This window comes from Amblyraja radiata, chromosome 7 (genome assembly GCF_010909765.2).
Source record: "Amblyraja radiata isolate CabotCenter1 chromosome 7, sAmbRad1.1.pri, whole genome shotgun sequence".
In the NCBI taxonomy this organism is placed as follows: Eukaryota; Metazoa; Chordata; class Chondrichthyes; order Rajiformes; family Rajidae; genus Amblyraja; species Amblyraja radiata.
This window is the reverse complement of record NC_045962.1, coordinates 73,482,991-74,049,578: the sequence shown is the minus strand read 5'-3', so window position 1 is coordinate 74,049,578 and position 566,588 is coordinate 73,482,991. Positions and strand designations below refer to the sequence as shown.

General features: G+C 41.2%; 7 protein-coding genes and 1 long non-coding RNA gene across 62 annotated transcripts; 5 read left to right on the top strand and 3 right to left on the bottom strand.

The window, feature by feature from the left end:
• The first annotated feature begins 12,910 nt into the window (after positions 1 to 12,910).
• On the top strand, positions 12,911 to 58,712 carry arl5a (ADP ribosylation factor like GTPase 5A). Its single transcript, XM_033024807.1, has 7 exons — positions 12,911 to 13,203; positions 13,239 to 13,304; positions 27,858 to 27,918; positions 37,476 to 37,623; positions 49,003 to 49,086; positions 53,994 to 54,145; positions 56,870 to 58,712. The coding sequence occupies exons 2-7, from the start codon at positions 13,259 to 13,261 to the stop codon at positions 56,916 to 56,918; spliced, it is 540 nt and encodes a 179-aa protein (XP_032880698.1). The 5' UTR covers positions 12,911 to 13,203; positions 13,239 to 13,258; the 3' UTR covers positions 56,919 to 58,712.
• A 36,907-nt stretch (positions 58,713 to 95,619) lies between these two features.
• Positions 95,620 to 319,748, top strand: neb (nebulin). Of its 50 annotated transcripts, XM_033024750.1 has the most exons (153): positions 95,620 to 95,722; positions 96,641 to 96,728; positions 105,039 to 105,107; positions 113,862 to 113,891; positions 114,164 to 114,205; positions 114,317 to 114,346; positions 115,027 to 115,056; positions 115,156 to 115,284; positions 117,612 to 117,719; positions 120,189 to 120,293; positions 120,426 to 120,530; positions 121,931 to 122,035; positions 122,906 to 123,010; positions 125,659 to 125,760; positions 128,053 to 128,160; positions 131,341 to 131,457; positions 133,844 to 133,945; positions 134,036 to 134,143; positions 134,509 to 134,613; positions 135,729 to 135,827; positions 137,180 to 137,284; positions 138,697 to 138,804; positions 141,605 to 141,718; positions 143,387 to 143,584; positions 144,794 to 144,901; positions 145,101 to 145,199; positions 146,660 to 146,764; positions 147,319 to 147,426; positions 150,112 to 150,423; positions 152,404 to 152,610; positions 152,869 to 152,973; positions 153,925 to 154,032; positions 154,255 to 154,566; positions 155,342 to 155,548; positions 158,017 to 158,121; positions 158,968 to 159,075; positions 160,001 to 160,312; positions 160,644 to 160,850; positions 161,488 to 161,592; positions 164,660 to 164,767; positions 166,906 to 167,217; positions 168,795 to 169,001; positions 169,098 to 169,202; positions 169,990 to 170,097; positions 171,080 to 171,391; positions 173,420 to 173,623; positions 174,986 to 175,090; positions 175,177 to 175,284; positions 175,454 to 175,480; positions 175,568 to 175,852; positions 177,074 to 177,277; positions 178,372 to 178,476; positions 180,803 to 180,910; positions 180,996 to 181,307; positions 181,487 to 181,690; positions 181,794 to 181,898; positions 183,466 to 183,573; positions 183,697 to 184,008; positions 185,447 to 185,650; positions 186,292 to 186,396; positions 186,487 to 186,594; positions 186,707 to 187,018; positions 189,721 to 189,924; positions 190,012 to 190,116; positions 190,816 to 190,923; positions 191,053 to 191,364; positions 194,490 to 194,693; positions 198,761 to 198,865; positions 198,955 to 199,062; positions 199,167 to 199,478; positions 200,141 to 200,344; positions 200,462 to 200,566; positions 202,007 to 202,114; positions 203,142 to 203,453; positions 204,677 to 204,880; positions 206,324 to 206,428; positions 207,730 to 207,834; positions 208,119 to 208,430; positions 209,556 to 209,759; positions 209,852 to 209,956; positions 211,917 to 212,021; positions 213,952 to 214,263; positions 215,867 to 215,971; positions 216,746 to 216,844; positions 218,240 to 218,341; positions 218,908 to 219,015; positions 219,753 to 220,064; positions 221,656 to 221,760; positions 221,850 to 221,954; positions 222,841 to 222,945; positions 223,122 to 223,229; positions 223,321 to 223,434; positions 223,910 to 224,107; positions 224,811 to 224,915; positions 226,429 to 226,533; positions 228,136 to 228,240; positions 229,859 to 229,966; positions 230,131 to 230,244; positions 232,161 to 232,358; positions 234,489 to 234,593; positions 234,706 to 234,810; positions 236,163 to 236,270; positions 236,860 to 236,967; positions 238,344 to 238,451; positions 238,559 to 238,663; positions 238,766 to 238,870; positions 238,972 to 239,070; positions 240,611 to 240,715; positions 242,736 to 242,840; positions 243,189 to 243,293; positions 244,999 to 245,103; positions 245,200 to 245,304; positions 247,200 to 247,304; positions 248,234 to 248,338; positions 249,754 to 249,858; positions 252,126 to 252,230; positions 253,420 to 253,524; positions 254,361 to 254,468; positions 258,329 to 258,433; positions 260,192 to 260,296; positions 260,808 to 260,918; positions 261,873 to 261,977; positions 262,678 to 262,788; positions 264,157 to 264,267; positions 265,456 to 265,557; positions 265,650 to 265,754; positions 268,773 to 268,871; positions 270,938 to 271,051; positions 271,811 to 271,915; positions 273,545 to 273,649; positions 274,777 to 274,881; positions 277,226 to 277,336; positions 277,914 to 278,024; positions 281,030 to 281,143; positions 281,933 to 282,037; positions 282,524 to 282,628; positions 285,321 to 285,425; positions 287,629 to 287,721; positions 289,564 to 289,656; positions 291,243 to 291,335; positions 292,443 to 292,535; positions 293,792 to 293,884; positions 294,777 to 294,869; positions 296,036 to 296,128; positions 297,925 to 298,017; positions 299,894 to 299,986; positions 301,405 to 301,497; positions 303,139 to 303,246; positions 305,099 to 305,282; positions 313,592 to 313,684; positions 314,013 to 314,156; positions 317,446 to 317,552; positions 318,894 to 319,748. In XM_033024750.1, exons 2-153 carry the CDS (start codon positions 96,660 to 96,662, stop codon positions 319,065 to 319,067), a joined length of 20,379 nt encoding a protein of 6,792 aa, XP_032880641.1. In that variant the 5' UTR covers positions 95,620 to 95,722; positions 96,641 to 96,659; the 3' UTR covers positions 319,068 to 319,748. The 50 variants fall into 50 exon arrangements, with proteins under 50 accessions (XP_032880641.1, XP_032880640.1, XP_032880644.1 ...); XM_033024749.1 differs by lacking the exon at positions 175,454 to 175,480 and having other exon boundaries at positions 175,541 to 175,852; XM_033024751.1 differs by lacking the exons at positions 95,620 to 95,722; positions 175,454 to 175,480 and adding an exon at positions 96,472 to 96,486 and having other exon boundaries at positions 175,541 to 175,852.
• A 401-nt stretch (positions 319,749 to 320,149) lies between these two features.
• On the bottom strand, positions 320,150 to 396,819 carry rif1 (replication timing regulatory factor 1). 3 transcript variants are annotated; one of them, XM_033024806.1, is made up of 36 exons: positions 396,586 to 396,819; positions 386,534 to 386,662; positions 385,996 to 386,074; positions 384,120 to 384,216; positions 383,777 to 383,907; positions 378,345 to 378,436; positions 370,959 to 371,148; positions 368,348 to 368,440; positions 367,656 to 367,794; positions 366,887 to 367,038; positions 366,291 to 366,408; positions 366,036 to 366,206; positions 365,544 to 365,654; positions 363,567 to 363,629; positions 362,633 to 362,733; positions 359,976 to 360,038; positions 357,907 to 357,980; positions 356,610 to 356,790; positions 356,359 to 356,466; positions 354,805 to 354,954; positions 352,741 to 352,837; positions 351,283 to 351,562; positions 350,344 to 350,392; positions 349,533 to 349,735; positions 345,908 to 346,007; positions 343,456 to 343,581; positions 342,508 to 342,650; positions 340,906 to 340,995; positions 339,448 to 339,502; positions 333,036 to 335,825; positions 330,426 to 330,584; positions 328,988 to 329,065; positions 327,288 to 327,403; positions 326,938 to 327,091; positions 323,426 to 323,534; positions 320,150 to 322,787 (listed from the first exon to the last, which is right to left on the bottom strand). In XM_033024806.1, the coding sequence occupies exons 2-36, from the start codon at positions 386,644 to 386,646 to the stop codon at positions 322,585 to 322,587; spliced, it is 6,978 nt and encodes a 2,325-aa protein (XP_032880697.1). In that variant the 5' UTR covers positions 386,647 to 386,662; positions 396,586 to 396,819; the 3' UTR covers positions 320,150 to 322,584. The 3 variants fall into 3 exon arrangements, with proteins under 3 accessions (XP_032880697.1, XP_032880695.1, XP_032880696.1); XM_033024804.1 differs by having other exon boundaries at positions 321,705 to 322,787; positions 359,952 to 360,038; XM_033024805.1 differs by lacking the exon at positions 396,586 to 396,819 and adding an exon at positions 396,266 to 396,286 and having other exon boundaries at positions 321,705 to 322,787; positions 359,952 to 360,038.
• Positions 396,820 to 408,970: 12,151 nt separating this feature from the next.
• On the bottom strand, positions 408,971 to 439,359 carry tnfaip6 (TNF alpha induced protein 6). 2 transcript variants are annotated; one of them, XM_033024748.1, is made up of 7 exons: positions 439,220 to 439,359; positions 433,824 to 433,966; positions 430,458 to 430,595; positions 418,498 to 418,659; positions 417,488 to 417,716; positions 413,616 to 413,656; positions 408,971 to 409,707 (listed from the first exon to the last, which is right to left on the bottom strand). In XM_033024748.1, the coding sequence occupies exons 2-7, from the start codon at positions 433,915 to 433,917 to the stop codon at positions 409,577 to 409,579; spliced, it is 795 nt and encodes a 264-aa protein (XP_032880639.1). In that variant the 5' UTR covers positions 433,918 to 433,966; positions 439,220 to 439,359; the 3' UTR covers positions 408,971 to 409,576. The 2 variants fall into 2 exon arrangements, with proteins under 2 accessions (XP_032880639.1, XP_032880638.1); XM_033024747.1 differs by lacking the exon at positions 439,220 to 439,359 and having other exon boundaries at positions 433,824 to 434,027.
• A 5,879-nt stretch (positions 439,360 to 445,238) lies between these two features.
• On the top strand, positions 445,239 to 469,140 carry LOC116975537. Its single transcript, XR_004412652.1, has 3 exons — positions 445,239 to 445,248; positions 448,046 to 448,054; positions 469,035 to 469,140. It is a non-coding gene; the product is annotated as an uncharacterized LOC116975537 (long non-coding RNA).
• Positions 462,657 to 516,551, bottom strand: LOC116975534. Its single transcript, XM_033024742.1, has 22 exons — positions 516,451 to 516,551; positions 513,690 to 513,978; positions 512,688 to 512,896; positions 509,945 to 509,999; positions 509,693 to 509,845; positions 504,892 to 505,140; positions 504,480 to 504,716; positions 500,925 to 502,450; positions 497,456 to 497,507; positions 496,833 to 496,957; positions 493,060 to 493,165; positions 489,989 to 490,051; positions 488,721 to 488,897; positions 481,753 to 481,919; positions 479,546 to 479,669; positions 478,155 to 478,217; positions 475,559 to 475,735; positions 474,231 to 474,413; positions 471,955 to 472,566; positions 470,158 to 470,303; positions 465,237 to 465,411; positions 462,657 to 463,809 (listed from the first exon to the last, which is right to left on the bottom strand). The coding sequence occupies exons 2-22, from the start codon at positions 513,856 to 513,858 to the stop codon at positions 463,511 to 463,513; spliced, it is 5,067 nt and encodes a 1,688-aa protein (XP_032880633.1). The 5' UTR covers positions 513,859 to 513,978; positions 516,451 to 516,551; the 3' UTR covers positions 462,657 to 463,510.
• A 275-nt stretch (positions 516,552 to 516,826) lies between these two features.
• nmi (N-myc and STAT interactor) lies at positions 516,827 to 538,436 on the top strand. Of its 3 annotated transcripts, none has more exons than XM_033024743.1 (10): positions 516,827 to 517,044; positions 517,894 to 517,949; positions 520,765 to 520,860; positions 522,311 to 522,469; positions 526,902 to 527,018; positions 530,283 to 530,457; positions 531,776 to 531,882; positions 532,682 to 532,865; positions 534,810 to 534,919; positions 536,684 to 538,436. In XM_033024743.1, the coding sequence occupies exons 2-10, from the start codon at positions 517,896 to 517,898 to the stop codon at positions 536,879 to 536,881; spliced, it is 1,200 nt and encodes a 399-aa protein (XP_032880634.1). In that variant the 5' UTR covers positions 516,827 to 517,044; positions 517,894 to 517,895; the 3' UTR covers positions 536,882 to 538,436. The 3 variants fall into 3 exon arrangements, with proteins under 3 accessions (XP_032880634.1, XP_032880635.1, XP_032880636.1); XM_033024744.1 differs by having other exon boundaries at positions 516,833 to 516,967; XM_033024745.1 differs by lacking the exon at positions 516,827 to 517,044 and adding an exon at positions 517,127 to 517,185.
• A 2,977-nt stretch (positions 538,437 to 541,413) lies between these two features.
• rbm43 (RNA binding motif protein 43) lies at positions 541,414 to 562,838 on the top strand. Its single transcript, XM_033024741.1, has 4 exons — positions 541,414 to 541,554; positions 548,552 to 548,766; positions 557,128 to 557,222; positions 560,750 to 562,838. The coding sequence occupies exons 2-4, from the start codon at positions 548,574 to 548,576 to the stop codon at positions 561,890 to 561,892; spliced, it is 1,431 nt and encodes a 476-aa protein (XP_032880632.1). The 5' UTR covers positions 541,414 to 541,554; positions 548,552 to 548,573; the 3' UTR covers positions 561,893 to 562,838.
• The last annotated feature ends 3,750 nt before the right edge of the window (positions 562,839 to 566,588 follow it).

Genomic DNA, 566,588 nt, shown 5'->3' with positions numbered 1-566,588 from the left:
ACTACCTTCTGTGGCAGAGAATTCCACAGATTCACCACTCTCTGTGTGAAAAATGATTTTCTCATCTTGGTCCTAAAAGATTTCCCCCTTATCCTTAAACTGTGACCCCTTGTTCTGGACTTCCCCAACATTGGGAACAATCTTCCTGCACCTAGCCTGTCCAACCTCTTAAGAATTTTGTAAGTTTCTATAAGATCCCCCCTCAATTCTAGCGAGTACAAGCCGCGTCTATCCAGTCTTTCTCCAGGTTAATTCCCGGGATGGCGGGACTGACATATGATGAAAGAATGGGTCAACTGGGCTTGTATTCACTGGAATTTAGAAGGATGAGAGGGAATCTTATAGAAATATATAAAATTCTTAAGGGATTGGACAGGCTAGATGCAGGAAAATGTTCCCGAAGTTAGGGGAATCCAGAACCAATGGTCACAGTTTAAGAATAAAGGGTAGGCCATTTAAGACTGAGATGAGGAAAAACCTCATCACCCAGAGAGTTGCAAATCTGTGGAATTCTCTGCCATGGAAGGCAGTGGAGGCCAATTCACTGGGTGTTTTCAAAAGAGTGTTTGATTTAGCTCTTAGTGCTAGAGGAATTAAGGGATATGGGGAGAAAGCAGAAACGGGGTACTGATTGTAGATGATCAGCCATAATCATATTGAATGGCGGTGCTGGCTAGAAGGGCCAAATGGTCTACTCCTGCACCTATTTTTCTATATTTCTATGTTTCTAAAATAAAATTATTTCCTTTCCTAAATTTAATACTCAAATGTGGACACAATACTTCCTGAGGTCTCATCAGTATTTCATAGAAGATAGATATTCAGTCATAACAAATAAGTGTAAACATAAAATCTGTTAGGTACAGCAGGCATAATATCATATATACTGTCTTTCTCAAAATGTGGTCAATTGTGATACTCATCCACTAACAAAATGTCCTTCAGTATTGAATAATATTAGAGATTCATGCATTAGCTCGATGCTGTAAAAGGAATATGTGTGCAAATTCCTCAAACTCGTGCACTCAGGAGTGAAGTTGTACTCGGATTGCAGGCGAGTAATGGGGCTACCCTGTTGTAACCTCAAACATTTGAACTGTGATCTGAGATGCCACTTTCTGCAGCTGAGAATGTGATTACAAATTTTTGAATTTAATTTGTGACCAAATATGGCGAGAGTTTGAGGTCACTATACAAATCACAGAATAGTTACATCACAGATATGCTCAAAAATATCTGATCCTACCTACACTGATTTCCACCTCCCAAAAAACTTCCTATACGTCACAAGCTTACTTCCAAATTCTCTTTGATCTGCATGAATCTGCTTTAGTTCTCAGTCATTCTGTCACTCAAAGACAGATCTCCAGATACCTTGTCCCCACTCTCCCTTTTCAAAAGAAATTTATGAATTATTTTTGAAAGTAAAGGCAGAATTTCAGAATCTGGAAACTTCTACAAAGTGATGTTTAATATATCTGCATATTCTTCTTTCAAGTATAGACTCAAAGTGCTGGAGTAACTCAGCGGGTCAGGTAGCATCCCAGGAGAAAAAGGATAGGTGTCATTCAATATGGCACCTGCCCTGCCATTCAATATAATTCAATATTAGAATAAACTATATTCAAAATAAAGGACGTTCTTTTAGGAAGGAGATGAGGGGGAATTTCTTTAGTCAGAGGGTTGTGAATCTAATGAATTATTTGCCACAGAAGGCTGTGGAGGCCAAGTCAGTGGACATTTTTACGGCAGAGATGGATAGATTTTTGATTAGTACAGGTGTCAGAGGTTATGGGGAGAAGGCAGGAGAATGCAGTTAGGAGGGAGAGATAGATCAGACATGATTGAATTTAGACGATGGCCGAATTATGACCATAATATGATTATACCTGTTTGCTGCAGGCCTCATTTCCTCATCTGTGCCAGTTCCCCGAAGCCCTCAATTCCTCAACCTTTCAAGTATTTATTTATCTCCATTTTAAATATATCTAATAATTTGGTCTCAACTACCTTGGGCAGAGAATACCAGAGATTCACTCCTCTTTGAGAAGGATTTTCCATGCACCTCACGTTTTAAATGCTCCAACCTGTCAACCCCCTTTAGGATCTCATACGTATGAATATGGTCACCATTCATTCATCAAAAATCCAAGAAATACTGACCCAACTGTCTATCCTCTCCTGAAAAGACAACCATCTCATCTCTACAATTAGCCTGGTGAATCTCCTATATTGCCTTCAATGCTACTCTTGCTATGGGGGTCGAAACTCTGCACAGTATTCCAGATGTGGCCACAGCATACCCATTACACCTGTAACAAAACATTTCTAATCTTAAACTCCAATCGCTTTGCAATAAATACCAAAATGTAATTTGACTTCTTCATTACTTGTTGGACCTGTCTACTAACGTTTTGTGTTTCTTGCATGAGAACACCTAGATTTCTCTGAGCTTCAGTCATTTGTAGTCTCATTCCATTTCAACATCTTTTGATTCCCCCCAGCAAAGTACATGACCTCGTAATTCAACTCTCGTTGCAGAATCACAACGTCTCATCACAACATGCCCTTCTATCTAGTTTTGTATCGTCGGCATATGTAGAAACCTTACATTTTGGTCCCTTCAAAACTTCAATGTAAATAGTAAACAAGTGAGGGCCAAAAATCAGGTACTCCACTGGATATATCCCTGCAGATTGAAATTCACAAATGTATTCCATCTCTCCCTTATCTACGTGACAGTTTTCATTATACTCACTCGTCCAATGACTCTGGTTCTTAATACAACTATTCTTTCCTTATAATGCTTTGTAGTCTTATTGAATCTCATTTTAGTAAGTCCATATTCCCTTTTAATACTCCTACTAAATATATTTCTGATCAGTTTTGCTTTGCATTTCTTTTTTGCACATGACACAATATGCTAGTTTTGCACTTTTTCCAGTCTGCTAGATTTTCATTTTTCTTTGCATTTGTGCATGCTTTGTTCATTAGTTAAGTATGGTTTGGTTGGAATCCACCCTCTGATTTAATAAATATGCAATGTAGTAACAGTGTGTGTTGAACTTCACTTCTGACATTTATCTACTTTAAAGACAGTGGAACTAATTTTGAAAAATGTTTAACATGCATGGATTACTATATTGCATGTTCTGTGTAGGGAGATTATTTTAATTTGGTCTCTTGCCTTATTTGCTGACTAAAGTTCTACAAATCCATAACCACACAAGTTCAATGGTTAGGTTTAAAGGTATCTACATGTCTTGAACCAAGTGCTTTGACCTCACTCAAAGAAATGATGTACAGTTGTCAGGCCGCCCTTGTGAGGTAGTAAACATCCCTTGATCATTTATTAGGGAACTTTACCTGTGCATGGTAGAGTGCAGGTGAACTGAAATTATTGTTAATTGTGACATTAACTTTTGTTAATTGAGAGAAAAACAAACATCTGAAGGAACTCAATTGGTCAAGCAGCATCTGGAGGGGAGAGATGAATTATCAATGTTTCAGGTCCAGACCCTGGGCATTGGTCTGAAAATGAAGAGGGAAGATAACTATTATAAAGAGAGGGAAGGGGTGAATCAGATTCTGGTTGTTGATAGGCAGACTAATGAGGGGGTGAGGGTTGATGGGCAAATCAGCTCCAAAAGGCTGCATCTGCTCATCATCCATAATTTCCTTGGTCCACCTATCTTTAATACTGGCCATCTTCTCTCTCCTCTCTAATTTCTGATAATAGGTCTTGACTTGATATATCGACCGTTCCTTTCTCCCCACAGCTGCTGCTCAACCACTGAGTTCCTCCAGCAGTTGTTTTTTTGTTCCGGTCTCCAACATCTACATTCTCTAGTGTCTTCTGTGTTCATTGGGAACCGGGCTTCAATTATACTTGGGAGCTTGATCTGGAGTTTTAGAATTTCTTTATCTTGGGCAACCAATTAATGCAAACATTGATTTTTTTTGATAGACAAGTTGGTCTCTTCATTGCTCTGAGAGGTTATTATTTTAGGTCATTTTGGAAACCCCCTTTTTTTAAAATTATGAAGTAACCATAAATGGTTGGATTTGGAACTGGATGAAGTGTAAACATATTACAAAATTGTGATTAAAAAAAATTTCAATGGTGGCATATCAATTCCATACACTCTGGGCAAGTCACCCTCATTTTATTCTCAGTAAAAGAGATGCGTCAAAAATTCTATTGCAGATTTGATAAGTTGTGTTAGGTTGTATCACCGTTTTGTTCCCTGACTCTCAGATAAGCTATGCCTCAAAGTGAAGTTCATCTTTGTTCTCAAATTCCTCCTTGGCATTGTCTTCCCATGCCTTTGCAATCACCTCCAGCTCATCGGCTCCCTGAGATATTGAACTACCCTGGCTTATTTCAATTATTCTACCGTTAACGAGTGTGCCTTCAGTTGCTGTGGCCCCTAGCTTGGAAATGCCCTCCCTTTCAAACTTCTCCACCTCCCTTTCTCCTCTATGACACTCCTTAAAACCTACCTCTTTGACCACGCTCTTGGTCATCTGTCCTATGTGACTCAGTGAAGCTTCTTGGAATGTTTCACTGCGTTAAAGGCACTTATGTAAATGTGAGTTGTTGTTATTTTTGTTATCTGCTTGTTAAATATTGGTGTATATATTGACTGTTAAATACTGGTGTATATATTGCTTGATAGATCCTAACATATATACTGTCCATTATATACTGATATCCAGGGCACTGAATTAAAACAATGAGAGAAATGCCAGTTTTGAAGCCTTGATAATGATGGGTCATATTTCTCTGTGTGCTAATTTTAGTGAAAAGGTAAGAGTGAGTATTAACACTGATCATTGCTCTCTATTCACATCTACTTATGCACCAATGGTAGTTGTGGGAAAAAAATACATCTTTAAGTCTTCCTTTTTCATGCCAACTGATTGGAGCTCACTTTGAAAAAATACTTTGCACCTTAATATAATCTTTTTTTTAAAAATGTGAACATTGCCGATATGTTGTATTCTTTGCAAGTGACTGTTTTAATAATGGCTAGTTAAATGCGACACTGCTATTAAAACAAAATTGCTGCATGAAATGGCATGTCAAACATCGAGAAGAAACACATCACAAGATTATGTGTAAGTTTGTAAAATTGTTTAACTATTTGAAGTAACCTTTACTGTTACTGACCAGTCTTAGATTGAAGACTAGCTGGATTTCTGTATTAGTAGGGTTACAGCAACATGCCTTTAAGTGTTTTTTTTACATTGAACATATTGAAAAGTAACCATTAAATTTTGAGACTGCATGACATGCATGTACATGTTTACCAATCCAAATAAAGCAATCTGTCATTATTCTAATTACACAAACAATCTAAATATTTAGTCCTTAAGTACATTGAGCTAGAAACTGGTGCTTGTTGTACCTGTTTTCTGGTAGGAAACTGGGAGGAGGGGGGGGGGGGGAGCAAAATGTACCAGTTTTGTTGGGTATGTCCAGTCCCCTAACCATGACCAAAATATACCCAACTTCTTACTGTTTTAGGTGATTTTACAAAAGGTTGCTGATGGTCCCCAAAAAAGCAATATAAGACTCGGCATAAGTTAACGAGAGATCTAAAACTTACTTAAGTACTTCTCCCCCATATTGTGCTACCTGGTTATCCTATCCTACTGAGGATACAAATTGTGTTGTCAACTCATCCAAAGTAATCAATTGGGTCATAACTTAGATTTTCCTGATTTTATTTTCAATCTGATGAACATACAGTGCTAGGTTTAGTGGATTTCTGCTGGTGCAACATCAGCCAGTTGCTGTGGGATAACAAGTTGCCAAGACTTGTCAACGGTGGCTTTGTTCCGCTGATTATTAATTCCTACTAAGCATTCAGACAATGTCCTAGGTCCACTTTCCACTGCAAAACTGTGCTTTTGAAAGCATTTTACACCATGTGCAGTCTGTGGATGCCTCTATTAGCACAGACTGAATTTATTCATTAAGGCAAACTACGCCAACTACATTAAATATCACATTTTGCCTGTGGTGGGCTTGGAGGTTTGCAGGTATGTATAGATCAATTCAAGCATGCCAGACATTTAATTGCAATTATAGTGGCCAGCTGGTCAAGTTCATAACTTGATTTGCAATATTTTTGAGAATAACTTTGGAGTAATTGCAATTTTGTTATCTGTGATCTTTGAAGATGAGCACACTGTTCCACTGCAATTGAATCTACACTCCAGCACAATGCAGAGGTAACTCGGCACTTTGAGAGCAGGGTCATATTCTGAAGCACTTCCGTTAGAGGTGATCCCACAATATAAATAGCCATAGCGGATTTCTTCTGAGTAAGGAAATACAGTATTGCCACTCTGGACCTCCTTTGGAGGCGGTAACTGACAAGTATGCATGAATTAGCTCTGTATTGCACAATTAGAATTACATATCAAACGATCTATGGCATTACATCATGCCAAAAGCAAGGTGAATGAAGGCCTGCAGTGGATGGGTACCAACATATAACAATGTGCAGTTACTGAAGAATAGCATTAGAACATTTTAACACCTGGTACAAAATGGACAATTACCTGCAGAACAAAAAAAGTTGCAAGTTATTTGTGCATTTAAGTCTTGTGTTATGGAATGTTACAGTAGTACTCCTCTGCAATGTGTACTTCATGTATGTGTTAGTATAGGTACAGGTTTAAGCTGCACACATGAATCAGAACAGTAATGGATACTTACAATCAACTGTTATGAAAGCTGCAATGTTCCCCAACGTGGGCATTTTTGCAGTTAAGTACTGGCTCCAGTTTTAACATAAAACATTGCAAGATTTCAACATTTGGGTCAGTTACCCAATTTACTCCTCCTTCGTACTTCTTGGCTTCATGAAAATTAAATTTTAAAGCATGTATATTCAGTTTCCAACTGGAATTCAACCAGTTCTTAGCAAGCATGTCTAGTTAAAATCAGTGTAGAATGGAAGGATGGTGGGATTATCTCTGCCTCTTATCCTGAGGAAGCAATCATTAAAATGGGTGAAATTCATATCATAATCTTCCCCAGTGAACTTTATACATGTATAAACTTACAAAAAATAGAATTGATTTTAGGAATTGAATTTTTGCAATCAATTGAATGCATTTTTCTTCTGAAATATTTTTGGAAAAATCTACCATCTGTTTGCCACGTTAAATAAAATTCTGCATAACAATCATATATAGTTTTGTTAATTCTGAATTTTTGCTGATAACTAGATCAAAGGTAAAAGTATACTGCCGCTCTTTTGTAATAGGTGCAAATCTTATGAGCAACGCAAAAAGTATTAACACACGTAGATATATATTGATCTGTAATAAAAAAATTGCAGTAAATATTAACATTGTCAGTAGCTCGTCTTCCACTTCTAGTTTTCAAGACAAAATAAAATGAATATCAAAGCTTCAGTTCCCCATTTTACAGTTGTCTCATAAATTGCGTTGAACCTTTGGAATAATTAAAGCCTAATAAAATAATATGTAAAACTGTATTTTACTTCAAAAATTTACCTTTTAGATATTGGGACCATAGACTTAAAGTGCTCTACAATAGATTTTTTGTAGTTGAAATAAAACTTTTAAATTCAAATATATTAGTGGCACTTTACTTACCTTTAGTACTTTCATTAGATAGTTGAATAAAAGATCCAATGCTGTACTATATTTAGAATACCTCAGTGAGATAAGGGTCAAAGTTAGTCATATTATTAGCATAAAATGATTTAGAAATAGATACACTTTTAAAAATTAAATATAATTTCAGTAGTATTTTTGAATAATGTTTTCTGGTATATGGAATTGAATTTGCTAAGACTTGGATTGGAAGATGGGCTACATGCAGTTCCTATGTATTACTGTTACAGATATTTTGTCAAACGCCTTGCCTGCTGAATATTTCTTAAAGAATTACCAAGTAAGGCTACTCCTGCCAAACTATTATAGGGAGGACTTTGCTCCACAATGAGAAGACAACTTTAACAACAAACCCTTTAACTTCTCATTAATCAGGGCTACTGGACACCCTGAGGACTTAATAGCATGTTAAAATTACATGACCTTTTTTGCACATTTGTAAAACAAGTTTACAAAAAAAAAATTGAAAAGGCTTGTAAATAATTTGTTGCTGCTTTAATTGGTATGAAAATTATTATTAAGAAATATATTTAACATACTGTACAACAGAGTCACCCTGTGCAGGGTTCTATGAAAGGTATCCTTCTGTGTAAGGTCAATAGCATTGTTTCTTACAGCACACAGTTTATAGTATTTTCAGTATTCTGAAGAGCATGTTGGGTTAACTTCCATTTCCTATGCAAATGTGCACAGTGTTGCATGTAGTGCTGATTACTCCCTCAGCTTCTCAGTGGCATTTTGTTTTGGAGATGTCAGAAATTAATTGCTTAGCTATTTTTCGTGCACAGAGAATTGGAAAATGAAATGTAAATGGCATGCATGGAATTATCACTATTTCTGAAAATATGGTTTCTGGAAATTAGATGTTAAAAATCAGCTGCATTTTCAAAATAGATTAGATTTTTTCTAAAGTAATAATAAAAATGTTTCTTCAAACTGGTGGTATTATGTTTGATTTAATTGCAACACGTAATCCTTTAGGAGCGGGAATAATTTCAATGCTGAAGGCGGCCGTTTAATCCATTGTATGTGCTGGCTCTCAACCAGAGTAACTCACTAGTTCTAAAATCACCCCCACCCCTGTATTCATCTGATATTTACCTAATTTTCTCTTGAAGGCTATTATGGAACCAACCTCCACCAGGGCTATAAGCAGCAAATTTCAGATTCTAACCAAACTCTATGTAAAACATTTTTACCTTACAATGCTATCAGATTTGTTTACCTTTCATACCTTTGATCTCTAGTCCCCAACAACTCACCAACAGGGACAGCGGTCTATCCAGACGCCATAGCATCTTACATCAGGACTCTCTCTTCTATATGGGGAGAAAGCAGGAACAGGGTACTGATTTTGGATGATCAGCCATGGTCATATAGAATGGCGGTGCTGGCTCAAAGGGCCGAATGGCCTACTCCTGCAACTATTTTCACTGCTTCTATGTTTCTCTAATTTATCCCTGTAATTCTAGGCTCTCAATTTTGCAGTCTGCAAATCACGTTCTTTGCTCATTAAAATTAATACTATGGTGAAATAAATTAATCCTGGAGCTGTTTAATGGACACGACTAATCATCTGCCAGTCATCTTTGTAAGTTAAAATTATTATTCCTGAGAAATTCAAATACTAATTCACTTGACAATAAGGCTTCAGAAATGTCTGAGTTCCCAATGTAGTCCAAAAATCTGAGCACAAAATTGAATATCATCGCCACTGCACAGTACTGAAGGGGATGCAATACATTTGGGTATGCTGCCTTTAAGATGAGATTTTAGATGAAGAAAGACCTGGCTAGAGTGGATGGGGAGAGGATGTTTCCAGTGGCGCAGCGCTAGAGTTGTTGCCTTACAGCGAATGCAGCGCCGGAGACCCAAGTTCGATCTCGACTATGGGTGCTGTCTGTACGGAGTTTGTACCTTCTCCCCGTGACCTGCATGGGTTCTCTCCGAGATCTTCGGTTTCCTCCCACACTCCAAAGATGTACAGGTTTGTAGGTTAATTGGCTTGTAAATGTAAAAATTGTCCGTCGTGGGTGTCGGATGGTGTTAATGTGCGGGGATCGCTGGTAGGCGCGGACCCGGTGGGCCGAAGGGCCTGTTTCCGCGCTGTATCTCCAAACTAAAAAATCTCTAAGCTAAACTAAACCAATGGGAGAGGACTAGAGGTCATAGCCTCAAAAATAAATGACATTCCTTTTGGAAGGAGGCGAGGAGGAATTTCTTTAGTCAGAGGGTGATGGATCTGTGGAAATCATTGCAACAGAAGGCTGTGGAGGTCAAGTCAATGGATATTTTGAAGGCAGAGATTGATAGATTCTTGATTAGTACGGGAGTCAGGGGTTATAGAAACATAATAGGTGCAGGAGGAGGCCAGCCAGCACCGCCATTCATTATGATCATGGCTGATTGTCCCCAATCAATAACCCATGCCTGCCTTCTCCCCATATCCCTTGATTCCACTAGCCCCTAGAGCTCTATCTAACTTTATCTTCAATCCATCCAGTGATTCGGCCTCCACTGCTCTCTGTGGCAGGGAATTCCAAAAATTCACAACTCTCTGGGTGAAAACATTTTTTCTCACCTCAGTCTTAAATGGGCTCTCCTTTAATCTAAGACTGTGGCCCCTGGTGCTGGACTCGCCCAACATTGGGAACATTTTTCCTGCATCTAGCTTGTCCAGTTCTTTTATAATTTTATATGTTTCTATATGTTATGGTGAGAAAGCATAGGAATAGGGTTGAATGGGATAGATAGATCATCCATGATTGAATGTCAAAGTAGACTTGATGGGCCGAATGGAAGTTTATGAACTTATGACATTATCTTTCTGCTTGTGACACGATTTTGAAAAGCAGGGTAGCACAGACAAATATTTATACCTCAGTCAACATAATATGATCATGGCTGATCATCCAAAATCAGTTACCCCGTTCTGGCTCTTTCCCAATTTCCCTTGATTCCCTTAGCCCTAAGAGCTAAATCTAACTCTCTCTTGAAAACATCCAGTGAATTGGCCTCCACTGCCATCTGTGACAGAGAATTCCACAGATTCACAACTCTCTGGGTGTAAACGTTTTACATCATCTCAGTCCTAAATGGCCTAACCCTTATTCTTAAACCGTGACCCCTGGTTCTGGACTCCCCCAACATCAGGAATATTTTGCCTGCATCTACATTGTTCAGTCCTCAAAGAATTTGATATGTTTCTATAAGATCCCCTCTCATTTTACTAAATTCTATCAAATACAAGCCCAGTCGACCTATTCTTTCATCATACATCAGTCCCGCTATCCCGGGAATTAACCTGGTGAACCTACACTGCTCCCTCAATAGCAATAATGTCCTTCCTCAAATTAAGAGACCAATATTGCACTCAATATTCCAGGTGCGGACTCACCAGGTACAACTGCAGTGGGACCTCCTTGCTCCTAAACTCCAATCCTCTTGCAATGAAGGCCAACATGCCATTAGCTATCTTCACTACCTGCTGTACCTGCATGCTTACTTTCAGCGACTGATGTACAAGCACACCCAGGTCTTGTTGCACCTCCCCTTCTCCTAATCTGACACTATTCAGATGTTTAAGAAGGAACTGCAGATGCTAGTTTAATCTGAAGATAGACATAAAAAGCTGGAGTAACTAAGAGGGACGGGCAGCATCTCTGGAGAGAAGGAATGGGTGATGTTTCGGGTCGAGACCCTTCTTCAGACTGGTTAGGGATAAGGGAAGCGAGAGATTTAGACGGTGATGGGGAGAGGTAAAGAACAATGAATTAAAGATATGCAAAAAAGTAATAATAAAGGAAACAGGCCATTGTTAGCTGTTTGTAGGGTGAAAATGAGAAGCTAGTGTGAATTGGGTGGGGGAGGGATAGAGAGAAAAGGAATGCTGGGGATACCTGAAGTGAGAGAAATCAATATACCACTGGGCTGTAAGCTGTCCAAGCGAAATATGGGATGCTGTTCCTCCAATTTGGGTTTAGCCTCACTCTGACAATGGAGGAGACCGAGGACAGAAAGGTCTGTATGGGAATGGGAAGGAGAATTAAAGTGTCCAGCAATCGGGAGATCAGGTTTGTTCACGCGGGCTGAGCGAAGGCATTCCGTGAAATAATCGCCCAGTCTGCATTTCGTCTTGCCGATGTATAAGAGTCCACATCTTGAACAACGGATACAGTAGATGAGGTTGGAGGAGCTGCAAGTGAACCTCTGCCTAACCTGCAAGGATTGTTGGGGTCCCTGGACAGAGTCGAGGGAGGAGGTATAGCGACGGGTGTTGCATCTTCTGCGGTTGCAGGGGAAGGTACCTAGGAAGGGGTACCATTCAGATAATAATCTGCCTTCGTTCTTGCCACCAAAGTGGATAACGTCACATTTATTCACATTACATCTGCCATGCTTCTGCCCACTCACCCAACCCATCCAAGTAACCCTGCAGCCTCATAGCATCCTCCTCGCAGCTCACACTGCCACCCAGCTTTGTGTCATCCGCAAACTTAGAAGAGTCTCGACCCGAAACATCGCCTATTCCTTCCCTCCTGCTGAGTTACTCCAGCATTTTGTGTCTATCTGCAGTTCCTTCCTACACATCACTCATCTTGCGTGACCTTACTGTGTTAAAACTGAATGTTGTACAACGGTGACACTACTTCAAAGGTATTTCATTGCCTTTAGGGCACTTTGGGGCATCCTGAAGGTGCAGTAATAGTGCCACGTTTTTCTTTCACTTTGCATTCTCTCAACCTCTGCCAGGTTGGCTGCACTTATGTCAAAAGTCATGACTCACCTGCTTTAGTTACATAAAATGTCATTAAGACAAGATATCACTACGGTGAACTATTGATCTGAACAGATTTCACATCACCAATAGGAACTGTTAAATGAATTATGCCCTTCCCTCAGTATTCTGATTGCATCCTTTGAGGGATTCCTTTAAAGGTATTCCCCGCGGCACCCTGCAACCAAAGTGTAGCGTGGACGCTGAGGCACGTCACCTGCTGGACGCGTTGGCACTGCCGGCACCGCGCAGACGTAGCAAGTGCAAGAAAGTCGCCGGCCGCGCAAATGCGTTGAGGATGCCGGCGCTCGGCAGCCGGCCGCACAGGCGCGCTGGAGCATCGGGACCCGACGGCGCGTCGGCGCCTGGTGTAGCAGGCCGCGCAGGCGCACTGGAGTGTCGGCACAGTCGCCGGCCGCGCATGCGCCATGGGGGTACCGGGACCCGGCGGAGTGCCGGCACCCGGGGCTGGCGCGCAGCCGCAGTTTGCTCTCAATGCCCGGTCGGCGAGAGTCGGAACGAGAAGGTTTGATCGCGGTTGTTGTCCCTCTTGGCCTCGCCAGGATGGCTCTTCTTCCCACCGGCGGCCGGTGTTAGGTACATCGCGCGTCGGCTGGCGCCTTGTGAACGGAGCTTCCCACAACCACGTCTTGGCTGCTGCACCGAGGAAGGGGGTGTTTTTTTGCCGCTGTAAACCGAGCTGCTGACAGCAGGCCCCGGGCTGTACCGGACTTGTGGCTGTGGCTGGCGAGACGGTTGCTACAGCCCACCTCCCCTCCCTCCCTCCCTCCCTCCCCACCCGCCCGCCTGCCCGCCTGGAGAATGGGAATCATCTTCACCAAACTGTGGAGACTCTTCAACCACCAAGGTGGGCCCTGATCCCGATCACATCGGGCTTCACTCAACGCATTCATGTTCGAGCTCAGCCACTCAGCCTCTCTGGACATTTGGCTCTGCCCAGTGTCATGCTGTTAATTTACTTCGCAAAGTCTTAACTTGATCTCCAAGTGAATATCCGCCACACTGTCACGACTGAATCCAGTGTGTTCATTGTCACGATTTCAAATCTATTCTCTCTTGAAACATTTCTAATCTGATTAATCTAGTTTTGTTCATTATTTGTTTCTAAAATTTGATATCTTCGGATTTTCAATGTATAATTCGGTAGCTTTCATGTATCTACTTGAAATTTCAGACTTATTACTGTTCATCCCCCAAATGTGCAACTGACACCGTCTTATATATAAAACTTTTTGTGCTATACTTTACCTATTATCTCTTTTGTGCTATTCACACGCGTTCTTATCCTGTATTTAAAGTCACCTCCCAGAATTGCAACTTTGTGTTATTTTTCTCACAAAAACTTTACGTTCCATTGCTATCACAGCCTTTTTTGTTCCTATACATCTAATATGCTGTTTGTTTCTAATGTCTTCTAATCTTGAGGCAGTCTAAACAATGAGATATCAATGCATGTGTTTTCTTGATGCTGCATATTGCTGCTACTTATTCTTTTTTTGTCATTTTGTGCCAACTTTTTTTTACAATATCTATGTTATCTATCATTTTTTTTTTTTTTTTACATTAAATATGCCTATAGTCCTGCTGGACTGCACTTTGGAAAAGTACAAATTATTTTACTTTTGCATTTTCCCTGGTTGCATTATCATTTAGGTCAAAGTGAAGTTCAGTTCAACTACAGTACATCTAACATGAGCATGTTTTCTGTCACATGTTTCATGAGTTTAAATGAACTAGCTGGAGTAGTGTTCTCTTTGTCCAGTGTGAGCTCATATTTACATTTAGGAGAATTGACAAAGAATAAAATTAAGAATTTAAGATTCTCCAAAGAAATGTCATATAGCATATGTGGTGATATAATATTTCCTGTGGTGGATGGAAGGAGTGTTGTAAACGTTGTTTATGTGTATTTATTTTTAAGACTTTGGAGAGTTCCTGCATTTCAGATTTGCTGAGAAGTCTGTGGGATAATGAGAGTGCAGCCTAGTTTTGGAGTGCAGCTTGTTTTGTTTAAGTGTTATGCTGAGTTGAAATTACGAGTGGTGCCTTAAATGCACAAGGTGTTTTATAGTTAAATATAATCAGAATGGATCTTTCTTATTTGATGACTTTGTACTTTAATAACGGCCCCTCCTCTGATAGGTTCAAGGTGATTTGGTCAAGTACTCTTGTCATTCCCTGAAGTAGATAGAATGTTATTTTCTTTCTTTACAATACTGAAATAATTGCTGGTGCTTAAGATACAGAAGATTTTTTTTAAACTGTCTTGTTTACTACATTTATAAAATTACTATTTAAAAAAACTACAGTAGTTAGCTCATGGGAAAAAATGGATAATTGTGTTTGGCTTCTGCTTATGTGAAAAAATGAAAGCTATTTTGCTCTATGATACTCGTATTGTATTTCTTATGCTGCTCCTAATTTTTCATGCAGAGTACTGTTACTTTTTGATAAAGAATTTGAGAACATGTATTATGAATAAACTGGAAATATATTTTAATTAATCTTAATTTCCTACTCTTCTTGAAAGAAGGTAAACCTTCAGGTTTGAAAATTAAAAAAACAACTGCAAATGCATGAAATCAGAATATACTGGGAATATTTTAGGTGTTTTCTTTCATCCCCAGTTTTAAGAACGACTCTTCAATTGAAACATTTACTTTGTTTCTCTTTCCGCAGATGCTGGCTGAAGTGGTATTGATACTGGTATTGATTTATTATTGTCATGTGTACTGAGATATAGTGGAAAAACTTTGCTTTGCATGCTAGCCAGACAACTGATGGCATCCATGAATGCAATTCCTTGCTGCCCAGGGCAGAGAGGTTGCCATACCAAACTGGTGCTTCTGGATGAGATACTGTACTTTCTATGATGCTTGTGTAGTAATTCATAAGAGTATTGGAGATGTGCTGAATTTCCTTGGGCTTTTGAGGAATTAGAGATGCTGACGTACTTTCATGGCTATGACCCCTAGTCCTAGACTCTCCCACTAGTAGAAACATTCCACATCCACTCTGTCCAAGCCTTTCACTATTCAGTAAATTTCAATGAGGTTTCCCCTCATCCTTCAAAACTCCAGCGAGTAGAGGCCCAGTGCCATCAAATGCTCATCATATGTTAACCCACTCATTCCTAGGATTCCTGGACCCTCTCCAGCGACAGCACATCCTTCCTCGGATATAGAACCCAAAATTTCTCACAATACTCCACCTATTGAAGTTGATGATCAGTTCCTTCATTTTACTAATATTGAGGGAAAGGTTGTTGTCTTTACACTATGCTATTAAACTCTCAGTCTCCTACCTGTACTCTGTTTCATCATTGTTTAAGATCCAGTCCACTACAGTGGTATAACATAAATTGTATAAATAATTTACACAAACGTATAAATTGAATTCGAGCAAAATTGAGTCTCACAGTCGTGAGTGTATAGGAAAATAACATTGCCACCCTGAGGATGTGTTCTCAGCCTTTACTATCCTCCCTCTAATATGGCCAAATTTTGCTCCAACCATTTACATGTTCGCAGATGATACCACCATGGTAGACTGGTTTTCAAAAAATTATGAGACAGAGTACAGGAGAAAATGGAGAGCTTAATATGATGTCAAGGAAACAACCTGAGTTTAGAAGAATGAGGGGAATCTCATTGAGACTTACAGAATAGTGAAAGGCTTGGATAGAGTGGATGTGGAGAGGATGTTTCTACTAGCGGGAGAGTCTGGGACTAGAGGTCATAACCTTTGAATTAAAGGACGTTCTTTTAGGAGGGAGATGAGGTATTTCTTTAGTCTGATGGTGGTGTATCTGGAATTCTTTGCCACAGAAGGCTGTGGAAGCAAAGTCAGTGGATATATTTAAGGCAGAGATAGTTAGATTCTAGATTAGTACAGGTGTCAGTGGTTATGGGGAGATGTCAGGACAATGAGGTTTCGAGGGAGAGATAGATTGAGGAAAGCCAAATTCTACTCTCATCACATAATCTTATGATCTTATGATCAATGTCAGCAAAACGATGGAGCTACATCAGTAGTGCTGAAGCGGAGATGGTCAAGAGCTTCAAGTTACTAAGTATGAATATTGCCAACAATTTCTCCTGGTCTAAACACATTGACTGCTTCAAAAGACTAAGGAAGTTTGATATGCCTCAAAAAAATCATACCAATTTGTATAGATACATTGTAGAAAGAATGCATCACAGTTTGGTTTGGCATCAGCTCCGCCCAAGACCGTAAGAAATGCAGAATTGTTTTTGCAGCTCAGTACATCATGCAAATCAGCCTCCTCCCCCTTTCCCCCTTCCCTCCATCCTACTGCCATTGACAAACTGCCTTGGGAAAGTAGGACCACTCACATTCTGGTCATTTGCTCTTCCCCCTCTCCCATCAGGCAGAAAATACAAAAGCTTGAGTGCGCATATCACTATATTCATGAACAGCTTGTTCCTCAATGTCATCAAACTCTTGCATGGACCACAAACACGCTAAATTGTGTATTCCTGATGTCATCCACTCCATCTACCTCTCTGTGGATCTTGCACTTTTTTTATCTGTACTTTTCCCGCAGCTGTAACACTATATTCTGCACTCTGTTTCTTTTCTCTTTGTACGACCTGTAAGACTTCTGCGATTTTGATTGTAATCGTGTGTGAATGTTTTTTACCTGATAGTATCCAAAACAAAGTTTGTCACTGTATCTCGGTACACATGACAATAAATCTATGCTACATCATAGTCGGGGACTGTGAATGCAGCTTTGAGGTGCTCGATGTTTTGATCCCTATTCTTGCTGATTGCAGGCTATGGGTTAGGAAGTCAAGGATCCAGTTGCAGTGAGGGATGCTGATTCATCAGTCTAGGAATATGGAGATGATTTTGGTTGGAATTATTGCATTGAAGGCCGAGCTAAAGGCAATAAATAGGAGTTTGACAGTTGTCCTTGTTATCCGGATGTTGCACGATGCCTATAAGGCTATGGAGATGGCATCTGCAATTGACCTGTTGCAGCTGTATGCAAATTGCAATGGATCAAGTCTGTCTGGGAGGCTGGAGTTAATGTGCAACATGATCAGCCTCTCGAAGCACTTCATAATGGAGGATGTCAGAGCCACCAGATGGCGGTCCTTAAGTGGGCATCGGAGATTAGTGTAGGGAGAGTTTAAAGATGTCCATGAATACTGCCAGCTAGTCTGTGCAGGTTTTGAGCACACAGCCGGGGACTCGCACCCAGACCAGTCACTTAGGTTCACTCTCAGGAAGGCCCATCTGATGTCTGTGATTGTGACTGTGGGTACAGACACACTTGACACTTCTGTGGCTATGATATCATTCGATCAACCTGCACAAATTGAGCTTGTGGATGAGGGATATGTTGTTGCCAACTATTCTGCCCGACTTTGCTCTAAATGTTGAATGCTTGAATCTTGACTGTTATCAGCATTTTTCTATTTAAAACCGCAGGTTTATTACATGCAGCTGGTTGCAGTTATAGATTTGGAAAAGTAGCTGGTAATACCAAAGTTATGTTACAAGCTGTGGGCTGTATTTAGACCGATTGTTATGACGATCATATCTTTGCGATGACAAGGTACGTTGGATGACTTCTTGGGCATCGTCATTCATCGATTGATGTAGTGGAATTGTATTCCATCTGTCATGCTGAAGTGATATGAAAACATCTGTAGAAACCCACGATACATGTTTGGATTTATGGTCAACTAGGTTTCATTTGAGACTGTATAAAAAGGCAGTGAGCTTCCTTCAGTTTCCTAATGAACCTGAACTGATGTTTATTAATTTTCTGGTAGAAATTGTTTTCATAATCTGAATTTGGAAAAATTGTTTCATCTAATGAGCATTTCTTGTGATCTCAGGGCATCGAACTTCATAACTGCAAAAATGCCTTGAATTGCAGTTGTTGTTGTAATGTCGGAAATCCAGCAGTTAATTTGCACAAATTGATGGGAATAGTATATTAATGTCCAGATAATCAATTTTATGACTATTAGTTAATTTTAACATACATTAAAAGCAAGAAAATAACTACAGAAAGGATAGGATCACTCAAGAATACAGGAAGGAATTTATGCTTGGAGTCAGTGGAGGTAGGCAAGGTACTCAACAGGTAATTTGCACTGCATTCATCAAGGAGAAGGATATGGAGAATAGCAAGATCCGTGTGGATTATGGGCCTGTCCCACTTAGGCGACTTTATAGGCGACTGCAGGAGACTTTGCAGTCACACATGGTCGCCACATGTTCGCGGGTGGTTGCTTGGGAATCTCCTTCGTGGTCGTGAGGAGTTCCCACATTTTGGGAACTAGTCGCGGCCTCATTATGGTCACTGAGAATTTTTCAACATGTTGAAAAATTAGCGGTGACTAGAATGAAGTCGCCATGGAGATTAGCGAGAATTCTCGAGCCGTAGGTGGGTTGCAAGGCGGTCCTAGTGGATTGTCAGGGGGTCGAAGGTTCTCGGAGATTCTAAAAAATCTGGGGATCTTTTAGATAGCAGTCCCCCGCTTGCCCAGGCCCCTGCCTTTGCGATGTGTTTGTGTGTGTGTGTGTTCCACTCTGACAGTCGCCGTTCCAGTTCCCAGTTTTTCAGGCGACTGCCGGCAACTTGACCAGCTGTCCGCGGAAAAATCGCCTATGTGGGATAGGCCCATTATGCTAACGTGCGCGGGCACTTTGAGATCAAGGGAGCGAGTGTCGGGTCTCTTGAAGAGCATTAAGTTGGATATGTTCCCAGGACCAGTTAAGATCGATCCTGGTTATTGAGAAAGGAAAGAGAGATTTCTGAGGCCTGATAGAAGATCCTGTGCGCTCACTAGCCATAGATGTGGTCTTGGGGGACTGGGGATAAGCCAATGAGTTTGTTTAAGAACAGAAATAGGGATAATCCAGGAAATTATAGAACAGTGAACCTCACATCAGTGGTTGTGAAGCTGTTGGAAGAATCTGGGGTTAGGATGTACTCGTATTTGGAAGAGAATGTTCTAATTAGGGACAGTCAGTATGGCTTTATGCAGGGCAGGTCAAATCTTGCAAACTTAATCGAGTTTTTTAAGGGGCTGATGGAGGTGATTGATGAGTGTGGACAATAGATGTTATATACAGAACTTTAGTAAGGTATTTGATAAGGTCCCTTATTGTCGGCTGTTCCAGAAGATTAAGATGTATGGATTCCATGGTGATTTGGTGATTCAGAACTGGCATAGTGGAGGGCAGTGATAAAAGGGTGTCATTCTGGCTGCAGGTCTGTGCCCAATGGTATTCCACAGGGATCCGTGCAGGGACCTTTGCTGTAGGCGATATATATAAATGACTTGGGCGAAAATATAAATGGGGTTGGGTAGCAAGTTTGCAGAAAACATAAAAGTTGGTGGAGTTGCTGGAGTGACGGAGGAACTGAAGGAAATCCACATTAGGCAGGAAATTGTGTTGGGTAGACTGATGGGACTGAAGGCTAATAAATCCCCAGGGCCTGATGTTCTGCATCCCAGGGTACTTAAGGAAGTGGCTCTAGAAATCGTGGATGCATTGGTGATCATCTTCCAATGTTCTATAGATTCAGGGTCAGTTCCTGTGGATTGGAGGATAGCTAATGTTATCTCACTTTTTAAAAAAGGCGGGAGAGAGAAAACGGAATTATAGACCAGTTAGCCTGACATCGGTGGTGGGTAAGATGCTGGAGTCAATCATAAAAGATGAAATAGCGGCACATTTGGATAGCTGTAACAGGTTCGGTCTGAGTCAGCATGGATTTATGAAGGGGAAATCGTGCTTGACTAATCTCCTGGAATTTTTTGAGGATGTAACTAGGAAAATGGACAAGGGAGAGCCAGTGGATGTAGTGTACCTGGACTTTCAGAAAGCATTTGATAAGGTCCCACATAGGAGATTCATGGGCAAAATTAGGGCACATGGTATTGGAGGTAGAGTGCTGACATGGATAGAAAATTGGTTGGCAGACAGGAAACAAAGAGTAGGGATTAACAGGTCCCTTTCAGAATGGCAGGCAGTGACTAGTGGGGTACCGCAAAGCTCGGTGCTGGGAATGCAGCTATTTACAATATATATGAATGATTTAGATGAAGCGATTCAAAGCAACATTAGCAAATTTGCATATGAGTCAAAGCTGCGTGGCAGTGTGAACTGTCAGGAGGATGCTATGAGAATGCAGGTTGACTTGGACAGGTTGGGTGAGTGTGCAGATGCATGGCAGATGCAGTTTAATGTGGATAAATGTGATGTTATCCACTTTGGTAGCAAAAACAGGAGGGCAGATTATTATCTAAATGGTGTCAAGTTGGGAAAAGGGGAAGTACAACGGGATCTGGGGGTCATTGTTCATCAGTCAATGAAAGTAAGCATGCAGATACAGCAGACAGTGAAGAAAGCGAATGGCATGTTGGCCTTCATAACAAGAGGAGTTGAGTATAGGAGCAAAAAGGTCCTCCTGCAGTTGTATAAGGCCCTAGTGAGACCACACCTGGAGTATTGTGTGCAGTTTTGGTCTTCAAATTTGAGGGGCATTCTTGCTATTGAGGGAGTGCAGCGTAGGTTCACAAGGTTAATTTCCGTGGAGGCGGGACAGTCATATGCTGAGAGAATGGAGCGGCTGGGCTTGTATACTCTGGAATTTAAAAGGATGAGAGGGAATTTTATTGAAACATATAAGATTATTAAGAGTTTGGACACGCTAGAGGCAGGAAACATGTTCCCATTGTTGAGGAAGTCCAGAACCAGGGGTCACAGTTTAAGAATAAGGGGTAAGCCATTTAGAAAGGAGATGAGGAAACACTTTTCACACAGAGTTGTGAGTCTGTGGAATTCTTTGCCTCAGAGGGCGGTGGAGGCCGGTTCTCTGGATACTTTCAAGGGAGAGCTAGATAGGGTTCTTAAAGATAGTGGAGTCAGGGGATATGGGGAGAAGGCAGGGACGGGTACTGATTGTGGATGATCAGCCATGATCACATTGAATGGCGGTGCTGACTCGAAGGGCCGAATGGCCTACTCCTGCACCTATTGTCGATTGCAGACAGTGAAGTTGGCTGTCAAAAGATACAGTGGGATAAAGATATGTTTGAGATAAAAGTGGGGAAATGCTTCCTTTCCCAGGGTGGAAATGTCAAAGATTAAAGGGCACAGCTTTAAGGTGAGAGGGGGAATATTTAAATTAATTGTGCAGGGCAATTTTTTTTACTGGTGCAGGAACGTGGTGGTGGAAATAGCTACGATTATGGCATTTAGGAGGTTTTTGGACAGGTATAGGAAGGAATATGCAGGGAATGGATAAAGTCCAGGCAAAATAATTAGTTGAATTTGGCATCAATTTCTTAGGCATCATGTTTGAGTCTTACAACATATTAATCATGAATTAGTAATAAAGTTGGATTTAGGACATTGATCATGCAATTTCTATTGCCAAAAGTGAGAATGTTGGAAAAACATGCATCTAATAGTATCTATTTTTAATATTGATTACCATATTTTAATTATCTAGTTTTGGCAGCAACTTGCACAGATGCTAAAAACTATGAGTTTTGGTTGAAAAGAGAAAGTACTTTGTATTACTTCATAAAAGCTTCATGGGTATGACTTCTCAGCTGCTGCACCATGTGGCTGATAGTTTATGAAAGTAAACCACTAAGTGGCACCAATAGCATGGCTTGTGGAAGGAATAATAGGTAAACCAGTTTGAAAAATGGCACACAGCCTGTTGAATATTTATGCTTAATGAGGATGCTTATAAAATGATTTATATTCTATTTTCAGCATCCATTGTTATCATTATCAATCTTGAATCTAGATTTTAAATCTCATGTGAACTGCTTACAATTTGTGTGTGACATTAGTGTACAATATCAGACCTTTGGTTAAAGCAAGAATGTTAAACTTTGTGGAGTTTTAATGCTGTGGGTTAAGGTCTCATTCATGTCTATCAGATGTCATGACATTATTATGAATTGAGTTTAAACGTTAATGCGGTCGTTTTTCTACTTAAGGGTTCCTTTTCTGAGAAGTCAGTGAGTACAGAAATAGTTAGCAAGAGGGACATTGGTGGAGGTGTGATGTGGACAGCAGCATTTTAGTTTATCGCAATCCTACACCAATGCTGCATTTTATTCTAAATAATATTAAATAAGCCTGAGTGTATGTAGCTGCTGTCAACTCTGTTCTTTAATGTATTAAAAAAGGATTTGAAGATTGTCACAAAATGCTGGAGTAACACAGCGGGGCAGGCAGCATCTCTGGAGAGAAGGAATGGGTGACATTTTGAGTCGAGACCTTCAGACTGATGTCAGGAGTGGGCGGGACAGAGATAGAATGTAGTTGGAGACAGTAAGACTGATGGGAGAACTGGGAAGGGGGAGGGGATGGAGAGAGAGGGAAAGCTATTTGAAGTTAGAGAAGTCGATGTAGCTGGGCTCATGCTATGCCTGCCTCTTTATATGGTACGTCGAACAATCACTGTTCCAGGCGTACACTGGCCCTATCCCCGAACTCTACCTCCGCTACATTGACAACTGCATCGGTGCTGCCTCCTGCACCCATGCAGAGCTCTCCCACTTCATCAACTTCATGACCAATTTCCATCCTGCACTCAAATTCACTTGGACCATTTGTGACTTCTCCCTACCGTTTCTGGATCTCACCGTCTCCATCACAGGAGACAAACTACTACAAACTTGTTGACTCCCATTCTTATCTAGACTACACTGCTTCCCACCATGCTTCCTGTAAAGACTCCATCCTCTACTCCCAATTACTCCGTCTACACCGCATCTGCGCCCAGGAATGAGGTTTTGGGTCAGGAAGAAAGATGCTCACCCAAAACAATCTCTGTCCATTCCCTTTCCAGATGCTGCTTGATCTGCTGAGTTCCTCCAACACTTTATTTTTGCTTAATTGTGATTGAGTGGTTATTGCTTAGATGGAGTCGTATTTCAAAAGCAGTATTTCAAAAGTATTTCCTCTTGGTTGTGCAGAAGAGGGGTGGGGAATAACACAACGATGTTTTCACTATTTTGTGATGAGAGAGCTGATTGTAAAGAAAAATAAGCTTGGAAGTTGTTTTCTTTACTAAGTTTCATTGTGATGTACACAATGCCTGTCCAACAGTTGTGCTGGGTTCGAGTGAGGCACACTTAATTGTCATATGTAATGTGTTCTTTCATTTTGAGTACACTCTGACTTCAATTCAATTAGTATTGACTTGAGAGTAGCAATCCAAGACTGATGGTTAACAAACTTCATTAAAGGGCCTGTCCCACTTGGGCGACCTAATCCGCGAGTTCTGACGAGTTTGCCCTTGACTCATACTCGCAGCATGGTCGACACAAGGTCGTAGGAAGTCTTCGGAACTCTCCTTCATGCTCGAGAGTGGTCTCCGCATCCTCTAGGTCTCAGCTAGGTCACGGCGGTTTGTTCAATATGTTAAAAAATGATCGCGAGTAAAAAAAGGTTGCCATGGAAAAAATCGATTATTTTTTTTACTCGTAGGTTTAGTCGTAGTAGGTCGGCATGTTAGTCTATTTAATCGAGGGTAGTCTAAGGTAGTCGTAGATAGTCTTCATCATAGTCAAAGGGAGATCGAAGGAGGTCGTCTTCACTCCCCACTATTTGGTGACCAATTTTCCCGTAGTTAGTCGTAGCTAGTCGAAGCTGGTCTTCAACATAGTCGAAGGAGGTCTTCTACATGGTCGAAGGAGGTCTTCACCATGTCTTTTTTCAAACTCTTCTAAACTCGCCAATTAGGTCGCCCAAGTGGGACAGCCCCTTAACTTGCACTGAAAATGTTGATCGCAATTCCCGACAAAAACTTCAAAGGCATGATTAGTAAGTTTGTTGATGACACTAAAATAGGCGATATTGTCGAGTGAAGATGCTATCAAGAATTACAATGGGATCTTGATCACCGCATCATGTAGGTCCAGAAATAGCTAATGGAGTTTAATTTACGTAAGTGTGAGGTGTTGCATTTTGGGAAGTCAAACCAGGGCAGTTTACAGTGAATGGTAGGACCCTGGAGAGTGTTGTTAAGTCAATGGATCTACGAATACAAGTATATAGTTGCCTTAGAAACATAGAAACATAGAAAGTAGGTGCGAGAGTAGACCACCAGGTCCGTCGAGCCCGCACCGCCATTCGCTCATGGCTGAACACTAAACAGACACACTTACCCACAAACAGTAGACACAAGACACAGAACACAAGACACTACCCTCCCCTTTATACCGCTATCACCCCTCTCCACCCCAAGAACCTCGCGATCTCCTGGGGGAGGCAAAAAACCGGATAAAAACCCAGGTCCAATTCGGGAAAAAAATCCGGGAAATTCCTCTCCGACCCCAATCCAGGCGATCGACACTTGTCCAGGAGATCACTCAGGTCTTACTATACTAACCATACCTAGGTCCATATCCCTGCCCTCTCCCCGTAGCCCCTTATCCCCTTGGCAGCTAAAAAAACATCTATTTTAGTCTTAAATATATTTAAAGTTTCTGCTTCCACTGCTCCCTGGGGCAGTGAATTCCATAAATTCACCACCCTCTGGGTGAAGAAGTTCTTCCTCATCTCAGTTTTAAAAGAGCCCCCCCTTATTCTGCAACTATGTCCCCTAGTTCTAGTTTCCCCGATCATTGGGAACATCCTCGGTGCATCCACCCGATCAAGGCCCCTCACGATCTTATATGTTTCAATGAGATCGCCTCTCATTCTTCTAAACTCCAAAGAGTAGAGTTCCAGCCTACTTAACCTTTCCTCATATGTCAATCCCCTCATTGCAGGAATTAATCTTGTAAACCTTCGCTGCACTGCCTCCAGGGCTAGTACATCCTTTCTTAAGTATGGACCCCAGAACTGTACACAGTATTCCAAATGTGGTCTCACTAATACTGTGTACAGCTGCAGCAAGACCTCCGTGTTTTTATACTCAATCCCCCTAGCAATAAAGGCCAAAACTCCATTGGCCTTCCTGATTGCTTGCTGCACCTGCATACTAACTTTTAGTGATTCATGTACTAATACCCCTAGATCCCTTTGCGTTGCATTACAACGCAGCTCCTCCTCATTAGAAAATAACTTGCCCTATCATTTTTTTTCCCAAAGTGAATGACTTCACATTTATTAGCATTAAAGAGGCATTGCAAGTAAATCGGTGGTGGTCATGAAGAAGGTTTTTGGCATGTTGGCCGTCAACAGTCAGGGAATTGAGTATATAAGTTGGGATGAAATATTACAGTTGTCCAAGATGTTGCTGAGGCCGAATTTGGGCTGTTATTTTTAGTTTTAGTCACTCTGCCCTGGGAAGTAAGCCATTAAGCTGACAAGAGTGCAGAGAATATTTACAAGGATGTTGACAGGTTTCTCGGGCTTGAGCTATTTGGAAATATTGGACTTTATTATTTGAAATGCAGGAACCGGAAATAAATAGATGAGTATAAAATGTGACGGGAATAGATCGGGTGAATGCAGTCTTTTTCCCAGGGTAGGCGAATCGAGAACTAGAGGGACTAGATTTAATAGATAGAATAGAATAGAATGCAATTTATTGTCATTCAAACCTAGGTTTGAACGAAATATCATTTCTACAGTTTTTTACATTACAAAACAATCCAAGACTCACACTTAACACAGTTTACATAAACATCCATCACAGTGAGTCTCCAACATCTCCTCACTGTGATGGAAGGCAAAGTCTTTATCTCTTCCCTTTGTTCTTTCTCCCGCGGTCCAGCAGTCCAACTGCAGTGTCGAGGCGAACTGGGGCTCCGATGTTAAAGCCCCCGGCAGGCGGTGGTAAGTCCTGAGGCCGTTTAAGCCACGCCGGGTGATGTTAGGCCCCAGCTCCATGTCCTTAAACCCGCGATTCCAGCGGGAGAAGTCGCCGTTGCGGAGCTTGGAAAAACGGTCTCCCACCAGGGACCTGCGAGCTCCCGATGTTCCCGTCCACCGGGTCTGCGGCCGGTGCCTCCGAACTCCAAAAGTCGGGCCGCAGCCGCACGCCACCACAGCTCTTCCCGCTCCAAAGTTGGCCAGCTCCGCGATGTCAGTTCCGCAGGCTCTGCAACTGGAGCCCTCAGGTTAGTCCCGGCCGGAGGTCGCCGCCGGCTCCACGATGTTTGGCCCAACGACATCCGAGACCCGACAGGGAATAGTCGGGTCTCCGCACAGGGAAGAGATTTAAAACGGATTCCCCCACAGCCCCCCCACCACCCCCCACATATACACAGCTAAAAAAATTAATAAAAACTAACTCAAGACATACATTTAACAAGACAAAAATAAAAAAAGACAGATGACTGTAGTCGAGACGCTGCCGTTAGGCGCCGCCACTGTACATTATTAAAGTGAGGGGGGAAAGAATTAATAGGAATCTGAGGCACATCTTTTTACGCAAAAGGTAGTGAGTATATGAAACGAGCTGCCAGATGAAGTAGTTGAGGTGCAATAAGAACATTTAAAAGGTGGACAGATATATGGATCAGAAAGCTTTACAGGGATGTGAGGCACGCATGGCCAAATGGTTCTAGCTTTGATGGGCATCGTGGTTGCTGTCAGACTGTGAAACTCGTTGTCATAACACTGGAAAAGATTTGTTGCTTTACGTGTAGTTTTCCGTTGGCCTGATGAAGCTTTACGAGAAACAGATTTTATATTTTTGGCACACTCCTTATATGGAGAGTTTTGATTGGAGAAAAATGTTCCCTTTCAAACCTTTCCATCTTTTGGATTTTCTCATAAAACTGCATATTGCAGTAATCCCTATAGTATAACAACATGTTTATTCTGTGGAAGCAGTTACAGAAACCTGGTATGCATTGTAAACAATATAACATACAAGATGCTGCAATTCACTTACAAGAAAGTGGAATATAAGGTCATATTGTGCAAATGAAAAATTAACTATTTTGAACATTTTTCATTTGTGTCAATATATTTTATAGCTGTGTTAGCAACATAGGGTTAAGAATTGGTGGTTTGGATATCATTTTCTCAAATCCTCAAATCTAGCATTATTCTCCTTGTGATGAAAGTAACTCCATGTATGATGCCCGTACATACTGAGAATATTGCCCTAAATAAGAAATTGTCATCTCTTGAGCATTCTGTCTAAAGCAATTCAACATGATTATCCCCAAAGTTAGACACAAAATGCTGCAGTGGGTCAGACAGCATCTCCAGAGAAAATAGATGGATTCAGCTTGGGACCCTTCTTCAGACTGATTGTAGAGGAGGTGGGAGGGAAACTGGAAGCAAGTTTATTATTATGATTATTCCCAAACTGAAAACAAATTGCAAGTTTATTACATAACATTTGGCTTTTCATTTGAGTTTATGAAATGTGCGTATACTTTTGAGATTCATTGAATCTGATTTGTTTCTCTTTTAGAACATAAAGTGATTATCGTTGGGCTAGACAATGCTGGGAAGACAACAATACTTTACCAGTTGTAAGTATAGTGTGTTTCTGAAAGGTTTTCTCTCAATGTTAGACAGGTATTGTATTTTTGAGCAACACAGCTTCTGTTTAGTTATTTTATGATATTGATTATATAATTTTTAGTGCAGGGTTCACAGGATTAACTGCCAAAGATGACTCATCGTGGTTTTGAGATTCTAGTAGTATCCTGCCCTATCCCTCTCCAAAAACACTACAGTTAACTATGTTGCCTGGTAAATTTCTGGTCCTGCCCACTGTCCCATTTAAATTGATGGCGATCAGGAATTTGCCACATTCACAAATCTGTAATTCTTGCCATGGACACCACTGGAATACAAACCTGGCAGATTTTGCATGTTTAGGTCATTTAAAAAATAAAATGTATTAGTTCATAGAATGTGAACATTGCTGATGAAGTTGATGTTTATTGTCCATCCATAATTGACCATGAACTGAGGAGTCAATTAAGAGTTAACTGTGTTAATGGATTGAGAGTCAGTAATAGACCAGTTTGAGTAAAGGTGAATGAGAATCTGTGAAGAGCATGGTTTGGGACAATCCAAAGACTTCATAATTATTGTTACTGAGACTTTTATTTTTTTCAATATTCTAGATTGAGATAATTAATTGAAATCCCTCAGCTGCTGTGCTGTATTTAGAGCTCCCTTCTCTGAATCAATGGTCCAGAGCTGTTTGCTAATCAATAATTTTAATAATAATGCTACCATACCTCTTAAATAATGTGCAGGCATATTGATAGGTCGTCTCCATGAAGATAAATATAAATTATGTCATTAGCAAATATCATTAGTTGTGGATTGTTTCTGAATTGCAGTTTAGTATTAATGACATTTCTTTGGCTTTTACCTTTAAGAAAACACAAACCTTTATGCCAGGAAATATTTATTTTGAACTAATGCACTCTAATGTCTATATTGTTGTTGTAGCAGTTCCACCTGTGAGGAATACATGAGTACTAGATCTGACGCAGTTGCTGATGTATCTTTTTAGGCAACATCTTCTGGCTGGAAAAATTTAACCTGGGGGTATCATCTAAAATAAGCCATTCAGGACTAAAAGGAGGAGAGATTTATTTTGATCTATAGACTACTCCAAAGCGTTCTGGATGTTCAGTTATTGATAATTCATCTCAATTTTGTATTTGGTACGCAATGACATGCAAGCGATGATGCTAACCAACAGCTCCACAATATCTTGACATAGGTCTCAGTAGAATAAGTGGGTGCTATCATTTTTAGTGCCCCAATGCTGCATCTCATCTCTGATAAGCTTTCGGTAGTTAATCTGTTGTATGTGGAAAATGCCTGCTTATTTGTGTGTTACGAGTCTATGGTCCCAAGTTATTAACTGATATATATGCAAATATTGGTTATGTATTGAACATCTGCAGAACAAGGGTTGCCCCATGGTATAATGCTGACCTCCATTAATAAAGATCCACAGCGGATCTTTAGTGAACATAGATTGCTTTCCATATCCCAGGACTCTCTTCTTTAACAAAAGTTGATATCAGTGATGAAATTTGACATCCTTTTCATGTACCAGCTCAGCCTAAGGAACACTTAAAGATCAAGCCGCCATATTTGGCACAAAACACATTCTACTGGGCATAGTAGAATAGTCTGAAGAGTCTGAAGAAGGATTTCGGCCCGAAACGTCACCTATTTCCTTCGCTCCATAGATGCTGCTGCACCCGCTGAGTTTCTCCAGCATTTTTGTGTACCTTCTCTCATTCTCTCAAAGAGGCTGCATTCTCTGAAACTGCACAAACTACGAGCTCCTTCTTGATTCGTGGAATTAGCAGGTCCTACATGGCCTTAGCTGGTCTTCGCTGAATTTACACAGAATAGGAATGGAAGCAAATCATTGATTGGGAAAGACTGAGAAGAATGAGGAATGGCAGAGTATGTGCATGACAGCATTTAGCTTTGATATTGTGTGTTGTCTTGGATATTGCAGAATTTATTATAGGACTTGGTTCGTTTAAAATGGTAAAATGTAGTAGACCAGTTTTATCTTGCGTGGCTACAGGTTAAAGTTAATATTAATGACAAGTGGTAATCTTTAAGAAGATAATAAATTTGCATTATTTATTACTGGTTCGGCATATACAGTAAATGGCAGGTTCCTCTGAAACATTGATGCACAGAAGAACCTTGCAGTACGTTCATTGCTCCCTGAAAAATTATTAATATGTTCATCATTTAAATCTTCTTCTTAGTTTTTAATAATAATAATAATAATGCATTTCTTTCATCATTGTTTCTAGCTCTGAAGTCAATCTTTGCAGTTAGCTGTAAAGGTTATGAAGTCCTGATGCACATGTAATTCTTACTGATTTTGGATAGGCAGGTGGATAGGGTACTGAAGAAGACATTTAGCTCGCCTGCCTTCATTGGCAAGGGTATTGAGTATAAGAGTTGGGACATAATGTTTAGCAGCAAACATTTGGAATATCGGCATCACACTATAGAAAGGATGCGGTAGTGCAAGAAAGAGTACAAAGAGATTCACCAGGATGTTGCTTGGAATGGAGAACTTTAGTTGCAATAATTGGGTAGACTGGGATTGTTCTTATAGGAGCTCAGAAAAATGAGGTGATTTTTTGGAGGTTTATAAAATTATAAGGGGCACAAATATGGTAGTTTATCAGCCTTTTTCTAAGTGTAAGGGAGTCTAGGGATGAGTCTAAGGTGAGAGGAGAAATATCTAAAGGAGATCTGAGAGCCAGGTTTCCAACAGAATGGTGGGTGTTAACATAGAAACATAGAAACATAGAAAGTAGGTGCGAGAGTAGACCACCAGGTCCGTCGAGCCCGCACCGCCATTCGCTCATGGCTGAACACTAAACAGACACACTTACCCACAAACAGTAGACACAAGACACAGAACACAAGACACTACCCTCCCCTTTATACCGCTATCACCCCTCTCCACCCCAAGAACCTCGTGATCTCCTGGGGGAGGCAAAAAAACGGATAAAAACCCAGGTCCAATTCGGGAAAAAAATCTGGGAAATTCCTCTCCGACCCCAATCCAGGCGATCGACACTTGTCCAGGAGATCACTCAGGTCTTACTATACTAACCATACCTAGGTCCATATCCCTGCCCTCTCCCCGTAGCCCCTTATCCCCTTGGCAGCTAAAAAACCATCTATTTTAGTCTTAAATATATTTAAAGTTTCTGCTTCCACTGCTCCCTGGGGCAGTGAATTCCATAAATTAACCACCCTCTGGGTGAAGAAGTTCTTCCTCATCTCAGTTTTAAAAGAGCCCCCCCTTATTCTGCAACTATGTCCCCTAGTTCTAGTTTCCCCGATCATTGGGAACATCCTCGGTGCATCCACCCGATCAAGGCCCCTCACGATCTTATATGTTTCAATGAGATCGCCTCTCATTCTTCTAAACTCCAAAGAGTAGAGTTCCAGCCTACTTAACCTTTCCTCATATGTCAATCCCCTCATTGCAGGAATTAATCTTGTAAACCTTCGCTGCACTGCCTCCAGGGCTAGTACATCCTTTCTTAAGTATGGACCCCAGAACTGTACACAGTATTCCAAATGTGGTCTCACTAATACTGTGTACAGCTGCAGCAAGACCTCCGTGTTTTTATACTCAATCCCCCTAGCAATAAAGGCCAAAACTCCATTGGCCTTCCTGATTGCTTGCTGCACCTGCATACTAACTTTTAGTGATTCATGTACTAATACCCCTAGATCCCTTTGCGTTGCATTACAACGCAGCTCCTCCTCATTTAGAAAATAACTTGCCCTATCATTTTTTTCCCCAAAGTGAATGACTTCACATTTATTAGTATTAAATTGTTTGGAACAAGATGCCAGAGTAGGTAACTCGGTTAGCATGGGTGAGTTGGTCTGATAACTGGTCTGATCTAAACTACAAGGCCTCGACCAAAGTGAGGAATGCTGAACTATATTTCTATTCAAGACAATGGCTGTACTAGTTGATTTGCCGTCCTGTTGGCTGAAACTTGATGTAATCGTTGAGTTAATGTGTTTGGGTGCAAGTTCTTCACTGAATGTTTGGTGGCCAATGTAGTCTAAACACTGGCTTTTGTACATAGTATTTTGTTTTCTCTTTCATTCTACCATTTTCCTGTAATTTGTATGAGGGCATAAAATATCTTCTGAGTTTCTGTAAGTGAAATCCAGCTGCAATCCAACTTGGATCCCGCAATTTGTTTTTAAAAATTAAGTTCGGATGAATGTAGTGAATTTTGTGGTTCTTGAATATTATTTCAAAAACAATTGGAAACTGGCAATGTCTGGATTGAAAAATAGTAAACCCTTATTTTAATGGACCCCATTATAATGGATTTTGGTTATAGAGGATGGACCTGCCCATGCTTTCCCAGCTCACTCCGCCTCCCCAGCCGCATGCAGCCCCGGTTTCCTACGCCACCCCTAGCTCGCAAGGTGCACCTGCGAGCCCTCCTTCACTCACCGTATGGTCTGATTGACATGGCTGTAGTTGCGGCTCATGTTGTAGCCCCTGAGAACAGCACTTTCTTCAGGCTGCCGCCACCGACAGGATGCGCTCAGTCACTGTGGGGCTCCCTCCCCTCTCACCAGCTGCCACTTCTTCCTGTTGGTCGTCACTTTGTCCATTCCCTGTCCCACGGCGGCTGCTGCCTCCCCCTCCTCCCGTCACTCTGTCCACTCGGCCTCTTTCCCATACTCCACTTTGGAAGATGTTGGCAACTGGAGGGAGGAGGTAAAGGTGGTGGTGGAGCAGGAGCGAACAAAGTGACGGCTGACAGGAAGAAGTTACAGCTGGTGAGAGCGGAGGGAGCCCCACGGTGACCACGTACATCCTGTTGTTGGCAGTGGCCTGAAGAATGAGGTGTCGGCCAGGGGCCACAACGTGAGCCGCAACAATAGCCACTTAAACCGGTCTGAGCGGCAGCTGGTGAAGATAGGCTCACTGTTGCAGACCAGTGGCATCAACGCCTCACTTTAGGGTGAAATGACACAAAGTGCTCCAGTTACTCAGCAGCCTGAATTGTCCCGACAACACCTATCCATGTTCTCCAGGGATACTGCCTGACCCACTGGGTTACTTCAGCACTTTTGTACTTTTGTGGATTTACCATCATCTGCAGTTCTGTTTCAACTACATACAATGATAATACCGTACTCGGTTACAGCGGATAATTGGCAATAACAGACACTATTCCGCCCTCCGCCCCCTGGGTCCATTATAACGACTCGTAATCACTTGCCTTTCAATTTGAACGTATTTTTCGAAGTGCAGAGCAGTCAGGCAATTTTTGAAATGTTTAATTTGTTTAGTTTATCAGGTCCCTGAATGCCTCAGTATAATTATTTAATTAATTTTTAATTCATTTAAAATGAGCTTTCGATGATGGAGCAATAGATGTAGAAGGGTGATTATGTGGTGACAGATTTGTTTATAGCATTAATGAATAGCTGGATTAAAACATGAATCTCTTATTAGGTCCATTTAAACATGTTAGGAACGGCTTCAGTAGTTTTCTATTTGCATTGGTTGATAGGAGAGAACTGCAGGAAGTAAGAAAAGCAAGAAAACATGTTGCTTTCATGTTGACTCTTGGGTTAATTTAGGAAGCAGCTTGGCCACTCCAAACAGTAAGCATTGTGTGTGTATGTCCCAGGAGGGTAATGTGTTGGGGGAATGTTATTAAATGGTGTTTACACAAAGGGAAAACAATTCTACTTCAAACAACAATTGCTTTGGTAGAATCTGTAGCACAATACTCTTTGCTTTGCTAAGCCAGATAGAATCCATTGGGCTTGCAGTGTAGGAAAAACAGAACCAATTACATGATTTTGGCAGGTGACCCATCGTTCCATGACGTTGGAATAGCATTGCCAGCCTTCTTTGTGACATGGATATACTGTTCTTTGCTTGAGTGTGACACTCAGTTTACTGTTTACCTTGTCTGATATTTGAGAGATTGCGAGAGCTTTGAAGAGGAACTAGCCTTTCCAGAGTTGATAATTAACGAATTGTTTATAGTTTATATAATTTGCTCTCGCATGTGCCACACTTTCTGATGCTAATTTCCTTTCCCACTTTGGCTTTCATCTTGCTATTAATGATACGATACAATAGAATTTTATTTATCCCAGGAGGGAAATTGGTCTGCCAACTCCACTCCCAGGACTGAGCCAGCCTTCCTGATGAGCTTGTTGATTCTGTTGGCGTCCATGGCCTTTGCTCTGCTACCCCAGCACACGACAGTGTAGAAGATGGCACTGGCCACCACCGATTGATAGAACATCTGCAGCATCTTACTGCAGATGTTGAAAGAGCAGAGCATCCTCAGGAAATACCGACGACTCTGTCTCTTATACAGTGCCTCAACGTTACTGGACAAATCCAGTTTACTGTTCAGGTAAACTCCAAGTGACTTGTACGCCTTGGTAAACTGCACATCTACACCCTTGATGGAGACAGGGGTGTTCCTCTCCTCCTAAAGTCCACCACTAACTCCTTAGTCTTATCGCTGCCGAGCTGCAGGCGATTCAGCCGGCACCACTCAACAAAGTCGTTGACTACCACTCTGTATTCAGCTGTATTCAGCATTAACGGACAGTGCCTGGATAATTCAAATGCTAGTTGCCTGAACGTACATTATATTCCTAATCATTAGTAGAATGTTATTCATTTGCTAAGTTTTCATTTTGCTCCTATACCACCCACAAATTGCAGATTAATTGAAACTAAAGTTGTGGGTTCGTGCAGATGGGATGTAACATTGGTTCAGGACATCTGGCCGATCGAGCTGTTGGCCGTTACAGCAGTGGCTACAGCAATGGAATGACTAGCTGGGGAGAGAGCAGGAATATGTTATTGAGATAAAGGATTAGTTAATTTTGTATTGAATAGTAGAGCAAATATGAAGCACACAGGTTGGCTGCAAATCTGTGGGACTCGAGAATCAAAAAAAAATTCTGACTGTTGCAAAGTGTTTTATACATTAGGTACTTATTGTAATCCAAATCTAAGCTTATTTTTTTTAATTTTCTTTAACTTTTTAGTTTGAGTGTCAAACAGATTAACTGTTTGTCTTATGGCTGATTGGAGTGCTACAATTGATTAAAATGTGAGAAGCTTTGATCCAATTTTTGTTAAATTTAAAACTACAAAAAAATTGTTCCATGAGTGCAATAGACACAATAAGTTGCATTTTATCATATCCACTGCATAAATGACACAATTACCTTCAAGGTGAATGGTGGGAGTAACAGTTAGATTAATTGGAAGTAGTGAGTGAATTTGTGGCAAAACGTGCTGTTCAGGACACAATGGTGGGGCAGAAAATTGCAAAGAGAGGTAGATTGGACTGCAGCATAGGAAGATGTGGAGAGTTTTCTGGAGTGTAATCTAACTTGCTATTCTGAAATGAAGTAGACTTTTTCTAATGGTTCAGGAGTTGGGAGGCAGTCATGATCTGGAAGGGAAATGAAAGGCAACTTAGTCCTTGTTTGCAGAAGGAAATTGTATAGCGCCTTCAGCGAGAACAAAAATTAAGGTCTGAGCAGTGGAATAGGACAAATTAGATTGCTCCTGTGTGGGCTTCGAGCAGAATTACTATTACTACTAATACTATTATGATACTGTTTTTCCTAGAATTGACACTTACAGATAGAATATCAAATATTGAACAATTTGAAAAAGCGGGGATATTATTTCAATCCAAACATATGACCGTGAAATCCAATACTGTACAGCTGATGCTGAAATGGGTCATGGCAAAATGTAAGAATGATAATTAATTGAAGGGGTGATAAAGAAGTATTAGAACATTGCAGTAATACATAAGGAGTAAATTTATGCTTGAGTTCAGAGTATTTAGGCGAGATATTAAACAAGTGTTGATGAGGGCAGGCAATGAACTGTCTGGACTTTAGCCTTTGTCAAGGAAGTTTAGATCACATGGAATCCAAGATTAGCTAACCAAATGGATTCAAAATTGGCTTGGAGGAAGGAGTCAAAGGGTGTATATGGGGTTGATTTTTTGATTGGAGGCATATGACCGATGGTATATCACAGAGGTCTGTTACGAGTCCACTTTTTCTTTATATTAACGATTTGGATGGTAATGTCGTTACATTGTTTGTAAATTTGCAGATGACACCAAAGCTAGTGTTATATCTGACAGTGACCCGGCGAGGGGGAATGAGAGGGAGAGGTGGAGACCAAAGGAGGACCTGGCACGGGATACTGTGTAACTATGTCAACGCCCCTTATGTTGTGACTACTGCTTTCCTTGGGTATGCAAGGGAAGAATTTCACTGTCACATGTGTCAATAATGTATTCAATTCAATTCAAGTGAGGAAGATTTACAACAGGATCTAGATCAGTTGGGAAGTTGGACCAAGGAATGGAAAATGTAATTTCACTCAGGCAAGTGTGCACCTTGCTATGTCAACAATTGCACAGTAAATGCTAGAACCCTGGAAAATGTTGAGACCAGAGGATTGTCCATATCTAGAAACAATTGCCAGAAGAAGCTATAGAAACTGATACAATTAAGACTTTTAAAATACATTTGGACAGATATATTGATAGGAAGGGTTTTGATGACTATGGACTAAATGCAGGTAAATGGGACTAGCCTAGAATTACAATTCGGTCACTTGGACAAGTATGGCAAAGGGCCTGTTTCTATTTAGTACTCAACTTTCCATTTGTATACACCAAGGAGAAAGACATGGGAGGTAGTAAGATCAGTATGGGATATACTAATACTACCATTTTGAGATCAAGCGGAGATGGTTTTGGGTCTCTTGAAAAGCATGGCTTGATGATATATATCCCAGGTTATTGTGAGAAGCAAGATGAGAGATGTCTGGGGCCTCCTTGTATTCTCTCTAGCCAGAGGCAAAGTTCTGGAGGACTGGAGAGTCGTCAATCCCTCATAGCAGTGGTAGGGAAGCTGTTAAAGAGGATTCATAGGTATAGGAGTTATTGGTTTATCCCAGCCATACTAAAATCTATGTAGGCAATGTCCATTATCCTCGAGTCATTGGTGGTAAGAGAAAGAAAATGTTCATTCACAAAAATATTCAAAAGTAAAATTCAATGATAAGCTTGAATTCAACTAGTTTCTTACTTTGTAAGAAGTATTGCTGTCAGACCAATTATCCTGTAAAAATGTCATATGAAAATTGAAACTGTGGGACTTCACTGACATTCAGTATTGAACTCTGCAGTAAAAGCAGCTTATAACTGGGAACTGGCCAGAATCAACAAACTGATTCTCTTTAACAGTACTGTAAAATGTTTACATATACATCAATACTTGGAAGTTACAAACTAAGTCTATTTGCAGGATGGTAAAACTGCTTGAAACTCACTGGTATTCCCCATTGAAATTGCTGAATTATTTTATTGAAAAGTTATTGATATATGAGAGGATTTGTAATCACCTGAATATTTGTGAACTTTATAGCAGTAATGCAGCTTGAAAATGACTTCCCCATTTACTAGAACTGCTAAAAAAAAAAGCCATATGTTTAATTGTATCATTACAGCTCAATGAATGAGGTTGTACATACTTCACCTACAATTGGCAGTAATGTAGAAGAAATAGTAGTGAACAATACACATTTTCTAATGTGGGATATTGGAGGTCAGGAGTCGCTGCGATCATCGTGGAACACCTACTATACTAACACGGAGGTAAGATTAAACAATAAGAGCATCCATCTGCTACAGTTAAGTTCATTGGATATCCTTCCAACTATCCCTCTCCCCTGACTCTCAGTCTGAAGAAGGGTCAGTCGACGTGAAATGTCACCCATTCCTTCTATCTAGAGATGCTGCCTGTCTCGCTGAGTTACATCAGCGTTTTGCGTCTTTCTTCAATGTAAAGACAAGAGTTTGTTAACACAAAGTGGCTTCATTATGTGATCCTATAACTTAAAAAAACTCTCATTGTCAGGTTCTTTCGATTTTGCTAAATCAATGAACCACAGTTATCTCTATTCTCCTCATGGTGTGGTAATTAATTGGTGTCCCAACCTTTCCAACAAGACATGAAAAATAATTAAACATTTCCTTAGGCCACCCATTCTAAAGATAGCTTTGAGTCTGAAGAAGGGTTTCGGCCCGAAAAGTCGCCTATTTCCTTCGCTCCATAGATGCTGCTGCACCCGCTGAGTTTCTCCAGCAATTTTGTGTACCTAAAGATAGCTTTGCTCTGTTTCCTGGCAGACCTTTGTTGGTTTTATTGAGCTGTCTACGAAGACCCAGATTTATTTTCTGCATTCTAATGTGCACTCTGCAGACATTTGACTTGAATTCATAGTTTATCATTTTTTCAAATGTCATGATCTTATATTGGTTCACATTATTTGCTATTTCCTGCTTCCCTCTTCTACATGGTTTGTCCCTCACAATAGTTTGTAACATTGCCTTGTAGATGTTGCCAATTCTTTCTCATTATGTCTAAAACTCTTTTCTAAATAATAATGATCAGCATAAAACTCATTAGTAACCCAGCCATGCAATATTATTCCATTCATTACTATGTTTTGTTTTTTATTTAATCCATATTTGGCATATCTTGCACCTGCTACCAAAGAATCAGTTTATGGCATGGAATCAACTGCTTTGCCGATCAGTGTGAGGCGTCCAGGATATGGGAAGTTGGGGACACTGATAGTGCCTCTGGCTGCTACAACTGTGGAAAGTGTGTCCAGGTTCAGCTCCTGAAGGACCGTGTTGGGGCAGGGTGAAGGTGAGCAGCTGGAAGTGGTAGTGCATGTCGGCACAAATGACGTTGGGAAGAAGAGGAAAGACATTCTGCAGCATGACTTCAGAGAACTCAGAAGAAGGCTGAAAAGCAGGACCTCCAGGGTGGTTATCTTGCTTCCAGTTCCTCATGCGGGTGAGGGCAGGAACAGGGAGATACGGGATCTGAATGTGCGGCTGATGGGCTGGTGCGGGAAGCAGGGATTTAGATTCTTATAGACCACTGGGATCTGTTTTCGTGGAAGGGTGAATTGTACAAAAAGGACGGGTTGCACCTTAACAGGAGGGGGAAAACACGACTGCAAGAGGACCAGGGCTGGGAACTGAATATTTAAGGGTATACGTCTTATCAAAAAGACAGACAGGTGGGCAGAAGGGGTGGGCTAGCTCTGTTGGTGAGGAATAATAATTCAGTCCCTTGCGAGGGGTGACATAGAATCAGGAGATGTAGAGTCAGTATGGATAGAACTGAGGAATTGTACGGGTAAAAAGACCCTAATGGGAGCTATCTACAGGCCCTCAAACAGTAGCCTGGATATAGGGTGCAAGTTGAATCAAGAGTTAAAATTGGCATGTTGCAAAGGTAATGTTACGGTTGTTATGGCAGATTTCAACATGCTGGTAGACTGGGAAAATCAGGTTGGTGCTGGACCCCAAGAAAGGGAATTTGTGGAATGCCTCCGTGATGGATTCTTAGAGCAGCTTGTACTGGAGCCTACCAGTAGGCTGTGGGCCGAGGAGCTTTATTCTGCAGTTTCGTGACCCAAGTCACCAAACTACATGAAATTTTCACATATTGTGTAAAAAAATTTATATAAATCACCCCTGAAACTCGAGAAAAATCACTAATGCCAGCCTGTAGTAGAGTAATAAGTCTTTAACAAATAATCTCGGAGCTGCCTGCGAAAACTTACCGGGAAAAAGTGCTCCGATCGCGGGGCCTAGGTACTCGCGGTAAAGAGCGATCGATATCCCTCCGTTTTTCTCCCGTTATCGGGGTCTGAAAACGACAGCTACAGACGGCACTATGTACAGCCTCCCCCCCCCCCCCCCCCCCGCGGAGATGATCCGTGGCTTCGCGATCGCGAATCGGCCGCTTATTAATTGAGACCGCGGCTTCACTTTACCGCGAGTACCTAGGCCCCGCGGTCGGAGCACTTTTTCCCGGTAAGTTTTCGCAGGCAGCTCCGAGATTAGCTGTTAAAGACTTATTACTCTACTACAGGCTGGCATTAGTGACAATGTTTAATTGACTGTGTTATAGTTTAGGCCCTCAATTTCATGAATGAATGAATGAGTAAGTGAGTGAGTGAATGAATGAAGTAAGTGAATGAATGAATTTATTCACATTATAAAATGGTGCAATTAAATTAATTAAACTCCATACAGATAGATTTTCATAAATTCAGACTTTAGTCTTACCTTTCAGTTATAGTTGATTCATGGGGGCCTTCTTTGTGTTCCAGCACATCAGCAGGGACTTTGAAGGCTTTCTTGCACTTTAATCCACTTCGCAGCACTTTCTTCAGACTTTTTAATGCTTTTCCCACTAAATACAATTACCTGCTGCAAGTTTCCACGACATTTATTCCACAGAACAACACATCGGAATCTCCAGTAAAACAGGCATCTGTGAAGCCCCCTCAGCCATGTTGTGTGCTAGCCTGAAACAAAGCGAGTGATTGGCCAACTGGCAGACAACTCAATGTTAAATGTGCTTTGATTGGACTAAACAATTCCCGACATTTTTCCGGTTTTTCTCTAATTTAATAAAAAATTTGCAAGTCTTCTTCATATCGAGTTTCAGGGGTGATTTATATAAAAATTTTTACACAATATGTGAAAATTTCATGTAGTTTGGTGACTTGGGTCACAAAATCCTATTTCTAGACACATTTTTGATGCTCGGCCCACAGCTTACAGGGAGAAGGTAATTCAAGATTTAGTGTTGTGTTATAAACCGGATTTGGTAAGGGAACTCGAGGTAGAGGAGGCATGTTGAGGTAGTGACCATAGGTTTTAATCTACAATTTGAGAGGGAGAAGGAAAAATCAGAAATATCAGTATTACCGTTGAACAAATGGAACTATGGAGTCATGAGGGAGGAGCTGGCCAAAGTTGACTGGAAAGATACCCAAGTAGGGATGACAATGGAACAACAATGGCAGATATTTCTGGGAATAATACAGAAGGTGCCAGATCAGTTCATGCCAAAGAGAAAGAACGATTCCAAGGGGAGTAAGGGGTGACCTTGGCTGACAAGGGAAGTCAAGGACAGTATAAAAATAAAAGAGAAGTATAACATAGCAAAGATGAGCGGGAACCCAGAGGATTGGGAAACTTTTAAAGAGCAACAGAAGATAACTAAAAAGGCAATACGGGGAGAAAAGACGAGGTATGAAGGTAAGCTAGCTAAATATATAAAGGAGGATAGTGAAAGCTTCTTTAGGTATGTGAGGAGGAAAACATTAGTTAAGACCAAATTTGGACTGTTGAAGACTGAAACATGTGAATTTATTATGGGGAACAAGGAAATGACAAATGAATTGAACAGGTACTTTGGATCTGTCTTCACTAAGGAGGACACAAACAATCTTCCTGATATACTATACAGATGTGACTGAAGGCTAATAAATACGCAGGGCCTGATGGTCTGCATCCCAGGGTACTTAAGGAGGTGGCTCTAGAATTGTGGACGCATTGGTGATCATTTTCCAATGTTCTATAGATTCAGGATCAGTTCATGTGGATTGGAGGGTAGCTCATGCTATCCCACTTTTTAAGAAAGATGGGAGAGAGAAAAGAAGGAATTATAGACCAGTTAGCCTGACATCGGTGGTGGGGAAGATGCTGGACTCAATTATACAAGATGAAATAGCGGCACATTTGGATAGCAGTAACAGGATCGGTCCGATTCAACATGGATTTACAAAGGGGAAATCATGCTTGACTAATCTGGAATTTTTTGAGGATGTAACTAGGAAAATGGACAAGGAAGAGCCAGTAGATGTAGTGTAACTGGACTTTTAGAAAGCATTTGATAAGGCCCCACAAGGAGATTAGTGAGCAGAATTAGAGCACGTGGTATTGGCGGTAGGTTACTGACATGGATAGAAAAATACCTGGCAGACAGGAAACAAAGAGTAGGGATTAACGGGTCCCTTTCAGAATGGCAGCCAGTGACTAGTGGGGTGGTGCTGGGACCGCTGCTATTTAGAACATGCATTAATAATTTAGATGAAGAGATTCAAAGTAACATTAGCAAATTTGCAGATGACACAAAGCTGGGTGGCAGTGTGAACTGTGAGGAGGATGCTATGAGGATGCAGGATGACTTGGACAGGTTGGGTCAGTGGGCAGATGCATGACAGATGCAGTTTAATGTGGATAAATGTGAGGTTATCCACTTTGGTGGCAAAAAGAGGAAGGCAGATTATTATCTGAATGGTATCTAGTTGAGAAAAGGGGAAGTACAGTGAGATCTGGGGGGTCCTTGTTCATCAGTCATTGAAAGTAAGCATGCAGGTACAGCAGGCAGTGAAGAAAGCTAATGGCATGTTGGCGTTCATAACAAGAGGAGTAGAGTACAGCAGCAACGAGGTCCTTCTGCCCAGTTGTACAGGGCCCTAGTGAGCCACACCTGGAGTATTGTGTGCAGTTTTGGTCTCCAAATTTGGGGAAGGACATTCTTGCTATTGAGGGAGTGCAGCGTAGGTTCATAAGGTTAACTCCTGGGATGGCAGGACTGTCATATGTTGATAGAATGGAGCGACTGGGCTTGTATGCTCTGGAATTTAGAAGGATGAGAGGTTTTTTTACTGAAATATACAAGATTAATAAGGGATTGGACACGCGAGAGGCAGGAAATATGTTCCTGGGCTCCAGAACCAGGGGCCACAGTTTAAGAATAAGGGGTAGGCCATTTGGAATGGAGAGGAGGAAAAACTTTTTCATCCAGAGAGTTGTGAATCTGTGGAATTTCCTGCCTCAAAGCAGTTAAAGCCAATTCTCTGCATGCTTTCAAGAGAGAGTAAGATAGAGCTCTTAATGATAGCGGAGTCAGGGGATATGGTGAGCAGGCATGAACGGGGTACTGATTGTGGATGATCAGCCATGATCACAGTGAATGGCGGTGCTGGCTCAAAGGGCCGAATGGCCTACTCCTGCACCTATTATCTATTGCCTTTTGTGTAGACCACTTTTACAGAATGTTTTATAACGAAAAGGCGATCCATGAACTTTGGTTGTCTTGTGAAAGATAGTAAATTTATAAATCCATATTTATAACTAATTCTCGGAGGTGTTTGACCATCTCTATCCCGATCTTCCATTTAATGTCTCACTATTGCAATTCGTATATCTTAGTTTTGCAGTGTAATGTCTCATTGTTGGCCTCTTTAACATCGCAATTTTATATCCTATCATTATTACAAAGTCAACTGCCGACCATCCTTAGACACAAAATGCTGGAGTAACTCAGCAGGACAGGCAGCATCTCTGGAGAGAAGGAATGGGTGACGTTTCGTGTCAAGACCCTCCTTCAGACTGTATCTACGAACCTGCCAACCAACCTTGCTGTGATTGACCTTCATTTGCTAATACACCAATGCACCTCTTGTCAGATGTACTTGGTGTGCTTAAATCTCAGTACCCTTGCGTTTCCTTGCCTTTCTCTTGCAAATGCCACGGTGTACTTCCAATTCCATTCCTAGAGTGTCTGTAAACTTATATTGCCACATTGGTAGTTCCATTATAAAACCATCTTTATTGTTCACTTCTTATTAAAACTCACTTTGATTAAGCTTTTATTCATCTATTATAATACGTTTTAATATTCAGTTCTATTCCACTTGCATACTATATAGAGGGCTCCAGGATTTTTCATAAGGTAAAACAACTATGTAAAGACAATATTAACTGCATGACCTCAGACCTTCTACAGATTGTAAACATGTCCCTTCTCTCAGGTGTCTTCCCACAGGCCCTGAAAACTGCTGTTATCAAGCCTCTCTTAAAAAAGAAAAACTTAGACACTTCACTACTGAACAATTATAGACCAATATCAAACCTCCCATTTCTCAGTAAAATCATTGAAAACGCTGTTTTTAAGCAGCTGAACAATTTCATGTTAACAGCTGTTTTGATGTCTTCCAGTCAGGATTTAGACCACACCACAGCACCGAGACGGCTCTTGTTAAGGTCTTCAATGACATTCACTTAAACACAGACAATGGCAAAATTTCAGTCTTAGTATTACTAGATCTCAGTGCTGCATTCGACACAGTCGATCACAACATATTACTAGACCGTCTGGAAAACTGGGTGGGACTTTCGGGCACAGCATTAAAATGGTTTGAATCCTACTTGAAGGACAGGGACTACTTTGTGTCTATAGGTAATTACACATCTGAGCGTGCAAAAATTACATGTGGAGTTCTCCAGGGCTCCATTCTGGGGCCTCTTAACATCTACATGCTTCCACTGGCTCAGATCATGAAAAACATCAAAATATGTTACCATAGTTATGCAGACGACACACAAATCTACATAACAATATCACCAGGAGACTATAGTCCAATACAAGCACTGAGTAGATGCATTGAGCAAATCAACGATTGGATGAACCAGAATTTTCTCCAATTAAACAAAGAAAAAACTGAATGTTTTTGGAGCCAAGGAAGAACGATTAAAAGTTAGCACCCAGCTTCAAATGGTAATGCTAAAAACAACAAACCAAGCCAGAAACTTAGTAGTAGTCATGGACTCAGACCTGAACTTCAACAGCCACATAAAAACAGTCATAAAGTCAGCCTACTATCACCTAAAGAATATATCAAGGATTAAAGGACTTATGTCTCAGCAGGATTTGGAAAAACTTGTCCATGCATTTATCTTCAGCAGGCTCGACTACTGTAACAGTGTCTTTACAGGTCTCCCTAAAAAGTCGATCAGACAGCTGCAGTTAATTCAGAAAGCTGCTGCTCGAGTCCTCACTAAGAGCAAAAAGGTAGATCACATTACTCCAGTTCTGAGGTCTTTACACTGGCTTCCTGTCTTTCAAAGAATTGATTTCAAAATACTACTGTTGGTTTACAAAGCACTGAATGGTTTAGGGCCAAAATACATTTCTGATCTTCTGCTTAGCTACGAACCACCCAGACCTCTCAGATCGTCTGGGACAGGTCTGCTCTGTGTCCCCAGAGTCAGAACTAAACATGGAGAGGCAGCATTTAGTTTTTATGCACCACATATCTGGAACAAACTCCCAGAAAACTGCAGGTCTGCTGCAACTCTCAGCTCTTTTAAATCTAGACTGAAGACTTTTCTGTTTGCCGCTGCCTTTCAGTAAACAATACAATTTATTAATTACCTATATTGCACTATAACTTCTATTCCTGGTTTTATTCTATTTTAAATATTTTATTTGATTGCTTTTAATTTTGTAATTATTTTATCTGAATAATCTAATAATCGTTTTACATCTAAATGTCATTTCATATGTGTTTCTTTCCAATGCTTATAATGTTTTATGTAAAGCACTTTGAATTACCTTGTTGTTGAAAGGTGCTATACAAATAAACTTGCCTTGCCTTGCCTTAATACAAAGTGGCTGTGCTGTGTGGACCTATAACTTCAAAAACTGAAATCAGTACGCAAGTTAATAGAAAGCGGGGACTGTATCTCCGCTTTCTGAATGTGGGAGTGGCGGCGCCTAACGGCAGCGGCTCGACTACAGTCGTCTGTCTTTTTTTATTTTTGTCTTGTTAAATGTATGTCTTGAGTTAGTTTTTATTATTTTTTTATAGTTGTGTATATGTGGGGGCTGTGGGGGAAACTGTTTTAAATCTCTTCCCTGTGCGGGGACCCGACTATTCCCTGTCGGGTCTCGGATGTCGTTGGGCCTAACATCGTGGAGCCGGCGGCGACCTCCGGCCGGGACTAACCTGAGGGCTCCAGTTGCATAGCCTGCGGAACTGAGATCGCGGAGCTAGCCAACTTCGGAGCGGGAAGAGCTGTGGTGGCGTGCGGCTGCGACCCGACTTTGGAGCTCGGAGGCACCGGCCGCAGACCCGGTGAACAGGAACATCGGGAGCTCCAAGTCCCTGGTGGGAGACCGCTTTTCCGAGCTCCGCAACGGCGACTTCTCCCGCTGGAATCGCGGGTTTAAAGGACATGGAGCCGGGGCCTAACATCGCCCGGCGTGGCTTAAAAGGCCTCAGGACTTACCATCGCCCGCCGGGGGCCATAACATCGGAGCCCCAGTTCGCCTCGACACTGCAGTTGGACTGCTGGACCACGGGAGAAGGAACAAAGGGTAGAGATAAAGACTTTGCCTTCCATCACAGTGAGGAGATGTTGGAGACTCACTGTGATGGATGTTTATGTAAACTGTGTTAAGTGTGGGTCTTGGATTGTTTTGTAATGTAAAAAACTGTAGAAATTATATTTCGTTCAAACCTAGGTTTGAATGACAATAAATGCATTCTATTCTATTCTATTCTATCAATATATTGATATCAATAGAAGGGAAATCTTGGTTAAAACGCATGTTATTTAGCCCTATTCCACCTTTTGTACATTAGACTTTGTATTTATTAACATAATCTACTTTTCTTTCATAATAATTTCCACTTCATTTTTCTTCATTTCTCTTTTTTGCCAGTGCCTTTCTAAAATATTTGTACTTGCCTTCTTTCTCTTTTTCATAATGACGGTAAACTTATATTCCACATCATTGTTACTTTAGCCAAACTGCTGCACTTCTGACCTACTTATCTTTGCACTTCTGACCTACTAGCAATTCTTATCTTTTTAATATCTGATATGTGCATTTCTGTGTACATGGATATTTTGACCATATAAAGTACAATGATCCAAAATACTAGTTAAGTTTCGCTATTACTTCCTTTTGGATTTTGAATGCTGTTGATGAATAGTTCAATGTAGTTGACTTTGTTCTTGTGCTTGCCTCTATATTTGCCAATATAGTTTGTAGTTTAACTTCTCCGACAGGTCTCTTTGACTAGGTGATGTGCATTTCACATTTTTTCCCTTTGTGCGTAAACCAGTTTAGATATTATCTGCATTGATATGCACATGTCCATCAACGTCATGATTTTCTTTCAGACTCTTCAGGTGTTGACTTCTGCAGATATTTATTCATGTCATATTTATTCATGTTTATCCAGTCTGCGCTATGATGGAACAGATCTCTGCAGTGCATGTAATAAAAAATATGCGCAAAGCACATGGTTCTTTGAGGTTATGCAGCATTCAGTTAGATCATGGCTAAACTGATCTTGGAAGCAGCTCCATTTTACTGCATGTTTCCCATAATGACCTGGAGACTTAATGATTCAGGCCCCACAGATGTCTGGGATCAGAAATCCAAACATTTACAACAAAAATGATTTCATCTCAGCTGCCTCTTAAATAGGCAGCATCTTTTTTCTGAAACTGCCACTTTGTTCAACATTTCTGATGGAAGCAAGATCCTTAAGAGTCTCGGTATAGTGTATGTGAAGAGGGTTCTTCTGGTGGGTGAGTCTGGTACAGTCGTCTTTATCAGTCAGAGCATCAGTGTAGAAGATGGGACATTACGTTGCAATTGCACAATGCCACGTTTGGAGTACTGTTTTGGTCACCCTGTTATAGGAAAGATGTAATTAAACTGGAAGGAGGGCAGAGAAGATTTAAGAGGATGGTGTAAGGACACAAGGCTAAATTATATGGAGAGGTCAGACAGGCTGGGACTTTATTTCATGGAGTGCAAGATACTGAAGGGTGATCTAATAGAGGTGTATAAAATCATGAGGGGAATGCACAGAGCCTTTTACCCAGAGTAGGTGAATCAAGAGCCAGTTTTAAGGTGAGAGAGGACAGATATGGAGAGGACAGCTTAGATGGGGCATCTTTGTCAGTATGGTCAAGTTGGGCTAAAGGGCCTGTTTCCGTACTCTATGACTATTACAAATGGTCACTTTTTAAAAATAAGGAGGTGCCCATTTGAGACCAAGACTTATTATCTATATTCCATAAGTCATAAGCATTTGAAACTTCCACAAAGGCTTGTGGCAGCATTCTTTGAAAATCTTTAAAATGGAGATAGATATTTGTGATAAGCAAGGAAGTGAAGAGTTACTGTTTGTCAATTGCAACATGGAGGTTACAATCAGTTTATCTTTAATTTTGTTAAGTAATGAATCAAATGAGAAGGTTCCAGCGGCCTATTTCTGCTCCTGAGTCATATGTTCATATTTTCCCCATAAAGGGAAACATTCAATCAGATTTTCTGTAGAATGTATCAAAGATTGCATCTCCATGACTGATCCTATGCTCTCCAATTTGATTACCAAAGCTCCTTGAACACATAAATTGAAACGTTCAGTTATTGGTACTTGTGCTTGTCCATTTATTTTGCATTTGGATATGGCATTTTGCTCTGTTGATTTGTTTGCTGTATTCGTGCCAACTGGAACTACCAACTCATTATTTTATAAAACTTTTGTTTTACTTTATATAATTGTATTTTCTCTCATTCTGTCTTTTCATCCTGCACTTTCTCCCATTTCCTATTTTGACCTTTAATGTTAATGTAGGAAATGAAGCCGGCAGTAACTTTGGCCCTCTGGCACCCAGTCAAGAGCCTCTGCCCCCAATAATTGATCTAATTAAATCAATAATTGATCTAATAGACAATGATCTAATATTAAGTGTTTTTTCAGTTTCTTACTAGCTGTTTGTTAGCATGTGTAGCAAGCTTCTCAAGCAAACATACAATATGAGGACTAAAAGTTATGCACTTCAGCCTAGTTCTGTCCCAAATCCATGACAGACATCTGTGCATTCTACACTGTGTTATCCTTAACCTGTGTTTTTATTCCAAATCAGGGCAATAGTCTCAAATAAAGCCTGCGATCATTTGGGATAATCATCTGGTAGTCCTTATCACTCTGTTGACTTTCTGGTTGAAGTGGCAACATTCTGCCTTAAACATTTTCAGATTCACAAAAGACCAACAGACATTTTCATCATATGGTTGCCAATTGTGCATGCAAGTGTAGTGATCTGATTGCTCATTCTTCAGTCTTGGTTCACTTCTCTCCTTGAGATTGCCTCCACTTCATATCCAGTTTTGGGTGCCAGATAAAAATATGCATTAATAGACTTTTTTTTCGCACAACTTTGTACATCCATAGAATTTTGTAAGCAGCTGGGTTTTATTAGTTGGATGTTTATACACTAGTTATGTGTACACACTGTTACAAAATTAGTACATCTGTTTTAGCTCTTGATGTTTTTCAGTTTGTGATCGTGGTTGTAGACAGTATGGACAGGGAGAGGATAGCTATAACCAGAGATGAACTCTACAAGATGTTAGCACATGAGGTAAGCATTTTTTAATTTATTTCTTTAGTAAGATTTTCCTTGATGTCACTTTCCATTTTGCAAGCCTTCACGTTCAATGGATCATTCTCCCATTTCCAACAGCTCAAAGGAGATACCATCACTCGGCACCTCTTCTTTGCTCATCTTTCAGTATTCTGTAGGGATTATTCCCTCAGATGTAGCAAGCACCTTTTGGCCAACTTCCTCCTTACTGACGAACATTTTTCAATGAGAAGCGGCAAATTACCTATTATGTTATTAATTTTATGTACTGTATTGTTTATGATGTGAGAAGACCAAATGAAGAGTTGGTGACAGCTTTACATATCCCCTTCATTCAGTCAGTTAAAGTAATCTCTGGTCATGTCTCACTCCTTACCTGGGTTCTCTACACTTTTCTAACTCAGTGCAACGTAGCATGACGGGTCAGGTGGCAGAGGTATGCGTTGGGGAACAGTTCGGGACCAGTGATCACAATATCATTAGTTTCAATATAATTATGGAGAGGGTCAGAACTGGACCTAGGGTTGAGATTTTTGATTGGAGAAAGGCTAACTTTGAGGAGATGCGAAAGGATTTAAAAGGAGTAAATTGGGACAGTTTGTTTTATGGGAAAGATGTGGAAGAGAAATGGAGTACATTTAAAGGTGAAATTTTAAGAGTACAGAATCTTTATGTCCCTGTTCGGTTGAAAGGAAATAGTAAAAATTGGAAAGAGCCCTGGTTTTCAAGGGAAATTGGACACTTGGTTCGGAAAAAGAGGGAGATCTACAATAATTATAGGCAGCATGGAGTAAATGAGGTGCTTGAGGAGTATAAAGAATGTAAAAAGAATCTTAAGAAAGAAATTAGAAAAGCTAAAAGAAGATATGAGGTTGCTTTGGCAAGTAAGGTGAAAGTAAATACAAAGGGTTTCTACAGCTATATTAATAGCAAAAGGATAACGAGGGATAAAATTGGTCCATTAGAGAGTCAGAGTGGACAGCTATCTGCAGAGCCAAAAGAGATGGAGATAATGAACAATTTCTTTTCTTCGGTATTCACCAAGGAGAAGGATATTGAATTATGTGAGGTAAGGGAAATAAGTAGAGTAGCTATGGAAACTATGAGATTCAAAGAAGAGGAAGTACTGACACTTTTGAGAAATATAAAAGTGGATAAGTCTCCAGGTCCGGACAGGATATTCCCTAGGACATTGAGGGAAGTTAGTGTAGAAATAGCAGGGGCTATGACAGAAATATTTCAAATGTCATTAGAAACGGGAATAGTGCCGGAGGATTGGCGTACTGCGTATGTTGTTCCATTGTTTAAAAAGGGGTCTAAGAGTAAACCTAGCAATTATAGACCTGTTAGTTTGACGTCAGTGGTGGGCAAATTAATGGAAAGGATACTTGGAGATAATATATATAAGCATCTGGATAAACAGGGTCTGATTAGGAACAGTCAACATGGATTTGTGCCTGGAAGGTCATGTTTGACTAATCTTCTTGAATTTTTTGAAGAGGTTACTCGGGAAATTGATGAGGGTAAAGCAGTGGATGTTGTATATATGGACTTCAGTAAGGCCTTTGACAAGGTTCCTCATGGAAGGTTGGTTAAGAAGGTTCAATGGTTGGGTATTAATGGTGGAGTAGCAAGATGGATTCAACAGTGGCTGAATGGGAGATGCCAGAGAGTAATGGTGGATGGTTGATTGTCAGGTTGGAGGCCAGTGACTAGTGGGGTGCCACAGGGATCTGTGTTGGGTCCACTGTTGTTTGTCATGTACATCAATGATCTGGATGATGGTGTGGTAAATTGGATTAGTAAGTATGCAGATGATACTAAGATAGGTGGGGTTGTGGATAATGAAGTAGATTTTCAAAGTCTACAGAGAGACTTATGCCAGTTGGAAGAGTGGGCTGAAAGATGGCAGATGGAGTTTAATGCTGATAAGTGTGAGGTGCTACATCTTGGCAGGACAAATCAAAATAGGACGTACATGTTAATGGTAGGGAATTGAAGAATGCAGGTGAACAGGGGGATCTGGGAATAACTGCACAGTTCCCTGAAAGTGGAATCTCATGTAGATAGGGTGGTAAAGAAAGCTTTTGGTGTGCTGGCCTTTATAAATCAGAGCATTGAGTATAGAAGTTGGGATGTAATGTTAAAATTGTGCAAGGCATTGGTGAGGCCAATTCTGGAGTATGGTGTACAATTTTGGTCGCCTAATTATAGGAAGGATGTCAACAAAATAGAGAGAGTATAGAGGAGATTTACTAGAATGTTGCCTGGGTTTCAGCAACTAAGTTACAGAGAAAGGTTGAACAAGTTAGGGCTTTATTCTTTGGAGCGCAGAAGGTTAAGGGGGGACGATAGAGGTCTTTAAAATGATGAGAGGGATAGACAGAGTTGACGTGGATAAGCTTTTCCCACAGAGAGTAGGGAAGATTCAAACAAGGGGACATGACTTGAGAATTAAGGGACTGAAGTTTAGGGGTAACATGAGGGGGAACTTCTTTACTCAGAGAGTGGTGGCTGTGTGGAATGAGCTTCCAGTGAAGGTGGTGGAGGCAGGTTCGTTTTTATCATTAAAAATAAATTGGATAGTTATATGGACGGGAAAGGAATGGAGGGTTATGGTCTGAGCGCAGGTATATGGGACTAGGGGAGAATACGTGTTCGGCACGGACTAGAAGGGTCGAGATGGCCTGTTTCCGTGCTGTATTGTGTGCATTGCTGAAAAGCTATTTGGCATATACGATACTATACAACAGAACCTTACTTATCCCAGGAAGAAAATTGGTCTGCCAACAGTCATAAAACACAACAAGATACATGAAACGTGAAATTAAAGTGACAAAAGAATGACGGAAGACGATTGGAATTTATTGCCTTCCATCACAGTGAGGAATGCGGGGATTCTGCTGTGGTGGATGTTTATGTTAACTTTTATGTAGTTGCGTGTCTTGTTGCTTTTTTTATGGTATGGCTGTATGATAATTCACATATCACTGTACCTTAATTGGTACACGTGACAATAAAATACCTTTGAAAGCTTTGAGTGGAAAGTCCAGGATTGGGGATGTGCTAAGATTGGGGAGGAGGAGGGGGGGTGTGTGGGGGGGAGGGGGAAGGGGAGTCAATCTACCTCATGACAGAAGGGGGAGGAGTTGTACAGTTTGATAGCCACAGGGAAAAAGGATCTCCTGTGGTGTTCTGTGCTGCATCTTGCTACAGCACTTATCTCTGTCAAAAGATTGTAGTTTTAGGCACATAAATTAGCCTAGCATTTGAGACTTGTGCAAAGTGGTGCTTTTTATTTAGAGCTTCAATCCTTTGGATTTTTCCTGGTATACCTTAATGACTAGATGGGTATTTTCAACAATTTAATAGTTCATAATCATGAATGCCAGCATTCGTTCCAGTTAAACATTTGAATTTGAATTCTTCAGGTACCTTTGTAAAATTGAAACTTTGGTTCCAGATCAAAGGTATAGCAACTGGGTTACCAGTCCAGTAACTTAATCAGTAGGTACACAAAAATGCTGGAGAAACTCAGCGGGTGCAGCAGCATCTATGGAGCGAAGGAAATCGGCAACGTTTCGGGCCGAAACCCTTCGTCAGTCTGAAGAAGGGTTTCGGCCCGAAACGTTGCCTATTTCCTTCACTCCATAGATGCTGCTGCACCCGCTGAGTTTCTCCAGCATTTTTGTGTACCTTCGATTTCCCAGCATCTGCAGTTCCTTTTTAAAAACTTAATCAGTATGCTGCAGTACTCCTGATGGTCCTCACTATTCAACTTCCTTCCTATGAGGGAGTACAAAAGTGCACATATTACTTCAGTTCTTAATAGCTTATGGGCATTCACGGGTGGCACGGTGGCGCAGCAGTAGAGTTGCTGCCTTACAGCGCTTGCCGGGCCGGAGACCTTGGTTCGATCTCGACTACGGGTGCTGCTAGTATCGAGTTGTACATTCTTCCGTGACTGCGTGGGTTTTCTCCGAGGTCTTCAGTTTCCTCCCACACACCAAAGATGCCCAGGTTTGTAGGTTAATTGGCTTGGAATAAGTGTAAATTGCCCCCAGTGCATGTAGGATAGTGTTAGTGTGCGAGATCACTGGTCGGTGCAGACTCGGTGGGCCGAAGGGCCTGTTTCTGCACTGTATCTCTAAACTATAAACTAAACTAAACATTAATGACTGACTTTTATTGCAAAACCTTCACTGAAGTATAATGATGTTCCTATCTATGGTCTAAAGAACTTATGTAAATGTAAGTCTTTCTGCTTCTGGTAAACTGTCATTTAATCTTAAAGATGATGTTGGTGTAATTTCATGGGCATTTTGCTATTTTTGCCCTTTGATAATATCCATGCATGCGTTTTGAGGCCTACTCCCTGGGTAGTTAATGTGTAATGGAATGAAAACAAGGTTCTTTGCTGTCTTTAAAAAAAGAAAATACCGACATGTCAGCATTATGTGGAAGTTGAACACTTACTGTGGTAAACATAGTATTAAACTTGATCTCCTTACAGCTTTTGAAGATGTTTTTGAATAGGTTATACAGGGTATTTTGTCCATACGATTTGTTGTTGAAATGAATTCCACTTTATTCTTGTGCATGTTTTGTTAAGGTAATAACCTCATCGAATTGGAATATTTCCTCACCTTTATCTGAAATATTAAAATATCATGCTATCATATTGAATTAAATTGTACTTTTTTGAGTGGAGTTCCATATGAGTATTATTTTTGCAAATTGCTTTTTGTATTGTAACCATTCCTGGTCTCAAAATTAAGTCAAAATTATTTTTACCAATTTTTGCATTTGTCCATGATCACTTAAATTAAAGTTTTAAAATCCCGATGATATCGTACATTCAATTATCTCAAAAGAATGACAGTGTCTTTTATTCTACAATTCAGGATCTGAAGAGAGCAGGGCTGTTGATCTTTGCCAACAAACAAGATATCAAAGAATGCATGACAGTAGCTGAAATCTCTCAGTACCTTAAGTTGACCTCAATTAAAGATCATCAATGGCATATCCAAGCGTGTTGTGCTCTGACAGGTGAAGGGTAAGTGCAGGGATTTTTTGTTTTTAATTGCCATTCATTATGTGTAACTGTAAAAAGTCTTGGACTTTTTCTTTTAATGATCTCTAATTCGAAAATATTTTAATGTTATTTTTGAACTTTAAGCAGTTGATATTCTATCATTGCACATTTTTCTAACATTAAACTTACATTTTGGGTAAAATGTAAAGCATCCTTTAATTTGCCTTAATGGTATACTTTAAACTTTGAGTTAGAAAAGCATGCTTAATTTCTGCTGATTGTGGGTCTAGGACTATCTAGCAGTTGGCTTAGTCTTGTGTTTGCAATGTAAATTTCAGGTGGGAAGGGCTTCGTTATTACAAAATCAAATTACTAGAAACATGAAGTAAAAACAACATTGGCAATGTCCAGTGGGTCAATCAGCATTCATGTATAGAAAGACAAGGCTAATGCTTCAGATTAATGATCAGTCTTTGGAAGTCATCATTAAGGATCCCTTATTAATACTGCTGGACTTGAATTCTAAATCTGAAGTTAAGTACATAACCAGCTGGAAACAGGGTGACGTATAATTAAACATTTCTCAGTCTGTCTTGTTGCAATGTTACACTTCATCTTCACAATTTCTGCTGGATTGGAGCTAATTTTTAAAGATGGGAAACTTTTCAACCCACGTCACGTCTAGATTCATTTCAATTTTAGTCATTAAGTTGGAGTGTGTAGATGCTTCTGTATGCGCTCTCCTGGAGGCTGTGCCCCAAGTCATTGTTCGTTCACTGAAGTAGTTTGGGCCTGGCGTGTAACATTTGCAAAATAACCTGTCCCAACTCTGAACACACTGTCCCCTGACAAAAGGGTGATCTAGTATTCCCTGAAAGTGGCAACAGAAGGAGATAAAGTGGAAAAGAAGGTATACAGTAGGCTTGCTTTCATAGGTCATGGCATTGAGTATAAGTGTCAGGAAGTTATGAGTCAGCTTTATAGCACTTTGGTAAGGCCGCATTTAAGAGAATTGCATTCAGTTCAAGTTGTCCCATTACAGGGAGGATGTGAGGGTTTGGAAAGGGTGCATAGGGGGTTTCAATAGTTCAATAGTAGTGCTTTATTTATCACATACAACTGCACAGTGAAATTCTTTTTGCATATGTTACACATACGGGCGCTGCCATTTTTGGCGCCATTATTCAAGGTCCTGTCGGCCCATCTGGCCATCCTTGTGCATCTCCTGCGGCCGTCCCTGAAGGCGCTGGAGGCATTACACCAAATATCTACCCTATTCTATGCCACTAATAATTTTATATGCTTCTATCACATCTCCCGCAACTTCCGCTGTTCCAGTGAAAATATTCCAAGTCTGTCCAACCCCCCTGATGCTAATAGCCCCTCATCCAGGCATCATTCTGGTAAGCCTGGGGTGCCGCCAGCGTCCCTGAAGGCGCTGGAGGCATTACTCCTACCGGCCCCATGCTCCTCACATCCGACATCTCCGGCTCCCTCCTGGTTACGCCGTCTGCTGAGCCTTCAGGTGGGTTACTGGTGCCGCCGATAGACGAGCCTTTGAGTGGGTTCCCGGCCCTGCCAACCGATGAGCCTTTGGGCGGGTTACCGGTCTTGCTGAAAGACAAGCCTTCCAACTGTCCATCGAGCCTTGGTCCCGCCGGCCCACCGACTGACGAACCGTCTGGGCGGGCACTATGACCGCGGCACCCCAGGCTTACCAGAATGATGCCTGGATGAGGGGCTATTAGCGTCAGGGAGGATGGACAGATTTGGAATATTTTCACTGGAACAGCAGAAGTTGCGGGAGACGTGATGGAAGCATATACAATTATTAGTGGCATAGAATAAGGTAGATAGTTGGAAACTTTATCCCATGATGAAAAATATAAAATACAGAGGACATATTTTCATAGTGAAAAGTGAAAAGTTTAAAAGAAATGTGCGGGGCAAGTTTCATTTATTGCCTGTAATGCACTGCCTGGTGTGGGGGTTGAAGCAGATACGTCAGTGGCATTTAAAATACTTTTGGATAGGCATAGGCCTATGCATATGCAGGGATTGAAGGGATATGGGTTACGTGAGGTCAATGAATGATGGTCTTGGCATCATGTTTGGCATCGACATTATGGGGTAAAGTTCCTGTTTTTGTGCTGGACGGTGTCTAAAATGACTGTCAAACCCTGGAAAATGCATTGATTTCAACATTTCTGGAGCCACCTCTCAACGATGGCAGACATCAGAGATCAAATTCAGCTTTGCCTTCAGTGTTTATAAATGTATTTTAACTTTTATTGTGGAAGGGCACTTTTGTTCCACTTTTAATCGGGATATAAAAATTGCAGAGGAGAAATGTTTACCAAAAGCAGCAGTTTTAATGAAGCAAAGGTCGGAATTTTACAACATTCCCAAATACATGGCAGCTGCTGCCAATTTTGAAAAGTAAAAATAGTAACATTTTCAAAATTGTTTTGCTTCTTTCTGTAAGAATCATGAATTTTAATAAGGTGAAAGCACCATCAGTTTATGTAAAAGGTCTTTGTTACTCAATAAACATTTTAATTTTGTTGCCAAGTCTCATAATTCCCATTTAAAAAAATTGATCCAGTAAATACATGGGCTTAGAATGTTTTCAGATGTTCTTTGTTGATTTCGGAACCTTACGTTCGAGATATTGCATTGAACTCTGGAGTTTTTCGATCCCAAAATGAACAATATATGTAGTAATTGTTCTATCTTCCTTCACAGATTATGTCAAGGATTAGAATGGATGACATCGCGACTTAAAGTCAGATGACCTCCACAGGTCAGGGTGCATGGACCATTCAAATCTGAACTGTATAATTCTTCCAGCGGTAACAGCTCCATGCTTGCTGGATTTACTGGTATTTATTTTTCAGACTGAATAAAGTTTACTACTTTCGCACTTGCTGCAAGTACATGTTTGGAAAGACTTTCCTTGAGGATCAAGATTGAGTTGAAGACTCTGACTTTGGTTGATCATTTGTAGCTTTTCTTTTGAAGATGGCTGTGATTAATTGACTTTTTTTTTCCTTTGGAACCAGCACATTCTGCTCAGGGTAGAGTTTTATAGTATTTGGTAAGTATTTGGAGGGGGAGAAAAGTGATTTGTATTCCATCATTATCAACATAATTGCTCTTTACTTCCTTTTTATTTAATAAAAAATAAGCAACAGTGTTACACTATTTACAGCAGAAAATACCACATTCTGGCTGAGCTACCGGTTACTGTTATAGTCTGGTTACAGTTGAGAGGAAACTCAAATATTATAGCCATTTTTCTTAGTTTTTAGATTGAACAGCAAGCTGTATATTTTATATAAAATTGTCTAATCTGCAAAAAATCGCTTTTGCGTACAAGTTGCATGCACAAGGTAGATTGGTACTAAAATTCACTAAAAATATAATCAACATTTTACCGGGAAACAGGTGGAAAAACATTTGTTTTGAACCATATTCTGGCTTTTCCACTTAAACACTAATGTCTCCACACATTCTTTCTTATGGACGATTTGGAAAGGTGTTTTAAAATAATTGCAGGGCTTCTTTATTGTGAATATTAACATTTAGCACAATGGGACTGGTTGATTCAGCAACCACTGAAAAACACTGCCAACTTTTCGATCTCCTTCTGATGTACTACCATCAGAAAATATTTGTGTTTAAGGATTTGGAATAAAAATCTCTTCCTTTTAATCTGATGGGTTTTAAATTATTTTCCAGATTTGGGCTAGGTAAGGAATGTCATCATACAGTGAGGTTATTTAGAATATTGCTTTAGTATGCTTTCAACACTGCATTATTTGAACTTTCAACAAATTATTTAAACAGCATCCATTAGCAGACCATATGGGTCCTAATTTTAATTAACTGCAGAACGGTTATTTAAGTTTTGTCATATCAGACTGAGATGTAACAACTGTGGGAGATGTAAGGATTAAAGTTCACTGCCTGTACAGACTGGGATTTTTGGGCAATGTGATCCAGTGTGAAGGCGTACTTCAAGATTATGAATCGTACCGAAGTCTATCATTTGAAATTACTTGCAACACCAATCAATGTATTTTTAGATGGATTTTTCTTAAGAACACTGTGATGCATTCTTATTGAGTGAAAGCTATTGTATTAAGCTCAATGGGGGAAAAATGTAATTTCTGATGTATATAATTGTGTGCATCACTCAAACATCTGTATTTCTTTCTGCAAACAACTCCAGGGAAGCTGATGTGTAATTGCCATTATTTTTGGAAAAAATACTGCTTGTGCAAATATTCTATTTCAGCAGAGGAACAAATGGAAAATGCAAGAAGCAACAAAAGCATTTCAATATCAATGACTGTACAAGAAGTTTATTTATTTTTCCCAGCAGATCAATGCACATTTCATTAAATGAAAAATGTTTTAGACTGGTAAATTGATACAATGTGAAATGACCAGCTTTCTTTTGCTTCCTGTAAATGGCAGAATTATGATTTATAGCATATCTCTTCTAGTTTGTTTATGCAAGATGAAACATTTTAAGTTTTGGAACAATACACATTATCAAATAAATTATGTATATTGTGAATTTTATTGTCTGAAAGCAATCTATGAGTAAACTTGGTTTTCAGTCACCCCATGTGCAAATTTATTTCATGACAAGAAAAGGAGCATTCAAATGAATTAAAACCAAACTGCAGGTTCTGGAAATCTGAAATCTGAAAACGAGTTAAAATTGTAGCTCGCTGATCTGAAACATTTAAATCATTCACTTTCCACAAATGGTACCTGACCTGCTGAGTGGTTCCAGCATTTTCTAATTTTGATTGGTGAATGTGATTTATTTTGCATGAAGAACACCTTTTGCATATTTTGGTATTTGCATTGAAGTAATTTAATTTTAACCAATTGCAATGTTTTATTGTAATTGTATTACTTGATATGACTAACATGGGCAATGCAGTCTTCATTTTTCAACCCTAATTTTCCTCTGGCCATTTAGGGCAAACCTGAGATGTTTGCAATTCTGACTGGGTGGGTTAAAAGGTCATTGATCATTAAACCATTTGCACCAATTCACCAGTTTTCATGCTCTTGCAATTTTGAGTCAACTTCAGTCAAATCTTGAAGCTTTGCACAAGTGTGCGCCATAAAGTTTATTTGCATTTAAGTCCCAAAATTCCTTGGCTTTCATAGATTGTTTAGTTTCCTGACTCATTTTAAAATTGCAGGTTGGCCAGGTTACATGCTAGAGTTTTCAAAAGGGAACTGCAGATGCTGGAATATCGAAGGTACACAAAATTGCTGGAGGAACTCAGCGGGTGCAGCAGCATCTATGGAGCGAAGGAAATAGGCGACGTTTCGGGCCGAAACCCTTCTTCAGACTGATGGGGGGTGGGGAAAGAAAGAAGGAAAAAGGGGAAGAGGAGGAGCCCGAGGGCGGGCGGATGGGAGGGTGGGAGGAGACAGCTAGAGGGTGAAGGAAGGGGAGGGGACAGCACAGGCTAGCCAAATTGGGGGAATTCAATGTTGATGCCATAGGGGCGCAAGGACCCCAGACGGAATATGAGGTGCTGTTCCTCCAATTTCCGCTGTTGCTCACTCTGGCAATGGAGGAGACCCAGGACAGAGAGGTCGGATTGGGAATGGGAGGGGGAGTTGAAGTGCTGAGCCACCGGGAGGTCATGTAGGTTAAGGCGGACCGAGCGGAGGTGTTCGGCGAAACGGTCGCCCAACCTACGCTTGGTCTCACCGATGTAAATTAGCTGACATCTAGAGCAGCGGATGCAGTAGATGAGGTTGGAGGAGATACAGGTGAACCTTTGTCGCACCTGGAACGACTGCTTGGGACCTTGAATGGAGTCGAGGGGGGAGGTGAAGGGACAGGTGTTGCATTTCTTGCGGTTGCAACGGAAAGTGCCCGGGGAGGGGGTGGTGCGGGAGGGAAGGGAAGAATTGACGAGGGAGTTGCGGAGGGAGCGGTCTTTGCGGAAGGCAGACATGGGGGGAGATGGGAAGATGTGGCGAGTGGTGGGGTCACGTTGGAGGTGGCGGAAATGGCGGAGGATTATGTGTTGTATTTGCCGGCTGGTGGGGTGAAAGGTGAGGACCAGAGGGACTCTGCCCTTGTTGCGTGTGCGGGGATGGGGAGAGAGAGCAGTGTTGCGGGGTATGGATGAGACCCTGGTGTGAGCCTCATCTATGGTGGCGGAGGGGAATCCCCGTTCCCTGAAGAACGAGGATTCCCCTCCGCCACCATAGATGAGGCTCACACCAGGGTCTCATCCATACCCCGCAACACTGCTCTCTCTCCCCATCCCCGCACACGCAACAAGGGCAGAGTCCCTCTGGTCCTCACCTTTCACCCCACCAGCCGGCAAATACAACACATAATCCTCCGCCATTTCCGCCACCTCCAACGTGACCCCACCACTCGCCACATCTTCCCATCTCCCCCCATGTCTGCCTTCCGCAAAGACCGCTCCCTCCGCAACTCCCTCGTCAATTCTTCCCTTCCCTCCCGCACCACCCCCTCCCCGGGCACTTTCCGTTGCAACCGCAAGAAATGCAACACCTGTCCCTTCACCTCCCCCCTCGACTCCATTCAAGGTCCCAAGCAGTCGTTCCAGGTGCGACAAAGGTTCACCTGTATCTCCTCCAACCTCATCTACTGCATCCGCTGCTCTAGATGTCAGCTAATTTACATCGGTGAGACCAAGCGTAGGTTGGGCGACCGTTTCGCCGAACACCTCCGCTCGGTCCGCCTTAACCTACATGACCTCCCGGTGGCTCAGCACTTCAACTCCCCCTCCCATTCCCAATCCGACCTCTCTGTCCTGGGTCTCCTCCATTGCCAGAGTGAGCAACAGCGGAAATTGGAGGAACAGCACCTCATATTCCGTCTGGGGTCCTTGCGCCCCTATGGCATCAACATTGAATTCCCCCAATTTGGCTAGCCTGTGCTGTCCCCTCCCCTTCCTTCACCCTCTAGCTGTCTCCTCCCACCCTCCCATCCGCCCGCCCTCGGGCTCCTCCTCTTCCCCTTTTTCCTTCTTTCTTTCCCCACCCCCCATCAGTCTGAAGAAGGGTTTCGGCCCGAAACGTCGCCTATTTCCTTCGCTCCATAGATGCTGCTGCACCCGCTGAGTTCCTCCAGCAATTTTGTGTACCTTACATGCTAGAGTTTCTCCACCTGATCTACAGATCAAATCTCCGATCTTGCCTGAAGATTGGGATCTTGTGGGCATGTACTTTATTGGATTTTGAAAAAAAAATCAAGCTATCAAATGTATTTGAATCTGAATTCTGCTGGGATCATACCAGCCTGATCCGTTATGCTCACTCTATCAACACATGCATTCTTTGTATTGAAAGATATCTGGCGTAATAGTTGATATTCTAAGGAAAGTTGATGTCATATATAAATAAATGACGGACATAAATACAGACAGGTTGGTTAAGGGCCTGTCCCACTTTCCCGATTTATTCACAAATTCTCCCGAGTTATTCACAAATTCTCCCGAGTTTCCCCCTTGATTCAAACGCGCAGAATGTTCGTAACAAGTCCGTAGGAGTCCATAGATATATCGTAGCGGCTCGTTATGCCAGCCGTAGGTACTCAGGGCATCAGGTAAGTCAGGACGTTTTTTCCAGCCTGATATAAAATGTCCACGAGTAAAAAATACCTATAGCTGGCATAACGAGCTGCTACGATATATCTACAGACTCGTTACGGACATTCTATGAGTTTGAATCAAGGGGAAAACTCGGGAGAATTCGTGAATAACTCGGGAAAGTGGAACAGGCCCTTTAGTAAGTTTGCAGATGACATCAAGTTTGTTCGCGTAGCGGACTGTGAGGCAGGCTGTCAAAGTACACAGCACAATTTTGATCAGCTACAGAAATGGGTAGAGCAATGGCAGATGGAATTTAATCCGACTGCATGTGAGATATTGCACTTTGAAGGTCAAATTTAAGGGAAATTATACAATTAATGCGGTGACCCTTAACGGCGGCATTGATATACAGAAGGATCTTGGGGTCCGATTTCATAACTCCCTGAAAGTGCCAACACAGTAGTTGGAGTGGTAAAGAAGGCAGATGGTATGCTTGCCTTCATAGAGATATGGAGTCATACAGCGTGGAAACAGAATCCCCGGCCCAACTTGCCCACGATGACCAACCAACTACACTAGTCCCAACTACACTAGTCCCATGTGACCCATATCGCATGAAACCTTTTCTATCCATTTACCTTTAATAATGTTTCAAAGGTTGGGGGAGACTTGATAGAAGTATATAAAATTATGAGGCATTGATAGGGTAGACAGTCAGAACCTATTTACCAGGATGGAAAAAAAACAAATACTAGAAGGTATAGCTTTATGGTGAGCATGGCAAAGTTTAAATTTGCATTGTTTTTTCCACGCAGGGTGTAGTGAAGCCTAGAATGTGCTGCCGGAAGTGGTGTTGGAAGTACTACAGGATAAGCACATGGATACGGAGGGTTATTAATTACTTGAGAGCAGATGTGAGTTGATATTGGCACCATGTTCGGCACAGACATTGTCGGTTGAAAGGCCTGTTCCTATGCATATTGTTCTATATTCTGTATGATTTGTATTTTAGTCTGATCTGATGTCAATATTTTAAACTGACATTTTGCAAAAAAGGATGGGAAGAAAAAATCCGTTTGACAGAGTGCCAAGTCTGAACTGCTACATGGATGAGAAAAATAATGTAAATTGATTAATGTGGTAACTGATAAAACGTATAGCAAACATGCAGGTAGACTGAGAAAATCAGGTTGGTACTCCCAAGGGAGTTTGTGGAGTGCCTCCGTGTTGGATTCTTAGAGCAGCTTGCATTGAAGCTGACCAGGGAGAAGGCAATTCTGGATTTAGTGTTATGTAATGAACCAGATTTGATAAAGGAACTTGAGGTTAAGGAGACATTAGGAGGTAGTCACCATAATATGGTCAAGTTTAATCTACAATTAGAGAGGGAGAAGGGTAAATCAGAGGTGTCAGTGTTACAGTTGAATAAAGGGGACTATGGGGCCATGAGGGAGGAGCTGGCTCAAGTTGACTGGAAAGATACCCTAGCAGGGATGACAGGTGAACAACAATGGCAGGTATTTCTGGGAATAATACAGAAGGTGCAGGATCAGTTCATTACAAGGAGCAAGAAAGATTCCAAGGGGAGTAAGGGACGACCGTGGCTGACAAGGGACGTCAGGGACAGTATAAAAATAAAAGAGAAGAAGTACAATGTAGCAAAGATGAGCATGAAGCAAGAGGATTGGGTAATGTTTAAAGAGCAACAGAAGATAACTAAAAAGGCAATACGGGGAGAAAAGATGAGGTACGAAGGTAAGCTAGCCAAGAATATAAAGGAGGATAGTAAAAGCTTCTTTAGGTATGTGAAGAGGAAAAAAATAGTTAAGACCAAAGTTTGATCCTTGAAGACTGAAAAAGGTGAATTTATTATGGGGAACGAGGAAATGGCAGATGAGTTGAACAGGTACTTTGGATCTGTCTTCACTAAGGAGGACACAAACAATCTTCCTGATATACTAGCGGCCAGAGGATCTGGGGTGACAGAGGAACTGAAGGAAATCCACATTAGGCAGGAAATGGTGTTGGGTAGACTGATGGGACTGAAGGCTGATAAATCCCCAGGGCCTGAAGGTCTGCATCCCAGGGTACTTAAAGGAAGTGGCTCTGGGAATCGTGGACGTATTGGTGATAATTTTCCAATGTTCTATAGATTCAGGATCAGTTCCTGTGGATTGGAGGCTAGCTAATGTTATCCCATTATAAGAAAGGCGGGAGAGAGAAAACGGAACTATAGACCAGTTAGCCTGACATTGGTGGTGGGGAAGATGCTGGAGTCAATTATACAAGATGAAATAGCGGCACATTTGGATAGCAGTAACAGGATTGGTCCGAATCAGCATGGTTTTACGAAGGGGAAATCATGCTTGACTAATCTTCAGGAATTTTTTGAGGATGTAGCGAGGAAAATGGACAAGGGAGAGCCAGTGGATGTAGTGTACCTGGACTTTCAGAAAGCCTTTGATAAGGTCCCACATAGGAGATTAGTGGGCATAATTAGGGCACATGGTATTGGGAGTAGAGTGCTGACATGGATAGAAAATTGGTTGGCAGACAGGAAACAAAGAATAGGGATTAATGGGTTCCTTTCAGAATGGCAGGCAGTGACTATTGGAGTGCCACAAGGCTCGGTGCTGGGACCACAGTTATTTACAATATACACCAATGATTTAGATGAAGGGATTGAAAGTAACATTAGCAAATTTGCAGATGACACAAATCTGGGTGGCAGTGTGAAATGTGAGGAGGGTGTTATGAGAATGCAGGGTGACTTGGACAGGTTGGGTGAGTGGGCAGACGCATGCAGATGCAGTTTTATGAGGATAAATGTGAAGTTATCTACTTTCATAGCAAAAACAGGAAGGCAGATTACTATCTAAATGGCGTCAAGTTGGGAAAAGGGGAAGTACCACGGGATCTGGGGGTCCTTGTTCATCAGTCAATGAAAGTAAGCATGCACATACAGCAGGCAGTGAAGAAAGCAAATGGCATGTTGGCCTTTATAACAAGAGGAGTTGAGTATAGGAGCAAAGAGGTCCTTCTGCAGTTGTATTGGGCTCTAGTGAGACTGCACCTGAAGTTTTGTGTGCAGTTTTGGTCTCCTAATTTGAGGAGGGACATTCTTGCTATTGAGGGAGTGCAGCGTAGGTTTACAAGGATAATTCCCGGGATGGCGGGACTGTCATATGCTGAGAGAATGGAGCAGCTGGGCTTGTATACTCTGGAGTTTAGAAGATTGAGGAGGGATCTTATTGAAACATATAAGATTATTAAGGGTTTGGACACGCTAGAGGCAGGAACATGTTCCCGATGTTGGGGGAGTCCAGAACCAGGGGCCACAGTTTAAAAATAAGGGGTAAGCCATTTAGAACAGAGACAAGGAAACACTTTTTCACACACAGAGTTGTGAGTCTGTGGAATTCTCTGCCTCAGAGTGCGATGGAGGCCGGTTCTCTGGATACTTTCAAGAGAGAGCTAGATAGGGCTCTTAAAGATAGCTGAGTCAGGGGATATGGGGAGAAGGCAGGAACAGGGTACTGATTGGGGATGATCAGCCATGATCACATTGAATGGCGGTGCTGGCTCGAAGGGCCGAATGGCCTACTCCTGCACCTATTGTCTATTGTCAAACCATTGATAATTATTGTTATAATACAACACTTCAGGGGCCAGATACTTTGATGACTATGTAGCCACTACTTATTCAAATTTTTATTTTACCTCATCACGCCTGTATTTCAGTTTAAAACCTAATTTTCTATTAATCTTTCAGTAATGTATTTTTTTAGTAATGGTATTAATGAAACTCTGTTATGATGAAGGACTTGTCTGTCTTCATTCTACAAAGTTGGCCATCGTATCAGTGTGTAACCCTGGAAATGGGAAGATTCTTTGGTAAACCTCAATTATATAAATGGGGGGGTTGTGAATATTTGGCACAAACATTGTTTTTTAAAGGATATTATTAGCAATATCTGACTGATATCTTGTAATTTTATTGTCATAGCAAAAGAAGCAACTTCAGAATAATTGTTGAAATTCTTTCAGGAACTTTATGGATCATTTGTGGGTACCCAGCTTAATTCAAATTATTTTAAATTATATTTTGTAGAATGATAGGAACAGGTCTCCAGAGATGCTGTCTGATCCGCTGAGTTACTCCAGCTTTTTGTGTCTAGCTGCATGTATTGTTTGTGAGAAACAATCTGAAGAAGAGTCCTGAACTGAAATGGCAGCTATCCTTTTTCTCCAGAGATGCTGCCTGATCTGCTGTTACTCCAGCTCCTTGTTTTTATCTATAAACCAGCAGAACTTCATTTATTCAGGATTTGGCTTAACTTAGAATATTTTGGTTTAGGTTTTGGTACTTTCACAATCTTTTGCTTTCAGCTTATTCTAGTAATGGCTGTGCAGAGCACATAACAAAACATATTAAAAATGGCTGTAAATAGTCATTCAATTGGCATCATTGGCTGTCACTATGCATTCATACTTAATGCATATGATAAAGACAAAATTTTAATATAAGGTTTCAATTTCACTTAAAACTTGCTGTATACAGCTATTTTTTTTAAAGTACCGATTTGGGGATTATACCCTTTAAGGTTTGTTTCTTCTACATGAGTTTTTGAGAATTTTTTGTTATCTGTCATTAGGTGCATGGTTTGGTAAGGTACAAATAAATTAAAGTGACAATATAGTTTAAATGCTATGAGGTCATAAATGCACATTATCTCATTAGTCTGAAGGCTTTTGAATTTCCAACTCTTAACATCTGCTTTAGCCCTCTTGAGCACATTTTATTATTTTTTTTCCAGCTGATTTCATGAAATCAAGAATAGCTTATGACATCTCATTTCAAACTAGAAATTTAGATGGACCAGAAGTCACAAACTCAAAGAAATGGCACCGACAATTTCCCTGCTTAAATTCTAAAATTAGGTGGTGAGAAGTTTCATTTCCTAAGAGTGAACTTTTGGAGGATAAGCTACAAATCAATGTTGCTGAAGTGAAGATTAGACCTTAAACTGAACATCATCTGTAACACAAAACTCCTGCACCCAAATTTTCACAGTGAACAATGTGCTGAGAGATTGGCACATTGGACCAATTCTCATATCTTGTGAGCCATCTCAGTGTTTGCAGACATCGCTGATTCAGCACAAATGTTGGCAGGCTTAGTGAAAGGGTCCTTGTTCCCACAAAGCCCACCGAGACAGAGTGAAAGTAGGCCATCCTTAATTCCAAAGGACAGTCTGTGAAGAAATGGGTAAGGCTCACCAGATTAATTCCATGGATGAGAGGCTGTTGAGTGAGGAGAAGTTAAGCACATGGCCTACATCTCTGCTTTTAAAATAATGAGAGATGATTTTATTGAGCCTCCAAAATTCTGGCTGGCATTGACAAGGTAGATTAATTGATGATTATTTGAGTTGTTTAGACATCTAGAACCAGGATTCATCATTCTACAAACAGGAGTAGGTTATTTTGGACTAAAGTGAAAGAGAGATGTTGTCATCCATTACATAATGAATGGAGTTGTACAGCATGGATAAAGGTCCTTCAGCCCAACTTGCTCAAGCTGAGCAACATGGCCCATCTACACTAGTCCCATCTACAAGCATTTGGCCCATATCCCTCTAAACCTATCCTATCCAATGTACCTATCTAAACCATATACCTGTCATCTTTATGGAATTGGTACAGGAAAGTTGCATTGAGGTAAAAGGTCAGCATCATCTTTTGAAATGGTGAAGCCGAAAAAGGAGCCTGAATGTGTACTGCTTTCTTGGTTAAAAAAAGTGGCTATCACCAGATTTCCAAAGGCAATAAAGCTGTCGGCAAAGCTCACTACCCAAAAATAAAGTCTAAAGAGAGGATTGAGAACACCTGTAAGTGCTCTTCAAATCATTAAATTGTTATCAAATATAGTGCCCTCTAGAATGTTTGGGACAAAGACCCATCATTTATTTATTTGTTTCTGTACATCACAATTTGAGATTTGTAATGGAAAAACTCACATGTGGTTAAAGTGCACATTGTTAGATTTTATTAAAGGTCATTTTTATACATTTTGGTTTCAACATGTAGAAATTACAGCTTACAATGTGTTTATACATAGTCCTCCCATTTCAGGGCACTATAATGTTTGGGATACATGGCTTCACGGATGTTTGTAATTGCTCAGGTGTGTTTAACTGCCTCCTTAATGCAGGTATAAGGGAGCTCTCAGCACCCAGTCTTTCCTCCAGTCTTTCCATGACCTTTGGAAACTCTTATTGCTGTTTATCAACATGACGACGAAGGTTGTGCCAATGAAAGTCAAAGACGCCATTATGAGACTGAGAAACAAGAATAAAACTGTTAGAGACATCAGCCAAACCTTAGGCTTACCAAAATCAACTGTTTGGAACATCATTAAGAAGAAAGAGAGCACTGGTGAGCATACTAATCGCAAAGGGACTGGCAGGCCAAGGAAGACCTCCACAGCTGATGACAGAAGAATTATCTCTATTATAAAGAAAAATCCCCAAACACCTGTCCGACAGATCAGAAACACTCTTCAGGAGTCGGGTGTAGATTTGCAAATGACCACTGTCTGCAGAAGACTTCATGAACAGAAATACAGAAGCTACACTGCAATATGCAAACCACTGGTTAGTTGGCCAGGTTACAGTTTGCCAAGAAATCCTTAAAAGAGCAACCACAGTTCTGGAAAAATGTCTTATGGATAGATGAGATGAAGATTAACTTATATTAGAGTGATGGCAAGAGCAAAGTATGGAGGTGAGAAGGAACTGCCCAAGATCCAAAGCTTACCACTTCATCTGTGAAACATGGTGGTGGGGATGTTATGGCCTGGGCATGTTTGGCTGCTGAAGGTACTGACTCACTTCATTGATGATACAACTGCTGATGGTAGTGGCATAATGAATTCTGAAGTGTATAGACATCCTATCTGCTCAAGTTCAAACATGCCACAAAACTCATTGGCCAGCGGTTTATTCCACAGCAAGACAATGATCCCAAACATACTGCTGAAGCAACAAAGGAGTTTTTCAAAGCTATAAAATTGCCAATTCTTGAGTGGCCAAGTGAATCACCTGATCTGAACCCAATGGAGTATGCCTTTTATATGATGAAGAGGAAACTGAAGGGGACTAGCCCCCAAAACAAGCATAAGCTAAAGATGGCTGCAATACAGGTCTGGCAGAGCATCACCAGAGAAGACACCCAGCAACTGGTAATGTCCATGAATTACAGATTTAAAGCAATCATTGCATGCAAAGGATATGCAACAAAATACTAAACATCACTACTTTCATTTACATGACATTGCTGTGTCTCAAACATTATGGTGCCCTGAAATGGGGGGACTGTGTATAAACACAGCTGTAATTTCTACATGGTGAGACCAAAATATATAAAAATGGCCTTTATGAAAATATGACAATGTGTACTTTTAAAATTATTCTATTACAAATCTCAAATTGTGGAGTACAGAGGCAAATAAATAAATGATGGGTCTTTGTCCCACACATTATGGAGGGCACTGTAGTATCTAATGGAAAATGTTAAAGGGATATTAGGAGAAACTAACTAGATTGGTATGAACTTTTTAACACAGGATATAGTGAGATTAATTATGCAAGTGCATTCAAAGCAATGCACGATTTTTTTTTTTATGGAGGATTATCTTAGTTGGATGAAAATCAAAAACTTGAAATTATTTCCTATACTGGTTTTTAAATTCTGGTCGGATGGTGGGGTGGAAGAAGATACTTACATTGGCAAGACGTGTTAGGCCGAAGAGCAATTTGATTTCTGTAAATTTGATGTACTAAGGATGCCATGTTGTACACATTTACAATGGAGTAGTAGCGCTGTAACTAGTTATTCCAGATTTTGCAGTCATGCCTTATACTGTAGAATGAGTCACTAAAATACTTGCACATTGCCCGGCTAGATGTATATTATTTAAATCATTCTTAGATCTCTTCCAGAGATCTATCAGCCAATACCCTGGCAACCAATGTGTACCAACTTTTTAATCTTAAAGTGAAGGGCAAAGTAATGACCTTCAGCAGGCCTGCTTTGGTCACAGCCAGGTTTCCATCCTGTGATCATTTGCTTCCTTCAGTCAGCTGTTGTTCATTGTCTAGAAATGTTGTGATTGGATGTTGTGAATGTCTGCAACATTCCAAACCTACCCTTGCTATTTCTATTTTAAACAACCATGATAAATAACAAACATTGACATCACAGTCCATTGAACTAAACAGTTTATGTGTCACATTTGTCCAGTTTCCAAAAGATGAATCATATGAGTACTGGGAAAATGAGGAATCACCGATACATTGTAACTTACAAATTAAATTTGATTTTTTTTAAGGATTTTCATTAAATTGTTGAAATACATTAAATTTGTCATATGGAATCGCAAGCTTTTCATAGCCTATTTTTCATTGATATTTTTGAGCCCCCATATTGTGTTTTCCTGTTGTCATAATTACAACAAATGGCTGTTAGACTCTGATGTGTATATTCTGTACTTGGTTAAAACAAAAGTGGCTTATCACCAGATGTATATATTTGGTTACATTAGTTTGGCATATAGCAGGACACCCCTGCTAGACTTGTAGAGATGCACTTTCACGTTCATTCACATTATATATTCAGTTCAGGCTGAGAATTGTTCTGTGAAAATATACTAAAGTGGGTGGTATTGTAGATAGATAACACTAAAGTGGGTAGTATTGTAGATGCATAACAAGGGCAGGACCTACGTAGTGAATGTCAGAGCTCTGGGGAGTTTTGTAGAGCAGGGGGATCTAGGAGTGTACATACACAGTTACTTTAAAGTGGGATTGCAGGTAGATAGGGTGGTCAAAAAGGCTTTCGACTCTGGCCTTCATCAGAGTAATGAGTATAGAAGTTGGGAGGTCATGTTACAGTTGTATAAGACATTGGTGAGACCACATTTATAGTATAGTGTTCTGTTTTGGTCACCATATTATAGGAAAGGTGTTGCCAAGCTGGAAAGGGTGCAGAGAAGATTTACAAGTGTACTGCCAGGACTAGAGGGCCTGAGCTATAGGTTGATCAGGCTAGGACTTCATTACTTACAGTGCAGAAGGATGTGGGGTGATCTTATAGAGGTGTTCAAAACTATGAGAGGAATAGAACGGGTAAATGCACAGATTCTGTGGCTCAGAGTAGGGGAAACAAGAACCAGAGGACGGACATAAGTTTAAGGTGAGGGGGGAAAGATTTAATAGGAGCGTGAGGACTAACATTTTTACACAAAGGGTCGTCGGTATATGGAACAAGCTGCCGGAAGAGGTAGTTGAGGCAGGTACTATCATAACATTTAAGCGACAATGAGACAGATACACGGCTGGGATAGGTTTGGAGGGTAGCGCAGGCTTGTGCGACTAGTGTAGATGGGATGTGTGGTCGGCGTGGATAAGTTAGGCCGAAGGCCCTATTTTCACACTGTATGACTGAAAATCTATGTACTGCAACAGGCACTGCTGCATTATCCCTGCTGGTTTAATGAAAAATGTCCCATTGGAAATATTTCTAAACCAAAGTTTGCTGTTGTCAAATACAAGTCGTTTATTTGATTTTTAAAGAAGCATAGTTTCATACAGCAGGATTGTCTCGGGGTCTAATCAGTTTCATCCCTGGTATAAAAACGTGGAGATATTAAAAATATGAATTTGCTAATTAAAATACTGGGGAAGAAGAGAAAGATAATTAACTGGAGGTGGCCATGGGAGGTAGACTTCTATAATTAACAAAATTTGTTTGACCAGATTTGACTAGCAAAACTAAGGATCTGCAATAGCCCATCTTTAATTACTGGATCTGACTGCACAAGTATTGACTCAGTCATATAACGTTATAGCACAGGAGATAGCCATCCAGGTCCTGCTGGGCAAAAAGGTGGAGCTATTACTACCACATCCCTACCCTTGGTCTGTAGGCCTGTACGTCACAGCATTTTAAATGTTTATTATGATACTTTTTTTAAATGCATGAAGAGTTTCTTTCCATGTCACCCTGTGTAATCTGTCCTTTTCTACTATCTGAAGAAAAACATATCTTCACCCAATGTCCTCAATTCAACTACCAAGGAGGCTCAACCAGTTCAACAAATGCTCTGGGAGCATGATCACCTGCAAATTCCCCTCCATCCCATGCATGATCCTAAATTGAACATATATTGTCCTGCACTGACTCTGGTATTAAATCCTTGACCTCTTCACCTAAGAATATTATGGGAGTAACTTCATTAAACTGCACTGATGTTAAAATGTGCATTCAAGTTTTAAATATAATAACAAAAATGATTTTGTTTTTCTTTCGTTTCATGGTAAAATAGCATATTGGAAGACCACGTATGTATTGCCATAGCTTAATTAGCTTTGTGGTGAGCTGCAGTCAATGTGAAAATACTGCTGCAGTGTGTTACAATTTTTATTATATATGTAGGAAGCTAGTATACAAGAAAACAGAAGAGCCAATGAAGTTTCTGAATTTAGAGTTTGCTTTTTTATTCAAATACATTTTATTGATAAAAGATATGAGAAATACAAAACAGTATATGGCTTTTGTTACCTTCACAGTGGTGTCCTGTGTATGCGTTCATGTTGTCCAATCTATGCCTTTGTAGTGTTTGCACATTCTATGTACAGGGTACAATTGCCACTTTGCATGATGCACATTTAAAGTATCTGAAAAGCTTTTTATGCAGAGTTTATCCCTTTGATGTCTAGTGATGGCAGGATCTTAAACTGCAGTGCTTCCCCACAATGCCTTTGCCTTGGCTGCACCAGGTTTCAGCGCATCACTTAACATTGCTCCTGCAGCCTGGAATATGTCAGGCGACAGCATTCCCTTACGGCTATTGCCTATAGCTACGTTGTTGTTCTGGAAGACATGAGGTTTCGAGCAGACCAAGTGTATTTTTCACCAATTGATTATCTTTCAGCGGCACAATGTTTGACTCGGTATGCATTCCTTGGGACAGCCCATAGATTAGAAAGTTCTCTGTTACATAGTTACTTGGGCGTAACCAAGATAAGGCCCTTGCATCCTTTTCCAGGTCTCCTCCTTTGCAAACTTGCAGTCCACAAAGAATTGGATGTTCATCTCTGTCTCATCCCAGCCATTTTGAGGATGGCATGCATGTCAATTGAGAGGCTGCCTATAGGAAGGATCTGTCGGGAAGAGTCTCTCTCGCTGCTAGGCAAGCAAATTCTTGGTCCATGTAGGTGGGTTCTAGTGATGAGACATTCAAGTAGTGTTTATTGTCATATGCAGACGTACAGTAAGGTACAGATACAATAAGAAGATTTATTGCACATTGATTCTAGGAATATAATTGTTCCTAAACCTAGTTTAGTTTAGAGATACAAGTGTGGAAACAGGCACTTTGGCCCACAGAGACCATGCCAACCAGTCTCACCTGTATACTAGTTCTATCCAGCACACTAGGGACAACTTACAGAAGCCAATTACTCTACAAACCTGCATGTCTTTGCAATGTGGGAGGGAACTAGAGCACTGGAGAAACCTGCATGGTCACAGGGAGAATGTATGAACTCCACATTAACAGCACCTGTAGTCAGGATCAAATCTGGGGCTCTGGCACTGTAAAGCAGCAAATCTTCCACTGCGAAACTGTACTACCCTGGTGGTGTGGGTCTCTGCACAATGGTAGCACAAGAAGAGGACATAGCCTGGATGTGGGGATCCTTGCTGATAAATGATGCCTTCTTGAGGCAGTGCCATATATGTAGATGCTTTCATTGGTGGCGACACTGCACCTGTGATGGACCGGATTATGTCCACCACTCCGCAACATCAAGATAGTCTATAATGCGCACTATCCTTCCCTCCATTCAGTAACTTTACCAGTATACTGCTATAACCAAGAAGGGAAAGCACACAAAGAATTACACTGAATGCTGTAGCAACTCAATGGGTCAGGCAGCATTTCTGGTCAACTTAGATAGGTGATGTTCCAGGTTGGGACCTTTCTTCAGACTGATAAAACAAGCCTTGGCTTAAAAATAAATGTGAAGAACGAAATCGTAGTTTGCTTCTCTAAACAAAGATATGACCTCAAAAAGACCTTTGGAGAAAATGTGACTAGTTCTACAAGAGGTCGATCATGCATAACAATGTATGTAGCAATGTTACAAAATTTTGAGATTTTAAAAATCAAGTCCGTAATTTATCCCATCAGATAAAGCATAAAAATAAGTTTAATTTGACACCTAATTCACTTTCATATCTCAAGTATTTAAAAAGTTATGGCCATTTTCATACTGGGAAATGAGCATCTTGTTCCCTATTGATTTTCTATGGACATAACAAAAAAGCTGTGATCGTGAACAGTCAAAAGCCCATAACTTTCTTAAAAATTAAGAGAACTGAATGAAATTTTCAGTTATCATAGATTGAAGCATTCTGAAACAAATATAAAATAATCTTACTTGGATGACCTGAAATTAAAGCATATAATTAGTTAGTTACCTAATTGTAGCTAATTTCAGACTTCAATTACTAGATCTAAACATCTATCCATTTCTTAACAAATGATTAACATTTTTAAATAGCCTAAATGTCCAAATAATATTCACAAATAATTCACAATAAAACATGATTTTAAAATCTCATTTACATTAATTTATAGGCCAAATGGAAGGAATTTAGTGTTTAATTGCTGTAAATAAATGCCCATTTAAATCAGCTTTCCAGTGGGTCCCTGTGGAACGCGCTGGTTTAGAACGTTCACATTGCGGTAGATTTGTGCCCCAAATGCCGAGAAAAATACTGCGCGATATAATGGGCCCAAATTGAGCTACTCGCAATATTAAACTTTGTATAAAGGGATCTTTAGAAGCCCTTTTTAATGTAAAAATATACAACCTAACTTCAGTTGTTTGCTTTATGAGACCCTGCGGTTGCTGGCGGTCGCGGGTTTAGAGATTGATTTTTAAACTACTATAACTATTATTCAAGGCCTTTAAACCTAATAATAGCTTTTGCGACGGGGTCTTCCAGCGATTTTTCGTTAATAATTAACTAGGCTGAACATTTTCGATTGGAACAGCCTAGAGAAAATCGCGTTTTAAACCCGCCCCCCTCTAAACGGCGCCAAAATCGCTCACACCCGCAACGGCAGATTTTCAACGACGCTTCAGGTAGGCTTTGCAACATACCTAATGTATGTCTTGACATATATACAAGCAATCCGTAATTGTGATCAGAGTCTGTTTCATCAATTTCAGGATGTCCATTGGATCATCTATTCTAGTTACTTTAAATAGGGGAGAATTACTAGTGATTATCATTATATTAGAGAAGATCTGACAGCAAGCTCTCAAAGGGTAATAAATGCTGGCGGGTTCAGCTGCATTTAAATCCCACAGATGATTTTTTTTTAAAGAGAACGGAAGTATGAATAGATTCAAAATTAAGTTGAAAGACTTATTAAAGATAAATTAAACTACCTAAGTAGCAATATACTCTGCATCTGAAATAAAATCAAAGAACTGGAGATAACGATCAATGCTGATGAGCCAGATGTAACAGGAAACATCAGGGGCACATTAGGAATAGCCTGGCACATATTGCACCCGATAACAATTATTAAAGCATTAAGAAGGACAAATAATGTAAGATAAATAGGGACAGAAATTTAATAATAATAATAATAATAAATTTTATTTAATGGGCGCCTTTCAGACATCTCAAGGACACCTTACATAGTAATCGGAATAACATATAATCGGAATATAACAAGTAATAAAGACATCACAGAGACACAAATTAAAAACAGAATTCAATCCAAAAACAGAAAATCAAAAACACAGTGTAAAGAGAGCGCAGCGGCAGCCAAAGCGCGCCAGCGTCCACTCTCTCTTCACGGCAGCCATCTTGGACACAGACCTACAGGACTACAATTAGACAAAAAAATCATCTCCCCACAGTGGGTAGCACTGTGGAGGAAGGCACAATGTCCAGTCCCCACCCCATGTTCACCCCAAAGTCAGGCCTATTGAGGCCACCGCAATTGCCTCTACGGAGGCCCGATGTCTCTGGCCGTTCTCACCGGGTGGTCTTGCCCCGGCGTCGGGAGAGTCCTTTCGGCGGCTGGGCCACCTGGAACGGCCGCTTCCTGGTTGGAGCCCGCGGCTGCCGAAGCCGACAAGTCCACGCCGGTTTGGAGCTCCCAGGCTCCCGATGAAAAAGTCGGCGCCGCCTCTCCGCACTGCCGCCTCTCCGCACTGCCACTGCCACCTCGCCGCACTGCCGCCTCTCCGCACGCCGCCTCTCCGCTCCGCAGCCCGGAGATGTTGCTCTCGGCGGTCCAGCTCGCCAGAGCTCCAGCGCGTCGCTCCAGCGCGGCGACCCAGGCAAGGCATTGCCCGCTCCACTCCAGCACTCCAACACTGTGCCGCCACCGAGGCCGAGGTGCTGGGCGGTCCCCGCCAGGAAACGGCGTTCCAAGCCCGCTGGTACGCCACGAGGACGGGTCGACGGGCAGCCCGGAGAAAAGGCTGCCACACCGACCAGGTAGGGACCGAAAAATATATAGTTACACCTACCCCCACATTAAAAAGACCATATCCCTATAAACAAAAAAACAGGACTCATTAAAAACTATAAAAAAAGAATTTAAAACAGACGGCTGCTGGCTAGCAGCCGTTCACCAAGATGGCTCCTCCCCCCTGGAGCAAAAAGTTTAGGAGCAAAAAGTGATATGTCAATATTGATCAAACCAGAATCTATATGGATTGAATTCAAAGGAAAGAGATTGAATGTGTTAAGGTGAATGTGTTATGGGTCACCTCTGAAGAAAGGAAAACAAATATCAAAGAACATGCAAAATGAATTGGGGAAATGAGGTGTGTAGGAAGGACGTGCAGATGCTGGTTTAAACAAAAGTTAGACACAAAAAGCTGGAGTAACTCAGGTAACGAAGTAATCGTTGACGTTTTAACCGCCTTCATACAAACAGGCAAGATGTTATTGAATGGAACATAGGGAATGGAGTATTTGCAATGTTTCCAAGGCTCCTTTCTTACTCAAGTTGCAAAAGGCCTAACGAAAGAGAGTACAACTGAATGGCAATGGTAAACATGCAAGAATTGAAAAGAAATGTGAGATAGAGTGGGGGGTAGAATTTGTTATACAATTGTGATTAGAAACATAGAAAACAAGTACAGGAGGAGGCCATTTGGCCCTTCGAGCCAGCACCGCCATTCATTATGATCATGGCTGATCGTCCCCAATCAATAACCCGTGCCTGCCTTCTCCCATATCCCTTGATTTCACTAGCCCCTAGAGCTCTATCTAACTCTCTCTTAAATCCATCCAGTGATTTGGCCTCCACTGCCCTCTGTGATAGGGAATTCCACAAATTCACAACTCTCTGGGTGGAAAAGTTTTTTCTCACCTCAGTCTTAAATGGCCTCCCCTTTATTCTAAGACTGTGGCCCCTGGTTCTGGACTTGCCCACCATTGGGAACATTTTTCCTGCATCTAGCTTGTCCAGTCCTTTTATAATTTTATATGTTTCTATAAGATACCCCCTCATCCTTCTAAACTCCAGTGAATACAAGCCTAGTCTTTTCAATCTTTCCTCATTTGACAGTACCGCCATCCCAGGGATCAATCTTGTGAACCTATGCTGCACTGACTCAATCACAAGGATGTCCTTCCTCAAATTAGGAGACCAAAACTGTACGCAATACTCCAGATGTGGTCTTTTACCATTTAAGATTTAAGATGAGACCTTCCAGGGAACACTGGAAGATTCTTACGATTACCTGACTTGGAAATAATCCACCAGGTCCAGAAGACAGCAGCTTTTAGTTTATTTCCTTTCAATGCTTAAGTATTGAATTGAAACGCTGTAAGTGTGTTTGAATAGTTCAACACTGATTCTGGGACTGAGAGCTTGGTCAGTTCTGGCTCAAACAAGATGTGCATCCTTGGTGCGGGTATGTTTAACAAATTCCATTGTGCCGCACAGTGCAAAGACCATATAACCATATAACAATAACAGCACGGAAACAGGCCATCTCGACCCTTCTAGTCCGTGCCGAACACGTATTCTCCCCTAGTCCTATATACCTGCGCTCAGACCATAACCCTCCATTCCTTTCCCGTCCATATAACTATCCAATTTATTTTTAAATGATAAAAACGAACCTGCCTCCACCACCTTCACTGGAAGCTCATTCCACACAGCCACCACTCTCTGAGTAAAGAAGTTCCCCCTCATGTTACCCCTAAACTTCTGTCCCTTAATTCTCAAGTCATGTCCCCTTGTTTGAATCTTCCCTATTCTCAGTGGGAAAAGCTTATACACGTGAACTCTGTCTATCCCTCTCATCATTTTAAAGAGCTCTATCAAGTCCCCCCTTAACCTTCTGCGCTCCAAAGAATAAAGCCCTAACTTGTTCAACCTTTCTCTGTAACTTAGTTGCTGAAACCCAGGCAACATTCTAGTAAATCTCCTCTGTACTCTATTTTGTTGACGTCCTTCCTATAATTAGGCGACCAAAATTGTACACCATACTCCAGAATTGGCCTCACCAATGCCTTGTACAATTTTAACATTACATCCCAACTTCTATACTCAATGCTCTGATTTATAAAGGCCAGCACACCAAAAGCTTTCTTTACCACCCTATCTACATGAGATTCCATTTTCAGGGAACTGTGCACAGTTATTCCCAGATCCCTCTGTTCACCTGCATTCTTCAATTCCCTACCATTTACCATGTACTTCCTATTTTGATTTGTCCTGCCAAGATGTAGCACCTCACACTTATCAGCATTAAACTCCATCTGCCATCTTTCAGCCCACTCTTCCAACTGGCATAAATCTCTCTGTAGACTTTGAAAATCTATTTCATTATCCACAACCCCTCCTATCTTAGTATCATCGGCATACTTACTAATCCAATTTACCACACCATCATCCAGATCATTGATGTACATGACAAACAACAGTGGACCCAACACAGATCCCTGTGGCACCCCACTAGTCACTGGCTTCCAACCTGACAAACAACCATCCACCATTACTCTCTGGCATCTCCCATTCAGCCACTGTTGAATCCATCTTGCTACTCCACCATTAATACCCAACAATTGAACCTTCTTAACCAACCTTCCGTGAGGAACCTTGTCAAAGGCCTTACTGAAGTCCATATATACAACATCCACTGCTTTACCCTCATCAATTTCCCGAGTAACCTCTTCAAAAAATTCAAGAAGATTAGTCAAACACGACCTTCCAGGCACAAATCCATGTTGACTGTTCCTAATCAGACCCTGTTTATCCAAATGCTTATATATATTATCTCTAAGTATCCTTTCCATTAATTTGCCCACCACTGACGTCAAACTAACAGGTCTATAATTGCTAGGTTTACTCTTAGACCCCTTTTTAAACAATGGAACAACATGGGACGACAGATGGCACAATGGGCTAAGTGTTCGGCTGGCAACCGGAAGGTAGCTGGTTCGAATCCCGCTTGGAGTGCATACTGTCGTTGTGTCCTTGGGCAAGACACTTCACCCACCTTTGCCTGTGTGTGAATGTGTGTGAGTGATTGGTGGTGGTCGGAGGGGCCGTAGGCGCAGAATGGCAGCCACGCTTCCGTCAGTCTGCCCCAGGGCAGCTGTGGCTACAGAAGTAGCTTACCACCACCGAGTGTGACTGAGGAGTGAATGAATAATGCGATGTAAAGCGCCTTGAGTATTAGAAAGGCGCTATATAAATCCCATCCATTATTATTATTATGTGCAATACGCCAATCCTCCGGCACTATTCCCGTTTCTAATGACATTTGAAATATTTCTGTCATAGCCCCTGCTATTTCTACACTAACTTCCCTCAATGTCCTAGGGAATATCCTGTCCGGGCCTGGAGACTTATGCACTTTTATATTTCGCAAAAGTGTCAGTACTTCCTCTTCTTTGAATCTCATAGTTTCCATAGCTACTCTACTTGTTTCCCTTACCTCACATAATTCAATATCCTTCTCATTGGTGAATACCGAAGAAAATAAAAAGACCTGTGACATTAGAGGATAGACATCAGGAGAAGATAAAGTAGGATCTTATTCTGTGATAGGACCCAAAAACCCAAATCCCTTCAATTATAGAACACAGAACAATATAGCACAAAACAAGCCCACAATGTCTGTGCCGACTATGATGCCAAGACCGTCACTTATTTACCTATACTTAACCCATATGTCTCCATTCCCTGCATTTTCATATAAATCGATCCAAAAGTATTTTAAATGCCACTAACATATTTGATTCAACCACTGCCAACAGCAGCGCATTCCAGGCCTGCACCATCCTCTGAGTAAAGAAGCTTGCTTTGCATATCTCATTTAAACTTTGCCTCTCTCACCTTTAAGCTATGCCCTCTAGTATTATATTTTTCCATCCTGGGAAAAAGATTCTGACTGTACCCTATCTATGCCTCTCATAATTTTATATATCAGGTCAGCCAGCAACTTCCAGCATTCCAGAGAAATCAATCCAAGTCTGAGCAATATCTCCCTGTACCTAATATCCCCTAATCCCAGCATCTTTCTGGTAAACCTCCTCTGCACCCTTCCCATCCTTCCTGTAACGTTGCTAACTAGAGAACTCTTCTGTTGCCTAGGGGCTGGCACAGTTAGCTGAGTTTAATGCAGGGGATTACAAACAACTGCAAGTAATCTCATTATATAAAATGAGTTGTCAGAAGCACAAAACTCACGACTGCCTACATCAGATACAAATATAGAGTCTGAATGGAGTTCAGGTTCCAAGTGACTGGCTGACTTTGCTATTAGTAAGGATTGAAATAGTGTGAGGAGTCACTGCTGGATGAATTCCCAAAGACCCTAATATCTGAGATGGAAACCTTGCCAAGTTCTCCAAATTTCTAAGCAAGCATTCTTAGTCCCTGGCAAAGACAATCTACCAAATGACTTAGAGGATATGAATTAAAAATTCTCAAATAAAATCACACCCAGTTTTATGAAAGTGAAATAAAGTTTGGCAGATTTGCTGGGCATTTTCAAGGACATTACAATCAGAGTTGATAGAGGGTAAACTGCAGTATACTTTGATTTCCAGAAGGCATTCAATAAGCCTATGTAAAAGATAAGAGCTCATAGTTTTGAGGGAAGTGTATTGATATGGTTTATTAGATTACACCTGGAGGTCTAGTACTTGTAATACCGGAGTACTAGTCGTATAGTTTTGCTCCCCTTAGCAACTTTGGAGGCAGTCCAATAGAGATTTATTAAGCTAATTCTTGAAATGTGAGGGTGTTCTGTCACAAATAGCTGAAACAAATTGTATTCATTGGCGTATAGAAGAATAAGGGTGATCTTATTGAAGCATATAGGATCCTAAGGGACATATAAGGGAACATGTTAAGATGTTTCCTTTGATGATAAAGTCTCAAATGAGGGAAATAATTAAGAAAATAAGAAGATGGCTACTTGATACTCACCAGCCCACTGCTTGCAATGGGAGGAAAGAGGCTTCTTGGAAAGATATTGGACTCCTATTAATGGGCTTATGTAGAAAGGTAGAAACAAAAGACTGTCATGAATCAGGTGAGCTTTGTTTCTTTGCAACGTTAAGTGGGTAAATGATTTGAGGAGTAAAGGTCATAACTGAGTACATTTATAATAGTCAATTCACAGCTTTACTAAACAAGTGCAACATTCTCAATCTTATAGGCAGAACTGATCAGCAGTAGTCTACCTTTGATCAGCGAGTAGAAAAAAAATTAGTTGTTCTGGTTCATATCTAGTGCATATGACAAATAATACTTCTCTGTATATTCATCTCTTTAAATTGTAGAATGTAGCAGGCCCATTGTAGAACTTAGCAATCCATTAAACTCACATAAAAGTGGTTGTGACCTGTTTTAATGGAGAACCAGGCAAGCTGTCCCACAAGGATGCATGTTTATTTGTCATTGAGGGAACTGCAGGTCAAATTGACCAAGTTCAATCGCTAATAGATAGATAATATCTCACCATGAAAGGATTTATGTGACAATCTGACAAAACTGGAACATACATCAGCACAGTTCAGAGCTTTGAAGTAGTCTTGGCACAGTGACAGAGTTGCTGCCTTACAGCTCCAGAGACCATCTGGACTGTATATGTTCTCCCTAAGACCGCGTGTTTTTTCCAATTTTCTATGGTTTTCTCCCACATTCCAATGACATGCAGTTGTCTAAGATAATTGGCTTCTATAAATTGTCCCTAGCGTAGGATAGATCTAGTCCATGGGGATCGCTGGTCGACATGGACTCAGTGCGCTGAAGGGCCTGTTTCCATGTTGTATCTCTAAATTAAACTAAACTAAATTCAGTTAAAACAGTCCCATTAGACCAAGAGAGACAGAATGATATAGTTAGGAAACTGACTAACCTGTATTTACTCAGGGATGCAGAACAGTTAGAATTCACTGACAAACAGATCTAGTGCATGTCTCTACAAAAATAATTTATTGAAATGGCTACTAAAATTTTCTTCATTGTTATCTGAAAAAACTAGGATGAATATGACTACATTAATACAGAGAAATTTGTATTTATTGAGTATTATTGAAGTAGTGAACCTTCTTGTTAATTGCTTTGCTGATTTTAATGCTACAAATTAAAATTGGATGATTTTGAATGTTCTGAAACTCAAAAAACTCAAGGTGCAGAAAACACACTTTTATGATTTGTGAGTCAATTTTTTGATTTTTCGGGCAAGATTATGATTTTATATAATATTCTCATGAAGATTAGGATACTAGGATATCGCATTAATGAAGATCCTCACCGCTTTTTGAATAATTTTTGGATAAGAATTAAACTCTTACAAACATTGGTTGTTCAAATCGACTCAATTGCTCTGGTAGAGAGATAGCATGGATACTTGGACAAAATTGATTGGCAGACACAAAGCAAAGAGTAGGAGTGAACGGGTCCTTTTCAGAATGGCAGGCAGTGGGGCGTGGAGTGCCACAAGGCTCAGTGTTGGGGCCGCAACTGTTTATCATATATATTAATGATTTGGAAGAGGGAATTAGGAGCAACACTAGCAAGTTTGCGGATGACACAAAGCTGGGTGGCAGTGTGAACTATGAAGAGGATGTTAGGAGGTTGCAGGGTGACCTGAACAGGTTGAGTGAGTGAGCAGATGCGTGGCAGATGCAGTATAATATAGATAAATGTGAGGTTATCCACTTTGGCGGCAAAAACAAGGGGGCAGATTATTATCTCAATGGGGTTAGGTTAGGTAAGGGGGAGGTACAGCGAGACCTGGGTGTCCTTGTACACCAGTCACTGAAAGTTGGCTTACAGGTACAGCAGGCAGTGAATAAAGCTAATGGAATGTTGGCCTTCATAACAAGAGGATTTCAGTATAGGAGTAAAGAGGTTCTTCTGCAGTTGTATAGGTCTCTGGTGAGACCACATCTGGAATATTGTGTACAGTTTTGGTCTCCTAATTTGAGGAAGGACATCCTTGTGATTGAGGCAGTGCAGCGTAGGTTCACGAGATTGATCCCTGGGATGGCGGGACTGTCATATGAGGAAAGATTGAAAAGTCTAGGTTTGTATTCACTGGAGTTTAGAAGGATGAGGGGGATCTTATAGAAACATATAAAATTACAAAAGGACTGGACAAGCTAGATACAGGAAAAATGTTCCCAATGTTGGGCGAGTCCAGAACAAGCGGCCACAGTCTTAGAATAAAGGGGAGGCCATTTAAGACTGAGGTGAGAAAAAACCTTTTTCACCCAGAGAGTTGTGAATTTGTGGAATTCCCTGCCACAGAGGGCAGTGGAGGCCAAATCACTGGATGGATTTAAGAGAGAGTTAGATAGAGCTCTAGGGGCTAGTGGAATCTAGGGATATGGGGAGAAGACAGGTGCGGGTTATTGATTGGGGACGATCAGCCATGATCACAATAAATGGCTCGAAGGGGCGAATGGCCTCCTGCACCTATTTTCTATGTTCACTGTGGGCCAAATTCCTTCCTCCAGTGCCATGCCCTTTCAATGCTTCCACCTGTTTTTATGAATAATCTACTTCTGAATTGCCTTTGTCTTGGGAAACATTCATAGAAATTTGGATTTATGTCATAACTAACTAGCTTGCATTCTCTCAGAAATTAATGAAGATGAGAAGTGGGTGAATGATCATGTTGAAATTCCAACAGGTAAGGTCAGATCTGAGATTTAGTTCTACATTGAAAATAGCGGAGAGGTAATATTGTACATTTACTGGTACATCTAGACTTTGTGTTGAACTACTGGTTTAGTTTTAAATATTTGTTGCCTAACCCTCAGCTTGCTTGAAACAACTTCTGCTCAGAAACAACACATAAATTGCTGAAGTAACTCAGCAGCTCAGGCAGAATCTCTGGAAGATATGGACAGGTGATATTTTGGGTCAGAACCCTTCTTCAGATCCTGAAGACCTGAAGTATGAAGAAGGGTCCCGAGCCAAAACATCACCTATCAATGTCAATATCAAAACATCACCTATCAATTTAGGGGGACGACAGATGGCACAATGGGCTAAGTGTTCGGCTGGCGACCGGAAGGTAGCCGGTTCGAATCCCGCTTGGAGTGCATACTGTTGTGTCCTTGGGCAAGGCACTTCACCCACCTTTGCCTGTGTGTGAATGTGTGTGAGTGATTGGTGGTGGTCGGAGGGGCCGTAGGCGCAGATTGGCAGCCACGCTTTCGTCAGTCTGCCCCAGGGCAGCTGTGGCTACAGAAGTAGCTTACCACCACCGAGTGTGACTGAGGAGTGAATGAATAATGCGATGTAAAGCGCCTTGAGTATTAGAAAGGCGCTATATAAATCCCATCCATTATTATTATTATCAATGTCTGCCATAGTTGCTGCGTAACCCACTGAGTTATTCCAGTACTTTGTTTTTTTTATAAACGAGCATCTGTGATTCCTTGTGTCTTACTTTTTCTCAGCCTAGTTTAGGCAATCAAGAGAGTCTTGAGCTCCATAACAAGATTCCCTGTTTCAGGCGTGTATTTTGCTTGATTACATGGAATTAAGAGAGGGGAAGATACCAAGATCTGCTTATAGGAGAGCAGAATCTTCACCAATCCATGTAGGATATATATTTCCTTTGAGTTCATCTCCAGGGATCTATTGCTTGCCTTAAGTTTTCAATTACTCAACGTATATATACCTAGCCCCCAGCCCCACCATTTCGTTTGAGTCTCACTGGGGCTCAAATGACAATAAATTTGTATTGTAAATTGTAAAATTGTAAAAATCCCTACTCCATTTTATCTACGAACTGGTTCCTGTGCTGGGAATAATCAGGAGTTGAGATCGAGACAAAGAATGTGAGAAGTTGGAGAGAATTGAAAATGAGAATTGACTGAGCATCAATGGAATGATCAGAGGTGGGAAGAAAAAGCTGGGAAGTTCTGACTCAACACTATGAGCAAATGCATTCCACTGCAGTAGACCCATTATTATAAGATAAATAGAATAACATTAGTAGATCTCATGAAATTAAGTTTCCAGAAATGGTTTCAGCTGGAATTGATCATTCTAAGTACCTTCTACTGAATGAACGCATAACCTTACAAAATCATACTGACATATCAGTTTTGACCAATTGGATTTGGGATTAAAGATAATAATACACTCAGATGTTTCCTTAGAACTCCCTTTGGCCGTAGCTGCATAAAATCAATAGTAATGTGTTTTTGAGCCAACGTTACTTCATTGCGGCACTAGCTTTATGTTAAGATCCCGCAATATCGCATTGGTATGGAACAAAAATCACGTTTGCTCGGATAAGGTTGAGGGAAATTGAATTCTGCATTTTTGAAACTGATGTGGAATAACTTCTATCACAATTCAACGTTACCCTGTATTGTAATGAAACCGGGGATTATTACCATGAATAGACTGACCCCCCCCCTCCCCATCCCCAACCCTTTCCATTCATCACTTTAATTTCATGTTTCATGTATTTTGTGGTTTTATGACTGTTGGCAGATCAATTTCCCTCCTGGGAAAAATAAAGTTCTCTGTATCGTATGGAACAAACAAAAGCTACAGATAATAATGCTTTAAATTTCAAACTCCTGTTCCCTCTCGTTAGTCTCATTCACTCTGACTCCGCTGCTGCATTGCAAAGTACCTGCGATACATACCGAGTGGCAGCCAATTAAAATCTACTCCAGTCGCAGTGCTGATGCATCTTTTCCAGTGCTGGGGAAACTGCACAGTTGCTCCCATCAATCATTTGAAATGAGAACACTGGCTGTTCAGAAAGCGAAAACAGGTGGTTTGAGACAATCGACACTGAAGTCATCCTGATACATTTTGAGTTTCAGAACATTCAATAACCAGTCGAAGTGTGATCTGACTCCGATAATCATTCAGAATGTATGAATTTTTCTTTTGAACGCTGACTGTAGAGCTCTGAACTGTGAACTGAGTTATTTATAAACTCATGCAGTTATGAGTTATATTATTTTTGTCCGGCACTCAGTAAAGGAAGGCTGCTTGAGCATTTTGTGTATAATTTATTTGCCAGCATCTGCACAGAGACTGTGTTCTAATTCCCAATGCGCTCCACCAACCACTCTGTGAATATAATGAATTCATATATACATATGGTGAACTATAAGAACAGTCAGTCACTCAGGCCACTCAGTCCATCAATTCATGAAGTCACCCTTCAGGAAGCTATGATGGTGCTCTTTAAGATTGATTAGACTGCATTTTGAGTATTTTGTGCAATTCTGGTTTGGAGATGGTACAAGGAGGTTTACCCTCATGATTACTTGACTATGAGTTTTTGTTTACAAGAAGATGTTGGACAAACTATTTTCTCTACAATACCGGAGGTTAAGGAGAGACCTAATAGAAGTAAATAAAATTATGTGAGCAGTGGCGGACTGGGTCTAAAAATATTGGTTGCCAGGAGACAAAGGGGGCCCACCCACAACTACAATGCTATCATTTAACAGGGGCCCACTTACCATCAGGCAAGCTGACACCCTGGCCAGTCCGCCACTGTATGTGATGCATAGATAGGGTAGACATAGCACATGGAACAGAATAGTATGTCACAGGACAGGCCCTTGAGCCAATAATGTCTATAAGGAACATGATGCCAAGACAAACTCTTATCTGCCTGCACATATCCATATCACTCCATTCCCTGCATATCCATGTGCTATCCAAAAATGTCTTAAATGCTGCTATCGTATATGCCTTCACCATCACCCCAGAAGTGCATTCCAGGCACCCATCACTCTGTAATAAACTTGCCCCACATATCTTCTTTCAACTTTAATGCTCTTACCTTAATACTATGCTCTCTAGTATTTAATATTGGGGGGAAAAGGTTCTGACTATCTATCCCTCTCATAATTGTATATACATCTATCAGGTCTCCCCTCAGTCTATGGCATTCCAGAGAAAACAATCCAAGTCTGTCCAACCTCTCCTTGTAGCTAATACCTCCTAATTTGGGCATTATTCTGGTAAACCTTTAGCAGCATTCTTTTCAAAGCCCCCTAAATCCAAAATCTTTTTGAAACCTTTTTCCCCCAGAATGGAAATGTCAAACACAAGAAGGCATAGATTTAAGGCGAGAGGAGCAAAGTTTAAATGATATGTATGGGGTAAGTTTTTTACACTGAGAGTGGTGGGTGCCTCTAACACTGGATGCCAGGGATGGTGGTGCTGGCAGATACAATAGTGATGTTTAACAGATATCATGGATATGCAGGAAATGGAGGTTTCCTTTGCCACACCCTTACAAATTAGGAGAAAATTAGAGCACTCAATTAATGAACCAGGATATCTTTGGGACATGAAATGAAACAGGAGGTGCCAGCAAAACCTCACACAGTCACAGGGAGGAGGTCCATGCTCCTTATTGACTGCACCCACGTACAAGATCAAACCTAACTCCCTGCAATTGTAAGGTAGCAATGCACCAGCTGTTGCTTTATTTTAGGATTTACTGTGGGCTTTAGAGATACAGCGTAGAAACAGGCCTTTCGGCCCATCAAGTCTAATACCAACAATCACCCCGTACACCTACACTATCCTACACACGAGGGACAATATACAATTTACAGAAGCCAATGAACCTACAAACCTGCACATCTTTAAAATGTGGGAGGAAACCAGAGCACCCGGAGAAAATCCACATGGTCACAGGGAGAACTCTGTACAGACAGCAGCCATAGGGTCAGGATCAGGATCAAACTCTGGTCTCAGGCGCCGTAAGGCAGCAACTCTACCTCTGTGCCACTGTCGCCCTCTACAAATGATCTAAAGATGAATTCTCTAACATTTTTAAATATATCACTTTATTTTTCAATTTTTTCACTTTAATACCATTTCCCCTCTAGCCACTCTAGCCCCCTCTAGCCATTTCCATTTCCCCTCTAGCCATTTGTTTTAAATAACATATTTTCCCGTACTATTCAACCAGTGTTATTACACTTAACTTTGTGGCCAATCTTAGCAGCATGTTCCTGAATGCAAAATGGGTGTAAATGAATGTCAACAATTAAGTCCCAGAGTATCTGCCCAATCATTAGTTTACATATTTCCTTCAGGTCTGAAATTAAAAGTTTCAACACATTGAACATATTTTGAGTATGTCATTGATCATAAATAGCCATCAGGGCTAGATTGTTCTACAATTTTAAACATGGCCTATTTTATGCCATACAAATCCATTCAAATAAATGGAAAATACCACCCAGCTCTCAGCAGGGATAGAGGTTAAGAACAAAGTTCAGTAAACTGCAAATTCGTTTTCATCAAAAGTTTCAAATGAGAAATAATTGACCTGAAACATAACTCAGTTTCACACTCTGCAGGTGTTGCTAGACCAACAGGCTATTTCCAACATTTCCTGTTTCCAGAATTTGCAGTGATTTTTCTTGGAACCCTGGTCCTTTTGTGTATTAACCAGCATCTACAACTCTTTGTTTCATGTCACGCATTACAGTCACTCCACTCTTTTAAATCTACTCCAACAGCAGCATTTCTTACTTTAACTATGCTCTCTTTACCATACATTTGTACACTGTGGATACTTAATTGTATTCATACATTGTCTTTCCGTTGACTGATTAGCAAGCAACAAAAGCTTTTCACCGTACCTTGTACATGCAACAATAAACTAAACTCAAACTCAACTCAAATGCAAAGTCATCAAGCTTGTACATCAGAGTCAATAGAGAGCTTTTAACAAGGGCAGAAATGCTTAGCTTACAGTGTAGTTTTGATTATTATTATTATTATTGCCACATGTGCCGCAGTACAGTACAAAAAATGTTGTGTACTATTCAGACAGTGAAAAGACTATACGTGATTACAAACAAGCCATCCACAGTGTACAAATACAAGGTAAAGGGTATAACGTTTAGTGCAAGGTAAAGTCCAGTAAAGTCCAATTAAAGATAGTATGAAGGTCTCCAATGAGGTAGACGAGAGGTCAGGACCACTCTCTAATTGGTGAGAGGATGGTTCAGTTGACTGATAATAGCTGGGAAGAAACTATCTCTGAATCTGGACCCTGAATCATATATGTGTGAAGTGTGATTATGTACAATTGTAGCAGATCAAAGAGACTTGGATGTAATGAATCTATACGTAACTCAATTATAGCTTTACAATCACCTTATTGGTGCCTTATTTACTCCTATCACAGAGTGCAGTGCAAGTGCAGAATTGGGAAAATACAAAATATTAATGGTATAGTCAATAGTCAATCCTGGTAGATGCTAACAGTATTCCTATAGAGTTTACCTATATTTATTCCATGATATGGTTATAAAACAAACCTCTGTAAGAAAAATGGTATCAGGAATTTAGGAAGTGGATTAATAAATGATATGCAATGGCGTATCAAATATCGTCTGCCATTTAGGACAAATGGCATAATTTCCATGAATGTAATATGTTCACCTTTTCTCTCTTTTATCCCAATAACCAAATCTGAATGAGGAATTCAGGTGAACCACTGAACTTCCCGGGAAATTTGCTCTGTAATCAAATGTTGTGGGATACTGAACAGCGGCCACGAGAGTCCATGGTAGAGGTGCATGATGCGATTGATTTTCCACAAAGCATCTCAAATGGATAATTCAGATGATATATAAATAAAAGAAAAAGAAGATAGCAAATTATTAGAACACAACGGGGAGCCATTTAGCCCATCAATTCCATGCCAGGTTCCAACAGAAAAATCCAACAGTCTTAATACCTAAACATAAATGTGGCTTATCTCACCTTCAGCTGTTTCACGGCTACTATCAGAGATACGAGAAATAATTATTCTTAAAGATTATATTCTTAGGTGTATTTTATGGTTTAGGAATGCAAAGTCCAGATATTAAATGTGTATGCATGATTTATCTCTTTACATCACCGCCTATATCTCTCGTTTCCCTTTCTCCTGACTCATAGAAACATAGAAAATAGGTTGCAGGAGTAGGCCGTTCGTCCCTTCGAGCCAGCACCGCCATTCAATGACAGATTGACAAATTGGGACCATAAAGATGGAGTTAAAGGGGAAGTGAGTACAGGAAAAGTTAGAAAAGACGCTTGAATTAATGGGAAGGAAAGTTCGAGCAGGGATAAGAGAGTAAGGTCAGGGCCAATTGCGAGCGGTGCGAGAGGGGAGGTGAATACAGAGGTGAAAGTGTTGTATATGAATGCGCGAAGTATAAGAAGTAAAGTGGACGAGCTTGAGGCTCAGTTCGAAATTGGCAAGTATGATGTTGTGGGAATTACAGAGACATGGCTGCAAGAGGGCCAGGGATGGGAACTGAATATTCAAGGGTATACCTCATATCAAAAAGACAGACAGGTGGGCAAAGGGGGCGGGGTAGCTCTGTTGGCGAGGAATTAAATTCAGTCCCTTGCAAGGGGAGACATTGAAGCAGGAGATGTGGAGTCAGTATGGATAGAACTAAGGAATTATAAGGGTAAAAGGTCCCTAATGGCACTTATCTACAGGCCCCCAAACAGTAGCCTGGATATAGGGTGCAAGTTGAATCAGGAGTTAAAATTGGCATGTAGTAAAAGTAATGCTGTGGTGTTATGGGAGATTTCAACATGCAGGTACACTTGGAAAATCAGGTTGGTACGGGACCCCAAGAAAGGGAGTTTGTGAAGTGCCTCCATGATGGATTCTTAGAGCAGCTTGTATTGGAGCCTACAGGGAGAAGGCAGTTCTGGATTTAGTGTTATGTAATTAATCGGCTTTGATAAAGGAACTTGAGTTTAAGGAGCCATTAGGAGGTAGTGACCATAATATGGTCAAGTTTAATCTACAATTGGAGAGGGAAAAGGGTAAATCGGAGGTGTCAGTGTTACAGTTACAGCCACAGTCACTCAAGGCGTTCCCCAAGGCTCCGTACTAGGCCCCCTCCTCTTCATCATCTACATCCTCCCCCATGGTCAGATACTCCGCCACTTCAACTTGGACTTCCATTGTTACGCCGATGACACCCAGATCTACCTCGGCGCAAAATCCCCCCACAACCCCCCCCCCCCCCCCCCTCTCCCATATCAACTCCTGTTTGTCAGCTATAAAAACCTGGATGCAACATAACTTCCTCAAACTCAACAGCGATAAGACAGAATTCCTCCTCATAGGCTCCAAAGCCACACTCAGCAAAATCAATAACCCCACTCTCACCATCGACGGCACCACTGTCTCCCCATCTCCCAAAGCCCGCAACCTTGGCGTGATCTTTGATTCCACCCTCTCCCTTGAGCCTCACATCCACCATGTCATTAAAACCTCCTTCTTTCATCTCCGCAACATCGCCAAACTCAGACCCTCTCTCACACCTCCCGCTGCTGAAAGACTCATCCATGCCTTCATCTCCTCCTGACTGGACTATTGCAACTCACTTCTCCTTGGCATCAGCTCCACCTACATCAACCGACTCCAACTGGTCCAGAACGCAGCCGCCCGACTCATCACCCACACCAAATCCTGGCATCACATCACTCCAGTCCTCAAACAACTTCATTGGCTTCCCATCTCCCACCGGATCACCTACAAAATCCTGATCCACCTACAAAGCCCTCCACCATCTGCCCCCCCCCCCCCCCCCCATATCTCACTGATCTCCTCTCCCCCTACCAACCCTCACGGTCCCTCAGATCCACATCAGCCGGTCTCCTCTCCATCCACGTCCAACCTCCGCAGTTTTGGGGACAGAGCATTCTCCAGGGCAGCTCCCAGGCTCTGGAACTCCCTCCCCCAACTGATCCGCAATTCCGTGTCCCTCACCATCTTCCAGTCCTGCCTCAAGACCCATCTCTTCACCTCTGCCTATCCTTAGCCCCACGTCCCCCTCCTTTTTCATCTGTGCATTAATTGCCTCATATTGTGTTTTGAATTGTATTCTGTCTTTACTTTGTGTACTAGTCATGTCTCTACTATTTATTTCATTCCCCTTACATGTTTTTCCTCTACCTGCTAAATTTTTGTAAGGTGTCCTTGAGACTCTTGAAAGGCGCCCATAAATAAAATTTATTATTATTATTATTACAGTTGAATAAAGGGGACTAGGGAGCCATGAGAGAGGAGCTGGCCAAAGTTGACGGGAAAGATACCCTAGCAGTGATGACAGTGGAACAACAATGGCAGGTATTTCTGGGAATAATACAGAAGGTGCAGGATCAGTTCATTCCAAAGAGGAAGAAAGATTCCAATGGGGGGGTAAGGGGCGACCATGGCTGACAAGGGATGTCAGGGACAGTATAAAAATAAAAAGAGAAGAAGTACAATGTAGCAAAGATATAGGGATGGCGGGACTGTCATATGCTGAGAGAATGGAATGGCTGGGCTTGTATACTCTGGAGTTTAGAAGGATGAGAGGGGATCTTATTGTAACATCTAAGATATAAGAGGCAGGAAACATGTTCCCGATGGGGCACAGTTTAAGAAAAAGGGCTTAGCCATTTAGAACGGAGATGAGTAAATACATTTTCTCACAGAGTTGTGAGTCTGTGGAATTCTCTGCCTCAGAGGGCGGTGGAGGCTGGTTCTCTGGATACTTTCAAGAGAGAGCTAGATAAGGCTCTTAAAAATAGCGGAGTCAGGGGATATGGGGAGAAGGCAGGAACAGGGTACTGATTGGTGATGATCAGCCAAGATCACATTGAATGGCGGTGCTGGCTCGAAGGGCCGGAAGGTCTACTCTTGCACCTATTTGTCTATTGTCAATATGATCGTGGCTGACCATCCATCAGTACCGTGTTCCGGCTTTTTCCCCATATCCCTTCATTCCCTTAGCCCTAAGAGCTAAATCTAACTCTCTCTTGTAAACAAGAAAATTAGCACATCCCAGTTCTCTGTCACCATCTCCATGCTTGTCTCCCATATCTATCAAACAAACCCTCCTCTCCTGGATCCACCTCTATCATTTGCCAGTCTTTGCCCAACCCCTCGCCTCTTTCTACTACCCACCTCCCCTTTACTCTAAGTCTGAAGAAGGGTCTCGACCGGAAATGTCACCTGTTCCTTTTCTCCAGAGATGCTGTCTGAGCCGGTAGGTTACTCCACTATTTTGCCTCTATATCAGACTATGCCTTCATTACTTTGTATCGATAAATTGTGCTTAAAGTAGCAAGGAACTGCTTCTGGTTTGCACAAAAAGATACAAAGTGCTGGAGTAACTCAGTCGGTCAGGCAACATCTCTGGAGAACATGCATAGGTGACATTTCGGGCCAGAACCCTTCTGAAGAAGCATCATCTATCCATGTTCGATCAGTAATGCTACCTGACCTGCTGACCAGCATTTTGTGACTTTTTGCCATCTCCAATTTATCCAGTGATTGCAGCAGGATAACCATGTAGTAGTCAAGTCTAGTTTAGTTTAGTTTAGAGATACAGCATAGGAAGCAGGCCCTTCAGTCCACCGAGTCTGTGCCGACCAGTGATCCCTGTACACCAGTACTATCCTACATATTAGGGACAATTTACAGTTGTCACAGAAGCCAATTAACCTACAAACCTGTACGTCTTTGGAGCGTGGGTGGAAAGCAGAGCACCCAGAGAAAACCTACGCGATCACAAGGAGAATGTTCAAACTCCATACAGACAGCACCCATAGTCAGGATTGAAATTGGGTTTCTGGTGCTGTAAGGCAGGAGCTCTACTGCTGCGCCACTCTGCCGCCCAATAAAGTCCTGGGATGTTTTATTCTTCTATGACAACTCAGAGTCATGGCAACTGCTGCCATTTATTATAATGTGTGCCACTGACAGTTTTGAAATGTTGAAACACTTCATAAATTCCTGTTGGCACATTTCTGACAGAATTTTCTTCTGTAACAATCTGAGAAAAATGACCCAAAATGCTGGAGTAATTCAGCAGGACAGGTAGCATCTCTGGAACAAAGGATTTAATCTGAGAAACATTATGGGTTTTCCTATATTAGTGGACATATAAAATCAGCGAATTGAGGATTAAACTGTCAACTGATGAATTAGATCACAGTTACAGTCAGTTTTACTAGAATGCCGCCTGCATGACAGGGCATTAGCAATAAGGAGAGGTTGGGAAGACTTGGATTGCCTTATCTGGAGCACCAGAGCCTGAGGGGAAGCTGAAGCTGATAGAAGTACACAAAATATGAGAGGCATAGATAAAGTGGACAGCCAGAACCATTTTCCCAGGGTGGAGATGTCAAAGACTCATTTTGCACAGAAAGTGGTGGGTATCTGGAACATACTACCAGGGATTGTTGTCGACACAGATACGATAGTGGCATTTAAGAGGCTTTTAGATAAGCGCATGGATATGCAAGGAATAGAGGGATATGGATCAGTGCAGGGAGAAGAGATAAGTTTAACCTGGCATCATGTGCGGTTTGAACATTGTGAACCAAAGGGCCTGTTCCTGTTATATGCTCTAATTGAGGTAACCATGGTCCTATTCTTGTGTGCACTGTAGGATGAAATAATCATTGCCACTACGTTGATGTTTTGGTCGCTTCTTTGTCATTTTGGTTACTCTAAATTAAAGGTACAATGTTGAATAGGATGAGCCATAATGTAGTCTTGAGTTGATGTAAATATTGAGTAGTATTGATGAGAAGTAGCCACTTCATCTGCAATGAATTTGTTCCTACAACACCACTTGTGACCAGAAAAACAGAAAAGGAACAGGAATGATGTTGAAAAGTACTGAAATTGATCAATGCAAATTCTTGTCCTTTCATGATGAGAGGAGATTTAATAGGAATCTGAGGGCCTACTTTTTCCACACAAAGAGTGGGGGGTGTATGGAACAAACTGCCAGAGGAGGTAGTTGAGGCAGGTACAATCACAACATTTAAAAGACAGTTGGACAGGTACATGGATAGGAAAAGTTTGGAAGGATATGGACCAAACGCAGGCTGGTGAGACTAGTGTAGATGGGGCACCTTGGTGGGCATGAGCAAATTGGGCCGAAGGGCTTGTTTCAAAGCTGTGTGACTATAACTCTATAACTCTCTTAGCAGATGTTAGCACACTCCGTGGAAGCAGTCAATTACACTTTCTAAGTTTAATAGAGTACATAGCGACTCTGAGGGATTTAAAAGGAGGTCAACTCAGATAGTCATCTGGCCTAGAAGCTTGAATTTGTATTGTCCGAGATCATTCAAGTCTTTGGCCACTGACACTGGTGTCTCTCTGTGGGTTTGCTGAACAGGTGGTTGTTAAAGGGGGTCACTGGATATATTTAGCATCTGAAACCCGAGTAAAGCCCTTGCTGATTGGTCTAGTGGTTTGCAGGATAATTTAGACGCTGATGCAGCCCGGAGCTCTTGACCAGCGTTTCTTGGGAGGGGAGCGTTGGGAAGGCTGTAGCTGCTGGGGAAATTTACCTGTAAAAGCCACGGGTAAGGTTTAGTTATTTCTGTCTCAATTGTGATTAACTGTGCTCTTTGTAAGATGGTGCTGTTTTTTGAAAAATAATTTGCGCTTCAGTTATTTTGTGACATGCCTGCCCTGGATGGACTCATTGGATTTTTTTTTTAAATCTCTGTTTAGAATGCAGTGAGCCTTATCTGATCATTCTAGTTTGATTACATTCTTCTGCTGGTCTTTAATCAGTAATGGCTACTGGGGCTGAGTTTGTCGAAGTAAGTTAACCAGGGCTTTGGTTATATTCTTTAGCTATTGGAACATTCAGAAAAAGCTCAACAGCCTGTGTTCCTATATTTAACCGTGGGCTCCGCTTGCCTCAGAAGGTATTGCAACTCAGCAAGCTAAACTAAACCATCCAATCCCACAGCAGTATTAACTTATATGATACATAACTCTAGACTGAGTACCAGCTGTTGGAATCCCTCAATGCCTGATCGGGCCAGTTCCCTCCCTTTCTCCCTAACTGAGCAACCCACTGTGCCCTACTGTTGACCTAACAAGCAAATCATTCCTGAAAGTCAAAATTGTGCATCAGCATCAGTGGTGGTTCGCTTGATTTAATGATTTGACGTGAGCCACTAATGTAATTTCTCCCTATTTTTGCGGTACTAAATTAAAGATTTGCAGAAACGTAAGGGAATAGATTCCTACAGCAATTGGATAGTGCCTGGTCTCATTTCTGTGAGGTCGACGTTTATACTTAACCGCTGACGTCTAACAAGTATTTTTGTTCATGGTATGTCTGCCGTTGGCTATATGTCTTCCTAGATCTGTATGTTGGGCTCCTCCAAACTCGGTATTTGAAGATACTATTGCGGACTCCATAGAAATAAATGCCACTCGTTTCTCCAATATTTTGTCCCATGCATTTTTTTTTACATCTGGTTTAGAATCTGACAGACAGTAAAAATGGAAGATGAGGACGAATATGAGGAATATGAAGAATATGAAGAGTATGAAGTGGAAGAGACTGTAACGGTAAGGATGGAATACCATTACAAAAGTGTAATTTTCTGGAAATAAATCAATAAATTCATTCTCGCAATGCAAAGTTATCTTAATAGCAAGCACTTAAAACTAATTGCCTCTGATCCACTTTACTAATAATTGTAGGCAGATTGTTTTCAAAATCTCAATAAAACATCACGGTAATTTTTTTAAAAAATTGCAGTAGAAACCAATTTTTTGGCCCACTGATTTATCAACCAGTCATTCATATTTGGCAGCTGAAAGTAGTTAGTGGCCTCATGAAATCAATCAACAGCAGACAAATGTGTCCAAAAATTAACTAACAAAATGATCCTGTTACCTTTACACTAAATTATCTTTTTAAAATCTTCATTAACCAAATTTGTGTGTGTAGGCAACTCTTAAGTTGAAGCATGCGTTTTACATTGAAAAGTTAATCATCTGCCTAACTCACTTAGTGAGGAATTTAAAGCGCTCATTGGAAAAAATATCCAATTACTTTGGTCATGTAAAAATCAAAAAAATAGTATTTAAATAAAGAAAATAATTCCTTCTGCCCAAAAACCTAACAAAATATTTCCCTTAAGACATTCTACTGATAAAATAAAGCACAAAGCCAATTTTCCCTTACTTTCTGCGATATAATTTAATGCTATTTTTCCATGACTGGGACTGCGTTGGGTGTCAGCACTTAGCAAAGGCATGCTGAGTTCACACAAAAATGCAACATCCCAGTTCAAACAGCCTGAAAAGTCAATTCTCAAACTATTGGTAGAGCAGAATGTGTTCTGACAGATACTTAATAAGAATTGTGCGTAACTAAATTTTACCCTTTGGTTTTGGCTTCATCTGTAGCCACCATTTTGAAATGAACAAGAATAGTCCATTATATGCTGAAACATGAATATGGTGTAACTGGCTTCACATCAGTGAAAAGTTTATCTATAATGAATAATTAGCATTGCTGGGAACATTCCACTAAATGTTCATTGTAAATGTTGCTGGTTATTATTTGTGTTTTGAGCAGTTTCTTGATTTAATTTTGCAATCTTCATAAGTAAAACTTTCTCAATATTTTTGAGCTCATAATTTTCTGTCATTTTGGATTTTTGCTTCATCCCATCTTGTGGATCACTCATTGACTGCGAGAACTAATCCATTAATACCCATTAGAATTGTTCCATCTGTTTAATTATATCACTGCTGTGCGATTCTTGCATTTTTATAGGGGCTGTCAATCCTTGTGAGTTGAAATTCTATTTGATATTCTGCTTTAATGAGAATTCAATTCACAGATAGTATTTAAACACCTCGTGGTAACATAAAGCTGTGCTTTATGGAAGGGTAAAAACAGTTTAGCCAGCTGTTCCCATGTTAAGTTTTCAAAGTACTTCAATTCATCATCTGCCTCATTCACTTGGTAAGGAATTTAAAGCAGTCATGGGGGAAAAATCCAATTACTTTGTTTATTTAAAATCAAAAAATCAATAGACAATAGGTGCAGGAGTAGGCCATTTGGCCCTTCGAGCCAGCACCGCCATTCAATGTGATCATGGCTGATCATCCACAATCAGTACCCCATGCCCTGCCTTCTCCCTATATCCCCTGACTCCACTATCTTAAGCCCCTGCCCCACTTTCCCGAGTTACTCACGAATTCCCCCGCGTTTTCCCCTTAATTCAAACTCGGAGATGCCAGCCGTAGGTACTCGGGCTATTTTTTTTTACTCATGGACATTTATCAACATGCAAAAAAACGTCCCGACTTACCTGTTTAAGAAGGAACTGCAGATGCTGGAAAATCGAAGGTACACAAAAGAAGAGGTTCGGCCCGAAACGTTGCCTATTTCCTTCGCTCCATAGATGCTGCTGCACCCGCTGAGTTTCTCCAGCATTTTTGTGTACCTCCCGACTTACCTGATGCCCTGAGTACCTATGGCTGGCAGTACGAGCCGCTACGAAATATCTACGGACTCCTACAGCCTCCTACGGACTCGCTACAGACATTCCCCGAGTTTGAATCAAGCGGAAAACTCGGGAGAATTCGTGAGTAACTCCGGAAAGTGGGACAGGGGCTTAACTCCCTCTTGAAAGCATCCAGAGAACCGGTCACCACCGCCCTATGAGGCAGAGAATTCCACAGACTCACAACTCTCTGGTTGAAAAAGTATTTCCTCATCTCTGTTTAAATGGCTTATTCTTAAACTGTGGCCCCTGGTTCCAGACTCCACCAACATCGGGAACATGTTTCCTGCTGATTATTTATAAACTGGGATACTATTATTATGTTGTTAATGTGAGATAAATCTGCTGTCTTTTAGACTGTCTTATTGTATAGAATAATCTCAATTCATTTCATTCTGCATGCATATTTAACTGTGCTGTAACTAAATGAAGGTGTCATGCACCAGATCTATGTCTCTATTGCATTCTGTGCTAATGGTAGTTGGTCATTGGCTGGTCTTCCACACTCTTGTTACTAATCTCTCACAATCTGCTTCACAAATTCATCCTCCATTATTCAAACATTAATCCAAGCCATTTTGTGTTAAAGTCTATGAAATGGGCAATAATACTTTGCGTGGTTAAAACGTTAATTCAAAGATCACTGCAAAGAATTGTTTTTTCAAACAGGCCTCATTTGTTTTATTTTGACATTGTTTTCTTGATAATGTCCAAATTCCAGCTCTGGAGAGAGTCCATGCAGTATTTAAATTTGAAATGTTAGGTTGTTATACTGCGTCACCTACAAAAATGACTGGTGATTCTAGTCTAGTGCAGGAAATAGAAGTGATCCTCAGGCTGGTTGCAATGAGCTAAACCTACATGAATAGACCAGGGCACACAATAACAACAGGTTCAAAATGTATGATGTGAATCAGGTAACACTATAGGGTTTGCGAAAGGTCATCTGAGCAGTTTATTCATGTAACCTAATATTGCTATTGACATCATGATAAAGCTATGGTAGCTGGAGATGATTTTGATGGCATGTGGAATAAATCCAAATATCATTCACCATGACCACAGTAGAACCTGGGAATTTAAAATCTTTAATTTAATTAAATGTAACTTATTATTTTATAAAATAAGTGCTTTTTTCTTGCAACTCTCGCATACTAAAATGTGTTTGATTGGGTTGCATCTGAACTGGAGGCATTACTGGAGTAATGCCTACTTTGACAAAGCACTCCTCAATTAGTCTAGCACTTTGTATCTTCTTTTTTCTAAACCAGCATCTGCAGCTCTGAAGAAGGATCTCGACCCGAAACCTCACCCATTCTTTCTCTCCAGAGATGCCGCCCATCCCGCTGAGTTACTCCAGCATTATGTGTCGTGTCTATCTTCCATTTAAACCAGCATCCGCAGTTCCTTCCTACGCATCTGCAGTTCCTTGTTTACCTGCAAGAATATTGGTTCCTTGCAGGGAACCAAGGAACTCCAGATGCTCACTTACTACAAAAAAGGACACAAAGTGCTGGAGTAACTGAGGAGAGCCTCTTCATAGTAGGCATTGCTCTAACACATTGTCTATCCTTGTAAGGTGGTTTATTACTACTACTCAGGAGCATTTAAACAAGAGTGGCAGGAGGATTGGAACCAGAACAGCTTGTGGAGGGATTGAGGGAAAGGCAAAAGTTAGGCTAAGTACGTCTGAAAGGAAGAACAGACAGGGACAGGTTAATGAGTGTAGAGAGACCGATAGGCATAATTATTTCAATATGAGGAATATTATGTATAAAGCAGATGAACTTAGAGCCTGGATCAGTGCATGGAGCTATGATTTTGCAGGTCATTACAGAGACTAGATTGTGAGAGGGACAGGACTGGGAGCTCAAAGTTCTGGAGATTTGATGCTTCTAATGTAATTGAGAGGGAGGTAAAGAGGCAGAGCAGTTCCATTACTAATCAGGGACATTTCACAGCTGCAGTCAGAGAGGACATACTAGAGGGTTCATCCACTGAGGCAACATGAGTCGAACTCAAAATTAAGAAGGGTGCAATCACTCTGAGGGGGGTATACATACTACAGGTCTCCCAGTAGCCAGCAGAAATCAGAGGAACAAGTGCATATACAGATTATGAAAAGATGTAAAAACAAAAGGCTGTTTTAAGGTTGTTCTCCAATATTGACTGGGATGTCCTTAGTGCAAGAGGTTTAGGTGGGGCACCTAATTATTAGGTGAATTCTTGAGGGCTTCTTGCAACTGTGTAAAACTTTGGTCAGGCCACATTTGGAGTATTGTGTGCTATTCTGGTTGCCTCAGAACAGGAAGGATGTGGAGACTATGGAGAGAGTGCAAATAGAAATTGCTGGGGTATTGCCGAGAATTTTTCTTTTCACTCAGAGAGTGGTGAATCTCTGGAATTCTCTGCCACAGAAGGTAGTTGAGGCCAGTTCATTGGCTATATTTAAGAGGGAGTTAGATGTGGCCGAATGGCCAACTCCTGCACCTATTTTCCTATGTTTCTATTAGAAAGCATTGCCTATGAGGAGAGGTTGAACATTTAAGTTGTTTTCTCTGGAATGTTGGAGGCTGAGAAGAGACCTGAGAAATGTTTATAAAGTTATGAGAGGCGTAGATGATGTGGGAAATCAGAATATTTTTTTCCCCAGGGTGAAAATTTCAAATACTAGAGCTTAAAAGTGAAGTGGTAAATTTAAAGGAGATGTGTAGTATATTGTTTTTGTTTTACACACAGAGTGGTAGGTACCTGCAATGAGCTGCCAGGGGCAGTGGTGGTGGAAGCAAATGCTATTGTGTTGTGTAAGAGGCTTTTAAATAGGCACGTGAATATGCAGAGAATGGAGGGATATGTGCAGGCAGGGTCTAGTTTAATTTGGCATCATGAACAGCACAGAGATCATAGGCTGAATGGCCTTCTGCGCTGTACTATTCTATGTTCTGAAACAATTTTACATAGATATGCTGTAGGCCTAGTTTTGACCAGCTTTATAATTTGTTTTTTTTATCCTAGAGTGTGGTCCAATTGTTTTAGGTTCCCTTCTCTCTTTCATTGTTTGTCCAGCATTTGTTTCCCTCAAGTAACTGAGGTATTCAGAACCCTGTCTCTTTTTGAGTTCATTTCAGATTCTACCCCAGTAATTGACAGAAAATTGCTTCTGTTGGTTTCCCTCTATTCTTTCTAGACATGTAACACAACTTCAGCAAGGCAAATCAATTCCCTGTAAATAAGGGCTCGTTTTTATGCAGAGATTTGTAAAGCTAAATCCTTTCGATGATGAAGGAGAGCTTTAATAGAGGTTTTCAAAATTATCAAGCATTTTTTACAAAGGACGAGAGTGGCATGTCAGTAACCAAAGGAATATGATGTAGGATAATGAGAAAAAGAATCATAGGAGGAATGAGAGAGTGTGTAGGAATGAACTGCAGATGCTGGTTTAAACCGAGGATAGACACAAAAAGCTGGAGTAACTCAGCGGGTCAGACAGTATCTCTGGAGAAAAGGAATGGGTGACGTTTCGGGTCAAGACCCTTCTTCAGAATGAGAGAGTTGTTATTTGTCATTATCCAGAAAAGGTCGTGGAACCAGATTTAATAATAAGTTGAAAAGGGCAAAATAAAATAAAGTATTTGGTAAGTAGCCAAGGAGAGTAATGATAATCATTTAGATGTTTCAATGTATCAGCATCAAGGATCACAAGGGGTCTAATGTCCTTGGCTGTAAAATTGTGTAAATGCTTCCCTGCAATGAGTACTGTGCACATTTCTCTGCTGGATTCCAGACCAGTGGTATTTGTGTGTGTTAGATATGAGGTGTGTAGGAAAGAACTTCAGATGCTGGTTTAAATCGAAGGTAGACACTAAATGCTGGAGTAACTCAGCGGGACAGGCAGCATCACTGGAGAGAAGGAATGGGTGATGTTTCGGGTCGAGACCCTTCTTCAGACTGATGTCAGTGGAGTGGGCGGGGCGGGACAGAAATAGAATGTAGTTGGAGACAGTAAGACTGGTGGGAGAACTGGGAATGGGGAGGAGATGGAGAGAGATGGAAAGCAAGGGATATTTGAAGTTAGAGAAGTTAATGTTCATACCGCTGGGGTGTAAGCTACCTCAGCGAAATATGAGGTGCTTTTCCTCCAATTTGAACTGGGCCTCACTCTGAAAATGGAGGAGGCCCAGGACAGAAAGGTCAGATTGGGAATGGGAGGGGGAGTTAAAGTGCTGAGCAACCGGGAGATCAGGTAGGTTAAGGCGGACTGAGTGGGGGTGTTCAGCGAAACGATCGCCGAGCCTGCGCTTGATTTCGCCGATGTACAGGAGTTGACACCTGGAACAGCAGATACAGTAGATGAGGTTGGAGGAGGTGCCTCACCTGAAAAGACAGTCGGGGTCTTTGGATGGAGTCGAGGGGGGAGGTAAAGGGACAGCTGTTGAGCAGATATGAGATTCGGGGGAGGAAGTCTGCCATCCTCACCTGGTTTGTGCTACATGCACCTCCCAAACCATCCCAATGTGACTGATTTTTAAAAGTTTCATCAATCCACCCACAACTCCTCAAGGGCAATTAGCAACAGACCAAAATGGCTGGCCTTGGCAGTGGTGTTCAGACACTGAAAAAAGAATAAGTTAAAAAAAATCTCAGATGCCGATCAGTAAACCATTGAAAAACTGCAGGAGAAGAAAAATACAATAATTTAAAAATTTCCACTGCCTGTGGATGTCCCAATGTGCTTCAAACCAACAGATTACATTTGAGAAGCAGTCAGTGTTGCATTGTAGGACATGCAGCAGCTAATTGGTGCATAAAACGCTCCCACGAACCACTCTGAAATGATGAGCAGGTGATTTATTTTGATATTGTTTGCTGAGGAATCATTACTGGCAGAACATTCCACCGTCCTTGTTCAGATACTGTCAGGAAGACGTTATTATCCAGCTGAAGAGAAGGTGATGTGCTGGGTTAGCACCCTTAACATTGCAGGGTCCCAACCCGAAATGTCATCTGTCCATTCCCTGCACAGATTCTGTCTGGCCCACTGAGTTCCTCCAGCACAGGTGTTTTAGACTTTAGAGATACAACGTGGAAACAGGCCCTTCGACCCACCGAGTCCACGCTGACCAGCGATCACCCTGTACATTAGCACTATCCTACACACTAGGGACAGTTTACAATGTTACCGAACCTAACTAACCTCCAAACCTGCACGCCTATGGAGTGTGGGAGGAAACTGGAGCACCCGGAGATAATCTATGCAGTCTTAGGGAGAAGTATAAACTCCGTACAGACAGCATCCGTAGTCAGAATTTAACCCGGGTCTCTGGAGCTGTAATGCCCCTGTCCCACTTAGGAGACCTGAACGGAAACCTCTGGAGACTTTGGGCCCCACCCAAGGTTTCCGTGCGGTTCCCGGAGGTTCCCAGAGGTTTTTGTCAGTCTCCCTACCTGCTTCCACTACCTGCAACCTCCGGCAAACACCTGCAACCTCCGGGAACCGCATGGAAACCTTGGGTGGGGCCCAAAGTCTCCAGAGGTTTCCGTTCAGGTCTCCTAAGTGGGACAGGGGCATAAGGCAGCAACTCTACTGCTGCGCCACTGTGCCCTCCTAATTTTGCAACATTGAAATGTCAGCATTGATTGTATGTTCAAATTATTAAAATGTTGACTTATCGCATAACTATTACCTAGACGCAAGAATACAATGATAGACTTCTGCATTAGCACATCTAGAGATTGGTAATTAATATCCCCGATAAAGCTGTTCAAAACACTCACTGATATTTATCCTCTACAGAACAGTATTTTTGATCTCATTTAGTAACTATGGCCCATCTTATTTCACACAAAGGTGAAAGGAGAAGAGCATTCCAAGACAATGAAGAAAGTGTAGGTCTGGGCATAGCTCCATTTCTCTTGTTGAGAAGTACAAAAATCTGAATGTTATTCTGCGTGGTTACTATTCTATCATTCATTCCATGATACCATCAACACTCATTTTCAAGAGTTGACATGATCTCTGCTCCTGGCAAGAGGAAATTTGGAACGCTCTTTCCCAGAAAACTATGATGTGAGATCATACCAACATTTTCATTAGAAAAGGATATTAATCAGTATGGAATAAAATAAGTGTTTTTAACAGAATGGTAGTATAGACTCAAGGTACATTTCTGCTACTAGGTTCCTATGTAAATGGATTCAGTGAAACAGATCTCCTAAGCATAAATTGGAATAAAAATGTTCAGGGCTATTTTAAACTGCAGGATTTTTAATGGACTCGCACAGAGCTGGAAAATACCTGGATAAAATGTGTTACAATTTTGGTTTTGATTTTATGTGGGATTTGCCCCCATTGTAGCACTATACATATGGAGGTGAGGAGATGACAATGGGAAAACAGATTACAGAGATTAAAGAGGTAGCAAAGGTAACTGCCTGTACAGGCATGCATGAAGCAGCAATTTATGTGCGTTCTTTACATGAGCACTGGGCTGAAAGATCAAGTTCGCAAAATTGCATGACAATAAGCTATTGAATGTTTTATAGTTTTAAAAATTATTTTATGATAAAGATCAGAAAGCAGAATTATGCAGCCTGCCACTGCTGCTTGCTATGCAAAGACTGGAACTGCAGCCATTGTGCTAAACGACGTGCGGTTTGCTTATCTTCAATTTACCAGAGTGATCAAAAATGTGAACAAACCCTTTGGTTTTTCAGGATGGAGAACACAGCTGCTGAAAGATTAGGGTCTAGGCAGAAGTAAGCAAATTTCTCATGCTTGGATACAGCTTGTGATGATTACGATCTCCATGATAGCTCTCTTGTGAGTAATTCAAACCAGGAATCAATCTGATTTATGCCAATCTACCAACAGCTCGGCAGGAATCCGAGGCATTAGTGAGGACATTTGCCCATGCTACTTGTTCTAACTGTAGCTTGTGCTGGTATTATTGAGAATTATGGGGAGGCACAGAGAGTTGCTGAAAATGTGCATCTTCAGCACTAACTACACTGCACATATGTTATGCATTCACATAGACTAAAGATAGACACCAAATGCTGGAGTAACTCAGTGGGACTCTGGACCGAGACCGAAATGTCACCCACTCCTTCTATCCAGAGATGCTGCCTGTCCCGCTGAGTTACTCCAGCATTTTGTGTCTATCTTCGGGGTAAACCAGCATCCGTAGTTCCTTCCTTCACATAGACTGTATTGCTTTCTCATTTTTCATGTATTCATATTTGTGGATTTAACCAACACACATGTTTTTTGAGCTGTCCTTTCTTGACTCGTCTCAAACGAATTTCGTGTTGTTCTATTGACAGTCTGCTCTCTATCAACTTCTGTAAAGTTTACTTCTGATTACTCCTCCTATTTTCACAAGATATTTCTACATGCAGCATACTTGATCTTAGGTTGGGTAAAGGCACAAACGTTGTTTCCTTCCATAATTTAAATTAGGATTTTGTTTCTGTCTCAACTGATTATCTTCCATTTTCCCTTCAAGATTTCATGGAACAGAGCTCAATTATGTTTTGACTGTTCTGTTCATTATTAACTCAGTGGGAGTATAATGTAGCATTGTACTGTAGTTTGTAAGAATTTTGCTAATCTTCGTTCCATTCTAAATTTGTAAAGTTCTTTTTTTCACTGCTCCTTTGACAATTCTCACTGATCTCTTCATTGTACTAAATGAGACAGATGGTTAAATACATGTCCATTTAAAACAGCTCAGTTTCATAAAACATTCAAATAAAAACATACTGAGGATGATTTGTAGTCTTATGGGCCTGTCCCACATGCCAGACACTAGTTTTAATGGAATCACCTACGACACCTGGCGACAACCTATGACAGCACCTGCGACAACCTACGATAGCAAAAATAGTCGGCAAAAATGTTTCAATATGTTGAAAATTTTGCGGCATTCCCCTGTAGTTGCCCAAATACTCGCCCAAGTGGGACAGGCCCATTATGACATGAGCTTTGTTGTAGGCGCATCTCATGAGAAACTGCAGCTCAATTATTCAGTAGTATTATTCAGCCTATATGTCTGATCCTGTATGTCTCACTTTGATTTCTTTCGAGTGACTATTTATCAATACTGGGAGATTATCAATTCAATCCTCTGAATAATCAATGTGTTTGTTCTCTATGGAAAAAGTCTTATTGACCATTCCCAATTCTGTAAAGATCATCTTGATACGTTCACTGTTTTAATTTCCAAAGAAGCTGTATACTGCTGAGTATCTCCCATATTTTACTGCTTCACAACTCTGCAAAGATACCTTTGCTGCCTATAATCCTACAATCTTGGAAGATAGTACTCTTGCCTTGTGAAATTTCTGGATCTTTATCTAATCCCAGCGAATAAACCCCAGCCATTTTGTTTATTTCCAAAAATAAACTTCATTCAGAATTTAAAATATATACAAAATAAAAACAGTCCAAAAACGTTCCGGTTATTCTCATACATTCATCAGTTTAGTTTAGTATAGAGATACAGCTCAGAAACAGGCCCTTCGGCCTACCAGTCCGACATCCGCGCCGACCAGCGATCCCCACACATTAACACTATCCTACACACACTAGGGACAATTTACGCCTACACCAAGCCAATTAACCTACATACCTGCACGTCTTTGGAGTGTGGGAGGAAAGCAAAGATCTCGGAGAAAACCCATGGGAGAACGTACAAACTCCATATAGACAGCACCTGCAGTCAGGATCGAACTCGGGTCTTCGTTGCTGTAAGCACTGTAAGGCAGCAGCTCTACCACTGCGCCACCATGACGCCCTGCCCATGCTTTGAATTAGTGTCGTATTCAAAGGTCTTTAACCAAACACTTTTTCCAGATTTGTTACCCCCTGGGGTGGTATACATTCTCTTGCTTGAGGGGTGTTCACACCGGACTCTGCCCCTCAATGTCCTGTGGCTGAAGGACCCTAGACTGTGGTTCTCTCCCCAGAGAGTCTTGGTGTTGGCTGCAGTAAACTTCAGCGAGTCCCTCAGCACGTACTCTTGTAGTCTGGAATGGGCCAGTCAGCAATATTCCCTGACGGACATTTCACTCTGCTGAAAGGCCAACAGGTTTTGAGCAGGGTAAAGAGCGTCTTTCACCGAGTTGATGGTGTTCTAGCATCGCTTGGTGCCCGTCTCTCAATGTGTCATTGCCTTAATGCTCATAATACCAAAGTGTTTGATGTGAAACTCTTTACTATGTTCTTCCTCAACACATTTGGTATAACATGGCCTTTCTCCTTCTACAACCGATTACACTATCACTTCTTGCCTACTTCTAGCTACCTGGCTGATTCAGACTGTCCTTTCAAATTTCCTTTTTATATTCATTTTAGAATGATATATTTTTGTGTCTCAGCTATCTCCATTTCTGCAAATGGAAGAACAACTACTATTTACCTTTTGAAGATCAAGCTGTAATTTCCTTTACCTGAATTCTCATATGGTAAACTTGACAATGCATCTGCAAGGTATTTTGATTTGAAGTTCTATATTTGATTGTGCAATCCTATTGAAATAAAATAAAAGCCCATCTGCATTATTTGTATTGATTACCTATGACCAAAAATGTGTATTAAGGCTTAAGGTCTCTATTCAAAGTTAAATATCTAACTCTTCTTCAGACTGGAGAAGGGTCCTGAGCTAAAACATTGCCCATTCATATCCTCCATAGATGCTGCCTAACTTACAGAGTTTCACCAGCATTTTGTATTTGATGCATGATTCCAGCATCAGTTCCTTGAGTCTATGTATAAATGTGCTGTATTAACAGAGGTCTCATGTAGCTCTTCCCTACTTTAAGAATAAAACCAAGTTTTAATTCACATGAAAAAAATGCAATTGTTTTCTCTTGACTATTGTACTATGCAAGACTGATAACACTGCCATTTAAAATTGATATATCTGCGATGAATGGCTTTGGTTACAAATTTTAGAGCAGGTCTCATATCAGTCTCACTAAATGTTCTGGAATTGATTCTGGAACTTGTACTGGAACTCCAGCCATCATTATTGCTCTATGTGGGAAACTGCTGTTGTAACTGTAATTTGTAATGGTTGAAATTCCTTGAAGCATTTTATAATATCATGTGCATTCTCATCTGAAAGACCATCGATGATAATTTTGCTCCACTAAATACTTTTAGAGAGAAATAAATCTCCTTTGGTACATTAATCTCTTCCCTGTACGGGGACCCGACTTTTTCCCTGTCTCCGGTGTCGTTGGGCCTAACATCGTGGATTCGACGGCGGCTCCCACCTGGGGGCACCAATCGCGGTGCCTGCGGACTCGCCATCGCGGAGCTGGCCGACTTTGGAGCGGGGAGAGATGTGGTGGCGCGCAGCTGCAACCCGACTTCGGAGGTTCAGAGGCTTCGGCCACAGGCCCGGTGGACAGGAACATCGGGAGCTCACAGGTCCCTGGTGGGAGACCGCTTTTCGGAGCTCCCGCAACGGCAACTTCTCCCGCCGGAATCACGGGGTTTAAATGACTCGGAGCGGGGCCTAACATCGCCTCGCGCGGCTTAAATGGCCGCAGGACTTGCCATCGCCCGCCGGGGGCTTGAACATCGTGAGCCCCAGTCGCCTCGACGCTGCAGTTGGACTGCTGGAGTTGGACTACTGGACCACGAGAGAAAAACAAAGGGAAGAGATAAGACTTTTGCCTTCCATCTCAGTGAGGAGGTGTTGGAGATTCACTGTGATGGATGTTTGTGTAAATTGGGTTAAGTGTGTGTCTTGGTTTTGTCTTGGTTTTTTTGTAATGTCATGACTGCAGGAATGATATTTCGTTCAAACCTTGTCTGTTTAAATGACAATAAAAGGCATTCTATTCTATTCTATTCTATTCTTAATTGTCAAACATTTCAGGCTCCCTTTGTCCACATTCAACCAAGCAAATGCATGGGACCGTTTCCGTTTGAGTATTGTTTATTGTCACGAGTACCGAGGTAATAATAATAATAATAAATTTTATTTAATGGGCGCCTTTCAGACATCTCAAGGACACCTTACATAGATTCATAGAAATAAAAACATATAATCAGAATAAAATAAGTAATAAAGACATCACAGAGACACAAATTAAAAACAGAATTCAGTCCAAAAACAGAAAATCAAAAACACAGTGTGAAGAGAGAGCAGCGGCAGCCAAAGCGCGCCAGCGTTCACTCTCCCTTCACGGCAGCCATCTTGGACACAGACTTACAGGATTACATTAGACAAAAAAATCATCCCCCCACAATGGATACCACTGTGGAGGAAGGCACAAAGTCCAGTCCCCACCCCAAGTTCACCCCAAAGTCAGGCCTATTGAGGCCACCGCAATTGCCTCTACGGAGGCCCGATGTTCCTGGCCGTTCTCACCGGGTGGTCTTGCCCCGGCGTCGGGAGAGTCCTCTCGGCGGCTGGGCCACCTGGAACGGCCGCTTTCTAGCTGGAGACCGCGGCTTCCGGAGCCGACAAGGCCGCGCCGGTTTGGAGCTCCCAGGCTCCCGATGTTAAAGTCGGCGCCGCCTCTCCGCTCCGCAGACCCGCAGCCCGGAGGTGTTGCTCTCGGCGGTCCAGCTCACCAGAGCTCCAGCGCGTCGCTCCAGCGCGGCGACCCAGGCAAGGCATCGCCCGCTCCACTCCGCTCCGCGATAGCGCTCCAGCGCTGTGCCGCCACCGAGGCCGAGATGCTGGGCGGTCCCCGCCAGGAAACGGCGCTCCAAGCCCGCTGGTAGGCCACGAGGACGGGTCGACGGGCAGTGAAAATCTTTTGTTGCGTGCTATCCAGTCAGCGGAAAGACAATACATGATTACAATCAGTCCATTTACAGGGTATAGATACATGATAAGGGAATAACGTTTAGTTCAAGGTTAGGCCAGCAAAGTCCAATCAAGGAGAGTCCAAGGGTCACCAATGAGGTAGATAGTAGTTCAGCACTGCTCTCTGGTTTTGATAGGATGATTCAGTTGCCTGATAACAGCTGGGAAGATACTGTTCCTGAAACTGGTGGTGTGCGTTTTCTCATTTCTGTGCCCTTTGTCTGATGGTAGAGGGGAGAAGAGGGAGAGGCCAGGGTGCGACTAATCCTTTGGAGATCTAATTTGGCATGACAATTCTGCAATGTAGAGAACTGCTTGATTCAACATCACATTTTAATCAAAATTTGGCAGAACAGACTTTGTCCACTTTAGGCACTATTACAGTTGGATTGTTCAGTCACTTTGAATTGTCTTTACTGAAACATTGTTTTCCAATTTGTCTAATCCTTCTTCCAATTTGGCCTACAATAGATTCATTTGTATCTAGCCTGATATGAATATGGGCATTGTGACCCACTGTATCAATATAGAGATCCTGGAATCTTTCTCGCTACTTTTCCAATGCCTTTTCCATTTTAGATAAGCACATGGATGAGCAAGGAATAGAGGGATATAGGTCGTGTACAGGCAGATGAGATGAGGCTGAAGAGCCTCATATACTTGTGCTGTACTGTTCTATGTTCTTTGACATGTCTCTTTGAACTACTTTTTGGTCTAATTTCAATTTTCTGATCTGAGCATTGATTATTTAGTGTCATCGACTGTAATGACTCAATAAACATTTTGTCTTTCCTATTCTTTAATATCTTGACTGTCCTCCTTTGTTAAGGATACTTGATAGAACTAACGTAGGTATTTTGTTTACTATTGGGCAACATTACTACCATTTTAATGCGCATGTAAATGCACTGATCATTTAGTCATACATTTGGCTTGAAGTCATTTTGAAGTTTACCATTGATGCTGGTGAACTCTTGTATCAAGCTTTATTTAGTACTCAACAGGTGCTATGTTCAGTGACGCTGTCCCTGCCTCATACTGCCACAGTGGTCACTGATACTGATAGCTCAAAGTCTTGTTGACACAAAATCAAGTGACACAAAATCAAGTAACATTTATTTTGCATGTCAGGTTGCCAACTGGTATGCACACATTACTTGCTCTACTTTGGGGTAATGGCAGTGATGTTGAGCAGCATAGGGATCAAGGAGAGCTGATGGAAAAGCAAAAGACAAAACCCTGGAAGAACTCAGTGGGCCAGACAGCATCTGCGGAGAGACATGGACAGATGATGTTTCGGGTTGGTACCCTTCTTCAGATTGATGGAGCAGAAAGTTTGGAGAGAAAGTGGTGAGGGGAAGGGATGGGGCATGTGCTAGGTGGATTCAGGTGAAGGCAGATAAATGATAGATGGGTGGAAATAGTAACCAGGGCTGGAGGTAAAGTGGAGTGGATAATAAGGCACAGATGTGGGATCTGATAAGATGGAGAGTGAAATGTAGTACCAGAGAGAAATAGTAAGTGGAAGACAATGGGCGAGTGGGCTGAGAGAAAAACGGGAGGAGAAAGGAAAATGAGTGACTCAGTCGGGAGGGGTGGGAGATGAGTGGTTGGAGGAGGGGAAAGGAATTGGGTGATGGGAGCAGCGGAAATAGAAAGAAAGTTCTAGAAAGTTCTAAAAAGAAAGAAATGTACGGGGTGGGATTTCCCAATTTCAGTGTTCATGCTGTTGGGTTATAGGTTGCTCAAGTAGAACATGCGGTGCTGTTCTTCCATTTTGTGCGTGGCAGTTGTGGAACCCGTGGACAGACAGCACAGGTTCGTTTAGGAATGGAAAAGGGAATTAAAATAGAAACATAGAAACATAGAAAATAGGTGCAAGAGGAGGCCATTCGGCCCTTTGAGCCTGCCCCGCCATTCAATATGATCATGGCTGATCATCCAACTCGGTATCCTGTACCTGCCTTCTCTCCATATACCATGATCCCTTTAGCCACAAGGGCCACATCTAACTCCCTCTTAAATATAGCCAATGAACTGGCCTCAACTACCTTCTGTGGCAGAGAATTCCACAGAATGAACTGATAGAAGATGTCTGCTGTGCAGATAAATTATACATTTACACTGAGACTATGCTAAGGCACATTTCTAGTCTCATATTGCAGCTTAAAAGAAGCATGGTTAGTTAAACAAATCTGAATCAGGATCTAGAATTTAATTGAAATAATTTCAAGTTTGGAATCAGTGATCTGCTGAAAATAGTCTGGACAAAAAGCAAATGGATGGATTTGAAACCAGAGTAAATTTCCCTGTCACAATATAAATATGGGGAATTCCACATCATAGCAAATTCCAATGCTCTTAGTCCAAATGATTAATGTTGGTTCACCTGGTAATATTGGATAATATGGTGCTGCTATTGCTCAAGCTTTATGATAACTGCAAACAATTTCATACGTTTTTCTCCGGTGTCACCCTGTAACATGGTGGGAACTGCATTCAGTAAGTATCCGCCTGGTGGAAGGTTGACCCATGGATGTTTAAATGGATTGTTCAATGCTTTTGGATGCTCTGTTTGGTCATGATGCATGGTATGTCTGATGCGCAGCATTTACTACTTTGCAGTAATCAGCAAGGTTAATAACATGAGATGCAGGATCTCGTTACGGTCTAAGATTCCAGCTTATGATTGCAGTAACTGTACAATTAGGACGGGATTTATTGTTGTGAGCTCTTCACAATGTTGACAGGAAGCTTCAGTTTTCATTAATTCCTCTTACTTGAAGAAGGGCACTTGCCTACAACTGCATCTCAATGCTACAGAGAATATATTTTTAGAAAAGTGTGGTCTTTAAAGCTGGAAGAATTGCAAATCATTTAACATGTTTATCGAAAAATAAACATCAGGTGTAGAATAAAAAGTGCTATTCTCGCTACTTGTGTAGGAAGACACTGCAGATGCTGGTTTAAAGTAAACATAGACACAAAAAACTGGAGTAACTCGCGACCTGAAATGTCACCTGTTCCTTTTCTTCAGAGATGCTGTGTGACCCACTGAGTTACTCCAGTTTTTTGTGTCTATCTTTTCTTGCTAGAGATCTCCTGAATATTTATTTTGCATGTTCTGTTTATTTTAATGTTAGCAAAGCTTCGTGCTTGCTAATGAATGTTGCTATCTGCACCAAAGTAAAGCAATTGTTCTATTGAATGTTTTGTAGCAGACTTGATACTGCATGGCAACTTTAAGCAGATCAATGCAGACTCAGCAAAATCACCACATGTAAACGTTGCTGGTGAAAACGTGACACCTTTAATTTAGTTCTTCAATTAACATTCTCCTTTCCCACAAGGTCCCAGAATCACATACCATCATTCGAAAGGTGAGAACGATAATGAAGTTAAATAATTTGCAAATATTGCAGGGTGCTTGTCTCAATTTGTAGAATTAGTTCTTGTTTTATTGCATATCTTGCGACACCTTTATAGCTTCTCAGTGATAATTTTGTTTCCTATGAGACTTCAGCCACAGATTAGTATGCACAAGGTGAGAACGATAATTGGGAAATATTACTGTACATTGTTAAATGAGATTGAGTAAGAGAGTCTTTTTTTATAAGCTATTGAATGGCCAATTTGTCTGATTTTCCACTAGGGCTCAGGACCTCAAACAATTATTCGGGAGGTGAGAACAGAGGTAAGGATAACTGGAGAAACATTTAATAAAAGGAAAGAATACATCCAGTGTGATGACACCAAATGCAATGATTTATTCAGTCGCTAAATTATTGCTTTTCTTTCCTCCAAGTATTCGGAACCACGAACGGTCACTCGAGAGGTGAGAACAAGATAATTGGGAATACTTGGTGATGAATTTGTTTATAGGGGAATGCACACATTCTTGGCTTGGCTCGCCAAGTACACATACTAGTACACACTGGGGCCCAAGATGTCACATGTAATAGAATCTCTCCACAATTGTGGAGGTAGCCTTGAGGAACAGGCCTCGTAGATTGCAGAGAGGATGGTTGGTGGTGTTACTGGTGGGGATGCCTGATCAAAGGAATTTGGAAAGCAGAGAGTAGATGGAACCTTGGGGAAAGATTGGAAGGGCGGGATGTGGAGAGTTGGGTGAAACTTGGGTGATGGGAGACCATCCATGAGAGATCATGAGTTGAGGCCATTGGGACTCCAAGACACCTACGAAGACGAATACCTGGAGGATGATATACTCCTTGGCTCCAGTGGTGGTCCAGGTAAGGTCAGGTCTTTTAGTTAATATTGCAGCAAGGCTAAGCACTTGATGTGGGTGCACATGCCCAACAGCCTCAATGTGCCGTGGAGTAACGTGCATGGAGTGATGATAACCACTTACGTCCTCATTCCTCTGCTCTGACTTCTTTCAAATCAAAGAAGTTTGAGCATTCTTGGTTTATAGTTATAGAATTAATTCCGTGTGCTGTGGAAAATCTGGCCATCCATTCAGCTCCTAAACTGGTGTGTTTTTTTTCCAATCAGGTCTCAGGGCCCCAGACAATCATTCGGGAGGTGAGAAAAATGTCAAGTCAAGTGAAGGGAGAATATTTGACGCGGAGCGATTCACTTGTTCATGAGGAAGAACTAATTCTGTTTCATTCTCTTTTTAAGGTTCACCATGAACAATCTGACTCAGGGCTGCCTGTCCGGAAAGGGAGAAAGAAAAAGAAGGTTGACACGTCAAAGTTTATGACCCCTTACCTGGAACACAGTGAAAAGATGAAGGATCTATTCAGTGCGGTATGAAATATGTATCCATTTAGTGGCAATGCATGTTTTTCTTCAATGTTCAATCCATCTGACACCTTGTTGAGGAGAGCTTCCTTCACCTGTGTGTTATGGCAATGTCTGATGAGGGCATTACATCTAAGCCCTAGAGAATCATTATCTATATATTTTTTAAGGTTTAATTGTTTAATTAAATGAATACTGTAATTAAAATTACAACGATCGTGAAGATGCAAGACCTTTGCAAGCATTTGGGGCGTTTCACAGGTTTAATAGTTGGCGAAGACTGATAATGAGGTTTAAATAGCAGTTGAAGTATTTCTCCAGGCTAGGCATGCCTTACAGTAACATTTATGTTCAGAAAACACCAACTATGTAGAAGCCGGTGAAGTTGACTCTATTCGATCCTATCCATTTAAGTGTGGACCTAATGATAAGAGATTGGTGAGCATGGGTATACTGATGGCCTGCTCATCTGTACCTTGAGATTCCAAACCTCTGGTTACTTAACAACATCCAGCCATGTGGTCTGACCCAAGGCCTAGCATTTGGATCACTGTGCCTATTTTCCAGGGTGCTTGAATCGAGCATTAAGGTCAGAAGGTCATAAGTGATACGAGTAGAATTAGGCCATTCGGCTCATCAAGTTTACTCCACCATTCAATCATGGCTGATCTATCTCTCCCTCCTAACCCCATTCCCCTGCCTTCTCCCCATAACTTCTGACAACTGTAGTAATTGAAAATCAATCTATCTCTGCCTTAAAAATATCAACTAACTCGGCCTCTACAGCCTTCTGTGGCAAAGAATACCACAGATGCACCACCCTAAAGAAATTTCTCCTCATCTCCTTCCTAAAAAAAGTCCTTTAATTCTGTGGCTATGACCTTTATTCCAAGACTCTCCCACTAGTGGAAGCATCCTCTCCACATCCACTCTATCCAAGCCTTTCACTATTGAGTATGTTTCAATGATGTCCCGCCTCATTCTTCTAAACTTCAGAGAGTACAGGCCCAGTGCCGACAAACGCTCATCATAGGTTAACCTACTCATTCCTGGAATCATTAGGTCAATTCCAAATTCAAACTGGGGACCTATCGCCCCTTCTGCAACTTGTTCAGTTCACGTGGTCATTCTTCGAAGTAACTTCTACAGGTTTCCATCTAGTTAAATTGTTGCCTTTTAATAATTTTCCAATCATTGTGGCACTCTTCACAGCCATCCCTCTATTCCTCTTACTCTCCCATAATGCAGAACATTTATTTTCTCAACCGCAAGGAGGGTTTATGTTTTTCTAATATTGACCGGTGTTTTGGAGATGAGCTTCACAATTAAACCAGTTAGGCAAATGGGCATCTGGTATCCGAGATACATGTTTTCCATGGACTAATGCATCCTGACAAGGCCATCATAAATGTTCCATTGGTTGGAACAGCAAAGGAAAACTGTCTGTAAGGCTGGCACAGTGGCATAGTATTAGAGCTGCTGCCTTACAGTGCCGGAGACCTGAGTTCAATCCTGACTACGGGCGCTGTCTGTACAGAGTTCGTACATTCTCCCAGTGACTGCATGGGTTTTCTCCGGGTGTTCCGGTTTCCTTCCACACTTCAAAGACGTACGGGTTTGTAGGTTAATTGGCTTTGGTAAAATTGTAAATTGTGCGGAGGGTGTAGTAGGATAGCGTTAGTATATGGGAAGATCACTGGTTGACATGGTGGGCCAAAAGGCCTGTTTTCCAGCTGTATGTCTAAAGTCAGTAAGTGCTCAGCTCTGAATCTTGGCATGTTATTGCCCCCTTCTGGTCCAGTGCCGAAGATAATACTCAGCTGCACTGTAGAGATGCAAATATCATCAGGAGGATAATAACGACCATGTTGATAACCTTGCCTTTGGGTGATTTGAAGCACTATTACATCATTATTATCATCATCATCACCATCATCGTTGAAAACATCAACGGGCACATTGCCTTACAATGCTATGTACGTCAGTGATCGCAACTTCTACTGAAGTGTGGATGGCCGTCGGCTCATTAGGAACTCATCTGTCCTTTGACAGGTCTTGTTTTTGATCCTGCTGGGGGTCCAGAGCCCTCTCCTCACCTGGCAAACCAGGTGAGGGAGACGGTTTAGTCGATGACTATCCGACCATGGAGCAGGTAGCACGGGATTACATAGTACCCCTGGAGGGGGGAACTCCCCCCCCCCACCTGACCTAACTATTACACACAGGTGAATTACTCGAATGTATTTTTACAGTGATTGCCACAGAATCAGACGTTAGGTCATAAAATGTGTATTTGATAAATTTGGCTTTAAGAAATGTGATCTCTTTTACAGAACAAATACAAGGAGAAATTTGAAAGTCAGAAAGGGAAACCTTACGCTGTCACTTCAGACACACCGGAATTAAGGAGAATTCGCAAGGTTCAGCAACAGCTCAGTGAGGTAGGAAACTGGTTAATATTGTTGGTTGGTGACATGGGCCATCACACATCCACGGCCCTCAGCCTCAGTACCGGCTCTCCACAGGGCTGCGTGCTGAGCCCCCTGCTTTACACCATCTACACATATGACTGCACCCCCGCCCACCACAGTAACACCATTGTCAAATTTGCGGATGACACCATGGTGGTGGGGCTCATCTCTGGGGGGGATGAGTACGCCTACAGGGATGAGGTGGAGCAGCTGACAGTGTGGTGTGGAGAGAATAACCTGCTCCTCAACACCTCAAAGACCAAGGAGCTCATAATAGACTACAGGAAGAAGAAAACGGACATTACACCATTAATCATCAGAGGGGACTGTGTGGAGAGGGTGGCGGATTTCCGCTTCCTGGGAATCCACATTGAGGAGGACCTGACATGGAACGTGAACACCTCTGCGCTGCTGAAAAAGGTCCAGCAGAGACTGCACTTCCTGAGGGTGCTCAGGAAGAACAACATCGCCCAGAGACTGCTGCTGTCCTTTTATCGGTGCTCCATAGAGAGCATCCTAACATACTGTGTATGCGTATGGTACACCAGCTGCACAGCGGCTCAGAGGAAAGCGCTCCAGAGGGCTATTGACAACGCCCAGAAGATTGTCGGCTGCCCTCTCCTCACCTTGGAGGACCTACACAGTTCCCACTGTCTCAAGAAATCCCAGAACATTATAAAGGACATTTCCCACCCCGGACACTCCCTGTTTGAACTGTTGCCATCAGGCAGACGGTACAGATCAATGAGGACAAGGCCAAACAGACTCAAAAACAGTTTTTATCCCACAGCAATAACTACACTTAATATAGCCACCAAATGAGCGCAGGTGCGCTACATACCAAAGGGATTGTGCAATCAACAGAAGAATGTATGGTTGTGTGTTTATGCTTGTTTTTTTCATGTTATTTATTTTAGTTGTTTATTTCAGATATTCTCTTTTACGTATCGTTAGCTTTTAGATAATGTGTGAATGGTGCATTGACTGGTTGGCATTTTTAATTTCGTTGTACATGTTTACAAGTTATAATGACAATAAAGAACCTATCCTATCCTATCCTATGATCCACTGAAGAATTTAACACATAATTAATCCATATATTGTACAAAAAAATTGGATATTCAAAACTTGCGTTAATTTAATTCCTTTATTTCTCCTCCTCTGCTACTCCAACACAGATTAATCTTTTAATCTTTTATTCATTCTGGTACTAGCACTAAATTACTATCTGTTAGACCTGCAATGGCAATGAGGCCAAATCCCTACCCAAGAATAAATCTAAAATGTTTTGGAAAGATTCTTTCTCTAATTAATTTGATTCAATATTTATTCCTCCATATAACAATAGCAGAAACAATATCACAAATGCAATGGCAGAAGGGCTATTTAAATTTGTTTTTGCTTGTTTTGAGATCTGGCATTAATGACGGCCAACATTTGTTGTAATTTGTGATTATCCTTGAGAACGTGATGGTGAGCTGCTTTCATGGAGTCATGGAGTCATAGCATGTTCAGAATAACACTGAGAAACAAATACAAAATAATAATGGTCAGCATGAATTAGAAAAAATAAGATCGGACTTTGTGAGCCTTTTTAGATCCGTTGACACAGTGAGAGAACGTAATGAGTGCAGTCGTAGGTATAGTATATCTGGATTATTAGAAAATATTCACCATAGGCTCATAATAAAGCATGGGATGTGTGAAGTCGGGGACAAAGGTTGCATGAACCTTAGAAATGACAGATTGTGGAATGGCTTCCAGCTCCCTCTCTTAATGTTATAGGAAGAAATTAAATTAAATTTACATCTCACATTTAATTTTTGAACAATTATTTGGAGGGAGGCTTAATCTTGCCTCATCCAGAATGAAATTTGGAGAAGGAATCTCAAACTGAGTATAAAACAGAAAGCATAGAAGTGTGGTGAAAGGTGATTACAGATGCCAGCAGAAAGTAGGAAGTTGCATTTCACAGAAGTAAGATTGGGGCCACTGTTAAAAATCAATGATTTGGCTTGGGGTTTGGAAGTCCCATTCTCAAAATTGTGGGCGATACTAAACATTGGATTACAATGATTATGAGGAAAAAATGCAGAAGGAGATGAATAATTTCATTTAATGGACTTAGAATGTTTTCTGGCACCTGGAGGGCATCACTATAAAAGACCTCCAGAGGAACATTCACGAGAACACATTTACTCAAGGAGCAGTAAGTATGTGTAATGCACCAAAATGGTTGAGTGAAATAGCAAGGCTAAATAACCAGAGGACAGTGAAAGGGATAAAAGGATATATTGATGCAATGACTGAAAAAGAGTGGGAGAAGTCTGGGAACATATACATTCTTTTGGGAAGTTAGTTGAGTGACTGTATCATTACTGTAAACTCAATGCATTTGTTTGGAAAAATTGTAATTTCTTATTTGTTTTCATTATAAAGGTTAAGTATCGTTCAGATGGTGATAAGGCAAGGACGATGTGTCATGTTGATGGGACATCCCGGGACATTGAACATGCTAAAAAGGTCTCACAATTGGTTAGCAAGGTAACAAAGCTTGCATTTTACTATCTGAGCCTAATGTATTTTATATCATACATCATTTTATTTAACATTGTCATTTTGCTGCATATGCGACTAAGATTAGTGACACCCCCATTCATCTGCTTGAATAAACAGGTGCTGTATAAACAAAAATGGGAAGAATCAAAGGACATCTACCATTTGCCATGTGATGCACCTGAGCTAGTGCGAGCTGTGAAATTTGCCGAAGCTTTCAGTCCGGTAATTGAATCAATCTATCAAACTGAGCCTTGGCAATTGTTGAGCAAATGTTGCTCTCGTGATCTTTTGCCTGCATAATTGTCTGGTTTTAAAACGGTCACAATATTAATTGTTATTGCGAGAAAGAGCAACATTATTGAGGGCTATTGTATGAGTCTGGTGGGAGTCTTATTTCGAGGACCGCGAACAGGTGGGCTCCACCTGTGTGAACTGTGCAAGTTTCCGGGCTAGGTTTTGTGAAGGTACAAATGCCATCTTAAATCTGCAAGGCCATAAATGATCTGAGGATAAAAGGTTGGGGATTTCATCTCTCTTGTTTCATTTACACAAAGCATTCAGTTGATAATGGCTTGTCTGACTTCACCTGATGTGCAGAGGTTCAGGCAAAGATTAGGGTCTGGATCTTCATGTTTGTGGAGGCTAATAGTGTAGCTGAAAGACCTTTCCATTGATTGTCTTTCTATGTAAAAGCAGGCACCTCTGCAGACATTGGTGTTTGAAGGAGGATAGATACATCACGACAAGATTTACTCCAGTAGAGGATACTATATAACCCTGTAAACATTGGTGGGAATGCTGAGAAGATGGGAATGGAAAGATATTCAGTGCCTATGTTTATCATTATTTTGCAGACAGTATTTTTTGAATTGTAGAAGCAGAAAATGAAATCAGGTCTGAGTATGCAAGCCATTGGATAGATAGTATTAATTAGTAGATTAAAGTTGCTATGTTGCAGGTTTTGTTTTTGCAGAGATGTAACTTGTTTTGACATGTTATTTTACAACTTTATCTACAACATTATTTACAAAAGTTACCTGTAAATTTTAGTTCAGAAAACTTAATTTTACCCAATGCTCCCATGGTCTATTGAGATCAACATGTACTAAGATCTCTGTTGAATGGCTTAAAAACAGATGAATCGTAAAATGAAGTGACTCCTAGTGACCTTTTTCCCAGGGCATAACTTGGGTAATTCTAGAGATGATCGGGATGTATAGGAGTGAGATGGAGCAGCCTTGTCTTCAGGCTGCATTGTGTTTTCTTTTATCTCCTTCCCAATAATATGACAACGATTGAGAATACGCTGTGTGGAAACATTATAGCATGGATATATTACAATAATCTCTTCCTTGTGGTGGGATAATTGAAGAAAAGTCAAATGGGTCGAGCAAAGTGCTTTCAAAGATTTCATGCTGATATGGGGGCTTTTGCTCAGTTCCAGAACTCTGCAAGTTTTGCATTATTATTGGTGTCCTCCTGTTGCTCACCTGCAGTGTGGACCTATTCTAAAAAAACAATTATTTTGAAATAGTGTTTTTCATCACAACTATTGTCACGGTTATCGTTGAAACCTTAAACACTGAACTGACGTGATTTTATTCCTTCTCTTTCGCTGGAAGAAATTGTATAAAGAAGCTTGGGAGGAAGAAAAGCCTTTCTATTATCCGTACACAGACAGTCCAGAGCTGAGACGTGTTGCCAATGCTCAGAAAGCCCTGAGTGATGTAAGTAATTTGGTCACACCTACTTGGGTATGTTAGTTAAAGGAGGTTTCCATACAATGAACACAAGCATTGAAGTGTGCTGCAATTACTTTCACTTATCACCAAAAAAAGACATAGAAACATAGAAAATAGATGCAGGAGGAGGCCATTCGGCCCTTCGAGCCAGCACCGCCATTCATTGTGATCATGGCTGATCGTCCCCTATCAATAACCCGTGCCTGCCTTCTCCCCATATCCCTTGACTCCACTAGCCCCTAGAGCTCTATCTAACTCTCTCTTAAAAATCCATCCAGTGACTTGGCCTCCACTGCCCTCTGTGGCAAGGAATTCCATAAATTCACAACTCTCTGGGAGAAAAAGACCAATGATGGTGATAAAATGTACCGGGCCAGACAGCACAATTTGTTTTACTGCTTCCCACACTCCAAAGACGTACAGGTATGTAGGTAAATTGGTTTGGTAAATGTAAAAAGTATCCCTAATGTGTGTAGGATAGTGTTATTATGTGGGGATCGCTGGTTGGCGCAGACCCGGTGGGCCGAAGGACCTGTTTTTGTTTTGTATCTCTAAACTAAAGTGAACTTGTGTGGTTATAATATCGATGCACGGAACAGTTAAAAGAAAAAAAAAGACCAAGAGGAATACCTTGACTTCTACCTCCTTATCGAATGCACTACACTTTCAATTAAGTACATAGACAGATTTTCTGTGCTAAGCATTGTACACTGTTCCTTATCAAATATTATTATTTTTATTGACTGTATGATAAATGTTAAAGCATGAAGCACAGAAATGGTCAGCAATTAAAAACATATGTTTCCTCAGAATCATTGACTTTCACTCTTTGAATGCTTTTCTTCTTCTGTCTAGATTGAATACAAGAAAGGACACAATGAACGAATGTCAAAGTACACATCACTGGCAGAGCCACCGGATATGAAGTTGGCGAAAACGAATTTCAACCATCTCAGTAATGTGAGTAGCACCATTCTCATTTCATCTCAAGGGAAGATAAATGCTTCAAGTCATTTCACCAAAGGCATAATCGGACAAACAATGGGTCGGAGGGTCTGAAGCATATTGGGTTTGAAAGAGGGCTTTAAGCCAGAAGGAGAGTGGAGTTATAGTGAGGTAATTCCAGAATAAGATTTTTCGGGCTATTAATGTTGGGAACAAAGGTTGTAGAACACATAATATTGTCATAGTTGCAGGAACACTGTGACTTGGAACTGGCGATAGGCTTAGAGCCACGGATTGGCTTTAAGAGCTAGGACATTTTATTTGTTGATCTAAAGCAAGTCAACATGAACAGGGAGTAATGGACATGATGCAGAAAACAGGGATATGAAGGAATTGAAAGTATAGATGGAAGAAGTGAGTTTAGCTAGGTAAGCATTGGAATAAATGTGTCTGTCATCAACAAAGGCATGGATAAAATAACTATGGTGGTGTGGTATTGTTTTATGATGGGCCGCATATGGATCAGAGCACAACTCAGGAATGAATGGAACACCAAGGTTATGAACAGCCTGTTTGAACCTAATGTCATAGTTGGGAAGAATAGAAGAAGAAAAGGTAAGCGGTGGAGTCGAAAGATGTTGGCTTTGTTTACCAGGAGAAAATTGGATGTCAAGTGCCAGTTTGAGACTCAATGTGATGTGCTAAAGGGATAGTGTTGGGAAATGAGGAGCTGCATGTGAAACATGGCTTTGTGTCTTTGAATTCTATGGTCAAGGAGATAACATAAATGAGTAACAGGAAGACATCACCATATTTGGTGGAAGAATAGAGATGGGCGTTAAGACATAGAGATATTATTGGAGATTCAAAAGCAAAATATACAGATGCTGGAAATCTGAAATAAAAATAGAAAATATTAGAATTATTTAGCAAGACTAGAAGTATCTGTGGAAAAATAAACAGGGTTAATGTATCAGGTCAACGATCCTTCTCTAAATTTTGAGAAACAGAGTTAATACTTTGTGTTGATGACATGAAATGTTAAGTTTCTCTCACCTGATGCATTTCTTGCTATTGCTTATGTTATTGCTGGAGATGTATTCCATCAAGGGCCAAGTAAGCTCAAGTTTGTATCCCTTCCAGTTTAGAGATGAGGAAATACAGGGGCTGAACAGGATGTGAGAGTGAAAGGGTGTTATTGGTGAAGGAGAGATTGTAGTTGAATAGACTGGTTGTTTCAGAAGGATTGGGTGTGAATACTAGTATTTAAATGGTGCGTTCAAGATTTCCTACAGTTGGAGTGAACGTAGATGGGAATGAGATTGGAAGGGAATGTAGAATTTGGCAGGTGATGGGTATAAGGAAGTGGTCAGAGGTTAACTGAAAAGCCACATGAATGACTTATAAATAGAGGAAGGAGTTGTGGGAGATTTGGAGTGTAACTAATTTAGAGGGCGGAGAAGCCCTGTGATAATGTTCAAAGTCATGGATTCTGAGGATGATGGAGGATGAAACGTAATAGTATAGAGCTTAAAGGAAGAAAAAACATTTCATGAAGAATGCTTTGCGGTTATTGTTATCATTAAAAAAAATCCAAGGAGGACAGTAGCAGTTCAATGACTAAGTTACCAGTGGAATATAAATTCAATTAATGACCTTTCAAATATTGAATAGTTTATCATTCAATGAGCAGGCAGGGTCAGCATTAATTAATTGAATTATCAGTTTTTCCTCAATGGTATTTTAAGTTTTATGAAAATTTAACACTTTACTTTTCAATGTCAAGTGGATTTTTCAATGGTGTTGCATAAGAGAGGATATTCTCTGTGGAAAACGGTTTGTGATAGGAGTATATTTTATATTAATTAAAGATTGTGACAGGAGTATATTTTAGCACTCCATAATCAAAGGGGATGCAAATTGATCATTATTTACCTTTAACCATCTTGAATTAACCTCCATCCTGATCTGATGTTCAAGTTCTATTCAGATTGTTAGATTATTTCAAAACCAGAAAAAACCAGTGCATGTTGGAAATCTAAAATAAAGCAGATAATGCTGGAAATACTCAATGGATCAGGCTGCTTTTGTGGGGGGAAACAGGACTCCAATCTGAAACATTGACTCAGTTTATTTTCCAGAGATGTGGACTGACCTGCTGAGTATATCAAATATTTTCCGTTAGACTATTTCAATGTTACCACCTAAATATTAATTACATTTTGATTGGGATGTGGGATATGAATTTCAGTCCACACTGAATCAATTGAGCAAGGGCACCACTGCATTACTGCTTGCATCCAAAGATTACATTGAAATTCCTTTACCCTCAAGAAGAATATATGAATCAATATTTTTCTGAGCTTCTTTTCATTCACTCACAGGGTAATTACTGGTAGTAATCATCCATCTCTAATTGCCCAGAATTTGTGCAGCATTTTAGAGAACAGTCAAGAGGTTCAGATACCCGAGTTACTCACCCAATGATTTAGAACATTTCTGGTGACTTTGATAGAATTTTAATTTGTGTTAAACCCAAGTGATGTTTCCAACTATACTCATAGGTTTTGAAATCGTTTGCGAAATGCCTTCATAAAATGTCGTGGCAAATTTGCCTGCCTTAAAAAAAAACCAAATTAATACGCAATTTCATTTTCTTGCAGCTTAAATACCATGAAGATCATAAGAAAAATAACGGCAAATGGAGCCAGACACCTTGCTATGATGTTGCGATTGCACGCATGAATTCTGACAATTTGAGCGCAGTAAGTCTCTTCATCAAAATACGCAAGAAATTAAATTAATCAACATTAATATTTTATTCCATTTACAAACTGGTCATCACACAGATTGGCCGCTGGCTATGATTGCCAGTTTTATGAGTTGCAAGGCATGGGCATAAAGCAACTTAAAAGCAAACAACAAACTGCGGGGGGATCTTGGTTTGTTGAGTAGTATCTATGGGAGAAAATAGTTGTCAACGTTTTAAGGTTGAGACCCTGCATCAGAACTAAGAGCAGCCAGAGGAAAGGAGAGGGAGTGGAGGGAGGGGGTGAAACATGGTCTCCGAAGTAATAGGTGGGCTGAAGAGGGATGAGCAATGATGGGCAGAGAGATCTTGATGTGGAAAGGGGAAGGGTGCAGTTGTAAGACAGAAGCGGGTGGATGCTTGGTTGAAGCAGACAAGGGAAATAAAAGGCAGACGTACTCAGGTGGAGGGAGGAGAGGCTGATGGTGGAGACGGCTGCTGGGGGATGACAATGAGGAACAGGGACACAAAGGCTACCATTGTTGGAATTTGATAAGCAAGGAAGCTTATAATGGGAGGTACAAGAGATTTCAGATATTAGAGCAACAATCAATCTGCCGAGGGAACTCAATGGGTGGAGCAGCACCTGTAGGTGGAAAGGAATGGGAGGTTAATTAGGCCTGGCATTAAGAAAGAAGCAGGAAAAGATAACAGGGTGGAAGGGGAGGTTTCAATAGGCAGGCAAGGTATTGGCAGATGGGCAGAACGTGACAATGAAGAAGAAGAAGAAATTGAGAAGAGGTTGAAATGGCAGATTATGCATTGGACCACTTAGTATGAAGGGGTTAAAGAGGGTGAAGAATAGGTCAATAGCTGTAGTGAGGAGAGATCACAAACTGCAGGGACTTTCCCTGAGGAAGTGCGGGAAGGAGGAGGAGTTGGGTGGAAGATCATAATTCCTCCTCCTGGTCCTCATAGAGGATTCTACAAAGCACCTGGCCTCTAGACCTGGCTGCTCATCATCTCCTTGCTGGTGCCACATTTGCAAAGCCCTGGAACATCCAGTTTTCAATTAAAATCAGGTTCCTATATACACTGGGGAAGAATTATTTTAAAGATGAGTATTTCTTCCCTTCAAGATGGAGCACACACGCGTCAACCTTCTCACTAGGCAAGAAGATTAATGTTAACTCTATGTAACTGTAAGGTGAACAGAACCAACTTCAAAATCTATGGAAGACATAAACTGACAATCGTCCTTGGGGGTAGGCACAAAATGCTGGAGTAACTAAATGGGTGAGGCAGCATCTCTGGAGAGAAGGAATGGGTAACGTTTCAGGTTAAGAAGGGTCTCTACACGAAACGTCACCCATTCCTTCTCTCCAGAGATGCTGCCTCACCCGCTGAGTTACTCCAGGATTTTGTGTCTACCTTCGATTCATATCAGCATCTGCAGTTCTTTCGTAATCATCCTTGGGTCTTTAACGGGTTTAGGTTTATTATTGTCACATGTACCGAAGTACAATAAAAAGATTTGTTTTGCCCACTCAGATCAGATAATGTTATAAATAAATACATAGTGCAGGTGGCACAGTGGCGCAACTTTGGAGTTGCTGCCTCACATCACTGGAGAACCAGGTTTGATCCTGACCTCGGGTACTGTCTGTGCAGAGTTTGCGCATGCTCCCTGTGACCACATGGACTCCCTCTGTGTGATCTGGTTTCCTCCCCTACGGGCTTGTAGGTTAATTGATCTCTGTAAATTGCCTCTGGTGTGTAGGCAGTGGTTCATACATTTAACTAATATGAAGTGGTGATCGATGGCCTCAGTGGGCCAAAGGGTCTGCATCTCGAAACTCTAAACAGGTATGTATCTGCATCTCGAAACTCTAAACTAATGAATACAATCAAGCCAACTCATGCACAATAGGTAGAACAAGGAGAAAGATACAGAGTGCATAATATAGTTTCCGAGGGGTCTGTACATAACTAACCATCAGAGGGAAACTTAAGTTCAGAGGAAAATGGAATCCAGGAATCCAGTCCTGCACAAAATTAGGATGAGGGGAGAAGGCAGGAACGGGGTACTGATTGGGGATGATCAGCCATGATCACATTGAATGGTGCTGGCTCGAAGGGCCGATTGGCGTATTCCTGCACCTATTGTCTATTGTCTATTGTCTATTGAAATATTTAGAATTATATCCATACTTCACTTGTTTTGATGGTATCTATCAAAAACCCTTGCAACATGACAAACCATCTAAACGACTGCTGTGTTTGTGTGTTTTCTTCTCCTTTCAATCAGAAACTGTATAATGCTGGCTATGAGGAAATGAAAGACCAAATTTACTTCATGCAGACGGACACCCCAGTTTATGAAGCCAATAAACGTGCTGGGAATGCATATAGTGCGGTAAATGATCAACTGTTCATCCTTGGTCCATTTTTAATAGCTCTATTGAAACACAGAAAAGAATATAAGATAATCAAAAGATACTGTTGGCATGTGTTTAGAAATAATCCAGGACCTTGATTCATTAAAATGTATCTGTTATAGTATTGAAATTTGATACACTCAATTTTCCAGTTCACAAAGGCACTGCATCAAATATGCATCGTTAGACTTGTGAAAAGTTTTGTTTTAACTAAGGCTTTTCCCAAGTCAATGTCAGAAATAAAAAACAGTAAAAATCCATTGCAGACCCTAGTACGACTAAGAACATGTCCGATCTTTAATCCCAATACCGATTCTGTGGCAATAACTCCATATCCCTTGATTCCCTTCCAAAATCTATCAACCTCTGCCTCAAATATAATAATTGAGCCACTATATTTCTTTGAGGTATAGAATTCTATAGACACCATACTATTCATTCAATTTATTCATTATGATAAATCTTTGGAATTATTCGTCCTCTTGGACGTACAGGTTTGGAGACTTCAGTTAGTTGTAAAATTGTCCCTAGTGCTAGTATAAGGGGTGATCACTGGTCAGCATGGCCTCGATGGGCCGAAGGGCCTGTTCCATGCTGTATCTCTAAAGTCTGGAGTAAAGTCTAAATCTCAGTTCTGATTAGTTGGTTCTATATATATAACAATTACAGCATGGAAACAGGCCATCTCGGCCCTACAAGTCCGCGCCAAACAATTTTTTTTTCCCTTAGTCCCACCTGCCTGCACTCATACCATAACCCTCCATTCCCTTCTCATCCATATGCCTATCCAATTTATTCTTAAATAATACCAACGAACCTGCCGCCACCACTTCCACTGGAAGCTCATTCCACACCGCTACCACTCTCTGAGTAAAGAAGTTCCCCCTCATGTTACCCCTAAACTTCTGTCCCTTAATTCTGAAGTCATGTCCTCTGGTTTGAATCTTCCCTATTCTCAAAGGGAAAAGCTTGACCACATCAACTCTGTCTATCCCTCTCATCATTTTAAAGACCTCTATCAAGTCCCCCCTTAACCTTCGGCGCTCCAGAGAATAAAGACCTAACTTATTCAACCTATCTCTGTAACTTAGTTGTTGAAACCCAGGCAACATTCTAGTAAATCTCCTCTGTACTCTCTCTATTTTGTTGACATCCTTCCTATAATTGGGCGACCAAAATTGTACACCATACTCCAGATTTGGTCTCACCAATGCCTTGTACAATTTTAACATTACATCCCAGCTTCTATACTCAATGCTCTGATTTATAAAGGCTAGCATACCAAAAGCTTTCTTTACTACCCTATCTATATGAGATTCCACCTTCAAGGAACTATGCACGGTTATTCCCAGATCCCTCTGTTCAACTGTATTCTTCAATTCCCTACCATTTATCATGTACGTCCTATTTTGATTTGTCCTGCCAAGGTGTAACACCTCACATTTATCAGCATTAAACTCCATCTGCCATCTTTCAGCCCATTTTTCCAAATGGCCTAAATCACTCTGTAGACTTTGGAAATCCTCTTCATTATCCACAACACCCCCTATCTTGGTATCATCTGCATACTTACTAATCCAATTTACCACCCCTTCATCCAGATCATTGATGTACATGACAAACAACAAAGGACCCAACACAGATCCCTGAGGCACCCCACTAGTCACCTGCCTCCAACCCGACAAACAGCCATCCACCATTACCCTCTGGCTTCTCCCATTCAGCCACTGCTGAATCCATCTTGCTATTCCTGCATTTATACCCAACAGTTTAACCTTCTTAACCAACCTTCCATGAGGAACCTTGTCAAAGGCCTTACTAAAGTCCATATAGACAACATCCACTGCTTTACCCTCATCAATTTCCCTAGTAACCTCTTCAAAAAATTCAAGAAGATTAGTCAAACATGACCTTCCAGGCACAAATCCATGTTGACTGTTCCTAATCAGACCCTGATTATCCAGATGCTTATATATATTATCTTTAAGTATCTTTTCCATTAATTTGCCCACCACTGAAGTCAAACTAACAGGTCTATAATTGCTAGGTTTACTCTTAGAACCCTTTTTAAACAATGGAACAACATGCGCAGTACGCCAATCCTCGGGGACTATTCCCGTTTCTAATGACATTTGAAATATTTCTGTCATAGCCCCGGCTATTTCTACACTAACTTCCCTCAATGTCCTAGGGAATATCCTGTCAGGACCTGGAGACTTATCCACTTTTATATTTTTCAAAAGTGTCAGTACTTCTTTTACTTTGAAACTCATAGTATCCATAACTACTCTACTAGTTTCCCTTACCTCACATAATTCAATATTTTTCTCCTTGGTGAATACCGAAGAAAAGAAATTGTTCAATATCTCCCCCATCTCTTTTGGCTCTGCAGATAGCTGCCCACTCTGTTTCTCCAATGGACCAATTTTATCCCTCGTTATCCTTTTGCTATTAATATAGCTGTAGAAACCCTTTGGATTTACTTTCACCTTACTTGCCAAAGCAACCTCATATCTATATGGTGAGATTATGACTCCCCAGCCATTATTGTGTCTGTATTGAGTCTGAAAACCCCACATAAAGAAAGTATACGTTTCAATGAGATCAATTCTTATTCTTCTAACCTTAAGAGGGTATAGGCCCTAAGTGTTTGATCTGTCTTTATAAGACAATCTGTGTTAACAGGAATCAATATGGTTGACCTTTGTTGCAGCTATTTTGTCCAGTCTGCAGTAGATAAGGAGTAGGGGGCCCTATATCATTACACTAAGTCATTTCACCTCTCGTACTCAAACCCTCTTACAGTCAAGCTCAACATACTATTTGGTTTATTTTTAATTACTTACTGAACCTGTAAAGTAACCTTCCATAATTTGTGCAAAGGACATAAAGGATCCGTTAGAAATCTAATCTTTTAACATTTAAAAGTGCTCAAACTTTTTCTACCAAAGTGGATTACATGATTTTCTTTTCATATTATATTCCATCTGCCAAGTCCTCACCCATTCACTTATTCATCTATTAATATCCCCTGAATCTTCTCAACATTTCAAGACAACCCACCGTACTTGCTTGATATCACCTGCAAACATAACATTTCAAGAGCAAAGTGACCCAGTCTTCTCATCCTTTTTGTTTGTTTTCTTTCATTTCTTCAGATAAAATATAAAAAGGACTATGAAAAGACCAAACATCAAACGGATTACAACACACTACCTGCGACTGAAAACCCACTCCTTAAACAATTCAAGGCTGCCGGGAAATCAGCAAGTGATGTGAGTCACAATGCCCTTTTACCTCTCAGCTGTGTAACAAATACACTTAGTTCAGTTTAGTTTATCAGTTTGGTTTATTGCCACGTGTACTGAGGTACAGTGAGAAGCTTTGGTTGCATGCTAACCAGGCAGCTGAAAGAATATACATGTTTACAATTGGGCCATACACCCGATAAGGGAGTATATTTTAGTGCAAGGTAAAGCCAGTATAGTCTAATCAAGGATTGTCTGGCAAATAATGTTCAATGAGGTAAATAATAGTTCAGGAATGCCTTCCAGTTGTGGTACTATGGTTCAGTTGCCTGATAACAGCTGGGAAGAAACTGTCCCTGAATCTGCAGGTGTGCGTTTTTACACTTCTATACCTTTTCCCAGATGGGAGAGGGGAGTGGCCAGGGTGCGACTCATCCTTGATTATGCTACTGGCCTTGCCAAGGCAGTGTGAAGTGTAAACTGCATCAATGGAAGGGAGGTTGGTTTGTGTGATGGTCTGGGCACCATCCACAATTCACTGCAATTTCTTGTGACCACGGATGGAGCTGTCCCCAAACCAAGCTGTGATGCAGCCCGATAAACCCTCTACGGCACATCTGTAGGGTTGAGATAATTTGGTAAAATGGAAGGGTATGTTAGGTTTATTATTGCCACATAGTGAAAGCTTTGTTTTGCATGCTATCCAATAAAGTCAGATAATACTATAGATGTATACAAGCAAAACAAACGCAAGTAAAATAGGTAAAGCGAAGGTACAGAGTGCAGAATATAGTTTTCAGCATTGCACAAGTTCCATGGACAAAGTTCAATATCTGCAATGGGGTAGAGGTGAACCAGACAGCACATTAGCTTGCGGAAGGACTGTTCAGAAGCCTGATGAACAGAGGAGAAGAAGCTGTTCCTGAGTCTGGTGGTGGGCACTTTCAAGCTTCTGCATCTTCTGCTCAACAGGACTGGGCAGAAAAAGGCATGACCAGGGTGGCAAAATACTGGATTGAGTGGATGTGGAGAGGATGTTTCCACTAGTGGGAGAATCTAGGACCAGAGGGCACAGCCTCTGTATAAAAGGATGTGCCTTTAGAAAGGAAATGGGGGAATTTCTTTGGTCAGAGGGTGGTGAATCTGTGGAACTCATTGCCATAGGCTGTGGAGGCCAAGTCAATGGATATTTTTAGAGATTGACAGGTAAGTGTGTCAGGGGTTATGGGGAGAAGGCAGGAAAATGGGGTTGAGAGGGAAAGATAGATCAGCCATGATTGAATAGCAGAATAGACTCAATGGGCCGTATGGCCTAATTCTTCTCCTATGACTTACAAACGTATGATTATGTTGGTTGCTTCCTTGAAGCACCATGAAGTGTAGATGGTGTCACTGGTGGGAACTCTGGTGTGTGTGATTGACAGGGCCACATGCACAGCTCTTTGCAATTCCTTACTATCTTAGGCACAGCTCTTCCAAACCAAGCTGTGATACAACCCGACAGTATGCTTTCTAGAGAATAAATACAGAATAAATGAACAGATAAAAAAGCTAAGGGCAGACGGCAGATGTGTGAGCGGATGCCTTAAAAAAAATCCTCAGTGGAATCCAAAGGTAACAGTTTGGGGATTGGAATTAGTCATTGCTGAAGATGCAAAAACAAAATATTAGTAATGCTGGAAATTTGAAATAACAAGAGAAATTTGGGAAGCACTCAGGCAGTATCTCCGGAGAAAGAGGCAGTCAAGGTTGCAGTTCAAGGTTGCAAGGTTTGTTTATTGTCACATGTACCAATTAAGGTACAGTGAAATTCAGATTGCTCTACAGTCATACCAATAAAGTGCAACAAGACACCCAAATAATTTCTCCCGCGGTCGGGGCACTCGAATCTTCCGTTGTCGGGGCGATCTTGGCTCCCGCAACTGGCGGTCGAGCCCCCCGCATCGGGGCGATCAAGCTTCCGTATCGGGGGGATCTCAGCTCCCTGCGCCGGGCGATCGGACCCCGGGTCGGGGCTGGTCGAACCTCCTGCGGCTTGGAGCTTCCCGACGTCAGTCTCTACCCGAGACTGCGAGCTCCTCGATGTTGAAATCCGCAGGTTGGAGCTTCGATGTCAGATGCAGGAATTATGGTCACAAGCTTGAAGGAGAGGTGTGCAGCTTGAGGGATATTCAGAAAAAGGGCCAATGTTTCTGAAGACTGTGAGATATACCCACCATCCGAAATACAGTTATGGATGTGAAATCATATCATGGACAGAGCCCATCATCGTAGGGAATATGAAAATTAAGAAGACATGTTTTGGTGAAGCCACAGAGAGAACAGAACATAGGAATGGCCAATTTATTTTCTACTGGATGTCAAATAAGGAACTTCTGTTGTATGTACTTATCACTGTTTCCATTTTTTTCAGAGACTGTATAAGGAAGACTATGAAAAAACTGCCAAGACAAGCATTAATTATTGCGATACTCCAAAATTCAAAACAGACCACATTCTGAAGGACTACAGTGATGTAAGTCACCGAGTTACTTTCCAATCTTGGATTCAATGTTTACCTCTTGAAATGGGCAGACGTCAGTATGATGGATTTCTCCAATCTTAGGTGAAGTATAAGCAGAACTATGAAGACAAAGTGAAGGGCCACTATATTGGCAGCCACGAGGAGCCATACATGCTTCATTGTATGAAGGTCGAAGCAATGAAAAGTGGGGTAAGTAATCAAATACATTTTTGCAACTAATACATTTCCAATGGTGTGCCTGGAGGGCATAGGTTTAAGGGAGGAGAGAAAGGTTTAATAGGAACTTGAGGGACAACCTTTGCACGTAGAGGATGGTGGGTATATGGAACAAGCTGCCAGATGAGGTGGTTGAGGCAGGTACAGTAACAACATTTAAAATACATTTTAAATGTCGCATAAATAGGACAGATTTAGAGGGATATGGTTCAAACATGGGCGATGGACCATTTAAATGGACATCTTAGATTGCATAGCTGAGTTGGGCCAATGGGTCTGTCTCTGTGCTGCATGACTCAATACCTCTGAAATTTAATAATATCATATTTCTCTTTTAGAAAGCTTATAAGGAAGATTATGAACTGGATAAAGGAAGCTGTTATTTCCCTCAAACTCTTACTCCAGAATATGAAGCGATGAAGAAGTGCGATCAATGTAAAGATGTAAGTCTCCAAAATGTGTTCTAATACTAATATCCCAATTTGCTCAATAAACCAAATATTCTTATTATTGATACTTTTTAATTATTGATTCATGGAATGTGGGCCAGCATTTATTACCCATCCTAATTTCTCTTTGAATCGAGTGGATAGATTTTCCGACAATCTAGTAGGTGATTGTTGCAAGTGTTGATATTAGTTTCTTATTCCATATTTCACATTAAATTTAATTACTTTAATTTTCATTGAGGATTAAACTAATTTCTCCTGATAAATCGTCCTTGCCCCAGAATACCTAGATCATTCTGCTAGTATACAACTACAAATTTAAGATCCTACCCTGTTGGAGATCACATTACAATGAGGGTTGAATAGAATAATAAACCTTACAAATTTAGAAGAAAACCGACCATTTCAACCCAATTTCTCCACACAAGATTTCGCTTCTCATTGGTGTTCACAGTTGTACAAAATTAAGAGGCTTTACATGGTTTAGACTTCCCCCAGGGATTCAAATTAATACACAAATGTTTGATAAGCATTTGACGGCACTGCGCCTTTATTCGCTGGAGTTTCGAAAGATGAGGGGGGACCTCATTGAAAGTTACTGAATAGTGAATAGAGCCTGAATAGAGTTGATGTGGAGAGGATATTTTCACTATTGGGAGAGTCTAGGACCTGAGATCATAGCCTTAGAATAAATGGACATACTTTTAGGAAGGAGATGAGGAGGTAGTTCTTTAGTCAAAGGGTGTGGAATCTGCGGAATTCATTGCCACAGGACGCTGTGGAGGCCGTCAACTGATATTTTTAAGGCAGAGATTAATAGATTCTTAACTAGTACGTGTGTCGGGGTTATGGTGAGAAGGAGGAGAATGGGATTGAGAGGAAATGATAGATCAGTCATGATAGAATGGGCGAATAGACTTGATGGGCCGAATGGCCTAATATTGTTCCTATCACTTATGAACTTATAAATCATGAAAGGGCTCAGTTATTTTTCAGTTTTGGTGAAGTCACGCATATTTAAATCCATGAATGAAAAGATATTAATGGTTTAAAATATGTCTGTTCCAAAAACATATGAATGACCTTTGTTTAATTTGATTGAATTGCAGCCAGTTTACAAAATGCATCCTGATAAACTCAAGTTCACTCAAGTGGTTGATTCCCCAGTGATGGTGCAAGCCCAGATCAATGCCAAACAGTTGAGTGACGTAAGTATTCTTAAATAATATTGCTTTTGTTGTTCCTCCTGTAACTTGACCTAATGATCTTTCAATATCCATTTGGAAAGTATTGCAGATACTAATTTCAGATGCATAGCTTAGGATTTTATACAACCTTAGCTAGAAATGTAATTCCAAAATAAGAAGGTGTATAGTTTCCAATGGTTAGATGAAAATGTCCATGGTCTCCAAATGATTTTATGAGCTGCATTTATATGCCATCTTTCACTTATACATCACAAAGATGGGACCCATTGAATGTTGGAAATATTTAGTTCAATGATGACCACGCCTCCCGTGAGGGCTACGGGTATGGAACGGGTGTGTTGGGGAAGCAGACTTGGTCTGCACTTGGTCTAGTATAAACTAAAACATAAAAAATGCTGGAAATCTGAAATATATCCAGAAAATACTGGAAATATTCAGCAAATGAAGCAGCACCTGGAGAAAAAGAAATGGAGACATTTCCCGCAATTTAGTTGGTGAAAGCTTATCGGCATTAACTCTGTTTCTCCATGGATGCTGCCAGATTGGCCGAGTATTTGCAGCATTCTCTATTTTCATTTTTAATTCTAAATACATAACGAGAAGCTTTGCTTATCAGTTCATGGTGTAATTATTGAATTCAGTGCTTTCCTTATCCTAGCTTTTGGTGATGTGTATTAAAAAAATACAAAGTTCTGGAGTAACTCAGCGAGACAGACAGCATCTCTGGAGGACATTGATAGTGACATTTTGGTGGGGACCCGTCTTCAGATTGATTGTAGTAGGGGGGGGAGAAAGCTGGAAAAGAGGTGAAAGTGGGACAAAGCCTGGCAAGGTGGATACTAGTCAGTAGGTTTGTTTGGCGGATGGGTAGGCAAAGGCTGGAGATGAAAAGGAGGCAAAAGGGTGTGAGATAAGGAGAGAGGAGGGGTGAAATATGAAGCCAGAGCAAGGGATTTGGGTGCTAGATGGGAGGGATTGGGAAGGGGGGAAGCGGAAAGGGGAGCGGGATACTTGAAGAAATAAGTGTGTACCATATGGGGCACTGGGAAAATGGAGAAGGTGGGGGAGTAACTAACGGTTGAAGAATTCAATGCTCATACAACTGGGTTGTTAGTTACCCAAGTAGAATATGGGGTGCTATTCCTCCAGTTTGCATGTGGCACTCTGACAAAGGAGAAGGCCCAGGACTGAAAGGTCGGGGTGGGAATGAGAAGGGAAGTTAAAATTGTTAGCAACCGGGAGACCCAGCAGGGCTAAGCAAACCGAGCAAACTATCTGTGTTACATTTTGTTTTAAGTTATACAATAGAGATTCAATGAATTGTTTGCTATTCTTGCTGTCCTCTCTTACAGCTAAATTACAAAGCAGACTATGAGAAGAAAAAGTTCAAATGTAACATTCCCCACGATGATCCCTTTTTCATCCAGTCCAGAGTGAATGCCTACAATCTAAGCAATGTAAGTAGATACTGAACTCCTAAATTGGCTGTGTGAGATTATTTTAAACAAAGAATCTCAGGATGAATGAATCGCTGTTTGAATTGTGCTTGGTATCAAAATACGCTATAATTTTATGAACTCCCAAAATAAAGAGTGGAGAATCATTTTGTGGAATGCCGCTTTTCATATACTCTTTTAAACAGCATTTGTTTATTAATTTCAAATTAATTGGGGTAATTTTCATCTTCACTCCCTTCAACAGGATGAACATAAGGCTTTCTCAACAATGTGTAGGAAGGGACTGCAGATACTTGTTTACTCCGAAGATAGACACAAAATGCTGAAGTAACTCAGCGGGACAGGTAGCATCTCTGTGGAGAAGGAATGGGTGACGTTTCAGATTGCGACCTGCAATGTCACCCATTCCTTCTCTCCAGAGATGCTGCCTGTCCCATTGAGTTACTTCAGCATTTTGTGTCTATCTTTCTCAACAATGGACAGGCAATCTCTTATCTCCCTAGGTGATCCAAATCTGTGTCAATGGGCCATACACAGCAAGTGCCGCTAGAGTGTTTCTAATAAGTGTTTCTAATAAGCTGAGGGAAAGGACGCAAGCATAAAAGGGTTAATTAGCACGGTGACTATAGACAAAAGCAGGGATCTGTACGGTGTTTGTACGTTCTCGCCATGACTGCATGGGTTTTCCCCGGGTTTCCTTCCACATTCCACAAACGTAGGTTAATTTGCCTTCTGTTAAAATTGTAAATTGTCCATAGTATGAAGGATAGTGTTAGTGTATGGACAATTGCTGGTCGGTGTGGACTCGGTGGGCCGAAGTGCCTGTTTCCACGCTGTATCTCAAAACTAAACTAAACTAAACCAGGAACTGTGCCCCAACATTTTATAGGACAGGAAACATGTTGGTGAGATAACTTGAAATAGCACGGTTTACAGAGTAGAATATTTCAGTTCACATCACAATGGGAGAAACATTGGGAGTATGTCCTTTCGATCTGTAACGATGATGAGACACTTGGGAAATGCAATTTTTAAAATCAAAACAAACTTTATTCTGAATGAAAAATAGATACAAAACAAGAACTGTACAAAAATTCTTCTAACATTCTCGGATGCTATACATACATGAATTTGCATCATATCGTAGTGTTCACGTTGATCTCAGTTTATTTTTAAACTGATTTTTCTATGGTCTGTGGGCATGTTAGATTCCCACATTTTGTCCCAGTTTTACAAGACCTGGAAATTTACATTTTGGAATTGGCTCCTTCACCAAACTGTAATTCTTAATGGTTTAAATTCCTGCCTATGGATCATATCCTATTAAGGTGAAACGTTCCTTTGTACGATCATTCAAAGGGCATAAAGCACTGTCCTGTTTTATGACCTGATTTTTTTTCTCTCCTTTTTAGAATTGCTACAAATATAATTGGAATACCGATAAAGCCAAGCACTGCAATATCAGAATGGATGCCATACCGATTATAGCAGCTAAGGCACACCAACATATTGCAAGTGATGTAAGTAACTGCAAGTTTTTCCCAGCTCAACATGAGGTGCAAATGGTTTATTCCTAAAAGTCATATAGGAACTGCTATCATATGCGTTGTTGAAGTGAATTATATTGATACATTTAAGGGGAAGTGAGTAAATATTTAAAAAAGTAAAGAAAATGGTGTTGAATACGGTCAACAGAAATATGGGGGCTGAATATTTTGTATGCTATCATGGATCAGGTTGAATTTATGGGTTATACTTACAAATTCTTTGTTTTTATTTGTTTATTCACATCATCTGGTTATCTCTGGCAAATCCAGCATTTAGTAAACTTATTTACGCCCTGAACTGAAAGGATTATTAGGCCATTTGAGTCGGCACTTGATGGTCAACAAAATAGCGAGGCATGAGTTCAGTGTTATCTATGTTGGCTTTGCACTTGATTGCATGGGTATTCCTGTTTTGGTTTCCTCTCACATCCCAAAGATGTGCTGGTTGTTAAGTGAATTAACTGCTGTATCTTACTTCTACAGTAAGGTAGTGAGAGAATTGGGGTGGGTAGATGTTAGTGGACATGTGTGAGAGAATACGTTATAGGTTATCAATGTGGGAGTGGGACTCATGGGTTTGGCATTGGCCAGAATAGACTTAATGGGCCAAATGGCCTCCTCGAGCGTGTTGTGTATAAATATCAGAAAATATGATTTACATATCACTCACAGGGTAAGTATGGCTGATTTCCAATGAGTGAAAAATACGTTGTTTTTTTTTGTGACAATCTGGTAATTCCACATTTTATTTGATTATTTGAATTTAAACTCCCCAGTTGTCTTAGTGGCATGTCTATATAATGTATTGCAAATGTATGGTGTGCCACATCTGCAGGCTCAGAGGATGTAGATGTCTCTGCATGATATGATCCTTGTAAATCTATGTAAATTGCTATAATTGAGCAGATTGTCCAACTGGATCCATAAAATGCTAGGGTCATATTCTGGATGTGTCTATTCTATAGAAAATTAGTGAATTCTTTATCTGAGGCTAGAGAGATGGCATAACACAGGCCTATATTCAGAGACGTTGACTCTCATTGATCCAGTCATCAGTCAGTCATTTGTTTTTGTAAAATGATGGGAAGAGAGGAAATGTGTTGGAAGGAATAGTCGATGCTGGTTTAAACTGAAAATAGACACTAAAAGCTGGAGTAACTCAACGGGTCAGACAGCATCTCTGGAGAAAATGAATAGGTGATGTTTTGGGTCCAGAATCTTCTTCAAACTGAGAGTCAGGGGAAAGGGAAACAGGAGATAAAGATGGTGATATCGAGAGGCATAGAACAAATGAATGAAAGGTATGTAATAAAGTAACGATGATAAAGGCCATTGATAGCTGTGAGCTAGGTGAAAACAACTTACAGCCAATAGTACTCAATAAGATGACTTTGAAGCTAGTACAACTTGGGTGGGGAAGGGACAGAGAGAAAGGGGATGCAAGGGTTACTTGAAGTTAGAGAAATCAAAGTTCATACGGCTGGACTGTTAGCTGCCCAAGCAAAATATGAGGTGCTGTTCCTCCAATTTGCATTTGGCCTTACACTTGCAATGGATGAGGCCCAGGACAGAAAAGCCAGTGTGGGAATGGGAAGGGGAATTAAAGTGTAGGTTTAGGTAGGTCCAGGCAGACGGAGCAAAGGTGTTCCCCTTCCCCTGACTCTCACTCTGAAGAAGGGTCAGACCTGAAACATCACCTATTCCTTTTTGCCAGAGATGCTGTCTGACCCATTGCGTTATTCTAGCTTTTTGTCTCGATCTTCAGAAGACAGGAAACCCTGCTTGGTGAACCACAAAGATCATCCCGGTGATGCATTGAAAAGATATAATAGTAATAAAATGATGCACGATGAAGAATGCAGTGGAAAATGCAAATAATAAACCTGTAAGATCAGAGATGGATGCGGAATAGAAAAGATTAAGAAAATGCAGTCCAAGATTGTTAAGATTGGTGTGTAGAATATAGCCTACAAACCTAGGCGTTACAATAGATTCACTCACAAAACTGATGGATGAGAGAAAACCGACTGGTTAGTTAGGTCTCGCTCATGAGTCACAGTGGTACAGCTAGAACTATAGCTTGAAACTTATTAGCCAGACATTCTGTAGTTCCGCATGTTTAGAATCTGTAGTACAGATCAGCACTAAATAATTAATTAGAACTAAGGTCCAACTAAGATCTAAAATTATCTATGACCTGCACAAATATGTAGTTGTGTAAATGACAAATGCAACATTTGTGATCTCAGCTGATAGTGTTTCCAACTTAGAGGTTACAGACAGTTCTTGCAACCCTCATGTAACCCAGGGAGTGTCTGTACTTCCAAAGCAATTCTCCTGTTCAGAGGAAAATGATTGGAAGCAATCTCTCGGGTCTGAATTATCCGTGGTGTTACTAGTGTCAGCCCTCATGGAGCCAGACTAGAAAGATTCACATTTTAGTTTCTTTGAAATAAAATACAAAGTATTTGAAGTACCTGAAAGATACTAATCCATCATCTAATGGAGAGAAAGCAACAAAAAATGTGTCAAGTTTTAAGATGGTGATCTTTCATTAGAACTAGTTTATTGGATGTTGGCGATTGCCAAGACAAGACAGAACAAGTTTATTTGGCACTGAACTTAGTCTAGGAGCTACACTGGCTTTTCCTTATCTAACTTTCTCAACAACATTTGCTTGCAAAGAATAAGTAAAATAATTACAGTTAGATTTTAAATACCATTTTGAAATCGTGTTTCTGTTGCATTAAAGCTGGAAATGTTTCTCCTTTAGGTGAAATATAAGAAAGCCTACGAAAAGTCTCGCGGGAAACACATTGGAGCTCAATGCATTGAAGACGACCCTAAGATCTTGCACTCTGTGCATGTGGCAAAGATGCAGAGTGAGGTGAGTGGGAAAAGGCCTAAGCTTGGGACACGAGCACTAAACTGCTTGATGTGGCTTCAATGGAGCCTCACAGCATAGATTAAAACATGCTCTTCCTGATATTAAGTTATCCATTTCAGACATGCTATTAATTGAGATGCTAAGAAAAAAATTGCACTTCAGCACATTGGCATGAGGAAATTCAAAGTAATATGGTGAAATTCCAGCTTTCTTTCAGCTCATTTAATATGAACTTACTGGAAAGTGCAATTTCCCTAGTTAGTCCTACAATCACCTGACATTTCTTTATTTATCAAGGGTTGTGGAGTTTGCTGGCAAGGCTAGCATTTATTGTCCATCCTTAATTTTCCTATAAGCTGTTAGATCATTTCAGAATGAGTACATATATAGACCAGACTGGGTCAGAGAGGTGAATTTCCTTCCATGAAAGACTTTAGTGAAGCAGAGGAGCTGTACAGCTGCTGTCTCACAGCGCCTGGGGCCCAAGTTCAATCCTGACTGCAGGTTGTATCTGTGCAGAGTTTGTACATTCTCCTTGTGACCACGTGGGTTTTCTCCGGGTGCTCTGGTTTCTCCCACATTCCAAAAAAAAAATACAGGCTTGGAAGTTAATTGGCTTCTGCAAATTGTCCCTAGTCTGTATGATGCAAAACTGTGATAACATAGAACTAGTGTACGTGGATGATTGATGGTCAGCATGGGCTCGGTGGACTGAAGGGCCTGTTTCCATGCTGCGTCTCTAAACATCTAAACTAAACTTGGCACCAAGGTGGGGGGGGGGGGGGGAGATATCAGGCATCTCTGCATTTAATGTTTCAAAGACCTGATTCAGTGTTGTATCTATCTCCAGATAATATTAATATGCTCACTAATTCACAGGCATAAAAAAAACATTCCTTTAGCCAGCAGACAGTTGGATTCAAATGAAATTTAATGAAAGGCAAACCTAAAATATATTTATACATTTGAGATGTACATAACAATTTTCATTAGAATCATATTTATTTACTTCACACTTTGAATGTTCCAACTTAATGGCAAAAACACATAAATACAAATATAACAGTGCAACCCATTTCTAGGCCAGAGGGGGTACAGTGGCACAATGGTAGAGTTGCTGCCTTACAGTGCCAGAGACTGGGTTCAATCCTGACTATAGGTGTCGTCTGTATGGAGTTTGTATGTTCTCCCCATGATGGCATAGATTTTCCCCCGGGTGCTCTGGTTTCCTCCCACACACCAAATACATACAGGTTTATAGGTTATTTGGTTTTGGTGAAAATAGTAAATTGTCCCTAATGTTTTTATGTTTTAATGTTACATTTCTTCTTTAATGTTATGTTGTATTTTTATTAGTGTGCTGCAAGGACATCTGAATTTCCTTGAAAAGGTGGTTAATAAAGTATTTATCTATTTATTTATCTATCTAATGTGTAGGATGGTGCTAGTGTACGGGGGTCACATGGACTCAGTGGGCCGGAGGGCCTGTTTCTGCGCTGTATCTCTAAACTAAGCTGAACTAAACTAAACCAAATTAATCCGTGAACTGTTGACATGTCTGAGCTCGTTACCTCGCATGTAAATTGGATACTGCTGTTTTTTCAAGTTTCAATAATGTACATTTTGCAGAGAAACTCAAAATTGACCACATTTATTTCCTCTCTTCAGCGTGCGTATAAAAAAGACTATGAAAGTACAAAGACCAAATATCATACTCCACTTGACATGATCAACGTCTCCCAGGCCAAGAAGGCTCAAGATATTGCCAGCAACACCAACTATAAGCAACCAAAAGGTCGTTACTTTATGCCTCCTGATGGTTTGCTTCTCAAATTGGCGAAGAATGCCTACAGTTTGCAAAGCGATGTAAGCACCTCTTTAACACATCAGTTTAAACCACATTGTGAAATTTTGCAAATACGAACTGGGAGGATTTGTCAGAAATGTTAGTACGTTAGTATGTTACCTATTGCTTTGTATCATTTTTGTTACTTTCTCTTTAAATTATTTATGGTATCCATTCAGAAGATAGAAGTATATAAAATTATGAGAGGTATATATAGGGTAGGTAGTCAGGACCTTGCTCCCAGGATGGAAATGTCAAATACTAGAGGGTGTAGCATTAAGTTAGGTGGCAGAGTTTAAAGGAGATGTGCAGGGCAAGTTTCTTTACACAGAGGGCAGTGAGTGCCTGGAACATACAGCCGGGTGTGGTTGTGGAGGCAAACATGATAATGGTATTTAAGATACTTTGGATAGGGACATGGATGTGCAGGGAATAGAGGGATATGGATTATGCGCAGATAGATGATCTTGGCACCATGTTCGACACAGATATTACGGGCCGAAGGGCCTGTTCCTGTCCTGTACTGTTTTATGTTCTACGTTCTGAGTTCTAAACGTGTAAAACACTAGTTAGGCATAGTTTGAGTTCAGTGTACAATTCTGATCACCCTGTCCAGGAAGGATCTGATGTACCAGAGGATGTAGAGGAGATTTACAAATATGTTGCCAGAGATAGGGATTTGCAGTCGGGTGGAAAACCTGGCAGGGCTTTAGTTTAGTTGGAATAAAGGAGGCTGAGGGGAAAATTGATCAAAATATATGAAATTTTGGCAAGCCTAGGCGGGTTGACTAGGAAGGATTTATTTTCTTCAGCAGGGAGATCAACAACTATGAGCATAAATTAAAGTGAGTTGAAGTACATTTAACAGCGAGTTACAAAAAGTTTGTTTCTACTCAAATAACAATTGACAGAGGTGCCAGAGGCAGAAACCATCATCATGTTTAAAAACTAGCCAGATGAGCACATTGAGTGCTCCATTGTCAGAACTACCGACTTGACATGGAATTAGCCTTAAGCGATTATTTTTTGGCTAGATTGGAACAATGGGCCGTCAGATTGGGAAATTTCTGTAATTTCCATTATCACTTGGGATAAGGTCGGTGTATTTCTGGCATATGATATTGTGCAAGGGAGAAATTTGATGCATTAGAGTTTCAGTATTAATTTTCAATATTTCGTGCATTTAACCTTTGGTAAACCATATTCCCTCTATTGCATTTTCATGACAGGTTCTTTATAAATCAGATTACAACAACTGGCAAAAGGGCATTGGTTGGTCTCCTTACGGCTCGTTGGATGTTCAGACGGCCAAGAAGGCTATGGATATCCTCAATGAGGTAGGTCACCGCACGGAAGCACAAAAGCTAGCTTTGGATTTGGCTTTTCCCACAGCAGCCTTCAAACATTCATCATTCAAATAGGATGGAGAAAAAAAACACATGTGTTTAAAGAATGCATCCACCAATATGCCGTACAGAATTTAATGTCAGAAAGCACAGTGGGTTCAGTAAAATGGTCTTTACTTTTTCCCTGCAGAAAAAATACCGCCAGCCCCCTGACACGTTTAAATTCACTTCAATAGAGGACTCCCCAGGAACACTGCTGGCAAAGATCAATCAAGCACAGCGGAGTGATGTAAGTAGAACATTACTCGGAATAGCTCTTCTCTGTAGGTTATCAGGAATAATAACAGTTTAAGACGGAGACACAAGAGGCTGCCGATGTTGAAAACTGGAGCAACAAACAATCCGTGGGAGGAACGTAACAGGTTGAATAACACCTGTGGGGAGAAAGAATGGTCAACTGAGGTCCTGATGCAGGGATTTCAAACTGAAATGTCAACCAATCTTTTCTCTTCATGGATGCCGCTTGACATGCAGCGTACCTGAGAGGAATTGCTTGTTGCTAATAACGTTATGAGACAGTGGATATTGCAAAACATTTATTTTATTTTAATAGAAAACCTGGTGAAATTAAATATTTGATCAGTTATCTTTAACACCAGATATGAAAGGTATGTGCTTATGTAGCTTGCATTCAATGTACTACGGTTTAGGTGTCAAACTTCCCAATTAACAAATTCATGGGTTAAACATTTCTAAAAGCCCAGGTGAAAGAAATAAGGTTGGTGATTGAAGTGAAAACTTATTATTAATACTGTTCTTTTTAATGTTCCCTATATTTTGTCTCCCTATAATTTTCACAGTGTCATTTGTTCTTGGTTAAACCATGTTGGGAATACTTACAAAAAGGCAGTTTTCTTTCACAGTTGCCCTTTGGAGAGGAAATAAACTAGTTCACAATGGAAATAAACGTTGCCTTGTAGCGGACGTGGAATTGTCCGCCACAGCCTCGTAACAATGATTTCCTGCCTCACCCTCCAGCTATAGACATAATCCCATACTGAGGGAAATCATGAATAAAATAATTCACTGCTTTACCCTAACAGGAGCAGATTCTCCAGCCTTCCAGACAATGCCTCAATGCCAAATATTGTCAATGGGCAAATATTAGACATAGGATTTGATATCTATCTTACTCAGGTCCATCATTCAGCCTTGTTTTATATTTACTGTAACTTTGCAGTTTTAAGACTTTCTGGCGCATTTGTAGAAAAAAATGTAGATAGTGCTATTATTGCTTATAGCATCGTGATAGACTACTGTAGTGAGTACTGTAAACTAACTACAGAGCATCATAAGCTATAATACTCACCATGACCTGCACATGCTCTTCCGCATGTCTGTGGAGAATCATGGTGTTTTTGCACATCTTCATATTATCCTTTCTTCACCATTGTATCAGTTAAACTGATTGATCACAGACCATGCACTAAGCTTTGTAAACTGCATGGCACAGCAGTTAAAGTGATCCTATGCGTTTGATCTTTTCGGGACAATACTACAGATACAATAATAAAAGTGAAACATAAGTTATGCCACCCGTTTACCTGACATTTTTCTTTCTTTATATGTTTTCACATTTCATTTGTAAGTTTCCCAATTTTGGCAGCCTGCTGATCTGAACAGTTATTGTAAATGCTAATAATGTCTAAACACCGCAGTCTCACATGTGTCTTTTTTTAAAAATTCTAGATAAACTACAAAGCTAAGGATGAGAAGAGCTTGCACAAGTATAGCTATCCTCCAGATGTCCCCGAAATTCTACTAGCCAAAATGAATGCTATAAATGCCAGTGATGTAGGTATCTCTTTCAATCGATCTGTTCTAATAATGCTGCCACCTTTTCTACCAAATAAACCCACAGTCATTTGCGATCTAAATGAACAAAGGTACAGAGTTCAGGAGAATGAGGGGTGATCTAATGAAGCATCAAATATTCCAATGGGCCACGGCAGGATGGATGTTGAGCTGTTTAGAGGTTTAAGATCCAAGGAAAGAAATGTAAACAAGATTTGAGAGGTAAATAGTTCACAACGAGGGTTGTGGTAATCTGGAACGAGCTGGACGTTGGATAATCTGGAACGAACAAGAGGAGTTGGGAGAGGCAGATAAAATTATATTGTTTAAAAGTGCACGGATAGGAAGGGTGTAAAGGGGTATGGGCTTAATGCAGATAAATGGAATTAGTGCAGATAGGCATCAGGGTTGGCATGGACGAGGTGGGCCAAAAGGCCTCATCTTTACGCTGCATGATTCGATGACACATGCACATTTGTTATGTATGTAATTCTACACTTATTTGTATGCTTCCTTTATGAGTAAATTCAATTAAATATCATTTTTCTTTGCAGAACTGCTACAAAAAAGCATGGAAAAAAGATTTGGCAAAGGGATATCACCTCACCCATGATGCTATTCCAATTGTTGCAGCTAAAGCTTGGCGGCATAATGCTAGTGATGTAAGTATGCAATATTCAAAGATTATTATTATTCTATTACATTTCTTCCCTCTTTATTTTACATTCCCTCGTAGCATCTGGTATGGCTAAGGTAGAAAGAGAGCTGGAGATGAGATTGAATTTATTGAACTTGGGTACTGATTTTGACATTAGCACAAAGAAACAACATTTCCAGGTTTGATGCAAGTTTAGGCCATAGACGATAAAAACGTTCAGAAGCTACTATACATGAAAAACGGATACATGGTATTTTTCATACAGTTACTTTTAAGTTTGGGCAAGCCATTATAATTAAAACAAATTATTTTATCATAAAGGAATTGGCTCTATATTGGTGGTAATAAGGATCATAACATTGTCAGCAATATCTACGCGACACAATGGCGCAGTGGTAGAGTTGCTGCCCTACAGCGCCAGAGACCCGGGTACGATCTTGAATATGGGTGCTGTCTGTACGGTGTTTCTCCTGTACGTTCTCCCTATAACCGCGTGGGTTTTCTCCAGTTTCCTCCCACATTCTGAAGACGTGCAGGTTTATAGGTTAATTGGCTACAGTTAAAAAAACAGAAAGTATATTGGCCCTAATGTGTAGGATTGTGCTAGTGCATGCAATGATCGCTGGTCGGCACGGACTCGGTGGGCTGTAGGGCCTATTTCCGTGCTTTATCTCTAAAGTCTAAAGTCTAATGTCATCAAGGGCAGATGTAAGTAGAGTCCTTATATAAAGTAGGGAGACAGCAGCAAGGAGTGAGTTGGTAGACTTGAGCTGATATGATGTACATCCATTTCAAATTCATATTTTTATTTTAACTGTGAATGCTGCACCTTTGGGAGTTTAGAGTTATTGAGGTTTGAGAGAGAAGGGAACCATCATTGTGTGTAATGGAAGACTACCTTTATGAAATTCTATAACAGCTTTATCAAACCAATGTGCAAAATCTACTTCACAAAGAAACACTCTTTAAATACTCCAAATTAATAAACAATCTACAATTATTTATATATATATTTGGAAATTTCCAAATATATATATAATATTTGTAGTTTGTTTATTAATTTGGAGTATTTAAAGAGTGTTTCTTTGTGAAGTAGATTTTGCACATTGGTTTGATAACGCTGTTATAGAATTTCATAAAGGTAGTCTTCCATTGTTTGGAAATTTATTTTGGTCCACCATTTCCATATATGTTGTACATATGGTCTTCAGTAAGGCCTTTGACAAGGTTCCTCATGGAAGGTTGGTTAAGAAGGTTAAATTGTTGGGTATTAATGGTGGAGTTGCAGGATGGATTTGACAGTGGCTGAATGGGAGATGCCAGAGAGTAATGGTGGATGGCTGTTTGTCAGGTTGGAGACCCGTGACAAGTGGGGTGCCAGTGACTAGTGGGGTGCCTCAGGGAACCAGTGTTGGGTCCACTGTTGTTTGTCATGTACATCAATGATCTGGATGATGGTGTGGTAAATTGGATTAGTAAGTATGCAGATGATACTAAGATAGGTGGTGTTGTGGATAATGAAGTAGATTTTCAAAGTCTACAGAGAGATTTAGGCCAGTTTAGGAAGAGTGGGCTGAAAGATGGCAGATGGAGTTTAATGCTGATAAGTGTGAGGTGCTACATCTTGGCAGGACAAATCAAAATAGGACGTACATGGTAAATGGTAGGGAATTGAGGAATGCAATTGAACAGAGGGATCTAGGAATAACTGTGCACAGTTCCCGGAAGGTGGAATCTCATGTAGATAGGGTGGTAAATAAAGCTTTTGGTGTGCTGGCCTTTATAAATCAGAGCAATTAGTATAGAAGTTGGGATGTAATTTTAAAATTGTACAAGGCGTTGGTGAGGCCAATTCTGGAGTATGGTGTACAATTTTGGTCGCCTAATTATAGGAAGGATGTCAACAAAGAGAGAGTACAGAGGAGATTTACTAGAATGTTGCCTGGGTTTCAGCAACTAAGTTACAGAGAAAGGTTGAACAAGTTAGGTCTTTATTCTTTGGAGCGCAGAAGGTTAAGGGGGGACTTGACAGAGGTCTTTAAAATGATGAGAGGGATAGACAGAGTTGACGTGGATAAGCTTTTCTCACTGAGGGTAGGGAACATTCAAACAAGAGGACATGACTTGAGAATTAAGGGACAGAAGTTTAGGGGTAACATGAGGGGGAACTTCTTTACTCAGAGAGTGGTAGCTGTGTGGAATGAGCTTCCAGTGAGGGTGGTGGAGGCAGGTTTGATTTTATCATTTAAAAATAAATTGGATAGTTATATGGACGGGAAAGGAATGGAGGGTTATGGTCTGAGTGCAGGTAGTTGGGACTAGGGGAGAATACGTGTTCGGCACGGACTAGAAGGGCCGAGATGGCCTGTTTCCGTGCTGTAATTGTTATATGGTTATATGGTTATATTTCATCAGATTTAATGCTTGACCAAACTATATTACTGCTACATCAAAACATCAAAAAAGATTTTACATCCAAACATGGTAAATTAATATTAGAAAGTCCAATTTCACTACAAATGCTGTGATGTTTCCTATGAGATTGCCAATTACTGCCTAGAAAAAGCAAATGGTCCAGCAACATTTAAATTTGCTTGTGGCCATGTTAGAATGGCCGGTTGCTTTAATGCTGAGATAAGTAGTCATAACATAATATTTTCTAATGTCATTTGAATGATTCCTTTCACAGATTAAGTATAAGAAGGCTTACGAGGAAGCAAAGGGTAAACATGTTGGGTTCCGTAGCCTCAAAGATGACCCCAAGCTGGTCCATTCCATGCGTATAGCCAAGATTCAATCTGATCGTGAATATAAAAAAGACTATGAGAAGAGCAAGACCAAGTATCACACACCGGTGGACATGATCAACATCACTGCTGCCAAGAAGTCACAGGAGCTGGCTAGTAATATTTACTACAACAAACCGCCCCACAGTTATACCTATATGCCTGATGCCATGAGTTTAGTACTGTCCAAGAACATGATGAACATACAGAGCGATGTAAGTCAGAAAGCTAGCCGAAAAATCTAATTTCCTGTTTGTTGCCTAAGGTGCATTTACCTCCTATCTACTTTTCTCTGTTCTGTTTCTGGTGGACCACTCCAGCTTTTGAACAAAGGGACATAGAGACTGCACCTTTGAAAAGCATAGATTTTGAAATTACTTCTAGTGTAGTTCTAAAAGCTCAAAGGTTACTTGTCTTCCTTTACTCAGAATAAGAGGATCAAATCTTAGCACCTAAAAGTAAATTTTCTCTTTACATTAATGTAATGAGTAAGGAAAACTTTGATCTGGTCCAATCCATGTACAGATCAAGATGAGAGAAGGGAATAATCAGTGCAATAGCTTTTACATAGTGCCTTTAATGCGGTGAAATATCCAAAGTGCATCACAAAAGGAGGCTGTCGGGAAACCCGGCAGAAGTATATACATTTATGAGAGGCATAGATAGGGTAGACAGTCAGAAACTATTCCCCAAATTGAAAATATTAACAACTAGAGTACATAGCTTTAAAGTGAGAACCAAAAAAATTAAATGAGGGTAAATGTGGGGCATATTTACTACACAGAGTGGTGGATGCCTTGAATGTGCTGCCAGGGAAGGTGAAGGCAGATACAATAGTGGCATTTTAGATAGGCACATAGATATGCAGGGAATGCAGTAATGATCTTGTAAAGGAGTCCAGTCTGACACACTGTAACTTTACTGAGTCTTTAATAAAGGCACATGTCAAACACGTCCCAGTACTGACTGCATCTAGTCTTCAGGCGTACTGGAACCAAGGGAGGAGCAAGGGGAAGATATCACAGTTATACTGAGATGACTGGGCGTGGTTAGTGGTATTGAGGTAGCTACATTATAGGTTGCATGCATAAACCATCTACAGATCTTATGTAGGCAGAGGTAATAAGTTGGCATCATGTTCAGCATGGACATTTTGTGCTGAAGGGCCAGTTCCTGTGCTCTACTGTTATATTTTCTAAAACTTTAATTGCTAAAATTTGACCGTAGCCACATGAGGAAGCGTAGATGATCAGAAGCTTTGTTAAATATGTGGATTAGAGGGTTAGCTGGGACACGTATGAGTAGACCTAGATATCTGAAGGCAAGATTGTCCATGGTCAGGTGAAGGTATGCACAATTTAAAAACATGGATCTCATGGATGGTTGTGGGGCTACCAGAGGACAAATAGTTAAGAATCATTGAGAGTAGCAAATTCAATTTCTAATATCAACAAAACACAGGTCCAAAGGAAATTAAGATCTCTGTTTGCCGGAAGATCAATAACTGCACTGCCGTCATAGAATGGATTGCATATCAAGCAAAACTGAATTTGTTATCTATGTGTGTGTGTGAAGCATAAATCTATTATGAACTATTATTGTTGACTTGTTTAAAGTAAACAGCAATCTAATATTTCTATGTCTGTTGTGAGTAATAAAATGTCTTTTTGTGGAAAGATTGTTAGAAAAGAGCAAATTCATGCTACGTTGCCAATAGATTAAATCCAATACCTGAATTTGTTTTAATACCTAAAGTTACATTTTCCCAGTTAAAAGTTACAGATGAAAAAAACCTTATACCTGAAGACTATTTTGTGAGGTGAGGTGAAGTAGTTCAAGAGGGCAAACTTTCTAGAGCACCATTTGTGCTGTAAATGTTTTGTTGGATGAAAACAAATGTGAGAAACCAGATGATAGCTGAAAAGACCAACTCAGCAACACAAACTCTTGTCTCGTGAAGTTCTGCACCAGAAATGCTACTCATAAGATTTACAATGCTGTGATTTAAACATGCCATTAACATATTTGCAATAATACTCGCCTATGAACACTTTTATTTGGAAAATTATCATATATAAAATTAGCTCCTGAGGCTTTATAGAACAATTCAATAAAATGTTTATTGTTTGATCTGGTTGTGGAGAGACGGGACAATTAATGCTCCAATTTTAACATCATTTCTTTTTTGCATGCAGAACCTCTACAAACTCGATTACAATAACTGGTTTAAAGGCATTGGCTGGAGCCCATTGGGATCGATAGATGTGGAGAAAGCAAAGAGGGCTGGACAAGTCCTCGATGAACACCATTACCGAGTGCCACCAAGCACCATCAAATTCACCAGTGTGCCTGACTCTGTGGAAATGGTGCTGGCAAAAAACAATGCCCTGCAGCTCAATGATGTAAGTGGACCTTCACTAAATAATGTTTGGTGGTTTAATTTCTCAGAGACTTAAGCCTTGCTACAGCTATTATGGGAATAATGGGATACAAAGAAATTGGGAGTACCGGTGTTATACCTCTATGTTACAATCTTCAGAAGCCTCCTCTAGATCTGTCATATATCCTGCCGATCCGGGCCTTCTGTCTCCTGTTTCCATTTCAGCCTTACAATATTTAATGTGTTCTTTTGTTTCTGTTTTGACCTTCCCTCTTTATAGAAATTGTACAGATCTGGAGGCGAAGAGATCAAGCACAAGTACAACCTGCCCGTGGATGTTCCTCAGTTTATTCTGTCCAAGTACAATGCTATCAACCTCAGTGATGTAAGGACCACATTCCTTGGCATTTACCCACTTGAATTATTCCTCTGGTTTGTTACAGATTGTACTAACATTTTAAGAGCCAGTTAAATTTAACATTGTTAAATGCCAATTACATTTACACATTTTAGACAATAATAACACAGGAGGAGGAAGGTTGGCCTATTAAGTCCTGCCAGTTTAGTTTAGGCTAGTTAGTTTATTATCACGTTTACCGAAGTACAGTGAAAAGCTTTTGTCACGTGCTAACCACTCAGTGGAAAGACAATACATAATTACATTTGCGCCATTTACCTTGCATAGATACAAGTTAAGGGAATAGAAACATAGAAACATAGAAAATAGGTGCAGGAGTAGGCCATTCAGCCCTTCGAGCCTGCACCGCCATTCAATATGATCATGGCTGATCATCCAACTCAGTATCCTGCACCTGCCTTCTCTCCATACCCCCTGATCCCTTTAGCTACAAGGGCCACATCTAACTCCCTCTTAAATATAGCCAATGGACTGGCCTCAACTACCTTCTGTGGCAGAGAGTTCCAGAGATTCACCACTCTGTGTGAAAAATGTTTTTCTCATCTCGGTCCTAAAGGATTTCCCCTTTATCCTTAAACTGTGACCCCTTGTCCTGGACTTCCCCAACATCGGGAACAATCTTCTTGCATCTAGCCTGTCCAACCCCTTAAGAATTTTGTAAGGTTCTATAAGATCCCCCCTCAATCTTCTAAATTCTAGCGAGTACAAGCCGAGTCTATCCAGTCCGAGGGTCACCAATGAAGTAGATAGTTGTTCAGGGCTGCTCTCTAGTTGTGGCGGGATGACTCAGTTAACAGCTGGGAAGAAACCGTTGTATAAGAGGTCATTATTTCAAAGGATCTATTAATAATTTTCATTCAATATCAAAATAATAGAAATATGTAGTCCCTAAAAATTATTTTCTCTATTCCTTTACAGAATTGTTACAAGAATAGCTGGAAGAAGACACTGGCCAAAGGATATCACCTTGATCCTAAAGCCATCTCTATTGTTGCAGCTAAAGCATCAAGAAATATTGCTAGTAACGTAAGTTACCATCGATTAGACTCTGGTTCATGGATTTTAACATAAAATACAAATCAATTAATTAGTTGATATGAGAAAATAGCAAAATTCCAACACTTCCACAAGAAAGAACCACAAAATGTTCATGTGTTTCAAAGTAAAATGTAAATTAACTGACATATTTGATTGTATTCACATGATCGAATCTGGATCTCTCTTTAAATCCATTCCTATTCATTCTAGTACAAGTACAAAGAAGCCTATGAAAAGGCGAAGGGCAAACATGTGGGTTTCCGCAGCCTCAAGGATGACCCCAAACTGGTCCATTCCATGCACGTAGCCAAGATTCAGTCTGACCGTGAATATAAAAAGGACTATGAGAAGAGCAAGACTAAATATCATGCACCGATGGACATGATCGCAATCACTGCGGCCAAAAGGTCACAGGAAGCGGCCAGCAATACTAACTACAAGCAGCTGATCCACAACTACACCTGCCTTCCTGATACTATGAGTGTGGTGCTGTCCAAGAACATGATGAACATACAAAGTGAAGTAAGTGACAATGTTAAATGAAAATTATGGGTTAATTGCAAATACTCAGCAGATTCAGGCAACGTCTGTGGTGAGAGAAACAGAGTTGGTATGTCAGATCTGTGATCTATTGTGACAATCAGCTCTGATAGGTAATTGCCCTGAAATATTAATTCATGTTTCTTTCACCACAGAAAATCCAAAATAGTTTCAGATTTTATTTCTAATCTTGAGTAAATGTGCAGGTTAGCTTCTGGATTACATTTTCATGCTTTGTTTAAGGTATATACAAACACAAGAAATAGAAGCAGGAATTGGGCCATCTCTGATATTCAATAAGATCAGGATTGATTCAAGGCAACATCACTATCCCAGTCTCCCCTTGAACCTCTTGACTGTAATTTAAATATCTGTCAAGCTCAGCCTTGAATATATTAAACGACTGCCTTGACAGCTATCTGGAGTAGGAAATTCGAAAGAGTCACAATGCTCTGAAGGAAGAAATCTCTATCTGAAATAGATGACCCCAATCTAAAAATCTGCAGGTCATTCAGTTCCTTAAATTACCTCTGCAATTCTGTTAAATCTTTGCTAATCTATATCCAAGTTACTTTTATCCACTAAGAACCATGTTGCTATTAGGCCAGGAAGATGCATCGTGTTTTCAGTTTTGGAACCAGTTTAGTTTGCAGTCTCAGTGTCCGCGGTCATTTGGATCATAACACTTTTTGTTCTTGCATTTTGCCTTGTACGAATCCGTTTACTCAAATACTTCCGCAATTCTTGGTTTTGGCAGAATTTGTACAGGCAGGACTACAATTCCTGGCAGAAGGGAATAGGCTGGGTCCCCATCGGGTCACTAGACGTGGAGAAAGCCAAGAAAGCGGCAGAGGCCTTGAATGAACATGGATACCGTCAGCATCCAGACACATTCAAGTTTACCAGCATTCCCGACTCCATGAACATGCTTCTGGTAGCAAGCAACACAAAGCAGCTCAGTGACGTGAGTAACTACATCTCATTATCAGTCTTGTACATCATGTAGTCGCTGGTCAAATGATTTAAAATGCTATTCCTTTATTTTGTATTGGGTGCATGATGCAGTGCCTTGGCATGAAGAGAGGTTGTCCTTGAATTTCCTGCCATGGGACATTTATATGTCCAGTGATACATCTGATACAAGGCAGGTGACAGGAGGGCATTAGAAATGGGTGTATTGCTGCACACTAGCTAGTGTGGAATTGTATCTTGGCCAAATGCAATTTTTAGAATGAAGACAGAATGTATCTCCTACCAATTGTGGCAACACCTGGTGCTGCTAATCCATTCTGGAACTGCCTATACATATTCCACGTTGTATGAGAATCCCAAAGGAAACACATTGCTAAGTTACTTAACTTATTCCTGCAGTATGGTTGGCCATAGGAGGAGAATGAAGAGCGAGAGAAAAAATAGTGGGCCCTTCTTTTGCTGTATGTGAACAATTATGCTCGATCCCTGACTATTTCTAACATAGACCCAGTCCTCCCACATAGTAAATCCTTGCAACATACTATCTGCCTCTGAGGCAGCCACTCAGGGTGTCGGCTGATTTGCTTCCATCACAGCTCTTTGCATTCTGAGATTGCTGAAGAGGCTAATGTGGACCCTGCACACTGTGTGGGGCAGGACTGCTTATCAGGGAGGCATGGTGATTAAGATGAGGTTCTAGCCTGACCTTGGATGCTTTCTGTTCTGAGTTAACACATTCTTTCCACAACTGTACGTGATTCGACTGAGTTCTCTGATTTCTTCCGACATGCTAATGATGTGGTGGTAGGTTAACTGGCTACTGTAAGTCATGCCTTGGCCAAGATGGGAATGAGACTGATATTATTTTGTTGGGAACTGGTGTGGATTGAATGGCTGCCTGCATCATAATCCATATATTTGTAAATGTTGGAGGTGATGCCTTCCATTTGTCATTTACATTGGGCTTCTGTATGATCTGGCCAATTGAACGAAGTTCTCAATGCCTTCCAAGATGCTTCTTCTTTGTTTATAGTGGTCATGGGTCAGGGGGTTGCATGAGGCATTGAGGATGCTACATTATTTTATTAAAGAGGCTCTGATAACATTGATGGATTATTTTCTCAGTTCACCTCTCTTGCCCAAAATAGAGTGTTTATGGAGTTAGCTGTTGAGCAGCAATTGATGGGATTTGGCTTTAGGAACTCTCTGATTGTAATTAAGACTTCAATGTTAGATACATAAACCTGGAACAAAATGCTGACTTTGGTTTGCTTATCCTAGCAGTAGATTTGGAGAGTTCATGGAGAATCAGTATCTCTTTAGTGCATGTATATGTAGGAAAGAACTGCAGATGCTGGTTTAAATCGAAGATTGACACAAAATGCTGGAGTAACTCAGCGAGACAGGCAACATCTCTGGAGAGAAGGAATGGGTGACTTTTCGGGTCGAGACCCTTCTTCAGTCTCTCGACCTGAAATGTCACCCATTCCTTCTCTCCAGAGACCTGCCTGTCCCGCTGAGTTATCCCAGCATTTCGTGTCTTCCTCTTTAGTACATGTTCCATGTTTCGGTTGGGTATGTGGAGATATAGTTCTTCCTTGTTGATGGTGGGCATTGTGTGAAGACAGGCCTAGACCTTCACTTTTTTCCTCTCAAGTCTAATGTAAGTGTGACTGGTAGGAAAATTTGGAGAGTGGGAAATTAATGGGAGTCTGAGTGGATTTAAGCAGCAGTGTGCCTGGTGGCCAGCACAAACAAGGTGGACTAAAGGACTTTATTTTGCTGTTTCTATGATGCCACTCAACCAACAGGAGCCACAGAGAGTCCACCATAGCTACAGTAGAGTGCCCTGAAATCCACCCTACTCAGCACAGGATGTGGGCTGTGCTGGATAACACATTTATTAGACCAAAGCCGACTTTCAGTTTCAAAGCTGCATGTACTGTTTGAATGTTAGCAAAAATTATGAGAAGTTGAACATTTAAAAACTATGATTCATAATTTAAGATTTTTTTCATGAGCTGAAAGAAACTACAGGTACTATAACAATGTTTATAATGCATTTAAACAGGTACCATGAATAGGATAGGTTTAGAGGGATATGGGCCAAACTGTAGCAGGTGGAATGAGTGTGGATGGGACATGTTGGTCAGCAAGGGCAAGTTGGGCCGATTAGGCCTATTTCCATGCACTCTGACTCTATGATTGACCCCTTTATTCTTTGTTAAACACATTCAAAGTAGAGGTAGAATATTATACACAAACAATGGAAACTTTAAAAAAACGTTGTTTAAAACCATGATGGGAAATAGACGAATAAAGAATTGCTAGCCCTTGTTGGATTTCACTAAATTATTACTATGATATGGCTGTTCTTCAGAAACAATGACACTTACATTTGGTGCTGATTAATCGACGGTTTTGGTCCAATGCTAATGCTTTTCCCCTTTTTACTTTCAGTTGAACTACAAAAAAGCCGGTGAAAAGATCAAGCACAAATATACTCTTGACAACGAATATCCACCATTTGTGCAGGCAAAGATCAACGCTCAACTTCTAAGTGATGTAAGCACCCAGGTTTAACTTGGCAAGGATCCCTCTAAACTTGCTCACATGGATCAGAAATGGCATTATTAATGGCATTGCAAGTCAGCTGCACATTGTTTCGCAATGAACTTGCAGTGTTAATACTTGTTAAGCATAAATGGCAGCTATTAGTATGAGCTGCGTTGCAGTTGCTACGTCAATTTAAAGTTTTGCTGACAGAACTGAAACAAACAAAAGTGGATAACTATGCATCACAAAGTGAAGAAGGGTTTTCTAACTGGTGACTAGCGATGGAAGGGCAAAGCTTGCCGCATAATTGGAAGATCTTCATTGAAATACAAACTTGTTGTCGTGTCTGGAATTTTCTAAAGCTATTCCCATATTTCCTGTAAATATGAAAATGGTAAAATTACTTTTGTATAGGTCTTCACAATGGGAATGCTCAGAACAAATATGTTTGGATGAGAAATCCATAACAAGGATCTTAATAATAAAATGCATATTTTACCTTGAACAAACACAGTAAATGGAATAATATCGTCAGCACTTTGAGTAAAGATTTCTATTCTGTAAGGGCTACAAATCTTTTAATTCTCTCTACATGGATTTTAGCTGAACCAAATGTGTTCCGAATGTACCTGAGCTTTGCATCAAGACTGAAACTGAGTAAAATCTCAATGAGAAATATTGTAATTGATCCCTTTTTAGCATGCTGTCATTTTGGGCATAGCTTAATATTCAGTGCTTCTGAATATCATTCACGTTGGGATTTAATTAGTGGATAAGTAATTACAGTATGTGTCTCCATCTTCCAACATTGTATTCTGTGTGTTCTAAAGTTATTACTTCTGTTTCCTTTTTAAGCAACTGTATAAGAAAGCCTGGAACAAAACTATTGCTAAAGGTCATGATATCCGGGCAGATGCCATTGCAATTGTCGCAGCAAAAGCTTCAAGAAACATTGCAAGTAATGTGAGTAAAATCATCTTATGGAGTGTAAATGTCCTTATTCAAGTCAGAAACATTTTGAGAGCCATCAAGTGGCCTTTCAATGCATTTTCAGAAGCTGCTTTACATATCCTATCTGAGTCCAGGTCTCTTTGTCCCAGCAGAAGGCAGGGCTCTTTGAACCAGCAGATCTGCCCCACAAGAACTAAGATTGAGAAAATACACTTAGATTGTAAATGGAGGTAAAATCTTTCCTCCGTTTTACAAAATATTTACAAGAGGGAAGATATCTCAAATTGAAACATAAAAGGAGAGATGGGAAAACAATGGTTTGAAGAAGGGTCTCGACCTGAAACGTCACCCATTCCTTCTCTCCAGAGATGCTGCCTGTCCGCTGAGTTACTCCAGCATTTTGTGTTTATCTTTGAAAAACAATCCACGGAAGCTGGTTATAATTTCAAATGGGGCATAAATTATGCTATTTTTGTAATCGAGCATAAAAATGAATGAATAATTTGAAACATTGGCATTGGTTCATTACTGTCTTAAGTACCAGATAAATTGAAAAGCTTTTGTTTTGTGTGCTATCCAATTAAATAAGAAAATACTATACATGAGGACAATCCAGCCATGCACAAGGACAATGGGTAGTAAAGATAAAAACCAGAGTGCAGAATATAGTTCTGCAGCATTGGGGCATTACAATTCCAGGGAAAAATTCCAATGACCACTATGAGGTAGGTTGGAAGATTAGGATGACACCCTGGCTTATGGGGAGGATCGTAATGCACAGAGAAAAAAATGTAAATACTAGTATCAATGTTAAAATGACTTAAATGGGTTAATTAACATGATCTACAGTAATGGAACCACTCTATTTTCAATTCATATTTTTTAAACTGCCAAGTTGAACAAATGTATTAACTTTCTCATGCAAATATCATTACAGTATCGATACAAACAGGCCTTTGAAAAGGAAAAGGGTAAACATGTCGGGTTCCGCAGCCTTCAAGATGACCCTAAGCTGGTTCATTCCATGCGTATAGCCAAGATTCAGTCTGACCGTGAATACAAAAAAGACTACGAGAAGAGCAAGACCAAATATCACTCACCGATGGACATGGTCGCTATCACTGCAGCCAAGAAATCCCAGGAAGTGGCCAGCAATGTTAACTACAGGCATCAGATCCACAACTACACCTACATGCCTGACGCCATGAGTGTAGTACTGTCCAGGAACATGATGGATATACAGAGCGATGTAAGCCACAAGCTTCAATGGAAGCTATTTCTTAGAAATACACAGCAGATATAACAATCTCTATCTTTAAACTTTTTTTTAAATGAGTGTTATACTAAATACATGAGCTCTCCAATAATATTGTATTTAAATTTTATATTCATTGTTTGATGTTAGATTTGATGTTTATTTGATGTATGGTCTGTTTTCTTAGAGATAGAGAGATAGATGAAATGATCAAAATGTTATTTTGATTATTTTGACCATTTCAGAAGGCAAATCGGAAAAAGTATTAACTATGTGGGACTTGACTATTAAATGCAAAGTGACTCATTTTCATGCCTCCTTGCAGAACAATTACAAAATGGATTATAATAATTGGTTTAAAGGCATCGGCTGGATTCCGACTGGCTCTTTGGATGTGGAGAAGGCAAAGAAAGCAACTCAGATAGCAAGTGAATGTAAATACCGGCAACATCCTGCCACTCTAAAATTTACAAGCATTCCAGACTCTCTTGAACTTGTCCTGGCCAAGAATAATGCACAGATCTTGAACAAGGTAAGCATTATTGGGCAGTCCTGTGCATGGTTCCCAAATTCTATCTTTTCAGACAAAACCTGAGGGGTAACTTTTTCACACAAAGGGTGGTGGGTGTTTGGAACGAGCTGCCAGAGGAGGTAGTTTTGAGGCAGGTACTATCGCAATGATTAAGAAACATTTAGACAGGTACATGGATAAGACAGGTCTAGAGGGATATGGACCAAACACAGGCAGGTGAGACTAAAGTAGATGGGACATGTTGCCCAGTGTGGGCAGGATGGGCCAAAAGGCTTGTTTCTATGCTGTGAGACTCTATGACTCTATAAGCCCCATGCTCCTCTGTAGCGATTCAGACAACTTTTCTACTTTGGGTAACATAGGCTCTCGGCACATCACAGCTCAGCCACTTTCTCTTCTCACCCACCTTCTCAGCGTTTCCAACATAAATAAATTAATAGAATCAGCACCAGTAACATTGGCTGATTGACTACCCTTCCTGCGTTGAGTGTGAATCAGAAAATTTACTGCTTACTACTCCATGGAATGTTTTGTTTGTCAACAGATGGAAATCTTCCAGATGGGTTCCATTGGTCCTCGCACAGGCATGTTCATGTTACTTTATCTTTTAATCTCATGGGTCTATTCTTTTTAACAGAAATTGTACACAGAAGCATGGGATAAAGACAAGACCAAGATCCATATTATGCCAGATTCGCCAGAAATTGTCCTGTCCAAAAGCAACCAGATGAATATGAGCGAAGTAAGTTGTAAATTAGTTGTGTTGAAGATGAAAATAATCAATAATCTGGTGTGCTTATTGTGAAAAACCTATATTCGCCCTCACTACACACATGGCACTGGGAGTAATTCAGAGGTCACTATCCTTGAGATCCTGGTTTTTAATTTCTTTGCTCCCTATATTCACTTCAATGGACCTCGTCCATTGTTCATTGTTCTATCGATGTAGTTGGTACCAACGTGCATAACTGCTAGCTGCTCTCCTCTTGAGGATGTCCTCCAACTGGTCAGAGATGCCCTTGATCTTGGTATCAGGGAGGAAGCATAATCCTGGCATCTCTTTTGCAGCTACAGAATCTCCCATCTGTCCCCTAATTATTGAGTCTCCTATCATTGTTTACTGACTCCACCATTTCCCTGCTGAGCATTACAGTGCCACAGACCTGGCTGCTGCCGCCCTCTAAAAGGTCATACCTAAAGATATCCAATGAGGTATACCTGTTACTGATGGGGAATGACCACAGGGGAACCCTGCACTATCTGCCTACCACTGTTACATTTCACAGTGGTCACCCAAATACCTGCAGCTTCACGGGAGAAAAGGAATATGTGACATTTCGGATCAAGTCACTTCATCAGACTGGGAGACAGAGGAGGGGTATGAAATGGGTTGACCCACTGGTATGAATATTGATTTTCCTAATTTCAAGTAACCTTTGCATCCCCACTCTCTCTGCCCTCCACCACCCTAGTCGTCCTGCTTGTTTCACTGTTCAGATCCACATATCCCTTCATTATCACCTCTTCCACAGCCACAAATGGACCATTGTGAGTTCCACCTTTCCTTGATCATCGATTTGTTCTAGTTACGCTCTCCCCTGACTCTCAAGTTAAAAAAGTGTCTCGACCCAAAACGTCACGTATCCCTTTTCTCCAACAATGCTGTCTGTCCCGCTGCGTTACTCCAGCATTTATTATCTATATTCAGTGTCAAGTGGCACCCGCAGTTCCTTCCTACACCTGCAGCTTCACATTAAGTATGACCACCTGACAAAAATCATTACGATGCTCTCAGAATCCTGGATGAACCTGAATGCACCCACTTGAGTTACGAAACCGAGATGTGTTCAGTCAGGAGCTGCAGCTGGGCTGACGTTCAACTGATGTGGTCACCAATGATGGTAAAAGTTTCCCTGATCTCCCACATCCTTCAGGAGGAGTGTACCACTGTCCTAACTGCTTTCCCAACGACATAAAGTTTGAAGAGTAAAATTAAAAAACCTTACCTTTTCTTACCTATACCTCTGCTCAGGGTCCTCGCTGAAGCCTCACAAGCCAAAGCTTCAGCACTTTAGCCTCAGTACACAGCAACTCACAAAAGCACTGCCGCACTAGAGTCTAGCACCATTTAAATATTCACTCCAGGGTCCGATCACTATACCTGCTGGATCAGGAAGCTATTTGGTCTTACCTTGCTCAGCACCGTTTAAATATTCATTCTGGTGTCCCTTTGCTATGTCTGTACATTTAACATGCTATGTCTGTACATGTACAGCTAACTGTACATTGAGTGAATTGTGGTAATTTAGAGTCGTTTCATTGTTAACTTAATTGGATTTAATTGTTTTAAGTTGTTTCAGTTATTTTCTTCAAAAAATTAACTGTTTCAGAATTTCTGGTCATTTTCCAACGACTTCTAATAGATTAGGTAGATGCACAGTCTCTTGCCCAGAGTAGGGGAATCGAGAATCAGAGGACATAGGTTTAAGATGAAGGGGGTATGATTTAATAAAAATCTTAAGGGTAACTTTTTCACACCAAGGGCCGTGGGTGTATGGAACGAGCTGCGAGAGGAAGAGTTGAGGCATGGACTATAGCAATGTTTAAGAAGCAGTTAGACGGGTACATGGATAGGGCAGGTTTAGAGGGATATGGGCCAAACGCAAGCAAGTGGGACGAGTGTAGATGGGACATGTTGGCCGGTGTGGGCAAGTTGGGCCAAAGGGCCTGTTTCCACACTGCTTGACTCAATGACTATATTTTTCCAAAGGACTGTCAATGTTTCAGTCACAAATGTTCCATGAACATAAATCTTTTGATAACCAGTCAACCTGGTGACTTGGCATAACCTCCTGTCAAGACATTACCAGGACTAATGCTTATTGTTTATGAAAGGAGGTCCCAGTGCTGGGCAGGGCCTCAGTAATCAGGTGCTGACTTTATGAACAAGTTGCCATTGGAAAATGTGTCCAAATAAGTCCAATCCCAGCAGCAGGAGAGCAGTGAGTATGGAGAGGCATGTAATGTTGAGGCTCTATAAAGTGCTGGTAAAGCCACATTTGGAATATTTTGAGCAATTTTTGGCACCATTTCTGAGGAAGGATGTGCTGGCTCTAGAGAGGGCCCAGAGGAGGTCTACAAAAATGATCCCAGGAATGAGTAGATTAACCTATGATGAGTGTTTGTCGGCACTGGGCCTGTACTCGCTGGAGTTTAGAAGAATGAGGGGCCACCTCTGAAACATACAGAATAGTGAAAGGCTTGGATAGAGTGGATGTGGAGAGGATGTTTCCACTAGTGGGGGAGTTTAGGACTAGAGGTCATAACCTCAGAGTTAAAGGACGTTCTTTTAGGAAGGAGATGAGGTGAAATTTCTTTAGTCAGACGGTGGTGCATCTGTGGAATTCTTTGCAACAGAAGGCTGTGGAGAGCGTCAGTGGATATTTTTAAGGCAGAGATAGATAGTCTTGATTAGTACAGGTGTTAGGAGAATGGGATTAGGAGGGAGAGATAGATCAGTCATGCTTGAATGACGGAGTAGACCATGACTAATTCTACTCCTATTCCTTATGACTTTATGATCTTATGATATCACTGTTCAGCAAGGCTGATACTAGGGGCATTGCCCCGGCATTAATATTGTGCAGCACTGCACTAAACTGTGAATTAAGTTAATTGCCATTTTCTCATATGGTGCTTGAAGTTTTTAATATTCTCTATCAGAAAATGGTGTAGGTAAACATGCTCAGTAATCAGTTAATGAATTACATGTTGTTAAAATCCAACCATTTTGTTCTTTTACGTTTTAGAAATTATACAAATCTGGCTGGGAGAAATTGAAGAAGAAAGGCTATCACCTCACGCCTGATGCCATTTCAATAAAGGCTGCAAAGGCTTCAAGAGACATAGCCAGTGATGTAAATATTTCTTAACGATCTAACCGTATATAGTCTATTATGTATTCACACCCGGGAGGACCCGATCAAACCCATGAAAATGCTTAATTACAACACATTATTTTGTGCATTTCACACAGCATGATTGAGTTGTGTCATTTGCTGGGTCAAATTGTCCTCCTTCTAAAATTGTATTATTAATTGCAATCTCCCCCTGCAATGCTGTACGTTTTAGATATACTCTTAACACCAGATTGATTGATAATCTGCAAACGTAGAAGTAATGTGTCCAGAAATTCACACCTTGTTGGTTAAACAATGTATTATTTAGTAACAAATACATGCTAACCTGATATTTTTTCCCATTGACTCCGCTAGAACTGAATTTTAATGCTTGAGATGAATTTGAAACTAACATTATATAGTGTGTTTAGTGCAGCTAATCACATGAATATGCAGGCATTTTTGATTCAACTTCCCTATTTTTTTTTGTGTTCTACTGCTCAACAAATCGTATGGAATTCACTGTGTACAGTAACTGCTTGCTCAATTAGATAACGGCAAGAAAGGAGAAAGCTAGATTTAACCTTTGATTTTCCAAATGTAACTTCTTGCCATTGAACTTTAACCTCTGCCAGTAAAGCATCTTGGAAAATTTCATCCATGCAATATGCAGATTTACCGTCCATTATTTTCCATTTTAATAAAAGGAAATTCTGTGGTAGCGACCAGTTCCTTATGCTTGGAACAATACACGAATGATGCAAATCCGCTCTTTGTTCTGCAATCCAAAATGAGTTAAATCACTGAAGAATCACTCCATGTGACTTTTTTTTAATGTATCCTCTCCTCTGTAATTAAATTCACATATGAACATGTCTCATGTGGGACTAGACTTTACATTAGACTTTAGCGGTACAGCGCGGGGGTCTATCAGCCCTTCAGCCCACTGAGACAGTCCGACTAGTGATCACCCCGTACACGAACACGATCCTACACACTAGGGACAATTTACAATTATACCAAGCCAATTAACCTTCGTCTTTGGAGTGCGGGTGGAAACTAGAGGTTCAGCAGAAAACCCACGCGGTCCCAGTGAGAAGGTACAAACTCTGTACAGACTGCACCTGCAGTTAGATCAAACCCAGGTCTCTGGCGCTGTAAGGCAGCAACTCTATTGCTGCGTAACTGTGCTACCGTAAAACACACATATTAGGAGGAAGAATAGTCCACTTAGATCCTCAAGCCTCCTATGTGCTTTAACAGGATCATGCATGATCTGAATGTAACTTCAGTTCCGGCTTCCTTTCTATCCTTTGTAACCTGTCATCTTTTTGCTTAAGTATCTATTTACCTCTGAATGAAAATATTCAAAGAATTTACTCCAGCTGTCTTTTCAGGTAGATAGTTACAGAGGCTCACAACACTGAGGGAAAACAAGTTTGACTAATCTCTGTCCTAAATGGGCATACTCTTATTTATAAACAGTGACTCCTAGTTCCTAATCCTAGAGGAAACATTCTCAGCACACTTGCCCTGTCAAAACACAACAAGATCTTGTATGCTTCAATCAAGTTCGTTTTTCACCATTCTAAATTTCACCAGATACTATATTATCCTGACTAATCTTTCCTTGGAAGATAACTTGCCATTCCAGGTATCAATGCATTAACATCCTTGTTTAAGCAAGGAAACAATATACAATACACAATTCTCTAGATGTGCTTTTGCCAATGCCCCATAATATTGCAGCAACACCTCCCTCCCTGAGTGTTCAATTCCTTTAGTAATAAACAATTTCATTTTGATAGTTTTCCTAATTACTTTACCTGAATGCTGACCTTTTGTGATTCATAATCCCTTTGCAATATATCACTGTTTTGATGAAATGGTTTCTATTTTCTTGCTAAAATGGACAATTTCACATCTTGTAATGCCCAGCCTTTTTATGTATCTATAAATAACCCTTTGCAGCTTCCATATATATGGCCTCTGTACAACTTGCCCTTTTATTTATCTGTCCCATTGTTAGTAGCTGAATTTATAACATTGCTATTGCTGATGTGCATTAAATAAGATAGTACATTTGTAAGATGCAGTTCATTGAATTCAATGTAAGAGTCACCTTCATTAACACTGTTTCCTCTTCCCTTTGCTAGTATAAATACAAACAAGCCTATGAAAAATCTAGGGGAAAGCATATTGGCTTCCGAAGTTTGCAGGATGATCCCAAGCTTGTCCACTTCATGCAAGTTGCTAAACTGCAGTCAGACCGTGTGTACAAGAAGGACTATGAAAAATTCAAGACCAAGTACATCACACCATTGGACATGGTCAGCATTACGGCTGCTAAACAGTCTCAAGCAGCAGTCAGCAACATTAACTACAAACGTCTCATTCATAACTATATTACCCCTCCTGACTCAATTAACTTGAGATTGGCCAAAAACATGATGGACATACAGAGTGATGTAAGTTTGTAAAAAAAAGCATACTGTGCGTTTATCAACTGCAATAATTCCAGATGTTGCATCAAACTTTAAATTGTGTGAATTATTCTGATATGATGATAATGCAAACATGAGCATGCCTGATTTTTGTGTCCAGCTTCCCAGTAACTCAGCTGACTAAGCCAGTATGCACCTGAACAGAGAAGCATTGTTTGGACATTCCGGATTCACTGCTTTATCAAATTGTTCTCTTGCGATTTTACCAGTTGATTCTCATCACACATACCATGTTTCCCCTGGCTCTTTTCCAGTTAATAAGTTCTAATCTAGATGGTTCCTTTCTAATTTGCATCTTATTCTGTGATCAATGTTCCCTTTGAATGCGCATCTCGCACTTAATCAAGTTTGCCCAAATCTAGCAACGGTGAGGTTTGGGTTTGATGGCGATTGTCAATATTCTCATCTCAGGGACAGCATTCATGCTCTTGTGTCAGAAAATGTAAGCTCAAGTAACATTACTTGAGAACATAATGTAGGTGCCAGTTCAGTTCAGTGCTATGTGGTGGCTTGTATCATGTATAATTTGGATCAGCATTACTTGGTATGTGATCATCAAATATAGATCTGTGACCAGTGGGATTACTAATTGTCAAAATAGACAGAAAATCATTCATTCTTTCGAATCCTTAAGCATGAATTATGCTTATGTTTACATTAAATATTATCTTTCAGGTAGGTTTGCACCAGTGTTGTTATGCTCCTATTACCTTATTTCCAGGTGACTTGGCTTTTATAGGTGAGACTTCAAATAGTGAAAGGCCCGGACAAAGTGGTGTGGAACGCATGTTTCCACTAGTGGGGAAGTCTACAACCAGCGGGCATAGCCTCAGATTAAAAGGACGTACCTTTAGAAAGGAGAAGAGGAGGAATTTCTTTAGTCTGATGGTGGTGAATCTGTGGAATTCATTGCCACAGACAGCTGAGGACGCCGTCAATGGATATTTTTAAGGTGGAGATTGACAGATTCTTGATTAGTAAGGGTGTCAAGGGTTGGGGAGAAGGCAGAAGAATGGGGTTGAGAGGGAAGATAGATCAGCCAGACTGTACTCTTCTTAATTATGATGCTGGAGCCAGATATTTTTCAATTGAATGGGAGAATTGCAGAACAATTATCTTGCCTGACCTTATGGGTGACCTTTGTTACTCAGAGAGGATTAACCACTATTTTCTCATGCATTTAATGTGTGGCTCTGAAAAAGGACAAAATAATAATCAAGACCCAGTCAAGACTCACACAGTGGTTGTATGGAACGAGCTGCCGGAGGAGATACTGTTGCAATGTTTAAGAAACATTTTGACAGGTACATGGATAGGTTGGATATGGGCCAAATACAGGCAGGTGGGACTAGTGTAGGTGGGACATGTTGGCCAATGTGGGCAAGTTGGGCTGAAGGGCCTGTTTCCACACTGTAAGACACTATGACTAAGATGTCTCTTGTACAAAAGTTCCAAATTAGAATTGGCTGCTGCAGCAATTTTTTTATTGTTTGAAAGTACCTTTGGATATGGCTGTTTATTCTTTGTGTTTGTAATTTCAGAACCTCTACAAATCAGAGTACACCGAGTGTATGAAGGGCCTGGGCTGGGTCCCCATTGGTTCACTGGAGAATGAAAAGAACAAGCGTGCTTCAAATATCCTATGTGAGACAAAATATCGACAACACCCTGAGAAGTTTAAATTTACCATTGATACTCAGTCCATACCTATGGAGCTTGCAAAAGCAAATGCCAAAATCATGGATCAGGTAAGAAAACTTAAAAATAATTGATCGTGAAAGTTTTTTAATTAAGTTTTCTGATTCAAAGAATGCATTATTAATCTCTTTTCTTTCACCTTTTAGTACTTGTACAAAAAGGCCTGGGAGAAAGACAAGGTTAAGATACAGGTGATGCCAGACACACCAGAGATTATTCTGGCTAAAGTGAACCAGTACAACATGAGCCAGGTACGATAAATGAATTGGAATAAATTGCACTTCATTGAAAAATGTGACAAAGTAGCAAAGAAATGAAATCCACTACAAGCTACGGTGCGAACATGAAACTAATATATACCATTAAAATGTATCCAATGAGTTTTGCAGGAATTAAATAAGAAAGAATAGCAGGTGCTGAAAATCAGAAAAAAAATGGTAAATGTGAGATACATTTTAATGTCTTTGGAAAGTGAATCTTAGTTGTTTCAGGACAAATGATCTTAGTCAGAATCAGGGAAGAATGAGATCGAGTTGGTTTCAAATTGGTTTAGTGTAGAATGGAGATGGCAGGGGAATGGTTAGGACAAAGGGAATATCCGTGATGGGGTGAGATCAGGATGTGGATGAGGGATAAGGTGTAGATTAACTGGATTAATGGAGGACAGTTGGATATAACATGAAAGAAGACATTTAATATTTGAAATAAGAACAGTTATAGAGAGAAAATTAGGGTCATGGAATGTTAGTGTGTAATGGAAAGCTGTGACTGAAAAGCAGCTCACATCATGTTAATGGTGAAAAAATACAAAGTCAATATTGCAAATAAATGACCCAGATCCAATTTTGATGCAAACAGCAAGAGCAAATTACTTGAAGCTGTTGAATTCAACATATGGATCCAGTGGACAGACAGAAGAGATATCCTTCCTCATGCTTATATTGGAGCACATCCTTACAGTGCTGAAGGATACAGGCAGATCTTTTAACTCTTGCAATGCAAACATGTAAAATTATTTTTGTTCATATTCCTTTGCAGAAAATGTACAAGCAAAGCATGGAAGAAGCGAAGAAAAAGGGATATAATCTTCGTGCTGATGCCATTTCAATCAAAGCTGCCAAAGCTTCTGCTGATATTGCTAGCAATGTAAGTGTTTTGACAAGTTATATAAGATCTGTTATTTTCCATTGTTTCATTGTTCAACCAGTTGTCTCCTCTTCCGAAGTGGTATGCTGGCATGTTGAAGGAGTCATTGAACCTGTTTAAACCCCATCAGTAGGCTATTTGATGTAAATGTTTTCACTTCAGTGTAGCTGATCACACAGTCACCACAAGACTGTGTGGAGTTGTTGGAGTGTGAGTGGAGCTGTCGATGACTTGTTCCTATTAGGAATTGGCATGTGACTATGCTTACTAATGGTATAAAAGAACAGGGTTATCGAGACAGGTATAACATTCTTGGGAACTCCCTGGGCCTCCACATGTTTAAGACATTTGGACAGGTACATGATAGAAAAGGTTTAGAGGGGTATGGACCAAACACGGGCAGGTGGGACTAGTGTACCTGGGTCATCTTGGTCAACGTGGGCAAGTTGGGTCGAAGGGCCGTTTTACATGCTGTGTGAATCTATGTCTCCATAAGTATTACATTTTCAAACAAATCTCTGAAATAAAGAATGTAATGTTATGAACATTCTAAGCAGAGAGGACACATGTTGCCAGGGTAGTGGTGGAGGCAGATATGATAGTGGCATTTTAGATGCTTTTGGATGGACACATTGATAATGCAGGGAATGGAGGGGTATGGATCACACATGCAGGCAGAGGAGATTAGTTCAGCTAATTAGTTAACATCATGAAGTATTGGCATGGATATTGTGGGCTGAAAAACCTGTGCTTTACTATTCTATGAGATACACATTTACTTTCTGATTCAGCACATCGATGGCTTGATTCTAATCATGCAAAGTCTTCTCGTTAACTGGATCGCTCACAACAAAAAGGCTTTTCACTCTGCCTCGCTATATGTGACAACAATAAACTAAACTAAACTAAACTCGAGCTTGTTGGTAATTTGGAGGTTCTTTGACTGATTAATAATTTATTTTTAACCATTACTTTCTTACAGTACAAGTATAAACATGCCTACGAGAAGGCAAAGGGAAAGCACGTTGGTTTCCGTAGCCTGCAGGACGATCCCAAGCTGGTCCATTGCATGCAAGTAGCCAAGTTGCAGTCTGACCGTGAATACAAAAAGAATTACGAGAAGAGCAAGACCAAGTATCACATGCCTTTGGACATGCTGAGCATTGTGGCTGCTAAGAAGTCCCAAGAAGTGGCCACTAATACCAATTATAGGCGGCTGGTCCACCATTTCACATACCTACCTGACGCAATCGACCTGCACCGTGCCAAAAATATGATGGAGATACAGAGTGAAGTAAAGAACAATATTTATTTTTGAATCTTTTTTTTTTTTTAAGTTAAATCAGTTTTATTGTTTTTGGCAATTCATTCTATTTATTAATAGCATAGGATTTGGAGATTTCTGATTTCTACAGATGGAAAATATCTGATTTCTATGCTTTCGCTTTTGAGAATTCAACTTCTTTCTTTCAATAATGGAATTCAGCCAGATTTATGGGCCAGGAGGCCATATCGATGAATAATTAGGACTGTGACCATCAGGAGTGAACTGGATCAGTTGGATACTTCAGTGTAATTATGAGCCAAGATGATTGGGAGAAAAAGGTTGGGTTCCACTTGGATCCTCAGGGACAACTCCTGGTGCAAGAACTCTAAAAAGCACTTGTTTATGCATCTGGCTTACCCTATTTCTATATCACCAACAGATTTCCTTAGCTCTGGTAAATTAAGGTGGGCAGAGTTATAGTCAAATCAGACTCTCAAGGTGTACATATGTCCTGAATATTATTCTCTGCATGTTGTTGGCAGCTAATGTTTACATGGTGGATGGGGAAAGTATTTCTTGATTTTAATTTTGAATTCCCTCACCGTTTTCCATCTGTAGTGCAGAGTATTTGGATAGGATTATACAGCCATTACAACCAACCATATTGCTGTTTGTGCTTCCCTCAAACCTCCCGCATTTCTTCTTCTTTTAAATCTATCCATGTAACTTACCTTCAATCTCCCCACTCCCCTTTAAATGTATCCAAACTATCTTATTATTTTCTTAATAATTTACATAAAGCTTGCAATTAAATCGATGTTTATCTACAGCTATTAAATTGAGTCCTAAATTACTGTTTGCCTAAAATCTCCTTCAGGAATCTCATTGCATTGTCTGTAACAAATGTAAAAGATCTGAGTTAAATTGCCATTCATAGAATTACCACAGTACTAGTGGGCCAGTAGACCCACGAAGGCCATGGTAACTCTTTAGGCAACAATCCAGTTAGTCCTATTCTCCCTTTCAATCCATTTATTCATGGAATTTATTTCTTCTCATATGCCTGTCCAATTCTCTTTTGAGTTGACACCATTTCCAACATCCTTACAGACAGTGAGCTTTGCATCATAATTACCCCTGAATGAAAGTAAAAGCATTTCTTTTCAACTCCCAGTATTTTCCCCCATCACTGCTCTCTGCTTTTTGAACCATCTGCTATTGGGAATAACTTCTCTCTGCTTGTTAATTAAATCTTTCAGTACATGCATATTTGCTTTATGTTCACTATTATATCAGTTACTGTTGGAACTACATTTCCAAGGAAGAATACAAATAACATCCATGATATAGAAAAGGTGTTCGTCAAGCTTGAAATGGTTCTGAGAAGATTTACCAGTATGTTGCCAGGACTCGAGTGACTGAGCTATAGGCAGAGGTTGAGCAAGCTAGGGCTTTATTCCTTGGAGTGCAGGAGGATGAGGGGCAATCTTATAGAGGTGTACAAATCATGCGAGGAATAGATCAGGTTAATGCACAGTCTTTTGCCCAGAGTAGGGGAATAGAGAACCAGAGGGACATAGTTTAAGGTGAGGGGGGACAGATTTAATAGGAACCTGAGGGATAACTTTTTCACACACACGGTTGCGGCTGTATGGAGCAAGCTGCCGGAGGAGATAATTGGGCAGGTACTATCGCATTGTTTAAGAAGCATTCAGGCAGGTACATGGATAATAGGGTAGGTTTAGAGGGATATGGGCCAAAAGCATTCAGGTGGAACTTGTTGAGATTGGTATGTTGGTCAGTATGGGTAGGTTGGGCCGAAGGGGTTGTTTTCACACTGTATGTCTATATGAACTGTTCCATGGATTCAATGCTTTCTATGATTTACTGTCAACCATTTGACACTGTATTGCAATTGATAAGTGAGATACTGTAGTCCAATTAATGATGAAAGGCAATTTTGGCCTGCAAATGCAAATGGTCATATTTTACTTAGCTTTATGCTGCATGAGTAGAAATCTAAAAGTTCAACTGTTGTTGTTTTTTTACATCTAGAACGCTTATAAGGCGGATCTTCAATGGCTGAGGGGAATAGGCTGGAGTCCCATTGGTTCGTTGGATGTTGAGAAGGCTAAGAAATCAACAGCGATTGCAAGTGATAAGAATTATCGCCAGCATCCCGCTAAGTTCAATTTCACAAGTTTGACTGACTCTGTGGAAATGGTCCTGGCTATGACTAACACAGAAACAATGAAGAAGGTAGATAATTGAAAAAATAATATTTTTTGCACGATTTTTGTTTACCCCGATTATTTATTTTCAACTGAATTTTATTTTACCCTCGCACCCATTATTTAGAGTTTGAACTTGATCAATGTGGGATAGAGCCATTTTAGGCAAAGAAATGGAAGATGAGTGGTGATCGTCTGACTTTGTTAAACCTTCCAGGCAAGGTTGAACCTGGTCTTTGCTTAATATGAATTTTCAGTGACATTTACTAAATGGTGATCATGAGCAGGGCCAGATTTACGTATAAGCTAGACGCCTCGAGATCTAGGGGGGCCTTGGCCCTCTCCACCAAGGTGTATAAAACTTTTGACATATTCGTATTTTCTGAGCCTTGTCCTTTCAACAGTCAGGAGTGTTTGAGTCGGTGCGCGGGTGCAAGTTTAACAATGTCAGAACCAGCTCCGACTGTGCCCGACCTGCCTGCTTCAGGGGAGAAGAGATGAGGCTCTGGGCGGGGTAAAGGGTGGGTGGGAACGAGCAGCCACCCGCTACCATAGGCGGAATGGTCCTTTCTATAGTTAACCCTGCTCACAGTCTCTGATGGGCCTGGTTTCCCGCCCACCGGGACCTCCCACGCTTTGCCCGCTGACCCTCGCCATTCCACTGCCCTCCAACAGCCTGCAGCCGTCGCCTTACCTGCAGCCTGGACCGCACCGGGCCTGAAGTTTCCACGCTTCAGACTCCAACTCCCCTGAGTTTGACAGCGCTGGGTCCTAGTGCTAGTCCCCCCCCCCCCCCCCCCACCTTGGTAACCTCAGTGGCTGTTCCACTGGGTCTTCCCCATTCCCCTCAAACCATGTGACCCCAGCTCTTCCCCATCCAACTGTTTAATGACAATATACAGTAGGATCTAAAAGTGTCACACTGTCACTGTCGGGTAGTCGTGGTCCTCTAGTCGTGGGGGTGTAGTAGGATTGGGAGGTGGGGGTCTCACAAGTGAAATAGCTTAGGGCCTCTCTTCATCTAAATCCGGCCCTGATCATGAGTGAAAATATTGACTTTTTTTCCTTTCCCCAGTCCAAAGGCATGGTGGCCAAGTTGATCTATTTCAGCACTGTCTTGGCTGAGACCAAGAAACTTGGGAGAAACTCAAAATATCGAATCATTAAATACCCCCTGGATTAATTATGGTTGTTGAGAGGCATATAATAAAAATATATAATACATTAGTTTCATGCTTTGCTTAAAATGTCAGTTAGGCCATCGGAAGCTGGAAATCTTTGCAGTGCCACATTAATTGTCAAATCTCTACATCTAAATGGCAAAGCTCTAATCTGCCTTTTCTGGCCTATTGTTGTTATTATTTTTAAAGGAGTAACTTTTATTTTTCAGCACCTGTATACAAAGGACTGGGAGAAGGACAAAACTAAGAACCATGTAACTGCAGATTCTCCAGAAATTGTGCAAGCAAAAGCCAACGCACTCATGTTCAGCAATGTAAGAGAAGTGAAAAATTATAATTATTTAAAGAAAGTTCGAGTTAAAATCCTGAATAATTGGCAGCAAACTCCTTCTCTTTTCAGAACAAGTATAAGTTTGACTGGGAACAATCCAAGAAGAAAGGTTATGACCTCCGAGCCGATGCAATATCTATAAAGGCTGCCAAAAGTTCCACAAATATTGCAAGTGATGTAAGTTTAAAAAACGTTTTCATATTTCAAAGAAATAGTTATATTTTCTCCAATAACATACAAATGCCAATTGTGTTAGCTCTAGAGACACACAACTATTATTAAGACTGTAACCATGCCTTTGCTGTCCCTTGGAAAGTACCACTAAGGGTCTGGAGCTATTTTTCAGTATAAATACAAAACTGGCTACCGCAAGTTTACCTTGAGTTGAGTTTACTGCATAAAAGCAACATAAATTGCTTGATCTCCTTTTCAGTACAAGTACAAAACGGCCTATCGCAAGCAGCTTGGGCACCATGTCGGATGCCGTAACATTCAAGATGATCCCAAGATGGTCTGGTCCATGCACGTGGCCAAGATTCAGAGCGACAGGGAATACAAAAAGGACTTTGAGAAAACCAAGACCAAGTTCAACATGCCGGTCGACATGTTGGACATCCTGTTGGCCAAGAAATGCCAGACCCTGGTCAGTGACATTGACTACAGGCGTCACCTGCACCAGTGGACCTGCCTCCCAGACCAGAACGATGTGATACATGCACAAAAGGCTTACGAATTGCAGAGTGATGTGAGTAACATTAACAATATCATACCTTCTGTCATTAATGTTGTTCCAAATTGCCTTTTGAAACAATGAAAAGCAGAATGGTGCTTATCTTGATTTATTTTGAAGCCGCATTATCTTAAGGTGCTTAAAAACTTCCTCAAATAAATATTGAATTCCCTGTTTTGATTAGTTTGGTTTATTATTGTCACGTGTACTGAGGTGCAGTGAAAAGATTTTTTGTTGCATGCTACCCAGTCAGCGAAAAGTGTAGACATGATTACAATTAATCCGCCACAATCGACTCTACTCCCTCTCACCCAACTTCTTCCCGACCACTTCATCTGCACATTACCCACACACTCCTCCCAGTGCCTTACTCCACTGTTGCCATTTACCTGAAGAAAAGACTCGACCCGAAACGTCACCCATTCCACCTCTCCAGAGATGCTGCCTGTCCCGCTGAGTTACTTCAGCATTTTGTGTCTATCTTTACTTTTTTCCAATTTCCTTTCCCATCAGATGCCATCATCTGCAGCTATCGCATCCCAGCCTCAGTTGTTATTTCCACGTCTCTCTGGCCCACATATCTCCATCTACCAATCCAGCCCTCCTCACCTGGATCCACTTATCACATGCCAGCTCTTGCCCCACCCTTCTTACCTCTTTATTCTGGCTATCTCCCCTCCATTTTTTTCAGTCCAGAGGACGGGTCTCAACCTGAAACATCGCTAGTCCACTTCACTTCACTCCACAGATGCACCCTGACCCACTGAGTTCCTCCAGCTGTCTGTTTTATGCTCCAAATTCCAGCAGACCTTTATGTCACCTTAATCTTGACTGCCAAAAGTATTTACTTCCACTTATGCCAGTGAATATAGTATTTCAACAATGCAATTGGCAGATAATAAAGGCTGTAATTAGTTCAAGTCCCTAGTGAAACCGTACGTCATTCATTGAACAGGAAGTATATTGTGTCAGCGAAATCAACATTGGAATGAGGGAAGCAAGGCATGCCGAAGGGTGACGGTAGGATATCCCACCACCCTTGGATGCCAGGGTAGGTCTGAATCTACTCCAGAACAATCAAGCAGATTAAATGATTCAGAGGCGTTTCGAGGTCGGGCATGGGAAAAATGGAACGTTTAGATTGGCCATGGATGGGCATGGATAAGTTGGACCAGTGGGCCTGTCTCCATGCTGCATGACTCTCTGACTGTGACTCTACTTCTCATTATCTTCCAGAATTTGTACAAAGCCGACCTTCAGTGGCTGAAGGGTATCGGATGGTCTCCTATCGGGTCGCTGGATGTGGTGAAAGCCAAAAAAGCTGGCGAGATCCTGAGAGAGAGCACTTACCGTCAGCACCCATCAAAGTTTAAGTTCACCAAGATGACCGACTCCATGGATATGACCCTGGCATCGAATAATGCGCTTACAATGAATAAGGCAAGACTATTTTATTAAAAGACTTGCAATAGAGACCAGTATAACGTAATTTATTTTCCAGAATTTTCTGCTAAAGAGCAGAGAATGTAAAAAAATATGTAATTGCACGTAAAACCATAGAAACAGGAGCAGGATTAGCCACTTAGCTCCTGGAGCCTGTTTCACTTGTTTTTGTGTTGGTGTAGTTAAACAGCAAGAGGTTATTATGTGTTTAAGAAGGAACTGCAGATGCTGGAAAATCGAAGGTACACAAAAAAGCTGGAGAAACTCAGCAGGTGTAGCAGTATCTATGGAGCGAAGGAAAAAGGCAACGTCTCGGACTGAAACCCGTCTTCAGTCTTTGTGTACCTAAGAGGTTATTATGGACTGATTCCAGTCATCTTAATTGGAAGAAGAATAGGGATGCATTATAACTCTGAAAATCAGTTTTGAGCTTCAAAAACGCTGGGCTCTCCTGAAGGTTTTAAGGTGTATATATTCCAATCATAAACTTCCCATTGTGTGCTCAGGATAAAGAGACTGATCAGGAGTACTTAATTTCATGGATGGCACAGTTCTATCAGAAATGGTTAGCCTTTGCATTACATTGGTTAAAAGGGAGACCTGCCACATTGGATGTGGAAGATTAATTTAGTAGGTTTATTTGTTTGCAATACTGATAGCAGCAGACAATAAGAAGTAATACTAGACAACAAAATTTACAACCAAGGAAATTCACAGCAATCTGTTCCTGAGTTCACAATAATATCTCAAATCGTTAAAAACATTGTTGTTCTAATGTAAAATGTCAGTAGGAACAGCTGATCTCTTTTGTCTTCCTCTTGTATGTAATTCTTCATTAATTGATACATTTTTCAAATACAAGCCAATAAAAAAGTAATTTGTTAGGTTAACGGCCTGTCAGAAAGGATTACAGATAAACCAACTGCAAAAAGATGGAACTCTTTTCTGTATTGGTTTTACTTATTTTTTGCTCTTGGGGTATTGAAATTGCAGACCAGGCAAGCATTTACTGGTCATTCTTAAAGCTTGGGTAGCAAAATATTGATTCCATGAACTGTCATTTTAATTTCATTTCTTTTAATTTATATCAGAGGCTTTACACAAAAGCCTGGGAGAAGGACAAGACAAAGGTTCATATCATGCCTGACGCTCCAGAAATCCAACTGGCCAAAGCAAATGCAATAAGCATGAGCAAGGTAAGTGCCCATTCAGAGTAAAATTGGGGTTTGGTTTAGGTTCAATGATGCAATGGTGCTTTACTTATCACATGTGCAGTTGCACAGTGAATTTTTACACATGCGGGAGCCGCCATGCTTTGGCACAAATTCCAATGTCAAAAGTCAGGTCCGTTCGTGCGCTCGGTCTACTGCAGCGGTTCCCGGTCCTGGTAAACCCCAGACCCCTGCAGGGCATTACGCCATCACCTTCACCTGGATCGGCCCATGAACCGACATGCCACCCCTTGACCGGCCATCTGTGTGTTCCAAGGGAACCTCCTGCAACCGATCTTGAAGGTGCTGGAGGCAATATTCCGGATCACCCTCCTACTGACCTGCTCCTCGTGTCCGTCGCCCCCAGTGGCTCCCTCCTGATACCGCAGTCCGACGAGTCTTTGAGCGGGTTCCGCAGCTGCCAAGCATTTGAGCCTTCCGGGCGTGTACTGTGGCCGCAGCTTCTCTGGATGGCCTCTTGCGCATGGAATAGGGGGCGCTAATTAAATTAATTCTCAATTGTGCGTGTTCCTATGAGGATTTTTCCCAATCATAGAATAACATAGAAAACAGGTGTATGGGTAGGCCATTTGGCCCTTCGAGCCAGCACCACCATTCAATATGATCTTGGTTGATCATCCTAATTCTGTACCCCATTCCTGCTTTCTCCCCATTCAATACAATACAATACAATACAATACAATTTTATTGCCATTTGAGCCACAGTGAGACTCAAACGAAATTTTGTTTCCACAGCCATACAAACAAAAACAATGTCCTACAGACATACACACAATTAAGTTCACACAAACATCCATCACAGTGAACCCACTGTGATGGAAGGCAAAAATTCCCTTGATTCCCTTAGCACTAAGAGCTATATCTAACTCTCTCTTGAAAACATCCAGTGAGTTGGCCTCCACTGCCTTCTGTGGCAGAGAATGCCACAGATTCACAACACTCTGGGTGAAAAAGTTTTTATTCATCTCAGTCCTAAATGGCCTACCCCTTATTCTTAAACTGTGATCCCTGATTCTGGACTCCGCAACATCGGGAACATTTTTCCTGCATCTAACCTGTCCAATCCCTTAAGAATTGGATGTTTCTATAAGATCCACTCTCATATTTCTAAATTCCAGTGAATATATGCCCAGTTGTTCCATTCTTTCATCATATGCCAGTCTCGCCAACCCGGGAATTAACCTGGTGAATGGGGTGGGAGATTGCAACCTTCACGTGGTTCACCCTGTTTCGACGAATGCAATCAACCTGGCGTGCACAAACAGAAGATCAAACAGAACAAGTTGTCTTACAACTTTAGGCTGTGCACGCCATACGCAAGAAGAAAAAGACCTGGTGAATCTACGCTGCACTCCCTCAATAGCACGAATGTCTTTCCTCAAAATTAGGAGACCAAAACTGCACACAATACTCCAGGTGTGATATCACTAATGGTCAATATTGAAGTATTCTGACACTGACAAATAGCGGCTATGATTCTGCTTTATAGCAAAATGATCTTAAGGAGCTTCAAAGGGAAAGTAATCAGACACACCTTTGAAACTGTAATACGTGTAAGGTTTCAGCAAAGATGGCTAGGTAAAAGCATGTTTCAAAGCGACAGGTTTTCGGTGGAAATGATTTAGGGACAGTTTCCAGAGTTGTCCCCCAGAAACGGCCATTAAAGGTACGATAACGAGAATTAGATTTCAATGCAGGGTGAGAATATATATATTATATATATATAAGTGTGTGTGTGTGTACTTGTGGGTATGTGTGTACTTGTGGGCATGTGTGTGTATATATACACACTGAACTTTTTTTTCTCTTTTTTATTATATTGTTTACAGTGTACTATGTTTACATATTCTGTTATGCTGCAGCAAGTAAGAATTTCATTGTTCTATTTGGGCCACATGACAATAAAACACTCTTGATAATAGCCGGGAAGAAACTGTCCTGTGACTATGTGGCTTTCCTCTGGGTGCTCCAGTTTCCTCCAACATCCCAAAAACATACAAGTTTGTATGTTAATTGGCCTCTGTCGGAGCCATTCATGCCATTATAGCCTCTATAAATTGCCCCTAGTGTGTGCAGTGAGTGGATGAGAAAGTGAGATGACATGGAACTAGAGTGATTGTTGGTCAGTTTGGACTCGGTGGGCCGAAGAACCTGTTTCCATGCTGTATCTTTAAACTTTGCAAATATTTCCAACTGACAGGCATATCAAATTGATCCAAATGTTTGTTTGGGGGATTGCTATGCAGTTAGAATTATATATTTTAAATATATATGTCCATTTGTTTCACAGTCATTATACAAAAAGGATTATGACAAATTAATACAGGGCGGATATGATCTGAGAAATGATGCAATTTCCATCAAGGCTGCAAAGGCTTCCAGGGACATTGCCAGTGATGTAAGTATGAAACAAGCTTATTTATTTTAGTCCTTTAAGATATTTAGATTTGGAAATAACTTCTGACTTTTTTAATATACTGTAGTACAAATATAAAACAGCCTACCGCAAGCAGCTTGGCCACCATATTGGATGTCGCAGCATTCAGGATGATCCTAAGATGGTCTGGTCCATGCACGTGGCCAAGATTCAGAGTGACAGGGAGTATAAGAAGAACTTTGAGAAAACCAAGACCAAGTTCAACATGCCGGCCGACATGCTGGACATCCTGCTGGCCAAGAAATGCCAGACCCTGGTCAGTGACATTGACTACAGGCGTCACCTACACCAGTGGACCTGTCTTCCAGACCAGAACGATGTGATCCAAGCTAGGAAAGCCTATGATTTGCAGAGTGATGTGAGTATTTCAAGTCCAGTACGACTATTTTCCCAGCTTAGACTTTGCAATATAATATTAATGTAACAAAAGCTGAGATATTGACTCAAATCCCTAACCGTTTTACTTATCCTCAGCAAGAAGTAACTTAAGTGGTGTGAATACTGTGTCATTTGCAAATATATTTCCGTTCGTTCCAGAATCTATACAAATTGGACCTTCAGTGGCTGAAGGGCACCGGATGGTCTCCTATCGGGTCGCTGGATGTGGTGAAAGCCAAAAAAGCTGGCGAGATCCTGAGTGAGAACACTTACCGTCAGCACCCATCAAAGTTTAAGTTCACCAAGATGACCGACTCCATGGATATGACCCTGGCAAAGAGTAATGCACACACCATGAATAAGGTTTAATTCTTTTATTCTATTAGATGTTTCGCGAGATACAGAATGTTGTCAGTAGATTTGTCTAGCCCACTGTAATACCAACTTACCTGTACGTATCTTTCAGCATGCATATATTGCAGCTTGGGAAGCGGACAAGACCAAAATTCACGTCATGCCTGATACGCCAGAAATAATGTTGGCCAAACAGAATCAGATTGCATGTAGTGATGTAAGTATGGAAAACCATTTCGAAGACACACTTGATAATAACAGTTTAAGGGAGGGGAACCGAAGATGTTCCGGTTGGTTACCAAATATTGATTAATATGTGATATTTTAGTTTAAAGATACAGTGCGGAAACAGGCCCATCAGCTCACTGAGCCTATATCGATCAGCGATGCTCGCCCACTAACACTATCCTACACACACTAGGGACAATTTGCAATTATACCAAGCCTATTACCCTACAAACCTGTACGTCTTTGGAGTGTGGGAGGAACTGAAGATCTCAGAGAAAACCCTCGCAGTCACGGGGAGAACGTACAAACTCCGTACCCATGGTCGGGATTGAAGCCGGCTCTCTGGCGCTGTAAGGCAGCAACTCTACCGTTGTGCCACCGTGTCCATCCATAAACTGAGGAGGCAGTTAAGAGTCAAACACATTGGAACATATGAAATGTTATGTAGGCCAGGCCAAGGAATAATGGTACATTTTCTTCCCTGAAGGATGTTACTGAAAGACACAGCTTTTCACAACAATGTAGAACTTTCATGATTACTGTTGCTAAAACTAACTTTGTAATTCCACCATCATGTAACTACTTGAATATAAAGTCACCAATTGCCAATGCAAGATTTGAGCTCCTGTCTCCAAATTAATAGCCCAGATCCCTAGTTGCTGCATAAAGCCTCTAAAAATATTGGTCATGCTTCAGGTGGGGTCATAATACAAGCTTTTAGAAAACAAAAAGGTATAAACTGCAGGTGCTGAAATAAAATCTGCAAATGCTGGAAAAACTGCAGGATAGGCTGCCTCTGTGGAAAGGGAAAGAGAGTTCAAATTTCAAAGGGTGCAGAGAAGAGTTATAGGTATGACATGAGGAACAAGGAACATTATATGCGCTGATAAACTAGTAATGTTGGGCTGTTGCACAGAGAAGGTTAAGAGAATATTTGAAGTAGGTATTTAAATCAAAAGCAATTGATGAACATTTCAAGGGAAAGGATGATAGGGCAACGTGGGAGGAATATGATTCATTGGGTAGCTTAATGAGAGGTCAGGGCTAATTTGAGATGTTTAAATATTGTTATTTCCTTATTTCTCATGGAACAGGAGGTGAGTTCATGAGTCGGTGGAAGGAACAGTGATATTCAGGAGCATATCAATATTACGAGGGATTGGGGTGTTAGATGTACTGAAATGCATAAAAGTGGATAAACTCCTGGGCCTAATCAGGTCAACTCTGGAATGTTATGAGAAGCACGGGAGGACATTACTGAGGCATAGGCACACATTTTGGTAACTTTGCCAGCCACAACGTACTGGGGATAACTAATACTGTGTCTTTATTTAAAAAGGACAGCAAGCATGAGCTGGGGAATACAGGTCGCTGAGCTTTAAAATCAGTGGTTGGTAAATGATTGGAAGAAATTCTGAGAGACAGGATGTATTTAGATTTATATAACAACCATAAGAATAATTCTGTGCACTCTAGAAGAGAAATTACATCTGGGAATCTGATAAATACTGTTGTTATAGATGAATATACTGAGAGTATTGTTGTGGTCCCCATAGAAAATGTACAGACTTGCTCTGGATGAATCAAAGAAAAAAGGATACAACTTGCATCCTGATGCCATCTCAATTAAAGCAGCAAAAGCATCCAGAGATATTGCCAGTGATGTAAGTGGACATATTTATTTTGTGCCAAATGATAAAGGAAACATCTTAAATATTTGAAGTATAGTTACACGGAATTATATGTACGCACCGAATTTAGGGTCATCTACTTGATCTCCTTTTTAGTACAAGTACAAAACGGCCTATCGTAAGCAGCTTGGGCACCATGTCGGATGCCGTAACATTCAAGATGATCCTAAGATGGTCTGGTCCATGCACGTGGCCAAGATTCAGAGTGACAGGGAGTACAAGAAGAACTTTGAGAAAACCAAGACCAAGTTCAACATGCCGGTCGACATGTTGGACATCCTGTTGGCCAAGAAATGCCAGATTCTGGTCAGTGACATTGACTACAGGCAGCATCTGCACAAGTGGACCTGCCTCCCAGACCAGAACGATGTGATTCAGGCAAGGAAGGCCTATGATTTGCAGAGTGATGTAAGTACTTAATCCCAATACGTATTTATAGCACTTGTATTGTTAACAGAAAGCTCAATGACTCCCTACAGAGTGAGCAGATTCTAACAATTACACTTCAAAGACAAGTTACTGGGACATCCTTGAACAGACTATGTTATATTGCTGTTGCAACTTAGCAAATGTTTTTGCATTTTACTGCATGGAAAAAAAGGGCAATTGGTATTTTTTACCTTATTTAACAGCATAAAACCATTTATACCCTAGCAGCAACAAGCAATCAGATATTGTGTTCAAGAAGGAACTGCAGATGCTGGAAGATCGAAGGTACACAAAAATGCTGGAGAAACTCAGCGGGTGCAGCAGCATCTATGGAGCGAAGGAAATAGGCGACGTTTCGGGCCGAAACCCTTCTTCAGACTGATGGGGAATTTTGCTAGCCCTTGCTGTCTCCTCCCCTTCCTTAACCCTCGAGCTGTCTCCTCCCATCCCCCCGCCCTCGGGCTCCTCCTCCTCCCTTTTTCCTTCCTTCTCCCCCCCACCCCCCACCAGTCTGAAGAAGGGTTTCGGCCCGAAACGTCGCCTATTTCCTTCGCTCCATAGATGCTGCTGCACCCGCTGAGTTTCTCCAGCATTTTTGTGTACCAGCAATCAGATATTGTTTGGATTCCTGAGAAATTGAACCATTTACTTCTGCAACAAAATGTTTTTTATTCTGTGAGCAGGCTGTTTCCTTTATCAATTCTTGGAGCGTTGGATGGATCCTGTCACGTGGATGAAATGTCTTCCCATTTTGAAGTTCATTTATGGCAGCACACAGGATTAAATTTAATGGGCTCAGTTATACTCATAGCTAGTTGGTGGTTCTGTGGAATCCCCACCTAGTCTCAGGCAGTTCTGGATTGTCCTGAAATGCGAGGAAGAATACACTTCATATTAAGTTGTTCTACTTTATGAGAGCTGGGACCAACTTAATCCGCATGAGCATGCAACCCATTCATTTTAAATGGTGATAGCAGCCTGGATGGAAAATCAACTGCAGATAAATGCTTTGCCTTATTCAATATTTAAATGGATATTAATATTTTAAATTAAGACACACGAGACAATAGTGTTTTTAATGCATTTATTTTTTGGATTTTTAAAAAGTTCTATTTGTTTAAATTTATTTTGACTACTTTTAAATCTATCTGGTGGTCAGAAACATTTGGAAACATCTGTAATGGCGCTTGATGGCACAAACTGTCAAGAGACAAGTGGTTCTGACACTTGAGGCCTTGTGGCTACTTGCAGATCACTCTGCTTTGAAAGTCACTGCAGAGAAGCCTACATCATGCTTTGACCCACACAGCCATGAATGTTTAGTGCAACAGCAAAGGGGAAATGAACTCGATGAAGCAGTTAGAACTTCCCAATGTTTTAGCCCTGTCCCTAATTCCCACCTCTTTGTGTGAAACAGAACCAATACAAGGCAGATCTTCTGTGGATGAAGGGTATTGGCTGGACGCCAAATGGATCTCTGGACCATGAAAAATCGAAGAAAGCTGGAGCAATTTTAAGTGAGAAAAAGTATCGTCAACCCCCTGGCAATTTCAAGTTCAGCAGTTTGATGGATTCCATCCCTTTGCAATTGGCAAAGGTTAATTCAACCATTCTCAACAAGGTAAAGTACTTGTTAATGTAAGAAACGTATCATCACTGCATGCACACCATATTTTACACTGTTAAATATAATCTACATCTGTTACAGAATTCCTTTAAAGCCACTCTGCTCACTTGCATCCATTCAGTGCAAGTCTGAGAACCAATTATAAATTGCATCGTGTGTAAGAAGGAACTGTAGATGCTGGTTTACATGCTAGATAGACACAAAACTAGGCAGAACACGGTTGCCATTCTTTTCAATAAACAAAAAACAAATGGTTGTTGGTGAGACCACAGATACGATAGTGGCATTTAAGATACTTTTGAATTGGCATATGGATATGGAGGGATATGGATTATGTACAAACAGATAACAGTTGGCCTTGGCATCATGTTCGGCACAGACATTGTGGGCTGAAGGCCCTGTGCTGTACTGTTCTATGTTCTATCTTCTATGTTGACTCAGCACTAGGAAAAGTATAGAACAGCTTGCTATATGAGTTTCACCACATATATTCTCCTACATCCATCACTCCAAATACTTACCAATTATTAGATCAAATCTGGAGCAGATTAATAATTTTATTATTAGTAGATTATGCACGATGTCCCCTGCATTCTAGCTTTAACATTTATCTCTCTTAAAAAATCTCTTTGCAGCGTTTATACACTGAAGCTTGGGAAAAGGATAAACTTAAACTTCACATCATGCCAGACACACCAGAGATTTTGTTGGCAAGCCAGAACAAAATCAATTATAGTGAAGTAAGTTGGTGCAAATATTTCTAAAAGAGCAAAATGATCACACATATTACAGTGTGAATGTCTACTTCATATATTTTTGTTGATCTGCAGAAACAATATAGGCTTGCACTGGAAGAATCAAAGAAGAAAGGCTATGACCTTCGTTCTGATGCAATTTCCATCAAGGCAGCTAAAGCTTCAAGAGATATTGCTAGTGACGTACGTGATTTATACTTTGTTTTACTTTACATAGATTTATATAAAAGTTGCGCCATTTTTCTCATCACTTCTGACAATATTAATGTGCAACTGGCAATTTTGACTTTAACAGTACAAGTACAAAACGGCCTATCGCAAGCAGCTTGGGCACCATGTCGGATGCCGTAACATTCAGGATGATCCCAAGATGGTCTGGTGCATGCATGTGGGCAAAATTCAGAGCGACCGGGAGTACAAGAAGAACTTTGAGAAAACCAAGACCAAGTTCAACATGCCAGTTGACATGCTGGACATCCTGCTGGCCAAGAAATGCCAGACCCTGGTCAGTGACATTGACTACAGGCGTCACCTGCACCAGTGGACCTGTCTCCCAGACCAGACCAGTGTGATCCATGCAAGGAAGGCTTATGATTTGCAAAGCGATGTGAGTACCATACCATTCTTAAAGCCTCTGAATATTTTTGAAAAGTTAATCATTACATTTGTGCAATAACCTTCTTAATTCTAGTTAAAGAAAAACATTTTCTCTTTTCTTGAAATGTTCTCCAATATGAATATGCCTACTTGCTTTAAAATTAATAAAAGAGGCTACGTTTTGAAATGTAATATAATTGTATAATATATCATGCATATTATCAGGAACTTGTGTTCTTTAATTAATTTCTTGATTAGTACAGATGTCAGAGGTTATGGGGAGAAGGCAGGAGAATGGGGTTAGGACGGAGAGATAGATCAGCAATGATTGAATGGCAGAGTAAACTTGATGGGCCAAATGGCCTAATTCTACTCTTATCACATGACCTTATGGCCTTCTGTGATAATTAGCCAAAACTAATCGAGAACTGGGAGTCCCATCTTTTTGATTAGTAATTAAACTCAGACGATATCTGCTTTTTTCAATGAAACCATGAAAATTATCAAATAATTTATCAATTAAAATCCATTTAATTCCATTGCTTCAGTGGTCACAATCACAAATGCTTAATGGCCAGTGACTTATTTGTGAGAAATTGCTTCTAAAATTGTCTGCCGCACTTGCAAAACAATTCATTTAATCTCAGTTTGATCAAATATTGTACAAAAATCGGATCTTTCAATAACATGACAATCAGGTTTGCAATATTTTTAATAGGGTTAGCACTATTTAAAATGACATTGCGGATGCTGGATATCTGAAATTAAAAGAACAAAATGCTGGATGTACTCAACTGGTAGAGCAGCATCCATGGAAAGAGAAGCCTATGTATGTTCCAATGAAAGATCACTGGCCTGAAATTATAACTCCATTGTTCAACCTTGATTCTAATGGGCCTGTCCCACTTAGGTGACTTTTTAAGCCCCATGCAGGAGACACGGTGCTCGCCACGTGGTTGCCACATGTTCGCTGGTGGTCTCTGATGAGTCTCCTTCATGGTCGCGAGAAGTTCCCGCATTCTGGGAACTAGTTGCGGCCTCAGTATGGTGATGCATATTTTTCAACATGTTCAAAAACTTTCTGCAACCAAAAATTGGTCGCCATGGAGATAATCGATAATCCTGAGTCGTAGGTGCAGTTGTAGTGGGGTCGCCATGTAGCTGTAGGTAGTCGAGGTCGTCGTAGGTAGTTTTAGTTAATCGCATTTTCATTGGCTCATTGGGGGAAAAAACGTAAGCAGGAGTTTTCAGAACCAAGGATAACCGACCGGTAATGTTAAATGTCCACCGAACTTCACAGTTGTGTATCTCTGGCTTATTAAAAGTTGTCTGGCTTCTTAAAAGTCTTCTCTCACCCCCCCCTTCTCCCCCTGCCCCCCCTCCCTTCTCCCCCTGCCCCCCCCTTCTCCCCCTGCCCCCCCTTCTCCCCCTGCCCCCCCTTCTCCCCCACCCCCCCTTTCTCCCCCGTCCCCCCCTTTCTCCCCCGTCCCCCCCTTTCTCCCCCGTCCCCCCCTTTCTCCCCCCGTCCCCCCCTTTCTCCCCCGTCCCCCCCTTTCTCCCCCGTCCCCCCCTTTCTCCCCGTCCCCCCCTTTCTCCCCCCCCCCCTTTCTCCCCCGTCCCCCCCTTCTCTCCCCCGTCCCCCCTTCTCTCCCCCCCCCTTTCTCTCCCCCCCCTTTCTCTCCCCCCCCTTTCTCCCCCCCCCTTTCTCCCCCCCCCTTTCTCCCCCCCCCTTTCTCCCCCGCCCCTTTCCTCCCCCCCCATCCTTCTCCCCCCCCTTTCTCCCCCCCCCTTTCTCCCCCCCCCTTTTCTCCCCCCCCCCTTTCTCCCCCCCCCCCTTTCTCCCCCCCCCTTTCTCCCCCCCCCCTTTCTCCCCCCCCCTTTCCTCCCCCCCCTTTCTCCCCCCACCCCTTTCTCCCCCCCCTTTCTTCCCCCCCCCTTTCTCCCCCCCCCTTTCTCTCCCCCCCCCTTTCTTTCTCCCCCCCCCTTTCTCCCCCCCCCTTTCTCCCCCCCCCTTACTCCCCCCCCCTTTCTCTCCCCCCCCCTTTCTCCCCCCCCTTCTTTCTCCCCCCCTTCTTTCCTCCCCCCCCTTCTTTCTCCCCCCCCGTCTTTCTCCCCCCCCCTTCTTTCTCCCCCCCCCTTCTTTCTCCCCCCTTCTTCTCTCCCCCCCCTTCTCCCCCCCCCCCTTCTCCCCCCCCCCCTTCTCCCCCCCCTTCTTCATCCCCCCCCCCTTCTTCCCCCCCCCCCCTTCTTTCCCCCCCTTCTCCCCCCCCTTCTCCCCCTCTATTACCGTACACTGTGCTAGCCGTCTTAATTACAGGACAACCTTCCTGTTCATCGCAGTGTGTGTCAGTATCACCTTGGCTTTGCTCTGTGTGAATTTCAGGCAGCGCTCCCCCTGCTTGCCCTGGCCTCTGCCTTTGCGATGTGTTTGTGTGTGTGTGTGTTCCACTATGACAGTCGCGGTTCCAGTTCCCGGCTTTTCAGGCGACTGCCGGCAACTTGACAGTCGCCGGCAGTCCGCTCAAAAATCACCTGTGGGACAGGCCTATAACTGACATCCTGAATATTTCCAGCAGTATTTGCTTATCTTAATGATCTCCGTTGTTTATTAATGTAGAATCGAGCATTGCATTTAGATGTTACTCTTATTAAACCAGCCATATCAATGATAATCACAGAGGGTAAAATATGGATTTTGTTACTTTTTTCCAGAATATATACAAAGCGGATCTTGACTGGTTGAAGGGTGTTGGATGGTCGCCTGTAGGGTCACTGGACGTGCTCAAATGCAAAAGAGCTAGTCAGATCCTGAGTGAAAGTAGTTACCGCCAGCCTCCAACCAATTTTAAATTCACGAGTTTGAATGATTCAATGGATTTGACTCTGGCAAAGAATAATGCACACCTTATGAATAAGGTTGGATTTTTCATTTAATTAATTGGAAATTATGTTTTGGCTGATCCCCCATTAAAATGGTAATCATTGGAACTATTTGCTTTACAGCATGCGTACATTGCGGCCTGGGAAGCAGACAAAACCAAAATCCATGTCCCACTTGATACTCCAGAGATTGTATTGGCAAAGCAGAACCAGATTGCATGCAGTGACGTAAGTATGTGAAGCCATTTTGAAATGAAATAACCCATGGTGTTACTCTTATATTTGGGACGGATTAAGGGTGCAATAGCAATTGTCAATTTCTCAATTAGTAGTTTAGATGGCAGGATTACTGAACCAGAAATATGAGTTTCCATCCCACAACAAAAGCGTAAGAATTTACTCATCACCTAAGGTGTGAATAAATGAAGCACGTGAAGCTAACCCCAAACATGTCATTGTCTTCTTGCCTCGAATCTCCGCCATTAGTCACTACTCAGCACATTAGAAACATAGAAAATAGGTGCAGGAATAGGCCATTCGGACCTTCGAGCCTACACTGCCATTCAATATGAACATGGCTGATCATCCAGAATCAGTACCCCGTTCCTACTTTCTCCCCATATCCCTTGATTCCATTAGCCCTAAGAGCTATATCAAACTCTCTCTTGAATACATCCAGTGAATTGGCCTTCACTGCCTTCTGTGGCAGAGAATTCCACAGATTTACAACTCTCTGGGTGAAAAAGTACAGATAGCTCTCGTAGTCAGAATCCCCTCTCATCCTAAATTCCAGTGAAAATAAGATCCAATCTTGAGGATTTGAGGGATTTCTGCCCAGAACATTTGCAGGCAATTATCTAAAATGATGTAAAAGTTGTCCACCTCTGACTTGAAGCTATCACTAAGAATATTATCTCTTCCCCACAGAAAATGTACAGACATGCAATGGAGGAGTCAAAGAAAAAAGGCTACAACTTGCGAGGTGACGCAATTGCAATTAAAGCAGCAAAAGCATCCAGAGATATTGCCAGTGATGTAAGTAGACTTGTGGATTTAATGTCAGTGAATTGTGCCAGTGCCTTATCCTGGCACTTTCAAAGTGCATTTACCTTGAGTTGAGTTTACTGCATAAAAGCAACATAAATTGCTTGATCTCCTTTTTAGTACAAGTACAAAACGGCCTATCGCAAGCAGCTTGGGCACCATGTCGGATGCCGTAACATTCAAGATGATCCCAAGATGGTCTGGTCCATGCACGTGGCCAAGATTCAGAGCGACAGGGAATACAAAAAGAACTTTGAAAAAACCAAGACCAAGTTCAACATGCCGGTCGACATGTTGGACATCCTGTTGGCCAAGAAATGCCAGATTCTGGTCAGTGACATTGACTACAGGCGTCACCTGCACCAGTGGACCTGCCTCCCAGACCAAAATGATGTGATCCAAGCAAGGAAGGCCTATGATTTGCAGAGTGATGTGAGTATTTCCTTAATACGCCGAAAATCCCTCGTCGAATTCTTAAGATATTGGTCAGACAATGCGAGAAATATCAATTTTTAAAAATCAAAGATTTATGCAAATTGCCATTGTATCAATTCACAGATTAATTAAATAATGCCAGGTATCTGTGAGGTTTTATTCATGGACGAGGTCATTTAACTGTGTTGTGCTTTAGATATCTCCATGGCATCCATTAATATAAAATTTGAAATAGGATTGCTAGTACTTTTGTTTGAGGAAAGAACTAAGTCCATTATTATCTCTTCAAGCATGATTTTTCACCAAGGAAAAGGAATTTTTCTCAAAAGAATTTACGTTTGTTGGTTCAACAATTTATTTCACTATCTGAATGTACTTGATTCCCAGCCATTATTCTTGTACAAAAATCAGACTTCATGTGGAGATCCAGAGGAAAGCTATTCTATGGCAAAATAACAACCTTTAGACATCTGACCTCTCTATGGCATTGGTGAATTTAAAACTGTGATTTTCCAGTCGTAGAGTCCTGGATTGATACAGAGTGGTAACAGGCCCTTTGGCCCAACTTGCCCACACCGGCCAACATATCCCGACAACACCAGTCCCACCTGCCCATGTTTGGCCTATATCCCTCCAAACCTGTCCTATTCATATATATGTCTAAACGTTTCTTAAAAATTGGGATATTCCCTGCCTCTGATAGCTTGTTCCATACACCCACCACACTTTGTGTGAAAAAGTTACCCCTCAGATTCCAGTTAAATCTTTTCTCCTTCACCTTAAAATCTTTTCCCCTTCAACTTAAGGGGTGAAATGTCCTGCCTAATCTTTATATTTGGAACAAACTTTCCATTTAAACTACTTTATTCCCTTTTATTCTCTTTACTGTGATTCTAATATTGGTGAACGGATGTTTAAAATGTATGCTTCTTTTATCTTGAGTCTTATTTGTTTATTCAAACCGGTTTGATGTCCCCTGTGATTAATGTATGCATGATAACATAGAACAGTACAACACTGGAGCAGGTCCTTCGGCCCACATTGTCCATGCAGAGCATAATGCCAAGTTAAACCAATGTCCTCTGTCTGCAGTTTGATCCACATCCCTCCAATCCCTGCAAATCCGTGTGCCTATCTAAAAACCTCTTAAACACCACTATTGTATCTGCCTCCACCACCACACCTGGCAGCGTGTTTCAGACAGCCACCACTCTCTGTGTAAAAAAAGACTTAACTTGCACATAGAAACATGGAAACATAGAAATAAGCCATTCCACCCTTCGAGCCATTAAATATGATCATGGCTGATCATCCAAAATCAGCACCCCATTCCTGCCATATCCCTTGATTCCATTAGCCCTAAGTGCTATACCTCTCTTGAAAATATCCAGTGAATTGGCCTCCACTGCCTTCTATGGCAGAGAATTCCACAGATTCAGAACTCTCTAGGTGAAGATGTTTTTCCTCATCTCAGTCCTAAATGGCCTTTCCCTTATTCTTACACTGTGCCCCCCTGGTTCTGGACTCCCCCAACATGGGGAACATTTTTCCTGCATCTAGCCTTTCCAATCCCATAAAACTTTACAATCCTTAAAACATCTCCTTTAAACTTTGCCATCAGTGAGTTTTAGTTTTCTTTTTGCTTCTAAATGGCTTGTGCATTTGTAGTGTTGCTGGCAACAATTAAATTGTTAAAGTTGATTAAAATGCTTCTGTATCTACAATGCCAGTGTACAATTTAATTGCAAAGGCTGTTTAGCAGTGCGTGGTGAAAGATGTGTGATTTGTTATTTGTATTTGTTCTTTTTGTTGCTACATAGTGAAATAATACAGACAAGATAATCTTGAGAAATCCAACCAGGAAAATATTCTGTTTATATGCAGTATGATAAGCAAATTGTCAACCTGCATGTCACACAAGAACTATAATGAACTTGAAGCTTCCTTGTAAAAGTACCCATTAAGTCTGGGATCCTCTGGCCTGGGAGCAATAAAAATGGCGAAGGAGCATTTTGGATTGATATGGAGAATGTGAGGCTATGCTTCGGGATGTATCTGGAGAGTAATACGGGCTCCAAACCTCCAAACCACCCACCCACTTGCTTCATCAGCCACCTTCTGCCACATCTGTGGAAGACTCTGCAAATACCACATTGGCCTCGTCAACACATTTGAACCCACACTGTTGTGGAGTGGAAACAAATCATAGAGATATAGAATCATACAGCATGGAAACATGCCTTTTGACTCAACTTCCCCATGCCGACCAACATGCCCCATCTACACTAGTCCCATTTTCCTGCAATTGGCCGATAATCCCTCTAAATCTTCCCTAATTCACTCAATCCACTCCAATTCACTCAATCCCAAGAGACTGCTGCAGAAGAAGTAAACAATCTTCATAAGAAAACACGCTCAGCATAAAGACGGATGAATATTAGAATCTATCCAGACTCATAAACTCCAGACTAATAATTGTTAGAGGCCTCCTGCATGCATTAAAGATTTGATTGGACAACATTGAACCAGAAGTTTTAATGTTATATCTCCCCATTAATATTAATAAATGAGAAGAGTGTTCCCATCATTAGTCTGAAAAATTGCTTATGATTACTCTGTTTGATCAAGTCTTTAATGCATGCTAGAAAGCAAATTGAGTGGTTGTTACAAGTTGATATTAACTTTGACTGAACACATGCAGTTTGAATGCAGCCACTTTCATATGTACCCCTGGTTCTTCTTTAGTTTAGGTTAGTTTAGGTTAGTTTAGTTTAGTGATCCAGGCATGCAGATCTGTGAAAACAGGCCCTTCGGCCCACCAAGTCTGCGCAGATCAGCAATCACCCATTATTCCATTCACATCCTATACACTGGGGCCATTTTATGGAAACAAATTAACTTACAAACCTGCATGTCCTTGGAATGTGGGAGGAAACCTGAGCATGCGAAGAAAACCCATGGGTTAACATACAAGAGAGAACACCCAACCTGGCACATACAGCAGCCGTAGTCAGGATCGAACCCGAGTCTCTGGCGCTGTAAGGCAGCAACACTATCACTACGCCACTGTGCCGCCCAATTTCTGTTTTCTTCCTAAACAAAACAATTCTTTGGACCCACAGATCGTGTACAAGGCAGACATGGAATGGGTTCGTGGAATTGGATGGAACCCCAGTGGTTCACTGGATGTTGAGAAGGCTAAGAAAGCTGGCGAGATCCTGAGTGAAAATAAATATCGGCAGCGCCCAGACAAATTCAAGTTTACAAGCATTCTTGATTCTCTTGAACTGGTTTTAGCCAAAAACAATGCTCTGAACCTTAACAAAGTAAGTAAATATTACTGACAAAAATAGAGCTTATTTCCAATATTTTTTCACTATAGGATAAATAATTCCTATGATCATAATAGTGATATATGCTAGATTTTTAAAACAATTATGAAATGTAGGATGAATTATACACTGGTTTAATGCTGTATCCCGAAATCTCTTTGTTGTTTTTCTACTGACTTTGATACATTCTTAAATCATCTGTCATTGTTTCACTGTATAATCTGTGAAATGTTTCAAAAATCGGAATGCCTTCCCTCTGCACCAATATCCTCAGCCACGCATTCATCCGTCCTATCTTTCTATTCCTATCCTAACTAGCACATAGCAATGGGCGTAAACCAGAGATTACTACCTTTGAGGTCCTGCTATTTTTGTACATTTTGGTTAACTCCCTACATTCACTCCGCGGGACCGTAACACTTTCCCTACCTACATCATTTGAACCGATGCACACAATGTCTTCTGACTGCTCGCCCACCCTCTTGAGAATATTCTGCAGCTACTCCAATATTCCCTAGACCCTGGCACCAAGGAGGCAACACTTGGCTATTCTGGCTACAAAATCTTCTGTCTGTCCCCTTAATTATAAGGTCTTCCATCACTGTAGCTGTCTGATTTTACCCTACCCTGTTGGGTCTCAGAGACAGTCTTGGTGCCACACAACTGCTTTCCTCTGAATGGTTACCCCCCCCACCCCCCCCCCCCCTGATAGCATCCCCCCCCCCAACAGTATCCAAAGGGTACATCAGTTCTAGAGGACTAAATTGGTGCAGAGGACTCCTGCATTCTCTGCCCTAGTCCCTTAACCTTTCCTGGTGGTCACCCATGTACTTTCCACCTGCATCTCACTAGAACTCTTTTCTATGACGCCTTCAACATCCCTGATTGTCCAACTACAGCCGCAGTTACATGCTGACAGTCCTTTTTAGTTGGACATGCTTCCCGCAGGTGTAGACCTCACGGACACTGGAAGTCCACCTGATCTCCTTCATCCTGTAGGGTGAGCATGCCACAGCCCTAACTGACATTTTCACCCCACTGAGGTAAAGGAGGAAGTGGCAAAATTAAAAGCCCTACTTTGTCTTACCCTTTACCTCCACTTGGCCTTTTTCACCACAGTCTCTCAAGAACAAAGCCTCAGCAGTTACCCCTCAAGCACAGCTGCTCAATATTGGCCACTCCGCTTGTACCTGCATTCCTTTTATACACCTCTAAGAGTATTCAGTGCCTGAAATTTAATTTAATTCAATCCCATTGAATCACTCCGCAAAAACCCAGATTGGGTCATCAAACCAGCCGACAAGGGAGGTGCCGTGGTAGTCTGGCGCGCCGATCTCTACAAAGCTGAGGCCACGCGCCAACTCTCGGACACCTCCTCCTACTTACCCTTGGACCATGACCCCACTGACGAGCACCAGGCCACCATTTCTAGCACCATCACCGACTTCATCAATTCCCACGCCCTGCCCGACCAAGCTTCCAACCTCATCGTTCCCCAGCCCCGCACGGCCCGTTTTTACCTTCTCCCCAAAATCCACAAACCCGGTTCTCCCGGCAGACCCATTGTCTCTGCGTGTTCGTGCCCCACCGAACTCATCTCCACATACCTTGACTCCATCCTATCCCCCTTGGTCAAATCCCTCCCCACCTATGTTCTAGACACCTCAGACACTCTCCGCCGCCTCCACGCATTCCACTCTCTGGGCCCTCACCCCCTCATCTTCACCATGGATGTCCGGTCACTCTACACCTCCATCCCCCACCAGGATGGCCTCGGAGCCCTCCGGTTCTTCCTCGACCAGAGGAGCAACCTATACCCAGCCACTGACAATCTCCTCCGGTCCTCACTCTCAACAACTTTACATTTAACTCCTCCCATTTCCTCCAAACACAAGGCGTAGCTATGGGCACACGCATGGGCCCCAGCTACGCCTGCCTCTTTGTCGGGTACGTTGAACAATCCTTGTTCGAGACGTACCAGGGTCCCATCCCCGACCTCTACCTCCGTTACATTGACGACTGCTTTGGGGCCACCTCCTGCACCTACACACAACTGACTGACTTCATCCACTTCACCACCAACTTCCATCCGGCACTCCAATACACCTGGACGATTTCCGACACTTCCCTACCATTCCTTGACCTCACCATCTCCATCGCAGGGGACAGACTCCTGACCGACATACACTACAAACCCACTGACTCACATGGCTATCTGGACTACACGTCTTCCCACCCTGCCCCCTGTAAAGACTCCATCCCCTACTCCCAATTCCTCCGCCTACGGCGCATCTGTTCCCAGGATGAGACATTCCACACCAGGGCATCGGAAATGTCCTCGTTCTTCAGGGAACGGGGATTCCCCTCCGCCACCATAGATGAGGCTCACACCAGGGTCTCATCCATACCCCGTAACACTGCTCTCTCTCCCCATCCCCGCACTCGCAACAAGGGCAGAGTCCCTCTGGTCCTCACCTTTCACCCCACTAGCCGCCAAATACAACACATAATCCTCCGCCATCTCCAACGTGACCCCACCACTCGCCACATCTTCCCATCTCCCCCCATGTCTGCCTTCCGCAAAGACCGCTCCCTCCGCAACTCCCTCGTCAATTCTTCCCTTCCCTCCCGCACCACCCCCTCCCCGGGCACTTTCCGTTGCAACCGCAAGAAATGCAACACCTGTCCCTTCACTTCCCCCCTCGACTCCATTCAAGGACCCAAGCAGTCGTTCCAGGTGCGACAAAGGTTCACCTGTATCTCCTCCAACCTCATCTACTGCATCCGCTGCTCTAGATGTCAGCTGATTTACATCGGGGAGACCAAGCGTAGGTTGGGCGATCGTTTCGCCGAACACCTCCGCTCAGTCCGCAATAACCTACCTGAACTCCCGGTGGCTCAGCACTTCAACTCCCCCTCCCATTCCCAATCCGACCTCTCTGTCCTGGGTCTCCTCCATTGCCAGAGTGAGCAACAGCGGAAATTGGAGGAACAGCACCTCATATTCCGTCTGGGGACCTTGCGTCCGTATGGCATTAACATTGAATTCTCCCAATTTTACTAGCCCTTGCTGTCTCCTCCCCTTCCTTAACCCTCTAGCTGTCTCCTCCCACCCTCCCATCCGCCCGCCCTCGGGCTCCTCCCCCTCCTCCCCTTTTCCTTCTTTCTCCCACCCCCCATCAGTCTGAAGAAGGGTTTCGGCCCGAAACGTCGCCTATTTCCTTCGCTCCATAGATGCTGCTGCACCCGCTGAGTTTCCCCAGCAATTTTGTGTACCCTGAAATTTAACTGCTCCTTTATAAAACTCCTGTGCTGCTCCTCCTCTCAGCTGCTCACTCACTCGTGTACCAGACTTGGTCTTGCGCTCACAGCAGGCAATGAGGAATACTATAATAATAATAATAGGCAGAAATACACAGGTGACCTCCTTCCTCTTCTCAAGTTGAATTGATAACTCTTGATCACTGTTGTACTTTAGAGGAATGTGGGTGAAACTGCATGCACGTCAAACAGGAAATATCTTATCTTCCCATTCCCACACTGACCTTTCTGTCCTGGGTCTCCTTCCTTGTCAGAGTGAGGCCAAGCACAAATTGAAGGAGCAGCCCCTCAATATTCATTCCCCAGCAGTATGAATATTGACTTCTCTAACTTCAAGTAAACCTTGCTTTCCTTCTCTCTCTCTACTTCCCTCCCCCATCCAAGTTCTGTCTGTCTCCAACTACATTTTATCTCTGTTTGCTTTGTTGTTAATCTTCTCCCAGCTAACAATGATCTATTATACATTTTCCTTGATCTCCATTCCCTTGTCCTATTTTCACACTCCGCTTCCTTATCTATGAATCTCCCTCTCCCCTGACATCAGTCTGAAGAAGGGTCTCGACCCGAAACGTCACACATTCCTTCTCTCCAGAGATGCTGCCTGTCCCGCTGAGTTCCAACAGCATTTTAGGTCTAATATCTTATCCTACGTTTGCTCATGAAATATCTTTAAAATTATTTGACCCTTGGAATTAATTGACTTAGAAACTATAATTATCTGCCACGCTTCTTTTATGCAGCATTTATACACAGAAGCTTGGGATGCTGATAAAACCAAGATTCACGTCACACTGGACACACCCGAAATTGAACTGGCGAAGAGTAATGCTGTCAACATGAGCCAGGTACTTAACCATGCTACCGCAGAGATTGGAACTTGGGTTTACCAATGATCAGAACCAAAGTCTAATGTCATGTTTGTCTGTCCATTTAGAAACTGTACCGTGATGCATGGGAAAAGTCCAAACTCAAAGGTTATGACTTGCGCGCTGATGCCATTTCAATCAAGGCTGCCAAAGCGTCCAGAGACATAGCTAGCATGGTAAGAGGTGTTTAGAGACTATTGCATATTCTGAAGACCGCTGTACATCAGATACTAACATCACTGGTGATGTTTTAACCAACATCTCCTTTCCTCACAATTAGTACAAATACAACGAAGCCTACCGCAAGCAGCTGGGCCACCATATTGGATGCCGTAGCATACAAGATGATCCTAAGATGGTCTGGTCCATGCACGTGGCCAAGATTCAGAGCGACAGGGAGTACAAGAAGGACTTTGAGAAATCCAAGACCAAGTTCAACATACCAGTCGACATGCTGGATATCCTGTTGGCCAAGAAATGCCAGACTCTGGTCAGTGACATTGACTACAGGCAGCACCTGCACCAATGGACCTGTCTCCCAGACCAGAATGATGTGATCCAGGCAAAGAAGGCATATGAGTTACAAAGTGATGTGAGTATACCGTAGTTTTTGCTTCCCCGCCACCATTTTCTTTTAGAAAGCTAGTTTATCACAAAAGTTAATGTAACAAGGCAAATGCTAAAAATAAATGGCAATTTGGGAGCAAATAAAGCAAAGAAAAAGTGTATGAAATATAGAAGCTGAGAAACTCAATGCTTTGACACCTGTTTTTTTAAGCACAAATTGCATATGAAATAAATTTTCTGCTGAGAAGATCGTGTTAACTATCCATTTTGGGGTGAAAATGTGCTAATAGAGAAGTAAGCACAACCACTTCTCTGTGCTTTTCCACCTTAGCAGGCCTAATGTTTTTCCGACATCAGTCGTCCATGTAATAACTTTTCGTGACCGGCATTCCTCCCTTATTGGAATAAACATACGCTTTAATGAATACTCATTGGAAAGCTAATTGTGCTATCTTACTACATCTGTGTCTACTTAAAGGAACATTCATCAGACAGAAGTATTTAATCTCTCAAATATCTTGCAACATTCATAGTGCATGCATGCTTAAATACACTGGGAGTGTGTCTTTTTTTAAAACATTTTACTGTTAAGATCTTCCCTATCTGTTTTGGCCATGTTTGTGCCACTCAGAGCCAATTCATATTTAAATTCAATGTCTTTTAATGATTTGCTCTTGATATTTGCAGTGGCTGTACAAGGCCGATTTGGAATGGATCCGTGGTTGCGGATGGATGCCCAATGGCTCTCTGGACGTTAAGAAAGTACAGAAAGCCCAGGAGATCATCAGTGATCGGCTCTATCGTCAAAGTCCTGATAAGATCAAGTTCACCAGCATTGTTGACCTACCTAGTATTGTCCTAGCTAAAGCCAACGCGGACAACATGAACAACGTAAGTATTTTCATTTTGCCAAACAGATATCGCATTGCCACTGTTGCCATGGCTGTTTCTGATGAGTGATCTCGATGATTGGTGAAGGAATAAATGAATCAATTTCTTTCCCTTCAGCGTCTGTATCGTAGTGCTTGGGAGAGAGACAAGCTCATAATTCACCTTCCAAACGACACACCTGAGATGCTGCTGTCCAAACAGAATTCAGTAAACATTAGTTCGGTAAGGAATTCAATACAACCATTAACAATTGATGAATGCAAGAGATTGCCACATTTCCCATTTTCTCCCCATTAACTTGATGCTTTTATCCTACAGTTTATTTCATGAGAAATATGACAGGAACATATATTCTCAAGATGCACACGAGCATAGTTACGTTAACATTTTTTTTCCCTGCCAACTTGTTATCACAATATTGTCCTTTCACACTCAACTACATAGATTTAATAGATTAACTTACAAATTAAATTGTTGATCAGAAGTAAGAAAATCATTTTGCAAAAACATTTTGTATTTGTTGCACTCATTTCAATTGCTGCTATTGACTTATCAACATCACCTTAATTTAAATAAAAGTCTAAAGTTAACATTTACCCCAAGTGTAGTGGCAGCAGAGAAAGGGTCTGGTTTGAGCGAGAGTGGAGATTCAAGTGGGGCTGGGGTCTGGAGGTTCTGGGTTCATGGGGAATTGGAGAGGTGAAGATGTGCCCAATGGTGCTGGAATGGGTGCAGAGAGAAGGGTGAGGTTGAATGGAAAAGATGTAGCCAAGTGAGTAAGACTAAGGGATGCTTTAGATGTGGACATAATAAGGGAAGGTGTAACATGGTGTGTGGGCCTTGAAAGGAGTGGGGCGAGCAGGTTGTGAAGTTTGGTGAATATCGTGATATTAGTGAGAAAGGTTTGGCAGGATGATTGTAAACCAAGTTCGGGTGGAGGAGGGAAGAATGGGGGTGAATGTGGTCAGCTTTGCCCTGCAAGTAATTATCGAGTATGGGCTCTGAGTGAGAGCGAAAAGTAGTGGGGTCAGGTGTTGGTGTGAGAAGGGTAGAGGGGATGTACTGAGTGTGTACTGAGTGTGTACTGAGTGTGTACTGAGTGGGGGAAGAGGAAGAGTTTCCAATTTGGGTTTTGTAAAAGAGGCAAGTGTTCTTTTGTCATATGCCCTGTAATGCAACAAATGAAATTCTTACGCAGCAGCACAATAGATGTGTATATATAAAAGAACAACCAAATAATAATAGTGCATAGACAAAAATTCCACCTCCCACCCAACCCCTTTCCACCACCCCAGTCTATGTAGTTCAGAGCTTATTTGTAGTGTTTAATAACCTGATGGCTGTTAGGAAGAAGCTGCTCCTGAACGTTGACATTACAGTTTTCAGGCTCCTGTACATTCTCCCCAATGGCAGGAGTGAAATGAGAGTGTGGCCAGGGTGGTGTGGGTCTCTGATGATGCTGGCTGCCTTTTGAGCTCTTCGATGGTGGGGAGTTTAATGCCTGTGATGGACTGGGCAGTGTTTACCACTGTTTGCAATCTTCTTTGTTCCTGGGGATTCGAGTTGCCAAACCAGGGAACTAGCAACCAGTGGGGACATAATTTAGAATAATGTTTACATGCTCCACTGACATTCTATTATTTTTCTTTCTGTGCTGCGTAGAAAGCATATACACAAGCATGGGAAGAATCGAAGAAGAAAGGGTATGAACTAGGAAATGATGCCATCTCCATCAAGGCTGCAAAGGCTTCCAGAAACATCGCGAGTGATGTAAGTTTGCTCATGAGTTTACCTGGTGCTATGAGAGTCTGAAAGAATTGCTCAAGTTCTGCAGACAATTAAGGTAATATGTCCTTTCATAAATTAATAACAGTGAAGAGAATGGAACAGGATGCTGGGGACCCAAGTGAACAGGATGCTTCCTTAAGCAATAAGGTTAAATAATTTAGAAAATATGTCTAGGAAATCTGGAGAAGAAGGATTGATTAAAAGTGGGAATGATTTTGGGTGCAAAGAACTTAATACTTCAGTAAGTATTCCAGAAGCCTGAACCCTGTCACGTCACCAAGTGAAGATAGACACAAAATACTGGAGTAACTCAGTGGGGCAGGCAGCATCTCTGGAGAGAAGGAATGGGTGACATTTCAGGTGGAGACCCTTCTTCAGACAGACATTCTTCAGACATCACCAAGTGGATGTGTGCAGTGAAGCCCTGTGGTATCAACTTATTTCTATCAGCTACCCCAGAGAAGGTTAGGAGATCAGAGTAGAGAAGGGATTTGAGATGAGGAGAGTGTAGGGAAATAGATTAAAATTCCAGGCAAACTATCGGAGGAGCCCATGGGGGCCATTCAGATAACTGTTTACATCCACATTTGTTGTGAATAGTGAAAGCTGTTGGATGGGAAGAATTTGATGTTGAATCCTATAAGAGAAATGAATAAGAAAGAGAGCCTAGTTGAAGAGAGAAAAAAAAACAGAAAGAAAATTTATGAAAAAATAAAAAGTCTTAACATTTTTTATTAGTATTTGTCATGCCAAATAATTATGGCATTGAGACATTATTATCCATAAAAATACATTATTTAAAAGCTGGGAATAAATAAAACTGTGGAAAAACAGGAGTGAGCCAGTTTTGGTTGGTTAAACATAAAGCTTTGTTGTATTCGTCAGTCATTTCTAACAGTGAATGTAAACGGGGGGGAAATCAGGGATGTTGCTTCACCTAACTATAATACCACTGACTGAGAAATATGTAACCATGACCTGAATAATAATTGGACTTTCTCGCTACCAGTACCAATACAAAAAGGTCCACCGCAAGCAACTTGGCCACCTCATCGGATGCCGAGACATTTACGATGATCCTAAAATGGTCTGGTGCATGCATGTAGGTAAGATGCAGAGCGACAGGGAATACAAGAAGGACTTTGAGAAATCCAAGGCCAAGTTCAACATGCCGGCCGATATGCTGGATATCCTGTTGGCCAAGAAATGCCAGAGTCTGGTCAGTGAGATTGACTACAGGCAGCACCTGCACCAGTGGACCTGCCTCCCAGACCAGAACGATGTCATTCAGGCAAGGAAGGCATATGATTTGCAGAGTGATGTAAGTATTAATCTATTACCATTCCACAAAATAGTATTTATTTAATTATTTAAAACAGTTTATATTTTTGGACCAATTGCATTGTGATGATTAGTGAGATATTGGCAGAATAACTTCATTCGTTTTGCAACTGGAAGGAATGGATGGTTGTTTAACCATCGGGTAATATGCACAGATTTTAATGTACTTATCCAAAATTAACTCTTGGACATTTGTAAAACCTGCAGAATTAGTAAATAGGGGGGCCGACAGTGGCACCTGTTTCACAGCACCAGGTGCCTGGGTTTGATTCTGACCTTGGGTGCTGTCTGTGTGAAGTACGTGCGTTCTCCTTGTGACCACGTGTTTTTCATCCAGGTGCTCTGCTTTCCTCACCTCAGATGTGTAGGTTTGTAGGTTAATTGGTCTCTGTAAATTGTCCCTAGTGTATCGGGAGTAGATGAGAATGTGGAATAACAGCACTAGTGTTAATGGGCGATCGATGGTTGGCATGGACTCGGTCGGCCGAATGGCCTGTTTCCATGCAGTTTCACTAAACCTAAATATTGCGAGTGAATGCAAGGTGGTGCTTCTTGGTTGGACAAATCGGTGGTCACATTACTTTAACTCTGTGAGACCAAGAAAGGTAGAAGGCCAAATAGGCCAATTGTTAAATGATTCACTGCTGGCAAGGACAGTAAGGATACCAGCTACTCACCAGGTTTTATTTCTTGAGGGGTAGAATTAAATAGTTATGCTACATTTGCAATAAACCAGGATTATTCTGCAGTTGGAATCCTGCCATGTGATAAAAATAATCTAGTGGCAACAGTGCGCATGCATGCAACGATAATGCCAGAAATATCAGGATAGAATGAACAGAAGAAACCACACAAGCTAAAATTAGAAGATTATGAGGTGATCTAGAATGAAGAAAACTTTATGATAGGATGGAAGCAGAAATAAACTTTCCATTTGTGGTGAAGTGTGTAAGAGGAGGCTTTCAATGGAGGAGACGCATCAGGAACTCCCATCAGGAATTTAAAAGGAATTGCTTTATCCAAACACACAGAAACCACCATTAGAGTTGAGGTGTATGTAATCAATGTCTCAAGATGGGACTGTGTGGGCACTATTATGAGTAAGAAAGGATTAAAGAGAACCACAATTAGGTTTAAACAAGGAAAGAGTGAGCAGTCTTGTTGGGCCAAGTAACTGTAATCCTGTGTGTGACCTTCCTCTAGGTGCTGTACAAGTCCGATATGGAATGGATCCGTGGTTGCGGATGGATGCCCAACGGCTCTCTTGACGTTAAGAAAGTACAGAAAGCCCAGGAGATCATCAGTGAGCGGCTCTACCGTCAACGCCCTGATACACTCAAGTTCACCAGCATTGTCGACCTACCCAGTATCGTCCAGGCTAAAATCAACGCGGACCAACTGAGCAACGTAAGAGACTTAAGATACCTCAAGTTGAATTAGAAACTGTTCAAGATACTTAGAAGTAACAGCATCTCCAAAGAAAAAAACAGAATTACATTAAAGGTCGAATTTAATCGGAATTAGGAATAAGTAGAATAAAGGACACAAAGTACTGAAGTTACTCAGCAGAACATGGACAGGTGATGTTTTGGGTTGAGACCCTTCTTCAAACGATTCATATTTTACGTTGTATGTAGGAGAATGTGCAGAGAGAACAAAAGGGAAATTAATTATAGGATAGACACCAAAAGAAAATGGAGAACAGATATTAGTGACTCCATCACTCGATTAGTGTTGGCTAAGAAGGGGGTGAAGAAAATGTCTTATTAGAATGTGATCTATATGCAGGAGATAAAAATAGATCACCAGAGAGAGGGGTAAACAGACAAGTCTGGAATTATAGAAACATAGAAACATCGAAAATAGGTGCAGGAGTAGGCCATTCGGCCCTTCGAGCCTGCACCGCCATTCAATATGATCATGGCTGATCATCCAACTCAATATCCTGTACCTGCCTTCCCTCCATACCCCTGATCCCTTTAGCCACAAGGACCACATCTAACTCCCTCTTAAATATAGCCAATGAACTGGCCTCAACTACCTTCTGTGGCAGAGAATTCCAGAGATTCACCACTCTCTGTGTGAAAAATGTTTTCCTCATCTCGGTCCTAAAAGATTTCCCCCTTATCCTTAAACTGTGATAGCAAATGCATTAGTTGTTGGAAAATGGAATAAATAATAATGCTGGGAAAGCCCAAGGGATCAGTGAGCATCGGTGGAGATGCTCTTCCTTGAACTTATGTTGAGATCTGCAGGAACAGAGAAACAGGCCAAAAACTGAGAGGTCAAAGTGATGGGGAATAATAGTGACAGGGATAACCATGTGAACTATTAGGAGGAATTCTGCTTGTAATTTCTCCAATCGTGTGCAAATTATATTGTGAGTACCAAATGAGATATGCTAAATTGGAAAAGGTGCAAGATATATGCAAGAGATATGGTAAATTGGAATTAGCTGCACGTTGACCTTTTGGTGCTTGGATGGTGGAAGGATAGAGAGAAGAAGGGGGTAGATATCGCATCTCCTTAAGTTGTATAAGAAGTGGTTATAAGAAGGGGAGGGGTATCAATGGTGATGGAAGAAGGTTTCAGCGAGTCAAGTTCATCATACTTCATTTGGAATTGTGAAAGAAAAGGAAGGCACAAAATACACCTGATAATGACATCTCGTTAAAGGATAGGCATTATAGTGGATGCCACCTCAGGAATATTTCCAGCATTTTCTGGATTGTTTTAGATTCCCAACAATCTGCAGAGTTTTCTTCAAGACAGGTAAAGGCCCTTCACACTTTAAATGAATGAATTGAATGTGGAGATTATTTTCAATTTTATCTTCTTAAACTATCACAGGCAAAATACAAAGAAGCTTGGGAGAAGGACAAACTGCAGATTCACGTGCTTCCTGATACCCCAGAGATATTGTTGGCAAAATCCAATGCTGCCAACATTAGTGAGGTAAGAGTGAAATCATTATTTACCGTAAGTACAATGTAACGTTTGCTGTTAATCAACATAATTTAGGTCGACATTTAGTGTTTGATTATGTTACTGATTAGGAACAGAAGTTTAAATCCTACTGTTGTAAATAGCTCGTTCTAAGCTTCCCCCCAGTCTAGTTTCAATCAAAAATCACTGAGTCAAGCACCTGCGCAACTAAACTTTATTTTGGCAAAAACACAATTACAGTTCCCACTACTATACCTAACCACGGGTCTGATCTTTGCCTGGCGAAGCCCTCTTAGCCTTGTTCAAGCAGAGACACTCCAGAGGTCACACAGTCCCAAGTGTAGTCCCAGAAGATCGACACAGGACCTCGTGGGAGCGGCCTTTTAGAGGTCCCCGAACCTTGAGGGGCCGAACCACATGGGGGTGGTCTCTTTACAGTCCAATAGCAGATATCGATTAACCCAGTACATGATAGACATTTCCCCAACTAAATAATACAGTGACTAATACAATGTATTCAAACGGAGCTTCTGAAAGCAAGCAAACATCACAACATGTGCCTTGATATTCAAGAAACCCAGACAAGGCTCAACACTTAATCCAATCAACATTTAGCAAAGTAAAGCTTTGCAACATTATTTACAATGTGTATGTCTGGTTTGCATTCATCCAGTCCATTCCATGCAAATTGCACCTAATTGTCAGAATCTGCAGATGTTCCATTCTCTTCCTGCAGTTCTTATCTAGGCTCTGGACAAACTGGCACAATTCTACAGCTTGCCCCATTTCTGCAGAAGGCATATTTAAATTGACCAAATGGCCTAGCAGCACAGAAGCCTTTACTCAATTTTAGTGTCCTGGCATCTCCAATTTGACCAGAATTTACATTTATCATACTCCAAATTCGCCCTGACCAGCGCCTTATAGAGCCTAAGAAGAGGCTCAAGGAGTCCAAGTTGAAAAGAACTTTGTCTTGAGGCACATTGTCTATTTTCTCAACTTAAAAGCAACCATAAAAATAAATAGTTCTCCAATTGAAACATTGATCTGAAATTACTTGCCCTACTTCGGGTATTAATTTAACCTGTTTATTTTGAAGGAGATTATATGGTAAAATTACAGTGTGTTGTTTAACTATACTATTTAGCCCTATTTGATTCAAATTCTACTGTAGAATTCAAAGGCTGCTAAATATCAATTAGGATGACCTATATGTAAAGGTGTAACCTGCTTTCCCAGGCTAGGCATTAATTCAGCATCTTCCTGAAGTCATACATTATGAAACACTTGCTATTTCTGTTCTTTCATAGAAACTTTACAAAGAGGGCTGGGAAGGTATGAAGAAGTCTATACATTATCATGCTGATGCTGTATCTATTCAGAGTGCAAAAGCTTCCAGAAACATTGCAAGTGATGTAAGTGTAACATCTCCGACTGAATTTTGATTTTTGTGTAATTGTGTGAATTCTGAGTGAATAATTTTGACTCTGGAAAAAAAACCAGAAGATCATATTGAACAGAAACATTAGGAGCTGCAAATGAACCAATTACCAAATGATTCTGGATCTTTCATGTATAAGACCTTTCTCAGAATGACATTGTTTAAGTATTTCAATTCTATGTTACCAATTATATTCAAGGGAAGTTGATGGAATAGATTATAAAGCAAGAATGATTTGATTTTGCCTCTTCTCCACAGTACAAATATAAACAATTATATCGCGGTCAACTTGGACACCACATTGGATGCCGAGACATCTATGATGATCCCAAAATGGTTTGGAGCATGCATGTAGCTAAGATGCAGAGCGACAGGGAATACAAGAAGGACTTTGAGAAATCCAAGACCAAGTTCAACATACCGGTCGACATGCTGGATATCCTGTTGGCCAAGAAATGCCAGACCCTGGTCAGTGACGTTGACTACAGGCAGCACCTGCACCAGTGGACCTGCCTCCCAGACCAGAACGATGTGATCCAAGCTAGGAAGGCTTATGATTTGCAGAGTGATGTGAGTATTATAAAATTAAAAATGTAAGACTAACTACTCAAATAGTCATGCATGTATTGTTATGTAATGAGGGTGGTCACAGTGGTACAGCCACTAGAGATGCTATCTCACAGCGCCAGAGTTGGGAGTTCAATCCTGACCATGGGTGCAGTCAATTTGGAGTTTGCACATTCTCATTGTGATCATGTGGGCTTCCTCTCGGTGCTCCGGTTTCATCGAACATCCCAAAAACGTGAAGGTTTGTAGGTTCATTGGCTACTGTAAAATTGACCCGTAGTCTGTAGGACGGGATGAGAAAGTGGGTTACATAGAACTAGTATGAGCAGGTGATCGATGGTGGGCATGGACTCGGTGGGCCGAAGGGCATGTTTCCATGCCGTTTTTAAACTAAGCATTTTTGTCTACCTAAGATATTCATCCAATCTTCTTCTTGTATAAGTACATTTTGATCTTACTCAGTCAAACTCGTGCATTGTGGAAAGCTGTGACCTGTCCCCCATGCTTCTTCAAACTAAACTAAAACTACTAGGGCATCTGCGCAAGAATCCCAGCCGCAAACACGCCTCAGACTACGTATAAATCCCACCCACATAACTACAGGCAGATAAAATTTAAAGGTAAATGGTTATAGTCATAACATACTGAGTTAAGCTAAATAGCTACTACAATAGGTGTCAAAAACATGGTCAAAAAATGTGATTTTAGGAGTGTTTCAAAGAAGGCGAGATGGATAATCTTTTGGTGGAACAATCTCAGAATTTTTCATCTAAGCTGGAACTAGCCAGATATTGTTAACACAATTAACACATTTATGGGGAAGAGTGTAGCATGAGACCTTCAATAGAGGAGACGCATCAGGAAATCCATTCGGGTAAATAAAAGGAATTGCTTATTCCAGGCATACAAAATTCAATACCAAAGGTGGTTGAGGTGAATAGAATCAATGCCCTTAAAATGGGAACCGGACACTAACATAAGAGAGAACGGGTTAAAGGGCTACATAGTTAGATTTAAATGAGGAAAGGCTTGGGCAGATACAAGGAACTGCAGATGATGTGAGCAGTTCTGTTGGGCCAAGTGACTGTGTTGTATATCAATGTAATCCTGTGTGTGACCTTCCTCCAGTGGCTGTACAAGTCCGATATGGAATGGATCCGTGGTTGCGGATGGATGCCCAACGGCTCTCTTGACGTTAAGAAAGTACAGAAAGCCCAGGAGATCATCAGTGAGCGGCTCTACCGTCAACGCCCTGAGACCATCAAGTTCACCAGCATTGTCGACCTACCCAGTATTGTCCAGGCTAAAATCAACGCAGACCAACTGAGCAATGTAAGAGACTTAAGATAGATTCATAGCATCATCCCTTCCTCTTGGAATTCTAAATTGATTGAGTGTGATTCTTCCCTTTTCACCCGCCACAGGCAAAATATAAAGAAGCGTGGGAGAGAGACAAACTGCAGATTCATATCCTACCAGACACTCCAGAGATATTGTTGGCAAAATCCAATGCTGAAAATATTAGTCAGGTAAGAGTACAATATTAATGCATTGTGCATGCAATAAATTGTAATGAACTTAACAGAGGAATTGTGGTGAGCAGTGCGGTATATTACTGAATAAAGAGCAAGGCACCAGGGTTCAAATCACCTCCAGACAGACTATTCAGCTGGGTAAATGAAATATGTGACTATGGTGGTCACTAAATGACTATGACACCATGACTCTACTATTAGCTACCACACAATCCTCAAAGAACTGTGTATGTTCAACACTATCTGGTCAATCCATGTTCCACCTACAACATTTTTGGAAGGCTTTCTCAACAAACTACACTTCTAACACTTGGAAAGGCAAGGGGTGAAAGGGTTCAGAAACATTACAACTTACAGCGCCGGAGACCCGAGTTCGACCCTGACTGTGGGTGCTGTCTTTACGGAGTTTGTATGATCTCCTCGTGACAGTGTGGGTTTTCTCCGATATCTTCAGTTTCCTCCCACACCCCAATTATGTACAGGTTTGTAGGTTAATTTGCTTGGTATAAGTGTAAATTGTCCCTGAGTGTGATTAGAATAGTGTTAATGTGCAGGGATCTCTGGCCGGTGCAGACTCAGTGGGCCGAAGGGCCAGTTTCCGAACTGAATCTCTAATCAAAACTAAAACTGTTATCTTTCCACTGTGGATGACTCAGCTGTAATCATGTATTGTCTTTCCGCTGACGGTTAGCATGCAACAAAAGCTTTTCACTGTACCTCAGAACATGTGACAATAAATAAACTCAAACAACTGTTCTCACACCCACGAAGCACACGTCATCCTGATTTTAAAGGGAGACGACACAACTGAATCGTTGTCACATAAATATCTGAGAACTTCCACTCCACCACCATTAACAGGCAGCTTGGGAACATACAGGGACAATCACTGACATGGGCAATGTTGTCCGTACCTCATGATATAATTTTAAAACACCCCGAAGTTCTGAAAAATAATTAAAAGATTGCTGTATATGAATTTGGATAAGATCAATAGATCATACGATCATGCGATAGGGGCAGAATTAGGCCATTCGGCCCCTCAAGTCTACACCATTCAATCATCTCTTCCTCCTAACCCTATTCTGCTGTACATACTGTACTAATCAATAATCTACCTATTGCTGCCTTAAATATATCCACTGACTTGGGCTCCACAGACTTCTGTGACCAACAGTTCCACAGATTCACCACCCTCTGTCTAAAGCAATTCCTCCTCATCTCCTTCCTTAAAGAACATCCTTTATTTCTGAGGCTATGGCCTCTAGTCCTAGCCTCTCCCACTAGTGGAAACATCCTCTTGGGAATTCTGCACCAACACTCTCAAGTCCCTTTGCAACTCCGATATCTAGATTCTCTCCCCATTTAGAAAATAATGAACGCCTATATTCATACTACCAAAATGCATGACTCTACACTTGGCTACACTATATTCCATTTGCCACTTCTCTGCCCATTTTCCCGATCTGTCCAAGTCCTTCTGCAGAGTCCTTGCTTTCTCTACACTACCTGACCCTCCACCTATTTTTGTATCATCCGCAAACTTGGCTACAAAGCCTTCAATCCCCTCATCTAAATCATTAATATACAACATGAAGAGCAGCGACCCTAGCACCGAGCCCTGCGGAAGTTCACTAGTCACCGGCATCCAACCAGAAAAAGCCCCCTATATTGCCACTCTTTGCGTTCTGCCATTGAGCCGACCTGATATCCTTGATAATATCTGCCCTTTGATACCATGGGATCTCATCTTTCTTAGCAGCCTCTCATGTGGCACCTTATCAAAGGCTTTCTGAAAATCTAGGTAAACAGCATCTACTGACTCTCCTTTGTCTGTCCTGCTATTTACTTCTTCAAAGGAGTAAAACTAATATATTGCGCTACACCTGGTAATCATTCCGCATCTCTATTGTACATAAGATATAAAACAATTGCTGTTTCTGTTCTTTCGTAGAAACTTTACAAAGAGGGCTGGGAACGTGTGAAGAAGTCCATCAATTATCATGCTGACGCTGTATCTATTCAAAGTGCTAAGGCTTGCAGAAACATTGCAAGCGACGTAAGTATAACACACTCGACTGAATATTGGCGTGGCTGAATATTCTGATCCAGCATTCCAATTGCATAAAACTTGCAACGGTCACCTCTGAAACTCGCATCAATCACCAAGAGATTCCTCTTTTTCAGAATTATATGTTATTTACGAATTTTAATTCTGTATGGTCAATTATGTTCAAGGGTTTTTTGGGGGGGGAATTGTAGCTTTTTGTTTCTTTCCGTCATTGACTTGTGATTTGACCACCTTTGATTTTATGGTAAAACAAAGACAAAGGTTTGTGGTAGAAATTTGTATCAATGATGTTTGGCAGCTGTGCTGTCAAATGTGAACTGTGTCATATTGAATTGGGTCAGTATCACTTAAATACAAGTTAGCAAGAGCAGCATTGAGACTCATAAATGTGCACAATATATAATGGAAGCAAACCATTTGGTCCAACTGATCCATGCAGGCAATTATATTTTGCAGTAACTCTCTTGCACCCTTTGCATCTGACATGATTAACCTTGCTAAATGAATCTAAGCCAGACATTTAAAAACTTCTTATGGCAGCAGTGTTGATAATTGTGCTCATGAGGACTTGTATTTTGAACTTCCATTCCATTCATACCTAAAGCTACACACACAGCCAAGGTTAACATTTTCTCTAATATAATTGGTTCGTGGTCCATAGAAGTAAGGCTAATGTCTTATTGTAAGCTAAGTGTAGTTGATGTGTATCATTAAATTGAGTCATTCCTCTTCACTTACCCCTCCACATCCCTCGACAATTGTCCCTGTAAAGGAGGTGTAACATTAGTCCCTTCACCTCCTTCTTTGACATTGTCCTGGGATCCAAACAGCCCTTCCAGGGTGAGGCAGTGCTTCACCTGCGCCTGACCTGGTCTACTGTATCTGGTACTCGTGATGTGACTTGCTCTACATTGACTAAACCAAACGGAGACAAGATTACCTTTTTTACGGAGACCTGTGCTCTATCCATAATGACTACCAACAAACTTCAGGATGCACGTCATTTTAACTTGCCTTTCCACCCTCAGCCTTCTGCAATACTACAGACAGGTCAAACACAAACTGAAAGAACCACATATCATATTCTCCCTGGATAGCGTACAGCCCAATAGCATGAACATTAAATATTCTTGTTTCAAGTAACCTATGGCCCACTACTCACCTTTCACTCACACTCACCTAAGTTTTCTTTTCCCATTGTTCACATTTCCTATCCCTTCTCCCTACCTGTTCATATCTGCCCAACAAGCCCTTCTTATCTGGTTCCAACTATCATCTACCAGCCTTTGCCCCACACCTCCAGCCACATCTAGTTCCATCTGTCCATGATCACCTCCCCATCTGTGTCCCCAACCACTATTGTACTGCTTTTTACTGGTAATCTATCCCATTCCCTCTCAGTCCTGATGCAGAGTCTCGACCTGAATTGTTGACTTACACCTTTTGTCTCCACAAATAACTCACAAAGTTCTTCTAACATTTTGTTTGTTATTCTAAAGTCACAGATCATTATAGTTGACAGGACAATACAATCTCTGCGTTGACAGGGGGAAATCTTTGCAATTAAAGGCTGCAAAGCTATGTAATAGTAGTATAAATTAACCAGTGCATACAGTTCAGAAAAAGGAAGTCAGCAATTGCTTATATATTGTTTATATATATTACATCCATGTCAATTAGTGTTGGAATTTAATTCAAACAAGATTGAACCAACTTTTCAATTGGACCATAAAAGTAAAGCTAATCAACTACTAAAGAGAAAGAGTAACATCTCTTTGGTGATATTACTTTTATTGACCATAAATTTATCATGTAATTAAAAATATGGAACGCTTCACGAATTTGCGTGTCAAGTAACATTTCTACTTTAAAATAAAATACTATTTAAGATCAATGAGATTCTGCTATTTCTTTACAGTACAAATATAAAGAGGTATATCGCAAGCTGCTAGGACACCACATTGGATGCCGAGACATCTATGATGATCCCAAAATGGTTTGGTGCATGCATGTAGGTAAGATGCAGAGCGACAGGGAGTATAAGAAGAACTTTGAGAAATCCAAGACCAAGTTCAACATACCGGTCGACATGCTGGACATCCTGTTGGCCAAGAAATGCCAGACCCTGGTCAGTGAGATTGACTACAGGCAGCACCTGCACCAGTGGACCTGCCTCCCAGACCAGAATGATGTAATCCAAGCAAGGAAAGCCTATGATTTACAGAGCGATGTGAGTAAACTTAATTCTTTCTTCATATTTACTGTTGTCATCTTGAGATAATGCATATAATGCACCTTTAATCTATATTTAATGATAAAAACCAAAGAAAGAAGCATTACAGCTTTACAAAGCGTTTTTTCTTCCTTTCGGGATAAGGTGTTTTACATCAGTGGTAGACTTCTGAACCAATGTATTGAATGTGGCTGTCAGATTGTCAACTAAAAGCTTCCATAAGCAGTACTGTGAAAATCACTGAATAATCTTTTTTAAAGTCAGGGAAGGCTTAAGTGATGTTAGCTTTGTTTCAGAACAGTGCCAGCTGTCTTTTACATTCACCCGAGAGGAAAGATTGGGCCTTGGATCAACATCTCATCGAATTGCTGCTTGGTTTTTCCATTGTTTTACAGAATGTGACTGTTACTTAAAGGATTGGCGTTCATTGCCAATTCGTAATTGAGAAAATCGTGGTGTGCAGCTTATTGCAGCTCAATATAGAATCAAGGGATATGAGGGAAAAAGCAGAAACAGGGTACTGATTCTGGATGATCAGCCATGATCATGTCAAATGGCGGTGCTGGCTCGAAGGGCCGAATGGCCTTCTCGTGCACCTATATTTCTAATACACCTTTTTGAAAATATTTTGATTAGCTGTAATAGTTTAATAGAAATAAAAAAGGTTTTACATTTCAGAGGGCAGTTAATAGTTAAATATTTTATTATGGAACAGAAGTTAGATAAAAGCTGGATTGGGTAAGGTGATCTGATTTCCATTCCTGAAGGACTTTGCTAATTATATGGGATTTTACAATCCAATATTTAGCAGTCATCTTATTTTTAGTTAGTCAATTTATTTAATTCCCTAAATATAAATTCCCCATCTGTACTGATAGGATTATATATCTTCAGATAATTAGTCTAGGTCAGCCTCTAATCCAGCAATTTAGTCACTTCAATAACATCAATTCAAAATTTGAAGTCTTAACGTGATTCGTGCACTGTGAATAGGGGATTGAGATCACACGGTATTACAGAGTACCAATTATACTGGATCCTAAACTGCTCATTTACCACTGTATTCCAAATGTTTTCCACTTTAATCTGCTTTATGTAAAGTTGAAGTGTTTGGTGAATTGAATTGATCTTTTCAAAAGTGAGGAAGATGTCTGATCAATAAATCATTTGTTCAAATCTGTTCTGAATACAATACAGTATTTTCAAAAGTCTCGGAAGGAGGATATATGTGGATGGGTACTTGATAGTTGGCATGGAAATAATAGACTTCCAGGTCAGCTTCGGTTCTGTATGACACTGTCAGGGACCTGTGTAGGAAGGAACTGCAGATGCTGGTTACACCGAAGATAGATACAATATGCTGGACTTGCTCAGCAGGGCAGGTAGCATCTCTGGATAGAAGGAACAGGTGATGTTTCGGGTCGAGACCCTTCTTCTGACTGTTGTCTTCAGACTTCAGACTATCTGTCAGGAAATGTATACTTGTTGTTTGGGGGAAAGGAAAAGGCTAACAGATAGCTGTAATAGATAATCATATCCATGGTGTTTAGCAAAGTACTGTAGAAACATAAATTAACAATTTACCTTTCATTTGATGCAGGTTATTTACAAATCCGATATGGAGTGGATGCGTGGCATTGGATGGATTCCTACGGATTGTGTTGATGTTAAGAAAGTAAAACATGCCCAGGATATTTTAAGTGAGGTAAGTATGTGTGATCCTTTCCGGCATTTGAGCAGATACTTAAGATGATTACCAAAAATTGACAATGTAAGCATCTTCAGTGTGTTGCTGATGACATGTCCGAGATTCAGATGGAATTTGCATTGCTCACTGGGCAAAGATTTCACTCTCAAGGTCGCCATTTGAGAAATTGGTTGAGTGTACACCAAGGAACAAAAAAACATGAGCAGAGAAGGAACAACCGACTAGAATCATATATCTGAAGCACCAGATACATTATTGTAGCCTGTTGTCACCTTTTCTGCTGTCGCACTAGAACAATAATAACAAGTCAGTTCACATACCTGACTGATGCATGGGAACTTAATGTTTAAGAACTAACTAACTGCAGATGCTGGATAAATCGAAAGTAGACAAAAAATGCTGGAGAAACTCCTTTTCTCCATAGATGCTGCCTCACCCGCTGAGTTTCTCCAGCATTTTTCTGTCTACATGGGAACTTACTAGTGACCAGTTTATGCTTATCCCTTCTAGTTTTAACTACTGCACATGTAGATGCAGGTTAAGTGACAAAAGAAAACAACTGAAATACATCAAGAGAATAAGTTTTACTGTCGATAATTGAATCATCTTCACAATGGAAGATCTTTACAAAATGGGCATGTTCTTGAATCTTGTCACTGTTATTAGATAATAGCAAATCTTAGTTTGAACCACAGCACTAGTTTTGAATCAACGGAAGGATATTTCACCCACACTTTCTTTTACTAATCTCTATTGTCTTGTCTTCAACAGAGAAACTATCGGACTAAAGCGGAAAGCCTTGCATTTACTCCTGTGGTGGATAGAGTTGATTACATTACAGCGAAACAAAGTGCGGCCATCCTGGATGATGTTAGTACATGTTCTATCTTTTTGGAAACCATATCTGGAAAATTGAAACAAGCTGTGCATATTTTGTACCCAATTTGCATGTAAAAGTAATATTCGCCAGGTTAGATTACATTGGTGATCTTTTCTGGGTCAAAGTTCACCCATTGGGAAGTTTAGAGATACAGCTTGGAAACAGGCCCTTTGGCCCATCAAGTCCATGCCAACCATTGATCATCCAGACCCGAGTTCTATGTTATCCCACTTTCATATCCAACACACCAGGGGCAATTTTACAAAACCAATTAACCTACAAACCTGCACGTCTTTGGGATGTGGCAGGAAACTGGAGCAAAACCAAATGGTTACAAGGGGAATGGACAAACCCCGCATAAGCAATACCCATAATTAGGATTGAGCCCGGGTCTCTGCCGCTGTGAGGCAACAGCTCTACCACTGCGCCACCGTGCCGCTTGTTCTATTCCCCTTTGTGCAGTTGGTATTTGCCAGCATTAATATGTGTTAATAATCCCCAATTCAGTGATTACCAACATAAATTAATGCAGTGGGCAATGAACACCTTTGATTAGCAGTCAATAGAATGCAAACCCTGCAGCAGACCAGCAAACAGACATTAATGGAGCTCAATGTTTAATAATGCATGTCAGACTCATTTTCATGACTCTGTAATATCCAGAAGCATTATTGTATGTTCTCTGAGGATACCAAGGGTAGAGTCATCAAGAACTAAAGGGCATAGGTTTAAGGTGAGAGTAGAAAGGTTTAATAAGAACCTGCATGGCAACTTTTTCACACAGAGGGTGGTGGGTATATGAAAAAAGCAGCCAGTGGAATAATTAAGACATTAAAAGGACATTTGGACATGTAGACAATAGACAATAGTTGCAGGAGTAGGCCATTCGGCCCTTTGAGCCAGCACCGCTATTCAATGTGATCATGGCTGATCACCCCCAATCAGTACCCCGTTCCTGCCTTCTCCCCATATCCCCTGACTCCGCTATTTTTAAAGAGCCCTATCTAGCTCTCTCTTGAAAACATCCAGAGAACCTGCCTCCACCGCCCTCTGAGGCAGAGAATTCCACAGACTCACCACTCTCTGTGAGAAAAGGTTTTTCTCTGTGAGAAAAAGTACGTGTATAGGAAAGATTTAGAGGGATATGGGCCAAACATGGACAAATAAGATTCGCTTAGATGGGACATTTGGTCAGCAAGAACAAGTTGGGACATGCAGCCTGTTTCTGTGCTGCATGACTCTATCAGTCTGAAGACCCGTGAGGGCATTAGCACATGCATAGTTAACAAAAGAAAGTGAAATCCATTTTACAAGCTCATTACTTTTCCTACACCACGTTGAAGTCTGATGATAATTTCTCACAAATCCTCCCTTTCATTTTTTAGATAAAATATCGTGAAGAATGGAATATTGCTAAGACCAAGTACACCCTGGTCGATACACCCACTATGGTCTCGGCAAGAGAAGCTGCCAGAAACCTAAATGACGTAAGTGACACATGAATCTTTCCAAACTAATTCTGGACCCCATTGTGCTTGTCCCTCAATTAAGGGATAATCTTTACCTGCTCTCCAGAAAGTTTAAAACTATCCATATCACCAGATGAATAATTATTAATAATTCAAATCTACAAAATTGTAAGTCCAGAATCTGGTGCAAAATTGGCACCAACGGTACAAGTGGAGAAGAAAGTTGAACTTTCGACAAAGCTGATATTTTTTTTGCATAATATTTACCCAGAAGTTGAGATTTTGTTATAAGGAACTAATGAAATCAGCAAATTCCATTGCATAGAGTTTACGGCACAAAACGGACTAATGGCATCTGGAATTTATCGTCCATAGGTATGGCCTCTTCAATTCATAACAATATTCTCATACTGTGTGGGCAGCACAGTGAGGCAGCTAGCAATTCAGTACTCTGGTACTGTCAATATGGAGTTTGCACGTTCACCCTGTGATTGACGATTATCCCCTGGGTACTTGGATTTCTTCCCATATCTCCGAACTAATAGTTAATTGGTACAATTCTTACATTCTGTTCTCTTCATCAGAAATTGTACAAGGATCAATGGGAGAAGATGAAGGCCATTGGTTACAAAATTCCAGCTGATATGGTGTCAATCTGCCACGCCAAGTCATCACAAGCCATCCAAAGTCAGGTGGGTCTTGGTCGGCATTGTGCAAACAAGTTGATTTACACAGATACTTCATCAAATACTGTATGGCATGTTAAAAAGAGGTACTGATGACACAATCAATTTCGTTCACTCTGGTACGAAGATTTCCGACCAATTTCACAAACTTTTCAAATAATTGAGGGATGTGTCCAAGGGAATATGTTTTCTCCATTAGTAAATTTTTCTTGCTGCGATAATTCATGCACAAATAATCCAAAATATTTGCAGGTTACTGAGTTCATTAGCCTTAGTAAATTTCCTTAGTGTGTAGATGAGATGGGGAGAGTAGGTGATGGGCTGGGAGGGTTGTTGGGCATGTGGGGAGAATAAATGGGATTAGTGTAGATCTTACCAGTAAATTGTATATACTTGCATTGAGAATGTTAGATAGCTAGTTTTCATGATTACGCATCATCTCATAAAAGTAGACACAAAGTGCTGCTGTGACTCAGCGGTTTCAGGCAGCATCTCTGGAGAGAAAGGATGGGTGACGTTTCGGGTCAGGACCCTTCGGGTTGGATCCCGGGCCTGATACATCACCCATCCTTTTTATCCGGAGATGCTGCCTGATCCACTCAGTTATACCAATACTTTGTGTTTATGTTTGTTAAAAAAACAACATCTTTGTTTCTATATCATAAAATTAGCCTAGCTTCCTCCATTTAGGTAATTCTTTCTCTAATCTAAATTAACCAGACACATGTCATTATTTTTTCCAGCTGAAATACAAAGCTGATTATGTCAAGCAGCTTGGCCACCTGATTGGAAGCCGTGATGTCAACGATGACCCCAAAATGGTTAGGTGCATACAAGTAGGCAAGATGCAGAGCGATCTGTTGTACAAGAAGGAATACGAGAAAACCAAATCCAAGTACACTATACCAGCCGACATGTTGGACATCCTCATGGCCAAACAATGCCAGGGCCACGTGAGCGAGATTGACTACAGGCGTCGCCTGCATGAGTGGACCTGTCTCCCAGACCAGAACGATGTGATCCAGGCACGAAAGGCCTATGATTTGCAAAGCGATGTGAGTATGAATAAACTTAGAAACATAGAAACATAGAAAATAGGTGCAGGAGTAGGCCATTCGGCCCTTCGAGCCTGCACCACCATTCGATATGATCATGGCTGATCATCCAACTCAGTATCCCATCCCTGCCTTCTCTCCATATCCCCTGATCCCTTTAGCCACAAGGGCCACATCTAACTCCCTCTTAAATATAACCAATGAACTGGCCTCAATCACCTTCTGTGGCAGAGAATTCCACAGATTCACCACTCTCTGTGTAAAAAATGATTTTCTCATCTCGGTCCTAAAAGACTTCCCTCTTATGCTTAAACTGTGACCCCTAGTTCTGGACTTCCCCAACATCGGGAATAATCTTCCTGCATCTAGCCTGTCCAACCCCTTAAGAAATTTGTAAGTTTCTATAAGAAACTTGTATTTAGCTTTACACCTTCACTACCGCTCACCACCACCACCACACCCCTCCCTTCCACCCTCTCCCTGCCATTCTGAAGGCATTGATTCACACTAGACACCAGTATGTCTCTCTGGTACTTTGCCCAGGCATCATGAGGATTTTCACAGCAACTGTTCATCCTGAATTTTCAGCTGCTATTTGGCATATCAGTGGTAGGCTCACTGCAAATAATGATGCCACAACTAGTGTCTCTTGATGTTTTTCTTTCATTATCAATTATTGGTCCATTAATCTAATGGCCAAGTAAGAGATCTCAAGATTGAGATATAAACATTCAAGGAGTCTAATTGGTCCTCTGTGCCTATCGAGCAACTTCATTTGTTGCATTCCTTCCCTCATCCCTTGGGGTCCTGACAAGTATTTTTCCTGAAGTATTTCTCCAATTCGTTCGTAAAAGTCCTGGTCAACTCTCTGGTGTCACGGTGATGCAGCTAATGGAGCTACCACCTCACAGCTCCAGTAACTCTGGTTCAATATTTTCATCTGGTGCTGTCTGTGTGGAGTTTGCATGTTTTTCCAACTGACTGCATGAGTTTCCTCCATGTGCTTCAGTTTGTTCCCACATCCCAAAGAAGTGCAGGTTGATTGGTTAATTGACCCCTGTAATTTGCCCCTCGTGTGTCAGTGAATTGTAGAATCTCGAGGGTTAATAAAATAGGCTTAATGTGAAAGGTATAGTCGTGGGCCGGCATGGTCTCATTGGGCCAAAGGGTCTATTTCTATCTCTTACTGACCACATGGGTTTCCCTGCGTGTTTCAGTTTCCTCCCACAACCCAAAATTGGTAGGTTAACTGGTTACTCTAAATTGCACCTACATGCATGTCTCTGGTAGAATCTGAAACAGGTTGGTGGGAATGAGGGAAGATAAAAAGGGATTGGTGTTGGGTCAATATAAATGGGTGCTTGATAATTGTACACTAGGTGGACCAAATACTTTTTTTCTGTGTTATCCACCTGGTTCTATACAGTCAAATCGTTTCAAATCATAATTATTCTCCACTTTAAAAAAAAAGCCTTTGCACATTGATTTTTGCCCAAATTTCAAATTGGTTATAGATTCTGAAATTAGATTTGAAGCAACGTGTTGCAACTCGCTTTTCTGAATGATCAGAGACCATTCTTTCTTTTTCCAGTTCTTGTACAAGTCGGATCTTGAATGGGTCCGAGGGTGTGGCTGGATTCCACTGGATTCAGTAGATCATATAAAGGTGAAGAGGGCACAGGCGATAATAAACGATGTAAGTATAGCCGCATGGATGGTTTGTTGTAAAGGTTTCTCACGTGATTTCTTTTGAATAATACACCTGCTTTGTTTCTCCTTTTTCAGAGGTTATATAAAGAAAACGCCAAAGCCAACTTTGCCAAATTTACCTCAATTACCGATCTGCCAGAAGTGGTTCTTGCAAAGATAAACACGCAAAACTTGAGTGATGTAAGTATTTCTCAAACACTTCACACCAAACAACCTTTGCATTTGAAGTACAGCTCAACATCATAGCAACAGAGAGAGAAATATATGGAAGCAATATTTTCTACACAAAGGACAATGAAGACAGAGCATTCCCCTTTCCAAAACTCTGTGGCTGCTGCAACAATGAGAGTTTTCAAGAATGGGATATATAGATTTATTTTGGTTAAGTATGTAACAAAGCACAGGAACATAAGTGGAATTAAAAGCAGACCACACATGAACTAGTAGTATGGATACTTGCAATAATAGAACCAGTTCACTACCTGACCACTGACCCATCTTTAAAACTGATTGGCAGTTATTTGCAAATATCTGTAAGATATTCCAGTTATGGTATCCCTGATGATGATCACATGCGCAGTTAGTTTTTCAGCCAAAATTAAAGGGGTGGGGGGAGTGGGGCAGAAGGCAGGGGGGGGGGGGGGGGGGGGCAGAAGGCAGGAGGGGGAGGGGGGGGGGGAAGAAAGCAGGAAGTGAGGAAGGTCAGAGATGAAAAGACAAAAGGTTTGAGATAAGAATAAAACAGTTGAAAATTGTGAAGCCAGAGGAAGAAATAGAGGTAGTAAGGGGGGGGGGAGCGAAATGATTGTGAGTCTAGGTAAGGCACTGGGAAGGTTGGGTTGGGGAGGGGGGGGGAGGGAGGGAGATCCAGTAGGCCTTGGCAGACCAAGCACTAGTCTTTGGCGAAACAGTCGGCAAGTCTACGCTTGGTCTCTAATTATATTAAGTTGAGATTTTTAAACTATTGGTATATGATGATTTTCACATTTGTCCCCAAGTTTTTTAATGTTGGATCTGCTGTGTTAATAACTTAATTCTAATAGCTCATTGATCTCATTTTCATCAGTTGAAATACAAAGAAACATTTAACCTCGAGAAAGGCAAATACATCGGTTCCCCTGACACACCTCAACTAGAACATTCACGGGAAATGGCCAAGCATGTTAGTCAGGTGAGTTTTAGCATATTGTGTTTAATAATTGTACGACATTGCTGTTGCTTTATAACTTTATGCATAATTAATCTTCTTCAGTACTCATTGCTGGAAAGATAATTGAGCATTATCTCAGTTGTTATTAGTTTAAACTTTTGCATTGTGCTTTAATACAAGTGGTTTGTGTCCCACAGAAATACTATAAGGATGCATGGGAAGGCAGCAAAGCTTTAGGATACAATTTGCCTCCAGACTACCTTCCTTTGGTTGTTGCTAAACGTGCTGAACATGTGAGCAGTAATGTAAGTAGAAACTGATCCCCTTTTTATATTTGTTTCTGGCACTCGTTGAAAGTCTCCATTAAGCATTGTAACCATGAATTTCATTCTCCAGCTAAAATACAAGGAATTGTATGAAAAGCTCAAGGGACATTACCTGGCTGGTGGAGATATCAAAGATTTCCCTGGTATCATCCATGCAATGGCAATGGACAAAATGAGGAACATGGTATGTTAATATTCAAATTCACTCTGTTTATCATTGTGTTGTGAGCTTCTCCCAAGTATTTGTTGTTAAAAAAAGAACAATTGCTCTTTGCATATGATAGGACTCAGAGATTAAAATACCAAATTTTTATACTGATTCAGCATGGTTTTAGAGAAGCTTTTAAGTTAGGGTTAACCATCATGTTAACTGAACAGAAATTGTTAACCTGTCTATATTAAATTTGTGAGCATTGTTGTTAAATTAGCAGGCAAAGTAATGTCAAAAAAGAATATTTGGCAGGAATAAAATATCTAATATTGCATGACTTGCATTTAAATTTAGGAGCTTCTTTAGCTTCCTCTATTCGAGGCTATTAAAAAAATAATTCCCCAATCCATATGTTTGCATCTTGTAAATGGTATGAAAAATTACATCTGATATGCTAAGATCATATACTGTAGCATGCTCTACGACTTTGTTTATTTCCTTTACTTAGATGGACTACAGGCAGAATTATGAACATACCAAGGCTGCGGTTCACATTCCCAATGACATGATAAGCAACATTGTGGCAAAGAAATGCCAACAGATTCTCAGCGACATTGAATACCGCACCTATCATCATCGTTGGACCTGCCTGCCTGATGAGCATGACGTCATTCGAGCCAAGAATGCTCAGGAGATATTGAGTGATGTATGTATCAGATCATTAGATTTGTGAGTCTTACCCATAACTAGTGGAACATTTTGGATAATTTGATAAGTTTGAGGGCTTGTGTTTGTAAATATCTAATTTTGTGGGTTTTCATTGTTGGCCTCAAAATTAATTTGAATGATCATTGTATATCAAGAAAACTATATCCTTCCATCAGAGGGAAAAACATTTGCCACTCTTGCCAATTTACATTGTGTAATGTTAGACAATATGAATTAGACTGTTGTGAAGAAAGGTTTTGCATCTCTCAACAATAGCAGAATTTGGTTAACCCTTTGGGGCAGGACAAGTCTTTCCGTGAAACCCAAAAAAACAGCTGGCTAAGACTACTTGCAAATCTTGCCCCAGTTGCTTTAAAACAGCAACATTGCAACTGAAGTCTCAACCATAACAATGAGACAGATGGGCGACAGTGATAATCAATGAACTTCCGTGTACAGGATGAAAATTGGCTGAAACGCTACTGATCGCTTGCTTTGCTGCCAAAGAGCTTTTACCTCTGAGCAAAACAGAAGGTTCTGTAGCATTGATATTTCTGAGGAATTCACCATCTTTGAACATTCTCTTCACAGTACAAACCATGCTTGCCCATTGCTGTTATTATAACTATTGACAGTGATGCAACTAAAAAGAGTTGATAGGGAAAGACTTCTTTCACTAATATTTTAAATCCATGTTACAGTTTGTGTACAAGGATGACCTGAACTGGCTGAAGGGTATGGGATGTTATGTTTGGGACACTCCAGAAATACTACGAGCCAAAAAATCATATGACCTGCAGAGCGAGGTAAGAGATATTTAACCTTTCAACAAATATTCCTTCACTTTAAGTGAAATGACCCAAGTTGAAGTCAGAGGGCTTGTAAATTTGTAACATTATAAATATAATCCCATTCAGAAAAAGAATACTTTTGCAATGTGCTTAATTGTTTTTTAAGCATTAGATAACCACTTAGGATATGCACTTAGACCTGGTTCCAAAGTAACCTGTCGGAAAGATCAGTTTACTTTAAAATGTAAAAATCTAATCTTATTACATAGTTTGGTGGTATGACAGACATAAAAAAGCTTCAGTAACTGCTCACGTATATTTTCTATGCCTAATAATTCATAAAATTGTGAGTTTCTAACTTCAGGGAAAGCTTTTAAGTGAAATGCTAACTTGAAAAAAGGAAAAGAACTGGCAAGTCTTTTGGACGTTTTACTGCCTCATCTCAAGACATTTGGATAGAAGGAGGTTCAGAACCTTCCGGTAATCTATTATTACGTAGTTTGGCAGGTGTAGTGAGAGTGTTGGTGGAGCATGAGGGGTTCGAGTCAAGATCTTACACATCTGTAAAATCACCTCTCATCCTCCTACACTCCAAGGAATACAAGTTTGATGTGAATATAAAGAGTAAAATAAGTAAAATATAGTGTAGAGTCACACTGCATATGCATTGTCACAAATTAGTGTCAGCTTCGGTATACATCATAAATGAAGCCTTCAGTTTGACTAAAAGGGTGTCCAACAGTTTCTGGATTAATACGCTTGATTCATCATTGTGTAGAAATATGCAGCGTTGAGCGACCCTGACCCTATCATTGCAAATTTCAGTAATGCCCAAAGCATTGAATATTGCTGAAGTGGTATTATGCCTTCATGTTTGCTCAGTGCAGAATTTGAGATGGAAAATGCATCTTCCAGGGTTGATGTATATCTTCGAGGGATTGTGGTGAGGGGTTGATAGGAGAGGGCTAAAGGTTGGTTTCATTTGGCCCGGGGAAGGGAAGTTCAGACTATTACCTCTCGAGGGGAGGAAATGGAGTCCTGGGAAGGGGAGTGTGAGTGTGCAGGTTGTAGATGTCTATTGAGAAGTCAAAAGATGGGAGATTGAATCATGGGAGAGTTAAGGCCAGAGCAGTCAGGTGATGAGATAGATGGGTATATATTGTAAACATGGCACATTGTATAGATACATCCAAAGGAATAAAATAAATGTAATGGGGCTTTCTCTCATGAGGTCCAGCTGTACAATGATGTGTATATTTGGAGTCCGCTGAATGATCAGTGACATTCGCTCTCATGATATTATGTTATAATTTCCTGATCTTTTGAGCTTGGAATGATATGACTTGATGCACTTCTTATAGGAGGTCCCTAGTTAAATTTCTAAAATAATGCAAAATAACCAAAAAAAAAACAATTGATATTCCATTTCACTGTGGAGTAAAGTTGCTTTGGTTTCAAATAAAGAGCTTTACAATGACAAATGTCTAAGCCGCTTAATAGGATCCATTTGAAATTTGATTTATTGCAGATTAAGTACAGAACTGATGGAAAGAAGAACTTTGAGAACTACACTGTGGTTACTGATACACCAGTCTATGTGACAGCTGTCCAAAGTGCTGTTCAGTTAAGTGATGTAAGTATTCTTTTAACAGCCTAGGGAAACTTGGTCAATGAAAGATAGACTTAGATTGATAAGATTATAATCCTGTCAGTACACTTTCAATTTATCATTCTATGTGATATTTCCTGGAGTTCTTTTTGCATTGGGCTGCTGTTGGTCAGGGCAATGGGTGAATATTTAAGTGACTATTCCTCTTTATATACTATTTTAGCATATTTTTACCATTAATTGCTGGAGGAGGGATCAAGCACCTACATTGTGCACATTTCAGAACCGCCTTAAATTTGGCATCAACTCGGTGGGTCAGAGCCCAGAGCGATTGATCTGGAGGTGCAAGTTCAAATCCCAGCTGAGGGGTTTTAAGTTCAGTTAATTAAGTAAATATGGAAATAAATAAAGGTTAGCATCAATAATGGTGACCCTGAAATTACTAGTGTTGCCTGTCTACCCACTTGGTTGACAAGTATGCTGTTGGGATGACAATCCAGACAGCATTATCCAGACTCAGAACTGGCCGAGGTTGACATTGCTTCTGTGACGATTAGGAATAGACAATAAATGCTGGGCCTACTGGCTACATTCACATCAAGTGAATAATATATGTTTTAAAAGCCATTTGCTCAGTATCAGAATTGGACGTAATTGACATTGTTTACAGCTTGCCAATTTAGGTAGAGGATTGAGCCTAAAGGGCCTGTCCCACCAGCATTCGACTTCATGCGGCGAGCGCGACCTAAAGTGGTCGCTTGAGCCGTAAGGCCTCGCGGGGCCGGTCCCACTTCGATCGCCGGAGCCGTATGGAGTTGTGTGGGGCTGGACCGGACATCGCGCGGGGCTCCGAAAAACTGACACTGTCCAAAAATCCTGTGCGGCAACGGCCTGTCGGCCCGAAGTCGCATTGAGGCCGTACGCAGCACCTCGACGGGCGTACGCAGTGTCTCGACGCCTTACGCAGCATCTGGACGCCGTACGCAGTGTCTTGACGGCGTACGCCTAGCGCGTGCGTTGCGTGATGACGTAAACCGTCTGACGCCGTGCGACGTCCAAATTCAGTCGGCCCGCCTCTTGCCCAGCTGATTGGTGAATATGATGTCGGGACCAGCCCCGCACAACTCCACACGGCTCCGCGGTTGGAAGTGGGACCGGCCCCGCGAGGCCGTACGCCTTAAGCCACCACGTTTTGGTCGCGCTCGCCGCATGCAGTCGCATGCTGGTGTGACAGGCCCTTAAATGGTTGGGTGATTTGTTTTCTCAACCACACTAAAGTCTGCCCCTTTGCTTCAACCTATTGTACCCAAGTGATTTTGAATCTTTTCATTTACTGCAGCAGGCTTTCTGGAGCAAAATTGTCACAATTGCTATATTTAATGGCCTGTCGTTCATCCCTGCTGTGTTGGCTACAATCCAAAAGAAATGTGTGGAAAATGGCAAATGCAAATGGCAAATGCCAACTTCCCAGGCATGTCTATAATCTCAATAAAGTAAAGAATTAATGGCCACTAATTGGTACCTTTAAGATTTATTTTTATTTGTCAGATTACTAGGGTTTACTTCACAGTATGTCAATGATTGTAGCCTTCAACTAATCAAGAGGCTGACATTTATTTCTTCCAGATTAACTACAAAGAGAACTATGAGAAAACCAAAGACAAGTACACGACCACTTTAGACACTTTGGATTTCCACAGGACCAAGGATCTTAAATCTATGTATAGCAGTGTAAGTTTTCTGCATGGGGGTGTCTTAAACTGGACTAGTGCAGATGGGGTATCTTGGTTGGCATGGACATGTCATAAGCCAGCAAATGCGCAGTTATTAAATGTACTGAGTGAGAACACATTCAGTTATAGAGATCAGGAATTCTCCATTCAGTCTTAGGCTGGCCACAAAATGGAGGACGGTGCCAAATAGTATGAACTATCACCTTCACGAAGTTGAGCAACAACCTGCAATTGTGATGACTCTGGGGTTGTGGAGGCCAGATTATTGGGGGTGATTAAAGAGGAAATGTATACATTTTTGTAAGAAAGGGTATTGAGGGCAAATGAGAATTGACCCAGAGGAGGAGTTGAGGCCTGGGACAGATCAGTTATACTTCTACCCCTATTTTCTTACGTTCTTGTGTTTGGAGAATAGCGGGATATAAAAAAGAAAAGGGCAAAGTTAATTATTTCACTGTTCTCAGTGAGTAAAATGGCTGAACCAAAATGAACATAAAATTATCATATATTTAAATGAAACATAAGCTATAAGGGAACCCTGACTGAAATTTATAAAATTAGAGAGGTATAGATAAGGTAGACATAAAACATAGAATATAGAACAGTACAGCACCTGAACAGGCCCTTCAGCCTACAATGCCTGTGCCAAACATGATGCCAAGACCATATTTTATCTACCTGCATATAATCCATATCCCTATACATTTTTAGCTGTTCCAATAAACAGAATTTCCCAGCAACTCCCCAATCCAATCCTTGACCATCAGGAAAGTTATACCAAATCTGTGCAAAATTATACCAAATCTGTTCAAAGTTATACCAAAACTGTTCAAAATTCTTGATGGATATTAAGACATACTTCAGTCTTAATCTGCCTGCTATCTTTTATACATTCCCATTAATAATGTTATTTGTTGAGGTTGCCAGGCTAATCTCGCCATCGGCCTACATTCATCCTCCTCTCCTCCCCCTACCCCCCCCACCTCCACAGTAAAATATGAAGGCTCGGTTTCTGCAAAAAGATAAACTGCAGATGTTTAGAGTAGGATTATTTTGACATGAATGATTGAAAACCACACATTTTTTTGTAAGGTTTAATGAATTATTTCAAAGCAATGTCTCTGGAATGCGTCCTGAAACCCACAACATGCTGGCCTAGAAGAGACAGCGAGACAACTCACACTTTAAAATTAACAGACAAAGTTAGAAAGGGAAGATGTCTGAGCAGGAAGAATGAAAAGTACAAAGGGTTTAAATTCAATGCACATTTTGCTCATTTTCATGAATTAATCATGTTATACCCCTGTATTTTATGCCCTATTTAAGCCTTGTGTATGCTAGCAGCCTTTATTAATCATGCAAAATGCTAAATAGTAGTTGGCTTATATTTGCTCGATAAAAATGTCAAAATCCTTTAACCATGAATATTATTATAATAACTTTATAATACATGTGGTGGTGTCACTTGTGTTTGTCTTATTGGATTTCCCCTGTTTATCAGTATTGATTTCTACGTAATCATGATACCAGGAGAATTTGTAGCTTTCTTTTGCTGAAATATTTACCAGGAATCTGGATTAGATCGGATCATTTTCTTCCACATTGTGTTTTTCTAGAATGCCTACAAGCAAGCCTGGGATGCAGTAAAAGCAACAAGCTACAGCATCCCTGGAGATTCCTTCTCGATAGCTTTGGTCAAGAATCTGAAAAATGTGCTTAGTCCAGTAAGTAGAGACTTATAACCACATATGCAAAGCCAAGTGAACAGTTCTGAAGCGTGTCGTCCAAAGTAAATGCCACTGGCAACAATCAAAAGATACCGTCATATCTTTATCTATTCATTTTCTTTGATCAAGGATGCCAATACTGCATATGCTCAAATTTTCAGATAAAGTACCGAGAACAATATGAGAAGTTCAAGGCTCTCTACACAGTGCCGCACTCTGTGGAGGAAGACCCACGCTCCATGCACTGTCTGAAAACTGGGAAATTAATCCTTGATGTAAGTAGGTGCTCAGATTGCAAATTGCATTCAGAACGATTCATCCTGCGTAATTGATGTTATTCTCCAAACACAAACACAAACACGTGACACTGTTTTTGCCCAGCAAGAGCAAGAGCTGTTCCAGAGATTAAATATACCTGCCGTTGAAAACACTTGAATCATTTAATATCTTCTCCTCAAAATAAAGACAAAGAATTCTGCTAGAATGGGATCTGTGTGGGGAACCCAATTCATGACCGTCAACAAAGTGACTGTGACAAGTCACTGTGACGCTAATTTAATTTGATTTACAAGTGAAAGTTTTCATTCTCAGAAATACTCAAGATTTCAAGGTCAGTTTATTGTCACGTGTACCAATTAAGGTACAGTGAAATTCAGATTACCATACAGCCATTCTAAAAAAAGCAACAAGACACAGAACTACATAAAACTTAACGTAAACATCCACCACAGCGGATCCCCCACGTTCCTCATTGTGATGGAAGGCGATAATGTCCAACCTCCTTACTCTTTATTCTCCCATGGTCGGGGCAGTCGAACCATTCGCAGCCGGCGGTCGAAGCCCCCATCGGGGCGATCGAAACTCCTGCAAAAAAAATTTGAACACATTACACCAATTCTTAAATCCTTACATTGGCTCCCTGTATGTCAGAGAATTGATTTCAAAATCCTGCTGCTCACCTATAAATCACTACATGGTTTAGGACCAAAGTATATCACTGACATGCTTCCACTATATAAGCCTTCTAGACCGCTAAGATCTTCTGAAACCAATCTGTTAGTGATTCCCAGAGTAAATACAAAACATGGGAAAGCAGGATTTAGTTACTATGCAACAAATAGCTGGAATAAACTTCCTGAAGATTTAAGACTTGCCTCAACTTCGACCACTTTTAAAACAAGACTGAAAACTTTTATGTTTACTTTAGCTTTCAGCTAAATCTTAACTACATTGCACTTTTAACTTTTGCACTTTTTACAATGCATTTTTAATTTTGCTTTTCTTTTCTTTTAATTCTTCAATTTTATTTCATTTTATTATTTCATTTTATTGTATGACATGTTTTTATGTGAAGCACTTTAAGTCTGCCTCGTGTATGAAATGTGCTATATAAATAAAGTTGCCTTGCCTTGCCTTGCGTTGGATCGGTCAAAACTCCTGCGGCTTGGAGTCCCCGATGTCGACCTCTAACCAGAGACTGCGGTCTCCATAATGTTAAAGTTCCGCAGGCTCCAATGGTTGGAGCCCCAAAGACGACCCCCGACAAGGATTGCAAACTCTGCGATGGTAAGTCCGCAGGCTCCCATGATGGAGCTCCCGGTCGATCTCCAGCAAAGGCCGGCAACTCCACGATGTTAGGCCGCAGTGTGGACGGAGATAAGATAGGGAAAAAATCACTTCTCCGTCGAGGTAAGAGATTAGAAAAAGTTCCCCCCCAACTCCCCCCCCCACCCCCCACACAAAACAAGCAAAAGAACATTAAAAACATACATTTAACACATACCAAACAGACACAAAGAAGGAAGGGACAGGCAGACTTGGCGAGGCTAAGGTATCAAAACTAAAATCATTGATGCTTTCAGATCAAAACATGGCATACAAAGAAGGAAGTATCCATTCTTCATGCTAAGTGAAAATCAACTATTCTCCTTCTTTGTAATCTTCAATACCTATTTAATTTGGGCAGTTCTTAATGCCCAATTTACTGCATTTATTTTACATCAATATAACAAATGTAACTTTTGGAAAGTTACAAATATATAACAAAGGAACCATTCAGACCTGCAGTGGTCATTAATTGCGGTAATTTTTTCTGCATTGTATTTTGTATGCCAAGGTTTTGTTCAATAAGAATAGGTTAATGGGCAAAAGTTTGGAGATTCTTGACCTTTCTGCATTATGTTCTGTATAGCGTCTGTATAGAGACAATTATGAAAAGAACAAGATGAAGATACACATCATGCCTGATATGTTGGAAGTGGTTGCCGCCAAAGAGACTCAGGCAAAGGTCAGCGAGATTGGCTACCGCAAGTATCTTCACGAATGGACTTGCCTGCCAGACCTGCAGATTAATCTTCATGCCAGGAAAGTCAACGAACAGCTAAGCGATGTAAGTGCTGGATTTCATTTTATATCTCACCCCATTGAAACTTATGAGGACCAACAAGAAATTTGTTTGCATATATCTTTAAAAGAAACCTTCCTCTGCAAATGTGGTGCGACTCAATGTTGAATTTCAAAAGGAAATTGGATGCAAATTTGAAATGGAAAGCAATTGCAGGTCAAGGTATTGAGAACAGAAGATTAGTTCTAATTGGATGCTTCTTCAACAAGCCAAATGGCCCTCTTTTAAGAAGTTTTCTGCTTGATTCAATGGGTAAATGTATAATCAGATCGATAAAGGTCGGAAGTGTAATTTCGGAATTTTCCGAAGTGAGGCAATCACAACTATGTTTGCAAATGTCACTTCAGCATACCCAAGGTATACAGCGAAATATTGAATTAGAAGTTGCACATACTCCCTATTGAACCATTTAGCCAAGTGTTTGTTTGTCAATGTCAAAGAATAATTCTCTGTGCCTGAATATCTTATTGACATTCATCATCCATACCAACATACTGCAGGGAAAATGAGGATGAGGAAGGTTAATCAGTCCTCTTAGTTTATTTATCCAGAAGGAATCTATGTTCCTCTCCACAGATTTTAGTTTTCTCTTTAAATGATTCCAGAATATTTATCTGAAAGTTTATTCCTACCGATGAATAGTTTATTCATCCCATTTTCCACTTTATAGTTCTCAAGAACATAACCTCTCAATGTAATCCTTTGAAGACTTATGCCCCTGTCCCACTTTGGAAACCTGAAAGGAAACCTCTGGAGACTTTGCGCCCCACCCAAGGTTTCCGTGCGGTTCCCGGAGGTTGCAGGTGGTTGCCGGAGGTTGCAGGTAGGGAGATTGACAAAAACCTCCAGGAACCGCACGGAAACCTTGGGTGGGGCGCAAAGTCTCCAGAGATTCCCGTTCAGGTTTCCTAAGTGGGACAGGGGCATTAAAAAACCTTAAGTCCAAATATATCTCTGTTGTTCAAGTGACTGAATCTGAGCAGTTGCAGGTCCTCCATCTCTTTTGTATATTTTTCAAGCTCCTCTCAGAAATCGGGCAAGTGTTTACTGGGTAGTTTGGATGACGTAAAGTGAGTAAGAGGGTGGGTGGGGGGAAGAACAGTTTTACCATCCACAACAAGAGAGCTAATGGCATTTGTAGAAATGTGCCCATGCAAGAGGTCCATTCCACCAAGACAGAAGGGACATGGGAGTATAGGAATTCTTAGAAGAACAGAGTGAAAGAACAGGAGTAAGGTAATATGTAGGATAGAACTACAGATGCTGGTTTAAACCCAAGATGGATACAAAATGCTGGAGTAACTCAGCGGAACAGACAGCATCTCAGGAGAGAAGGAATGGGTGACGCTATGGGTCGAGACCCTTCTTCAGTCTGAGAGTCAGGGGATGGGGAGATATAGAGATAAGGAAGTGTAAGGTGTGAACGAGATATCTAAGGGGTGGAGATCAAGGTAGCTAATAATGATCTATTCTACAATCCTAGCTAAAAATGATCTATTTTACATTTTCTTTGATCTCCACCTCAGACTCTCAGTCTGAAAAATGGTGTTGACCCGAAGCAACCCATTCATTCTCTCCAGAGATGCTTCCTGTCCAGCTGAGTTACTCCAGCATTTTGTGTCTATCTTCGGTATATGGTAATATCCAGCCTGAGCCACCATTTGAATGCATGTCATTGTCAGGTTTACGTCTCACCTGTTTAGCCTTGGCAACTTCAGTGAGTTAGTGGACACATCACTTCACTGCCACATGGGGGTCTGAGTTAGAACACGGGAGAGAGGTACATAATGTTGTGAGTTCTACCAAGTAACTGCTAGAGACTAGATTAATATTGTGAGACTAAGACAGAGTATCCCTGTCAGGCTTCAGGCTTCACAAGTACGCTCTCTCCAGAAATACCCCACATCTCCTTCAAATCCTACCTATTCAAAGAACAGGCTGCTTACTATCTGCTACACAGATAGAATCGCTTACAACCTGCCTTTGGAATATAATGTGGGTTTCCTGATAATATTTCCAAAGCCAGTTCTCTTTTCTTTTTGCAATAGCTTTGAAAGTAGATAAAATACATCCATGTGTCATTACAGCTAATGACTTTCTGTTTGTTTCCTTCAGGTTCTATACAAAGATGACCTTAATTGGCTGAAAGGAATTGGATGTAATGTCTGGGACACACCATTGATTCTTCGTGCCAAGCAGTCCTATGACCTTCAAAGTGATGTACGTAATGATGACTTTGTATTCCCGCTATGGCTTTGACACTGTCTATCTAAGCTTTCTCTTGGATCGTTTTTAAAAATAAATTCTTTATCGGTTTGCTTACTCCCTACAGATTCAGTACAGGGCCAAGGCTGAGGCAGCAAAGTCCAATTTCACCCCGGTCATGAACACCCCAGGCTACTTGCAGGCTGTCACCAATGCCCAACAGCTGAGCGATGTAAGTCCATCTTGAAATAATGGATGAAGGGAGGGATGAATAGCAATGAGCTGGACCGCTAAATTCTACCATTAGCAGTTGGTCATGTTGTCAACTAAAGGGCCTGTTCCTGGGCTGTATTTTTCTATGTTGCATGTTCATTGAAAATGTACTGAATGTTGCCGACATATTCAGTAACAATCTAAGGTATTCCAAATGCTTTAAAATCCAAGCAAAAAAAAATTAGAGGTTAGATAATATTTTTAAAATATCTTAAAATATATTTTAAGTGTATTTTAACATACTTTAAAACATGTATGATTGGTTACTTTTTTATCAATCATCTTTAATTGGTATAAAATTAAAATCAAACAAAACAATTTAAATCATTTAAAAACAATCTTGGAAAAGAACTAATAAACTGTGTTTGAGTAGTTTATTGTCACGTGTACTGAGGTAAAGTGAAAAGCTTTTAGAGTGACGCAGTGTGGAAACAGGCCCGTTGGCCCAACTTACCCACACCAGCCAACATGTCCCGGCTACACTAGTCCCACCTGCCAGCATTTGGTCCATATCCCTGCAAACCTGTCCTATCCATGTACCTGTCCAAATGCTTCTTAAATTTTAGGATACGTCCTCTGGCAGCTTGTTCTATACATCCACCACCCTTTGTATGAGTAAGTTATCCCTCAGGTTCCTATTAAATCTTTTCCCCTTCACCTTAAACCTACAGTATGTCCTCTGGTCCTCGATTCACCTACTCTGGGCAAGAGACTGTGCATCTACCCGATCTATTCCTCTCATGATCTTATACACCTCTATAAGATCAACCCTCATCCTCCTGCGCACCAAGGAATAGGGTCCCAGCCTACTCAACCTCTCCCTATAGCTCAGACCCTCTAGTCCTGGCAACATCCTCGTAAATCTTCTCTGTACCCTTTCCAGCTTGACAACATCTTTCCTATAACACGGTGCCCAGAACTGCACACAATACTCTAAATGTGACCTTACCAACTTCTTCAACTGCAACATGATCTCCCAAATTCTATACTAGCTTTTGTTGGTGCTAACCAGTCAGCAGAAAGACAAATACATGATTAAATTGAGTGTTCCACAATGTGCAGGAGCATGCTAAAGTGAATAATGTGAATAACATTTAGTGCAAAATAAAGCCAGTAAAGTCCGATCATAGATAGTTCAAGGGAATGAGGTAGATAATAGTTCAGGACTGCTCTTTCGTTGTTGATAGGGTAGTTCAGTTGGTTGATACCAGCTAGGAAGAAACTGAAACTGGTGAATTTTGATGCTGTTATCCTACAAGATACCCAACAAAATACCAAAGATTCATTAATTCGCTCCTCTTTGTTTTGCAGGCTGTATATCGGAATGAATATATGACAAATATTAAAGGCAAACTCGCTCCGACCACAAAGAGTATAGAGCTGGATAGAGCAAGAGAAGCCTATAAATTACAGAGCGAGGTAAACATCTGACTCTATCTGAGTTTTTAATTGGTCATCTGAAGCCTTTCCTTCGGTTTACAAGATCATAAGATCCTAAGGCATAGAAGGAGAATTAGCCCATTCGGCCCAACGAATCTGCTCCGCATTCGATCCTTGCTGATCTATTTTTCTCTCTCAACCCCATTCTCTTGGCTTCTCCCTGTAAACTTTGACACTCTTACTCATCAAGAACCCAGCAGTCTCCATTTTAAAAATACCCATTGATTTGGCCCCCCACAACGTCCTTTGCAATGAATTTCACATATTCACCATAGTCTGGTTGTAGACTCTCCCAATACTGGAAACATCCTCTCCACATTCACTCTATCTAGGCCTTTCGTTATTTGGTAGGATCCAATGAGAACCTTCCTCATCCTCCTAAACTCCAGCGAGTACATGCCCGGAATCATCAAACACTCCTTGTACGTTAATCCAATCATCCCTGGGATCATTCACGTCAACTTCCTCTGGAGCCGCTCTATCACCAGCAGAAACATATTCATATATGGGCCCCAATACTGCTCACAATATTCCAAATGTTTGGAGCTAACATTGTTCTTTTTTTTAGAACCGGTACCGTGATGTGGGTCGAAAATATCTCCCCAAGGGATACACCCTTTCAGCAGATATTCCATCCATAAAACATGCCAAGCATGTCGAACATAACCGCAGCGATGTAAGTATTGCAAATGTGGTAATGTCATATAGTTTTATTATACTCACCCCCAATGAATTTATCAATAAAGACTTCTATTTGACGTAATAAATAAAGATGGTTTAAAATATGTATAATGTTATCCTTTGTTACCAAATGTCTTTAGACAATATAAAAATAAAGATGTTAAAATAATTTTGGGTAAGAACTAATAAACATGAGTTTTGATTCTATTATCCTATAGAATCCAAAAAATTCAATAATCCTCTACCCACAGTTTTGCAGAATTAATACTAGATTGAATATGTGACAAATATTAAAGGCAAGGTTGCTCCAATCATGAAGACGATGGACCTGGATTTGCCTAACGAATGTGTGTTACTGTCAATTTGACCGAGTCAATGGACTGAAATATAAATGGAACATATGCTGTTTTGTTCAGTGCCACATGAGTAAACAGCATTCAGGATCATTTCCAGATGAAATTTTGGCAAATTAACTGAACTCTTCCACTGGACAGTGATTTATTTTTGGTGAAACAGACATATTCCCAGTTATGGGCACCCATCTAATATTGTCATGGTGTTGGCATTCACCTTGCTATCTCTTACAACATAAATGGCAGCTGTCATGTTAAGAAAGTGATTTTGTACAGTTATAAAATAGCAAGGAGTACAACATGGCTGCTTTTGGCATTTGAGCCCCTTGTTCTGACGTCGGGACACTTAAGAAAACAATACTCACTTGATGCTGCTCAAACTAACCAGAGGTGGCTTTTGGCGAGTGCATCTTTTGCGAAGATAATGTTACATTTAGCTCAATGACTATCCTGAAGGTGCCAAAGGGCGGGGGTGAGGAGTACCTGGGTGTCAGAATATATGGGGAGAAGGCAGGAGAATGGGGTTAGGAGGGAGAGATTGATCAGCCATGAGTGAATGGCTCCTAAAGGGTGGCTCATGAAATGGGAAATGACTCCAGGAAGATGGCTGACTGACCCTGGAGAGGGAAGCACAAAAATGCACAATTATTGAGACCCACTCCATTGCCATATCCCGCTGTTACGTTCCTGACTACTTGCTGCCAGAGTGATTGCTCCTACCAGGATCCCACTAATTTTCTGCTTTAGTTATGAAGAATAATTGGGAAAACCAATGTGGAAACAATTGTAAAGGTTAACCTTTAGGTTAGTGTGTAGGTTAGTGTTTGGGGATCGCTGGTCGGTGCGGACTCGGTGGGCCAAAGGGCCTGTTTCCGCACGGTATCTCCAAACTAAACTAATACTATACATTGCGACAGATATTTCTAGTCCTCTCTATTTTCCACGCTTAAATTATAATTAGGACGTATTTGTAAGCTGACAATCATTCAAAAGAAAAATTCATATTTATTTCTTCCAGCTGAAGTATAAAGAAGCTTATGAACATATGAAAGCTAGAGGATACACATTGATCCCTGAAACCATCAGCATCACAACAGCCAAGAGAGCAGATACAATTCTGAACCAGGTACTGTAGGCATGCTGTGTGCATAATGATCTTGATCAGCAAAAGTGAAAGTAATACATAAAACTTCTTTGCGTATCTAATACACTTGCTATTTTACCCTTGCACAGCGACTTTATCGATTAAATTATGAAACCCACAAAGATAAGATTCATCCCTCTCCTGACACTCCAGAAATTCGTCAAGTCAGAGCCACACAAGAGGCAGTCAGCGACGTAAGTTGATCAACTGAACATCGATTGCCTCAATAATTAAACCAAGTAGATTTACCTGGGGACACAATGAATTATATGACGTGACTTCTTGTTTTGCTTCAGCTATCGTATAAATCAGAGTACTTCAAACACAGAGGGGAGATGATTTCTCTTCCTATCACTCCTGAGCTGATCCATCACCGATATGTAGGTGAAATAACCAGTGATGTAAGTATCAAATCCCTTCTTTCTTCTTGGTGCACTTTGTTTAAACTTCTACCTTGATAATTGCTGGACAGTAACTAAGATTGTGACTATCCCGCAAATAGAATAAGTACAAGGAAGATCTTCAATGGCTGAAGGGCGCTGGATGCTTCCTGTATGATACTCCTGAAATGATCCGAGTGCGGGACTTCCACAAATACGTGGTAGGTTTTTTTTTTAAATGGAATCCATTTGTACTACCTGTCCCCGACTAGTACCAGGCACTTTGTTTGATTGAAAGATGCAGCATTGAAACATGCCCTTCAGGCCATCAATCACCCATTCACACTAGTTCTCCTCTACGCCACTTTTGCACCACACCCTGCACACCAGGGTTGTTTACAGAGGCCAATTAACCTGCAAATCTGCACATCTTTGCGATGTGAGAGGAAACACCCGGAGGAATCCCACGTAATCACAGGGTGATCGTGCAAACTCCACACAAACTACACCCGAGGTCAGGATCAAACACTGGTCTCTGCCACTGTGAGGCATCAATTCTACCAGCTGCACCTCATAGTACCGCACCATACCTTAAGTGAAGATAAAATTAATTGCCTTGTGATTTTACTATGTGGTATTACTGTAATGTAAACATTTCTGCTCCAAAATACCAATATGCCAAAGCAAAGGGCGGTCTCATTATTCAAATGAAACAAAATTATTAGAACTCTGCAACAAAGAAAGACTTAATTGTGCCAAACATGCCTGCTTTTGGAGCTAAATGTACATTTTGGTGCACAGGTTCAGTCTTGTGATGTCTAGAGGAGGGAGCAATTTATTCATGATAGATAGCACTAATTTGGCAAAATAGTATTTGTTGTAAATTATATTGAGATTCAGTTGTCGTGAGAGTGAGCAAACTAAATTTCAGCGACAGTGCACAATACACTGTATCTACAAGTTATACCACAAGGTTAACACAACCCGCTCAGGGTGAATCTCTAGTATAGTGTTGATCTTAAGTCAAATTGGAGGAAGATCTAGAAGTCAAGCAGTCACATTGTGTTATGGCTTTGTTGTGGTACTGAGAGCAAGCGCTACATACATCATTTTTTTGTTGTCTTTAGGTCCCTCATTATGATATGAAAGTGTTTCATGTAAAATATAAAATGCTGGTATTGTTCAGTACGTCACGGTTCACCTGTAAACTGAGAGAAGCAGAGATAATGTTTCAGTATGAAGGGCTTTTATTATTTCTTATATCAAATATAGTCCATGTATGTTAGGTTCATTTCATAAGTTATAAGCGCAGAATTAGGCCATTTGGCCCATCAAGTATACCGTCATTAAATCATGGCTGATCAATCATTCCCTTTCAACCCAGTTCTCCTGCCTTCTCCCCTTAACCCTTAACACCCATACCAATTAAGAATCTATCAATCCCATCTTCAAAATATCATTTGACTTGGCCTCCACAGACTTCTTTGGCAATTAATTCCACAGATTCACCAGCCTCTGGCCAAATAAATTCCTCCTCATCTCCTTTCTAAAGGTACATTCTTTTATTCTGAGGCTAGAGCCTCTGGTCCTAGACTCTCCCACAAGTGGAAATATCCTCTCCACATCCATGCTATCCAGACCTTTCACTATTCGCTATGCATTTAAACAAGTGATATTTCATGAATCATTGCTGTACCCAATGCAGTGAAAGAAATGAAAAATTAAACCATTTAAAAAAAATTCCCTTTGTATCTTTTTCAGAGTGGCTATGACAAAGTTGCCAAGAAAATGCTTGACAAACATACTCCTGTTCTTGATACTCCTGAATACAGACGTGTGACGGAATTGAAGACTCACCTGAGTAATGTAAGTATATAGCCTTTGGGCCGATTTATAGTGTTCAAATGAGAATGCAATCTGTTGCTATTTTTTAATGGCTTAAGTGTTGGCTTTTACTAGATACATGAAATTCTAGGATGGATAGAATTACTCTACAGGGCATATGGTTAAGAATAAGAGGTTCATTGGGGTTCTGAAGAATAATCTTTTTCACTCAAAGGGTTATTAAAATCTAAAACTCCCTGCTTAAGTGGTTTTTGCAATATGGTGCTTTCATATGTTCGGTAGTATCTCAACAAGCACTTTAATAGTGGGCCAAAGGCTATGTTTCTGTCCAATTCAATTCTATGATCGCTTTCCTCCTTTAAACCACAGAGCTATCAGAATTTAGTGGCAACTACAGAATATAAAGTTAATTGCAGACATGGAAAAGTCTTGGTTTGGTTACCCAAAATCCAAGGTTACATTATTACATGAGTTCTCGGAGCAGCATTAGGCCATTCGGCCCATCATTTCTACTCTGCTATTTATCTATCTTTTCCTTTCAACTACATTTTCCTGCCTCCTCCCCTTACCAATCAAGAATATATCAACCTCTGCCTTAAAAATATCCATTGGCTAGGCCTCCACAGCCTTCTGTGGCATTGAATTCCACAGATTCACCACCCTTTTACCAAAAGCCTTGTGTAATGGTGGCAGTGAGCATTAAGATGCCCACTATATGGCCAACATAGATTCTAGCACCGATGGGGTCTCTCATGTCAATGTTCTGAAGCTTGGCAGAGCTTCTCTGAAGATGTCCCCCATAAGGGCAGGTCGAGTGTTGGCCCTACAACTAATATTCCTAGTTAGTCAGGTTGGGTGCAATCCAACACCAGGGCCAGAGAGGTCGACAGCTTCATAGAGCTGTCTTAATGATGGCATCAAGAAAGGTTAACCAAAAGGATATGTCATTGAGCCTGAGATTCTTCAGACTTGATTTCAGCACTGCTGTAACCCACTGCTAACCCTGGGCTGCTCTAGGCGGACAAGCCAAGCATAGCTAACCCCATGCTCTTGACTGATAATTGGATGAACAGCATTTCCAGAGGAAATTGGGAATCCTTAAACCATAGATTTGACAACCTCACCTCAGCTATTCAGAAGAATGTCTCTTCAGGGAGAATATGTGGCCATTCAGTCACGGAGTCATAGAAAGATACAATGTGGAAACAAGCCCTTAGGCCCAACTTGCCCACACCAGCCAACATGTCCCAGCTACACTAGTCCCACCTGCCAGCGTTTGGCCCGTATCCCTCCAAACCTGTCCTATCCATGTACCTATCTAACCGTTTCTTAAATCTTGGGATCGTCCCTGCCCCAACTACCTCCTCTGGCAGCTTGTTCCATTCACCCACCACCTTTTGTGTGAAAAAGTTACCCCTCAGATTCCTATTAAATCTTTTCCCCTTCACTTTAAACCTATATCCTCTGGTCCTCGATTCACCCACTCAGGGCAAGTGACTGTGCATCTATCCGATCCATCCTCTCATGGTTTTATACACCTCTATAAGCTCACCTCTCATCCTTCTGCACTCCAAGGAATAGAGTCCCAGCCTAGTCAACCTCCTATAGCTCAGACCCTCTAGTCCTGGCAACATCCTCGTAAAACTTCTCTGTACCCTTTCCAGCTCGAGAACATCTTTCCTATAGCATGGTGCCCAGAACTGAACACAGGCCTCACTAAAGTCTTATACATCTGTCCTTCAATTCTATTCTGCCGTTCAATTAGATCCAGATTGAGCTGTCCCAAAGCATTATTTACCCGTCTTGGTACCATCTCCCCTTTAGATTTACCTAACATAAATCAGTCAGAGGAACTCAATCTGCTCCAGGTATGGGGATAATGTGTATCTATATTCATGACAAATTCAAGATGAGGATTAACTCCTCATAGAGATATAGTGTGAGTTTAGTCTGTGTTACACACTCAGCTGATCATGGATCTGAGAATGGATAAAACATAAGTCATGTCATTTAACACTGACTCTTTTCCTGCCAATTTTAGCTGGTGTACCGTGCAGAGGGGAACAAAGCTAAGACAAAATATACAACGATGCTTGGAACTATGGATCTCGACCGAGCTAAGCATGGCCAGCAGATTCAGAGTCAGGTATGTATCCTATACTTCCATTTGGGGCATCCGGTCTCCTATTTCCTACCGATTAGTTGGGAATATTCAATTGATATAACTGTAACCTTTGATGTCTGTTAGGATTCATGCTGCTGCTTTAAAGAACCATCACAGTTTAACTAGACTCCTTGATCCAGTTAGAGATATTTTACCCCAAAGAAGTAGATGCAACCCTGCTAAAGGAGATGAAAAGTTCAGCATCTGTATTGTGGATTAATCCTGGGGTTCTAGTGTGGTGGGATGAAGTAATGTAAACACTGAGCAAGACCTGCCAAGTGCCACTTGTTGCTACAGCCATTAATAATTCTGATTTATTTTTTCCACCAGTACTTGTATGTCGAATTGGCTACAAAGGAGAGACCGCATTATACTCCTCATGTACAATCCACATCTCTGGAACATGCCAAGCATGTCAAACATTTATCCAGTGGGGTAAGCAGTATGGCACGCAAAGAGTCACCTGGAATGCTTGCTGATGAACAGAAATATGCATCTTTTTTTAATTGATTTATTTAAAGAAATTAAGAAATTTACAAATCAAATTAACTTTATTGAAAAATTACAGAAATAAAGCTTATTGGCCAAGAGTTCCCACGTACTAGAAACATTGCACTCAGAATTGTATTAGTTCCACAAATCTGCTTATTTCTGGTGAACATTTTGTTATATCATCAAATATTAAAAATACACAGCACAATTGGGGAGCATTTAAAAACATGATTTAAAAATATATATTTTTTCCAATTAGAAGGAATTTCTTCGACAGACTGAAGTTTTAACAATTGATTTGTGATATGCTTTAAAAATAATTATAAATTACAAATGTTGAATCCACTGCTTGTGATTTTTATAAGACTGTTGGTAGTCAGCTCTTCAGTTATTTTATAGCAATAATATATTAAGGCATCGAACAATGAAATATTATTTTCAGAGCTTTCTCGAAAGCACAATTAGCAGAAAATGCCTTCATGATTAATTTGATCAGCAATATTGCCCTTATTCTATGGCAGGTCCCATAATATAAAAAATATTTTTAGGGCACTGTGCAAAGGTAATGCATAGGATTACAGATCAAATGCTGGAGAGAAGGAATAACATAAATGGTCTCCTTCAATGCCTATGGTTCACTGTAGATCAGCACAGAACACCACAGGAGATCATTTTTCCCTCTGGCTATCAAATTGTACAACTCCTCCCCCTTCTGTCGTGGGGTACACTGACTCCACTCCCCCCCCTCCCCCCACCCCCCCCCCCCCCATCTTTGCACATCCCCAATCCTGAACTTTCCACTCGTCACTTTAATTTTATGTTTCTTGTATCCTGTTGACTGTTGGCAAACCAATTTCCCTCCTGGGATAAATATTCTATCACATTGTATCGTATCGTAGGTCATAGAAAAGCAAGTTCTGTTTAAAGGCCGTTCGCACTTGAATTTCCTCTCTCCTTTGCAATGATCCTGCAGATTTTCTGGTGATTTTATTTTTAAAAGACAACTTCAGGGGTATTGAATCCCTCAGATTTCTATCCCAGAGGGTGGAGGATGCAGATTGCTGTAGAATTTACAGAGGAGGTGGAGTATGTTTTGAAGATCAGAGTATTGAGGGCTTTGGAGAGCTGGCACAGAGGAGTAGTCGCCTCTTCTGTGGCACAGAACAGCCATGATAGCATTAAATGGTGAGGCAGGCTTGAGGGGTCAAGGTCTACTCCAATTCATATTTCATTGTGTTTTCATCTTGTGTGTCTAATGTGTTTGTATGAAACTATTTAAGCAAGGAAGTTAACCAATATATCATCTCAAATTAATAAGAATTTTAATAATACATATCCCATGAATATCAATAATCAGTGAAAAGTTAATTATATTAAAAAAATAAGAAAATTACCTCTTTTTCGAGTTTTACGTTTCTAAGGGTCTCTCTTGATCACTCTTTCTCGCACTCACTATTCTATCTAACTCTCTTTACTTTTCTTCTTTTTAAAGTTTAAAATATGAAGTGGTACAGGAAATGTATTATGTTATTTTTGGCTTATATCACTGTAATGTACACTACTTCTAATTAAAAAATAAAAAAAAATTATACTTAAAAAAGAAAAATAAGTGATATTTTATTCTTCTGCACCTTTTCCTTCCTGGTAGATAAAATACAAGGAACAGTATGAAAACATGAAGAACAAATACATATCCATCCCAGACACACCAATGCTGTTGACATCTAAAAAGGCTTACAACATTGCCAGTGATGTATGTACTGAATTTTACATTTTTCACTGCAAGAGTAACTTTGTGTTCAACTGTGATTATCAAGTTATTAATTATGCAAACTCTTTCTCTTCATAGTTACGGTACAAGGAAGCATTTGAGCATTCTAAAGGACATTACTCTACAGTGAAGGATGCTCTGAACATTGTCTACCATCGCAAAGTCACGGATGATATCAGTGAGGTGCGTGGACATGCTTTGGAATAGATGGTGTGTTTGAATATTTTGTTTTGCGGAGGCCATATTGAAAAAAGTATGTTAAATGGAATAGGGGCCTATTTTGAAGAACAGTCTGAAGCAGGGTCTCGACCCGAAACGTCACCTATTCCTTCTCTTTAGAGATGCTCCCTATCCCGATGAGTTACTCCAGCTTTTTGTGTCTACCTATAGCCTGCGGCAGTAAAAAAAATTTCCCCCCCCATTGGAGAACTTTATATCAGCATTTAATTTCATGAGTGAGATCGGGCAATGACCTTGGAGAACTGTAAAGGCAAAACATCATTATATCCAGATATCACAGTGGGCATCCAACACATCATTGAATAGGTACTATCTGTTTGGGTCTGCTCGGATATTCCTTAAGACCATAAGACATTGGAGCAGAATTAGGCCAATAGCCCACCTAGTCTAAGCTGCCATTCAATCATGACTAATCTATTTTCCCTCCTCAACACCATTCTTCCCTCTCAACACCATTCTCCTGCCTTCTCCCAGTAACCTTTAAAGCCAGTTTGCCTTCTCGTGACATGATCGTAATGGAATAACAATAATCCACCTTTCATTTCCTCATGAGCCAAACTTAAACCAATGACAGCCATCATGGAATTTCAATATTGAATGATTTCCTCCAGTGTATCCCCCTTCCCCCCTTCATTGTTCTGTGATTGATTTTGTTTGAACTATCCAAGCTGTTTAGTTTTTCTTTAAAAAATAACCAGTCTTTGACATTCCTTCCTGTGGCTTGGCATTTGCCCCTTTGCCTATTTAATATTTTACTGCTTTTCAGTTAAGCTCTTTAAGGTGGTTTCTGTGTATAAGCACTCCATAGAACATACCTAACTGTCGGCCTTACAATGTTATCATTGTCATCTTCTCTATCATTGACGGAGACACAAATCATTCAGCCCATTAATTCTGCACCAACCATCATCCGCTATGCTAATCCTACATTAGTCCATTTTTTAAAATTCTCCTCTACATTCACGTCAAGTCCCTGCAGTCTGAGATCTGCAAAGTTATTTGTTAATCTTATTGGCTTATCAAAAGCATGCCGGAACATAAAGTTTGATCACCTTCTACATTTGGTCAAAATCTCAGCAAATTTACAGGTGGGAGTTATACTCAATTTACTGATCTTTCAAAACATTACGCACTGTACATCTTTACTTTAGATCGAACATAGAGCAGTATACCACATTAATTCAAGATATTGTTCCTATTGTTCCCTGAATCCAAGATCATCTCTTATCAATATGATCAGATATGATCATATTGAATGGCGGTGCAGGCTCGAAGGGCCGAATGGCCTACTCTTGCACCTATTTTCTATGTTTCTATCTATTTGCACACATTACTTATCACTCTTTTCCCTGCATATCAAAAAGCCTATCAAAAAGACTCTTAAATGCCACTATCATGTCTGCCACAATCATGGCAGTGCAATCCAGGCACTCGCCACTCTCTGTGTAAACAAAAAGTTAAATGTAATATTAAGGTTTGATTACTGCATCCAACAAATATGTGGTGTAGAATTATTAAATTGAGAGGAGTAGAGTAGATGAAATTAAAGCAAGCACTTCTGAGAATGTCAGTGCTGTTGGTGAGGTTTGTTGGAGTGAATTTGAAGGAAGGAACTGCAAACGTTGGTTTACACTGAAAATAGACAGAAAATGCTGGAGTAATTCAGTGGAACAGGCAGCATCTCTGGAGGGAAGGAATGGTTAACGTTTCGGGTCGAGACCCTTCTTCAGTCCAGACCAGATTGGAAACATCAGATTTTGTTCCTTATCCCGGAGCAAGTTGCTTCTTAACGGTTTGCTTTTCCCTGGTTAATGATATTTTCCTTGCATTCATCCTAGGTGAAATACAGGGAGAAGTACATCCAACAGCTCGGGCTGTGGAGGTCAATCGCTGATCTACCCGAGCATTTCCACCACCGAATTGTGACTGATGCGATCAGCAATGTGAGTCCTCTCATGTTTCACATGTTAGGTAACATCCAGAGCTGATAGTTAATCAGTCCTAAATGATGCACTCTTGGATAATATGAAAATTACTACTTGAAGTGGCAATAATTTCCAATTAAAGTATTCAAATTTTTGTGTTAGACCAATATTTACATTGACTACCTTGCCGTGCTTTACTTAAAGCAAAGGTTGGCGCTTGGAATATTATTTCATATTTCATTTGAGATGATTGGGGAGATATTTGTTCTCTTGATGCGTGAATATGATGAAATAAATGCAATTACATTTCAGAAGCAGAATTCAACATTCATACATGACTACATTTGACAAATACGACTGTAGATAGATTGCTATTCTGTTATGTTTGATTTCCCACATAACATTTGTCACCATAACTCAAATAGGCTTTAAAATCATCTTATGAGATTCATATCTATAAATCTTGAATGAATACATTTATTGGCCAAGTATTCACATACAAGGTATTTGCCTTGGTGCTCCGCCTGCAAGTGACGACATGACACACAGTGACAGTTAGGAATGACACATAAAACATTAAATCTTGAAGGAGTCTTATCTTTTTGCTTGATATAAAGTATAATGCATGCCATATCTTGTCTCTATCTTTCTGCTGAGGCTGTTGATTTCCCATGGGGTGTTGGGTTTTACTTTACATCCAAGAAATTATTACCAATTTACATTTGAAAGTGTATAATATTCATCTCTCCCCCTCTCCCCCTCTCCCCCTCTCCCCCCCTCCCCCAGAGCAAAGAGGTGAACCTGGATGACTTTTCTGGTCTTGCTCATTCTAATATGCCTATTGTTCTTCAGTTTGACCTGTATTTAAACTGATAAAATATGTATTCAAGGTGTCATTTTATGTGCAAGATCTGCCACACTTAGTAATAATGGTTACTTCTTATCAGGTTAAGTACAAGGAGGATTTGGAATGGTTGAAAGGAATTGGGTGCTATGCATGGGACACCCCTGACATGATGCTGGCAGCAACAAACAAAGTGCTCTACAGCCAGGTAGGGCATATCACTTGCCTAATATTGATATATTTACATGAACAAGTTGTTATGTGATGCTGTTATGATAAAACCGACAGGAATTCATATTCTTGTTCATTCTACTGTGAACTATTTTACTTCATCCATATCCTTCCAATTTTCACCTCCCTTCCAGGTTGACCAAAACTGAACACAATACTCTTAATGCAACCTCAACATCATCTTGTGTTAACTTCTTTAGTCAGAGGGCAGTTAATCTGTGAAGCCCATTGCCACAGAGGGCTGTGGAGGCCAAGTCAGTGGATATTTTTAAGCAGAGATAGACAAATTCTTGATTAGAACAGCTGTCGAGGGTTGTGGGGAGAAGGCAGGAAAATTGGATTAGGAGGCAGTGATCCACCATGATTGAGTGGCGGAGTAGACTCGATGGGCCGAATGGCCTAATTCTACTCCTATAACCTGTGAACTTGTACCACTGTAACATAACGTCCCAAGCCCTGACTGATGAAGGCCAGTATACTAAAAGCCTTCTTTACCACCCTATCTACTCGTGACGCCACTTTCGGGGAGCATTTGTAGAACAATTGTTGGTTGTCTATTTAGTAGTTGGCCCTAAACAGGTCTTTACCAAATATTTAATTCCCTCTGAGAATGTGGTGGTGAACCACCTCCTTAAACTACAGTAACTTTGTTGGTGAATTTGCCCTTGCAGTGCAGTTGCACTGGTGAGTTCCAAGATTTGGAGCCAGTGATAATCAAAGGAACAGTGGTAAGTTTCCAAATCAATCTGTAGGTGACTTGGTGGTGTTCACATTACTCTGCTGTCCTCTTCCTTTCTGGTAGTAGAGGGTGTGGGTGTGAGAGATATTGTTAGATAAGGTTAAGGCAAAGTTTTAGACGTGAGGAATTGAAGGATGTTAGTGTTGAACATGGACTAGATGACTTGTTTCTGGTTGCATGTGCTCTACAGTATAATTCTAATTGGAGTAACCGGATGGCATGCAGGCGTAGTATCTTTAACTATTTACCCCCATCTTGTCAAAACCTATTTATTTGAGGTTAGGAAACCCAACGTAGACTGGGGCTCAAACATACAATATTCCACACGTGTTGGACAGGCATTGCAGCAGCTTAATTATCAATTTGAACAGTCGAACCTGCAATGGCATGTGAATCTTTACATGTAAGCATCACCTACAGGTTGATTTAATTAGATGAACTTCAAATATCACTGCTTGTGGTCGAAGTGATATCCTTGTGATCAACATGATATCCTTGAAAAAGGAAAACAGGCTTTGTTGATACCAGGCAGAAAATACTTACTGATTTACAATTCGTATGATGAAGTATAAAACAAACCTTTCGTTTTATCGTTCTGCTGCATTGCATATTTCACAGGGCTGGTTACAAATTTACAATATCTTTTCTTGCAGAACAAATATCAGGAATCCGTCGGAAAGCTGAGAAACAACTTCAAATACACTGCAGACAGTCCACGCATGAGGCAGGCCAAGGAGGCAATGGCCATTCTGGATGAGGTTTGTGCAGTTGGGGAGAGGGTGCAGAGTCCAGAAGGCTAATTGATGTTTTCAATGACTAACGTATGATCCAAGGAACACATGCGGCCTCAGTGATTGAATCATTGAAGCCTAAAGAGTGCTGTTCAAATTACACCACCACTTTTTGATGTGAATTATTTGAGTTTTGAGGCCATCGAGTTTATTTTTGTCTTCTGAATTAAGTTGCCTCAAATAATTAACGGCAAATGCCATTAGCCTTTCTCGTCTTTGTGGGTTATATTTATGTCCTAACTGACTAGATTCTTTGTTTTGTGATTTTCGTCAACTGCTGCACAGAGGAAGCCAGGGGTTATTTTAAGGTAAAATCTCTAGTTAAAAAGAATGACATTTTCTCACCGCATTAGAAAAGTTGCACGTTTCCTTGAAGCTGTTCATTCAGTTTTGGTGGAACACTTTTGAAAGACTTTCCATGAATAAACTGTAGTGCTGAAATTATGATTGTTATCCCTCCATTTCTGCATATCCATGTGTCTGTCTAAAAGACACTGATATGCCTCTCCAGTACCTGTCTCCACCACCGTCCCTGGCAACACGTTCCAGGCACCCGCCACTTTCTGTGTAAGAAAAAAATGCTCCACACATCTCCTTTTAATTTTGCTGTTCTCACCTTAAAACTGTGCCCTCTAGTCTTTGACATTTCCCCCTTGGGGAAAAGGTGCCGACAATCTATCCTATCTATGCCTCTTATAAATATATAATACATGTATTAGGACAACCTTCTACCACTGCACCACAGAGAGCATATTAACGTATGGCATCTCTGTGTGGTATCTCAGCTGCACGGAGGTGGAGAGGAGAGCTCTTCAGCGCGTCGTCCACAGAGCGCAGAGGATTATTGGGACACAGCTACCAGCCTTGGAGGGCATCTACCACACACGGTGCCTCAGGAAGGCCGTCAGCATCCATAAAGACTCCTCACACCCTTGTAACGGACTGTTCGAACTACTTCCCTCCGGCAGACGTTACAGTGCCTTCTACGCCCGAACCTCCAGACTCAGAAACAGCTTTATTCCCAGAGCTATAGCGGCTCTGAACCGGCCGTGCTGAGTGCCCCCCATCCCCTCTGGACTGTCTCCCTCGGATGGTCACGTCGCACAGCTTATTTATTTATTTTATTTTTCTTTTACATCGGTTGGAAGCTGCAAACTAAATCTCGTTGCACTGATGTGCAATGACAATAAAATATATTATTATTATTATTATTATTATTATTATTATTATTATTATTATTATATTATTAAACTTCTGTCAGATCTCCTTACATGTCCCGAATTTCCAGAGAAATCAATCCTCTTTTGTCCAACCTCTCCATAAAGATAATACCTTCTGATCCAGGCAACATTCTGGTAAACCTCTACTGCAACATCTCCAACGTCTCCATATCCTTCCTATAATGGGGTAACCGGAAAGGCACACAATACACCCAAACCAAAGTCCTTTAAAGCTGCATCATCATGTCTCTTGATTCGCTTAATATCTGAAAAATATTCAGTTGTTTCTTGAATACTCTCAGCGACCTCTGCAGCCCCTGGGATAGAGAATTCCCAAAATTCACTCATTTTCCCTCATTTGATCCTGATTGACTGACCCCTGTTTATTTAGGACTGTGGCTACTAGTTGTGGTATAGGGTATTATTAAATCAGCATCCCCCCTGATAAACCCTTTCAAATTGCCTTTGGGCAACACAGTGGTGCAGCAGAAGAGTTGCTTCCTTACAGTGCCAGAGACCCGAGTTCGATCCCGACAACGTGTACTGTCTGTGCGGAGTGTGTACATTCTCCCTGTGACTGCGTGGGTTTTCTCTGAGTGCTCTGGTTTCCTCCCACACTCCAAAGACATGCAAGTTAATTGGCTTCTGTAAATTGCCCTTAGTGTGTAGGAAATAGAACTGGTGTACGGGTGATCAATGGTCGGTGTGGACTCAGTGGGCTGAAGGTCCCGTTTCCACGCTGTATCGCCAAACTAAAATCATTGTACATTCCAGTGTCATCGCCCCTCATTGTGCCTGAGTCCAAGATGATCTCAGAAACCTTCTAGTAAAATGTTCAGGCTGACTAAGCAGCAGGTACTTCTTGCATTTGGTTGCTGTCCCTGCATATTTGGTGGGCATTTAGTAGCCTGTGGGAACCTTGTCACAATGAAGGAATGACAGATTTCTAGGTAGTTTCATTTGCATTATTTAACATAACATCATCATTTGATTGCATACGCATCTTTTTGACAGAAAACATACAAGTCCAATGCCTTGCTGAATCTGAGACAAGGATGCAATGAACTTATGCGTCCCGACATGCTGACCGCCATGTACAACACTGTCTCAGGGAGCCAGGTAAAGCTGCCTAGTGTTTTCCATTAGCTTGCTTGCTCTTGATCATTGGTTGGTCTCAAACTGATACATTGATGTTTTAGTTAGTTACTTTTGATTAATAATTTAACACTAGTTTAATTAGTTAAGAAATCTTTTGTTGGAAAAATATTTTAAATAAGCAACTGTAATTTTCAGTTATACAACTGAAATAATTTTAAAAGACTTCCCTAATAATCAAAGCACTTTTCAAATTATCTTGATATCTTTTAACTCCTCTTAGTTTACATAGATGGGATGGGTTTAGAGGGATATGGATCAAATGCAGGCAGGTGGGACTAGTGTATCTGCGACATTTTGGCCGGTGAGGGCAGGTTGGGACGTAGGGCCTGTTTCCACACTGTATCACTCTATCATTCTATGACTCTGACCATGGTAATGAACCAACAATTCTTTTAAAATATTGTCTGCGTGTGTTTTTAAATTATTTCCAATTCCCTTCAACCTTTTATCAATGGATCAGATTTTGTCGTGTTATGGCATCTTGGCATAACTAGTTAATTATATATTCTGCCGTATGTTTAGGTTTAAAACAAAATGTTCTCCAGTGTTGTAGAAAGTCCAAGCTAATAATGACTTTTGCAATGCAAAGGGATCTAGCAGCTAGCAGGTCACGGGACAGAATATCCTTAATGTGATATTAGAATTGAGAAAGAAAAAAGGCAATGATAGATAAAAACATAATATGTTCAGTGTCAAACTAAGCACAAAAGAGAAAGTACAAATAAAAGATTAGAGAGGGACACAAGAAAGTAAGACAAATAAGAGTAAGAAGTGACATTACATTTTGTTTAAATAATTCACAATATGAAATAATAAAACACTGTAATTCATAGCTTCCGTGAAAGAAAAATCAATTGGTAATGATTAACAATTAGCGTCCTAAATTTTCTGTGCTGAGTTTTAGAGAGAATTCATGCAGCAATTGTCACAAAAATCCGTGGGAGGTTAAGAACAAGATGCTTTCTTCATGTAGCCAAGAAAGGAACAGAGTGAGTCAGGCTACTTCATTATCAATAGATTATCACATCCATACCACAACTTTCTTGCCTCATTCCTCGTTAATAAACTGATGCATTTTCCACCAAAATCTGGTCCATTGGCTTTGAGGTCATTGTATTTCTACATTAACTCTGTGCTCCCATCCATGCAGTGGAACTATAAGAAGGAATATGAAAAGACGAAAGACAAACACACATCCATTTTGGACACTCCCAGCAACATCCGAACGAAGAAAGTGACAAATATCATCAGTGATGTGAGTTGTTTTGAATGCAATAAATATGGCTCTTTCATGCTTAAATAATAATTACTTAAATAAAGACAGAAAACGAGAAGCAGAAAATAGCTTTCCAGCTGCAAGAATTCTACTTACAGGGTTATAGATTGCTGTTATTTAATTGCAGAGGCAAAGTAGTGTTGTTAATATCTGCAGTTAGTTTCGTTTAGTTTATTGTTAGGTGTACCGAGGTACAATGAAAAACTTTTGTTGCACGCTATCCAGTCGGCAGAAAGACGATATATGATTATAATCGACCCATTTATAGATACATGATAAGGGAACACGTTTTAGTGCAAGGTAAAGCCAGCAAAGTCCGATCAAGGATAATCCGAGGGTCACCGATGAGCTAGATAGTAATTCAGCACTGCCAACCCTTGGCACTGTCTCTATTTACAATATTATCATCGCTTCTTCTGCAGTTGGCAGAAGTCATTCTTGTTATTAAAGTAACAGTTAATATTGTGGGGCCAAACCATTTTATCACTAATAATAAATAGATATTTTTCATCTTTATTACCAATGAAATTATATTTTCAACAATGTCTGTTTTGCATGATTATAATTTGTTTTTTAAATCTGCAAATTACTGGTAATTAGAGGGAAAAACACTTTGGATATTCACAATTAAATGAATGTATTATTTTCCACAACGGGAAAAATATTGATAATACCTCACTGAATTTCGACAGGCTAGAACAAAGGAGGAGGTCTAACCACTGAATTATAGTAAGGCTTACTGCAATTCAGATAAAGAAGTTGCATACTCACAATAATTTTATTTTAAAACTCACCATTTATTTTTGCATTTACAGATAAAATATAAACTGGAGCACAACCAGAATAAATCCAAGGGGTATACATCTATCCATGATACACCAATGCTGCTACACATGCAGAAAGTGAAGGACAGAAGCAGCGTTGTAAGTATCTGCCACACTTAGTCACTGGTTGTATTTATTTTGTGCCTGCAGATTAAATGATACCCTGTGAGATGTAGATTTATGCAGCTCTGACGTTAGCTCTCCTCAAATACAATCTCCTTAATCTTCCAATTATTATTGAGAAATGACTGGGTTTGCACCTTAATTGTCCAATAAACTCACCACAGAACATTAATTAAATAATATGGTGCACTCTGATCACCTCCTTTTACAACGCTCGTTAGCTCATTGCAAATCTTTCTTGCAGAGTCAGTAAATAATGATCCAAGCCTGTGTGGAATGAGCTTCCAGTGGAAGTGGTGGAGGCAGGTTCGATTTTATCATTTAAAAATAAATTGGATAGGTATATGGATGGGAAGGAATGGAGGATGGGACTAGGGGAAAATAAGTGTTCGGCACGGACTTGTAGGGCCGAGATGGCCTGTTTCCGTGCTGTAATTGTTATATGGTTATATGGTTATAAGCCTGGCTAGAATGGGACTCAAAAGTCTTTTGCATCTTAATTTGCTGCTTCGAGCCACAAGGTATCCATGACCCTGATCAGCGAGTTTTCAGGAATTACATATAAAATGTTGAATCTCTGAACAAGAAATGGCTCTTTGCAAGAAAGAGACTTCACAGACAATCAGCGGGAGTGTTCAGCTGGTGTTCATTAAAATTAATCATAACATTGAATTCACATATACAGCTTATACATTTTTATCCCTAACTTTCTGTGATGAGTTTAATGGGCAATTAAGATGCAAATCTTGCAATTTCACAGGCACAATGAGGAAATTAAAAGAAGGTTTTATTTTCGTGGAAGTAAAGGCAGCATAAATCTACCAGACTTTTTAAACTCGTGGCATATCACTTAATCTGCTAACAGCGCTGTTTGGCGTTCTGAAGAACGACACTGGGGTTTCCAACAGATCTTTATTCAAAAGTTCGATTTCCAGAATACAGGGTCTTCAAACACGTCTGCCCACAACGGTGGTCAGCGCTGAACTGATGCATGCAAGTAAAAACCGCGTGAAACAAGCGGCCCCTCCCGAGTCACGTGACCGCAGCTTCCAAACCCCGGGTTCGATTTCTGCGTACGCCAGCAGGCGCCGCTACAGCTATCCGATTTGTTGATCGGTAATGGTGTCTATTGTGAACACGGTGTTAGTTTTCCAGGAGGATTTAGCCAAATATATTTTGCTGTATGAAGTGATGAAAATTCAGAATGATTTTCTGTGATAGGTCAGCCCATTACACTATACCCTATACAGTAAATTAAATTAGATTTTTACTTCAACAAGCTATCCCGAATATGGAAGTTATTTTTCAAGAAATGCCTGTTAATGCTGCTTAGCTAGTTAAAGACTTCTGCAATGATTCAATGTTTTCATGACACTTTATTGTCACATGTACCTGGTACAGTGAATTGCCTTGTTTTGCATACAACCCAGTAAAATTATTCAACAGACCTCACCTAGGCAGTACACAAGAGTCTCCACGTTTCTGGTGTTAACTAGTTACAAAAATTCACAGAACAGTCCTATCTTCTGCCTGCCATTGGGTCCCCTCTTCATTTTCACTCTTGGTGGCGTTTGTGGCCCTCCTTGCTCTCGATGGTCCACCTTGCGCACAACGGTCCACCTTGCTCTCGATGCTTCCCCTCGCTCTTGGCTGCTCCCCCTCGCTCTAGCCATTTGTTCGCCGATCCTGTCGACGCTGGTGCCTAGGGGTCGAATTAGGAGTCTGCATTGGGCGAGCCGGGCCTACTTCCGTCCTCGGTGAGCAAGTTCTCAGTCCGCAGCGGGCCTGCTGGTGGTCTTGGCTCAGACCGCCAGGGTACTCCCAGTGCGTAGCTCTCACTGGGATACAAGTAGATCAAATTCAGTATCCCACATAGAGATACTATACAGAATAATAGGGAGGAAAGTGAATATCGTTCTCTTCATTTGTGCATTCACTGCAGGATGAGCATTTATTGACCATCCCAGCATATGCTCCCCCTATCACTTCATTCACCTTTATCAGCGTAATCTTCTGTTGTTATCTAGCTTTTCTTGAATTATTTACACTCTTGTTTTGGCAGCGATAATTTATCAACTTCTGTTACTTTTTGGGAGAATCTATAAAAGGGGGCATCAACTTTCATTGTTTTAGAAAGTGCAACTAAATCAGAATTGTTAATGTTAACAATTGCAGTCTGGTTCAGGTTTTACCTTGAAGATAGACACAAAATGCTGGAGTAACTCAGCGGGACAGGCATGGTATTGTACGGTAGTTAATCTGTCACATGTACCGAGGAACACTGAAATTCATTTTTGTATACAGTTCAGTGCAAGTATCACCATATTTAAGCATCTCTGGAGAGAAGGAATGGATGACGTTTCAGGTCGAGACTCTTCTTCAGACCTGATTCCTTTTCTCCAGAGATGCTGTATGTCCCGCTGAGTTACTCCAGCTTTTTGTGTCTATCTTCAGTGTAAACCAGCATCTGCAGTTCCTTCCTACACATCGAGTTTCACCTTCAGCATTCTTTAAATAAAATTGTCAACTTTCTTTCATATAACCATGTTTCCTTTTGCCGTAATTCCATTTGTACTTTAAAGTGCAGTACTTTTTACCTCCTTTGCACAATTGACTGGGCATCCCAAAAGCCAGTGAGATTGGCCAGAGGTCTATATCAGCATCTTGAAAATAACAAACAGATTCTCAAAGCAGAATGGATGAAAAAGGGTCTTGACCCAAAACATCACCAATTCCTTCTCTCCATAGATGCTGCCTCACCCGCTGAGTTTCTCCAGCATTTTGTGTCTTCCTTTGATTTTACCAGCATCTGCAGTTCTTTCTCAAGCAGAATGAATGATGTTGGTTGACATTTATTGCCGATATTGTATTTTATTGGTAACAAAATATCATTTTCTAGCTCGGCTTTCAGAGGTATTTTATTAGGAGTTATTTTTTATTAAATTGAAAAATTCAAGACCTGTTTGTAGCGAATAATTGAAAGGTCAGCCTTTGTAGGAATGTACATGTGGATTACAGCAAGCGCCAATGTTTGCTTGTTTGCCAGCTATCTACTTGAGGTGAATCCTTGGTAAACACAGTGGCATGGAGTGGTGGTGCTGCTAAAGCTGCTGTTTCACAGCCACAGAGACTGTGGTTCAATCCTGTCCTCAGGTGCTGTCTGTGTGGAGTTTATACAAGCACCCTGTGACCAGGTGGGTTCCAGGTTTTCTCCCATATCCCACAGACGTGTGGGTTTGTAGATTAATTTGCCTCTGTAAAACAATAGGCAATAGGAGTAGGCCATTTGGCCCTTCGAGCCAGCACCGCCATTCAATGTGATCATGGCTGATCATCCCCAATCAGTACCCCGTTCCTGCCTTCTCCCCATATCCCTTGACTCCGCTATTTTTAAGAGCCCTATCTAGCTCTCTCTGGAAAGCATCCAGAGAACCCGCCTCCACCGCCCTCTGATGCAGACAATTCCACAGATTCACCACTCTCTGTGAGAAAAAGTGTTTCCTCATCTCCGTTTTAAATGGCTTACTCCTTATTCTTAAACTGTGCCCCCTGGTTCTGGACTCCCCCAACATCGGGAACATGTTTCCTGCCTCTAGCGTGTCCGAACCCTTAACAATCAAAAACAAGAAATTGCACCCATAAAGTGTAAAAGGCAGATATGTAAGAGGGATAACACAGAGCTAGTGTGACCAGGTGATCAATGGTTGCCGTGGACTCCGTGGGCCGAAGGGCCTGTTTCCATTCTATATCTCTAAACTAAGCAAAAGGCCTCTTCAAAACATGACATTAGAATTCTTGCGATTAACATAATTTTACATATTTTTCTTTGTGCACAGATGAAATACAGAGAACTATATGAAAAGAACAAATCTCAAATCAACGTTGGTGCTGATGCCTTTGAGATTAAAGCTGCCAAGAGTGCATACAAGAACACGACTAATGTAGGTGTCATTAACATTTTCTGACTTAGAAGAAAAAAGATTTCTGTTTATATTGAGTCTTCCACAATCCTAAACATCTGAAAGCTCTTTCTAGCCAAAGATGCGTTTTGAAATAAAGTCAGTGTAGCATCACAGGGTGAAACAGAGGTAGCGTGATAGAGCAGGACTTAGTGCAGGACTTAGTGCTGCTGCCTCACAGCAGCAGGGGCCTGGCTTTGATGCTCAAATATTGTCTCACTGGGGTTTGCATGACCCCTTAGATTCTTGCTGAGTTCTGCTGTTGCTTCCCACATCACAAAGATGTATTGGTAAGTGAATCAGTCAGTATAAATTACCACCAGTGTGGGTAAGTGACCAAACTGAGGAACCGAGGAAGAAGTGTGAAAAATAATAAGTTGCATGGCGGCAGGGAAACAAGAGGGGAAATCAGATCAATACAATTTCTCTTCTAGGTCCAAATGAACCCAATGGGCTGAATTGGGACTCATTCCCAGTCATTATAAGTATAATAAACAATATCAATGTGGCACATGCCTCGAATAAAACCATAATTGCCTTTACATCAGCAGAGACTGCAAAGATGCTTATGTTTTCTGGACATCCTTTGCTTATGGAGAGAAAAAAGATTGGATTTTTAGAGTACTTAAACAAAGCTACAGTATGTGCTTGGCAAGAAATCAATATCAATGTTGCGTTGTCTGGGCTAAAAACCTCACAAAACATGATATTTTGGGGGTGGATGTTAGGCAAAGGTCTGATGCGAATCCATGTAGTGTAGAGTTAAGTCAGGCATGGTGTTCCCAACCCTGACTGTTTCTGAAGGCCAGTATCCGGGCCTTCATTATCACCATTATCTGTGCAGAAATGTTGTGGGATCTGTAGGCTTCTCACTATTTCCTAGGGCCCCCTACTATTCACTATTTATCATATCCTATAGAACATACCTATAAGTATGTTCTATCCATATTAGACCTTCCTTGCACTTATCAGAAATAAATTCTATCTGCTTTGCTCCATCCCATTCACCAGCCGATCAAGATTGTTGTCTATCTTGTACTATCCTTCTAACTATCAACAATAACGCTAAATTGCATATCATCTGCATACTTACTAATCATACCCCTACTTTCACATCTAGATTGTTTATCGATATGACAAACATTAAGAGTCTCCACTTCAACTCCTGTGTTACACCATGGTTACAGGTTTCCTTACCATAAGCAAGCCTCAGTCATCACCCTCTACCTATTACCAAGCCAACCCTAGATCAACTTACCTTGATTCCATGGGCTCTAACATTTTGGACCACCATGTTGACAATAGCCTTCCTGATGACCATGTAGACATTTAGAAACAAAACAATCAAATATTCAAAGATATATATAAACATTCAATACTATATAAATTACAGACCAGTGGTGGAGAGTCAAATTTATTGCCAGTGAACCGGAACAAGTATCTGGATTTCATTGGGTGCCAGATTGGAGCACATAATGAAATTATAAGGGGTAGGGGAGGATCCATGGTTGGGTGAGAGGTAAATGGGTCAGGAGAGATGTTAGATAAAGGATCAGCTAGTAATGTTGGGGAATGGAGAGCATTGATCAGCAGTCAGGGTTAGGGTCATTGTTAGCGAGGGTGCAGGTGTTGGAAAGGTGTGGTCGACAGTAGGGAATATGGAAGCTTGCCTGAGCTGAGCAGCAGTTTTTATTGTATCATGTGCTTGGATATCCACTTATTTGCCGGTTTGATCTGCAGCTTGATTATAAGAAGAAATATGAGGCTACCAAGGCGAAATGGATATGGACTATAGACAGACCGGACTTTATACAGGCATACAAGGCTTCACAGCAGCAGAGCGAGGTATGTGGAAGATTGAACAACTCCGCATGGTGCTTTGCGCACATTAACAGACGATGCATATGCACGTCTTTTCAAAAACTCACATATTTCTTTCCTGGTGAGTTTGTCTCCTGATTCAGCTGGAAATGCAGGACCATGGAAGAGATTGAACACAATTTAAAAAAAAAAAATCCTTAAACCAATAATTTTGTTTGTTCCCATCATCTTGCAATAATAAAATGTGGCTGCAGGCGAATTTATCATAGGCATGTCAAAATAAAAACAGCAGTGCACAATACCAAAGATTTATGACTGGCTGCCCATTTTAAACATTTGAGTTCTTCCCAGTGGGAAAACAACTGATGTAAGAAATCTATAAGAATCTATCACAAGAAATTTAGATCAAACTTTTCAGAGGCTCAAAGATGTGACAACATGTGCCTTAGCTGAAGTAATGACTATAATAATGTACAATAGTATCACTGCTGTCAATGTCTATTTGCTAATTCAAACCGTTTATTGTTTGCGATAGGTGGACTACAAATATGACAGAGAAAATCTGAAGGGTTGCAAAATCTCTGTGCCAATACTCGGGGACAAGAACATGATATTAGCTGTAGAGAATACAGATTTGGCCAGTGGAGTAAGTGTTGATTTGCATATTTTGACATGCATGGTCTTTCACGGTTGCAATGATTACAACGGTTCTCTATTTGTCACATGTACCCAAGGTAGGGAGAAATTCATTTTTGTATACAGTTTAGTACAGGCATCATTATACATTAGCACTTAGATAAATCTCATGTAGGCATCTCATATACAGTATAAGTGTATAGCAGTAGTATACTGAGATAGTATACAGTTACCAGATTTGGTGCCATATTCAAGTCTCAGTTGTTGTACGTGCAGGGTTCTTGACCTGACCCCGGAGGTCCGTAGCCTTGACAGCGTTGCAGGGAATGGAGGGATATGGATCATATGCAGACAGAGGAGATTAGTTTCAACTTGGTGTCATGTTCAGCACAGATAGTGTGGACCGAAGGGTCTGTTTCTGTGCCTAACTGTTCTATGTTCAAAGTAATTTACTTTACACCTTCCAAGTAGAATACATTTTTGGCAAGATAGAGTCACACAGCATGGAACCAGACCCTTTGGCCCAACATACTCATGCTGGCCAACATGCCCCCAACTACCTTAGTCCCACCTGTCTGCATTTGGCCCATATCCCTCTAAACCTAACCTACCCATGGACCTCTCCAAATGTTTTTTTTTGTAGTAGCTGCTGATAAGTGTTATTATTGCAAGTGTTAAAAAAGATAAGCCATCAATTTTATGAATTCTTTACGTCAATATGTGGTACCAAAAGAAAGAGCCCTTGATTTCAGTCATGGTAACAGAGCATGGTAACAGAACATTCATGAGTTCTTAGCCCATTATCACCCAGGTTGCCAGAGCAAAGGAAAGATTTGAGGGCTGCATGGGATAGACAGGGGAACGGCGTCATTCCATACTGGGCGTCCTTCTTTGCAGAACGATTCTGTAATTGTGTAAGTGCATTTTTAATTACAATACATTAACTGTTTGCTGCCATTCTCAGGTGAAATACAGACATAAACATGAGAAGGAAAGAGGCATCTACCAACCAGTTCCAGACACACCACAGATGCTCCACGCTAAATCCATTGTTGCCCTAATGTCCGAGGTAATGTGGTAGCTTCATATCATGTTTTCATAACCCCTGACGAGGCCATGTGTGTTTTTAATTTGTCAACAGACCTACTTTGCTAATGCTGTCGTGAAAAATATACTGTTTTAAAAAAAAAGACTTATGCACAATATACTACCCTGCTGCATGAACCCATATCACTGAATTCTGTGACCCCTGCATTTCAAGTAACCCCTGCATTCCATCCCCCCACCCCCCCTCCCCACCACACCATAGTCACCCTACTAGTTCCATTATTCATATCCTTGTATCCCTTCATTATCCTCTCATCCCAAGCCAACAATGGGCCATTGGGGGCTCCACCCTTCCCAATCCGAAACTTCACCCATCCTTTATCTCCAGAGATGCCGCCCGACCTGCTGAATTACTCCAGCACATTATGTTCATCGCTGAATTTTCAGTTGTGCAGTTATATCACCACAGGTTTAGGTTTATTATTGATTCTGACTGTCATAAGTTCAAGTGCTATTCATATATCTTCCTCTCAGAGAGCTAGAATTGTTAAATTCTGATAAAGTGGACACCTATTCCCATTTTTAGACTGTTAATAGGTTGAACTGTTGGCATCTGTTGAAGCCATTTAAATCATTCTCTCATTTTCAAAGAGGTTGCAAGCATTTTTGCAATACCTTTGCTTCAAACATTCCTTACTTAATCATTTCTTCTTCCACTTTAGAAAAAATACAAAGAGGCTGTTAAGAAGAACCTCCCTAATGCTGCTTACATGAAGCTACCTGAGACTCGTGGAACATCACATGTAAAAGAGGTGTCCAAGTTACTCAGTGGGGTGAGTGCTGAGCAAGTGCGAAGATTTAGCCATCAGTAATTTGTGGTCATGTTACATGATCTTAGCATGTTACTTTCTGTGTCTCGCATCTGAGATGAAAATCCCAGTGACTTCGCTGAGAGTTGTTGGGGACATGCCGAATGTCCTAAGCCGTCTAAGGAAGTAGATGCGTTAGTGTGCTTTCCTGGCCATTGCTTTGATTATCTAGGACAAGTTGCTGGTGATGTTGTCCACATGTCCTTTGTATAGATCACAACTCACCTGAGTACATCCCACAGCAGATAGCTTGGAATATTCAGTACACGTTCACAGCACTGATGTGTGGGAAGTTCCTTCTGCTGCAAGATCAGTAGGCTTCAGGCAGGTCACAGGGCCTTTTCATCACATTACTGCCCATCCTGCAGAATTTGGTGTCGTTTCCCAATGTGTGTCCCATAGAGTTCAGAGTCTTATGACATTGATGAGTAATAGTTGAAAGGGCCCCTACAAGGAGATACTTCTTCAACACTATCCACACTGTATTGTGGTGTCAACTGGGCAGTTCCGATGATGTGACTTTTTGTCATATGGTGTTGACAAGCTGAAAATGTATAATTGAATCCGTCCACTCCTCCTCTCCAGTCAGGAACCTGACCACCTTCCAGACTGTTTATTTTAGGCTGGTGGCTATGTGGTCAGAGATTCCACTTTTGGAATGTGAAATCTGAGGTGGCAATGGTGGCTGCTTTCCAGTTTGCCAGGATGTCTAAGAAATAATTGCCCAGTGGCCATTAGAACTGTAAACTCCTATCTCACCAGGGACTAACTTTACTGTACCACTCTACTGCTTTTTTTAAAATTGCTGTTTTTTCCCTTTTTCCTTCCGCCCACAATATTTAATATGTAAAAGAATATGTGATTTTTGTTCCATTTTGTTTGGTTGTTTGTTTGTTTGTCTTTTTGCACAAAGTCCGCGAGCATTGCCACTTTTCATTTCACTGCACATCTCGTATGTGTATGTGACGAATAAACTTGACTTGGTGGTCAGATGCAGGATTATCTGCATTTCAACTTGGTGCTACTGAAATAAAATTGAGGTTTTATATGTGGGCTAAAATTGGACTAGGTCAGGGTGCAGCTCATCTGCATGCCAATGTGTTCAATACTATACATAAGTGTTGCATTACCTCAGCATCTTTAATGGTCTTCCATTTCACTTGGAGTTTTGAATAAAATAGCAATGATAAATAATTCAAAAGAAGGGTCTTGACGCGAAACATCACCCATTCCTGCTCTCCAGAGATGCCGCCTGTCCCGTTGAGTTACTCCAGCTTTTTGTGTCTATCTTAAGCATCATTTGAATGTTGATACTGATTTTTTTGACCACAGAAACTGTACAAGGAGAAGTTTGAGAAAGATAAAGGCAAGTCATCCTACTCCATTATGTTTGAACCTCCTGAAGTGAAACATGCGATGAACGTAGCCAAGGCCCAAAGCAATGTAAGCATTCAAATACATTTGATTTCCTCATTTTCACTGCCCTGTATTCTTAATCTCGCTCCTGAATGAAAAGTAGTTATAGTTGCGGTTGGAAATAAGAGGTCCAATTTCACAAGCCAAGGACTCTGAGATCAATGTTTTGGATGAAGTTATCTTATATCGATGGGTTCTTTGTGAATGATACAATCATTCAGCAGCCTTTTTCCCAGCATAAGGAGGTTTGTAACCAGCATGATTTAATAAGAGCCAGTTCTTAACATTTGCTGAGCCGCAGATGGGTGAGACATTAATTCACCAGTGACATTTCCCACAGGAAATCCAGGCCAATTGTGCAATCTTCAGAGTCAGAAAATAAGCAGGAACTGGTCAGATTTTAAACTAATATTTGATTTCAATATTTGAAGAATCACAGATGTTAAAACTAATCCATTCCATCAAACCTTTAGTCACCCCATCTGGTGCCTCTCGACAAGCTTGGTGTCCATTTCTTTATCTAGTTCTAATTTCTTTCACTTTCCTCTTGGTTTAATTTATTGTCACGTGTACCAAGGCACAGTGAAAAGCTTTTGTTGCGTGCTAACCAGTCAGCCGAAAGGCAACACATGATTACATTGAGTCATTCACAGTGTACAGATGCATGATGAAAGGAATAACATGAATAACATTTATTGCAAGGTAAAATCCGATCAAAGTTAGACAGAGGGGCTTCAATGAGGTAGATAGTAGTTCAGGACCACTCTCTGGTTGTGGTAGGATGGTTCAGCTGCCTGATACATTTGTCACACAGAGAGTGGTGAATCTCTGGAATTCTCTGCCACAGAAGGTAGTTGAGGCCAGTTCATTGGCTATATTTAAGAGGGAGTTAGATGTGGCCCTTGTGGCTAAAGGGATCAGGGGGTATGGAGAGAAGGCAGGTACAGGATACTGAGTTGGATGATCAGCCATGATCATATTGAATGATGGTGCAGGCTCGAAGGGCCGAATGCCCTACTCCTGCACCTATTTTCTATGTTTCTATACCAGCTGGGAAGAAACTGTTTCATAACCCTAAGTGACTGATTATTATTTTTTCTCTGTATGCACACAAAGCAAACATTTTGGAATATAGGTAATGAGCAGTTTGTGTGGAAATGACTTGTCAAGCAGCAGTATTCTGGCAGTGCTGAAAAAATAATCTTCATCTTTCAGATTCAATACAAGAAAGAGGCGAAATCCCAATTGGCTTACTCTTCCGTGGCAGATCGTCCAGATATTCTTAAAGCTACTGAAGCTTCCAAATTAATAAGTGATGTAAGTATTTCTCACAGCTTTGCACAATGCACTGTAAAATATTGCCCAAATCCTGGTACAGGCCATTACATGAGTTCTGTATGTTCTGGCAGATTGGATACAGAACAAAGGCACGTGAGGAGGCCAGTCGTGGTATAACCAGCCTTGAGCGACCAGATATTGAACTTGCCAAAGAGGTGTCCAAGCTTACCAGCCAGGTAAGAGAGAAACATAAACAGAAGCTGAGATATTTTATCAACCAGACAAGCGATAAGAGATCTGTGAGGATTGAGATTCCAGACAAGGTCAAACTTCAACCATTTCAATACTATAAAGCTATGTTCAACTGTGTTCAAACTGTATCTGCCACTACATTGTAATTATATGTCTAACTATAAGAAACATTAAACCAAATCAGTGAGACTAAGAGGATACCATTTGACTAGACTGACAAGGGAACATCTTATAAATTAATCTGGGATTCATTTGTATTTTTCCCCCATATACTTTTATTTTTGTTTTACATCTGTTGTGTGTTTCTCACATAAGCTCCTGCTTTATCACTTCCATTTCTTTTCTGCGAATATTTTATTTGTATATGACATTTGTCATTAATTTGTGTATTTTTCATGAAGGCATTTCTGGAGTGCAGGAGAATGAGAGGTGATCATATAGATGTGTATTAGATCATCATAGGAATTGATAGAGTAAATGCACAGTTTTCTTACCCAGAGTAGGGGAATGGTGAACCAGAGGACACAAGTATAAGGAGAGTGGGGAACCTGAAGGACAACTTTTTTACATGGTAGATATATGAAACTAGCTGCCAGAGAAGTTAGTTGAGGCAGGTACAATCACAAAGTTTCAGAATCATGTAGACAGAATCATATAGGATAGGTTTAGAGGGATATGAGCCAATCTCAGGCTGGTGGGACCAGTATGGGGAGTATAGGTCGGCACAGGCAAGTTGGGCTGAAGGGCCTTTTTCCATGCCTTGTCACTATGACTCTGTAATTTCATTTAGATAATGGATGTCACCCCGAGCATCTTCACACTAAACCTAACCTACTATTTGGCAATAGTGATCTGAGTGGACTGGATTAGCAACCTGGGTCTCTAGAAAGGACAAGGCTGAAAGTTGATTTAATAAAGGCTTTCAAAATTACAAAAGGTTACAATAGAATTAAAGTCTGTTTCCAGGAGACCAAAACTCAAGGCAACAAGGTCCATCAACAGGAGATAGGGAATTCAAACAAAATATCATCACCCACAGTTTGGTTACAAAATGGAACTCACTATCACACGGACTAGTTGATAATGGGTTTAACTGACCAAAACATAGGAGAAGGGAATAGATGGTTAGTCTAATGGAATTGGATGGCAAAGGGTTGAGGCAGCCTTGAGTGGAGAATAATATAGCTGCATTGACTTAGACTGAATACCTTTTTTCCTGTGTTGTGCAGTATATTCATACACTACGTCAGTGAGGGATAGGAGAAAGAAGATGAATTTAGAGATATTCACAAAAAAACCTTAACCACTGGTCAACAATAACAATTAAATACCAAGTGAAGTGCTCATTTATCTGGCAGAGTTACCAGTGATAGAGAAAAGCAAGTTTTGAACTCCTTGTCTGTGGAGGAAGTAGTGGCTGATCAATTGAGCTTAGGGTCCATTTTGCTCTGACACAGGGTAATGGGGCCTAGATTATCTTTTAAATATGGAGGATGACAGAGTATTGCTTAATACATTTCAAACCTTTCACCTATTCCTGTTGCTAATGGAATTTGGCTGTTGCTATTGGAAATACCAGCCATATCTAAGGATTCCACTTTCACATCCTCCAGCAAACATTACTGAGTCTTCACTTTGGCTGCTCAAGTGAGCTTAAAGTGTTGTCTGCCATTCATATTCTTGCAAATACGGGGGCAGAGAGCAGTCAATAACTGATTTTAAAGGAAGTGCTAGACTTTTAGAGGCTATTTTACTGAATTATAATAATAATAATAATAATGGATGGGATTTATATAGCGCCTTTCTAATACTCAAGGCGCTTTACATCGCATTATTCATTCACTCCTCAGTCACACTCGGTGGTGGTAAGCTACTTCTGTAGCCACAGCTGCCCTGGGGCAGACTGACGGAAGCGTGGCTGCCAATCTGCGCCTACGGCCCCTCCGACCACCACCAATCACTCACACACATTCACACACATTCACACACAGGCAAAGGTGGGTGAAGTGTCTTGCCCAAGGACACAACGACAGTATGCACTCCAAGCGGGATTCGAACCGGCTACCTTCCGGTTGCCAGCCGAACACTTAGCCCATTGTGCCATCTGTCGTCCCACATTATGATAATACTCTCACGTATTCCACATCATCCCTGCCCCTTCGCCTTGCTCCGAACAATCAAAGTAAAACAAACCTTAACTAAACTGGAAGGTACACAAAAATGCTGGAGAAACTCAGCGGGTGCAGCAGCATCTATGAAGTGAAGGAAATAGGTAACATTTCGGGCCGAAACCCTTCTTCCATCTTAACTAAACTGGGTTCAGTTCAGTGGGGCATCGATAAAATTACAAGCAAAGCCTTGGTAGAGGTTATTCGCAACAGCTTAGCCAAGTCACCAAAACCACATACTACTAAGCTGTTGCGGCCAGGGACATTATTGCTTTAGGTATTATAGTTGTTTGATTCAATTTGTGAAGGTATTTTGCAGTCCCCTCTAACCTTCTGATACTGAAGTGACCAGATTCTTAGTGTTCTGGGCAAAAGTTCCTGCAGCCATTAAACAACAGCTCGAATCACTGCAACTTTAAGAAAGCAATTGTGTCTCGAAAGCATCTGAGAAAAGTCAGGATTGATTATATAGGACAAAAGTGCCCTAGAGCAGTTGTTTTTTTACAGTTTGCAATATTTCATTTCAACCAATTTCATTTTAAAGGTTGTTCCTGAGTGAAACAGATGGGAAAATACATACAAAGCAATAATTTCACTCCAAAAGATGTAGTGTTAAAAGTGCTGTAATTTGTGGGGTTTTTCCCTGTGATAGAATGGGCTGTGTACTGCTTTTAACTGGTTGTTGACTGACTGGAGTGAAACCTATAACTACTGCTGCCAATGTAATACTTGCCTTGCACCTAGCACTATCACAAGCTTGCAATTACATCCGGGCTGCCCCTTAATAAATATTGACTGTTGCTCTGATCATGCACATCTTGCTACGCTTCATAGGTGGAATATACCAAACAGAAACTCAGAGGCCATGGAGCTGCTTCATATGACACTCCTACGATGAGGGTCGCAAAGAAAGCAAATATACTCACAAGTGACGTAAGACAAACTTAAGTATCAAGAGTCCCTGTCCCTGTGTTTGGTATTGTACCCTGTCTTTAGACTTTAGAATTTACTTTAGTGTCGCCATTTAATAAAATATTACTTTCTTTAGTTGTCCTTCCATTAAAAAATTACAATGAAAATCTATTCACATTTGCACAATGAAACTATCTCAATTGAATACCAAATGGAAATAGTTGACATAACAACAAACAAGGACCCATCCTTCCGTTCAGTCATTTTTTGCAGCCTAACTTACCCTTTTTTATTCCACAGACACAGGCATTTTGACTCCTACAACTACAAATCTTTTTCTTCTTTGATCCCAGGTCTACAAATGTTGAATATTGTATTCAGCTCAATATTGTCGATAGGGTTTGGCATATTTGGAATAAGCTCAATATTGGCAATAGGGTTTGGCATATCAGCCGAGATGTTCTTTTTTCCTCTTTTCTTAAGAATTCTCAAAACATCAGAGCTCCCCCTTTTACATCTCAGTGTCAAGCAACAAATAGCAAACTGTCTGACGTACTAATCCATTTCCCACCTCTTCTTCAGCTTCTTTTCCTTTTTAACATTTAATCTTGCTTTTCCATATTCTTGAATTTTTAACATTTTTGTAAATATTGTATTTTATTCTGTAGTGAAACTCACAGATGCTGTGTGAGAATTTTAAAAATCTCTCTCTTTTTTTTTTTTGTCCTTTGACACATTTTATGATCCAGTGACATGTTGCCTGATTCACTGAGTTCCTCCAACAGGTTGTTTCTTTTTTTTACTCCAGTTTCCAGCACCTGTGTCTCCATTGCAGGGATGTACTGAGGGAAGGACACCTGTGTTTTTCGCCATGAATTGTTTTTAATGAAATGTTTTTCCCCTTCTCTTGAAATGTTCACACCTACGATCGTAGGAATTGACGATTTTTTTAAGAGTTTTGCTGTCTACATTTTTAACCCTCCAGTCAGGAGTGGACATTGAACAATCTTCTGGCTATTCATGATGTTTGATCTGTGCACAGATTAAGAACGTAGAGTTAAGTAAGAACAGCTTGATGTATTTGATCATTAGTAATTCAGGCATCGGTTATGTTCCATCATCAAAACATGCGCTAATCCCCATCCAATCTCTGAAAGCTCTTGCAAGACTGGATTTTCGCCTTTTTTTATTTATGAGTTTTTGACTGAATATGCCTTTTTTTGTATCTTCACTTATTTCTATTAAATATTTCCACCCTAACTTCTATTTTTGCGTGTTTCTCCCCTTCCGTTATCTGTTACCAGATTTCTGAATGCCGTTATCTTTGTAATTTTGTTAGTAATGAAATTGGTCAGCTCCCTACACTTTTCTAATCTTTCTTGATTTGAAAATGCTCAAAAACTGATCCATGTACTGTCATCAGATCTACATTTGGAAATAGTGCAGAGAATATTCACGAGGATGTTGCCAGGGCATGAAGGGCTGAACTATAGAGAGAGTTTGGGCAGGATAGGACCCGTCGTGGGGGAAACGCCGTGGGGAGGGGGGAAGAACAAGGGTGGACCTGACGCGGGATACTTTGTAACTTTGTCAGTGCCCTTTATGTGGTGACTATTTGCATACCTTGCGTATGCAAGCAAAGTATTTCACTGTCACTTGTCACATGTGACAATAAAGTATTCAATTCAATTCAATTCCTTGGAGCGCAGGAGTAGAACTTTACTCTTTGGAGTGCAGGAGGCCAAGAGGTAATCTTTTAGAGGTGTATGAAGCCAAAAGTGGCATAGATAGTGTGAATGCAGAGAGTCTTCTACACAGGGTAAGGGAATCAAAAACTACAGGATATAGGTTTAAGATGAGAGGAGCGAGATTAAATAGGAATCTGAGGGACAACGTTTTGACTCAGAGGGTGGCACTTGGATAAGAAAGGTTTAGAAGGATATCAGCCATACCTGGGCAAACCGAACAATCTTTGTTGGGATATCTTGGTCAGCATGGACAGGTTGGGCCGAAGAACTTGTTTCCATGTGGCCTGACTCTTTGGCTCTGGAATGGCATATTAACATTGTTTTTTAATTCATGTGTAGATTAAGTACAAGGAGAAGTTTGATAAGGAGATGAAGGGGAAGAGACCGAAGTTTGATTTGAAGGAGAGTTCGGGATACAAGTCAATGAAAGATGCAACTATTTTCGCAAGTGAGGTGAGTGTTGAGAAAGATACATAGACCTCTCAGTCTGATGAAAGTTCTCAACCCAAAACATCACCTATTCCTTTACTCCTTTTTTTAGTTTGTGTCTACCTTGAGTGTTGAGAAACTTTACTTTTCATAGTTAATCTATGTTTTCTAGATTTGTTGAAGACCCAGTAATAAGATCATAAGATCATTTAAAAAAATAGTAGCATTAGGCCATTCGGACCATCAAGTCAACTCCGCCATTCAATCATGGCTGATTTATCTCTTCCCCCTGACCCCATTCTTCTGCCTTCTCCTCATTACCTCTAACACCCCAGTCCAGAAATGACAACATACTGACTTTTAAAAACGTTGAAATGCATGTTTCTTGCCGTGAGTCCTCGGAGATTTCTGTTCAGTTAAAAACAAACGGGGTGGGGGGACGGAGGATGGCCTAAAATTCAGTATCTTCAAATTTGGTGGAATATACATGTATGTTTGCGATGTAGAAGGAGGCTGTTCAATCCATTGCGTCATTACCAGTTTTCATCCATCCCTTTCGGACATGCATAATCAAACAACGAGGCATGGAAAAAAAAGATTTTTTGTTCTGTGTGAATCTATTTAAGATGAACACTGATGCACAAACCTTCAGGTCATTGGAGAGAAATGGCTCAAACTATGGCACATTGCAAGTCTATAATATGTCATGCAGCTAAAATACTTTAATGTCAAGGGAGTAATTGTCAAGGGACTAATTGCTTCACTCTTGCCCTTCACGTTTAGGTTAAATACAAGCAGGATTTGAAGAAGATGCACAAACCTGTGACAGATATGTCGGAATCCTTGCAAATGCAGCATAACCTCTCCACCAGCAAGTTGGCAAGTCAAGTAAGTGTGTTTGCATCATAGGTTGGCATCAAAACCCAGTCCTGTCTTACTCTAATACATGGATGATATTTTAACACCTTTTTTTCCTGTCTAAATCTGACTACATTATTGGAGCACCTTTGGTAGTGACCCTACTTACCACCTCTTACTACTTTTTCTCTCATCAGTGATAAATCATCATGTTTGGTAAATAAAACTTCATTTCTTTTCTGTTTAAAAACCTTCATATTATTATAAAACAACTAATTTTCTCCACTCCCACTGCAAAATCCTTTCTTCTCATCTTAAAAATATCATTCTCAACTAACATTACTCAGTTGTTCAGGAAGCGAATGAATTGTTTTTTTTAGGACTGTGAAATTAACATTTTCAGAGTTTTGGACATCCATGCTTTTAGAATGGAAAGGACAGCAGTGACTGAGCCAAATTAGGCCAACCATTAACAAACCAGAGTTTCCCATGCGTCAAGGATTAGGAAATGCTTAGACTTGTAGGGTTTTAATTCCTTACATATTCTGTTGGTGGGGTGGGGTGGGGTAGGAGGTGGAGTATTGGAGGGTGGGCACTCATTAGAAAGGCTTAGGTTTATTGTCACATGTGCCAAGGTGCAGTGAAAAGCTTTGTTTTGCATGCTGTCCAAATGGTGGCGCAGTGGTCGAGTTGCTGCCTTACAGCGCTTGCAGTGCCAGAGACCCGGATGCGATCCCGACTACGGGTGCTGTTTGTACCTTCTCCCCGTGAACTGCATGGGTTTTCTCCAAGATCTTCGGTTTCCGCCCACATTCCAAAGACGTACAGGTTTGTAGGTTCATTGGCTTGGTATAATTGTAACATTGTCCCTAGTGTGTGTAAGGTAATGTCAATGTGTGGGGATCGCTGGTCGGTGCGGACACAATAAATGGCTACAGTAGTAATTTATTCCTGGAACAACCATAAATATCTGACGACATAAATTTGACAGGGGTAATTTAATTTCAACCTTTGGTGAATGATGAAAATAAATTCACAAAAGGATTCCAAAAAAACATTGTGGGGTGGGGGGAGGGAAATGTCAATTGTTTTAAATGTCTGAAATTTTGCAAGGCATTCCCAGCAAAACCTGGATTTATAAAAATCATATTCAATTTTCTTATCGACTATTTTTTTTAAATCAACAAAAAATTAATATTACAAGTATGAACGATTTCAAAAAAAATAATGGCCATAAAATGTTTTATATGATCTTGATAGTTATTTTTTGTTTACTTTACAAGATTAAGCTTCCTTACTGTTAGATTTTTTTTTAATGATTCTGTGACTTAAATCAACCTAATCAGTAAAGGTAGCATAATCAGTCCAAAGGAAATTGCTTTGTTAATGGTTGCCATCTCAGTTCTTGATAAAAAGCACTTCTCAGTAAATCTGCCTCATTCCATTTTTAATTATTTTATTTTTGCCTCAACCATTGTGTGTAATCCATTTAGTCCTAAACTATTCAGTTCTTATTCAGTTCTTGATTGGACATCTTTACTTGCCTTTTCACATTTAATTGGATAATGAACACTTTTTTAGCACGTTTTTGTAGATGGGTCACACTGTCAAGACTTGATAGTTTTTCTGTTGTTGAGGTGATTTTTGACCCTCCCATAGTACCAGTACAAGAAGGAGTTTGAAAAGAGTAAGGGTCACTACCAACTGGTGGCCGACTCACCTGAACAAATACACCTGAAAGAGGCGACTGAGTTGCAGAGTCAAGTAAGTCAGTACAACAAAACTGAACATACGTATGTATAACTTTATCCTACTCAATGTGCTCAGATCAATCCAGAATTTAGGAGAAATAAAAACAGAACACTTACTTGTTATGAAACAGAAGAGGCTATTTTACCAATAAGATTCATTGGCCCCCCCAACAGAGCAATCTGAAGAGTCATGTTCCCCATCTCTTATACAATGTCTCTACACTTTGACTCTCAAAGGGGTCTTACAAACCTACCAACTCCACTTTGATGCTGTTGCCACTCATTTACAGTAGTCATTAACCTACCAAGCACATTTTTCAGATGTGGGAAGAAACTGGAACACCTGACAGAAACTCACAGGGAAAACAAACAAACTGTGCATAGACAGCACCCATGGATCAAACCCAGATCACAGGAGCCATGAGGCAGCAGCATCACTGTGCTATTTAGAGAAAGCTTTTCACTGTACCTCGGTACACGTTGCAATAAGCTAAACAATAACAAACAATACCGATAACAATAACAATACATGTATAGACTAAGTCCTTGATATCTGCTAGGTGTAGAAGCACAGACTTCCTGCCTAGATTTAAACACCATTGATAATTATCTCAAAAAAAGAACTTTGCAAAAAATAATTTAGTAATGACTAAATCAGGAACCTATGGTCCAGAACCCTTTCAAACACATTTAATGAAGCCTTGTGTATTAATATGACACCCTGCATTGTGAAATCATCAAATATATTGGTAGTGCAATATTATTTTAACAGTGCAATCAATCACTATGTTTTGTTAAGATCATGTTTAATTGCAGTTACATCTCTAAGTCATTTGACAACATTAATTATTTTTGCTTTAAGCCAATTAGCTTTTTTCATAATGTATCATAGCTCAAATTATTTCAATGTCTTTGTGAAAATGCTATGTTCTTTATTATTGCATGAAATATTGATGTTGAATTTACAGTATGTGGACCATTTGAATAGAATTAGTTATCAGCATTTTGTTGCTCAGACAGAGTGGAGGTGGTTGTAGAGTGAAGTGAAGGGATGGGCTATGACACAAAATTAGGACTGTAATTGCAATGTGTAAACCCTTTTCCGTTTACCGAGAGTAACCACAATGTACAACGTTTCAGGTCAAGTACAAGGAACAATACGAGAAAGAGAGAGGAAAGGCAATGTTGGACTTTGAAACACCTGTTTACCTCACTGCCATGGAATCCCAGCACATGCAGAGTGAGGTAAGGCCAATAAATTAGAGTATTAGGTCTGGGCAACCTAGTCAATGTGCCTGTCCTATTGATGGCATTGTTGTCCAATAGTAACTATCTTTGATGAGGACAATGCAAGATTTCCAAATACTAGCCTTTTGTATTCTTCAAGTAATTGGTCACTTCCAGTGGTCTTGAAGAATGCTACATTTGGAAATTAGAAATAAACTTGCATACAGGTTCTCATACTCTTGTATTAAGTTTTATAACTGTACATTGTTACTGTTTTAAATATTTAAGGCTTGATTTTTTTTTTTAATTGATAATTGAACAAACACTGCTAAAGACCCACTACCAAAATTTGGCTTGAAAGCTTATCTCCATCCCAGTGCTGATGCCGTCTCAACAATCTTAATGCTTTGAGATGTTGTGCAGAGATCACTATCCATTGACACCTGTTTGTGGAACATAATAGAACGTGCTGGCCTATAATATGATTGGGTAAATCAGGGAGGAAAGGTGAACTTAGTAAAATTGTCGTATGGAATGGATGACTTTGAATGTGCAGATAATGTTTAATGTCATTAACAATGTAGTCATAATTTACCATCAAAATTACAATCAATGCATTTATCTAAGCTGAACATTTGAAAATATCTCTTTTGCAAGGCAATAGCATCAGGAAAAGGCCACCCAAACTAAACAAAAAAAGAGAAATAAAAAAGAAAAATTCAAGCTGTAAATATTTCCAAATGCCTCATCTGTTCTTCTGCTGTTCCAACCCTTTGCTCTCACTGTGAGGTCAACATTTTCAATACAAGTTGAATGAGACTATTTGAATTCCAGTGCCATGTGGTTATCAAGATAAATCTTGCTCTTTTGCTTCCAAAAGTGTGCTTTCATGTCCAGCACCTTTTCTGCAGGTAGACAACAGTTTGTAGTAATTGGAGCTGAATCACAGATGATTCTGGCTCTTTGACTTTCAAGGTACTCCCAACTTTAAAGCAAACTAAGTAGGCTTCCCATGAAGGGCTGCAATTAAGTCTGACTCCTTCAATGATCAGGGGTTCATCATTGAGCATAAAGCCTTGTGGTCAAATCAAGTATTCACAGCCAAGCACCGTTGATAGATCCAAATGTGAATTTTAAATAAAAATTTAAGTGCAGGTGTCAGCCTTCAACAAGATCATTACGGAGCCTACAGTTTCAGACAATTTTCCTGCTTCCTGATATATTTTCATATTGAATGAAATTAATGACTGAGCCTCCGTCGTTCTCTAAAGTAGAGAACTCCAAAGATTTGCCACTGTCATTTAAGAAACATCTACATATATTGGGGGTGGAGAAAGCTGGTTGAAGTGAGAGCAGGGCAAAGCCTGGCAAGTGATCAGTGGATACAGGTGAGGAGGGTTTGTTTGCCAGATAGTTCGACAAAAGCCAGAGATGAAAAGACAATGCTGCTAAATTGTAATAAGTCTGAAGAATTGCTAAAACAGGAGTAAATCTAAAAGATTTAACCACAATAAAATACTAAGATAGATCACTCCCATAGAAGACAGTCCACGTTTAAAGAAGGAATCTATGTTATTTCAGTTGGAGGCAGCTTCATATCAATAATGAGTTCCCTGTTTAGTGTTAATGAGGTCTTTGTTTGGTGCCACAAAGTAATCTCTTCATTGGGGGGGGGGGGGGGGGGGGGGGGGGGGGCAAGAAAGGAAAAAGGAGGAGTAGCCCGAAGGCTGGGGGATGGGAGGAGACAGCAGGGGGACTGAGGAAGGGGAGGAGATAGCAAGGACTAACAAAATTGGGAGAATTCGATGTTCATGCCCCCAGGATGCAGACTCCCCAAGCGGAATATGAGGTGCTGTTCCTAAGACTTCCGCTTGGGGAGTCTGCATCCTGGGTGCATGAACATCGAATTCTCCCAATTTTGTTAATCCTTGCTATCTCCTCCCCTTCCTCAGTCCCCCTACTGTCTCCTCCCATCCCCCAGCCTTCGGGCTCCTCCTCCATTTTCCTTTCTTGTCCCCGTCCCCCCCCCCCCCCCCCCCCCCCCCCGATCAGTCTGAAGAAGGGTTTTGGCCCGAAACGATGCCTATTTCTTCGCTCCATAGATGCTGCTGCACCCGCTGAGTTTCTCCAGCTTTTTTGTGTATATTCTATTTTGATGTTGTTTTCCCTTTTAAACACCCATTCCACTCATTTTTCAACAGGTGGTGTATAACCAGCTTCAGAGTCTCTGTAAATAGACACACCTCAGCCAAGAATCTTCTAAGAAATTTATTGAATGCCTGTTGTACACGCTTTGACATCGTTTTTCTTTACGTTAAAACGTTTTTCTCTACTTTTTTTTCCTTCTCCCAAATATCAATAGAAAGAATATAAAAAGGATTTGGAAGAGCACATTAAAGGCAGGAACCTGACCGGCTTGGAGATTACCCCGGCAATGTTGCATGTCAGATATGCAACTAAGATAGGCTGTGAGGTAGACAGTTTGTCTTTGTCTTTTTCCTTTTAACAACTTGAAAATATAATCTCACTAATACAGTATCTTTATATTTTGCTGACCTTTGAAATAGTGTAATAAATCATGGAAAACTGTTCTCCACATTTGTTATGAACATTTTGAAGAATAACCCCACTACTGCTCTTTGTCTTGTACATCACAGTGCTAAATGTGCAACTAAACAATAGAAGCTCTTTTTTTCAATAATGACATTTTAAATAATTTAAAATAAGATATTCTGAAGAAGGGTTTCAACCTGAAACGTTGCCTATTACCTTCGCTCCATAGATGCTGCCTCACCCGCTGAGTTTCTCCAGCTTTTTTGTCTACCTTTAAAAGTCATCTAATGTCTCTTCTGTGTTGTTTTTCTGTGAAACCTTGTCACCTAACTCCTCTTGTGGTCTCTTGTCGATTTTCATACAACAAAAGATGTATGTGTTTTTCTGTTGTCTGGTTTTCTTCGCTGTCTCAACACTTTATTAATGCATGAAGAGCGGCAAATCTGGGTTATTCCTTGCATCTTAGCAGCATTCCTTTTCTTTCATTTGTTCACCAGAGAGAATACAGGAAGGATCTGGAACAAGGAGTTAAGGGAAAAGGGTTAACCGTGTTAGAGGAAACTCCAGAGATGATCCGAGCAAAGAACGCAACCTACATTTTGAATGAGGTAGGTATAGCCTAGTTGAAGCTATGGCTATGCAATTCTTTGTGTTACTGCTGGCATATGGGTCAGGTTATTTTACCATATATCCTACTAACATAGAAGAAGGCGATTCAGCCCATTGGGTCCATGCTATCTCTTGGTCCAATCCATTTACTAGCACGGTGGCATATCGGTAGAGTTGCTGCCTTAAGGGCCTGTCCCACGAGCATGCGATTCCATGTGGCAAGCGCAACCTAAAGGACCTGTCCAACGAGCATGTGACTGCATGCGGCAAGCGCGACCAAACCAGAAGCGGGGGCCACGCGGAGGTCAAGTGCGTGACATGAAGTTCTAGTCAAGTCCACGGGAAGTTCGCACGTGACGTACGGCATCAAGGCGGTGTGTACGGCGTCGAGGCAGCTGCGGGCCAGCAGGCCATTGCCGCGCGGAATTTTTGAACACGGTCAGTTTTTCAGAGCCCCGCGCGATGTCGGGACCAGCTCCGCACAACTCCATATGGCTCCGGCGATCGAAATGGAACCGGCCCCGCAAGGCCGTACGGCTCAAGCGACCATGTTAGGTCGCGCTTGCCGCATGGAGTCACATGCTCGTTTGACAGGCCCTTTACAGTGCTTTAGCACCAGAGACCCAGGTTCGATCCTGACTACAGGTGCTTGTCTGGATGGAGTTTGTATGTTCTCCCCATGGGTTTTCTCTGAGATCTTCGGTTTCCTCCCACTCCAAAGACATACAGATTTGTCGGTTAATTGACTTGGTATAAATATAAAATTGTCCCTAGTGTGTGTAGGATAGTGTTAATGTGTGGGGATTGCCGGTCGGAGTGGACTCGGTGGACTGAAGGGCCTGTTTCCGTGCTATATCTCTAAACTAAACTAAAAATTCAACCATTACCCCAGTTATTTATCTGTAAACTATTTTCTCTCACAAGCCCATTAATCTCCATATGATTTTCATATCAGTCACCTCCACTGGGGTAATTTTGCTCCCACCATCCCAGTCACCCTGCTCCCTTTCTGCCTCTCATAATAATAATATATTTTTATTGTCATTGCATATAAGCGCAACGAGATTTGGTATGCAGCTTCCAACCGATGTCATAACATAAATAACTAATAAAATTTAGATTTAGATACCCCGAGAACATGGATTGTATAAAGAACAGTAAAACAGTCAAAACAGTTCAACAGACTAACGTGCCGATGTGTCTGTACACTCATCTCCCACCCCCTACTTCCATATTTCCTTTTATCCCCTTTCCCCTTTTCCCTGCCCCTTTCCAGCAGATCCCTCTCTCCAGCTTTACATTTCACGCCTCCTCTTCTCTCCTGATCTGATACCCTTTTATCTCCTTTATACCTTCAGACTTTGTAAGTATTGCCACTCATCTGCCAATTACCCCCATTCACCTGTATCCACCTATCATTTCCCAAGCTCAAACCCCTCCCACTCTTTTCCAGCCATCTCCCCCCTCTACTCCAATCACTCTAAAAAAGGGTCTTGACCCAAAATGTCATCTGTCCATTCCCTCCATAGATGCTGCCAGATATCCTCCAGCAGTTTGTGTTTTGAACCAGCTTGATGTTTATGCAGGTAGTTCAGATGAGCAACAGGAAACTCAGCTGGTCGGCCTAACAGCTTTGGAATGAGTTAACTGGTATTAATGTCTCAAAAACAAAACTAGCAATTATATATGATTGTCTAATGTGTACATCTAAATTTACCGTACAGGTTCTAAATTGCCACTAAATTTGAACTGAACCAAATATTTAAAAACTGGGATTCTTGACCACATCCTTGTGTGTAGATTAATGAATATGTTGTAGTGGAACCATGCCTCTACAATGTTTAGTTTCCTTTGACTAAAAATGTGCCACGGTTTCAGTTGAGTTTAGTTTATTGTCATGTGTACCCAGGTACAGTGAAAAGCTTTTGTTATGTACTGATCAGTCAGCGGAAAGACAGTACATGATTGCAATTGAGCCATTCACAGTGTACAGATACGTTCCCTATTCATCAAAGCTTTTACAACAGATATCGGACTGCAAAGCATGACAAATAATTATTTGAACTTAAATCTTAAACATTAAGAGTAAAGGGTTAAGTTAGGTCTTTATTCTCTGGAGCGCAGAAGGTTAAGGGGGGACTTGATAGAGGTCTTTAAAATGATGAGAGGGATAGACAGAGTTGATGTGATCAAGCTTTTCCCTTTGAGAATAGGGAAGATTCAAACAAGAGGACATGACTTCAGAATTAAGGGACAGAAGTTTAGGGGTAACATGAGGGGGGAACTTCTTTACTCAGAGAGTGGTAGCTGTGTGGAATGAGCTTCCAGTGGAAGAGGTGGCGGCAAGTTCGTTGGTATCATTTAAAAATAAATTGGATAGGCATATGGATGAGAAGGGAATGGAGGGTTATGGTATGAGTGCAGGCAGGTGGGACTAAGGGAAACAAGTTGTTCGGCACGGACTTGTAGGGCCGAGATGGCCTGTTTCCATGCTGTAATTGTTATATGGTTATATGGTTATAAAACATTAAACTTTAAACTTAAACTTTAGGCAGAGAATATTTTTATTGATTAATACGGATATCAGGGGTTATGGGGAGAAGGCAGGAGAATGGGGGTTAGGGGGGAAAGATAGATCAGCAACGATTGAATGGTGGAGTAGACTTGATGGGCCAAATGCCCAAATTGTGCTCCTGTCACTTATGACTTAATGAACTCAAGCAGCATAATTTTGCTTGAGCAAAAGATCAAACTGCAGGAGGAACTCAGCAGGTCGAGCAGCATCTGTGGGAGAGAGGAAATGTCCACATTTCGCCGTGAGACCCTGCCTGGCCAGTCTGATATTGCTTCAGGTTTCAGCTTCTCAAGTCCATTGTGTCCTTACATCTTTGCTTGAATTTGACAATTTCCAAATATTTAATGGCTGAAGATTGCCTCTGGACTCTTATTCAATAGAGTCGTAAACCAGTGCGCTAAATTGCCTCCTTTTTTCTCTCAATCTCAGAGAGAGTACAAGAGATCGTTGGAAGAAGAAATAAAGGGCAAAGGTCTAGTGGCGTTTGCTAACGAAACACCAGACTTTGCCAGAGCTAAGAATGCTACAGATATTTTAAGCCAGGTGAGTGATAATGGATGTAACTGCCATCTAATACTGGTAATCCTATCAGTCCCATTAATACAATAGCATTTATGATGTGTGTAATTTAATTGACTAATTATGTGGGATAAAATTGCTCGGTACAATTACTTGTAGTAAGTTCGCTTGTATGGAAATCTTTTGATGTTGTTTCCAAGGTTCGTCAGCTGGGCTTCATTCACACTCCCAGCCTTATGGATTTTGCGCCTTGGATTTTCGAATTTGGATTCCAACGTTTGTATTTTGAAAAAGTGCATCAGTGAAGTTTTTTGATACAATGAAAAGAGAAAGTAGAAATAAGAGTTACATTGCTGTAGTGCTTTTCACAAATTCAGGTTGCCCCCGAAGTTGTGTCAATGCAGCAATCATACCACACAGCAGGATCTCACAATCTATATTGTAATAATTGTAATGATGTCTATCTTTCAGGAGTCCCAAAGAGAGACGATAAATTTAAAAACTGTTGCCAAGACAGCAAGAAAAGTATGAAGTAGACATTTAACTGAGAAGAGGGTTGCTGGAGGAACAAGGTTGAGCATTTTCAGCATTTTCTATTCTAGGTTTCCAACAACAGCTGGATGTTACATGACAAGAGGAATTGATTCGTTATTCTTTGGCTTTGCCTACACCCCAGTTGATAGAAGCAGCAATTATAATGACAGATTTAAACCAATATTGGTTTCAGCTGGATCGACCAGCATTTTGAATTGAATCATTCGCTGTCTGGAATCTTACTTTTGTGTTTACTCATGCCTGGTCTTTGATTTTTAGGTAAAATACAAATATTTGGCCGAAAAGGAGAAATCTCACTACACCACTGTCATTGACACACCTGACATTATTCATGCTCAAAACGTGAAGTATCTGAGCAGCCAGGTAATCTGCATCATTCTCTCACCATTTACCTTTGGCTGAGATGCCTGAAAATTTGATTAAAATAATCTGTTGCCTCGATAAAATTCATGCGGGGGGGTAGGTTGTATTCTGTGTATAAGTGTAAGTGATAAAGTGGAACGAACTCTGGTAAAGGTTCCATCCCGTTCTGCAATATGGGGCCATTTAAGACATGGGGACATAACGAATAGAGGCACAATTTTTTAGTGCATTACTGGTAACAAATATTTCTTGCCCTCTGATAAAATTCCCCAGCCTATATTTAAACAAAAGTAGCTCACAGCAAAGAAGCAGCTTATTAGAATAAAGCACACAATAATTTTGTTCCTATCCAAGTCAAGTAGTTTGAGCTTCCTAGTGCTCAATCAGTTACATTTGGGCAAGGTATTACTGTTAGGAACCTTATGTACGATAGAAATGTACCAGTTTGTTGCCGTCTCTCACACTGTTCCCAAATTTTTATTCTAGAAACAATACAAGGCCGAAGCAGAGAAGAACATGTCTCACTATGTCCCAGTAATTGACACACCTGAGATGCACAGAGTGCGGGAGAACCAGAAAAACATCAGTACAGTAAGTCACAACGCCTCATTGGCACTTAGTTCACTTTTTCCAACACTTTTTCCTGGTTTCTGAGCTAAAACGCCGACCAGGTTCCTGGGTCAATCTGTTTGTTCTGGATGGCTATTCCACTGCAAGGTGCGTCCCACAAAATAGGGACCATAGGAAGGGAACAGAGAACAAGGCACTGTTAACATGTTGTCCATTCAATGTAATACATGTCTGGAGATTAAAGGTCCCACTTTGGTTTGGGACATGGTGCAAGAAAGTTGCTGTTGTCCTTGAAGGGGTTAATAAGGACTTTCATTGTTGTTGTCTGAACAATTGGTGTTCAATATGTTTACCTGAGATTGTAAACATTAATACTGTTTGTGTATATTTGCTTTGCTTGTTTTCATGGAATTCAAGGGGGCTGTAACAAAATACTCTTTTTATTCAAGGTGAAGGAAGAGTTCTTTCCTCCCTTTTCCCTCCAGTATCTTGAAATAAACAACATTAATTTAAGCCACATCCTCACCAACTAACACTAGGTACTGTATTCCAAGGACAAGAGAGATATCAGCTTCGTTCCCTGCCCAATACCCCTGCACGATAGAAACCCTACATGAGATCAAGAAATTGCCGGGGTCACTGGAAAAACCAATGGGACTAGTCTGTATCCTGGAAACAAGGAACTGCAGGTACTGGTTTACAAAAAAGAGCACAAAGTGCTGGATAACTCAACGGGTCAGGCAGCACCTCTGCAGAATATGGATGGGTGATGTTTCGGGGCGGGACCTTTCTTCAGACTTTTAAGTGAACGGCCCCTTATTTCACCTAATCATGCAATCTATCTATATCCCATTGCAAATCACAATGCCCTTGTCATGACATGCCCTTCCTCCTGAGCTACAAACAGAATGTTGGAGGAACTCAGCGGGCCAGGTAGCATCTGTGGAAGGAAGTGGACAGATGGCGTTTCGGGTCGGGACCCTTCTTCAGTCTGAACTACCCTCCCACCTACTTTTGTTATCGGCAAACTTGGAACACTGCATTCCTTTCCCTGCTCCTGGTCTTCACGATTGATTGATTGATTGATTATACCTTTAATAATCCTTTACAGGAAATTACAGTGCCACGACAGCTTCAAGACAGACATAACACCACACATTTCCTCAAATGGCTTCCATACTTAACAAGTTAAAATACAAGTTAAAATACAAGTTAAAATACAATTAATTTAAAAAAAAGTGCAGTTATTTATGCGCATTATATAACCTTATAGCAGCTGGTAAACAGGACTTCCTATGTCTCTCAGTTTTGCACATTGGTGCAATCAGCCTCTGACTGAAGATGCTGCTCTTGATCACCTTCAGGGCATGGAGTGGGTGAGTGGGGTTGGTCATTATAGAACCTAGTTTGTTCAGAGTTCTGGCCTCTGCCACCTGCTGGACCGTTCGTTGCTCAGCCCCGACCACTGAGCCGGCCTTCCTGATTAGCTTGTCCAGTCTGTTTTTATCCGCTATATATTGTATTAAATATTGTAGTAAACAATTAAGAGCGAAGATCCAATACCGGCAAAATGCCATGAATTACATCCCTCCAGCAAGAAAATTACTCCTTCTGAACCTGAATTTTGTGGTCGGCATTGCGTTCTCTGCATATCGCCAACTTGGACAATTTTACATTTTTATCAAGCCAAGTAATCAAGGCAATTGTACGACCTGTACGTCTTTGGAGTGTGGGAGGAAACTGAAGATCTCGGAGAAAACCCACGCAGATCATGGGGAGAACGTACAAGCTCCATACAGACAGCACCCGTAGTCGTGATCGAACCCGGATCTCTGGCGCTGCATTTTGCTGTAAGGCAGCAGCTCTACCGCTGTGCCACATTTATTTCAATTCTAGTTATTTTTTATGTGGCAATTAAAAAAAAAAAAAGGGTGGCACAGTGTTGTAGCTGGTAGAGCCGCTGTCTTATAGCGCCAGAGACCTGTTCGATTTTGACCTTGGGTACTGCTGTGTGGAGTTTGCATGTTCTCCCTGTGACCGCGTGGGTTTCCTCCCACATCCCAAAGGCGTTCAGGTTTGTAGGTTAATTGGCCTTTGTAAATTGCCTCTAATGTGTGTAGGGAGTGGATGAGAAAGTAAGGTGACATTGAACTAGTGTCAAGGGGTGATTGACAGTCAGTGTGGACTCGGTGGGCCTAACCAGTTTTCAATCCATGCTAATGCACTTCCTCCAATAACTTCAGTTCTTAATTCATGCACCAACCTCTTCTGTGGGACCTTGTCAAACGCTTCCAAATTGGAAACCTTCATAGAAACATACATTCATACATTATATCTACACGTTTCCGTTTATCAACTCTGCTAGACAAATCTTGTCTCACACTTTTCCAATTTATCACATCAATATCTTCATCAATGGATCACATGCAAAATGCCAGCACAAGAACTTACAGACAAAGGTTTTGTTACAGTCCAGAAATTCCTCTGCTTTATGCTGGGGGTGAAATTCATCTTTTGTCTTCAGTGGTAAAATGATCTGGGCTTTACCCCATCTCTGCACAATGTGTCATGGTGATGCCAATAGGTCCAAGTACAGCAGGTGGCAACCATCTACCACTGGACACAGCAGACCAGTTTCACCCCACTGTCTTTTCAATGTTTTCTTGCCTGTTGCTCCTGTTTTCTCACTGTTGATTTTCACTCTGTTTTATAGCTTCAGTACACTTCAGATCATATACATAATAAAGGAAAGGTCACTACAGTAAAAGACACGCCTGAAATCCTTCGAGCTAAAGAAAACCAAAAGAATTTCAGCTTGGTACTTTTTACCTAAATATTTTTTCTGGTGCTAACCTACTCACCATTTGTATTTCTCTCCTTTTCTTTTTAACATGCAGACCATTTTTTTTAAACAAAATTCATCAATTTGCAGAAATCTAACAATAATCAATTTAGTTTCATTCTGCAGTTGAACATATATTTTCTAACAGTAGCCTCAATTACTATTAGAACATAAATACATAGATAATAGGTGCAGGCAGGAGTAGGCCATTTGGCCCTTCGAGCCAGCACCGCCATTCAATGTGATCATGGCTGATCATCTGCAATCAGTACCCCGTTCCTGCCTTCTCCCCATACCCCTTGATTCCGCTAGCCCTAACAGCTCTACCTAACTCTCTTTCGAATGCATCCAGTGAATTAGCCTCCACTGCCTTCTGAGGCAGAGAATTCCACAAATTCACAACTCTCTGTGTGAAAATATTTTTCCTCATCTCAGTTCTAAATGGCCTACCCCTTATTCTTAAACTGTGGCCGCTGGTTCTGGGCTCCCCCAACATTGGGAACACGTTTCCTGCATCTAGCGTGTCCAATCCCTTAATAATATTATATGTTTCAATAAGATATCCTCTCATCCTTCTAAATTCCAGTGTATACAACCCCAGTGGCTCCATTTTATGACGATATCACAGTCACGCCATCCCGGGAACCTCGTGAACCTACGCTGCACTCCCTCAATAGCAAGAATGTCCTTCCTCAAATTTGGAGACCAAAACTGCACACAATACTCCAGGTGTGTTCTCACCAGGGCCCTGTACAACTGCAAAAGGACCTCTGCTCCTATACTCAACTCCTCTCGTTATAAAGGCCAACATGCCATTAGCTTTCCTCACTGCCTGTTGGACCTGCATGCTTACTTTCAGTGACTGACGTACAAAGACACCCAGGTTGCGTTGTACTTCCCCATTTCCTAACCTGACACCATTCCGATAATAATCTGCCTTTGCGTTCTTGCCATCAAAGTGGATAACTTCACATTTATCCACATTACACTGCATCTGCCATGCATCTGCCCACTCACCTAACCTGTCCAAATCATCCTGCATCCTTATAGCATCCTCTTCACAGTTCACACTTCTACCCAGCTTTGTGTCATCTGCAAATTTGCTAATGTTACTTTTAATTCCTTCATCTAAATCATTAATGTATATTGTAAATAGCTGCAATCCCAGCACCGAGCCTTGCGGCACCCCACTAGTCACTGTCTGCCATTCTGAAAGGGACCTGTTAATCCCTACCCTTTGTTTCCTGTTTGGCAACCAATTTTCTATCCATGACAATACCCTACCCCCAATACCATGTGCTCTAATTTTGCCCACTAATCTCCTATGTGGGACCTTATCAAAGACTTTCTGAAGGTCCAGATACACTACATCCACTGGCTCTCCCTTGTACATTTTGCTTGTTACATTCTCAAAAATTCCAGAAGATTTGTCAAGCATGATTTCCCCTTCGTAAATCCATGCTGACTCGTACCGATCCTGTTAGTGCTATACTGTAATACATCTTTGATAATCGACTGCAGCATCTTCCCCACCACTGATGTCAGGCTAACGTCTATAATTCCCTGCTTTCTCTCTCCCTCCTTTATTGAAAAGTGGGATAACATTAGCTACCCTCCAATCCACAGGAACTGATCCGGAATTTATAGAACATTGGAAAATGATCACCAATGCGTCCACGATTTCGAGAGCCACCTCCTTGAGTACCCTGGGATGCAGACCATCAGGGTGTGGGGATTTATCAGCCTTCAGTCCCATCAATCTACCCAATGCCATTTCCTGACTAATGTGAATTTCCTTCAGTTCCTCCATCACCTTAGGTCCTCTGTCCCCAAGTACATCTGGGAGATTGTTTGTGTCTTCCTAGTGAAGACAGAACCAAAGTGTTCAACTCGTTTGCCATTTCCTTGTTCCCCATAATAAATTCACCTGTTTCTGTCTTCAAGGGACCCGCATTTGTCTGAACTAATTAGTTAGTTAATAAGTTTATAGTTGTGTAATTAATTTGAGCCACGTTATTGAGTTTTATTGTTTCAATTGTTTGTGTCTTGTAAACTGTTGTCAATTTGTTATTAAATCACATTTTACTTGAGCATATTTAGTTACATTGCCAAGGTAAGAAAATAAGGTAATCTTCTCTACCGTGACCTTCATTCTTCTACCCTACTTCTGTGTATAAAGATCGCATATAAGGATGAAGTTGGTTCTGGAACATCAATTAAAGAAACACCAGAGATGGAGAGAGTCAAAAGGACACAAGAGGCTATTAGCTCGGTATAACCCTTGGTGGTCCAAATCCTCCATTCCCTAGTTTGTGATAATCCCTTAATTATAGTATTCCCAACCTCTCACTGTTGCCTTCAGTGTGAAAATTTTCCTTCTAACAGTTACAGAATCAATTGTGTAATCACACATAACCCAGGTTATGAAGCTTCTGGGATTTGCGATACCATGTTGAAAATGTGCTGAAGAATTATGTTTAAATGTCCATGATACCACTCCTTACTCTCTGACTTTGAAAGGGCTCTGCACATTGGCACTGATATATAATCACTGCATTACTGTACGTATGTACTATTTATGCAGAAAACACAAGCTCAAATCATTTTACCAGATTGTTAATATAAAACAGATGATAAATTTATGTTGGGCCAATATGTAAAGAGATCTACAAAGGATTGTGCAAAGCTTGACCTACTCTTAGAGAATTAGACAGGACAAGTGATTTAAATGTCAGTGGGCAAACCACTGGCCATCCAAGTTGCGCATAGAACAGTATAGCATGGGTACAGACCCTTCAGCCCACAATGTCTGTGCCAAACATGATGCCAAGACCAACTCTTATCTGCCTGCACATAATCCATATTCCTCCATTCACTGCATATCCAAGCATCTATCCAAGAGTCTCTTAAATGCCACTGTCACATCTGCCTCCACCACCACCCCCAGCAGCTCCTTCCAGGCACTTGTCACCCTCTGTGATAAAAATAAAAATTTGACCCGCACATCTCCTTTAAGCTTTGCCCCTCTCATCTTAAAGCTATGCCCACTAAAATATGCATTTGATACTTCCATTGTGGGGCAAAGGTCCCGTCCGTCCAGCATACATATGCCTCACACAATTTTCTGTACTTCTATCAAATCTCTCCTCAACCTCTAGTGTTCCAGAGGAAGCAATCCAAGTCTCTCCAAACTCTCCTTGTCGCTAATAATCCCTAATCGAGGCGTCAATAATGAATCAAAACGTGTCCTCCTCAAAAGTCAAACTGTGAAAACAAGCAAACCCTAATTAGCTTTATTAACAGTGAACTTTAAACATAGGAAGCTGATTCATGTAAATTAAGCCCCATTAAATAAAAAGCAAAAAGGCTTCATGTGGAGCAATTCATTGTAATCATCTGCTTTAGAAGCTGCAAAAACATTCAAATCTGAAATTTGCTAAAGCATAACCTGGGTTACTTTATCAATGACAAAAGCCTGTGTCATGTTTCTGGTTTGAAACTTTATTTACCTTACATTAATAACCATTAATAACCTTTACAGTATGCACCTTCACAAAGAACCTGGGAGAGGAGTTTCAACTCGCCTCTCCTGCTGATCCACCACAACTTGGGCAGTGAGCTGTAGAGTTATGGAGGACAAGCAGGATTCCTCCCCGACCACCGACCCCCACCACCTTCCCTTTTAAACGAGTGCAGCCAGTAACACAATGTTTAATGTTTCTAACTTCACTTAGCGCCTCCAACTGAAATAATTAATTTTATGTTATATGCTATCCTTTAGTTGAATCGTAATTTTGCTCAAAAACGTTAACAAATTTACACTTTGGGTACGATATTATGAGTTTAATTATAATGTTAATACTTTAGAAATGACATTACTTTGAACAAATATTTTTATAGGAAGAATTTTGGAGACCAGTTTATATGTTTGATTAACCCCTCCTTCAAATGAAGTGTGCAGATTGATTCCCCGCCCAGTAATGTGTGCGATGTTTTATATTGCAGTCTGTGATCCAACATACTGTGTGATTAACTGTTTGTCAAAAATATGCATCATATTATTTGTTATGTGCTTACTGTTTGTCATTTCCTCCACGATCTACACCGCTTGTAGATTAAATACAAGGAGATTATTGGGCAAGGAACTGCAATCTCTGACCTGCCTGAGGTGAAACGTGTAAAGGAGACGCAGAAGAACATCAGCTCGGTAGATGCTGGTTTCATTCACCCATGTTATTCCATATTCCATCTCCACTGCCTAACCATCATATCACTAAACCAAACCCTCTTCATATTGTTTTCCATTTTTTAATTTACAATCATTTTAACTTCATTGTCATTTTTGAATAATGATGTGAGTTTTGGGAAAACAGTGGTAAGAAGGAAATCTGCAACAGGTAGACTTACATGAAAAGGTTGTATGACCAAATGCCAGAAGATCTTTGTTGTAGATGTACATGTCTACAGGAACACATGTTGCAGGATGAAGGTACTAAAAGTGTCATGACATAAAAGACTATTAATGGGACATTTAAGTCTAGCCTGGGATGTTCTGCGCTGTTCTCCAACCTATCTGTGTTAAACCATAATTGAGAAAATCTAAATTAAAACAAAAAATTCTGAATGTAGTTAGACGGTCACCAACACTAGTGGAGAGAAAGAATAGAGTTGGTGATTCAGGCAGCTGATCTTTCATCAAAACTGAGAAATTCTCATCTTATTCTCATCAAAGATGTTTATTGTAATAATATTGGAGCAAATATTGAATGTGAGAGCTGGAACCATTCATTCAGTTTGACAAAACATGGTGCACAGTGGCGTAGCAATAGAGCTTGTGCTTCATTGCGCCAGAGATCTTGGCTACGGATGCTGTCTGTACGGTGTTTTCGCATTCTCTCTGTGAGTGCTTTTCTCCAGGATGCTTATAGAAACATATAAAATTCTTAGAGGATTGGACAGGGTAGATGCAGGAAAAATGTTCCCCATGTTGGGGGAGTCCAGAACCAGGGGTCACAGTTTAAGAATAAGGGGTAGATCATTTAGGACTGAGATGAGGAAAAACCTTTTCACCCAGTGAGTTGTGCATCTGTGGAATTCTCTGCCACAGAAGGCAGTGGAGGCCAATTCACTGATAATTTCAAGAGAGAGAGTTAGATTTAGCTCTTAGGGCTAAGGCAGTCAAGGGATATGGGTTGAAAGCCAGAACGGGATACTGATTTTGGATGATCAGCCATGATCATATTGAATTGAGCTTCTGGCTCAAAGGGCCGAATGGCCTACTCCTGCACCTAGTTTCTATGTTTCTATACTCTGGTTTCTTGCAGGTTTATAGGTTAATTGGCTTCTGTAAATTGCCCCCAGTGTGTAGGATGAAAAAATGGGATAACATAGAACTAGTGTCCGGTCAACAGTGGGTATGGACTCAGTGGGCCAAAGTGCCTGTTTCCATGCTGTATCTCTAAACTAAACTAAAAACCTTTCCAAAATTAAAACTAATTGAACAATGGAACTGAGAAAGGCAATTGTTTAATGTATCAGTTTAAAAAATCATATTTTAAAAGTTCATAAAATTAAAAGCAAATTTTGAATTGAGAAAATAGATTAAAATTAATTTTAGCTCATTATTTGCATGTTTGTTCTGTGCAGTGAAAGTGTTTGTCTATACTGCCCTGCTAGATGAAGTGTGTGGTTTGTTGCGGTGTCTAATATGTTGTGGTATGTAGTTGTCTTTATCATTGTTTGTCATGAATTTACAATATTCCCTTTCCTCCCTGATCTACACACATCTTGTAGATCAAATACAAGGAAAGTATTGGGCAAGGAACAGCAATCTCTGACCTCCCTGAGGTGCAGCGTGTAAAGGAGACGCAGAAGAACATCAGCTCGGTAGTTGCTGGTTTGCTTTCCCTGCGTGTTACACCATAATCCACCTTTACTACCGAATCCCTCCTGGCACTAAACACAATTTATCAATTTTCTCTTCTTATTCTTTATCTTCAGTTTAATTTTAATCAATTTCTAGTTTTAGATCGCAATTGCATTAACCAAACTTTTGATGAGATTAAACATTTCTGGAGAGAGATGAAGACTGAGAGGTGACTAGGTGGAGGTTTTTATAATGATGACACAGCTTTGATAGATCATATTTTTATATAATTTTTTTAATTCAGAAATTCTTAGCGTTGAAAAGGCTAGATGTGGGTTCAGTTCAGTTCAGTTCAGTTTTAGTTCAGTTTTAGTTCAGTTTAGGTCAGTTCAGTATAGTTTATTGTCACATGTACCAAGGTATAGTTGAAAGCTTTTGTTGTGTGTTAATCAGTCAGCGGAAAGACAATACATGATAACAATCGAGCTATTCACAGTGTACAGTAAAAGTGGGGAGCGATTGTAATATGTGATTGTAGATCTGCTTCTGTGGCGAGTGCACAAATAGTCACATGGGTTGAGCGCCATCTTGGGAAGCAATGTTTCCCTTGACTGATGAGTCGGGGACCAGAGAACAAGGATCAGACTGTTCTTAATAATTTTCGCATCCTACTGACATACATCCTACATATTTACTGACAACTCATAAATCTCAGCGAGGGCTCCTGCAATTTCCTCTCTAGCTTCCCATAGTGTCCTCAGATATATCTGATCAGGCCCAGGAGATTTGTCTATCCTCATACAATTCAGGACCTTCAGCATCTCTGTGACCGTATTGCTGACTGCACATTATATTATATTACATATAATTATTTGTATATTATTGTGGCCCTATTATAGTATCACTAATCCTCTCAGGCTCTTTCTTCTCATAAGAAACGTTCCTTAACACTTACTTATATGCCTTATTCCTAATTATATAGATCATTGTCAACTATTGTCTGTCATTTGTACCTGTCACTTGCCATTGGATGTGTTTAAAATGTTACATGTGCATTTAAATGGTGGTTATTGTCTGGGCTGTGCTTACAGTTTGTCTTTTCTCCATCTGAACTACGCACGTTGTAGATAAAATACAAGGAAAATGTTGGGCAAGGAACAGCAATCTCTGACCTGCCTGAGGTGCAGCGTGTAAAGGAGACGCAGAAGAACATCAGCTCGGTAGTTGCCAGTTTGATTCGCCTTTTGCTTAATCCATTGCTCCACTCTCCGTTGCCTTACCACTTTCAATCAATGCCACGAGACAAAATTAATGTCATTACTTTAAAGACAATTTACATTAAAAAATTTTGCAGACGATTGAAACGTTTTAAATCATTTGCCAGTTAAATATAACTTGAGGGAAAAACAAAAATGATCCTGTAACTTATTTTAAGAAATACTGTACAGTATTCTACAGTGAGAATATACACAGAACGTACTACAATGATATCATGCTTGCTATAGCAGTGTAAACCTTGACTCCTGAAGATACACCAAATGCTGGAATAAGTATCTCAGTGAGACAGGCACCATCTCTGCAGAGAAAGGATGGGTGGCGTTTCGAGTCGAGACCCTTCTTTATGTTATCAGAAGTTTCTTGACAGGTGTCAATTTTGCCGCATGTGGCTGATTCTGGACCCTCTTTATAGCACCTATGGCTTTGTGTGAGATGCCATGGATATTCCCTCAACACAGAAAACTGAAGCTAAGGATTATGTGGCGTTGCCTGAGACTGTCTGATGCCATTTACATTATATTATAGGCCGAGAACCTAAAATTATACTTTGGTCTATTCCATGGCTTGGCACTGTTAGTATACAGTTGACATGCTACGGTAGCTTCAGAATTCCCCGATGATACCTCTTTCACTTCCTACCACAAATAGTCACAATGGGTTGAACGCCATCTTGGGAAGCAATGTTTCCCTTGACTGATGGGTCAGGGACCAGAGAACAAGGATCAGACTGTACTTAACAGTTTTCGCATCCTACACACTGTATTTACTGACAACTCATAAATCTCAGCGAGGGCTCCTGCAATTTCCTCTCTAACTTCCATAGTGTCCTCAGATATATCTGATCAGGCCCAGGAGATGTGTCTATCCTCATACAATTCAGGACCTTCAGCATCTCTGTGACCGTATTGCTGACTGCACATTATATTATATTACAGATAATTATTTGTATATTATTGTTGCCCTATTATAGTATCACTAATCCTCTCAGGCTCTTTCTTCTCATAAGAAACACTCCTTAACACTTACTTATATGCCTTATTTCTAATTATATAGATCATTGTCAACTATTGTCTGTCATTTGTACCAGTCAAGTACCATTGGATGTGTTTAAAATGTTACATGTGCATTTAAATGGTGGTTATTGTCTGGGCTGTGCTTACAGTTTGTCTTTTCTCCATCTGAACTACGCACGTTGTAGATAAAATACAAGGAAACTGTTGGGCAAGGAACAGCAATCTCTGACCTGCCTGAGGTGCAGCGTGTAAAGGAGACGCAGAAGAACATCAGCTCGGTAGTTGCCAGTTTGATTCGCCTTTTGCTTAATCCATTACTCCACTCTCCGTTGCCTTACCACTTTCAATCAATGCCACGAGACAAAATTAATGTCACTACTTTAAAGACAATTTACATTTAAAAATGTTTGCAGACGATTGAAATGTTTTAAATCATTTTCCAATTAAATATCATTTGAGGGAAAAACAAAAATTATCCTGTAACTTATTTTAAGAAATACTGTACAGTATTCTACAGTGAGAATATACACAGAAGTACTACAATGATATCATGTTTCCTATAGCAGTGTAAACCTTGACTCCTGAAGATAGACACCAAATGCTGGAATAAGTAACCCAGTGGGACAGGCAGCATCTCTGCAGAGAAAGGATGGGTGACGTTTCGGGTCGAGACCCTTCTTTATGTTATCAGAAGTTTCTTGACAGGTGTCAATTTTGCTACATGTAGCTGATTCTGGACCCTCTCTTATAGCACTTATGGCTTTGTGTGAGATGCCATGGATATTCCCTCAACACAGAAAACTGAAGCTAAGGATTATGTGGCGTTGCCTGAGACTGTCTGATGCCATTTACATTATACTATAGGCCGAGAACCTAAATTATAGTTTGGTCTATTCCATGGCTTGGCACTGTTAGTATACAGTTGACATGCTACGGTAGCTTCAGAATTCCCCATTGATACCTCTTTCACTTCCTACCTCTCTCTCTCCTATTATAAGACCCTTATTGTGTGGCTTGATGTGACATTCTATTTTATAATGTTTTCCTGTGAAGGGCCTGGAGATGTTTTTCTATGTTAAAGTCATTGTGATCAGCGATGGTGTTGTTGTTGTAATTGTCTGTCACGTGCTTACACATTGTCTTTCTCCCCCATATTTACACACATTGTAGATAAAATACAAAGAAACTGTTGGGCAAGGAACACCAATCTCTGACCTCCCTGAGGTGCAGCGTGTAAAGGAGACACAGAAGAACATCAGCTCGGTAGTTGCCAGTCTGATTTCCCCCTTTGTTAACATGGGACTCCCTTCCCCTTTCTGCCCCAATACTATCACTAAATACAAATAAATCTTTTTTTCACCAACTTTCTTTTAACAACTTTACCTAATCCCTGAAACTTTTGCATATTTTGTCCCAGTTGATTTTTGTTGCTTATATTTTTACATTTGTATTTATATATATTTATTTTTTTGTATATGTAATGGAAATAATGGACATGCAAGCATTTTTGGAAGAGAGGGGTGGGGGGGGGGGGGGGGGGGACTTTAACAGGTGAAAGAGTGAAAAGAGAACTATTGAGGGGATTTATCTGACCATGGGATTTATCTGACCGCAAGATTATTCAACTCATCCAAGGTCATCCAGACATTCAACTCATTGACTTTGATGGAAGCTGAAATTCAAAGGTGATCACAACCAACAGCCAGTACTCATAGGGTGTAGGCATAGGGAGATGAAGTACGAAAACATGCCCTACTGCCAACCAAAACTATCAAGCATCTATTTACACTAATCGCCTTTTTGTTCTTCCCGCATTCCCACTTTCAGGCAGCACCACAGATTCATGCTCCACACACACTCCTCGCCACTTTAGTAATGTTACCATTCCTCTGTTAACCTAGACAAAGAGGAGACCATTCAATTGTAGGGTCATCAATATAAAGATGAATCCTGATTTTGCATAAGAAACCAACACTAGGATCCTCAGCCGATCTTATTACCCTCCCTTTCTCAGTGACACTGAGGCCAGTTGTAAAATTTCATGTAACATTTCATGTGTTTCTTCTTCACAAACTGAGAATTAATGCAAAACCACTTTTTGGCTTACATGACCTGGTAATAGACACTTTTACCTATTGGACTAAGGGAGAGAAATTATTCTATAGTTTGAGCAATCTGTAGTTTGACTTTGTTTGCAGAAGATCTGTGTCACTGAATTCCTTCCCTAAACTCCTATACCATCCTTTAAGATGTTCCTTAAAGTCTGTCCTATTTTCCTGACATCTCCACCTGTGATTGATGTGCTATTATGTTTGATATTTGTTCCGTCAAACACCAGGGAGTGTTTTTCTATCTTAAAGGAGTGGATGGTCGTTGATTGTCATGTGCTTATTGTTTGTCTTTTCACTCTGGATCTACACACTTTGTAGATCAAATACAAGGAAAGTGTTGGACCAGGAACAGCAATTCCTGACCTGCCTGAAGTGCAGCGTGTAAAGGAGACTCAGAAGAACATCAGTTCGGTAGATGCCTCTTTGATTCCCTCTTTATTCTTAAGGATCTCCTTGCCCTTCCTATCCACCAACTTCCTCACTAAATGTATTGTGAAGATACTATAGTCAATAATCAAAAAGGAAATGCCAAATCATTTAAGAAGGCTGAATATAGTCAAATATTGTGAACATGATTTTATAGAAGATCAATAACATTTGTCAGATTTCCTTGAACTCTTTGACGATTTGACAAAGAGTGATGATACAGGGGAACATGTAGATATCATGTATTGTGAAACTGAATAATTTTCTGCCACAGAAGGCAGTGGAGGCCAATTCACTGGATATTTTCAAGAGAGTTAGAAATAGCTCTTAGGGCTAACGGATTCAAGGGTTATGGGGAGAAAGCAGGAACGGGGTACTGATTTTGGATAATTAGCCATGATCATATTGAATGACGGTGCTTGCTCGAAGGGCCGAAAGGCCTACTTCTGCATCTACCGTGTTTTCTATGTTTCTATGTATTTAGACGTCCAAATGGCATTTGGCAAGGCGCCACATAAAATGCTGTTGCATAAATTAATAGCTGAACATATTGGAGGAAGTCTGGTAGCATAGAAACTGACTGTCACATTGAAAAACAAGGAGCTTTCACAAATAATAGATTGTCCTGAATGAGGGGCAAATCAACCTAAAATGGGCAGGTCATTTAAAACTGAAGTACTTAGAAATGTCTTCTTTTAGAAGGTAGTGAATCTCTTGAATTATTTACCTCTAAAGGTGTTGAAGGTGACATCATTAGATATATTTAAGTTGGAGATAGATAAATATTTGAACAACTGAGAAATTGAGGTTAATGGTGAATTGGCACAGAAGATGAGTAGAGGCCAGCTTAGATCAATCATGATTAGAATAGATTTTGCGGGCAAAGTGACATTCGGAAAATGGGATGTTTTTAAACGTGTGATGGTAAGAGTTCAAGTTATGTATGTTCCTATTAGAGTGAAGGGCAAAGCAGATAGAAATATAGAAACCTGGATAAAGTGAAAAATTGAGTATCTGGTCAGGAAAAAGAAGAAGGCATGGGTCAGGGTAGAGGAATCAAGAATTGGAGGACAGGTTTAAGGTGAGAAGGGAAACATTTAATAGGAACCTGAGAAGCAATTTTTTTTAAACATATGGATATATGGAACGAGTTATCAGGATACAATAACAACATTTAAAAGACATTTTGGTAGGTGCACATTATGAAAGGCTTAGAGGGATGTGGGTAATCCAGGAAAGTGGGACTATAATAATAATAATAATAATAATAATACATTTTATTTAATGGGCGCCTTTCAGACATCTCAAGGACACCTTACATAGATTAATAGGAATAAAAACATATAATCAGAATAAAATAAGTAATAAAGACATCACAGAGACATAAATTAAAAACAGAATTCAATCCAAAAACAGAAAATCAAAAACACAATGTGACTATCTTAGATGGGACACCTTGATCGGCATGGATGAGTTGGGCCATAGTCTCTGTTTCCATGCTGTTTGACTCTATGACTATCTATGACTAATTCCATCCTTAATCACTTTACCTCTCTATCTTTACCTTCACTTTACCACACTTTTCTCCTTTATTGCATTCATGAAAGTCTTTCTGTCTGACCTAATGTCTCCTCTCATGATGTAAAACAATCATTGCTGTGAAATGTCTCGCACTGTTTCACTATGTTAAAAATGCTACGTACTGTACATGCAATGTGTTGTTGTTGCTTTCTGTCATGTGCTTTTGGTCTGTCTTTCCCCTGGATCTACATGTATTGTAGATAAAATACAAGGAAAATGTTGGGCAAGGAACAACAATCTCTGACCTGCCTGAGGTGCAGCGTGTAAAGGAGGCACAGAAGAACATCAGCTCGGTAGTTGCTGCTTTGATTGCGGTGTTAACTCATGATTCTTTCTTTCTTTCTGATCCCTCTTAACACCAGATTGAGTGTTTTTATTTGGATTTTTTATGTTCAGTGTCATTTTAACAGGTTTACCCTAATTATTGTGCTGTTATAACATGTTATCTTTTGTTTGTTTATTGATTTCTCTGAGATTAAAAAAAAGTAATTTTACTGAGTGAAAAGTAAGAGGGTGAAGGGATTGCAATTTTTGGCCTGGAATTTTCAATGACTGAGTGTGATTATGAAGTTATATAAATTACACAGTTAGATATCTAAAAGGACCACTTAAACACGTATGTACTGAATAAAACCTGTATGGATTCCAAGTCTGAAATCCATTAATTCAATTACCCAAGCTTAAAGTTTGGTTTTGAATTCCTTCACACTCTTTTTACATTTTACTCCATGGGAGTTTAACATCAACTTAATTGGAAAAATAAGATGCCTTTACTTGAAATGGTCATCATCATGAACACTTTTCTAAATTCAAGACCAGGACCATGGCATCTTTTTAATGTAACCAATTTCCAAAGAAATCCCGAGCATTTTGTGTAATTGGTCTCAGTCATTATTATGATATATTCGGAAGGAAAGCAAGTAGGAATTCCACCAGTGATCTGTAAATCACAAGTGAGGGGAGTACCTCATTGAAACGTACAGAATAGGGAAAGACTTGGATAGAGTGGATGTGGAGAGGATGTTTCCATTAGTGGGAGAGTCTAGGACTAGAGGTCATAGCCTCAGAATTAAAGGACATTATTTTAGGATGGAGATGAGGATAAATTTCTTTAGTCAGAGGGTGGTGGAGGCCAAGTCAGTGGAAGAATCTGTGTAATTCTTTGCCACGGAGGGCTGTGGAGGCCAAGTCAGTGGATATTTCTAAGACAGAGATAGATAGATTCTTGATTAGTACAGGTGTCAGAGGTTTTGGGGAGAAGGCAGGAGAATGGGGTTATGAGGGAGAGATAGATCAGCTATGATTGAATGGTGGAGTAGACGATGGGCCGAATGGCCTTATTCTACTCCAATCACTTATGACCTGTGACATTCTGATAGGGAGTTCTACCTTCCCCTGATGAGGTAGGCATGGGCTACCAGAGATTGAGACTTAGTCAGGTAATACTTCCTGTCCCTTAGCCTGGGGCTACCTTATGTATCATGAGCAACCGCTATATTGAGCAGGTACAAACATACTGACTGCCACAAATCTATGTAGAGGCCCCAATGATGGAGTGCAGCTCAGACCTTACAAGCCAAAGCTCTTGCGAAATGGCTTGTTTATTCAGGATTATAGATGGAGAAAGATATCTGAAAAATGCCATGATGTGCCACACTGCCAAAGAAGTGTCCGAACTGGGTATTGTACCAAGCTGATCTGAATTATAACAGAGTTAGTGCTGGAGGGCATCATCAGGTCCAACTCTAACATTACTTTCACCGAAGGAAACTTGCAGAATTTCAAAGCTGTGACCTTTGATAATCCTTTTAAAATCAGTATCTGTTAAGCAAATATATAGCTTTAAATGGTACTTTGTGATCAAGGTTTGATTTGAATTAACCGATATTCTATTTTCCAACTAACAAACTTTCAATTTCAATACTGAAACTCAATTCATAACAACATTGTATTTCAGAAAGTCTAATGAATATTTTCCTTTTTTTAACAAAACAATTGTAAATACTTTGAGAAAGTAAATATATATTTAATATAATATAGTCTAATCTATTAGTCAAGGTTTCATTTATCAGAACCACATAGCCTGTTGCAGTCGGTGTTGGTCTATGTTTGGTCTATGTTTGTGTGCTCACTGTTTGCCTTTTCTCTTCTGATCTACACACTTTGTAGATTAAGTACAAGGAAGGTATTGGGCATGGAACAGCAATTTCCGACCTGCCTGAGGTGCAGCGTGTAAAGGAGGCACAGAAGAACATCAGCTCGGTAGCTGCTGGTTTGATTTCTGTGCTAACTAATAGCCCTGTCCCACGGTGCGAGTTCATTCCAAGAGCTCTCCCAAGTTTAAAAAAAATCAAACTCGTGGTAAGCACGGAGAATGAATGTAGCGGGTACGTCGGAGCTCGGGGACGTCTCTTAGCGCTAACGGCAGGTACTCGGGAAGACTCGCCAATGGCAGGTAAGCACAGGAAGACTCGTGAAGATTTTTCAACATGATGAAAAATGTCCACGAGAGCCCCGAGTACCGACGAGTGGCCATTACCGTAAATCTCCGAGTTCGAATCAGGGCAAACTCGGGAGAACTCTTGGAATGAACTCGTACCATGGGACAGGGGTTTTAGTATCCCACCACCTAACCCCTGCTACCACACCACTAAAACACAAGATTCACAATTAAATTATTTTCTCTTGCCTCTTCATCCAGTGTTTTTATTTTCAATGTGCTAAATTTGTGTAACGATTGACTTTTTGTGTAGCTTATATGGGGCTGTGCCAATTATTATACAGAATTCTATAATATGAATTACAAGGAATGTACATTTGCACATGTACATGTAATCTGCAGGAATGTACATTTTTGAAGCTATCTTTTAATCTCAAAGAATAATGATGCGCACTAACCTTTGTTGCTACTTTGGAAGAGGTACTCCATTAGGAACCGTTAAATTTGGGATCCTTGGAAATAATTCTGCAATGGATTTGGGGCATTATGGTCAAATTCTCCATTGGATTTGAGATATTTTACAACCAGTCCTGCACTGGATTTGGAATCCTTTGGAACCAATGTAGTTAGGATCCTTAGGGGCAGTTTTCCACAAAATATGAACCCATTTAGAATTGATTTGAGCTGGATTTGGAACTTCCTGAAATTCAACCGCTGATTAGATTACGTTCATAATGATTGATAGACAAATTACTTTTTCAAAGGTTCAAAGGTCAGTTTATTGTCACATGTACCAATTAAGGTACAGTTCATTTTCTTTTCTACAAGTGGAAACTGAAAACAAACAGTGTTAGACATTTGGAATGCATTAAGTGTTTATTGTGGTATGATGAACTGATCTTTAAATATTTCAACTTTCTGACATGTTTTAAAGGTTTGCTTAGATGCTAACTGTTATTAAGAAATGGTTATTTTCTAAATAGAATTTTGGCATAGCCCTGACTTTTCTTCTCATCCACTACTTTCTTGCTAAATCCATTTCATTGTTTTTTTTTTAACTAAAAAATAGTTTTTTATTAAATACTTCATGTTTTACCTTTTTTATCTTAATTTTATTCATGTGTAGTGTGCATTATAATTTTTTTAATGGATAGTTTTGATAAAACACTACAGTTTTGAGCACAAGTATGAAAGACTGCTGCATTTTTATAATGTCATTTTGGGTGCTTTACTTCTGCAGATCTTATACAAAGAAAATCTGGGTAAAGGGACCTCCGTGGTGTATACACCAGAGATGCAACGCGTTAAACGCAATCAAGAAAACATTAGCTCGGTATATTCTACAGCTTTAAGAAAAGAGCACATTCAATGTTTTCTGTTGCATTCTAACTTAATAACTTGCATTCTTAATACTATATTGACCATGCATTATACCTGTATTGGCTGGTACACCAATGTCCCACTGACATTAACTAAGCTCATATGCAATAGCAACATTGGACTTACCCAGTATCATTTAAACTCTAGCTAATATATTGGTGTGAGAGGGAAAACACAGAAAGATATATTTTACCACTAGACCTATTATTTAGTTGTGTGTCAGCTACTTAATGGTAATAAAATTAAAGCTGAAGTAGACAATAGAGATCTTTGTTATGCATTGAAACTGTAAACACAGTAAAAGAAAACAGTGCTAATGAAACTTTTCAAGTATCTTGTGATCCCATTCACTTCTCATTGTAGCCTTTCAAACAATTTTCTGCCGAGAGGTCTCTGCCAATGCAACTCTTGGAGAAGAGTAAGTGCAACAGATACATGAAAATTATGAAGAGTACCATCACCTCCACAAAGCTTCCATCCTCTCGTATTCTCTTTGCCTATTTCATAATTGTACTTTGACTGCCAAGGGCTATTTGATCCTTAGTCTCTGAAGTTAACCTGTGCCTGAATATCAGCCATTTTTAAATTCATCACCATCTGTTCTGTTGACTTCAACGGAGGTCTGGAGGCTAGTTTAGCTCATGGCCACACTTGCTTGGCACTAGCAAGTAAAATGAATTTATCCCTCTGGCATTCACAGCCACACACAGCATATTATTCCTTATTGATTGTCCTTTACATGAGGATCCCTTTCATGCCTTTTTATAGAGAGACCTATAAGTGAATTCCTTATCAGTCCATTCTAATAGGCATGGTAGTTTTTTTTCATATCCCTTACAGTTTTATTTTCCAAAGAACCTCCATATTTCCCTTCCAATTCTTTGTTCTCTGCTTCATTAACATTTTGGAGATTCTTCTAATTGAGCACTTCATTTCTTTAAATTGCCACACCTTTGATAGTTTAAAAGTTACCAAATAATAGTATTGATATGACAGGATACATTCCTTTGTGTTGGTCCTTGTACAATGCTTTGGCAATGTTCTAATCTGTGGCAGTGCTAACATAGGAAAAATGTACAGGATGATGGAAAAATGTGGGATGTTTCCTGGTCAAAATAGGCATTGGCAGAAACCTGTGACTAAGTGCTATTTCCAGTTTCAAAGCATATTCTTGAGCAAACAAAATCTTCCACCTGGCTTTCAGGAATGAACAATATTGGTTTATTTGGCTTCTTCTTTTGTCATTAACAGCTTGAAATAAATGAATCCATGGTTTTTATAATAGGTGTAATGTTTGAGAAATCGCATCATCATCACAAATGTGAATGATGTGATTTTTGTACATTCGCAAGCTAAGACCGATTGGGCACGAAACATTGTGATATCAAACAGAAGCAAATTATTGTTTTTTCCCTCTTGGAACTTAAAGTCAAAAGCTGAAAATTAAACTCATTAACTTGCTTCATTCACATTCCTAACATCTAGTCAGCTAACCCAGCACCCCAGAGTGGAGTAGCAAGGTAAGGTATGTGCAGAGAGACTGGAAATCTCTCGTGTGCAGATTGTACTCAGCATTTTTCTCTTGACCTTGCAGATTCTGTATTCCGACAGTTTCCGTAAACAAGTGCAAGGCAGGGCATATTATGTATTGGACACACCAGAGATGAGGCGTGTACGGGAATCTCAACGCAACATATCTACGGTAATGGCTACTGATGTAATGTCTTCTTTTCTAATTAGTGTCCCAGTAGGTGTAACTATCTAATTGTAGATGCGAAAAATTCATGTGGAGTCTGGAGTTTACCGTCAGAACAAACTCTCTTTGTTACAAATTGACCAACTTGGGAAACATCCGTCCTACGGAAAATATTCCCTGGCACAAAGCATTTTTTGTACTACCCCTGATCTACATTTCCCCCACTAATCACCACCTTGCATGCTCAGTGTATACATAAGATAAAGGTATTTATGTTTCCCGTGCTTTGAGTAGTTCCGTTTTACCATGTATGTAAAATGCTGCGTTCCTGCCCTGGTACCTGTGTAGTGATTGTGAGGCAGCACCCAGGCACACATTCACTTAGAGTCAACAAATCTTACAGTGTGGGAACAGTCCCTTCAGCCCAACTTGCCCACATTGGCCAACATGTCGCATCTGCACTAGTCCCACCTGCCTGCATTTGGCCCATATCCCTCTAAACCTGTCCCATCCATGTATCTGTCTAAATGCTTGTTAAACATAGCGATAATACCTATCTCAACTACCTCCTCCGGCATTTAAGATCACTTTTACTTGCAATCAGTCACTGACACTGTTACTTCAACTAAGTTTCGGTGAGGCCCCTGAACCAACCTTGAAGATCATCTTACTATCAGCCTTAGCCCATTAAAGGTCTTCTTTAATCCATTGTCTGCATTGACCCATTGTGTCCCTTTACAAGCAATTGCAGTTGCTTCACTTGATCTAGGCATATTCTCTCAGATTTATCCTATTATCTTGTTCTATAAAGTTATAGAGTATGCAAACAGACTTTTTGGCGCACCATGTCCACGACGATCTCTATATGAATCTCATTTTCCAAGAGTTGGCCTGTAGCTTTCTATGCCTTGGTCATTCATCTGCTCATATAGATATTTCCTAAAGTTGTGAGATCACCTGCGTTCACCACACCCTCTGGTAATATGATCGGGAAGGCAACCAGCCTCTGGGTGAAAAGTTCTTCCTCTGATCCCCTCAAAATCCTCCATCACATACCACAAATCTATACGCTCTGGTTTTAGACATGTCTGCAAGGGTGAAAAGTGTCTTCCTATCTACCCTATCCAATTCCCTCATGATTCTGCACACTATCACATTCCCCCCCTCCATTCTGAAGAAAGCAAACCAGTATATGTACTATCTTCTCATAAACAAAATGTTTAATCCCAAGTAACATCCTGGTGAATTTCCTCTGCTTCCTCTCTAGTGCGGTGATATCCATGCCGAATTCCATGCCGTACGGCATTTTCCAAAATGTATCTTTCCACTGTTATTGAAATTAAATTATCTGAATATCTGAATTCATTTATCATTTATCTGAATATGTTATCAACTCATCAATATCATTCTGAAGCCTCAGAATATCCTCCACATTTTCAAAAACACTTGTCATTTGTGAACTTAATAATCATATCGTACAGTCACTTTCAAACTGTGTACAATAATGTGTGTTAATAAATATTTTTCACTTAACTCATAACAGTATGAACTTGTGTTTTGTATGTATTGGAGCAGTATAATAGTCTGAAATGTGAAATAATATGCAGCTATTTTTCTTCTTGCTTATGTTTGGGATTTTGTTGGAGTAACATTAAGCGATGCATTTGAAGCTACTGTCTTTCTAAATGCCACCCGGTCTTCGAGATACGGCTTACTCTCTCCTCCTGGTCAGTGGGATTTGGGGTTGAGCATTCTGATACATGGAACCCTTCTGTTCACTTGCCTCTTGGTTAGTTGAGCTGATTAGCTCAATTTGAAGAACAGCTTTGTTAATTTGAAGCATATTTCTACTATTAAGGTGAAATACCATGAAGATTTTGAGAGGACAAAGGGATGCTTCACACCAGTGGTCACTGATCCCATCACAGAGCGTGTGAAGAAGAACATGCAAGACTTCAGCGACATCACCTACCGTGGAATCCAGAGACGGGTTGTGGAGATGCAGCGGCGACGAGTGGAAAACGAGGGAGATAGTCTCACAGGTCTTTAGTTGCATTGAGCACTTTTGTAATCTATTCCACTTCTCTCAAATCGTTATAAAACCATGTGATTGGATACAGGTTGCTACATATTCCCTCAATCAATGATGGCCGAGGACTGGTTTGTTCAAGGTGCTAAGTAATATTGAAGGAGATTGCTTTATAGAAGCGGAAGTGATTAAAGTATAAAGGGATTTTATGAAATTAGCTGTAAGCTATTTAAGAGGAAATCAGGAAGCAATTATCCACATAAAGTTTAGTAGACTTCTGGAATTATTTCCTGGAAGTACTATTGATTCGTATCTAGGATATTGGGAACTTTCATGATTTAGATTGCTCAATTTAATTTAGGTATGGTATATCTGAAGGAAAGGTAGATTAAAAAAAGTTGTGAAATGATTTAATTGAATGGCGCGAGCAGATATGGGGCCTTAAATGACAACTTCTTTACTTCCTACATTCTGAAAGTCTTGCATATTGTCTGTTAATGATAGTAACTCTTCATTATTTCCTGATATTGGAAGAAATACTTAGTACAGGCAGCAGAAGAAAAGTGAACTTTTTAGGTTGACAAGTTTTTAATCAGAACTTGGAAAAGTTAGAATAAAACGAGTCTTATGCTGCAGAGAAATGGAGAAAAGGAGGCAAGATCAGAAGACAAGCAAGAAAGATAGGAATAAGACTGGGATAATGTAAGAAATAAGAGAACTAATGGCCATTTGGAGAAGGGAAATAGAATAATTGGCTGAAATTACCAGAAGATTCTGAATTCTGGAAAGATGAAATGAAAGTCACAGAATGCCAATTATACTAATTTGTTGAATTTGGTTTTAAAGTGCATGTCAGAAAATGTAGTGTTGGGTTTTGGTTAGCCTTCATTTGAAAAACATTGTTGAACTGAATGTTAAATTAAGAAATTTCTCTATCTCCAACTTTTTCTTGCATCTTCAACTTTTCCTAATCCCAATGAAGAGTCATTGAACTGAAATGTTAACTCTGTTTTTTCATCCACAGATGCTACATCTCATGTTGGGTATTTACTGCATTTTGAGTTTTTATTTCAATTATCGACCAATCATATAGTAATTTGCATTTGTGTTCAATTATTTCCTGTTATGTCACTATTCCCCTTCAAGCTAAAACTGGATTTGTATTCCATTCCTACTTATTAATCTCTGATTTTAGATTTATCTATATTTTCCACATGGTATACAATTCAGTACTATAAGCAACAACCTTGAGACCCTTTTTGCTTTATTGACCAGAAACCAGAGCGTTATTTGATAACACAAGGTTATCGATTGATTGAAAGATACAGCAAGGAAATAGGTAATTTTTGCCCACCGAGTCCACGTCAACCATTAATCACTCCAGAGACATACAGGGTTGTAGGTTAATTGGCTTGGTATAATTGTAAATTGTCCCTAGTGTGTGTAGGATAGTGTAAGTGTGCAAGGATCGTTGGTCGGCGTGGACTTGGTGCGCCGAAGGGCCTGTTTCCACGCTGTATCAGTAAACTAAACTACATTAAACTAAACTAAACCTGTTCACACTAGTTCGCTAGTACCTCTTTTTTTACTGCCATTCGTGACATACTAGGGGCAATTTACAGAGGGGCCAATCAACCTACAAACCCATTTATCTTTGGGATGTGGGAGGAAACGGGGAACTAGGAGAAGGTGCAAACTCCACACAGACTGCACGTGAAGTCAGGATCGAACCCCAGGCTCTGTCGCTGTAAGGCAGCAGCTCTACCAGCAGATGCTGCAGTCTGGAACAAAAAAACAAACTATTGCAGGAACTGAGCAACTGTGGAGGTAAAGGGATAGTCAATGTTTCGGGTCGAGACCTTGCATTAAAATGTTGACTATCTCTTTGCCTCCTCATATGCTGCTTGACCTGTTGAGTTCCACCAGGTTATTTTACTGTGGCATTTATTAACATTGATAACAATTGTTTATTTTCTCCTATTGTTACTTGCCTGTGGCTCCATGGCAGGAGTATGTAAATTATTGATTCTGCCGCTGGCGTTCAATTGGTAATTTCTAAACATTTACAAAATCGAGTATATCATTTCATATTTTCATTGCATTATGTTGCAATTAAACAGCTGGCACAAGGGAAACGGGGGGGGGGGGGTGGGAGTGGGGAGTGGTCTGCTTCTATGCTGTGCTGTTGCATAAATCTATTTCATTTACAGCATTGTGAATTACCATTTTAATGCACAAATCAAAAGCATAGGGGATGACGGCCTGTAAATAATGAATCATACTGACCTTGTTGAGCAAATAATTCATGAATTGTCCTGACCGGTAAATAATTCATAAAGTGATTTGCTTCTCAGACTTGATTTCCCCTCTTCTGTATTAATAAACCATTTCAGCTGCAGATGCTACAAGAAAATATCAAAGATCACTGGGGAAAAGGAAAGAAAGCTAAGAGGTGTAGAAGGAAAAAAAACGCAAGAATGAAATGCTTAGGAATTGCAGGAAAGGAGGATTACAAAGAAGAGGGTATTGAGATGGAAATCTGGTGGCAGAGGAGATGGACATCCCACAGTAATCATTGCAGTGAGAGATATGAGTGGAGAATTACTGCCAACAGAGGTTGGAGAGGTTTACTTAACAGGGCCTTATCTTATTCAGAGAAATATACAGAAATTTGCTTTAAAATGAGGAGACCTGCCAGTAGCTAAGTTATAAAGTTTAATTTATAAAATGTATACATTTTTATAATGTATAACATTTAATTGTTTCAGGGTTGAAGAATATAGGCTGGATTCTTGGATTTCTTTTCGGGAGATTAATAGTTATATTATTATCTCCATGCAGATATTTTTTAAATGATTAGAGCATTGTCCCTTTTGGGACAAATGAATACTTCACTGTCGCCCGTAGGCTTCATGCATGGAAGATAACCCACAATTGAGAAAAATACAAAATAGGTGCTGTGGTGAAAGTTTTTATATGTTCACGCAGCCTTTGGAAAAACGGCATGATGTAAGAGTTGAATTTGCAGGATGATTAACAGGCAGTTATAAGATCACACTTTTCCTTCCCAAATGAATCTTTCTGTCGGCTGACATTGCAGAATTAATATGTGCTTGTTGGCATGTTTCACGTTTCATTCAACGACCCTGCTGCTTCCCTTCTTAGAAAGTTGTTACATTTGTACAACCAGAGGATTGTAACTCTGAGCAAGTCAGGAAGTGGAATGGGAATAAGGAATGTTTACGCCTTCCTGTTGTCATCCCAGGAAGTACATCATCCTGTGAATACACTTGTAGCCCCATATTATGATTTCCTTGCAATCTCTGTATCATCCATGTACCTGAACAAATGTCTTTCAAATGTTGTTATGGTACCTACTTCAACTACCTCCTCTGGCAGCTCATTCCATATACCCACCACCCTCTGTGTGAGAAAGCTCTCCCTCAGGTTCCTATTAAACTTTACCCCCATCACTTAAACCTATGTCCACTGGTTCTTGATTCCCCTATTCTGGGTAAAATTATCTACGCATTTACCCTATATATTCCTCTCATGATCATATACACCTCTATAAGATCACCGCCTATCCTCCTGTGCTCCAAGGAATAAAGTTCTAGCCTACCCAACCTCTCCCTATGGGTTAGGTCCTCAAGCCCTGTCAACATCCTCGTAAATCTTCTCTGCACTCTTTCCAGCTTAACAACATCTTTCCTATGGAATTATGACAGAAACGGAACAGAATACTACAAATGTGGCCTCACCTTCGCCTTGTACAACTGTAATATAACGTCATATCTTCTATACTCATTACCCTAACTGATAAAGGCCAATGTGCAAAAGCCTTTTTTACCTCGCTGCCCACCTATGACACCACTTTCAAGGAACTGTGAACCTGCACTCTTAGATCCTTTGGCTCTTCAACACTCCCCAGAGCCCTGCCATTCACCGTGAAGACCGAGCACTCGTTTGTCTTCACAAAATGCAATATCTCACACGTATCTGTATTAAACTCCATTCATCATTCCACAGTCCACTTGCCCACTGATCAAGAGCCTGCTGTAATTCTTCTCTCATGCATCTTCTCTATGTACGATATCACCCACTTTGATGTCATCTGCAAACTTACTAATCATGCCTCGTACATTCTTATCTAAGTTGTAATGGGCCCAGCACCGATCCCTGAGGCACATCACTAGTCCCAGGCCTCCTGTCCGAGATACAACCTTCCATCGTCACCCTCTGCTTCCTTCCATGATGCCAATTCTCTCTTGCTAGTTCTCCTTGGATTCCATGTGATCCAACCATCCAACCACCGTATGAAACACTTTGCTGAAGACATGTTCTGAAGTTTCTGGTGCCTCCAATCCTTATAGGAAGTACTTAACCGTTAGACATGCCTGGTTTGCAGACTTACCTTTAAATACACTACTTCAGCAATGAGGATACCCAACACAACTAATGTGTGTAAATGCAATTTGAAGTACCTCTTCAATTGATCAAAGGCATTGACCACAGGACTTAAAAACTCCGCAATCAAGGAAAAGAAAAAGGCTGAGGTACAGGGATTTGGCAAACCCATATAGGCAACACGAATTAATAAAACTCATTGCTATACATTGGAAATTGCCAACAATGAGATATTTAAATCCATAGAAGGTTTTGAGCAGGAAATAGAACATGGTAGCTTTGGAAAGTAGGGTGTCTAGACAGCCTAGATGTGTACGTACTTCCTTTCATAGTGTAAATGGAGATGGTAGGAATATTCTTCATTGTTAGTAATAGTCTTGAAATAGGGGATCAGATTGGAAATGTGCAGATATCAGATAGTGAAAGAAAACTGTTCTCTTGACAGATTGGCACCAAGACATTTTGAATTACCAAGTAGGCCAATAGCTGTACAAAGCCTATTTCAGTTAGGTAATGCAGTAATTGTATGATTATTATAATTCAGGCAAATGAAAGATTGGAGTTATAAATATGGCAAGAGAAATCAAAGGACAGGAGAAATGCTTGGCAGGTATATTGCTGAATTAAAGGATTTATCTAGATGTTGCAAGTTTGCTGAATTATTAAATCATTTCATAGATTTTATTTGTGGCTTGAATGACAATGGATTTATTCCAGATTATTTATCACAGAAGATTTTACTTTTGAATTGGCTTGTACAATGTCATTAAGCTGAAAAGATTGCTGAGTAGATATACGAGGATGTTGCCAGGACAAGCCCCTATAAGGAGAGATTGGGTAAGCTAGGAGTTTATTTCTTGGAGCACAGGAGGCTAAGTTTAGGGTGATCTTATAAAGGCATATAAAATCATGAGGAGAATGAATCGAGTGAATGCGCGGTCTTTTACCCAGGGGAGGGGAATCAAGCAGCAAAGGGCATAGATTTAAAAGGTGAGAGGGGAAAGATTAAATAGGATCCTGAGGGGCAACGTTTTCACTTAGTGGTGGGTATATGGAATGAGCTGCCCAAGGCCGTACTATAATCGCTTTTAATAAACACGGAGAGATAGGAAAGGCTTAGAGAGGTATGGACTAAATGCAGGCAAATAGGACCAGCTTAGATAATGCATCTTGATCTGAAGGGACTGTTTCACTGCTGTATGACTCTAAAAGCTCAATAGACATGGCAGGAAAAACAAGGGCCGTCATCCATCACCATGAATTCAATTCAATTCAACTTTATTGTCATTGCACAGATACAAGTATAGGTACAACAAAATGCAGTTTAGCGTCTGGTCATAGTCATAGTGCAAGATAGTAGAAGTAGAAAATAAAAATACAGAATAAGCATACAATAGAGTAAAAGGGTACAAGACAGTAGCTTATATTCAGAAGACATTAGTGAAGCCTCCATTTCTGAAACAAGGTCAAAGCAAGAGGAACACACTCTTGTTTCAAGCACAATGGCAGCCATACATCACATGTCTGTACAATGGAGACAAAGAGTGATATGTGTCAGAGGGGCCATCTAACCTTGACCAAGAACTAACTCTAGCAATGTTATCAATGCAACCCCCTTCACTGAGGAATAAGTTGTTCAAATGGAAAATGTAGAGGGAGTCAGTAAAACATTGGAGTTGATTCAGTTACTGTCAATACTTTGAGTGGAAAAACAGAAACCAGGAAGTTTAAGTATAAAGAAATGAATAATGATTGGAAAATGAATACAGAATCATAAGAACATTGTGGAAATAACAGGAGCAGGAAAAACACCTCTCTACCTTTAACAGAAAGTAGTTTCAAGATGTACTCTGATGAAGTACTGAAGGTACTAGGTCAAAAACAATGCATTGTGTTGCCATGATGAAAGATTAAGACTACCTCTGTGATATTACCTACTAGACTGATTGCCATTATGAGATGAGGATTGGCTAAGAAATAAGATGAATTGTGCTCTTATTTTACTGCTTATGCAGATTTTTAAAAAATCCAAATTACCAAAAAGTGATTCTGTTGCAGGGAGGGGAAATGCAATACTTAGCTTTTAACAAATGGATGTTGTTTATATAATCACCGAGATGGAAATTGTTGGGACAATACAGAAGAATATATTTATGAAATGAATCTATAAATACACTCAAAGACTGGACAAATATAATATGCGGCAAATGTGGGTATGTAACCATTGTATAATTGAAGATTAAAATTATTTCTGCATGAAGACTGTCTGAAGTGAGGAATAAAATAATCATTGTGTCTTGAGAAGGCTAACCTTAGATTAATTATAATTGCTAGATACTATTTGAAATATGAAGGCTTTTACCAGAAAATTCATACATTGCAAGAATGCAGAACAAAATCACCAAGTCAGCCATTCATACATGAAGATAGCAACATGACACTTCAGACGACCCACATCGTTTTTTTGTCAAAAGTCAAGGACATATTTCTCGTCCTTATCAACCCTCATTCTAGATGGATTGCATGTAGGATCCTGTACCACAGCTGAATAACCAAGTAAGGAGCTGAAACCTCTGGTGTCCTTGTAGAGTTGTTATCAAATAACGGATCACAATTCACATCATATCTTTATGATCTACCAGTAGTATTTATTCCCACTTACCACCCAGCTTCTAATGGCACTGCCAATGGTTCTGTCAGTCTAGAAGTCGATGTTTTCCAAGTGTTCAAGTTTAACTATACATCATCATTTAGCTACCTGCCTCTTGTACAATGTCACGTTCTATGACTTACGTAGCTCCAGCAGTGCAGTCTGCAGATGTATTGCAGACTGAATGTGCTGGGGTTTGCCACAAAGCAACCTGGAGGAGCAACAGCTGATGCAAAAGCACAATCACGATTCACATCTTAACAACCCTTTGTGAGGAGACAAGGAGCAGCAGTCTGAGCAATGTGAAAGAGTGAAAGAATTAAGAACTTCGAAGAGAAGAAACGAGTTGTTTCTTGATTAATGTGTGGCATTCTGACTTTATATAGTCACAGCCAAGAAAAGATGGTTACAAAGATTGTTCTGTTCTTTTAAGATATTAATTCCTACATTTTCTCATTATTGTAGATTTTGGTATTTTACTTATACCAATATTTTATTTTATTTTATTTTATTGGAACGTGATTGGCATTTATTGCAGACTAAAGTAGGAATTATGAAATAAATAGCATGTTAAATTTTTTTTTTTTCAATTTCTGTATTTATTTGAACATCATTGGCAGGATCAGCAGTTGTTACTGAGCAACTGGTCACCATCTGTTTCAGGTGGAAGATAAAAATAATGTGGTTAAAGAAAGGATAGATTTCCTTCTGTAAAGGATGACAAATCTAAATCAAATTACTTATTATAAAAAGTCCAGTGCTAACTTTTTATGTTTAATTAACTGAATGTATTATCACCAGCAAAATACAAAGTGCTGGGTTAAATCAGCGGATCAAGCAGTAACCGTGGAAGGAGGAATGGGTGGGATCGACGTCTCAGATCACAATCCTTCTCCAGACTAATTGACAGGTCCTGACGCATAACATCACCTATCCACAGCTGCTGCCTGACCTGCTGAGGTACTCCAGCACTTTGTGTTTTGCTCAAGATTTCAGCATCTGCATTTTCTTGTGCCTGCATTCAATATCACCAGGAATTCCAGTGGAATTTCTCAGTGATCATTTGCCTGGACCTCTGGATTATCACCCCGATAATATAATAACCACTAAGGTTCTCCGATCAGAAACATTAACTTGATTCTCTTTCCACAGATGCTGCCTGACCAGCTGACTACTTCCAGTATTTCCCATTTTTTAATTATGATTATAACATACACTGACCACTCTCATTTCTGTAGTTAACCTCCTAAATCCTGTGCCTGCAGGTCTCCGTGTATGGCGTACCAACCCTGGCTCTGTCTTTGATTATGACCCAGCTGAAGACAACATTCAGTCCCGCAGTCTCCATCTGTTGAGCAGTAAGTACACCCCAGTTTTTAAAATCTGGTTTACAGAGATCCTGGTATTCTTTTTTTTTTGATGCAAAACTCATTCGCACAGAGCAATGATTTGCTGGATAGTGTGCATTCACCGTAAGTAGATATTTGCTTATAGAATTGGATTGAACCATAAAAAATATAATTATTGTTAATCACCATATAGGTAGTTTTATTTTATAGAAGCCGATGATGCTGTAAGATACTGAGCATAATTAAGCACTTTGCTTTGGCGCATGCCTAAATACGATGTAGAGCAGTTATAATGAGTACGATTCATTCATTCGTTGTGATGTGCTCCTTTTTGCAGTGCAAGCTCAGCGTCGCAGCCGCGAACAGTCACGCTCTGCTAGTGCCCTGAGCGGAGGTGACGAGAAATCAGAACCATCTGAACCTGACCGCACCATTACCTACTGCAATGATAACAACTTCTTCCAGACATCAAACGCCACCAGTTAGTAACCAAGCTTAAAAACTGATCACAGTATCACATTAAATGGAAAAATATTGCAAACTGCATGAGCAAAGGATTTTCATATTTAGGCCCCTCTTCCTTTAATGTGATGCTTCTTATATATATATATATATATATATATACATATATATACATATATATATATATATATATATATATGTGTGTATGTATATATATATGTATATGTATATGTATATGTATATGTATATGCATGTATATATGTATGTATGTATGTATATATGTATGTATATATGTATGTATGTATATATATATGTATGTATATATATATGTATGTATAACAACAATATCATCTATTTCTTAAGTATGTCACCAGATTGATCATCGAATATCAATCATTCAACATATCACCTCACTACACATTCAAATATTTTTTTATTTCCTTTTTGTAATACAATATTTTTTATCCTAATTTAATTTAATGAGCTGTACCAAATGTCCAACACTAAGATTACATTTTATATATATATATATTTTATATATATGTGTGTGTGTATATATATATATATATAAAATGTAATCTTAGTGTTGGACATTTGGTACAGCTCATTAAATTAAATTAGGATAAAAAATATTGTATTACAAAAAGGAAATAAAAAAATATTTGAATGTGTAGTGAGGTGATATGTTGAATGATTGATATTCGATGATCAATCTGGTGACATACTTAAGAAATAGATGATATTGTTGTTGTTTATGAGGATAGTCTTTGGTTAAAGAATAATATTTGGAATGGCAGATGGAACTTAACCTTTATAGGCTTGAGATATGTATTTTGGAGATTCAAGTAAAGGGAAGGTATAAACTGTGAATTGAGGCCCAATGGAGCATTGAGGAACAATGGGACCTTGGTTAACGTCCAAAGATCCAAGAAGGTGGCGGCACAGTTTAGACTTAAAGAAAGCATACAGAATATACAATTCATTAGATGGGACATGGAGTATGGCCACATGGACATCTTAGGACTTGAGACTGGATAGATTGGGTTTGAGGAGTCCAAGGGGGAGATTTGAGAGGTCTACCATATAATGAAAGGCCTAGATGTGGAGAGGAAGTTTCCAGTATTGGGAGTCTAGAGAGTACAGCCTCAGAATAAAAATATACACCATTAGAATGGAGATGACGAATAATTTATTTGGCAGAGGGTCGTGAATCTGTGCAATTCATTGCCACAGACAGTGGTGGAGGCTAAGAAATTGAGTGTTTTTAAAGTGGATTACAAGGTGCTGTTCACCCAGTTTACTTGTGGCATCATTTTAGCAATGGAGGCCCAGAACAGAACGTTTGTATATGGGAATGGGAATTAAAATAGTCAGCACCAGGGAAAGCTAGCAGACCTAGGCGGACCGAGTGCAAGTGCTCAGCGAAACAACCCCCTGGCCTCTGCTTGGTCTTTCCAATATAAAGGAGGCTACATCAGGAGCACCAAATACAGCAGATGAGGTCGTAGGAGGTGCATTCGAACATGCGTCAATTGGTAGGGCTGCTGGGGGTAAAGTGCAGAGGGAGGTGATGGATGAGTAAACTAAGGAGTTGCAGAGGGAGTGGTCTCATATGGAGAATGACTTGGCATTGTGGTTGGCAGAGATGGTGGGCTTGAAAGGTGCTGTGTTGTGTTGTTCTTCATGATTTTCTTAACTTTGTTTTCTACAAAGGGTTATTTGATGAACATGCCTCCCCCACCCCCCCTTACAAAATTCTTGGTTTGCTCAGAATCCAAGGTCTTGCATCTAAATAGAGCAAATTAAGGGATGAAGAATAGGCTGTGGATAAATTGGGAAATCTTATTAAAAATTCTGCCAGTTAAGGAATGTATAATATTTAAAGAAGAATGCACAATTTACAGGAAGTGGATATGTCCTCAAGGCAAAGAGGCAACACAAAATTGGTTCATCTGCAGCTATCAAGATAGCAGTATTGGTTAAAGACTTCTAATTTTCAGGATTCAGCAAAGGAGGCATTGTTGCAGTAAAATATGAGAATAGGCTACAAAACCAGATTGAAGGATCTATTGCCATATAAAGAAAGGACTGACAAAAGTTAGTGTAGGTTCCTTACAGACTGCGACAGGAAAAACTGAGGCAAGCAAATGACTGAAATTTTAAAAAGTAGCTTTTGTCTATCTTCATGGAAGAAAACTTCCTGGACATAGTAGAAGTACAGATTCAGGTAGACCAAGGTGCCTACAGGAACAACTATCAGAGAGAAAAAACGTTGGAGAAACTATTATGCAGAAACAAGTCATTGACCTTCATCTTGTAAAGTATCTATTTTCTTACAGCATAGAAATCTGTTATTTAGTCTATATCAATATTTCAATTAATTCTGCCATCCATCTACACTAAAGGTAATTTACAGCACATACCTGCCTCACTTAGTCACACAAACGTAGGGTGGAATATTTTTCAGTTTGCAACCCTAAAAGCATGATTTGTGTGTAATGGTTGCCTTATAATTTATGAAATTGGGTTGTTTTTAAAAGTACTCTGTTACAGAAGTCATTGTCAATGCATTAGAGGTGTAAAATGAAATTAAATCTTCATATTGTTTATGCAATGCGCTTAGACCAGGCCTTTATAATCTCGATGTAATCTCACTGAGACAGTAAATTCTGAAAGAGTTTGATTGGGTAAATGTAAGAGCATCTCATCAGCATGAAGAAGTTAGAGACATAAATTCACTGAACAGCTTGTTCATTTGGGAATGGAGTATGCACCATCTCTTCATTCACACGGTTGTAAAAGTTTGTAAATCTCTATCCTAGAGAGCAGTGAACATTCAGTTTTTGGGTATATTCAAGACCAAGATCGATCGAGTTCTGGAAGTTAAGTTCAGAATTAAGCAAAAACACAGAGTGGAGTAGACCAAGTACAGGATATTCAAGACCAAGATCGATCGAGTTCTGGAAGTTAAGTTCAGAATTAAGCAAAAACACAGAGTGGAGTAGACCAAGTACAGGATTGACCATATTTCTTTATTAAAAAAGAGCACTCATGAGGCTTTCTCTTGCCTTAATTATGTGACGCTCTTATTGCAAACTTTAATAAGTCCAAGGGTACAAGACATTCATTATTATAAGTGGCTGGGGTAAATTTTATCTCCAGTGGCAGGAACTATTAGCATGGGGCTGGGTTAAAATTTCTACCTAGTATCTTGAACTGAAGTAACTGACCGATTGTTTCAAAATGATACTCAAAGAAAGCTATCAATGCCTTGGTTCTTTGACCCTTTTATTCTCATTTTATTTCAGCTTACCAACACACTAAAACCACAGTGCTGCCACAGCAGAGATCATCCTCTGTTGCTACACAACTGACCACCGTGTCTTCTATTCCTTCTCACCCTTCAACTACTGGCGTAAGTGACTTCTGCAATGGATTTATAAGAATAAGTAATGGGTTAAAACAAAGTAATTTAGGCACCAAATTTCTCTAACTGTGTGAGTTAGCTCCAAGTTATTTGTTGTGCTACCATGTCCCCCCCCCCCCCCCCCAATTTGCTTTTCCTCCATTGAGTTCCACTAAAAATGTTTGGTATGGTCAGTGTCAATGTTTCCCTTCAAAGACCATTTGCTTGATGACTTTTCATTGCACAATTGTTGACAGCTTCTCTCTTCAGCTATTTTAACTTCCTAAAATGCATCATTTCAAACGTTAAATTCCATCTGCCATTCCTTGGTCCTTTCCCAGTTGATCTAGATGCTGTGGTAATCTTAGACAACCTCCACCACATTACCATTTTGGCGACACCCACAAATTTATTGATCATTAATTTACAATCTCATCCAAATTGTATACAATAGGCAGGGAACCCCACACCCATCTTTACACACACCACTGGCCAGACCTCCAATCTGGAAACCCATTACCATCAGGCTCCTTCCAAGCACGTATTCTATCCAATTGGCTTGCTCTCCTTGGATCTCATGTGATCAACTAGTCCAGTTGTTGCATTACCCTTTAGATGCTGTTTGTTATATCCAACCTGGAGTGGCTATGCTAGTTTGTTGGAATTAACACAATGCTTTGTAGATTTATATATTTTAATCATGGTCCAAACCTCATGTCATACTCTCATTGCTGGACATTTCATTCACAATGGCAAGGTATTGTAGGAAAATTGCAATCATTTTCCCCTTATCCAGTGGGCAGTAATGGGGTTAAGCACAATTTTTTCCTACTGCTATAGAGGCAATGCTAGACTATACTTGATGTAGGATGTCATGTAGATTAGAATACATGCATTACAGAATTTTTTTAAATCCTCTTTACGAAGATCGTGCAAGTATTCTTCCGACATGTTCGTTGTCGTCTTTATCGATTGCAAAATCAAGACCCATCATAGCAATTATTCTATTTGACCATTAGTTGACTACATGGCTCACTGCAATGCTATGCACTGTTCTGCAAATGGAGCTATGCAAGCTCTTTGCATTTCCTTCCAATAGCAATAGCAGACCAAGAGTAGTTTTGATATTTTTTGTTTTACCAATAGCAGTCTAAGACTAGTCGATCTGAATCAAACGGAATTAAACTTCTGCACTTTACTGTTAGACTCTATATTATGCTCCCATTTGTATGTCAGATTACATTGATACCAATGGATGCTTGTCATGAGTCGGGACTCAGCAAGACAAATGCATGGTATAGTAAAACTTACTGATGACTAGTAAATGCAAATTCTATTTTGTCCTCACAGAAAACCTATCGTGCTATATATGATTACATAGCAGCTGATGCAGATGAAGCTTCTTTCAAAGATGGTGATGTGCTTATGAATGTTCAGTCCATTGATGAAGGATGGATGTATGGGACTGTGCAAAGGACAGGGATAACAGGCATGCTCCCTGCCAACTACGTGGAAGGTGTATAAACCAGGCCAATACTTTAAAATACTTCTCAACCTCCCCACTCCAAAAGAATTCTGGTCATACGCAACACAAAACTTATTGCTTGGTCTTCTCTAATTCTGTAGCCAGTGGCTGGGTGAGAGGAGTGAATAAAGTGGACTATAACCAGTCAACTTCCAGTTTCTTCCCTGCCTATTATATATCAGAACTTAACATAGCTGAATGATGAATCACTGGCACATGTTAAAGTGTTCTCCTGCATTCATGTTTTTTCTGCAAATCCATGCTTTCAACATTTGCCTTGATTATGTGCACCTTAAACACAAACCAGATTAGATAATCTAAATTGAATGGCAAATTTGCATTATAATTGGTTAGAATTTCACTCATGATTAATTAAGTTCCCTAATTCTTTCACAAGCAAAACAATTCAACAACTGCAAATTAAAATTAAAATCATTACCATCAAAATTTAAAACTCTAAAAGGCTTCCTACTTTTCACACTCATGTCAGACTTGTCATGTATCACTGTTCTCTCACCTGATAACCAGCTGTGGGGTCAAATAAAGGCGTTTCTGCAAGAAACTGTCCTCGTAGTGATTATAAAATGTTTGTTATAACCGTGATCTGCAATCTGTGATTTTTAAACATTGCCAAATAGTGTAGCATGTTGATAATCAGTTTGATAAAGTATTATCCTATATTACCTGGTCTAGTTTATATTTATTAATTCACAATTTTCACATCAAACTCATATAACCTAACCTTAAGGACAAGTCATATGACAACTTTTCCTCAATTGTTTTGTCACATTCTCTGGGCTTGTGTTCTGAACATTGCAAGTCCAAGTTGGTGTTTGGACTTGGACGAACTATATTCTCCCCAAACATGTTAACTACCATATAACCCTAAAACATTCAGGCTGCAATTAAACCCCGATACTGGTGAAGACTCTCATCAACTAACAAAAATCCATTTAAAGACAAATGACTACAATTTTCTGGTTATGCAGTGTTTCTGCTGCATATAGACCAAAATGCATGGCCAAAGAAGCAATTTGCTTAAGTACAATCAGCATTAATTATGTATGTACTGCAAGATTCCTCAATCAGCATAAACATGCTTTTATTTTTAAAAGGAGGTACATTGGACAAAGCCCAAGAATTGCCCACACTTCAAGTAATAAGATCTTTTAAATCTACTCAAAGACGGAGCTCCAACACAACAGTTCACTTAAAAGGCAAGATTTCCAAAAGTGCAGTTGTAAACAAAAACACTAAATTATACAGTATGGTCCTGCAAACCAGTCACTTTGACTTAACAGGAACCTTTCCCAACAAATTTCAGAAAAAAAATGTTCATGTTTGAATACACTGATTTTAGCTTAAAGCAATGTCTACAGATTTACAATGTTTACAGATCTACTCAATTTCTTGTGTTTTTCTTGAAGTTCTCAATGCCACATGGTCAAGATAAGCTACTTTATGCACCACCTTCTGAAGCATAGAGTGTTGAATCCTAAGACAGAGGAAAACAAATCATTGGCACATACATGTTTAGTTTAGAGATACAGCGCGGAAACAGACCCTTTGGCCCGCCAGATCCGCACCGACCAGCGATCCCCGCACATTAACACAATCCTACACTCACTAGGGACAATTTTTACATTTACCAAGCCAATTAACCTACAAACCTGTACGTCTTTGGAGTGTGGGAGGAAACTGAAGATATCGGAGAAAACCCACAGAGGTCATGGGGAGAACGTACAAACTCCGTACAAGCAGCACCCATATCAAACCCGGGTCTCCGGCGCTGCATTCGCTGTAAGGTAGCAACCCTACCACTGTGATGGCCCAGGTAACAATTAGGCTTTTGAACTACAGTAATAGTGAACAAACTCCTCAGATTGTCACTAAAAATAATTTAATGTTTTCCCCAGGGATGGGTTATGATTTGGTTATCTCTATTCACTACCTTCAATTTGGACTAAAGTTGCATGCACCTGCATTATTTCTCGTTTATGGCTTGGAAGAGCTGTGAAAATTATAGCAGACATTGTGTGGACCTTATGTATTGCAGTCATACTGTACATTAGCACTGTAGTAAATTAACCAACCCAGGCAATTATTCAATTATATTCCTGATTGCATCCAATAAATAGTGGAAGAGGATGGTGGTTTGGAGAAACACATTCACTGCAAAATATTCAACCATGTCTATCCTCATAATGTTAGATCTGCAAGTAGCTGAGCTTACAAAAATCAGTTGAAGGACAATTAGCCTTCAATAATCAGAACCACAATCTACCAATGAAGAGATTTCTTCATAGCCACTAATCTGTTTTAAGGACGTGTGATGTTTCGGGTCAGAACCCTTCGTGAGACTCCAAAGTAGTCTGATGAAGGGATCCGACTCGAAACTGAGTCACCCACCATTTTTCTCCAGATATGTTGCCTGACCTGCTGTGTTACTCCAGTACGTTGCAGTTCTTTCCGACACTACTGTTTTAATGGGTTCTCTACTAGAGTGTAAATGCTGCCTCAATGCAGTCAACCATTCCTTCCCCACTGTATCTCAACTTTAATACTTCAATCAAGACCGACATTGTTTACAAGAAAGTGATCCTTGAAAGCAAAAATTCAAAATATTAATAGCAATATAAATTGAAATTATTTTTATTTGTACAAGAGTATACGATGAGCTTAAGCACAAGTTTAAAAAATATATAATTTTAAAAAGGTGCAGCTCAGATTCCATTCCTCTGGCATAAAGACATTACTACAAAAGTCAAGTAATGGCCAGGGATGCAAAAACATCAGCAAGATTCAACTGCTGTATTCTACTTACAAACAACCCATACATCCATTGGTACAATATAATTTAACATCATAAAATTATTTTCCTTGCAGAACATTAATACAATTTTCAAAAAAAGATTATCCTAATGTACATAATGTCAATGAGATTCTCATTGAAAGCTCCTTGTGGTCCTTTCAATATATATTATTCTACCCAACTACTTTTAAGACCATTCTACCCATTTTTCACCACTGATGTTCTGCCACTATCACCAACTTGTGTTTGGTTTGGCTTTCTATAAAGTAGTCAATCAAAATGAGACCAAGTCAGCATTTTGAATCAGGTAACTTCTCCGCTCCTTTGAGCAATATCCCCTTCAAATCTTCCCTCCATTCTCTTGTTGAAACCAGCCAGTCAAAAGGAAAAGCTGCTGTAGGGCAGGTGTTGCTTTGTCACTCCCACTGACCAGGGCCACTTTTACCAGGATATCCCCAAAGCGGGATGAATAGCAGACAAGACTAGCATACAAGGTCACAATCCATAAAATGGAGACCAAGAGCAGCAGGATACACCCAAACATAATTATAAGGCCAACATTTACCCGACTGCTGGTACGAAAGAATGTGGCAAATAATGAACAAATAAAGTGTAGCTTGTTTTAGGATTGGGGATGGGGAATGACAGCTCAATATCCTCCATTGTTATAGATGAATTTTGCCAGTTTATACATCTTGATATGATCAATCTGCAGCTTCATGTGGTGGGGACCTCCAGCGATTCTGCAGGTTTATCATGATGCAATCCATCATGCCGCTCAGCTGCTGGTGCATTGTGAAGAGTTGACTCCCTGATTGCTCATTTAAGTCCTCGGAGAAAAAGCGTGCAGAGAGGGCATTAACGTCAGAAACCAGAGGAGTGACAGGTGGAGCAGTCTCAATTAAATCTGGAAGAATACAAAAGCCAAATTAATAATTTTCTACAATTAAACAAGCAGCACACATATCCAATTCCCTTTCGAAGGCACTGTTTACGCCAACCTTATGGGAAGTGAGATCTCAACTACCAAAATAATTTTCCTGTTATTGCTCTTATCCAGTCCCCTAATTAAAACCACAAAAAATACATGATCTTGTACACCTCTATAGAATCTCCACTCAACCTGCTTTACCCACCCCCCTCGACATCTCCAATCTGAAGCCTGGTGAATGCAAAGTGAGAGCTGTCATGATTACTGTCAAAATGGGGCCAGAGATAGAGCAAATAAATTCCTCTATTCTGCTTTGATTTGGAGATTGCAAAGTCATGGTCTCTGGGGATGGTGGTGGTGGGGGCAGAGGAGAGGCAAGATTTGAAAGCAATAATTAGAATTTTAAGAGGGACCGCGCCACATTGAACAAAGTCAGACTTTCAAAGTGAAAACTCAGTACCACTGTCTCCATGAAACCCATGTTGGATAACTCGGTTTTTGAGATTCTTACTATCAAATCTTCAGTTTAGAATCTCATTTGTCTTACAAATAAATTTATGCCTAGGAGACTACCCCCACGTATTTCCACTGCCATAACTAAAAAGTAATGTTACCTGTTGCCAGCTTTTCATCATCAACATTAGAGCAAATGGCATTCTCCATTCCATTTAGCAATTTTTCACCTTCAAATACATTGTCTTCATCTAAACCAAGAGATTTCCTCTGGACGGTGGGGAGAATAAACGATTAATATCGAAAGCAAACATCCGGGAGGCAATTGAGAACTCAATGGTGAAACGAGAAATATTCACCGATGCAGTACATTAGTATGAGACAGTATTGCAAAAATCCATATGACTACGGCCAAAGACATGCATTCTCCAGGCAAATCAATGGCTCACACAATCTCTCATTATAGCAATGTATTTTAAAAAAAAATTTTAAATAATTTTATTGGAAGCAATTGTACAAAAAAGAATGACAACAGTTCTACAACTCTAGCACAGCTTCATTTTTAACATTTAACAAACAGAATATTAACTTGAAATAAGAAAAAAGAAAGGAAAGAGAAAGAAGAAAAGAAAAAGAAAAGGAGATATATCCGTCGACCCACCCATGCGCCCGCTCACCCAGCCATACAATCAGTTTTGAGTTTGTGTTCAACCATTGTATTGTTCAAGAAATTCAATAAAAGACCATATTTTTAAAAATTGATCTGGTTTGTCAGTCAAGACAAACCTAATTTTTTCTAGATGTAGTGTCTCTGTCATTTCCGTAATCCACATCTTCACTGAGGGGACTGTTGTCTTTTTCCAAAATTTAAATATAAGTTTTTTTGCTGATATTAGACCTTAATCAAGAAAGCGTCTTTGAAGTACCGTTAGTTTGACACATGCCTCTGATATTCCCAGTATTATCAGTTTTGGGTCAGGTCTAGTGGAATTTTCAATGTTTTAGATGTAACATTAAAGACTTCCGTCCAAAAAAATTCTATTTTTGTACATAGTACAAAAGTATGGGTTGTGGCTTCTTGAGAATTACATTTGTCACAAAGGGGGAAACACTGGGGAAAATCTTGCTCAATTTGGTCTTTGAGTAATATAGCCTGTGCAGTACTTTAAACTGTATCAGGCAGTGTCTGGCATTTAAAGAGCAATGATGTATGTGTTGTCGGATTTCGTCCCATATATTCTTGGAAATGTGTTGACCCATCTCATCCTCCCATGAACACCTATAAATCTCATATGATGGAGTATCGATATTTTGAAGGGCATTGTAAAAGTGGGATATCAACTTCTCTGTATCTGCATGTTTATTCAAACATTCATCGAGTATGTCAGGAGCTACAGAGGAGCAGTCTTGTCTATATGTTCTCACGTAATCCCTAACCATATAACAATTACAGCATGGAAACAGGCCATCTCGGTCCTACAAGTCCGTGCCGAACAATTATTTTCCCTTAGTCCCACCTGCCTGCACTCATACCATAACCCTCCATTCCCTTCTCATCCATATGCCTATCCAATTTATTTTTAAATGATACCATCGAACCTGCCTCCACCACTTCCACTGGAAGCTCATTCCACACCGCTACCACTCTCTGAGTAAAGAAGTTCCCTCATGTTACCCCTAAATTTCTGTCCCTTAATTCTGAAGTTATGTCCTCTTGTTTGAATCTTCCCTATTCTCAAAGGGAAAAGCTTGTCCACATCAACTCTGTCTATCCCTCTCATCATTTTAAAGACCTCTATCAAGTCCCCCCTTAACCTTCTGCGCTCCAGAGAATAAAGACCTAACTTATTCAACCTTTCTCTGTAACTTAGTTGTTGAAACCCAGGCAACAGTCTAGTAAATCTCCTCTGTACTCTCTCTATTTTGTTGACATCCTTCCTATAATTGGGCGACCAAAATTGTACACCATACTCCAGATTTAGTCTCACCAATGCCTTGTACAATTTTAACATTACATCCCAGCTTCTATACTCAATGCTCTGATTTATAAAGGTTAGCATACCGAAAGCTTTCTTTACCACCCTATCTATATGAGATTCCACCTTCAAGGAACTATGCACGGTTATTCCCAGATCCCTCTGTTCAACTGTATTCTTCAATTCCCTACCATTTACCATGTACGTCCTATTTTGATTTGTCCTGCCAAGGTGTAGCACCTCACATTTATCAGCATTAAACTCCATCTGCCATCTTTCAGCCCATTCTTCCAAATGGCCTAAATCACTCTGTACTTTGGAAATCCTCTTCATTATCCACAACACCCCCTATCTTGGTATCATCTGCATACTTACTAATCCAATTTACCACACCTTCGTCCAGATCATTGATGTACATGACAAACAACAAAGGACCCAACACAGATCCCTGAGGCACCCCACTAGTCACCTGCCTCCAACCCGACAAACAGCCATCCACCATTACCCTCTGGCGTCTCCCATTCAGCCACTGTTGAATCCATCTTGCTACTCCTGCATTTATACCCAACAGTTGAACCTTCTTAACCAACCTTCCATGAGGAACCTTGTCAAAGACCTTACTAAAGTCCATATAGACAACATCCACTGCTTTACCCTCGTCAATTTCCCTAGTAACCTCTTCAAAAAATTCAAGAAGATTAGTCAAACATGACCTTCCAGGCACAAATCCATGTTGACTGTTCCTAATCATACCCTGTTTATCCAGATGCTTATATATATTATCTCTAAGTATCTTTTCCATTAATTTGCCCACCACTGAAGTCAAACTAACAGGTCTATAATTGCTAGGTTTACTCTTAGAACCCTTTTTAAACAATGGAACAACATGCGCAGTACGCCAATCCTCGGGGACTATTCCCGTTTCTAATGACATTTGAAATATTTCTGTCATAGCCCCGGCTATTTCTACACTAACTTCCCTCAATGTCCTAGGGAATATCCTGTCAGGACCTGGAGACTTATCCACTTTTATATTTTTCAAAAGTGTCAGTACTTCTTTTACTTTGAAACTCATAGTATCCATAGCTACTCTACTAGTTTCCCTTACCTCACATAATTCAATATCCTTCTCCTTGGTGAATACCGAAGAAAATAAATTGTTCAATATCTCCCCCATCTCCCCTCCTAAATTGGAGATATCTGAAAAAGTTATTGGTGTTCAATTCGTATTTCTCCTGCAATTCTTGAAAGGAAGAAAGAGTCCCCTTCTGATAAAGGTCTCCCACAGAATTGATTCCCTGATTCTTCCATTGAACAAAAACCACATCTAGGGTAGATAGTTTAAAAGAGGGATTATTTGCAAAGAGAAGAAGAGACATGTTTCTCAATTTGAGGCTGAGCTTCAACTGTTTCCAGATGCGGATAGTACTATGTATTATCAGGTTATGCTCGTACGCAATGTATTAATTAAAAAATTACTACATATGAATTCATCACAATCTCATTTTTGTATTTGGTGTCATACAAAGGCTCAAATTTCAACTCAATCATAATTTTATTTCCCTCAATCAACTGTTATGGGAAGATGGTAGGAGAATGGGGTTAAGAGGGAAAAATAGATGAGCCAAATAGCCCAATTCTGCTCCTATGTCTCATGATCTTACATAGAAAGTGTCAGTTTACAGTAATTAACTCACCTGCTGGTCATAAAACGCTTTCAGCGCTTTTCTTACTACAAAGACCTTTGGAGAACGGATTGGAAGCAACTTAATTTCACCCACTGTGAGTGAGCTCAGATCACCGATGGTCTTGATATTTTTAGCTCTTACAAGTTGGCCCAAACCTCGTGCCCTAATGGAAGGAACAAAATCGGGTTAGTCATCATAAGCGAAGTAGAGGAAGCAATTTACATCATCCCATATTGATCAGTATAATATTTAGTTATTAGCTACAGGCAGTTTGCCATCAAAACTGTTACAATTTTAACTAGGATCACAAAATTTTAAATTAACTACTAAATGCATTACAGATAAGTGCTGCTATGTACCACATGTTAGAGGCAAGCTGAGGTAGAATGGTCTCCACTGGTGAAGAGCAGCTGACCAGAGCAGGATACACACGGGCGGAGGATGATGTCACAGACTCTTTGCTCATCTCGGAGATCTTGGGAGAATTTAGGATAATTAAAATTAATGGTGATGTTTTAATTTAGCATTTTGTACTCAATTATAAACATCAAAGGTTTCAAAGGTCTTTTATTGTCACATGTATTAATTAAGGTACAGTGATATGCGAATTACCATAGAGCCATACTAAAAAAGCAACAAGACACACAACTATATAAAAGTTAACATCCACCACAGCGGATTTCCCACATTCCTCACTGTGATGGAAGGCAATAAAGTCTAATCTTCTTCCCTCATTTTTCTCCCGCAGTTGGGGCAGTTGAACCAGTGATCGTAGCTCCCGCAGCCGGCGGTCGAAGCTCCTGCGGCTTGGAGTTCCGGATGTCGGTCTTTAACCAGAGACCGTGAGTTCCACGATGTTAAAGTCCGAGGCAGAGCTCAGAGGTCGATCCCTGGCAAAGGGATCGTGGGCTCCACGGTGTTAAGTCCGCGGGCACCCACGTTGGAGCTCTTGAAATCAGTATCCAACAAAGGCTGCCAACTCCTCGATGTTAGTGCGGACTGAGATACGATACGGGGGGGGGGGGAAAGAAAATCGCATCTCCATCGCGCTAAGAGATTAGAATAAGTTTCCTCCCCCCACATAAAACCAGCTAAAGAACACACATTTAACACATACTAAAAAAACAACGAAGAAGAAAGGGAGACATGCTGTTGGCGAGGCAGCCATTGCTGGCGCCACCCAGTGAACATCGCTGCTTTTCATGGATAATTAGCCCATCAAAAAATATATTTCATTTGCAGCATCTACACAAATGCAATCTTGTTCAATTCTAAAATTGATACTTTCAGCTCCAATTAGTGGCCTGTTTCCTAATTAAATTCAGAATTAAATGAGAAAGATCTGATTGTAGTCTGAGCAGTTTTAACTGATCATAACTGGATAGCTGACTTCAGTTACTCTAGACAGTAGGGAGAAGGAAAGTGTTTGGACCAAATAATATCCTTGCATGAATAATGAAAAAACAGTACCATTCTTTCTTGAACTTAAGGGCCTGTGCCACGAGCATGCGACAAGCGCGACCAAACCGGAAGTGGGGGCCGCGCGATCCCCGTACAGGGCCTGTCCCACCAGCATGCGACTGCAGGTGGCGAGCGCGTCCAAACCGGAAGTGGGGGCCGCGCGGCGGTCGAGTGATCCCGTACGAGTTGACATGGAGTTCGAGCGAAGTCCGCGGGATATTCGCGCTAGGCGTACGCCGTCAAGACGCTGCGCACGCCCGTCAAGGCAGTGCATACGGCCTCAATGCGGCTGCGGGCCGGCAGGCCGTTGCCGCGCGGAATATTTGGACAGTGTCAGTTTATCGGAGCCCCGCGCGATGTTGAGACCAGCTCCGCACATCTCCATACGGCTCCAGCGATCGAAGTGGCCCCGCGAGGCCGTACGGCTCAAGCGACCACGTTAGGTGCTTGCCGCATGCTCGTGGGACAGGCCCTTTACTGTATTGTCTTAAAACTGTTAAATGTCTCCTTTAAATTAGCTGTATAAAGAAAGAAAATTCCACTGGACGTTGATCTATTATAGCGACATTTACTCATTTTGACGGTCTTCAAAACTTACCAAACATTTCTTTGAACTTTTATAGCCATAACTACGAGCACTTGGACTCAGGAACCCTTTGGTTGGAGTAGTGTTGTACTAAAGAAAGTAGATAAACAGATAATTAAAATAACTCCAGTGTTATAGCACTCCACTTTAAACACGCAGTGAAGCACCTTACAGACAAATGATCCAGAGTCTGAAATACTAGTGTAATGCTAAAATATCATGTGATTTTCTTAAAACTTTAAATCATTAAATAAAACTGATAGATGGACTCAAGGGAATCACTGGCACTGGGGATATTTTGTTATGTCAAAATAAGTTTTTGTAGTTCAACGGATTGGATACTAAACACTCGATATTTATTAAATGAAGAATAACTATAGGATATCTGTGCAGCAATAATTCGAGAAAATTAGTAGCATCTTTTTTCAAAAGGAAGATGCTGACGGAGCAATCTTGGTTGGAAGATCCACAGGCTTGATCACTTAAAGCCTGGTCTTTTTAATTAAATTAAAAATCCAACTGCATATTACAAATTCCTAGTTTACTGTTTTCAACAAATTAATAGGGGTAACCATATAACCATATAACAATTACAGCACGGAAACAGGCCATCTCGGCCCTACAAGTCCGTGCCGAACAACTTTTTTCCCTTAGTCCCACCTGCCTGCACTCATACCATAACCCTCCATTCCCTTCTCATCCATATGCCTATCCAATTTATTTTTAAATGATACCAACGAACCTGCCGCCACCACTTCCACTGGAAGCTCATTCCACACCGCTACCACTCTCTGAGTAAAGAAGTTCCCCCTCATGTTACCCCTAAACTTCTGTCCCTTAATTCTGAAGTCATGTCCTCTTGTTTGAATCTTCCCTATTCTCAAAGGGAAAAGCTTGATCACATCAACTCTGTCTATCCCTCTCATCATTTTAAAGACCTCTATCAAGTCCCCCCTTAACCTTCTGCGCTCCAGAGAACATTATACAAATTCAAATCAACTAACATTTAACCCTCAATTTAAAATTTCACTGCTAAAAATGGCACGTATGTATACTGTTTGCTCATTTCTATCCGGTCATATCCCTAAAGTGAGACGTGGCTGGCGCAACTTAACAGTAAAGTTAGAATGGGGATGTATTGAGGCTCTATGGTCAAAAGGCGATTACTGCTACCATTTCTAATTTAAATACCTTTAATTCAAAAGCCCAACACAAATTTAATCATTAGACAGTGCAAATTCAAGTTAAGAATAGTTGATTTGAAGATGGTTTTGAAACTAAATGATTTGGAGAAATATTCCGTGGTCAGAACAGTTCAAGTAGATACATGCAATGCACTGTAAGTGATTGGAGTAGGTAGAAAAATACTTAGTTAGATCCTACTCGATGGACTAATTCAAATAGAAAACAATAACCTTTTCTATCTGATAGAAATAAGAATTAACCTTACCTTGGATTGAACACTGGATCGATTACAACCATTTGAGATTGAATGATTTAACCCAGGGGAATTTCCTGCAGCATGGGATCTCACCACCGGGCTGCGGCGATCAATGTCATCTGCTAAACCTTCCCGACGAATTGGATCTGCAAATGAAACTCGACGGATCTACACAAAACAAACGTGCAACAGAAAAATACTTACACTCTTATCTCATGAAACATGGAAAACTGCTGATTTTGAAACATTTGTTTAAGCCAAATGGGCCGTGGATTCTTTTTTAACAAATATCTTGTGCAGCTTTTTATCAAGTGGAGTTTGCCTTGCTAGATTGCCAAATACCATTGACCATAAGTACACAGAGGCAGCACTAATTTCAGAGTTCTTATTTAGCTTAAAGTACATGCATACTTCCTGCACTAGTGATGAACAGTTATTTTTTAGCATTAATATGTACGAAACAGACCAAACAAAAAACTACTTGAAACAGAAAGATGCGTTTAAGCAAGTCTGCACAAATTGAGCAATTTATAATATTGCCAAAATGTACATGCTCAAAATTTGTGGGTTAAAAAACCCAGAAAAACAAATCTTTCCAACTACAAAAACACACCTTACAAAATATACTGAGAAACAATACAACACAAGCAAATTTAAGAGGTGAACTCCATCAGACTCGGAGTAAATTGTTGCATGCAGGCATGCTAGACTTTCCTTTAATTAACACTTATGTAATGCAAAGGATAAATTCAAGGAAACAAAGTTGCTTCAGACATGTGTGATGGGCAGCTAATAGTCATAATCTGGAACTGACAGCATACTGGACAAAAGCATACTGGAAGTAAATCACTTTAAAATAAGTTCCTAGCTCAAGAGATGCAAACACAGCTGACAACACCAATATGTTATCCATCTCTGCTTGCCCGATAAGCTATTGCTAAGAACACTTTAACTATATTGCTGCATTTTGAGTCACATAGCTGCATGTGTTACGAACAGTAGATTTAGAATCTGAAGGATATCAGTGAAATAAATATTTACAATACACATAAATGATTTAGATGAAGGGACTCAAAGTAACATTAGCAAATTTGCAGATGACACAAAGTTGGGTGGCAGTGTGAACTGTGAAGAGGATGCTATGAGAATACAAGGTGGCTTGGACAGGTTGGGTGAGTGGGCAGATGCAGTTTAATGTGGATAAATGTGAGGTTATCCACTTTGGTAGCAAAAACAGGAAGGTAGATTATCAAAATGATGTCAAGTTGGGAAAAGGGGGAGTACAACGGGATCTGGGGGTCCATGTTCATCAGTCAATGAAAGTAAGCATGCAGGTACAGCAGGCAGTGAAGAAAGCGAATGGCATGTTGGCCTTCATAACAAGAGGAGTTGAGTATAGGATCAAAGAGGTCCTCCTGCAGTTTTACAGGGCCCTAGTGAAACCACACCTGGAGTACTGTGTGCAGTTTTGGTCTCCAAATTTGAGGAAGGACTTTCTTGCTAGTGAGGGAGTGCAGCGTAGGTTCACAAGTTTAATTCCTGGGATGGCGGGACTGTCATATGCTGAGAGAATAAAGCGGCTGGGCTTGTATACTCTGGAATTTAGAAGGATGCGAGGGGGTCTTATTGAAACATAAGATTATTAAGGGTTTGGACACGCTAGAGGCAGGAAACATGTTCCCGATGTTGGGCGAGTCCAGAACCAGGGGCAAGAGTTTAACAATAAGGGGTAAGCCATTTAGAACGGAGATGGGGAAACACTTTTTCACAGAGTTGCGAGTCTGTGGAATTCTCTGCCTCAGAGGGCGGTGGGGGCCAGTTCTCTGGATACTTTCAAGAGAAAGCTAGATAGGGCTTAGAGATAGAGGAGTCAGGGGATATGGGGAGAAGGCAGGAACGGGGTATTGATTGTGGATGATCAGCCACGACCATACTGGCTCAAAGGGCGGAATGGCCTACTCCTGCACCTATTGTCTATTGACTTTTGGCAAAAACAGCTTCATGATTACCTTGTTTAAGAAGGAACTACTGGAAAATCGAAGGTAGACAAAAATGCTGGAGAAGCTCAGCGGGTGAGGCAGCATCTTTGGAGCGAAGGAAATAGGCAACGTTTCGGGTCGAGTCCCTTCTTCAGATCATACTGAAGAAGGCTCGACCAGAAACATTGCTTATTTCCTTCGCTCCATAGATGCTGCCTCACCCCCTGAGTTTCTCCAGCATTTTTGTCTACCTCATGATTACCATAGTTTTTTTTGTTTTGATCCTTAGATTTAATCAAATTCAAACTCCTCAGTTGTTGTGATGGGATTCAAACTCTCAACTCTGGATCAATGATTGAGATCTCTGGCCACTAACTTAATAACCTTTAACTACTGTGCTACTGTTAAGTGTATCAATCCACAGAATCTCTAACAGTCAAACCTTACCCTATTGTGCACCAATTTCCCCAAACAGGGGTCAATGAGGCACAATAATAAATTTTCCAAGAAGCTCCTAATTGAAGATCAGTCGGTTCAACACCATCCAAGGGTCAAATTTGTGACATCCATGGTTCAGCTAGTCAAATGGATAAATGTACAAGTATACACTTCCAAGCTGAAAATCTCAATATTGCATTACCTTATTCACTGGTGAAGGAGAGTCATTCTCAGATGGCCGTTTCATTACTTTCTTAAGAATACTTGTAGAAGGCGAGGCTGTAGGTGACCAGACGCAAGATCCCTGCACCCCTGAAGGACTGTGTAGGACGGGTCCCATCAGCCACGTGCTATCATTTTTGATCTTCTGTGGCGATTCCATGAGCTGCTCACCCGCAGGTTCAGCTGCATTACTGTCTGGTATCACAGGTTCGGAGAGATCAGTTTTTGCTGTTACTTCCACCTCAGGTGGCGGCATTTCATTTTCATCAGGCTCCGCGGCTTTGAGTTGCACTGCAGTTTCTAGTTCATCTTGCACAAGCTCTCCGTCTGAGACTGTTGCCTTTCCAATCTCATCTGGTCCTGCCAGTACATTAGTCACTTTCTCAGGAGCGAAAGAAACACCTTCGATACTCATTTGATTCTGGTCTAATTCGCAGATATCACCATGGGTTTCTTCATTTATTACTTGTTCACTCAATGAAGCAGTTGGCTCATCAGCATTGTGCGTCGTTGTTTCTTCCAGTACTGGTTCTTCTGTTACTGGTACTTTTGAAGTATCATCTGCCTCAGCTCCTGCCTTCAATTCCACTTGCTCATTCTTTCCAGAATCCAAAGTTTCTTCTATTTCCTGCTCTGCTGAAAGTGTCCCAATTTTCTGCTCTGTTGAAGTTTCAATGACTGCTAAGAGGCACTTTTCTTCAGTCGAATCCACTTCTGAAGCAACAGTACTAAAAGACGGACCAAAAGGATGCATTTTGCTGCTCTCAGTTAAGGGCGTACTGAATGCACAAGGCCCAATTTCATCATTTCCAGTGTTATTCAACTTGGGACTTTCAGATAACTTCTCTTCAGAAGACACTGAAAAACTCTGGTGCGAATCATGCTCTCTCTGGTCATCAGAATGTAAATGTTGCATGGCAGTATCCTCTTCACTTTTTGCTGGCGATTTCCCATGCTGTTGCAAAGGGTTCTGGCAGCAATCACAGCTTTTAGTTTTCCGGGCCCTTTTACTTCTCACATGGGACTTCTTCATTTTCTCATTCTTTTTAACTGTATGTTGCACATGTGGATCGTTTGAGCAGTCAACAGCTGGTGTTTCAGCAGTTGAAATCTCTCCCTCAAAAGGCAAGGATTCAACACCAACGCTAGTGCAGGCTTCCTCAAATGTACTCTCTTCTAACATTTTTTCCATTTTCACATTTTCAGTAGTTTCAGGATGTTCACTCTCAACAGATACTATTGTGTGCATTTTGGGGCCCGTTTCTACATTTGACTCTTCAACAGTCTGAGCCTCCACAAGTAGTTGTGTGGTAGGATTTACTTCACTTACATCTTTAATTTCTGCTTCTACAGCACCCTCTTCTTGATTTCCCATCTCCTTTTCTTTATCTTGCTTCAAATGTTTAACCTCACCAGATTCATTTTCGGAGCACAGCTGACTGTTGTCCACTGTTGCTTCATGTCCCTTTACTATTTGTGCCTTGCGCCCCTCAGGGGTCAGTTCTGTCCTCTTTGTTTTCCCCTTAGATGTTCTGCTTTTCTTTCTCCCACTCGGAAGTTTAGAGCTGTCTTCAGAACTCTCAGTTGCAGTCATAGTGCAACTGTTTTCTGCATCAGATAAGCCTTGGGATGATCTACGAGTGTGGTAGTGAGAACGCCATTTGATCGCAGGTTCTTGGGTATCAGTTTTTATACCGGAAATCTTTTTAGTTTCTGAGTTGTCGGATGAAGTCCTAGAATTGTTTTCTTTCTCCTTAGACACTTCATTCTGAGAAGACTCATTCTGAAGAAACTTCACTCCCTGGTTCTGTGATCTTCTCTGGAATTTGCCACGCTCATTTTTTGCCTTTTTGTTAGTCTGATCAGACACATTCACTTCTAAATTATTTCTAGAAGAACGCCTTAGTGTTTTATTTGGTAGTGTTTTTGAATTTTGTTCATCACTCTCATCTTGAAGAGATGTAGGACTTTCTGATGATGATTTCTCTTTTGAGCCAACAGTAGAAAATAAACCTCTCTCCCCGACATCTACTGGCTGTTTGCTATCTGACCGACTCTCGGAATTTTGGCTGCAGTCAACTTCACGTAGATCGTTTTCATTCTCCTTAGCAGGATTTGTGTTACAAGTTAAAGAACCTTCTTTTGCATCAGATGGCTCATCTACAGAACACTTAATATTTTTGGAAGTCCTGGGGCGTTTGGTTGGCTTTTCTAAGATCAACTGCTCAGTTTTACTCTCCTTGCGTCTACTTCGTCTACTCCCAGCGATTGAAGTGTTCGAACGGACCTCCTGGGAAACCGTATCGGTTTCACGTTGTGGTACTTCTTCCACCGCCATTGCTTTGTTCTGCAGAGGGATAAGAGCTTCAGTGGCTGCTTGTGTAAATTTACTTATAGGCGATTGACTGAAGGAGCACGAGGTGGACGGATCAAACTTCTCCAAAGTTATAAATGACTGCCGACGGCTACTGGTTTTTTGTGGCGTCCCAGAAACAACATCAGATGATGTGGAACTGCCACTGACATCTGCTTTGCTGACTGATTCAGCAGCAGCGTCGATACAACTTGATGGGGAGTCAGTGACAGCATCCTTTGCTTCCTCTGGTTTGTCATTGCAATCGGAAGCTTTAGAATCTGGAGTGATTGGAGTTCCATTTTTTTCCTGATCAGCGTAATCCAGCATTATTTCTCGATCAAGCAATTTGCTTTCAATGTCTGCTTCTGTTGTAAATGAGTCAACCACTTCGCTCTTTGCTGCCATCGTTTCACTCTAAAGAAAATAAAATACAGTTGTCAATGATAAATCCAGAACAATGTAGGATTAAATTAGAATTTGTTTTCCCAAATAAAATGAGGTTATTACTTCAAATACACAAACTAAGAATGCTTTCCATCCTGCACCACATTCAGTTCTTTACTCCACACAATACCCTGATTGACGACTCATTGCACCGATATTCTAAATATTACTTACCAAGGTTCACTAACATAAATCTGGAGCTGAAACACACATTGTTCACACATTGTAAATCTTTTGTAAACCAATCCTCAAGTTCTTCCATTAAATCAATCCTTGCTCCAAGGGCAGAATTAACCTCACGATGGAATCGATGTAAATGCACAACCACAAATTAACCAATTTAAATTCAGCAATCTTCTATGTTATACAAACTTCCTTATGTATTAGCAAGTATTAATTTACTTGAATACTGGCACGCATCCCTATCTACATTAAGGCAATTGGAAAAAGATCTGGTAGCTCTTTGCAAGAGTCTCAGAACAGGCTATTCTGTTGAATATAAACTAACAGATAAAGGTAATTTATGGCAGAGAAGTAAGAAAACAGATACTGGAATAGTAAGGAAGAAAGAGTGATAGAGGAACTCAAAGGGTAAGGCAGCATCTGTGGAGGGAAACGGACAAGACAAAATTTAGCAAAGTTACCAATCCTGACTGGAAAGATCATTTCCCTCCACAGATGCTGCCTGGCTAAAAGCCCTGTCTCACGGTGCGAGCTGGCCCACGAGGTACCCCGAGTGAAAGACTCGTGGTGTGTACGAGATTCCAAGTGTATGATCAAGAGTTTAACCGAGTTCCCACAGGTATGACTAAGTTTGCTGTTTACTTGTCATTTCTGCGATGTTCCAAGTTCCTCTCACGAGTTACTCTTGAGCCAAGAGTGAATGAAGGTCTGTTTTAATAAGCAACAGTGTTAAAGAAGACATCTCCATCCTGCGGCTTTGAGTTAAAGATAGAATTCAGCGCGGCCGCATCTATCGATGTGAACTACAAAGGAAAAATGCGCACCGTCCAGTGCCAGAGCAGTTATACTTATGATTTGTTTGAAACACACATCACGTAGTTAGAAGACCAGCGGGCGGAGGTTTGCTATATTTTAATTGAATTTACTGCCAGGTCTACACACTGCGGGGAGACGGGAGATGAAATCTTTGAATGTGGACAGATGTCTCCGCGCCTGCTCATTCTAAGCGGAATATATTTTTAGTTGCCTTTCAAGCCGGGCTTTGGTTTTATTCCTTGTTTTTGTTTATTCACACACACTTTTCGTGTGCGAGGGTGTGAGAAGTCCATGTCGGGTGCCGGCTGGCCGCAGCCGCTGTTCTTTCGCATCAGTTGCGCATCAGATTGTTGGGAGACGGAGCTCAGGGTTCGCCTCCTGAGCTGCTTTGTTGCCCAGGCGGAGGGTTGAGGTGGAGGGAGGTTGGGGAGGGGGATGTGCGGGCGTCATTAATCTGTCTGGGGTGACAAGCTCTTGGGTTAGGCTGGGATCATTCTCTGCGGGATGATCTTAGTGCGGGAGACAAGTGTAGGACAGGTGTACTGACTGTGTGGGCAGACACTTTGGTAGTGATTGTCCACCAGTCTCAAAAGCTGCTGTGTCTCCCTGTCCCTGGGATAGCAGGGGGTGATCAAACAGCACAATACCCCCCTCCCCCTCCAGGCCAACGATCCCAAGGCTACGCTTGGTAGAACAGGAGCTGAGACTGGGCACTGTACCGCCCTTGCACCCTCCCTCTGCAACTGCAAACAGCCTCACTCTCCTGCTCACCTAACCCGCCCATCCCTTATCTCTGGGTATTGAAGGCGCTTCTGGTCTGCAGTGTGCAATAGTCACAAAAATACACTGCATCTTTAGAAAGGAAAAATACAAAATTGTCAATCCCATTGGATAGACCTTAATCATGGTGCTGTACAACACGGAAACAGGTCCTTCGGCTCAGCTTGGCCGTGCCGTCCAAGTTGGTGTCTTGGGGTAGTCCTATTTGCCTGCATGTGGCCCATAGCCCTCTAAACCCTTCCCATCCATTTATCTGTCGTTAATAACCTCAAGAAAATTCCTGCTTCAGTTTCCTGGGTCCAACTCAGAGAGAAGTCTCCCCCCTTTCCAGGGTTAACCACTCCACTGTTTAATAATGCTCCCTGCATTATGAAGTCCTCGACAGTGAACCCCCTGGGCAATCACTACCAAAGTGCCTGCCCACACAGTCAGTACACTTATCTCCCGTACTAAGTTACCCCAACCCCAGCTCCCCCCCTCCACTCCTCCCCTCCCTCCCTCCCCCCCCCCCCCCCTACACAAAGACGCAGCAGAAATTTGGAAACGTCATCCCGTCACCCGTTCCTTCTTTCCAGAGATGCTGCCCGCCCGCTGAGTTAGAGTGCCCACGGTAGACTCACGAGTCACTAAGGTAAATTCACAGGCCACTACGTTCTTACGAGTTTAAATGTTTCAATTTTTAACTTCAGCAGTACATTTTACTCGTGGAAACTTTAAACACGTTTGGAATTTTTTCAAGAGTTAACAAGTTTCACGGGTCCCTGCCGTTAGCGCCACGAGTCGCTAAGTTGCGTCCACAAGTTCCGACGTTCCCGCTATGTTAATTGCACGTGATTACCACGAGGGTCAACTCGCACCGTGAGACAGGGGTTTAACAGAGTTCCGCCAACACTTTTGTTGTGTATTTGGATGCTTGGAACAGACTTAAATAAGGCTCGGGCACGGGAGTAATCTAACAAGCTTCTTTATTCCAGGACACCACCTTGAGTCTCCCCATGCACATGCGTACTTGCACCAGACATCACATATACTAATTACATATAATAATTATCACATACCCAACACTCCTCCCCCTTTAACTTGGAGGCAGGTAACACCATTTCTATTACATACACCGCACTCCTCCCCTTTTAAGTCAATTTCACCTGTACGGTATATGCTCTTTTCCTACATATCATTGGATAATACACTGTTGCACAATGGTATTATATTTAAACCAAATACATTACCCCTTGCTTTATGAGTTATCATTTTCTGGTTCATGCAATTGATTTGTTTTCCTCTTTGTAGGTGGGATCTGACCCATGGCTGCAAGTTTTCATTTTCTAACAGCTTCCTCTGTTGTTCAATTCCCATTCTCTGCTTATTTATCTGCTCTTGTTGTTTCATGAGATTCTGCAATGCATAACCCTTTGTCCATTGCTCCGTGAAGGAGGCTCCATGCTGGACTATACTGAAGTGTCCTAATTGCAATCGGTCCCGCATACTTTTGTCTTGACCGACAAGCCTCTCTTCTTTAGACTTTTCTATTAGCAGCTTCCTACTCATTGTCACACATTTATTTAACATTTCTTTGTATCGTTTAAGCCTTTTCCGCACCAGACATCACAAGACATCACATATACTAATTATTTTGCAAATCGAGACAGATGCAGTTTCAATATTTTGTTGAATCTTTCAAAGTTACGCATCGGTTTTCAGTTCAAATTAATTGTCCCTGATAAATCCATCAGGTCTGGCTTCCCAATATTCACCCTCAATTGTGTTGTGGCCAAATTACCAATCGAGATAATCAGCAAAAATGACAACTCACCAGCTGTTTTTTTTCAGTTGCGTCCATTTCCTCAGCGTCTTTTGCCGGTTTTTCTCTGAGGGGTTTGGTAGGGAGAGAAGGGTGAAGAAAATAATCAGATTGTGGAAATAAATAGTAGTCATTAAGGGCTATTAGCTGCATAAAATGTATGACTTATTAACAAGAACTTGCAAGATTTAAAAACTTGCAATTCTCAAAATATTAAGACGGCATCAATAACAGGTCATTTTTCCAAGTCTTATGTTTCAAATGTGTGACAAGCCAAGGTAAAATATTTATTTTAGAACAATTGGATTATTTCTGAAAATACAACAATTTGAGGCATAAAGCACATTAAAATGGAGAGGGTGGGAGGGGATGACTAAGCTAAAATGGCCCGTGTACTACAACTTGTATAAAATGCCGGACATGATGGAACAGAAATGCAAACCACATTGACGTGACAGCCAAGACTGAACACCAACACCTCTATTTTCTGGGAAGACTGAGGAAATTCAGCATGTCTCCAATGATTCTTCTAAACTTCTACAGATGTCCATGATTCTTCTAAACTTCTACAGATGTACCATAGTAAAAAAAAAACCATACTTTCAGGTTGTATCACGGCTTGTTTTGGGACAAGCTCTGCCCAAGAACACAAGAAGTTTCTCAGAGGTGTAGATGTAGACCAGTCCATCTCACAGAGCAAACTTTCTACTATTGACCCAATCTACACTTCACACTGCCACTAAAAAGCAGACAACATAATCAAAGACTTGTCCCAGCCCAATCATTCCTTCACCCTGCTCCAGTCAGGCAGAAGGAAACAAGCTTGAAAGCATGCACCACCAGACACAGGACCACCTTTTTCTCCTCCGTTATCAGGCTTCTGAACGGTGCTTCATAAGCTGTGCGGTTCACGTCTACCACAATGAGGACATTGGACTTTGTCTGAGGTCCTGATGAGCTACAATGCTGGGAAATAAATTCTGCACTCTATCTTCCTGTTTGGTCTGCCAGTTGTACAAGTTTGAACTGATTGTATCCGACTATAGTATGTCTGATTGGGTTGGGTAACATGCAAAACAAAGCTTTTCACTGTACCTCAGTACATGCAACAATCATAAATCCAAACCTAATCTTTTAACACAAAAGTAATTTGTGAGGCAGAACAAACTCCTGGACCACAATATGCATTCAGCAGCAATGACACATACGTAGTCACATATCACATGAAAATAACATCAACCGATTGTTAAAATTTACTGAAACAGCCTGGCCGTAGCAGAGTGTGTTAACAACAATATTAATAGTAACAACCAGAATACTCTTCATTAAAAGTTGAATCGTTCAAAATAAAACAGTACATTGCACAAACCATGGAATTTCAATTACAGGCAAATGTAGGTATTAATAACCTTTACTGACATGCAAACTAAAGAGGATATTTGATACCATGCAAGAAGATGATCTACTTACAAACTTCCTTCCTGAGATTGCGCATACTGGGAAAACAAGTGGGAATCCTGAGACGCATCCAAGTTATTGTACATTGCGGGAATGTCAGTCCTGTTTTGTGGGAAATAAATCTTCAAATCGACAAGCCCTTTAAAAACGATTAGTTATTCTATTTATTAATTAATGGGATGGGGATGTAGCCGGCAATAACAACATTTATTGCCCCCCCCCCCCCCCCAAGCTAAAGGGGACAACTAATCACAATAATGGTCTCAAGTCACATGCAGACGAATGAATGAAGTATGTATCACTGCAGATGCTGAAAATCTGAATTAAGAACAGAAAAATGCTGGAAACACCAAGAAGCATCTGTGAAGAGAAGTGGTTAACACTTCAGATGAATGACCCTTCAACAATCAACAGGAGATAAAAAGAGCAAGAACGGGAGAGAAACAAAATGCTGGAACTGAGAAATACAGAACACAGGGTGAAAATCTGAAATAATGGAGAATGCTGGATATTCTCAGCAAATCAGTTAGCAACTGTTGGGAGTGGGGGGGAGAGAAAATTATAATGTTACTACTCTCCAGTTGCTATTTGATCTGTTGAGTACCCCCATCTTTCTTTCATTTCAGTTTTCCAGCTACTGCCCAGTGCTTACCAGTCCCATAATTTCTCCCCACTCCCTTCACTCATTTATCTCTGTTTAGTTGTCGTGATACAGCATGGAAAAGGCCCTTCAGCCCCTAAAGTCCGCACCAGCCAGCGATCATCCATATACTAATTCTATCCTATTCACTCGGGACAATTTACAGAAGCCAATTGACCTACAAACCTGCAAGTCTGCGGAATGTGGGAGGAAACCGGAGTACCCAAAAAACTCCCAAATGGTTAGAGAGAACGAACAAGACAGCTTGGTTTCTATTGTCTCACAGACATATGCCATTGTCTCTCCATTTCTCCCTCCGTACATTCTTCTCCAATGGAAGCTCATCAACTGGAAACCATTCTATTTCTCTCACTACAAATGCTGCCTGACCTCAGGTTTTACCATCATTTTCTGTCATATGTCGTCCAGATTGCACAAGGCCACCATGCTTTCTTGTAAAGGTCTGCATTTATTTCAAATAATTTTAAGTTCCATTACTTAACTTTGCAGCTCTGTATTTATGATCCTGATTAATAATTAAAAAACAGGCCATACATACTGACAATTTAAGTTGCAAAATATTTTATAGCAAATCAATTACTTGAATCTGTAAGTTATTCAAATCAATACCAAACAAATTATTTTAAAAAGGGTATAAATTTAAAATAAGTGATAACTTACAATTATCAAAAACCCCAATGCAGAAAAAAAAGAATAAAATTATAAAAAGCTCAGTGGGAGTTCATGCCTTCTTGTGGCACTATTTGCCTGCAACTACTGTGGGCATGGTAAATAAAACAAAATTTCTACGAACTCCATACAAAAAAGCCAAAATACAGTATCAAGGTTGTAGGCTTAGTAAAATAGTCTCCTTTTTCCATTCCAGCCTTCGGTAAAAGACAAAACCACTCAACCCACCAACCCTCAGCAAACAAAGCAAGAACATTTTGATCACATTTGTTTCTTTAATTCACCTCTTTGTCTGCAACACCTCTTTCTGATGCTCAGTCAGTATTCTTTGCTTTGGTTCAGGAGGAATAAACACAAAGTCCAATGTTTGCTCCTCATCAAGAAGTAATTTGCAGCGTGGTGCTTTTGAAGAAAAATCCAGTTTCAACTAGTAAAAGAAAAGTGGTACTTTTTGTTCAGAATTTCAGATTAGTCCAGATGCAGTCTACAAAATAAATATCCATAAAACATTTCTAAATGGAAACTGTTTGAAGTTCAATAATTCACATTCATCTTACAGTCAGTGTTATACAGTACAGGGATAGGCCTTTTGGCCCACAATTCCATGCCAACCTTATTGCCCATCTACACCCATCACTTGCGGGCTTTGTCCCATCCCACAATGTCTGGAAAAAGGATCCCAACCCGAAACATTGCCTGTCCACCTATCCATGTCCTCCAGTGATGCTGTCTTTCCCGCGGAGTCACTCCATGACTATCCCTTTGTAAGCCAGCATCTGCAGTTCCTTGCATCTCCAATATTAACTATCATCCAGTCTTTTAGTGCCTCACCTGTGGTTAACGAAAGTAGAAAAATGTCCGGAGTCCCAACCACCTGTTTCCAATCAAGGGTAACCTGGCATAGAACTCATCAGGCCACAAGGATTTATCAACCCTTATACATCCCACAACACCCACACCTCCTCCTTAATAGTGATCTGCTCAGAATTATTCACACCTCTCTCTGAAATCACTATATTCCATGTCCTGCTCCTTGATTACAGTATTCACAGTACCATTTAGCTACCCATATTCATCAAGATCATGTATTTAAAAACAGTACACAAGAATTAACACAACACTTTTGGAAAAACAGCAAACTAATCATTGAGCATAATATTGATCGTATGGCATTAAGACATCATTACACACCATGCATCATGAAACGGTAAAATCTTACACATTCAACTTACTTTTACTGTAGCTTGAAGAGGGGTCTTCTCTTCTAATTTGTCAGCTTTAGATAACAATGATTCTCTTTTCCCAATCGCATTAACTTCCACACCACTGACTTTAGCATCTAACTGGGAACTTTCTGACTGCAAAAATAGATTAAAAATGGTCAATGGTGCACCTTGGATTTTCTCTAGGATACTTAGTCAACAATGGTCTTCATTCAAACAGTAACATCAAAATGTACCAAGAAGACATTAAGACTGTCCAAGCCTTGGGAATGGGCACTCTTCATAAAGCTTGATAATAACTTAATAATGGAAATGTCTACTCTCTTCTCCATCCATCCATTTTTTTTTTGCAGGAGAAAGGTACCTGTGTGCCTTTATCACAAATACAGATTTCATCATTTTGTTGCATATACCAAAGGCAAGATAATATTATTGTTGGATTACTGCAGAACATAAAATCAAGATTTATGGCAATAGGAAGCTAGGAGAGTACAATGGAGTCCAAAGACACATCAGCCACAACCTGATTGAATAATGGAACTGGTTCAAGGGGCCTTAGAGCCGACAGCTGCTCCTATTTCTTATATTCAATGAATTGGAATCAACCAATAGCTTCAAACACCTCCATTATTACCAGCTTTATTTAAACACCGAAGGGTCAATTCCAATTGAACTTTCTTAGAACTCCAATCATGTAGGAACAAAATAGTTACACTAATATTCTTGCTCGCAAAGAACAAGTATCCAAGGTTCTGCAGCTGCCAGTAGATTATCTTCTATTCTTCTTCTTCAAGTCCGTTGCAATCTCAGATGTCGTTCTGCCAGTATCTGGCACAGGTCACAGCTGGTCGGGTCGGTTCAGCCAGGTCCTGGGGGCTGCACTGCGGGGCGTCGTCACACTCCAGTAGGCGGGACATTGTCTGTACTGCTGCACAGCTGCATGTGTCTTCTGCCTGGTAGTTCCATGCTTTCATAAGTGCTTTGCACCTCCCCTGCTCCACTCATAATCTGTTGAGGGTCTTCCAGGTTGGCCATGGAAAGTCGTGCCCGCTGGCGAGGTATTCAGTTGGAGTGATTCCTCTCTCCATCCAGTCGTGGGCTCGTGTGTTGAGCTGGTTCCATTCATCTTTCCAGATGTTGGTCCTTGCTGTTTCTTTGGTTGTCTGGAGAGGTGGGACTGTCTGCAAGAAACTGGCTCTGGATTTCAGTCGGGGTGGAGGTGCTGTGTGTCCGTGCAGGGGGTGCCTGGTATCGATCTCCTGTGCTCTCCGCTCGTCTTGGGCGACGATGGATCGTCTGATATGGGGGGGGGGGGCAATACCAGCTAGGGTGTAGAGGCACGGGACTGGCGTTGTCTTTATGCATCCCGTGATAATGCGGCAGGTGTCGTTGAGGGCTGTGTCAACCAGTTTGGTGTGGTGGGAGCGGCTCCAGCTTGAGCACGCGTATTCAGCTGTGGAGAAGCACAGGGCTAGGGTAGTTGCACGGATGGTTGGTGGATCAGCGCCCCACTTTGAGTTTACCAGTTTGCGCAGGATGTTGTTGCGTGTGTTGACCTTGGCTTTGGTGTTCTGAAGGTGGGTTTTGAAAGAGAGTGTCCTGTCGAGTGTGACTCCGAGGTACACGGGGTGGAAGTGGTTGGAGAGTTTGTGGCCATCCCATGAGACGCTCAGTTGTTTTCCTGCATCTCGATTTTTAAGATGGAAGCTGCATAGTTGGGTTTTTGATGGGTTGGGTTTCAGGTGGTTGTTATTGTAGTAGGTTGTCATCTCTTGGAGGGCGCTTTCCAGGACAGACTCGATCTTCTGGAAGTTCTCCTGTTGGGTGGTGATGCAGAGGTCATCAGCATAGATGAAGCGGCGGCATTGTGGGGGAAGTGGTTGGTCGTTGGTGTAGATGTTGAAGAGGAGGGGGGCCAGTACGCTGCCTTGTGGTAGGCCATTCTTTTGGGCTTTCCATTTGCTCTTCTTGTTGTTTAGTTGAACGAAGAAGTGCCTGTTGTTGAGAAGGCTTTTGATGACTTGGCACAGGTCGTGGTCACCAGTCATGTCAAAAAGTTTCCTGATCATGGTGCGGTGCTGGACAGTGTCGTAGGCAGCGGTGAGGTCTATGAAAGCTGCTCCGGTGATGAGTTTGCACTCAAAACCGTCCTCAATGGTCCTCAAACCGTCCAATCATGTAAGAACAAAATAGTTACACTAATATTCTTGCTCGCAAAGAACAAGTATCCAAGGTTCTGCAGCTGCCAGTAGATTATCTTCTATTTAAAAATAAACACTGCAACAAATTTATAATTTGGAATGCCAATTTTTATTTCCACAGCCAAGGAAGGAAGCATTGGTTAAATATGAAAAGCAATTTCACTTTAGGATATTGAATGTACGGTATTAGTATATTTACCATGAATTAGTAGCTTATGAAATCTTAGTTTTGTGTCATGGCAGAAAGTTAACAAACTTACCAAATCTGAGTAAGGACCACTAGACTCTTCCGTCAACTCCAATGCCACAAAACCAGGCAAGATTATGGGAGTTTTCTGCTTGACCCGAGTTAATATTGGCCTAGAGGGAAGAAATAAAAGTTTTAGTGCTGCAAAAACTTGCCAAGTGCAATGGAGATAAGTACAAATAGAGAAATATTCTATCAGAATTGGTCAAATTAAATGTAAAAATTCAACGAAAATTTAAAACATAGGCGCAACAATGTCCTCATGTAAAATGCTAAGCTATTGCCACAATGGAGTAAATGAATGCAATGAAAATGCCACAAATTGGTCGATGTCTGAATGCGCATTTAAAATATCAAAAACACAAGGGATGCCTTTGAAACCGATTACCCTTGCTCCCCTAAACATTTATTTATTTGCATCCGTACTCCACAATTTGAGATTTGTAATAGAAAAAAAAATCACATGTGGTTCAAGTGCACATTGCCAGATTTTTTTAAAGGCCATTTTTATACATCTTGATTCAACCATGTAGAAATTACAGCAGTGTTCATACATTGTCTCCTCATTCAGGGCACCATAATGTTTGGGACACAGCAATGTCATGTAGATGCAAGTAGTCACATTTAGTATTTTGTTGCATATTCTTTGCTCAAAGTCTGTGATTCATGGACATCACCAGTTGCTGAGTGTCTTCTCTGGTGATGCTTTGCCAGGCCTATATCGCAGCCATGTTTAGTTTATGCTTGTTTTGGGGGCTAGTCCCGTTCAGTATTCTCTTCGGCATATAAAAGGCATGCTCAATTGGGTTCAAATCTTTCTTCTACTAACACATTAGCACTAACAATGTACGATCGGAAAACAGTTAAAACTAAACTATAGAGTAACCCAAGGCCTTTTAGACAAGTTACTCACCGATCCAGCGTGGCTGGCAAAGATCACAAGCGGCAACAATGGGAGCGTGGCACCCGGAAAAAGTCGGAGGCTAAGAGCCCAAGCCTTCCGTCCACCTCTGCCCAGCATTCTTCTGGCTAACGTTCAGTCTCTGGAGAACAAGTTGGATGACCTCAGGGCAAGGATCAGATTCCAGCGGGACATATGAGACTGCACCATCTTCTGTCTGACCCCGGTGGTGCCGGATCAAGTAATCTGCCCAATCGAGTCCTTCACTGTTTTCCGTGCGGATAGAATGGAAGAATCCGGGAAATCAAAGGATAGAGGAGTTTCCTTCAAGGCCAACAATAACTGGTGCAACCCTAGGAATATTAAGACGTTTTCTCGTTCCTGCTCGCCAGAGCATCTGACTATCTCATGCCGTCCATTCTACCTTCCTCGGGAGTTCAGCTCAGTGATCATCACAGCCGTCTACATATCACCGCACGGGGACACCGACGTGGCACTATCAGCCCTACATGATGTGTTATGTCGACACCAAAACAAGAACCCTGATGCGGCTATGGTGGTGGCTGGAGATTTTAATAAGGCAAATCTTAAAAAGGTCATGCCAAACTTCTGCCAACACATCACGTGTGTCACCAGGGGGGAAAAGAACTTTGGAACACTGCTACATGCCATTCAGGAAAGGCTACAAGGCCGTTTCTCTCCCTCCTTTTGGAAAATCTGACCACGCTGCCATTTTCCTGCTGCCCGAGTATAAACAACGGATAGTACGGGAAGCGGCAGTGACGAGGGACGTAAAGTGGTGGTCTGACCATTCAGAATCCATGCTGCAAGATGCACTGAGTGATGTCGACTGGAATATGTTCTAAGCAAGTTCCAGAGACGTCAGTGAGTTCGCGGAAGCAGTCACGGACCTCATTGCAAGAATAGCCGATAACATTGTCCCCACAGGAAGGGTTAGCACCTTTCCAAATCAAAAACCCTGTGCGTACAGGTCCATTCGCGTTGCCTTGAATGCTCGCACCGCTGCTTACAATTCCGGCCTGGCATCCAGCAGTATGGATGACTACAAGGCAGAGTCCTACAGATTGCGAAGGGCGGTGAAGGAAGCAAAAAAGAGGTAGAGGGACAGGATGGAGTTGCAGATGGAGCAGCGGGACACCAGACGCCTTTGGCAGGGGCTACAGACTATAACTAACTACCAGAGCAGCCCCCCTCAACCGAGAGTGACGGCACCTCCCTAGCTGATGACCTGAACTCTTTTCATGCACGATTCGAGACAGGCAACATCACTCCTAGCTCACCGGCAAACAACACCGCCAGCGTGCTGGCTAGCGAGGCCGGAGGGAGGTCCACTACTGGGGGTGTGCACGCATTCTCAGTGACCGAGCACGATGTGAGGAGGGCTCTGACGAGTGTGAACACAAGGAAAGCTGTAGGTCCAGATGGTATATCTGGGCGAGTACTAAAGTCTTGTGCTACTCAGCTTGCTCCAGTGCACACCACAATATTCAACCTCTCCCTGGCCAAGTCCATGGTCCCTGCCTGCTTCACCATTGTAATCCACCATTGTACCAGTGCCAAAGAATTCCTCTCCAGCTTGCTTGAATGACTACCGACCTCACCTCGGTTGTCATGAAATGCTTTGAGAGGCTGATCAAGAACCACATCTGCGCCTTCCTCCCTCGCACCATGGACCAGCTGCAGTTCGCATACCGTCCACATAGATCCATAGATGATGCGGTCTTCCAGGTTCTGCACACCACTCTCTCTCTCACCTTGACAGCTAGAAGAGGGGCTATGTGAGGATGCTGTTCATTGATTTCAGTTCAACTTACCATAGTCCCCACCAGACTTGCTGAGGAGCTGCTGGTACTGGGGCTGAACACATCCCATGATGTGCCTGGGTCCTGGACTTTCTCACCGCCAGGCCCCAGGTGGTCGAGATGGGGAGACATACCTCCAACCCCATCACCCTGAACACAGGATTTCCCCAGGGTTGCGTCCTTAGCCCCCTACTGTACTCCCTGTACACACTTGACTGTGTGGGCAGGTTCAGCTCCAACTCCATCATCAAGTTTGCTGATGACACTGTGGTGGTGGGCTTGATCTCCGATAATGATGAGGATGCCTACTGGGAGGAGATGGCTGATCTGACACTAGTGTCAGGACAACAGCCTCCTCTTGAATGTCACAAAATCTAAGGAGCTTGTATGTGTATGTGACAAATAAAGTTGACTTGACTTCTTAATGATGTTCTAAACAGTTGATTTTGGTAAGCCGAAGGTTTGGCTGATGTTACTAAGTGTTATTCTTGTTTCTCAGTCTCATAATGGCTTCTTTGACTTTCATTGGTACAACTTTGGTCCTCATGTTGATGAACAGCAATAAACGTTTCCAAATGTGATGGAAAGACTGGAGGAAAGACCAGGTGCCAAGAGCTCCCTATTACCTGCATTAAGGAGGCAATTCAACACACCTGCTCAATTGCAAACACCCGTGAAGCCACGTGTTCCAAACAGTATGGTGCCTTGAAATGGGGGGGGGGGGGGGGACTATGTATAAACACAGCTGTAATTTCTACATGGTGAAAAATACCCTTTAATAAAATCTGACAATGTGCACTTCAACCACATGTGATTTTTTTCTATTACAAATCTCAAATTGTGGAGTACAGAGGCAAATAAATAAATGATGGGTCTTTGTCCCAAACATTATGGAGGGCACTGTATATACTTACTTCATTTTCTGTGGGTAGATTAGCGTTGTGGCTTTGGCAAAAGTAGCATTCCAAAATTGCGCAGTTTGTTTTCTGATCTGCCGGTTCTTGTGTAGGAACGTACTGCTGAGTAGTGAAGATAATTGTTCTAGCAAGATGCTGTCATAGGCAGAAGTGTAACGGGACTGCAAACAAAGAAGAATATCTGCATGCAACCTCTCCAGCTGCAGAGAAAAAGAAACATTTCAGCCAAGCATTACAAAACAATGAAAACTAAGATTCACAAAGAAAATCATTCCTTTTGTATTAAGTACATCTCTAATATCCTGGCACGGAAAATAAGTGCTGATGTGGGCACTGTATAATGTTCAATGAAGAAATGCATTGATAAAATAAAATAAAAAAGCATTACATTTAATTGTTATAAAGGAAATCAGCCAGTCTTAATTGTCAACAATCGGAATATAGACCATACGAGAAATCTACAGCAATATATCAATAATCATTTGACAAACAGTTGGGAAGAGTTAAAGTCCAGGCTAGAGACTATTTACAAATGCAAGCCAGTCCCAAATAGTTGAAGCAGGAGGCTATGAAGCATTCTGAATGTGTCAAAATTCATAAAGCATGGCATAGCACAAGAAAAAATTAAAACTTAATAGGAACAAGTTACAATTGTCCATGGATGATAATAACACCAGTAAAAATGGAGGATATACGTTTCAAAGTGACATACACCAAATTCAAATATTCTATACAGGCCTAATAAACAGAAAGAGGCAGCAGTGTTGGATAATGACAAAAGGGGAAATTAAAAAATGTAACTTGTTACCTTATTGCACAGATGAGTGCTGTACACCTTTGAAGCACCATTAACTGGACTAAAGAAAAAAACAAAAATAATATATTGAAGAAAATGCAGAAATTGATGAGGGTTCATATTAAATTACAATGGACTAAACTATCTAACTGCAGTAAGGAGGTACAATACAAATGTAGAAGCCCTGGAATCCATCATATGAGGAGACAGCAGTGTAACAAGACAAAAAATAAACTCTTTAGAAATTTCAAACAAAATTAAAAAGATGAATGATTATGAAAGTTCCTCACATTCAAACATTTAGTTACTGTGATGGCTTGTGAGCATGTGTGGATGGTGAGGGGGGTGGAGAGTGGGAGGAGAAAGGGGTATAAGATGGAGACAGGGTCTCCACTTGCTGAATTTCTGCTGACCATTTACAATGGGAGATCTTGTGCTTCACCAGGCTGTGCAATAAGCTGCAAGCCTTTCTCCCATATCTGGGACGAGCCAATCTGTGCCCTTATTAATAAAGAAGGTATACACAAAATGCTGGAGCAACTCAGTGGGTCTGGCTGCATCTCTGGGGGAGAGAAAAAAAAAAAGAATTTTGGGTCGAGACCCTTCCTCGAACAATCCCAGTCCCACTTTTTGCAGGATAGTGTCAAACAATCCCTGTTCTAGATGTACACTGGCCCTACCCCTGAATATCTCCTCCATAAAAAACTCTATATTTATACTCTTTGTCAAGTGCTGCCTAAAAAGTACTTGCCGGCTGCCAATGAACAAAGATGTTCAAACAATGAAAAAATTCTTGATGTACAAACCGAATAGAGCACAACCAATCCACAATAAAACATAGCATTTAACAGATGAACCAGCATTACCCACAGCTGCACCACAGAAACCAATTAAAGCAAAGTTATGATATGCAACTTTTGAGTGCAATACAACAATAACTATTATACATACTTTGATGTTCTTTCATAGAAGATGGATATGGAGTTGGCCAAGTTGGTAAACACTGCTTGAATTGCTGATGCCATAGACAAGTGAGTGAAGATACTGGAGAGAATGCCAACAATTCCACCTCCGATGGATACCATTCCAGAAGCTGGCATTTCAAATTGAGATTCCTTGGAACTTAGCTCATGAAAAGCATCTGTGATTTTTGCTAGAAGCTTAAACAATGAAGTAAGATTTCCTAGAGGCTCGTGTTTCTTCTTTAACCAGTGGGTAGGAGTTTGTGGTGCTAGAAGAAGAGGTAAAAAAATGTCACGTTTCATTGCTCACAACAATCCCTTCTTTGCTAGCTGAAACTAGGCTTGGATTTATTATCTAATTTGGGCTTTTTGGTTAAAAAGTTCATAATTATTTATGAAAGTATGAAGAACAGTCCATAAACTCGAGGCAAAAACCAGCACCATTATTGTTCAAATACATTAATACTTGCTGATTTGAGGTCTATCCAAATGTCATGTTTTCTGGTTACTATTGTTAAGGTGGCAAGATAAATTATAAACTATCATGGCAATGAGACTACCTGCCAGCAACCTTCACCTCATGGACCAAGTTAAAATTACAAATTAACACTTATCCTGCAAGATACTGGCACATAAACATTAAAATATTGCAATTTTTCACATATACTCAAATTTGTTGGAAATTATCTCTTCAGCCAAACACCAACACAGATTCTAGATTTGGAAAATCAGCATCTGCAGTCTCTTGCATCTCCAAGAATGCAAAGGCAGCGGCTGAACAAAGTGGAATACAGAAATTGAGATGAGGTGTGTGCACATGTGGGGAGAGAGGGAGGAAAAGAGTGGGGAGAAATAAAGAGTTTTAAAACGGTGGTTTACCTGCATTGAGAACCAATATACATGGCTATGCAGTGATAATACCTAAAAACAAGAACTCAGGCCATGATATAGGCAGAGGTTTAGATTCACTTATGTTTATAAAAAGGTGCAAAAAGGAGCGCCTGACTGGAAGTGTAAGAGCTTGAGATATAAATAAGCACATTGGAGCACAGAGGATAAAATGCACAATCACCGTTTCAATTGCAAAATATAAATAAAGCCCAATTTCTGCCAGCCTTATACTAAACATGACCTGGACAGAGAACTCTGGACCAGAGTTTTACCTGTACTCCAAGTCCAATAAAGGCCAAAGGACAGTTAATACTACCCGACTCAGTTACTCCAGACCTTTGATTTTACTTCAAATTCCAGCATCTACAGTTCCCTGCATCTCTATTTTGCTACCTCTTGTTCAACTTCAGGTTACATTTAAAGCAGGTAGTAAATACTTCACTTCAGATTGTAAATTACATCAGTAGAAAAATGACAAGAATAAAGTTAAAAACATAAATCTGCTCAAGTTTAAGATATAATAAACATTGCAGCAAGGTGTAGCATTAGTACTCACTGTTGGCTTTTAGTTGAAACTGGGAGAACTGGGAAAAGTCAACACACTCAACCATCACACCTAAAATATGAACAATTACCTCCAACATGGATAAGTTCTGAAGGAAAAAAAGAAATGAATAAATAAAGCCATTCAATTACTTCACTAACTGCTACAGGATTTAGTGGAAGAGCATCAATTAACCCAAGTTAACATCCATCCTGCAAAATCATATTCCTACAACATTTCAGTTTTAATCTCCACAATTTAACAACATCACCCAATCCTTCTCTCCAGAGGTGCTGCCTATCCCGCTGAGTTACTCCAGCATTTTGTGTCTACCTTTAATTGCACTAATACTCAGCTTCCTATGAATGGCGCTGTTTAGAGTACATAGTTCCAAGCTTTTTCTGATCCAGCAAAAATGACAAAAGGAAAGTTGAGACACCTATCAATATTTGTAAATATCCATGATAGTCAAATTGCTAATAACTGGTAATCCCAAAAGCTAGTGTCAACCAACTACATACTAGTGAATAAACATTCAGCTCAAGACATTTTTTAACTTGGCTCATTTCTGATAAGTTGCACTTAACAGAAGTGGTAACTTGGTCCCTTAAACCCAGAGCTGCCAAGTTTTGTCAGAGCATTTCAGTATTCTAGTACCTGAAAATCAGTATTTTGCTGAGGAAATCAGTATTTTTACACGGTGCCATTTTGCTGAAAAAATGTTTTTTTTAAATATGCGGTCATACCCATGTAAGAGTACAAGAATGCATAACTTTGCTACCAATTGACATGTCTTCGACGCACCTTACGTGACAGTGCATTTATTGCATCTCTATGTATACTGCTGTTTGAACGGCTGCTTCCAGCTTTTAGCATCAGATGATGATGGAAAAGCCATTTTGGAAGTCTCCCTCGCTCTCCCTCTCACTCCTTCCTCTCTCCCTCCCTCCGTCCATTTCCCTCCCACCCTCCCTCTATTCTTCCTTTTTTTTCTCCCTCCCTCTTATTCCCTCCCTCGCTCTCTCCTTCTCCATCATCTCCCTCTCACCCCTTGAGCCCACCCACCGTTCTGTAAAATCAAGGCCAATCCCAATGTAACTGCAATCCCACTGGTAACCTTTCACCACTAGGCTTATCCATAATTCTACCACTGCCTGAAAAATAATTAAAAACTCAGAGAATTCCAAAGACTCATTGTTATGCAATATTTTCCTGAACAGTCTGTGACCCATAGCTCCAGGCGGTAGCGCTATATTTAGAACCCACAGCGCGCAGCCGACAGCTCGTTTAAATTCCCATGCGTTAAACTGACAGCGCTCTGTTTAAACCTGGAGCGGGACAGGCAGTGACTCTGGAGAGAAGGAATGGGTGACGTTTCTGGTCGAGACCCTTCTTCAGACTGAACTGAACTCCGTATTTAAAATCCGTACTTAACTCATCGTACATCAGCATTCTTATCGCATTTCTGTACAAAATATGGAAAATCCGTACTACTTGGCAGCTCTGCAAACCCGATAGAATGGGTGACCTTGTTGTAGCAATATTCAAAAATGTATTTACAACTTTTAATTAGACAATTAGAAACATTGGAAAAACATTTAAGCCTCTTAAATCCTTAACAAAAAAAAACAATTTTAATTTTAAAAGGGTACCTAACCCTTGCCAGTCAAAATAATTTATCAAAACTGCACCAGATCTATCCTGGGGGCAGGTCAGTAGGCAGGTAGAACTCCAAAGCTGGACTGCATTCGGAATCCAAAAGAAGCACAAAAATCAGAATGAGGAAAGCGAGAAATATGGTGAAATCCAAGAGGCAGTAACTTTATAACAAAATAATAATTGAACAAAATTGTTCAGGGGGATAAATCATTACTGTTTATGATTAGAGAATGATTTAACTTTTCAGAATCAAAATGAAAACAGGCTGTTCCCCCCAATCACAACACAAGTATAAAATGTGTGGCAGTTTAACAAAAACAAATTCTACCATATACATACACAACACAACTTAATATTGAACAATGACTAGTTGCTGCCACCCAATAAGTGCCTTGCTGCATTTGAAAAGATACTTACAGATAAAGAGGCATCATCCAATATCGCCAGGATTTTGATACTTAGCTCCTCGCAGCATACATTGGCTTCGGCTGTTGCCACCAGAGCTGCACAACATGCAAATGTTTTATACAACTCAGCCCATGCTTTCAGCACTGACTTCACTGTAGACTAAAGGTTGTGGAAGGAAAGCACAGTAGTATAGAGTAAAGGTTAAGTTTTCATATTCTGGTATATAGGAAAACCACATATATTAATAGATTTGCTTAATCATTAAAGACTACAGCAAATACATTTATCCTACAAAAAAGCTGTTCAATTAAGTTGGAATCATTTTCAGTTAATGGGCTAACAGAATACTACTACTTCCATTCATTCACTTGGTCTAACTCTAACAACATTTCTGCCAACAATCCAGTCAGCATCAATAGGCGTGAATACCAGTAAGCAAAGCCTGCAATCATCCAGGATGCAAATTAAAAAGTATATTTAAACTCATATGTAACTTTGAAAATGTTGCTTTAGATAACTTTCAACCGAACAATATTACACTACAGCAGCATCAATGGAGTGAAGGAAAAAGGCAACGTTTCGGGCCGAAACCCTTCTTCAGTCTGAAGAAGGGTTTCGGCCCGAAACATTGCCTTTTTCCTTCGCTCCATAGATGCTGCTGCACCCGCTGAGTTTCTCCAGCTCTTTTGTGTACCTTCGATTTTCCAGCATCTGCAGTTCCTTCTTAAACAATATTACACTACATTTCTGCTTGTGTTACAACCATCCAAGAAGTAGTTTTTTTAAACAAAGTGCAGCAAAATAAGATTTCTCAAATGCTCAACTAAATTTATTAGGCCTGATTATTTCCATGACTGGCTATCAATTCTAAAAGGCTCAATTAGGCTACTCCATAGTATCCTCTTCAAGAAGAGAAGAGCTTTCAATTTTTCACAATGAAGGTTTCAATGCAAGTTTTTGTTTGCACCTTCTGCAATGGCTCTATTACTTATAACTGGAGACCGGACCACAAGTGTAAACTTAGCAAAGGTTTTGCTGAGCACTTGCACTCTGTCTGCCAAGGCTTGCCGAATCTTCCGGTTGCTAATTCCCCTTCCCACTGCCATACAAATCTTTCTATCCTTCATCTCCTCCATAGGAGGAGGGGCCACATGCAACTGGAGGAACAGTACCTCTGATTTTTCGATAGCATACACTCATCTCACATCTCGAGTTCCTAATTTCTCTCAACTCCTCTCGCATCTATACCCCTCCTTACAGCATTACATTTCACTCCTCCCTTCTCCTATGACTCCTTTTCACCTTTATTCTTTGCCCACCATCTGCCAATCAAATCTCTCTCACCTGCAGCCACCCATCACTTCCCAGTCTTCGTCCCACACATAACTCTCTTTTCCAGCTCTCTCCCATACTACGATCAGTCTTAAGAGTCCCAACCCAAAAGCTCATCTGTTCATTTTCCCCAGATGCTGCCCGGCCTACTGAGCTCCCCACACACTGCGTTTTAACCAGAACCATTATATTAAACAAGTTTTTTATTTCCATACCTAGCAGCAACATTACCTGTGGAAGATTCTGCTTGGTAAACAAGTGATTGATTGGTAGTGTCAATGCAATGTACATAGCACGGAAATCATGCTCTAGTGCATCTCCTTGATTTACTTCATTTGTCTAAGGAAACAAAGAATAATACAACTCACAAACAAGTGAAGTGATAGCAGACACTGCAGTACTTCAAAAACCAATTGTAGAGTCTGTTTAAAACTATCAGAGGATACATTTATCACAGATGAAGGGGAAAAAAGACAGCATACCTGGATGACCCGTTCAGTCAACGGATTAACAACAATGCTCCACATCCGCCAAAGGTGCTCTTTGTTTTCTACCAGTGCTGCAGACTGGCTAACAACATTTAAAACAGACTCACTGAATGCCAGTGAGCATGTAGGGCCAGACAACCCATAATCAACGAGAGTCTCAAGAATCGTGAAAAACCTAAATTGCAGATTAAATAGAAAAATTAGAATTACACACCTGCTGGAAGTGTTCTCCAACACTAATCATGGTCACAATTACAAATATTGAGCAACTCATTTATTGAAAAATAATTATGCTGCTACTGCATAATTTACACAAACTACCCTAAATAAAAAAAACCCTACCCAAATATGACAGAACAAAACCCACCTCAGTGTTTGATTAGTAAGGATGTCAAAGGTTACAGGAAGGCATCAGGAGAATGGGGATGAGAGAGAAAGATAGATCATCCACAATTGAATGATGGAGCCGAATGCCCTAATTATGCTCCCACGACTTAAGAACCATGGGAAATAAATAAGTTTTGTAAAACACTGGTTTGAGCACGACTGGAGAAGTTCATCGATTTCCAGGCACCACATGTTAAGATGAAAATGCATTGGAAAGAGCTGCATCAAAAAGATTGCATGTTTTGAGATTTTAATTATGCAGGCTGAAGAAGCTCAGGCTGTTCTCCCCAAACTAGACGCAGACCAATGCTGCCTGACCTACTGAGTTGCTCCAGCATTTGTCTCTTTCTTTGGTATACGTTCCTGTTATTACAAGTTCTGGTATTTTATTTAATTCACAATTCTGCTCTGGTATTTTATTGAATTCACATGTTTAATCAATGTTTTATGATTAATGTTTAATATTTTAGGTATAATTCCTAACTGGCACTGTATGTCATTGTCACTTGCGGGCAGAGCACCAAGGCAAATTCCTTGTATGTGAATACTTGGTCAATAAACTTATTCATTCATTCAAGGTATCAACTGGAGAATAGATGTCAGCCCTATTCTTCTTCCCTAGAGGTCTGCAATTTTTTCCCTTTTTACATTTACTTTGCTCATCTTTATCATTCTAGATTGCTAACTCACTTAATAAAAAAGGTTTCTCATTTATTCTGGCAAGTATTAAGTCAATATCAAACATACTTCTCTGTTACTTGTCATTCTTCTTAAATTCAAGTACATCTTAACATTAGATGAAGGTTTTTGGATTTAATTGTGATATTTTTTGCAAGGTCATCGATGTAATACATCAACTTTAACAATGATATTTAACATTTATGATACAACACTTCAAATATACCTTTCTTCAACCACACAACATTCCACTAAATTGTTGTGAAAAAGCAAAGTGATTAGGAAGAGTGCTGGAGTGCCCTGTAAATACAAAGCAGTTGCGATTAAATTAAATTAAATGGATAATATTTTTTAAAAAACAGGATCTGCAATAATGGGCTAGCTAGCCAATATAACATAGAAACATAGAAAATAGGTGCAGGAGACCATTCGGCCCTTCGAGCCAGCACCGCCATTCATTGTGATCACGGCTGATCGTCCCCAATCAATAAACCGTGCCTGCCTTCTCCCCATATCCCTTGATTCCACTAGCCTCTAGAGCTCTATCTAACTCTTTCTTAAATCCATCCAGTAATTTGGCCTCCACTCCCCTCTGTGGCAGTGAATTCCACAAATTCACAACTCTCTGGGTGAAAACGTTTCTCACCTCAGTCTAAAATGGCCTCCCCTTTATTCTAAGACTATGGCCCCTGGTTCTGAACTCGCCCAACATTGGGAACATTTTGTTTAAGAAGGAACTGCAGATGCTGGAAAACCCTGAAGAAGGGTTTCAGCCCGAAACGTTGCCTATTTCCTTCGCTCCTTAGATGCTGCTGCATCCACTGAGTTTCTCCAGCACCTTTGTCTACCTTCTATTGGGAACATTTTTCCTGCATCTAGCTTGTCCAGTCCTTTTATAATTTTCTATGTTTCTATAAGATCCCCCCACATCCTTCTAAACTCCAGTGAATACAATTCTAGTCTTTTCAATCTTTCCTCATATGACAGTCCCGCCATCCCAGGGATCAATCTCGTGAACCTACGCTACACTGCCTCAATCACAAGGATGCCCTTCCTCAAATTAGGAGACCCAAACTGTATGCAATACTCCAGATGTGGTCTTACCAGAGCCCTATACAACTGCAGAAGAACCTCTCTACTCCTATACTGAAATCCTCGTTATGAAAGCCAACATTCCATTAGCTTTCTTCACTGCCTGCTGTACCTGCACGCCAACTTTCAGTGACCGGTGTACAAGGACACCCAGGTCTCGCTGTACCTCTCCCTTACCTAACCTAACCCCATTGAGATAATAATCTGCCCCCTTGTTTTTGCCACGAAAGTGGATAACCTCACATTTATCTATATTATGCATCAGCCACGCATCTGCCCACTCACTCAACCTGTCCAAGTCACCCTGCAACCTCCTAACATCCTCTTCACAGTTCACACTGCCACCCAGCTTTGTGTCATCTGCAAACTTGCTAGTGTTGCTCCTAATTCCATCTTCCAAATCATTAATATATATATGGTAAACAGTTGCGGCCCCAACACCGAGCCTTGCGGCACTTCACTCGCCACTGCCTGCCATTCTGAAAAGGACATGTTCACTCCTACTCTTTGCTTCCTGTCTGCCAACCAATTTTCTAGCCACATCAACACCCTACCCCCAATACCATGTGCTCTAATTTTTGTCACCAGTCTCCCTTGTGGGACCTTATCAAAGGCTTTCTGAAAGTCTAGATACACTACATCCATTGGCTCCCCTTCAACCATTTTACTTGTCACATCCTCAAAAAATTCCAGAAGATTAGTCAAGCATGATTTTCCTTTCATAAATCCATGCTGACTTGGACTAATCATTTTACTGCTGTTCAAATGCCCCATTATTAACTCTTTAATAATTGACTCCAGCATCTTTCCCACCACCGGTCAGGCTAACTGGTCTGTAATTCCTCTTTTTCTCACTCGCTCCTTTCTTGAAAAGTGGGATATAACATTAGCTATCCTCCAATCCATAGGAACTGATCCTGAATATACTTATGTCACATTGCAAATCCCATTTACAATGTGATAATTCAAATAAATAAAAGTGCAAATTTGCTCATTCTTTCACAACATTACAAAAGGACCCACTCATTTTTCAGACTTCCTTCTATAATTAACAACTCCAAGAGATTTTCATGTCTACTTATCAAAAATTTTAAAAAAAACAAAAAAAAACTACTTCAATCATTCTAGGCACCCTTTTTCCAACATCACATCACAATGTAATGCAAATTACATTCATACATTCAGAATGTCCATGTTGGCAACCTGGTATGCTGGTGATCCCAAGACTTTTTGAGGGAGCCCTTTGACGGTTGCCTCCAAAAAACCCTAGAATGAAAACAGACACAAATCAGTAATAGTTATTATACTCATAAATTACTTTACCCTCTACTACTCTCAATTTCTTTAATGTGTGGTGTGGCGGCGCCTAACGGCAGCAGCTCGACTGCAGTCCGTCTGTCTTTTTTAATTTTTGTCTCGTTAAATGTATGTTTTGATTCTAGTTTTAGTGGGGGAAGCCACTTAATCTCTTCCCTGTTCGTGGACCAGACTTTTTCCCTGTTGGGTCTCCGATGTCATTGGGCCTAACATTGTGGAGCCGGCTGCGGCCTCTGGCCGGAAACAACCCGAGGGCTCCAGTTGCGGAGCCCTGGGACCTGCCATCGCGGAGCTGGCCGACTTCGGAGCGGGAGGAGCTGTGGTGGCGTGTGGCTGCGACCCGACTTCGGAGCTTCGGAGGCTCCAGCCGCAGGCCCTGTGGACGGTAACATCGGGAGCTCGCAGGTCCCTGGTGGGAGACCACTTTTCGGAGCTCCCGCAACAGCAACTTCTCCCGTCAGAATCGCGGGGTTTAAATGACTCGGAGCGGGGCCTAACAGCGCCCGACGCGGCTTAACGGCCGCGGGACTTACCATCGCCCGCCGGGGGCTTTAACATCGGGAGCCCCAGTTCGCCTCGATGTTGCAGTTGGGCTGCTGGACCGCGGGAGAAGAACAAGGGAAGAGATAAGACTTTTGCCTTCCATCTCAGTGTGGAGGTGTTGGAGATTCACTGTGATGGATGTTTGTGTATAAAGTGTGGGTCTTGGTTTTTCTTTTTGTAATTGTTAAGACTGTAGAAAATGCAATTTTGTTCTAAACAAAGCTGTTTGAATGACAATAAAAGGCATTCTATTCTATCAGCCCCTGATTTTGCAATCAGGCAAAATTCAATGAAAACAAATATCCTAGCACGGTTTCTGGATAAGCTTTTTCCCCCAGGATGAAAATATCAAATACTAGAGGGCACAGGTTCAAGGTGGGAGGAGCAAAATGGGGCCAAGCTTTTTTTTTTTTTTTAAATAAAAGGTGGCGAGTGCCTGGAATACACTGCGTGGTAGAGGCAAATACGCTAATAGTATGCAAGAGACTTTTAGATAGACATATGAATATGCAGTGAATGGAGGGATATGGAACATGTGCAGGCACATATTGGCCTAAGAGTTGGCATCATGTTCAGCACTGAGTCTGGCCGAAGGGTTGTTCCTGCACTGTACGAACAACGTTCTAAAGATGTCGAGTAGATAATTGCATTAGTTGCAAGCCAAAGCATCTGCATAATAAATTATGTGAATTGAGTGGAATTTGTTCACCTTTAATGATTGATTTGTTTTGAGACAAACCAACTTTTAGCAGCCAAATTACCGAGAGATTAGGACTTGACAATGTTTGGATTGTCGAATCATGCAAGAACTGTGCAGAAAATCAAAGGCTGTGCTTCAAAATATATACTGGCAGCGAGTAACATTTTTTTTTGCTACATTACTATTGCAAAAATCCCCATCAAGTAATTGTTCTAATACGGAAGTTAGATAATTACAAATAGGACAACAGTGGAGGTAAAAGGCAACATTTATTCCGTTTTAATGGGGACTGAAGTAGTGACCATGGAGGGCAGCTGGGTTTCAATATATTTAGATTTTTATTATGTAGCACTTGATTAAAGAGGTAAAATAAGTTATTCTTCAATCATTAGCTATCAAATTAAATTTCCTCCGGTAATTGTTAGTTCGCCAGTTTAACCTGAGGGCGTCGAGAGAATTCTTAGAATCAATAAATCAAAGACCACTCAATCAATTGTGTGTTGGGAGTTGGAAAAGTTTGTACTGATTTGTTAATGGCAGACTGTGTTTAATTGTCTAAACCATTCAATCAGGTAACCAGGGAGCCAACAGGGGAAATGTGGTTGATTTTGTGTATGAACTTGAGGTTGTGGAAGTGCTACAAAATGCCTTGTTGATGGGACAAGAGGGTGAAGCACATGGAATAAAAAAGGTACAGAGAGGAGATAAAAAGGCAATAATTTAGACATTTACATGTGTCAAGTATCAGGAGGATATAGGACGTGATGATATTGAGTTTACCCCTTCTAAGTCCTAAGCCTACGTCAAGCTGTTAAGCATCATCTGTTGCAGGTGTTTAGTTGCACTCTCATTTTAAGATTATACTGTCTGAACCTATATTTCAAAGTCTAATTTACTTCACTACTTGAGTCTTTCTGAAGTGGTTTTGGTGTCAATAACCACTGTAACAGTGGGTCTTGTCGCCAACCAAGAAGGAAATACTTCCAGTTAACCAAGCCTTTTAAATGTCATCTTTTTAAATGAAGCACGATTAATTCTGCTTGAAAGGAAACAATACAGGGCATGGGCAATAATGTGAGAGCAGTACCAGTTAGATTGCTGCTTCACAAAGCCAATATGGATCAGATTAGCCAAGTGATCTAGTTTATCTACAAAAATCAAAAGGTTATTACTCAGAGCAATAATAAAATATTAGCATGTACCACCAATATCCAGTTTCATTTTCGAGGGTCTTACACCGAAAGGTTGCTCAAATAAAATTTGAAAGATGTTGCACATTTCCCAAAGTTAATGCACTTACTAAGGCTTTGTATGCTGTGATAGCATCTGAATTGACCATCTGTTGCAATGCTTGTAGTAATAGCGTCAACATCTCAGAGATTTGCCGTTCCTTCTTTAAGCCTTAAGGTAAAGTACATCTTAAAATTAGAACCAAACATTTTTAGATTATTTTGCATAAAAAAAGGTTCTGAGACTGTTCCATTTAGCTGTCTAGAGCATGCTTAAGAAACTGTTAAGACATTTAGGATTTGAGTATAGGAGCAGGGAGGTTCTACTGCAGTTGTACAGGGTCTTGGTGAGACCACACCTGGAGTATTGCGTACAGTTTTGGTCTCCAAATCTGAGGAAAGACATTCTTGCCATGGAGGGAGTGCAGAGAAGGTTCACCAGACTGATTCCTGGGATGTCAAGACTTTCATATGAAGAAAGACTGGATAGACTCGGCTTGTACTCGCTAGAATTTAGGAGATTGAGGGGGGATCTTATAGAAACTTACAAAATTCTTAAGGGGTTGGACAGGCTAGATGCAGGAAGATTGCTCCCGATGTTGGGGAAGTCCAGGACAAGGGGTCACAGTCTGAGGATAGAGGGGAAATCCTTTAGGACCGAGATGAGAAAAACATTTTTCTCACAGAGTGGTGAATCTCTAGAACTCTCTGCCACAGAAGGTAGTTGAGGCCAGTTCATTGGCTATATTTAAGAGGGAGTTAGATGTGGCTCTTGTGGTTAAAGGGATCAGGGGGTATGGAGAGAAGGCAGGTACAGGATACTGAGTTGGATGATCAGCCATGATCATATTGAATGGCGGTGCAAGCTCGAAGGGCCGAATGGCCTACTCCTGCACCTATTTTCTATGTCTATGTTAAGAATGCATCAATAGCAGAATAATCAATTGCAGCCAAGAAGAAAAATAATGGAGCTTATTCATAGTGAATACATGGAACTCAACCAACCTGACTCAATAGCATTTTTCACATAATTGATCAGATGCTCCCAGATAAGGTCAAGCATAAAATCTACAGAAGACAAAAATGGAAAGCTGATAAATCTTGTCAAATGTAATAAAGAATCAAAGTGTTTGTATTATAAATAGAAATCAAGTTCTGAAACACCACATAGGCCAGACTGAATGAGAAACTGAAAATCAAATAATTTTGTTGAAAGAAGTGTTAACTCTGCAATAGATACAGTGCCCTCCATAATGTTTGGGATAAAGACCCATCATTTATTTATTTGCCTCTGTACTCCACAATTTGAGATTTGCAATCGAAAATATCACATGTGGTTAAAGTGCGCATTGTCAGATTTCAGTAATGGTAATTTTTATATATTTTGGTTTCTCCATGTAAAAATTACAGCGGATTCCCCCCCCCACCCATTTTAAGGCACCATAATGTTTGGGACACATGGCATCGGCGTTTGTAATTGCTCAGATGTGTTTAATTGCCTCCTTAATGCAGGTATAACAGAGCTCTCAGCACCTAGTCTTTCCTCCAGTCTTTCCATCACCTTCGGAAACTTTTATTGCTGTTTATCAACATAAGGACCAAAGTTGTGCCAATGAAAGTCAAAGAAGCCATTATGAGAATGAGAAACAAGAATAAAACTGTTAGAAACATCAGCCAAACCTTAGGCTTACAAAAATCAACTGTTTGGAACAATATTAAGAAGAAAGAGAGCACTGGTGAGCTTTCTAATCGCAAAGGGACTGGCAGGCCATGGAAGACCTCCACAGCTGATGACAGAATAATTCTCTCTATAATAAAGAAAAAACCCCAAACACATGTCCGACAGATCAGAAACATTTTTCAGGAATCAGGTGTGGATTTGTCAATGACCACTGTCTGCAGAAGACTTAATGAACAGAAATACAGAGGCTACACTGCAAGATGCAAACCACTGGTTAGCTGCAAAAATAGGATGGCCAGGTTACAGCTTGCCAAGAAGTACTTAAAAGAGCAACCGCAGTTCTGGAAAAAGATCTTGTGGACAGATGTGATGAAGATTAATTTGTGTCAGAGTGATGGCAAGAGCAAATTATGGAGGAGAGAAGGAACTGCCCAAGATCCAAAGCATACCACCTCATCTGTGAAACACAGTGGTGGGGGTGTTATGGCCTGGACATGTATGGCTGCTGAAGGTACTGGCTCACTTATCTTCATTGATGATACAACTGCTGACAGTAGTAGCATAATGAATTCTGAAGTGTATAGACACATCCTATCTGCTCAAGTTCAAACAAATGCCTCAAAACTCATTGGTCGGCGGTTCATTCTACAGCAAGACAATGATCCCAAACATACTGCTAAAGCAACAAAGGACCTTTCCTAGCCAGCAAAATGGTCAATTCTTGAGTGGCCAAGTCAATCATCCGATCTGAACCCAATTGAGCATACCTTCTATATGCTGAAGAGCAAACTGAAGGGGACTAGCCCCCAAAACAAGCATAGGCGAAAGATGGCTGCACGCCTAGCAGAGCATCACCAGAAGACACCCAGCACCTGATGATGTCTGTGAATTGCAGACTTCAAGCAGTCATTGCATGCAAAGGATATTCAACAAAATACTAAACATGACTACTTTCATTTACATAACACTGCTGTGTCCCAAATATTATGGTGCCCTGAAAAGGGTGGGACTATGTATAAACACTGCTGTAATTTCTACATGGTGAAACTAAAATGTATAAAAATGGCCCTTATTAAAATCTGACAATGTGCACTTTAACCACATGTGATTTTTTTTCTAATGCAAATCTCAAATTGTGGAGTACAGAGGCAAACAAATAATGATGGGTCTTTGTCCAAAACATTATGGAGGACACTGTACATTATTTTGCCAAACATTTTCAGCATTTATCTCTTTAAAAAGATCAGCTGTACTGGACACAAGGTGTACTAAACTACAATTAATGTTATGAAACCATTTACCTTCACCCAATTTGCCAACAGAAATGAATGCATCTTTAACTGCATTGATCAGAATGCCAGCATGCTTGCAAAAGAACGAAGGGCTGTTAATCAACGGATGCTGTAGAGGGTCTGTAGGAAACAGAGGGAACATTAATTTGCACAACTGCATAGAGAAAACATGTCCTGGGGTCAATATAACACAAGTACGTTGGTGTATAAACTTCTGCAAATTAATCTGTACATTTTTTTAGATCCAACCAATTTTCACAGGTCAATTTCCTGATAAGACCTGAATCAGCCAATTGAAACAAAATTGTACCTTTGCTGTGATTTTATTCTGGTTCAGCTCTACCAAGACCAAAAACAGCCAAAGAAATGCAAAACCCACTGTATCAAGCAGATGTTTAACAGCAACAACATAAATCTACAGTACTGGTTTGTCCTGATAAACATAGAAACAAAGTAAGCCAAATGACAGCAATATATAATGATACCAAGCAGGACACATACCTAGGCTGAGTTGAATTTTGTTCTGTTTAACTAGGTCTGTCACTGCAGGACCCATAAGGAAGTGAAGTAATATTTCAACTCCCACCAGTTGCATGGCTTGTATTATTGGCACTGCAGAGTTGCTGGACTTCAATTGCATCCTTAATATTGTAGGACTTGGTGAAGGAAAGGCTGAAAGAAATTCATACATATGACTGTGGGTAAGATAGGATAATGGGTAACACAGAGTGACACTTCACAAATCCCAATCCTAACCTGGTTTCTGTGCAGAGGCTGGGGTTGTAGGTGTATTGATTGAAGTTCTACAAGATATTCCTGTTACATGTGTCGTTCCATCAGCACCAAAAACATTTTGTAGCAATGGGACACATACCTACCAAACACAAGAAGATTTTTTTTTATACAACACTCACATGTAAAATACAGTTGATAATGTCAGAGTCAATCACTTGCCAGAAACATAAACCAAATTATATTTTCATTAAAGAACCAGAATTAATTTAAAAAAATTGGACATTCTCATTGCCAAAGGTTTGACAATAACTCACATCATCTAGACCAGCCAATTGCAGTTATAATACAACCTTACTTTGCACAATAGTCCCAGATGCTTCTTGACAGTATACAATGCCAAATCCATTTTGATCAAGTCAAATCTATTTTCAAATCAGGTGTAAACATTTTCCCTATAGCAACTTGAACAGGTCTTGGGTAATATTAGTTTACAAGCTTGCACTGATAAATTAAAAAACTTAAAACGACTCCAAGTACAAGGTGATTCAAGTCTGCGCCAGAAAAGCCAATGGGCAATATTGTTTTTGATCTGAACACTATCTTATAGGACATCTTACCTGTTCAAAATTAGCAGAAAGTTGTGGACCCAGCCGTAAAGCCAAATACCACCAAACCTCCAGCTTGGCAAGGCCTAGAATCTCTGTTCTAACATGAATAGAACTCAATGGCTGCATGAGCAAGCGGAGTCTTTTTACACTGCAAAGGATATCTGCACACAAAATGAAAAAAAATTACTGAAGGGAGGGGGTGGAGGAGAAAGTCAAGAGCAGCATTTGAAATAATCAGAAAGCAAGTTGTGAAATTCTTTAATTTCTTCATTTTGTTCCCGATACAACATATTAGAACCAGTAACTCAATTCAAATTAATCCATAACTGAAAATAAAAGGGGTCTGAAGCTCAAACAACTTTTTTTTTAAATTGCTTTTATCAAGGTTTCTCATTAAAATTAAGACAGTGAGGAATTGAAAGCTAAACAAAACCACCCAAAGACCGATATGTTGCCTATTTCCTTCGCTCCATATATGCTGCTGCACCCGCTGAGTTTCTCCAGCACTTTTGTCTACCAACCAAAGACCATTTTGGGAGAATTTCTATGCATGTGTGAAATTAGTCAAATTTCTTTTCTCATTCATATCTACATTGTGATCAGATAACTTTTAAAAGAACAGAGCCCAAGATCAGTTAAGAATTATCTGAACTGTCAGAAACCCAAGAACAGAACATAGCATATTTTCCTACTGTTAGAAAATATACAAAGTACAATAAATACATAAAAATTTTAACTGCCTTTTCTACAACATAAAAATGAAGCAGTTTTCACATACCAGGATTCAAAGCAAAATTATCAATCAAGCTTTTCCAAGCAATGAAAGCTATTTTCTTCACTACTGGAGAGCTACTACGGAAGCCCAACTCCTCCAAATGCAAGACAGAATTAATAAAACTTCCTCCACGATGTAATGACTTGAAAGGGAGAAAGGGGTACAAAGTGGAAAAAGATGACTTTAGTAAGAAAGTTCAGTAAGAAATTTATTGTTCCATTCCTGGTGCATATACCAATTAAACACTTTACTCTTGAAGTTAATGTAACCATTTAAAAAACTTGTGCAACTGATCCAATTACTTTCTTGGCAATTTTTGTTAAAGACAAGGGGTGAACTTTTATTGGAATACCTCCAGAATTTTTTTAATTTTAATTTCAGATTTCTAGCATTTGTATTTTTTATTTAAATTATTTTTATTCTATGCTATTATTTGCCTGGAACAGATGCAAGGAAATTGCTGAATTTTGATAAGTTACAGATCAGTAAGCAAAGCTCATCAACCCAATGCATTAACTGGCCCACCATCCTTACTCCCTCACCCTCACCACTTACTACATAGCGTTGTAACAACTTCATATACTCCATTTCATGTTCATAGCAAAACAAATAAGTTGGATATAATCCTTTCCTATAATCCCGCTTCTACTTAATGGGTTGGGTGCAAACAAAAGGAATGGCACTGACAATCTCACCTTTCCCAAAAGCTTCACAAAGAGGGGCCACAACTTCAGCACAAAGGTTTCATTTTTCGACGCAAAGAGTTTCTGCAGCTCTGGAATAAGTTTCTGGATAAAGAGTTTAGAATATTGTTAATTTAAAATATTGCACAAAATGGTAGATTGAGTCACTAGGCTAAACAAGGACAGCTCAGTCCCATGGCATGCATGAGTTGTGATTGCAGTTGTTGTTCAGTAAAATTATAGTAAGCAAATTTATACATGGCAAGGTAGATGGGGTTTTTTAATTCACTTTTTTCTGTCACAGGAAAGATCAATTGTTCCCCATTTTAATTGTTCTCAAGGTGGAAATGAGCCACCATCTTGAAACACAATCTTCTTGTAGGAACTTCCATAAGCTGTTGGGAAGGAATTGATTACAACAGCAATACTGTATTTCCAAGTCCAAGGATGCTGCTTGTGTGGTTAGAGCTGCAATAACTCTACAAATTAAAGATACTGCCTGCAGAACCCCTGCCAGCAATATTACACTATTACAATATTGTAGAATGATGCAAAAAGGCAGACACACACACACACACAAATACATAGTGGTTTCACCATGTAGAAATTACAGCAGTGATACATTATCTTCCACATTTCAGGGCACCATAATGTTTGGGACACAGCAATGTCATGTAAATGAAGGTAGTCATGTTTAGTATTTTGTTGCATATCCTTTGCATGCAATGACTGGCCGAAGTCTGCGATTCATGGACATCACCAGTTGCTGGGTGTCTTCTCTGGTAATGCTCTGTCAGGCCTGTATTGCAGCTAGTTGTTGAGGGGGGTGCCGTCCTGTATGGTGTGGCTGCCCAGCCTGCAGCTGTCCATTTTTTCTCTTTTTTAAAAATTTTTAGTTAGTTGAGTTTTTTTGTTCTGGAGTTCTAGCCTTTTTTATGTGGGGGGAGGGGGGGGAAGGGGGAAACTGCTTTTCTACGGTCCCTACCTGGTCGGAGAGGCAGCTTTTCTCCGGGCTGCACCGTCGACCTGTCCTCGTGGCCTACCACCGGGCCTGGAGCGGCGTTTCCTGTCGGGGACCGCCCAGAACCTCGGCTTCGGCAGCGGCACAGCGCTGGAGCGCTATCGCGGAGCGGGCGATGCCCTACCCGGGTCGCCGCGCTGGAACTCCAGTGAGCTGAGACCACTGATAAAAACATCGCGGAGCTGCGAGTCTGAGGAGCGGCCAGCTGCTGGTGCCGGCGCTGACTTTTCATCGGGAGCCTGGGATCTCTCAGCGAGATCACCAGTTGTAGAGCTCCATCCAGCGCGGCCTTGTTAGCTTCGGAAGCCGCGGCCTCCAGTACGGAAGCGGCCGTTCCAGGTGTCCCAAGCCGCTGTGAGGATTCTCCCGACGCCGGAGCACCTTCATCCGGCGAGAACGGCCTGAAACATCGGGCCTCCGTGGAGGCAACTGTGGAGGCCTCAATAGGCCCGACTATGGGTTAACTGGGGATGGGGACTGGACATTGTGCCTTCCCTCATAATGGGAACCATTGTGGGGGGATGTTTTTATGTTTCAATTTCTTTATTACTGTTATGTCTGTATTCTTTCTATATGTGCTGCATGGCAAGAAGCATTTCACTACACCTAGGTGTATGTGACAATAAAATAACCTTTGAACCTTTATGCTTATTTTGGGGGCTAGTCCCCTTCAGTTTTCTCTTCGGCATATAAAAGGCATGCTCAATTGGGTTCAGATCGGGTGATTGACTTAGCCACTCAAGAATTGACCATGTTTAGCTTTGAAAAACTCCTTTGTTGCTTTAGTAGTATGTTTGTGCAACCTCTGTATGATGTTCTCTGTTCATGAAGTCTTCTGAGGACAATGATCATTGACAAATCCACACCTGACTCCTGAAGAGTTTTTCTGATCTGTCGGACAGCTGTTTGGGGATTTCTTTATTTTCAAGAGAATTCTTCTGTCATCAGTTGTGGAGGTCTTCCTTGGCCTGCCAGTCCCTTTGAGATTAGTAAGCTCACCAGTGCTCTCTATCTTCTTAATGATGTTCCAAACAGTTGAATTTGGTAAGCCTAAGGTTTGGCTGATGTCTCTAACAGTTTTATTCTTGTTTCTCATTCTCATAATGGCTTCTTTGACTTTCATTGGCACAGTTTTGGTGCTAATGTTGATAAACAGCAATAAAAGTTTCCAAAGGTGATGGAAAGACTGGAGGAAAGACGGGGTGCCGAGAGCTCTCTATTACCTGCATTAAGGAGGCAATTAAACACACCTGATCAAATACAAACACCTGCGAAGAAATGTGTCCCAAATATTATGGTGCCCTGAAATGGGGGGACGATGTATAAACACAGCTGTAATTTCTACATGGTGAAACTAAAATGTATAAAAATACCCTTTAATAAAATCTGACAATGTGCACTTTAACCACATGTGATTTTTTAAATATTACAAATCTCAAATTGTGGAGTACAGAGGCAAATAAATAAATGATGGGTCTTTGTCCCAAACATTATGGAGGGCACTGTGCATACACACATAAACACTGCGCAGAAGCCACAATTCTACTATTCTTCTAGTATAATAGAAAGATAAATGTTTTCCATGTTTGCTAGCATACTTACTGCCATTATTAAAGGCTCAGTTACGCCAACCACTTCCTGCTGCTTTTGGAGCAGCAGTGGTAGTCCCATTTCTAGTGCTGTTGCTGCCCGCAACCGCACTTTAGGGGCAGAATGAACTACAAGAGGAAGTAATAGCTTGGCCCATCGAACAGCATCTTGTCCCATTTGATCAGGTGTCTGCTCCAACAGCCTTTTTAAAAAAAAAAGCAAAGTTTCAGAACAGGCCATTATTTATTGATTGTGGTTTACCTCACTGTACCCTAAATGGCATAGCATTCTCCCAATAAAACAAACAGTTCATCTCTACACATATTCTAAACCACGTATTAGGCCATTAAAAACGATATGGGATATTTAGCTACAGATCAAGATTCATTTAATATAATTAAAAAGTATCTTCAAGAATATTAAATATAATCAGAACTGAATATAGATATTTTAACAAGGAATACAATTTGCTTCCTTTATTTTCTTTAACCACTAATGCATCTGTGCACATAACATACTAATAACACAAATATTGAAAAACATTTTTTCACATTAGTCCATTTTCTGCACTAATTTAATTGATTTCCTTAATACCCAAGGATCTCAGTTATGAACAAATTCAGCAACTAAGCTAGCACAGCTGGCTTGGATAAAAATTCCTAAGAGTCTCTACTGATTGGGTAAACAAGTATCTAGTGCTCCATCTTTAGTAGTTGACCCTAGTTGTAGACCCAACACTAGAAAAAACATTATCGCTGCATGTATTCTATGAAGCCCTACAATAATTTTGTATGTTGCAATGTGATCAAATTTCTTCCAAACTTAAATATAGTGCCCAGGGCTCGAAATTAGCAGTTGCACGGGTGCCAATGACCACCCAAAGTGCCGCCGGGCAACGTAAATGCCGAGTCATTTTGCCCGGCTTAGCACTGTAGATACTGGTTTATACCGAAGATCGACACGAAAAACTGGAGTAACTCAGCGGGTCAGACAGCATCTCTGGAGAAAAGGAACGTGACGTTTTGTGTCGGCGGCGACGACGTAGTGCGGAGCAAAGATACAGGGTGTGGGGTGACGGACGGTCGGAGTGAATGACAGACCCACACAGCAGCAGCTAAAGATCCTGGGATCTTTGACAGCAACAGCAATAGCGGCTCCTCTTCCCGCACCCCGCCCGCCCTGATAGCGGCCGCTGCTTGCAAATCCACTAACGGCGATACCGCTTTCAAAACAAACCCTCTCGCACGCCAAGGCCGGGAGGGAGGGGGAGACCCCCTTCCGCCATCTGAAGCAGCTGCACCGCTCGGCCCGCATCTTCTGTTGGCTGGCGGAGGCAGTGGCGAGGGGACCCCAACAGCCTCCCCCTTTGGCGGCAGCGGACAGGGCCGGCCAAGGCAGCGGGGCAATGATGCCGTCCGCGCACCGACCTTCCTTGCTCCACATCTTCCCCCCCCATCTCTCTTGTACGCCCCCCTTATTCTGGGACCCTTCCTCTCCACTGATCCGCTATCCCACCTCTATTCAGTCCTCACTGACATCCCCTGTGCTCCCCTCCCCATCTATTCATCCTGCACTGATCTCCCTATCCACCTCGCATTGATTCTCCTGCCACCCTCCCCCCCCCTCCATCCATCCTACACTGGTTCCCCAATTCATCCTGTACTCACCCCCTTTCCCATCCATCCTGCACTGCCTCCTCCCATTCATCCTGTACTGATTCTCTCATTCATCCTGTACTGATCCTCCCGATCCATCATGTACTGATTCCCTCATTCATCTTTTACTGATCCCTTCATTCATTCTGTACTGATCCCATCCCCCCCCCCCCCCCCCCCCCCCTCCCCCCTCCACTGTGCTGGAAATGTCTTCAGAGTGAAAATTTACTGTTTGATAATGGAATGCAATCAAATGTATTTTAAATCCCAATGTTATTATTTGTTTTAATCCATAAAGATGGATTAATTAAATTGTGAACACGTGAGATTAAAACCGCAGTGTTTGATTGTCACTGCTACCGTTGACACATTATTACAGAATTCAGTTTAACGGCAAATCAATGCTCTTAACATGGAGTGTCAGTGCTTTTATTTAATGAGCAGCATTCACAACTATACGTTGGATTAACCAGGTTTTACCTCTACAGTCGGTCATATACATCATAAATTTGGACAGGAGATATTTCAGTTTAAATTTTAACGTTAATTCTGAAGTGGGAAAGATGGAAACAGCTTTTTTTAAAAATCTGGAGCATATAAACTGGGTATTTTAATTGCTGTTCACAACACGTACATCTAATCTGAATGTCCGGTAATATGATGATTTGACACCTTCAAACATATTACCAAAAGAACATTTGCTGCAGTTATGTCCTTTGGCCATCTCTTGTCAGTTAGTGTAATGTTTAACCTGTCAGATGGGTATAATTGAATTGAATGCCTTTATTGTCATTCAGACCGTACGATCTGAACGAAATTTCGTGCCTGCAGTCATACATACATCATACAATAATAACAACAATAAACACAAATTAACACCACCACAGTGAGTCCTCCAAGCACCTCACTGTGGTGGAGGCAAAAATCTTAGGGCTGCAGTCTCTTCCCTCCTCTTCTCCCTCTGCGCTGAGGCGATTCCCCACCGGGCGATGGCACAACAGTCCCGCGACTCACCGAACCCCGCAACGGGCCGGCTCAAACACCGCGGCCCGGGGTGGTCGAAGCTGCCGCCCTCCAGTCCAACGGACGCAGCCGCTGGCCCGCGGCTCAACCCCGGACCCAGGTCACCGCCGCCAGAACGCCATCCCAGCCACCAGAGCACCGTTCCAGCCCCGAGCCGGATCGCCCTCACGTGAGTGCCGTTCCTCCCTCGAGCTGGGCCACTCCAACGGGAGTGCCGTTCCTCCCTCGGGCTGGGCCTCGCCGACGGGAGTGCCGTTCCTCCCTCGGGCTGGGCCACTCCGACGGGAGTGCCGTTCCTCCTTCGGGCTGGGCCACTCCGACGGGAGTGCCGTTCCTCCCTCGGGTTGGGCCACTCCGACGGGAGTGCCACAGCCCCTCACGGGAGGGTCTCGGCCCCTCGCCAGGCCGTCCTCACGGGAGCGCAGTTCCAACCCCGAGCTGGGCCGCCCTCACGGGAGCGAGTCCCGACAGGCTGCCTCCGGAGTCCCGAGGTCCGTTTTATAGTCGGTTTTAACAGCTATTATCATAAAATGCCTTTAGAAATTTCCTTGCAACCTGTATATTTTGTTGTGGATAAATTATGTGGGAAGCGAGAGTGTTTCTGTACCAATAGCAATAACGACCCATGCTATGGCCATGTCATGATAATTTTCGGTCCTTCACAGAAAACATGCTTGCATCAATCTGTAGTGTGCATGGTTAAGCATATATGTTACCATGGTCTAGGATTTATTGACACAGGTTGATCATACGCTGAATAATCCAACCACATTTTTGTTGGGAAGTGGAAAGAAATAATAGAAATTGCATTAATTGCAATGTGCAAAAAGAAAATTTGAGATACTGTATTGTAGCTTTGCTGCATGTCATTGTGGTATATATCATGTCTTGATTGGTGAATATGTTTAGTTTGTGACTTTATTTGAAGCAGAAATAATATATGAATGCTTCATTGAGCATAATTCCGACTGGTAACTACGCACTTCGTTCGAGCACATTATCGCACGCGTCATGCAAGTCGGCTTAAATTGACCACCTAAATGTCATTTGGCAACCTAAAAAGCTGCCTGAGTTGCCCAGCTGGCAACAGGGAAAAAAAGTTAAGTGAGAGCCCTGAGGACCAACCTGCTTAAATTACTGATGATACAAAAACCCTGCTAAGAATCTAGTGTATGACAACCTAGACTTGTGAATTCAACCTCAAGACTTTCAACGGTTTCAAAGGTCTTTTATTGTCACGTGTACCAAGTAAGGTACAGTGATATTTGTATTACCATACAGCCATACTAAAAAAAGCAACAGGACACAGAAATACATAAAAGTTAACATAAACAACCACCACAGCGGATTCCTCATTTTCACCACCCCATTCGTCACTGTGATTGAAGGCAATAAAGTCTAATATTCTTCCCTCATTTTTAAGCTGTGATTTACGTTAAAAAAAAAAAAATGTAATCAAGTGTTCCTTGACACACATGACAAACTAAAACTAAAAGTAAACTATTCAGAGAGAGTTCCACTATGATCACTATGGACGACAGATGGCACAATGGGCTAAGTGTTCGGCTGGCAACCGGAAGGTAGCTGGTTCGAATCCCGCTTGGAGTGCATACTGTCGTTGTGTCCTTGGGCAAGACACTTCACCCACCTTTGCCTGTGTGTGTGGATGTAATTATGTGAAGCACTTTGGGGTCAATGCAAGTTGACTAAAAATGTGCTATATAAATAAAGAAATTTAATTTAATTTTTTAATTTAATAAATAACCAGCATAGAAGATAACTATTAAACCACTGATTTTGATTAATTTTTAGACCAATTACTTGAACATCAAACAATAAAGAACGTCAAATTAATATTACACAACTGGTGTGCAAAGCTGATTTTCACATTTGGATGTTTATACACTTCTCATCATGTGTGCACACATATTTTATGCACCAATGATTTCACAATCTCAGGACTGCTTATTCCTGTTAGTGTGAAGGCCAAGGCTGGCAAGTTCAGTGAACCTCATTGACAAGAAATAATGGAAGCTAGTGGACAATTCTGCAAGTTTTTAACTGGAATCATGATTCTACTGCATTTCATCTTAGATTTTCAATATACAGGTGCACAACCTTTTATCCGAAGATCCAAATAACGAAAACCTCCGAATAGCGGACATTTTTTCGGTCCTTGAAGAAAGGTCCTTGAAAACGTTCATCGAGGGCGGCCCGCAGAGGTGACAGCGGAACCTCCGGTCGGTCCTCGAAGAAAGGGGAACTAAATCCCCATTCATAAAAGAGACGATGAGGGTATATTGCGCGGGAGGGTTAATAATTAACAATATGCTGCTGCCTGCCCGCTGAGTTAAAAAGTTCCCACGGTAGACTCACGATACACAGTGCAGATTGTCGCTCCCTTCAGTTTCACCCCACCTACGCCCCTCTGCTTCCCGGCCATATGTGTGACCCCTTCCCTCCCCTCTCCAGCTCCCCGCCCATTGCACCGGCGCGGGGGCTTTGCACTGTCTTCACGTCGGCGATTGCAGCAGGACCGTGCCAGTCACCGGAGACGTCAGGACCAATTGGACACCGACCACCAGGCCCACCGCAAGCACGGAGATCCCAGAGACCCACAGCCAACAGCAGCCCAGCCCAGCCTCACTCCAACTACAGAGGAACCTGGGTTGCGGATGACGGGGTGCAGCTCGGGGCGTCGTAGGGGCCCATCGGGGAGCGGCCACTCAAAGCCACGCCGGGCGATGTAGGGCCCTGCCCCGGTCTTGATGTTGGAGCCCCCGGCGGGCGCTAGCAAGTCCGCTGCAATTTACAGCCGCGCCGGGCGTTGTAAGGCCCCCCTCCAGGTCACTCTCAACCCCGTAATTCGGGCGGGAGAAGTCGCCGCTGCCGGTGCCCCGCAAAGCAGTCTCCCACCGGGGACCCGCGAGCTCCCGGTGTCACCATCCACCGAAGTCGGGTCGCAGCAGCTCGCCCCTGCAGCTCTCCACGCTACGAAGCTGGCTAGCTCCACGGAGGTAGGTCCGTAGGTCCACAGGCTTCACAGCTCCCACCGACCCCCAGGCCCACTGCAAGCACGGAGATCCCAGAGACCCACAGCCAGCAGCAACTCCAGCCCAGCCCCGCTCCAACTCCAGAGGAACACGTAGGGGCAGAAGCTGATGGTGTGCAAGGTACGTCTTGTTCTTGGGGTGGCGGATGAGGGGGCGCAGCTCGGGCTGTGGGCAAACTGCCACTTGTCGCCGTAGCGGCCCATCGGGGAGCGGGTTCCTCTGGAGTTGGAGGTGGAGGGGGTATTGTGCTGTTTGATCGCCCCCTGCTATCCCAGGGACAGGGAGACACAGCGGCTTTTTAGACTGGTGGGCAATCACTTCCAAAGTTCTGCCCACACAGTCAGTACACCTCTCCTACACTGCATTTCATACAAACATTTATTCTGCAAGAAAAAACGACATTGAAGACTCAAACTCGCGATCGAGTAACTGCCAGGATCAAGGCGCAAACTCGCGACCTTGCGGATATGAGCCGAGCACTCTACCACTGAGCCAGCCATTAAAATCTACGCAAAAAAATTTCCATTCCGAAGACCGACAAATTCTGAATTACGAAAAGTGTCTGGTCCCAAGGCTTTCGGATAAAAGGTTGTGCACCTGTACTGCCAAGTTAATATGGAAACATAGAATATAGGTGCAGGGGTAGGCCATTCGGCACCGAGCCAGCACCGCCATTCAATATGATCATGGCTGATCATTGAAAATCAGTACCAATTTCCTGCTTTTCCTCCATATCCCTTGATTCCATTAGCCCTAAGAGCTATATCTAACTCTTGAAAACATCCAGTGAATTGGCCTCCACTGCCTTCTGTGGCAGAGAATTCCACAGATTCACAATTCTGGGTGAAAACTTTTTTTCATCATCTCAATCCTAAATGGCCTACCCCTTATTCGTAAACTGTGACCCCGGGTTCTGAACTCACCCAGCACGGGGGACATTTTTCCTGCATCTAGCCTGCCCAATCCCTTAAGAATTTTATAAGTTTCTATAAGATCCCATCTCATCCTTCTGAACTCCAGTGAACCTACGCTGCATTCCCAATAGCAAGAATGGCCTTCCTCAAATTAGGAGACAAAAACTGCACTCTAAGTGAAGTCTCATCAGGGCCCTGTTAAACTGCAGTAGGACCTCCTTGCACCCAAACTCAAATCCTCTCGCTATGACAGCCAACATACTATTTGCTTTCTTCACTGCCTGCTTTACCTGCATGTTTACTTTCAGTGACTGATGTACAAGGACACCCGGGTCTCGTTGCACCTCCCCTTTTCCTAATCTGACACCATTCGTATATTAATCTGCCTTCTTGCTATTCCCACCAAATTGGATAACTTCACATTTATCCACATTATACCGCATCTGCCTTGCATTGGCCCACTCACCCAACCTATCCAAGTCACCCTGCAGCCTCATGAGATTCTCCACATTCTTCTTCCAATGTACTATCTATACTATCGACATAGTACATTTGATCTATCTTCGAAGACGTGAAGATTCCAAAACGTCACCCATTCCTTTCATCGAGTTGCTGCCTGTCCCGCTGAGTTACTGTAGCATTTTGTATCTATCATCGGTGTAAACCAGCTTCTGCAGATCCTTTCTACACAATCTAATATCGTCTTTGCAGGATACATATCTAAACACAATTACACTTTGATCCCGCACTTACCTCACAATGAGATTTAGTGCTTCATGTTCAACCACCACAGAGGGTTGGTCTCTAGCCAATATTGTTTCCACTGATGCAAGTATATTTGGAACCTAAATATGACAAAGCACCAAGATTACTTTAATGAGTTGGCACATACAAAAACTGTACACATTTTAATACGAGGCCTTATTGAACAAATATTCAAACTTAAACTTGGTGATTCTAATCATACAAAGTAGTGATAGTACAACCAGTTGAAAATCATTTTCTTGAAATCATTAAAATAATCTTACAAGTTAAGAACCCAGTTTAAAGGGTCTGGACCTGATGTCATCTATCCGTGTTCTCCAGAGATGTTGCGTAATTAACCTGCTTAGTTACCCTTGCACTGTCTTTTAGTGAATCCAATTTTAATTTCATTATGATTTATTTAAGTAGGTTGCATTATAAAACTTTGGGACCAACCCTTCCCTTTATGGGCTTACTGACATTAAAATATATATAAATTAGAAAATACAAGAGCACATCAAGAATACCAAATTGGTCTTGACTGATAATGAGCATTGTCAAGGAGACTTAACATTTACTATAGACATCATTCATTTAATTTATCATAAATTTAAAAAAAAAGCAGAATATTCCTTTGCAAACAATGTATACCCGCACCACCAAATCAGGCACTGCTTGAATTTGTCTAATTGATCCAGCCGGCAAGCTGAAAATTCATCAGCCCGCTGACTTATTTTCAAGTTTTTTTTAAATTATTCAAATAAGCCAGATTCCTTAAATTGAACAGAACTACTACTTTTACAACCAGAGAGTAAGTATCTTGATTCCCAATTTCCTGATAAGTAAAAGAAGTCTTTTGTGCAGGAGACAATTGGCCCATCAAACAGATTCTAGCTCTCTGATCAATCACTTCCCTCAAAACAAGGTGGCTCCCGTGGATTTTGAAGCAACAGCAACAAAGAGAAGCAGGAGAAAGCACTGATTGGCTCTAGCCCGAGTGGGAGGAGAGTTAGAAGTGAGTCAGAGGGGGAAAACAGTTTAAAACTGAGGAGTTTGGTTTATAAATTGGTAAATTAGGCAATTTATCAGTCAATATAAGCAGGATGGCTCTTCGGGAGCGGCCTTGTGAGAAAAGTGCGAGACTTTGGCTCGAGAGTGTTCGGCGAGGAGGGTGAGGAGAGGAGGCTACGCAAAACGCTGGAGAGGGAGAGACGAAAGAAGGAGATGTCAAGCAAGCTGATTCAGTGTGATGCTTGCAGTATATGGGAGGTCAAGGACACCGCTGGTGCCGCTAGCTGCTACAAATGTAAGAAGGGCATCCAGGTACAGCTCCTGAAGGACCGTGTTGGGGAACTGGAGAAGCAAGTGGATGACCTCAGGTTCGTCCGAGAAACTGAGTCGTTCCTCAACAAGTCCTACAGTAAGATAGTTACACCTAAGGTACTGGAAGAGAGAAGGTAGGTGACGGTGAGAAAGGGAGGGAAACATGGAGTGCAATGGTCCCCGGGTGTTGTGCTTCTTGTGAACAGGTTCACCCACTTAGAAGCTGTCGGGACAGAAGACGTTATCACACTGAGCGGCAGACTGACTTGCGAAGCAAAAAGGGCTGTTGAGCCAAAACCAAAGAGGCCAACGTCAGGTAACGCCATTGTAGTTGGAGACTCCATTGTGAGAGGTACGGACAGGGGTTTCTACGGCAACAGACGGGATTCGAGGATGGAGTGCTGCCTTCCTGGTGCCAGGATTCAGGATATCACGGACAGAGTGCAGAAAATCCTCAAGGGCGAAGGTGAACAGCCGGAAGTGGTTGTGCATGTCGGCACAAACGATGTCGGAAAGAAGGGGATGAATATTCTGCAGCGTGACTTTAGAGAGCTCGAAAAATGCTGAAAAGCAGGACCTCCAGGGTTGTTATCTCCGGTTTGCTTCCAGTTCCTCGTGCTGGCGAGAGCAGGAACAGGGAGATAAGGGACCTGAATGTGTGGCTGAGGAACTGGTGCAAGGGGCAGGGATTTATTCTTAGATCACTGGGATCTGTTTTGGAGTAAGGGGGAACTGTACAAAAGGGACGGATTGCATCTTAACAGGTGGGGGACCAGCATTCTGGCAGGCAGGTTTGCCACTGCTACACGGGTGATTTTAAACTGAATAAGGGGGGTGGGGTGTCAAATGGTATAGTCAAGGACGGAGTTAAAGGGAAAGAGAGTAAAGGGATGGTTAATGACCCCAGAATTGACGAGAAAGGAAGCTCACAAAGGGATAGGAGAGTATGTCCAAGTGTAATAGGGATCGATGTGAAAGGTGAGATGCGTAAGGAATTAAAAGTATTGTATGTGAATGCACAAAGTATAAGAAGTAAAGTTGACGAGCTTGAGGCTCAGGTAGAGGTTGGTAGATATGACATTGTGGGGATTACTGAGACGTGGCTGCAGGAGGATCGGGCCTGGGAACTTAATATTCAGGGTTATACATCCTATAGAAAGGACAGGCAGGTGGGCAGAGGAGGGGGGGGGGGGGGAGGAGGGGGGGTAGCTCTGCTGGTGAGGGATGGAATTCAGTCCCTTGCGAGGGAAGACATAGGGACTGATGAGGTAGAGTCACTGTGGATCGAGATGAGGAATTATAAAGGCAAGAAGACACTAATTGGTGTTATCTACAGACCCCCAAATAGTAGCCCGGATGTAGGGTGTAAGTTGCAGCAGGAGTTAAAACTGGCATGTAACAAAGGTAATGCCACTATGGTGATGGGGGATTTCAATATGCAGGTAGACTGGGAAAATCAGGTTGGTTCAGGACCCCAAGAAAGAGAGTTTGTAGAATGCCTCCGAGATGGATTCTTAGAGCAGCTTGTAATGGAGCCGACCAGAGAAAAGGCAATTCTGGATTTAGTGTTGTCCAATGAACCAGATATGATAAGATAAATCGAGGTAAAGGAACCGCTTGGAGGTAGTGATCATAATATGATTAGTTTTAATCTGCAATTTGAGAAGGAGAACGTTAAATCGGAAGTGTCAGTGATGCAGTTGAACAAAGGGGACTATGAAGGCATGAGAGGGGAGCTGGCTAAGGTGGACTGGAAAGGGATCCTAGCAGGAATGACGGTGGAACAGAAATGGCAGGAATTTCTGGGCATGATCCGGAAGACGCAGGATCGTTTCATTCCAAAAAGGAAGAAAGATTCTAAGGGGAGTAGGAGGCAACCGTGGCTGACAAGAGAAGTTAGGGATAGAATAAAACTAAAAGAAAAGATGTATAACACAGCAAAGAGTAGCTGGAAGCCAGAGGATTGGGAAACTTTCACAGGACAATAGAAGGAAACAAAAACGGGCAATACGGGCTGAAAAGATGAAGTACGAAGGGAGGCTGGCCAGTAATATAAAGAAGAACAGTAAAAGCTTCTTTAGATATGTTAAGGGAAAAAGTAGCAAAGTCAAATGTGGGTCCTTTGAAGGCAGACACGGGTGAAATTATTATGGGCAACAAGGAAATGGCAGAAAAGTTGAATAGGTACTTCGGATCTGTCTTCACTAAGGAAGAGACAAACAATCTCCCAGATGTACTGGAGGACAGAGGATCTAAGGGGGTAGAGGAACTGAAATAAATTTTCATTAGGCGAGAAATAGTATTGGGTAGGCTAATGGGACTGAAGGATGATAAATCCCCTGGGCCTGATGGTCTGCATCCCAGGGTCCTCAGGGAGGTGTCTCTAGAAATAATGGACGCATTGGTGATCATTTTCCAATGTTCAATAGATTCAGGATCAGTTCCTGTGGATTGGAGGATAGCTAGTTATCCCACTTTTCAAGAAAGGAGCGAGAGAAAACGGGGAATTACAGACCAGTTAGCCTGACTTCGGTGGTGGGAAAGATGCTGGAGTCAATTATTAAAGAGGTAATAATGGGGCATTTGGATAGCAGTAAAAGGATTAGTCAGTCAACATGGATTTATGAAAAGGAAATCATGCTTGACTAATCTTCTGGAATTTTTTGAGGATGTGACAAGTAAAATGGATGAAGTGGTGCCAGTGGATGTAGTGTGTCTAGACTTTCAGAAAGCTTTTGGTAAGGTCCCGCATGGGAGACTGGTGACTAAAATTAGAGCACATGGTATTGGGGGTAAGGTGTTGACATGGATAGAAAATTGGTTTGAAGCATTGGAAGCAAAGAGTAGGAGTGAACGGGTCCTTTTCAGAATGGCAGGCAGTGGCGAGTGGAGTGCCGCAAGGCTCGGTGTTGGGGCCGCAACTGTTTACCATATATATTAATGATTTGGAAGAGGGAATTAGGAGCAACACTAGCAAGTTTGCGGATGACACAAAGCTGGGTGGCAGTGTGAACTGTGAAGAGGATGTTAGGAGGTTGCAGTGTGACCTGGACAGGTTGCGTGAGTGGGCAGCTGCGTGGCAGATGCAGTATAATATAGATAAATGTGAGGTTATCTACTTTGGCGGCAAAAACAAGGGGGCAGATTATTATCTCAATGGGGTTAGGTTAGGTAAGGGGGAGGTGCAGCGAGACCTGGGCGTCCTTGTACACCGGTCACTGAAAGTTGGCTTACAGGTACAGCAGGCAGTGAAGAAAGCTAATGGAATGTTGGCCTTCATAACAAGAGGATTTCAGTTTAGGAGTAAAGAGGTTCTTCTGCAGTTGTATAGGGCCCTGGTGAGACCACATCTGGAGTATTGTGTACAGTTTTGGTCTCCTAATTTGAGGAAGGACATCTTTGTGATTGAGGCAGTGCAGCGTAGGTTCACGAGATTGATCCCTGGGATGGCAGGACTGTCATATGAGGAAAGATTGAAAAGACTAGGCTTGTATTCACTGGAGTTTAGAAGGATGAGGTGGGGAACTTATAGAAACATATAAAATTATAAAAGGACTGGACAAGCTAGATGCAGGAAAAAATTTCCCAATGTTGGGCGAGTCCAGAACCAGGGGCCACAGTCTTAGAATAAAGGGGAGGTCATTTAAAACTGAGGTGAGAAAAAACGTTTTCAACCAGAGAATAGTGAATTTATGGAATTCCCTGACACAGAGGGCAGTGGAGGCCAAATCACTGGATGGATTTAAGAGAGTTAGAAAGAGCTCTAGGGGCTAGTGGAGTCAAGGGATATGTGGAGAAGGCAGGCACGGGTTATTGATAGGGGACGATCAGCCATGATCACAATGAATGGCGGTGCTGGCTCGAAAGGGCCTTCCTGCACGTATTTTCTATGTTTCTAAGGTGGGCTGAAGGGCCCGTTTTTATCCTGTATAGCACTGACACCTGCGAAGCAGAAGCACTACCCATTATTTTGTCCATTAAAGATAAAGGCACTGAACAAGAAAAAATAATATGTAATATGCTTTTTTTTTTAAATGGAGATTGGTCCTACTAATTAATATTTAGACATGGAGTTTTGAAGATATAGCACTATTTGCTTATTTCCTGAGGAAACTCACCTCTTTCCCAACTACATCCGGACTAAAGTTCTGCTTAGCCATTACCCAAAGGGCTCTTGTACATGTATTCTTATCGGTTGAGGTGATTGCAATATTACAGAGTGTCAAAAGCAACTGTTTAACTTCAGGTGCTGCAGGGAAAATAGAAATCATAAAGTAAACCAATTGAGAGTATTCCAATGTTAAGTACTACTATATATGGCATGGCAAGATTATCATTTGAAATTAGGGTTACATAAGGATCCTGGCTGATCTGTTTTCCAATTCAATACATAAATTTGTCCAGAAAATAACAATACTTTAAGACATTGTAAAAGTTTAGCACAAATACTGTTAAATGTACCTGGCAACGCAGCACTAATATTACTGTGAAAGGCACAGAATCCCAAGGCCTGTAGAGCCGCATTACATAATTCCAAATCCAAGTTGGAAAGATGACCCTTCAAAAGTAAACAGAAATCAAAATTTATGATCAACCAGCAAGCTTTTAAAAATAAAAATTGTCAAACTGTTACAATGAAATTGTTTCATCGGCAAGGATTTGCTCCAAGAATAGTTTTAATCTACTACAGGCATGTGATAGTTGATAACACGTAGCAAGACAAAACTAATGTAATTTAAAGCACAGAATTAGAGTTGTGAGGAGGTGGGAATGGAGGAAGAAATCAAATATTTTGAAGTGCAAAAAGAGCAAAAATTACTCTACAAGTAACTCTGTTGGGGTCAAGAGCCTAAATTGAGATGGCTGAACCATGATCAGTAAATTATTGACAGTGTGGATGTGGAGAGGATGGTTGGTCTTCTACGACAATCTAGTACTAGATGACCCATCTTCCAAATAAGGGTCATCCATTTAAGACAGCAGTAAGGCAAACTTTTCTTTTTAAGGGTCCCGTCTTCAGAATTCTCTTTCTTGCTTATATAGCTTTGGAGGCAGAGTATGAGTATTCTTAAGGCAGATTGACAGATACTTGATACATAAGGGAATGAAAGTTTACAAGGATTGACTGGAAAGCAGAGTTGAACTTACATTCAGATTAAACAGCAAATAAAACCTGGGAGGACCAGCGGCTATTCCCGTTCAAGCAACAATTCTTTACCCATTCTAAATTAAAGAGATGCCCTCAGCTTAGGGATGAAAATATAGTTTTAAAGTTAATCATTAGGGCAATACAAGAGTGTTCTGCAAACATTGAGAACAGGCCAGATGTTAGCTGCTTTACAGCATGGCACACTGCAGCGCAAATGTTTCCTCAAAATATCAGATTCAGGATGAAAACATAACATTTTATTTTACACTGACGACTAGCTACCTTCCGCAAGCTACATCCAAAAATCTGAAGGACCCATCTATACGATCTAACTACACAAAAAGAAAGGCTTTTATTTATAGCTTTCAAAGGCTTTCAAATTAACTCTCAATTTCCAAAGCCCGGGAACAAACAACCTATTCTTGTGTTCCTAGCTAATCTACTTTTCAACTAAATGAAAGCAATTAGCAATCAACCGACTTCTTTGATTGCAACAAGCCAGATTGTGTTGACAGATAGCTGGTGGTTGTGTACATTCTAGTGCTTGTGAAAGCACATTCCAGATTTCCATACCTGCATTACGGCAGCACAGAACACCATTGAAGCTGAGTAACAGCTCATTCCACTACTACTTATCAGCGGGATTTGGGGAAATAAATCTGCAATTTGTCCCAATACGTCTACCTTGAGCATTATCCCGTTCATTTTCATGGAGTTTTGTCGCCCCATTTAAAATAAACATATTGTTTTTTAAACACATATTTTTAAATTAATAATAACTTAAATGTTAAGAATTTTTTAAATCAATAATTATGTTTAAACTAAATTCCAGCAGTCTTAAAATGCCTCCAATCGGACATGCTGTGGGATTGAGCCAGATTGTTGGGAATTTAAACCGCTACAAGGTCAACTTGATGGAACTATCAAAAGAAGCGGGTCCAATTAAGCAAAATCCAGCCTAATATTTCCCAACGCCCCCCACCCAAAAGATGAAGTCATACCAGTATTCTCTTTCCCTGAAGAGACTGATTAATCAAAAACGTGCTGAGGGAACAAATGCATTAGTACTGATTGTATATTGCAAACAGTAATAGGATAGTCTCCAAATAAAATATTGATACATTTCAACATTACTGAAGAAAATCATTGGATAGCATTTCATGGTGATGCACAAAACTAAAAACTTACTTTGAGTACTTCACAGAGACGGGTAAATTGTTTGTTAACTGCACCAGCAAATTCCTTTCCATCTTCGCCACTAAGACGACTTAAACATTTGAATGAATACAAAGAAAAATAGTTTAGACTTAAATCTAGAACACTAAATATTTAACAGTGTTATTCTTTTTTCAGTTATTGCGTGACCCACAGAGTATTTTTTACATTTTCCAGATTTAGAGAGGCATAGAAGCCAAACTGCACCCAAGGATTTGACCAAAAGTAGAAAATGCATGCTTAGGTTGCTTATGTCTTCAATTGCACCTACAGCCACAAATGTTAATCAACAGCCATGAAATATAACTCTGAAAAAGAATTTCAGCAGACATCTTTTTTGATGATCTACTTCTTTGACTTAGACAAAATTGAACCATATTTGTAAGAAAATGTACGTGGTATGCCCTATGTTTGCAAGTATCAATAAATCCTAAGATTTACCAAAATCTTTAGAAACCAGACGCATTGCAGCAAATCACCCATTTCATATTCCTGAATGTCTCATACTGACCTGGAAATAGTAAGGTAGGCATCCACTTGTTCTGTTGATGATACAGATGGATCTTCCAACGTCTCCAACAGCGGTAGCAAACCAGAAGCTGCTGGATAAGCAGCAGCCATCATTCTGGTGCTCAGAATACTGAGGGGAGGGGAAACTCAGTTAGTCTTCCACCTTCGAGTGCTCTTATTTTAAATCTAACATTTCAATGTGACATTCTCAGTGTTTAAAAAAAAAATAAAATGAAGTCATAAATCAAGAATACCACCAAATCAAAAATTAATCACATGAAACACGTCAAAAATTAAACAGAATACCATAACACTATTAGTTTGCCAGGAAGTCAAAACTTTCTACTCGAATTGAGCATAACAGCAGACTACACATTTTAAAGGATAGGACAGTAACAATGTAGAGGTTGCAATGCTAAAAGTCACAAGACTACTTACAAATTCTGCTTGAAGCTAAATGCAGTTGGTCTGCACACTGGAACTTAATTTCTCAATGCGAGGTTGTTAAAAAAATTGTGAATCCAGTAAAAGATAAATAAATCCTCAAAGGTTTACTTACATTTTGTTTTTTAAATGAAGACTTCACTCACAATGTGCGTTGCTGGCAACATGAACATTTATTGTTCATTAGCAGCTGCCCTGAACTGAGGAATCAGTCAACCCTATTGGTTGGTTAAGAGACATGCAGTAACCAAACTAGACAAGAATGGCAAAATCCCTTCATTGAAGGTCATTAATAAAGACAGAAAATGCTTAAAATCCAGTTTTAAATAATTTGAATTACCAAACTTCTGCAGTGGAATTCAAACAAGCGAATTCCAGTCTGTGTTAATGGCCACTGGTCTCATAACTGGATTACTTTACATTCAGGATTGCAATGAAAACCTAAAATCCATTCTTTGCGATCAGAGAAGTCCAATGTAGTTGGCACATGGAACACAGCATGTGTCAAAGTAATCACCTATACTCCCAATAACCGATTCCTGCTTCTCCTGCAGTAATGCCTTTTGGTCACATAACGAACTCTTCAGCAACCTTCATGCCAAGGGGCTACACAAGGAAAAAGAGCCAAGATAGCTTGACAGTTACATTGACAACAATTAAGCTACTCAAGGAGTTGTTAGTCTTGTAAATTCCATTACAAAATGGCCATTAAAACCATGAACAGCTAGCACCACAGATAAATTATTTGAGGTAACAATCTATACATAACTGAAACTGATCTTGTTATCGTCCGGTTTGGCGGTCGTTCTATTTGCGCAGAAACAGTACGTATTTTCGCCAGCTTACTCACCGTTCTCCTGTGCTGTGAATGCACCAAGTTTCATTCCGACAGGTGGAATATTACAAAAGTTATGAAGGTTTAAAAATCATAAGATCAGCAGATTGGTTTTCTCTCCTGTCAATCGCCTGGACGGCAACGCCCCTTCCGGCACCGTTGTTAATCACCGGGGCGAGGAGAATAATGCCCCGGAGGCCGCGCTGAGCCCCGAAGTCGTGACGCCGGGGCCAGGAGGCGCTGAGTGACACCAGGGCCAGGAAGCGCTGTCGTAGCAACCCCCCCCCCCCCACCCCATACACCAGGGCAGCAGGACGCCCCCCGGCCCCCTCCTAAAGCTGTCCTCATCGCCCAGCTGCAGGACGCCCCTCCCCCAGCTGCAGGTCCCTCGCCCCCCCCCCCCGGCAACAGCCCTTGACAGCCCCGTCTGATGCCGCCCCCCTCCCTGGCTGCAGGATGCTCCCCCCACCAGCCCCGTCTGAAGCCGTCCCCCCTCCCCCAGCTGCAGAATGCTCCCCCACCGGCTCCAAAAGTCCCCGCGTGAAGCAGTCCACCTCTCCCAGCTGCAGGATGCTCATTCCTCCTCTCCTCCCCCCCCCCCAACTGGCCCCCGTCAGATGCCGCCCCACTCCGGCTGCAGGACACTCCCCCCACCGTTCCCCGACAGCTCCCGCCTGAAGCCGCCCCTGTCCCCGGCTACAGGACGCTCCTGCCAGCCCCCGCCTGAACCGGCTACAGCCCCCACTCGAAGCTGGAGGAACGGGAAAAAGATTTATCACCAATTTGATCCTCTCCAAAGTTAGAGGTCAAGGTGATGCGGCTATTGCTGTAGCAACCTCTGGGATAGCAGCTAAATTAATGCCTGGTGGAAGAACTGCACATTCTCGATTCAAGATACCCATCTAAGTGTCCGAATATACATTCTGCAACATTGAGAAGAACTCTCACATGGCACGTTTGATGAGGCAAGTGAAACTCAATGTTTGGGATGAATGCCCAATGATTAGGAGGGAGTGCTTTGAAGCTGTGGACGAAACTCTTCAAGATGTATGCACCAACATTAGGCCTTTTGGCAGCATTCTTATCATTTGTTGTGGCGATTTTTGACAACTCCTTCCTGTAGTGAAAAGGGGAAATGATGCTGATGTTGAAAATTCCTGCTTCAAGAAATTCTACTTCTGGACACTTTTCACCAAGTTTCAATTGCAGACGAATATGCAATTGAGAGAGGGAGTAGGTGACTATTCTCAATTTTGGTTGAAAGTTGGAGAAGACGAGATTTTAAAGAATGAAGACGATGAAATTGAAATACCAGCAGACATGGTTCTATCAGCAAAAATACTGGAGGATTGTGTTGATTTCATCTATCCCACATTTGACAATCCTGACATCTCAGGATTACCACCACACAAATTGGAGTTGAAAAAAGAATCTCCAATCATGTTAATGAGAAACTTGAAACCCCCAAAGCTATGCAATGGAACGAGAATGATTGTGGAAGAGTTACACAATAATCTTATCGTTGTAAGAATCAACATCAATGTCATCTTTGAATCTTCAAAGATGACATTGTTCTCATTCCTAGGATAATGCTCAATTTGACAGAAGGCAAAGACATTCCCCCTCAGCGGAGCCAATTCCCCATTCAGTCAAGTTTTGCTATGACGATCCATAAAGCACAAGGACAAACAATGGAGAAAGTGTTGATATACCTCGGGAAAAAACGGTATTTCAGCGTGGACAACTATATGTGTGGCTCTTAGCTGAGGAAAGGTGAAGGAAAATATCAAAGTTTTCCTGAAGGATGGAACATCAACCAAGAATGTTGTCATTAAGCACGTGCTTGGTTGAACGATGATTTCCGAGGTAAATTCTCAGATTTTCTTCTAGATAGTTTGACCACTCAATAATATCTATATATAAATGGTGTGTCTTTTTTTCATCAACAGCAAAGAGACATTGAGATGTAGTGAGCAGCAGAATACAACAAGAACTGAATAAATCTCATCTTTAACGTTTAAATTGTTGTTGTATTTTAAGAGTTATTCACATTTTAAGCTTTAATAAATTCTTTTTCCACTTGCCACACCCATCAGCTGTGCCTGCACAGTGATACCTGCGTGTTCTACGTCACAATGACCATATGGTGCCAGCATAACAACCTGGCTCTCTATATCAGCAAAACCTAAGAACTGATTGTGGACTTTTGAAGAGGAAGGTTGAGGAACCACAATCCTGTTTACATCAATGGGATGATGGAGGAGAGAGTCAAAAACTTCAAATTCCTGGGCGTGCATATTTCCGACGAACTTTTCTGGACCCAGCATACTGATGCAATCATAAAGAAAGCACATCAACACCTCTACTTCCTGAGAAGATTACGGAGATTCGGTATGTCAAAGAGGATTCTCTTGAACTTCTACAGGTGCACAGTATAGAGCATACTGACTGGTTGCATTGTGGCCTGGTTCAGCAACTTGAACGTCCAGGATCGGAAAAGACTGCAAAAAGTTGTAAACACTGCCCAGGCCATCACCTGCTCTGACCTCCCCACCATCGAAGGGATTTATCGTAATCGTTGCCTCAAAAAGGCAGCCAACATCATCGAAGACCCACACCATCCTGGCCACACACTCATCTCACCACTGCGAAGAAGGTAAAGGAGCCTGAGACATGTCCAGTTTTCTCCCCAGAGTAACAAAATGTGATGGTTTGTCTTTTCCTCTGCATACAAGAGTTCTGATATCCTAATTTGATGTTATGAATATGATCGATTATCAAATAAAATAACTCAAATCAGTGTTGCATTTTATTGTGCAAACCTCCCATATAAGGCATTATCCCAAACCAGACAATATGCAAGACAAAGGAAGAAACTAAGTTAAAGAAAATGCCAAAGGTGACCCGCAAGCAATAGGAAAAATATATAATCCGTCATAAACTAGACACTCAATAACCCCAACACATACACTCATGCACCCACTGAAATCTCATTTCTGCTTTAAAGCTATAGTCCAGAATCAGATAGTTAAGAGTTTGAGGCAGGAAAATGCTGAACAGGTGGCAAAGGATGTAAATCTACAAGAAAAGCGTTAACAACTGTGACCAAAACAGGGGGGCGATGGCACTAAAATAATTTTTGTAACAGCTGATCCATCCCCCCCCCCCCCCCTCCTTTTTCTTTACTAACCGATAAATTAGATCCCAAGCCATCATACCTTTCAATGAACAGCAAAAAATGATTGTGATTAGTGTAGCCCAATATGAATTTTAGAACATTCTTGGATAAATCACTTAACTGTAACACATAAACCAAGATAGCAAATAATATAGTAATTGGTATTACAGGTGCACAACCTTTTATCCGAAAGCCTTGGGACCAGACACTTTTCGTAATTCAGAATTTGTCGGCCTTCGGAATGGAAAATTTTTAGCGTAGATTTTAATGGCTGGCTCAGTGGTAGAGTGCTCGGCTCATATCCGCAAGGTCGCGAGTTTGCGCCTTGATCCCGGCAGTTACTCGGTCGCAAGTTTGAGTCTTCAATGTCGTATTTTCTTGCAGAATAAATGTCTGTATGAAATGCAGTATGTTGAATGAATTCCTGAATTTGTAAATGTGCCCGCAGCATTGAATCACCTCTCGCACTCATGTCACCCTAGCGGAGCTACATGCCCTTAGGCGGTCTAGCTCGGGGATTCCCGAGCTAGGTCGCGAGTTTGCGCCTCGATCCTGGCAGTTACTCGGTCGCGAGTTTGAGTCTTCAATGTCGTTTTTTCTTGCAGAATAAATGTTTGTATGAAATGCAGTGTAGGAGAGGTGTACTGACTGTGTGGGCAGAACTTTGGAAGTGATTGCCCACCAGTCTAAAAAGCCGCTGTTTCTCCCTGTCCCTGGGATAGCAGGGGGCGATCAAACAGCACAATACCCCACTCCCCCTCCAACTCCAGAGGAATCCGCTCCCTGATGGGCCGCTACGGCGACAAGTGGCAGTTTGCCCACAGCCCGAGCTGCGCCCCCTCATTCGCCACCCCAAGAACAAGACGTACCTTGCACACCATCAGCTTCTGCCTCTACGTGTTCCTCTGGAGTTGGAGCGGGGCTGGGCTGGAGTTGCTGCTGGCTGTGGGTCTCTGGGATCTCCGTGCTTGCAGTGGGCCTGGGGGTCGGTGTCCCGTTGGTCCTTACGCTTCCGGCCACCCCCCTGGACTGGAGCTGAGACTGGGAACTGTACCGCCCTTGCCCCCTCCCTCTGCAACTGCAAACAACCCCACTCTCCTGCAAGGGCGGTACAGTTCCCGGAGGATGGCAGGAGGCCGGAGACGTCAGGACCAACAGGAACCCGCTCCCCGATGGGCCCCTACGACGCCCCGAGCTGCGCCCCGTCATCCGCAACCCAGGTTCCTCTGTAGTTGGAGCGGGGCTGGGCTGCTGTTGGCTGTGGGTCTCTGGGATCTTCGTGCTTGCAGTGGGCCTGGGGGTCGGTGTCCCGATGAGGGGGCGCAGCTCGGGGAACGGCTTCTAGTGGTCCTGACGTCTCCGGCCAGTTTGCAGTTTTCCTCTGGAGTTGGAACGGGGCTGGGCTGCTGCTGGCTGTGAGTCTCTGGGATCTCCGTGCTTGCAGTGGGCCTGGGGGTCGGTGTCCCGTTGGTCCTGACGTCTCCGGTGACTGGCACTGACCTGCTGGTATCGCCGACATGAAGACAGTGCAAAGCCCCCGCGCCGGTGCAATGAGCGGGGAGGGAAGGGGTCACACACATGGCCGGGAAGCAGAGGGGTGTAGGTGAGGTGAAACTTAAGGGAGCGACAATCTGCTGCTGCCTGCCCGCTGAGTTAAAAAGTTCCCACGCAAGACTCACGATACACTGTATATCGTGAGTCTACCCTGGGAACTTTTTAACTCAGCGGGCAGGCAGCAGCATATTGTCAATTTTTAACCCTCCCGCGCAATATACCCTCACCTTCTCTTTTATGAATGGGGATTTGGTTCCCCTTTCTTCGAGGACCGACCGGAGGTTCCGCTGTCACCTCTGCGGGCCGCCCTCGGTGAACGTTTTCAAGGACCTTTCTTCAAGGACCGAAAAAATGTCCGCTATTCGGAGGTGTTCGTTATTTGGATCTTCGGATAAAAGGTTGTGCACCTGTACTAGTTTCCTGACCATTTTTAAAAGAACATTCACCCATAGAATATTACCTTGCCACCATCTATTCCTATGGTGTCACAACTACAATCTCAATTTCCTAGACCCCAGAGCAACCACTGCAATTTGATATTTTGTGTACCTTTATGGAATATATTTAACTTTGTTAAACTACTAATTCAAATACAAAATGCAAGCGCATATTTGCTGGGAAAACTTTCAAATAACAATTGATCACTTTCTCTGTTGAAGTTCAAAAAAAAGTCACAAGACACATTATTCCAAGAAATTTTCACTCACACTAATTGAATTAAACGCCTTAAACGATTATCCTTACAATGGACCCCACATCAGTGCTTGTACACTTCAACCACAAGAGAAAGGGGCATTAAGCTGCAACCATCACAGATCAAATCCCATGACTGGAAACTGAAGGCATGTAACTCCAGTCTATAAATGAAAACAAAAGTGTTGGAGTAACTCAACAGGCCAGACAGCATCTCAATGGAACATGAATAGGTGACATTTCAGGTCAGGAACCTTCAGCCAATCTCCTCTTCTTCTGTGAAGAGGTTCTCTTCCATGTTCCCCAGAAATGCTGCCTGATCCAAAGTTATTCCAGCACTTTGTCTTTTTTTGTAAGCCGGCAATTGCAGTCTCTTGTTCCTATGGTTTATAAATACACTTTTAGCAAATGTTTTATAAATTTTAATTTAGACACAAGTCAGGTTTAAAACCCTGTGAAACAAACAAAATTGGAAAAGTAATTACATTTCAAGTACCAACAGGCAGACACCACAGAATGGCAGCTTTGGAATAAATGGGCAGACTACTCACCGCCACTCTCTACATCTTACCTCCCTGCCCGACCCTCATCTTTCCCTCCCTCGAAGCAGAACCAAAGCAGAGGAAGTTCCGACCTGAATACTCAACTGTTCCTTTTCTCCAGAGATGCTATCTGACCTGTTGAGTTACCCCAACATTTTGTGTCTAACCTTTGGTATAAACCAGCATCTGCAGTTCCTTTCTACACAAGAACAGAGGGTGGCAGACTCGCCACTTCCTTTTGCCCAACCTCTGGAGAGTGAGTGGGATGGTTGAGCAGAAAAGGGAATAGGAGAAACATCCCAAAGACATATAGGTTTGTAGAGTTAATTGGCTTCAGTATAAATTGTAAATTGTCCCTAGTGTGTGTAGGATAGTGTTAGTGTACAGGGGGGTGGGGTGATCGCTGGCCGGCGCGGACTCAGTGGGCCTAATTGCCTGTTTCTGTCGAAGATAGACACAAAATGCTGGAGCATAGAAAATAGGTGCAGGAGTAGGCCATTCGGCCCTTCGAGCCTGCACCGCCATTCAATATGATCATGGCTGATCATTCAACTCAGTATCCTGTATCCTGCCTTCTCTCCATACCCCCTGATCCCTTTCGCCACAAGGGCCACATCTAACTCCCTCTTAAATATAGCCAATGAACTGGCCTCAATTACCTTCTGTGGCAGCGAATTCCACAGATTCACCACTCTCTGTGCGAAAAATGTTTTCCTCATCTCGGTCCTAAAGGAATTCCCCCTTATCCTTAAACTGTGACCCCTTGTTCTGGACCTCCCCAACATCGGGAACAATCTTCCTGCATCTAGCCTGTCCAACCCCTTAAGAATTTTGTAAGTTTCTATAGGGATGTTTCACGGCAGTCGGGTCACGACCCGTGACCCGTACTGTTGCTACGCTACTCCAAATGGATTACACGCGATGTACTGCAGGTAGGCACTTACCATTGTTTCCAGCGTAGCGGGCCCGTTAAAACCCGCTGAAATTGTCAATTTTTGCGCTGTAAATAATTATGGAAATCGGGATAAGCGTGTGAGACATTTAGCATACTTCAGAATTCCAAAAGTGAGGAGAAATGACGGTAGATAGAAACAAGAGCTGAAGGGACAACAACAGCCAGAGTGCTTGGCGAACATTGGCCGTTTGCTCACTGCATTTCATCAAGTAAGGCATTATTTGTGTTTTTTCTTGATTCCTTTGGCATCTAAAAAGTTTCAGAAGTGATAAATCTGGCTGTAATTTTTTTTAATGTTCTCGTGCGTTTTTACATACAAAATGAAAACGCATCTGAAGAAAAATTTACAGCGATTTATCACTTCTGAGAATTTTTAGATACCAAAGGAATCAAGAAAAAACACAAATAATGCCTTACTTGATGAAATGCAGTGAGCAAACGCAATTCCCAATATTTTCAATGTTTACCAAGCACTTTAGCTGCTATAGTCCTTTCAGTTTTCGTTTCTCTATACCTTCATTTCGCTTCACTTTTGGAATTCTGAAGTTGGGTACATGTCTCTCACACTTACCCCGACTCCCACAATTTTTTTTCAGCGCGAAAATTCAACATTTTGGCGGTTTTTAACGGGTAGGAAAGTACGCATTTCTAGCATTAATAACATATACCGGAAGTGACGGATGTCTTCCAGTTGGATTTAGCGGCTCCGTGCATCGAGCCTTATGACCCAGTGACGTTCCGTGCAACCCCCCTGTAAGATCCCCCTTCAATCTACTAAATTCTAGCGAGTACAAGCCGAGTCTATCCAGTCCTTCCTCATATGAAAGTCCTGACATCCCAGGAATCAGTCTGGTGAACCTTCTCTGTACTATGGCAAGAATGTCCTTCCTCAGATTTGGAGACCAAAACTGTACGCAATACTCCAGGTGTGGTCTCACCAAAACCCTGTACAGCTGTATCTCTGGATAAAAGGAATGGTTGATGTTTCGGGTCGTCCCTTCTTCAGTGGTATATCCCTGAACAGTCTAAAGAGAGAGGGAGTAATAAAGGGGGGAAAATAAGCGGAGCCCACTCCTCCCACCGTTTGGCTGGCCGCCTCTATGCACACATTGTCCGAGGCTGTATCTCTAAAGTCTAAAGAGATAGTGGGTAATAAATGGGCAAAACGAAGCAGAGGGCCCCCGCTTTCCTCCCCACCCGACGGCCGCCTCTGCACACCTCGCCCAGTGCTGTATCTCTAGAGAGGGAGTAATAAAGGGGGGGGGGGGGGAGCGGATAAACTAACCCCCACCTCTTCTCCACCTCCCATTTCCCTCCCTACCGGACGACCGTCGCTATGCACACATCACCCGGTGCTGTAAGTCTAAAGAGATGGGGGGGGGGGGGTAGGAAAAACGAAGTGGAGGCCCCCTGGTTTTTATCCCTACTACAGGATGGCCGGTCGCATCACCCGCTGCTGTATGTCCAAAGGGAGCTGGGGAGTAATAAATGAGGGGGGAAAGCGGAGAAAAGAAGAAAAAACAATCCCCCACCTCTCTTCTGCTCCCACTTTCCCCCCTACCAGACGGCCGGCCGCCTCTAGGCACACATCACCCGGTATTGTATCTCTAAAGATATGGGGGGGGGGGGGGGGGAGAGATAGCGATAAGGGAAAACGAAGTGGAGGGCCCCTGCTTTTTCTCCCGACCGGTCGCCTCAATGCACACATCACCCGCTGCTGTATCTCTAAAGGGAGTTGGGGAGTAATAAATGAGGGGGGAAAGCGGAGAAAAGAAGAAAAAACACATTACCCGGCGCTGTTTCTCTAAATAATTAGCGCTATTAGCCCCCCCGCCCCCGCTTTTCTTCCTACCGGACGGACAGCCGCCTCTACACACACATCGCCCGGTGCGGAGCGGAGACGGATCGAGTCGAGGCCTCCTCCACCGCAGACACGCGCGCTCTGCCGCTGGTTCGTTCGTTCGTTCGTCCGCCCGCCCCGCGCGCGCTCTCTCGCTCTATCTCCAAACCAACGCTCGCTCGCTCGCTGCTGCTGCCCGCGGGAAAATACTCGCGCCAAACGGCCGGGCAGCCTGGGTAACGACCTTTCACCCCAGCAACCGGCTGTGTCTATGGTCTTCCCCCCCGCGGACACAAACCCATTCGATTTGGTTAATTTGATGTTAAACAGAAACAGAAAGGACAACGCAGGGCGTCTGATGCATATTGAACTTTTCTTTTTTTTGGGGGGGGGGGGGGGGGGGGGGCAGAGAAGAAAGCAACCATGAAGAATAAAACGTTAGACAGAAAAGAAGAGAGTTGGCAGGTTGAAGCTTCTAACAGTTTTTTTTTTGGTTGTGTGCTAGAAGTCAGCGCCGCTGGATTGGGTAGGTCTTCCATTCCATGTCTATCTTCGACAAAACAACATCTGCAGGCCCTTCCTACACATTTTCTATTCTCTGTGTGGTGAAGAAGTAATTACTTTGGGAGCAGGGAGGGTGTGTGGAGACCTGCTGCTGGACATTCATTGAGGAGAAGAGTCTGGTGGGGAAATCCTCAAAACAAATGAAGGGGAGGTCAGTTGAGCTTATAGGACTTCAAAGGTTGATTTATTGTCACATACACCTAGATGTAGTGAAATTCTTTTTGCCAATGCAGCACATTAAAAAAGGAATACAAACATAACAATAATAAATAGCTTTAACATAAAAAAACATCCCCCCACAATGGTTCCCATTATGGGGGAAGGCACAAAGTCCAGTCCCATCCCCAATGTCCACCCATAGTCGGGCCTATTGAGGCCTCCACAATCCCTACTATTATTGGCACCTTCTTAATATCTTGAGTGGGGGTAGGGGTAAAGACTTCATTGACATCAGGTGGTAGGAATAGGAGCCCCAAAAGATAGGAGCCCCAAAAGATAGGCGCAGAATTGGGCCGTTCGACCCATCATGTCTACTCCGCCATTCAATCATGGCTGATCTGTCTCCCCTTCCTGTATGAAGTTGCAGGAATAACAACAACTTATTTAACTTCAAATCCAGTTTATTGACCACGAGGATGTAAAGCTACAGACAAAGACACAGTGCCCGAACAATGAGGCCCCCGCCAAGACCTCCCCTGGGTGACACGCATGCACCAGATAACTTCCTCCAGGAACGGACTCTACAAACACCCGACAGTGCCGAATGGCCTCCTCCTGCACCTATTTTCTATGTGAGTTGTCGCAGGGGAGCCATCAGCTGACTGAGGTTTGGAATTAATTTTCCAAGGTAATTGACCATCCCCAGAAATCTTTGTAGAGCGGGGACATCTGCTGGCACTGACATTTCACTGATTGCTGTTGTTTTGGAAGGGTTAGCTTTGAGGCCTTCACTTGTGAAAACGTGTCCAACATAGCTGACCTGGTTCAGCCGGAACTTACATTTTAAGAAGTGCTGCAAGTCCACACAACAAACCTACAACAGGCAAAGACCTAAGCGGACTGTTCACTTGCTAGAATCTGACCAAGCCGAAAGCAGTGCTAATGAAACAGTCTGTGTCGATGCTATAACACAGCAAATGACTGCTGATTCGACTGATGCACAGATGGAAAAAAATGATGAAGTTTTGTTACTGCAAGTTAATGGTATTCCAGTTGAAATAAAAGTAGACACAGGTGCCAAGTGTAATGTGGTGTCGAACAATACATTTGTGCAACTGCAGGATGAAGAACAAATAAGAGCATGAATTAAAGCCACAAACATAGTTGCATATGGGGGCAGTAAAATCAAACCTGTTGGTATGGTTAAGTTGCAGTGCCACCTTAGAGGGACAGCTACACATTGCCATTTTATGTTATCCATGAGAATGCTCTGCCACTGCTTGGGCTACATGCATGCAAGCAATTGGGGCTGGTCTCATTCAGTAATGATGTTCACCATTTGACCCCCACTGAAGATGATCTGTCACGCCAAATTCAACGGATGGCGGGGGGGGGAGAGGAGATGGGGGGGGGGGGAGAGGAGATGGGGGGGGGAGAGGCGAGGGGGGGGGGGGGAGAGGAGAGGGGGGGGGGAGAGGAGAGGGGGGGAGGAAGAGGGGTGGAAGGGAGCAGCAGGCGGCCAGGTGACGTCACTCGCAGCACGTGGAACACAGCATGCATACCCATTGTGATGTCATCAGCCAAAGCCAGCCGGTTTTATTTTCTAAGTTATTTCAGATTTTTGAACATTTTGATTAATAACTCGAGAAATAATGCATGAATTTTTCAGATAAGGCAATTTTGGACTCCACAGGATAATATGTAAAAATGTGACCGTTACCGCATCGTTTTTTCGAGAACACGTGATCACACACAAACAAATAAATAAATAAATACACATCCAAGATCAGAGTTTTATAGTTAATCTAGACCAAGTGGGACCCCTTGGGTCCCGTCTCCTCAATGCGCGGTTATGGAGGGGTATCACACACACACACTAACCACTCCTCCCCCCCACACACACACACACTAACCAACCCTCTTGATATTATATTAATGTTATTAATTCGCTCCTTTTACCCCATCCCCGCCCTATCCACTCACGCATAGCCCCCAACTCGCAGGTGCGTCTAGAGAGGGAGAAGGGGGGGGGGGGGTAGAGAGAGAGAGGGCAGAGACAGAGAGAGAGTGCAGAGACAGAGAGGGGAGCAGAGACAGAGAGAGTGGGGCAGAGACAGAGAAGGGCAGAAACGGGGGGAGAGAGGGGTGAGAGGCCAGGGGAGAGGAGGGGTGGAGGAGGAAGAGGGGGGGAGGAGGGGAGAGGAGGAGGTGGTGCGTGCGTTGACCAAAGGTCCACGAGTTGGACCGCTGCAGTCTTCAGCTATGATCTTTGATCTTTAGTCGACGGGCCGACTTTTGAATAACGGGGAGAGGAGGGAGGGGTGACGACACTCACAGCGCAAGCAGACAGGCAGATCCATTGTGACATCATCAGCGAAAAACAGGCATTTTGATTTCAACATTTTATCGGATTTGTGAACATTTTCATTAATAACTCAAGAAATAAAGCACAAAATTTTCAGATAAGCCAATTTTCAGACTCCAGGGGATAAATCTCTACCGGAATATGTAAAGATTTTACAGTTAGGGCGTCTTTTTTCTGAGAAGATGTGACAACACACACACACACACTCACAGTTTTATAGTCATATAAGAAGAAGGATGGATGTTTTATACAGCTACACAATCACATACAAACCTATATTTTCTCTTTACTATTGGCACCTCTGTGGCCTTATCCACTTCAAATATTTTATGAACTGAAATCATGTTATGCTCTACTGCATAAGCCAAACTTCCTCTGATATTCCTTGTACAACCTTAATGCCCCTGCCCCACTTAAGAAACCTGAAAGGAAACCTCTGGAGACTTTGCGCCCCACCCAAGGTTTCCGTGCGGTTCCCGGAGGTTGCAGGTAGGGAGACTGACAAAAACCTCTGGGAACCTCCAGGAACCGCACGGAAACCTTGGGTGGGGCGCAAAGTCTCCAGAGGTTTCCGTTCAGGTTTCTTAAGTGGGACAGGGGCATGACTTTTTTATAAATTAAAGTCTATATCAACATGTTTATTGACAATGAATCATTAATCTGTTGAGAGAATGGATCACACCAATGACTATGGAACCAATTAGAATCCCATATATTATACTGGAGACCTCTGTGGTGGAACTAGTTACACTTTTGGTCATTGCTGTTCCAGCACAGTGGCATCTAGCAGACAATATGGAAAATTGCCCAGGTATGTTGTTCTTACAAAAAAGAAAAAATCAACCTTGCTAATTACTGCCAAATCAGTCTACTTAGCTAAATCTTGGAAGGGGCAATTGACTGCACCACCAAGTAGCTTTCTTAACAATGACCTTATAATTTCCATTAATACTTAGACTGAGTTTTGACCAGGTCCATCTGGGTCCAGATGTCATATCAGTCTTGACCTAAACGTGAACCAAAGAGGTAAATTTTAGAGATGAGGTGAGAGTGACCATTGATGGTTGACCAAGGTGCCCTGGTATAACGAAGTCATGAAATTCAAAGGGAAAACACTGAATGTTCGAGTCATGCATCGTACAAGGGGAAATGGTTGAGAATGTCAGAGATCAATCATCCCAGCTTCAAGATTTCACTGCAATAATTCTTAGCCCCATCCATCTTCAGCTACTTGATCAATAACCTGTGTCCCATCATAGGATTAGAAATGGGGATGCTCGACAATGATTGCACAATGTTCAATACCGTTTGTCACTCTTGACGAAATGAATCTGAATAAGAGCAAGACAATATTCAGTAATGAGCACATAATACAAATGAGATTTGTGCCTCAAAAGTATTAAGTGATAAGCAACCCTAACAAGATAAAGTGTAACCATCTGCACCAGACAGTCAGTGGTGTTACCATTATCGAGTTTTCTAGAGGCAGTGTTCTGAGAGTTAACAGTGGCCAGAAATGTCATTGGATATCTTTTCATGAGTGAGTCGTGTACTGACTACAAGACTTTACACCATCTTTTTTATTTTACAATGGCCAATTAACCTACAAACTGGCATATCTTTGGGATGTGGGAGGAAACCAGAGCACCCGTAGGAAAACCACACAGTGACAGGGAGTATGTGTACTCTCCATACATACAGCAAACCGGTTCACCGGTGCTGTGAGGCAGCAGCTCTAGCAGTTGCGCCACTGTGCCACACATCCAGTTCATTTCTGCAAGAGGTAATTGGCCCAATTATAGATTTTATTTTAAACAATTGCTTTGTTGTCACGTGTACCAAGGTACAGCGAAAAGCATTTGTTGCATGCTAACCAGTCAGCGGAAAGACTATACATGATTACAATCAAGCCATCCACAGTATACAGATGCATGATAAAGAGAATAACGTTTAGAAAAAGATAAAGTCCGATTAAAGATAGAACGAGGGTCTCCAATGAGGTAGATAGTAGCTCAGAACTGCTCTCTGGTTGTTGATACGGTGGTTCAGTTGCTTGACAACAGTTGGGAAGAAACTGTCCCTGAATCTGCAGGTGTGTGTTTTCACACTGCTGTACCTCTTGCTTGATGGGAAAGGGCAGAAGAGAGAATGACCGGGGTGAGACTCTTGCCGAGGCAGTGTGAAGTATAAATTATGTCAATGGAAGGGAGTTGGTTTATGTGATGGTCTGTGCTGCGTCCACAATTCTCTCCAATTTCTATTTGCATGTTTGCTATTTACCAATGTTTTTTTTCCTTTGGTGCTGGGGGAAACTTTTTAAAATCTCTTACCTCGACGGAGATGTGATTTATTTCCGTATCATATCTCCATCCCCACTGCGGCCTAACGTTGTGGAGTGGCGCGGCCTTTCCTGGGGACCGACCCGGCACTTCAACCGCGGGCTTGGCGCGGACTTACCATCATGGAGCTTGCGATCCCTTTGCCGGGATCGACTGTGGAGAGCTCAAACTACGGGCCTGTGGACTTTAACATTGTGGAGCCCACAGTCCCTAGTTAGAGACCGATTCGGGAACTCCAAGCCGTGGGGAGTTTCAACCGTCCCGACGAGGGAGTTTTGATCACCCCGACCCGAGGCCTTCGGATCGCCGGCTACGGGTGCTTTAATGGCCCCGACTGCAGATGGCTCAACAGCCCTGACTGCAAGAGAATAAAGAGAGAGAAGATTGGACTTTATTACCTTCCATCACAGTGAGGAATGTGGGGAGCCGCTGCGGTGGATGTTTATGTTAACTTTTATTTTGTGGCTGGGTGTCTTGTTGCTTTTCACTTAGTATGGGTGTCTGGTAACTCAAATTTCACTGTACCTTCATTGGTGCATGTGACAATAAACTGACCTTGAAACCTTGAATTTTAACCAACATGTTTAGCCAGATTTTCCCTAATTCTGGGAATGCTGTTTCTAAACAAAGCCCATATGTTGGCACAGGAGGCTAGAAATTCTGTTGTGCAGTGCAATGTTCTAATGTGCTTACTTTTGCTTACTTTAATATACCGTCATGGAGTTAGCATTTTTTTAATTTCTGCAATCCAAATTATAATAGCATGCATTGTATATATTTTCCTTCATGCTACGCTTGAATCTTTTACTTTACATTTATGCTCTCTTGTCACTCTTCCTTTTGCCACTTGAAACATTTTTGTCTTATTTACTTCCTAAGATCTTTCATTACTTTGAATGCTTAATGCCCCTGTCCCAATTTCACGACCTAATTCGCGACCTCTGCCGAGTTTGCCCTTGACATACTGGCAACATGGTCGCCACAAGGTCGTAGGAGGTCCCAGGAGGTCTTCACCATGCTCGTGAGTGGTCTCTGCGTCCTCGTGGCATCAAGTAGGTTGCGGCGTTTTTTTTCTATCCTGATAAAAAATGTCCACGAGTAAAAAAAGGTTGACGTGGAAAAAATCGATACTTTTTACTCGTAGGTAGGTCATAGGTAGGTCTTAGGTAGGTCATAGTAGGTCGTGATGGTAGTCGCAGGTGGTCGGAGGCAGTCGAAGATAATATCTCCGGGGTGAAAAAAAGGTCAGTAGAAAAAAACGGTTAGTTTAACAGCAGAACATCACCTCTGTCACCCCAAGTCATGTTCATTCAGAGCTGGAGAGTTTTTTGGAGAAGTGTTTTTGAGATGGCACCAAAAAGGCAGTAGCGCAGGAGAGAGCACAACCCAGAAAAAAAACGGCCATGCAGGTGTTGCCCACCCAAGAGGAGGAGTGGCAGGAGGTGATGCCACAGGAGGTGATAGTGCAGCAGGAGGTTGCCCTGCATGAGAGACCCCTGGAGGAGGAGACCAGGGTGGTAGTATATGTCCCTACCACCACCCCATGCTTCACTGCCTCATTTGAAGGCAGCAAAGCAGCCCTTTCTCCTGTGTCTGACACAGCATCAGAGGCAGATGCCCCATTGATGGTGAGGGAGGGCTGGAGGAACGTTATTCCCTACACCTTCACCAGGCAGCAGGAGAGGGACCTTGAGGAATGGTTCCAGCAGAATGTCATCCTGTACGAAAAGGAAAATGAGGGGTACAGGGACAGGGACAAGAATGGCATGCTTGCCATCCACTGCCCCACATGTGTGCTTAAAGTTCCATCTTTTGTCAAAGTCCAGCATCACTATCTTCCAGTCATCTGGTATACTGGGACAGTCCATCACATCATCTCCATTCACCCATTGAGACCTCTTCTTGTGCTACCTCTTCACCCTTGCTCTTCCCCTTATGCTTTTCTTAAAAGGCTGCTGAAGCAAAAGGGCTACTGCAAACAGCAGTAAAACGTACATGGTCGATGCCCGTCTTCAACATAGTCGAAGGAGGTCTTCTTCATAGTCGTGGGAGGTCTTGAACATAGTCGTAGTAGGTCATAGACATAGTTGTGGAAGGTCATACACATAGTCGTAGGAGGTCGTAGGTTACCGCAACCTTGATTTTGTTTTAGGTCGTTTAGGGTTGTCAGAGGTCGCGAATTAGGTCGTGAAAGTGGGACAGGGGCTTAAGTATTCTCAGCCAAAAGGAGTACAATTTATTTTTCTCGTAATTGATCTTTCATTTTTGGCAACATTCTATTAAATAATAATAATAATAATGGATGGGATTTATATAGCGCCTTTCTAATACTCAAGGCGCTTTACATCGCATTATTCATTCACTCCTCAGTCACACTCGGTGGTGGTAAGCTACTTCTGTAGCCACAGCTGCCCTGGGGCAGACTGACGGAAGCGTGGCTGCCAATCTGCGCCTACGGCCCCTCCGACCACCACCAATCACTCACACACATTCACACACAGGCAAAGGTGGGTGAAGTGTCTTGCCCAAGGACACAACGACAGTATGCACTCCAAGCGGGATTCGAACCGGCTACCTTCCGGTTGCCAGCCGAACGCTTAGCCCATTGTGCCATCTGTCGTCCCTTCACTTTCACACTTCACCTTCACACCATTCTTTTAGACCGTGTTGGCATACTTTCAGATCTGCGGTACTTGGAATTAGCCGCAATTATCCACCTGAGGGTCTAACCAGATTTTCTATGATGATTTATTATATATGTTACTGTTATATCTCTCTGCTGATAAAGTCAAGGATCCAACCTTTAACATGTTCACACAGTGCTGTGTTGCACATCTAGATTCTTTATTCTTTTACAAAATTGCAACGTCTATTTCATATTTTCTGTCTCCTTTCTTCCTACAAAATGTTTCACTTCACATCTCTCTGCATTAAAATTTAATTGGACAGAGAAATGGCAGATGGAGTTTAAACTGATAAAGTCCGAGGTGTTGCACTTTTGGAGGTCAAATGTAAGGAGAAAATATACAATTAATGGCATAACTCTCAAGAGCATTGATGTACAGAGGGACCTTGAGGTCCAAGCCCATCGCTCCCTCAAAGTGGTAGCACAAGTAGAGTGAGAAAGAAAGCATATGGTATGCTTCCCTTCATTGCGTAGGAAATTGAGTATGAGTCATGAAGTAATGATGAAGCTGTCTTGGATTTTGGTTTGGCCACATTGGTAGTATTGTGTGCCGTTCTGGTCGACAATTACAGGAACGATGTGGAGATTTTGGAATGGGTGTAAAGGAGGTTTACCAGAATGTTGCCTGGATTAGGCAGATATTAGCTATAGTGAGAGAATGGACAGATTTTTATTTCCGGTACATTGGGAAATGGCATAAAACTGCAAACTCCACACAGGCAGCACCCAAGTTCAGGATAGAATTGGGGTCTCTGGTGCTATGAGGCAGCTGCTCTACCAGCTGCACTGCTGTGGAGCATCTAATTTGAAGACTGCAGACTTTTTAAGTATGTCCTCAAATATTATCCTCATTATTTTCTCTACCACTCCCTCCTGATACGCAGAGGTGCTGGGTGCTTTATTGAAGACAGAAGCAGATTACTTATTTTGTATTTCGTCAATGACCTTTGCTTTCACAGGAAAATCTTACTTTTGGTTAGTATTTCTCTTCCTTTGAATATTAATACAATTATACTTATTCTTATGGTTTTCCTTTAATGCTACATATTAATAATTTCCCTCTCGTATTACCTTTCTCTTCTATTCTGTCACAACAGTTTATTCCTTACTGAATTGTGTGCCTGACATTTTTCATGACTCCCTTTTTCTGTTTTATTTCAATTATTTTATTTTGAATTATCCTGTGAATAGCTTTACATATTGCTATAGCTATATCATGATAGCTTTCAATACAATTCCATTTCCTCATGTGAATGTGTTCAGTAAGAAATTAATTCAAGCTCAAAATGCTATTGAAAATTATGTTGATCCACAACAGGATATTTTTGTGAACATATTGGTTGCCCTAGCACCATCTGGAAAATTTGCCTCTTACTGTGCATTAGAATTTTTATTCTCCCTATTATTGTTTTTCTCGGGTAAAGATTGAACAAATGATTTCAACAGTGCTGCAACATGCAAAATTCATCTGCAGTACAATTATTATCCTCATTGTTTAAATAAAAAACATAGATATAATTTATTAATTGAACAACCTGGTTTTACTATTTCTATTTCCCCTATTTAAAATGCTAACTTAAAACTGCATTTGTTGTCCTCTTTGAGATCTGTGATATTCGAAGACCTCATATATTACCTTGCATGTCGAGTTTACTTTGGAGTTACAGCATGGAAACAGGTTCTTTGGCCCACCTGGTCCACACCGACCATTAATCATCCATACACTAGTTCTATGTTATCCTATTTTCGCATCCTACACACTAAGGGCAATTTACAGAAACCGATTAACCTACAAATTTGCACGTCTTTGGAATATGGGAGGAAACTGCAGCACCTGGAGAAAATCCACGCGGTCACAGGGAGGACGTACAAACTCTGCACAGACAGCATATGTAGTCAGGATCGAACTCGGGTCTCTAGTGCTGTAAGTCAGCAGCTCTATCCCTGGCCACTGTGCATCCCTATGTGTGCCTTAATTGCCGTGCTCGTAAGAAAGAGAAACGTGATCACATTGAACTTTTTAGCATCAAAATCATTGCTGGGTGCTGCCTCTGATCTCTGTCACATCTTTCATTATGTTGCGAAAGATCATAACAAGATCTTTCGCAACATAAGAGCTGATTGCCAAGATTGCAAATGTGGGCTAGACATTCTCTGTGCTTGTTTCTGGGTGTATGGGTGGCAGTTTCTTACACCATATGCTTATTTTTGCTTGAGAATTTCAAAGTCACTAATGCTGCATTTGCAGTAACGAATAATGACGACAATAGTATTGCAATGTCCAAAGCTTGTCGTCAATAAAGATTTCTACAACTTTGGTCTGAAAATTGATAGATGCTATTCTTGTACAGAAGAGTGTTTTTTTTTTACAAACACAGATGTCTAAAAATCTATTTTGTTAAATGGGTCAAGCAGACAAAATCTGCATTCCTGGTATTGCATACCAGTCTGCAGACTGGCTAATACAGACCTTCCCTTGCATTTTCAATCACATTACTCGGATAGACTCGGCTTGTACACGCTAGAATTTAGAAGATTGAGGGGGGATCTTATAGAAACTTACAAAATTCTTAAGGGGTTGGACAGGCTAGATGCAGGAAGATTATTTCTGATGTTGGGGAGGTCCAGAACAAGGGGTCACAGTTTAAGGATAAGAGGGAAGTCTTTTAAGACCGAGATGAGAAAATCATTTTTTACACAGAGAGTGGTGAATCTGTGGAATTCTCTGCCACAGAGGGTAGTTGAGGCCAGTTCATTGGCTAGATTTAAGAGGGAGTTAGATGTGGCCCTTGTGGCTAAAGGGATCAGGGGGTATGGAGAGAAGGCAGGTATGGGATATTGATTTGGATGATCAGCCATGGTCATATTGAATGGTGGTGCAGGCTCGAAGGGCCGAATGGCCTACTCCTGCACCTATTTTCTATGTTTCTATTACTGCAGCCAAAATAAGGTTGGAAACTGTTGGAGGTACTCAGCAGATCAAATAGCATCCTAGAAGAGATTGACAGCTAACCTTGAAGGTAAAAAAAACAGCAGGCAGTAAACTTTTCTGACCAGAATCATTATCTTTGTTCCTTTCCCCTGCCTGTCCTGCTGAATATATACAGCATGTTCTGTTCTTTTTTCAGATTTCCAGCAACTGCACTATCGCTTTTATGATTTCCACTTTATAAATTGCCTTATAAAGCTGCTCATTTGGTTTGAGCTTCCACAGCTCATTTTACTGGCCGACAGTCCTTGCCATTCACCCAGGTGACCATGGCACAGGGGGAAAAACAAGAGCTCAGCATCCAAAAAAAATCCTCCAAGGTTTCATAGGGAGCCAAGTATCTCAGGGAATCAATGTCCACACAAGCTATACTTCTATAAGATGGCCCTCACTCATATCTGCAAACTCATAGAGCCTCACATATAAACTCAGTGGCGCAGTTGGTCGAGCTGCTGTCCCACAATGCATGGAGTTTGCATCTTCTCCCTGTGGGTTTCCTCCAGGTGCTCTAGTTTCCTTGCACTTCTCAAAGACATGCACGTTTGTAGGTCTAATTGGCCTCTATAAATTATTCCCAGTGTCTTGAACTAGTGTGTGAATGAGTGATCAATGGTCGATGTGGACCTGTTGGGCCGAAGGTCCTGTTTCCATGCCATATCCCTAAACTAAACTCATGCACACTCTTCTATTACTCTTGCAATTTAAAAAAAACTCACACTCAGGATCCTACCTTTAAGAATTGCTCCAAGGTGCATTTGCTTATACGTGTCATATTCCACAGTTTGTTGATCATTCATGCATTAGAAGAAATGCCCTTCAGATTCCCTGTTTCAGAAGACTGCTCTACATGGTCTTCTCCAACAGCAGTGATCTCACCAACAAAGTTCTAATTTCACCCAGCTGGTGGAATGGATGAAGGCTTCTTTGAAAAAATGTTTTCTCCCCTCTCCCCAACTCTTGAATCCTCGATATGACAGCTTATAACAGCAAGGAACATCTCCACCGACACTGTTAGCATTGAGGTTCTTCATCAGGAATTTGTAAGAGCCCAGAAAAAGCAATGGAATGAGTGGACCATTACTCATGCCGCTCCCCAACCCCCTCCGCATCCATGTAAGCTCCTTTCCAACACGTGGAGAGATAGTTGGCATTGTCGGCCAAGTCAAAATCCACAGAACTAGAGTGGGCGCCTGAGAGGGTGCCTGAGATAAACATTTGCACAATAATGCTGTGATGTGAGCAGAACAGCATAGTTAGCATTTGATTGAGAGTTTCAATTCATCGATAAATTTGGATTTTTTTTAGGTGGAACACTTTATTGACAGTGAATTTCTCAAAGTAAAACATGCACGTAGTATATGAGCACACCGTGGAAAAAATATAGATACATTTATATCAATTTGATGATTAGATTATTTCATATCACATTGTAAAGTACATAATAACACATAGTAAAAACAGGAAGAAGCCATTAACAGAAAGAATAATACCTGATTTTCTTGCATTCAGGTCTGGGTGGTATTTTGAGGATAACTGCTCGTTTATTAATAAATGTTATATTAAACAGATATTGTAAACTAACGGAATATCAGACACATACAGAATTAAACTCTTCTACAATGTGTTTTCTCAAAAGAGGTGGTAGCCTAAGCACATGTGAACTGCTATGTTGTTGATAATTATTTTTAAATATCATGTTGCAGTTTTAAAGCCGTGTAAATGTTAAATGGAATGCTATTATTGAAAAACCATGTTTCTGTTAGATTAATTTATTCTAAACTGCCAAGTAACATTAAGAGTAAAACTAAGAGATTCCAAGCTTAATCTTGTTCTGTGATGAGACGAGTAATTCAATTATTTGAACAGCAGGTCTGATTAGATATCTGGGCATCCTTGTGATTTCATTGCCTCGTACTGTTTTTTGAATCAGGGTCTGAAAAATGAGTTGGTGAATTGATGGCTTGATACAAAAGAACAAAACCTTTTGCTGAAACTGATGAATCTGACAAGAACTTCAAAGTCATAACATTGCCTGCAACAAAAAGAAAACAACATAACTTTTATGTCCACTGGATGTCGGTGAAAGCTGGAAGAAAGGAAAGGCAAGATAAAACCTGGTGGATATAGGTAAGGAGGTTTTTAATTTCCCCTGCAACAGCAGGAGATATAACATCTGTCCTTACATCCAGCCAGGGACCCCCACAGTCCTTCCATGTGAGACAGAGGTTCACTACATTCAGTGCTTCCAATGTGGTCTACCAGGCATAAACATAGCGGTAATTTCACCGAACACTTGCACTCGGTCCATTGAGGCCTGCTAGATCTCTCAGTTGATAATTGATTTGCCACCCCCTCTTATTCCCATACTTTTTTCTGTCCTGGGCCTCCTTTATTTCCAGGATGAGGCCACATGCAATCTGCAGGAACAGCACCTTACATTCCACTTTTGTATCTTACAACCCAGCAGTATGAACATTGAATTTTCCAATTTTAGGTAACTAAACTTACAAACAACCCTTTTTTTCCATTCCATCCCCTCCCTTCCACCTATGTTCCATCACAATCCGCACCTCCCCTATCCTTTTATCACACTTTTTGTCATTTCATTTCTGGCCTATGTCCAGCCATGTGTCTATCAAACCCCCACCCTCACATGTATCGACCTATCACTTCCCAGGCCCTATCCTGCCCGTCTTCTCTTCCAGCTTTTTCCTCCCCCCCCCCCCTTCTACAATCAGTCTGAAGAAGGGTCCCAACCCAAGTTGTCACGTATCCATGTTCTCCAGAGATGCTGCGTGACCCGCTGAGTTACTCCAGCACTTTGTATATTTTTTTCTTCCAGTTGATAAGGGCAGCACAGTGGCACAACTATAGAGTTGCCTTACAGAGCCAGAGACCCAGATTCGATCCTGACCATGGGTGCTGTCTGCACGGAGTTTTGTACGTTCTCCCTGTGACCACGTGGGGTTCTCCCGGTGCTCCAGTTTCTTCCAACATTCCAAAGATGTGCAGGTTTGTTGGTTAATTGGCTTCTGTAAATTGATCGTAGGGTGTCGGATAGAACTAGTGTATGGGTGATTGTGGTTGGCGTGGACTCGGATGGGCTGAATGGCCTGTATCCAAACTGTATCTCTAAAGTCAAACTAAGCTAAACAACCACATTGACGACTGCTTTGGTGCCACCTCCTGCACCCACACACAACTGACTGACTTCATCCACTTCACCACCAACTTCCATCCGGCACTCCAATACACCTGGACGATTTCAGACACTTCCCTACCATTCCTTGACCTCACCATCTCCATCGCAGGGGACAGACTCCTGACCGACATACATTATAAACCCACTGACTCACATGGCTATCTGGACTACACGTCTTCCCACCCTGCCCCCTGTAAAGACTCCATCCCCTACTCCCAATTCCTCCGCCTACGCCGCATCTGTTCCCAGGATGAGACATTTCATACTAGGGCATCGGAAATGTCCTCGTTCTTCAGGGAACGGGGATTCCCCTCCGCCACCATAGATGAGGCTCACACCAGGGTCTCATCCATACCCCGTAACACTGCTCTCTCTCCCCATCCCCGCACACGCAACAAGGGCAGAGTCCCTCTGGTCCTCACCTTTCACCCCACCAGCCGGCAAATACAACACATAATCCTCCGCCATTTCCGCCACCTCCAACGTGACCCCACCACTCGCCACATCTTCCCATCTCCCCCCATGTCTGCCTTCCGCAAAGACCGCTCCCTCCGCAACTCCCTCGTCAACTCTTCACTTCCCTCCCGCACCACCCCCTCCCCGGGCACTTTCCGTTGCAACCGCAAGAAATGCAACACCTGTCCCTTCACCTCCCCCCTCGACTCCATTCAAGGTCCCAAGCAGTCGTTCCAGGTGCGACAAAGGTTCACCTGTATCTCCTCCAACCTCATCTACTGCATCCGCTGCTCTAGATGTCAGCTGATTTACATCGGTGAGACCAAGCGTAGGTTGGGCGACCGTTTCGCCGAACACCTCCGCTCAGTCCGCAATAACCTACCTGACCTCCCGGTGGCTCAGCACTTCAACTCCCCCTCCCATTCCCAATCCGACCTCTCTGTCCTGGGTCTCCTCCATTGCCAGAGTGAGCAACAGCGGAAATTGGAGGAACAGCACCTCATATTCCGTCTGGGGTCCTTGCGTCCCCTTGGCATCAACATTGAATTCTCCCAATTTGGCTAGCCCGTGCTGTCCCCTCCCCCCCTCCCCTTCCTTCACCCTCTAGCTGTCTCCTCCCATCCGCCCGCCCTCGGGCTCCTCCTCCTCCTCCCTTTGTCCTTCTTTCTTTCCCCACCCCCTATCAGTCTGAAGAAGGGTTTCGGCCCGAAACGTCGCCTATTTCCTTCGCTCCATAGATGCTGCTGCACCCGCTGAGTTCCTCCAGCAATTTTGTGTACCTTCGATATTCCAGCATCTGCAGTTCCCTTTTGAAAACTAAATGAAAGCCTCTGCTATCAATTCTTCAAATGCCCTCTAGAGGGAACACTAGCTCTGCCAAAGTAAGCAGAGAAAATGATTGCGGTAATTAAAGTTGTCGGACCTAGATAATATTGATAGCATCTGTCGAGAGCTGAAATAGTTCTACTCCATAACTGTAGAAGAAACAGTAAATAACGAGTGCTTTAAATGAATGATTATCATCAGCACAGACGTGTTGCCCAAAATATCTCTTTGTACAGTGGGATAGAGACATTTGATTTTGAAAATTATTAAAAAAATTGATGCAACCTTAAGGGCCTGTCCCACGAGCATGCGACTCCATTTATCACCTAATGTGGTCGCTTGAGCCGTACGGCCTCGCGGGGCTGGTCCCACTTTGATCGCCGGAGCCGTATGGAGTTTTGCGGAGCTGGTCCCGACATCGCGCGGGGCTCCAAAAAACTGACAGTGTTAAAAAATTCAACACGGCAACGGCCTGCCGGCCCGCAGCCGCCTCGACGCCGTACGCACCGCCTCGACGGGCATACGCAGCGTCTTGACATCGTACGCAGCGTCTTGACGCCGTACGTCACGTACGAACTTCCCGCGGACTTTGCTCGAACTTCACATCACTCACTCGACCTCCACGCGGCCCCCGCTCCAGTTTGGTCGTGCTCACCGGATGCAGGCGCATGCTGGTGGGACCGGCCCTGTACGGGGATCAGCCGACCTCCGCGCGGCCCCCGCTTCCGGTTTGGTCGCGCTCGCCGCATGCAGGTCACATGCTCATGGGACAGGCCCTTTATCTGGGTTTAGCATTAGTGGGTGACCTGTGAAATGTATTGAACTGCGAGCTGAATCTCATGTCGTTCTGAGTCTTTCTTTTGGTAAAAATGTCTCTTGTAATGTCTAGGAACAAAGGGATTAGGATATTGTCCTCCTGAGGTTGATTAGTAAGGGCTTCAAAGGTTATGGGGAGAAGGCAGGAGAATGGGGTTGAGAGGGAAAAATAGATTAGCCGTGATCGAATGGCGGAGCAGACTCGGTGAACTAAATGGCCTAATTCTGCTCCTACATCTTATGATTTTATAGTTGAATATTTACAAGAATGATTGTTCTGAGGTTGTGATGAAATGAAAGATATTGTCCATGTATCATAAACAGTAATTAGCAGGAGAGTGAATAGTGTTTGCAATTGTATTTAACTGGAATAATTATTACTAACCAATGCCTCCATAGTTGGTAGGCAGGGGAAAGCATCGCATATTTGTTTTGATAGTAATTTCACATAGCAGTTCTGATACTGCTATTCCAAATACTCTACACATTAGCACCACATCCAATGGAAGGTATGATATCAAATATTTAAACATTATTGCTTAAGATGAAATGATTTCCCACAAAAAATATATCACACATTCCCAAGTATTTCTCTTCCAGCATTTTGTTCAGGAGAGGTTGGAATTAAATTGCACGATTACCTGTACTAATGATATCCTCTGGTAACTGATCTCCACAAAATCTGAAAACACATAAAATATGAAGATTTAACATTCAACATTGAAGGTTCACCAGTAAAGATTTAAGTGTTGATGACTACAAAATAAATCCTTTTTCTAATTCAACCACAGATCACCACTGAATTACAATTGCCCATAAGCACAATAAATATACATTTTTTACGAATACAGGAATAATGTTGACTCCACTGTATAATTTGCCCGAGATCATTGTACAGTACTTGGGTCCAATTACAAATAGGCAATGCTGAAAAAAATAGCACCATGTAGCAATGTTACAACATTTTGAGATTTAAAAAATCAAGTCTGCAATTTATCCCATCAGATAAAGCATAAAAAGAAGTTTAATTTGACACCTAATTCACTTTCATATCTTTAGTATTAAAAACGTTATGGCCATTTTAATACAGGTACTTGGAAATTAGCATCTTGTTCCCTATTGCTTTTCCATTGACTTAACACAAAAGCTGTGATCGAGGACAGTCAAAAGCCCATAACTTTCTTAAAAATTAAGAGAACTGAATGAAAATTTCAGTTATTATAGATAGAAGCATTCTGAAACAAATATAAACATCTTACTTGGATGACCTGAAATTAAAGCATATAATTAGTTAATTACCTAATTGTACTTAAGGACAAAATTGACCGTTGTGATGGAAATAGTAATAAACACCCAGACTGCCTTGAAAATTCAGAAATGTGATATTCTCAAGATCAGATCTTTAATATTATTGTATTATATGCTGTAAGTCCATATCAGATAAGTAAATAAATTATAATTTCTAGCAATAGACCAAGTCTTTATGGAGAAGATCAGTTGCTAGCTGGTACATTGGCATATCATAATCAGTAGCATCATCATACTCCTCAGATTGTAACCAATAAGCAACTCTGTACACTGTTGTGTTGCCCGTAGTGTTATCTATTTGAGTTTAGTTATTTTATGGCACGTGGGTAGAAATTGTTAGTCTACAAGTGCGGGCCTTCAGAGACCTGTATCGCCTCCCAGAGGGCAGCAGAGTGAAAAGGAGGTTGGCAAGGTGGGATGAGTCCTGTTTGATGTTTGTGGCCCGGCGTAAACATCAGGCCCTGTAAATGTCATCCAGGGAGGGTAGTTGAGCGTTTGTGATGCTCTGTGCTGTTTTAATAACTCTCTGCAGTGCCTTCCTTTCAGCCACAGTGCAGCTAGCAAACCACACCAGGATGCCATAGGAGAGGATGCTTTCCACGGCACACTGGTAGAAGGACAGCAGCAGCTGCTGTGAAAAGTTTGCTCTCCGCAGAGACCTCAGGAAATATAGCCGCTGCTGTGACTTCTTCACGAGAGTGATGGTATTCACTGTCCATGTGAGGTCCTGGGAGATGTATGTACCCAGGAACTTAAAGTCAGTGACTCCACCATGTCTCCTTTGATGTAGAGAGGAGCAGGTTCCCCTCTCCTCCTCCTGAAAAATATTGACTGGATAGACAATAACACAAAATATAGACGATTTAGATGCTCTTATGACATGATTGTCCAAAAAAAGAGCATTTAAATCATCTTACGAGTGGGTTTTTCTGGAATGCGATCGATTGGAACGTTGCAATTGCGGTGAATTTGAACCCCATATCGGCAGGAAAAACACTGCCGGTTCGTATGCGGCCCAAATAACATTTTCACATCGTAAAATTTGACTAAAGCCATCCCAAGAAACAAGATTATATGTAAAATAAACGACTTACATTTTGTTTTGTTCCGTTCATGCGATCCGTCACGTTGTAGGCGTTGAGGGCATTAGAAGTCGTTATTTATTTTATTGTAATTATTAAATTGTCTCGCGATTTAAAAAAAATCGGGAACGGAAGTCGGATCGATTTTTGTTCAACAGCTGGCAGCCCGAGGAAGTCCGCCTCCGATAAGCAGTGGAAAACGGCATTTTAATCCCGCCACCGCCTCTCCTCAAAGGCGCCAAAGTCGCGCACACGGCCAGTGGCAGAACTGCAGCGCTGCTGAAGGTAAGTTTTGTAACATCGCTACACCATGTGCCTCTATTTTTAGTCTATGAACATAAAACATTTGATGTGTAGGACTTTTTAGAGCATCCTAATGTATGAAATGGAAGCTTTAAAAGCTTTAAAATAAAAGTGATAATTGATTATAAGAGATTAAAATCAGCAATACACTCTGATAACATTAAGGTTGATTAAAATTAAAACCTTTTACATGAGCCTCACTTGTCTATAAGCAGAAAGAATTGGATATTTGATGAATGAGATGGTAGGTCATATCTTGATGAATTGGCCTCCAAACCATAGTCTCTAAATGTTCGGCTGGCAACCTGAAGGTGGCCGGTTTGAATCCTGCTTGGAGTGTGTACTGTCGTTGTGTCCTTGGGCAAGACACTTCACCTACCTTTGCCTGGGACTAGAGACGGAAATTAGCTACTGATTTGCTACAATCTCGCATATTTACATGCAAATGTTCATTAATATGCACTGTCCCTATAAACAAAAACAAACATCTGTCTACAGCTCTTACCAGAGTCAGGTAAAGAAGGTTGATATAACAGGAGATGACTGAAAAGCTATAAGGGCTGAGGTAGTGTTTGCTGTGAATGAACTCATTGGAATGTCCTGGCAAAATTTGATAGGAGGCATATCAAGAGCTTTGTCTCATGTGAAAATTGTTGAGACTATTTTGCAGTTTATATACGTCTGATATTCACTGGTCATAAACAATCAAAATTCCACCAAATAAGTAAAATATGTCAAAAATAAAAAATAAAATTAATTCAATTGCATTAATCATTTACAAATCATTTGAAAATAAATTTTAAAAAAAACACATTTCTTTCCCTTTTTCTCCAGCTTGAGAAAAGACATTGAAATGAACGGGTTTCTGATCCCAAGGCAAAACAATATGGCTCAACATCTTTAATAATAATGGATGGGATTTATATAGCGCCTTTCTAATACTCAATACTTTAGGTGCACACATTTTAACTTTTCGTGCAAAATGGTTATTGTTTGACACATAAGAACAGGAATGGGGTTATTGTTTGACACATAAGAACAGGATATGGGGAGAAGTCAGGAACGGAGTACTGATTGGGGATGATCAGCCATGATCACATTGAATGGCGGCGCTGGGTCGATGGGCCGAATGGCCTACTCCTGCACCTATTGTCTATTGAAAGCTGCCGTAGTTTAGTTTAGTTTATTATTGTTACATGTACCCAGATACAGTGAAAATATTTTGTTTGCGTGCTATCAGGTCAAGAAAAAAAGAAAAAGAATAAGGTATGGCATCAGCATTGGATCTTCTGGGAGACTTCTATTCCCCCATTTTCATTATTCACCATGGTGGATCTTTGAAATACCTGTGATATGTTGTTGGAATTCTAACACTTTATAGGATGTGGCTTGGACGTAATTTTAATTTCTCCTTTCCTGAATTTTATAACAATGTGACAGTGATTGCATTCTGCAGCTATCCCAGATTTATGGATGCAGAAAGGCAAAGAAAATCAGTTTCTGCATGTAGAAAAAAGCAATTAAAATGTCATTATAGAAATAACTATCAAAATCACCTGACTGTATCAATTTCTTATTTGTGTCAGAAATAAACTCTTGGCTTTTGCAGGGAAGGGGATCTACCTATGTACCAAATTCCTTTATTTTTCTAGTTAATCTCTCGGAGTAACAAAATGATTTTGACACCACTCCTGAATTTCAATATGACCAATGCCACAAGATCTAAAATAACTCTGCCTATCTAGTTGTTCAATTATTTTGACTCATTGCTGCACTAGAATTCAGTTTCCTTAAATTATTTTTCAAGTATAAGCACGTACCTGCCAACAAAGCCCAGCACGTCATCGTAACCATCATATATTTCAAGGTAGTCAGACAAGCAGGAAGGGTCATCTTCTACATCAAATTCCAGAAAACGTATATGAACACGTTGCTTGTATTTTATTCGGATGTGCCAGTAGCAGATCTGTTGATGTTCATATTCATTTGGGTAGTCTGGAGAAGTGATAATACGCTCTGGATTTGTTAGAACACCACCACATTGTTTTGCTGAAATGGGGAAAACGCAATCAAAAGAATTATAAGCAATAAAGTTGAGAAAAAAAATTCTGTGTAAGTTATATAAAGAAATTAAAAAGCCAGGAGTGAAATTCCGTTTTTATTCACTCTGAGATGAATATCTAAATCTTCACTGCCTATTGCAGAGCACTAGTTTGTGATTGTCCAGACTACTAACATTGTTGAGTCAGTCTTTACCAGAAAAATTCTGTTGCTCTAAAATTGTATTTGTAGTAATCATTTCTAAATAAGTTGGCTCAAATCTCCTTTCAGTTTCATATGTAACTACAGTGTGTATTAGTTACATAGTTCAGGTGAACAGAACTATGGTCTTGGTACTCCTCAATCACGTGACAATAGTAGAATGATAGTTTATCTAGATGTATCTAGCATCTATCTATATGTAGTTGAATTTATAGTTATTAAATTTTAGTTTAGTTAAAGTTTAGTTTAGTGGTACAGTGTGGAAACAGGCCCTTTGGCCCACTGAGTCCACACCGACCAGCGATCATCCATACACTAGTTCTATCCTACACACTAGGCACAATTTGCAGAAGCCAATTAGCTTGCAGACGTCTTTGGACTGTGGGGAGAAGCTGGAGCACCCAGAGAAAACCCATAAAGTCACAGGGGATTATGCAAAGTCTGTACAGACTGCACCAGTAGTCGGGATCGAACTCGGGTCCCTGGCACTGTGAGGCAGCAACTCTACCGCTGCGCCACAGCGCCACCCTTGGGGAAATTAAATATAACATAGCTGTATTGAACACACCATTTGGATTGTAGCAGTAAGCATCCCATTGTTCACTTTTGTTAACTCGATATCCATAGTCAATGATACCAGTTTTTCCATGTCCGCAGTTGGGTCCAGGTTTTACTATTGGGTAACCGACCTTTCCTCGAGCAAGCCATCCAGCTGCACACACGTGAAACCCTGCATATAGAGTAAAGAGGTGTTAACTTGCTCTGTGTGAGATATTTAAACAGCATAAAGACATGAGAGACTGCAGATGCTGGAATTTGGAGCAAACTGCTCGTGGAACTCAGCACGTCAAACAGCATCTGTGGCGGGGGAAGGGAGAGGATTTGTTGACGTTTTGGGATGAGACTCTGCATCAGTCCTGAGTTCTTCCAACAGATTGTTTATTACTTAGAAAGCGTGTTTGAACCAGATTGGATATTAAGGGTTTGGAAAGACCCTTAATAATAGTCACGGCAGCAATTTTCAAGATTGATTCCAAATTATTGCAGTTTTGCTTTGATCCTGTGAATAAAGTAAGAGCTTCACTTCACCAGAGTAACATATTCTGCATATCATGGCACTGGTTCATAATAAGCAACATATCACCCATGATAATCAAACAGGTAAAGTACAAACAGCTAAACAATGATCTTGAGCATTTCTGTTTGCTTGGTTTATGTACTGCACTCAGGCTCAAGTCAAGTTAATGGACATCCTGTTTTGTATTCATACCAAATCATTTACACTGACTTGAACAGACCTTTGAAGAAGGATCCCGGCCAAAAATGGCACGTATCCCTGTACTCTAGAGATGCTGTCTGACCCGCAGAGATACTCTAGTCTGGTGCCTTCACACCCATGCTGGTTTTGCATACAGCCTGTCACCACTGGCGACTTGCCAGCAACCTCACGAGAAGGCCCAGCCACAAGAGCTCAATAACAACTCCAAGGTCAGACGCACTAATTAGCCTTATCTGCACACGGGTTACAATTGGTGAGAATGTAGGTAAAAGGGGCTTCTGGAATAAACATGACACAAGGTGTCTGGCTCAGCTAAGTGTCGTTTGTTCTTTGCTTTCTGTTGTGGGTTTCAGTTGATCCTACACTAGCACTGAAGAAGGGTCTCAACCCGAAATGTCACCCATTCCTTCTGTCCAGAGATGCTGCCTGTCCTGCTGAGTTACTCCAGCATTGGGGTGGGAGATTGCAACCTTCACGTGGTCCGCCCTGTTTCGACAAATGCAATCAACCCGGTGTGCACAGTCAAATAAGATCAAATAGAACAAGTTGTCCTACAACTTTAGGCTGTGCACGCCATACGCAAGAAGAAGAAGACTCCAGCATTTTGTGTCTACCTCTAGCACTTTATGTCTTTTTTTGTAAACCAGTATCTGAAATTCTTTGTATCTCAATTATTTACATTTGGTTGTTTTTATACTATTGCACTAAAATGAAGCTTATTATTTCTTACCTCATTCAAACTTGATTTTTTTAAATAAACCATATCATTCAAGCTAATAATGCTTTTCAAAGACAGAAAGCTCTAACGTGAACTTTTAGACTTGTTGCCTCCTATTGCCATCATAGAACACTGCCAATTGTTTTCGTTTCAAAAGAGACACGAGAGACTGCAGGTGCTGGAATCCTGTCCAAAAAAAACAAACTGCTGGAGGAACTCAGCAGATCAAGGGTCCTTGGTACACAAAATTGCTGGGGAAACTCAGCGGGTGCAGCAGCAAGAATTTTGTGTACCTTCGATATTCCAGCATCTGCAGTTCCCTTTTGAACAGATCAAGGGTCCTTAATGTCCCAACCCAAAATGTCATCTGTCCATTTCCCTCCATAGATGCTGCCTTACCCGCTGAGTGCATCCATGAGATTTTTTTAATTCAAATAAATAGATTGTGAAAGAAGTGGAACAAGAAAAGGATTGGACAAAAGGTTCAATGAAAAAGTAGCAGAGCAAAAAAAAAAGATAAGGCATAAAGAGGGAACAAATACAGATTGACACTTAAAAATTAAAAATCGATCTTCTGGAAATTCTCAACAGATTTGACTGTATTTGTGGGAAGATAAACTAAGTTGACATTTCAGGTCAAAGAGCCTTCATGAGAGCTATCTCAGCTGTCCTTGCAGTGCAGATGGAAGCCACCTAACATCAGGTCTTCACGATGAACCTCCACTGGAGGCACACGCTGAGATGTGGGAAGGTGGTCCCATAAGATACACTGGTGAGCCCTGTCCCGGAATCCCTGAGCTTGTAATGAGGGTGGGCTAAGCAAGAACACATCTGTGGAGAAGGGGCCTGTCCCAAAGCATCGTCTGTCCGTTCTGATCACACATATTGCACGTATACTGCATAATCTGCTGAGTTCCTGCAGCACTTTGGTTTTTGCCCACTTAGGATATGATTGTACAACATACATGAGGCCAGCTTGCTGAATGCCCTTCTTTGTCCTATATTCTTAAAGAGAAGACTCTTTTAAATATTGTTGGCATGATCTCAAGCAGCCAATTGTGTGTACTCCAAAGCGTGCAGAAATAAAACTCAGCAACCAAACATTCTTGGAACTTTACATTTACTTTCTAATAGAGATCACAATGGTTCTGCAACATAATTGCTCTGTTGCAAGACGAATCCTAGTCCTACCTTGTGGGAATGGTTGTTTTGAGACGTTTTAAAATATCGTTTTCCATCCCTGACTGAAAACTAACTGGAGGAATATTATTGTGTAAACAATAGACATCATTGGCTACCATGAATAAGGTAGCACCCAAGGGGGACGAGTGTTGCTATAGATTGGGGTCAAAACAATTGAACAAAATTTGCAGGGTTACAAGGAGTAAGAAATAGGCCAAAAAACAAACTGCTAGTTGGTTCAGCATCATTTATGATGGCAAAGTCGAAGTTAGGGGTCAAGACTCTGCGACAAGGTAGAGAGCGGAAAGGGGAGATAGCTAGTGTGGAATGGCAAGGGAAGGAGTGAGGTAGGAGGTAGGTGGATCCAGGTGAGGACGGGGTTAATGGGCAGATGGAGCTAGGTGGGGGAAGGATGGGTGGAGTCAATGTTAGAGGGTGGCTGACAACAAAAGGCTGCCGATTATTGAATCTGATAAGAAAGCAAGTTGATGAGTGGAAAAGAGAGGGAGAGTGGAAAGATGGAAATAACAGAGGACTCAGAATGTTGAGTGTGTGGTGGATAGGCAGATGGAATAAGATGGGGACGGGGTTAGAAACTGGGTTAAGGGGTGGGAGGGAGGTCTGTGCTATGAAAGAAGGTTGTGTGTGAGAGAACCTGGGTGAATCAGTTGAACAGGGAGAGGAGCGTAATAGGCAGTTTAAGTTGCCGTTCCCCTAGTTTGTGTTTGGCTTCACCTTGGCAGTGGAAGAGGCTGAGGACAGACAGGTTGTTGTGGGAACTGGATGGAGAAACCGGGAGCTCAGGATGGTCATTGTGGATGGAGTGCAGGGGTTCGGCAAAGCAGTTGCCTCGACTCTGCTTAGTCCCGCCGACAGAGAGAAGGCCATAAAGAGAGCATCACAAGCAATAGATGAATTCAGTTTCAGTTTAGTTTATTGTCATTGTCATAGCGAGGTACAGTGAAAAGCTTTCATGTGACAATAAACTAAACTGAAACTGAGGTTGGAGAAGCTGTATGTGAATCCCCGTCTTATCTGGAAGGGCTGTTTAGGTCCCTGAATGGTGGTGATAGAGGTGTTGTAGGAACAGGTATTTCCTCTTCCTTGGTTGCAAAGGAAAGCTCCTGGGGATGAATAGAGATGGGTGGGGAGGAATGACGACCATGAGTCAAGGAGGGAGTGGTCCTTGCAGAAAGCAGAAAGGGCTAATAGGAGAAAATGTGACTGGTGGTAGGATTACATTGTAGATGGCAGAAATGATGAAGAATGTGGCTAAATTGATTAGATTTTAAACCTAGCATGGACTTGGTAGGTTGAATAGCTGATTTCTTACACCTATAGTTTCTTACAACTATATTTCCATGTGGTAGCCCATGGCCAAAGTGATGTGACCAATTAACAGTCCCACCTTCCTGGGAATGAACCTCGTGAACGAATGCTACACTCCCTCAATAGCAAGAATGTCCTTCCTCAAATTTGGAGTCCAAATATTGCACACAATATTCCAGGCGTGGTCTCACCAAGGCCCTGTACAACTGCAGAAGGACCTCTTTGCTCCTATACTCAACTCCCCTTGTTATGAAGGCTAACATGCCATTAGCTTTCTTCACTGCCTGCTGTACCTATGTTCAGTGACTGATGAACCGGGACTGTTGACCAGGTGTAGAAGAGGTTCGTGGGAATCGGCGAAGTAAGATTAAACATATTATCTCTTGTCTAGGAATGTGTTGAAGGGTGGATGGTAAATGAAAACATGAAATAGTAGACAGAGATAAGGAAGCTTGTTTCTCTCTGCAGTGTGTTGCAGTAGACCATCCGCAACCCCTACCGCTAGTAACGTAGATACATTGCAGTAAATGGGGGGCTTATAATTGGTTCGGAGAGGGGGTGGTGGCGCAGTCCGCCTAAAAGATGAGATAAAATAATGTTAAGATGCCCTTGTATTGTGTTTGACTTGTATTAACCATCTGTTGTTGAATACGATTGACATAAACAAAAAGTGTGTTATGACTAATGAAATAATTGATAACCATGTAGTAGATAGTATAGTTGTATCTAACACAAAACAAAAGTTGTTTACTGCACAGTATAATTGTCGGCTCATTCTGCTGTGGTCAGAGAACTGGTGAGCAGTTTACTGCGGCCATCTCTCCATGATATTATGCAATAAAGTCTCTTGAAGCAAACCTGCGAAGTCTCTGCTTTTCATTTTCGTTTAATTTCCCTCTAAATTCATTTCTTCCACACTTAGTTTCATTGTTCAATCTTAACCTGGTAATGCACCTTTGACAATTAATTCAGATGTTTTATAAACAAAGGTGAAGAAACGGTAGAATTTGAAATTGCTCCTTGGAATAGGGAATGCAATTTGATAGAGTTGTGTTTCAAAATCATGAATGGTTTTGGTCACATAAATACCATAAATGTCCCTAAAAATCATGAAGATAGCACAGAATAAGGTAGAATACACTATATACTGTGTTTATTGCTACTGATATGGGCTGGCTTTCTTGATAATTGTATCCAGTGTTGGAACATTTGGTATTCTAAGTACACAGATTTAAAATGATTTGTTTTTTAAAAAAAGGCAGATTATGAATGCAATGAATTTAGACCTGAACAGATGATAGAAGTAGATTTTAGATTTAGGAAAATGGTTAAAAACAAACTTGTATTACATATCTATGAACAAGTGAGTGAGATTAATTAGATAGTTCTACTGGGGAGATCACACAGTTGTGCTTCCTTCTATACTATATATTTCTAGTATTCAGAGGGAATTGAATAAAGAATCGATAGTGCAATTAAAACATTAAATGGATCCATTTTAATTGTTATTCTACATTTATCTTTTAAAATCCATTTAAAAAACTCCCATTTATATCCTTCAATGACAATTCAAAGTTAATGCTTTTGGCTTCTTGAAGACGCATACAAGAGGAACTAAAATAAAAATTCTTTAGATGTGTTGGCTTTTATCCAAAAGGGAAATTAAATCCAATAGCCTAACCCACAATAGAACTATTGGGAAGAAAATCAAACAAATGATATCTGTTTAATAAAGATATTTCCTTCAGAATAATTTAACAATGTTTGAATTGAAGCCATGAGTAAAGCAATATTTGTTAACTATTTTGTGTCAAATTGTTACGGAGCAGGGATCCCACACCATTTTCCCTCCAATGCACTTGGTCTCAGCTACTTTATCTTAAAATATATCTTTGCTGCAATCTATTTGGTGTGAGATGACCCGATGGAACATTAGTCAAAGATAAAGTAAAGATTAGTCAAAAGGTGGAATGGTGGTGTGGCGTTAGAGTTCCTGCCTTACAGCTCCAGAGACCTGGTTTCGATCCCGACTACGAGTGCTATCTGTATGGAATTTGTACCTTCTCCCCATGACTTGCGTGCATTTTCTCCGGGAAGCTCCAGTTTCCTCCCACACTCCAAAGACATACAGGTTTGTAGGTTAATTGTCTTGGTATAAATGTAAATTGTCCCTAGTGTTTGTAGGATAGTGTTAGTATGCAGGAACCGCTGGTCGGCACGGACAATGGCCCGAAGGGCCTGTTTCCGTGCTGTATCTCTGAACTAAACTAAAAAAATAATGGAAATGGTGCAAGTCCTGACCCGAAATGTGGTTAAATAAGTCAATTAACGACACAGGCAAAGGCTGCATGAGTCAAATTAGGCATGAATGTAATGTTGAAAGATGTAAGAAATTATGAAAAGCCAAAAAAATTGGCATTTAGAATAATCCGAGATGATAGTTTCCTATATGTAGGAATAAGGAATAACATCTTCAGTCAGCATTTCTTTATCAGCATGTCATGGATGTCATTCTGATAGGTCAAAGGTTTTGCTAGGTGCCTTTCTCACTGTACCTCGGTACAAGAGCGGAACTCTCTATCAAAACATGGAGGGGACGGGGGACACAATTTTTTGGCGGCCACGTGCGCACGCGCACACTCACACACGCGCGAGGCTTCGGAGGCTTAATCCAGCGCTTAAAGCGGAGATTTTCAAATCGGGATCACAAAAACCTGGGGGGGATGTCCCCCACCTCTCAAAACATGGGAGGGACGTGTCCCCTCTGGCCCCCCCGGGTTTTCCGCCCCTGCCTCGGTACATGTGACAATAAACTAAACTGAACTTTTTGTCATGTGGCTGCAGCTTGTCCACCCACTATTCACTCACTGTACAACATTGGGTGAACTACTGGAGCTAGGTGTTTCAATGGGGAATGCTTCCAAGTGGTTAGACAATGACCTTGCCCTGGTTTCCCCCTTACCCTCTCTGCCTCCCCCTCCCTCACTTGTACCCAACTATCACTTGTCCCTTCTCTCTTCCAGATTTATTACCCCCCACCACAGTCTAAAGAAGGGTCTTGGTCTAAAGAAGGACCTTGACCTATGCATGTTCTCCACAGATGCTGCCTGACACCCGTGGCACCCGTGGTCGCTGCCTGACACCCACCTTGTTCACCCGTGGTAGGGGCCTTTTGAGCCCTCCGCAATCGCCGCTACGGCGGCCCGATGTTCAGGTCCTCTCGCGGGATGATTGCAACTCCGACGTCGGAACGGAAGAACATTTTCAGCGACTTGGAGTTTCCGAATCGGCCACTTCTTACCAGAGACCGCAACTCTCGAAGTCTACAGGCGAGCTGGGTGGAGATTCAACACTGGCGGCCCTCAGCAAAGGGATCCCAGGACTCCGCGATGTTAAAGTCAGCGCAGTCCACGGCTAGAAGCTCCGCAACCACAGCTCCACGGTGTTAAAGCAGCAGGCCCAACACTCTGGAGCTTCAACACGGCGATCCCCGGTAAGGCATCGCCCGTTCCGCGATGGTAAATCAGTGCTGCGCCGCTGCTGAAGTCTGGTCGGTCTCCGGCAGGAAAGACCGCGCCAATCCAGATGGTAGTCCTCGAGAGGGGGGAGGGTGAAGACGTGACTCGGAGAATATTCGCATCCTCGACCAGGAAGTGACTGAGAAAGGGTTTCCCCCTTACCCTCCCCACCTCCCCCACATTAAAAGACTAAGAAACCTCCAAAAACATACTTTTAAACAGAATAAAATAACAAAAAGATGAAAAAACAGACAGACTGTAAGCAGATGCTGCCATCATACGGCGCCCCTGGTGTTTCCCAATGTTGTTCCCGATGAGCGACAATGCTGGAGGCTTTCATCAAAGCAAATATTTTACATAATGTAATATTATCAATAATGTTTAACGTTTGAAACAGCTGGAAGGTCTAATAATTGATCAAAATTTAATCGGTGGTAATTAAGACATTGACATTTTTGGAAAACAATGAGTAGACATAGAAAGTCGCCTGGAACAGATTTGCAAAAGTTAGAAGACAGTGCGATACTTTTTGGATTCCCTCATGGAAAGTTTAAGCACCTCTGTATTGTCATTTTCAAACAAATTGGTTGTCAATGTATGAACAATTAAAGCGGCATGAAATTGGGACTTCAACTCTTACGTTCCTCGTCTAATTTTCTGAAGCAAACTTCTGAAGCAAAGGCGTAAATCCAATAAAATGTAAAAAATATCAGGGAAGTTGAGGGCAAGAAACTGTTTCCAATAAAGAAATGACCAAACAGTATAAATAGACCTACGAACTGTGGCAATTCACAATGACTGGCAGGGCTTTTATCCCCTAAATTTGCTGGACATCTTGTACATTAAAATTAGACTGATGACATGTTTATTTCCCTAGCACATATCCTGGGCATTGTATTCTCTATAAAATAAGGGAACAGCTTTCTACAATTATAACACCAGATATTGATGCTTATGTCAGCAGTAATTTCGAGGAATTCCGGTGTTACTTGGCATATATTTTTGGCTAAACATCTGTTGTTGGAAGCTATAGTACTATTCTAAGAATTAGTCCTGTGTCAGATGGTAATTACCGTTGTAAATGCATCAATCCAAACAGCCAGATAAATGTAATTAGACATGCAGACAATGTATCAAGACAAAGTCATTTCCAGATGATGTGTGGTTGAAAACAATAAAAAAGGAAAGTCTTAGACTGCAGGAAGATTTAGATGGCTTGGTTAGTTGATTAGAAAAGTGCCAAATGAAGCCCTTGCAGAGAATAGTGAAGTCATACATTTAAGGGAGATTTCAACAAAGCAAAGGAATGCAGAGTAAATGGATGGAAGGTTATTGACAAGTGTAGATGAATCAAGGGAGCTTGAAATATGTGATTCTCAGATCCATAAAAGTTCTCAGCAAATATGTGATTCTCAGATCCAGTTGTTAAAAACAAATATTAGGATGCTTTTCATTATTTGCAAATACATGAAATTTAAGAACTCGCTCTGGTAATATGCATAATGCAAGTCTGGTACATTTCTAGCCATAACATTACAAGAAATATATCATTTAGCTGGAAACTGTGGGGGGGATTTCCATGGACTGGAAAATTATAACAATGAGAAAAAGAATGGGCAGTTTGGAACAGAGGAGAAAGAGTTGTATTGGATTCTCAAGGACATGGAAACGGTAAATAGGAAATAACTGTTTCCATCTATCTACAGCATTGGGTTTAAACCCCAAGAGCTGTAAACTAAATTGGTAGAATGATTAGAGGGACAATGAACAAAACATTTTTCACCCAGAGGGTAATAGGGATTTGGGACCCACTCCTTGAAAGAATGGTAGAGGAATAAAACATTGAAAATTTTACTTTGAAAAGGTATTTGGGTATCTACTTATCAGATCAGTGACCTTCAGGCAATTTCTGGAATGTATAATTATGTTGGCATTGCTCTCATTGGCCTGGATTGGATCAGACGGACAGCTGGATCCCCTTTTGTGTCATGAATTTTCTACCAAAACCGTGTTACATAAGTGTTCAAAAGGGAACTGCAGATGCTAGAATATCGAAGGTACACAAAATTGCTGGGGAAACTCAGCGGGTGCAGCAGCATCTATGGAGCGAAGGAAATAGGCGACGTTTCGGGCCGAAACCCTTCTTCAGACTGATGGGGGGTGGGGGGGGGAAAGAAAGAAGGAAAAGGGGAGGAGGAGGAGGCGCCCGAGGGCGGGCGGATGGGAGGGTGGGAGGAGACAGCTAGAGGGTTAAGGAAGGGGAGGAGACCGCAAGGGCTAGCCAAATTGGGAGAATTCAATGTTAATGCCATAAGGACGCAAGGTCCCCAGACGGAATATGAGGTGCTGTTTTTACATAAGTGCTATTTTTAGTTTAGTTTTTAGTTTAGAGACCCCTCTAAACCTTTCTAATCCATGTACCTGTCTAGTTTAGTTTCGAGATACAGCCCGGAAACAGGCTCTTCGACCCACGTGGTCACGGGAAGAGCATACAAACTCCATACAGACAGCACCTGTGGTTGGGATCGAACCCCGTCTGGTGCTGTAAGCTGTGTAAGGCAGCAAGTCTACCACTGCGCCACCGTGCCTGCCACACGTTTCCTTCCATTTTCGGTGTTCCAACTTCTGTCCTTCTAATATCTGTTTCTAATATACGCTATTCAATTAATTTACAGTTTCTCACCTGCCTCATTGTTCTCTGTTTGGAAAGTAGGCGCATGTCATGAAATTGGATTCAATTGAAAACTAGTCTGAAGGATTCCCGACTCAGAAGACAGTGGTTTGCTAGCTGGGTGCATGACCACCTTTGGGGAGGGTGGGGGACGAGGTACTAGGATTTACAAAAGGGTCGCTGAAAATGTAATAGTATTGAGATAATTTGGTAAGAGAGCTCAGATAAATGTAAAACTAAATAAAAATATTTTCATGCCAATTGTCCCAGTTATAAGACTGCTAGCAGTCTCTGGGAATCTTCAGGATAGCCCCAGTTCTTTATAAGTAATGGTCAATGATATCATCGGGTGGTTATAAGGGTAGAGGAGACACAAATTGTTTAGTTTAGAGATATAGCACGCCCTTTGGCCCACCAAGTCCTCACCAAATATCGATCACTCATTCACACTAGTTCTATGTTATCCCACTTTCGCATCCACTCCCTACGCAATGGGTGCAATTTACAGAGGACCAATTTACAGAGGATTAACCTACATGTCTTTGGGATGTGGGAGGAAACCGGAGCACACAAAGGAAATCCTCATGATCACAGAGAGAATGTGCAAACTTCACACAGACAGCACCTGAGGTCAAAATTCAACCCAGGTCTCTGGCGCTATGAGGCAGCTGCTCTACCAACTGCATCCCTTGGCGTTGGTGGGACTTGTGGGACTTCTGTTTAAAAAGATTAGGAACCACTGTCAAAGGTTCTTGGGATAGGTTTTGACATAGGTTCTGCCAATTTAACCAGGTGCCTGGCTCTTAACAAAGTCTTACATCCTAGAGTTCATCAGCTTAATTGTGTCAAATGAATTAATGATCACTTCTCTCAAGTGGTTAATTTTCAATTCCAATCAATTATTTACACCGTAGGCTGGGGTTTTGTAGAATAGGTTAAGGTTAAGTGACATTCAAGACAAGAATATTATTCACTGTAACATGAAAGGCAAGAACCCGTCTCATCTGCTTTACATACATTGTTGAAGGGTCAGTTAGCTGAGAAAGTTCCAATTATTTTCCATTCCTTTTGTCCAGACTATTGATATTATAGGTTTAGTGTCAAGAATTAATAAAGTGCAGAAACAGGCTCCCTGGCCCGCCATTTCCATGCTAATATTTTGTCTATAAACACTGACAAAAATCTGGCTCATAGAATTACAGAATTTACAGCATGGAAGCAGACCGTTTGAATTAATTGGTCTATGTTGATGTTCATGTTGCATGTTAGTCCCCAGCAAACCTATTTCTTCTATGTATCAAGTTAAGTTGAATCATCATATATTTTTTTTAATTTATTCATAATGGACTGAACTAGCTTTCCCAAACACTGTTCCACTCATTTATTCATTACAGATGTTGCCAGTTTAGATTGGGCATCTTGGTCAGCACAGACATGGTGGACCGAAGGCTCTGTTCCTGGATTTATTTAGAGATACAGTGTTGAAACAGGCCCTTCAGTCAACCGAGTCCACACTGACTATTCATCACCTTTTCACACTAGTTCTGTTATCCCACTTTCTCATCCACTCTGTACACACACGGGGCAATTTACATCAGCCATTTAACCTACAAAACCCACTTGTCTTTGGGACATGGATGGAAACCGGTGTAGCTGGAGGAAACCCACGCAGTCACGGGGAGAACATGCAAACTCCACACAGACAACACACAAGGTCACGATCAAACCCAGCTGTGGATTAATTAATTTAGAATAAGCATCATGTTAATACTCTGTTTATTGGAGTGATATTCCATCTCACGAGTCAAAGAGTGTACACATTCTTCCCTACCTATTTTCTGGGCTGCCATTAACTGATTGTACGTTGCAAGGTTGCCACCTTCATGGTTGCAAAGCACTTTAGCGTCTCTCAAAGTAAGCTGGTATCTTCCTTTGCGTGATTCTCGGTGATAAACACCAGCGGCTTGTTCTGCAAGTACATGAAAAATTATTGTTAGTTACTGCCAGTTCTTCCAATCCACTTTAATTGTTATGACATTGAAAAGGCAAGTCTTCCAATTAGGATTTAATTCAATTTTAGATACATTTGACCTATCGTTATGTGAAGCAGTGAAAAATCTCACTGTTCCAAATACTTTCATTAAAATAGAAAGCTACAGAAATGGAGGACAAAGTTAAGCTAAAAGCTATGATAATTTTTTCAAACCTATTTTAGGGATCTGCGACTTGCCGACAAAGGCCAGTATTCATTTATTCCCAATCCTAATTGCCCTTGAGACAGTAGCAATGAGCATCTGCTTTCAAACAATGCAGTCCTTCACGTACAGTTATTCCCACAGTGATGTTGGATAAATTCCAGGATTAGATCCAACAATGCTGGATCAGTTATAGTTTTTAATTTTACTTTAACAGATACAGCATGGAAATAGGCCCTTTGGCCTAGCGAGTCAACGCTGACCCGTACATTAGTCCTATTCTACACCCTAGAAACAATTTACAGAAGCCAATTAACCTACAAACCTACATGTCTTTGGAATGTGAGAGGAGATCGGAGCACCCAGAGAAAACCAACGTGGCCACATGGAGAACGTATAAACTCCGTACAGACAGCACACGTAGTCAGGATCGAAACCAGGTCTCTGGCGTTGTAAGGCAGCCACTCTACCCAGTGTCGCCCAGTTATATTTGTTTCCAGTTCAGAATGGTGTGCAGCTTGGAGGGAAACCTAGAGGTAGTGGTGTCCCCAGGCACTTGCTATCCTTGCCTTTCTAGGTGGTGGAGGTGATGGATTTATGAGACATAATTGGAGCAGCCCATGTGGGTGACTACAGTATATTTTGTAGAGGGTCCACACTGCAGCTGCGCTATATCATTGGTGGTGGAAATGAATATGAGCAAGGGGTGCCAGTCAGGTGGGCCACTTTGACCTGGATGGCGTCGAGGATTTTGAGAGTTGTTGGTGCTGCACTCATCTGGAGAAGTGAAGAGTTTTCCATCACTCTCCTGACCTATCCTTTGTGTGGTGGAAAGCCCATATGGTGTCATGAACTGAGTCACTCACCACAAAATAAGCAGCCTCTGAGTTGATCTTGAGGAAGTCATTTATGTTGATGTAGCAGTTGAGTTTCTGGTCAATGGTGACACCCAGCATGCTGATGGTGGGTGGCAAAAGCATTGGATGTCAAGGGAGGTTTATACTCTTTCATCTTGGTGATGGTCATGGCCTGGCAAATTTGTAATGCCAGTGTTGGTTTTCCTGAACATTGCTTCATGTTGAGAAGTGAATGGACCTGAATATTGTGCAATCATTAGCAAATATGCCGATTTTAACCGTCTAAGGAAGGAAAGATCATAGATGAAGCAGGTGAAGATAGCTGGGCCTTGGATACTGCATTTAGACTTTACTTTACTTTAGAGATACAGTGTGGTGGCAGGCCCTTCGGCCCACTGATCACCAACCAGCGATCACCCCATACTCTAGCACAATCCTACACACTAGGGACAATTTACAATTTTTATCGAAGCCAAGTAACCTACAAACATGTACGTCTTTGGAGTGCTGGAGGAAATTGATGCACCTGGAGAAAACCCACCCGGTACAAACTCCATACAAACAGCACCCATAGTCAGGATTGAACCCAGGTCTCCGGCACTGTAGGGCAGCAACTCTACTGCTGTTCCACTGTGCTACCCCTGCCCTGAAGAACTCTTATAATGGTGTCTTAGGGCAGGGGTGATTGATTAGATTATTATACTTTAAACTATTATAAAATAAAAGGGCAACGAAGGGATTGATTTCTTTACCACAACCTTTTATATATATTTTTTACAAAATTATTTCTTCATGCTGAAAATCACTCTCATCTCTAATTGATGGAAACATGATTAAAATATGTTTATTTAAAAAAAAATCAAATTTCTTCTCTGTGAAAGATAACATCGAAACCTCCACCTATTCAATAGCAGTTACTGTAAAAACATCTTCTGGCGTGCAATAAAATCTATAATCTTCAAAAGTTGCAGCTGAAAAAGTACATTTGTGAGGACAACATCTGACATAACACAACTACACCACTTTTCACCCACCAGTTCTACAGACAGTAGTATATTCACAACTCAAGAAAGGAACTCATTAAACATACTAAGTGCTAGTGTAATTCAGAGATCAGGCAGCATCTCTGGAGGACATGGATAGGTGACATTTTGGATCGGGACCCTTCGTCAGACGTCCTGACCCGAAATGTCGTCTATCCATGTATACCAGAGATGCTTCCTAACTCGTTGAGTTACTCCAGCACTTTGTGCTTTTTCTGGTTAACCAGCATCTGAAATTCCTTGTGTCTCGAGGATTATTCGATAAGGTATATGCTGGTGTAATATGGGTTATTGTGTTGGATTTCTTTGCATAAATACATTTGCACATAGATAGGAACATCTTTACTAATATAGGCAGGACAATAATCATGTGCCCCAAGGCAGAGTTCTCTGATTCCTGGATTCACCAAAGCAAAAATAAAACTGATATCTGTATTCACACAGTGAATGGGTCGATCAGTTACAGTATATCAGGAGTTCAATAATGTACATTTTCTAGCTTCAGGTTGGACATTTATAGATTTTACAAATTCAAGGTGATGTTTCACATACGTAAAATCATTATGTTTTTGTGCTAAATATTTATCTACTCTTTTAAATCTGGGATAGGAATAGTTGTAATTTCTAAGCATCATCATGAGCGTGGGGTTATTGATATTCATTCTACTATCACCATCTCCTTCCCTCCCACCCACCTCCTCCAGCCTCTGCCTCCAGAGTCATACACCCATATGATGCTGTTCATTATAAATTAGTTCCACTCTTGGCCAAAATACTTAAATTACAAATGCTTGGTAATTTCTTCCATTAATTTTAAATCAAATATCAAATATAGATGCAACAAATAGCTTGGTATATGAAATCCAATCATATATATATACCTTTATAATATATATGTTGTATAGTTTGTTCAGACTTTGAAATACCCAAATATTTCTTTCCAAAATTACAGAATCTGAACAGTTTGAACTTTTGTATCAAACAAGCAAATAAATGGTATTAAAAAAATAAATTTTAGTCACAGAATCCTGAGAGAAAATAGTTTGTATTTTCTTTTAATATGAAAGTAATAAAAAACACAAAAGAACAATTGTGGTCTTACCTAACCAAATTGAATTGTGCAGAACTCCATCTTTCATCCCCCAGTTCACTGTCTCATGCCACAGTAAAATAAAGAAAAAGACCAACAGAGACATGGCTACAGTTGTACTTCTAGGCTTAGAGTTGTTCGTATAAATGGTATTGCTGTAAGAGATAAAGTAGATATAGCTGCCAATTGACCATGCTGTGTTTTAACATCTGGTTACCAGATGTTTTTTACTTCCTAACTGCATAATGGCTCTGAGATCATTGCGGTTTCTGAAATTCCATTTGCTGTTACTAGACAACATGCGAATCACTGCTCATTGTAAGATGGGGTTTTTTCTCCGCAACGTCATATGGCTAATTTCTCTCGCATTTTAGTTAACTTCTGGATTTGGGAACCAGAAAAGCAATCAAAATTGTGTCCTTGTTAAAGTACGGAGAATGTTTTTTTCCAGATGGTTTTTGAGTACTCTAATTTCAGCCGTGTATCCTGGAGGGGGTCCTGATTATGCCAGGACACTTGGCTGTTTCTAATACTACATTTGGGCACAGGCCAAAGGATTTTGTTTTGAAAAACTATCACATTGTTAAAACTGAAATCACCTGGAAGAGGATGGTTATCCTCGGCCTGTTTATTCTGACCAAGATAGACAAAGACAGGATAACTATACAAACTCAATTGAAATCAAAAGAATGCTGAAAGTACTTTTGTAACCAGATTACATACTGGCTAAACATATAGACGAGCACTTCACTCAAATAATTTTTACTGGATCACAAGTATGTTCTATGTTTCCATTACTTTAGTTTAGTTTAGTTTAGTTTAGTTTAGTTTAGAGATACAGAGTGGAAACAGGCCCTTCGGCCCACTGTTTCCCTGCTGACCAGTGATTACCCCGTACACTAGCACGTAATCCTACACACTAGGGACAATTTACCTACTAAGCCAATTAACCTACAAACCTGGAACTCTTTGGAGTGTGGGAGGAAACTGCAGCACCCGAAGAAAACCCACGCAGTCACAGGGAGAAAATGCAAACTCCATACAGACAGCACTCGTGGTCAGGATCAAACCTGAGTCTCTGGCATTATAAGGCAGCAACTCTACCACTGAGCCACTGTGCCAGCCTTGAATTAATGTTTATTTCAAAGTGCAAATAATATCTTGCGTGAAGAGCTTGCAAAGCGGGGGAAATCTTTGGATGGTTATCCCTGGAAATTAACTATTATCTTTCGTCCTTGAGGAGATCTCTAACATCTAATCTTTCTTAGACTGAGATAGCAACAATGGACCATATTGATGCCTCCATTGACTTTAACTAGATTTGATTTGTTTAATTAAAGGAGCAAAAGAAATATAACCTTCAGAAATTGAATGCAAATGCTGGAAATTTAAAATGAAAACAAACTACTATCAGAGAAGTTATGGACAGTAGCAGAAGGTAGACAAAAATGCTGAAGAAACTCAGCGGGTGCAGCAGCATCTATGGAGCGAAGGAAATAGGCAACGTTTCGGGCCAAAACCCTTCTTCAGACTCTAGACAGTATCAGTCTTTGTTTTGGATCTTTTCATTGGAAATGGAAGAGTTAGATATGAATAGTTTTCAAGTAAATGCAGGGTCATGGGAAAATAGCAAAAGTGTGAGAATGGAACACAGGACTTAATACCTGACATTCTTGTGCCCATAGGGGATCTCCATCCTAAACAATAGCCCACAGGACTTCTCGTAGGTCTGGTGCTGTTATGTTTGATGTTTGGAGCAATTTTATTTGGACCAAAGGTTTGTTTCCATGCTGAATGACTCCATGACTCAATGACTGTCGGATCGCTGTAGAAATTTGGGTGGATGGGTCTCTTTCATGCCATCTCATTGCTTCCTCCTATGGACTGTTGTGAAAGCTCTTACTTCCTCCCATTCCTCTCCAGAGCAAATGGATTGCAAACAAAATACTCACAACCAACCACATAATTTGTGCTCTCATCACATAAAGGGAGAGTGGGTCTACAGCAATATTTTGTGAGGAAAGGTTCTGACAATCTATTATGGAAAGGAATTGAAAAAATATTTGCAAAGATGTAATAGAGCATTCCAGAAATTTGATTTATATCCCCTTCAGACCTTGCAAATCAGATGCAGATTTATGCCAAATCTTCCCAGATGCCTACGAATGTAAATACATTGATGTAGTTTCTTGATCACCAGATCATTGTGAAGGAACCAGGTAAGGCAGCTGGTGATATGGAAACCTAGGAACTGGAAGCTGTTGGCCATCTCTGCGGCAGCTCCGTTGATGAGGACAGAGTTGTGTTTATCCTCTCGCCTCCTTTGGCCAACAACCAACTCTTTTGTTCTGCTGATGTTTGGGCTAGGTTATTGTCCTGGCACCAAGACAGTAGGTTCTCAGTCTCTCTCCTGTACTTTGTCTCATCTTTATTGTAAATCCGGCTGATAACAGTGGTATCATCAGCAAACTTAAAGATCAAGTTGGCACTTGGCTACACAATCAACCTTAATTAGTAAATGTACAATGGAAGCTGACCATGTCATTGTGCACCATTTACACTCCTCAACATGGACGTTTCTTCAATTGAACCAATTTGATTTCAAGGAGATTTTTTCTTTAATTAATAGTAATGATTGTGAGCAAAATGTTAGGTGGTGTTTTATGTGAGCAATAGAGACCCATTTATGTGGTGACCAGAAATGTAATCATACTAATTACTGCTGATATTAGCATTAACATTATCTCCTCTGCCACAATTGTTTTGATGCAAAATTGTATCAAGGGAGCATCAACATTGCATCAGAGTAATAACATGATAAAAACACATTTCCTGAAGGTACCCTACATTTGCTTTGATATCCATTGCACACTTTGCATCCAAGACTGACTAATTAGCATTGACACTCAAAGACATCATTATTCATGAGTTCTTGAATTGCCATGTTGATCAGAGGTGTTTTAGCACTAGTGTCTGGAGTCATATTGAAAAAATAGCTCTCAATATTTTATATCCACATTTGAAATAGAGGTTTCAAAGCCCCCAAAATTCGAAATAAAGAGGTAACAAATAAGATTACAAATGGAAATAGGATGCCTTAATTTCAGAACGCATGGGTAAGGATTGCTTGATGATGATGTAAAGCTGTAAAAACTAATACCAGAGGTTGATTTCAATTCTGCAACCTGATTTAATTTAATAGGGGGAGTACAGAGAAGGTTCACCAGACTGATTCCTGGGATGGCAGGACTTTCATATGAAGAAAGACTGGATAGACTTGGCCTGTACTCGCTAGAATTTAGAAGATTGACGGGGGATCTTATAGAAACTTACAAAATTCTTAAGGGGTTTGACAGGCTAGATGCAGGAAGATTGTTTCCGATGTTGGGGAAGTCCAGAACAAGGGGTCACAGTTTAAGGATAAGGGGGAAGTCTTTTAGGACCAAGATGAGAAAAACATTTTTCACACAGAGAGTGGTGAATCTGTGGAATTCTCTGCCACAGAAGGTAGTTGAGGCCAGTTCATTGGCTATATTTAAGAGGGAGTTAGATGTGGCCCTTGTGGTTAAAGGGATCAGGGGGTATGGAGAGAAGGCAGGTACAGGATACTGAGTTGGATGATCAGCCATGATCATATTGAATGGCGGTGCAGGCTCGAAGGGCCGAAGGGCCTATTCCTGCACCTATTTTCTATGTTTCTATGTTTCTCACATAATATGGCAGTACATTGATAGAAAATACTTGGAGAATACTGGTGGACTGCACTTTGATCTGATAATGTGGTTTATGAGATATAGGCCAAATGCTGGCAATTGGGACTAGCCCAGAATGCCAACTCGGTCGGCATGGACAAATCAGGCTGAATGGCCTGTTTCTATACTGTATAGCATGATCATTCCACGATTCCATGTCACTGGTAGGAATTGAAAATTATCCAAATAAACTATGCTTAGCAAAGTCACGTTTTGTCCCATTCTGCCTGTGATGGACATTTTAAACTCAAAACATCAATCAGATTTTTTAAACATTTGGCATCAGGCAGTGGACAAAATTGTGAAGGCTTCATTACCCACCTCAGATTGCTCTAATGACAGTACTGGGCTCTTTCATTGATCTACTGCAACTGTCACTTTGACAGGGCTCCCATGTTGATGAGAGATTAGGGATTTCAGGAATTTACTTGATCAGCACTAAGGGAATAGTGGCATGCTAAATTCAGCATGGTATTTTGGTTTAGATGTTATGGTGTTCTTGCAGTGGCTTTGCTGCTGTTGTCTGCCTTGCTACAAGTCACAGGACCATGTGGTGTTCTTAACATCAGTTGTGCTGATACATTAGCATGTATTGTGCATTGGGCAGGCACACTGTTAGTGGTGGCAAGGAGTAGATGTGAAGTATAGTGGCAGGAGTATTTTTCAGGAAATCCGCCTCCAATGGCAACTCGGGTGGATTTGTAGTTGCACCCTTTGAGCACGACAAAAAAAACTTTGCAATTACATTATACTATTAATTTAGTTTAGTTTAGTCTAGTTTAGAGATACAGTGTGGGAACAGGCCCTACGGCCCACCGAGTCCACACCGCTCAGCAATCACCCCTACACTAATTCTATCCTACTCACTTGGGGCAATTTACAGCAGCCAATTAATCTACGAACCTGCATGTCTTTGGGATGTGAAAGGAAACTGGAGAACCTGGGGAAAACCCACACGGTCACAGGGAGCTCTGTACAGACAACCCTGGAATTCTGGCACTGTAAGGCAGCAATTACCACTGTGCCCCTGTGCCTGTGTAGAATGATAACTAAGAACGCCGTCCAGGTATTTTATCATTCAAGTCACATATAATTATATTTAGGCAATTGACCATAAACCTTGCCAAAAAGATAGATTTTAAGGACGGCCCTAATAAGATAATGAAGGAAGAGAGTTTCTGAATAAGCGAGTTCGGTATCTCGATAAACGCAAGGAATCATGGGATTTGTCAAAGGTCACTATGGATTTTAAAAAAAGCAAACGCAGCGCAGTATAAACTGTGAGTACATTTTTGGTCTGAGTTTTTGTCTTCTTTGAATTTTATAGTGGTTATGGCTGACCCAAATTATGACAATGTGACACTGGATGATTTTCCGCTTTGATCTTCCGATTTTCGCTTTGAAGCATTTTTTAAGAAGACAGGGGGATGAAAGAGACGGGACGAAAATATAAACTCGCTGCTCATGCTTACCCTACATCGTAAATGAAGAAGCCTGTGCTACCGACTGCTGGTGAAGAGAAAAATGGTTGTTATTCATCGCCACGATCTCACTCACCGAAGCATAAAGCAATAAAACCACCAAAATCGTTGTAGTTTTGTACAAATTAACCATAAATACACCTAGTTAATAGTTTTTAAAGCAGTATTTTCTTACCTCGAAGAAGCAAAACTGGAAAATACGTATGAAACGCAGGTCCGTACACACACAGTAGCTCAGCTGCCGAGAATTGTTATCCTGAATGGCCCATGACCTGGGCTTGGACAGTTGTAATACTGAACTCGTTTGTTACAACCTACAGTATGAGCAGAAGGCACAGCCAATAATGTTAGTGATTCAAATTGCAAGAGGCCTTGATGCCAGAGGCCAGAACACAAGATTCTTTGAGAGATTAGAGCTGGAAAAAAGTCACAGAATGAAGGAACAATTACCACCATTCATTCTTGCTAATTGTCTGGTAAATTTACATTATAAAGTCTTAACATTATTCATGAAGTGTGATGCCATGTTTGTACTGAAATGTAATGAATAATCTACAAGGTTCTAGTTTTTATATTTTACTCTTGTATCCATAATATCTCACATATTTTAATCACCTTACTATCTTTATGGATTTGTGTGTATGGATACCAAAGTAATACGAGCATTGGAACAAACATAAGCTATTCAGCCATTTGAACCTATTCAGTCATTCAGTTTGATCACAGCTAATCTATAATCTAGCCCCATTTATCTGCCTTTTCCCCAGAACCTTTAATACTTTTAATTATTAAGAATGTATCAACCACAGAATTAAACGTAGGATGAAATGGCTTTTATCGAACAGGAGAACACATGCACTCTTTTCAACAAATGGAAATAGTTTTCCACTACTTACTTATTTGTTCCCACAATACCTGAATAAAATAAATCAGATTACAAATTAACCTTCTAATTTTCAGGACTCTCTTAATTATTTCTCCAATATCAGTATATCCTTCCTAACATATGATGCTGGAAACTGTACACAATACTCAAAATGACCTCCAAGCCACTGATTGTCAAACAGAAGGGGTGGAGAGGGGATCTAGGATGTTTTAAAAAATGGATCACTATTTTTGCTCCTTTCAACAAATGCAATCCTGCTGATTGAAGAAATTATTATTTAAAACATATATAAATTATTATATATTATTATAATAATAATAATAATAATAATAATAATTATTATTATTATTATTATTATTATTATTATTATTATTATTATTATTATTATTATTATTATTATTATTATCATCTTATGCCTTTTCTCCAGATCCTTTAATTAGCAATGTTACAAAATTTTGAGATTTTAAAAATCAAGTCTGTAATTTATCCCATCAGATAAAGCATAAAAATAAGTTTAATTTGACACCTAATTCACTTTCATATCTCAAGTATTTAAAAAGTTATGGCCATTTTCATACTCGGAAATGAGCATCTTGTTCCCTATTGATTTTCTATGGACATAACAAAAAAGCTGTGATCTTGAACAGTCAAAAGCCCATAACTTTCTTAAAAATTAAGAAAACTGAATGAAATTTTCAGTTATCATAGATTGAAGCATTCTGAAACAAATATAAAATAATCTTACTTGGATGACCTGAAATTAAAGCATATAATTAGTTAGTTACCTAATTGTAGCTAATTTCAGACTTCAATTACTAGATCTAAACATCTATCCATTTCTTAATAAATGATTAACATTTTTAAATAGCCTAAATGTCCAAATAATATTCACAAATAATTCACAATAAAACATGATTTTTAAATCTCATTTACATTAATTTATAGGCCAAATGGATGGAATTTAGTGTTCAATTGCTGTAAATAAATGCCCATTTAAATCAGCTTTCTAGTGGGTCCCTGTGGAACGCGCTGGTTTAGAACGTTCACATTGCGGTAGATTTGTGCCCCCAAATGCCCAGAAAAATACTGCGCGATATAATGGGCCCAAATTGAGCTACTCGCAATATTAAACTTTGTATAAAGGATTCTTTAGAAGCCCTTTTTAATGTAAATATATACAGCCTAACTTCAGCTGTTTGCTTTATGAGACTCTGCGGTTGCTGGCGGTCACGGGTTTAGAGATTGATTTTTAAACTACTATAACTATTTTACGAGGCCTTTAAAACTAATAATAGCTTTTGCGACGGGGTCTTCCAGCGATTTTTCGTTAATAATTAACTAGGCTGAACATCTTCGATTTGAACAGCCTAGAGAAAATCGCGTTTTAAACCCGCCCCCTCTAAACGGCGCCAAAATCGCGCACACCCGTAGCGGCAGATTTTCAAAGACGCTTCAGGTAGGCTTTGCAACATACCTACTTTAATACTTTTAGTTATTTAAAATTTATCAACCACAGAATTAAAATTAACAATTTTAGGATGAGATTGATTATTATTATTATTATTATTATTATTATTATTATTATTATTATTATTATTATTATTATTATTATTATTATTATTATTATTATTATTATTATTATTATTATTATTATTATTATTATTATTATTATTCCATGTGGATAAAGATATGGACCACTTGAACATTTTTTATAAAGCACTAATCTAGACAGGGCTTTTTTTATACGTGGAACATAACATGTACTCCAGTACTTGAGATGTAAAGGTCAGCGTTATAGTTGGTTCATTATTAAAAACCTACCCATTACAAACCCACACTGGCTGCCTCTGAACAACTGATAGTTTTCAAGCCATTCGGTTATTCCAAACTCTAACATTTTGATAGCAATCCTTAGGTTGACTGGTCTATAATTCTTTTGTTCTTTCAATTTCTGTAAATTGGAGACTCCATTACGTAATTTTTCAGTCTGAAGGAATGTTCCTACATTGAGTGCATTTTGGAAAACTATTGTTATAACATTTGAAACAATTTTAAAAAACTGCCTCGGAAACCATTTTGTCCTGGCAATTCACATTCTTTTCTGTTACTATTTTCATCGTCTGATAGTTGGCTTACGTCAATTTTGGGAAGCCTATCCCAGATTGAGGACTCGTTTATCTGGGATGATAACTTCTTGTGCTGCAGAGAAACTGTCCAAATATGCCCGCCATTTTTCTTATTTTCTTTGATCCTCATTATCCATTTTAAAGGACTCCTATTACTCTTATCTACTCTCTCTTATGCAATGTAATTGTAAAAATGTCAATATTGATTTTGACATCTCTTACATTTCTTTCTATACCAGCTGTTTGTAGTTCCCACTATGTTTAGTCCCTATTCACTCTTTGTATCTTAGTCCAAAGGACCTCTGCTAGATTTTGCTTCTGTTATTCTACTTTTTCTTTTGTTTTACATTGTCATTTTCCATTGGAACAGGTGCTCAATGAAGACCTTGCTAAACTGGACGAGTACTGCAAAACCTGGCGCCTAAAACCAGGCCCAGCAAAAACGGTCTCCAGTGTGTTCCACCTCCATAATGCAGAAGCCACAAGAGAACCAAACATCTATCTGAGCAGGACCAAACTGAAGTATTCCCCCACTCCAACCTACCTCGGAGTGACCCTTGACAGGACCCTATCCTTCAAGGAACATCTCAAAAGAACAGCAGCTAAGGTGAAGTCCAGAAACAATCTCCTCAGTAAGCTTGCTGGCTCAAAGTGGGGGGCAGCAGCCCCCACACTGCGCATTTCAGCACTAGCCCTTGCATTTTCTTCAGCCGAATATTGTGCCCCTGTTTGGTCCAGGTCATCCCACACACACCATGTGGACACCCAATTGAACTCAACAATGAGGATCATCACAGGAACAATCCGCTCAACACCACTCCCCTGGCTCCCTGTCCTATCCAACATAGCCCCTCCACACATCCGGTGAGTAGTCCTCACTCAAAGGATGCTCCAAAAGACCAAAAACTCCCCTCACCTGCCAATTCACATGGGCATCTTCAACCCACCCACTGCTCGACTTCCATCTAGACCACCAATTTGGAAGAACCCACCACCAGCTGATTTCACCATCCAATCAGCTTGGAAAAAGGAATGGGAGTCCAAGGACGTCCCAAATAAACATCTGGTGTCAGACCCCACCCTATCGGTCCCTGGCACCAATCTCCCAAGGAAGCAGTGGACGACGCTGAATAGATTCAGGACTGGACATGGCCCCTGCTTGGCCAGCCTTCACAAATGGGGCAGCAGTCCAACCCCACGGTGTGCTTGTGGAGAGCAGCAAACAATGCAACACATCATTGAAGCATGCCCTCAACAAAGACTCAAAGGAGGACTTGTCACCCTTCATACAGCAGATCAAGAGGCAACTGCTTGGCTAAAGGACTTTGCATTCGCTAAATAAAATTTTCCATTTAGGCATACATGATTCTTTTTTATTTAGCGATTCAAGCTCTTTCCCTTAGGGGTGGAAACTGGATTTATTTCAAGTAAATCTTTTCCCGAGCACCTCCCGCTGTATTGCAGTGATTTTATCCAGTTGTAGATTTTCCCAGGCTGTTATGCTTTATAATGGACAGTCTCTGTCTTATTCCATAGGACTCGGCCTCATGAAAATCTAGAATTTTAGCGGCGATACAATCTTTTCACTTAAGAGCACTACATTAAACATAATCATGTGAAGAACTCTATTGAATAAATGTTCACACAACTGCTGGGTTGTTAACAAAAGCTGGCACATTACTCAATGCTAAATCTAATATTGCTTGTTCTCTTGTTGGTTCCTGGGCATAAAACCCTTCACACAGTCCAAAATTATAATGTTTCCAAAAAAACTCAATCTGCATGAATGTTCAAATCCATCATGGAAACAAGCCAGGAGACACAAACCTACTAAAAAATATACAAAAATATAAAAATCAATGTCTGATTTCTGAATTTATGCAAACAATTACATTACAGGGACCACTAAGGCTCTTTATGTCAACTCTTATTAGATTCTTATATCCCTGACTATTTCACAATTATATTCTTTCATGTAATTTCAAGTAATTTCATCTTTAATCACTGAAATTATTCTCTTTATCATTTTCATCACAATAATCTTTGTAATAACAAGGAATTGCAGATGCTGGTTTATACCAAAGAAAGACAAACTTTTGGAGTAACTCAGTGGGTCAGGCAGCATCTCTGAAGAACATGAATAGGTCAAAAACCAAAACGCCACCAATCCATGTTTTTCAGAGATGCTGCCTGATCCGCTGATTTTCTCCACCATTTTCTTAGTATTTTTTCTATCAATTCCACCACTGTAAGATTTTCTGGTAGGCCTTATAACTTATCATATTCAATTTTCAATCCTGACTGACATGCAGTACATCAATTACATCAGCTGAACATGAAGATATTAGGGCAAATAAGCAAAAGCCTCAAGAAAGAAGTGGTCAGTAAAAATTGCTTTTACGGGAGGAGGGATAGCTTGAGCGATTTAGAGAGGGAATTCCAGACAACTACTAGCATTGGGATGATTGAAGTCACATCTATGCAAAGATCTGCGGAAAACTGTAAGAGTGGAGGGGTCTCACTGGTAGAGAAGACCGAGAGGCACTTGAAACAAATATGAGAACTTTAGTCTGTGGCTGAGCTACTCCAGCACTTTATGTTTTTTTTTTAATAAACCAGCATCAGCAGTATCTTGTTTCTTATGAGAATGTTAATAGTGAAACTGTTGCCAGATTGGGATTAGCAAACTGGCATGTAAATAGAATTTGAAACAAGCAGGTATTTATTAAAGTTTACAAGGATGCAGTTTTGTCAGGAAGGGATAAATTCATGGCAGAGTTTTATCAACGGATGCTGATCCCAGAGTGCAGGTGAATGGTAATATGGAGGCAGTCATGGCCAGTTTTTGTGCAATGGTCAGAAGCTCATCTTCTGATCAGATGTGGCAACAAGTTTTGAATAGTCTATTTCAGGCTCAGACTGACGAGAAAAGTTGAAACCTGGACTCAAGGGAAAGAAACACACTGGTTTAAGCTAGGTGTAGGAAGGAACTGCAGATGCTGGCTTAAACCGAAGATAGACATAAAAAGCTGGAATAGCTCAGTGGGACAGGCAGCATCTATGGAGAGAAGGAATGGGTGATGTTTCGGGTCAGACTGACTGAAGTCTGAAGAAGAGTGTTGACCTGAAACATCATCCATTCCTTCTCTACAGAGATGCTGCCCGTCCTGCTGAGGTACTCCAACTTTTTGTGTCTATCTTCAGCTATGATAATGGTTTACTCTATCTTGATACTTTGAAAGAAACTCTACACACCATTGAAAAAAATGCATATTCCTTGAACAAAAAAATGAGCCAGGCAAAGCCAATTGCTTTTACTTGAAGGATGGAGGAGACAGCACAGTTAATCATAAGAAAGACTGCAGATAAGCTACGAAGGGAACTAATGTTTATTTAACTTGATTTAAAAAAAAAAGTGTGATATCTTTCAATGAAATTATTTTGTCGTGAAAATCATGTTGTCTGTCACAATGACATTTGACAAAGTCATTTAGTGTAAATTTCTCTTATATTACCTGAGCACCATTTGATTTAAAACATATGAAATCTTTTGTCATAATTTTGCGTTGCTGCCTCAAGCAGTCGCTTTACTGAGACGAACGTGGGTGACATTTATGTAAGTCAGCCTCACAAATCACCAAAGCTGATCGACAGGAATGAAGGGTAACTTTTTGCGAACTGACTTTAAAAATGACAAAGATGATTTTTCTTTATACACTTCCCAAATGAGTTATGAATTGATGCTTGAATTAGATTTCAAAAATATGAGAAATGCTTAAGTTTAACATGCTGCTCTACAATTAATCAGCAAAGTGAGGTTCTCTGCCAGATATTACACAGTAAATCCAGACTCTCTGTTGCAACCTGTTATTACACAATATAACACTCCAGCTGTTATTCATTTCTTTCTGCATGAGAACTTTCTATAAAATGGAAGTTCCAAGATATTTTACCATAAAGAAATTTAATAACTGTGTGAAAATGTTCAAAGGTTCAAAGGCCAGTTTATTGTCACGTGTACCAATCAAGGTGCAGTGAAACTCGAATTACCATACAGCCATACTAAAAAATGCAACAAGGCACACAACTACATAAAAGTTAACATAAACATCCACCACAGTGGATTCCCCACATTCCTCACTGTGATGGAAGGCAATAAAGTCTAATCTTCTTCCCTCTTTATTCACCTGCGGTCGGGGCAGTCAAACTATCCGCAGTCAGGGCGATCGAAGCTCCCGCAGCCGGTGATCGAAGCTCCGCGTCGGGGCAGTCGAAGCTCCTGCGGCTTGGAGCTCCCGAACTCGGTCTCTAACCAGCGACCGCGAGCTCCACAATGTTAAAGTCTGCAGGCTCCCGCAGTTGGAGCTCCCAAAGTCGAACTCCAGCTGAGGCCGGCAGCTCCTCGATGTCATTCTGCAGTGCAGACGGAGATACGATATGGAAAAAAATTGCATCTCCGTCGAGGTAAGAGATTGAAAAGTTCCCCCCCCCCCCCCCCACATAAAACAAGCTAAAGAACATTAAAACACGCAATTAACACAGTAAAAAATACAACCGAGTTCATGCCAGCCCTTGATCACTCATTCACACCATTTCTATGTTATCCAACTTTCTCCTCCACTCTCGACACAGTTGGGGCAATTTACAGAGGCCAATTAACCTACAAACCAACACAAGAGGAAGCGGAGCACCTGGAGGAAGCCTGCACGGTCACAGCGTGAACATGCAAACTCCACACAGACAGCACCTGAGGTTCAGGATCGAACCCAGGTCTCTGGTGCTGTGAGGCAGCAGCTCTACCAGCTGTGCCCCTGTGCCCCTGTGCTGCCAAATAAAAATAATGATCCTTCTGCAGGTTCACCTACGGAAACCATTTACTTCCACTAGTCGGTCACGTTTGATCGTCTTCTTGTCGCACCGCCAGCATTGTCACCGACCCCAGAAGGGCTGATCCGAGGACCTCACTAAACTTTTCAATTGGTAGTGGTGATGGGCGGTGTGTACAAAGAGCAAGGCTCACATTGAGAACACCCAATGCAATAGAAGAGGTTAGAGGAGGTGCATATGAATCTGGAAAGTTTTTTTGGGTCCCTGGATGATGGTGAGGATGGATGTGTTGCACTGGAAGGATGCAGAAGCAGATCTACCAGAGTATTCACTGGATTTGAATATCTCAGTTATAAGGTTACAAGATAGATTGTATTTCTTTTGTGGAGCCTGAGACCTGAGGCTTGCCTGATACAAGTATACAAACTTTATGAGGGGATAGATGGAAAAATCATTTTCTCATGGAGGGGTATAGAGGTTAAGTGAATAGTTAAGGGGATCTGAGGTAGAACTTTTTCGCACAAATGTACTGCCTGAAGAGGTGGTTGAGGTAGATAATCAGAAAGACAAGTACTCGAATCGCCAAGGCAGAGGCTAATAATCTAATGCAGGTAAATGTGATTAGTGTAGATAGATAAATGTGTGGTGAGTTTGACTTTCTACTGTACATTATGCTGTACAATTCCATGGCGCTCTGACTTCACTTATTTAAATATAACAAAATTGTTCCAAACCAAGCTTTTCACTCTCAAAATTGCAAACTTTTATCATGCTGTGATTGCTACATTGTGGGGGGTGTTTTACACTGAAATTATGTAATAACAGACCAACAATTCCAAAATAGCCTCTTCCTATTTGGGCTCCATGACGTATAGCTCTAGGAGATTCTCCTGAATTCTCGCTACCAATTTGTTCTTGTGTTTATCTTTTCCAATTTGATCAAAAACCTCATGCACTTTTTATTTCCATAAGTATGGCAAAGTTTGCCTTCATTATAAGATTCCTCTAGTGTAGGCAATCTTTGAAAGCATTCACACGTTAATAGTCCTCATATTTAATATTTTAAATCTCTTGCTTGGAGCAGCTGGCAATTGCACCAGAGCTTTTCTATGGCCCATGTGTATGAAGAATGTACTTCCCACCATTATTATTTTTCCACCAGTCTATTCAGGTCTTTTGCGTCCCTTTCCTTCCTACACCATTGTGCTGTCCTTTCTCTAAGAAGCAACTCCTTGAGGTATTATATGTCTCACTAAAGCCAGGCTCTTAAAAGTGCAGTGGCAATGCTGAATGTCGGCAGCTGGAAGATCTTGCAACAGTGGTGCAGCTGGAAGGTTGCTGCCTCACAACGCCAGAGACCCCTCCACGAACTTTACTACGGGTGTTGACTGTACAGAGTTTGAACATTCTCCCTGTGACTGCGTGGGTTTTCACCGGGTGCTCCGGATTCCTTCCACATCCCAAAGATGTGCAGGTTTGTAGGTTAATTGGCTTCTGTAAATTGTCCCTGGGGTATTGGATAGAACTAGTGTACGGGTGATCACTGGTCAGCACGGACCCAGTGGGCGGAATGACCTTTTTGCGACGCTGTTAAACTAAACAGTGGAATAGCAGGTTTGAAAACCATTGTAATTGATATCATACATGATGGCCTGACAACTGGTGCTTCACTGTTGACATTTTGATCTGCATAAATAGTGATAGGATGACAGTCATGCTGTTTAATGCCAATAAAAAGTAAAAGAATATCCAGGCCCTTACTTCTTTAAACAATAGTGGAAAATCATATTACAAGTATGAATGTAAACATACTAATATATTATTTATAATAATTTCAGGTGAAAATTATTTGTTGTTCGATTGTTTGGTTCTTATACTGCATTGCCACTAATGCAAAAGGTAACTGAATGTATCAGCCATGTATTATGATCAGCCATGATCATATTGAATGGTGGTGCAGGCTCGAAGGGCCAAATGGCCTACTCCTGCACCTATTTTCTATCTGTGGGGGTGAATAAATTGAACTGATATGCTGCATCTTTCATAAAAATCTATATATTTTTACATCTCCCATTTACGGATGGAAATGTCCAAAAATAACAGAATAAATCACAACCATGTACTTTATTTTGTCAGCATCCACAATCCATTTATTCAAAGGTGACATGATTATTTGGAACACTTAACAAGTGAATAGATTTTGGGGTAACCAAGTAACATAATAAAGCCACATAGTCATACGTTATTTGTATCAGATGAGTCAGACATTTCCCATGCACACAGTAGGATAGTAGCAGAACACAATTACAAAATCTAGCCTGGAGAGGTGCTTGGGGAAGTACAGTGTGAATGTTAATAAAATGATTGCTGCAAAAATAATTCTCACTCCCAGAAAAGAGATCTCATCATGAAGCTGCATGAAGGGGAAAAAGAGTAAACCCCAAGTAGTCTAATTACATTACAGCAGAAAAGAAAATGTCCTTTGAAAAAGATTTAAGATTGCAACAGACAAAATCAAATTGCCTACCCTTTATTAGACGCCAACTTCCAGCTAAAAGAGAAATCCTTTAACTTAGTTTAGTTTACTTTAGAGATACAGCGCGGAAACAGGCCCTGTGGCCCATCAAGTCCGCGCTGACCTGTAATCCCCGCACCCATTATCCTACACATACTAGGGACACTGAAGCCAATTAACTTACCATCCTGTATGTCTTTGGAGTGTGGGAGGAAACCGGTGCTCCAGGAGAAAACCCACATGAGAACGTACAAACTCCATACAGACAGTACCCGTAGTCAGGATCGAACCCGGGCCTCTGGCGTTGTAAGGCAGCAACTCTACGGCTGCGCCACCGTGCCGACCGGCTTACCTGTTCCATTTGGCATTCTCCTTTCAAGTATTATCCATCTGGTGGTGTGTGAGGTGTGGGTGCAGCAAGTGTGAATGATGTTTGCTGTGTATCAATACTTTACAACAAAGCTCATCAAATTAGGCAATGTCTGTATGGTAGAGAAACAATGGATGTTTCAGGTCTGGGACTGTGACCTTTCATCTGAGCCTGGAAAGAAAGAGATGGGGTCCAGAACCAGGGGTCGCAGTGTTAATCCTGACCAAATTGCAGAGGCTAGGACTTTAAAATGGGGTAAAAGCTTCAGGGCTGCTGGGAGATGTGGTTAATTTGGAATTGCTCTCTGCAGAACTGGGACAAGCTGCAGAGTTGTGCCAGTTTGTCTAGAGCCTAGATACAAGAAAATAATAAGAACATCTGCAGACCCTGTCAATTAGGTGCAAAATGCATAGAATGGATTGGTTGACTGCAAACCAGACATACACCTTGTAAATAATTGTGAATAATGTTGCAGAGTTCTACTTTGCCGAGTGTTGATTGGATGAGGTATTGAGCCTTGTCTGGGTTTCATGCAGATCAGGGTAAATGTTGCTAAGTTGGCTCCCTTTAGAAGTCCTGTTTGAATACAATGTATTAGCTGCTGTATTATTGGGTTAGGGAAATGTCTGTTATGTACGGGGTTAATCGATATCTGTAATTGGATTGTTCAGAGGCCACCCCCATGTGGTTCGGCCCCTCGAGGTCCCGGGACCTATAAAAGTCTGTGCCACGAGGTCCAGCTTCTGGGAGAGCGCTTGGGACTGCGTGACCTTCTGTAGTGTCTCTGTTTGAGCGAGGCCTAGAGGGCTTGATCAGGCAGATATGAGGATCAAACCCGCGGTGGGATAGGTACAGTAGTTGAACTGTAATTGTGTTTTGTCAAAATAAAGATTAGTTGATCAAGTGCTTGATTGAGTGATTTTTGACAAACTAGACTGGAGGGAAGCTTAGAATGAGCAATTTACAACTCATTTAGGACTGAGATGCAGAAAAACTTTTTATAGACAATAGACAATAGGTGCAGGAGTAGGCCATTTGGCTCTTCGAGCCAGCACCACCATTCAAGGTGATCATGGCTGATCATCCCCAATCAGTACCCCGTTCTTGCCTTCTCCCCATATCCCTTGACTCCGATATTTTTAAGAGCCCTATCTAGCTCTCTCTTGAAAGCATCCAGAGAACCTGCCTCCACTGCCCTCACTCCACATTCCACACTCACCACTCTCTGTGAGAAAAAGTGTTTCCTCATCTCCGTTCTAAATGGCTTACTCCTTATTCTTAAACTGTGGCCCCTGGTTCTGGACTCCCCCAACATCGGGAACATATTTCCTGCCTCTAACGTGTCCAAACCCTTCACCTAGAGAGTTGTGAGTCTGTGGAATTCTCTGCCACAGAAGGCAGTGGAGGTCAATTCACTGGATGTTTTCAAGGGATTTTGCTCTTGAGGCTAACAGAATTAAGGGATATGGAGAGAAAGCAGGAACGGGTTACCGATTGTAGATGATCAGCCATGATCATATTGAATGGCGGTGCTGGCTCGAAGGGCTGAATGGCCTACTCCTGAACCTATTTTCTATGTTTCTATGTTTTCAGTGGGAGTAAAATGGAGGATGAATGTGTAGAACTAAAGGAGAGCCTGTGATGGTACGAATTGAAATGGCTTAATGGGCAGCTAGCAGCACATTGAGTTACTAAGCCTGAGTAATGAGTTGTCAATGGTAAAGTGCTGAGATTTGCCCGATAGGTTACAGACATGCATCTAGGATAAGACAAATCAGAAAATGGTAAAAGAAAACCTAAGCAATTCAAGCAGCATCTTTGAAAAAGAAAGAGTTAAGATTTCAGATGAAAAAAACTCTTCAGATCTGAAAAAAAGCAAACAAGTTTGTACATTTAGCAGTGAAATATGTGTGAAACCAAAAAAATCTCCCTGATAAAGAGAACACATGTGGTAGATGGGTAGAATACAATGGCAGTGTAATTTATGGCAGATGTAATCCTGGCATACTCAGCGGGCAAGACTGCATATGATGCAGAGGCAGAAAGCGATAAAATAATGGGAGATGAAAATGGTTGTCATATAGACAGGAAAAAAAAAGTTAAAGAATTCAGTGTTAAGTCCAAAAGGCTGCAACATGGTTGACAATAGCTCACTTTCTGTGGCTGGCACTTAAACCTATTGTATAAGTGAATGCACAGTGGTGAAATCAGATAGTCATACATCATTGAAACAGACCCGTCAGCCTATCGTGTCCACGCCCACCTCGATATACCCTCAAAGCTCGTCATATTTACCTGTGTTTAGACCATATCCCTCTAAATCTTTCCTATCCATGTACCTGTTCAAATTACTATTAAATGTTGTTATTGTACCTTTCTTGACTACCTCTGGATGCTGATTGTGCAAAGGAGACTGGAATGTGACATCGACCTTCCTGTCTGTAATCTCAATTGATTGTTCTCCACAGCAGAAATCAAAACTGCCTTGTGTCATAGAGTGGTATAGTGTGGAAACAGGCCCTTCGGCCCAACTTGCCAACACCAGCCAACATGTCTCAGCTACACGAGTCCTACCTGTCCACGTTGGGTCCATATCCCACCAAACCTGTCCTAGCCATGTACTTGTCTAATTGTTTCTTAAATGTTGGGATAGTCCCTGGCTCAACAACCTGCTCTGGCAGCTTGTTCTATACACCCACCATCCTTTGTGTGAAAAAGTTACCTCTCAGATTCCTATTAAATCTTCTCCCCTTCGCCTTAAACCCTATGTCCTCTAGTCCTTGATTCACCTTCTCTGGAGGCAAGAGACTGTGCATCTACCCTATCTATTCCTCTCATGATTTTATTCACCTCAATAAGAGCACCCATCCTCCTCCTGCGCTCCAAGGAATAGAGACCCAGCCTATTCAACCTCTCCCTATAGCTCAGACCCTCTAGCCCTGGCAACATCCTCGTAAATCTTCTCTGTACCCTTTCCAGCTTCGCAACATCTTTCCTATAACATGTTGCCCAGAACGGCACACAATACTCTAAATGCGGTCTCACCAACGTCTTATAAAACTGCAAAATGACCTCATTGTGGTCTGTAAGTCTTTCCTTTTTCACTTACTATCTACTCTCACAAGCAAATGGCAAAGAGAGATGAGCAAGAAAAAAAATATTGTGAAGGATGAAAATCTCTAAATGATTTCGGTTTTAAGCATATTAAAACACGTCTGTCAAAATCCTAAACCCACTTGGTACTTTTGAATATTTAACATTGAACGTGGATGGTGTTGTTGAATGTTGATGTTGCATTGTGGAACAAAAGAACATATCATGCAGATCTTTCCCCCCCAAAATAACATTTATTATACAGTAGTTTGCCAGTTTATCCCTGGCAATAAAATAAGGAGTTAATCTAGCAATGTTACAAAATTTTGAGATTTAAAAAATCAAGTCTTTAATTTATCCCATCAGATAAAGCAGAATTGCAGCGCCGCTGAAGGTAAGTTTTGTAACATACCTAGTTAATCGTGTCATTTCTCACTTACCAGAATAATTTTTACCATCTGGTCTCACAAACCACATTAATTTGTGTTTCATTCAGAATTACTCAACCTTTCCTGATGACTAAACGGTCACTCTGAATGAGAGCTAGCTGGCAGCTTGTGGGAGGTTTCAAGGATATCGATAGGAAAGTTGGATCTTGAGGATCTGGGCCAAACATTAGAGGTGTCTCTGAAAAAAAAAATCTTACCATAGCCTGATAGTAATCAGCATTGCTTCAAGAACAATTATTTTGAAAATATTAATAGCAGTCATTTTGCATACGGCAAGATCCTAGAAATGACAAATGGTATGTAAATGAGAGAGTCCTCAAAATAAAAGGACATAGATAGGAGATGAGAAGCAATTTCTTTAGTCAGAGGGTGGTGAATTTGTGTAATTAATAGCTACAGATAGCTGTGGAGGTCAGGTAATTGAGTATTTTTAAAGTGGAGATTGACAGGTTCTTGCATAATAAGTGTCAAAGGTTATGGGGAGAAGGCAGGAAAATGGGGGTGAGGGGGAAAGAACAGTCATAATTGACTGATGGAGTAGATAATGGGCTAAATTGTTCAATTCTCCTCCTTTGACATGAGATGAAATTACTCGGATAGGAATGTAGGTGGTCTGATTATTAAGTTTGTTGATGACACAAAACTAGCTGGAGACATGGATGGTGAAGAAGGAATCACGAGGTTTGGAGTGGGCGATAAATCTGTTGGAAGGTTGGGCAGAGATGTAGCAGAAAAAATAATCTAGACAAGTGTGAGGTAATTCACTTTTGGAAATCAAACTCTGGTAAATAGCATAAATTACAGGGATCATAGGAATGTGAATCCACAAAGTGTTCTTGGGTGCAAGTTCATAGATTCCTGAAAGTGGCAATGCAGGTGGATAGGGCAGTGAAAAAAAAGACATCAGTTGACAATGTTTGCCTTATTGAGTACATGAGTTATGTTGGCATTTTGCTATTGTAATTGGCAAGATATTGAGTACATGAGTTAGGTTGGCGTTTTGCAATTGTACAAAACACTCATTAGGCTATATTTAGAATATTGTGTACATATCTGATCATCGCACTGCAGGAAGGATTTGGTAGTAATAGTGAGTGTATAGAAGAAACTCACCAGAACATTGTCTCAAATACAGGGCAGAAGCTAGAAGGAGAAATTGGATAACCTGGGTTTATTCTCACTGGAAAGTTGGCGGCTGAATGGTGACCATATAGTCATTTATAAAATGATGAGAAGCATAGATAGGATATACAGTTAGTAATTTTTTCCAGGATTGGGAATTTACAGGGCACAAGTTTGAGTTATAAGGGAACCTTTAAAGGAGATGTGAGCAGAAGGTTTTTACACACAGAGGATGGTGAATTATCTAGACCGAGCTGCCAGAAGTGGCAGCAGAGATGATATAATTACAATGTTTAGCAGTGGTTTGGACAGATACTTGGATAAGAAAGATATGGAGAGATATGGGCTTTAGGGTATAGTGGCATTATGGTCAACATAGATGAAGTGGGCCATAAGTGGGCATGATGTTTGCCAATAACATTAGCTTGTGTATTTTGCATTGTAACAATCTACATGCTAATGGTATTGGCTAACATTCTCATCCTACAAACAACGAGAGAGTGGTCCTGACGTACCATCTTCCTCTTTGGAGACCCTCGGATTATCTTTAGTCGGACCTTACTGGACTTTATCTTGCACTAAATATTATTCCCTTTATCTTGTATCTGTACTCTGTGGACAGCTCGATTGTAATCATGTATAGTATTTCCGCTGACTGGATAGCACGAAACAAAAAGCTTTTCGCTGTACCTCAGTACATGTGACAGGCTAAACTCTATCAAACATAAGACTGTCAACCAATATACATGACTTTGTCTATTAATGGTTGATGCCTGAAGAACGAATGTGAGCCAATACACAGGTAATGCCTCCTTTTCTTTCTAATTATCCTGAGATCCTCTACATCTACTTGAAAAGGGAAGCAGAAAATTAGTTTGTGACATCATTGGATATATACTCTTTGTTTGGTCGTGCAGAGGCATGGAATAGAAGACCAGAGATATTATGCTAAAACTATTTAGCCTCTTGGTGATGTACTGTGCAGAGTGTACAGTCCTGATCACATGAGGAGCACCAGAAAGGGAAGATGGAGGGATTTATCAGAATGTTATCAAGGCAGGAGAATTATATTGTGAGGGGAAACACGTTTTATTTTCTTTGAAACAAAGGAGAATGAGGGAGAGCGAGTCTGAAGAAGGGTCCTGAACTGACTCATCACCCATTCTTTTCCCCCCCAGAGATGTTGCCTGATCCGTTGAGTTACTCCAGCACTTTGTGTCTATCTTTGATAGACACCACCATCTGCAGATCTTTGTTTCTAAAAGAGTGGGGTAGAATTTAATTGAAATATGCAAGATCATGAGAGGCCCAGATAATATGAGAAAGAATGACCTATTTCTCATAGAAGTGAGGTAGCGGGCTGGCAGGCAGATTCCATTGTAGCGTGCAAATAAGAGTTGGATAAGTGTTTCAAAAATAAGAATTCTGGCTGTATATGGGAGACTAATTGAACAACCATAACTCATGTGGTTCTGGACCAAGAGGTTGGAAGCAAAGATCCTCTGCACTAGGATCTTTGCTTGGAAGTGTGTTTGATTAAAGTCTATTCTTGGCCTAGCATGGTCAGGCTGAAGTCAATCTACTCATTTTGTGCTGTGTATTTCTTTGAGTCCATAATCCAGTCATTTCTGATGACGACCACTTCAAAGCACATTCACTCAATTGTTTAAATAAGTAAATTACAAAGAACATGGGAAAGTACAGCAAAGTTACAGGCCATTCTGCCACCAATGCCTGTGCTGAACATGATGCCAAATTAAACTAATCTCATTTGCCTACATATGATCCATACGCTTCCATTCCCTGCATACCCATGTGCCTATCTAATCTATATTACTAAAACTCTGTTCTTGACCGGTTTCGGCTTTCTGTGCTGCGGTTTCCGAGAGTACGCCGCCACCTACGGCCGTCATTTTTGGCCACCTCGCTCAGAGCCCCCCTCCGCCGCGTGTGTGCCGAGGATTTTTCCCGTCGATGAAAATTGACAGAGATATTAATGTTTTTACAACATTCCCCATTCTCTCTGCTGCCCCTGCTGGAGGGAGGGGGAGCGACTATAAATCCAGGAAGTGGTGTGCCTCAATCAGTCTCTGCAAGTGGTGTGCCTCAATCAGTCTCTGCAAGTGGTGTGCCTCAATCAGTCTCTGCAAGTGGTGTGCCTCAATCAGAGCTTTGAATGACACTGACAAATGTCTACAGCACTGTGAGTACCCTTAATTTGGTTTGAAAATGAAAATATGGTTAGAGGTAAAAAAGCACTGCCTGCAAATAGTTGTTTGGGTTTGGGTTTGGGTTGAAGTAAAAAGGCACTCTCTCCCCCCTCTCTATCTTTCTCCCCTCTTTTTCTTCCCTCCATCCCCTCCCCTCCACATACCCCTACCCCCTTCCCTCCACGCTCCTCACCTCTCCCCCTCCCCTCACCTCTCCCCCCCTCTCTCCCCGTCACTCTCTCCTCCCCTCCACCCCCACCTTTCCCCTCTCACCCTCCCTCTTCTCCTCCTCGCCACCCCCTCTCCTTCTTGCCCCTCTCTCTGTGTCTCTGCCCCTTCTCTCTCTGCCCTCACTCTCTACCACCCCCCCCCCCCCCCCCTTCCCCCATCTCTAGATGTGACTGCAAGTTGGGGGCTATGCGTCAGTAGATAGGGTGGTTATGGGGTAAAAGGAGCAAATTAATAATATTAATATGATATCAAGGGGGGTAATTAGCGTGAGTGCGGGGGGGGTGGGATAGTTAGTGTGTGTGACGCTGCATGCCGCCTCCCCCCCCACAACCGCACGTTGGGGGAACAGACCCAACGGGTCTGCACTTGGTCTAGTAAACTCTTAAATGCCTCCACTGGCAGCTCAATTCAGGTATACACCACCATCTGCGTAGAAATCTTGTCCTACACATCTTCTACATAGTTCGCCCCTCTTACCTTAAAACAAAATTAGTTTTATGAGGATTATGTGTGTCTTTCCCTCTCAAAAATATTGTGAGGTCTATTTCTTCAATTACACAAATGTCAGTTGCAATGTTATTTTACTAACATTTACAAGTACTTTACTACAGTTTCAGTCCTGTTTTACATTACGTAAAAGCTTTATCTTTTTTGAAATCGACAGAATTACTGGAATATAGTGCAGTGACATGCGGTGAGGTCAATGGCTGGGGACTGGCTTCTATCCCATCCTAACTTGGGGAAGGGGGGGGTGGTGGTGGTGGTGGTGGTGGTGTGTGTGTGTGTGTGTGTGTGTGTGTGTGTGTGTGTGTGTGTGTGTGTGTGTGTGTGTGTGTGTGTGTGTGTGTGTGTGTGTGTGTGTGTGTGTGCGCGCTAGTTTTCTGTGTGGGATGTGTCTATGAGGAAAGGAGAGAGGGAGAGAAGGGAGGAAGGGAAGGAGAGAAAGAAGGGAGGGTGGGAAAGAAAGAAAAAGAGAGAGAGGAAGGAGGGAGGGAGGGAAGGAGAGAAGGGAGGGAGGGAAGAAGAGAAGGGAGGGAGGAAAGGAGAGAAGGGAGGGAGAGGGCAGGTGGCAGGAGTGGATGCCGGGTCCCGAGTCGAGAGTAGATTACTCCAGCGTGGGGACCAATTGGGAGCTCTCAGCGGCTCAGAGCCTCCGAATTGGCTGCTACAATTCAACCAAAGATACTAGAGGAGTATCTTTGGAATCAACCTACTAGTCAGCGCCGCCGCTGCTGAAGCTAGCTAACGTGGAGGGAGAGAGAGGCAGCGTCAATTACGTGAGCCTACATAATTGGCACTCGCTCTTCCTCCACTGGGCTCAAGACGTGCCCCCTTGTGAGGCAGACTTGTTCGCTGCCTTCCCTGGAGCTTTCCATTGCAGTTTTATGATGAGACCAGCGAGCACAAATGTAATATCTTTATATGTGAAGTACGTTACCTGGAGAATGGAAGGTGAGGACATGTAATGAAGGGGTTTACAAACATTACATTGGTGACATACATAGAGATAGTAACAGGCACACGCTTATTGCCCGTGCTCCATTCAGTTTCTGAGGGGTTGCGCAATCAGAGGGGAGGCTCAGCTCGCCGCTGCCTCACCTCTCATATCTCCCTGTATTTGTAGGGGATCTGCGAAGATTTGGCAATTTTGACTATAAAAATGATTGGATTCATATAGAAATGACGTATTACACAGATCAGTGGAGAAATCTTTATATTTATTTTATTTTATTATTATTTTTCGTTACTTTTTTTTAAACAGCTATTTTCATTGGGATTATGACACGTGAGGCTCTGCCTCCCTGATAAAGTGTACTCCCTGATATAGTGTACTCCCTGATATAGTGTACTCTGTCAAGCTGGCCCCTCTTCTAATTCCTCAGCACAATCGATGTACTCAATACAATGTTTTAACATTTTGTTAGTCATCAGTTTTTGATCACTCACATCATTGGCAATGCTTATTCACATATGAATCATCTTTACAAAGAATTTTAAGCTGAGACACTGTGCCTTGCATAGACATTTTGGCTTAGTTTATTGTTTAAAGCAACATCTTTAGTTTAAAGAAACATTTTCTTTTGGAAGTACTAAACAAATTTTCTGTCAAATTGAAATGCTTCGTGGGGTGGGAGATTGCAACCTTCACGTGGTCCACCCTGTTTCGACTAATGCAATCAACCTGGTGTGCACAAACAGATCAAACAGAACAAGTTGTCTTACAACTTTAGGCTGTGCATGCCACATGCAAGAAGAGCAAAAAATGCTTCAAGTGCTTATATCAATCGATATTTTTCTCTCCTTTAGTCTGGGACATTGGTGTCAGGGAAATATTAAAATTTATAATTAAGGATGCAGTGAATTAACATTTTGAAATCTTCAGTTGGTCAGATTAATTTAAGGTAAAGTGATAACAATAAGCATGACTGAAGGGCCTGTCACACTTGGGCGCAATTTGCCTACGTCGCCACGCACCATGCGCGCGTAATGCACACCATGCGCGTATCACGTGCGGCGTGATGCGTAAATGACGCCCAAGTGGGACAGGCCCGTAAATACTTTCAGCAGTATTTTTCTGATCAGATATCTTAACCCTTTTATCTCTCTTTTTTTCCTTCTTTTTCTTTTTCTCTTTCTTTTTCTTTGGCTTTCTCCTTACCTCTTTTTCGAGTATTACGTTTCTAAGGGTCTCTCGTGATCACTCTTTCACGCACTCACTATCCTATCTAATTCTCTTTCCTTTTCTTCTTTTTTAAAAGTTTAAAATATGAAGTGGTATAGGAAATGTATTATGTTATTTTTGGCTTATATCACTGTAATGTACACTACTTCTAATAAATTTAAAAGGGTGGGGCCAAGGAACGAGCGTTCACGTCGTGGCCCTGTTTCCACCAATCTTTCCACCACTACGCACAAGAAGTGCAAGACGCCATTGTATGCATATGCCGAAAGTATGTTCAGCTCTGGCTGAACAATTTCTAATCTTGTGATGTGAACTCGATAAGAAGCTAGAGGGAGAGGTAGGACAGACTTGGATGGCTTTCTCTGGAATGCCAGAGGTTGTGGGGAGACCTGATCCAACTATATATAACTATATGAGGGGTATAGTTCGGGTAGACAGTCATAATCTTTTATTCCCAGGATGGAAAAATCAAATGCTAGAGAGCACAGCTTTAAGGAGAGAGTGACAAAGTTTAACGAAGATGTGTTTGGCATTTTTTTTAAAAAACAGTTGGTCGTGCTGCTGGGGGTTGTGGGAGAAGCAGATATGATAATGGCATTAAATGGCATTTTGGATAGACATATGGATAAGCAGGCAATGGTTCTCGCTTCCCACATAATTTATCCACAACAAAATGAACAGGTTGCAAGGAAATTTCTAAGGGCATTTTATGATCATAGCTGTTAAAACCGACTATACCCATCTGACAGGTTAAACATTACACTAACTGACAAGAGATGGCCAATGGACATAACTGCAGCAAATGTTCTTTTGGTAAAATGTTTAAAGGTGTCAAAACGCCACATTACCGGACATTCAGATTAGATGTACGTGTTGTGAACAGCAATGAAGATGCCCAGTTTGTACGCACCAGATTTAAAAAAAAAAATATTGATAAACGCTGTTTCTGTCATTCCCACTTCAGAATTAATGTTAACATTTAAACTGAAATATCTCCTGACCAAATTTGTGATGTATACGAGCGACTGTAGAAGTAAAACCTGGATAAATCCAACGTATAGTTGTGAATGTTGCTCATTAAATAACTACAGTAGTGATACTCCATATTAAGAGCATTGATTTGCCGGGGGGGGGGGGTGAGAATCTGTGCGGGATGGATAGATGGGGGGGGGGGGACATGTCAGAGGAGTTGAATGGGGGTGGGGGGGAATCAGTATGGGATGGACATGGGGGATCTGTGCAGGATGGATGGGGGGGGGGGGGGGGGCTTCAGTACAGGATGAATGGGGGTAGACAAAAATGCTGGAGAAACTCAGCGGGTGAGGCAGCATCTATGGCGTGAAGGAAAGGCAACATTTTGGGTTGAGACCCTTCTTCAGACTAATCCCCCCATTCTTGAATGAGAGGATCAGTACAGGATGGATGGGGCAGGGGGATCAGCGCAGGATGAATGGGTGGACCAGAAAAGTATGAATGGGTGAATCAGTACAGGATGAATGGGGGGGGGGGGGGCACAGAATGATTTGGAGGATCAGTACAGGATGAATGGGGGGGGATCAGTACAGGATGAATGGGGGGGGGGGGGGGGGGGGATCAGTACAGGATGACTGGAAGGGGGGGGGGATCAGTACAGGATGAATGGGGGGGGGGGGGGTCAGTACAGGATGAATAGGGGGATCAGTACAGGATGGATGGAAGAGAAATGCAGGATGAATGGGTATGGGGGGTCAGTACAGGATGAATTGGGGGACCAGTGTAGGATGGATGGGGGGGTGGCAGGAGAATCAATGCGAGGTGGATAGGGTGATCAGCGCAGGATGAATATATTTGGGGAGGGGAGTACAGGGGATGTCAGTGAGGACTGAATAGAGGCGGGAATGGGGATCAGTGCAGGATGGCGAGGAGGGGTCTCAGGATAAGAGGGATGGAGAGGGGCGTAAAAAAAGAGAGAGGCGATGTGGGGAGGAAGGTCAGCGCTCCTCAGACAACATCACTCTGCTGCCTTGGCCGTCCCTATCCACCGCCAAGAGCCGCAGTCAAAGGGGGAGGTGGTTGGGATCTCCTCGCCACCGCCTCCCCTCCTCCGCCAGCCAACAGCAAGGTGCGGGGCCGAGCGGTGCAGGGCCGAGCGGTGCAGGGCCGAGCGGTGCAGCTCAAAGATCCTATAGCTATAGGATCTTTGGTGCAGTTGCTTCAGATGGTGGAAGGAGATCTCCCCCTCCCTCCCTCCTCCCGGCCTTGGCGTGCGAGAGGATTTGTTTTGAAAGCGGTTATTGCCGTTAGAGGATTTGTAAGCAGCGGCCGCTATCAGGGCGGGCGGGGAGCGGGAGGAGGAGGTGGAGTCGCTGTCGCGGCCGCTGCTGCCGTTGTGCGGGGCCAGTCATTCGCTCCGACCCGCCGTCACCCCGCACCTAGTACCTTTGCCCCGCAATACAGCCGTCGCTGATACGAAACGTCACGTTCCTTTCCTCCTGAGATGCTGCCTGACCCGCTGAGTTGATCCTGTTTTTTGCGACTATCTTCGGTATAAACCAGTGTCTGCAGTGCCAAGCCGGGCAAAATGACTCTGCGTTTAGGTTGCCCGGCCGCATTTTGGGTGGTAATTGGCACCCTGGCAACCGTTAATTTCGAGCCCTGTATATATATATATATATATATACACACACACTTAAATATATACATCCATAAAAAAAAAAAAAAAAATACACATACTGCCTCTCCAAAAAACACTGAAGATTCATACTCAGCTTACGAAAATAGTGAACACGTCATACAAATTCACACACACACACACAACCTCCCCCCCCATGCAATATTCCACCACTCACCCATTCCCCCAACACAACCCGTTTCCACCACTCACCCATTCCCCCAACACAATATTCCATCACTCACCTATAGCCCCCAACTGCGCAGGCATGGCTCATTTCCCCTCATCCCCAGCACTCCCTCCTCCCCTTCACCCTCCATCTTCTTTCCCCCCTCCTCCTCTCCCCACCTCACTTTTTCCTCCCATGTATGTGCGCACGGGCACACAGTGTATACACGGGCATGTATGTATAACAACATATCTGTGGAACACCACTGGTTATAGACCTGGTCAGATACACAGATTTAGATTTTATTGAATATTCATAAAAAACAAATGACTTTAACAATGTTCATAATGGCATATTATCCATAATACATAGCAGAACAATTTCTAACACTAGAGGGTGACATGTTGCCCAATCAATCTGTGTTGGTTGGAAAACAACACTCTGCAAGACAATCTGGCATTATAGTACTAGATTCATTAACCCTGCAAATCACACAGCTTCACGAGCAATATTGCTTAATACAGCTAGTTTGAATCCCTACAACCCTGAGTGAAAGTTTCAACTGCCCCAATCATTTTATCAATCCCTTTAAGTTTCTGCCCCTTTGTTTTTGACCCTTCCATCATGGGATGCAGATTCTTCCTACTTATCCTTTCTAGGGCACTCATAATTTTATACATTGATTGATTGATTGCATTTTCAAATTACGAGCCTACTTTGCATTACAATTTGCCGTGGGAAAGAGTCGGTATGAGAATATTGTTTAGTCCTAAAAGTCAAAATCACCAGGACATGATTCTTCAAAGATCAAGGCAAATCTAAAATTGCACTCCCTCCCCCACCAATTCCGTTAAAATTGGAGCTTTAATTTGCTTCAATATAAATAAATCTTCGTTATTTAATGGTATAATAAATATTTTAGCATGATTACGAAAAGGAGACATTCTTTCTTACCTTCTATAATTATTTGATAACACATTAGTTTGGACGTTAGTGCATTGTGCTTCATGAGCCTGTACAGAACAAATCATTAATGGTGATATTGCAACATAGAATGCTGAATAAACTAGCTATGTGCAAAATAAAATGAAAGCGCTGTATCGAATCGATTGCAGCAAAATAGGCTGCTTCAGACTCAATCTCTTGTTGCAAAGGTTATCAAGTATTCTGGATATGCCCCATCATCACAAAAAATAACAAAAATAGCGGGATTTCTCAAATCATTTACTGCGCAGTCGCATAGGTCAGTTGGATCTCCATGTGCGTTTACTGGTGCTGGCTCTAACATTCTTTCTGTTCCAAAACATTTATTCCCGGTGATCACTCGTGCCTGATAGATGTATTTACATTTGTTTCTGTCAGGAGTGGAGTAGGTGTTGTTGCATGAATAATCAGCTTTCAAGGCAAAGTAAGTTCCTTTTCCATACGAAGTGGCTAGTAGGAAATGGAACAAAATTAGTAGATTATAGTTAATATCATCGCTTCAAATGATAGTGGTTGATTAAAAACATCAAAACTAAAGTGATTATAATAAACGGGCGCTCCAACATTACAATATATTTTTCAAACAGATTTTCATCCCTGCCCTGTTTTGATTTAGGTTGTGTTCCATCAACACCCAACAACTAGCTGTCAGTGATCTTAGATTTCCTTAACCCTACAACTGTTCAACTACTTAGCTTTTTATGACTATGTTCCTCTATACTCTAGAATAGTGGCCCTGATCCTCTCTCTCTCTCTCTCTCTATTCAACAGTTTGGGACAGAATTACTGGATAATAGCAAAGATAGACACAAAATGCTGGAGTAACTCAGCGGGCCAGGTAGCATATCTAGTGGAAAAAGCTAGGTAATGTTTTGGGTCAGGACCCTTCTTCATATAACCATATCCAAATTACAAAGGAGGAGATGTTAGCAGTCTCAAGTTGGGCTATTCCCGGGGGCCTGACTAAGTGTATCCTTTGACACGTGGAAAACTAGGGAATAAATTGTTGAGGCCTTGGCAAAGATATTTGCATTATCTATAGCCACAGAGGAGGTACCGGAAGACTAGGGGGGAGGGGGGGGGGGGGAGGGAGAGAGAGCGAGAGAGCGCGCGCCTGGGCTACCTGATGTTAGAGAAATCAATATACCACTGGGCTGTGAGCTGCCCAACCAAATTATCAGATGCTGTTCCTCCAATTTGTGTATAGCCTCACTCTGACAAGTCCCCCACCCAAGTCGCACTAGCTTCTTGTTTTCCTTCTCTCCAGAGATGCTGCCTGTCCCGCTGAGTTTTTGCATCAGTGATGGGAAAGTTACCAGAAGAATGTGTTTTATTTTGCAAACAAAAAAAGGTGCATTTAGACACGATTATTAAACATATGTATAACTTGGCACATATTGTCATAATTACATTTCCCCCCCCCCCCAAAGAGGTGCTGGTATGCTGTGCCAGCATGAATCGTTAGAGAAAAGCACTGCTGGAATGGATTCTGAAGAATCAGGTCTACCAGCATTTAATATAATATAATATAATATATTTGAATAGGCAAGCACTGTTTAGGGATAGTCAGCACAGCTTTGTTGTGGGAAAACAATATTCTTAAATTTGAGGGAATGTTTAGAGGAGATCACAGAAGCAGATTGACAAGGACAGCAGAGTGAACATTGCCTATATGGACTTTAGAAAGGCCTTTGACAAGGTCCTGCGTGGTAAGCTGGACTGGAAGGTTAGATCTCATAGGATCCAGTAAGGGCTTTGAGTATAGTTGGGATGTCATGTTGCAGCTGTACAAGATATTGGTGAGGTCTGATCCCCTATCCCATCCATGGAAGGTCCTACAATGGACCTGAGGCATCACTTAAGATTTGGCATCTTACCATTTCTTCCACAAAAGCTTCTGTTGAAACCAGTCTTATTCACTTTATGGAGAATTTCCCTGGTAGTTCCGTGGTAAAGAATTTGCTCAATGTTTGCCCCAGGAATCTTTCTTTCCACCGTTTTCTTTCTGATGGAATAACTTTGCCAAAGTTTGAGATTCTGGATCCTTTCAATCTAGACGAAACGTGTCAACAGCATTAATTTCTAAAGTAGAAATGGACTAAGTTTTGCAATTAACAGTATTCAATTACAAGCATTTTTTATCAGGAATTAATGAATCTCAATAGACACAAAAAGTAACCATTTTGGACCCGAAATTCTCAATTGAACCATTTGTTGATATCAGAATTGCACACTGGGTTAGAGCCGCATAGCTATACAGAATGAAACAGACCTTTCAGCCCAACTTATCCACACTGACCAGGTTACATAATCATGCTATCTTAGTTACCTGGACCATAGAGTTGTGAATTTGTGGAATTCCCTGCCACAGAGGGCAGTGGAGGCCAAGTCATTGGATGCATTTAAGAGAGGGTTAGATAGAGCTCTAGGGACTAGTGGAGTCAAGGGATATGGGGAGAAGGCAGGCACGGGTTATTGATAGGGGACGATCAGCCACTCGCTAGAATTTAGAAGATTGAGGGGATATCTTATAGAAACTTACAAAATTCTTTAGGGGTTGGACAGGCTAGATGCAGGAAGATTGTTCCCGATGTTGGGGAAGTCCAGGACAAGGGGTCACAGTTTAAGGATAAAGGGGAAATCCTTTAGGACCGAGATGAGAAAAACATTTTTCACACAGAGAGTGGTAAATCTCTGGAACTCTCTGCCACAGAAGGTAGTTGAGGCCAGTTCATTGGCTATATTTAAGAGGGAGTTAGATGTGGCCCTTGTGGCTAAAGGGATCAGGGGGTATGGAGAGAAGGCAGGTACAGGATACTGAGTTGGATGATCAGCCATGATCATATTGAATGGCGGTGCAGGCTCGAAGGGCCGAATGGCCTACTCCTGCACCTATTTTCTATGTTTCTATTGTCACAATGAATGGCGGTGCTGGCTCGAAGGGCCGAATGGCCTCCTCCTGCACCTATTTTCTATGTTTTTATGTTTCATATCTCTCCGAACCTTTCCTATCCATGTACCTGACATAGTGATGTGTAAATATTGTAATTGCATCCCCGCTATCATTTCCTCTGGCAGCTCATTCCATGTACATACCTCCTATTAAAAAGTTTGCCCAACCCCGAGTCCCTGTTAAATCTTTTTCCTCTCATCTTAAATGAAGGCCCAGCAATTTTAGACTTCCTACTCTGGGGAAAAGATTGTGGCCATTCACTTTATGCATGTCCCTCATTATTTTATATACCCCTATAAAGTTTTCCCTCAATCTCCTACCTTCAAGGGAAAAAAAGACACAGCCTATCCTTATGACTTAAACTATCCCAGACCCAGTAACATATTTGTAAATTTATTTTCACCTTTTCCAGTTTAAAGACATCCTTCCTAAGGGTAACCTGAACCGCATATAATACTCTAAATATAGTCTCACCAATATCTTGCGACGTGTTAAAGTTGCTAATGTTTATGTAGACAATGACTTGTGCATTACCCTCATTAATCGTCTTGGTCACTTCTTTAAAAAAAAAAAAATCTCAATCACGTTGGTGATACACAATTTCCACCCACGGAGTCATGCTGACTATCCCTACTCAGATCTTGCCTTTCCAAATGCATGTATGTCCCCTCCAGTAATCCCTTCCCACCTCACCAGAATATAGTACTTGGGCTTTTCCTTGCAGCCTTTCTTCAACAAAGACATTACATTAGCCAACCTTCCCTTTTTGGCATCCGTACTGTGGCTATCGTTGAGCCAAATATCCCTGCCAGCAGCCCTGCAATTTCTTCCCTAGTTTTCCACAATGTCCTGGGATACACTGGAAAAGCTTGTGGATAAACAGGTTTTAAGATGCAGAGAAAGGTGAGAGGGTAGGATAACATTTAAAATCAAAAATGGGCTTAGAAATTCATCTCAGCGACAGTGCTAAACCGATTTGCAACATTTCATTGTACTCCGCTTCTATGTACCATTGACCACATTTCAAAACCAGATTAAAATTAATATTCATACAGGATGCATTGGTGAAAAGAAGTATAATCAAGGCAGCTGTGGGTGTGAATAGATCGGTGGTGGATACAGATGACGCGGCAGTAAAGTTGCTGTTTTACAGTGCCAGAGGCCCGGGTTTGATCCTGACTGTGGGTGCTGTCTATATGAAATTTGTACATTCTCCCTGTGATCGCGTGGGTTTTCTCCAGGTGCTCCAGTTTCCTCCCACACTCCAAAGGCGTACAGGACTGTGGGTTAATTGACTTTATAAAGATTGCAAATTATCCCTAGTATGTCAGATAGTGCTCGTGTACGGGGCGATCGCTGGTTGGCACAGACTCGGTGGGCCGAAGGGCCTCTTTCTGCACTGTATCTCTAAACCAAACTCTGGAATTTAGAAGGATGAGGGGGATCTTATTGAAACATAAGATTAAGGGTTTGGACATGCCAGAGGCAGGAAATATGTTTTCCGATGTTGGGGGAGTCCAGAACCGGGTGCCAAAGTTTAAGAATAAGAGGTAAGCCATTTAGAATGGAGATGTGGAAAAACTTTTTCACAGAGGGTTGTGAACCTGTGAAATTCTCTGCCTCAGAAGGCAGTGGAAGCCAATTCTCTGGTTGCTTTCAAAAGAGAGTTAGATAGAGCTCTTAAAGATAGCGGAGTCAAGGGATATGGAGAGAAGGTAGGAACGGGGTACTGATTGTGGATGATCACAGTGAATGGTGGTGCTGGCTCGAAGGGCTGAATGGCCTCCTGCACCGGCTACTGTCTATCACCAACCAATCTGTGAAATATAGATTAAGAAGTCAAAAGCAAGTGGAAGCATAGGAAGGTGAAAGTAGTATTCTAAAACACTCTTTCTATTCGTGCTATCGACTGCCACATTATAGATCTCATCCGAGACGTCTGAAGCTGAACTGACGTACACAACCTCTGGAGAGCTGACACACAAACTGAATTTTTCCCTTCGCCTTGTTGCAGTCTGCATATTCATAGTGATTCACAGTCTGTCATACACTGTGCCAAGGTCGCAGCTCATGGATGCAAATGATAAACATGGTGACACAGGATCTTTTTCAAACTGATTCAAACATTAGTCTAGTTTAATTTAGTTGAAAGATACAACTCAGAAACAGGCCCTTCGGCCCAATTAGTCCACGCCAACCAGCGATCCCCATACACTTGCACTATCCTACACACTAGGAACAAATTGCTCAACAATTTATAAATTGTTTTACCAAAGCCAATTAACCTACAAACCTTTAAGTCTTTGGAGTGTGGAGGAAACCTGAGCACCTGGAGAAAACCCACGCAGTCACAGAGAGAATGTGCAAATTCCGTACAGATAGCACCAATAGTCAGGATTAAATCTGGGTCTCTGGCGCTGTATGGCAGCAACACCACCGTGCTAATGACTGTGCTTCTGCTGCACTACTCTGCTAATTAAATCTGGCAAGGAAGTTTTGTTTCATGTGTTTGAAATGAGAGTCTATCTGGTCATTACACAAAGATTATTGAAGCTTTGGAAAGGGTGCAGAGCTGGTTTACCTGTATGATGCCAGGTTTAAAGGGTATTAGCTGCAGGGAGTTGGACAAACCTCAATTGTTTTTTCTGGAATACCAGAAGTTGCAGTAAACCTGATGGAAGTATATAAAATTTTGAGAGACATAGATTGGGCAAATGGTCAGAACCTTTTTCTAAGGATGGAAATAGCAAATATTAAAGGGCATAGCTTAAGGTGAGAAGGAGAAAATTTAAATGAAATGTGCACGGCACATTTTGTTTTACACACAGAAGATAGTAAGTGCCTGGAATGTGCTGATGAGGGTGGTGGTCGAAGCAGATACACTAGTGTTGGATTGGCTCAGATATGTGGGGGATGGAGAGATATCGATTATGTGCAAGTAGATAAGAGTTGGTCTTCACATCAGGCTCGGCACGGACTTTGAGGGCTGAAGGGCCTGTTCCTGTGCTGTTCTGTTGTATGTTCTATGGTAAAATAAGTGGGCTACTTAAATTAGGTAATTTGAACCATTTGGGTCTTGTAAGGCAAAAGAGATTGGGAGATGAGCGGGCACTGGGATGCGAGACATTGGATTTGATTCGACGATACCATTATCTTCAATGATCTGCAAACCACTGATGGCCAATAGTCAAAGTGTTGAAGGAACACACAAAATGCTGGAGTAACTCAGCGGGACAGGCAGCATCTCTGGAGAGAAGGAATGGGTGACGTTTCGGGTCGAAGCCCTTCAGAATAGTCAAGTGTTGACCTGGGCCATGAGGCAGCTCTTCTCTCTACAAATAAATAAGCCAACAGGTATGGTGGGGCCCTCTGCTCAGGCAATATGGTGCTCAAGCAATATCTTTGAAGAGAGAATCAAGATGGTGTGCTGTGCTCTTGGCTTGCGAGTTTGTTCATGTCCTCACCCACACGTTACAAAATACCTAGTCATAACTTCATGGATAGGAAAGATTTAGAGGGATACGAGTCAAATGCGGGCAGGTGTGACTAGTGTAGATGGGGCATTTTTGGTTGGTGTGGGCAAATTGGACCGAAGGGTCTATTTCCATGCTGTCTGATCCTATGGCTCCATAACAAAATTCTATTCTGAAATGTGTTGCTATAGTGCTTCCAAAGCACACACGAACATAGTGGTGTGTGTATAAGAAAATCATCTTTTCAACACAATTTAATGCAGATTTTATCAGTGACTGGAGTTTTTCACCTGCAGTCTATAAAAAAGGACATTACTCTACTTCTGAGCATAACACTCAGTACGCAATTTCGAAATAAATTTAGTTAAGTACCTTGATTATTTTTACCACATATTGCTCACAGGACATCTTGAACTTTTCTGCCACCTCATTGTATTCCAATGTACCTTTCCGAACAACCTCCTTTACAAATTCCTGATTGCTCATGTCACTCCAACTTGCTGGGAGTTCAAATGTGCCTGGAATATAAAATGCATCCAAAGGAATCAAGAATCACCATTCTGATTCAAGCTAAAATATCAATTTTCTCCTCTAGGTTATCTTTCTTTGCCTGTCAGTTTTATTCTTCGTTTTCATCATAAAAAAGTAAAATAAAGGGCCTGTCCCACTTTCACGACCTAATTCACAACCTCTGCCGAGTTTGCCCTGGACTCATACTCACAGCATGGTCGTCACGAGGTCGTAGGTAGGTCGTAGCAGGCCGTGATGCTAGTCGTAGGTACTTGTGGCATCAAGTAGGTCGGGGCGTTTTTTCTAGCATGATGAAAAATGTCCACGAGTAAAAAAGGTCATGAATTAGGTCGTAAAAGTGGGACAGGCCCTTAAGATGAAGGCAATTAAGTACTTGCAGACACAAGGAACTGCAGATGCTGAAAAAGGCAAAGTGCTGGTGCAACTCAGCAAATCAGGCAGCATCTCAGGAGGACAGAGGTATGACATTTTTGGTCAGGACTCTTCTTCCGGCTCAATATGGCATGGATTGGAGAGGGGAAGAAAGCTGCAAGAGGAGGAAACTTCTCTGGGTTTTATACATTGATTCATCTTACACGCGAGCCACCTTACAATACCTGTCAAGTAGTCATTTAATCCTGAGCAGCATTGCAATGCATGATCTTATCCTCACGTCATTAATATTCATGCAGGATATCGGACAGGAATCAGGATGGACGTGTAGAACTAAACCCTTGTTTCTCTAGACAACCAACACTGTGCCCATATTTCGATGGTTTGTTGCCTCGTTAGACTAATAGAGTCCTAGAGCTGTATGGCACAGAAACAGGCCCATTGATCTACCTGGCAATGCCAACTAGGCTGATATTGTTGGCTAGTCCCATTTGCCTGCATTTGGCTCATAACCCCCCAAAACCTTCCTTTCAACATATTTATCCAAATGTCTTTCGATAATCATAATTATATCTACTTCTATAGTTCCACTGGCAGCAATTCCAGGTTAAAAAAAACCTTCTAGGCGAAAAAGGTACCTTTGAGATCAGTCTTAAATCTCTCACCATTTACATTACATCTATGCCCTCTAGTTTTAGAATTCCCATCTTGGGAAAAAGACTGAACATTCATTTTAACCATTATCTATGCTCCTCAACGAGATCACTCGTCGATGTCCTACATTCTCAAGAGGAAAAAAAAAAGTTCCATCCTCAACTACGGGTGCTGTCTGTACAAAGTTTGTACATTCTCCCCATGACTACGTGGGTTTTCTCCGGGTGCTCCGTTTTCCTCTTCCACTCCAAAGACGTACAGGTTTGTAGATTAATTGGCTTTGGTAAATTTGTAAATTGTCCCTAGTGTGTGCAGTAGGATAGTGTTAGTGTACTGGGACCCTAGTCAGCATGGGCTCGGTGGGTTTGTTTCCACGCTGTATCTCCTAACTAAACTAAAGCTCCATATCCCACCCTCTCTCGAAACATTGAAAAAAAATCTCATGTGTAACATCTACAAAAAATGAATTAAAAGCATACTGGAATGTAATGGAAATAACATTCCAACAGTCTGGAAATTCTGCCATTTCCTTTCCTGAGCCCGCTAGATGCCTACTATGTACTTTACTCCATACCATTCTTACGTAATTATATTATTTCTTCTTGTCATTACCTCCTTCAAGAAGCCTCTTAATAATAGTCATATTTCCTTTCAAATCTTCAACTTGCATTTTCTTGAAGTTAACAGTGAGCGTTTCTCCATTATGCCGGAACCTCGCAGTTTCTTTCTTATCCTGAAAAAACTTCTCAAGGTCACAGTTGATAGATTGTTCACACCGTTGAAATTTTCCATTATGCACAAACTCCCACTGCACAAAGGCATTTATCTGAGCCTCTTCCTGCCTCCTGGACTCTTGTTCTTTGGCAGATTGAACCATAGAATTAAATTTCACAATAAAATCCAGAACTTCATCAGTTTGTCCATTTATTACTATGTTGGCTTTCTGGATCTCAACTCTCAGTTGCAGCTTTTCAACGAGATCTGCAACTTGGTGCATTTGATTGGGAGATAAGCAGCCTCCACCGTTGTTGTCTATTGTTTTGCTTTTACAATGTTCCTTAATTAGATTTTCAACATTCTCTCGAACCATTTCAATACTGCTACCCGTCATGCCATATATTTCAACTGTGGAAGTCAAAAGTTTTTTTGTGTTCAGAATAATTGGATAAACAGATTTAAATGGCGCGATCTGGTGTCTGTGATTCAATAACGAAGTTGTTGGCACTGAAAAAAAAAATAATGTAAAAATGTATAAGAAGGATTTATTTGCAAACATTACCTATACCTTTTCTCCAGAGATGCTGTCTGGCCCGCTAAGTTAACCCAGCTTTTTGTGTCTATCTTTGGTTTAAGCCAGCATTTGCAGTTCCTTCCTACACATGGAAATTGGTTCAACTCATCCATGCTGACCACAATGCCCCATCAAAGTTATTTCCATTGCCAGAGATTGGCCCATATTGCTCCAAACCTTTCCTATCCACGCATCTGCCCAAATATACTTTAAATGTTGCTATCCAACTTTCTCTGCCATCTATTCCATATACTCATGACACTTTCTGGGGAAAAAGCTGTCCCTCAGGTTCCAATTCATATTTCCCATCTCTACAATTTTTCTAACATTATGGTCTATATTTTAAAAGTATGATAAAATTGAGTTCATGCATGTTTTTGACAAATGCTCTGTCCAAGGCTGCAAGCCCAGACCATCATACAAAACAACCTCCCCTACCATCAACTCCAGCTACACTTCACGCCAACATTATCAAGGACCAGGCAGACCCCAGTCATTCTTGCTTCTCGCTCTGCCATTGGACTGAAGATAAAAGCTTGCAAAACACATGTCACCAGATTCAAAAACTGCTTATTCCCTGCTGTTAAGACTCTTGAATGAGCTCTCACATGCTAATGCCCCTGTCCCGCTTAGCAAACCTGAACGGAAACCTCTGGAAACTTCGCGCCCCACCCAAGGTTTCCGTGCGGTTCCCGGAGGTTTTTGTCAGTCTCCCTACCTGCTTCCACTACCTGCAACCTCCGGCAACCACCTGCAACCTCCGGGAACCGCACGGAAACCTTGGGTGGGGCGCAAAGTCTCCAGAGGTTTCCGTTCAGGTTTCCTAAGTGGGACAGGGGCATAAGGATATATCCCTGATCTCCCAATCTACTTTGTTGTGGTAATTGCACTTAAAAAAAAACGTTCTTTCTCTGTAGCTGTAACACTTTTACCTTACATGAGCACAACAACCATATAACCATATAACAATTACAGCACGGAAACAGGTCATCTCAGCCCTTCTAGTCCGTGCCGAACACTTATTCTCCCCTAGTCCCATCTACCTGCACTCAGACCATAACCCTCCATTCCTTTCCCGTCCATATACCTATCCAATTTATTTATAAATGATAAAATCGAACCTGCCTCCACCATTTCCACTGGAAGCTCATTCCACGCACAGCTACAAGTAGTGTATGATTTGAATTCCATACAACAGGTAGTGCAAAAGAAGAAGGATAGCAGCAGAATACCGTTTTTCACCACACGTGAGAATAATAAACCAAATATCAAATAAGTTAAAGCAAGATATGAATAACAAAATAATGTTCTGACTCTCTGGAACCAGTAAAATAATTGATTGGAATATGTTTGTGCAGTCTCAACCTTAAACCTCTACAACACATCAACAAAATTGACTACCATCCAGCAGCATATTAGCTGCCTTATTCCATGAGGTGGTAAGACCATTTATTTGATAAAGCAAATGAGAATGTATTAAACATTGTGGGGCAAGTGTGCATGAAACAGACTTCTGGTCGCTTATAATTAACAATGCACAATTGGGATAATTATAAAAACACTTGCAGGATTATAACCAAGTGAATTAGTTCCTCACCATCACATTTCCAAGTTTTGAAACGCTGTTCCATACACTGGCAAAACAGATTTCTCGTTTCTGGAGTGAATAATATTATTCTGATCAAGGTGAGCGTAGTAGGTCTTACAAAATTCTTCACATGGTCACTTATTGCATCCAGAAGTGCATTTGCAATGTCAACAGGGTTTAGTTTTCCAGCCCCTGAACAAAAGAAGATTGAATGGTCAATTGCAGTGCAGTGAGGAAAATAAGCAAAGGTTGTAAATTAATCCAATCAATACTGCTCTTGACCACACTGCTTTGCTCTCCAGAGGATTGAATTATGAATCTAGAAGCATGAGTGGCCATTCCAGCTTGACAGCCAAGTTATTTGAATGAGACGATGTTTCCAGAAGTGGGGGAGTCAGAGACCAGAGGGCACAACCACAGAATAGAAGGGTGTATCTTTAGAATGAAGCCGAGGAGGAATTTCTTTAGCTAGAGCCTGGTGAATCTGTGGAATTCATTACCACAGACAGCTGTGGAGGCCAAATCTTTGGGTATTTTAAGATAGATTGATAGGTTCTTGATTAGTAACAGAGTCAAAGATTATGGGAAGGCAGCAGGAGAATGGGGTTGAAGGGGAAAAATAAATCAGCCATGATCAAATGTTTGATGTTTAATGCTCTTACTATAATATGAATTCAAATAAGTAGGTAAACATGGAATGAAACTCATATCAGTAATGATGATTGTGAAAGTATTAGATTGTTGTGAAAACCCTTCAGTCCAACAAATGCCCAACAGAGTATAGACACAAATGCTCGAGTAACTCAGTGAGTCGGGCAGCATCTCTGGAGAAAAGGAATTGGTGAAGTTTTAGGTCGAGACCTTTCTTGAGACAGATTCTGTCCAACAAATGTCCAACAGAGATGACATTTTTCCATCTTAGCTTGATCTTGCCTATATTCAACTCCAACGCACAATTGACGGTTAGTGGTTTCCATAGTTCAAGGGTAATTAGGGATAGACAATGAATATCAACTGCCAGTGAACGGTAGGAGGCCCACGTATAAATTTCAGTGGAAAGTGCGTTTCAAGCTTGACATTTATAATTGGGGCTGTAATAGTCTCAGGGTGCAGTTACTCCATCACATACTTTATGCCATCTACAACACATTTTGGAAAGGGAGAACTGTTACATGAAGAATCAATTGTCTGATGAAAAAGATCTGCTTACCCCTTTCCAAACATTTTAATTATAAAAGACTGTGTGCAAGAGTTGAAATTCTGGTATCTACTTAAATAGAAACTAGTATTTAATACGGCAGATTAGGCGCCCACATATAATATGTATTAAAACCAACCTGTTCCAATCGCCGGTAAAGACACAGAACTTATTTGCAGTCTTTCACATTCTATTAGAATCCTGCCAATAGATGCCTTGATGTCATTTGTTTGAGCCCATTTAATCCAATGTATTACATATTTTACACTTAGATTTCCAGCCCCCGTGGTAATCACACTGTCCTCATTTTGAACTCCTAAAGGTGGAAAAATAAAAGAGCCGATTTACTGAATGAAGCCTGCCTTCATTGTCATCAACTCAGTCCCTTCTTTGATTCACTTGGCAAACATTGCCCTAAGCCCAAAGGACTTTTACATCAGGATGTGGCACATTATGTCTTGAGATAATAGGTTTGTAATGGAAGAAGTCTAGTTTGACCATTGTGTCTCATGCATTGAGAAAAAAAACACAAAGTTTGTTCCACCTTACACCATTTCTAAATTTGAGGGATTATGCCTTCATTGCAATATCAGCAACAGATTCCACTATTCTGACTATGGGTGCTTGTCTGTACGGCGTTTGTACCTTCTTCCCGTGACCTGCATGGGTTTTCTCCGGGATCTTTGGTTTCCTCCCATACCCCAAAGACAAGCGTGTGCGCATGTGAGAGTCTGTGGGGATCACATGTTCAGTGGACTGAAGAGCCTGTTTCCGCGCTGTATCTCTAAACTAAACTCGGACTGCAAAGAGCAATGTGATTAAGAAGGAACTGCAGATGCTGGAAAATCGAAGGTAGACTAAAGTGCTGGAGAAACTCAGCGGGTGAGGCAGCATCTATGGAGCGAAGGAAATGAGCAATGTATCGGGCTTCCTTCGCTCCATAGATTGCTCATTTCCTTCGCTTGATAGATGCTGTCTCACCCGCTGAGTTTCTCCAGCACGTTTGTCTACCTGCAAAGAGCAATGGCTTTTTTGTGATGTTCAATAAAATTTTAAAAACCTGATCACAAAATGTAATAAGTTCGATAGTGCAACTTTAATATAATTCTGTTAGTTAGACATGAATCCTCCCAGAGGCAAACAGAATGATGCCAAAGGAACGCAATGCTCTTTTTTTTTATGCCATCTGTACAAAATTAAATTTATGGGTGCAAAGGAGGCTGTCTGGATTAGGTTTTACCTACAGGGAGAGATTGGATAGATTTGGATTTGTCTTTCCGGATAGAATTCATAGAAATATATAAAGTTATGAGAGGAGTAGATAGGGTAGACAGTCAGAAACTTATCCCCCCAGGGTGGAAGTGTCCAACACTAGAGAGCATAATTATAAGGCAAGAGGGGGACCATTCAATGGAGATGTACGGGGCAAATGTATTTATTTATTTATCCATCTGATCATTTTTATTTATTTATTGCACGGAGTGCTAGGGGCCTGCAACCCACTGCCAGGGATGGTGGTCGAGGCACATATGATAGTGGCATTTAAGAGACAACTAGATCGGAACAAGGAAGTGCAGGGAATAGAGGGATATGAATCATGTACAGACAGATGAGATCAGTTTCAACTTGGCATCATATTTGGCACACACACTGTGGGCCGAAGGGCCCATTCCTATGCTGTACTGTTCTATGTTCTAAACTCCAGAGGAGGTTTACGAGATTGATCCCAGGAATGAATAGGTTAACCTATGATGAGCGTTTGTCATGGGGGGGGAGGGGGGGGGGGGGGGGGGAGAAGGCGGAACCTCATTGAAACATACAGAATACTGAAAGGCTTGGATAGTGGATGTGGAGAGGATGTTTCCACTAGTGGGAGAGTCTAGGACAAGAGGTCATAGCCTCAGAATTAAAGGACGTTCTTTTAGGAAGGAGATGGGGAAAAATCTCTTTAGTCAGAGCGTGGTGATTCTGTGGAATTCTTTGTCACAGAAGGCTGCAAGGGCCAAGTCAGTGAATATTTTTTAAAGCAGAGCTAGATAGATTCTTGATTAGTACAAGTGTCAGAGGTTATGGGGAGAAGGAAGGAGAATGGGGTTAGGAAGGAGAGATAGATCAGCCATGATTGAATGGCCCAGTAGGCTTAATGTTCCGAATGGCCTAATTCCACTCTCATTCCTTATGACATGATCTTATGACTCTGTATGCAAGGGCTGCATTGGAGCAGATCTTGCTTACTGAAGCAGGTCTTAAGAGTGGCTGCTGGGAATTTGAGGCTTGCACTTAGTTCGAGGTGAATTCCTTTATCAAATTTGCTTCCTTGGTGATGATTTCCACTTTCCCTCACCACCTCAGCGTTGGTGCTGATGACCTCAGGACAATGAGTGTAACCTTGATTCCAATAACCCATTGACAATCTATCCCATACAATAACCATAATCATCTGTCAAGCCGAGTCCTACACCCAATTCACCACCAACAATCATTTTCTCTGCCCATCCACCCTTCTCCTGGCAATCCTCCCTCTGCTTTCAATTGACCATCTAACTCAGCTGCCCTACAATGTTCACTATTGCTAGTTATTGTATATCTGCAAGCTGGAAATAATTTCTAGATTACTATTTTTTAGACAGATTGCTACTAAGATTGTTTTTTTAATTTTTAAACACACTGATATATAGGTCGCTCTGAACTTGCAACTACTCCGCGGAGAAGAGAGATGACTTATAATCACTCACCTAGTTTATTACATTCATCTACCAACGGTTGGCCACCGGCTGTCAGAATAGCTTTAGAAACCCCTGCAAAGCAAAGTAGTTAGTGATCAGCAACTTTCATTATGGTAAATGGTGTATTAATCTTCAACGATGATGGCATCTATTTTCTACAGATAATGATAATCACTTTCTCTTGTACATGTCTTGATCAGCTATTCCAATCAGAGTTGGAAATGTTGAATCATAGCATTGTATAACACAGAAATGTGTTCTTCAAACCACCACACCAATGCAACCATTTTGCTCATTTCCTCCAATTGCATTTGCCTGCGTTAGGTTCGTACCCATGGCGACTATCAGGTGAGAAGGCCGAATTTAAATGGGAAGCCTTTGATACGCAACGGCTTGCTAAAGCTCGTGGGTCTGTAGGTTAATTGGTCTCTGTAAATTCCCCCCAGTGTGTAGGGAGTAATGCAAATGTGGGATAACAGAACTAGCGTGGACGGGTGATTGATGGTCAGTGGTGGAATCGGTGGGTTGAAGATGCTGTGGGAGACCAATCACTGGGGATATTCCAAGAGCAAATGATGGAACTACGTGAGATTAAACCCAGAGATAGCAAATAGTTCCCTCATAAGTTCCTTCGCTCCATAGATGCTGCTGCACCCGCTGAGTTTCCCCAGCAATTTTGTGTACCTCCCTCATAACCTAGTCTCATTTGCCTGCCCGCTTGCCTGCCCATTTGTCCCACCCCGGACATTCCTCCTTCTCCCTGCTCTCATCCAGCAGAAGGTACAGAAGCTTGAAAGCAAACACCACCAACTTCGGAACAGCTTCTTCCTCTCTGTTATCAGACTTCTGAGCAGTCCTTCCATGTTAAGGTACTGTCCAATGCACCTGTACCTCGCTGTGGACATTGAATGTTATTTATGGAACGTACGCACCACAATGCTGAGAACCATATTCTGCACTTTGTATCTTCTTCTCTGCTCGAGTTTGACAATTGTGTTTAAGTATGGTATATCTGATCTGTTTGGATAGCATCCAAAACAAAGTTTTTCACCATACTTCACTACAACATGACAATAATAAACTTAAATCGTATACAATTAAGTGATGGTGTGCAGATCAGAATCAAATATACATACGGGATTTTTTATAAAACAGTTTTTTGGGATATGATAGCATTGCCAACGTTTAATATGCATCCCTAATTCTCATTGAGAAGGTGTTTGCGAGCCACCTCTTGAAAAGCTCCAGTCCTTCTGGTGACATTTTCTAAAATGTTGTCGGGTCTCGAATCCAAGTACTTGCACACAGTGACATTGAAGGAATGCAATAGATTTCCAAATCAATTGTTTTAAAGGTATGAGTATGTGGAAGAAACACACAAACAAAACATTGCCACTCACCTGTGCCCAAACTAAGGTGGATGTTTGTACTGTTTACAATTGCATCAGTTGTTTCTTTTGTAATGTCACCTGGGACAGCCAGCACCATTACAGTCCCAATGTTTATTCCTGTTTCTTGCATTTCCTAAATAAAAATGGTGAAGATAAACAATGATAGAAAAGTTTGCATGCAGGTTATATTCTTTCTGATCAGAGAAGAGCATGTGCTGCATTGTAGGAGACGCAAGGAAATAAATATTCAATCAGTTTTAGTTTTTAGAGATACAACGTGAAAGAAGGCCCTTCTTTCACCTGTACGTCTTTGAGCAAAAGGATTTGAGTATAGGAGCATGGAGGTTCTACTGCAGTTGTACAGGGTCTTGGTGAGACCACACCTGGAGTATTGCGTACAGTTTTGATCTCCAAATCTGAGGAAAGACATTCTTGCCATAGAGGGAGTACAGAGAAGGTTCAGCAGACTGATTCCTGGGATGTCAGGACTTTCATATGAAGAAAAACTGGATAGACTTGGCTTGTACTCGCTAGAATTTAGAAGATTGAGGGGGGATCTTATAGAAACGTACAAAATTCTTAAGGGGTTGGACAGGCTCGATGCAGGAAGATTGTTCCCGATGTTGGGGAAGTCCAGAACAAGGGGTCACAGTTTAAGAATAAGGGGGAAATCTTTTAGGACCGAGATGAGAAAAACATTTTTCACACAGAGAGTGGTGAATCTCTGGAATTCTCTGCCACAGAATGTAGTTGAGGCCAGTTCATTGGCTATATTTAAGAGAGAGTTAGATGTGGTCCTTGTGGCTAAAGGGATCAGGGGGTATGGAGAGAAGGCAGGTACAGGATACAGAGTTGGATGATCGGCCATGATCATATTGAATGGCGGTGCAGGTTCGAAGGGCCGAATGGCCTACTCCTGCACCTATTTTCTATGTTTCTATGTGTGGGAGGAAGCCTGAGAAAAGCCATGTGGTCATGGGGAGAACATTAAAAGATCCATGCAGACAGCACCCGTAGTCAGGATCGAACCCGGGTCTCTGGCGCTGTAAGGCAGCAACTCTACCTGTGCGCCACTGTCTCTTAATTCTTGTAGTTCTTCCAGATACAATTGTACAAACAGTGTCAGCCACCAAAATAAATGAAACATCTGGGAATAATTTGTGATTTTAAAAACCAGGGCTTGTTAGCTTACTGACTTTCTGACTATCTTCTTAATGTATAAAAACATCATAAGCATGGCGTACATAGAACAAATGTCCAGAAATGCCCCACAAACATTTTAAGTGTATGATTATGTTTCACAGCCAGACATTTGACAAATTGTCATTGCTCAATGCATCGGAACATTGTGTTATGTCAGAATCTGGGGCAAGAGCATGGGAATATTGGGAGAATAAAATTAGTGTTGAATTAGTGCAAGTTGGTTTTTGACAGGCAGCAAGATGTTGGTTGGCCAGACGGTTTGTTTCCATGCCGCACAACTCTTTCAGATGCAACCTTCTATGACTAAGATACTGTATAGTATATGTGGGTTTTTTCTTTTTTGTATGGTTTTGTAAATATTTGATTAGTGTTCAAATGTAAATAATTTGGTGTACATATAGTGGCTGGTGTACATATGGTGTACATATAGCTGCTAAATTTGTATGAGATAATTACAAGCAGTTGAATAAGGGGTGGGAATTAATAAGCTTTGGCTTCTTCCTGCTCCTTTTCGGACACATATGATTTCATTTATTTATAGATATTGTTTATGACACTTTATAAATATTTTTGTTTTGTTTTTTGTATGCTGTTTCACATTTGCTTTTTATTCTTTTATTCTGTCCGAAATAAATAACTAATAAATAAATAAATAAATAAATAAATAAATAGACCTTCGCAGTCCATAATGAAGATCCTGGAACAACAGATATTGGAGGTTTCTTTGAAAGGACTGGAGGAACATTGATACCCTTGCCCTACAATGAGTCTTCCCGAGTTGTCTTTTGGGCCCACAGCCATTTCCCAAGTCAAGCTTGGTGAGGAAGCTGTTCATGCTCTGCCATTCAAATAGCAGCCCAGTTGTGCGTTGTAGATTGGGCTGTTTAGAAGGATACCCGAAAGAGGTATGGAAGTAAAGTCAACGTTTCCCAGTGTTCATTCTAAATGCACTAAAGCTACTTTTTTTTGTGATAAAGTTATAAGATGCTGTAGTTAATTTTAAGCATTCTTACCAGTTGTGAATTTTGATTGAAGGCATCTTTAAAAGCTTTGTGCACATTAGGGTCTAATGTAACTACATGAATTAATCTAATAACTGATGTTGGGTTTCGAATCAAATGGTTTTCAAATCCATTCAACATGCTTTCAGCAGAGTCCTCTGGATTGATGTTGCCTGCACCTGCAGAGAGAATAAGTATCCAATTGTAATCTTATTAAAAAAGTTAATTGATTTTATTTGATTTTTTACAAAACGTGTTGCAAATGTTATCTACCAGCACAATGTTTTTATGCTCTACATTATGAGATCTTATTTAAAACTTAATCTTGAAATGTAGCCAGGCATTTTGCATGCACATAAAATGGTTCACAATGGTACAGTGGCATAGGTAGTAAAGCTACTGCCTTACAGCTCCGGCAAACCAGGTTTAACCCCGACCTCCAGCGTTGCACGTGTGGAGATTGCACGCTCATCCTGCGACTTCTAGGTTGCTCCCAGATGTTTTGGCATCCCTGCACATTCTAAAGCTCTGCAGGTAAGTTAATTACTGTAAGTTTCCTCTCATGTATAGGTGAGTGATAAGATCTGGGGGGAGTTGTGAAGGGGAATAAAATGTGACAGCCTAACCTTCGGCCTCCAAGACGCAGGTAAATTTTCGTGCCTTAGTTTTGGGCAAAAAAAAAAAAAAAATAGGTCTTCATTGCCGGGAAATACGGTAGTTTAAATGGGTGCTTAATGGTTGGCACAAACTCAGTGGGCTGAATGGCCCATTTCCATGTCTCTAGGACAATCATTTGGTCTGTGCATAATTACTGACAAATATGCACAACATTTGATGCATTATTACACTACTCCTATAAGGCCTTGAACTACATGGGCAGTGTTTCTTCGATGCTCAACTTCACGTTGAAAACTCCCTGGCCAATAAATTTAGCATTGCAACCATTTATCATATATAACCATATAACAATTACAGCACGGAAACAGGCCATCTCGGCCCTTCAAGTCCGTGCCGAACACTTATTTTCCCCTAGTCCCATCCACCTGCACTCAGATCATAACCCTCCATTCCTTTCCCGTCCATATACCTATCCAATTTATTTTAAATGATAAAATCGAACCTGCCTCCACCACTTCCACTGGAAGCTCATTCCACACAGCTACCACTCTCTGAGTAAAGAAGTTCCCCCTCATGTTACCCCTAAACTTCTGTCCCTTAATTCTCAAGTCATGTCCTCTTGTTTGAATCTTCCCTACTCCCAATGGGAAAAGCTTATCCACGTCAACTCTGTCTATCTCTCTCATCATTTTAAAGACCTCTATCAAGTCCCCCCTTAACCTTCTGCGTTCCAAAGAATAAAGACCTAACTTATTCAACCTTTCTCTGCAACTTAGTTGCTGAAACCCAGGCAACATTCTAGTAAATCTCCTCTGTACTCTCTCTATTTTGTTGACATCCTTCCTATAATTAGGCGACCAAAATTGTGCACCATACTCCAGAATTGGCCTCACCAATGTCTTGTACAATTTTAACATTACATCCCAACTTCTATACTCAATGCTCTGATTCATAAAGGCCAGCACACCAAAAGCTTTCTTTACCACCCTATCTACATGAGATTCCACATGCACAGTTATTCCTAGATCCCTCCGTTCAACTGCAATCCTCAATTCGCTTCCATTTACCAATTTAATTTATAGGTGTAAAAGTCATAAATAAACTTTAACATTTGTAGCTGCCTATTATATTACTACTACTTCTATTACATTAATTCCAATTGGTATTGGCATTGATTTATTATCGTCACACGTACAGACAAACACTGAAAATACGCTGTTGCATGCTGTCCAGTCAAAGGACGGCAGACTGGTGCAGCGGTACAGTTCTGCCTTGCAACACCAAAGACATAGGTTCAATCATGACTACGGGGGCTGTCTTTATGGAGTTTGTACATTTTCCCTGTGACAGCATGGGTTTTGTCCAGGTGCTCTGGTTTCCTCCCCACGCACCAAAGACATAAAGGTCTGTAGGTTAATTGCGAATTATCCCCACTGCGTACTAGTGTACGGGGTGATTGTTGGTCAGGGCCGACTTAGTGGGCCAAAGGGCCTGTTTCCATGCTGTATCTCGAAAGTAGCTCAAAGCCATACACAAGTAAGATAGTGTAAAGAAAAAAGTGCAGAATGTGTGCAGTAGTTTTAAAGCGTTATAATGTTGTACAGATTGCAACGAGGTAGGTTGTGAGATCAGGACTACACCCTTAGCTTATGACAGGACCATTCAATATTCTGATAACAGAAAAATCTCTTCCTGAATCTGGTTGTTTGCACTTTCAAATCTTCTGCCCGATGGGAGAGGTGAGAAAGGGAATGATCACAGAGAGTTGTGAGTGTGGAATTCTCTGCCTCAGTGGGCGGTGGAGGCCGGTTCTCTGGATACTTTCACGAGAGAACTAGAGAGGGTTCTTAAAGATTGCGGAGTCAGGGGATATGGGGAGCAAGCAGGAACGGGGTACTGATTGGGGATGATCAGCCATGATCACATTGAATGGCGGTGCTGGCTCAAAGGGCCTATTGCTGCACCTATTGTCTAAGGTCTAAATGGTCCTTAATGTTAGGTTAGTTCAGAGGTACGGCGTGCAAACAGGCTCAGTATGCAATATGTCTGCGCCCACCATTGATCACTCATTCACTAGCTCTTTGATAGCAAGTAAAATAATCTCTTCACTGTACCTCTGTACACGTGACAATAATAAACAAAACTAGTTTTGCATCCTATACATCAGGGACAATTTAAAAAGGCCTATTAGACATGTGCAAGGTTTCGTTTGGAGTGTCTCATGGGGGGGGGGGGCCAAGTTGCGGAGAACAACGAGGACCCAGCATGGAGGGACTGGTGTTGAGGGGGGTGGGAGGAGAGGAAGAAGGGACCAACAATATTTAAGGTAGACAAAAATGCTGGAGAAACTCAGTGGGCGAGGCAGCATCTATGGAGCGAAGGAAATAGGCGACGTTTTTGGTCGAGACCCTTCTTCAGACTGATGTGGGGGGGGGGGGGGGGGGAAGAAGAAAGGAAGAGGCGGGGACAGTGAGCTGAGGGGGAGCTGGGAAGGGGAGGAGAAAGCAGGGACTACCTGAAATTGGAGAAGTCAATGTTCATACCGCTGGGGTGCAAACTGCCCAAGCGAAATATGAGGTGCTCCTCCTCCAATTTACGGTGGGCTTCACTCTGGCCATGGAGGAGGCCCAGATCAGAAAGGTCGGATTCGGATTGAGAGGGGGAGTTGAAGTGCTGAGCCACCGGGAGATCAGGTTGGTTATTGCGAACTGAGCGGAGGTGTTGGGCGAAGCGATCGCCAAGCCCACGCTTGGTTGATGTAGAGCAGCTGACACCTAGAGCAGCGGATGCAACAGATGAGGTTGGAGGAGGTGCAGATGAACCTCTGCCGCACCAGGAAAGACTGCTTGGGTCCTTGAATGGAGTGAAGGGGGGAGGTAAAGCGACAAGTGTAGCATTTCCTGCGGTTGCAAGGGAAAGTGCCAGGAGAGGGGGTGGTTTGGGTGGCGAAGGGACGAATTGACCAGCGAGTTACGGAGGGAGCGGTCTCTGTGGAAAGCAGACAGGGAAGGAGATGGGAAATGTCGGAGGATTTTTGTTGTATGTGACGGCTGGTAGGGTGGAAGGTGAGGACATGGGGGACCCTTGTTATGAGTGGGGGAGGATGGGGAGTGGGAACAGAGTTACGGGGTATAGAAAGACCCTGGTGTATAGTAGAAGAGGGGAACCCTCGTTCCCTGAAGAATGAGGACATCTCCGATGCCTAATATTTAAAGGGTATTTTTGTAACTTTGTTGACATCTTGTGGTGACTCTTTGTACTGTGTACGCAAAAAAAAAACTGTACCTTCACGGAACATGCGACAATAAAGTGTCTATCGAACCCGAACAAAAATTACTTGATAATACAAACAATTGCTTGCATAGCAGATCACAAAGCATTGTGTTTTTGTGTGCTACACAAGTCAGTTTCATCCCAGTCTTTTATGCATTATTAATGCACAGAAGGATCCAAATGCGTGCAGTGAATCAAATAAAACGCAACCTATGACCAGACATCAGATTCAGATTTTTCTTTCGCTGTGTAATTGTCTGTAGACAGTTAAAAAAACTGGGAGATAGTAGAAATGGGCCTTTCAATCTGTCTGGCCTACTCCATCACTGAACACAATTATGACAGAACATCCTCACAGCATCTGCAGTCTCTTGTATCTCCTACCATTTCAGCACCATTTTCCTGCCTTCCCCCATATCGCTTGATCGCATTAATATTAAGAAATATCTACCTCCTTCTTGAACACATTTGATCTACCACACGCGGTGCCTCAGGAAGGCCCTCAGCATCCATAAGGACTCATCACACCCCTGCCACGGTCTGTTTCAACTACTTCCCTCCGGCAGACGTTACAAGGCCTTCTACGCCCGAACCTCTAGACTCAGGAACAGTTTTATCCCAAGAGCTATAGCGGCTCTGAACCGGCCCTAATGAGTGCCCCCCCACCCACTCCCTTTGGACAGTCTCCCTCGGATGGTCACGTCAATCAATTCAGCTTGCTTATTTATGTATTGTATTTATTTACCTTTCTTGTACATCAGTGGAGCTGCACACTAAATCTCGTTGCACTGACGTGCAATGACAATAAAAGATATATTATTATTATTATTATTATTATTATATTATATCTTGGCCGAATTGACATTTGTGCAAACGAATTCCATTTGTGCATCAGTCTCTGGGTGAAGAACCTCTGATCTAGGTTCTAATGGCACCCCCATATCATGATGATGTGATTCTTGAGCTAGGAATCTCCATCCATTGGGAATACCCTCCCTCTATTTAGTAGTGCTATTAGAAATGTATGTTTATCTGAGATCACCACTTATTCTCTTAAACTCCACCTAACTCACTGTTCTCACCTGTCAATCCTATCAACACAGGAATGAATCTCATGAATATGACTACAGTCTTCTAAATTATGAGAGTTTTAGTTTTAGATACAGCACGGAAACAGGCCCTTCGGCCCATCGAGTCAGCTCCAACCAGTGATCCCCACAAATTAACACTATCCCACACACACAATACGGACAATTTACATGATACCAAGTCAATTAACCTACAAACCTGAAGAAGGGTCTCGGCCCGAAATGTCACCCATTTCTTCTCTTCAGAGCTGCTGCCTGAGTTACTACAGCATTTTGTGTCAACCTACAAACCTGTACGTCTTTGGAGTTTAGGAGGAAATCAAACATCTCAAGAAAACCCACGCGATCACGGAGAACACGTATATAACTCTGTACAAAGAGCGCCCGTAGTCGGGATTGAACCCGGGTCTCCAGCAATGCAAGGCAGCAACTCTACCGCTGTGCCACCGTGCCACCCGTAAGGCATAGATAAGAGTAGACAGTCAGAAACCCTTTTCCCCAGGATGGAAATATCAAATACTAGAGGGCCTGGCTTTCAGGTGAGAGGGGGCAAAGGTTAAAGGGGATGCGAAGCTGAGGGTGGTGAGTTAAGGCAGATATGACAGTATCATTTAGAGACTTTTGAATAGTCACGCAAATACGCAGGGAATGGGTACGTGCAGGCAGAAAAGAGTTGGTCTTGGCATCATGTTCGGCACAGACATTGTGGGCTGAAGGGCCTGTTCCTGTGCTGTCATCGATATGCTATGCATTTATCCAATGGGAGAAGGTGCAAAATAATGCTCTCCATTTGGTTTCCACTCTGACTTTCCTGTTGGTGTTCATTTAGTTGACCTCAATGGTTGTAGATAGAAAACATTGTCCCCAGCACCCTAACAGGCAAGGCAATAAAGATGAAAGATTTGTACTGGATCTTGCATTTCACTGTGTTGGGGACCAATATCTGCTATGATGGTCACATGTTGGATAAGGAATGAATTGCACCTTGCTGTGACATCATAAATGTGTAGGAAAGAACTGCAGATGCTGGTTTAAATCAAAGATAGACACCAAAAGCTGGAGTAACTCAGCGGGACAGGCAGCGTCTCTGGAGAGAAGGAATGAGCGACATTTCGGGTGGAGACCCTTCTCCAGACTGATGTCAGGGGAGTCGGCGGTACTGAGATAAAATGAAGTCGGAGACAGTAGAACTGTCGGAGAACTGGGAAGGGGAAGGGGATGGAGAGAGAGAGAGAGAGAGAGAGAGAGAGAGAGAGAAACCAAGTGCTACTTGAAGTTAGAGAAGTCAATGTTCATATCGCTGGAGTGTAAGCTACCCAAGGGAAATATGAGGTGCTGTTCCTCCAATTTGCACCATAAACGTTGAATGAGCAGATGACACTGACTGCCACGTATCAAAGCTTATGAAAAGTTGGAATAGGTGCTGAAGGACATGGACCAAATGCAGGAAGACCCATATAAATAAATGTAATGGTCTGCAGAGATGCGATGGGCCAAAGAGTCGGTTGGATAGATTGGATTGTTTTATCTGGAACGGAAGTTGAAGGGAGACGATAAAAGTATAAACATCATGAGAGCCATAGAAAGGGTAGACAGTCAGAAATTTCTTCCCCCCCCCCCCCCCCCCCAAGGTGGAAGTGATATAAAGGTGAGAGGAGGAAATGTTTCATGGAGATGTGTATGGTAATTTTTTTTAATATACAGAAAAGGTTGGTGGGGCCTAGAACACATTTCCAGGGGTAGTGTTGGAGGCAGATACATTTAAGAGGTTTTTGAATATAAGATCAGTTCAGCTAGGCATCATGTTCAGTACAAACGTTGTGTGCTGAACGGCCCGTTCCTTTGATGTACTATTCTATGCTGTACAACTCTATGACTCAATAACACTGAAGTTTGCATGGAATGTTATTCAGTACATATCACCTTCCCCAGGAAAGGGATGGAAAAGAAGACAAAAATTGACAAAAGGATATTCATTATTTCGACTTTTACTGTTCCTACCTGTTCCCAGAGCAGGAAACGATATTGTGCTGATGCCTTTATTTTCACATTCCTCCAATACATTTTCCACCAAGGTTGTTATCAGAGCTGGATCTCTTTGACCGACCACATGTATTATGTTATTGCAGGAAAGTAGTCCGCTTCCAGTTACTACTACATCTTCGTCAGCCAAAATCCCTGATGAAATTACAGGCACAAATAAAAGTTATATTTAATTTCCTTGCATGTGAAAGCATTATTAATGGCAGCAGTGCATTTAAATTGTTATTCAAATTAAATATCTGCAAAAAAATAATTTCCTCGTGGATTGGGCAAGAAATGATAGCTGGAAAGTCTGTATTGGTACAGATGGATTATCTTATCATTTATTTTATTTAGCGAATGCAAAGTCCTTTAGCCAAGCAGTTGCCTCTTGATCTGCTGTATGAAGGGTGACAAGTCCTCCTTTGAGTCTTTGTTGAGGGCATGCTTCAATGATGTGTTGCATTGTTTGCTGCTCTCCACAAGCACACCGTGGAGTTGGGCTGCTGCCCCATTTGTGAAGGCTGGCCAAGCAGGGGCCATGTCCAGTCCTGAATCTATTCAGCGTCGTCCACTGCTTCCTTGGGAGGTTGGTGCCAGGGACCGTTATCATTAAGATCAGGAATCTTATCATTAAATTAATATTAAGATGCTATGCTTTTCAAATAGAGAGAATGAGAGCGAGACAGAGCGAGAGAGAATGAGAGAGAGAGAGAGAGACAGAGCGTGTGCGCACATACATACTGCATCTATGCCTCCCTCATTGAACTGAAAAATCAATTGTTTTTTGTTTGGGACTTTGGGAGTGATTTTCTTGCCCCTTATGAAATGTTATACGAAATATGAAAATATAACATGAAGCCTAGTTCTGTTTATACGAGAATAATTTCAACTCATCGGCAACACCAGCAGGGTGGAAAAATAAACTTTGCTTCGTCAACCTTCAATCTCCTTCATTAAGATGTTTTCAAGAGTTAGACTGAGCTCTTAGGGCTAAGTGAATCAGGGGAAATGGGGAAAAAGCAGGAACGGGGGTACTGATTTTATATGATCAGCCATGATCATATTGAATGGTGGTGCTGGCTGGAAGGGCTGAACAGCCTACACCTGCACCTATGTAAGATAAATGTCTGAAATTTTGGAGACTAATCATTTGCAATGGAGCCAAATATTATATTCATAAATCACCTGTTCTCTAGATAATTTATTTAAATATAATGCTCACCTACTGTATGTCTGTAACTTACCACAATCGAAGCATTCATCCCTGACAGACTGACCAGCTTTTTCCAATATCGCTTTAGAGACACCTAAATTAAAATCAAAGTTCTTAGATGCCACGACAAATACCATCACAGTTTTCTATCCATCCCCAATAATTGTCCACAGTACATGGTATTCTCATTTTTATGCCTATAGTTACTACAAAAGTTAAAGTAAAATTCTGATAATCTGGTATGTTTTTTCTAAACTATGATGTTATTCCTATTAGTACCAGAATGCACTTTTAATTGATTTTTATTTTAGATATTGCGCAATGTTACAATAAAAGTTCCAGATAACGTTTGTATAGAAATGATGTGCAGACTACAAAATTCCAGAGAATTTTTAAAGGAGCACTGGCACCCGAGTCTGGTGATTGAAAAGGGATCGCACAAACCAGGGGCCCAGTGAATGGAAAAGGCGTACAGACGTAATCATCTGGAAAGCCCGATGCCAATCCATTGGGATTTTCAGTTAAGTTGCAAAATGGATCCCTGCTTCAAAAACACTGCCTGTCCCTCCGCCTCTATTCCTATCATCCGCAAAGCCATTAAATGTCCACAAAGCCATTCATTCCATCATCCAGATAAATAACGTACAACGCGGAAAGTAGCTAACCCAACAACAACCCCAGTGGAACAGCACTAGTCACCTGCTGCCAACCAGAAAAGCCCCCCTTCATTCCCACTCTTTGTCTTTTGCCAATCAGCCAATCTTCTACCCTAGTATGTGCAGGAAGGAGCTGCAGAAGCTGGTTAAACCAAAGATAGATACAAAATGCTGGAGTAACTCAGTGGGACAAGCAGCATCTCTGGAGAGATGTCAAACGTCACCCATTCCTTCTCTCCAGAGATACTGCCTGTCTCGCTGAGTTACTCCAGCATTGTGTCTATCTTCGATCCTAGTACCTTGCCTTGGCTCCTATATTGTCTAGCAGCCTCCTGTACAGCACCTTAACAAAGGCTTTCTGAAAGTCCAAGTAAACAATGTCCACCGACTCCCCTTTGACTGCCCTGCTTATCACTTCAATAAAGAATTCCAACAAATTTGTCAGGCTAGATGTCCCCTTAACAAAACCATGCTGACTTCGGCTTATTTTACTATGTGCTTCCAGGTACCCTGAATGTTCATCCTAAATAATGGATTCCAAAATCTTACCAACCACAGAAGTCAGACCAACTGACCTCCAATTTCCTTCTTTTGTCTCACTCCCTTCTCAAAAAGTGAAGTTACATTTGCAATTTTCAAGTCCTCTGGAACCATTCCCAACTCTAGCGATTCTTGAAAGCTCATTGCTAATGCCTCAATGTTCTCTAGAAACGCCTCTTTCAGAACCATTGGGAGTAGTCCATCTGGTCCTGGTGACTTATCCACCTTGAGACCTTTTTGCTTCCCAAGCATTTTCTCCACAATACTATCACAACTATGAATAGTTGTTCATTTGAAACAGCACCGACTTCTAATGAAATGCTGAAGTCATTAAAAAAAAGCGAATGTAACCTCATAATGTAAGTATGTTCTCTGATGAACTTTTCATAACCTGAAAAATCCAATTCTCATTTCCTTCCCAGTTTTGGTTAAGCTTCTTCAGATCAAAGCATCTGAATGAAAGTTTAAGGAACCCTTATTCTATGTGCTATGTTTCTCAACTGACCCTACTCATCACATCTGTTAAGCCCCGTCCCACTTTCACGACCTAATCCACGACCTCTGCCGAGTTTGCCCTTTATTCATACTCCGAGCATGGTCGCCACGAGGTCGTAGGTAGGTCGTAGTAGGTTGTGATGCTAGTCGTAGGTACTCGTGGCATCAAGTAGGTCACGGCATTTTTTCTAGCCTGATAAAGTGTCCACAAGTAAAAAAAAGGTCGGCATGGAAAAAATCGACACTTTTTACTCGTAGGTAGGTCGTGATGCTAGTCGTGGGTGGTCAGAGGCAGCTGAAGGTTATAGCTCCGGGGTGAAAAAAAAGGTCAGTAGAAAAAAAAGGTTATTTAATCCGAAGAACGTCACCTCTGTCACCCCAAGGTATGTTCATTCATAGCTGGAGAGTTTTTTTGGAGGAGACTTGTGTTTTAGAGATGACACCAAAAAGGCAGCAGTGCAGGGGAGGGCACAACCCTAAAAACCCCCCAAAAAACGGCCATGCAGGTGTTGCCCACCCAAGAGGAGGAGTGGCAGGAGGTGATGCCACAGGAGGTGATAGTGCAGGAGGAGGTAGCCCTGCATAGGAGACCCTTGGAGGAGGAGGCCTGGGTGGTAGCATATGGTCCCCAACACCACCCCATCCTTCACTGCCTCATTTGAAGGCAGCAAAGCAGCCCTTTCTCCTGTGTCTGACACAGCATCAGAGGCAGATGCCCCATTGGTGGTGAGGGAGGGCTGGAGGAAAGTTATGCCCTACACCTTCACCAGGCAGCAGGAGGGGGATCTTGAGAAATGGTTCCAGCAGAATACCATCCCGTACAAAAAGGAAAATGAGGGGTACAGGGACAGGGACAAGAATGGTATGCTTGCCATCCACTGCCCCACATGTGTGCTTAAAGTTCCATCTTTTGTCAAAGTCCAGCATCACTCTCTTCCAGTCATCTGGTATACTGGGACAGTCCATCACATCATCTCCATTCACCCATTGGGACCTCTTCTTGTGCTCCCTCTTCACCCTTGCTCTTCCCCTGCTGCCTTTCTTAAAAGGCTGCTGAAGCAAAAGGGCTACTGCAAACAGCAGTAAAACATACATGGTCGAAGCCAGTCTTCAACATAGTCGAAGGAGGTCTTCTTCATAGTCGTGGGAGGTCTTCAACATTCGTAGGAGGTCGTAGGCATAGTCATGGAAGGTCGTAGGAGGTCGTACACATAGTCGTGGAAGGTCGTAGGTTACCGCGACCTTGATTTTTATTTAGGTCGTTTAAGGTCGTCAGAGGTCGCAAGTTAGGTTGTGAAAGTGTGACAGGTCCTTTACATTGCAGAATTCATTATTGCATTCTAATGTTCAAAATTTTAAACACTATCAATTCCCGTCCCCATTTGATTTACTGCAATCAAAGTTAGCTTACCGAAATTGAAATCCATAGTATTATTTGTGGAATTTACTATAGCATCCACAACTTCCATGGTTATATCTCCCTTCTTCACCTTTACAATAGCATTTTGAATTTTCAACTGTAAAAATAACAAACTATTTTAGTGACATGTCTTGATTTGGTTATTAAAACAGATATTTAAAACTCACTGCTGTACAATAAAATATGCACAATTCCGACTTAGTTCTAATCAAAACATCCCAGAATAAATAAGCCTTAGACATTCTGATGTATAAATTATGTCTCATGCTCTACTTTGACACTCTCTCCTTAAGCTAGTTATTGCCATATGTAGATATATTTAAGTAAAATTATAGTTCTGGTGAGAAACTACATTTTGATAATCTATCATTTTATAATACCCATGAATCAGAACATTCGATATGTTGACAGCAACAGATTTGCCTCACATACGATTTGTTTTTTTAGCCGGTGCTGTCATTCTGAATATTAACTTAAATAATGAATATGGCAGGATGCAGAAGCACAAATCATTAGCACTAACACGAGGCCACAGTCCCTAACACCGTTGCAAGTTACAAAGGCTACCAAAAACCCAAGCCAAGGCCTTGAGTATTAGTAAAGCGCCTTGAGTATTAGAAAGGCGCTATATAAATCCCATCCATTATTATTATTATTAAATTAAGAGTGCAGATGTCAGAATGGACCTTAGATTTGCAGTTAAAGTGCAGGCTTAACATTGAAAACTGCTTCAGATATTAGATTTCAAAAATCTACCTTGCCTCCTATGCCCTGGAGTTAAAAGAGAAGAGTGTAGAATCCTGACTTTCCCACTTAAGGTGCACTTTCATTACACTCTACGATTGTTCTGAGGAGGAATGCAGGTGACTTCATGAAAGTTATATTTTTACATAAATCAGGGTTGCGTTGACTGGTTTATGGACTGTTCCGTGATACCTTGTTTGAAAATGTTGGGGATTGCTAAAGGATTGCATAGGTGATCAAACAATCTTACTGTTAAAAGGGGTGGTCGAGGATATTCCTTTAACATCAAAGGCAGGCAATTCACAAAACAAAAGGTGATGATTCAATGATTAATGTTAATTCTGTTATCAATAGACTTTCTGCTCAGCAAGTATAACATAGGTAGGAAGGAACTGCAGATGCTGGTTTAAATCAGAGATAGACACAAAAAGCTGGAGTATCTGAGCAAGACAAGCAGCATCTCTGGAGAGAAGGAATGGGTAACTTTTGGGTTGAGACCCTTCTTCAGACTACCGTATTTGCCTGCGAAGTAGACCCTATTTTTTACCCTAAAATAAGGCCTGAAAATTTACCTGCGTCTTGGAGGCCGAAGGTTAGGTTGTTAGCCAAGAAAGATAGACTTGGCTATCCCTCATTAGCCAAGTCTATCCTCCATTGCTGGCAGTTGATTTACATTCTCAGGCTGGGTGGCTCGGTCTCCTTTGCTGATGGCAACATTCTAGCAGGACTCTGGTCCAGTCCCCAGGGCGGGAAGACGGAGCAGCTTTCTGACGATACAGCAGGGACAGTGGCCGTCTGCTGGAGTGGAGTTGGCCGAGCAATGCCACTCTCGTAGCGACTGCTCCGCGGAACCTGCCACTCCTTCGACCCTGGAACTGTGTGAAGTGGGGGTGGGGGGGGGGGGAAAGAGTTCCTTTCCACAGTGTGTGGGGAGTCTGGCCCAGGTCAGCACGGCCTAGGCTGCACAAAGTAGCAAACATGGCTGGGTCGCCAGGGGTAAAGTTGCGGGGAGGGCAGGAGCGTTGAGAAGGAGGTGGTCAGGGATCATGCCAGCAACTCATTCAGTAGTTCGGGTGGCTGCGAGCAGCTGCCGGGACCGGACAGAGGTACTGGCCGCCACCTCAGTGCCTTCTACCGGCCTGCCCGCCAGCAACCCGCCATGGTGTCCTTCGGCACTGGCGCAACCGGTGGAGGTGTTGGTTGGCGGGTAGCTACTCGGTGGAACCTCTCTCCCTCATGATCACCCCGAGCCAGGAAGTCCCCGTCCCTCAGACCTGAACCGCACAGCGCATTGTGGGACAGCCGAAGATGGGGCAGCAGGCGGTGGAGGCCGATTCTGTGGATACTTTCAAGAGAGCTAGATAGGGCTCTTTAAGAAAGCGGAGTCAGGGGATATGGGGAGAAGGCAGAAACGGGGTACTGATTGTGGATGATCAGCCATGATCACATTGAATGGCGGTGCTAGCACAAAGGGCCGAATGGTCTACTCCTGCACCTATGTCCATACTCTATAAGATGGTGGCTCCCCGGTCCTCATTGCCTCCTTGAACCAAACCCCTGATCCTGTCCCGCCAGCCTTTTATCAAAATTTAGCAACTCAAAATGGGGATGCGTCTTTGACGCAGGTGTGTCTTTGACGCAGATTCGTCTTCTTCACCGGGAAATACGGTAGTTAGGGATAAGGGAAACGAGAGATATAGGCGAGGGATCAGGAACAATGAATGAAAGATATGCAAAAACGTAACGATGATAAAGGAAGCAGGCCTTTGTTAGCCATTTGTTGGGTGTATATTATGGGTTCAGACTTGTAATGGCCTCACTGAATAGTGGCTCAACCTTGATGTGGTGACTACACCTGTCCACAGTAGCTGAAATATCAAAAATACAAAATGGAAGCAATGTGTAATTGGTCCCTTTTCTCAAAATATAGTGTGCCATTCTAAAAAGTAGTGTCCGGTGAAAATGTAAGCTTTGCTCGATCCAGTTTAATATTGCGTCTGCACTGGCGTTCTATTTCTTTTTAATCAAACAAAATTAGCGAAACAACACTACATATTTGCTTCAAAAAATAACAATAGTTTTCATATTAGATGATGCAATGTTCAAGGAATAATTCTCCAATCCTCTGAAAAATGCAGCGATGGGTGTTTCCCCACTAGTTCTACTTTTGCCCGAATGAAGTCCAAGCAAACATTAGCAATCCAAGAACTGAAAGTGGCAGCACATGTAGAGAGGGTGGTTAAGAAGAAGGTGTATGATATGCTTGCCTTCATTGCTAGGCGTATGAATACAAGATCAGGAAGTAATAATACAGCTCTATAAGGCATTGGTTAGGCTGCATTTGGAATATTGTGTGCAGTTCTGGTTGCCTCATTGTAGGAAAGAATTGGAGGCTTTGGAGAGGGTGCAGGGGGATTACCAATGCTGAATGCTGTCTGGATTGGAGGATTTCAGTTACAGGGAGAGGTTGGATTGACATGGAATGTTTTCTCTCGAACATCAGAGGTTGAGGGGAGACTTGATGGAACTATATACAATAATGAAAGGCATAGATAGGGTAGACAGTCAGAACCTTTTCCCCAGAGTGGAAATGTTGAACAGTAGAGGACATAGCTATAAAGGTAAGAGGGGGAAAGTTAAATGGAGGTGTGCATGGCAGGATTTTTTTTTACACTATACACAAGTGGAGGGGGTCTAAAATACACAGATACAAAAGTGACCTTTAAGAGGCTTTTAGATAGACACATGGAAAAGTTCATGAAACAGAGGGATATAGATCATGTACATGCAGATAATATCAATTTAACTTGACATCATGTTCGACACAAACATTGTGGGCTGACGGGCCTGTCCTCTGCTGACCTGTTCTGTGTTTATTAATAAATCACTGAAGAACCATGCCAGAGTAAATATAAAAATCACAGGATAAATTGTGATAAAACTGCTCAAAAGGGGGAAAGAGTTCACCTGTCCCTATGGCTGGGAATGCTCGAAAAAGTGATATTCAGCCAGTCACATACCTGATGGTCCTCTTTTACAGATTGTCCGTCGGCATCTGGGTGTCTTAACGATGGCAAATATATAGAAACTCGACATCGCTGCTGGCCATCACTAGTAGCAACGATATTACCATCTGATCGAGGATCTATAAAATAAATTGTTCGACGAGCTTCACCCCGATTCAATTCTAGCCTCAGCTTAATTGTGAATACAATCGTATCTGGTGGTGGATTGGGTGTCAGCAGGCACGGAAATCGCTTTCAAAATATGGGGGGGGACCGGGGGACACAATTTCTCACATGCGCACACTCACACATGCACGCACACGCACTCGCGAGGCTTCGGAAGCTCAATCCAGCGCTAAATGCAGCTCAACTCTGCCTGTCTCGCAGGGTTAACCTACAGCCCTGCCTGGACTGACGGGACATCAGCCTGGAGTTGTGGAGCTAGCGCTGCTTCTCCACGCTTGCTGTCAACCTGGGCCATATTTCCCGTAAGTCCAGGCAGGGCTGTAGGTTAACCCGGCGGGACGGGCTGCCTAGAGTGTTTTGGCACGTCCCCCTCCTCCAATCATCATCCATCCCCCCCCCCCCCCCCCCAACAGTGTAAAGCATTATTTCTTCACATTTATAGTATATCTCACCTATAAGCAAATTAGCCGGCAGCTCATGGTCTTCACCATTTGATTTAGCAACCTAACATTAAAAATAATTGCATAGAAGAAAATGTGAACATTTTTATTAAGAACTACATATTTTGCAGAAATTGTTCAAATTGTGAATATCTAGTTAATTTAAAAATTGCTATATTGTACATTTCATTCTTTGTGTTGCTATCAGCTTACATTGCTTGTACAATTAAAATCTTATGGCAAATTAAATGGGTCACACAGCAGTTCATTTTTAGAAAATACATATATTTTAAGAGGGCAAATTATAATTTATTTACTACGTATTTAATAAAATTCAAATTCTCAGATTCTCATTCTCTGTATGACTTGTGTTACAGATATAATGACAACATATTTTTCACTCCACAGATGCTGTCTGACCTACTGAATATTTCCTGTCATTCACGTTAGTATTTCAGATTTCCTGCAGTTTATTGCTTTTCCATTACATAACATTGGATGGCAAGCATTTGACATTTACACTCTTGAAATCTGACTAAAATCCAAAATAATTAAATGAATATTTGTATACTGGTAACAGTGAGATTCACATAAGAGTTAATCTGTACAGTCCTAATCATGTATTTTGAAGAGAGTATACTGAACAACATACTTACAAGATAAAATCTTTGTGCACAGGTCATTAGTACTACAGCTGGAATGTTCCATTACTCTATCCAAAGTTTCAATTATTTCTTGATATTACACAGTGAATCAATTACTCTACATTACTACTTGTCATAGTGTAATTACAGTAAATCTTATTGCATGGAAACAAGCATTTGATTCAATGTCACCACATCGACCAACAAGCACTCATACACACTGGTCATAAACTAAACTAATCTTATTCTCCCTAAATTCCCATCCATTCCCCCTAAATTCTATAATTCTCCTGTACACTCGAGGCAATTTATCATGGCACTTAACCTATAAAGATACACATCTTTGGGAAGTGGGAGGAAACCCAAAAGCCCAGAAGAAATCTACACGTTCCCAGAGAGAAAATGCAAACACTACACGTAAAGCACTGGAGGTCAGGGCTAACCTGGATCACTAGAACTGCTAGGCAGCGGCTGTGCAAGATGCACTCCTGTTCTGCCCCAAGAGAAGTTTATCTCTTGCTTTGGTCCACTCATTACCCACCACCGACCCAAAGGGGTTTTATCATGTCCTTGAGCGCTCAGACGACTTGGTGTGTGGTGGTGGCTACCAAGCCATTCCAGTTGAGAGACACTAAACTTCCCTATCCAGACTACATCCAAGATCTTTGTTGCTTTCTCTGCTTTTTCCAAGTGTTGTTCAATATGGACTTAATCAGCTGAGTAAGGAAAATAGTGTCACAGCACCAGAGGCCCGGTAGAATCCTGAACCCGGCTGTTGCCTGTGTGGAGTTTGCTCATTCTCCCCATGTGACAGAACTGGGGGAGATAGACGAGAAAGTGGGGATAATAAAATGTAATTACTGTAGAAGGCAGTGGAGGCCAATTCACTGGATGTTTTCAAGGGATAGTTATGGGGCTGTCCCACTGTACGAGGTAATTCAAAAGTTCTCCCGAGTTTCCCGATTCGAACTCGGAGAATTACGGTAATAGCCGCTCGCAGGTACTCGGGGCTCTCGTGGACATTTTTCAACATGTTGAACATTTTTCACTAGTCTTCAGGAGCTTACCGTGTTTCTCGAGTACCTGCCGTTAGCCTTACGAGTCGCTAAGAGACGTCCTGAGCTCCGACGTACCCGCAACGTACATTCTACATGCTTACCACGAGTTAGATTTTTTTTTAAACCCGGGATAGTTCTTGAATTAGCTTGTACAGTGGGACAGCCCCTTTAGATATAGCTCTTAGGGCTAACAGAATCAAGTGATACGGAGAAAAAACAGGAACGGGGGTACTGATTTTGGATGATCAGCCATGATCATATTGAATGGCGGTGCATTCTCAAAGGGCTGAATGGCCCACTCCTGCACCTATGGTCTATGTTTCTATGGATGCCGGATGGTTCATATGGTTTTGGTAGGCTGAGGGGTCTGTTCCTTTGCATCAATCAATGACTCTAATAAGTTGACCTGATACCATGAGACTTTGGGGGATCCAGAGTTAATGCTGCGGACTCTACCACCTTTTAGTCGGAATTTTGATGAAGGAGTCTGTCATATTGCCCATGAAAAGTTGTTTGACAAGCCTGTGGGACAACTTTCATAATTCAAACACCAACATTCAGATGTTTGTGAAGAGGTCTTAGCCAGGTCTGAAATTGATGCCTCGATTGATGCTGGGTGATCCATCCCGTTTACTATTTCTCCTTTTGATAGTACAGGTGAATGGCTCACTCGGCTTTTTCAAAGGGTATTTAAGAGTGAACATGTGGGGTGAGTGGGTGCTACTGGAGTTACATGTCAGTCTGACCAGGTAGAGAGAGGCGTTCAGCAGCAGCTCATCTGAAGCCGGAGCAGAGTCGGTCAATTGGGCGGCACAATGGCACCATGGGAGAGTTGCTGCCTCGCGGCACCAGAGACCCGGGTTCGATTCTGACTACGGGTGCTGTCAGTGTGGAGTGTGCAAGTTCTCCCTGTGATCTCGTGGGTTTCCTCCAGGTGCTCTGGTTTCCTCCCACATTCCAAAGACGTGCAGATGTGTAGGTTAATTGGCCTCTGTAAATTGTCCCTAGCATGTAGGATAGAACTGTGAACGGGTTGGCTGGCATGAACTCGGTGGGCCAAAGGGCCTTTTTCCCCATGTTGTGTCTCTTAGAAAAAAAACTTAGCAGCATACAAAACAGGCAGCCATGGCAACTGCATAAATAGAAAATTAAAACTCAACCTAGGGCCAAGTATCAGACCAAGGATGCAAACAGCTTCATTATGCTTAATTTCCTCAACAGGCTATCATCTGATTTACATTATCTGAATTACCAAAGACACGAGAAACTGCAGATACTGGAAGAAAATAAAAACAAAATGGAGGAACTCAGCTGGTCAGGCTGTATCGGTGGAGGCTTTTCACGATACCTCTGTATACACGACAATAAACTCAAATGAACTGAGGGAATTCCAGACAGATAGCATGTCGGATGGAGCCCCTTCACTGATTCTGTAGGTGAACAAAATGGAAGGACTGATGGGAAGGTAGAGGTTATCACAACAAAGGCTGAAAGGACAGACAAACAGGGAGCATAGTAAGAATGCTAGGGGGAAGTGTTTCAATGCAAGGCGAATTATAGATAAAGCAGATGAACTTAGAACCTGCAAAAAAGAGAGAGGTTAGAAAATGAAAGGTCCTTCGGTCATAAAAATTTGGTCCCTGACCCGAAACATCTGTCCATTTACTCCACAGACGCTGCCTGACCTGCTGAGTTTCTCCAGCACTTTGTTTTTATTGCTTTATAATTGTTAGATGCTTAAGTTGCTTAAGTCAGATTTGTCAAGTTGTGTAAACTTACATGCTTTAAAAGGTCTGCCTTGCTCCGCAATTCTTCTTTGATGTTAATGAGCAACAGGCAGTCATGAATTTTAGCCTTATCTTGTAGAGTACCTATGTGCTTGGTGAGGGCATTGGTTTCTCCTGCATTGCAGTAGGTGAGGGTCTGTTTACAAACAAGCGATAAACTATCTGTAATAGCAGAAACAGCATTTTCCATTTGTTTTGCTCTACCAAATACTTGCAAACCCGACTTGGGTGTTCTGACAAATAAAATGGTGACTCCTTGGCTTTGGACTTCGGGTAGTTCATGGAGAATTGAGAAATTTTCCATATAGTCTACTAGGATATTTTCTGTAGAAATGAACCTCATGGTGATCTGCTCTTCATTTAAAACACTTCTCAGTATTTTTGCAGCATCTGAAACATTGTTTGAAAATCCTACAATTATTACAGAAGCTGGATTCTTCTCCTCCACAAATGTGCAGGTTGAATATTGTTGCATTTTCAAATCATGAAGGGACTTTGTCCATTGGTCAACCTGGGTGACATGGATTTGCTCTGGAGTAATGTTAATTGTTTCTTCGTGGAAAAGCTGCTTCATCTTATCTTCCGCATCCTTTACATCTGCCTTGATAGCCAGGAGTTCAACAGACTTCCTCTTCAATAGCGTGGCCTTAAGTCCACTTTTAACAAAGTGAGTTTGCACAAATTTCTTGAGATCTAGAGATTTTACAAAATCTTTCATGTGAGAAGATTGATCGAGAGACTTTCTTTCCAGTTGGGTAAGAAGGTTGCTGATGATCCCGTGAGCCTTGCCAACTTTCTTTTTCAGTCCTTTCAGTTTTATGAAAGGGGGAGCAATGTTTGTGGACACTTCCACAAAAGAAATATCATCTTGTAGATTAGTTTGCAGAAACTCCAACTCCTCATAACTCTCAAATGGAATTTTCTCTACAACAGTATTCCTTTCATTTTCTAATTCTTCTATTACCTTTTTCAATATGCCTTGCAACTTTGTGGAGGCATCCAGAACATTGCTCGATTCCCCGACAATAACCACCTTGTTTTCTGTTGGAAGGTGAACCACATTTACCAAGCCAGGTAATTTAAATTGATTACTTCTGCACTTTACATTTTCCCACAAGTCTTGATCTACCTGAAAGTCTTTGAAATCAAACCTTTCCATAAATTTCTGAATTGCCACTGTGGCATGCTTCTTCCAATTATTTGCAATTTTATACCACAATAATGTATTTGCATCCAAAGACGGTTTCAGGCTTATTTTCTCTGAATTTGGAGAGTCTGCAAAGGAAATGTTACAATACACATCCTTTGATACTTGTTCCAACTCACGATTATAGTAATGCATATTAGTTTGGATATAGCTTAGAAGCACGGGATTGACACAGATGCTGCATTCTTCATGTAGTTTGACTTTCGGACCATTAGCTCCATACAAAGATAGTTGCAGATCAGGGTAATAGCGACAAACAGTCAGCTGGGAATCCTTTAAGGAATGTTTCTTCTCCACAACATTTTTCGTCACTATAATAAAAATGAGAAGTCAGAACATTTTGATTAAAAGAGGTAGATCTATTTTCTGAATAGGTTTGTTCAAACATATGTGGAACTCTGCCATATTACATTTTGTTGCAATCACACAGTAACCAAAGAGAAAATGAGTAATCATTGAATTATTGGGCAAAGCGCCATGGGGTAGCACAAATGTAATTTCCATAAACTAAATTCTGAGGAACGATTCACTCTGCAACCTTGCTCCTTGGTTAATGGTATGGAGGAGGAAAAACATAATTGAAGTAATTTGAGTATTTATAGATTTGGATTATTTGAATTAACATTAAAAATGTCAAAGTAAAATAATGATTAGTATTGTGTATAAGAGTCAGTTGCAACTTTACAAAACTTTGATTCATAGAAACATAGAAAATAGGTGCAGGAGTAGGCCATCCTGCACCTGTTGAGTATAGGAGCAGGGAGGTTCTACTGCAGTTGTACAGGGTCTTGGTGAGACCACACCTGGAGTATTGCGTACAGTTTTGGTCTCCTAATCTGAGGAAAGACATTCTTGCCATAGAGGGAGTACAGAGAAGGTTCACCAGACTGATTCCTGGGATGTCAGGACTTTCATATGAAGAAAGACTGGATAGACTCGGTTTGTACTCGCTAGAATTTAGAAGATTGAGGGGGGATCTTATAGAAACGTACAAAATTCTTAAGGGGTTGGACAGGCTAGATGCAGGAAGCTTGTTCCCGATGTTGGGGAAGTCCAGAACAAGGGGTCACAGTTTAAGGATAAAGGGGAAATCTTTTAGGACCGAGATGAGGAAAACTTTTTTCACACAGAGAGTGGTGAATCTGTGGAATTCTCTCCCGCAGAAGGTAGTCGAGGCCAGTTCATTGGCTATATTTAAGAGGGAGTTAGATGTGGCCCTTGTGGCTAAAGGGATCAGGGGGTATGGAGAGAAGGCAGGTACAGGATACTGAGTTGGATGATCAGCCATAATCATATTGAATGGCGGTGCAGGCTCGAAGGGCCGAATGGCCTACTCCTGCACCTATTTTCTATGTTTCTATCCGGCCCTTCGAGCCTACACCGCCATTCAATACGATCATGGCTGATCATTTCCAGAAAAGCAATATGCTCAACATTACCAGAACTTGATCCTGCTCCTTTCCCTCTTTTATTAAACAGATCTACATATGGATGGTGCAACATATCAGATGCATTTGGAGTATTGTGCACAGTTCTGGTTGCCCCATGACAGGAGGAATGTGGAGGCTTGAGAGGGTGCAGAAGAGGTATTACCTACAAGACTGGACAAACCTGGATTGTCAAGGTAGGATAAACTTAGATCGTTTTCACTGGAGCATTGGGGGTTGAGCAGAAACCGGATAGAAGTATACAAAATTGTGGGTGCCTGGAACGTGTTGTCAGATATGTCGGTGTGAACAGATAAGATCAGCAGATGCATATTCAGAGAATGGAGAGGTCACGTGCAGGAAGAGGGGATTTGTTTAAACTGGCATCAGCTTAAATTTTTCAATTTAACCTTTGCCCTCTATTTTAAGATTCCCTTACCTGGGGAAAACATAGGACAGCACAACACAGGAGCAGGCCCTTGGCCCAAAAGGTCTGTGCTAAACATGTTAAGACAAACTCTTATCTGCCAGTACATAATCCAAATCATTCCCTGCATATCCATGTGCCTATCCAAAGATCTCTTGGATGTCACTGTTGTATTTGCCTCTACCACCACAAGATTATGACTATTCAACATATCAATGCCCCTCAATTTTATACACCTCTAAGGTCACCCCTCAACCTTCTAAGGAAAAAAGTCCCAGCCTCTCCTTATAACTCAAGCCCTCCAGGCCCACTAGCATCATCAAGCCCTCCAGGCCCACTAGCATCATCACCCTTTCCATTTTAATGATATCCTTGCTGCAGAAGGATGAGCAGAACTGTGGACAATGCCCCAAGTGTGGTCTCATACAAATTCATATAAATTCTTGAAATACAATCAACCTTTATTGAAAAACTGAAGTTCCATACCCTCGGGATCATGAAACCGTAGAACAGCTACTCCTTCAAATGCTTTGATATGAATTTCTGCTATTTCTCCACCACCACTGCGAATGTTATTTGAAAAGTATAAATCCAGCAAGTCTTCATTAATATTGGGATGAAGTCCTTCTATCAGCACAGAATCAGTCTTCCTCAGGCGTTGGGCAGTGATGTTATTATTTTCAAATGGTTTTTGGCAACAATTCCACACAAAACTGTTACTATCTAAAAAAAAAAGTAGGGAAATATTCCATAATACTGGATCCAGAAGCATTAATCACAATCTTCAACAGAACCTTCACTCATCCCATTTCATTCAATTGCATATATTAATTAGCACAGCGCAAACTATGTAAATAAATGAACAGTTAATAGTTGATAATAAATGAAAAATACCAACCTATATCAGTTGTAAATGTGACCACTACTGATGTACCATCTTGCAAAGGCTCAATATTATGCATTGCATTATTGCTGAGGCTATCAATGTAAAGTGAAATATGTTGCAACCTTGAGCTATCATCAAAACCCTTCAGAATAAACTGTCGGGATTCAAACTTCTCATCTTCTTTGCGTTTATCATATAATTGCACATTCAGAGTGTTGCCAGCGATGGTGTACTGCTCTTGTGAAATTATTTTTTCAAGGTCTGTAATCATAAACCAGAATGGCAAAATAATCAGTCAAATATAATCCATGCATGGTCATCGCAACCTTGGTGCTGTTAAGAAATTGTGTAGCCCAGCTGCTTATATAAAATCATTTCATCTAAATCTGATGTAAAAGCAGTAAAAAAGACAATTTGCAATTTTGTTTAAAAACAACGGAATTTTACACTATCTTGACCATCTAGCATGTCAGCAATCAATATTATAAATTACATATATCATATCATTATGCTTAAGGAATGTATTACATACACACACACCAATTATATATATTGCAGTAGAAACAACAATAAAATCCATTTATATAGAGCCTTTGACAGAGAAAAGTGCTACATTAGAATGTTACCAAACACAGAGAGATGAGAACAAGAAACAGATGCAAACAGGGGAAGATTGTTGACCAAAGTTAAAGAGGCAAGATTTAAAGAGGATCTTTAAGAAGAGAGAGATGGGCAGATAGAAAGGTATCAGCAGAGAATTCCAAATGAGGTGGGGTAAAGGAATGGAGGAAATTGGTGAGATGGGGAACAGAAAAGGCCATAAGGCTATTTGGAAACAAAGATGAAAGATGGGTAAGGACAGGTAGCTCAATGTTCCAGGGTACAGATGTTACAGGCATGACAGATGAAGGACGACTAAAGTGTTGAGAGAACATTCTTGGGGAATCATCCAATGTGGATACAGTATATGGGAAGAATTTAGAAACATGAATGGATGATCACTTTGATAGGACTGTATTATCGAACTTCCAATAGTCAATTTGAATCAGATAAAAGGGAGATTGTAGATAACTAAGAATAATAGGTTATATTTAGTGGGAAATATTAAATTCCCCAATATTGGGTGGGCCATCCATAATACAAAAGGTCTTGGTTGGGTGAAAATTGCTAAATATGTCCACTAAAGCTTTCTTAATCAATAGTTGGAGGGGTCTACTAGAGAGGCTCAACACAGGATGTCGTCTTGGGGAACAAGGTATGCACTTGCAGAGATGTTTACATCATCTGCAGTCTTGTGTGAAGTTCTGGAAGACTGGAGAGTGACTAATGTTGTACCACTATTTAGAAAGGGCAGCAAGGAAAAAAACAGGAATCTACTGTGGTCAGTAGGTTACTTGCAGGGAATCTGAGACATAAGATCTCAGTTCAGTTTAGTTGATTGTCCCGTGTACCGAGGTACAGTGAAAAGCTTTCCAGGGAGGGTAGGTTAAATGCATACATAGCACATTAGCTGTCAGTTTATTACCAAACTCTTTTATAGAGGGAGGGAATAAACGTTATTCCCTTATCATGTACCCATACATTGCAAATGGATTGATTGTAACCATGTCTTTTTTTTTTTTCCGCTGACTGATTAGCATGCAACAAAAATCTTTTCACTGTACCTCGGTACACGTGACAATAAACTGAACTTTAGTTGCACCACGGTCTTCAGTTTTCCACTATTATGATTACCTTGTATTAACTTATTATATTTTTGATTATTATATTTATCCATGTGTTATTGCATTTATGGGCCTGCAAAGCTGCAGCAAGTATTTATTTATTTTGTTGTTAGTATATATAACTATTAGGCAGCACAGAGGTGAAAGGGCAGCGCAGTGTCACAGCAACAGAGTTTCTGCCTTATAGCGCCAGAGATCTGGGTGCTGCCTGAACAGAGTTTGTACATTCTCCCCGTGACCATGTGGGTTTCCTCCCAAATTAGAAAGATGGGCAGGTTTGCAGGTGAATTGACTTCTGTAAATTGTCTTGTGTTGGAAAGAACTAGTGTACAGGTGATTGCTGGTTGGTGTGGACTCGGTGGGCCAAAGGGCCTGTTTCCATTCACACTCTCCCTCTCCCTAAACACCCTTGACCCTTAGAGAGTATAAAGTCATAAGGAATAGGAGTAGAATTAGGCCATGCGACCCATTAGATCTACTCCACCATTCAATCATGGCCAATCTATCTCTCCCTTCTAACCCCATTCTCCTGCCTTCTCCCCATAACCTCTGACACCTGAGTGTCTCTGTCGCAGGTATATTATATACAAAGGATGAAACTCCTTACACAAATTAAATGTTATTTAAGTATGTCAGATGAGGTAAAAAAAATCCTCTCACTATAGTACCAATGTTCAATAGATTCAGGATCAGTTCCTGTGGATTGGAGGATAGCTAATGTTATCCCACTTTTCAAGAAAGGAGCGAGAGAGAAAACGGGGAATTACAGACCAGTTAGCCTGACCGGTGGTGGGAAAGATGCTGGAGTCAATTATTAAAGAGTTAATAATGGGGCATTTGAACAGCAGTAAAAGGATTAGTCCAAGTCAACATGGATTTATGAAAGGGAAATCATGCTTGACCAATCTTCTGGAATTTTTTGAGGATGTGACAAGTAAAATGGATGAAGGGGTGCCAGTGGATGTAGTGTATCTAGACTTTCAGAAAGCCTTTGATAAGGTCCCGCACGGGAGACTGGTGACTAAAATTAGAGCACATGGTATTGGGGGTAGGGTGTTGACATGGATAGAAAATTGGTTGGCAGACCGGAAGCAAAGAGTAGGAGTGAACGGGTCCTTTTCAGAATGGCAGGCAGTGGCGAGTGAAGTGCCGCAAGGCTCGGTGTTGGGGCCGCAACTGTTTGCCATATATATTAATGATTTGGAAGAGGGAATTAGGAGCAACACTAGCAAGTTTGCAGATGACACAAAGCTGGGTGGCAGTGTGAACTGTGAAGAGGATGTTAGGAGGTTGCAGGGTGACCTGGACAGGTTGAGTGAGTGGGCAGATGCAGTATAAGATAGATAAATGTAAGGTTATCCACTTTGGCGGCAAAAACAAGGGGGCAGATTATTATCTCAATGGGGTTAGGTTAGGTAAGGGGGAGGTGCAGCGATACCTGGGCGTCCTTGTACACCGGTCACTGAAAGTTGGCTTACAGGTACAGCAGGCAGTGAAGAAAGCTAATGGAATGTTGGCCTTCATAACAAGAGGATTTCAGTATAGAGTAAAGAGGTTCTTCTGCAGTTGTAAAGGGCTCTGGAGTATTGTGTACAGTTTTGGTCTCCTAATTTGAGGAAAGACATCCTTGTGATTGAGGCAGTGCAGCGTAGGTTCAGAGATTGATCCCTGGGATGGCGGGACTGTCATATGAGGAAAGATTGAAAAGACTAGACTTGTATTCACTGGAGTTTAGAAGGATGAGGGGAAGAATCTTATAGAAACATATAAAATTATAAAATGACTGGACAAGCTAGATGCAGGAAAAATGTTCCCAATGTTGGGCGAGTCCAGAACCAGGGGCCACAGTCTTAGAATAAAGGGGAGGTCATTTAAAACTAAAGTGAGAAAAAACTTTTTCACCCAGAGAGTTGTGAATTTATGGAATTCCCTGCCACAGAGGGCAGTGGAGGCCAAGTCACTGGATGGATTTAAGAGATAGTTAGATAGAGCTCTAGGGGCTAGTGGAGTCAAGGGATATGGGGAGAAGGCAGGCACGGGTTATTGATAGGGGACGATCAGCCATGATCACAATGAATGGCGGTGCTGGCTCGAAGGGCCGAATGGCCTCCTCCTGCACCTATTTTCTATGTTTCTATGTTACTATCTAAGTAGATTTGGGGCACTATTGACACATACTTCAAAGCAAGACTTTATTAAGGGAACTTATAGCAACGCTGTAAGCAAAAAATTATCTGAAACAAATCAACACATGAATCAGAGGAATATCTCAAATGTGGAAATGATAAGAAGCTTATGGGTATTGGTGCTGGTGGCCTTTTGCACCCCGCCCCCCCCCCCCCTCCTCTCTCCCTCCATTTCCTCATTCTTATTCGCTTAAGCAAAGGAACTTAGTGTTGCAAAATAATTGTCACGGGCTGCACTCTGCATATGCATCACCTCCAATTAGTGTTTGTGTTTCCGAAAACTACAGTACTTATTTTTCCATAATATCTTCTTGAAATCTGCAAGGCTTGCCTCGGTTGGGAATTTAGGAATTACATTACCACATGAATGCTCATTAAAGTCAAAAGAGGTGGTAGGCATTCATGGAATAGAGTAATCTCTAGGCTCTTATTGTTTGCATTCCCACTAATACATTCTTTCACTGTTAGTTTCAAAATGCTACAGCAAATGTGATAATTTGATGAGCGTTGGCAGCACTGGGCCTATACCCGCTGGAGTTTAGAAGGATGAGGGGGTATCTCATTGAAATTTACCAACCAGTAAAAGGCCTGGATAGAGAGATGTTTCTGCTGGAGATGTTTCCAGATAATCTAGGACCTGAGAGAACAGCCTCAGACATACATTTGGAAAGGAGATGAGGAATCTCTTTAGCCAAATGGTGGTGAATCTATGGAATTCATGCCACAGATGGCTGTGGAGGCCGCCTTTAGGTATTTTTAAAGCAGAGATTCTTGATTAGTAACGGTGTTGAGGGTAATGGGGTTGAGGGGGAAAGGTAGAGCAGTTATGATTGAATGGCAGAGCAGATTCAATGGGCCAAATGGCTTCATTCTGTTTAAATGTCTTATGAACTTGTAATTTACCATTACGTCTACGGCAGGTCAAAATCCAAGAGCATTCGCTTTTTACAGAAATTTCCACATCTGGTGAAAATCTTTCAAAAAACATCTCAATAACATCTCTGTCAACACGACTGTTGCTCCTCACCAGCAGCTGGTTAGAAAATGATTCTGAAGCTGAAAGAGAAAATTGCACATGCAAGGAATTGATTTTCTCATAAATATGCTGAAAGTTTCAGCCGGCTGAACTTCGAATTGTCTAAACAAAGCCAATACCTGACTCTTGATGTAGAGATGGGGATTTTTGAATTTGAACTTGCTTCAGCAGGCTCTATATGTAGAAAGTAGAATTAAATTGCCAGATTGCCAAATTGTTTGAGCCAATAGAGATGCAAATAAAATCAAAATACATATAGTAATCACTCCACTTTTATTTATAAATCCTTGAACTGTACTGGATAAGAACAGGCTTTTTCGCCAACAATGTCTGTGCCAAACATGATAAGATCTTCTCTTATCTGCACTTACTTCACAACTTCAAACAAACTCTGAACTATAACAGCCTCTTGCATAGAGAGATAGAGAGATAGAGAGATAGAGAGATAGAGAGATAGAGAGATAGAGAGATAGAGAGATCTATATCTATAAATATATTTATATATATATATTTATATTTATATATATATATATTTATATATATATCTATATTTATATAAATATATTTATATAAATATATCTATAAAAATATATATATATAAATATATAAATAAAAATATATAAATATAAATATAAAAATATATAAATACAAATATATAAATATAAATATAAAAAAATATATATATATACACATATATACATATATACACCATAGACAATATATATATTGCTCTATGGTATATAGACACACTGATCTGTTCTGTATTTATGCCTACAATATCCTGTTGTGCTGCAGCAAGCAAGAATTTCATTGTCCTCTCGGACACATGACAATAAACTCTCTTAACTTGAATCCATATCCAAATGTCTATCTAATAGTCACTTCAATGCCATTATCGTATCATAATTTAATTTATAATTATCTCTCCATGTTTCTTGAATGTAATCATACTGCTCTTGTACAATTTGATCATACTCAATGTTACACTGTTTACATTGGATTTGTGGAAATATGAATGAGATACAATACTATGTCAGCTGCTTCCTGACAATGTGCTAAGGTTGCCAAGCAGCCATTTTCCAGTGAGTCTCACTGAGTAGCAATTAGAGATCAAACCAATAATGATTTTTCCCCCTATTCCCGTCTATGGAGATGCGAAAGCAAATTCAGCAAAATGCTTAATATAAAATGCTGCAAAACTTAATTTTGTCAGGGAACGGATCAGAAAAATGGTCTATATATATAGCAATGTTACATAATTTTGAGATTTTAAAAATCAAGTCTGCAATTTATCCCATCAGATAAAGCATGAAAATAAGTTTAATTTGACACCTAATTCACTTTCATATCTTCAGTATTAAAAAAGTTATGGCCATTTTCATACTCGGAAATTAGCATCTTGTTCACTATTGATTTTCCATTGAATTAACACAAAAGTTGTGATCAAGGACAGTGAAATGGCCATAACTTTATTAAAAATTAAGAGAACTGAAAGGCATTTTCAGTTATTATAGATTGAAGCATTCTGAAACAAATATTAAACAATCTTACTTGGATGACCTGAAATTAAAGCATACAATTAGTTAGTTACCCAATTGTAGCTAATTCCAAAATTCAATTAATAGATCTAAACATCTGTCCATTTCTTAAGAAAAGATTAACATTTTTAAATAGCCTAAGTGTCCAAAGAACATTCACACAAGAATTCACAATAAAACATGATTTTTAAATCTCATTGACATTAATTTATAGGCCAAATGAATGGATTTAATTAGTGTTTAATTGCTGTAAATTAATGGCCATTTAAATCAGCTTGCGAGTGGGTTTTTCTGGAACACGATGGTTTGGAACATTGCCATTGTGGTGGATTTGAAGCCCATATGCGGCATGAAAGATACTGTGGGTTTGAATGGGCCCCCAAGTCACGTACTCGCAACTTAAAATTTTGAATAAAGGGATCTTAAGAAGTACTTTTTAAATGTAAAAATAAACAAACTACCTTGCCTTGTCCCCTAAATAAGATCCGTCCCGTTGTCGGCGTTCGCGGCTTTAGAGGATGATTTTTAATCTACTATAATAATGAAATAACCCAATTTAGTTTAAAAATTGCTGCAGCAAACGAATTTCGCAGCGATTTTTCGTCAGCAACTAAGTAGGCTGAACAACATCGATTTCAATAGCCAAGAGAAAATCGCGTTTTAAACCCACCCCCCTCTCAAAGGCGCCAAAGTCACGCACACGGGCAGCGACAGAACTGCAGCGCCGCTGAAGGTAAGTTTTGCAACATACCTACTATATATTGTAACATTAACCCAGTTAAGAAACGTTTTATTTTATCCTGTAAAAGAGTACCCAAGTACCATCTTCAAGAATCATTGAAAAACAATAAAACTAAACAGAAGATGGTGTCACACAGAGGGTTGTGAATGTGGAATTCTCAGCCTCAGAAGGCAGTGGAGGCCAATTCTCTGGATACTTTCAAGAGAGTTAGATAGAGCTCTTAAAGATGGCGGCGTCAGGGGATATGGCAAGATAGCAGGAATGGGGTACTGATTGTCAATGATCAACCATGATCATATTGAATGGTGGTGCTCACTCGAAGGACCGAATGGCCTACTCCTGCACTTATTGTCTATAAGATTGAGCCAATAGGGAATAAGTCTTTCAGCTTTGATAATGAATCTTAAACAAGAGACTGGTTAAAAAGTCTGAGATCCACTTTATGCACAATCTTACATTTGCACGTATACATGTGGGTATGAATCAAGATAAGAGGCTTTTGCCTCAAAATTCATATTTTTTGTAAAATGTTGTCAACAAAGAACAATTTTGCATGGTACACTTAAATTAGAGGTAAATTACCTGACAATGTCCACTCAGTTTGTTTGGACTGGTCAACAATTGACTTTGTTCTATGTCTAGCACATTGTCGGTACCAGGTGTCACTCCATTGAACCTCTCAGAACTTTCATTACCATTGTCCTCCTTACAGATTGTGACCTGAAGCTGGACTGGATTTCGAGTTGAAAGTTGCACCGTGTGGCATTTCCTATTCGCAACATTTTTCTGCACTGGATAAACACAGGATAAACACGAATAATTTTTCATTCAGCATTTGGTAAGAGTAACACAAAGATAGACACAAAATGCTGGACTAACTCAGCGGTACAGGTAGCATCTCTGGAGAGAAGGAACGGGTGACGTTTCGGGTCGAGACCCTTCTTCAGACTGAAGGTCATGGGAAAGGGAAACGTAAGAGTAACCTTTCTTTACTCTTTAACAATTGGTGTACTGCCTCCAGTGACAGCTGTTCAAATGCAGATTACATAGATACATAGACAATTCTAGATGCAGGAGTAGGCCATTCGGCCCTTCGAGCTAGCACCGCCATTCAATGTGATCATGGCTGATCATCCACAATCAGTACCCCGTTCCTGTCGTCTCCCCATATCCCTTGACTCCGCTATCTTTAAGAGCTCTCTCTTGAAAGCATGTACATAGAGGCAAATTTTGACATGGCTGACAAACATGGCAGTCATTGCCTTCCTGATACTTATTTCCCCCATGGCTCTTTCGTGAGTGGTGAACCCAGAGCTCAGAGACAAGAGTCCAATTAACCCAGCCAAGTTTGGAATTCCTCTCATAAATTAAAGCAGCAATGTTCTAACCAAGTCTCATTTAATTTCTGAAAGGAAGAGATAATCACAGAGAAAATCCCCAAATATCAAAAAATAACTGAAAGATCTAAACATAAGCATCAGTTTATCAAGTTGTCAATGGGTCATTATGGGCAAGTACTCTTTCCATAGTTACACACCAGTCATAATACAGGTCAAATTGTCTTTGTAAAAATCAAATTCTTACCTTTCTCACTTTCAAAATAAACCAGGAATTTTGCTCGATCAGGATGTGGCTTAATTTCACATTCACCTCCTCCTGAGTTCCTCTTGCTTTGAAAATAAATGGCTAGTTTATTTTTAGCTGTGTCAAGGTCGACATTCAGCCCTTCCACTAACACTGGAAATCCAGCCATCCTTTTGATTGAGACCAGTGTTTCAGCCCTGATGTTACGGGATTTCAGGAGGTTTATTTTGTGAAGGCAAGCGTCCAACTGTATCTCAACAGCTTGAAGATAATATTTGAAAGCTTTTATCTGTACAGGGGAAAAAAAGTCTGTTTGTGCTGCCAAATCATAAGTAAAATAACCGCACAAGGATGACTAATTTGGAAATTCCAGTTGATTTTATATGATACCAGTCTGGTATTAACCATATAACCATATAACAATTACAGCACGGAAACAGGCCATCTCGACCCTTCTAGTCCGTGCCGAACACATAATCTCCCCTAGTCCCATATACCTGCGCTCAGACCATAACCCTCCATTCCTTTCCCATCCATATAACTATCCAAGTTATAATATAACAATATAACTACTGTATTTAGAGACACAGTATGGAAACAGGCCCTTTGGCCCATGACGATCATTGATCACCCACTAGAAACAAAGAACTGCAGAGACTGGTTAATACACTAAAGGGCACAAAAGTGCTGCAGTAATGGTTTGCTGATCACCCCTCCAAGCTAAAGTCCTGACTAGAAATTTTGTTGTAAATGGTAAGAAACTAGAGGCCTTTATTCTTTTGTAAAACATTTATAGTTTAGAAATACAGCATAGAAACAAACCCTTCGGCCCACCGTCCATACTGAGCATCGATCTCAGATCGACATCGGTTTAAGGCGAGATTTAATAGGAACCCGAGGGGCAGCTTTTTCCATACAGAGGATGGTGGGTATATAGAGCAAACTGCCAGAGGAGGCAGGTACTAGAACATCATTTAAAAGTACAGTCGTTCCATGTTATCCCACTTTTCACATCTTACACACTAGGGCTAATTTACAGAAGCCAATTAATCTATGAACCCACACATCTTTGGGATGCAGGAGGAAACCAGAGCAACTGGAGAAACCCTGGGTGACCACATGGGAACGTACAAACTCCATACAGAAACCGCTCGTGGTCAGGATCAAACCCAGGTCCCTGGCGCTATGAGGCCATATTAGGATTTAGAAAATATGGTGAGCCTAGACTAAATGAAGGTTTAAAAGGAAAACTAACAGGTTAAAAGATTTCCATTTACAAATCACCTATCAGAATGTTTCAATGTGTTTGGTGTCCACCAACATATATTTGAAATACACTCAATGCTTTTCTTTAATGTGATAGAAACATAGAAAATAGGTGCAGGAGTAGGCCATTCGGCCCTTCGAGCCTGTACTGCCATTCAATATGATCATGGCTGATCATCCAACTCAGTATCCTGTACCTGCTATCTCTCCATACCCCCTGATCCCTTTAGCCACATCTAACTCCCTCTTAAATATAGCCAATGAACTGGCCTCAACTACATTATGTGGCAGAGAATTCCAGAGATTCACCACTCTCTATGTAAAAAATGTTTTTCTCATCTGAGTCCTAAATGATTTCCCCTTTATCCTTAAACTGTGACCCCTTGTTCTGGACTTCCCCAATATAGGGAACAATATTCCTGCATCTAGCCTGTCCAACCCCTTAAGAATTTTGTAAGTTTCTAAGTTTCTATAAGATCCCCGTGATGTTACGTATCAGTGTACACTCAAAAGCATTTCACTGTACCTCAGTACACGTGACAGTAAACAAAACTAAATACATGAGAGATGGATTAAAAATTTTTTTTTTAAACATTTCATTTGAAAGACAACACCTCCAAAAGTTTATATTTTTCTCTGAACTACACCAGGAGAATTAAACAATGTAAGGCTAGAATTCCACTGAGGGTGAATTATGGGGTTATTTAGTCAGACGGATTAATGAGATAAGTTAGAGGTTGATAATACAAAGATGTTCATAGCACTGCTGTGGAATATTGGTGATTCAGAAGAAAGTGACGGCAGCAATGAGCCTTTATGGCCAATTGTAGTTGGGACTTTGAAAATGGCACCAAAACGTGGCAACTCTTGTATATAGACTCAGTGGACTGTTTCTATGCATTATTGTGCTTAATCGGGGATTGTACTTATATATGGCAATACTATTACTTCTCTAAATGCAAAGAAAAATAATTTTACTGTACCTTGTACACCTAATAAAGAATCATTCAGCATTGAACGTGTAAAAAAACATGAGCCAATATCACAACCCTGGCCTTGCCCTAACACAGATATATCCTTTATCCTATCCATTCCTCCAGCTACCTAGTACCTCTATGCCAGTTCTAATTAAGTTTAATTGACCTGAAAGTTAACTCTCGTTTCTCTTTCCACAGCATCTTCTGAGTATTTCTACCAGTTACTATGGTTAATTTCAGATGTTCAACATCTTCAGTTCTTCGAATTATCATGCATTATTGAACAAGTCCAACTCTCTTCAGCCATATGAGAGTAGCAAAGTAAACGTGGATTTAGGCGGATCAATACAACGCATCGCTCAGGTCTAATTTAAGTCTCGAGATTCAAGAGTAGGCTATTTAACTCTTACAGCTCGTCCCGCTATCCAACCAAGCAATTTACCCCATTATCTCTTAATAACTTCTGTCAACAAACAAGTTTGAAAAATCTCAGTCTCAAATTCCAAGTTTATACCAACCTCTGCAGAGAGCAAGTAAAGTACTCACGGGGGAGCAGCAGCAACCTCAGTCGGCGTTACCGAACTACCACTAGAACTGAATCGTTCCCGTAAAGCGCATGTTAACCTGTTCTCCCTACAGTCACATGTGTCTATCCGGAAAACAAGTATATTGATGTGACGTCTGAGCACGAATAGCAGGTTGCACTGAAGTCCCCACCCCGGTAATGAATGTTCACCTCAAAAAAACATGAAACCTAATATTCCAATTCTCTCGCAAAAAAATAACCCCTGGACAGACTCACTTCATCAGAATTTGCTGAGCGTGTCATGTAAACATAGCGCACCGGCTTGTTTTCTTGTTTTAAAAAAAAACCACTTCAACTCAGTCAGGTGACTTTCAGTAACGCGTAGAGAAAGTGAAAGTGAAAATTTGTTTTCAAGTTATTTCAAACAGCCGACAGCTGTGTGGATTAAATGGGAGTTCTGTGATCGGAATTCTCTCGAATAGCTCAGCCCCAAGAACCTACAGACGAGAGTAAGGAAACGAATTAGTCAGGACACCGACTATTGCTGGGATTTTGAAAACATTGACCGGTGTTGCAGAACGATAAGGTCACGATTCATTGTTTCCTGACAATATATTCGGATTAACACGAGTCATTGCAATGGTGTTAAATGTTTTAATACTTAGAGTCTCTGTCTATTAAAACAAGACATCGGGATAACTCGCTTTCAACAGTACAGCGCCTTTCTGTATGTTTTCTACAATCATATCGCACTGTTTCCGGGTTATAAGATGATTGGAATTTAATGGTGTTTCGCCATGTTATTCGGGCATATCTATGTTTCCGATTAAAATGTATTGTCAAGTAATACCAAGATTAGTTCGGTGTTAGTTAACTCATCTGGCCAGAAGTTTCATCAAGCCTAGGCCAGCAAGCATGAAACCTTGGAGATCGACACAAACTCAGCGGGTCAGGCAGCATCTCTGGAGAAAAAGGATGCGTGATGTTTCGGGTCAGTCTGAAGAGGGCTCCCTTTTCCTTCAGAGATGCAGCCTGACCCGCCAAGTTACTCCAGCACTTTGTGACTATCTCCGGTATGTATCAGTATCTGCAGTTCCTTTCGAGACATGAAAGCTTGGAGACTTGTCAGATCCAACGCAGTCCGGGCCTCACTCGGTTCTGGCCTGGTCTTCACGGTCCACCTGAGGCCGTTCATCGTTGTCCGTTAATAGACAACCATCCAGCCTGATTCCAACCTGACAGATAGTTTGATCCCTTTAAATCTAGGTACAATTTGAAGGAAACCGCAGACAAGAAATGCATTATTGCACGACCCATTCTAGTAATACATTTCATCTCGGATGCACAAATATATCACATTACCATCGTTTTTTTTTAATGTGGAGCTCAGATATTATTTATGTATGTTAATGTTGGTCTTTTTCTTTGAAACAAGGTATGGATCAGGATAACGAACCCCAGCCACTATCTGATGAAAGTTGCTTAAGTTTTGTAAGTATGATATTCAATAAATTACTACATTAAATGTCTGCGTGAAATGTTAAACCAAAGCACCAAAACTTTGCAGGGCTTGGGTAGATCAAGTTTGAGCATAAAATCAAGAGTTCAGACAATAGGTGAAGGAGTAGGCCATTCGGCCCTTTGAGCCAGCACCGCCATTCAATGTGACCATGGCTGATCATCCACAATCAGCACCCCGTTCCTGCCTTCTCCCCATATCCCTTGACTCCACTATCTTTAAGAGTGCTATCTAAATCTCTCTTGAAAGTATCCAGAGAACTGGCCTCCACCGCCCTCTGAGGCAAAGAATTCCACAGACCCACCACTCTCTGTGTGAAAAAGTATTTCCTCATCTTACCCCTTATTCTTAAATAGCTTACCCCTTATTCTTAAACTGTGGCCCCGGATTCCCCCAACATCAGGAACATGTTTCCTGCCTCTAGCGTGTCCAAACCCTTAAAAATCTTATATGTTTCAATAAGATTCCCTCCCATCCTTCTAAATTCCAGAGTATACAAGCCCAGCCGCTCCATTCTATCAACATATGACAGTCCTGCCATCACTGGAATTAAACTTGTGAATCTATGCTGCACTCCCTCAATAGCAAGAATGTCCTTCCTCAAATTTGGAGACCAAAACTGCACACAATACCCCAGGTGTGGTCTCATTGGGGCCCTGTACAACAGCAGAAGGACCTAATTGCTCCTATACTCAACTCCTCTTGTTATGAAGGCCAACATGCCATTCGCTTTCTTCACTGCCTGCTGTACCTGCATGCTTACTTTCAGTGACTGATGAACAAGGACCCCCAGATCTCGTTGTACTTCCACTTTTCCCAACTTGACACCATTTAGATAGTAATCTGCATTCCTGTTTTTGACAACAAAGTGGATAACCTCACATTTATCCACATTAAACTGCACCTGCCATGCACCTACCCACTCACCCAAAGTGTCCAAGTCACCCTGCATCCTCATAGCATCCTCCTCACAGTTCACACTGCCACCCAGCTTTGTATCATCTGCAAATTTGTTAATGTCCCACAATCCGTTCATCTAAATCATTCATATATATTGTAAATAGCTGCTGTCCCAGCACCAAGCCTTACGGTACCTCTCTAGTCACTGCCTGCCATTCTGAAAGGGACCTGTTCATCCCTACTCTTTGCCTCCTGTCTGCCAACCAATTTTCTATCCATGTCAGCACCCTACCCCCAATACCATGTGCTCTAATTTTGCCCACTAATTTCCTATGTGGGACCTTATCAAATGCTTTCTGAAAGTCCAGGTACACTACATCTACTGGCTCTCCCTTGTCCATTTTCCTAGTTACATCCTCAAAAAATTCCAGAAGATTAGTCAAGCATGATTTCCCCTACATAAATCCATGCTGACTCGGACCGATCCTGCTACTGCTATCCAAGTGTGCCGCTATTTCGTCTTTTATAATTGACTCCAGCATCTTCCCCACCACTGATGTCAGGTTAACTGGTCTATAATTCCCTGTTTTCTCTCTCCTGCCTTTCTCAAAAAGTGGGATAACATTAGCTACCCTCCAATCCACAGTAACTGATCCTGAATCTATTGAACATTGGAAAATGATCCCCAATGCGTCCACGATTTATAGAGCCACTTCCTTAAGTACCCTGAGATGCAGACCATCAGGCCCTGGGGATTTATCAGCCTTCAGTCCCATCAGTCTACCCAGCACCATTTCCTGCCTAATGTGAATTTCCTTCAGTTCCTCCGTCACCCTAGATCCTCTGGCTACTAGTACATCAGGAAGATTGTTTGTGTCCTCCTAGTGAAGACGGATCCAAAGTACATGTTCAACTCGTCTGCCATTTCCTTGTTCCCCATAATAAATTTGCCCTTTTCAGTCTTCAAGGGTCCAATTTTGGTCTTAACTAATTTTTTCCTCTTCACATACCTAAAGAAGATTTTACTATCTTCCTTTATATTCTTGGCTAGCATACCTTCGTATCTCATCTTTTCTCCCTGTATTGCCTTTTTAGTTATCTTCTGTTGCTCTTTAAAAGTTACCCAATCCTCTAGCTTTCCATTAGACACAGGCACACTTGCGTACACGCGCTGGCGCACACACACACAGGCGCGCACACAGGTGCGGGCACACAGACACAGACACACAGACACACACACACTCTCCCCCCCCCAACCCCCTCCCCCCTCCCCACCCCCAATCTGTTGACTTTCTCCAGCAGCAACTTTTTTTGCCCCTGATTCCACGTCCATGGGTCGGCCAGTACAAGGTGGCTATCTTGAGTTTACTTTTATCTGCTTTGCCTCAATCATGCCTGGACAAAAGATGGTTTATTTTGAGATGTTAATTGTGTTATTCAGTCTGCATGTGCTGCCTGGTCTATAGGCTGCCTAAATGTTTTATGTCTAATAGAGTCATACGGCATGGCAACAGGCCTTTCGGCCCAACTTGCCTTGCTCTGTGCCCAAGACGGCCCAACTACATTATTTCCACCTGCTCGCGTTTGGCCCATATCATTCTAAACCTTTCTGATCCATGTACCTGTCCAACACTTTATCAGTTTATTTATTCATGTGTATGTATATATTTATATAATGGTATATGGACACACTGACCTGTTTTGTAGTAAATGCCTACTATGTTCTGTGTGCTGAAGCAAAGCAAGAATTTCATTGTCCTATCAGGGACACATGACAATAAACGCACTTGAACTTGAAATGTCTTTTAAATGTTGTGACAGTACCTGCCTCAACCACATTTTCTGGCACCAGGTCTCTCACCAGTGTTTCCTTTGTTGTCCTTTCAGGAAATCACTGCGATTGAAAATGGTAGTGAGAACAACGACACTAGCCTTATTTCAGAAGCAATTTGCCAAGCGAGGGAAGAATTAGAGAAATGGCAGGTACAGCATATCTTCTATCAGTTATTTTAACTTAATCCTGTGGATAGATATGTCTCGTGTAAGATGGTACTGCAGACACTGGTTTACACCGAAGATAGACACAAAATGCTAGAGGAACTCGGCGGGACAGGCAGCATCTCTGGATAGAAGGAATGGGTGATGTTTCTGGTCAACACCCTTCTTCAGACAGAGGGGGAGCTGCGTGAGAGTATGTTGCAGAACTCTCGTCAGAGAGAGGAGGAGAACTTCTTCAAAGTAGGCATACCTTGAGGATATTTCTCTGTGGAGCAGATGAAATGAGTAGGAAGGAACTGCAGATGCTGGTTTTGTGGATTTGGATTGATCAGCATACAGTGACAAGAAAATGCTTTCAAAGCCATTGGCCATAAACTAAGGGTTGGAAGGTCACTTTAGAATCACGTATATGTTTGATATTCTCCAGTAGAATAAATGACATTTCATAAATGATTAATGAACCTTTCCAAAGATTCAACTGCAAACCATATTGGTGAGGAAATTTCCCCCAAAATATATTATTTAGTAATTAAAGTAATGTCACTGTTGAGACATACGCTGAACCAAATCATACTGATGTCTGGCTGGTTTATTGAGCTTCTTCTTGACTTAATAGGATTAATCAAAAGCCCTCAATTATCCATCTTAGAAAGTTATTTTCTTCAATTTTCTATACTTTCTTGTTTCTTCTGTGCCAAGTTGTGCTCTTGTGTGACTGCAGTTTTGCATTGCTCACAGCTGGCCTTTAGCTGAAAAGTTGGTACCGTTCACTCTCCATATGGTTCAATGTGGCAGACAGTTATCAGGTAGAATGTATTCCAAGGAATTTGCTTTTCATTGGCAAACTTGCTTCAGCAGCTGCTGACTGCATACCGACGATTCTTAGAAGACTCCCATGTATCCTATGAAATCTATCCTGGTGACAGAATTTTTTGTCAGTGATAAACAAGGCATTTTCTTGTCCTTTACTGTCAGCAGTTTACAATCAATAAATATTTTTATCTCTATAATATATTTAATATTATCTTCCCTCAACCCCCCCCCCCCCCCCCCCCCCCCCCCCCCCCCCCCCCCCCCACCCACTCATGTGCTATAATATTTTCTCTCTGTGATTCCGTTTTTGCTCTCCACCCTGATTTTCATGTGTGTTTCCTTGGATGGGTTCACGCTATCTGTTCCCCTCATAATTGGATGCACCTCTAAGATCATCCCTCAGTCTCCTGTGATCCATAGAATAAAGTCCTAGCCTGGCCAATCTCTCCCTGCAGCATTTTCAGGAAGCATTGGAGCTGAAATCTAACCTGGAGGATTAAAAACGTGTGTAGATGTTTCCAGGTAAAGTCCTTTTCCTTTTGCCTGGAGAGAGGATTTTTTTCACTGTTATTTCACTGATGGATTCATGTTCTCTTATCCAATGTTTGGTCTTTTTGATTAGATGGACATATTGAAACTAGAAAAGGAAAATTCTGACCTAATTTGTAAAAAGTCGGATGCAGAAGATGAGAGGAAGCAAGCTACTAATCATCTTTGCAAGCTGAATAGTGAGCGGGACAACTACAAAGATGAATTCCTGAAGGGAGTGAAGTCCTGTGAGGTAAAAAGTGATATTTGAATATATTGGGTTTTTTTCCACACAATTATTAGGTAAAAAATGCATATACAAAGTCTGAATTTTCTCCTAGAGAGGGTTCCGTACCACAGGATTTAAAAAAACTTTCATGTCATTATGCCAAGCAGATGACGATGGCTGCGGTTAGTGTAGATAAAGCATCTCAGTGTATAGTTCTTAAAACAGCGTCTCAGGCCATATCCTCTTCAGTTGTTTCCTCATTCACTTCCTTACATTATAAGGGAAGAAGTGGGGAATCTTGATAAAGGACAAAGGACATTTATTGTCACATACACCAATTGGTGCAGTGAAATGTGAGTTACCATGCAGCACACAAATAAGATAAACACCACACTTTAGAATTTAACATAAAACATAAAAAACATCCCCCCCACAGTGGAATTAGCATTTCCCACTGTGAGGAAACATAGACAATAGGTGCAGGAATAGGTCATTCGGCCCTTTGAGCCTCCAACGCCATTCAATATGATCATGGCTGATCATCCAACTCAGTATCCTGTGCCTGCCTTCTCTCCATACCCCCTGATCCCTTTAGCCACAAGGGCACCAAAGTTCTGTTTCTTCCTCTGTTCACCTGTGGTCGGAGCCTATTGAGGCCTCCCCTGACGCTGCTACGGCGCCCGATGTTTTCAGGCTCTCGAACGGAAGAACACTCTCAGCGGCCGGAGCCTCCGAATCGGCCGCTTCCTATCGGAGTCCACGGCTCCCGAAGTCTACAGGCCGAACTGGGCGGAGATTCATCGCTGTCGACCTTGGCGAGAGATCCCAGGCTCAGCGATGTCAGTGTCAGCGCCGCCCACGGCTGGAAACTCCGCAGACCACAGCTCCACGGTGTTGAAGTCGGCAGTCACAGCACTCCGGAGCTCCGCATCGCTCACTCCGATTTAATTATTTCGTGACTCCTTATGTAATGAAGCAGGTATTAGCTGCCAATACAAAGACCTGAGATCTAAATTGAGGGAATTGTTGCATAGATTAATGAAGCTAGAGATAGAAAAGATCACACAGAAAAAGTTTTTTAGCCGGCAAACCACATCTCTCCAACACACCATTACAATCTGATAGACTTATAGTGGTGGCAGAATGTTGTTTGGACAAGTACCAAACATAGTACTCTATAAGCACACTATATATAAATATTTATTTGTATGTGTATATATATGTATACACATGCATACATATATATAAACACACATCCATATTATATATATATATATGTGTGTGTGTGTGTGTATATATATAACATTATATAATGTATATGTGTGTGTGTATATATATAACATTATATAATGTATATATGTGTGTATATATATAACATTATATAATATATATGTTTAATAGTGTGCCTGTTAGAAAGAAGCTGCTCCTGAACCTGGATGGTATTGTTTTCAAATTCTTATACCTTCTTCCCGATGGCAGGAGTGCAATAAGAGTGTGGCTAGGGTTGTGTGAGTCTCTGCTGTTGCTGGCTCCTCTTTGAGACAGCGACTCCTGTAGTTCCCTTTGATGTTGGGGAGGTCAGTACCCGTGATGGATTGGGCAGTGTTCATCAGTTTTTTGCAATCTTGCACCCATTCCTGAAAACTTTTATGGTGAGTACTGATTAACATTCCCCAGCTGATGAATTGGCACAGTTGCATGTTTCTAAAAAAAAACATGCAATAGCAACACAGAGTGTAGGAAAGCACAAGATGAACTCTGATTGCAGGATTTCACTGACCACCACCATGAATGTATTGGTTGCTGATCAGGCTGGCCGAGTACTGAAGGACATAGCTACCTGATAAATTTGGATACATTTGATTGAATGTGTTCTCAGCAATCCATCTGTCTGTGAGTGCACTGGTAGCAATGGTCACCACACTTTTCTATAGAACCAAAGTCATGTTTTAACGTGGATATTTGCTTCATGTCGCATGATACTACTATAAAAGGATATTTGCATCATGCCACATGATACTACTATCCCACTAAATTAGATCGATTCAATAGAGATTTGGTAGCTTTACCCTAAGCATATATAAGAAACTATGGGGTAACCGCAGTATAAAAATTATATTCCATCGCAAGAAAATAAATATTCTATTGACTCAAGGCTCAGCATAACCATTACTCTATCATTACCGTAAATCCTTAAAGTGCGGGACCAGCCTTGGTTCAACGGTTGTTATAGATGACCATACCAAGAGCAGCATTGGGTTGTATCTGAAAACAAGGTGTCAACCTGGTGAAGCTGCTGCACAGGATTATGTATACAGCAAAAAGAGGCACAAAGTGCTGGAGAAACTCGGCGTATTAGGCAGCACCTCTGAAGAACATGGCGTTTTGGGTTAGCTGGAACGAGTAACTTGAGCCAAATACAAGGCAATGTGAAACTTTTGTACAAAACTGGCATCGTTGGAACACAATTAAATGACATGGAAGTTAATTATTTTCTCTTTAGTCCTCTATCCAAAATACATGCAACAACAATGCAGGGTTGGTCCCATTTGGCTTCGATTCACCCACGTCCTCTAGGCTGTTACTGTCTGTGTATCTGTCCACAAGTCGTGGTTGTATCCACTTCTGTGGCTTCCTCTGGGGCTCCCTCCAGGAGTGGACTGCCCTCTGAATGGGGGGTTTGCCCCTTGGGTCGCTTTGGTGCAATTTATTTCCTTTGGGGAAGCATTCTGAATCTATTCCCGATTAGAGTCATACAATGTGGAAACAGGCCTTTCGGTTCAACTTGCCCACAACAACCAACAAGTCCCATCTACACTTATCTCACCTGCCGGCGTTCGGCCCATATCCCTCTAAACCTGCCCTCTAGAGGGCAGGCACGGTGGCGCAGCGGTAGAGTTCACTGTGACCTGCGTGGGGTGTCTCCGAGATCTTCGGTTTCCTCTCACACTCCAAAGATGTAGAGGTATGTAGGTAAATTGGCTTGGTAAAAATGTAAATTGTCCCTAGTGTGCATAGGATAGTGTTAATGTGCCGGGAATGCTTGTCTGCACAGACCTGGTGAGCCGAAGGGCTTGTTTCTGCGCTGTATCTCTAAACTAAACCTGTCTAAATGTTTCTTAAACATTGCGATAAAACCTGCCCCACCTGCTTCCTCTGGCAGCTCAATCCTACACCCACTGCCCTCTATGTGGAAAAAGTTACCCTTCGGGTTCCTATTAAATCTTTCACATTAAACCTAAGTCCTCTGGTTCTCAATTCCTCTACTCTGGGCAAGAAACTCAGTACGTCTACCTCATCTATTCATAGAAACATAGAAAATAGGTGCAGGAGTAAGCCTTTCGGCCCTTCGAGCCAGCACTGCCATACAATATGATCATGGTTGATCATCCAAAATCAGTACCCCGTTCCTGCTCTCTCACCATATCCCTTGATTCCGTTAGCCCTAAGAGCTAAATCTAACTCTCTCTTGAAAATATCCAGTGAATTGGCCTCTGCTGCCTTTTGTGGCAGAGAATTCCATAGATTCACAACTACCTGGATGAAAGTTTTTCTTCATCTCTGTCCTAAATGGCCTGCTCCTTATTCTTAAACTGTGATCCCTGGTTCTGGACTCCTCCAACATCGGGAAAAAATGTCCTGCATCTAGTGTGTCTAATCCCTTAAGAATTTTATATGTTTCTATAAGATACCCTCTCATCCTTCTAAATTCCAGTGAATTTCAGCCCGGTTGATCCATTCTTTCATCATATGTCATATTTCTCTCATGATTTTGTATACCTCTATAAGATCACCTGTAATATTAGTTTAAAATATGATTTGAGCCTAATATTAGGTAAGTTAAAATATAGAACATTGTTTGGTAGCCAGGTTGTCAAACATGGAAACAAGGCAGAATGACACTAGGCATGCTTATGTTAGAAAGGTCTTGTTAATGTAATGGAAACTGAACACCCCTCTGATGAATGCATCCAGGGACAAGGAGATAGACCAAGTTCTGAAGAGAGTGTGAAAGGTGAATTTGAGCTGCTTGCTGGCAGATCTCTCCCAAGAGTTTTTTCATTTATGTCTGTCTTAATGATAATGACCTCTATTGTGTGATGTTTGAGAAAGAACTGCAGATGCTGGAAAAATTGAAGGTAGCCAAAAATTCTGGAGAAACTCAGCGGGTGAGGCAGTATCAATGGAGTGAAGGAATAGGTGACATTTTGGGTCGAAGAAGGGTCTCGACACGAAACGTCACCTATTCCTTCGTTCCATAGATGCTGCCTCACCCGCTGAGTTTCTCCAACATTTTTGTCTACCTTCTATTGTGTGATGATCACATTTGTAAAACGTCAATTTTAAATGAGGCCAAGGTTGTTTTCTATTTGCAGGTGTCCCATAAATCATTATATTTAATTTGAAAGATTTACTTGAAAAGCATGCGTTATTACTTATACTTTTCTTTTAACAGGAGATGCTTCGAGAAAAAAATCAAAAATGTATCAAACTAAAAGATCAAGTAGTTGAACTTGAAAATGATCTCCAAAGAAAAGAAGATCTCTGTGACTCTCTTTGCACCAAGTTCAGGGTAAAGTGGCATTTCTATCGATGAGCAAAGGAAACTGATACCATTACTCTTCCGGAAATTCTGTTTGTTAAGATGATTGTAGCACAGTAGTTGTCAATCTAAAACCAATGTGGCCTGGGAATTGTTGAACTAAAGAAAGACCTTGATCTATCTAGTATCTTTTAACATCCCTCTTCATAGCTAATGAAGTGCTTTTAAAATGTAACCATTGTTGCAATATATGAAATAATACTAGTTTGGTCTTCACAAGTAGTAATGTAATAACCATAGATTTCTGTTTGGGTGCTAAATATAAGTCCTGATCACCACCAATCCAAGTAAATCCCAAACTTTAGGGACTATATATTTTTTAATTTCAAACCCGAAGTCAACACCCATCCATGACAAGGTTCTGTATGGAAGGCTGATCCAACAGGTTAGAATCCTGGGCTCCAAGGTTAGTTGTCCAAATCGCTGGCTTAGCAATGGGTGACAGAGGGTGATGGTCGAGTGTTGCTTTTGTTATTGGAAACTTGTGATCAGTGGGATAGAAATTGGTGCCCGGATCTTGTTGTTTGCCATACACATTAAGAATTTGGATATGAATACATGATGTATGATGAGTAAGTGTGGAGATGGCATGGAAACTGATGTTGTTGCTAGTAGGGAGGGATAGTCTTAGGTTACTGAGTCATATTGATCAGGGTAGAGCAATGGCAGATACATTTAATTGTGGTTAGTGTATGGTAATGTATTTTTTGGAGGTCCAAAAGGGAAGGACATACACCATGAAAAGTCGGGTCCAAGAGAATATTGGAGAATAAAGTGACCTTAACATACAATTCTATGGATATATAAAGAATGCAACACAAACAGATAAGGTGGTGAAGAAGGTATAAGGGATATTTGCATTCATTAACTGGGACATAGAGTACAAGAGCAAGGAGGTCAAAATGCAGCTTTGTAGAACTTTTGTTGGATTACAGCTATAGTATTGTGTGCAGTTCTGATTGTTATAGTTCTATTGAAATATGTGATTTCACTGAAGAGGGTGCGGAGATTTAGCATTGAATACTGCAATAGAATATTCTGTTATGAGGAGAGAATGGACGGTGAGTTTGCTTTCTCTGGAGCGGTGGAGGCTGACAGTGGACCATATAGAGTTTTGCAACATTATGAAGGGCCAAGAAATTATTGTTCATCTGGAAGACATTTGTAAACTGGAATTCACTACCTGAAAAGGTTGAGGAAGCAGATACGCTCACAACATTAAAAAAAAGTGTCTGGACAAACACTTGAATCCAAGTGGGATCAGTATGGAGATGGGTACTTACTGCTCAACATGGACATGATGGACCAACGAGTCTGTTTCTGTATAACCGTACAACATATATTCAGGGAGAGGAAGGAAAAGCTAGCTTGTTTTCTCTCTTTACTGTTGCTGACAAAGGTCTTCGTTCTGAAACAATAGCTCAACTTCTCTTTCCACAGTTGCTGCCTGGCTTGCTGTTTTCAACATTTTCTGCCTTGATTTTACATATATTCAGACTCGGGTTAGGTCGCCAACCTCTACTGTGAAGGCATATGGTTAGAAATAAAGTAGATGATAGACATAAAATAAAAGATCTGCTTTAGTTTTGAGATTTAGACGCAGAACGGAAACATGCCCTTCAGCCCACTGAGTCCACACCAAGCAATACATTCACACTAGATGCGAAACTGGGATAACATAGAACTAGTGTGAATGTGTGATTGTTGCTTGGTATGGACTCGGTGGGCTGCATCTCTAAATCTCTAAACTAAACTAAATCTGACCTTGAGAACATGTTTTATGGTGCCCTATGTGACACGACAAATGGTTCTTATCAGGTTTTAAGTGACTATATATATTTTTTTTTAGCAATACTGGACATCAGGAATAATTTCCCAGCTATTCTGTGAAATAGGGCAGTTAAATATTTTACCTGAGAGAGAAAATGGGGCACGGGTTTAGATGAAAGATGACAGGACCTCCACAGCCTTCGTTGGCAAAGAATTCCACAGATTCACCACCCTCTGACTAAAGAAATTCCTCCTCATCTCCTTCCTAAAGGAACATCCTTTAATTCTGAGGCTATGACCTCTAGTCCTAGACTCTCCCACTAGTGGAAACCCTCTCCACATCCACTATATCCAAGCCTTTCACTATTCGGTAAGTTTCAATGAGGTCCCCCCTCATTCTTCTAAACTCCAGCGAGTGCAGGTCCAGTGCCGACAAACATAAGTCAAAGTGCCGTCAAAGGTCTCCTTTGTTTCAAGGAAAATATAATTATTATAATCATAACTTTCATTTGCCAGTGTTGTATTTTGCTCAAGAATCAGTCAGCTGGGTATTTCGGAGGATATTCTCAGCCAAATGCTCAGATTATGCTCGAATGACACCAGGAATGCAGTGGACCTAGGCCTTTCATTCCTACTCGACCTGTTTTTCTGCGAATCAAGGCAAAACTGTTGCCAGCTCATTTATGATGATGGTGCTGACTACAGCACAAGTGTTAAGGCTGTCATTGAGATATGCAAGACTACCAATGTGTAGGAAGGAACTGCACCAAATATAGACACAAAATGCTGGAGTAACTCAGCGGGATAGGCAGCACCCATTCCTTCACTCCAGAGATGCTGTCTGTCCTGCTGAGTTACTCCAGCATTTTGTGTCTATGGTACAAGGCTACCAATGCCTGTTTTAGCCAGTAAAATTTGTAAATGATTTCATCATTGAGATTAAGTTTCAATCCATGTATCCTTTTACAACTGTGAATGAGAGAATGTGCATCTATTATTAGATGCAAAAGAAACTGGTGTTAGAAATTGAAGGTAGACAAAAAAGCTGGAGAAACTCAGCGGTGGAGGAGGTGCAGGTGAGCCTCTGCCTTACCTGGAAAGACTGCTTGGCTCTTTGGATGGAGTCGAGGGGGGAGGTAAAGCGACAAGTGTAGCATTTCCTGCTGGTTGAGGGGGGAGGTAAAGCGATAAGAGTAGCATTAGGGTGGCGGTAGAGCGAATGTTAGAAATGGAGTCATTGAGCCCATTGGAAACAGGTCCTTCAGCCCAACTTGCCCTTGCCGACCAAGATGCCTCATCCACACTAGTCTCCCCTGCCCGCGTTTGGTTCGCATTCCTCTAAACCTTTCCTATCCATGTACAGGGTACCTGGCCAAATGTCTTTTAAATGTTATTATTAAAAGCTGGAGATTCTTTTCACCAATTAGGATTTTCACTTTTCAAGTTGGTATTTTCTGCACACAGATTAAGTTAAAGTTACCAGAGAAGAATATTAAGTTTATCAAGTCTGAACAAAGTGTGCCAGTTGACCAAGAGTCGGATGAGTTTCTGAATATAAAATGCATCTATACCATCCTTCCGAAAATGTCAGTGGTTCTTCAGAATGGACAGACCTTAATTACTTTTGAAGACGAACAAGGTAAACCTGGAAACATACAATTCTACACTCACAATTTCTTGTAAAACAATCTATTTTGAAGAGAATCTATTTGAAGAGAATCTGGTAGCCATTAGAATATGGTAACCAGAGGAGAAATATATTTTTTGAAATGGGTCTCTGCATTTCCTCCACAAACCTGCCGTTCTGTATTTCTTTAATGCTTTTTCATTCTACCAGGTGCTACTCTCCGAACCTGTACTTTTATGATACCGTGTCAAGCTATTTAGTTCAGTGTCTAACTTTTTAAATTGGGTTTCTCTCAATGATTTATTACAATGTTGTTCCCAATCTACCTCGTTGCAGCTCTTGCACTTTTTTTTAACTGCACTTTGTAGCTGCAACGCTACGTTCTACACTTTTTAACATGGCGATTGACAGATTTTTAATTAGTAAGGGTGTCGGGGGTTGTGGGGAGAAGGCAGGAGAATGGGGTTGAGATGGGGAAAGACGGATAAGCCGTGATTGAATGATGGAGTGAACTTCAAATCAAGATTATCATAAGTGAAAGAAGAATTAGGCCATTCGGCCCATCAAGTCTACTCCGCCCTTCAATCATGGCTGATCTATCTCTTCCTCCTAACCCCATTCTCCTGCCTTCTCCCCATAACCTCTGATACCCGTACTAATCAAGAATCTATCACTACCTTAAATATATCCACTGATTTAGCCTCCACAGCATTCTGTTACAAATAATTCAACAGATTCACCATCCATTATTGTCATATGTCCCAGACAGAACAATGAAATTCTTACTTTCAGCAGCACAACAGAATATGTAAACATAGTACACTGTATGCAATATAATAAATGAGGAAAAAAAGTTCAGTGTGTACACACACACACACACACACACACACACACACACACACACACACACACACACACACACACACACCCCCCCTCCTCTGATAAGCTCAATGGGCTAATTCTGCTCCTTGAACATAGGAACCTCTGCGTTCCAGGAAGATTTAAGACATCTGGTTATTTTTTCCTGACCAACTATCAAACGTACCACTGAATACAATGTAATGGAACATCCTAGTGTTAATGTCGTTGTTGAGTACTCTTAATTCCATGCACTAGTTCCAGTTTTTAATTTCAAGGATATGTAAATAATTGGTACAGAGGTAGTCTGTACCAAAATGGAACCAGAATAATGAATGGAAAAATCATTCAGTTAGTGTTTTGATCTTTGAATAATACTTTTCTTCTCTGCTTGGTTCCGATCTCTTGACTGTTACTTGCAGCTGCTCAAGAGATATATTTTAATTTAATTCCCATTGTGCTTTTTTTTAAGTCGCTTCCAGGATTCTAAAAATTGCCAAACATCAGATAGACCTTCAATCTGAGAAAATACAAGTGAAAGCTCAATCAATCCCATCGGATACAATGCAACAATTTGAGGTGAATGCAATGAATCTTACATAGAATATTGAGAATGGTATTAGAGCCATAGAGTCATACAGCATGGAAATGGGTCCTTTGTCCCATTTCTTCCTTGCCGATCAAGATGCCCCATCTATCCTAGTCCCATTTGCCTGCATTTGATCCATAGCCCTCTAAAGCCTTTGTATATGTGTACCTGTCCAAGTGTCTTTTAAATGTTGTTATTGTACCTGCCTCAACGACCTCCTCTGGCAGCTTATTTCATATACCCATCACAATATTGTAATGTTAAACTTTGATCAATAAAAACTTTTGTGTGACATTTTACATGTGACATTAATTCTGTCTCTCTTGTTCCTCCGATCCTCTGAGAGTGGCTTTCTCTTTTAAAAGTTTATTTGAACTTTCCCTTTAGGTTATTGTTGACTACCTGCCTGCTGCCAGTACTATGCTTCGGGTTCCGTTTGATAGTTGGCCTGGGCAGCATTCACAAAAGCAATTCCTACCTGTGATTTCAGCATCCCTGCATCCCAATGAACCAGGGAGTTGTATCAGCTTTGTCTACAGGCTAGGTTTTGAAAATGAGGACCTGGGGCCCTGGAGTTCTTCTATAAATCACATTTCCACATAACTTGTGCTGGAATCTCTCTCTATGTAATTGTGCATCTCTTCTCCCCGCCCCTCCCCCCCCGTGCAATTTTCTTACTCTGCTATAACAAGCAAAATTATCGATGTATTATTGTTCAGTGTTAAGGTCAACTACTTTAACCGTCCTTATCTTACAATCTAATGCAGAATTTTATACTGATTCTTTTAGATCCATCTTAACATCTCAATGAAGAAGATCAGGGTTTCTGAGATTCCAAATAATCTTCCAGAACAGATGAGGGATAAGTTGGAAATAAGCTTTTCAAAGTCTAGTCTAGGAGGAGGGGAAGTCGAGAGCATTGAATACCCTGCCTCTTCTGGAACTGCCATCATCACGTTTGTGGAGAAAAGAGGTAAGCGAAACATTTTCATCTTCACCTGTCTGTGGAAGTTAAAGTGAGATGACCATCAGGAAATACACAGCATTCCCTTTATTGAAATGTATATGAGGAGAGGTGAATGTGGATATGGACATATATATTTTTTGCTGTTACTATTTCTTTTATAACTGAAAGTTTGGTGTTGCTATAAATCCAAAATGTTTAAATCATAGATGAAAGCTGAAGTATCTGACTAACTTTTTCTGGGAAATCACATTGAAACGTAGCAATATCCAGACACCTTATGAATTGGTTCTTAAGAATGTACGATGACACAAATATAGATAAAAAGTTGTGTAGATGACACAAGGAGGTTGCATGGGGATACAGATAGGTTGAGTGAATGGGCAGAGGTTTTGCAAAGGAACATAATGGGAGAAAATGTGAAACTACATATTAACAAATATACATTAAGAAAAACCATTGAAAGAATAGAAAATTGCAGAATGATTTGATTGACTCATAATGTAAGTTGATAAGTAGTAGGCCCCCCTCGGTCATGACTGACCATGGGTGATGCATCCTGGTCGGATGCAAGCCTGGGCGATGTCATATGGAGGACAGGCTGTTGCCCATGCAGCACGTCCCCCCTCTCCACGTCGCTGATTGATCCAAAGGAACAGCAGGGCCGTGACAGTTTGGCACCAGCGCCGTCGCAGGAGCTGCCAGAGTGAAGTTGTAGACAACGACGAACTGCCTTAGGGGCACCGACTCCGGATTTTCGTGAGGTTTACTCCTGGAGCCTTTTCCATGACTGGATATGGCCACAAGGCAGTGGGGGTTTTAAATCAGAGTTTTCCGTCTCCTAGTTGGACTGCCTTCCCAGGCTGACGAGCCCCATCTGCCCGAGACTCGTGGGGGCGGGAGCGTCTACCTTCCCGTGCAGGTCTATCGCACCTGCCCACTGCCCTTAGCGCTTAGAAAATCGAACAGAAAAATATTAGAGTTGTGGAAAGTCACAGTCTTTCTGTGTAGAAACAGGCACTTCGGCCCAACTTGCCAACACGTCTAGTCTATACTAATCCGACCTGCCTGCATTTGGCCCATAATCCCTCTAAATATATCCTATCCATGTAAATCCAGAATAATATTGTTGGTTGTGAATGAACGGTATAAAAATAGGAATATTATGCTTCAGTTATGGCGAAACATCCTTGCATATCAATCCTGTGAAATCCCTTCAAAATATTGTTTATTTCCATACATTCACCTCCCCTAAGCTCCAGAGAGTGTAGATCCTAAATCAATTTCCATGTGAACTAACTGTAACTGCATGCTAACTTTTTCTGTTTCATCAGAACTGGACATGTTGCCATTTGTATGAAGAACTTGATTTGAGATGCAATGTAGTCAATTGATTGGAATTGAAGACTGAGTGGATAGATTTGTTGAACAATTTTGGATCAAGGGTCTTGAATCAGAAAGCTAACCGTTTCCCTATCCGCAGATGTAGCCTTATTTAGTTTAGCTTAGAGATACAGAGTGGAAACAGGCTCCTCGGCCCACCAAATCCACGCCGACCAGCGATCCCCGCATGCTAACCTTATCCTACATGCACTACGGGAAATTTAGAATAATACCAAGCCAATTAGCTTACAAACCTGTACGTCTTTGGATTGTGGGAAACTGGAGCTCCTGGAGAAAATCCACGCAGGTCACGGGGAGAACGTACAAACTCCATACAGACAAGCACCCGTAGTCAGGATCAAACCCGGGTCTCTGGCGCTATAAGGCAACAACTCTACCGTGCTGCCCCTTATCTGCTGACTGTTTCCAGCATTTTCTGTATTTCCTGCTGAGAAAGAAACAGAGTTCATGTTTTTGAGTGTGTATTTGAACTGGAAGCATGGTTGTGGGAACACTAATACAACATGTAGACGACAAAAGATTTCTCATACCATGAACATTATTTTGCAGTTGCTCAGCGTATTGCAGAACAGAAGAAATACCCCCTAATAATAAATGGGAAAACAACTTGTTGGTTGAAAGTTGAACCTGTAATGGGGAGTTACTTGAAGAAGTTTCAGGTGAGAATAATGCATGTTGTCATTTGTATGACATGCCCGCTCAAAGTTGCAGTGTAATTGATGGCCAATTGGAATTCATTGGACCAGATTTGCTGAATCAAGATATATCACAATGTGCCTCTTTTGTTTGGTGTTTTCTTGCAATTTTAGCTTGATATTTTATGGAACATAATATGTTGGAACCACAGACCAATAAGAATCTGGTGAGGGCATCTTGGGCCTTAGCGGATGACAAGACCAAGAATCTATCTCCTAAATAAGATTGAAGATGTCAAATGAATTGGAACCAGCTGTATATAGAATTAAAGATAGAGATAAAATATGACGGATAGGGAAGATATCAAAGAGAAATTGTTTTAATCAAACATTTAAAAATCTGCAAACTAAGTATCTGAATGCCAGAAAATGATTAGCACTTAATGTACTCTTAGTTGCCATTCTTAACCTTGTGATAAATGTAATGGGCTATTAATATCTAAATACAGTAAATTATAAATGGAATGGGGTGAGTGGGCTGGAGTGCAGATTATGAGTCTTCCTCTCGCTCACTAAAGGAAATGTGTGAATAATGTAAATTGTACAACTATTTTTAGAGATGTGCATACACTTCATTCCTGAACTGATTGAGCAATAATTGGAATGGTTGTTAACATGTTGTTAACTTGCCATTAAGTTGTACCCCAAGCCTTCTACTTAACTTTTAGTTTTAGCAGAACCTCTGGTTGCAACTAAATTTTTGTTTTTCTTTCATGTATCTTAACTCAAAAAGTCCATTCTAAAACTTATGTTATCACAGTATTAGATTATTATTTTTTTAAATATCAGAGAGATTAATTTTGGTTTATATTTGTCTCCACTTGAACCTCTATCCCATGACCATATACACCATCAAACCACCCAAACTTTTATCCCATGTAAATGATATCTAAAGCCAAATTGGCTTTGTGATGAAGGAACGCTTCTCAAAAGATACTGTATGTTGGCAAGTGGAGACTTACTTAATGAATAGTCAGTACAAATTACTACAATGAAAGAAAAATATAGACTCATTCACAATAAAAATGATACATTGCATTCACTTCCTCTCATGCGTTTAACATTTATTGGATTTCAATTGGCACGGATTAATTCTTACAACTGATTGGTTAATATTCAACATAATTAACTTTTCTTCAGTTCCATTCATCTCTTTGCATTTATCCTTACTTTTAAATTCAGTTGATAAAATGAAATTGAACTCATAACCGTGGTGCCCATGAAAACCTAAAGTTAATTTGGTTGAATCGCGTCCTTTTAGAAAATAAATCCGGTTTCGTTACCTAATTTGTCCTGTATGTGTCTTCAAACCCATTGCAATGCAATAGAAATCCTTTAGATCAAGTGTGATAGAGCCTAATATAGCCAACTTGACCACACTGGACAACATGTCCCAGCTACACTAGTCCCACCTGCCCGCATTTGGTCCATATCCCTCCAGACCTGTCCTATCCATGTACCTGTTTCTTAAATGTTGGGATAGTCCCTGCTTCAACCACCTCCTCTGGCAGCTTGTTCCATATACCAACCACCCTTTGTGTGGAAAAAGTTACTCCTCAGATTACATTTACCTATTATTTAATTTGGAGGGAAACTTACCTGAAAAAGTAAAAATGCAGAATTGATTTACAATCTGGATTTCATTGACATGACCTTAACTATTATCCTGTACACTCAGTGCAACAACTCTTGCTCTTTTACTATTTTTTTTTTTGTGACTTCTTTCAGGTATTTAATGGTGTTTCCAAAAGATCTGTGCTGCTATCAGACATTAAGAGCACAATGGAAGAAGAAGAAATGCAGGACAAGCTGAAGATCCATTTTCAGAAACCAAGCAAGCAGGGTGGTGAAGTGGAGGATATAAAATATGTTCCAAAAGACAAACATCTCTTGGTGTACTTTGAAGAGGACTCTGCTGAAAAGTAATATCCCGGCTTTAAGCACATATAACGTTTCTTTCATTGCAGATTATTTTTGCTATTTATGTAATAAGGCATTTTCTTTAGATCCCACTAATTGGCTTTATAAGACTTCTCTTTCTGGTTTACTTTTCTTGAGACGTAAACATGTATTTTATCTATAATTTCCATAAGACGTTTATCTTGTTAAATATATATGTACGAGTGTGTTGTATTTCAATAGATAACTAACACTCTGGAATATGATATAATCTGCTACACAGATAAAAAAAATTATACTCATGTTCTTTAACATTAACCAAGCTAGTCGATTCACAAAAGAAAATGATTAAAGTAAAATATATAATGGAATAACCTTTAAGGCATCTATCTACCTTAGTTGGACTTGCCTTTGTATATTTAGATATCTTAGACTTTTGTATGGAAATTTACAGAAATTATGAGCAGATTATGAGGAAACCAATCTTTCACACTCAACGAACAGGGCATTCAACTAATTTCTATCTTGAGTTATTCAGATAGTGAATTATAAAATTATGAGCGCAAGATCTGACCACTAAATCATTGTGTCTGTTTTCCTTTGGCCTACTATGTTTATGGCAACCATAAAGTCTTAAGGAATAGTAGAATTAGGTCATTCAGCACATCAAGTCTACCATTCAATCATGGCTGATCTATTATTCCCTCCTAACCCCATTCTCCTGCCTTCTCCCCATAACCTCTGACACCTGTACTAATCAAGAATCTATCTTTGCCGTGAAAATATTCACTGACGGCCTCCACAGCCTCCTGTGGCAAAGAATTTCGCAGATTCACCACCCTCTGTGTGAAGAAATTTCTCCTCCTCTCCTTCCTAAAAGAATGCCCTTTAGTCCTGAACAGTAAACAAGGTACCTTTCCAGACCAGTGTCATCTACCGAACATCGTTCGTCAAAAGACTTAAAAAATAACATAGTTCTTCGTAAAAAGATTATCCTTGAAAAAATTACTGTTTTAAATAATAAACAATTAATATTCAAATAATCAGCCTACCTTTTATTTATATATCTTGGAAAATCCTTCAAGAGTCGAAGCCGATCACTCGGGTCTTGTGGGTTTTGATGTGACTAATAAAGCTAGTGGCAGCCTAATGAATATAATTTGTAAGGTGTTTAAGAAGGAACTGCAGATGCTGGAAAATCGAAGGTAGACAAAAATGCTGGAGAAACTCAGCGGGTGAGGCAGCATCTATGGAGCGAAGGAAATAGGCAATGTTTCGGGTCAAAACCCTTCTTCAGACCTTTGTAAGGTGCTGTGCTTTATTATGCAGATCTGAAGCATGGACAAGGTTCTCAATATTATCCCAAACAGTCCTTTGATATTTTCTGGATGTCATGGTGCAGGGATTCCCAGGAATCAGTTGGAATTACACATTCCTTCACCGAATCTTTGAACACAGGCTTGAATCTTTTTTTTTCTTTGGAGTGACTGTGTAAGGTCTTCAAATCTGGCAAATAGTTGCACCAAAAGTGACTGTGCTCAGACTGAAAAGCGCATGAATCTCGGTGGTCAAGATGCAGCATGCAAGCAATAATTGTGTATGAACTCCCAAATATTTGTTGACTTATTTACTGAAACATATGTGAGGATGGGCATTACAGGGTCTGGCATCAGTCTCGACCCGAAGCATCACCCATTCCTTCTCTCCAGAGATGCTGCCTGTCCCGCTGAATTACTCCAGCATTTGTGTCATATCTCAGGAGCCGCCTCTTGATACAGAAATTCACCACAATCTTCAATGTGCTCGTATTTAGGCAATTAAGGAAAAGATTGCTTTCAGACCAAGACTTCAGTTATGGATGATCTGCCAGGCAGCAGTGATCTCTGTCTCTCTAAATGTTCCTGAGACAAGGATTACCTTCAGTGGATCTTGAAAGATATTTGATCCTGAAGGCAAGTGGCAAATGGAATGCATTCTAGAAAAAGTCCAAATTCCACACAGTCCACACAAGAAAATGATCCAATTCAGACCTCTGGGTTGTGGAACAGCACAGTCACAGTCTGTGCCACAGTGTCACCCAGGGGTAAACAACCTATCAGCTTTCCTATCAGAATCAAGTATCTTCATTCAGATCACCTCTCTTTGTCTAAACTCCAATGATCAGAAGCCTACCTTCTCAATCCATTTTCATACACCAATCCCTCCATTCCACAAATCTACAGCTAAGCAGATTGATCTTAAATTCACCTGTTTTAAACCTAACTTTAGTATCTATACTGATTTGTTATTGTCATGTGTACCGAGATACAGTGAAAAGCTTTTGCTTGTGGTGTTAGGTAGACAAATCAGACTAGATCGACACAATGCTGGAGTAACTTAGTGGGACAAGCAGCATCTCTGCATAGAAGGTTTGGGTGATGTTTCGGGTTGAGACCCTTCTCGACTTGAGAGTCAAGGGAGACATAGAGATATGGAATGGTAAGGTGTGAAAACGAGTGATTGAAGGGGACAAAAAATCATCGGGACTTCTCTTCCTTCAATCGGGGACATTGCGTGCAAACGTTGCTTGTCTAAGGCCAACAGTATTATAAAGAACCCCACACATCTCCATCATGGACTGTTCATTCTGCTGCCCTCGGGCAAAAGATATCGTAGTATAAGGAGCAGAACGGCCAGGTTTTGCAACAGCTTCTTCCCCCGAGCCATCAGACTCTTGAATTCCATGTAATGTGCCGCCACTATTATCTATTTTATCTTTTTATCCATTTTATCTTTTTATCTATTTTATCCTTTTGTTATTTTATGTTGCACGGGGAACCAGATGCAACAACATTTCGTTCAGACTTGCATTTATTGGTGTATTTCTGAATGACAATAAAGTCTTTGATTGATTGATTGATTGATTGACAAAGCTCAAGGAAAATGTAGAATGGATCACTGTTAGCTATGGGGAAGGTGACAATGAGGCATATATCATGCCCTTCCATATCTCCATGCCTCCCACTCTTTTTTCTCTGCCTTACTACAATCAATCTGAAGAAATGTCCCCACTCAAAACATCACCTATCCATTCCCTCAGATGCTGTCGGATCCACTATGTACCTTGTGTTTTAGCCAACAATTTGCTTAAATGTTACTACATTTGTGTTTTTTTTCTTGGGTCCTCTCCAGAATCCAGGGAATTTTTGTAGATTGGAACACCTCCACTCAATCTGCAGACACTTTCTTTTAAGATCCCCTGATGGATCCACAAGTCCTGGGGAATAAACATTGGAAGGCTCTGCTCACTGCTTTAAAGAGCAGTTAAGCTAGGACCTTGAATGACATTTGGGTGGCGCAACCTGTGGAGCCGCTGTCTCACAACGCCAGAGACCGGGATTCGATGCTGACCACGGGTGCTGTTTGTGTGGAGTTTGCAGGTGGTTCGTGTGACCGCATGGGTGCTCCAGTTTCCTCCCACATCCCAAAGACTTGGGGGTTGGTAGGTTGGTTGACCTTTACAAAATGGACCTTAGTGTGTAAGGATTGGATGCAAAAGTGGGATAACGTAGAACTAGTGTGAATGGATCATCAATAGGCAGCATAGGCTTGGGGGGCCGAAAGGCCTGTCCCACGGAAGCCACAGAAAACAAAGAGTAGGGTTGCCAACTGTTCCATGTTAGCCGGGACATCCCATTTGTCCCATATGGGACCACCCTTGTCTCGTATTTGACTGCTACTACTTGGGTCGAGGGGACTGTCGGAAGGCTGCGTCCGGCCCCGCCTCACCCGTCCCGACGTAGTGCAGCCCATGGAGTGCAGCAGCAGCTCCTCGCCCGTGACCCCGTCTGTCGGCAGCCCGGCCAGCTCTCCGACCTTCGGACGTTCGCTTACTGCCGACACCACCACCCCTCCTTCTCACGGCCGATCATCGGTTCATAAGTTGGATGGGTTGCTCCTCAGCTGGCCCGCCGGCTGGGCTTTGTGTGCAGTCCAGCACCCGGGCCAACTCATCATTCACCCAGCCATGGCCAAGTTGGTCAATGAATTGCTGTTGGAAATTTGCCCCTTATTTTGACCTTTTGTCAGTTATTTGGGAGTGAGAAACCCTAACAAAGTTAGCAACCCTAACAAAGAGGTACCCAGCGGGGGGCTGCCAAGAAGGAAGAGGGATGTGGCGGGCAGGGGGACAGGGGGCGCCGAGAACAAAGAGGGGCCTGTCGGATGTGGCAACTCTTTGCGAACTGCCTGGGTGAAGTCTGCTGCAATGATTTTTCCAGCTTGCATGCAAAAAACAAAGAATTTCACTGTACCTAAGTACATGTGACAATAAAGTATAACTGAATCATTGAATTACGAAAATAAACCAGTTTACTGCAAGCAGGCCGAGTGATGCTTGTCTAATAAAAACACTTTCGTGGTTGGCATGGAGATAATGGGCATAATGGCCTCCTTCCAACTTATTCAATGCCATTCGGAGAACAACTGCATTCCGGCCTCAAATGTTGGGATATATATAAATAATGTAGTTCCTGTCGTACGTTGCATTTTCAATTCGGGTGTGCACCCTCTGCACGGCGCTGTTTTCTTGCAGTGAGTGAGGACACTGCAAGGCGCAGGAGCGGAGCTCGACCAGTGCCCGGGTCAGAGTTCCACTGTGTCCGTGTGTGGGAGCGTCTCTGATCGGCCCTGAACGGTGCCGGCGGCCGCAGGAGGGCAGGGTGAGTGTGGTGTGGGGGTGGGGGGCGGTCATTGCACATTGCACATTGCACATTGCACATTGCACCGAGCGGCAGGCAGGCTTCCCTTCAAAACAAAACACGCTTTATTTTATTTTTTTTAAATAATTTATTCCGGGTGCAAAGATCCGACCCTTGCTAATCGTTGATGCATTCGGTACAGTTTGCACCGTGGCTTCGTGCAAATAGTTTTTTGCACTTCAGCTCAACCGTCGAAATCTGTTTTTTTTTTAAACTGTCGCTTTGAGCGGCGCAGATGGAAAGCGGCCACTCGGCCCATTCGCCTGTGGTAGCTACACGAAAACTACCTGACTAGACTCGGGTCGTAAAGTTTCCCTTGGTCATAGATGAGAGCTAAATAACACTAAGTATTTTACACTAAGGAGGAAAGAAATATATATATACACAGGTAAAGGTTTTTAGGGATAAGGGCCTAACGCAGGTAAATGGGACTAGTGTGTAAGGGGGGCATCTTGGCCAACATGGAGGGCCTATTTCTGCACTGTGTGACTCTAGTTCTGAGGAAGCAACGTTTGCAGGTTTATCTTTCCACAGATGCTGATTGCCTCGCTGAGTTCTTCATGCATTTCTGATTGTTTCATCAAATCTAATGTTGGTCCTGTTTCTCAATCCGCTGATGCTGTCTGACCTACAGAGTATTTTCAGCATTGTCTGTTGTTATTTTAAATTCCCACTATAATATATATATATATAATACAAAATATACAAAAATATATATATATTTACATATACAATAGAACTTTATTCATCCCAGGAGGGAAATTGATCTGCCGACAGTCATAAAAACATAAAATACATGAAATTAAATAAATATTTCATGGGTTAAACTCAGACTACCCCTCCCCCCCCAATCTTTGCTAATCCCTAATCCTTTCCACTCACACTTTAATTTCACGTATTTTGTGTTTTTATAACTGTTGACAGATCAATTTCCCTCCTGGGATGAATAAAGTTCTATTGTATATGTAAATATATATATATTTTTGTATATTTTGTATTATATATATATATATTATAGTGGGAACTTAAAATAACAACAGACAATGCTGAACATACTCTGTAGGTCAGACAGCATCAGCAGATTGAGAAACAGAACCAACATTTTGATTTGATGAAACAATCAGAAATGCATGAAGAACTCAGCGAGGCAAGCAGCACCTGTGGAAAGATAAACCCTCAGAACTAGTCACACAGTACAGAAATAGGCCCTCCATGTTGGCCAAGATGCCCCCCTTACACACTAGTCCCATTTGCCTGAGTTAGGCCCTTATCCCTAAAAAACCTTTACCTGTGTAAATGTCAATTTAACCAATCTCAACCATTTCCTCTAGTAGCTCATTCAATGTATGTTCCACCCTCTGTGTGAAAGAAAATGAATCATCAGGTTTCTTTGACATCTTTCCCCTCTCACCTTTACCCTGTGCTCTCCAGTTCTTCATTTCCCTTCTCTGGGAAAAGATTATATGCATTCTATTCCACTAGAAATTGTATTCACCCCCATAAGGTCATCCATTACTTTACAGTGCTCCAAGAAATAAAGTGCTAGTCTGTCAAATCTCTCCCTACAAGCCAGTCTGTCAAGTCATGGCAATATCTTCAAAATCTTTTATATACTCTTTCTAGTTTAATGGCAACTTTTCTGGAGCCGGTTGATCAAAATTGAACATAATGCTCCAGGTGTGGCCTCACTCACATATTGCATGCAGTTCTGGTTACCCTATTACAGGAAGGATGTGGAGGCTTTGGAGAGGGTGCAGAAGAGGTTTACTAGAATGCTGCAATGCATTAGGGGCTATTAACTACAAGGAGTTGTTGGACAATCTTGGATTGTTTTCTCCAGAACGCCAGAGGTCGAGGGAAGGCAAATAAAATTATGGATCGTGACTTTTCAGGTCAGGACCTTTCTTCAGATTCAGACTCAGTCTGAAGTAGGATCCCGACACACCTGGATTACGTAGGACCTTGCAAATGCAAGTCTGAATCTTTAGCAAATAATATAGATTCCAGGGGCAGCTGCCGCACAGCGCCAGAGAGAGGAGTAAAATATTTAATTGCCCAATAGAGGTCAGCACACAAGACTACCACGGCACCTCCCTTGTCGGCGGGTTTGTTAGAATGTCGGGGTTGCTGCAGAGTAAAAATATTTTTAAAAGAAGCGTCTCGACCCGTAGCGGTAGATTTGCTGCCTGACAGCACTTGCAGTGCCGGAGACCCGGGTTCGATCCCAGCTATGGGTGCTGTCTGTACGGAGTTTGTACATTCTCCCCGTGACCTGTGTGGGTTTTCTTCGAGATCTTCGGTTTCCTCCCACACTCCAAAGACATACAGGTTTGTAGGTTAATTGGCTTGGTAAATGGAAAAATGGCCCTAGTGGGTGTAAGATAGTGTTGATGTGCGAGGATCGCTGGGCGGCACGGACCCGGTGGGCCGAAGGGCCTGTTTCTGCGCTGTATCTCTAAACTAAATCTAAACGTCACCCATTCCTTCTCTCCAGAGATGCTGCCTGTCCTGCTGAGTTACTCCAACATATTGTGTCTTATCTTCACCGCGCCAGAGTCCTGGGTTGGAGGCATAAAACTGGCAGTGGTTTTCATAGGTCATATCGTCAGACTTTCAGTAGGTCTGGAATCTCTCCTAACCTCCAGCAACTATTCTGTCTGTCGTTACTATCAACTATCATTCCAGCAGATTATTTTTCTGCCCTTCCTCAATTCATAACTACTGCAGATTAAATAGCTCCCATTAACAAACCTCCAGCACCTTTTTTCCCTCGTAGGGAAATAGCACGTTAACATAAACGATACATTAAAAGCATTAATATACAGAGGGATACAACTTTGTCTTGGACAATAACACCCTGAAAGTAGCCACACACGCAGATAAAAAGAGACATATGGTATGTTTGCTTTCAGAGGTCAGCATTGAGTATAAGTGTCAGGAAGTCATGATACAGCTTTATAGGACTTTGGTTTGGCCATATTTGGAGTATTGTGTGCAGTTCTGGTCACCACTGTGGGAACAATGTGGGAGCTTTGGAAAGGGTTTACCAGAATTACGGCGGAAGTAGCGGGTATTAGATACAGCAAGCGGTAGGACAGACTTTTCTCTGGAACGCTGGAGGTTGCAGGGTTGCCTGACATATGAGAGGCATATGTAGACAGTCAGAACCTATTTGGATGGAATAAAATTACTAGAGGCTTTAATATGAGATGGACAAAGTTTAAAGGAGATGTGTTAGGCAGGCAGATAAGGATTTGTCTTGGCATGTCTGGCACATTGTGGGCCGAAGAGCCTATTCCTGTGCTGTACTATAATTGTAATTTGTAATTGTAATTAATCTATTAGCCAAGCATATAAAAACCATACAAGGAATTACCAATACCATACCATATACTCATGCCAAAAAAGCAACAAGCCACACAACTACATAAAAATGAACATAAACATCAACCACAGCGCACTGTGATGGAAGGCAAAAACGTATTATCGTACGGCACCACATGGTGGTCAAGTGGGAATGTTCCCCGTGTTTCTTCATTCTCTGCAGGTTTAAGAATAATAATAATAATAAATTTTATTTGTTGGGCGCCTTTCAGACATCTCAAGGACACCTTACATAGATTAACAGGAATATAAACATATAATCAGAGTAAAATAAATAATAAAGACATCACAGAGACACAAACTAAAAATAGAATTCAGTCCAAAAACAGAAAATCAAAAACACAATGTGAAGAGAGAGCAGCGGCAGCCAAAGCGCGCCAGCGTCCACTCTCCCTTCACGGCAGCCATCTTGGACAAAGACTAACAGGAAAAGAATGTTAGTTTTATAAATGTTCCTTATTAACATTAAGAGTTAACCTAAAAAGGACCATCGGCGTTAACTCGTGATTCTCTTTCCGCAAACAGTACCAGACCTGCTTAAATTTTTCCATTACATTTTTTTTTTTAATTCAGCTTTCCAGCAATTCTAAGATCGGCAAGTAGGCAAGGCAAGGCAAGGCAACTTTATTTATATAGCACATTTCATACACGAGGCAGACTCAAAGTGCTTCACATAAAAACATGTCATACAATAAATGAAATAATAAAATGAAATAAAATAGAAGAACTAAAAGAAAGGAAAAGCAAAATTAAAAATGCATTATAAAAAGTGCAAAAGTTAAAAGTGCAATGTAGTTAAGATTTAGCTGAAAGCTAAAGTAAACATAAAAGTTTTCAGTCTTGTTTTAAAAGTGGTCAAAGTTGAGGCAAGTCTTAAATCTTCAGGAAGTTTATTCCAGCTATTTGTTGCATAGTAACTAAATCCTGCTTTCCCATGTTTTGTATTTACTCTGGGAATCACTAGCAGATTGGTTTCAGAAGATCTTAGCGGTCTAGAAGGCTTATATAGTGGAAGCATGTCAGTGATATACTTTGGCCCTAAACCATGTAATGATTTATAGGTGAGCAGCAGGATTTTAAAATCAATTCTCTGACATACAGGGAGCCAATGTAAGGATTTAAGAATTGGTGTAATATGCTCAAATTTTTTGGTCTTTGTTAGAACTCTAGCAACAGCGTTCTGAACAAGCTGTAGCTGCCTGACAGTTTTTTTTGGAAGACCTGCAAGGAGACCGTTGCAATAATCTAGCCTACTATTAATAAAGGCATGTACAAGTTTTTCTAAATCTTGAGCTGACATGAGTCCTCTTAATCTTGCTATGTTTTTGAGGTGATAGTAGGCCGATTTTGTTACTGATTTGATGTGACTGTCGAAATTTAAATCTGAATCCATAATGACCCCAAGATTTCTGGCTTTGTTTGAAGTTTTCAGGGACAGAGAGTGAAGGTGTTGGGTTACTTTAAGCCTTTCTTTTTTAGCACCAAAAACAATTATCTCCGTTTTTTCCTTATTTAGTTGGAGAAAATTTTGGCACATCCAGTCTTTGACTTGCTCAATGCACTGGCACAACAGATCTATGGGGCGATAGTCATTTGGTGATAGCGCTACATAGATTTGAGTGTCATCGGCATAGCAGTGGTGGTCAATATTATTATATCGCATGATTTGCCCTAGTGGGAGCATGTAGATGTTGAATAAAGAGGGCCCTAAGATCGAACCTTGCGGTACTCCACACGTCACGTTGGTTGGTTCTGATACAAAGTCGCCAATGGAAACAAAATAGTTCCTATCTTGTAAATATGACCTGAACCAACTTAAGACTGTGCCTGAGAGCCCCACCCATTTTTCCAACCTGTCCAAAAGTATTGAGTGATCAACAGTGTCGAATGCAGCACTGAGATCTAATAGCATTAATATTGAAACTTTGCCAGAGTCTGTGTTAAGACGGATGTCGTTTACAACTTTAATAAGAGCGGTCTCGGTGCTATGAAGAGGTCGAAATCCTGACTGGAAGTTGTCGTAGCAGCCAGTTGAAGCCAGGAATTGATTAAGTTGCTGGAGGACAACTTTCTCAATGATTTTACTTATGAAAGATAGGTTTGAAATTGGTCTATAGTTGTTAATAATAGAGGCATCTAGGCTCCGCTTTTTTAAAAGAGGTTTAATAACTGCAGTTTTCAAGGCTTTTGGGAAATTGCCTGATTGAAGAGAGCTGTTAACTATTTGCAGTATGTCTATTGCTAGGCAGTCAAAAACATTCTTAAAGAAGTTGGTAGGTAAAGCATCAAGGCAGCAGGTGGATGGCCTTAGTTGTGTCACCGTTTCCACAAGAGTTTTAGAGTCTATGACATTAAAGCATGTCATCATTGCCACGTTACCTTTGCCTAAACAGGGTGGTGATCCAACATTTTTGTTTGAAGCGGTGATATTGATGGCACGTCTGATGCCTTCAATTTTATCTGTATAGAATAATGCAAACTCATTGCATTTCTGCGTGGAATGGAGTTCAGGTGGTAATTGTGTTGGGGGGTTGGTCAGTCTGTCAACAGTTGCAAATAGGGTTTTTGCCTTATTAGTGTTGTTGTTAATGATATTGGAGAAAAATGTTTCTCTAGCACTTTTTAAGTCTAAATTGTAGGCACGGAGGCTCTCTTTATAGATGTCATGGTGAATATGAAGTTTTGTTTTCCGCCAGATGCGCTCAGATTTCCGGCATTCTCTTTTCTGGGCTGTTACAAAAGCAGCTTTTCTCCAGGGTGCCTTTTGCTTACCAGAAATCGTTTTAACCGTAACAGGTGCAATGACATCTATAACTTTCACAATTTTGGAGTTAAAGTTATCTACAAGATCATCGGCAGAACATGGGTTTAGAGGTGGTAAGAGGGAGATGGCATTTTTAAAGAGTACATTAGAATGTTCATTTATATACCGTTTTTTGACAGTATTTGATTTTGTCTGTATGTCGGGAATAAAAGATATATTAAAGAAAACACAGAAGTGGTCAGACAATGAAGGATCAGTCACGAAAATATCAGAAACAATGAGACCCTTTGTGATAATCAAGTCCAGGGTGTGCCCATTACAATGAGTAGCCTCTTTCACATGTTGAGACAGGTCAAATGTGTCTAAAATAGTAAAAATATCTTTTGCACCCTTGTCATTCAAATCATCAGTATGAAAATTAAAATCACCAGTTATAACTAGACAGTCAAAGTCAGTGGAGATGCTAGACAATAATTCTGTAAAGTCATCGAAAAAATTAGCATAATATTTAGGAGGCCTGTAAATAATTAATAGGAGAACTCTGGGGGAACATTTCAATACAGCACAAAGGTATTCGAATGATGGAAAATCACCAAGTGACATCTGTTTCCCCTGAAATACATTTTTAAATATAGCAGCAACCCCTCCACCTCTTTTTCCAGATCTACATACATCAAAAAAGTTATAGTTTGGAGGAGCTGTCTCGATCAGAATGGTTGCACTGTTATTTTGTTCTAGCCATGTTTCAGTTAAAAACATAAAATCCAGTTTAGAGGTGGTATCATAATATAGTTTTGTGTATCTCCGCAGGTGCTTCAAACCGCTCAAGAAAATGGAATCAGACTGGGCAGAGAGGACCATTGTTGTGTCCGGCTTTCCTGTGGACATTTTTGCAAACATTGTCATGATTGATAAGCTCACCATTCACTTTTTAAGGCCAAGGAACGGAGGTGGTGAGGTGGACAGTGTTATCTATCCAACTGATATTGCTGGTGCTGCTTATATCACGTTTGAAAAGAAGGAAGGTGAGTTTATAGAGCCATGAACAGAAGGAGTGACCTCAAACCCATAAATGCATCTCAAAATACCTATGGATTTTCTGTGGCGTTTCCCACAGAATCCAAGGGCTAGGTGAATTTTCCTTGAGCAACAACATTAGCACAGCTATGGAGTTCACAAGTTATAGGAGGAGAATTAAGCCATTCGACCCATCGAGTCTACTCCACCATTCAATCATAACTGATCTCTGCCTCCTAATCCCATTTTCCTGCCTTCTCCCCATAACCCTTAACACCCATTCTAATCAAGAATGTGTCTATCTCTGCCTTAAAAATATCCACTGATTTGGCCTTCACAGCTCTCTGGGGCAATGAGTTCCACAGATTAACTACCCTCTTACTGAAGAAATTCCTCTTCACCTCCTTTCTAAAAAGAACGCCCTTTAATTCTGAGGCTATGAGCTCTGATCCTAGACTATCCCACCAGTGGAAACATCCTTTCCACATCCACTCTATCTATCCCTTTTGTAATTTCATGGAGATCTAGTGCATTTCATTGTCAGTGAATAAGGATGCCACAGAAAGGATGAAGACAGACGATAGATCTCTGCACAAAATACTTCATGTTGACTGTAAAAGTTTCTTTAGGTTTGTAACTGGGGTGGGAGATTGCAATCTTCACGTGGTCCACCCTGTTTTGACGAATGCAATCAACCTGGTGTGCACAATCAAATAAGATAAAATAGAACAAGTTGTCCTACAACTTTAGGCTGTGCATGTCATATGCAAGAAGAAGGTGTGTAACTGACTGTAAAAGTTTCTTTAGGTATGTAAAAAGGAAAAGATTAGTGAAGATTAATGTAGGTCCCTAACTGTCAAAGACAGGTGAATTTATAATGGGAAACAAGGGAATGGCAGAACAGTTAAACAAATACTTTGGTTCAGTCTTCACTAAGGAAGACACAAACAATCTCCTGGAAATACTAGGGGACCGAGGATCTAGTGGGAGGGAGGAACTGAAGGGAATTCACATTAGTCAGAAAATGGTGTTAGGTAAACTGTTGGGACTGAAGGCAGATAAAGCCCCAGGGCTTGATGGTCTGCATCCCAAGGAGATGCCCCTAGAAATCATGGATGCATTGGTGATCATTTTTCAATGTTCTCTCGAATCTGGATCAGTTCCTGTGGACTGGAGGGTAGCCAATGTAACCCCGCTTTTTAAGAAAGGAGGGAGAGAGAAAACGGAATTATAGACCAGTTAACCTTTCATCGGTAGTGGGGAAGATGCTCGAGTCGATTATTAAAGATGTTATAGCAGCGCATTTGGAAAGCAGTGACGGGATTGGTCAAAGTCAGCATGGATTTATGAAGGGGAAATCATGCTTAACTAATCTTTTGGAATTTTTTGAAAATGTAGCATGTAGAATGGATAAGGGATGTGGTGTATGGACTTTCAAAAAGCCTTTGACAAGGTCCCACACGAGATTAGTGTGCAAAATTAGAGCACATGGTATTGGGGGAAGGGTATTAACCATGGATAGAGAACTGGTTGGCAGACAGGAAGCAAAGAGTAGGAATTAACAGGTCCTTTTCAGAATGGCAGGCAGTGACTAGTGGGGTGCGGCAAGACTTGGTGTTGGAACCCCAATTGTTTACAATATATATTAACGATTTAGGCAAGGGAATTAAATGTGACATCACTAAGTTTGCGGATGACACAAAGCTGGGTGGCAGTGTGAGCTGTGAGGAGGATGCTATGAGGCTGCAAGGTGATGGATAGGTTGGGTGAGTGGGCAGAAGCATGGCAGATGCAGTAATAATGTGGATAAATGTGAGTTTATTCACTTTGGTAGCAAGAATAGGAAGGCAGATTATTATTTGAATGGTGTCAGGTTAGGAAAAGGGGAAGTACAACGAGACCTGGGTGTGCTTGTACATCAGTCACTGAAAGTAAGCATGCAGGTACAACAGGCAGTGAAGAAAGCTAATGGCATGTTGGCCTTCATTGCGAGAGGATTTGAGTATAGGAGCAGAGAGGTCCTTCTGCAGTTGTACTGGGCCCTGATGAGATCACACCTGGAGTATTGTGTGCAGTTTCTGCCTTCTGTTCTTGCCACCAAAGTGGTTAACCTCACATTTATCCACATTATACTACATCTACCATGCATCTGCCCACTCACCCAACCTGTCCAAATCACCCTGCATCCTCAGCATCCTCTTCACAGTTCACACTTCCACCCAGCTTTGTGTCATCTGCAAATTTGCTGATGTTACTTTTAATTCCTTCACCTAAATCATTGATGTATATTGTAAATATCTGCGGTCCCAGCACCGAGCCTCATTAGTCACTGCCTGCCAATCCGAAAGGGACCCGTTAATCCCTACTCTTTGTTTCATGTCTGCCAACCAATTTTCTGTCCATGTCAATAACCTACCCCCAATACCATGTGCTCTAATTTTGCCCACTAATATCCTGTGTGGGACCTTCTCATAGGCTTTCTGAAAGTCCAGGTACACTACATCCACTAGCTCTCCCTTGTCCATTTTACTTGTTACATCCTCAAAAAATTCCATATTTGTCAAGCATGATTTCCCCTTTGTAAATCCATGCTGACTTGGACCACCGATCCTGTTACTGCTATCCAAATGCACTGCAATTACATCTTTGATAATCGACTCCAGCATCTTCCCCACCACTGAAGTCAGGCTAACTGGTCTCTAACTCCCTGCTTTCTCTCTCCCTCCTTTCTTGAAAAGTGGGATAACATTAGCTACCCTCCAATCCACAGGAACTGATCCAGAATCTATAGAACATTGGAAAATGATCACTAATGTGCCCACGATTTCTAGAGCCACCTCCTTGAGTACCCTGGGATGCAGACCATCAGGCCCTGGGGATTTATCAGCCTTCAGTCCCATCAGTCTACCCAACAACATTTCCTGACTAATGTGAATTTCCTTCAGTTCCTCCATCGTCCTTGGTCTTCGGTCCCCTAGTTCATCTGGGAGATTGTTTGTGTCTTCCTTAGTGAAGACAGAACCAAAGTACCTGTTCAACTCGTCTGCCATTTCCTTGTTCCCCATAATAAATTCATCTGTTTCTGTCTCTAAGGGACACATTTGTCTTAACTATATTTTCCTCTTCACATACCTAAAGAAGCCTTTACTATCCTTTATATTCTTGGATGGCTTACCTCCATACTTCATCTTTTCTCGCCGTATTTACCTTACAATTTCTCAGTTCTATCCATAAAAACTCTACATCTTCTGACTCTATGTCACCCCTCGCAAGGAACTGAATTTCATTCCTTACCAACAGAGTCACCCCACCCCCTCTGCCCACCTGTCTGACTTTTTTATCGATAGGACGTTTACCCCTGAATATTCACTTCCCAGCCCTGGCCCTCTTGCAGCCATGTCTCTGTAATTCCCACAACATCATACTCACCAATTTCTAACTGAGCCTCAAGCTCATCCACTTTATTTATCATACTTTGCGCATTCATATATAACACTTTGGTATTCACCTCCCCTCACACCGTTTCCTCTTTCACCTGACCTTACTCTCTTATCCCTTCTTAAACTTTCCGTCACATGAAATCGGGTTTCCTTCGTAACTTTTCCTGTACTCTCTTCTCCTTTAACTCCATCCTTATACTGCCAATTTGTCAACCCCTCCTCCCCGCTATTTAGTTTAAACCCACCCGTGTAGCACTAGCAAACCTGGCTGCCAGAATGCCAGTCCCCCTTCAGTTAAGGTGTAACCCGTCCCTTTTGTACAGGTCACCCCTACCCCAGAAGAGGTCCCAATGGTCTATAAATCTGAATCCCTACACCAGCCCCTCAGCCACCCATTCAGACCCCCTATCTCCATGTACCTGCCCTCACTAGTACGATGGACTGGAAGCAATCCAGGGATAAGCTCTTCAGCCTTCTTCCTAACTCTAAACTCACGTTGCAGAACCCCCTTCCTCTTCTTCCGACGTCGTTCGTGCCCACATTCACAACTACTTCTGGCTGATCACCTTCCCTCTCGAGGATCTGAAGTCGGTCCGAGACATCTTGAACCCTGGCACCAGGGAGGCAACAGACCATCCTCAAGTCTCACCTGCCGCCACAGAATCTCCTGTCTGCACCTCGGACAATGGAGTCACACACCACTATGGCGAAGTCGGTCTCGCCGATTGAGCCTCATCACTAGGATTGGAGGCACCGCCTGCCCGCCACTCAGACTGAAAGCGTTGTCTGTCCCGACAGCTCCCAAGAGGGTGGACCTGTTTTCATTAGGTATAGCCACCGGGGTCTCCTCCACCCCGTTTACTCCTCTTTCTCACAGTCACCCACCTTTGGTTCTCCGGTATCCTTGGTGTGACAACCTCATTGAAGGTCTTGTCCAGGTAACTCGTTTTCCCGGATGGCCCTGAGGTCATCCAGCTATTAATTCAGGAGCAGCATCTGAACACAATTTCTGCAGGCGTAGATTCCAGAAGCACCAGCGGTGTCCCTGACTTCCCACTTCCTGCAGGAAACACACTGTACCAAGTGCCTGCCATTTCTTCAGTGGACAATAAAATCTCAAATCCCAAATTTCAATCAAATGTAGCCTCCTTGCCTCAGCCTCCTCGCCGAAGACTCTTGAGCCAAAGACTCACACTTTACTCACCAAAGGCGCTTCCCAAAGACTCACACTTTACTCACCAAGGCACTTCACCTCAACAAGGCCATGCCCCCTGGAGCAAGCCCTGCTTTTATTTGCTGTTCAATTAACTAATTAGCTAATTTACAGTTTTAGTTACTGGTTTTCAAAATGACCCGCTTTTGAAAACTCACCAAGGCTTTAACTTCTGCAGCCAATCCCCCGCATCCGCTCCTTCACCTGCCGCTCCTCTGCTGACCTTGAAGGTAAATTCTTAGAGGATTGGACAGGGTGGATGTAGGAAAGATGTTCCCGATGTTGGGGGAGTCCAGAACCAGGGGTCACAGTTTAAGAATAAGGGGTAGGCCATTTATGACTGAGATGAGGAAAAACTTTTTCACCCAGAGAGTTGTGAATCTGTGGAATTCTCTGCCACAGAAGGCAGTGGAAGCCAATTCACTGGATTTTTTCAAGAGAGAGTTAGATTTAGCTCTTAGGCCAAAGGGAATTGAGGGATATGGGGAAAAAGCTAGAACGGGTTACTGATTTTGGATGATCAGCCATGATCATATTGAATGGTGGTGCTGGCTCGAAAAATACTGCACCTATTTTCTATGTTCCTACACCTTAAATCTATTGTTTGTAACACCATTTTAGCAGCTCTAAAGTTGTTGTATTTTTTTGTTTTGATTCTCAACCCAATGTTGTTTTTATTAAGGATGGTCTTTTGTGGCTCTTTCTCTCTATTTTCCTGGGGTTAACCACCAACACCACTGTTTTCAAGTGCCTTACAGTAGGCCCTCTTATCTGCTCAATCTAGCTACTGTAGCTTGCCAATATGTTTTAAGCAAATGACTCACCGTGTTTTGACTTGCTGGTAATAACATGGACCTTTGCATTGTGTTCTTGATGGATCGGCCATATCAGGAGACTTTTTTTAATTTACAGGATTCTAAAGGCACAGAACAAGCCATTTTTATCTTGTCCCTCTTTAATCACCCTTGAGCTGGCCTCTTGAATTACTATGGTCCTTCTGGGAGAAGGTGCGTCCACTTTTGGATTGGATCGGAGGTTTATCACGATTTAAAACCATTAATGATGAAGAGCCAATGTTATTTCCCCGCTGGTAAACCTGTAAGTGACAGTGTTTCACAGAGCCTGCTGCTGTTATCTTTCCAGGTAACAGAAGTAGTAGGTTTGTGAGATGCTGTCGGAATAGCTGGGGAGAGAGTAATGACACTACATTTTGTAATTGGTTCACACCGTGCCGGTGTTGGAGGAAAAGGCTGGGGTTACCAGGCAAGTAGAACATTGTCTCCTGGATGTTGTCAAATTTGGAGTGACACTCATTTTAGCAAGAGGATAGTATGTCCTCGTCTTCCTGACATATGCCTTGTAGATGTTAGAAGGGCTCAAGGAGTCAGGACATGAGGCACTACCAAAAGATACCTATTGGCTGTCTGCTTTTGCAGCCACACTACCTTGTGGGTGTTCTGGTTTTGTTTATGGTTGAAGGTGACAACCCAGAGTAGGATGGAAATTGCAGAGCTTTTGGGATAGTAATCTGATTATGTCAACGGTAGATGGTTCGACTCTCTTGCAGGGGATGGCCATTGTGTGGTGTGAATTTTACTTGCCACATAATAACTCTTGGCTGAATGCAATTTAGGTGTTCCTGAATGCAGGCAAGGACTGCTCCATTGTTTAATGTATTGGACAGATAGTACATAGAACACTAGCACACAGGAACAGGCACTTCGGCCCAAAGTGTCCGTGCCAAACATGATGCCAAGTTAAACTAATCCTCTCTGCCTGCATGTTATCCATATCCCTCCATTCCCTACCTAAAAGCCTCTTAATTTCTGACTTCACCATTATCCCTGGCAGCACATTCCAGGCACCACCAATCCCTGTGCAACAAAAACTTGCCCTGCATATATGGATAGGAAATGTTTACATAGAAACATAGAAACATAGAAATTAGGTGCAGGAGTAGGCCATTCGGCCCTTCGAGCCTGCACCGCCATTCAATATGATCATGGCTGATCATCCAACTCAGTATCCCGTACCTGCCTTCTCTCCATACCCTCTGATCCCCTTAGCCACAAGGGCCACATCTAACTCCCTCTTAAATATAGCCAATTAACTGGCCTCGACTACCCTCTGTGGCAGGGAGTTCCAGAGATTCACCACTCTCTGTGTGAAAAAAGTTCTTCTCATCTCGGTTTTAAAGGATTTCCCCCTTATCCTTAAGCTGTGACCCCTTGTCCTGGACTTCCCCAACATCGGGAGCAATCTTCCTGCATCTAGCCTGTCCAACCCCTTAAGAATTTTGTACGTTTCTATAAGATCCCCTCTCAATCTCCTAAATTCTAGAGAGTATAAACCAAGTCTATCCAGTCTTTCTTCATAAGACAGTCCTGACATCCCAGGAATCAGTCTGGTGAACCTTCTCTGCACTCCCTCTATGGCAATAATGTCCTTCCTCAGATTTGGAGACCAAGACTGTACGCAATACTCCAGGTATGGTCTCACCAAGACCCTGTACAACTGCAGTAGAACCTCCCTGCTCCTATACTCAAATCCTTTTGCTATGAAAGCTAACATACCATTCGCTTTCTTCACTGCCTGCTGCACCTGCATGCCCACTTTCAATGACTGGTGTACCATGACACCCAGGTCTCGCTGCATCTCCCCTTTTCCTAGTCGGCCACCATTTAGATAATAGTCTGCTTTCCTGTTTTTGCCACCAAAATGGATAACCTCACATTTATCCACATTATACTGCATCTGCCAAACATTTGCCCACTCACCCAGCCTATCCAAGTCACCTTGCAGTCCCCTAGCATCCTCCTCACAGCTAACACTGCCCCCCAGCTTAGTGTCATCCGCAAACTTGGAGATATTGCCTTCAATTCCCTCATCCAGATCATTAATATATATTGTAAATAGCTGGGGTCCCAGCACTGAGCCTTGCGGTACCCCACTAGTCACTGCCTGCCATTGTGAAAAGGACCCGTTTACTCCTACTCTTTGCTTCCTGTTTGCCAGCCAGTTCTCTATCCACATCAATACTGAACCCCCAATGCCGTGTGCTTTAAGTTTGTAAACTAATCTCTTATGTGGGACCTTGTCGAAAGCCTTCTGGAAGTCCAGATACACCACATCCACTGGTTCTCCCCTATCCACGCTACTAGTTACATCCTCGAAGAATTCTATAAGATTCGTCAGACATGATTTACCTTTTGTAAATCCATGCTGACTTTGTCCAATGATTTCACCACTTTCCAGTTTAGAGGGATACGAGCTAAATGCAGGCAAATGGGTTTAGCCCAGAATGTCACCTTGGTCAGCGTGAACAAGGTGAGCTGGAGGCTCTGTTTCCATGTTGTAAAACTCTGTGACTCCATGAATGAAATTGAAAATTCTAAACACATTGGCAAGGATCCAAACAAAGGTGGTGAAGCAGGGCACTCAAACACCATGTTTGGGGCCGATTGATACCTGTCAATATTAATGTTCTTCATTTGATTCTTCTGACCCTTTGTCAACTAACCCTACATTGTTGCTTTGGTTATTTTATATGTACGCTAATTTTCCTCCCCTACCCTCGCCTCCCCATATAACTGAGACTCTTGAATATGACTCTGTATTGCAAAAGCTCGCACATAATATCCACTTCCCATCCATTGAAATAACATTGCATTTTTCACAGACTATTTGCTTATCGTTAAATGTATTTCTTTTTAAAGTTGTGGATAGCGTCCTGCGACAGGATCAGCAATTGTTTGAAGACAAACAGCTCCCAAAGAAATATCCGCTGAATGTTTCACAGAACCATATGGATGTAAGTGCCTGCAACCAGATCTGCTGCTTCCTTTATTCTAAGTACATCTGATTCACCAGTACATCTGTTAAAATGTCTTATTCTTGCATTTAAATCGCTTCACAGCCTTAGCTCTCCCTGCATCTGTAATCTTCAAGGCATTACCAGCATCATATAACTTTGTTCCTCCAACTCTGACACCTTGTCTTTACCGCACTTTATCTTGCACTATACATTCCCTTTTATTCCGTATCTGTGCACTGTGGGCGGCTTAATTGTAATCATGTAGTCTTTCAGCTGACTAAATAGCATGCAACCTCGGTACACGTGACAATAAACTAATCTAAACTTTTGCATGCTCCTCTGTCCACCTCACCCTTGTCCTCAATCAGCTAGGTTGTAGGGCCTGCAAATCCCTTCGCTATCCTCTGTATATTTTCCAACACTCTTTGAACTCACTTTAGTCTGTCCATTCTAATAATATTGTACAATCATATGGATTGTCTTGGGAGATTCATCTTTATGTACATTTTTAAGTAAAAGCAAGTTGTGAATACTTAACATCATTAAAAAAAATAAAAAAATTGCTGCAATATATAGTCGCCATAAAATAAGGAAAGAAAATTGTTATTATCTATTGGGAATTTGATAAAATGTGAGAAATTTGGTACTGTTGATGCCAGAACAAGAAGGTTAAGAGGGACAATGGTACATTAAGTCTTATGAGGAGAGAATTTCAGTACCGTAGTAAGGAAGTATTTTTGTTATTATATAGGGGCTTGGTGAGATTGCATCTGGGGTGTTCTGTACAGTTGTGGCTTCCTTACTTAAGAAAGAACATACTTTCCAAAGTAGAGTGAAATACTAATTCACGAGACTGCTTCTAGGAATGGCAGATACGAAGAGAGATTTAGAAAAAACTGGGACTGCATTCTTTAGGGTTCAGAAAATGACGGAGGTTTCATCTTAAAGCATTTAATGCAATGATGATGTTTCCTCTGCCTGAAGAATCTGGGACTAGAGGGTTCATGGGATAGATCATGTAGGATTGAGACACGGAATAATGTTGTCACTTTAAGGCTGAGACTCAATCCTTGTGTTTATTCTAAACACAGAACCTGAGATTGCTGGACATTAAAAAACCAAGGGCTATAGAGAGAGTAAGGAAAATGACAGTGAGGTAGATTCTCCATTAGAAATATAGAAAATAGGTTGAGGAGTAGGCCATTCAGCCCTTCGACCCAGCACCATCATTTAATATGATCGCGGCTGATCTCCAAAATTTACCCCGTTCCTGCTTTCTCCCCATATCCTTTGATTCTGTTAGCCCTAAGAACTATATCTAACTCACTTGAAAACATCCAGTGATTTGGCCCCCACTGCCCTCTGTGGCAGAGAATTTCACAGATTCACAACTCTCTGGGTGAAAACGTTTTTCCTCATCTCAGTCCATTATTCTTAAACTGTGACCCCTGGTTTATGGACTCCCCCAACATCGGGAACAAATGTTCCTGCATCTAGCCTGTCCAATCCCTTAAGAATGTTATATGTTTCTATAAGATCCCCTCTGAACCTTCTAAATTCCAGGGAATATAAGCCCAATCGATCCATTCTTTCATCATATGACAGTCCCGCCATCCCGGGAATTATGCTGGTGAACCTACGCTACACTCCCTCAATAGCAAGAATGTCCTTCCTCAAATTAGGAGACCAAAACAGCACACAATACTCCAGGTGCGATCTCATGATGTTGTAGAGTGGATGAGCAAACAGGGGAGCCAAAGGGGAACTCCATATTTTGTATGTAAAACACAAAGTGCTGAATTAACTCGGTAGGTCAGCACATCTCTGGGGGAAATGGACAGACGATGTTTTGGGTTGGGAATTTTCTTCAGACATTGTTCCACAGCCTGACCTGCTGGGTTACTCCAGCACGGTATGTCTTTTATTTCCCTCCACAGATGCTGCCTGACCCGCTGAATTCCAATAACTCCTTGTGTTTTTCTCAAGATTTCTAGCAGTTCCTTGTGTCTCTCATTTCATATGCCCTGTTCTTACAAGTCAAAAGATCCATTCCTGAGGCCCAACATGATAGTATTCAGTCTATTAGTTAGATTTATTTGAGGAATATGCCTTTTACAGTTTAAAACATTCCTGGGCATCCACCAGCATAAGAATACACAGTGATGAACTCCCTTTCACAATAGATTTCATCAGACTCCATCGCTCAATTTACAGTGGCCAATTAACCTACCAACTGGCATGTCTTTGGGATGCAGGGAAGTCAGAGCAGAACTTTTCCTCTTCACACTAAACCTAAGTCCTCTGGTATTTGATTCACCTACACTAGGCAAGAGACTCTGTGCATCTACCCCGTCTATTCCTCTCATGATTTTATTCTTGTTCTACGTAGATTAGTAGCTCTTCGAGTGGTCACCTGGGTACCATTTAAATGTGTTTCTGACTCTCCTCCATTATGGGGCAGAAGGAGATTTGTTGCTATTGGTTCATGTGTCCTGAGATGCAGTAAAACGTTTATGGTTGTGTGTTACCAATTAAGTTAGGCCACACTGTACATGAGTACAATAAAGATCCAAACAAATACAACAGATAATTCAAAGTGAAAAATAGCAGAGTGCAGAATATAAATGTCGAGGCATTGTAACATTGTGGTTGCAGAGAGAATATCCAATATCTACGATGAGGCATTTTTTAAGATCGGGACTACATACCACCTTATGAGAGGACTGTGAAGGCTGTCATTTGATATTGGAATCTATATTCAACTAATGATTGAACTAATGACTGTTCAGTAGTCTGAAAACAGGGGTCGGGTACTTTTCGGCGCCTCCGTTTTGGCGCGCCCATAGTTAATGCTTATCACCTAGTTCATCTTAATTCATCTAAATTTTGGAAAGCTGTTATATACTTATCACCTAGTTCATGTTAATTCCTCTAGTTTTCAATAGTTTTGGGAGCCTTTATTAAATAAAGAATAGGTGAATTAAAAATTGGTTAAAAAAAGTTAGTATCAAATAAATTCAATAACGTAATGTATTTCATAGTTATGGGATAAACCACGCAAGTATTCTAGTCGATCCCTTGTACCAAACTGTTGTACAATATTTAAAATGCGCTCTTCAGCTCTATTGTATTTAAGGAGTTTTTGATTAGGTGCATGCCCGGCAACCAAGTGTTCATAATATGCATCACGGCCTTTCTGAATTTTCCTCAATCCGTCAGTGAATTTCCATTACAACTAACTTTAAAGTTTGTAAGACAAGCAGTATAACAGCTATCCAATATTAAGATAAATTAACTGATTACTGTTGTCTAAACAACGAATTAAGAAGAACTAGGTGGTAAGTATAAAACAGCGGTGCCGAAACAGCGGCGCCAAATGGTACCATTCCGTCAAAACAGAGGGGAAGTAGCTATTACTGAGCTGTTCCTGAGTATACCTATGAAACTTAGCTTTACATAGCCTAATTCAATTTGCCAAAATATGCAACATATAAAATAATGGTTAAACTGTTGTGCTTCCACAGGTCTTTTTAGACACCTCGGTTGAATTGGACTCCTTCACATTTGAAAAGCGTCCAGAGTTAAATAACTTTTTGTGGGAAATAATGAGCAAAAGCAAAATGTTGCAAATTACCACAGGCCGTGATGGAAGGCTCTGCATTACTGGTTCTTTCCCTGCCTTAAAGGAATTGAGGAAAGAACTTCATAAAAAAATAGCTGAATTTCAAGGTATTAATTTTCAAGACTCGACATGGAAATCTGGAATAAGTGGCTTTGAAGAAAACCGTGTAAAGTCTCTGTCTAATAATGCAACAGGGGTGACTGAAACCGAGAAGTTTTCAGCCCCACCGAGTTATGGAGATGAGGTTGCCTTGAATCCAGGTGTCGTCAAAGATGAATGCACCATCATGCTGGATGCAGATATTTTTAAGTACATTGATAAGATTGTTAAAAAACAGTACGAAGGCATACTTAGGAATAATTATGTAACTGCAAAAACAACAAACTACAATAACATAATATTTCTCCAGCTGTTCGAAACCGGTGAATCGCGGAAACAATCTCAGTTAATAAAGGCAAAACAGGAACTGGAACTGTTCATCAGCCAAATGCAGAAAAGTTTAGTGATTGAAAAAATTAGACTGGATGGAGATGGACAGGTAAACAAGCTGTTGATGATACGTGAGAAAATTATGCAACACTTCCCCAAAGTGTTTGTCTGTTTTGCTGATGATTGTGTGACGCTCATAGGCAACCAAGACGATTGCAAAGAGTTCATGAGGAAAGTGGAAGAGGCCATGCGTGCAGAATTTGATCCGGCTTCCAGAAAATGCATAGGTAGTCTGAACCCAACTAAGAACATGCAGCAGTTTGCTCAGAGAACGGGTTCAGACACTGCATATACATTGCCAATGCCCAGGCCTGTTGAGAACAATCTACAGAGCAATTGTCAGTATATGAAGGGCCAGGTTAACAGTTCTTCACCCTACAGCTGGAATGATTCACATGGGAAGCAGGGAAGTTCCTATTGTGGTGTAGGTTCATTGGATAGGGGGTCGTCATCTTTACAACCTTTACACAGTGTCAGCTTGAATAACACAGAAGAGAGGCAGTCAAGAATAGATTCAAGGTCTGATAGACCTCCAAACTCTACTATGCACTACTGAGTAGACACCGTCATTTTCGATTGGTTCATTTGACGATCGTGGTTGATGCAATTTTTCTAAAATCACATTAAAAAAAAAAATTTACATGCAACTTGTGTGCCCTGGTCAATTCCAGGAAATATATTGTAAAGTAACCACACTTATATCCAATTTAGCATTAGGCAGCCAAACATTCTGTAACAGAAGCTACTCTGTTTCTAGACAACTGACAATCTTACATCTGCCATCTCGCGCCAAGGTGAGGAGATGGACCATTAACAAGCATGGGGTTACTGTGCAAGTTCTCTCAAGTTTTCCACAGTATACTGTATATATTGGGTACCAATGGACTGACTAATTTATGATTCACAGTGAAATTATAATTCTAAAAGTAAAACATATTTCGCACAAAGTGCTGGAGTAACTCAGCGGGTCATGCAAATCCCTGGAGAACATGGATAGGTGATATTTGCGGGTCGGGACACTTCTTCAGACCGATTACACGTTCTCCAGGGATGCTACATGACTCGCTGAAATACTCCATCACTTTGTGTCTTTTTTTCGTAAAATCATGATCTGCAGTTCCTTGTTTCCACTACAAAAAAAAGTTGTACATATTGTTTTTAGATTCAGTGTTGTTATTTTAAAATATTCACGTTATTTTTATTGATTTTCTGATTAATAATTTATTTTTAAGTGTTGAAGCCAAACCAATAAGAATATGTTAAGGTGTAAATTTTCTCGGTGTTTGTGATGGGCCTATATTTTCAGAAAGGAATTACTTATAACTCAGTAGCTGAAATGTTTTGACCAACTTTATTTGAACTAAATTTCCCTATAAAGCAAAATAATGTTTTCTTTAAATGCAGATGGTCATATTAACAGATATCTTTATAACGGTGGCAGTATGGAAATCAATAATCTGTATTTGTTATCTAATGTATCATAAAATATTCCCTAATATTCAGCTTTGTGTGTTGTTTAATTTGTGACAGTTCACACAAAATCAATAACAGATAAATCATTTCTTCCCGTGACCTGCGTGGGTTTTCTCCGGGATCTCCGATTTCTCTCGCCCTCCAAAGACGTATGGGTATGTAGGTTAATTGGCTTAGTATTATTGTAAATTGTCCTTAGTGTGTAGGACGGATATTTTTAGTGTACGGGGATCGTGGTTGGCGCGGACCCGGTGAGGTGTATCTCTAAACTAAACTAAAATTGGGGGGCTGCAAGATATTAGCCAGCAAATTCGGCTGTGGAAGTCAGCTATGGGAATGGATCTGTCGGCTCTAGCCGGGCCGGAGTTCCAGAGCCCTGGCCGTAGGGGGCAAATTCAACCCGCCGATCGGCATAGAAGTCTTCATGAGGTTGAGATTGGCTGCCTCATCTTAATCTAGGCACCACGTTTTCGGAGAGGGACCTCCGGGGGTGTTTTCAAGTGCGCTCTTGTAATTTTCTCCGGATTTGAGGGGGTGCCGGACCACCGGTTGTCGGAAAACCTTTTCCCCAACTGACAAGGGAAGTCAAAGACAGTATAAAACTAAAAGAGAAGGCAGGGGCAGAGGGAGAGGGAGGGCTGGGGCAGAGGGAGAGAGAGGGCAGGATAGAGGGAGAGGGAGGGCAGGGGCAGAGGGAGAGGGAGGGCAGGATAGAGGGAGAGGGAGGGCAGGGGGAGAGGGAGAGAGAGGGCAGGATAGAGGGAGGGCAGGATAGAGAGAGGGCAGGGGCAGAGGGAGAGGGAGGGCAGGATAGAGGGAGAGGGAGGGCAGGGGCAGAGGGAGAGAGGGCAGGATAGAGGGAGAGGGAGGGCAGGGGCAGAGGGAGGGCAGGAAGGAGCGGGGGCAGAGAGGGAGGGGGGTAGAATTTGAGGGGGGGGAGGGGGCGTGGTAATACTCCCTCCAGCTCCGGGCTCCAGCTCCAGACACCAGAGCGAGGCCGGGGGGGGGGGGGGGGAAGAGAATATTCAGCTATGATCTTTGGTCTCAGTCCACGGCCCGACTTGCTCGTTCTTTGTGCGTCTCTTTTGAATAATAGGTGGGCGACGTCACTCGCAGCGCGTGAACACAGCGTGCAGCCATTGTGACCTCATCACGTCATCAGCCAAAGCCGCTCGGTTATATTTTCTAAGTTCTTTCAGATTTTTGAACATTTTGATTAATTACTCGAGAAATAATGCATGAAATTTTCAGATAAGGCGATTTTTGACCACGCCATAAACCTCTATCGGAATATGTTAAAATGTCACTGTTAACGCGTCGTTTTTTTCGAGAAGATGTAAATGTTTACTTAGACTTTCAGAAAACATTTGATAAAGTGCCACACGCTAGGCTGCTAAGGAAGATGAGAGCCCATGATTTCAAAAGGCAGATACTAGCATGGATAGCAGGTTGGCTGGATGGCAGAAGACAAAGAGTGGGAATAAAGCAAGCTTTTCTGGTTAGTTGTCAGTGACTAGTGGAGTTCCGCAAGGGTCAGTGCTGGGGCCGCTACTCTTAACGTCGCTTATTAATGATTTGGATGATGGGGATTGAAGGCTTTGTGGCCAAGTTTGTGGATGATACGTCAATAGATGAAGGGTCAGGTCATGTAGAGAAAACAGGGACTCTACAAAAGGACTTGGACAGGTCGCGAGAGTGGGCAGAGAAGCGGCAGATGGAATATAGTGTCACAAAATATGGAGTCATGCATTTTGGTGGTAGGAATAAAGGCATAGACTATTTTCTACATGGTGGTGAGAATCCAGAAATAGGAGGTGCAAAGGGACTTGGGAGTGTTGGTGCAGGATTCCAAAAAAGTTATTCGCAAGTTGAATCAGTAATAAGAAAGCAAACTCAATTACACCTAGGGGGCGCCGCACGATGGCAGCCTCGCCAACAGTCTGTCTGTCTTTTCGTCTTTTTTTTTTTTGTGTGTTTTATAAGTTTGTGTTAATGTCTGGTTTGTTTTATGTGGGGGGGGGGGGGGGGAGGGGGTTCAGAGGAAACCTTTTTTCAATCTCTTACCTTGCCGGAGATGCGACTGTTTTCAGGATCGTATCTGTGGTCACTCTGTGGCCTAACATCGGGACTTTCTCGGGACTGACTTTGAGCCTCACCGCGGGGCATGGACTCACCATCTAATCCGATTCCTTGCCTGGGATTGACGCTCCAACCGTGCCCTGCAGAATTTAACATCAGGAGGTCGCAGTCTTGGGTCGGGAAGCTTCAAAAGCTGCACGATGTTCGACTAGCCCCGACCGCGGGTAGATTGCCCGGCACGGGGGGGAGCTGAGATTCCCCCCCCCCCGATGCAGGAGATTGATCGTCCCGACAAGGAGGCCCGCCGCCGGCTACAGGAGTAAGATTGTCCCGTCAACGGAAGGTTAGAGGCCCCCGACCGCTGGAGGACAAAGAAGGGAGAGATTGAACTTTTTTTCATCTTCCATCACAGTGAGGAACACGGAGGAGTCACTGTTGTGGATGTTAATGTTAAAATGTATTTTGTGTGTTCTGTTTGCTTTTCATTGTTATGACTATGGCAAATGAAATTCATCGTATGTTGCAAAACATGCTTGGCTAATAAAGGATCATTATGATTATGATGATTATTTCAAGAGGGCTTGTATACAAAAACAGGGATGTAATGTTGAGGCTCTACAAGGCGCTGGAAAGGCCACATTTGGAATATTGTCAGCAATTTTGGGCACCATATCTGAGGAACGATGTGCTGAAACAGGTCCAGATGAGGTTTACAAGAATGATCTCAGGAATGAGTAGGTGTATGATGAGCGTTTGTCGGCACTGGCCCGGGTACTCGCTGAAGTTTAGAAGAATGAGGGGGGAACCTCATTTGAACATACAGAATAGTGAAAGGTGTGGATAGAGTGGATGTGGAGAGGATGTTTCCACTAGTGGGAGAGTCTAAGACTAGAGGTCATAGCCTCAGAATTAAATAATGTTATTTTAGGAAGGAGATGAGGAGACATTTCTTTAGAGGGTGGTGAATCTATGGAATTCTTTACCACAGCTGGCTGTGGAGGCCGTCTGTGGCTATTTTTCAGGCAAAGATAGATAGATACTTGAATAGTAGTGGGGAGAAGGCAGGAGAATGGACTTAGGAGGGAGAGATAGATCAGCCATGATTGAATGGCGGAGTAGACTTGATGGGCCGAATGGCCTCATTCTACTCCAATCCGTTATGACCTTACAAATTATATCTAGTCATAGTCATAGAGTCTTACAGGGTGGAAACAGGCCCTTTGGCCCGACTTACCCACATCAGCCAACATGTTTCATCTACACTAGTCCCACCTGCTTGTGTTTGGTTCATATCCCTCTAAACCTGTCCTATCCATGTACCTCTAAATGATTCTTAAACTTTGGGATAGGACCTGCCTCAACTATCTCCTCTGGCAGCTTGCTCTGTACACCCACCGCCCTTTGAAAAAATTACCCCTCAGGTTCCTATTAAATCATTTCCCTCCTCACCATAAACCTATGTCCTTTGGTTCTTGATTCCCCTACTCAGGGCAAGAGACTCTGCGTCTACTCGATCTATTCTTCGCATGATTTTTTTTACACAATAATATAAAGTCCAATATAGGAGAGTTATCCCACTGATTTGTGAGATAGTTGTACTAATATAATCGTAACTTATATGCGCTGGACACCTTGTGGCAATCCCTGGGTTGTCCTTGTCCCTCCAGACGAGCAGACCAGGCAGAGTGGAGGATGGAGCT

Excerpts from the sequence above, each read along its gene's own strand:
- arl5a (XM_033024807.1), top strand. The coding sequence starts at position 13,259 with ATGGGAATCATCTTCACCAAACTGTGGAGACTCTTCAACCACCAAG. Across the intron at positions 27,919-37,475 it reads ACAACAATACTTTACCAGTT|CTCAATGAATGAGGTTGTAC; the intron begins GTAAGTATAGTG and ends GTATCATTACAG. Across the intron at positions 54,146-56,869 it reads TGTGCTCTGACAGGTGAAGG|ATTATGTCAAGGATTAGAAT; the intron begins GTAAGTGCAGGG and ends CTTCCTTCACAG.
- neb (XM_033024749.1), top strand. The coding sequence starts at position 96,660 with ATGGAAGATGAGGACGAATATGAGGAATATGAAGAATATGAAGAGTAT. Across the intron at positions 115,285-117,611 it reads TGAAGGATCTATTCAGTGCG|AACAAATACAAGGAGAAATT; the intron begins GTATGAAATATG and ends TCTCTTTTACAG. Across the intron at positions 314,157-317,445 it reads CCAGACATCAAACGCCACCA|CTTACCAACACACTAAAACC; the intron begins GTTAGTAACCAA and ends ATTTTATTTCAG.
- rif1 (XM_033024804.1), bottom strand. The coding sequence starts at position 386,646 with ATGATGGCTGCTGCTTATCCAGCAGCTTCTGGTTTGCTACCGCTGTTG. Across the intron at positions 366,409-366,886 it reads TTTCTGCTAATTTTGAACAG|GTATGTGTCCCATTGCTACA; the intron begins GTAAGATGTCCT and ends TGTGTTTGGTAG. Across the intron at positions 343,582-345,907 it reads GTGGTCCTTACTCAGATTTG|TCAGAAAGTTCCCAGTTAGA; the intron begins GTAAGTTTGTTA and ends CTATTTTTGCAG.
- tnfaip6 (XM_033024748.1), bottom strand. The coding sequence starts at position 433,917 with ATGTCTCTGTTGGTCTTTTTCTTTATTTTACTGTGGCATGAGACAGTG. Across the intron at positions 417,717-418,497 it reads TTACTGCTACAATCCAAATG|CAAAACAATGTGGTGGTGTT; the intron begins GTGTGTTCAATA and ends TCCCCATTTCAG. Across the intron at positions 413,657-417,487 it reads GTGCTGGGCTTTGTTGGCAG|ATTTTGTGGAGATCAGTTAC; the intron begins GTACGTGCTTAT and ends ATGTGTTTTCAG.
- LOC116975534 (XM_033024742.1), bottom strand. The coding sequence starts at position 513,858 with ATGGCTGGATTTCCAGTGTTAGTGGAAGGGCTGAATGTCGACCTTGAC. Across the intron at positions 493,166-496,832 it reads CTGTAAAAGAGGACCATCAG|TTGAAAATTCAAAATGCTAT; the intron begins GTATGTGACTGG and ends TTATTTTTACAG. Across the intron at positions 472,567-474,230 it reads CAAAACTTGGAAATGTGATG|TGCCAACAACTTCGTTATTG; the intron begins GTGAGGAACTAA and ends TTTTTTTTTCAG.
- nmi (XM_033024743.1), top strand. The coding sequence starts at position 517,896 with ATGGATCAGGATAACGAACCCCAGCCACTATCTGATGAAAGTTGCTTA. Across the intron at positions 527,019-530,282 it reads CTCTTTGCACCAAGTTCAGG|ATTAAGTTAAAGTTACCAGA; the intron begins GTAAAGTGGCAT and ends TTCTGCACACAG. Across the intron at positions 531,883-532,681 it reads ATACAATGCAACAATTTGAG|ATCCATCTTAACATCTCAAT; the intron begins GTGAATGCAATG and ends TGATTCTTTTAG.
- rbm43 (XM_033024741.1), top strand. The coding sequence starts at position 548,574 with ATGGAATCAGACTGGGCAGAGAGGACCATTGTTGTGTCCGGCTTTCCT. Across the intron at positions 548,767-557,127 it reads CACGTTTGAAAAGAAGGAAG|TTGTGGATAGCGTCCTGCGA; the intron begins GTGAGTTTATAG and ends TTCTTTTTAAAG. Across the intron at positions 557,223-560,749 it reads TTTCACAGAACCATATGGAT|GTCTTTTTAGACACCTCGGT; the intron begins GTAAGTGCCTGC and ends GTGCTTCCACAG.